This window comes from Gymnodraco acuticeps, unplaced genomic scaffold (genome assembly GCF_902827175.1).
Source record: "Gymnodraco acuticeps unplaced genomic scaffold, fGymAcu1.1, whole genome shotgun sequence".
Classification (NCBI taxonomy): Eukaryota; Metazoa; Chordata; class Actinopteri; order Perciformes; family Bathydraconidae; genus Gymnodraco; species Gymnodraco acuticeps.
The window spans coordinates 652,858-1,229,573 of record NW_022989800.1 but is presented as its reverse complement, the minus strand read 5'-3'; the positions used below and the strand labels follow the sequence as shown (position 1 = coordinate 1,229,573).

At 41.9% G+C, this 576,716-nt stretch overlaps 9 protein-coding genes and 2 long non-coding RNA genes across 18 annotated transcripts; 5 read left to right on the top strand and 6 right to left on the bottom strand.

Annotated features, from left to right (window-relative positions):
* Positions 1–221,527: 221,527 nt before the first annotated feature.
* On the bottom strand, positions 221,528–225,153 carry zfp36l2 (zinc finger protein 36, C3H type-like 2). Its single transcript, XM_034225009.1, has 2 exons — positions 224,851–225,153; positions 221,528–224,633 (listed from the first exon to the last, which is right to left on the bottom strand). The coding sequence occupies exons 1-2, from the start codon at positions 224,935–224,937 to the stop codon at positions 223,434–223,436; spliced, it is 1,287 nt and encodes a 428-aa protein (XP_034080900.1). The 5' UTR covers positions 224,938–225,153; the 3' UTR covers positions 221,528–223,433.
* A 2,702-nt stretch (positions 225,154–227,855) lies between these two features.
* thada (THADA armadillo repeat containing) lies at positions 227,856–365,791 on the bottom strand. 5 transcript variants are annotated; one of them, XM_034224981.1, is made up of 39 exons: positions 365,732–365,791; positions 365,262–365,346; positions 364,409–364,518; positions 362,769–362,899; positions 362,140–362,288; positions 361,994–362,026; positions 361,861–361,909; positions 361,289–361,482; positions 360,348–360,442; positions 359,675–359,898; positions 358,382–359,106; positions 357,585–357,739; positions 357,127–357,282; positions 356,758–356,865; positions 356,554–356,677; positions 355,572–355,717; positions 352,977–353,205; positions 352,750–352,885; positions 351,325–351,461; positions 351,102–351,242; positions 350,486–350,524; positions 349,964–350,115; positions 341,905–342,014; positions 338,882–339,014; positions 334,949–335,071; positions 333,705–333,827; positions 332,755–332,846; positions 327,178–327,267; positions 315,706–315,837; positions 307,434–307,602; positions 278,873–278,976; positions 274,027–274,109; positions 261,042–261,415; positions 253,839–253,963; positions 249,659–249,731; positions 249,215–249,365; positions 248,971–249,093; positions 229,453–229,649; positions 227,856–228,447 (listed from the first exon to the last, which is right to left on the bottom strand). In XM_034224981.1, exons 2-39 carry the CDS (start codon positions 365,335–365,337, stop codon positions 228,124–228,126), a joined length of 5,835 nt encoding a protein of 1,944 aa, XP_034080872.1. In that variant the 5' UTR covers positions 365,338–365,346; positions 365,732–365,791; the 3' UTR covers positions 227,856–228,123. The 5 variants fall into 5 exon arrangements, with proteins under 5 accessions (XP_034080872.1, XP_034080889.1, XP_034080886.1 ...); XM_034224998.1 differs by having other exon boundaries at positions 229,474–229,649; XM_034224995.1 differs by having other exon boundaries at positions 249,677–249,731.
* A 302-nt stretch (positions 365,792–366,093) lies between these two features.
* Positions 366,094–414,479, top strand: plekhh2 (pleckstrin homology domain containing, family H (with MyTH4 domain) member 2). Of its 2 annotated transcripts, XM_034224969.1 has the most exons (30): positions 366,094–366,420; positions 372,531–372,666; positions 386,588–386,650; positions 388,035–388,184; positions 393,712–393,795; positions 393,891–393,972; positions 394,165–394,350; positions 395,315–396,132; positions 396,770–396,845; positions 396,924–397,018; positions 397,453–397,612; positions 397,709–397,845; positions 398,079–398,192; positions 398,601–398,687; positions 398,794–398,952; positions 399,580–399,660; positions 399,872–400,051; positions 400,724–400,832; positions 401,205–401,317; positions 401,429–401,608; positions 402,608–402,705; positions 404,287–404,464; positions 405,639–405,794; positions 406,392–406,489; positions 407,576–407,717; positions 407,810–407,946; positions 408,526–408,655; positions 409,898–409,984; positions 411,108–411,239; positions 412,500–414,479. In XM_034224969.1, exons 2-30 carry the CDS (start codon positions 372,544–372,546, stop codon positions 412,683–412,685), a joined length of 4,341 nt encoding a protein of 1,446 aa, XP_034080860.1. In that variant the 5' UTR covers positions 366,094–366,420; positions 372,531–372,543; the 3' UTR covers positions 412,686–414,479. The 2 variants fall into 2 exon arrangements, with proteins under 2 accessions (XP_034080860.1, XP_034080864.1); XM_034224973.1 differs by lacking the exons at positions 366,094–366,420; positions 372,531–372,666 and adding an exon at positions 374,384–374,485.
* Positions 414,480–415,764: 1,285 nt separating this feature from the next.
* epcam (epithelial cell adhesion molecule) lies at positions 415,765–418,681 on the bottom strand. The gene is made up of 9 exons (XM_034224508.1): positions 418,347–418,681; positions 417,575–417,676; positions 417,226–417,487; positions 417,069–417,134; positions 416,917–416,983; positions 416,681–416,779; positions 416,394–416,591; positions 416,257–416,301; positions 415,765–416,154 (listed from the first exon to the last, which is right to left on the bottom strand). Exons 1-9 carry the CDS (start codon positions 418,408–418,410, stop codon positions 416,131–416,133), a joined length of 927 nt encoding a protein of 308 aa, XP_034080399.1. The 5' UTR covers positions 418,411–418,681; the 3' UTR covers positions 415,765–416,130.
* Positions 418,682–421,537: 2,856 nt separating this feature from the next.
* On the bottom strand, positions 421,538–423,582 carry LOC117551701 (homeodomain-interacting protein kinase 1-like). Its single transcript, XM_034224675.1, has 6 exons — positions 423,528–423,582; positions 422,989–423,158; positions 422,707–422,892; positions 422,416–422,594; positions 422,183–422,306; positions 421,538–422,095 (listed from the first exon to the last, which is right to left on the bottom strand). Exons 1-6 carry the CDS (start codon positions 423,580–423,582, stop codon positions 421,538–421,540), a joined length of 1,272 nt encoding a protein of 423 aa, XP_034080566.1.
* An 11,909-nt stretch (positions 423,583–435,491) lies between these two features.
* Positions 435,492–439,213, top strand: LOC117551694 (latent-transforming growth factor beta-binding protein 4-like). The gene is made up of 4 exons (XM_034224661.1): positions 435,492–435,576; positions 437,515–437,808; positions 438,070–439,134; positions 439,197–439,213. The coding sequence occupies exons 1-4, from the start codon at positions 435,492–435,494 to the stop codon at positions 439,211–439,213; spliced, it is 1,461 nt and encodes a 486-aa protein (XP_034080552.1).
* Positions 439,214–449,393: 10,180 nt separating this feature from the next.
* si:ch73-105b23.6 (mucin-like protein) lies at positions 449,394–493,079 on the top strand. 3 transcript variants are annotated; one of them, XM_034224938.1, is made up of 16 exons: positions 449,394–449,870; positions 454,658–454,839; positions 459,403–459,478; positions 459,602–459,889; positions 460,868–461,104; positions 461,176–461,328; positions 463,573–463,751; positions 464,688–464,880; positions 464,973–465,092; positions 466,940–467,059; positions 469,461–469,481; positions 469,612–469,673; positions 469,911–470,103; positions 473,088–473,216; positions 480,397–480,532; positions 490,688–493,079. In XM_034224938.1, exons 1-16 carry the CDS (start codon positions 449,591–449,593, stop codon positions 490,827–490,829), a joined length of 2,511 nt encoding a protein of 836 aa, XP_034080829.1. In that variant the 5' UTR covers positions 449,394–449,590; the 3' UTR covers positions 490,830–493,079. The 3 variants fall into 3 exon arrangements, with proteins under 3 accessions (XP_034080829.1, XP_034080821.1, XP_034080839.1); XM_034224930.1 differs by having other exon boundaries at positions 454,658–454,875; XM_034224948.1 differs by lacking the exon at positions 466,940–467,059 and having other exon boundaries at positions 454,658–454,875.
* On the bottom strand, positions 483,736–484,580 carry LOC117551878. The gene is made up of 2 exons (XR_004569866.1): positions 484,547–484,580; positions 483,736–484,288 (listed from the first exon to the last, which is right to left on the bottom strand). It is a non-coding gene; the product is annotated as an uncharacterized LOC117551878 (long non-coding RNA).
* Positions 484,732–488,801, bottom strand: LOC117551872. Its single transcript, XR_004569864.1, has 3 exons — positions 488,664–488,801; positions 487,360–487,505; positions 484,732–485,541 (listed from the first exon to the last, which is right to left on the bottom strand). It is a non-coding gene; the product is annotated as an uncharacterized LOC117551872 (long non-coding RNA).
* A 14,006-nt stretch (positions 493,080–507,085) lies between the features above and the next one.
* On the top strand, positions 507,086–511,404 carry calm2a (calmodulin 2a (phosphorylase kinase, delta)). The gene is made up of 6 exons (XM_034224917.1): positions 507,086–507,233; positions 508,161–508,191; positions 509,490–509,633; positions 509,737–509,843; positions 509,918–510,053; positions 510,143–511,404. Exons 1-6 carry the CDS (start codon positions 507,231–507,233, stop codon positions 510,169–510,171), a joined length of 450 nt encoding a protein of 149 aa, XP_034080808.1. The 5' UTR covers positions 507,086–507,230; the 3' UTR covers positions 510,172–511,404.
* A 25,901-nt stretch (positions 511,405–537,305) lies between these two features.
* stpg4 (sperm-tail PG-rich repeat containing 4) lies at positions 537,306–571,270 on the top strand. Its single transcript, XM_034224648.1, has 7 exons — positions 537,306–537,389; positions 537,561–537,617; positions 541,772–542,026; positions 565,976–566,040; positions 566,294–566,339; positions 570,642–570,746; positions 571,035–571,270. Exons 1-7 carry the CDS (start codon positions 537,306–537,308, stop codon positions 571,140–571,142), a joined length of 720 nt encoding a protein of 239 aa, XP_034080539.1. The 3' UTR covers positions 571,143–571,270.
* Positions 571,271–576,716: the final 5,446 nt, after the last annotated feature.

Below are 576,716 nucleotides of genomic sequence, written 5' to 3'. Positions count from 1 at the left end.
TACATACATACATTCTCCTTTTACATACATATATTTTCACTCTTAAATACATACATTCTCCTTTTACATACATATATTTTCACTCTTAAATACATACATTCTCCTTTTACATACATATATTTTATAATATATGCATGTGTGAAGACAATATATGTATGTGAGAGAAGAATGTATGTATGTGTGAGAGAAAGTATAGTGGAAACGGAAGGAGTATGGATGAAACGGAAGGTAGGTCATTCTTGCGCTGTGATTGGCTCAGAAGGTCGAGCGGGGCGGGCTCATGTTCAGAACTTCTGATTCAAATCAACATGATGGAGGGAGAGGGTTAGGGTTAGATGACTCCGTGTATCTACGGACCACTTGTTTTTCTTTATTAAACAAGTAAACGGAAGAGTGTCTGCGAGGCGTTTTTGCTTTTGTTTTTACCTTACTAAATGGTCTAATGGTCATTGTAGCGAGGGGGGGGGGGGGGCGCGATACTCGCGGAAGTGATTTCAAAACAAAAGCACTCGTTTGCTTGGAACGTTGAACATAATTATAAACAAGGGGAAACAAGGTGAATTTAGCGATCACAACGAAAACGGCCAAGACACACATTGAGCCCAGAAAATGAATGTTATTAAGGCTGTAAATATAATAAGCATGTGTCTAAAATGGACAACATTGTTAGGAGATTTAAACTATACAGCGATTCTGCACTGCGGTCACTCAGCCGTCTCTCGCGTTTGTCTTTTCAAATCAGCTGCTCTTCATATTTTACAAATATTTTTTACTGAAAGTTCTTAATAAAACTGACACTGTTGGACTCGAGGGGAGAAGAATAAATGGACAACATTGTTAGGACATTTAAACTATACAGAGAGCCGTTTTATCAAATCAGTAGCTCTTCATTTTCTTTTTACAAATATATTTTACCACAAGTTCTTCATAAAACTGACACTGTTGGACTCGGTACTAGTTTGACTGCTACTAACAATACATTGAAGTACTTTTACTGTGTACTTTGTGAGAAATACTATGTCAAAGTCCCCTCCATATAGCACATAATCTAATGCATCAGTCCGTCCCAGGCGGGAGTTTATAAACCAAAGAGTAACCGCCCTTACGGCACGCTCTGATAAGTCAAGCGAACGCACCCGCAAGGACACCTGGCCAGGGATGTGACAGTTTCAGGGGTTGACTAAATGTTCCTTAAAACCCCTAATGCTTGCTGCAATCTACGCGATTCATCTCCCTCCATCATGTTATGTTGATTTGAAATCAGAAGTTCTGAACATGAGCCCGCCCCGCTCGACCTTCTGAGCCAATCACAGCGCAAGAATGACCTACCTTCCGTTTCATCCATACTCCTTCCGTTTCCACTTTACTTTCTCTCTCACATACATACATTCTTCTCTCACATACATATATTGTCTTCACAGATACATACATTCTTCACTTGCATACATATATTGTCTTCACACATACATACATTCTTCTCTTGCATACATATATTCTCTTCAGACATGCATATTATAAAATATATGTATGTAAAAGAAGAATGTATGTATGTAAGAGTGAAAATATATGTATGTAAAAGGAGAATGTATGTATGTAAGAGTGAAAATATATGTATGTAAAAGGAGAATGTATGTATGTAAGAGTGAAAATATATGTATGTAAAAGGAGAATGTATGTGCGTGAGAGGACCAGTATGAATTATGGCCTGTATGGCCCCTCATACCAACTTGATGCTCTGCTCACGGATGAGTCGATGAGAATAATAAACTGTTAAGATGATGACCTTACGTGTGTATAATATGTTTCTTCTTTGTGGGGTTCTGCCCCCAAAAAACTGTTTCATGTCCTGCGAAAGTCAAATAAGACGGTGTGTAAAACTTCACTGCCCAGCCAACAAAAAGTAACCACTTTGATGTAACTAGGCCAGTAGGTAAGGGCTTTCCACTGGATAATAACTGCAGCGATGTATATGTTTTAGCTGAATACATGTTTTTTAACCCTAACTGATGCAGTTAGTCACTTCTTTAATGTTTGTTCTTTCTGATGTAAAGTCAAGGTTGTAACTGTTTGCAATGAAGTTGTGGGGCGCTGAACTGTTCTTTTGATTCTTTTGATATACAGTATGATAGTAATTTATTGTCTTTCAAATTTGAAGGAGGGTGAGCAAGCATCTTGAGGAACTAAATGATCTCCTCCAAAAAATATAGTTTATTTAATAATAACACTGAATATGTGAATCATAACAGTGATTGAGAGCTGATAGGAATTATATGATTGTTAATATTATCATATTCATAGAGACAAACATCGATGAGACAGTTAATTAATGTACTTATTGCAGCAGTCTGCATATATTTGGTACCCCTGCTGGTCTAAGAGTGAGACAAACTCATTCAGTTATTGTTCAGTTAAAATTCATTAAATGATGTCTGCCACCTTATATATTTATATGTAAGGCTTTACTGATGTGCCACAATAATGTCACCTAATGTTATTGAGTTAAAATATCAATATTGTGGCTTTCCAAGTTAACATTGATTGATATGACTGCGATTAAATCAGCATACACTTCTGCCACGGGATGCCACCCCTGAAATTCTCCTGCCACCCTCTTGCCACCACATGAATATTTTTTCTAGATCCGCCCCTGGGTGGAGAATAGACCTATAAAACATACAAATCGATAAGCAAAGCACCAGAATCAAGATGAGACTATCCGCATCTTTTAAAACTTTACGCACATCCGTTTCACCTAAATAAGTAAACGCCTCTCAATGAAAAACGTAATAGAGTTGTTTATTGCCGTTTCTGTAGTTTAAGAGCAAAAACACGGCACACAATTTTGAATCGAATACGGCCCTGTGGGTCTCAGAGGGTTAAAGAACTGCAGTACTCTTGGCTTTGTTATTCAGCCTCAACTTTCCATCACCAGTGGGACTTACGGTAAGCGGAAGACAGAAACACCTGGATTGAGTTGCACCAGCTTTTCAAGAATCCACCACTAACTTTGTGTAAGAGTCCTTCCTAAGTTCTGACTAATTCCCCCAAGTTTCAAAAAGTATTCACAAATTTGAATGGAACCATTGGCACTTAAGATACGTGTGAGCTAGAAAGTAGGTAAAACCTGTAAATAGCATGGAAACATCTGGAGTGTCGTCCAATGTCGAGAGCTGCCGTTTCCAGTCTTTATGCTACGCTATGCTAAGCTAACAAACTGCTAGCTACAGTTTAATATTTGTAGCCTACTGGTATAAAAGTACCACTGATCTTCACAATTGTATATGACTATTAGCTTCCTTACCAAGATTAAGTCCTATGGCTTTAGTGACAATCCTTTATAAACCTTGTAAATATAACTTTGTGTGACCAACTTCGCCCAGGAAATGATGTGTTGGTTTGAATCGTATGATCGTTTTTCCTGAGATTTGGTGGAAGGGTGTAGCATGGGCAAAGGGAGATTATGACATTCTGGAGTCATCGTAAATACTTTTTCCAACTTGAAGCGGCTATTCACATAATTTAATTGAGAACAATGATTTAGAAACAGATACCAATGTGTCGTTAAAATGATCTGGACAATATAGTAGTATGCATCTTTTTTTTGGGATCATGAACACACCAAAGCCCGTCGAATGACTTTCCAATTTGTGCATTCAGATGTTCCTAGGACGGTCCCATTTCCCAATTGGCCTTGGCAGAGATATCTGCCCTGTCCATTCAAATCAATATGTGACCTGCTCTATCGAAATCAGTCGCATTGACCCGAAGACACATTTTGAGTTGTATACACTGTTGGAAAGAGGATATTCCTAGCTTTCTAATGATATCAGGATTGTTTTTGTACTCCAAATATTAAGCGAAATATGTCACATTATATAATGACTGTCACCGAGTCATCATTTTGAGAAAAAGGCCTTCAAAGTTGTCTCTTCTCTGGAATCCATCGATCTGATTGATTATTAGCGGAGCAAATGATCAAAATACTACGGAGGGAAGATATTTTCGTTTGGATTACTGGTCTGGGGGAAGCTCGCGAGTGTTTGTGTGTGTATACTTGTGTGTCTGTGTGTGTGTAATTTTGCGTGTGTGTGTATTGTGTTTGTTTCCCGGGGAAAACACACGAGAAACACCGGCTGTTGTTATGCCTGCTGTAACGTTAAATTACTCCGTTCTCCGCTTGTAATTATGCCGTTACAAGCTTCAAAGTTGTATTTATCATCTGAATTTGCCGAAACAAGTTTAATATTCTGAAAGCCAAGACTTTGTTTAATTGAAATCAGATGAAAACAAACTAAAACGGACCCTGCCGTGTTATTTATGATTACTATACGCGTACATTCATAATGTCAGCCGGAGGGAGGGGGGGGCGGCGCTGAGGAAGAGCAGATTGCGAATGAGAGGTGCCTGTCTTCGTCCCTTTACAAGCTTCAAACATGTATTTATCGTGTGATTTTGGAAATAAAAGTTTCATATTCTGAAAGCCAAGACTTTGTTTATTTAAAATCAAACAAAACACCCGAACCCCGAAAAAATAGTTTTTACGCAAATCCACGTTTATTTTTAAATGAGCCGTTGCGACTTCCGACTGATTTCGATAGAGCGGGTCAGAGCCATATAATAGAAGAGTTACGACAACGGAAGTCCAAAAACGGTTATCGTCACGTGGTTCATGTAGAAGAGGATCGTTCCCCGGAAGTTCATGGCGGGCAATGTGAATGCATTGATAACAGGAGATAGAACTACGATTTTTGGTAATTATTAGTGAATAAAGGTTTTGATTTGCAATATTTATACAACAAATCGATATGTGTATGTATTTACATCAATATGTTTTAAAAAATAAAATAGAATTTGCTAATATTAAGTGATAATATTAGGATTAGTGTGAACAACTAGTTTACATGTTAGGCTAACAGTGCCTTGGTTAAAGAGCCTGTTGCTGTTTATTTATAGCTTTGAAGTCTTTAAAACCAATATTATCTTCTTAAACTTGTATGGTAGTCAGGAGCATCACTTTCTACTGTTTATTGATATATTTAGAGGGAGGGGATCTAAAGTAATGCTTTAAAATTCAGATTAGATTAATCTCTACCATTTTCTTAAATTCATGGTAGTTTCAGTAATCCCATGGTAATTGAGGACACAAGTTATCTAAATGACTAATGTCATCTTTATGGCTTTCAGAAAGGACAGGAGACCGACAGGTGACTATCAAAGGACTAGCAGCAGCAGCATGATGATGATGTTAAATGTGTTGTTTTAGGAACATCCATTGCAAATACATGGAATTCAATAAACATTGAATAGCATATCATGCAGTTTGTCTGTGCCTTTTCCTCCGTGTTGTCCTGGTTTGCTGTGCTGCCTCCTAGTCGCCACCATGGTTTGCTGTGCTGCCTGATGCTCCAATCGCTCAGAGAAAGGAGTACGAATGTACAGCTTCCCCACTGACACAGAGCGGAGGAAGCAGGAGCAATTTCACGACCAACAGCAAAAAAATATGTGATTTATATACAAACACTGCATTTGCACTTTTTCACAAAACGAAAACCACACCATTGGGAAAGCTTAATGTTTTGTTTAATACAAAAAACAGGGAAAGGCTTGAAAAACACTGAGAGTTGAGACTCAGGGTGCAGGGTGAGGGTCTCAGTGCAGGTATTCAGGCTCCATTGAATCCCCCTCTGGTTCTTGTGCTGAAAGAGGGATAAACAGACAGGAGAAAGGGTTATACACACACAGCACACCTATTGGATGGGAAATTGCCTTGGGGAGATAAGGTGTGGTCTTTGTTCCCAACTGAAGTTATGGAACTTTATTATTTGTGAGTTTAACAAAGTATGACAAATGGCATCAGTAACAGATGTGATATGAATTTCTATAAAGTTGTCTCACATTCTTGGTCATATTGTATATACAGTATGTAATGAGTATAACATGTCCAGTAAGTATAAAGTGTTTCCTAATACTGTGTATTCAACCACTATGGAATATGTATGTGGGCAGACAAAACTGAGTTGTCCTGTGTGTGAAGTAACCTCAAGTCACTCCGCAGGCACATTTTGATGCAGACCAGTTTGTCAAGACAAAAAAGGGCAAGACTAGGCTGAGAACACACCATCTTTGTGCATTGCCCTGTGGTCAAAAAGAGACACCACGATTCACCCCGGGACCTGTATCTACAAAGCCCATAGCTCATGATCACAGCGATAGTGTGAAAGGTGACACAGGTATAATAAATATGAACTCTTAATAACAAAAGTAATATTTCTTATTTTTAAGTGGTATAATATTTTAAATGTTCGAACATTTACAGTGCCATGTCTTCTACTTACATTAGTCTCAAAGATTGAGGGAAGAAGGGAAGGGATCACTGCCCTCCACCTGCCAGAGGAGCGCAAACAACAAAAACAAGGTGTCCCGTCATGTACCTGGAAGTTTGGGTTGGCAAAATGGAGTAAGAGAGGGACTTGAAAAACCTTGGTGGCTGTCTACTCATGTTGTTACAGTTGTCTTGGTTACAGCTCTCAAGTTTTTTTTTGTGCCATTTCCACATCTTTAGAAAATATGAAAAAATTGAAGTGAAATCAACCTCTTCTCTGGAGAACAAACTTCGATTTCTCTGTCTTGTGAGTTTGCAGTCTTGCAGTTTTGCTCCTCCACCTGTAACATCACTGCCCCTCCACCTGCCATACAGTAGGTTACTAACAAGATTACTTATATAATACAGTGATAGAATACATGTTTGGTATGCTTACTTATATAAAACAGTAGTATTAAACTTACCTTGTGTTTTCACTCTCACTTAAGTCCCTCTCCCTTTGCCATCAATCCAAAATCAGCTGAGCTGCAACATTATACAGACAGGTAATAATCAACATAATCACAAGGACACAATATGGCTCTGCTAAAAACACTCACTCTTACACGCACCAAAGTTATATTTATCTAATATTTAACTCCCTCCACCCCCGCATACAATCCCGTTTAGAAGCCCTCTTCTCTAATTCAACAACGTTGGACCAAATAGACATTAAGAGAACGGAATTTACAATTAAAAGGCTGTTCAACGTCTGTTGCTAACTTGCTTCGGTATCCTAGCTTGATCTGTTATCTGTAAACGTTCCCTAAATCTACTAATTTAGGGATAATCCACTGACATCCTTTAATACACATGTTAAATTTAATCAGATGTACTGATAATATCCGCAATATAAATCTTTAAACTTCTTCTTACCTTTAAAAGTCCGTCACGAACGGTCTATTATGCTGCAACTCCACAGCTCTGCTAGCCTTGGCGCAAACTTCCGGGGAACGATTGAGAGGCTCCACGATCCGCCATTGCTGTAAAAAAGTGGTCCATTGGAGTGAACGGAGATGTCGTAACTCTTCTATTATATGGCTCTGGAGCGGGTCACATATGTAAACATGGTCAAACGAATGGGACATGACATGACTGGCATAACCACCTATAACTTGGTGTATATCGTTTTATTTTTGTACAAGTAATTAAAGAACGTATAGCTTTAAAGCTCCTTTTACTTTGAACATAAATGGTTTATAAGAGCAAGCTAACATTCAGCTAGCTGCATAAAGATAACACCTTAGAGTTACTGGGTGTTAATATATAGTGACAACTTATCTCTACATATGAACTAGTCTGTGGTGCAACTTAACTCAAGAACAGTGTGACGGGGTTCAATTCGTCAATTCGATACATGGCTTAGTCGGTTGTTTAAGCTCCAAAAAAACTTTATTTATATCAGCAACAAAAAAAAAATAGCGAACCAGCACAAGTTAGACAACAAAATAAAATCCACAAACAGGCCGTCCATCACTCATTCAGAGTAAACGTCTTCTGGCTGTTGCCTTCTCTGCAACAAACCCCCGAACACGTCCCAGCTGTTGCCTTCACTGCAACATTCTTCAGAGTGACACAGTCCAAAAAAAACAAACAAGGAACCAATACCGTCCCTTTTGAACCCATGGCCCCTCCCACAGGCTCACCGTCAACAGGTGACACAATCAACTCAAAACCACATTTCAACATAAAAATCCGATCCAAACATAAACAGGTTAACTACCTCTTAACACAATCATTCCCCATAATTAACAAAAGTAAAAATAAATAAGAAATTGCATGGTTCATTTGACGGAAGAGAGCAGGAAATGTTTGGTGTGTGTGTGTCGGCTGTCAGTGGCGGAGTCAGTCACTCTGTGACCCGCTCTGTCACAAACAGTGAGAACCACAGGCTTCTGGAGCCTCTGTGATGGACAGCACTGCTCTCTGATAAGGAGATCATTACATTCACATCCAAGAATCTCAGCCAACAGGTAGAACTCCAATCCCCATGAGAAAATCCAGTCAGGCACATACATCTGTACCACAAAGGAATTTGCCTACAAACACTTTTGCGGCACTATTTAGTTGCCATTTGTATGATGTGTTCTCATGGATTTGGTTGTTTCTGATGAAATGGTGAGTATGAGTTGTGGCATACGGCTCTCTGGTTAGCTCATTGACTGAGTCAGGGTCTGTTTTGAACTGTTTTCCCTTTGGCGTCCTTGTGCCAAGCTCTAAGCAAAACCTGCTGTTCCTGCCATTTCTGGTAATATAATCTCACTTCATTTGGGTTAATAAGTGAAACCAACTGGGCTCTGTTCTGTTTTAAAGAGTGTGGGTGGGTGGGAGCTGCCAAGTAGGGAATACAGTTGACACAAAAAATATCCTGTTTTTATAGCATGCATGCACTAACATATATCAAACAAATGATTTCAATAGAGATATGGGGGAAAACATTGACCTGGATGTGTTTTTTGCCCATGCATGTGCGTGAGTGCATATGTAACTGTGGTTATTAAGTGATAAACGCGAACCAAACGTTCTATTTTAAGCAGGGCCCTAAATTCCACAGTGAAGGCATTCTGCCACAGTGAGGCCTGTGTTTGTCATAGGGCCATAAGCCAGTGGTAGTGGTCTGCATTGGTTGTTGTGTAACTTAAATCCATCTCTCAGCGTTGATCTCTTCCTCTGTCACCCCCCCCCACCTCTTTTTTTTTTAAAGCTGAAAGGATGTGTTTTCTGGGATAGGGGATTGGAGGTGAAAGGGGAATGCTTGTGGGGAAGGGGCGACGTGACGGATGAGAGAACCTGTTTGGTGGAATGGAGAATGGATGTGCGGGTGAAGCTTATACCCCTATCCTCTATACAATACAGCGTAACCAGCCGCTGCTCTGCCCATATCCACAGACAGCCGTGTCTGACGGGCCTGACAACAACACTAAAGGTGTGGAATTGCAATTGTGAGGGCGGATTTTATGTGCCTTCACAGTGGTGTGTGTCTATGCATGTACGCAGAGGAAGCATGTGAGAAAGCTTCCACGGGTGTTTTGATGAAACTCCGTTGAGGACACCACTGCTAATGTGTGATTGAGCTCGCTATAACAAACGTACACAATCAAACCAGATGTACAGGTCTATTTGGCCGGCTGCCATACAGTTACAGGACAACCCCTGTCCATACATACTCACACACACACACATCTACACAGGATGTACTATGCTGTACGCATAAAGGAAGATTGACATGTCACGCTAAGGGGTTAAAGGGGGGTAATGATTTGCTATCAGACCAAGAGGAGGGGTAAAACACAGGGTTCCCTCTGAGACACTTTTGGATTCTGCTCCACTGTGTGTGTGTGTGTGTGTTTGCATCCTTCTTCATGAATTCCTTTACATTCCTGAGGATCAGTGTTAGGAAGCTCAGTGTCCTGCCAGCTGTGGGTAGATTAATGCGTCTGCAGCTCACTGTCACAGCACTTTTTCTCGTAGCACTTCCTGCTTTACCCTGCCTGCACCTGGAGCTGATTGACATTCAACCTCTTGCTCAAGGGCACTTCAGCAAGGCCTCTTGGGTTGATAGATGATGTGACATAAGTGTATCTTCAGGCATGTTCTGCCTGTGTGTGGGCAGAAAAAGAAATGATGCAGAAAATGTAAGCCAACAAACCGCAAGAGTGTGGTGAGGCATAATAAAGCAAATGACGGTGTTGAAGGGGAAAAACCTGCTCTCACCTGAGGTGTGAATGACTTTCTCCACGCAAGGAGAGAAGTGAGTGGCACACTAATTATCAGTTGGGATTGGGGATAATTGAGGTGCAGCAATTTGTGGCCTCATTTTAAATGGTGAAACCTCCACCAGCAGGCCCATTTCCTCTGGAGGAGAGGTGCTCCACGAGAACTCCACAAGGGGAAATCCACCCTATAAAAGAATTTGCGTGCAACTGCAAGCACTCCAGCGGGCTTGTCATGTTCAATCCAGATGTGTGAGCAAGCCACGATATAAACAAAAGGTAGTATTTTAGACTGAAGTTTCATTAAAATAAAAAGTCTGTTGCAATGAATCATAACATTTCCTAAGGGGACCGCTTGGAGGCATTTTCCTGATAGCATCACTGGCTGTAGTCAGAATAAGAGTCTGTGTAATGTAATAAATGTATATTATAGTATATAATATCCATGGGGGTTTTGTTTGAGATATTTGGCAAAGTTTAAGAGGCTTAAATGAGCATTCTGAATATGATACGCAAGCAGCTGGACCTCACATACGAAAATTGGATTTTCCCACTGTTGCCTAGTTATTTTTGGCCCGCAATAAAATCAGTTTGGATGTGTTTCATTGGCACATTCAATTGTCTCTGTGCAATAAAACCACCTGAATTGCTCATAATAGATTGAAACAAAGCATTCTACATGAACGATACATCATATTTTTGTCAATACAATTTTCAAAATGTTAGCAGAATAACCAGCAGACCCACTTAACAAACGTAACCCTTGACTGGTGGCCAGTACCTCTCCAAAACAACTCCATTAAAATGGATGTAAACAGTCACTGGAACATCTCACTCCACAGTGGAGGCAGAGGAAGATGACCTCTGGCCTATCACCTTTGTCTCCTGGGTTCAGCTCGGGTTGTCTCTGGGGTCCTGCCCTGCAGCCTGAGTGTTATCAACATGTAATCCCATACATCTGGGACATTAAAACATCAAACAGATTCAATGGCATTATCTGTTCTTGCTTATAGACACTTAATCGCAAAAGAGTGGTGTGAAATTCAAAGAGACTTTTCACACAAAATCTGCACAAATATTTATAGGCTGCACATGGCCTGCACTCCTCTTGGTAGCACTACTGTTCAGATGGGGTTACGTCTGTGCAATTAAATACAGATTCAGCACACAGAGTTCATACTATGTAAGAATTATTTGCTGGAAACAATCAAAAGTCTCCTCTTAAACTCATGCTTTTCTTTTAAAAAACACATGCAAACGGTTTCACAAAAAATACTATTTCCAAGTAAAGCGATGGCATTGCAACACGTCTCGAATAAATCATCAAGGGCTGTGTTCCCCTCATGAACTTAGAAGCAAATTACATAATTTAATAGGAAATCATGCATTGGGGGGGGGGGGATTTCATTTTGGATCAATGGAGGGTATTGATGACAACAGTAATGGCTGGGCAGACTGCTGTAACGACGGAGGGAGGGAACGGGGGTCCATGGAAGAGTCAGCCCAGTGTAGAGTCTCTTTGTCTGGGATGAACTTCAGAGATGCGAGGCCTGGCCTGGTTCTTGGACCTGGAGGTAGGCCAGGGCTTGAGGGGGAGCCAAGAGTGCAGAAGTGGCCGATCTGTCCCGTACTCACACAAAGAGGCCTTTCTCTGGACCCGGGGTCTGCGGCGGCCCGGTCCGCACTGGGGACGTCAGACTACAAAAGGGAGGTTGACACACATATAGACAGTGAACACACACATGCCTGGAAAGGCAAGAGGGCACTCAGGAACATATCATTGTTGCATTTAGAAAAGTCTGTTCGTCATTACAACTGAAAAATAATATCACCTTCTGTATTTTGTTCTCATGCAATAATTTGAGCTATAGTAATTTAACACATGTATTCTCATCAATAAAAACTGATTATTGCCTGCTTTCACTTTTTTTGTGTCATGCAACCGACATTCATTTTGGTCAGAAAATCTCATTTTTGTGGGAGAAACTCTATTCTTTCTGCCGAATCCCTTTACTGCCGACTCCCAGCCCTGGTCCCTCTGCAGCTTGTAAATGTGATAAGGTCTGGCCTGGGTTTAGCAGACCCAGCCTCCCTGACCAGTTAATGAAGTTTAATTAGCTTGATTAAAGCCTAATTGGGAACTGGGGGCAAAAGGAGAGCAGTCCTTGTAAAGACGAACTTTAACCTTTGAGCTTTAGCCCCTTTTCCCCTGAGATCAGAGAAACCTGGGAGGAGGCACTAAAAGAGCCAGACCGCTGTATATGAATGTGTTTGTGTGTTGGAGGACGGGTAGTGATTGTGTCCTGTTGACACACAGCAGCCTTGGCCTCCCTGCTGTTTTCACACAAAGAGTGCACACACATTTCAGCTGTTTTCTAATACAAACTCCGGACAATGTCCAAATCTGGTTTTCTGGACATTTTCCAGAGGCTATGTGTCCTTTTACACATTAACCACAATCTGGCCATTTCGGGTCCATTTTACAGATTGAAGTTTCCGAAACTTGTCGTCGCTCTAGTTGGTGGTTTTCTTTTGGGCCATTATTTATAATATAAACTTTCAGATGTGTGTTTTCTGTGATTTTGCTCCAGCTGCTATAGAAACGTTAATACACTTACTTGTTCTCTGTGGATTCATCGAAGAACGAGCAGCTCTTTTTGATAGTTCGTTCCCACATACTGCTCCTTTTGAGTATGTTTAGACAATTTCAGGGTTGCAGTGTCCTAAAAGAGGCTCTTCTCTCACACGTTTGCACTGACATACAATGCTTACTTACACTTTACTGTTGGTCATGTATGCTAACCAAACATCTCAGCTCATAAGAGAACATTTGAGTCAAATTGTTTCCATGTGTTCAAAAGTATCCATTGACCATCCTGTATGATAAAAGAAGAAACTCCCCAACCTCAAATGTAAAGTCTTAATGCAAAGTGTTTTGAAAGCTGACACATATTTGTATTGCTCAAATTGTCCTCCAGTTCCAGTACATCTACATTTGGATATGTTAATTCCATGAAATTATATAAGACACTATATAGGAATTGTATTTGTACATGGGAATACAACCAGATGTGAGACAAAACACAAGAAGATAATGCCTTTTTTCTATTTCATTGTTCAACTCTCAAAATAGGTGGGACACTTTTTTCCATTTTGTAAAGATCTGGATCATCCAAGTCAAGGTATGCTGTGTTTAAATCCACGTTCTAGACCAAGGTGATACCAAAACATAAAAGGTAGGTACTAACCAAATGTTTTGCTCGTGGAAAATCAAGAAATTAAAGTTCAAAGCAAGTCAAGCCTTACTTGGAAAGGCTGCATTTGAGATTCCCTGCACAGAAAAAAGGAAACATTCGACCCACTTCATAACAGAACTAAGCAAAATGGAAATATTTTTGAGGACAAAAGTCTGAAAACATAAATATCTATAATCTGCCTTAAATTAAAAAAGAAACTGGATCATGCTATCTTAATGTTCAAACATAGGACATATTGGTTTATTTTTGTGGAATCCCCGTCCCATGTAATTCTGCATATTACATTTCATTAGGATCAGAACATTGCAATGTACTTGTAACAGACGTGCTCAAATGCTTTGGAATGAGTTTCCGTTAGGCAACTACAGAACTTGATATAACAATTTCATATCACAATGTTAGTGGCAGCTGCAGTGCACCAAAAATAGCCGTTTAGAAGTGTCTATATTTTGACACAACTGAGAGCCCTATTCATACCTATGAAAGTGGCTCAGTGGCTGATAATGGAAATTAAATGTTAGGTTAAGGTATTTTACATTTTGGACAAATACAAATAAAGTTAATTGCAATTTTGACCTTATAAGGTATATGCAAAGTTGAGGGATCAAGAAAGTTATCAGGGCTTATTCTCCACCACGAATGTCTGTACAAAAAGTTATGGAAATCAAACGGTACAGTTGTTTTAATATTTTGGTTTATACTAACTGACCAAATAATCTCTACAATAATGTTGATGGCCTGGCTAGAAGTTACATCTTAGAAATGTAACATTGTTTCTGGAAACAATGTTGTAATAATATACTGAAGCACCATGTTTGAGAGGAGATCAGAACCCTGACATCTTGGTGCTAGGATAACAACCTCCATCTCACTGCCAGCAAAACCAAGGAGCTGATTGTGGATTACAGGAAACAGCAGAGAGGGACACATGCTTGCACTATTTTTATTAGTGCAAGCATGAAATTCAACATTGAATATGGTTTAACGATAGCAGCTACACAGAACAGGACATACCATTTTTATACTTTCAACCCAATTTGGATTCTGATATCAGAATGAGACGATCAGGCTGTTGTGTGACTTATGCGAAGTGACATGTTTCTAAGAAGACACAATTAACACACTGTACAGCCCTGGTGTGTATGTGTGTGGAAGAGATATCTGTGTAAAAGCTGAGGTCAGACTGAGCTGGAGGGGATCTGAAGTGACAGTTGAGCCAATCCACCTGGTGTGTGCGTCTGAGTGTGTGTGTGTGTGTTTTATAGCCTGTGAAATGAAGATGGTGGGTAAGGTGATGCAGGGAGGGGGGAATGGGGTCATGAGATAATCAACCCCTGATCAACTCCACCCGCCAACACATACACACACACACTGTCTCTCTTGGGCCTGAGATAACCGAGTCAAGGGCCCTGGGGTCAAAGGTCAGGACCCTGGCTCATAGGAAACACATGGAAGGGATAAAGAGGCTCTGGATTCCATAAAGCATGAGCAGGGTCGGACTTATTTATGGCTGCACGGAAAACATCACAACCCAACTCCTTTCTCTCTTGTCCAGTCCACTCCTTTACTGGCAGAAAGAGGGATAAAGTGAGAGAGAGGTGGAAGGGAACAGAAACAAATCTTTCAAAATTGTTCTCTGCTTGCTGTCCAAATGGCTTCATCTCAAAGGCTCCCTGAAGGGGTTCAAACTTTCCCTGAAAAAGGGAAAAAAGTGAACAGTCAAACATTGTCAGCCACAAACTGACGGAGTAAAGAAAAGTCACGCGAGACTGCACTAAAACGGCAGGATATTGTGACAAGCAGTGGTTTTGATTGAGACCACAGAAACTAATGGCGAGTTGTCTACTTGCTCAAATGCACATGGTACGGCTCACACTAAGTCATTGACTCACACACACTGAGTGTTATCTTCAAACACACGCCTGTCATTTTCACACCATGAGTTTGTTAGACATCTGTTTCTGCACATCAATGTGAATGTTTTATGTTTTCAACGTGTTAAGTGTAATCCAAGAGCGTAGGCTTTAACTTGGATTGGGGCATATCAAGTAGGGCCCTTACTGAATACATTTTGAGTGTCAATCACTGCATTCTGGTGACTTGTTATGCATCAGTTTATGGTGGAAACCTCTAAATTGAGAAAAAAAAACTCCACATTAAGGCAGTAGAAGACAGTTTGAATTAAGCTGATGTTCACAATTCCATAGATCTGTGGAAATGTTCTTATGATTCTTTTTTTTCCTCTTTTGTTTGAATACACCCTTTCTGAAAACATATTTGTTTTATCTTGATTTTTACAACTATTTTGACTCTTAATCCCGGTAGGGGAAAGTTAGTCGAAGAGTTTAACAATTTTGGAAACAAATGGTATGGGAAGCGGGCTCATGCCCTTACCCGGCCCTGGAAGAAAAAGGGGCAAAACTTGGTTTAACAGACCAACAAAGCTAATGTACCAGAGCTAGCTAACTTTGTCTGCTGTATGTAGTATCAGAATATTACAATTTTTTGCTTGTTTAAAACAGCTAACTGCGCCTTGAAATGATGTTATTAAAAAGCAGTCAGAGTGACTCAATCAGTAAATTGAGGGGGCAGAAAACAAGCTAAAACCCTGTTAGTTCAGTTGAGCTAATGGGAACATTGCTTTTAATCAGTGGCGAGCCGTCAGGGCCCTCTAGGCTAGGCCCTCTGTGAGGGCCTAAGATATTCTTAAAAAATAATATTTCAAAACATAAAAAAACAAAAACAAAATTTGTTAAATGTTTCATTAGTTTTACCTAAATAACTTGATTTAATTGTATTTAAAATCACATTTGCAAAGAAATAAATCCTTCGAATCTGCCTGTTCAGTTTCTGTTGGAATGTGAAGGGTTACATGCCGTCTCTGCGAGTTATGCTAAGACGGGAACGTTTGTCAGAGGGCCTAGGTATAAAAGTCACGGCTCGCCACTGCTTTTAATGCAATAGTGATTTGTGTGACTTTCAGTCAGAAATGGGAAAGTTGATGATATCCATTAATTTTCCCATCAACACGACAACTTTTCCTGGTGCAGTTTGTAGATCAGTTTTATAAAGCTTGATATTGTTGTGAGTTTGGATCAAAAAGGAGATAGAAAACTGCACTCATTTTACATATTTTCAAGAGTTGAGACAGTCTGGTCCCTTGATTAGGGATTGAAAGGGTTTACAGAAGGGGAAGGAAACTTAAAGACAGAAAGATATACATCAGGAGAAGAATGACTTGACAGTGGCCATCTGTCCTGTTTTGGCCCTTTTACTGTAGTTTAGCCAAGGGTGGTAAGCAGACACATATCACGGTCATTACTACTCTGTCTATTTTCAGTGTGTCCCCTTTGTCTCTCTGTGCGTGCCTGTCTGTGCCTGTGTGTGAGGATGTATGTGACCGTGGGTGTCGTCAGGTCGTTGGGCTCATCACCTTAGAGCTCTGAGACAAAAGCGGTGAGATAATGAAGACAGGAGCCTGTAACGGAGGCTGATGGAGAACAATGCAGCGGTAATGACTCTGGAACAGTGAGAGGAGTTTACTGGTGCTCAATGGGACGCTTCCTTCCTGCCCTGCTTTATCAACACACAGGAAAGAAAACAACAAACCCTCCTCCTCCTTCTTCTTCACCCTCATAGCCCTCCTCTCCTTTGAGTCTAATCTCCTGTCTTTTCTTCTTTTAGTTTACTCTTCTCATCTGGTGTAGTTAGTTACTCATCTTTGTTGTTGTCATGTCATTTCTGAAGTCTCCTTAGCTTTGCTCCTTTCTTCTATAGGGCCTAATGTTCCCTTATTTTGACCTTTGACTTTCGTTCTCCCTTCCGATATTCTTCCACATTTTCTTTTCCCCTTCTCTACCCTATAACCTGTACATATTTGGTAAACATTGAGTTCATTTTCATCTTCAATTCATCTTTTCTACCATATCAATATTTAGCCATTAAAACACTGCACTGGCTTCACTTCAGCTGAGGTTAGCAGAGGGCTAATTGGCTCAAGCTACTCGTATTTTCACACTGTGTTTTGTCCTGGTGTAAGGTTGGACAAAAATCTATTTTGTAACTCAAGCATCTAAATAGTTATGTTTGTTACATAACTACTGTAAATAAGGTTGGCGCCAAGTCTAATCATAGAGGAAAAAGTGACACAATATATGCTAAACCTGTTTTAAGTTAACTGTAGCTTTCAAACACTTTAGCTAGTTAGCTTTTAAAGACTTCAATAGTGTCACTCTTTTAAAAAAAAAATCTTTTACTCTCCTGTACTATTCTTATTTTGTCTAAATGTTTCTTTGTTTTGTTGCGGCTTAACTTTTCTCTCTTCTCTTTATCCAAACTGTCTGAACAACACACAGGAACAAGCCAGTCGTGTTCCCTCCCTCCTTTTTGTTATCAGTGTGTTTTCATTCTCCAAGGGGAAGTAGGAGACCTCTTCAATATGGGATGCTGCATGCTGTGTCCCTCCCCCCGACCCCCTAGCTCTTCCTCTCTATTCCTTGTTTATCTACTCTCGCCCTCCCTCTCTCAATTCAAAGCACCCTGAGGTGTGCTGGGAGGGGAGGAGGGATGAAGGCCTCTCTGGGGTTACCATAATAACTTGGCTCATGAGCTTTGCTGCCCATTCTACCCAAGGCTGACCCATTATTCATCCCCATATTACAAAACACTGTCTAACACTTCAAAGCAGTTGGGAGTGTTGCCCTTACACCTTTGTTAGGGCTGTACAATGGCGTGGAATCAAATGCACGATGCAGAGACAAACAAAGTATCAAAATAAAGTGTTTTAATGTAGACAGGTGATAACACACTGAATACATAAAGCAACAAAACAAAAACTACTAATACACTAATCTAACTCTATGGACGATAACTCTATGGACAATGACAAAAGGATCTTACGCTGGAAGGCTTGGAACACACAAGACAATCTGGCAACGAGACAGGGGAAGACGAGAACTATATATACTAGACCAGGGGTGCCCAACCTTTTTTGAACCGAGAGCTACTTTTAAAGTTGCCAGTCTGCCGAGATCTACCAGTTCAAATAGAGAGGCGTAGCCATTACTGACAGCCTACTACCAGGTAAATACACACTTCTACTTGTATAAAACTGACCTTTGTACGATTAATACTTAATAAAATACTGCAGATGCTTTATCTTACCTCTTTCTATTCTACACACATACAAGTATTTAACTGAAGTTACACAACAGTGTTGTTGATGCAGAGTTGGAGTTTATTCACACGTCACATACTACAGTGGGTAATGTTTTCAAGACACATTGAACAGTGCTGCCACATATGACACAGGGAAAAAAGAAAATACTCTGAACCCTTTCTTTGCCATTATATAAAAATAGTGTTGCTACAAAAGTATAAATTAGGCTTACTAATAAGAAAACTCATATCTGAAGCTACACAGGAATCTGCTGTCAAAGTGCAATAAAAAAGACAAAATTAATAGAATCAAACCTTTTTTTGTTGCATTTTAGTAGAGTATAAAAATAAATGCCTTTAAAATAGGATGCAAGCAACACTAGTTTCTTAACCTGAATTGATGATAGACTATAATCAATTTAAGTTTGCATTCTTATACCATTGTGTACAATAATTATAATGAATAAGTTCAAACAAACTAAAACTTACAGCAGATTAATAACGGTATCTAACTTGAGTTTTTATTATATCAAAAACCTGTTGAAATGCTACTGTTATTTTTACTGTCCCCCAAAAGCGTGTCGGCAGCCTCCAGGAAGACTTCATGTGTTTCGCAAGAACGTGACTGACACGTTAAGATGCTATGCCTATGGTAGCAGCCTTGCTCTTGTGGTGAAAATGGCCTGCTGTGCATTTAGCTGTCCTTTCAGGCCCCTCCCCTTTTGGGAGCGTAGGGCAGAATTTGGAGGGAATTCCGTCTCGGAGCGTTTGTGCAATGTTTTGAAATGCCGCTCCTAAATTACCCTTCTTCGATAAAGCCACGCTCGCATTGCAGATGAGATAGATGGACTTTGAATTGGAATAGATACAAAAATAATCATCCTCCCACTCGGAGTGAAAATTATATATGTTTTGCTTCTGCCATAATTGCGGTCTTGTGTGTGTGCGGACTGTCACTCCTGTTGACACGGACAACGTTAGCGAACTAGTGCACACTGCCCACTGCTCACCAGCCACGCCCCGACACATGGGGTCACGCCGGCCAATCACAAAGCTTTGATGCGTTCAAGTGCATTATTCTGGCACAGGAAGATTATGTCACAGGACATTAACGATAAAACTGAATATTGTTGTTCTATTTTTAGACACATCTCGCGATCGACTGGGAATCTCCCCGCGATCGACCGGTCGATCGCGATCGACTGGTTGGGCACCCCTGTACTAGACAGACAACACCAGGTGAAGACAATTAGACAATCAACCGTGGGAAAACAGACAAGGCAGGAAACGTACTTTAGACACATGAGGGTAGACAAGACTCAAAATAAAACAGGAACCTATCTAAACACATAACATGAAACCTAAACTAGGGAACAATCTTAGCAGAGCACAACACCCCTCTGGAGAAACAGAGACAGTCAGACAAAGCAGGAGCGAGCTGTGTAGAGCTGAACTCTCAGGATGTTGTGTTTAAGGACAGGCGGTATTGGGTGTAAAAGACGAGCGTGGTGTTGTGGGGGAAGTCATCAGAAATATTTTCCTTTTGTCATGCTTTGCTGCCTCTTTCGTCTGTCTGCATGCTCCTACTTATGAGTTTGAAGGTTAAATACAGAAATATGGAACAAAGAAATGTAAACAAACAAAAGGTCCCAACCTATTGATGAGGCGTTCAGGCTAGCTTGACATGCTTTAAAAACTAAGAGGTTTATGAGATGCCAGAACCACATCAACTGGCTATTTTGATATTGAGCAGCAGTTCTACTTAGAGGTCGTTCAGGTGCTTGTCTTGCAACCCGGTTTACCAACATTTATTTCCCTATACAACACAACCAAATCCTTGATTGTGTTTGCAAGGGACATTTCTAGTTTATTATATACCCCGTTTTAAATATGGTAAATGTTGAAATGTAAAAGACCACGGTTTGGGTCAAGTTACGTTTACATGTCATGTAACTTAATAAGTTATGTGGCAGAACCAATTCAACTGTTCCTAACCACATACAAGATTAAACCAATTATTTACTTGCCTTGAAATGACACTATTCCTAATTAATAATAAACAATACATCTTCAATAATTAGAATGCATTTTGGTGTATGAGTTAAAAAAAAAGATAAACCAATAAAACAAAAACCGTGCTAGTGTTAAGTAATCTTAAGGCAACCATGAACTCTTGCACACATAGTGCTAAAATCTGCACTGATTCAAGTAAAAGAGGAAAGATATTCTTGCATATTTACTCCAGTTAGGGTACGTTGCTCAAAAGCACCTTCAATCAGGAAAGTTAAGACATTGATTTGAATAACCCTCAATCAACTCAGGGGAACTGTGTCATTCATCTAAAATACATTGAGAAAGGGATTGTTACTGTATGTATGTGAAATAAGTTAACTACGTTGCATAAGTTTATTAATGAATGTAAGATGAACATAATAATAATAATAACGTTTTTGTTTTACACGGCTTTGACACAAACAGCAGTCACCTCCTCCAAATGCAAACTTTGATTAGAAATGTATTTGCTATTGGTCAGAATTGGTCACATCCATTGACAGCTAACGCATGCATTTTTTTGGAAACCTTATTTCTGAGCTGTTTTGAGGCTATGCACACTGCAAAAACAAATCCTTTTAGATCCCTTGAAACCCCAATTTAATTATTTCGGCCACTAGTCAAACATAATGATGAGGTAAAAAGTTGGAACATAGATCGACTGCTTGGGAGCTTCACCAACAGGCTCAGTGTGTTTTACACAAGAATCTGGGACTAGTTCTCAAATTAAACACTTAGTCTTATTTCTAACTAAGGTTGCTAACTAACTAATTTATTAACTACTGCTCTATGAACTCACATTTTCAGCATGGGTTCCTGGTGGGAATCACACTTGGAGTTATGTGAAAGCTTAGCTATTTCCATTGAGGCTCATAGTTCCCATAAACAAATAGGGTTAATGGAGGAATAGATGGATGGATGGGAGGTCACATGTCTGTCAGTTAGTCAGTGAGACGTTGTTTTAGGACAAAGACGTGTTTTGGAGACAAAGACATTTTCCCCGTCAGCCTGCTTCTTCACTTTCTCTCCGTTCAACCTGTTGATTGATAGCATAACTAAATATTTGGTTAAAGTTTAAATTAACATGCAGGGTTGCCACCATTCTCATGATGGGTGACGCACATACACACACTCACATGTACACACCAGAGCATAGTGTGCTAATCTATTTAGCATCTCCATGGAGACGTTAGTGTGAAGGCTCCATGGGGGTTTAGCAGTGCCCTGTCCTCAAACCACTGGGGGAAAAGCCAGGCACTGGGCCATGAAAGCAGGCCACTGTGTGTGTGTGTGTGTGTGTGTGTGTGTGTGTGTGTGTGTGTGTGTGTGTGTGTGTGTGTGTGTGTGTGTGTGTGTGTGTGTGTGTGGTGTGTGTGTGTGTGTGTGTGTGTGTGTGTGTGTGTGTGTGTGTGTGTGTGTGTGTGTGTGTGTGTGTGTGTGTGTGTGTGTGTGTGTGCGTTTGTGCCTGCCTGCCTACATGCCCTTTTGCATTTTCATGAAGTTAATCCCGGCTCGGCCAAGCGAGTCTGGCTGTGCATAAATAATCACTTTAGGAGAAGTTCAAACAGCATCAGTATGCATGACCCTCCATCTCCCTGACACCAGCAACCAGGACAACAGGCCTCTGAGTAACCGTTATCCTCTGGACCAACATCCTGCTGGCTGCTACACTACTGGGTTCACTCCTCACGAGGACAAAAGCCAAGGATATTGCTTAAAATACAAAAAATAAGTGATGTTCGAGATGAGATAATACTTGATTAATTCAACTAGTAACGGAGCAAAATGTCTGGGTATATATGAAAGGAAAATATGCACCATTTTTAATGTTGAAAAGGAGTGACTTGATAAATAATTAAAGAAAGAAATCAAGAAATAAGGAGAGCAAAGAGGAAGAAAGAAATGGAGGAAGGAAAGAGGCATGGAGAAAAAAAGAAAAAAAAGTTGGAAGTAAAGAAAGAAAGAACAAAGAGAGTAGGTAGAATGAAAGAAAGGCAAAGAACTAAGGAAAATAAAGAAAGGGTTTTGGGGCTCAGAGGAAGATACTTCCCTATGGCCTCCACTCTCACTATTGGCCAAAGGTTCGCTCCAGTGATCTAAGCCCAACTCTGCAGCTTGGTCCCAATTGGCCCTCCATGGGTCAAATTAGCTCCAATACCAAGAGCTTAGTTGGGCTTGAAGAAACAGCTGGCACCGTGTGGGGCCTTGTGGATCCAAAATGGCCGGCTAGTAACAATAATGCTCACACTACCCTACACATTCCTCTCCCACAGACTTAGCTCAATCGGGCCCAAAGTGGGATATTTGAAACGTAAACAAGGAGATGTTATTCTGCACCGTAATGGCTAAAAGTGTCTGGAAGGGTTGATGGTGTTTTGAGAACTTTTTGGGTAAGTAGAAATTGAGCAAGCAAGGCTGGGCCCTGCTTAGAGGCTAGAAGCTTAGCTTACTACAAGGTTAGATATGTATCATGGTGACTATGATTTACATGCCTTGTCTTTTATGCTGCTGTAACAAAAACAATTTCCCAAATTGGGATCAATAAAGTACCATCTTATCTTATCTTATTTTATGCTAACCATGGGTTCCTCAAAATGCAAACACCAGGTCCTTGGTCCATGGATTGTTTTAGCTAGCCACTTTTGTCCTTCAAATGTCTCAACAACCATTGGGGAGATTGCCATAAATCCTGCCTTTGATGATCACTATAATTTTCCTCCAGCACCAGAAAACAGTTTTTGGATCAGAGGAAAAAGTCATTTTATTAGCAGCATCAAAAATACGCTAAATCCACCTTAACTGTAGGCTATTTTGTGTTCAGTGCTAACTAGCGAATGTTAGCATTTAACCGTCTACATTTTGAGTAAACATGTTAAACGTTGTACCTGTTATACACCTAAGCATGTTTACTTTGTCACTTTGAATGTTAGCATTTAGCCCAACATTTAGCCTGCTAGCATGGCTGTATATTGTTGTTAATGCTACCAGCATGAGTTTATAATCATAATCTTTTCATCTTTTCTAGTGCAACATCTTGGAGATCCCTCTGGTGTTCTGAACACATCTCCACTTCTGTTCATTTAAACTTTTGCAGGGTTTAGGTACTTAAACATATATGTATGTCAAATTGAGCTCATTATTTGTATTCAACCATGATGGCATATGATATAATGATGGTTTTAGAAAAACAAAAGAATCTTATTTGGAAATACTTTTGAAACTATCGCTTCACAGTGCCAAACCCCGTTCTGCCTTATTCAACCCTAACTACATATACAGTACCATTCTCCATGTTTCCGTGTGTTGCAATGCTGCTAATTTGTGTGGACCGCACTGTCATTAACAGAATACAAATACTCTACCATTACCGTACTTGCACATAGAGTGTTTTCCAATGACTTCTGACAGCTTGTAACACTTACTGGCAATCTTTGTGTCCCCTTTGAGATGAACCTAACCAACAAAACAAACTTTATCTGCCGATACTATATTCAGCATCATGTGGTATGATTGAAATAAACAAAAGGCTAGAGAAAAACAAGAAAGCAACGGTGAGGAAGGATTTGTTTTGATGGAAAGAAGAAGGGATGATAAAGAAAGAAAAAGAGAAAAACGGATGGAGAGGAAGGAGACACTGGACAGAGGAGTCGGGGAACATGTGCTGCTGTCAGTCTGTTTTTTAATCCCTTTGGATTTTTTCTGCCTCCCTTTCCCACGTTCTCAGTGTTAATTGATAAACACAGGGATGGAACGGGACCCCGTGACTAATCATTCTGGCTGCTGCTGTGTGCTTCTGCTGTGTGTGTGTGTGTGTGCGTGCATGTTTCTACAGGTCATTGAAGTCTGGAGGCCCCACTGGAGTGGCACTACTAGGAAACTGGCAGCATCCCCGGTCTGCTGCTGCCTCATGCCAGAACCTTGTTGTCTGGTTTTTCCCAAAACACAACCACTTTACCATACCAAGAGCCAAAATACAGTTTGTCCCATGACTCAGTGAGTACTTTGTCTGCTTTTACTATAACTGTAATCAAACAAGTACATGAATCAAGCGTTTCCTTGTCTCCACTTATATAAGAGCATATGCTCTCTGTTTTCTTTTAGGACCGCAGAACATGCACCAAAACATGCATGTATAAACAGATGAAGAAATCCGTTTTTAAGACACTTGCTCAAACTCTATCACAGTTGAATGACAGAATATCAGGTTCTGTTTATTCATCTAGAATTCTAGCCCAAATAGTTTTGGGAAATATTTCCCCTAGGTTTTATTTTTGCTTGAGGCTACATTTACCTGTAACTAGCACAACACCTGTATCTCCAACTGAACTGTTGGAGGTCAAGTTGCATTGTGAGTAATGTATGCAAATGAGTACAATTAAGGCCTACTTTTAGGAAAATATAAAGACCTAAAGAAAGGGGCAGCAAACTGCTGGCAATTCTTAATTAGGAGCCAACAGGTGATCTAACACTCCAATAAACTCAGGGGAATTGTACCATAAAGCAAAAATGAATTAAATAAAGGTAAACAAAAACAACAACAACATATTCACTTTTTTCACAATATGTTATGTTACAGCCTTATTCCAAAATGGTTTAAATTCATTTTTCTCCTCAACATTCTACACACAATACCCATAATGACAAAGTGAACAGAAAAAAACACATGTAGATAGGTATTCACACCCTTTGCTATACAACGTCATTGGAGTCCACCTGTGGTAAATTCAATGTATTGGACATGATTTGGATAGGCAAACACCTCTCTATATAAGATCCCACAGTTGACAAACAAAGCCAAGAAGTCCAAGGAATTGTCTCTAGACCTCCATCTAACCTGATCAAGCTTGAGACGATCTGAAGAATGGGAGAAACTGCCCAAAAATAGGTGTGCCAAGCTTGTAGCATCATACTCAAGAAGACTTGAGGCTGCAATTGCTGCCAAAGGTGCTTCAACAAAGTTTTGAGTAAATGGTTTCAATCAATCAATCAATAGGATACGGCTGTAATAGGCCTAAGGCCTTTTAGTCGCTCATAAATAAATGAGGTTTGATGCACATGTGATATTTGGGTGTGTTTTTTTTAATCCATTTTGGAATAAGGCTGTTACATAACAAAATGTGGAAAAAATGAAGGGGTATGAATACTTTCCGGATGCACTGTAGCTGCAAATGAAGCTGAGAGAAAAAATGGCAAACTAAGGCAGGGAGTCCAACAAGGGATGAACAGGCTAAAATATGGGAACAATGATTCTGTCCTAACCCGCCAAAACAACATGGTAAGATAGAATTCCCTTGCCTGCTGCTACATATAATAAAAGGTCTGCTCTATAAAGATGGTCAAATGCTTTTCGGCCCTTAAAACTGGTAAAAGGATATGCTGAAAAACAAACAATCTAAAAAGTATTTTGGTGATAAATGGTGTGGTTTGTTCCCACTAAAAAAATGTATTTTAAGAGCATCTGGTTAAAAAATGTGACCATGGATATGATAGAATAATATGAAAAAGAGAATAATCACAATGTTATGACTAACTATGCCCAGTTCTGTGTTTTATACCAACCCTGGGAGTTATAACTCAAAAGTTCACATTAACCCTCCAATCAAAATCCCCCTTTACACAAAAACATTGAAACTTTAAACTGCAATGACACAGAATGTAAAATAGTTTAATTTCCCTTCTAGGTTCTCTGTCAATTGATCATCTTTGAAAATAATATTTTTGAAGTTCAACCCCTTGTTTTCCAATGGACATTCAACAAAACTAATGCCACTTGGCTAATGGAATGATCTTATTGTGTTGCGGTCAGTGTCTGTACAGTCTCTAGCTAAGTATGGATAACTGGCCAATCACATGATAGCGTCTCGAATACACCCCTCTTTTTCTCCCTCCCACAAAAACACACACACACAGACTCATAGGTTGTCCCTTAGTCATTCTTTCGACACACAGCACTCACTTCGTCTCATGTCTCAGTCTCATTGCTGAGTCATAATTAGGAAATGATTGGACCATTTGGATCAAACAGTGCCACAGTTAATTTAATGTTTTAGCAGTGAAACTGGAAGAAAGCTTCAACAAATGTTGTTTTCCTCTCTTCCTGCATCCCATGCGGTCTGCCTCCTCTGGTCTCCTTCAAAATAAAACCCTCTGACCACTGAGAACAATAACAAAACCCCAAATGAGACGGACTTCAAGATCTTATTATGCTTATTTGAATTGTTCTATGTTGACATGTGAATGGGTAATTGATAATTTAGTTTTGACGTCACCGAATGCAGAGAGTGGTCATATAACAAAACCAACATAAAAACGACTCGGTTAGTTCAGCACAGATGTTTGGACCAGCATGAAGCTTGGACTGAGGTTGACTCACAGTTGAAAGGACTGAGGGACTGACACAAAGAGACGGGAATAAACGACCAAATAGGAAACAGGAGAATAAATGTGTTTGCATATTGGTAGGAATCACTCTGTAAACTTTCATTGTTATGCGGATGATACTCAACTATATTTATCAATCAAGCCTGATGAAATTAATCATCTAAATAAAATTCAAGACTGCCTCAAGGACTTAAAAACGTGGATGACCTTAAACTTTAGTTATTGTACTTGGCCCGAAGAATCTACGAAACAAATTATCTAAAGATATACTAACTATGGATGGCATTAATTTGGCCTCCAGTGAGACTGTCAGGAATCTTGGTGTTATATTTGATCAGGATTTATCCTTTAACACCCACATAAAATCAATTTCAAGGACCGCCTTCTTTCATCTACATAACATTGCAAAAATCAGGCATATCTTGCCTCAAAACGATGCAGAGAAACTAGTCCATGCATTTGTTACTTCAAGGCTGGATTATTGTAACTCTTTATTATCAGGGTGTACCAAGAAGTCAGTCAAGTCGCTTCAGCTGATTCAAAATGCTGCAGCTCGTGTACTAACCAGAGTTAGGAAAAGGGACCACATTACTCCTGTTCTGGCTGCCTTACACTGGCTCCCTATAGAACACAGGATATCATTTAAAATTCTTCTTCTCGCCTACAAAGCCCTTAATGGGCAGGCGCCATCTTACCTTAAAGAACTCATTATACCCTACTGTCCTACTAGGGCATTGCGTTCCAAGAATTCAGGGTTGTTGGTTGTTCCTAGAGTCTCTAAAAGTACAATGGGAGCCAGAGCCTTTTCTTATCAAGCTCCACATTTGTGGAATCAGCTTCCAGTTTGTGTTCGGGCGGCAGACACCCTATCCGTTTTTAAGAGTGCGCTTAAGACCTTCCTTTTTGATAAAGCTTATAGTTAGGGCTGATTAGATTCAGCCCCTAGTTTTGCTGATATAGGCTTAGTTTGTCGGGGGACATCTTACTTCTTCCTTCTCTCTGTCTATACCTGTGTACTCTCATGTTCCGATTAACCCAGCTTCCCCAAATGTCTTTCTTTTTGGTGTCTATATACGCCGGGATCCGGAGATATGGATGATCCTGCGGTCCTGTGTCCTGCATCGCGAGCCCTGGATCTTGAGTCGTGGCTGTGGTCCTGGATCATAGGTCCTGGATGGATACCGTCGTGGATTCATCTTCCTATTATACACACATGCATTTCCAAACATTTGGACTACCTATGTTGCAAATGTATTATCTTTTCAATTTACACACGGCATCTATTGCACGTCTGTCCGTCCTGGGAGAGGGATCCCTCCTCTGTTGCTTTCCCTGAGGTTTCTCCCATGTTCCCCTTTAAACTGTGGGTTTTCTCCGGAAGTGTTTCCTTGTACGATGTGAGGGTCTAAGGACAGAGGGTGTCGTATTGTCATACTGATATTCTGTACAAACTGTGAAGTCCACTGAGACAAATGTAACATTTGTGATATTGGGCTATATAAATAAAAAAATAAAAAAATAAACATTGATGGTAGTTAGTCAGGCATGATTACGTTTAGGCCTCATACCACTTCTGTATTTGCATGACAGCAAACATTATCGAGCATCAGAAGCAGATATCTTCGTAGGAAACATGAAACACATTGGAAAAAAATCCAAATTAAAATATGTGCCTGAACAAAATGCTATTGATATCATTCCCTGCTCAAATGGTCAGTTGACCTACATACAGAACATACTTTATATGTATCTCTGTTAGTGTCTGGCCATGCATATTTGGGATGTTTGTGTTCTGAGGTTTTAAGATATCTATCATCATCATCTATCTCTGATGACCAAAACCTTAAAAAAAGAGGCAAAGGTTAAAAGAGCATGGTATCTCTCTCTAAAGTGAATCTCGTAATTATCCTGCGCTATATTAGATTATGATTTTTTTCTTCCTACTATGTTTTAAACTGCCCAGCAGCAATCATTTGCGAAACAGGGAAATTATTTAAACTGAGACCGAGAGACAGACAAACAGGCATTTAGAGGACTGGCCCTGTGCTGCTTTACAGCTAATTGGAGCGATCATAATAAAAGGCCAGTAAATCCCCACCATTAGCCTGTTAAGGACAGGAAACAGAGGCTGGCTTTTATCGCTGCTTCTCCCCACTGCTGCCCATACCTGCGGCTATGTCTCCACACACACACATAAACACGCACACATGGATGTATGTACAGTTATATACACCCAGATTTCATTTTCTGGCAGTGTGGGCCGCATTAGCTCAGTCTATTCTTAGTATCCTGTGTGCTTTTTTCATTACTGCGTAGTAAACAGTCCCTCTGCTCGTAACGGAGGGAAATAAAGATTTTTACTCCAGGACAGGATGGGGAGCGCCAGGGAGCTGCTGCCCCCAGTAATGAGTCCCTCTCTTGGGGTGGGACTGGAATATCGGGGGCCTCTGTGGCTGGAGTCTGTAGTGGAAAACACACCGCTCGGCACTGGTGGCTGTGCTTTAATTTGCCCCTTTCTTTACCCTTTTTCTTTAAATCTGCTCTCCCTCCTCTGTTTGCCCTGTCATTCCTATACTTAAAGGGGGAATTCCCCTATTCTGCGGCCACGGTAGGTGGCTCTGAATGGGCCCGGCTGGGATGGGAGCGCAGGGTGGAGGCTGTGTGTTAGCAGGGGGGCATATATGGCGCAATGAAAGGCTCTTTTGTTACACTCCTGCTGTTTGACAGTCCCAGGACTCATCTTCAGCCCTGCCACACCCACCCAGCCTTTCACATGGTAAGGCCTCCTAATGGCTTTAACACTTGCCCGATTGCTACAGCACTCCCAAGCAACCAGCGGGCTGCCCCCTGGAAACCACCGTGCCTACCCACCCTGCCCTCCTCCCCCCCCTGTAACCTAACCAACCACCACCGTCGCCCAAGCAACTGCTTCTGCCCCACTGAACCTGCCCCGGCAACTGCTTTTGACTCTCAATCAGTTCAGGTTCATTTCTGACTCCCTTGCCGGAGGGGCTGGGTGGTGAGAACAGAGAGAGGAGAGAATAGGGATGGGCAGGGGTATAAAGCTATAGAAATAGAAGAAGAGTATAATGGGTTTTCTAATTTTAATCAACAGGATATGGCAGAACGGCAGACATTTTGATATGTACCAACTTCCGCATAAGCTAACTTCCCGCAATCAACAACCTACTGAGGTAAAGATTAGAAGTAAAAACCAAACATGTTTTGGAGTAGTAATGTTACAAATCATAGACAGTCTGAGTAAATAAATACATATAACACTTGCTTTAACCATACCCTCATGTCACAGCTCAGGAAAGCACATTGCTATCGCTAGAGGAGTGACAACTTTGTTTTGTAGCAGTGTAGCATGGCGTAATTAACAAGCTAGCTCATTCTGACAATGCAGATGGAAAACATGGTGAAAAGACTCACTTTTATTGACCTATAGGTTTAGAGAGGTATCTCCGAATTGGAAAAGGTCTGTTGTTAGGGTTAGGGTCATAGTTGCCTTGCTTCTAATAAGAGGTATATACATATGTAGGCCTATGCATAACCGCGAGCATGCGCACACAAACGCACATTCAGAGACAAACAGTGTGGAGAATGAGGTGTTCCTGTCAGTTGGGGGTGGCATACACACACTGGGATTTGGCTAAATTGAGGTTGGCCTTTCCACTGGGTGCTCTGTTGTTGAATTTGCATTTGAATCCAATTGTGAGTGTGAGCGGCTAGATTTATGCCTCTGTGAGTGGTGCCCAGCAGTGCTTTGTATCTGACTTTCTCTCTCTACTACATTCTCTTTCTCATCTCCCCTAACGGTGTTGTGTTCATTATTGCTCCCCTATATTCTTCACCCTTGGCCCCCCCTCCACATACAAACACCTCCCCATCTCTTGTTTGCATAGCACCCATGTTTAGTATGGATGTCATGCGTACCAAAATAAAAATCCTTGGTCATTACTTTGGTTCTACTACTTTTGTATTTATTGTGCCTTATAACAAACAATATACACATTGAAATTAAACTGTATGAATCCCTACTTGTTCCACAAAGTAGGCATTACGTGTATATCTGTACACATTTCAACCCATATACTTCTAATCCTGGATAGTAATGGTATTTCCATACACTTTACCAAAGATTATCTCATCCTGTCTCTAAACTCTCTTTCTTTCTTTCTAACTCTGCAACATCATCTGGAAAGACACTTTTTTACGGACAATCAAACACAGGTACGAACACATTCCTGGTGGATTACTTGTAACCTGAACACTGCATTCAACTGTTTACCTCAACATCTTTCCAGGAAAAGCTGCAGTGATAACTTGATAACTAAAAAACATGTAAAAGAGTGCTTAGTTGTATAATACAACTTTAAACATTAGATTTGGACCTTCCTGGATTGCATACTATTGTAATACTGAACACCGAATCAACATTTGCCATTTTGGTTTGCAGGTACGTTGTAAGTCTCAAACTTGATTTCTGACGGATTTGACTGGCCAGTGGTAGTTTGGCAAAATGGAGCGCAGAGTTAGACTAGGACAACAGACCTGTTGTTTCCAACCATTTTACCATTAAAACCGTTTCCTAAATATATTTATGTTGCAATTGATCGTGCTACTCCAGTTCTTCATGGGAATAAAACCGAACATTTCAAAACAGCTATGTTACTTCAAAATCCGATTTTTTTTATCAATTGCTCACTTCACTGTTATCTTATAATCAGGAAGAAAACGTTATTTGTCTTGAATACTTCCACAATGAGCTAAGTATCCCCCCCCCCACAAATGTTTACTTGTTTAGGCTCAAATGCTTGGAAGTGTTTGACATTCTAAGGTTTTAGCGGGGACATTTTCTTTTGGGAAGTAGTGAGCATATAGCCAGATAAATACAACTTGAATTAAACTGCACAAGTTGTGTGAGAGTTTGCAAACAAACATTTTTGTATATTTGCTGCTGGTAAAATTGACCCCCATTCATCCAAACTTCTCTGTGTTATAACCCTGCGTTCCCCCTGGGTGCATGTGAGAACAACGTATAATTGATGTAAACATTTACATTTTGGACTGAAGTATTACTTTCAGTAATACCGGTCAATGCAGTTGAACCATTAACTTATGCAACAATACTACTTCCTCAAATTGCTTTCAAGACATAAATCTCGTAAACGAGGGAATTTCCTTTACATTCCTGAAATTCTAAGCATTTTATTTCTCGTACGGTTAAGTCATGAGCACGAGTACATTGTAATTCATTATGACTGCTCTTGAAATGCACTGTGAATACGGTCATTAATTAAAACAGGGCTACCATAAAGTGCTTTGTTAGCAGGCTAAATACGATCATGTCAGTCACACATCAGAACTGGAGACATGGATATATGTCCACAAAAGCTTGGCTTTCTCTTTCATTGGGGATGATTGGCTATGGTTACAAAGATGTGTATGGTCTATAAAATCAATTGAAAGCATGTAGCTGTTGTGCTTGCTGGTAGGAAGACAGCAGTGGCGAGCCGTCAGGGCCTCTCGCCACTGCTGTCTGCGGCTTAAGATATTCTAAAAAATAATATTTGAAAACATTAAAAAAAAAAACATTTTCTTTTAAAATATTTTTTTTTAGTTATATTTTTCATTAGTTTTACCAAAATAACTTGATTTAGTTGTATTTATTGTAAAATAACATTTTCAAATAAATCCTTCGAATCTGCCTGTTCAGTTTCTGTTGGAATGTGAAGGGTTAAATGCCGTTACTGAAGACGGGAGAGCTTGGTGGTCCTGCTGTAAATTCACAGAGGGCCAGCTAGTAACTCAACGAGAGAGTAATGTCAAATGACAGTACAATTGACCAATCATATCTTCCCTCTAAATGGGTGGGCTTTATTTTCGCGGACTTTATGACTTACGTCATAGCAATGGGATTTCTCCATAGGATTTAGGAAAATAGCTTGAAATAAGATCTGTGGAAAACGAACCTGTTAGATAAATGCACGTTTTAATATCCACATGTCTACCCTACTTTTATAATTTTCGAATCATAAATCGAATCATAAATCTAATCTTGTCAGAGGGCCTAGCTATAAAAGTCACGGCTCGCCACTGGAAGACAAACATCGATAAATATAGCAAAACAAGTAATGGTCTAAACCCGATTAGCATACATTCCTTCCCTGGCAAAATGAACCACTGGAGACAGAAATTCCCCCTCAGCTCTCCTTGACTGATTGACAGGGAGCTCTACGCCATGAATATTCATAACCACAGTCTAACCAAGCTTTCTCACAGCTAGAAGAAAAGTAAACTTTGCCAGGGGACCGAAGATCGCTGCTGGCTGCTCACTTCATGTGGAAATGTGGGGCTTCTTTTCTATTCATCTCCCTGCAGGCATTTCCAAAAAGAATAAGGAAAGGGAGAGTAGTGGGCCATGGGTGGTGATAGAGGGGATGAGGGGGATTAGGAATTGGGGGGTTCCTTCAGTGAAAGTTGACAAGATTTAAGGATTTGCCTGGCTCAAGCTTTTGTCTTGGCCTGCAGTTAGGAGTGAATATACATGATTATACATCTCTTATTCACGTGAATTAGCAATCGTCGAAACAGAAGCGGAGAATTAAAAGAATAAGACTGGAAATAGAGAAAATATCGGGGCAAGCGCAAATGACACAAAACATACAATTACTTGCTCGAGGGGAAAGAAAAGGAAAATCAAACGCTGGAAAAAACACTGTATTGAGATTGATGCGTTGAGGCGACGGCTGACAGCTGAAACCCTGGGAATGGGTAGTGCTGGTTGAAGGGTGGGAGGGGGTGGGTGATGAGGAGTTGACAGAGGCCTCTTAGCAGTAAAAGACCACTGTGTGTAATCGCTTTTAATTGGAATGTATGGAAGACAAGGGTCTCCGAGGGGATCAGTTTGCCTTAAACCTGCTTAATTATATGGGATCATGTTGGACGCTCGGGTTCGGGGTCGAAAACACCGCTGCGAGGAAGAAGAGATCCGAGCAGAAGAAGAGAAGAGGAGGAAGAGAGGAATGCTGGCACAGCATATTCCCTGTATGGAAAAATCGTCTTATATTCCTATAGACACTTGAAGTGTGTCTGAAGTGAGATTAAAGAGATCAAATGGTACTTTATTGCAGATGTTTCTTAATTTCCTGTCAATACACTTAAAGGGTTAGGGCTAGGGTTAGGGTTAGTATTCAACATTCCATTTTGAAGTTGCTGTATGGTTTTTGCTTCATTGCTTTCTCCAATCTCCTAGGATCTCACTGTAACATTCCAGCGACATTACGATTAGATCTGCTTGCATAGTCTTTCTGGGGTCAGCAGTGCTGAGTTTATAGGGACTCTATCATAAGGCTTTTATCTCCTATGGTTTTGCTGTACTATCTCTGTAGGGGTTTTCAAATGTGTCTGTGGTGTCTTGGGATGACTTTATGGTGACTTTATTGAAATTGATGGTGATTCTATTTTCCTTGGAGGACTTTGGCTCAATCGTAGCTGCTGACAAATTCTTGAGGGATGTCTTTATAACAATTTTTATGAAGGATTATTGTAGTCCTTTTGGGGCGCATTACGCTATTGAAGAGAGGACGTATTTTGTTTGCTCAAGAACCTCTTGTACGGCATTTACAATATTTGAAAATAAACATGTATTGATTATTTTATAGCATTTTTGACTAGTCACTCCTCATTGGGCAGGTAGGGATCTAGAACTGCTTCAAAAGCAACGGCTCGGCAAAAAACAAGCCTTGGTTATGGTTAAAATATTTGGAACCGAAATGTGTGCAGATTATTTCCATACTCAATATGTTATAATCCATTAAAAAAAGCCACTAACGAGATGAACAAATCCTGTTTGTTATATTCGCTGCCATCGTGACTGCAAGCGAGTTGGGAGGGATCATTTAGTGTGATTCTAGACATTTGTTGACTTTAAAAGGTGTTCTGTCTTGATATTTCTCTTGACCTGACTCGCCACCATTGCCACCGTTGACACCGTTGACAGTTTCCCCCTGCAGATGAGGCATTCCAGTACAAGACGGCTAGCTTCAGCTGTCCAAAAAGCTGCAAACCAAAAAGCTTTCACTGTCAACTTTGACAGTTGTTTTTGCTGCAGGCTCTCAAACTGTGAAGAAGGCTAAAAAATATCATTGTTTTTTTGAGCTATGACAAAACTGTCCGTCACTCACTCTGACGGTTGCAATTTTTTGTTAATTTCAAGAAATGTTGCTTATGTCTTCCTTTAGATGTCCTTTTTTTAAAATAAATCAGGACATTACTCTGCTTATTTTTCTAATAATCCCATCTTCTCAAAATGAATGCAGGCTGTTGCATGCAGACAAAAACCACAAACTCTTTTACTCATCAGTAACACGTCATGCTGTATTTTAGTCTAAGTCAAGCTAACCCTAGGCGTATACATTTGTCGAGTAGACTGTGATTTTGTGTTTGTTAAACTTGTATACAAATGAACTCACTATACCAAACATGCTTAATGCAGCTTAAGGCAATGTGATGTACTGTGTTGTCTCATGCACATAAACAAACTCCCGCTTGCTTACTCAAAACACTTTCTAAGAGTTGTGTTTCTGTAAGACACTTAAAGCCTAGATGCAGTTAAGTGTTCTGTTCAGATGAGAAATCATGCACCCACACAACACACTCTATTTTGAGCTGTCAGTATGGCCTTTGTCAGTAATATGTTGACTGCTTGGTTGAATTAAAGGAATGTAGTGAAATAGGACCTTGTTCTCCTCCCTTCGTCTCTCTTCCTGTCTCCCTCTGTTTTTCCCTTCCCTTATTGCCGCTCTTCGCTGCTTAGTGCCTTGCGGCTATCCACACTGCGGCTTTATTGTCCATCTCCTCACTGGACGATGCTAAGACGTGCACTGTGGTATGAGCAGCCCCTATCCCAACCTCATTGTCATAGTGCAGGCGTTTTTTTTCAAGGTTGCAAAATGTTGTCTGGATACTTGGCCGACATGGCGACAGGGTTGGTGCTGGTGGAGCAACTGTGGCTGGAGTCTTTTTTCCAGAGGGCAGGCACGGGCGGTCATTGGACTTTAGGTTTGAGGAAGGAAGAGGACTGGGAGTTGGGGGTAGAAGTGGTCGATGGGGTCTGGCATCGCAATCTCGCTCCCACCCCCCACCCCTACCACCACCTCACCACCCTGTAATGATCTCTGCGGCAGGGTGACCCGGTTCTGGCTCCCGGAGTCTGGGGAAAGACGCCGGTCCACAACGAGACGCACCAACCACTTTCCCATGGACCCGGCGCTTCCAGGCCCATCATTACCATTTAATATCCTATAATATAACTCCCCCCCTACTCGCTCCCACTCATCTCCAAAACAGCCTCCACCAGAGGGACGGAGCGGTAGGGGGCCCACACTGCAAATAAGCGATGATACTCAATATCCCCCCTCTTTTAGTTGGATAAAACTAGTGCATAGCTGCACAACGGCTCCCAGTCATTACAGACAGCCCACTAAGTAGAGGCTACTGAAAATTGGATAAATAAGCATCACTATGCAAGAGCATCAGGAAATCAGAATGAAATGTCGGTTTCATTCAGTGTTGGGAAATAAAGTTCTGGGGTGTTGTTTGCCTTGATAAATCAGATCTGGATCAGTATTATGATACGGTGGTTAGTGGCATGATTTCCCTGTTTGTCCCGTTGTTGCTCTGCCATTAAGTCAGCAATGTTGATGCTTGGGCTTGATTTTGCTGCTGTTATTGACACCACACTGTCATGACGGAACTTCCACATGCAGAGATTTGAGATGTTCTTTGAAATACTGATACTCACAAAAACTGTCAGTGTTAGTTCAAATAACTCCTTAGAACAGAAAACAGAAGATAGAAGAAAGCCTGTTGCACAAGCCAAATGCAAGTTTAAGTGTAAGGTCAACACTAACTGTTATGAATAGGTTTAAATCAATACTGACACAAAAGTCAAATGATACATTGGTTGATTCAATGAAAACAATTGAATTAGGTTAGAAACTGTAACATCGCTGGCCAACTGTTGAACTGCTTTTTGCCCGTACCCTAAATCCAGCACAGGTTTCAATAGCTTGTTTATTGAGAATCGTTTTTAACAGCTTTCTTCCCTTTCCAAAAGTGTGAAGCTCTTTTTCGAAGCGGGAATAGGTATAAACCAAGAGCTACTAAACGCTCATGGTTGAGGTCCAATACACCTGAAGTTGAGCATGAGTTGTGGAACACTAGTTGTAAGTGGTAGTATAACATGTAGCTTAGCAGATTCATCCAAATACAAGTTGTACAGCTAACGAAACCTCTCTCTGACATGAGTTTTGAGCACTATAATCAAAACACAGTCAACTACGGTCAATTTTGCTTTGAATTTAAAAACTATGTAACGTAAATTAGAATTGATTTTGTCGGATTCACTTTGGGGAAAATGCTAGATTAGGAAAGTAAATACATTTAATTTGGAAAAAATAAGGGAAGATTTCCAAGAGATGGGAAGCTCTGATTTCAGCATTACCTTTCACTATGTTTATACCCATTTCCATGTCCATTTGTGCAGCGTATGTAAGGTCTGCATGTGTGTTCATGTGTGTGCACACGCAGTAGGGATCCAGAGATAGCTTCGGAGACGTATTGGGTATCGAGGGGCGAGGAGCTCCTCTGAAGAGCTTCATTCACAGAGCCAGGATACTGATAAGAAGCAGAGCAGCATGAATCCACCCTCTGTTCAGTCTCCCTCGCTCCACTCTCCTCCGGCTCTTTATGCTTCCTGTGAGAAAGTTGCAGAGATGATGGGGGAAGGGGGGAGACAGATAAAGAAAAAAAGCTGACAGGCAGGTAGACCATCCAGTTATTTTAGCCGGTTGGTCGTGCTTGTTACAGTACTACAGCTTCCACAGATGACATTTTTTTATGGATTTTTTGTCAAAGCACTTCAGATATTCATTGCTATCGGGATGTTTAGAGCATTCCATGGAATATAACAAAAAGTGTATCTCGAGCCGGTTTCTCAAACTTACCTACCCCACCTTTAAGGTTAAACATAAAACAACTAACTTTGACTGTGTCTTGTTAGAGGAGGACGGTCAGTTATCTAATACAAAGTTGTAGGCTTCAAGAAAAAAGGAGGTTTGTGCACCTCGTGTTTAGCCTGCAATATGAATATATATGAAAGTCATACCTCTTAATCATCCAGCTTGTGAAATAAATGGGAATCTGTATACATATACATATATATCATTATTATTATTATTATAAATACATACCTACTATTATTATTTATTACATTTTAGATTTTATTTTTCATACCCCTGGAAATAATTACTGCACTTTATTCCTTATTCCTACATAAGTATGTATGCCGCGTGTATTTGTTGTCTTATGTTGTGATGTTTTTTGTTTTGATGGCACCTTTTAAAAGGGAGAAGCATTTCGTTCTCTCATTGTACATTACAATGACATTAAATGATTCTATTCTATATATTTTCTTGCTGTTTTCATTTCTTATATGGCCCATTTATATGTTACTCTTCAGCTGACATTTAACTCCTTTCGGTGCTTGAAATTCATTCCAATCATCTGATCCATTCAGTACTTCTTTCAGCATTTCAACAGTTTTGGCAGCAAGCTATAGCCTTTACTTGTAAGTGTCTGTATTTGTGAATATTACTTTATGTGTGTGTGTGTCTCCTGTGTACTTAATTCATTTTCAAATAAAAAAATATTTTCTTTAAAGTTCTAGAAGAAGGAATGTGAAAACCTTCATTAGAAGTTTTACTACTACAATTCTTTGGTCATGAAACATCTGCTAGAAAACTTTGTCATGAATACTTTGCTGACAATATTTTGTCATCTGAAAGATCTCCATGGCAACATGGTAATCATCATCCCAGCTCTTAAGTCATGGGAATAGTCTGGTCCAAGTCTTGGTTTGGCTTTAAAAAGGGCCAGAGTGACTGTGTTGTCTCTGTTATTTGAGCTGTATGAGATCAAGTGTGTGTGTGTGTGTGTGTGTGTGTGTGTGTGTGTGTGTGTGTGTGTGTGTGTGTGTGTGTGTGTGTGTGTGTGTGTGTGTGTGTGTGTGTGTGTGTGTGTGTGTGTGTGTGTGTGTGTGTGTGTGTGTGTGTGTGTGTGTGTGTGTGTGGTGTGTGTGTGTGTGGTGTGTGTGTGTGTGTGTGTGTCTCTGATTGTGTGGTCACCATTGTCCAAAATATCTTTCCATCCTGCACCTGTACCAAGGACATCACTCAACCTTGAAAGAAACATCAAATCCACAGAGTACACTCATAGCTTTACCCATAGTAAACCAAATTGGAATGCATTACACATACACCAGAGAAATGCGAAAAATATATACACGTGGGGTCCATTCAACGTTGGACATTTGAGGAGCTGAAATCCCCATAGGCTGAAAGACGGGGTCAAGCTGAGTCATATAGGAGGTCACAGCTGCTAAAACACACAGCAAACAAAATGAGTCCTGTTTGTTTTTGAAGGAAGCCTATATTACCCACAGTCAAATAAACTTCATTCAATCTCCCCGACCCCCCCTGGACTCTCAATCAACCCGCAGCCTTGGTCAGCACATTTCTGCCCCATGCTGAGGCAATCTGAAGCCTGCTCCGTGTCAGTTCTGCTTGGCCTAGCTCTAGCCTTACATAAGTCTAAAGCCCCTCCTTCACGTATAGTCTCCCCCATCGCTTTAATCAGCACATGCATGGCTAAACTCAGCTCTTGTTGACTGACAGGCAAGCTGGGTGACTGGATGGTTGGTTGAATGACAGAATGGTTTGTTGTCTGGTTGATTGAATGGTTTATGCCACTCAACAATTGTACTTGTTGACTAGCTATTTGTTGACTATGTATTGAGCTAACATGCATACTGAATAAACGATCAATTGGTTTGTTGGAATATTATAACTGATTGGAAAACTTTTTGGGCTGCTTGATTGCTGGTTGGGTGGTTAAATGAAACAGTGGTTGGTTGTTAATGGTCTTGCAGACATCAACTTCTTGGTTGAATGACTAGCTAGTTGTAGCAATTTAATGAGCTAACCCGCATGTCTGAAAGACCTTAGTGTTTTAAAAGGTCAACTGGTTGAGTTTTAGGGTGCTTTTTCAGTTTTTTTCATTTGGTCTGGACCAATGCAGAAAATTATAAATTGTTTCATTTGAGTTTTGAGCAGGTTCCTGTTTACTCTGATGTCACAGATTAACAAAGAATAGTAAACATTAAGTTAAACAGACAAAAGTAACTTGTCCTCCTGCTTCATCAAGACACACATGAGGAAATCAAGTTCCCTAGAGTGCATAAAGGAGGTTGTACTTATGATATATATATTTAGCAGTTTGGCTGGTTGACTAGTTAGCTATACTTGCTGGCTAGTTAATGAGATAATCTGTTTTAAGGACTGGAGTATTGGTTTACGGGTTGAGGGCTTCTTTTCTTGGTCGTTTGATTAGCGGATTGGTTTGCTAACTGAATAGCTAACAGGTTAATAAACTGTTTGGTATATACTTGAACCAATATTGTAACCAGCTGCCTGACTGACTGTTTGACAAGCTGTGACCCCTTCCCAGAGAGGCTCCAGCCTCATTTAGTCTCATTAGTACCAAGTCTCTGGCTCCCAGACAGGGACAGCACAGCAGCTCCCTGGGGAGGGAGGTGTGTATATGTGTGTACAAGCTTGTATGTGTGTGTGCTTGTGAACTCCCGGTGCCGGAACACGGCGTGTCTTGTCTGTCATCGTAGCACAGATGTCCAGCGGATTACATCATATTGACCGCACCCTGATCTCCTTCACATCCCATATCCCCTACCGTTCACCCCCCCCTTCCCCTTCTCCCACCGCCCATTTCTTAACCCTCATCACCCCTTCACATCCAACCACTCACAACCCCTTCACACTCACATTCTCCAACATAGACAATGAGTTCTGATTTATGACTCTCACCACTGCTTCCCACCACCTCCCCTTGCCTGATGACTTCATCTCCCATCACACCTTACCTCATCTTCATTAGGCTGTGAGTCCATGATGCACTGGAATGTGTGTTGCTAGGAATGACTGGGACAGGGTCGAGATGGAAGTCCTCAATCCTTATTTAAGCCGGCAGGTTAACTAAAAACACATTCCTGTTCACAGTTATAGCCATGAGGGTGAAGGAAAGTTTACACACACTTAGGGATACACTGCTGTTGGGTATGATTACCAGTGGATTGTGAGAGAGTAACTCAGTCAAGAATAAGCTGCACATTGACCAACTTTTGAACAACTTCATCCCAAACAAGAAAAAAGAAAAAGACCTGTACTGTTTGTAATATGATACATCATTTGAGTCAAGAAGTTCTGGTAGAGAAGTAAAGGAATTATTTCTGCTTTTATTTGTGGTTGCCAAATTTGTGTCGTACGTCTTTATAAAAAAACTTTACATTTATCTTGTCTGGAACCTTGACAATGTGGCTAGCAAAGTTTAGACAGTTACAAATGCCTCACCCAACTATTAGCTTACTCCTTTCTTCCCCCTTCATCTGTGAGATGGACGCCCCAGGAGACTCGAGGAAAACACGAGTAGGTCTTGGAGAATTTGGATGAGAAAGAGGCCAAGAGCGCTGCTGATGGTCCCTGAGCTAAAGTTTATATGGTTACATCTTGATCTGTTCTTTGTCATGTAGCGTGGTGATGTCGTGATTAAAAGTGTCGCACAGCTGAAAAGAACTGGCCCAAAGTTCTGGACTTCCCTCCGGAGCTAAAGATCATGACGGGGGCGGATATCTTACATTTGCAAATGTTGTTTCAAACTTTATGTTCAGTATAGCTTTCCCCTGCTGTGACACACTGATGTGGGTTCAGTCAAATGTAACCCTAGTTCTTTGACCTCTGTGAAAAAAATATAAACGAACAGAGCTGTGTGTGTGTATCCAGGAAGGATTTCACTTAGTAGAACAAATAAAGTAATCTAATCAGCGTAAGACCAAGCATTACGGAACACAGACCCACTGTGACATCTTCCTGTTGGACAGTCCTGTCTTGTTAAAGCTGGCTGCAGATCACATCCTCGCAACAACAGTCTTTGTACTGTAATCATTCCCATACGTTGTGGCTCCTGTCTGCAATCGTCTGAAAAGACTCCTGGCGGGCTTTTCCCATGACATATCTCTGGGTCTAGCAGAAATCAATTAAATCATGTAGCTATCTGTTGAAATAATGCAAAACCATTAGAGACCAGAAACACAGAGACACATGTAAGTATGAAGGATGACAGGAAGAGAGCACCCAAAAGGTCTTGGACATATAATGTAAAACGTTTGTTTCTGTTGGTTAGCTCAAGGATGAGTAATGGGTTACACATTAACATAGAGAGAAGTTATTTTCCCATGACATGCAACGTCAAATCCTTTCCAGTTTACAGTGGATGACTGATGGGTTTTAAATCAGTATGGAGTCCTCTTGAACCGTATTATCAATTGTGTGAAAGGTCCGAATGTCCTGCGACACATAGAATGATCCAAGTTGGTGCCATGTTGATCCCACTTAGCCCCGTCCTCTGTACTCCATGTTGACCTCAGGACCACTCTCTGCTTTTCAGTGTCGCCCTAATGGCCAGGCGTACTCTCCGTCTTTCTCCCTTTCGCATCCTCACATTCTGACACAATACAGTCATGTCCGGCCGATGAATCAATGGCTCTGTTCGGGCCATGAATGGACGAGAACGACAGAGAATGAATAGAGCGGAGAGGAGAAAAAGAGCAGTTTATGTGCGGAGAGCTGTCGCAATGAAATGAACGGTCGCAATGGACTCGTGCAGATGGAAGACAGAGGAGGTCAGGGAGAGTTGGGCAGAAAGATGAAGACAATAACTGCGCTGCACCCCACGGGGACTTCTGGGAGGAGGTCGGAGGTCGCCGTGCTCGGGCAAGATTCATATCCGAAGCCCTGTTGGCCCTTAAACTCTGAACGCTGCTACCAGTCTTTATTGCTCCAGACGTCCTCTCTCACAACCCCCAGCATCGCCTATCTCGCGCTTTGGTTTTCTTTCCATGTGCAAAGCTCTATCGCTCTCATGAATATATGCCTGTATGTATGCAGTTATAGGCATATCAATCTCTAAGAAGTCAGTAAGATTGCACATTACATAACCCTGCAGAAATGTCAAAGCATTTGTTTCCTTTATGTGTGTATCTGTTGATATGACTGCCTTTTTATACAAGATTTCTCGAGTCCAGAAGGTTTATATTGCCAGTGCAACCGGAGCCCGTCAGACAGAGGGACCATGTCTACGCCATGCCAGTCACGCGGAACGGGGAAGTAAACTGGGGGATAGCCTATATAACTAACTCACAGGGGGGCTTTTGAATTACAGCCTTGGTCTTTGGTGAAGGCCTGTGTTGGGTTAAGTGCTGGTTTGCAGTCTGGTCAGGGAAGGATCATAAAACGTGAGGATGCTAACCGTAAAGCACTAAAGCACTAAAGCAGTTCCCTTTCAAAACTTCATAAATTACTTAAATCATAAATTGCAAGAAGATGAAATGCATTTTCAATAATCTCAGGGGGTTGAACTGGATCCAGCCAGTAAACTTTAAAAACATATAATAAATAAAGATGAAAACCATGGTGTGTAACATAAACTATAGCATAAGAGTGCAGCCAAATTCCAAAAATATATATCGCCAATGGTTTTTTTCGGCAATATACATGAACAGTTGGTATTGTAAGACTTTTGGGTAGGTAATCCAATGGTTAATAGAATATTTGCGATAGAATATTTTAACCCAGTCTTTTCAAATTAAATTGATATACTACTTGGTTAGTAATTTAATGACATAAAAAAAGGAATATCAACATAACAAGTAATTATATTGTTTTTTCCCCCTGCAATATCTACTCTTTCAATCGTTTTTTTATGTAAAAGTCAAAGGTGAAGGCACATGAGGGCATGTGTTTAATTTATGAGCATTAACCAAAATCATAATCTTTAAAAACCTTAATTAAGGCCTAAATGTAACCACTTACAGGAAGAAAACACGCTCTCCGGTATTACATACCCACAGATTTTGTATGCCCACAACCTATCCTGCTGACATCCCTACAGTTTGCGTGTTGTACAAATCTGTAGCGTTGCCTCATCCATTATCCAGACAGCAAAATAGCATTTGGAAAAACAAATTAGTATAAACATAATTTCTTTGAGAAAAGGTTACGGAAAACAGACTATCTGTAACTATATTGGATTCCATCTCACAAAACCACATGAAAAAATACCTCAGCGAGTGAAGGGCAGATTGAAGTTAAAGGCCAAAGTGAACTCTGGAGCTCCATGACCCAGGCATGGACCTCAGGGTATTCCTGAGGTGTATCAGTGTTGCTGGTGTTTGACTGTAACTGAGCCAGACTGACAGCTGCTGTCTGTCTGCTCACTCTCCGTCATCAGCTCCACTCATTTACCAACACCGTGCACGATCCTAGCATCAACCACCTGGCCGTACGGAGGACATAATCTATATTTAAAAATAGTCTGGATCACAGACAACACTGGCATGTGCATATGTGTGTCCATGGAAAGAGTTTAAAATATCCCATTCAAAGGGAATTGTGTACATGCTGGAATTTGAATTAAGCATAGAGGTCAAATTGCTGTGAATGCTCTACGTTGCTCTTACAAATGTCTTATTGCATGAGTGAAGCCAAAATACATGATTCATTGAACATTAAAGTAGCAATTGTTAACATCTTAGAAAACTACACCTACTCTGAGGCCCATGTCAATAATACATAATAAACAAAAACATGAATGTGTATAATCTGATTATAGCAGCGATTATAGTACTAATCACTCGTGCATTACAACATATTTTATAATTGCTTATGGTCATTACTTGTCACTCACTTAACATCTAGATTGAAGCAAATATGATAAACATTATGAAATGCATTGTAAAAGTGATTACAATGCATTATAAACAAATTATAATCGAAATGATAGCTACTCACTGTATACCTTAGCCTGTTTTAGCTGATAAATTACAGCATGTACAGAATGTACAGTATGTCACAGTTCATATACATTGGTATTAGCATGTGTCTAATCACTATTCAAACAGTTTCATGCCCAATCTATATTTAAGCATGCCAGGGGTTTTTTGGTGGTGCAAATGTCAGCTGATATACTGTACATGCTGTACATCTGGTCCGATGTCTCTTTAGAGCACCAACTGTAGTGGGGCAGACTTAACAGGGTCATGTCTGTGACCTCCACCAACATGATCCTTAATTCCTCACTAACCATACTGTATCCCCAGATTATTCAAAAAATAACGAGTACTACCCTCGCCTCAACATTATATTTATTGCAGCAAAATGCATTTTATTCCTGAAAGATGACAGCAAAGCTCAGTAGGCTATGCCTAATGAAAGATTGACTGAATGAGTATTGGTTTCAGTTTCAAAAGTGGGATAGGCCGTATATTTGTATGTATTTAGTCAATAACTCCCTTTTAACCTTTCATCACTGTAATTCAAGTGGTCTGAGTGAAAACAACACTTCTGCATCTACTATGGCTCAATTTTCAGGCTTCAGAAAATCTAGCTCATGTTTTACAAATGTTCCTAATGAAGTGCAGTGGAAGACTTCAGTTAAAGTAGAAGCACCACAAAGTACTTGCACTTAAAATGTTCAATTTCAAAATGTACCATACAGTACGGAACTGCTACCCCCGCGACCCGACCACGGATAAGCGGAAGAAGATGGATGGATGGACCATACAGTACAAAAGAAAAAGTATCCATTCTGCTAATTTCAGAATAATAGATTATTGAATCATCATTAGCAATGCATTAATGTGTTCTTAGTTGTCATTAAAGCAATTAAATAATGTAATAGAGTGAAATGTTTGCCTCTACATTTTGGTGGAGTAGAAGTATAAAGTAGTCAGAAATACTCAAATAAAATACCTCAAAATTGTACTCAAGTGCAATACTTGAATCTACTGAGTTACTGTTCACCACTGCTCCGACCTCCATAACAAAAACATCCCAGAGACAAGTATTGTTTGTTTGATTATCCTGAAAGTTACACATAATAAGAAACAAACCACATCAAGACGATCAAAGTTACTTCAGCCTCACCAAAACTATTAAGATACATGTAGATCAGAATTGGTTGTGAGTTGTGAGGTGGGTTTCTCTAGAGTTGTGGGAGTATCTGTTTCCTCCCATCCACTCCGTCTGGTCTAATCCCCATGTCGCCTCTTCCCTCAGCAACAACTCCAGCCCTGTCCTCTGGTCAGGGCACAGGGTTGACCCCGGGGGATCAGGGGTCGAGGGTCAGGGCAGCTCCTTGGGCTGGACAATAGCCAAAGCGCCACCTGGAGTAAATCAGCGGCTGACACACACACACACACATTCACCGGCTCTGTCAGCGTCGACTGTCCGAAGGGCCACAACTCACCGGTGCCCTGGCCTCACCCCCAACTCACCTTCCCCCATTGCCCCATGTGTGTGATTAACTGTTGAAAGTGGAGAAGGTGAAGGGTCTTGAGAGAACGAGTGTATCATGGGGGGGTTTAAGACTGAGGTGTGTATTTGTGTATGTGTGTGCTGGCTTAGGGGGTTTCACTGAAGGGAGAGCTTTGTTTTTGGGCTCGTATTTCATGGAGCAGACTTCTTGTTTGTTGGTTCAAACCCACTCCATGTGTTGATGTGAAACAGAGGGAGCCTGAGCTGGAAATAGTCTTTGAGTCCTTCTCTTCACATGTTTAGGTAAATTAGTTGATGGATGGTTGATTATGGATGTGTATACAGTGGATGTCTTCAATCCTCATACAGCATTTTTCACATTTGATCATTTTTAAATATCGTCACTGGAAAGGAAAATAATCCGGGCTTATTCTTCGGAGTAGCAAAAATCTTGAATGGATTTAATGATGCTGGTGCAGTAATGAGTCCTAAAACCTGGTGTCCTCGTCATGAAGTCAACAATGTTTTGAACGTGTTGATGGTTAGAACATTACATTACATTGCATTTAGCTGACGCTTTTATCCAAAGCGACTTACAATAAGTACATTCGACCAGGAAGACACAACCTTGAAGAAAACAGAATCATATAAGTACATCAGGTTTCATAGAGCCAAACATTTCAAGTGCTACTCAACTGGCTTTAGGTAAGCCAGTCCTTTATTAGTATAAAAGTGCTTCGTTAATAGTTCTAACGCTCGAAGTGGAGTCGAAAGAGATGAGTTTTCAGTTTGGCCAGTTTTCAGTAGGATTTGCCTCCTCTTTGCCTCCCTCGTGACTCCCGCAGGACTCCAATGTCTTTTTAGAAGTCTGAAATAAGGTCTGCTTACACACAAGGTTACGAGATTTGCACATTTTGTTCTACGAAATAAAAGTCAGTAATTATTCCACTTCTGAATGTCCAAAGCTTCTGTGTCATAAAAACGGTGGTTGCTAACAAGTGACTAAACAATCTACTAAACATCATCACACCAACACGAGTCTGCCTTTAGTCAAGCGGGGTGATGCGTATCAATGCAACCGCGATGTAGTTTGTTTATCGCATTCGTAACTTTTTATTTTTCCCAATTGCCTTTACCCTCCAAAAATCACAAAGTGCTGCCAATATGTGCAGATGATCCTGCTGAACAAACTGTGTTATAAACGTGTGTTGGCCATAAAGCTTATTTTCTGCAATACACCAAAATCAAATTGGGTAATCCCATTGCTTTTTATCGAGGGACCCCTTCAGATGCTAACTTCCGGTTCAGGGCCTATAATCATACCTGCACCACTCTATTATTACCATAAGAAATACAACGATTGTACTTTAGAAGTAAAATGTTGAATTCAGAAACGGGTTTATTGCCAGGTAGGTTCACACATTCGAGGAATTTGACTTGATGTCATGGTGCAAACATAAAATATAAAACAAAGAATCTCCATATAAAACAAGAAATCAAATATAAAACAAAACATCTTTAAGGACACTGTAATAAAATATAGTTAAATAGCAATAAAATAAAGCAGTAATTTACAGCGAAATGGAATGCAACGAGTTATAGAATATAAAATATGAAATATGAAATAAGAATATGTGCAGTAAGCAGTATTTGAACATTGTGGGCATTAATGTAATGCATATAGAGTCTACGTTGTGTCAGTGGGGGGGCCGGGCCTTGTTCAAGAGGCCGGTAGCGGAGGGGAAGAAACTGTTCAGGTGGTGAGAGGTTTTGGTCCTGATGGAGCGCAGCCTCCTGCCAGAGGGGAGGGGGGTGAACAGTTTGTGTCCAGGGCGGCCACTATCTTCCCTGCCCGCCTCAGGGTTCTGGAGGCGTGCAGGTCGTGGAGGGATGGCAGATTACAGCCTATTATTAATGCTGTGAATACAAAGCTGATTAAATAGGGACAAATACAAAGTTGAGTTATGGCCTTTTGGCTTCCTGTTTCCAACAGTTGTAAATATTCACTGATTTCTACTGTATGTCCAAGTAAAGGCCAGAAAAAACATGATTTATTTTTGTTTTAATGTGATGCTCCAAGGCAATGAAACTGAGTTTTGATATCCACTGTGTGTTAGGACAGTAGAATGGCTATGTTCTAGTGGTGGAGGCTCGGAGGGAGGGGCAGGGGGGGTTAGCAGGGCTCTGTTTTGGATACTTAGACATGTTGATAACCACAGTGGTCTCTCTGGCTCCAGCTGAAGACCACTGTAGTTGGTCAGCATGGGCCACCACTGGGCTGCAGCTATGTGCAGGCTCGGTTGGTTTATTGCAGGGTTCAATCTGTGAGGAGGAAGAGGGAAACAGGCTGGTGAGAGCAGGAATATAGAGCTGAGTAGGAGGAAAGATATATTTGATACGCTCTTATTGGCTTTCAAATGATTTGTGTAACTGCACGTCTGAGATTTTGGAAGTCGTTCATATTATTATTGTTAAATAGATATTGGTGGAGAAAAAAACAGAGGATGCTACAAATTGTAGGGTTGGGTGCTCTTTGGACAAAATAGTACTTATGTGGAAAAAACAGAGATCTGAACCTCGCCAGCAAAGTTTTATCAAATTATTTGTTAAAGAATTTTTTGGCACTTTGCCTGAGTCACAGTCACAGTGTTTTTAGGGAGTAAGAGGGGAGGCAGGGGCGTTGCAGTTATTGGAGTAAGGATTTAAACGCTATTTTGATTCGCTTGATAAAACATATGATTATTATCAGTTCTACACAGTTTTGGGAGAGTATTCTGATCCTTTTCTTATGTACACATTGTACAAATGTGTAAAAGTCTTGCAATAAAAACCAAAAGTACACAAAACTTTTGCATCAAAATGTACTTTAAATTGGATAATATATAACATTTCCCCAATAAAATGTTTTAAAAAGTCAACATTCTTGTTATATATTGTGTTAAGTTGTGTACTTACATAATTCCAAACTTTTCCAACAATTTTCAAACCAAGCAAAATATGTAATTTTAATCCTGGTAGCACTGTTTCCTTTGGTCGCCTCTGATGCTGTTGTCCCCAATCGTGCATGCGTAAGCTTTGTGTTTTTCTGCCAATCGCTGTCATATATTCACTTTTTATCCAGTTTTGGACCCATATTTTTTGTATACTTTTTAGAACTTATGTTTTTTTTTTTAACTATATCGTTTTAACCAGCCAAACAGCATCACAGAAACACTGGATTTTAATGAGAATAATTATAAGGCAGCATTAAATCTAATACCCCAAAAATAGCTTTGTTTTACTTTCCAATACTGATTAAAGAGGATTAACAGTAGAAACAGTTCTAAGGAAAGAAGAAGAACCTGTCGTTTTTTCTGCCAATAACATATGTACATATGTATTGGAAACATAACTGAGACACACACAAAAAGACTACTTCCAAATCACTGCGTTTGTTTATCTAAAAACTTGTTTATTTGTATGAGAATCCTCCTTTTGCCTATGCATATTTGAGCATCATGTCTGTGATTATTTGTGTAAAAGGGTTAGTTTCTGTTTTCCTATCTATCTCCATGTCTGTGTGTATCTGTGGCTTTGTATGTCAATACCGCAGTTTTATTTCTCTAATGCAGCAGAGGATCCAGAGAGTTATGAGCACATTGAGGGAGAAGGGTGGTTGGTGGTGGATGGATGTCAGTGGTGGGGCTGTTTGGTCGATGATGGTCAGAGGTTTCAGCATCCCCTCTCCCCCCTTTCCCGGCCCTCAGCCACTCTGTCATTAGGGTGACAGTCAGGTCCTGTTTAGCCCCAATTGGCCATGCTAATAACAGTTTTAATAACCCGGGCCCATGTCATATTTTACTGCTGTTATGACCGCGATGTCACGCTAAGAGCCCAGCGATGGAAAAACGGCTTCACTGCCGCGAGGATGGAATGACTGGGTGAACTCTGTCCGGGTATGTGTGTGTGATGTATCAATGTTGTTGTATATGGCAGACTGAACACAGTATAAATTATACCCTGCATTTCAGCTTGGGTTTGTTTGTGTCCTTTTTATGTGTGCATGTGTGTTCGCTGGTCTGTTTCAACTCAACTCCGTCCTCAGTATAGATTGCTTGTGTGCACACCTGTTTCTGTGCTATACGGTAACTCTGTGTCTGCATGTTAATCTTTACTGTGTGTAATGTGTTACATAAGGCGCTTCCTGTTTCATCCGTAAAGCGTTGAGCAGTCAGTGCAGCTGTTGGGTTGATGTAAACACAAACATTCGACATTTCTGCACAAGGCCATTTCGATTGATGTATAAACAGAACTGGATATAGCATTGGAGGCGGGGTTGATTCCTATGAGAGTTGCACAGTGGCGTATAATGCTGAAATGGCCTGACTTTCAATGCAAAATATACCTGGAACTTCTATAGATCTTTTAACTGCCTTCTGCATCCATGGGGCCCTTAGATCATGCAGCATCACATCCGCTGTCAGCTCATTTAAATTATTGTAAAGGGTTAGAAGATTATCCACTGATTACAGATGTCTCTTTCCCAATGTAAGAATGTAAAACGTATTTTTGGTCCCAAATGACGTCAAACTGACATGGAAGCATAGTTGGATCATTTGGCTACTGCGGAAATGTTCTTTAACGCTTGGTCCACATCCTGGGAGCTTGGGCATCTCTAGGATTTAAAGAAATCTGGGGCTTAGCTTAGGATCCTCTGCTGAGAAGATAAACAATTCTTTTTTGATGCAGTATTATACACTCTATAGCTCCTTATTTACATCCATATGTCTTAATAATTATAAATAGAAAGGTTTATAAAACATTATTTATGTGGGGGTCCGATCTTTCCCGCCCAGGGTGCTGTGCTGCATGTCTTTCCCCCGGCCCCTCAAGCCTATGTGAATATAGGATTTCACAAATGCGTGCGGGAAAAAAATGAATGTTATAGTTCAGCCGAAGCTAATATGAGGCTTCAACAGTCTGAGTTAAATACAATAATACTATTTAAATCTTCCAAAGTGAATACCTTTGTACCTCTTCCCGGCTCTGCAGGAAAGCAAAGAGAACAACAATACTGGCATGCGAGTATGGTAAGATCTGTCATTGCTGTTCTAAGATATTGAGGAACTGCTTTGTAAAATCATTATCCATACCAATTAGCATTTCTTAATTTGAATGGAAAATGCTGAGATGGAAACCCAACTACAGACGCTTACTCTCCTCTAGCTGCTTCAGCTCCTTCCTCCCATGGTTTTGCCACAACCCAAAGGAGGCAAAGAGCGAGACAGTCTGAGTGAGCAGAGTGAAACCTAACTCCCTGGCAGCCTTCACCCTCCACCAACGCTGTGAAAGATAAAGACTCGGGGGGGAAGCTGGGCCTGGGAATCCAGCTAGCATCGGCTTTTATTGGGCAGACCACATCACAGAGGGAACCTTGAGCAGGTCTAAGCCCATCAGGGAGTTCTGGAGACAGAGGCCCGTGGAGAGAGTCTGCCGGACGGCGGCTGGGGAGCATCAGGGATGAGCCAGGGAGCTCTTTCATTTTCTGCCAGCCTGCCGATTGCTTCCAACTGGACCCAAAGGCAGAACACTACTCCAAAAGGAAAAAAGGCAAACAGAGAAACCTGACAGCAAATCATACAAACCAAAGAAAATCACATATACTACTACATCAAAGTGATTCATTTTGAAAACCATGTCCATTGTTTTAGAAATCTATATAAGCTGTTGGTTACCATTTATCATGTAAAATACCTAAATATATTTGAATTCTCTTTAAACTGAGTTGTGTAATGGATCACAATTAGCGTCTGGTCTGCAGTGATACTTTTCAAATTTGACAATTATTGTAATGGGTCACCATTAGCATCTGGCATTCACTGATGTTTGTCAAAGTTGACAAATGCTTTCGTGGAATGGAAACCAATGGCCTCCATTTGGTTCCACATAGGCTACTGGGTTATTATGACCAGAGGTGCACATAACCTTTTTGGTGAGTTACTCAGATGAGTACCAGGAGACAGCGTTTGCTACTCACCCCACACGAAGCGTGGTGTTAAGTGCAGTCTTCCTCACTGTCCTCCTCAGTGTCTCCTTCACTGTCCTCTAGTTCCTCTTCTTGCATGGTAGATGATGAAGATGCTGCAGATGCACCTCCCTGTCTCTTTTTAAGCCTCCCATTTGCTTTCTCCAAAACTTGTTGCCAAAACTGTGAAGTACTTGCATTTCATGAGGCCAAGTTGAAGGATCAAATACTAAGAAATTATCACATGACTTGAAGTCATATCTGATTTCAGATGTGGGAAGTAACTAAGTACACTTACTCAAGTGTACAATTTTGAGATACTTGTACTTTACTAGTATTTCTATTTTATACTGCGTTGTATTTCTACTCCACTACAATTCAGAGGTACATCGTGTACTTTTACTCCACTACATGTATTTAATACCTTCAGTTACTTTACAGATGTGGATGAATGATGTGAAATATAACCAAGTGTTAAATCAGACTTTAGTTCCACCTGGAGTAAATCCACAAGCTACCCTGCAGTATACAAAGTCATTCAAACTAGCTGCACCTTTACCAGCTTTGAGAACACTTTCATGATCAATCATTATAAAATATATCATATATATTATTCTGAAATGCACCAATCTGCACAATGACTACTTTTACTTTTGGTACTTAACTATATTTTGATTTTGATTTTTTTGGACATGTCTAGTAGTTTACTCCATTGAGTGTTGACAAGAAACACAAAATATGTGTTTTGTTTTGATGACCTATCAGGTACGCACAGGCACGTAGTGACACAAGTGACATTACGCAATTCATATTTTTGCCACGCATGCGTAAACTTCGTACCAGTATGTGCACCCCTGATTATGACAACCCTTTATCCTGCATTTCCTATAATGCATCCTGATGGCATCTTTCACTAGTCCCTCCCTGTCTTATCAAACCCCTTCTTTAAAATGTAGGCCTGCGACCTTTATTTGATATGTAGACTTTCTTCTAAAAGTAAAAAAAAAGTCTCAAGGTGAAATCGGTTTGATCCAGTGATGTCACTTGAGATGACAACAAGTAAAAAAACTAAACTAAAACCTAAACTAAAGTGCCTTCAGGTGTAAGAAAAACATGAGTTTACCAGACCTCTGTAGCTAGGGTTGCCAACCGTCCCGTATTAGCCGGGACGCCCCGTATTTGAGCCAAAAGGGGCGTGTCCCGGACTCCCGTGTAAAGGGAAAAATTAAAAATATTTTTCTGTTTGCGCGCAATGCAGTGTGTCTGGCTGCGTGCCTGTGTGTTTGTGTGCTGTATGAGGACAGGGCGCTAGGACCGCTCAGTTGACAGGGCAGGCACAATGCTCGTGTGTGTGTGTGTGTGTGTGTGTGTGTGTTGTGTGTGTGTGTGTGTGTGTGTGTGTGTGTGTGTGTGTGTGTGTGTGTGTGTGTGTGTGTGTGTGTGTGTGTGTGTGTGTGTGTGTGTGTGTGTGTGTGTGTGTGTGTGTGTGTGTGTGTGTGTGTGTGTGTGTGTGTGTGTGTGTGTGTGTGTGTGAGAGATTTTCTCCGGTGGGCCGCGGCATCATTGTTTGTGTGGCATGTCAGCCTGTTCAGTCGTGTGGGAAAATGAGCGCTGCCGGTGGAGGAGGTGATAATGAAAGAGGAGAAGAGAGAGAGGATGTGGTTCTGGGCCCTGGCCCTTCTAAAAAGAATAAGACTTGTGTCTTACAACAAACAGTGGGAAGAAAAACACAGTTGGGTAAAGCCCGTGAGTGGAGATCTGTCTCGGGTCTTCTGCAGTTTTCAATAGGTCACGGTGGAGAAAACGACCTGAAACAGCATGCTGGCACAGAAATGCACAAGCGAGCAACACAAAATAAAGGTGCATCAAATATAACTAAATTCTTCGGCAGTTCAACTGCAGAACAAGACAAAGTTGCTGCATGTGAGGTAACATCAGTTAAGCATGGTTTGAGTTACACATACCTCAAAAACATTTTCGAACCCTAGGGGCTGGCTCCCCCAAAATAATTAAATAACATAACCCTAACCTAACCCTAAAACCGAAATAAAGTAACAAAAAAAAGTAACTAAATCCGCCAGAAACCCGAAAATCTTCATGTGTCCCGTTTCTCCATTTCTGGAAGTTGGCAACCCTATCTGTAGCCCACTGCTAAACATTGTTTAAGCTAGCAGCTAAAGGCTACATTAGCTGTTTATACATATCATACCAGAGTTGCTGACCAGTTGGCGACTGACTTTCATTCTGGGTAATGTTTTTGTCATGGAAGAAGAATGTATGGAATAAAAATGGGGTTCGCTGTTCAATCAATTGGTGATTTTTCATTATTAGTATTATGTTAACAGATCCAACATCATAGATCACCAATCACTTAATTGACCATTGTGGTGTTATAGAACTGTACCACCATTCACTAAGCACATACAGCCTAACAAAACGTTTGAAAGCTCAGCGGTCAGTAGAAGGTTCTAGAGCTGGTTGAGCTGGTGGCCACGGGTCATAAATCAACGATCTCTCTGCAGAGTCTTTTGAAGAGAGCATGGGCAATTTATGGAGGCCTGCATAACAGAACCCAACACTCTTTTAAAAAGCAGCCTGGACGCCTCTGTAAGGATTTGGTAGGGAATCAGCATAAGAACCAAAGCTGAATCAATTAGCCCTAGTGTGTGATTTATGGATGAGGTGAGCATTCTCTGTGGGAGCTCAAACTCACACAACGCAAACACCTGTCACAGACAGTAGAGGGGTTAGACGGCTGAAGGCTGAGCCCACAGATTAACCATGCCAACTCACTGGGACATTAATCAATGCCTGACATGCACACCTGTATACCCACACAACAATGAACACATTCACCTTACCCTGGGTCATCTTATTTGGATTTTTTGTTGTGAGTTTTAAAATGGTAATATGCAACATTTTCCTATTACATTTCTTAAAAACTACTAAACCTGAATGATGTACCTTAAGACATCTGTCCATTACATTTGGTCATCCGATGGCAACGTTACCTATTTGCGTATGTTTTAGCGCTGTGATTAAAGGTTTTGGATCTTAAAGGTCTCCTATTATGCTATTTTTAGGCATATATTATGGGTCTGACGGCAATGTTGGTAAGATAACAACTTCCAAGCATCGACGCTACTTAACGAGGAAACAAAACTTTGTATTTTCTTATTGTATTGATCAATGGTGGCAGACAACAACATATTTTCTGTTTATATAAATGGTTGATTATATAAACACTGTTAGACAAGTATTCACCTTCCCCATGTCTGCAGCCGGTGTTCGTGGCTCTATTACTAACCACCAGACGTGGGTGAGTTTTTAGATCCACTTTCTGGTATGTGCAGTGTTTTCCACTCTCCATGTGCTGTAGATTAGTCTCTTTGTTCTCTGCGGTGCTGCCATAACACTCGCTCATTAATCTCACTCTTACAGTAGTCCGCTCTACCAGCCCTCCCTCCCTCCCTCCCTCCCTCCCTCCCTCCATGCCTGCCAGCTATTCCCAGGGTGTGAACTCTGCTGCTGCTAAACCACAGCGTTATCCAGCCAGCAGACAGGAGGAAAGTGGGTCAACAAAAACCACACTGGAACCACCTGAAAGAAGCAGGAATGCAAGACCACCTTTTCTGGCTGTACGGGAGTCTGTTAGAACTCACTGTGCAGCCTAGTGAGGCCAAATGGCTTTGGAGTGTTCATCATTTTAATAGAAAGCAAAAACCGTGACACAATAGATTTGTCTGCGCTACATAGGGACAACATTTAACACAGCAGCATAATGTATAGATTAAACTGTACATACCTATGTTGAATAACTCTGTACAAATCTTATTGTATGTAGAGTTGTACCACCTGTCTGTCTGCAGTGTCAGGGTTGGTAAACACAATCATTTTATAAATAGATCATGGAGGCTTTTGCATCAGATTGTGTGAATTTTTATGACTTTTGGTCAAAACCATATTCGCCATGTGGTACTGCTATATTAGCACAAGGCTGATATAACCATCACAAGTTGCAGAAGACTGTTATGTAAAAGCACAACACTGTAAATTAAAATTATGAACATGTAACTGCATGCTTTCAATTGGCTCACTGGAAGAACGGATTTGAGTAGACATGCACGAGAAGAAGAGCCAAAAATACCTTCATGTCTGAAAAACCTGAGAGCATCATTCACAGGAATAATGGGGCACATCTTGAAATGTGGTATCCAGGTTTTCTTAGTGCAACCATGCACTATGATGTCATTGCAAGGCAAATATTGTAATCCCAGTTACATTGAACAAGCTAAAAATGCAAATGGCAAAAAGTTGCATGCCTTCTGGTTCAGTCTTCAATCTGCATCAGTTGTTTATAATAACGATTTGTTTTGCTAAATGAACAAATGTAGTGTCCATTATGGTTTGAAATGTGTTAGATGGGGCCAGTTCCCATCATTTCATATTCCCACCGTTAGCCCACCAAACGACAATATTCATATTTTGCCACAAGTGATATGTGGTACAGCAAAATCGGCCAGAAATACGCCAGTTGCTGATAGCTAATATATTCATCATATTGTTGGATGTTAGTCTTCATGCGGATGTCAAACTTTAAATCCAGTCCTCTCATAGCACTCAAAATAATACATTTCTAAGTGTGTCAAAGGGAAAGCCACTGGTGGAGAGACAGAGTTTCAACATGGGGCCCTGTGCTGCAGCAACATATTGAGTGTTTATGTCACTGTCCAAAAGTCTCTGGCTTAAATCTATCCTGAGCTTTCAGACTTTAAATCAGAGCAGCATGCAACAGGGGGTTGAGTTTCTGTGCTGGAGGCCTCGGGGTCTGAAGCCTCGCTCGCTTTCTTTGTTTCCAGCTTTCAGCCGTGCCTACACACACACACACACACACACACACACACACACACACACACACACACACACACACACACACACACACACACACATACACACACACACACACACACACACACACACACACACACACACACAACTCTAAACCCCCTTCCCAAAATATCTCTTGCACGCTACACTCTTGCATTTCGTTCCACCTCCACCCCCTGCCTCTTGTCATTGCCTAAACCCCTGCATCCCCCCCACCCCCTCTCCCTTTTGCCAAGCCAATGGTGAATTAGCCTTTTTCCATGGCCTTACTCTTTTCTTAGTGCCACCCTCTCCCCACCACCACCACTGGCCCCTCCATCACCTCTCTATCTGCTGGTACGTGGCCCATCATTAATCTGCACCACAGCCCAAAATGACCTCTCAAAAAAACAGTCCACGGGGGCTACTGCTGAGAAAGGGGGGGGGGGGGGGGGTCCTTCACCTCTCATTAAGGGTAGATAGACGTCCCCTTCCCGTACCCTGACTCCCCTCCCCATCGCTAGCTCGCTATGTCAAACTAATCGCATGCGCTCATTAGCATGGCGCCCCCATTCGGGTCCTGCGGTGCATTATCAGGTCGGGGGGAGCAATGGACGCCTCTCTTTTTGTTGGAGCTGATGTTTAGAGATGCTAAATATGAGCCCCTTTACCTACCCTCACTACCACTTCACCACCCCCCCATATCAGAATAAGAATTGGTTTTATTATCAAGTAGGTTTACACATACGAGGACTTTGCTTTGGTGTAAATGGTGAAAACAAAGACACAGAAATACAAATTAAATAAATTAAATACAAATAAATATTACTATTAGAAAATCTATTTAAAAACTATTTGAAAGGCTATTGTAAAAAATATAAAATAAAGACAATATTTACACAAAATATAAATATGTAAGAAACTGGGTAAAGTCAAATAAAATATTACAAATACTATATTCAAAGAGCTGTGCAAATGTAAAATGAGTTATCATGTGGAATTTGTTACATTAATGCTCAGTCGTATACTGTGCATTAATGTAATGCATAATGTTTGTATGGGTTGGATAATGGTACTATAATCTATAGTACAGTAGTATAATATATATAATACAAATAGAGTAGTGTAACTCCTCCACCAAGTCTTGTTTAAAGGAAGTCTGCCCCTGATCCAGTGACCCATGCCAAGTCTGAGCGAATGCTTTGCCAGTCTGCAACCCCCCCCGACCAACCCTTTCTGCCTCTCAATCACTGCACAAGTCACAAGGCTCTCAGCTGAGTCCGTCTCAGCCTCAGTCTGCCACCCAGACTGTGGTGGACTGAGCCTAACACCTTGCAAAGCCAGCACAGCTTTACTTCACTGTGCTTTCCAAAGGTTTAGCTAAACTCATGATGATCAGCAAAGGATGAGGCATGGGAAAAAGTTGCTAAGGGTTAGCAGCACATGGATACACACACATAATAAGCGAGGGATATACACACAGATGTTCCTCGATTCTTATGCCAGTCAACAATAATGAAAAGTGATGTAACCAAAATATTATTTCATAATTAAATTCAGTAACTTGCCAATGACGCCCTGGATTCTGCTGTTAATCCCTATGATATTATGGAAAGTGAGTTGTGCAGTATGTGCTCAGGCCTGTGAATTATAGTTAGCCCTGTACTATTTCACACTGTCAGATAATAACAGACAGACAACACACGCTGGCCATCCAGTTTGCAGACATACTGACTCTGACTTAATAACAATTTGATGTTGCACGCACATTTTTCATCCAGCTTTTGGTAAGACATGAGGCTCTACAACTCAAATAATGCCACGCCGAAGGATGACTTCATATTTATTGCTCTCTTCTTGTTTGACTTTTAATGCGAAGGACATTATGAGTGTATGAATCAAATGTGATCATAAAGTATTATTTAAGTGTGTAACTTGTTTTGCAGGATTATACATCAAAGGTTACAATGACGTTATATTACATTAAATCATACAGGTTGTAAACATGCTAACATTTGCATATGTTTAGTTATTATAATGAAACAAACTTGACATATGATTAGAACACTGTGTAATTATAGTTTAAAAACACTCAATGATATTCATAATGCTTTATTATAATCAATAAACACATTATAATGCAATTCATAATGACTTATAAGGTCAAGTTACAATATCCGTAACATAATGACATCACTCTGTAACACTGGTGCATCTATTGGCTAGCGCTCCAACACATTGTACGTGATAGGCTAAGGGATAAACATTAAAGCATGTAGACATGTCATTGTATGCACAAAATACAATATGAAACTGAAAAGGAGCACAAGTATCTATATATAACTATCTGTAGATGTCAGAGACATGTAGTTGAGCAACAAGTACAGTATTTGCCTTTGAAAGGTTTAGCATTCTCAAATTTCAATATGGATGTTAATATGCTAATGTTCAAACCTCTCCCAGGACTTCACACCTCAATACCCTTCTACTTTTCATCCACAAAAAGACCCCCAACCTCCCGCCTAGTGAAAACACTAGATTTCACAAAACAATGTGTCAAACAGGTCATTGATAGTCGGCCTCTTTGCCGTGAAACTTTTCTCTCTAGGTGTCAGAGATACCCATTGTCCACACCCCCACAACCCTTGAGAAACCACCCACTCTCGGGCCCAGACCTGACATGACTGACCTTGGTGACAAACCCTTGCCCCCCATCCTGCGACCCCTTCGCCAAGCCCCTTCACTCTGACTGTTGCACTATGGGAAACACAGTGAGAAGTGAGGGAAAGAAAGAGTTGGGGGTGAGTGTGCGTATATGTTTGTGTGTGAGGGGGGGGGGGTCACATCCCCAATCAGTGATGTAAAACAGAACCATTGTCAGGGTGGCATGGAGAAAAAAAAACCCTGATTAATGCAACGGGGTGTTTGTTTGAGAGATGAAAGGGGAGAATAGGGGAAGGCGGGGGAGTGAGAGAGCGAGGGAGAGAATATATCAGAGAAAGAGAGGGAGAGAAGAATTAGGGCATGAGAAGGTTCTCAACGCATCTGTGAGTCTGCTTAATGTCCAGCAGAAGAGATCTGCAGGGGCTGACAAGGGTGTGTGTGTGTGTGTGTGTGTGTGTGTGTGTGTGTGTGTGTGTGTGTGTGTGTGTGTGTGTGGTGTGTGTGTGTGTGTGTGTATGTGTGTGTGTGGTGTGTGTGTGTGTGTGTGTGTGTGTGTGTGTGTGTGTGTGTGTGTGTGTCTGTGTCTGTGTGTATGTGTGTGTGTGAGGGACAGGAACTGATGAGGTGTTCTAGAGTGTGTGTGTGTGTGTGTGTGTGTGTGTGTGTGTGTGTGTGTGTGTGTGTGTGTGTGTGTGTGTGTGTGTGTGTGTGTGTGTGTGTGTGTGTGTGTGTGTGTGTGTGTGTGTGTGTGTGTGTGTGTGTGTGTGTGTGTGTGTGTGTTGGGGGGGCTGGAAAGATGTTATGTAACCTCTCTAGGGAGAAGAGAGGCGAGGGTCAGAGCGAGGGAGGAGAGGAGGAATGTCATGAGTAAGGAAGAGAAGAGGGATAAACTAACTTTCTACACAGTCATTTTTCTCTGTCGGAGGTATGCGAGGCTTTCAGCGTCCTACTTCTCTGTTTCTGACCTCACTCATTCATTTATCAACACCGTTTCCTTGTGTCCTGCTCTCTCCATGCTCCTTATGTTTACACTCTAACACATACTATTCCTATATATACACTGAACAAAAATATAAATGCAACACTTTTGTTTTTGCTCCCATTTTTCATGAGATGAACTCAAAGATCTAAAACATTTTCTATATACACAAAATAACCATTTCTCTCAAATATTGTTCACAAATCTGAAAAAATCTGTGATAGTGAGCACTTCTCCTTTGCCGAGATAATCCATCCCACCTCACAGGTGTGGCATATCAAGATGCTGATTAGACAGCATGATTATTGCACAGGTGTGCCTTAGGCTGGCCACAATAAAAGGCCACTCTGAAACGTGCAGTTTTGCTTTATTGGGGGGGTCTGGGGGGGTCCGAAAACCAGTCAGTATCTGGTGTGACCACCATTTGCCTCACGCAGTGCAACACATCTCCTTCGCATAGAGTTGATCAGGTTGTTGATTGTGGCCTGTGGAATATTGGTCCACTCCTCTTCAATGGCTGTGCCAAGTTGCTGGATATTGGCAGGAACTGGAACACGCTGTCGTATACGCCGATCCAGAGCATCCTAAACATGCTCAATGGGTGACATGTCCGGTGAGTATGCTGGCCATGCAAGAACTGGGATGTTTTCAGCCTCCAGGAATTATGTACAGATCCTTGCAACATGGGGCCGTGCATTATCATGCTGCAACATGAGGTGATGGTCGTGGATGAATGGCACAACAATGGGCCTCAGGATCTCGTCACGGTATCTCTGTGCATTCACAATGCAATCAATAAAATGCACCTGTGTTCGTCGTCCATAATATACGCCTGCCCATACCATAACCCCACCACCACCATGGGCCACTCGATTCACAACATTGACATCAGAAAACCGCTCACCCACACGACGCCACACACGCTGTCTGCCATCTGCCCTGAACAGTGAAAACCGGGATTCATCCGTGAAGAGAACACCTCTCCAACGTGCCAGACGCCATCGAATGTGAGCATTTGCCCACTCAAGTCGGTTACGACGACGAACCGGAGTCAGGTCGAGACCCCGATGAGGACGACGAGCATGCAGATGAGCTTCCCTGAGACGGTTTCTGACAGTTTGTGCAGAAATTCTTTGGTTATGCAAACCGATTGTTGCAGCAGCTGTCCGAGTGGCTGGTCTCAGACGATCTTGGAGGTGAACATGCTGGATGTGGAGGTCCTGGGCTGGTGTGGTTACACGTGGTCTGCGGTTGTGAGGCCGGTTGGATGTACTGCCAAATTCTCTGAAACACCTTTGGAGACGGCTTATGGTAGAGAAATGAACATTCAATTCACGGGCAACAGCTCTGGTGGACATTCCTGCTGTCAGCATGCCAATTGCACGCTCCCTCAAAACTTGCGACATCTGTGGCATTGTGCTGTGTGATAAAACTGCACGTTTCAGAGTGGCCTTTTATTGTGGCCAGCCTAAGGCACACCTGTGCAATAATCATGCCGTCTAATCAGCATCTTGATATGCCACACCTGTGAGGTGGGATGGATTATCTCGGCAAAGGAGAAGTGCTCACTATCACAGATTTTTTCAGATTTGTGAACAATATTTGAGATAAATGGTTATTTTGTGTATATAGAAAATGTTTTAGATCTTTGAGTTCATCTCATGAAAAATGGGAGCAAAAACAAAAGTGTTGCATTTATATTTTTGTTCAGTGTATATACACACACACACGCACCTCAACACCCCTCCCCCATACTGTCCATCTATCATACAAACGCATTTCCTATATTTCTAGAATATTTCAGACCTGGACTGGGTTGCACCAGTTATTCATCCTACCGGCTTGTTTTCTCATTAGCGATTTACTTAGCTCTTAGTCAGCAGAACCCTTGAACACATTTATTATTGCAAACCTCTACAGATTATGAACAATCACAAAATGGAGATTTGATATAGAGGAGTTCTGAAAAATTGAGTTAAATAGAGGCCGTATTTAAACTACACCAACTTGTGGAGAATAATTGTAGTCTCCATTATCCTGTCGTTGAACTTTAAAGGGCTCCATAGAGCCAATTTCAGCTTCATAATTGTATATTGTGTGGCTATCCTGTGACATGTCTCCTTGCTTTAATGCTCAAAAAGCTCTTTATTCTTCTCATACTGTCTGTGCTGCAGCACCTCTTTTCCCCCTCTGTCTGAAACCAGAGCCCAGTCTGCTCAGATTGGTTAGCTGCCGGCTCTGTTGTGATTGGTCAATGGCTTACAGATGTACCCCCCCTTAGCCTATCATGTACAATGTGTTGAAGTGCTAGCCACGTAGAAGCACGTCTGTTACATAGTGTTGTCACAATGATACCAAAGTAAAAATATAGTAATCCAATGGAGGGGTTTTCAAGAAGGGGGGTAGTGGGAGGTAAATGTGGAATTTTAGCCTTTGCAGACCATTTACATGCACACAAACCTATTTAACACGATACAGGAAACGGAAAACCCCCCCAAAACGTCCTAGGGCCTCTTTACTATACCAAAACCAACCTGGTATCACGGTGAGACGTGAACATGTGACGCTTTACCATTGCTGGGAGACGTGAAGATGTCACGGTTTCGTCTTTTCAAAACGTGAAAAGCGTGACAGCTACACAGTATTGTTAACCCATGTTAACCAGTGGAGAAATAACCGGAAATACCAAGCAAATGCTACCCCGACGTAATGATTTATTTTTTAATAGTCACACTCGATTACAGCGATTTTCTTGTTGCCCCAGCTGGTCGACACCTCTTTTAGCATAAACAAAGGCTACATTAATGTATTAAATCGATGTTAATCCATGCGTGTGGATGTGGAATTAACGGACGTGACGTTGTGCGATTGAGTTGCCAAGCAACAGCTTCGGTTCATGTTAATTTACAAACTATTCAACTACAACCGTAGTTATATTTAAAAACATGTTAGAAGGCCTCACGAAATACTTTAATGCACATTAAAATGTAAATGTGAAGGAATGTGTGTATAACAAAATACATCGGTCATTAAACGAAACCGGAAACAGACGTAGGCAAGATCCTCAACTCGATGATTGGATGGTTATCCGCAATGCATGCTGGGATTTGGTGTTTATGTGATGTGAAATCTGAAAACGTTTTTTAAAAATACAATAATACTTTATTCCGAGTGTGCTTGCTTTTCTCTTTGAAAGTCATCACATAACCGCATTGTAATACACGGTTCGGCTGCATTAAATATTACATATCTGCCGTAATTCTCTATTTATAGAGCCCTGATGAGAAGACTTCTAGACAAACATGAGGCACTGAAAACGTGACGTGGATCATAAATATATAAGCAATTAAACAACATCTTACATTTATTTTTCACACAATACGTCTCCTTGCAGTATCAACACTAATTCGGCTGACTTTTATATTTGATCCAATTGGTAGATAGGCTGTATTTAAACCATAACCGTGCAGAGCTGATAGAAAGGGACACCTGGTGGTCAAAGCACGTTATTGAATTGTATTATTTTATTATTAGATATTAATAGGAGGATGTGCAAAACAGACAAACTAATAAGGCTTAATTTAAACATTAAAGAGTACTTTAGGTTAAGGTCTTATTTTGAATAAGAAAAAAGCTTTAAGAAGAATATGGAGGGATGAAACCCTCTTGAAACCGCAGGTCCTTCCTTCCTGCAGCGGTCAGACTTTACAACCAGCACTGCCCCTAGTAGACCCTCCTACACACACCACAACACAGACTATAACACCCCTTGCTGCTAAATACAAACCAACTTTGTGCAATATGTGCTATATGTGCAATATATATATGCCATTAATAACTGTGTAATTTATACCTGGCCACTAAATCAATATATATGCCGTTTTGTTTTTGATCTGTATTTTTGAAAATTATGTAACTTTTTATCTTTTTTTTAGCATATTGTTTAATATATTATAACTTAGTACTTTTTTAGCATATTGTTTATTTTATTCTAACTTAGTACTTTTTTAACGCATGTAAGATATGCAACACTAAGCTGTCTGTGGCTTTTTCCTGCTGTAACGCTGCACATTTCCCCTCTGTGGAACTAATAAAGGTATTCTGATTCTTTAATGGTCACACATGCAGAGCACACAGCACACACAGTGACATTTGTATCTACAGATAAATATTAAGCCTGACAAAGTACTTAACGTCTAATATATTGCTTTCCTGAAATGTTAACTATGTTTAAGCACTTATTTGTTTATTATTAAACTGATATTATACATATGTATTATACTCTTATAAGATGTATGTAGATAGTATAAGAAATGTGCAGAATGACAGTTTAATGGTGGAGTATAAACACATATTGATAGATGTCTTGTAATGCACTGTTGAGGAACCTGCGACCCAAGTTTTTCATTCATTGCATAACTACACAGTAGTTGTGTATAATATGATATGTCAATAAACCTTAGCTTATAAAATCTTGAAATCTTGAAAGGGATGTTCAAACTAGTCATTATATACAGTCTTTAATGAACTATTAGTAGAGAATAACGAGTAATGAATATACTTTATAGAGATCCTATTAATATCTAATAATAAAATAATACAATTCAATAACGTGCTTTGACCACCAGGTGTCCCTTTCTATCAGCTCTGCACGGTTATGGTTTAAATACAGCCTATCTACCAATTGGATCAAATATAAAAGTCAGCCGAATTAGTGTTGATACTGCAAGGAGACGCATTGTGTGAAAAGAAATGTAAGATGTTGTATAATTTCTTATATATTTATGATCAACGTCACGTATTCAGTTATGGCGGCAGTTCTCCTGTTTGTCCAGAAGTCTTCTCAGCAGGGCTCTATAAATAGAGAACTACGGCAGATATGTAATATTTAATGCAGCCGAACCGTGTATTACAATGCCGTTATGTGATGACTTTCAAAGAGTAAAGCAAGCACACTCGGAATAAAGTATTATTGTATTTTTAAAAAACGTTTTCAGATTTCACATCACATAAACACCAAATCCCAGCATGCATTACGGATAACCATCCAATCATCGAGCTGAGGATCTTGCCTACGTCTGTTTCCGGTTTCGTTTAATGACCGATGTATTTTGTTATACACACATTCCTTCACATTTACATTTTAATGTGCATTAAAGTATTTCGTGAGGCCTTCTAACATGTTTTTAAATATAACTACGGTTGTAGTTGAATAGTTTGTAAATTAACATGAACCAAAGCTGTTGCTTGGCAACTCAATCGCACAACGTCACGTCCGTTAATTCCACATCCACACGCACGGATTAACATCGATTTAATACATTAATGTAGCCTTTGTTTCTGCTAAAAGAGGTGTCGACCAGCTGGGGCAACAAGAAAATCGCTGTAATCGAGTGTGACTATTACAAAATAAATCATTACGTCGGGGTACCATTTTCTTGGTATTTCCGGGTATTTCTCCACTGGTTAACATGGGTTAACAATACCGTGTAGCTGTCACGCTTTTCACGTTTTGAAAAGACGAAACCGTGACATCTTCACGTCTCCCAGCAATGGTAAAGCGTCACATGTTCACGTCTCACCGTGATACCGGGTTGGCCAAAACATATGGTTAAAAAGGTTTGAGTTTACTTGTGTTTCGACTCTTTATCCAAATGTGAGAAAACAACGTTTTCTTCAAGAATTCCCAGTAACAGTGGGTGAGTAATTGATCTATGAAATGGTCATGTTGTGGGTAAAGTGTTAATGTAATAATGTGTAAATCAAGGGACTTTCTAAAACAGTGTAAGTTGTTATGCTTCCATTTATTTGACTGGCAGTGACTTATTAAAGCTATTTCCATATGTACCAGAATGTATCAGCAGAGGAAAAATCTTTGGCCATAACCAGTTATCTCCAATGTCGGGACTAACGCGCTACAAGTAACGCGTTACTGTAACGCCGTTATTAGTACGCAGTAACTAGTACTCTAACGTATTACTTATATTCAGTAACTCAGTTACCGTTACTACATGGTGCGTTACTCCGTTAGTTTTTTTATATAGTCAACAGCCAGGCGAACAGAGATGAGAACTGTACTTAAGTACAGTACTTGAGTAAATGTACTTAGATACTTCCTGTGTCACATGCGGAGACGGGCTGTGGGCGTGTTTGTGTTGTTTACTAACAAGACTATCATGGCGGCGGCGGAGCTCAAGTCTAGTTTCTCCACCTGGAGATATTCTCACTATTTCACTTTTGTCGAGCACAAAGAAAAGAACGTTTTAGTTAAATGTAAGTTGTGTCTTGGCGGGTCAAAGATCCTATCTACTGCCCAAACCAGTCATTCAAATCTCTTAAAACATCTGCAAAAACAACATGCTGGGACGAAGCTAGTAGCTAAGACCACAGAGACTCATCCAACGCCACTCCACCTCCACCTAAGCAACAGCGGCTGGATTTTAACCAAAGGACTGTTATCCAGGGGAAAGTCGATAAAGCCATTGCACGGTATGTTGTAGAACACATGCAGGCTATTGCTACAGTGGAGTCACCCGCTTTCAGGGAGCTAGTTAGCATGATAGCATGTCCGGGCGGCACACGGCATATGGGACGGAAAACTTTTTCCAACTACCTGGAGAAAGAATATACAAAAATGGAAAGCCAGCTAATATTGATGCAATCCAGATTGCATATAATGCATGTCAAGTTGATCAACAGATTGTATTATTCTCCAATGCAATAACAGTACTGAAATGAAGGCTATTAGGGCATTAATGGGAGCCCTTTTTTTAAGTAACGAAAACGTTACTTTTCACAGTAACGCATTACTTTGGGTGTACGTAACTAGTAAAGTAACTGAGTTACTTTTGACATGAAGTAACTAGTAATGGTAACTAGTTACTGGTTTTCAATAACTAGCACAACACTGGTTATCTCTATGCCCAAGATGTGGTTTGACCCATTTTAAATGTAGCAAAGTGTCTCAATTAGTAAAAGGAACACCTACGTAATATCTAGGCTACACCTGAACTCCCTTATACACATAACTTCAGGCGTAAAACCCATATGTACTCAAATCCAACATGACAGCGTATCAAAAACAAACACTATCTGGGTCTGGGCCTCATGAACTGTCAGCACATATAGTCGATATAAGGTTGAATGTGATACACATTTGGCCTTCAGCTTTTCACATTCTGCCCAAAGAACTTTACTCTGATCTCCGCTTTGGAAACCGGCTGTTGTTTTCACAGTGTTGGATTTACTCTGATTTAGCCTTCATGTTATGCAACTTCTTCATGATGTGAATGTGTTAAAGTCGCTACGAGTAAATGAATCGAACTCCAGGGGCGTGAGGGGCGGGGGAGGGTCTGTTGGCTGCAGTTAGACCACAGGTTATTGTCGAAATCAAAATGCATTTTTGTGTTGAGTCACTGCTCTCGGTTGGCGGTACATTACTGAGCGATGCGTAATGTAATGTGTCATCCCCAGGGTCAATAGAGCAGTACACTGTAATAATGAAACCAGATGATGTCATTTTGGCTCTATAACATAATGATATAATTTGCTTTTTAATATATTCATTTTGTAATCAATGTCTTGTGAAATCTTCTGGCATTTGATATTCCTTTCAACATTGACACAGTTTTTATTTTTCAGTCTCTATTATGGCTCCATCTGTCTTTTTGTAGAATGCAATATGATTATTGAGTGCTTAATATACTAAAGGCACATTCATGCCATTTCCCATTTTGTGGGTCTAGGATATTTGCGCTAGCCAGCCCCAATAGCTTTTGTTTCCAAAATATTATCTTTCTTTTAATTGTTTTGTGTGTTTTTGTATTTCTTCTCACTTTGACCATCGTAAGAATGTATTGTGTTGTATCTGTTTGATCCTGTAAAGCACTTTGAATTGCATCACTGTATGAATTGTGTTATACAAATAAATTGCCTTGCCTTGCCTTACTAACAAAAACATAATATACATCTATATTTATACAGATGCATATGCATGTTCTTACCTCTCCCTACTAGTTAATGAGTACATACTGTAGCCTGATGAATGAAACTTATTTCGATTTTTTCAAAGAACGTCATTTTTTGTATAGAAAATAAACTGGAGAAAAATGTCAAAATTCCCCTATTTTCTGTCAAATTGTGTGCCTTTTTGTGCTTTACAAGGAAGAACCAAGACAACCAAATGGCCATTTAATGGAACTTCAGAAGGGACAAACTGCACCCAGCAGAAGAAGAACAGAAGAAGAACATTATGAACGGTTGCAGTTTTTTAAAAGTTGCATAGGCACCAAAACTGAGTAGTTAGGTTTAGGAATAAGATTATTGATCAGGTAAACATGTATTGGTGTTGGGGTTAGGATTAGGGTTAGTATTCCTTTACTTTTTATGTAATTTCAACTGAATTACGTACGTTCCGTCACTTTGCTTGCATTCGTCATCGAAAATATCTCCACGTTGACACGTGGGGGAATGTCCTGTGTGTGTTTGACTCATCCCATTACCACCCTGAGCAGACTTCATCAGTTTCTATACTACACCAGACTTCTTAATTTGCTCATGTCACAACTGTAATGGCAGTTAGAAGTACTCGACTTCTGGTATTGGTATCGGTGAGCAACCATAACAGATGATAACAGCGATTGACACCATTGATTTAATAGGCTAATATCATACAAAGCGGTTGCAAATAAATGTATTTCTAAGCCAACTCCACCTTTCCAATGTCAGAATTAGGGGTGCTGTGGTCAACAATTGTTTAAACAAATAATGAACTTCTCTCTCAAACTAGCCCTCAAGTGTGCTCAATTGGAGTATCTTAAAGCACTTTGCCTTCAGATCAGCGATAGGTTGTTTGATACAACAGCTTTCAGATTCAAATGATCATGGCCAACATTGGTTGTCTGGTGGAACTTGTGTGACGATTTCAGCCAACGGGAATTGATAATGGTGGAGAAGGGACAATAAAGCCACCAAGGACTCTAGAAAGTTAAAGAATGAGAAATGGAAATAAATCACATTTCATCCTGAATTGCTTCAACAACAAACAAATCATCAAGAGCTGCAATGGCTCTCTGCTCAGCTTGGCTTCATTAAAAGAGCCGGCAGACTATAAGGGGAGGAGGAGTGGGGGAGCTGGTTCTCCTAAGCCCCATCAGTGTGTTTATGCTGTAACAGGGGGGAGGAGGGCAGCTTTGCTGTGTGTGTATCTACGAGTGTGTGTATGAGTGTGTGTTTTGGACTTTTTCTAACTCAGAGCCGGGCTCCTCGGCCCATAATGAATGGTCCCTGATGGAGGTGGGGCCGGACAATAGGAGCCTTTCAGTGGGGCCCCCGTCCCGGACCCGTCCAGGCCCGTCCTGTAGGCACATTGTTGCCCCTCTGTAACTCCTGCCAGCTGGGCCTGGAGGGAAACTTCAACTCAGTGGGGGCCAGAGACACTACGGCCCACAATCCTGTGATGATGTGTGTGTGCATGCACACACTGATGCTTCTCTGCAAATTGGATTACAGAGCTCTAAACATATGAGAGGAACAGAGGGGACACAGTGCCAAAGAGAGTATCTAAGAAGATTCAGTATACACACACACATACACACTTGTTCATCATTATACATTTTATAACATTAAAAAAAAGCTAAATCATAATTTACACGTGTCTTTCTTAAGTGAGACGAAAAGCTGGTAGTACTGTATGACAGCTTTACTTTAATTTATAATAATGATATCTATCATATTCTTTGTCTAATTTCCTCTATTAAGGTATACATTTAAAACGTAATCTGCTTTCAAAAGAGGGTTCCTGTTTTAAAACGTTGTGACCAACACTAGGGGTCAGTGTTCCTATGAGTAAAGAGAGCAGCAGCACCCATCAGCACCCAAGAGTCAGAGGCTCTCTGTCACTGCAGGCTTCACCCACAGCCCTGGCCTGGTAGAAAGGCCCCCGTCTTGTCTGTAGTAGCCCGTCTAATTCTGTCCTGTTACATAACCTCACTCTCTTTTAAGATTTGGGTTTTTATTATTCTCAGGGTTTTAATTATGATGTTTGTGTCCAAAGCTTACCCTGGAATGCATCACAACAACATCTAAACATACTCAAAGTGATAGTATCTCTCCCCCTAAGCTTTCAGTCTGTGTAATCATATTGTTGGTACTGTATGGCTGCTTGAGTGGAAACATAAATGACGCTGTGCAAGAACCTGTGTTTGCACGCATGTACGCCTGGTCAAGCATGTTCATGCATGCCCTGTGTTTTACAATATCTGAATCCACCATGGCCTACCTATATTTAGAATGACCAATTCATGACATCCATACCAGCCCAGTCTCACACCCCCATGCCCCTCTTCTAATGTCATGTATGCAGGTTTGGTGCTTCAAAAATAGTTCCTCTTCAAATGTTGCATATGTAAATCAATGGTGTCTTCTGATATACTAGGTTTTGTCAAACAATGCTATGCTAAGTCCTATATGCTATTTTACAGTATGTCTTTCTGTGTAATGTCAAGTCACATAATGGTACGATGTGCTAAAATCTGTTATTATATGCAATGTCTTGTTATGTTGTGGTATGATATGTCATGTTATGCCATGTCATGTCACATTATGTGTATGCTGCATTATTATGGTATGTTACAGTATGCCATGGCATTTTACATCATATTTTGACATATCAAGTCATGATAAAGCATGTTAGGTCAAGGTAAGATATGCTTTCATATAATGCGATGTCATGTTACATGGTCATTTGTTTTATGCTATGTTACAGTATATGGTATGTTATGCCATGTCATGATTTGGTAAGTTACATCAAACCATGTAATGAGACAGTGAGGTAAGTAATGTCATGTCATTTTATGTTACACAATGTTATGTCATGTTATCCAAAGTTACAGTATGCTATGTCATTGTATTTTATGCAACAGTATGTTTTGTAATGGTATGATACATTATTTTATATCAAAGTATATTGTGTCATATCATCTTTTGTCTTTTATCTTACATGGCATGTCATTTCAAGTCACGAATGTCCCATCATGCCATGTCAGTATTGCTACAGTACTGTATCAATTGTGACAATCTGGTATATTATGCCATGTCATGTAATGTTGTGGTATGTTATATTTCAAGTGTGTCATTTTGGATGAAGTCTCCCATGAGAGCAGGAGTATTTCCACTCTGCCATTACTAATATATTCGGATGCAGCGGATGGGAATTACCTATGGTGACAGGGGGAACAGGGTGGGACCTGTAGCCCCTTAATCTGCCCTGTGGACGCCTTAATCCCATTACTGTGCGAGGGAGCAGGAGCCCCAGGACGCTCTAGCTCACTGCCCACAGCCCGGCGACAAAGCTCATGGCTGGCCTTTGAAGTGGGAGCTGACCTAAAGGGAACGTTGTTTGGTTTCCTGGAGGTGTGACAGCAGCGGTTACAGACCAGCGGTTATAGGACAGCAGCATTGCCACAGGGAACTCCTAATGGTTCTAATCTGAGTGATACACGTACACTCATAGATTCTGAAATTCCACGGCTATAAAACAAAGTTCGAGTCACTGCACACATGCATCTGATTATGCCACTTAGTCTACTTTTGAGGGTTTAAATTGCAATATTTTTGAAACAATTAACATCTGGCGTGTTAACATTTTTAAATGAAAATCTAATGTATCAAGAATGTTTTCCATGAAATGACATTATCATCATACCCCTACCTCTTATTTCAAGATACCAGCCATTCAGTAAGAACAAGTACTATCTCAATTTCTAACATTTGCAGTGACACAGGAACATTACCGCAACATTATCAGACTAAATATACCCTGTTAGAAATCTGTCTTTTGCCATTGGATACGAGTTAAATCGTACCAGAATACTTCGCTGTTTTCATAGGAAATAATAGTCACAACATATCCTGGATCCAGCCCAGTGTATTGTTTGTTTCTGTTTCCACTACATTCACTCTGGAACCACACTGCCATTTTAATTTCCTCTCCCATGGTGCCGCTGTGTTTGGGGTTGCTTTTTCGGACTTCTGAGTCACTTAAGCCTTTGATGTGTCCAAATCCTTACCTCTATTATTTCTTATTGGTCCCAACAGAAAGGAGTTGTTTGACTTATTTATACAATTGCAAATAAAAATCCATCATTGGTCCCTACTTTTTATTTTCTCTTTTACGTTGAATTCACTTTAGGCCTGATTTCGCACTAAAGGTGTGTTGGCATGCACAAGCCTGTCAGTCTGTGCTGAAATGGGAAGTGTGTGTGTGTGTGTGTGTGTGTGTGTGTGTGTGTGTGTGTGTGTGTGTGGTGTGTGTGTGTGTGTGGTGTGTGTGTGTGTGTGTGTGTGTGTGTGTGTGTGTGTGTGTGTGTGTGTGTGTGTGTGTGTGTGTGTGTGTGCATGCGTGCGTGTGTGTGTGTGTGTGGATTCACAGTATGTGTGGCTACATGCCTGCCTTCTTATATCCTCTATGTGCCAGTACACAAACATGTTTGTGAGGATGTGTCGACTGATCTGCCAAAGGGGACACAATCCGTCTTCTGGGCCACAGGTCCCAACTCGTCTGCGTATAGGTGTGTGCATTTGTGAGAGTCTGAGTGACTGTGTTGACGGCTAGGTACAGTAGCAGAAATGTGGTTGAAAATGCTAGGATCTATGTTTTTCCTTGGATGTTGATCTTGGATTTATATTTGTATTCATGCACTTTAAAAGGTTCAGTGATGATGTATTTTAGGTAAACGCGAAATTAGCATCACAATGGCTCCCTTATTAAAAGCAGTGGGAGTTTCCATTACATTTAGGTATATTGCAGAAAATAAGCTTTTAAAAAAAGCAAAAATAGCAAACGTTAGGCTATTTAAGAAATACATCATGGCATGGCTGTGCGTCACCTCTGCTAAGCTAAAGGCAGCTAATGTTTGGTGTAACGATGTTTAGTTGTCTCCTCCAGTCCCTTGTTAACAACCGCTGTGTTTAGGACACATAAAGCTTCAGACATTCAAATAATACGTTTAAATAAACCATAGTAGTAAAATCCTCATTTACGGGTTTTAGGACTCATTCCTGCACCACTACTATGGTTTATGACATGTATAACTATGTCACTCTATGGGAGAGTCGCTAAATAGTAATATTGTATATGTTTACTCAAACCTACATGTGCCTGTCATTATAAACCACTTAAATCTTTCAGAGAAAACAAGTCCTGAGGAATTTAAACAAAAGTGGTCAATTTTAAAAGCGCAAGTTAGGGTTGTAAAGCAACGAAGTTAAACAAATGTTTTTTCTGCGAAATCAACAATATTTCTCTATTATCAACTGCTTCTACAATGATTTGTATACCAATAGGATTATATAATGCATTACAATTAGAGAAGCTCCGATCGTTATCGGCCGCCGATCGATATTCACTCTCGGCCGATCGATTGGTGCTCTCTATAAAGGCCGATCAGGAGAGCCGATCACATGACGTAAAATACATAAGACTTTTCTCTGTGAACGGCAAAACAAGCTCGCCAAAATGGCTTCACCGGTCTGGCAGTATTTTAAGGTGTCCGAAAAGAAAATAGCGGTATGGTAACGTGTGTGAAGCAGAAATCCTGCAGCTCCGCCCGCTGTGACGGACCGGTGAGCGGAGCAAAACACACACTAAGAGTTACACCTAACACACTTAGCTATTGTATCTACCTCTGGAACTAGCTAAACTAGTTATAAATATGTTTATTCTTCACTGTCGGGTCACTCATTACTGGATCAGTGAGCTGCATGAGATAGCTGACAGGCTGTCAGGAGAGAGAGAGAGGGAAAGAGGAAAAGAGAGCACTTCCGTTTATTCTCCCGTGTTATTATCCAAAGTTAATGTAAACTTGAATAATGTACTTCATTTGAACGTAATAATTATGTTGGTTGTTGTTTGTGGAAGCGCATCATGTATTACAAAATTAATCAGAACTTTTTGATCCGTTACGATTATAAATTAAGCAATATAAAAACGAGCCCCATTAACTTAAACATCACTTTAAATGGAAGATCCCCATAGCCCCCACCCACCCTATGATCGGTATCGGCCGATACTGATTCCGGTGATCGGCCCCAAAAACCCTGATCGGAGCATCCCTAATTACAATATGCACGTTGATATTTACTCATACCAAATGTAACAGTTGCCGCTATGTGGCCGTTGTTGGCATGACATTGATTACACCTACATATTTAGTGAATTTGATTCATGCTTGTTATAAAAATGCTTCTTCTCTTCAAAGTTTGTTTTCCAGTTCTAAGCTGCACCCATTTGCAGTCCTCTCAGCGCGTGGTTGTGTGTGTGTGGCTGGATATATTTGAGTACATGGTTACACAGCTCTGGCTATGCCAAGCACTCAGACGGATGCTAACTTTAGCGTAATGTGTACATGAGCTGCTTGTGCATGCAACCACAAATGCACAGGCTGGGGATTTTATTTTTGTTCTAGCAAAAGCCAAGTGGAGCTAAGGGTTGCAAGGAAGAGATCATATATATATTTATGTGTGTGTTTTATGAAAGGGATGCCTAAATTGCGGTGAGGCTGTCTCGGCATCAGACAAGGTCATACGCTTTGTTTACATGAGCATTTAAGGGTTTTTGTGGCCTCCACTTCCCCAGTTCAGTCAAGCATAGTCAGCCAACTAGGTCAGAGTTTCTCAACCAGCTCGTCTCAAACGGGTTTTGGGGAAATCCTGAGAAGGTTGGAAAAAAGAAGAAAGTAAATGAGCGAATGTTGTGCTATCCTTTCATAGTCCCAGTGCTGTATATCTGGGAATTTAAGCGTCCCTGCCTGGTATGCTGGTATCCTAAAAAACTATTTTCCATCTTCTCCACCCTCTTGGACCCTCCAAAAGCTCCTCCCCCCTCCTCACTTCTGTCAAGCGACTTTGTTACCCACTTTGAAAAAAAGGTTGATGATATTCGCTCTTCTTTTTCTGACTCACCTTTACTCACCGCTGGGTCACCAGACCTTCCTTCCACCAACACACTAACCTCCTTTTCCCCTCTCTCTCCAAGTGAGGTTCTTACCCTCATTACCTCTGCCCGCCCTACCACCTGTCCTCTGGACCCTATCCCTTCAAACCTCCTTCAGACTATCGCTCCTGATATTCTACCGTTTCTCACCCATTTCATCAACACTTCTCTAACTTCTGGTCACTTTCCAAACAGTCTCAAGGAGGCAAGAGTAAACCCTCTCCTAAAGAAACCCACTCTCAACCCGTCTGATGTTATAAACTACAGGCCTGTCTCTCTCCTCCCGTTCCTGTCTAAATCACTTGAACGCGCTGTCTTTAAACAACTCTCCTGTTATCTCAATCAGAACAACCTTCTGGATCCGCACCAGTCTGGTTTCAGTCAGGCAGGTCACTCCACAGAAACTGCTCTCATTGCTGTCACGGAGGAACTGCACACTGCCAAAACTGCATCCCTCTCCTCTGTCATCATCCTGTTGGACCTGTCTGCTGCATTCGACACGGTGAATCATCAGATCCTCCTTCGCACTCTCCAAAAACTTGGAGTTTCAGGCTCTGCACTTTCCCTCCTCACCTCATACCTGAAAGACCGTACCTACAGGGTGACTTGGAGAGGGTCTGAGTCCGACCCTTGTCAATTAACTACGGGGGTCCCTCAGGGCTCTGTTCTTGGTCCCCTCCTCTTCTCCCTGTACACAAACTCGCTCGGATCAGTCATTAGCCCGCATGGTTTTTCTTACCACTGCTACGCTGACGACACCCAATTAATTCTGTCCTTTCCCTGCTCAGAGACCCAGGTCGTCGCACGCATCTCTGCTTGTCTAGCTGACATCTCTCAGTGGATGTCTGCTCACCACCTCAAGCTCAACCTTGACAAGACTGAGCTGCTCTTCCTCCCGGGAAAAGATTGTCCAACTCTTGACCTGACAATCAACATCGGCACCTCAGTTGTTTCCCCGACTCAGACTGCAAGGAATCTGGGTGTGACCCTAGATAACAGCCTGTCCTTCACTGCAAACATCGCTGCTACAACCCGTTGCTGCAGATACACGCTTTACAACATCAGGAAGATACGTCCCCAGCTGACTCAGAAAGCGACTCAGGTTCTGGTCCAGGCTCTCGTCATCTCACGCCTAGATTACTGCAACTCCCTCCTGGCTGGTCTACCTGCATGTGCCATCCGACCTCTGCAGCTCATCCAGAATGCAGCGGCTCGTCTGGTCTTCAACCTTCCTAAATTCTCCCACACCACTCCGCTCCTCCGCTCCCTTCACTGGCTTCCGGTAACTCCTAGAATCCACTTCAAGACACTGGTACTTGCTTACCATGCTGCGAATGGATCTGGCCCTTCCTACATCCAGGACATGGTTAAACCGTACACCCCAGCGCGTGCACTACGCTCTGCATCAGCCAAACGACTCGTTGCGCCCTCGCTGCGAGGGGGACCCAAGTTCCCATCGGCGAAAACACGTGGGTTTGCTGTCCTGGCTCCAAGATGGTGGAATTTATTTATTTATTTTTTTTTTTTAATTTATCCTTTATTTATCCAGGAATGTCCCATTGAGATACAAGATCTCTTCTTCCAGGGAGTCCTGACCAACACGGCACACAACAAGTTTCAACATAAAACAAGGGCATTAAACAAAAAACATACAATTCAAATATAAATACAGAAGGCCATTTGTGCAGTGGCAAGAAGCATAATCACATCAGCAATAGCATCAGGTAAAACAGTTACATGTTTCATGAAGGGCTAATCGTAGCATACCTTTAAAAGCATTTACAGTAGGAAGTGCCTCTCGACAAAGTTTTACTTGCAGCGTATTCCATAAAAAGGGAGCATAGTGGGAGAATGCAGTTTTACCGAGCTGGAATGAGCTCCCCATTGACATCAGGACGGCAGATAGCTTGCACATCTTCCGGCGCAAACTGAAAACTCATCTCTTTCGACTCCACTTCGAGCGTTAGAACTATTAACGAAGCACTTTTATACTAATAAAGGACTGGCTTACCTAAAGCCAGTTGAGTAGCACTTGAAATGTTTGGCTCTATGAAACCTGATGTACTTATATGATTCTGTTTTCTTCAAGGTTGTGTCTTCCTGGTCGAATGTACTTATTGTAAGTCGCTTTGGATAAAAGCGTCAGCTAAATGCAATGTAATGTAATGTAATGTAATGTATGCTCATTAGATGAAGCTCACATGAAGAGTGCCATTTTAATTAACTAGGCTACATCTAAGACCCCGGCCACACGAGGACGAAAACGGCTAAACGCATAGGATTAACGCAAACGCAATCGCAAACAAGCTTCCGTCCACACGCAATAGTTATCTGGATAGTGTCTGCCCACACGAGACCGCTCCGTTTAGCTCCAACCGCTGGAGAAGCTGCAGTACATATGCAGGAGCCTGTACGTGGCGCTGTAACTTCCTCCACAAAAGCAGCGAAGAAGCATGGTTGTCATGGTTGCCCTTCTGTTTATTCTCCGCGGTGGGGGCCGAGGGAACCGGGCAGAGTTTTTCGCCAGTCAACGTGTATTAAAGTTTAAATCTTCCGACAAAATTATAAAAGTGCCGGTCAAAGGTCTTCTTTGTTATTTATTGAGCTTTAAAACAAATGAATAACAACTCTATATAATATAATAATAAAATACACGGAGCCTCTATTTTTCCTCCCTCTCTTCGGACAGCGCGCCAGTGTCTGTTTCATGCAGCAGCTGATCCAGTAATGAGTGACTCGGCCGACAGTAAAAATAAACATATTTATAACTAGTTTAGGTAGTTTGAGAGGTAATAAATAAAATAGCTAAGGGTGATGATCTGACTTGAAGTGTGTGTTTTACTCCGTTCACCGCCGCATCACAGCGGGAGGAGCTGCAGGTGAGCAGAGCTGCGTGTCTCCGTCCTGTCAGATTAGACTTCACTCGCGTTTATGTCCATATTGAGAGAAAGATAAATAATCTGAATTCAGTGTGGCAGTTTACTTTGACGCGGGGGGTGAGCAGCAGAGGTGGGGAGAGGTGGGGCTATTGCCTCATCATTATCAGAAAATGATCCTATAGGGCGTACACACGGAGCCGTTGGACCCCCCAGAGCGTTGCGTATGCCGTTCTATCCACCTTGGGACCCGTTATCGTTTCCTCAGTCGTTTAGTGCCGTATTCGGTCGTCCTCGTGTGGCCGAATGGTCTATATGACACTAAACAGTAACGCAAACGGCCGTTTTCGTCCTCGTGTGGCCGGGGCATAAGTCACGATCTTGTGGCTGACTTAAAGTTTTGGGCCTGATGAGAACAAGCTTAACAACATTTGATGTGGGTTATTGACCTTGTTGAAATGTCTGCTTGTGCATGCATTGATGGGGTGTCTTTAATGTGTGCGTAAAGCTACTTTCGCATGATACGCGATTTGGTTGCTCAACTAGAGGTAGAGAGCCTTGCAAGGAAAACAGCCAGTTAAGTTTAATTTCTAAGGTTGCCTCCCCTGCTAGCTTGGGTCAAAGTTGAATTGGTTTGAACTTTGAGTACAGCGCTCGGCAGCGTTCGTGCGAGGGTAGCGCTTTAACGTAGTTCTTCTACTCTCTACATAGAAACACAACGTTAGCGCATAGTCGATCTACAGCTGGTCATGTTAGGGCAGCTTAAAGCCTCAGATTTTTGGAAAGAACAGTAGCTAAAACAGAGAAAGCAGGTAGAATCATTCCTTTGTCCTGAGCATTTGCCACAGCATGTGCTTGGTTCTAATTGTCTGTCCTGTCTGCCCACATTAGCGGCCTGTTTGTTCCACAGGCCTGATGTTTGTCCTGGGCCCCATAAGGACAAGCCCAACCAAAGATGGGGGGAAAGGATATATGGGAAGGGACGCCAATGGTGGGGAAAGTAAGTGTGTTATATATGTGTGTGTGTGTGTGTGTGTGGTGTGTGTGTGTGTGTGTGTGTGTGTGTGTGTGTGTGTGTGTGTGTGTGTGGTGTGTGTGTGTGTGTGTGTGCGTGTGCGTGCGCGTGCGTGCGTGCGTGTGTGTATGAGGGGTCTTGCCATGGTTCCTGGCCCCTAATGGGATCAGAGGGGAGTGGTGGCGTAAGGGGGATAAGGTCAAGCTGAGGTGCTGCCAACTCTGGTTAACCACAAGCGGACCCGACCTCAGGGACAGGTGCCCTCTCACGCCATTGCTCCCACTCTCTTTTTAATCCACATTTTGTCTACACCAACCCCCCTTCCATCTCACACTAATTTTTCTCTCATTTTATTGTCCTTTTCTATTTTTCCTTTCTTCCCCACAACGCTCCTCCTGTCGGCACTTCATGGTGCAACGACGATAGACAGAAGGTTTATTTCACTTAAATCAAAATGGAAGCCATATTGTTATTGCTTTTTAAGTAGCAGAAGGAAGCTTTGCAACAACACCCCAAGTCCCCTGACTTCATTACAACAGAACAAAATCCTTAAACTACGCTATTGTTAGTCCTTCTGCATTAAATGATAGATACAAAACTACATCTCATGACAAAAAAGGTTAAAAGTTATAAGACAATGACCAGGCTGGACTTTGTTAAAGATGTTTCCTCTACAACTTTCGTATTTTTTTGTTGCAGTTACAACACAGAAACATTTGCTTTCAAACTCACAAAAGCAAATGTCGTTGCATCCATTACAATTTCATAATATTCAAAAAGATTACCTGAGATAGTAATATCTGGTTAAACTTTTTTAATGGTTCTAATGCCTGGTCTTTGTAACCATTGCTAATGTGAATTGTTACCACCTGACAGGGCTGATCGGGAAGAAGCCCGAAATCCAGTACTGACAGTTCACAAGTGCCTTCAAAAATAACAGAATGTCTGCCTTATACTAATGAAAAAATGAAATGAGAAAAAAACAACCTTCAGGCATTTTGGCCAAGCATTAACTCTTGCACGGATAGCGCTGAAAACTGCCCCGAAGCAGGTAACCTAGTGTTTTTTAATATTCATTCCAGCTTGGTTTCAGAATGCTCAAAATCCCCCTCGATCAGAAAAGGTAAAACAATAAAGAAGTCTCAAAAGGGCCTAAAGAGCAGTTTCTGTTTGAAAAAATCTATTGAAATTAGGTCTGCTGTGGTGGAGGAACGATCAGAATGGCCTGAGTGTGCATTTCTCCACCCCTCTTAACAATTAAAGAAAGGGCATGGTCTCTTCCTGATTGGTGACGAGGGGAAAACGCACCAAGCTGCCCTCAATCCTTTAATTAGGAGCCAACAGGTGATCTGAATAACCTTCCACTCAAATCAGGGTATGTGATGTTCATCTAAAAATAAATTGGGGAAAAGAAAATGACTACAAAAGACTTCAAATCATTCTTATTTCACACTTGTATTGACTTTGACACAGTAACACCCTGCCAAATGTATGATCAAAAATCCCTCTTGTTGCGCTGAAGATGTGATACAATGTGGCTCTGTCATACAATATACAATATTAAAAAGTTGACCAGATATAGGCCCACTAGCTCTTTTTGTTACCTATTTTATGTAACTGTAATGCAATTTGTAATTAGGGATGATCCGATCGATCAGCCGCCGATCGTTATCGGCCGATATTCACTCTCGGTATACATGACATATAAGTATTATTTTTTATGTTTTCGGATTTCATATCGCATAAACACCATATCCCAACATGTTATTTTGAAATTCAGTTCCTGACGGACGGCAAAAAAGCCAGAGATTATAGAATTAAACAAATAAATAAAAACAAAGATAATTGTGCGTTATTGTTGAGTAAATAACAGTGTGTTATTTAGAAAAGAATAACAAATTAGAAGGAAAAAAAGATTTAAAAAATACATATTTCAGTATTCTGTGCCCCATTTAGTTCCCTCACGGACGGCAAAATAAGTCAGACATTATACAAGTAAGGGATAATGTGCAGCGACGCAGTCATTATGGGGAAAAGAACACATACAGGCTGATCAGGAGCCCGACGCCAAGCAGAGGGATCTAGATCGGCATGCATGCAGTTTGCTTTTCGGCCAAACTGTATACAGTTCAATCGAACTGACTTGTTTGTGCAGATGTGAGAGTCCTTAACAACGGTCAATAAGTGCTTGACAGCGGTTTCTCTGTTCTGGATTAACAACGTGTCACGTGTTCTGAATTGACCAATCAGAATCGAGTATTCAACTAAACCATGTAATAATTTAAAATAAAAACAATAATCGTGGCTTGATATTGAGTAAGAAAATGTTTTTATGAACCCCACAGCTTCTGGTCTTCCACGACCCGACCGGACAAAAAGACGTGGTGCAGGCATGAAACTACCAATATAAATACGTTGCTTTTAAAATCGTTCTGTGTGACACGAAAAAAAGGGGGAAATCGTGTTCGTGATCACGAATCAATAGATTACATTTTGTGACTATAACACGAAATGCCTTGAGACTGGGTTGGATTTTCCCATGTCAGGTAGCATAGTGACGGCAAGGCGGTTGTATAAGAGGATTCCTGACATGCATCTCTCTTTATGTGTTTGTTTCCTGGTGTTTGTTAGCTTTCTTGTCAGTGCATGCATGCAACATATCCCTATGTCTTCAACCTTCCTAAATTTTCCCACACTACTCCGCTCCTACGCTCGCTTCACTGGCTTCCGGTAACTGCTAGAATCCACTTCAAGACACTGGTACTTGCTTACCATGCTGCGAATGGATCTGGCCCTTCGTACATCCAGGACATGGTTAAACCGTACACCCCAGCGCGTGCACTACGCTCTGCATCAGCCAAACGACTCGCTGCGCCCTCGCTGCGAGGGGGACCCAAGTTCCCAACGGCGAAAACACGTGGGTTTGCTGTCCTGGCTCCAGGATGGTGGAATGAGCTCCCCATTGACATCAGGACAGCAGATAGCTTGCACATCTTCCGGCGCAAACTGAAAACTCATCTCTTTCGACTCCACTTCGAGCGATAGAACTATTAACGAAGCACTTTTATACTAATAAAGGACTGGCTTTTCTAAAGCCAGTTGAGTAGCACTTGAAATGTTTTTGCTCTATGAAACCTGATGTACTTTTATGATTCTGTTTTCTTCAAGTTGTATTTTGTTGGACGAACGCACTTATTGTAAGTCGCTTTGGATAAAAGCGTCAGCTAAATGCAATGTAATGTAATGTAATGTATGTGAATGCCTGTAGATGTTTGTAGCTCTTAGCGTGTCAACACCATCTACCTTTTACTTAATCTATGCTAGGGCAGGAAAGATTAGCATATGACTCGAGGAGAAACAGCTTCACACGACACCTTTTAGGGTGCAGTATTTACGGTTGTGTCAACATGAGCAGAAAGAAGTAGAGGTAGAGACGGAGTGTATGATGAAGAGGAAGTCACTGTGGTGAGATAAACAACTCTTATCTGTGGCTGCTAGCACACTGCAGGGCTGGTTGACAAACCACATTGTACGTAAGAGAGCAGACAGGTACACAGGCTGAGTGTGCTGATGTGAGGGAGATGAGAGGCTACGATTAGTACACCAGCTGCCTCGTACACACACAAACAATCACACATACATATGACAATCTTCTTCTCATACCAAAACATGCATGAACATGATGCACACCTTGAAAAGTGCCAACCCAGTCTCACGGCATTTCGTGTTATAGTCACGACATTTAATCTATTGATTCGTATTCACCAACACGATTTTCCCCTTTTTTTCGTGTCACACAAAACAATTTTAAAAGCAATGTATTTCTATTGGTAGTGTGTTTCGTGCCTGCAGCACGTATTTTTGTCCGTTCGGGTCGTGGAAGACCGGAAGCTGTGGGGTTCATAAAAACATGTTCTTACTCAATATCAAACCATGATTATTGTTTTTATTTTAAATCGTATCATGTCGGACTTTTTTTGCCATCTGTGAGGAAAAGAAATCTGTATTTTTTAAAATATTTGTTTCCTTCTAATTTGTTATTCTTTTCTAATTAACACACTGTTATTTACTCAACAATAACAAACAATTATCCTTGTTTTTATTTATTTGTTTAATTCTATAATCTCTGGCTTTAATAAATAATTAAATAATAATAAATAAAATAACCGGAAACAGATACACACCCACTGAACTGATTACCCAAGATCCTCAGCTATGGTTTAAGGTCGGTGATTGGATTGTTTAGCCGCAATGCACAATGACATGGTGTTAATGCGATATTTTTTTTTAAAAGAAAATAATACTTTAATCCGAGTGTGCTTCTCTTTGGAAGTCATCACATAACGGCATTGTAATACACGGTTCGGCTGCATTAAATATTACACATCTGCCGTAGTTCTTTATTTATAGAGCCCTGATGAGAAGACTTCTAGACAAACTGAAGAAATGCCACCGAAACTGAATACGTGACGTGGATCATAAATATATCAGCAATTAAACAACATCTTCAATTTCTCCAACGTCTCCTTGCAGTATCAACATTAGTTCGGCTGACTTTTATATTTGATCCAATGGTTAAATAGGTTATATTTACACAATAACGGTGCACAGCTGACATAAAATGACTTGTAGTTTTTAAAGATATTACTGATTTCTTTGAATTAAAGAATGTAAATACTGAGTTGAGAGAATAGTCAGGGGTTTTGGGTGATGGGAGACACATCTATGGAATCAGAATTTCAATAGCTTACCATTAAATTACGGATCTTTCTGTCTGTGATGTTTTACAAATCAGATAATAATGTGTAGAAGTAAAACATGTGAAATAATATAGCAATACTACCAATAGAAATACATTGCTTTTAAAATCGTTCTGTGTGACACGAAAAAAAGGGGAAAATCGTGTTGGTGAACACGAATCAATAGATTAAATGTTGTGACTATAACACGAAATGCCGTGAGACTGGGTTGAAAGTGCATTGCACATATCAGTTGAACATCAGCAGATGTACAAGACATTTGTTTTTATACATTTTGATTAAGTTTGCACATGTGTGTGTCATCCGTTCTTGTTTGTGTGCATCTGTTTTTGCATGGTTCTTTGCTAGTAGGAAGCACTTGATGTTTTTATTCCACTTTGCATGAACATGTGACTTCAGAGTATCAGTGTGTCTACTGTACATCACTATTTCTATTTCTGTCTCCATGGTGCTATGCTATTCTCTATTTTAACACTGGGTCCACACACAGTCAGCCATAGCCCTGAAGCTACTACAATGAACAAGAAACAGTTAGCACTAGACTTAGCATATTAGCATATTTACACATAGGGAATTAGCCTGTATAGTGCCACCAGACTTTTTACTACCTTTGAACACAGGATCAAAAAATGTCACTACCTTGTACTATCCCTATCTTGACAGACACTTTAACGGGTATTTCACAGTTTTACACATCAAGTCGAGTGCTATTTTTAGATTATGCAATTGCATAATGCAGTGAGAATCAATTCAAATATGCTGCTGTTCAAGTTATGCAAAGTGATACTGTGTTTTATAGATTGACCCATATAAAGGACTGGAAAATGGGATATTTGTGGCCTCTGTCAGACAAATTGGTTAAGCAGAGGCCCCTTTAAGTGTGCCTCTATAAGATTTCATAAATACCCACCTTGGGCATTAATAAAAGACTGTATGAAACAAGTGGATGTTCTCAAATAGATATATCCTACCGTTTTGAAGTTTCGGATTGTGACTGTCTCTATCCTGGCTTTCTAAACCAGCAGTGATTTGAGAGGATTGAGCGAATAACAACCTAACAATGAACAGATAAATGTTAGGCTTCCAAAATGTTCCAATTCACTTTCATAAACTGGATAACACAATGTGAAAGCATTACTAATACTAAGAAGACAACTCTGAGAGCACCCAAACTGAACTACACTGTAGGATAGATCAGTCATCAAAAAGTAACCACGCCCTAATGCATACACTGCTTTACCATCTATTTTACTCTAAATTGGATTTTTATTTACAATATGCACAAAATAATAATTGTTAAGAGATCAAGGGAGAAGTAAGGTCATTTTCTCATAGACTTCTATACACAAATACTTATTTTTGCATGCCATTGGAGTAGACACCTGTTAGTCGTTAGGAAGAGAGCAGGTTTAAGGCACATTGGGTTCACTTTGAACAACATAAAATCGTTGTCCATTGGGATATGCAGATTATTATTTTAGCTGGTGCACGTCTAAAGCCACAGTGTGCCTGTGTGTGAACCCCACCTACGTCACAGCTTTATTCTGCAGATCATCTCAGATGTCATCTGTACAATGACTACAATCCAAGAATGAGTCATCCCAGTTCCACTCAGGCTTGGTACAGACTGTCCTCATTCACAACAATGTCTTACCTAACTGTCCAATCAGGGGCCGCGATGCAGAGATGCTAAATAACAGGCGGTAGTTGGTCATCAATGTGTTTTCCCGATCAGCGAAGGGCAAATTGATTGGTGTTTGAGGTTGGAAAGCACGTAATAGTTTCCCATTCATCAGTCTGAACCCGGCTGACTGACAGTGTGCCCTCACATGCTGGCATACACACTCATGTTGTGTATAAACATTGTATGAAATGTGCATTGCCCATACACATGTACAGACACATCATGTATCCATAAATAAACACATTGATGCAGGGGGGAAAAGACAGACCTGCTCACTATAAAACACTATAAGTGCTAGTCATAAGGAAACATTAGAGGAAGATTTTATTTATTTAGCATTTCGGGAATGAAGTTCAAAGTCGACAGTCAGTATATGCACTAGTTTGTTTATTCTCTAACACTTATTCCCTACATTTTAAATGAACTCCCAACATGTAATTCTTATTCTTTAAATGTTTTTAACTTTATCCTTGAAATGGTATTTTAACAGAAAAGTCAACATTTTAACCTTTTGAAAATCTATTACATTAAAACTTTATTGGCGACATTTTGACATTATTCTCGAAATGCAAACTTCCTCGTCTAATTCCCCCCCCCCCCCCTAAATGTGTTTCTATTACTCCTCCATACAGAGAAAGGGATGTAAACACCCCCAGGAACAGATATACACACAGTCTACATATTCTGCACCAATACATACACACATTTGCCAGTGCATGTACAGGAAGTGTGCCTGCATTTTTAGTGTTTTGTGCTAACACTGTGGTTTTGTGCGTGGTGTAGTATCTGCACAATCCCTTCTCATATGGGTGTGTTTGTGTCTGTTTTTGTGTGTTTGTCACTCTGTTCTTTTCCGTGTCTCCTGTCACCCAGTGTGGTGCATCTGCAGAGCGCTACAGCATTGTCAAAGCTTTGTTAAAAAAACGTGGGCCCTCTGCTCCACAACATCACTGAGACGCCAGCGCTCGTGTTTGTGTGTGTGTGTGTGTGTGTGTGTGTGTGTGTGTGTGTGTGTGTGTTGTGTGTGTGTGTGTGTGTGTGTGTGTGTGTGTGTGTGTGTGTGATGTGGTTTCAACCTTGCAACATCACAGAGGTTTCCAGTCAATCTTCACAGCAACCAGAGTCTCAAACAGAGGAACTTAGTGTTCTGATGTTGTCGTAAACCATCTTCACTTTCTATTTCCACCTCTTGATATATATTTTTCCTCTTGAAAACGAAATCACTACAATATTTATTCAAGTTCCTATAGGAACGTATATAGAGTTCCCTCCCCCCTGCCTGAAAAGCCTCCATTGGAATCCTTTGTTTACTTCTGTAACAGTACAACGAAATTTCGTTTTAATAGTACACTCTGTGTCTTGTTGAAATGACAATAAAGTATGTCTAAGTCTAACACAGTGACATCACTATGTAACACTTGCACTTATATTGGCTAGCACTCCAACACATTTTACTGTATAGGCCTATGCTAAAGGTAGGGTAGGTCATTCACTTCAGAAACACTTTTTGTATTCCATGGAATGCTCTTAACATCCCGATAGCAATGAATAAATTAAATGCTTTGACAATAAATACATACAAATATTTCATCTGTGGAAGCCGTGGTGCTGTAAAAAGCAAGTGCAATTAATCAGCACAGGCAGTATGAGAAAAATAAAGACCTTTTTTAACATTAAAGCATGGAAACACGTCACAGTAGAGGCACACAATACAAATATGAACCTGAAAATGAGTATATTAGGGCCCCCTTAATAAGTGAACTTATAAAGACATTTTTTTATTTCATTGATGTTGGGATGCTAAGATGCCCTCTTTTTCCATCTTTCCCTTTCTTTTTCTGTCAACCTGTTGTCTCACTATGTTCCTTGCACACACAGCAAAGCGTGCTGCAGTCACCACCGCTGCTGCAGAGAAACCAAACCGGACATCTTTTGAAGAGGTTTCCTCAAGTGAACAAACACAACAGGTGATCTGCACAAGCTGTGTGGTAACCGTGACTGGAGAGCACATGACTTACAGTCTTGTTTCCTTTTTTTCAAAGAAATACAAAGTTCATGGTTTCTATCCATATTTCACATAAACGCCCCGTGTTATAAGTAATGGGCGCGCTGCTTGACATGTGAGAAAACCACTATTTTGAATATCTCCTACACAGCATAAACATCCTGGACAGACTCCCTCGCTTACAGTAATTCATTATTTGGAACAGCCGGTTGAGTCACTCATTAATGGGAAATCATCAGCTTTTCATCTCAGAGATCAAATATAAGTTCTGTCTACAAGCACATGTTATGAGCTCTACTAATAGTTTCCAGAGGGGCTCAGTTAAGCCCTATTACAGTAAACAACGTAGGACCAAGTTGTGTTGTTTTGCATTACTGTTTGCTGAATTTGGCATGGTCTGTGTGAAAATTGTCTCTGTACTGACTTATATTTACTTACACAATGTTTGGTAAGACTTAATATTTAAAACATTAAAAGAAGCAGTTGATACAATTGTTGACTATGTTGGAATCCAACGGGGAAACAAAGGAATCAATTTGATCTGTGTGGGAACAATGTATGAAGATAAGCATATATATATACAAAAGTGTTTTAACTTAAGTTGACAGCAAAGTTCTCCACTATAAGATCAACGACAAACTGAACTAATATTGTTCTAGGGCAATGTGATAAATACATTAAATTCACGAACAAAGAGCCTCAAGTCGTATTAGAACCATTCAGGTGCTGCAGTTCCAGGGTAAGGGGATTGTGCTTGCTGGCTCTTTACTGGCACACTTAAATGGAACAGAGCCATCGTAAATGTTATTAGTTACACATGTGCTTTTTCTGTTGTGGCAAAGATTGTGTAGTCACTTCCCTAATTACTAATCCCTTAGTGTTGCATGATGCATCACCAGAAGTGCTGTTAAAACTAGAAATGGGGTCAAAAAGCTCTGTATTCTTCAAATTTCTTTAAACAAATCCCATGTTTCCTGGGTGGCACTAAGCACACAATGTGCCAATGGCGCTCTTAAAAACAGGGTGCAGGTAGTGTACGAGAAGGAATTGCCATTGTGATACTATGGACCAAATTCAAAAAGACCCTACCCACTTCCGCTCAATGACGTTGTGAAATCCTTCTGGATTCACACCTACAGTACAACTGAATGATGCCCCCCTTTTTTGGGTGAAGGATGTAAATACAGAGGCAAGCTTAGGAAAAATCCTTCTCTCCAATAGAAACAGGAAATTACGTAACTTTTCGTACGGTTTTAAATCAGCATATTTCGGACAAAAATGAATCCGCAGATTGGAGGGCTTCATATCCCACTCCCCACTTGTTGGTTTGGAACAGCACTTAATGTGGCGGACCCTCCACATGAACGCACAAACGGAGTGGAAGTGAGTAAGGGTAGCGTGTAGGGGTCGGGGTCATACGGTGTATATCTTGTGAGTCGGACTATAATCCATGTGTAGTAGACAGTCTTTACTTGTTACTGAGCATTATATTGGGATTTTTGGCACATTAAAGACTAATTTGCTTTAGATTACAGTCAGTCACATGGTCTTTGAGCTTTAGATGTCTAGAAGTCTAGCTATTGTTATTGTTATTATTATTATGTCTAGTATTAAGTGCCAGCTGCGGCAAACACTTTGAAATTAAATGTGACCTTTGACCTTGTTTCCTTCATTATTACTTCATAAAGCGATCATTCTCTCACACCATCCCTTCTTTTTTCTCTTATTCCTCATCTACCAGAAAGAATTGCACCCAGTATGGGGGCATATTGATTTTAACATTACCACCACCACCAGCTCCCCAGTCCCACAATGGACCCCCGAGCAGAGCAGGGGCCCTTTATGAACTTGGCAATGTTCCTTTTTTTTTTTACAGTCTCCTAAATGAATAGGATAGGTAGGGGGGGGGGGAAGGAAATAAGTGAAGGAGGGAGGGGAGAAAAGAAAAAGTGACACAACAAAGAGGTGAGCGGGGGGTCCTCAGGAGGAGGGGGGTCCCCTCCTTCCCCCCTCCCTCCTTCAATGAGGCAGTTTCTCCTCTCCCCGCCTTTGATGTGTAACGGTAGACTGAGATTCTGTCAAGTGCACTGGTGGGGAAGAGTGTGTGGTGTGTGTGTGTGTGTGTGTGTGTGTGTGTGTGTGTGTGTGTGTGTGTGTGTGTGTGTGTGTGTGTGTGTGTGTTGTGTGTGTTTGTGTGTGTGTGTGTGGTGTGTGTGTGTGTGTGTGTGTGTGTGGATAGAGTTGGGGGGCGTGAAAAAAGCAAACCTGATGGGCTTCGGAAGTGCGGATAAAAAGAGGCACAGCTGGACTGATGGGAATGATGAGGGCCTCCTCTCTCCCCCGCAATATAGACACACCATAAAAACACACAAACACACACACACAGGGAAAGTTTTGTTTCTCTGTCTCACATTCTTGCACACATACAAACACTCCTCCAGATTCCCCCTCTCTCTCTTTCGCTGTCACACACACACACACACACACACATACACACACACTCTTGGCTCCCTGGTGCTGTTGTCCCTCACACTAGTCTCGTAAAAAGCCCCTCTGTTCGGGCTCCTCCCCTCACTCTCTGCTAATGGTCAGGTGCTTCTGTTCTTACCCACAGAAATCAATCAGCAGTCTGCTAGCTGTCTAGCTTTCTGAATGGTGTGTGTGAGTGTGCATGTGTGTACTTTTCTCCCTTTGACTATATAACTGTAGGTGAGTTATTGCGAAGCCAATAACTCTTAGAAAATAAAGTGTCGTCTGCGGAGAAATGACTCACTCTAGTTTAAACAGTTTGTCACTCGGCTTATTGTTCCCTCACTATCTTGCAGATTCAAAACCCTTGTCTCGTGTGAGTCATTACCTTCAGCCCACACATTGATTTAATTTTTGCTTAAATTTGTTGATTTCTTCTTGGTAGAGCTTCAGGCCGGGCAATGAGAAATAAACGAAAAGATGTATAATCTCCGCTATATTCAAAGAAGGTCAAAACTTTGAAGACACTGAGATGAGCGGATTACTGAGAAACTCCTTGCCTCACATGTTTGTTCATGTGCAAGGTAGAACGTTGAAATGCGTAGCTATACTTGTGTTTTAGTCCAATTAAAGTTACTTTGGCTATGAAGTAAGACCTTTTTTAAGGTACTGGAGTTTAAGTTGTGGCTCATTTTGAAGGTTATGTAACCACTGTTCCTATGGTGGAATGTATATTTGTCACTACAACTGACCACACAATCAAATATTAGCCTGACTTTATGAATGCTTGCAGGTTGAGAATATTACATGGCGCTAAGGCTACCGACAATTACCAGCAACTTTTAAGGTTGACTGTTTTCTTAAATGTCAAAAAGACAACTTTGACCATTCCATTTGTTTTTTAATTGTCTCTCTTGCATGATGTACGCTTTAGAAATGACTATTACATTACATGTTCACCAGATGCTTCTACCCAAAGCGACTACCATACACTTCAATAAAATAAACATTTGTCTAATTTTGGGTTAAGTATCTTGCCAAAATAACATTGGCATGTTGGCTGCTGGGATTGATCCACTGACCCATTCAGTTTGATGATCAGCGAATGAACACCCTCTGCCACAGCCACCCACAGCTGATTGAATCTACGATTGCTTAAAAATGTGTATGAAAGGCTCTGGAAAGTGTAGTAGACATTAAAGGACGGCCAAGAGAAAAGGTTCTCCACCCAGTGTCTTTTAACTGAGTGCAACAGAGTCTTTGTGTGGCAACTTCAAGCGTTTCAACTTGAAAATATCTCAACTTTCAGAAACTTGGATGAAAAGCTTGTTTTATGCCGTGTCTTTCAGAAAGAAACATCACAAAGACAGAAAACCCTTTTGTGTACGCAAGAATCTTCCATTTGTTTGTGGCGAAAACCTTTCAGAAAAATCCTTTGTCACAAGAATACAGTAGATGGTAAAAAGCAAGGGCACGTGTCATACAAAAGTGGTGGTGTTGTCAAGATAGAGTTGTCATAGAAAACATTTTAAAAAGCACAAGTCTTTTTTTTACATTAGAATCATATGTCCATTTAACTTAAAACTAATGGCATCATTGTGTCCTCCATGGAAGATTATTTCCCCTTGTGTTTTAGACTAAATGTCTTGGTCAGATGGATGTTTTTGGCCATGTGTCCAGCCTGGCACTTGGACACTGCCAGGTGCCCACTGCTCAGGGCCAGAATGCACTCTTAAGCCCCGCCACCTTTCACTCTCTTTAATGGGTGGTGGTGTGAATGCCCGATGGCACTAACACCAGCCTTCGGTGGGCAGCAGGCCTGGACGAACAGAGCCTCTTATAAAAGAAAAGATAGAGAGGGAGAGTTATAAAATGAAAGGCCAACACCGTAAAGCAGCACTCCAACACAGAGGGAAGGCAGAGAATCACCAAAACAAGTTACCCACCCTCACAGATACACACAGAGAGACTCACACTCATCAGCCTGCCAATCCCCAACATTTACATTAGAAGAGGAAGGACACAGTGGGCCTGTGGAGGAATAGAGGGATGGGGAGGAGAAGTCGGACACGCTATTGGGAGGTTGTAAACACTGTAAGACAGTATCTCCATGGAAGCCCGCACACTGCTCTGAGGCATCTGCCCCCCCCCCCCGTCCAGCCGCCAGCCCCCAGCTTTTCCAAAGCCAAGTACCCTGACCGCCGGGCCCCAAATCGGCCCCTCGCCTTGCCTGCCAGCCTGGCTGTCCAGCACAGCAGATGTGCACAGAGGAGTGGCCTTGGATGACTGGATCCCCTGGGCTTTACAGAAGGCGAGGGAGGAGGAAAGACGATGAGAGTGGCCTTGACGGAGGGCTTGTGTGACCATGGTGTTTGTGGAGAGCTTATATTTACTGCGGGTGTCCATGTGGGTTCATACATGTACAAGTGTGTGTTTGTGGAAGTGTTTCCATAAGGCATGAGATCTTCTTGTCATTTATTTTGACATTTCTGCCTGGTCTTATGGCCTTATATTACTTATATGCAAATAACACTAAATGATACATGCTACTTGTTTTAAACAGTTGTATTACAATGCACTTCAAAAAAGCAATATTTTGCAAAATATTGATGTCTTGAAATCTGTCTCAAAAGTTTGAAAAAAATCTTTGAAGCCAAGATACTGCACATACAAATTAGCTTTATGCTAACTGATGACATATTTGTGTAGGCCAACACAGAATTGAGCCCTGGTTCCTCTGACAAAGAGCCAATATTAGCAAGTATTTTCGAGGCGATAATTGAACCACACCACGGTGGCATGAGTTACAGTAAAAGTCATCACCACTAGGTAGATTAGTTTCTCTGTGTTTTGCTTGATGACGTTTAATGTTTAACTTTTTGCCAATTGCTAGCAACCATCTTTGTTAAGACACATGTCAAATTCACAAATGTGTTATTTACTGACGTATTTCATCATGTAAAACTATATATTAAAAGCTGCCGTACACCTATTGGATTGTGAATTTATATTTCCATCTGTGATGACAGCTAGGCGAGCAGACCTTCACATAGTTCCTATATGTGGAGCGCATGGCGCTTTGATGTTAAACACCCAGTGTCTGTGTGTGATCAGAGGCCATACAGCATGCTATACAGCCCTTGAACTTCGCCCTGCTCCTCTGTAAAGGAAGGATGTCAGGATGGAGAGGAGGAGGAGGAAAACAGGTGGGTTTAAAAGGCTGTTCTGGCTTGACTGAGCCTCTTTTGAGCCTGTGCTCCTATTATACAGCAACTTTGATGTGACCCTCACTTCAAGCCTCTACATGGAAGTTCCTTTACAGGCTGACAGGGAGACATAGATTCACTTTATAAATGGCATAAAAGACATATGAGGATATGTTGTTCATTTTACCTTCTACACTTGACATTTCTTGATTATTCACTAAAGTATTTTAAGTGAATTCAAGCTTGTTGTATAAAAGATCAATACAACTTAAATTGGGAAATGTATTGTTTCCCCTCTTTTGTTTTTCATCTGTTTTTATCTCACAGGGTGGAAAGAGGCATGGGATGTAGATGCTGGTAATGGTTGGATGCCCTGTAAAACAGATTTTAATTCAGCATCTCTGTATAAAGGCCTTTCATTGGGAACTCTGTTCGTTAGCCCTCTCACCTCCTGTATTGGCCACTTCACTCCCGGAGAGAGAGTGGGAAGCTGTTGAAAGATACACATGAGGATGGAAGAGCGGGAAGAGAAAGTAAAAGGGTAGTCCAGAAGAAAACAGGCCTACGGGGCTTTTTTCTCTTTTTCTTTGAGACAAAAGATAGAGTTAGAGAGCAACGGAGGGAGATTGAATGCTCAGAGAGAGTGCAAGAGAAAAGAAGAGGGTTTACAGAACAGGAGCGGGCAGCGCCTGCCAGGCGCTGAGGAATTCATGGTCGATTTGTCCTTGTTCGTGCCCACTTTGCAATAAAAAGGAGCTGAAGGGGAGAAGGGGCTGGACCGGGCTGGGGGCAAGCAACAGATTGCAGATGCCTCTATTGGAGAGGGCTCCTTGTGAAAAAGTAGGGCCGCTCTCTGAGTCCCAAACCACCCTTTAGAGAAAAGAGCCCTTCTCTACTGTAAAGGAGCGCTCGGGACATTGTGGGGCTTGTCAATGGCTCTCGGCTGGGGCACCCGGAGAATACAAGGAGGCCCAGTGTTCAGCCAGCAGCTCCCTCTATAGAGGCCAGAACTGTAATGGGGGCCCCGGGGGCTCTACAGGGAGTTTAGAGGGCCCAGTTTCAATGGAGACCAAGTCTTTTTAACTGGTACATTGTGCGATTCTCTCCCTCTGTCCTAGAGATGGGAGAGAGGGAAATTCCTATGCAGATCAAACAGAATGTCTTCATTTCCAAATGAACGTGGGACGGACAGAATTTGGAAGGACACAGTTTGAGACATTGAGGGGGTATTGTTAGTGTAGAGAGGTAGTAGGGTGTATGCACAACTGGATTGGTGTGTGTGTGTGTGTGTGTGTGTGTGTGTGTGTGTGTGTGTGTGTGTGTGTGTGTGTGTGTGTGTGTGTGTGTGTGTGTGTGTGTGTGTGTGTGTGTGTGTGTGTGTGTGTGTGTGAAGTGTTGTTACCACAGACAGTGGTCAGCAACCGGTCTATCGCAGGTGAGATTTAAGCCAATCACGGCATGTTAAAGCACCTGTCAATCAACTCAGTGGATGACTGGACCCAGGGCAACCTCAAGCTGTTTTCTAGTGTGTGTGTGTGTGTGTGTGTGTATATATATATGTGGTGGTCTGTGTGTATTGATGTTTTGTGTGTGTGTGTGTGTGTGTGTGTGTGTGTGTGTGTGTGTGTGTGTTAGGTAAGGTCAGTCATGGGTTGTTACCATTCGGTTTCACCATTAAATCATTATTTTTGAGCATATTTTACCTTCAAAAACACCACATAATCACTAATGGCTTTGAGACAGACACACACTGCCATTTCAGTCATTCAGGACAGGGTTACCCGCAACTTAGGAAAGACAAACTTTACACAGTCACCATGACCGCCACAGAAAGCTGTAGAAAATGCAGCTGATAAACAAAGTGTCGTCCAATGGAGCGCACTTAGGTTTTCCCCTAACCACAAGTCTGAATACACATTTATAGCTAATGCCTTTTTATATTTGTGTTTGTCTAACTCTTCTGTCTGTATGTAGCCTATGCCACAACCTTTAGAAAGTTGCATTTTCATTGAAATGAAATATATAATTTGATTTATTCTAACTTGGGTCTCAGGATACAACTCTTAATTTTCCTATGTTGCATCTCCATTTACTTTTCAATGGTATAAATGTGCTCAATGGATTTATATTCATTGGCATTCTAAGCCTTAGGGTTCAGGAGTTATTCCCAGTGCTTGAATTGGGCCGGTACTCACCGGTACGCAGTACCGGCACTTCTGATTTTTACCCATGTGGTACTCAGCCGCCGGCCGCCGGCGGCACGTCATGACATCCCGGACTGGCCATCGGGAGGACCGGGAGGTTTCCCGATGGCCTGGCCTGTTAAGTCAATCAATCAATTAATGTTTATTTATATAGCCCAATATCACAAATGTTACATTTGTCTCAGTGGACTTCACAGTTTGTACAGAATATCAGTATGACAATACGACACCCTCTGTCCTTAGACCCTCACATCGTACAAGGAAAAACTTCCGGAGAAAACCCACAGTTTAAAGGGAAAAATGGGAGAAACCTCAGGGAGAGCAACAGAGGAGGGATCCCTCTCCCAGGACGGACAGACGTGCAATAGATGCCGTGTGTAAATTGAAAAGATAATACATTTGCAACATAGGTAGTCCAAATGTTTGGAAATGCATGTGTCTATAATAAGAAGATGAATCCACGAAGATATCCATCCAGGACCTATGATCCAGGACCACAGCCACGACTCAAGATCCAGGGCTCGCGATCCAGGACACAGGACTGCAGGATCATCCATGACTCCGGATCCCGGCGTATATAGACACCAAAAAGAAAGACATTTGGGGAAGCTGGGTTAATCGGAACATGAGAGTACACAGGTATAGACAGAGAGAAGGAAGAAGTAAGATGTCCCCCGACAAACTAAGCATATAGCAGCAAAACTAGGGGCTGAATCTAATCAGCCCAAACTATAAGCTTTATCAAAAAGGAAGGTCTTAAGCGCACTCTTAAAAACGGATATGGTGTCTGCCGCCCAAACACAAACTGGAAGCTAATTCCACAAATGTGGAGCTTGATAAGAAAAGGCTCTGGCTCCCATTGTACTTTTAGAGACACTAGGAACAACCAACAACCCTGCATTCTTGGAACGCAATGCCCTAGTAGGACAGTAGGGTATAATGAGTTCTTTAAGGTAAGATGGCGCCTGCCCATTAAGTGGCCTGCTGGCCTGAGGATTTTTTTGAATACGTATGTATTGTGAATGCAACGCTGCGCAAATGTGGGTCTGACTCTGCCTCACAGAGGGTGACTGGCTGTCTCCATGATGTGGCCTGCCGACATGGCCACTTTCATACAGATCATACTAATGCCCTTGATTGGTCTCTGTGTGTCATTCAATCTCGGGAGGGTGTGTGTGTATGTGTGGCGCGAGCGAGCGAGAAAGCGTGCGCACCGGTTACGTGTATTGTTGTTAGCATCTGGTGCTAGCTAGCTGCGCTAACGGATATAAGGAGCTGTTTCAACAACAAGGTGGAGAGAGTCCTCTCCTGTCAGACTGAGAGGCTGATAACTACAGCTCAGGTCAGGTAAAGGACTCTCTGAGTGTTTAGATAGTTAACTTAGTCTAAGTTATCTCAGTGGGTCTCAAACGGTTCAGTCACCATTTATGTAAACACATATTTCCATTTGAGGGGGTAGTGATTAGTAAAATATGCATGAATAATACAAATAAAATGTTAACTAGGTGAAAAAAGGTAAGATAAACTTTTAAAACTTGTTGAGAGCTAAAACTAGTCTTTGCTGCTGCCTCAACGAGGAGCAGGGGGAGAGGAGGGAGACAGGAGAGGCTGGTTCAGGAGCCCAGACACACTCACAACTATAAATGAACCAAAAACAAATAAATAAACAAGTTTCAATGTTTTTTCATATTGGATATGGTATGTTATTGGTTATGGCCATGTACTTATGATTTTATGATTATTTAAATGTATACAGTTCTGTTTCATATGGGTGTAGTCTCTTTATTTTCCCCTCAAAATGCACCAGATTGATGCATTTAAGTCCAACATTTAAAAAAAAATCTTACCGGGGGAGCATGCCCCCGGACCCTCCTATAGGATTTGAGGTCCACCCCCACATAAAATATGTTCAGATGGACAGGTTCCTAAATAGATTTGCAATTTTTTTTTAAATAGTAACTCATCTCCATATGTTTATTTTTGGGTAGTAGATTTAAATTAGAGGGCTATCACTATGGGCAGCAACGCTGTAAATATTGACAAATAAATCCAGCAAAATGGACTAAAAATAGTGGCCTGGCTGGGTGTATAATTCCCGGCCTGACTTATTGTCCCAGTCCGGCCCTGAATTTGACGCATGACAACAAATATGCCCAGCGTACCTATGACGTGCCGCAGCGATGGACTAGAGCAGAAAAGACATCACATAACGTTAGCATTTCGAAAATGTTAGCGTGGCTTAATAATAGTGCGAAAAGACAGCGGTTGTCGCCGGACAAGGATTCCCTCTCTCCTTTCCTGCTGAAAGATGGTGAGTGTACTCAGGGAGGAGGAGTCATTTAAACAGCCGCCAGTAGGAGTCAGGATTTACTTTATTTTATATCCATAAAGAAAAAGTAAATCTGTTTACAGTTGTTTCATATGGATGTTGAGAGGTATCCATATATCTCTTCATTTTGCTCTCAAAGTGTACCAGATTGATGCATCTAACTTCAATATTGAAAAAAAAAATCTTCCCGGGGGAGCATGCCCCCGGACCCCCCTAGAAGGTGTCAGGTCCACTCCCCACTTAAAACATAAAAATAGCACTTTACCACTGCACTCCCTCTAATCTCAGATGCACCCCCCTGAGTCATTTTGTTTAAGTACAGTGAGCCTTTCTAAAATATACAGTAAAGAGACAAACCCACCAGCATTATAGGATATACTATGACTTTGAGCCAAATACTTGTTTTTGGGCTGTATAAATACATCAACTTGAAACAGTTGCTGATTTAGAGTACTGGCACCTTTTTTTATTCCAATTCAAGCACTGGTTATTCCTGATTGGTTATGGGTATGATAATTTAGGTTTTGGTAATGTACATTCATTGAGGATCAGTCTAGGGACTTGGTTTGGGAACCAAAGGGTCGCTGGTACAAGTAATGGAGCAAAGTGTGGACTGGAAGCTGGAGAGGTGCCAGTTCATCTCCTGGGCCGAGGTGTTGTTGAGCAAGGCACCAAAACCCCAACTGCTCCCTGGCGCCGGAACACTGGCAGCCAGTTTGCACTGCCACAAAAATGCATGTGTTTGTATATATCTATTTGTATTTAGACTTAATGTGCATAGGTCCTGTGCATGTGTGTGTATACCGTGTAATAACAGAGTGACCAACTGAATTTCCCCCTAAATAAAGGGTCTTCTTCTTCTTCTTTACAAGAAAATCGTAAGACTACAGCAAGTACGGTGGGTCAAAGTTAAAGGATGTACAATTTGCTGTTTCATTGTCTGAATGGTCATGTGTCTTGCGTTGTCCCTCCTATCTTATTTTACATGGTTACATTCCTAAAACACAGCAATTCTCTTATAGTAAACAATGGAAGTGTCCATTCACTTTTTGAAAATAAACAGCAGTCTTTCTGTGACAACAAACTTTTTCTCCGAAGTCACGCAACAAACAACTGCACTTTCGAGCTATTGTAAATTGTTGAAGCTATTCTAAATTGAACACACATGCACTAAATCCCCAGTTGAAAAGGTCAACATCCATGAACTCCTGAACAGGAACCAGCTCGTCCTGCAGAATTCCCTCATCCTGTCTGTAATGTGTGTGTGTGTGTGTGTGTGTGTGTGTGTGTGTGTGTGTGTGTGTGTGTGTGTGTGTGTGTGTTACGTGCCGTAGTGTTTGTGTGGGTGTGTGTGTGTCTTTCTCTCTCTCCCTCTGATTCCCCAGGTGCAGCCTGATTGTCCCCAGGTGCAGCCTCTCCCCAGGTGCTCCCAATCCTCAATCAGGGCCTCTATAAAGGACCTGAGGAAGGCTGCAGTGGTCTCTCTCCTTCCCCTCTGGCTGCATGGGTGCAGCCTGTCTCTGTCTCCGTGTGAGGCCTGTACATTTGCGCTATGCATGCCATGGAGATACAGCGAGATGAGAGAGTGTGACACCTCTGACTGCTGGGTTCCTTCAATTGTTAGTCAGGAAGCCCGCTCCAACTGGAGATAAAAGAAAACGAGAGGGAAAATAGAGACGACAGAGAGGGGGGGGTACACAGAGATGCTCGCTCCCCATGTTAGAGACAGTAGGGCAAAGGTGAAGGTCTTGGAACAACAGAGAGCCCGTGAGCAACTACAAGAAAAACAACAGCATGGTGAGTCAGGCCTGCGGTTGAGAGGCTGCACTCAGCTGTTCTGTGTGTGTGCTGAGGAGACCCCTGCAGTGACGCACAGTCTCACAACACCTGCCCACTATCTGTACACTTCACACACAGCCAGGCCACAAACGCACAGGAAAAACGAACAAATGATAGTCACTGAACTTACGTACACTGTAAAAAAAAAACTCGTCAACGTACTGGCAGCAGCGGCTGCCAAACAAAAACCCTTAAAGTAAAATACTTTAACTGAAATAAAGTGAATAAGCCATTAATTTACGGGAATTGTCCTTAAAGATTTTACAGGAAAACACTGTAATTTTACAGATGTTTTTTGAGGTGGCGAGAGGTTTTGGTCCTGATGGAGAGAGGTTCTGGTCCTGATGGAGAGAGGTTCTGGTCCTGATGGACAGAGGTTCTGGTCCTGATGGAGAGAGGTGTTGGTCCTGATGGAGAGAGGTTCTAGTCCTGATGGAGAGAGGTTTTGGTCCTGATGGAGAGAGGTTCTGGTCCTGATGGAAAGAGGTTTTGGTCCTGATGGAGAGAGGTTCTGGTCCTGATGGAGAGAGGTTCTGGTCCTGATGGAGAGAGGTTTTGGTCCTGATGGAGAGAGGTTCTGGTCCTGATGGAAAGAGGTTTTGGTCCTGATGGAGAGAGGTTTTGGTCCTGATGGAGAGAGGTTATGGTCCTGATGGAGAGAGGTGTTGGTCCTGATGGAGAGAGGTTTTGGTCCTGATGGAGAGAGGTTTTGGTCCTGATGGAGAGAGGTGTTGGTCCTGATGGAGAGAGGTTATTGTCCTGATGGAGAGAGGTGTTGGTCCTGATGGAGAGAGGTGTTGGTCCTGATGGAGAGAGGTTCTGGTCCTGATGGAGAGAGGTGTTGGTCCTGATGGAGAGAGGTTATGGTCCTGATGGAGAGAGGTGTTGGTCCTGATGGAGAGAGGTTCTGGTCCTGATGGAGAGAGGTGTTGGTCCTGATGGAGAGAGGTGTTGGTCCTGATGGAGAGAGGTGTTGGTCTTGATGGAGAGAGGTGTTGGTCCTGATGGAGAGAGGTGTTGGTCCTGATGGAGAGAGGTTTTGGTCCTGATGCAGAGAGGTTCTGGTCCTGATGGAGAGAGGTGTTGGTCCTGATGGGGAGAGGTTCTGGTCCTAATGGAAAGAGGTTCTGGTCCTGATGGAGAGAGGTTTTGGTCCTGATGGAGAGAGGTGTTGGTCCTGATGGAGAGAGGTGTTGGTCCTGATGGAGAAAGGTTCTGGTCCTGATGGATTGTGTTGAAGAAAGAGCTGAAGTCCACAAACAGGATCCTGGCGTAGGTTCTTGCTGTGTCCAGGTTCTGGAGGAGGAAGTGAAGTGATAACTATTAGTAAACCATAATGATGGATGTTATTATCAGCAGCTGCCAATAGATCCCCTACATCTTGTATGATGGACCCTTGAAGCACAAGCACACGCACGTGCGCATTATTGTGAGAACAATCAAACGCACCCTCCCAGGCACTGCGTGTTAGCGAAGTACAACTGGGATTTCGAAGAGGAAGATATGCTTGGTCAATTTCCTAATAAAAAATAAAAACCAACAAATTGAGGGGAGGAGAAATCGGCAGAGCTGCAGCTGAGTTAAGATTGAGTGTGTGTGAGGACTTAACATAACGGCTCCGTGGACGTAACATAACGGCTCCACGGACGTAACGTAACGGCTCCACGGACGTAACGTAACGGCTCCACGGACGTAACGTAACGGCTCCACAGATTGGTCCATTTGGAACAATGGGTCCATTTGGGCATGGGCACGTCACAGAACCCAGGAAGCAAACAATGGAAAAAGAGAAATCTCCAACGAGGCGTTCTGGGGCAGCATAGACAGGTCTTTTCTGTGTTAGAGTTTTACTCTCTACAGGGTGTACTTTGAGGGTTTGTGACTCTGCAGACCGTTTACATGCATAAAAACCTTCATAACACACAAGGGGACAGGTAATAACCGGAAAAGCATGACATGGGACCTTTAATAGTTTTCTTTACCCTAACCCTAACCGTAATAAACAGAAAACCGCCTTCAAACACACCCACACACACACACTAATGCATATATATGAGCAAACAAACATAAAGGTATGATCACAGCCTTAAGATTGGAACACACACTCAATCACAGTCCTTGCTGCAGTCCGTCTGTTCCACAGGTCGCGTAGACGTGATCGATGTCACACCGAGCATGCTAAGTGCTTGTGCACCACTCTTCCATCGTCGTGGTTACCCACTGATGGGCACACATCGTCACGGCGACGGTTTGAGGGGATGAGCGGGGATTGGCTCTCTAAACGTGTGTTGCATCAGGTCTGAGTTTGCATTGTGTTCTGCCTGCAGCACCAACTGGGTGGAGTCAGCGGCAGCAGGATAATGAAGCTATTGTCAAAGAAGCTGCAAATCAAATAGAATACAAACAGCCAACCTGTGGTTATCTAAACGCTGGAAGGCTGTGGTAGAGCCCCACTCATCGAGTATCCTGGGTATCCAAGAGCACCAATAATTACAATATGACTCATACTTTATGTTTATAAGTATTTTTGTTATGTTGTTAGGGTTGGAAAAATATAATTACTGATATTTGGAGCTGATACTGATTGTCAATAAAGACTATACTAATTCCATTTGTCATCCACCTCAGATATAATGGGTGTTATTTATTTTGAATGCATGTAATAAAAGTATTGGATTCGTTATATAAGGTGACAGTTGCATTGAGCTTTTTATTATTTATTATAATTGTTAGCTGCAGTGACAAAGCAGCCTATAATAACGCAGACAATGTTGCATGCTACAGTATGCATGCTACAGTATGCATAGAGTATGATGGTTAATAAAAATGTTAAATCACACAAAGTAGTGATAACGGTCAGCTTTATAAATTCTGGTTTGTGCCTTTGAAACAAATGTGTTTTTCATCAAATGAACGAGCATAAAGTTGGTTATATTCTATGTTTTTCTATGTTTTGCACTGACAAACATGTTCCTTTATTACCATAAACATGTTCACTGTAGTTTTCTCAGCTAAACCTTGGTTAGTGAGGTTGAGAGTTATCGTGATTGCATGGATGCATTTAGTATGCATGTGCGTGTAGGGATTGCAGCTTTGCAGCTATTACTCAATGGAGCAACAATTGTGAGTTTATCCATCAATGAAAATATTGCCCCCAAAAAAGCCCTACCACCTTTTAAGTTAAACTACAGTGGCCAGTCGTTAATTTCCTGAGCTTTTTCTGAAATGACACAATAAAGTAATGTCCAATGTTTGGGAGCATGCAGCAACAGTACATGGTGCATCACTACAAATTGAACTACATTTCCCTGTAGCTTAGGAAATCCTAAAGTTCCTTCTAGTCACATTGGAGGCACATTTGGAGGCGATAATATATCCTCATTAATACAATGTTAAAGAGTTTTAATCTATTAATAGCTTGCCACAGCTAACAAAAGTGTCCCAATAAAGTCACCTGAAGCTTGACTAGAAAGTTTCACAACACTGCGGCTGACCTGTTTTTCAGTTGTAACAAATAGACAGGAGAAATGTATTGAGGAACACGCCTACACATTGGTGAATTTAATATTTTCATTGGACTTTATTTTAATAATTGTCCAGAACAACAATTTCTAGTAGCATCTTTCTCCAGAAAACAAATAAAGGCACCCCGGCAAGTCACAGTGAACACTTACATAAACTCAATGATCTGAAATGAGTCATGGCTCACACAAAAAGGTGAGGCAGAACAATAGAAAGTCTATCCATGGCCTTGAGACAAGTTTCACAGTCACCTGTTCCACCATTGGCAGCCATTTATTATCTTTGTAACACCCTGATCCTCAAATATGACAGGAGCAGATTCCTTTATGCAGCCATGTATGAGTGTGTGTGTGTGTGTGTGTGTGTGTGTGTGTGTGTGTGTGTGTGTGTGTGTGTGTGTGTGTGTGTGTGTGTGTGTGTGTGTGTGTGTGTGAGTGTAGGGTTGAAGGGGGAGAGGGGGGGGGGTTGACAGGCTGACAGCTACCTGCAGGAAAGTGTCTCAGTATGTAGGCCGTGTCCGTCAGCCTCTAATCCTCTGATGCCGATCTGTTTGAACAGCCAGCAGGTTCTCACCAGCACAGTTAAGTAATAGCTGAATGGACGCCAAGCAAAGACAAACACTGAGAGAGACAGACGGGTAAAGAGGGATTGGTTTGCACTTGTCATAGTTCATTTACCTGAGCTCTGCAATTAGACAGGAACTCTTGGCAACTCAGAGTTTTCTGTAGCACGTTTTTGTATGCTGTAATGAGCAGGTGTTTGACTCAAAAAGTTTTACTAAACACAGTTAGGCAGATGGAGATTCCCCCATGCTGCTCCAAGACTATCAGTAAGTGGATGGAAAGTAACAAATGCAACACCTACCGTGATATCTCTTCCCTCCCGATTTTAAATTAACCTAATGGAAGTGTGTAGCAAAGGCCATGAAATAAGCATTTATTGGATTTCGTTCACAGTGCAGATACGCTCGTTATTTTTCCACTTCTGTTAACATTCGGCCTTGAGGAGTGCTCGGGTCTTGGAAGACCGGAAGCTGTGTGTGTCAGGGTTGGGGAAAAATAGGACCCAAATGCAGATTGAGGAGGAAGCAGGTTTCAAAAGGAAACAAAAGGCGAGCTTTATTTACAAAAGCTGAACAAAACAAGAATCCATGAACAGGTACGAGGCACGAGGTAGCATCCAAACCAAAGGTGACTGTGACCAACATGAAGGGAGACATGAACGACAAATAATGAACCAACACCGAACACAAGAAGAGACAAGACTAAATACAGGGAGGGGTAATCACGAGACGAGAAACAGCCGGGCAGGGAAGGAGAAACACAAGGGCAACAGGTGAACACAATCAGACAATTAGACACACCAGGGAAACTAACGACAGGAAGGAAGACAAGACACAGGGAGAACAGAATTGCAAAATAAAACCAAGACAAGACAGACCAAACTAAAACCGTGACATAAAACTAAGATCGTGACAGTGTGGTTCATAAAAACATGTTCTTACTCAATATCAAGCCACGAGCATCATTGCGATACACACCCACTGAACTGATTACCCAAGATCCTCATCTATGGTTTAAGCTTTGTGATTGGATGTTTTAGCCGCAATGCACGTTGGGATATGGTATTAATGCGATCTGAAATCCGAAAAACATTTCGGAGTTTAGGATGGCCGAAGACACTACCCATAATCCTCAGCTATCATTTGGGACTAGTCCCTTTGCTTGACAAACCCCGTGATTAATCTTCAAGTTCTGGGATTGGATGTTGGAGTGGCAGTGCGCCAAGGTTACGCCGAGCGTCAAACAGCAGTTTGAAATGGAACGAAACCACGGCAGACTATCCAAAACTGGACTTGAACGGGACCATCCTAATTCTACTCCACTACAATTCAGAGGTTAACCTGGTATTTTTACTCCACAATATTTATTTTAGTTACTTTGCAGATTCTGATTAATTATGTGAAATATAAACAACCCTTAAATCAGACTTTAGTTACACCTGAGTAAAATTTAGGTAAGGTGATTGTCAAGTGCCAACAATCAGGCGAGATATTTGATAGTTGGTGCTTGAGAAGACTAAACATTTATCTGCAATTGACATGAATGGAAACAAATAATAAAGTATATTCATTACTCGTTATTCTCTACTAATAGTTCATTAAAGACTGTATATGATGGCTATTTTGCACATCCATTTAAAGATTTTCAAAGGTTTATTGACATATCATATACACAACTACGTTGAAGTTATGCAATGAATGAAAAACTTGGGTTGCAGGTTCCTCAACAGTGCATTAGACATAGACATAGACATACTTTATTGTCATTTCAACAAGACACAGAGTGTACTATTAAAACGAAATTTCGTTGTACTGGCTTCCAGGAACAGGACAATATAAAAATTTGCTAAAATTGTACATATAAATAAATAATAGTGACGTGGTGCTGATCAAATTAAAGATAAAGTGTGCGTTTAAAATATAAAGACTTACTTACATATAAATAAAATAGACATACTATATAACAAATATGTGCTCTACACAGCGTAATGTAATCTTTATGTTACTGGTCTACTTGCTGTTCAGCAGTCTGATGGCATGGGGGAAAAAGCTATTGCAGAATCTGGCTGTTTTGCTCTTAATGCTGCGGAACCTCTTGCTGGAGGGCAGCAGGGAGAACAGAGCATGGTGAGGATGAGTGGGGTCTTTAAAAATGTTCTGGACTTTTGTCAGGGAGTGTTTCTGAGCGGTGTCTCTGATGGGAGGGAGAGAAACTCCGATGATCTTCTCTGCTGTCCTAACCACTCTCTGCAGAGACTTCCAGTCTTTGGCGTTGCAGTCTCTCGACCAGATGGAGATGCCGCTGGTCAGCACGCTCTCTATGGTTCCTCTGTAGAACGTGGTGAGGATGGGAGGGGGGAGCTGTGCAGGAAGTGTAGGCGCTGCTGTGCCTTCTTAAATAGTGATGTAGTGTGAGTGGACCAGGTCAGACTGCTTGTGATATGCACCCCCAGGAACTTGGTGCTGTCTGTAGTCTTCACTGCTGTGCCGTTGATGTGGAGTGGTGGGTGACTGTGCTTTTTTTCCCTGAAGTTGACAATCATCTCTTTTGTTTTATCGACATTCAGGATCAGGTTGTTGGTGTTACACCAGTCTGTCCGATGTTACACCTCCTCCCTGTAGGCCTGTTCGTTGTTGTCCCTGATGAGTCCCACCACTGTTGAATCGTCCGCGTACTTTATGATGTGGTTGGTACTGAACCTGGAGCAGCAGTCGTGGGTCATCAGGGTGAAAAGCAGTGGACTCAGAACGCAGCCCTGCGGGGAGCCGGTGTTTAAGGTGATGGTGCTGGAGGTGTTGTTACCGACCCGAACATACTGGGGTCTCTCTATTAGGAAATCCAGCAGCCAGTTACAAAGGGGTGTGTTGAGTCCCAGGGGTCCCAGTTTGTTTACCAGATGCTGGGGGATGATTGTGTTGAACGCTGAAATTCAAAAATATTCCTCTAGTAGTTTCTAAAATATTTAAGTCAGGATCAAAGTGGTTAACAGACTGACCAATATTGTTATCTGTAGAACTAACACTGCTAGTTTGGCGAAAAGTTAATAATTGAATGTTGCTAGCATTGAGTATTGGTTTACAGTACAGTTAACCCAACTGCATCCTAGCATTAATCATCAGCAGAACCCTGGAACACTATATACTGTAGACCCTCTTACCCAATCAACATGTGTTAGCATGTCACACCATGGATAACTCAGAAGGCCACTGACTGCTGCACAGCCTAACTCTGACCTCCTATTCTCCACAATTACAACACGTTTTTGCTTTTTCATGTTGAATGGACTGCACTTATATAGGCATTTATCAGATTTAAAGAAGGACAGCAGTGTTTTCATAAGGTTTAAAACAACATTCCTGGTCTTCACATTTTTATATTGGGTGATAACTGTGTTGATACAGTGTGCTTGCCAAGCCATGTTCTCCTAGTATGTGATTCATCATTTAAGGGAGAGGGGAAATTGATATGACTGTGATTAACTATGGGACTTACAATGGGATTTATTTATTTCCCAAACAGCTCCTTGAACCCTGATGTTAAGTATTTGAAATGTGTGAGTGACCTCTACGTCAAAAGCGATTGGACACCATATAAACATTAGCACAAGTAAATATTAACACATTTGTAATACCCCGCCATTGTAAAGAAACCTGGATATCACACACACACACAACAAGTGAGGACCTGTTGCAAGAAAGCCTAGCGGGACATAGTGATTGACTGAGACAACCATGCTTGCATTTACAAAAAACACACACACACACAGGTCACAAGTAGTTAATGATCACAGGAGTAATGTGATAGCCTTTGCTTGTGCTGCTGTTATATCAAGGATAGGTCGGTTCCCGCCTCTTTCTCACAAACCATCATTGTTTTCACTGGCATGGAACACTGGCTACAAACAATGCCTGTGTGTGTGTTTGTGTGGGTGTGTGTGTGTGTGTGTTCATGCCAGTTTCAGAGTGTGATTATGTTCAGAGTTCAGTGCCAGTTTGCCAGTGTGTTTAAGGTGTGGGTTTGAGAATAACTGTGTGTTTTACAGGTGGCAGTGTGTTTATGCAGGGGAGACAGACAGGTTTGGTCTTCATGCAACAAACTTCTAAATGCACAAAAGGAGCGTCAGTTCACTAAACTGTAAAGGGTCACAGGAAATAAATGACCCTCATTGATCAGATTAATCTATTTTTTCTACAAAGATTGCCTGTTAAACTCAGTTCAATTTATATTTCAGACTCCAATATATGTCATTTGATTATACCATTAGATTTGACAGTGGAATGTTAAACTTGACAAATCTAAAAAGTTAACCCCATTTTAAAAATAGTTTAAATGCATATTTCTCATGACTCCCATTACTAGACACCTATTTAAAGTTTGGCTTTAAGATTGTTTGTTGAAAGGATGAATCATATGACAGTATTCCAGTCTGTTACTAGTTGTACGGTGTATAGGTAATAAGTCACCAGTTTGCCTAAAGGTAAACTGTACTGGTTCAGTACAACATTGCTATCATTTATGATCAGTTTAGAAAGCATGGGACCTACCACAGTCATTGTATAATTGACAAGGTCCAATATTTAGTCACATGCTTCTGTTTGTTGCATGGAGAAAGTATTGTTGTTGCAAAAAGGCTTCAGGAACAATGCAGTTTGTTCTTCGGGATAACACGCTGGGACCATTTTTAGATTTTTTTGGAATCGCAATTTTCATTTCATTTCAAACCTTTATTTAACCAGATTGGTCCCATTGAGATCATAGATCTGTTTTTCAAGGGAGACCTGCAGCATATAGGTTCCACATGAAACATAAAACAATAAAGAACATCATACATTATATTTACAGGATACATTTACATAGTTAGACATTTACAAGTGGCCATAGTATCAACAAGCATTTCATTTAGCCTAGCTTTAAAAACATGCAGAGGAATGAGATTGCTCAGTTTCAATTCTTGCTGAAGATTGTTCCAAGCAAGTGGAGCTGCGCACATAAAAGCTGTCTTACCTAAGACAGTCCTTGCTCTTGGCACATCTAACAATACTACATCATGCGATCTCAGACAATAGCTGCTTGCAACTCTCTGTGTTATCAGAGAGCAGATATAATACGGGAGTTTACCCAACAAAGCTTTATAAATAAACGTGTACCAATGACTGAGCCTCTTTACAGTAAGTGATGGCAGACCTGCCTTGGCATACAGGGTACAGTGATGAGTAAGTGCTTTACAATTTGTGACAAATCTCAGTGCGCTGTGATAGGCGGCATCTAACTTGTTCAGGCAATAGGCAGGTGCATTCATATAGATCAAATCTCCATAGTCCAGCACAGGTAAAAAGGTCACAGTGACTAGCCTTTTCCTGGCTTCAAAAGAGAAACAGGACTTGTTTCTGAAAAAGAAACCTAGTCTAACCCTCAGCTTTTTAAGCAGGTTATTGACATGAAGTTTAAAAGTAAGACAATCATCAAGCCAGATACCTAGGTATTTATAACAGGTAACCACTTCAAGTACTTGTCCTTGCATAGTAACAATATCCAAAACAGGCTCTGGTGTCTTTTTAGCTTTTGAAAATAGCATTACCTTGGTTTTATCAACATTTAAAATAAGCTTAAGTTCAGCGGGCTGAGTCTGAATAATGTTAAAAACAGCCTGTAATTTAATACCAGCCTCCTTAATGGAGGGACCTGCACAGTACATCACGGTATCATCAGCATAAAAATGTAAAGTAGCTTCATCCATTTTCACCTAAACTGTTGATATATATGGAGAATAAAAGTGGACCTAAAACAGAACCTTGAGGAACACCATTAGCAATGTTTAACCACTCAGAAGACAGCCCATCAAAGTGAACACATTGGGACCTTTCAGAGAGGTAGTTCACAAACCACCCCACTGCATGGCTGGATATGCCGATACTGAGTAGCCTCTGCTTTAAGATGCGATGATCGACGGTATCAAACGCTTTGGAAAGGTCAATAAATAGAGCTGCACAACTCTGCTTATTGTCTAAAATACTCGTAATGTCATTCACCACTTTCATTGTGGCAGTGATGGTGCTATGTTGCTTTCTGAAGCCTGACTGATGTTTAGACAGGATGTCCTTTGTACATAAAAACACCTTTACCTGTTCACTCACTAAGCGTTCAAGAACCTTCGCCAGAACTGATAATTTAGAGATTGGCCTATAGTTATTTAAAATAGTTGCCTCCCCTCCTTTTAGCAAAGGCAAGACATAAGCTGACTTCCATACTTTTGGAATTGCATTTGTGCTGAGGGAGAGGTTAAAAAGAGTAGTAAGAGGAAGAGCAATAAAATCTGCAGCTATCTTTAAAAAGAAAGGTTCTACGTTGTCCGGGCCAGCCAGTTTCTTAGGATCTAGCTTAGATAAGGCTTCATGAACAACATTGACAGTAAAAGGAGTAAAACTGAAAGGGTTTCCCAGACCACATTGTTCAGAGTCACGGATTGGGGTGTTCACAGAAGCAGAGTTAGTCACAGAATCAAACATAGAACCACAGGACACAACATGCTTATTAAAGCAATTTAACATAGTAGCCCTGTCCGATATAGTGCCAGATGCTGTGGTAAGGCACGGAGGTAGCTCATTACGGATCTCACCGGTGGATATCGATTTTATTGCTTTCCAAAATTTCCTAGGATTATTTAGGTTTTCTGTGGTAACTGACAAATAGTACTTCGACTTTGCACTTTTGACATTTGAAGTGAAGCTATTCCTTAGCTGCCTAAAACGCAGCCACTCTACCTCTGAGCCTGATTGCCTAGCCTTTGCCCAGGCCGTGTTTCTCTCATGAAGGAGACTAGACAGCTCAGCAGAAAACCAAGGATTGTCTCGTCCCTTTACTCTAAATGTACGCAGGGGTGCATGTCTATCAATGATCTCCATAAAACCAAGATAAAAATAAGACCATGCGGTTTCCACATCAGCACACAGATCGATTTTACCCCAATCAAAATCAAACAGATCATGCACAAAACCCTGCTCAACAAAATGTTTTTTGTCTCTCTTAATGATAATGCAAGGTTTAACCTTTTGGACCTTAGTGTCCCTAATTGTGGCTACAACACAGTGATCGCTCAGATCATTTGCAAATACTCCCACAGATGAATATTTATGGGGAACATTAGTTAAAATGAGATCAATTAGGGAGGATTTATTAGGGGACTTAATATTTGGGCGAGTAGGACTGTCAACAATCTGAGTAACATTCAAAGAGATACAAAGGTTTTTTAAATCCTCTGACACTGCAGTTAACCAGTCCCAGTTAAAATCTCCAAGTAGCACTATTTCCTTGTAGTCTAGTTGTGATAAAAGATTTGCTAGTGAAGACAAGGAGTCTTTGACAGCTGAGGGGGGTCTGTAACAACTCACTACCATGACCTGTTGACCCTTTGCCACTTCTATATTTATGGCTAAAAATTCAAATTTCTTACTGATCGATTTGGAAACTAATGTGGTTACACTGAACTTATTCTTAACATAAATGGCAACGCCACCACCTTTATTAGGCTGGTCGGTACGATACACATTAAAACCATTTAAGGCAATGTCAGAGGCCAAAATAGACTTGTTTAGCCATGTTTCTGATAAGACAATGACGTCAGCGTCAGTCGATTTTGCCCAGATACGGACAAAATCTAATTTACCTAACAGACTGCGCACATTCAAGTGGATGAAACCCAACCCAGACCTAGCTTTAAAATCAGCAGGAGTAGCGATCTGACTACTACAACTGGGCGGACCAGGGTTAGGTTGTACATTTCCTGACAGTAATAACAACAACAAAAACAGGCATCTTTTCCTCTTAAACGACACACATACATTGTCATCTAATTTAGAAACACCGGAAAAGTCTGCGAGAGTGTGATTTGAGCTTAAGAAGCAGTCCTGAAGAACCATCATCACAGGAAAATAGAAAAGACAAACATATTTTGTCGAGCAGATTGTCTGTGACAAGGCAACCGGTAATTGTTTGAGCAACACATCCGAACCTTTGCAGGGGAGGCCCACTGCGGGTGGCAGAACAGACCTGAATCCCGTAGTCTTCTCAGAATGATTAGAGATCTTCTCATATACCTCATTCACACCAACGCAACTCTGGTTCAAGCTCCGTGCTAGAGCTTTTCAGGTTCAGAACCGGTTCTTCGGTTTAGCGGAGGCTCTTTTCACACCGCCCAGAGTCCGACTGGTGCTGCGTCATTGCGTCATCGTTTGCGTCATGACGTAACCATTTGCGTGCCTGCTTCATAAAGCCAAACCGCGCGGAAACCCCTCACAGCTGACACCGACAACAACAACAATGGCCGATTGTGCTCCAGCTTCCTCTGTACCTCTTCGGAAGACCAGATTCCCAGTAGGTAGCTGGTCTCTTCAGTGGACCACTACTGCTTGTTAAGTTTCTCCATCGTTGTGTACAAGCTGGATAAAACGCGGGCTTCTTGTTGTTGTTCAGGAGTTGATCCCGCCCCTGCCCCTGCCCCCGCCTCGACGTAAGCGTGACGTATGTGGTGCTTTTGCTCTGGCCGGACAATTTTTTGGTGCTTGAAACGAACCGGATTCCGGAGCTATGAGGCTGCTCTGCTGCGGTGTGAAGAGGAAAACCCGGTGCTTTTCAAGCTCCAGCTCCGAACTGGCCCCGAAACACCGTTGGTGTGAATGAGGTAACAGTCCAAAACAGTTAACAGGCACAGCAGAATCCCGATATGGGCCATTTTCCCAGACCAGCACACAGTATCCGCGATGTTCCTGGAGCAAAATCAGCACAGAAGCAAAGGACAGGCGAAAACAGCAGCGTGGAAGCGCTCCGGTCCCTCCGTGGTATCCCCGGGGTGAAAGCAGGCCTCTGCAACAGCAGAACCAGGACAGGTGGAAAGCAGGCCCCAGCGGTGGTAAAATCCTCCTCCGTACAGCAGCACACGCCCGGTGGAAGCAGGCCAAGCCCAAAGCGTGGATCCACTCCGTCTCTCCGCGACGACTCCGGGGTAAAAACCTCTCCAGTACAGCCGTATTCTACAGGTGGGAGCAGGCCTCCGTAGATCGCAGATCGCAGGCAGCAAACAGGTGGAGCCAGCTCCGTCTCTTCGCGACGAGCAGGCCTCCGTAAATCGCAGATCGCATGCAGCAACAGGTGGAGCCGCTCCGTCTCTTCGCGACGTCTCCGAAGGAAAAACACCTCAGTACAGCCGCACTCGACAGGTGAGAGTAGGCCTCCGCAGATCGCAGACAACTAAAACTACTACTTGTATAAGCAGGGATGGCTAAAAGTTTGTAAGCAGGAGAGCTAGATGCTGCTAGATGCTAACAGATGCTAACAGATGCCAGATGCTAACAGGTAAGTGCGAGCCTGTAGAAATTGCGACTGCCTCCAATGACAGGTAGGTGATTAGTATTCCACAGAGCTGACTTACAGCCAATCAGCTCTGAATTATGTGAGATGACGTATGGAGTGGCGAAGTCAATAATGAGCTGTCATGAACAATGGACGGTACCACAAAGGCCAGAGCCAAATAAAACACTTTAAAATAATTAATTTGAAAAAAGGTATGATGTATCCCACATCTCACCATTACCCAACACCTTTGATTACATGTGGAAACAAAAATACCACTTTGAAAGCCAGGTTCAGGAAATAAAATGACTGACAGTGTCAAGATAATGTAGGGTGTCCTTTTTAATCCTGTTACCATGCAGACTTAATAACCATTGTGTTCTCTTACACCCTAAAAGGAACATACCTGTATCTGCTCATATTTCATCCCTGTGACAATATCCAAGGTCTTTACTTACAGTACACCAGACCTGGAACAACAAGATAAAACATGGAGCAGACAGCAGCGTTTTAAGAGGAACTATTGAAATACGAACAATGGGTGTGTATTGCAAGGTACATGTGTCAGCTTGCGGCTTGGCTGTATTTGATTTGTATTATTCAGTTTAATTACACACACTGCTTGCATCTGTCACAGGGTAGGTGTCACACAGCCATTAATCAGTAAGAACCTGTGATCTGTATCCACATGTCACAAGTCTCTTTATGAAAACAGTCGTTAAACTACTCCTATGAAAAACATTCAATAAAGAATCAACAAAAAAGTTGTTACATCACAGCCTGGGCCTAAAGGGTTAATTAAAGGGGCAGTTTGTTTAATGCCCAAGGAAACGGGTGCAGTGACTCAGTTGACTGACAAGCCATTTATCTCATTCCAGACATAACAGAGCCCTGAGCCAGCGTGTTTTTCCTGACATGAAAACTTAGAGAGAGGTCTAGTAGTGGGGGATGGGGCGAGGACAGGTGTGGCTTTTTATGTAAAACCTGTAAACAGTACCGGGTCATTATAAGCAGGGCTGCACATAACTGGTGCGCAGGTTAAGTAAATGCAACACCCTTTTCACCCCGGTTCCACCTTTCATTTGCCCTGTACGATGGGCGCTGTAAGTGATGAAAATGGGGGATGTTGGCTTATCTGGCGCCCGCAGCTCACAGACAAAATGCGAGTGAGCGAGGGAGGGTGGTACCAGCGCTGTTGTTATTATAATCTGGTGCCGTGCTAGCTGCTCTAACGGAGATAAGAAGAAGTTGTTTCTACAAAAATGTGGAGGGAGAGTCCTCTCCAGTCAGACTGATAACTACAGCTCAGTGAGGTAAAGGACTCTTAGTCTAAATTCAAACGGTTTGGTCACAATTTATGTAAACACATATTTCCAAGGCACTCATTTGTAATTATTGGGATAAACAGGTTTTAAATCATTCCAATGTATACTATAGGACAGTAACCAAAAATATCCTTTAAAACTGGAGATTAAAAAAAAAAAAATAGCATAAATAAATAAATGTTGAGGTAAAATAAGATATGAATGAACAACACAAATAAAATAAGTTACATTCATTTGTTATTGGCTATGGTAGGCTATTGGTTATGTTCACATACTTATTTGATTACATCCACTTGTCTAAGATGACAACAGAGACTTTCGACCCAAAACCAGCTGTTGACTTGTGGATGCAAGCAGCTAATCGCAGACTCAACCAGAGAGGAAGTAGTAGGCCTACATCATCAGCTATACCATGTCTGACAGAGAGGAAGACAGTGAGGAGAACAGTCAGGAGGGTAGTTATGCTTGTAGGATTACTGGTCGTGCTAATGTTGTCTTGTGTTCACCTCTGCATGTGTGTTCTGTGTTCACCTCTGCATGTGTGTTCAGTGCCGTGTGTCTGGCAAATAAAGTCAAGACCCCCTCAAAAGTTACGGTCTATTTCATTTTAAGGATGAGCACCAAGCAACATCTCCAGGTGCTCCTTTGAGAACCAGGGCAAAAAAGTTATGTGCACCCCTGATTATAAGCTAGGTTAATATGAAACAGAAGTCGCTGAGGCCAGTTATAATTTAACTAGAGAGCTGCCAGTGTCATGACATTTGGTCCATGGTTACAGTAACAAATATTTGCTGATGTTAATGCCAACTTAGTTTTCCGGACCATAAAATAAAATGACAACCTGATCTTAATATTTCATCTTTACTTGTTCAGCAAAAAACTAAAAGTACAAAATAATGAATAATCATTGTCCTATTTTCTCAGTAGGCGTTTTTGGAATGTCAGACAAACACAGGTGTAAGACATTCCTTTTAAAATCATTCAGACCTAATTATTATTATATCATATGTTTTGAACAATATTATAATTATTATAATGATCAGCTGGCTTGCAGAATAGTTTAGCAAGGCTATTTGTCTAACACGAAAAAACAAATGAATGTAACTATGCAAATCACTTCTAGCTAGGCTATGACAACATTATCTTAGCTATTATGCTAGTTGAGATACATATTGGAATTGTTCAGAAGAAAGTCGTAAATAGCTATCTCTCTTCGTGATAACTGTGCTTTGTAGAATTGGTATTCGTAAAATCAGTCATATAAAACTCCTGAACCACATACAGCTGCTACAGAGTAACCAAGTTTACCAATGAACGGATGCTAGTTACCTGTTAGCTAACTTAGCTTAGGCGTGGTCCACGCCTACTCAGCACAGGTATTATTTTAAATATTACTTTTTGGATGTGTATATTCCGACCAGGCCTTTTGTGTTTCATGCAATAATCACACATCTATCCATCCGTTGTTTTGTTACGATACGAATACTTTCACACAGAACGTGAATATTACACACCGAAAAAGGGACCATTTCCTTTTAGCTGTGCAGAACAGGTTGAGGAACTTGAAAAAGGTATCAACTAATCACCAACCCTGCTGAAAAAAACAGCTTAGACCAACTTAGCTGGTCAGGCTGGTCTACCAGCTAAATTGACCAGCCAGTAGATATTAGGCTGGAATGGTTGGCTGGTTTAGCGGGTTTTGGCTGGTGCACCAGCTAAACCAGCCAACCTGGCCAGCTAAAAAAAACTAGCATAGCATGCTGCTATGCTGGGCTGGTCATCAGCATCCATCTATCACCAGCTTATGTTTAATAATAGTATTAAATATACCATGCTGGAAGCTTACCAGGATTCCAGGTGACCAGCATACACTGTAAAACCTGACAAGTTAATAGAACTCAAACGTTTTGTTGAAACCGATTACATCGAAATGTTTGAGTACCTTAACTTAAATGTTTTAAGTTAAAGTATAATCTTATCAATTGAGTTCTATTTACTAGTAATTTTTAAGTGACACAAACATATTGTTTTAAGTTAAAGAAACATGGATATATTAAGTTATTTAAACTAATAATTTTTGTTAACACTGTACATATAAAGATCAAGTATCTTTAACTTAAACATTTTCATATCTCTTCAACTAGCTATTTTGTGAGCACAGTAGATATGAAAATCAGGTAGATTTAACTTAAATATTTGTATTATCTCTAAACCCCAATATGAATTAAAAATGTCAATTGAGTAGTACTCAAAACGGAATGTTGAATACTTAAAACGTTTGTTGAAACCGATTACATCGAAATGTTTAGTTAACTGTAACTCAAAATCCCTAAGTTAACATTTTGACTAAACATTAAAAAGCACTTTAACACTGACAATTTAAATGCAAATTACTGTTTTATTAATTGACATAAACTTTACCAAACAATATAGATAAATTCTAGCAAATAACTAACTTTTCAATACAAAATAAATTAAACAGTGCTAAGGCCTTGACAAATATCTATGATATATTTTCTTAAAAGTATAAAATAATGGGAAACAGTCCTTCAACTTGAAGCTGAACAGTAACAGTTTTCAATGAACATATTTAAAGTGCAGGATGTAAACAGAGAACTGTGTGTGTGTGTGTAATATGTATTGTAAGGTATCAAAATGTATGTGAAAATGTTTTCCATCCTTTAACATTTACAAACAAACAAACTTGAACAGTAACACATTACAATGCATAGAACACATTTAAAGCAGCAGTATGTAAACAGAGAACATTGTGTGTGTGTGTGTGTGTAAAATATGTATTGTAAGGTATCAAAATGTTGTCCATCCTTTTTTAACATTTACAAACAAACAAACTTGAACAGTAACACATATTACAATGCATATTTCAGATTTAAAGAGTGTGTGTGTGTATGGGGCACAACGCCAGCGTCCAGCCACAAGGGAGTGTGGTGTGTGTGTGTTATATTATAGGATGACTAAAATGTGAGAAGCTCATTTTTTAGGCTCAATACCCTGGGCCTCATGTTCCCTTCATCCAGGCCCATCAATACTTTCTGGATGAAGTCGAAAGTGTTTGCCAACTCTTTCGGGTAACTCAGATGGAGGGCATAGATCAGTGCGAAAAGATGGATGAATGCCACAGCCAGTGTGGGGAGTTCGATAACTTTGTCCCCCTCTATGACGACAGCGATCTTCTCTGGGCAGAAGAGCGTGGCATTTGTCGACCTGGCACTGATCAGGAGAAGTCCGACCGCGACGTCATCTACTTCTGGATCCTCAGACTGCTCTACCTGATGACAAGAACAGATACACGTTACCTATTACCCCAAATTGCCTTAGCTATCTCAGAAATATGTTTGCTGAAAAATACATCAGTGACATATCACATCAAATAACCTAATGTTTTGTGCATAACGTGGGTTTAAGGAAACGCCTATTCGCATTGCACCAGAAACTTCAGCCTCTAAAATAACCAATCAGTTGACATAAATTCTTTCTACAGAAAAAACATGTATAACCTTCATAAGGGTATTATTTATTGCATCACTGTATTAGACTGTGTTACTAGTAGCTAGTTGTACCTAATAAACTGGAAACTGAATATGTATAGTATAATCTCTCCCTACTACACATACAAAAATATATGGGGAACACTAGAGATTATTTTGTATTAAACACTGATGCTGCAGGAAAGAAAGCCCTCTCTTGATTGTGTGTGTGTGTGTGTGTGTGTGTGTGTGTGTGTGTGTATGTGTGTCTGTGTGTATGCATGTGTCTGTATGTATGTATGTTCGTGTGTCTATGTATGTGTGTGTCTATATGTGTGTGTGTGTGTCTGTTTGTGTGTGTGTGTCTGTTTGTGTGTCTGTATCTATGTGTGTCTGTGTCTATGTGTGTCTATGTATGTGTATGCATGTGTGTCTGTTTGTATGTATGTATGTGTGTCTGTTCGTGTGTCTATGTATGCGTGTGTCTATGTATGTGTGTGTCTGTGTGTGTCTATATGTGTGTGTGTGTGTGTCTGTCTGTGTGTCTGTTTGTGTGCATATGTATATTTATAAGATAAACTATATTTTTTGATGATCTGTCACATACATTCAAAACAGTTATTATGCTGACTTACATGCCACAGCCTCAGAAACCTGGAGTCATCCTCATGCAGAAATCCAGGCAGACCACGGAGGACATTACTTTGGATGCTAAACAGCATAGCCACACAACAATTTATATCACAAGGGCTCTTCCATGACTGAAGAGATTAACATTTTGAAGCAATTGAGGCGTCTGCGATCCCACCTGTATCTCATTAGCACAACAACAAGGTGCAATAACATTAACACTGCTGTTCCCTGCCCAAACACAAGTATCTTAATAATAAATCTAAATCTATCACTGACCCCCGCCCCCCAACACACACAGAAAATCCACTCTAGTATGATAATAAAACACCAAGAGGCTTAACCGACTCACCTGGAGGTCATAGGCGGTGAAGAGCTGATCCAGAACTTCAGACAATTTTCCTTTGCATGCCGCCTTCTTCCTGAACAAGCTCAACAGACATGCCGATCCAACTCTGCGTAAAAGTGGTTCTTCAGGTTGAAGTTCGTTATTCTATGAAACTCTGCACAAATCTACCAAAATATAAAATGACTATTTAATTCAGAGTACAATGTATATGTGGACTGTGTGGACTATGTGGATGCAAGGCTTACCAGGCTGAAGAAGCCCTTTATCTGCCCGTTGCTCCTAAAGAGAAAAAACATTGAAGGTTGGCTGGGTTGCAAAGTTTTCACAAAATGATCAGAGAAACACTATTTTCGAGCATAAAATGGCGGCAGGCGGGGCGCTTTCTTCTTTTGTTACCGCATGCATGTCTGGGCATGTTTTATTAATTTAGCGGCAAAGAGGATTTAAGTTAATTTTATCCACTAACGTTGTACCATAACCGTGCGTTCTGCATGTTTTGTAAAAGCAAGCTAACTTGAAACCCATTGTAAAATGAATAGTCTAGTATTTCAAGTTAGCTTGCTTTTACAAACATGCAGAACGCACGGTTATGGTAATTGTAGTGGATGAAATTAACTTAAATTCTCTATGCCTCTAAGTTAATAAAATATGACCATACATTGCATGCAGTAACAAAAGAGAAGAAAAAAAACTCCCGCCATTTGTGGTTTGAATTTTCCGGAGAACTTTTGCAACACAAACGTTCCACTTTGAGATATAACTTAAAGCAATATAAAATACTGTCTTACAGGTTTAAATCATTTTTCAAGTGAGGCAGATATTAAATCTAGGCTAGCTAACAAGAGCTCAAATCAAACTAACACACCATGCGACACAAAGAGCATTAGATGCAGAAATTAATAACAAATCATTTAAATGTGCAAAGGCAAGACGTAACTTACCGCGGTAGCGCGGTCAAATTCCGGCAGTGAGACTCGAGGGCACGGTGGGCAAAGTATACTTCTGGAAGTTTGAGTTTGAGTGATTTCATCCGAGAGGAGCTATAATGGCGGACTCAAATGAACGAACGCGGGTGAGAGCAGTGAGGCACGTCGGGGGCGGAGCACATACGTGATGATGTCAGACAGATTCAGTAAAAACATTTGAGTACAATCCCCAATATGACCCAAAGTGGATGAATACTGTATACACAACATTACAAATCAGTTCATAGTCATCAGAACATTTGCGGTGAAATAACTTTTATAAATGTTTGGGTTAAAACAACCCATATTCTTCAAGAAGCTTGTACTGTTCGGTCTTACAGTGTACATTGTTTAAATACTGGTATGATTATTTAAACCAGAGAACATAAATATATTACAAAGATTCATTGTGTCATGCATTCTGGTATCTACCAAAATAAAGACATTGTATAGTGTTCATAACACTATTTAAATTTAATAAATAGCAATAAATAGCTAGTTAATATAATAAAATACACAGTAACAATACAATAATTATACATAACAACCAACCTGCAAATCAACCTATACATCAAAATAAATATATTATATATTAAATGGTAACAAAAACAGTAACACTATGTATGATAAGAAAAAGGCAACAAAAAAAGTGTTTTTTGTTTTTCCTTGTTCATGTTCATGTCCATAATGTTTCCCGTTGTGTAGCGTCCAGCCTTTCCCAATCTGGCCTGCATTTCTGTCTGTTAAAGCCACTGCGTGTAGCAAACTGAAAATGAATGTACAGATATAAGTACACTGTAAAAAGAAAACTTGACATTTACGTTAACATTTGGGCTGCTGTGGTTGCCAGAACTTGAAAGTATGGTAAAATACATTACAAATTACAGTTGGTTGGCATAGACGTTACAGTCAACAATTGCTCATGGTGAATTACAATGGCAAAAACAAATAGTGCAGCTGTATTATCTGGGAAATAGAAGTATCGGATCAGGATTCGGTATTGGCAGACAATCAATATCAAATTAATCGGATCATTATTAGCATCAGCATTTGATCACCTTTGTCGACTTGCAGCCTAAATACAAAGATAACTCCACTCCTCTCCTACCACTCTTACCTCTAATAAGCCTTGGTAGAACTAGTGTCGAAGTCATAGGGTCCAGAACTGACTGAAGACATGTGGAACAGAGTCCCATACAGGCATGGTTCCATGTACAGGAAACTGGAACTTTGAACAGGTGTTTTCATCTTTTCTGCCTGAAGATTCACAAGTTCTTGATCAGGTGTTTGATGTGGGCTGGCATGATCCTTTTTATTTATTTATTTAGTTATCCACAGAATTGATACTATTTTTAATATTATTAAATGTTATTAATATTATTGGGGTTTTATGGGGTTTCAGTTTTTTTTTATGATTAGTATGTTGGGGGCGGGGAGACCTTAGAGAAGGTTCTGACTAGACTGACTGGTTGCTACGTCTGGTTGCTTGGAGCTGAGTTGGTATAACCCTGAATTAGATTAGAACATTTTAGAAATATGAGGAATAACCTCTTGGTTTTATAAACCGTTTTGTAATTACTTCTTCATCCATTTTTGGATCTCTGCTAGGTTTTTTTTAAAAACCCTAAACCCCCCCTTGGGGTTGGTCCCTCCCCTCTCCCTCTGCGGATCTAAGGTCCGGTAGAGGGGGATGGGGCACAGAGTCGCTTATCCAGGCGGGGGAGTGCATCTGACGAAGAGATAGGTTGTTGTGCTCTCTATCTCTGTTTCTTATCCTACATTTTCACCCTGGACTAGAGGGAAAGCGTTCTTGGACGCCTTTTCAGCTCTGTTTCTTACTATATTCTTCCTACCCCGTTTACCTTGAACTATTCTAGGAGAGTGTGTTGACGTTGACTCGTTGGGCCTTTCCTCCTGTACTTGTTTGTTCCCCAGTTCTTTCCTTTAACTGAATCTAGGAGAGGGCATTTAGGCCTCTCTACTTCCTTCTTTTGATTAGTTTAGTTTTTCACCCCCTTTCCCTTGAACTAATTTATACAGGAGAGTGCATTTACGTAGTCACGTTGTGCCTCTCGGCGTATACTTTGACTTTCTGTCTCTTTGGAGAGTGCTAGTACGTTGGATACGTTGGGCCTTTTCACTGTTGTCCCTCTTCACTAGTATCCCATGTCCCCTCTTCATAATTTGGGTCTTCATAATTTCCACCCTATTCTATGGTGCCTTTTCATTTCAATTTCTGGCTTTGTGTTTCTTCATCTCTTACTCGTTTAATATTTAGGAGAGTGCATTTACATAGTCACGTTGTGCCTCTCTTCCTCTGTTTCTGGCTGTTCTTTTCATACCCTTGTTTCTCAGAGAAGAGAAAAAATACTATTCTAAAAAGGAGCTGACACATGGTGTCTCTTCATTACATTACATTACATGTCACTTGTTTGATGCTTTTATCCAAAGCGACTTACATACTCAATACTGTGGGCAATCCCCACAGGAGCAATTTGGGGTGAAGTGTCTTGCCCAGGGACACAACGACATGCTGACTGCAGTGGGGTTTGAACCTGTGACCTCCTGATCCGAATATCAACTCACAACCCACTGCACCACAGGCCTCTTCACTTGTACACTTGAGGGGTCAGAGTTCATATGGTGAGGGATTCCATGAGTGGTATGCGCCGGCCTGTGCCTTTACCTTGGACTTCTAATAGAACTGCTCGGGTCTTGATAGATTGAGTGGGGAAGTTCATGAGATCTTTCTAGAGGGTTATCAAGAATAACTTTTATCCAATGACCTTTTCCCTCTCTGTCTGTGTCTGTGTATTCTCTTGTTCCGATTAACCCAGCCAAATCTTTTTTTCTTGTTTTGTATCTATATCTACGCCGGGATCCGGAGTCAAGGCTGATCCTCTTGCTGTAGTCCTGTGTCTTGGATCCTCTATCCCGAGTTCTGGATTAAGTCGTGGACGTTCGGGTCGTGGCTGAACCTGTCTCTGCGGTCCTGCCTTGGGTCTCGCCATGCTGCTTCCCTGATGGCTTCCACAGGATTGTAGCTGACATCCTCGTGGATTCATCTTCTTATTACAGACACATGCATTTCCTAACATTCGGTCTATATGCTGTAAAATGTATTATCTCTTCGATTTACACACGGCATCTATTGCACGTCTGTCCGTCCTGGGAGAGGGATCCCTCCTCTGTTGCTCTCCCTGAGGTTTCTCTAATTTTTTCCCCTTAAACTGTGGGTTTTTCTCTGGAAGTTTTTCCTTGTACGATGTGAGGGTCTAAGGATAGAGGGTGTCGTTTTTTTCTCATACTGATATTCTGAACAATCTGTGCTGTTGTATTTGCTGTAAAGTGTCTCTACTGTAGGATATTTGTATTATATGTACAGCACTTTGGCTCGACCAAAAATCGTTTATAAATGTGCTATATAAATAAAACTTGATTTGATTTGATTTTGATTTGATCCTTTCTGCAGTGATAAATAATGAAAACAAAGAAAACATTTTTAATAATAGTAATGATGGTAACAACAATAATATTAGTTTAACTATTTATATAGCACAATTGCAAAGTGATTCTCACAACAAAAATAAAGACACAATATCAACAATAAAAAAACAAATTATTGTAGGAATGTTAAGAGACAAAGACATTATAAACATTCTGAGAGGCCGACTACAAAAGGTAGAATCAATGGCTCTTGATGACATCAATGAGCAGTCCCAATACATGCTGTTGTATAAAAATAAATAGAATAGGTCCAGATTTCTTGTGTTGGATGATTTGTTTTATTGATTTCTGATGGATGTTAAGATGTGTTTTACAATTATAACAAAAAGATTATTGTAATTGGAATCAAAAAGATTGCAAATCATAGTTTTAATAAAATTACTAGCAATATAGGGTTTATTCATCAGCAGTAAAGCATTACGTTGCTAAATGAACGTACACTGAACTGTAAAACAACTTACCACTATTTAGGAAAGGCTCTGATCAGAAGGATTGACTAGTAGGACAGCAAAGAGGTGGAGGAGGTCTATGTCATGTACAACCATTGGTAGACGTTACATCTGAAAGAAAGATAAGGAAATAAGACAACACAGGAAGACAAACATCCTCTTAAGTAAAAGACCAAATCATGTCAAGCTTTAACCTGTTAAGCCTCAAGCCTGTTTTTTCAGTCTTTACAATGCACTGTTGGAAATTACATTCCAAAGGCTAAATTCAAACTCGAAACCATAAATAACTGGGTACCAAAGTGCTTTACCTGATATAACACGTTCCACACAGAGCAGCAACCATCCTCTGGGCCTTTTGCTGCATATCATCTCCTCCCTCTCCACTGTTTCCAGTTGATCTCTACTGTCCAATCAAACTGAAATTCTCCAAAAAATCATATTAAAAAAGTTAAAAACAATAACTTGCTTTTGGCATTGAAATGGATTAGAATCACCTTTTTCCTGGATGTCAGGAAGGCCAGGAAGTCGTTCCCTTCAAGTCTGCAACCAGTCATAGGAGTTCAAATGCAAAGCCTGAACGATGACAAGAGCGAGAGTCTTACATTTTACAATTATATTTTTAATTAATACCAGAGCAGTGTGTATAGGCCCTGTACGACATGCAGAGAACGGCAGTGGCTCAGTCAGTGGGGTTTGGACTAGGAGCTGTAGGGTCGCTGGTTCAAGTCCCAGACCAGACCTAAAATATGGAGTGTGGACTGCTACTTGGAGAGGTCCCAGTTCACCTCCTGCCCTGCCGTAGTGCCCTTGAGCAAGGCACCGGACACCGCCCTTCCCCCCTCACTCCCATTGCTGTGCAATAGCTGCCCACTGCTCCTAGTACTATGGTTAAAAGCAGAGGCCAAATGTCACTGTGTGTGCTGTGTGCTCTGCATGTGTGACCATTAAAGAGGGTTTCATCCCTCCCTATTCTATTAAAAACAGATCAAATCCCCTGACAGACTCACACACTTTGGTGATGTCCTCATCTGATAATGTTTCATTTTTTAGCAGCAAAGTAACATTACTCAAAGTATGTCGGACCCAACTCATTTACAGTGTGTTTTGCATCTCCTCAACAATGGTCTGTATCATTGAGTAGTAAGAAAGCAAAACGAACCTTCGAGAAAGCTTTTACTCTCAGACTGGGTGAAATTGTGTAGTTGTTTACCTCCAGAAGGACTTTTAGCGTGTTTCCCAGTAGACAGAGCCGGCAGAGCGGTTCCTATCAGCAAGACTGCTGGTAGACCAGCATAAATACAAGCTTCACCAGCATAGACCAGCTTAACTACCAGATAAAACCAGCATAGACCAGCATGACATCCATGCTGGTCTATGCTGGTTTAGCTGGTCAGGCTGGTCTTGAACCTGGTAAACCAACTAAACCAGCCTAACACCATGTCATTCTACAAAAATGGTGGAAGTAGCCTACTGTCACTTACTTTTGCAGACACCAAAATACATGACGTTGATCTAATATCAATCAATCAATCAATCAATCAATGTTTATTTATATAGCCCAATATCACAAATGTTACATTTGTCTCAGTGGATTTCACAGTTTGTACAAAATATCAGTAATAGTAATACTCACATTCTTTATATATGTTGAATAAATAGAGATTGTCTTTGCAATGGTACTAAATAAATACATTTTAAAATGTGTTTTATTAATAAATTACAATTTATTTAAAATGCCAAGTTCAAGGAACTGCCTTGTCACTTTGATCATACATGGAAGTGCAAGGCCGGATTAACATGGGCAACCTGGGCAAGTACCTTACTCATCATACATTGTTTTAAATGACACTCACTCTTCACCATAAATAACACAGCTTTTCTATGGGGTCAAATTAATATATTTTCTAAACCGTCTCTGTACTGTAGGTCTCACTATGTATGCGCTCAACTTTATTACTACGCGGCGGCAGTGTATAGCCGAATCACAGCCCCACCCTCACTCATGTCACATTTTGTCACGTGAGCTGAAACAATGGATGGTGCCGGTAGCAGCCAAACGCCCAGCGGGGCTGCGAAAAGAAAGAAAAAGAAGAGAGAGTGGCGGCTGCATTACAATTTCTACTGATCATAATTCCATTGTTGAGGTCTACTAGAATAGATTTACATTGTGCAATTTTCCAAACTCACATTGGTTTCTCATACAGCATCTCTGTGTATAGTAGCCTACGTGTATTCACTAGGCTTGTTTGAGACGCGTTGCGGCTCGCCTCGAAAGTAGACGAGAGTAGCCGATCGCAGCCGGGGGAGGTCTCAAAAAGCTCGCCTGAAGTCGGACAGCTCGGAGTCGGCTTCGTCTTCTTCTTCTTCTTCTCTCGGTTTTTTGGCGGATTGCAAACAACTTTAAGGTGCATACCGCCACCTCCGGAGTCGGCTTGACTCGGTTTGCATTTATAAAGAATGCACACGTGTTTAATCGTTAATGTCAGATATGTACTAAGTAAATACATTTGTTCCTGCTCAAGATTAGATTCAACTTTATTGTTATTGCACATATTACAGGTACTGAGACAACGAAATGCACTTTAGCTTCTAACCAGGAGTGCAACAAGCAGTAAAGTGAAAAGTAATGTACACAATCTACAGAATAAAATATAGAATGAATTGAATGATGAATAAACAGTGAGGGGTATGAATACACTAGATATACACAGCAGCCTGTGAGCAGTATGAACAGTGTGTATGAATATGCTAAGATATATAAAGTATGAAAACGGTAAGCAGTGCAAGTATAGTATAAAATATATGGATATTAATGTAATGATGATAAATATTGTGGAACAATGATGAAAAAGGGGAATGGATGTGGCGACGTAAAACTGACACAAAACAACAACAAACTTTTGCCGAGCCAATTGGAGAGTTTCATCAGCAGCACGTGGTAAAAACCACCAATGAGCGCTCAGCTCGAGATACCAGCGAGTCGTTTCCCATCAAGCATTTCGCTTCCGCAGCCCGTGGAGAGGAACTGCGCCGCCTCGCCGCGCCTCGCTCTCAAGGCTGCGGGCGTCTTTGTCCCGCGAGATTTCAACGTCTCATGTAGGCGAGCCTCCAGAGCAAGTCGGACAAAATGACTAACCATCATGCAACGCACGAGCAAGACGTTGATCGAAATTGCGCAGGTCTGCGCAGGTCTCGCTTGTCTCAAACAAGCCTACCCTGTCCTAAAAGGCTTGTTGGAGCTCCTGCCCCCCCCTCCCTGTGAGCCCAGTGTGCTCTGATGAGTCCACCACCGTTACAGCGGAACATCAGTGATTATGTGTTACAATGGCATTTGTTAGCAACCAGAAAATGACACCAGTAATGACAAACAGATGAGAATGCTGCGTGGGGTCTGGGTGCCGTGTTGGTGGGACGTTGCGAGGCTCGCTGCTGTGAGGAGGGGACAGTGTGAGCTCTATTACTGGTGTTGTTTCCTGGTTGCTGCGTGGGGTCTGCGAGACAGCGAGACATCGCAAAACTCAGCCTGAACTCAGCCTGAGCCCTATGGACGCGGGAAGGGGGGGTGCTGAGGGGGCTGCAGCACCCCCATCTGCGAGGCTCCACTAGCACCCGCACCCGCAAACGCGGCGCACCTACAGCGTAAGCGCGCCACAGTTTTGCCGCTTGCATGCACACACACAATTCATGCGCTTTTATGACTGCACTGACAGCAGGGCACAAAGCAGTGCTGAAAGGCCCAAGGCCATGCAGGACAGCACATGCCTACACACACATTCATGCACACACACACACACACACACACACACACACACACACACACACACACACACACACACACACACACACACACACACACTAGATTTTCCCTCCAAATGTTCTTACCATCACAGAACTGATAGTAATGTATTTCTATACTTGGTTTTCACAATCACACAATTTTGTTCACTCATTTACTAAGTATCTCACTATCACACAGACACATACAGACACACCCACACACACACACACAAACACACACACACACACACACACACACACACACACACACACACACACACACACACACACACACACACACACACACACACACACAGGCTAAATGGCTGGTGCTATAAAAAGAAAGCAGTGTTTAACCTGTCCTTGAAACTGAACATACTGCCAAAGGCGCACACAAACACACACATCCGTGTCAAAGCTCCTACACACAGCCTATATTGAATACTGCTAAGTTTATGTTTAGAAATGACAGGTCTGTCTGGCCGAGCGTCCCGTATGTGGTGGGGATGTAAAGTGCCAGTGTCTACTGAAATGACCACTCAGGCGTAAACCATACACAGAAATACACACGCTCACAGCTTCGCTCGTTTCCTACAATCCTTCTCTTCTCAGGGCAGTCTCCCATGCACTTCTCCAAAATAACGTTCAAACTAAAATGGAGTCGTTCAGAGAGACAAAACGCATTCAAAACAACCAAACGTGTTCACTTCACAGATGTTTGGCCCATTTAATGAAAAAACAACTATTCATAGACCTACATGCGCACACATACATATTCTCCCCGATTAAACAACCTCCAATTACTGCCACATTAGTGCCGCTATCACACACTTTAACTATGGAATAAACAGCACTAAATCCCTCCATACCACAAAAGCTGACTCTCCTATGACATTTGTTTTTCAATACTCCCCCCTCCCTTGTTTTTTTTCCAATAATATGTATGAGTTTATTATAAATATTGTTATTAATATCTTTTATTTAAATTATTCCACCATAAACAAACATAAAACCTCTGTTAATTTGAACCGTTTCCCCATTGAACACAGTGTAATTACACAAATTGAACTTCCAGTAACAATGCACTATGTTAGACTATTATTCCATCGTATTGTATTTCATTTTTTATGTTGATATTTATATATATGTATATATCAATATATGTAATATAGTGTACGTAGGAACTATATTGAGTTCTGTACGTCTCCACCAGTCAGTAATGTTGTTTTTACAATTGTTCTTTAAAGAATTCTCAAGAAAAAATACATGTTAAATCAAGATAAAATATGAAAGGTTGCACATTTTAACTTAGCGCGTGTATTTAAATGTAGCAGTATCTGTTTTAGGCCTGATACTCCTCAAATGGCCATCCTCAGTTCATCCATTAAACTGTGTGTGTGTGTGTGTGTGTGTGTGTGTGTGTGTGTGTGTGTGTGCGTGTGTGTGTGTGCTCTCCATCTGGTTTCTCTACTTTCTCCATTTTGCTATGCGTAGGGCAGAACTTCACTTTTGCTCAGCTTTGTCCTTTTGCTGTTGTTTAGATAGCTGCTTAGTGTCTGTTAGTCTCTCTCTCAATCACTGTCACTCACACACACACACACACACACACACACACACACACACACACACACACACACACACACACACACACACACATGCATGCATCACATTACATTAGCGGGCAACAACACTACGAACAAAAACATGTAGCAACAAAGAGTGAGGACCCTAGAAGCACACACATGGAAATTAAAGCAAGAGTGCTGCTCAGCTATGTTAATGAAGTGTGTCGTCCTCCCCTTGTGTGCCACACTCCTCTGTTTCTCTCATTTACCTCCTCAGTCATCTCTTTATCTCTCCATGTTCTTCTCATCTTCTCCTCATCCTCCCCGTGATGTTGTGACCTATGACCTGCTGTTGACCCACACTAGTTTCACTTGTGGCATTCCAGTCATTTGCTGCTGCTTGATGTCTGGATGTTAGCACAGGTCATTAGATTCTATTGAATTACTTGGTTAGTCTTTGGGCTTTTGTAGAACTTCAAAAGTCACAGTTTAAGTTAATTCCACCTGAACTCATGTTTTTTGTGTATCCTTTCATCAAGACTTTGAAGGAATAGGTTCGGGAAATACACTTACTCTCTTGTCAAGATGTTGATCAAAAGGTTGATACCACTCTGATATCTGACTAACAAATATGGACATACAGCCAGCTTTTGCTTAGCTTAGCTGGAAGCAGGGGGAACTGCTAGCCTGTTATTAAACTCAACTGAGCCAATACAAGAAAAATATTGGATATGTGACAGTGGTTTCCTGACATTATAGCCAATGTGTAAAGGCATAAATGTAATTTTCTGCCACTAGGGGTCTCATTCTAAAATGTTCTTCTCACAGTAAGGATTCCACTCATTGTTCATGAGGTTTTATGGGAGCAGAATTATCCGAAGGAGTCTTCTACTATCCAAAACAGACAGGAAACAGACGTAGGCCTATATGGGACATTTCGAGCATCGTTGCGATAGACACCCACCGAACTGATTACCCAAGATCCTCAGCTATGGTTTAAGCTCGGTGATTGGATGTTTTAGCTGCAATGCACGTTGGGATATGGTGTTAATGCGATATGAAATCCGAAAAACATTTCGGAGTTTAGTTTAGAAAACACTACACTACCCATAATCCTCAGCTATCGTTTGGGACTACAGTCCCTTTGCTTGACAAACCCCGTGATTAATCTTCAAGTGTGCCAAGGTTACGCCGAGCGTCAAACAGCACTTTGAAAAGGAACGAAACTACGGCAGACTATCCAAAACTGGACTTGAACGGGACCAACCCCCCCCAGAACTACACATGCAAAATGTTCTATGAGACGTCTTTACTGGGAACGTTTTCGTTTTTTCCCACAATTAGAAGTTGCCAAATTTAAAACATCCATCCATCCATCTTCTCCCGCTTATCCGTGGTCGGGTCGCGGGGATAGCAGTTCCAGCAGAGAGCCCCAAACTTTCTTTTCCCTGGCCACATCAACGAGCTCTGACTGGGGGATCCCAAGGCGTTCCCAGGCCAGCGAAGAGATATAATCCCTCCACCTGGTCCTAGGTCTACCCCTTGGTCTCATCCCAGCTGGAACTGGCTCCTTTCGACGCGAAGGAGGAGCGGTTCAACTCCGAGTCCCTCCCGGATGACTGAACTTCTCACCTTATCCCTAAGGGAGACGCCAGCCACCCTGCGGAGAAAACCCATCTCGGCCGCTTGTATCCGCGATCTAGTTCTTTCGGTCATGACCCATCCTTCATGACCATAGGTGAGGGTAGGAACGAAAATGGCCCGGTAGACAGAGAGCTTTGCCTTCTGGCTCAGATCCCTTTTCGTCACAACGGTGCGGTAAAGCGACTGCAGTACCGCTCTCGCTGCTCCGATTCTCCGGCCCATCTCACGCTCCATCCAAATTTAAAACATATAATTAATAAATGGGTGAAAATCGCTTGTGTCCATAATGGGCAGCATTAATATATACCCACATGACAGCAGATTGTTACTTTGTAATTCTACTCCTCTACAATTCAATTTTTACTCCACTACATTTATTTTAGTGACTTTGCAGATTCTGATTAATGATGTGAAATATAAACAACCCTTAAAGCAGACTTTAGTTAGACCTGAGTAAAATTCAGGGAAGGTGATTGTCAAGTGCCAACAATCAGGAGAGATATAGTTGGTGCTTGAGAAGACTAAACATTTATCTGCAGATCCCTATAAAGTATATTCATTACTCGTTATTCTCTACTAATAGTTAATTAAAGACTGTATATAATGGCTATTTTGCACATCCCTTTCAAGATTTTCAAAGGTTTATTTACATATCATATACACAACTACGTTGAAGTTATGCAATGAATGAAAAACTTGGGTCGCAGGTTCCTCAACAGCGCATTACAAGACATCTATCAATAGGTGTGTATACTGTACCTCCACCATTATACCATCATATTCTGCACATTTCTTATACTATCTACATACACTGAACAAAAATATAAATGCAACACTTTTGTATTTGCTCCCATTTTTCATGAGATGAACTCAAAGATCTAAAACATTTTCTATATACACAAAATAACCATTTCTCTCAAATATTGTTCACAAATCTGAAAAAATATGTGATAGTGAGCACTTCTCCTTTGCCGACATAATCCATCCCACCTCACAGGTGTGGCATATCAAGATGCTGATAAGACAGCATGATTATTGCACAGGTGTGCCTTAGGCTGGCCACAATAAAAGGCCACTCTAAAATGTTCAGTTTTATCACACAGCACAATGCCACAGATGTCGCAAGTTTTGAGGGAGCGTGCAATTGGCATGCTGACAGCAGGAATGTCCACCAGAGCTGTTGCCCGTGAATTGAATGTTAATTTCTCTACCATAAGCCGTCTCCAAAGGTGTTTCAGAGAATTTGGCAGTACATCCAACCGGCCTCACAACCGCAGACCACGTGTAACCACACCAGCCCAGGACCTCCACATCCAGCATGTTCACCTCGAAGATCGTCTGAGACCAGCCACTCGGACAGCTGCTGCAACAATCGGTTTGCATAACCAAAGAATTTCTGCACAAACTGTCAGAAACCGTCTCAGGGAAGCTCATCTGCATGCTCGTCGCCCTCATCGGGGTCTCGACCTGACTCCGGTTCGTCGTCGTCACCGACTTGAGTGGGCAAATGCTCACATTCGATGGCGTCTGGCACGTTGGAGAGGTGTTCTCTTCACAGATGAATCCCGGTTTTCACTGTTCAGGGCAGATGGCAGACAGCGTGTGTGGCGTCGTGTGGGTGAGCGGTTTTCTGATGTCAATGTTGTGAATCGAGTGGCCCATGGTGATGGTGGGGTTATGGTATGGGCAGGTGTATGTTATGGACGACGAACACAGGTGCATTTTATTGATGGCATTGTGAATGCACAGAGATACGGTGACGGGATCCTGAGGCCCATTGTTGTGTCATTCATCCACGACCATCACCTCATGTTGCAGCATGATAATGCACGGCCCCATGTTGCAAGGATCTGTACACAATTCCTGGAGGCTGAAAACATCTCAGTTCTTGCATGGCCAGCATACTCACCGGACATGTCACCCATTGAGCATGTTTGGGATGCTCTGGATCGGCGTTGTTACGTTCCCTTCTAAATCTAGGGGGTACAAAGGGAAGTAACAACACACACGGATGACCAAGCACGACAAAAAGAGAGAAAACCGATCTCTGAGTAACGAACAAGTCGTTTAATGAACACAACAGGAACACGGGCTCACCAGCCAACTTGCACAGAATAATACAGCATCAATATATATCACGGAGCTCCCCTCCTATCAATCGGCAAGACACAGGTCTGCACACATGCAGCCAGAGGAGGAAAAAAGGAGCGCCCACTGCAGTCTTCCTCCGGTCCTATATGGAGGCCCTGATTAGGAATTAGGAGCACCTGGGGAGAGGCTGCACCTGGGGACAATCAGGCTGCACCTGGGGACAATCAGGCTGCACCTGGGGAGTCAGAGGGAGAGAGAGAAAAACACACCCACGACCACACAAACACTACGGCACGTAACACTTCCCCCCATAAAACCAAACAAGTGTTTGGTCACAGTTACCAACAACACTCATTACATAGTTCACAAGCATACTATTGAATGCTTGGAAGCTGCCACCTGCTGCTTCCAAGCCACACACTCCGCCACTAAATGACCAGGGTCAAGACAATAGAAACACAATCTCTTAGTGTCGGGACCTGGGAGAGAAACAGAATGAGCACGTGTGACACGTTTGTTACGAGCCCTACAGTGAGGATAACTGCCCTGAGGATATACTTTACCCCCGGCTATATCATTACCCATTATGGAAATTTGGGGAGCACAGCAACTGGAAAGAAACCAGTAGCCAGTTCAGACTGGACATGGACATTGTGAAGATGTGCGGGCACAGAACCCATTTCAATACCTCTCACCACCATATTCGCATCACAGGCAGACTCAGCACTCAGGGGCAGGGCACCGGCAAGGATGAATGACTGTGAGCCACCACTGTCTCGCAACACCGTGACCTGCCGCTGGTCCTCCACCTTTCCTGACAGAGAGACAAAGGCAGTAGAGATGAACGGTTTCAAACACTCATCAGGCCCTTTGTTAACAGTCCACTAGGACACACTGCTGTAACCAAACCCACCCCTTCTGGGCGCTTGCCATCCACTGTCTGCTTTCTCTTCCAAGCTGCACAGTCTGCTATCCTATGACCTGGGTCAAGACAAAAATAACAAGCTCTGTTTATCCTGGGACCTAACAATGGAACACTGGCACAGGGAACGTAATTGTCAGGAGCTCTACGATAAGTGTCCCGCTGAGGAGGATCACGCTGAAAAAAACCGCTCTTGTGTATCAGCGCAAACTCGTCTGCCAGAGTGGCAGCCTGCTGAAGGGTAGTCACTTTCTGCTCAGTCAAATAGACTACCGTACGCTCCGGTACACAGTTTTTAAACTCCTCTAACATCATCAGCTCACACACTGAAGCAATGTCATCCGCTTTACACGCTCTACACCACCTGTCAAAGAGGACTTTCTTCTCCCTCGCGAAGTCCACGTACGTTTGGCCAGAATTTTTCTTCAGGCCGCGAAAACGCTGCCTGTAGGCCTCAGGCACAAGCTCATATGCCCTGAGAATAGCACCTTTAACCTTCTCATACACCAAACTGTCCTCGACAGAAAGAGAAGAGCAAGCCTCTTGAGCCTTGCCGACTAGCTTGCACTGTAAAAGAGTAGCCCACACATTCTCTGGCCAGTGCAGAGCAGCAGCAATGCGCTCAAATGCACCAAAATAGACTTCCACCTCTGATTCACGAAACACAGGGACCAAAGAAATATGCCTGCTCACGTCAAAGGAGGCAGCAGGACCAGAAGGTGTAACTGCAGAATCACCCACCACAGCTGCTTGGAGCTCTAGCTGACGCATCCGGACAGCAGTGTCCGCCTCCAACTCCAACTTCCTGATCTCCAGCTCCAGCTCCTGCTTCCTGATCTCCAGCTCCCTCCTGAGCTGAAAATCCCTATCTCGCTCCTCCCTCTCACACTGGAGACGAGCCATACGCACTTTTACCTTAGCATCTAATTTAGACCCCGTAGGTGAGGATCCTGCCGAGAACGAGCCAAACTGAGGTGTGGTGAAAAGTTTTGCCTGTTCCGTAGCACTCTGAACACCAGGAGTAACACCAATGCGGCCTCCACCATGAGATACTGCTGCTACAGCCCCGGCCACCGTGCCAGGAGATTCCACAAAAGTAGGCCGACTCAAAACCCCCTGTTCAACTAGTCCAGTTAGCAAAGTAGCCTTGAGTTCACTTTTAACAAGAGCAGAGGAGACAGAAACGTGATAATGGTCAGCAACTAACCGCAAATCAACCTTCCTACAGCAGTCTAGCTGACCCACAGTAGGACTGGCCACAAACGGCTCCAAAACAAAAGCCATCCTTAGCAACGGCTACTTACAAATATATATATATTTTTAATTATTATTATTATTATTTTTTTACAAACTTCCCCAGATCCTGCCTACCAAACTTACCTAACTATCTTCTGGGGCGTGCCGGGCTCGAGGCGACTTTAAAGGCAAACATCAGCGGCCAAAACCCTGAATCGCCTGCCCCCAACAGGGAATAAATCCCCACCCAGGATTACCCCGAAAATAAAAAAGGCAAAATAAAAAATGAGTGCCTGAAGGAAGGACTGATTCAGCCCAGCTAGACACTCCCCTGTCTAAACTGAGGAAGTCAATGCTACCAAACACACTAAACCACAAACAAATACTCACTCTTTTTCTGAAAGATTGGACGAGCCCCCATGTTACGTTCCCTTCTAAATCTAGGGGGTACAAAAGGAAGTAACAACACACAAGGATGACCAAGCACGACAAAAGGAGAGAAAACCGATCACTGAGTAACGAACAAGTCGTTTAATGAACACAACAGGAACACGGGCTCACCAGCCAACTTGCACAGAATAATACAGCATCAATATATATCACGGAGCTCCCCTCCTATCAATCGGCAAGACACAGGTCTGCACACATGCAGCCAGAGGAGGAAAAAAGGAGCGCCCACTGCAGTCTTCCTCCGGTCCTATATGGAGGCCCTGATTAGGAATTAGGAGCACCTGGGGAGAGGCTGCACCTGGGGACAATCAGGCTGCACCTGGGGAGTCAGAGGGAGAGAGAGAAAAACACACCCACGACCACACAAATACTACGGCACGTAACAGGCGTATACGACAGCGTGTTCCAGTTCCTGCCAATATCCAGCAACTTCGCACAGCCATTGAAGAGGAGTGGACCAACATTCCACAGGCCACAATCAACAACCTGATCAACTCTATGCGAAGGAGATGTGTTGCACTGCGTGAGGCAAATGGTGGTCACACCAGATACTGACTGGTTTTCGGACCCCCCAGACCCCCCCAATAAAGCAAAACTGCACGTTTCAGAGTGGCCTTTTATTGTGGCCAGCCTAAGGCAGACCTGTGCAATAATCATGCTGTCTAATGGCGCGTTTCCACTGCAGCGGGGTAGCCCCGTTTAAGCGTCCCTAAGCGTCCTCGCTCTGGTCTCGGGCTGCCTCGCTGGCCGGCCCAGGCCGTGGCGCATTTCCATTACAGTTTAGGACCTGGGGTAGCAACGCAGTGTAGGCGGGGCGATCGGCTTTGTTTTTGTTCACATTTCGAGTTATTCCGTCGAGCTCCCGCTGGATTTGATCATCCCCAATGAGATGTAGGAACGTCGTCCCCTCCTCGGTCGACCACGGTGTGCTTTTCTTATTAGACGTAGCCATTTTTGTAGCTCATCCGTTTACAAAATGCTGTTTATAAAAATGCTGCAAGCTTGCTTCTAAATATATATGCGACGCTAGGGATGAACTCGCGCGCAATCTTGTGACGATTCTCTCTGACCAATCAGCAGTCGAGAGTGTTGACGTCACTAGTTCAGCCCTGGCCCTGGTCTGAGGGAACCACGATTTTATGAGGCCGGAAAAAGAGGGAAAAAGTACCCGCTGGCCGGTACTAGGCTATATGGAAACGCCAACAAAAACCGGCCTGGCCGCTTGAGGACGGTTAAGGACGCTTAAACGGGGCTACCCGCTGCAGTGGAAACGCGCCATAAGTGCTCACTATCACAGATTTTTTTCAGATTTGTGAACAATATTTGAGAGAAATGGTTATTTTGTGTATATAGAAAATGTTTTAGATCTTTGAGTTCATCTCATGACAAATGGGAGCAAAAACAAAAGTGTTGCATTTATATTTTTGTTCAGTGTACATAAGAGTATAATTAATATGTATAATATCAGTTAAAATAAGTGCTTCAACATAATTAACATTGCAGGAAAGCAATATATTTGACGTTAAGTACTTTGTCAGGGTTAGTATTTGTCTGTAGATACCCCCAAAGATTTTTACTTATTTAAACGAAGACCTTAACCTAAAGTATTCTTTAATGTTTAAATAAAGGTTAATTCGTTTTTCTGATTTGCACATCCTCCTATTAATATCTTTGTACATCCGGCACTAAACTTTAAAGTCAAGTGTTACTACTGGTTTGCTGAGATGTGTATACCTGGATATAACGGCATTCCTTTGTCATTACCTGTAGGTGTGCTTATGTCTACGTGTGTGTTTGCATGTACAGTTCATGACTGTCACCATGGTGAAGGTCACAGTTTATCAGCAGGGTTGTGTGTGGAAGTGTGTGTTGTTCATTTGCATGTGATGTGCATGTGAGTGTGTGTGTGCTTTACATGTGTGTATGTTACTTAAAATCTGATTTGTGTTTCTCTTTGCAAGACAGGTATCTATTTAACGAAAATGTAAATCAGCAGTAAAACAATAAACTGAAACTAGTAAAAACTATATCCCCTGAAAGAACAATAAACAAAACTAAACAATATTATTTGGATAAAAGAAACTGACAAAGTTCAATAACGTTTTTCAGGTATAATATATCTGTCAGGATTCTCATGTGTTGTCACGTTTGTAGTTTTGTATGTCTGGTTATGGGTATTTTCCTTCTTGTATATTGTCTGGTCCTTCTTCCTGTGTTTTTCCCCTGTCGTTAGTTTCCCTGGTGTGTCTAGTTGTCTGATTGTGTTCACCTGTGGCCCTTGTGTTTCTCCTCCCCTGCCCGGCTGTTTCTCGTCTTGTGATTACCCCTCCCTGTATTTAGTCTGTTCTCTTCCTGTGTTCAGTGTTGGTTCGTCTTGTGTCATGACTAGTTCGTCGGTGAGTGATCTGTTTTGTCTTTGTTTATATCCCTAGCCTTGAAATAAAGGAGTTTTTTCAGTTTATATCTGCATTTGGGTCCTACTTCCAACATACACCGTAACATTACGAACCAACCCACAAATGGACCCAGCAGATGATCCGTGGGAGGTAGAATTACAGCATTTTACCTTCTATCTGGCTTGCTGCTTCGATTGGTGGAAGGGAGCGTCTGGTTGGCAGCAGAGAAACTATGTTTTGTTGAATTCTTACCTGACTGGATTTTGGACTTCCTTGAAACATGTGATTCCCGGCCTGCTAGCCCCAGGCATGCTAGCTCCATGTCTCCCAATTCCCAACCTGGCACCATACGCCTTGGTGGGTTCCGCCTGAAGTCAACCCGTGCTTCTGCCCCAGTTCCTGCTCCTGTCCAGGAGTTGTATTCCGGAACTCGTCTAACTTATGGAGGTCCACGGAGTATTCAGGCGGCTGCTAAGAGGAGTCGTCGCAAGGCCAGGCTAGCAGCCCAAGCCCCAGCAGCCATGGTTCCGGCTACATAACCGGCCCACACAGCCATGGTTCCGGCCCCAGCAGCCATGGTTCCAGCCCCAGTTCTGGCCCCAGCAGCCATGGTTCCGGCCCCAGCAGCCATGGTTCCAGACCAAGTTCTGGCCCCAGCAGCCATGGTCCCGGCCCCAGCGGCCATGGTTCCAGACCCAGCTCTGGCCCCAGCTGCCACAGGCCCATCTTTAGTCACTTCTCTAGTCCCTTCTCTAGTCCCATCTCAAGTTCCCTCTCGAGTCCCCTCTCCAGTTTCTTCTCAAGTCCCCTCTCCAGTTCCCTCTCGAGTCACCTCTCGAGTCACCTCTCCAGTCTCCTCTCCAGTTCCCTCTCGAGTCCCCTTTCAAGACACTTCGCAAGTTCCCTTTCGAGTCCCCTCTCAAGTCACCTCTCCAGTTCCCTCTCGAGTCCCCTCTCGAGTCCCCTCTCAAGTCACCCCTCCAGCTCCCTCTCGAGTCACTTCTCTAGTCCCCTCTCTGGTCCCTCCTCTAGTCCCTACTCAAGTCCCTCCTCTAGTCAATTCCCTAGTCCCATCTCTAGTCCCTCCTCTAGTCACTTCTCTAGTCACTTCTCTAGTCCCCTCCTCTAGTCCCCTCCTCTAGTCCCCTCTCAAGTCCCCTCTCGAGTCCCCTCTCGAGTTCCCTTCTCTAGTCCCTCCTCTAGTCTCCTCTCGAGTCCCCTCTCGAGTTCCCCCTTGGTTCTCCTCTCGAGTCCCGTCTCAAGTCCCTACCCAATGTCCTGGTCCGTTTGAGGTTCGGCTGGGGGTCCTGCCAACTCCATGTTCTGTCCCGTTGGAGGCCCCGTCGACTACTCCTCTGCCGGGGGTCCTACCAATCGTATGTCCCTGCCGGTGGAGGTTACGCTGGAGGTGCTGCCAACTCTATGTCCTGTGCCGTTGGAGGTTCCGCTGGGGGTCCTGCCAACTCTATGTCTTGTCCCGTTGGGGGTCCCGCCGACTACTCTTCTGCCGGGGGTCCTGCCAACACTATGTCCTGTGCTGTTGGAGGTCACGCCGACTACTCTCCTGCCGGGGGTCCTGCCAACCCTGTGTCCTGTCCCGTTGGGGGTCCCGCCGACGACTCTCCTGCCGGGGGTCCTGCCAACCCTATGTCCTGTGCCGTTGGAGGTTCCGCTGGGCTTCCTGCCAGCTCCATGTCCTGTCCCGTTGGGGGTCCCGTCGACTACTCTCCTGCCGGGGGTCCTGCCAACCCTCTGTCCTGTCCCGTTGGGGGTCTCGCCGACGACTCTTCTGCCGGGGGTCCTGCCAACCCTATGTCCTGTGCCGTTATAGGTCCCACCGACTACTCTCCTGCCGGGGGTCCTGCCAACCCTATGTCCTGTGCCGTTAGAGGTCCCACCGACTACTCTCTTGCCGGGGGTCCTGCCAACCCTATGTCCAATCCCGTTGGGGGTCCCGCCGTCAACTCTTCTGCCGGGGGTCCTGCCAACCCCTTGTCCTGTTCCGTTGGAGGCCCCGCCATCACCCGTCTCGCCGGAGGTTCTGCCAACTCCTGGTCCTCTTCCGTGGGGGATCCTGCCGAAGCCTGTCCCACCGGCTCCGGTTCCTGTTCGGCCGACGCCGGGTCCTGCCCGGCCTCCGGAGCTGTTTGGCCTTCGCCCCACCTTGGACTCTTCCTTGCCCCCGGGCCGTCCGCCCGAGTCCCCCACCTTGGACTATGCCTTGCCCCCGGGCCGTCTGCCCGGGTCTCCCTTTTTGGACTCTGCCTTGGCCCCGGGCCGTCCGCCCGGGTCCCCCTTCTCGGCTTCTGCCTTGCCCCCGGGCCGTCCGCCCGAGACCCCTTCCTGGTCCTCTGCCGTCCTCCAGACCCCCTCCACCCACCCTGGTGGCCCTAGTTTAAATATCAATAAAAGTTGGTTGTAGATTGAATGCCATTTAACTTGTGCTTTTCAGCTGTCGTCTAATGTTTACCAGCAGGGGAGTGTGATCGTGAAAGAAGTGTTCATTTATATTTGTATAATTTAAACATTATGATAATTTTACTAATTATATATGTATGTAGGTACATAGTTCTGAACCTTAACCTTCTGGCCTTAACCAAAACAAATTAACCCTGGTACAATAAGTAGAAAATGCACTATTAAAACAATTTAGTAATACAAAATGCAAGCCTTTATGGTCAACAATTGCTGTGTGTGTGCGTGTGTGTTTTTGTGTGTTAGAAGGCTGTAGATCATTTGTAAGTACAGGTCAATCTTCAATCCAGATGGCCTCCCAGACTCCTGGGCTGCATTCCAAACAGAAACAGACTTCACTATAATGTCACCTCGTTCACAACCTACATATAAACCAAGCAAATACCTAATAGTTATTTATATCCTTTACTTGAAAGTATTAACTGTTCTTAATTAGTCCAAATTGTGTAGTGAACAAGGAAAATGTTTAAGGATGCATGATTTTGAATTTGAATCTCGCCTTATACTGACAATTCACAAGCAACAGCTAGCACACAGGGATCCATAAAGAAATACAACTTTATCAATCAATATGGATTTTATCAGTGATACACACATACACATACACAGCACAAACACACACACTTAAGCTGAATGGATGACTGGCTGAGTTTAGCTTTTCTAAGAGCCACTATCTCCTTTATCAAACAACACCGCCAAGTGTGTGTGTGTGTGTGTGTGTGTGTGTGTGTGCGCGCGCGTGTGCGTGTGCGTGTGCCAATGTCATGCTGTTAAGTGTTTATTGTGGCAGACGTCCTTGGCCACAATGGCTTAGCTATAATTAGCATATTGCCTATATCAGCCAGTGCTCTCTCCAAGGGCTGAGAGGAAGAATTGAGAAATAGACAACTGAGTGGGATAATAAGGCGACCTTCAGTTAAGCAATTGTGTTGCTCTCTCACTGGAATATGATGAATGAAAATGGAATGAAGGGAAATTATTGAGGAGGAGGAGGGGAGTGCTGATCTAAATCAGAGACAAATGTCAGTGTTTGGCTCGTCCATCTCCTCTCATGAGTCAGCTGTGATGTTCTCAACATCTGTCATCGTCCTCATTTCTCTTTCCTCTATTTTCTTTTTTCCATACTTCCAGTCCAGCGCTGACTCCAGGACAGTTGTGGATGACAGCATGCGATGACAGCTCGCTTAAAACGAGTGCACAATTTATGACAAGAGGTTCACCAGCAGATATATCTCTCTGTGTGCAGTAGGAATTTATTTAGTGAAATGTTAGTTTAGTGTTATGAACAAGCACCAAAAAGTTGATCAATCTGTGACAGTAAATATTTTTTTAAATGATGAAAAAATTGCTAAAAATAAAGGTATTGTCAAACACAACAAACACAACATGCTTGAAGCCCCTGAGGTGCCGCTCTGCTTATGTAAATGGACACACTTTAGCATCTTCAATAAGAATTGTTTCCAATTGAATGATTAGTCCATTGATTTTCCATTACCGTTGTTCATTAAACCTAAATAAGATTCCATCAAGGTACAACAATGACACTTAAAACAAAACAACTATCTAGCCAAACTTTACCTAAGCATAGTTGTGTAAATACGAAAGCACCATTGTTTATATTCCTAGGGCAGTCTATGGTTTATACATGTGGATATTTATCCCATTTCTGTGCAAATAGGTACTATCACAGAGCTCTGGCTGCTCACATATGGCTATGTTTTCCTCCTACTGCTTTAATAACATCAGGCCATCAATGACAGGAGGAGGAGTTTCTGAGAGCCAATTGGCTTTGCAACACAGCGCCACTGAATTGTGTCTATTTGCCTCATTCCATCCATGAATTTGCATCTTTTTGCTTCCTTGCATAGACTTCGTATGTTATCTCACAATTCAAAAAGTTAATCAAAGTGTCATGAATGTGTAGAGTACATTTCAGTGTGTTCCCTTTGTACTGATCTTCCTCATAACAGGATATGACAGACATGGAAAGACTGTCCATCTCCCTGGCCGGGTTGCTCTTACTGACAAACACACACACACACACACACACACACACACACACACACACACACACACACACACACACACACACACACACACACACACACACACACACACACACACACACACACACACACACACACACACACACACCGAACACACAGGTCAGTCAGGCTACCACTGAGATCAGATGTCCACCTTTTCCATGTAAATCTCACTTCACATCTGTCTTTTTTTCCATTAAATAAACCCTCACAGAACACGTCCGCACAGCAGTCAATACGGTTTGAGTTCCCTTTTCATCATCACACAGTAAAAAGTGGAAATGACTTTGACTTTTACAATGTCTAACAACCTTCAGTGAGACATAAACATGACAGGCAGGACAATGGGTAATATACTTTCAGGATCACAGGGCAGGATACCTCAGATAACAATAGCACAAATATGTATTGGTTCGTCGATGGACATTTATATGAGAAAAGGTAGGTAAAGGCATCATTACCTTCTGATATGATGGTTCCTCGGCCCTGCTGCTGAAGATTGATCAGATATCACGCACAAATGCAAAAAAGAAAAAAAGAAAAACTACCCAACAGAAAATTAAACAACTTAACATGACTTTAAAGATATAATAATATTAATATTAATATAATAATAGGTAATTTGTCCCATACCCTTTTTTCTAACCTGTTATTCTAACGTTATTATGGTAAAACTATGTTTCACTCCAACTTTGCTTCAATTGGACCAACTTGTCATAACAAGACTTTACTTCAGATAGTCAGATAGGGCAAGAAACACTAGTAGTAGTCTGATGACCATACCAGGTTATGCCCTTTCTCTTATGAAATACAACTCTGAGCTGATTGAGAATGGTCTGTTTAATGTTAGATAGAGAAGTAAATAAAGCTGCATGGGATTAGGAGAACATACTCTGAGCAAGTGGCCATGTTACTACACTGGCGCAGAACTGGAAGGAAAATAAATCCTTCATCAAATTGAAATGTCATTATTGTATTGATATAGACCAAAATAAGAAATTACGCAAATTATATCTAATTGGGCCTCTGAGACAGATGTAAGGATAATCTGAGGATAAAGAAAAAGGGTCTTTAACATGAAGCTGAAGAGACGACTATAAGGTTTCAGCGTTAGAGTCCTTTTAGTTTATTGTTTTTGTGTTTATATCTTGTGACCTTTCATTTTATTGTTGTTTCCTGCTCCTGATTGTTTCCACCTGTGCCCCATTACCTAATGTGTGTGTGTGTATATATAGCCCTTCTCTCCTTTTGTCTTTTGTCGGTTCGTCTTGTCTACACATCAAGTCCATGTCTGTATACTCTAGTGCAGTGGTTCCCAAAGTGGGGGGTGCGCCCCCCCTGGGGGGCGCAAAGGCATGACAGGGAGAGACCAGGAGGAAAAATGGTTATTAAAAAAAAAAAAATGTTTTAAAAATATATATATATGTTACAGTACAGTACTATTACGTCTGGATCTCTGTGTGGAACGAGCCATTTTGTGTGTGTGCGCGAGCGAGAGAGAGAGCGCACCAGTACCGGAGATCGTTGTTGTTAGCTTCTGGTGCTAGCGAGCTACGCTAACGGATATAAAGAGTTTTTTCAACAACAAGGTGGAGGAGAGTCCTCTCCTATTAGACTGAGAGACTCAGTGAGCTTGAGGACTCTCTCAGTGTTATCTCAGTGGGTCTCAAACGTTTGGGTCACCATTAATGTAAACAATTATTTCCGAGGCACACGTTTATATGATCATTATAGTTATAAAAAAATAAGAGAATAAATGAAAAACAGGAATGAAATACTATATGACAGTAAAACAAGAATAAAGTTTAAAAGGGTGATTTGTAAAATATCCATAAAGAAAAAGTAAATCTGTTCACAGTTCTGTTTCATATGGGTGTTGAGAGATGTATCCATAGATCTCTTCATTTTGCTCTCAAAGTGCACCAGATTGATGCTTTTAACTTCAATATTTAAAAATAAATCTTCCCGGGGGAGCTTGCCCCCGGACCCCCCTATGTGAAGTCCACATACCACCTATAAAAATAGCACTTTACCCCTGCTTACACTTATATGCCGTGAGCTGATTATCGAGCCTTCCTTGTAACAGTGGGTAGTGTTGCAGTAGAAAATTCCACTGTAGCGACCGGTACATAAATGGGAAACCCTAAATGTTTGAGCACCCTCTATGAAACGTCAAGCTACCACAGCACCCCCAAAATAAATCTCTGGCACCGCCACTGAGCCTGACTTGTGTTGGGGGGGCCCGACTTGTTTTTTTCTCCAAAGGGGGGGCCTGACAGAAAAAGTTTGAGAACCACTGCTCTAGTGAACTGTTGCACAACCTAGTGGAACCTAGAGATCTTATGAGAATCCTAGTTGAACCTAGTAACCTTTTGCCCTATAGTCTTTTATAAAATAAAATATATTCTTGAAGTCATACCGAATTGTGCATCTGAGTTCTTGTGAGTCCTTCGTGTCAACAACGAGAGTTGGGAGCTTCTGTAATAAATGGCTAAAATAATTTTGGTCTGGAAGAGCCTGAAGAACTCAGGAAGAACTTTGGGAACAAAATGTGTCATTGGTCTGGAAGAGCCGATGCTTTGAATCTTCAGACAAATTCAAGGAACGGCAGGAGACTTAGTTGGTAATGACCCAATTACGAACCGGCTTCATTATAACTGTGTCATGTCCAGTGTCATGTCGCCAAAACCAAACGCAGTATTTCCAATATGTGAAGAATGTGTCTGACATGGACAATCATGGAGTTGTCCAGAGTTAATATGAGAAAAGGGCGGCACTATTCACACATCACTAAATTATTTAATCCATTGTTAGTGTAAGAATATTGGTCATCTGTATGGAAGATATCCCACACCAATATAATCTATATTTAACCCACTTGGCCACGATGGAGAAAGAAGTGGGGGCAGGCAGGGGCGTCTGTACCCCGGCCCGCCCCCACAGCCCCCTGCAGGACCATGAAACAACACAAGCCTGTCAGCACCTTCAGTCGTCCAAATCATAGCCAGGACACTGCTGTCAGCAGGGTGCTATACACACTGACGCACACACACTCATTCACATACCACCACAAAACCCACACAGACCCCCCCGCCTACACACACACAGCAACTGAGTGTTTGGTTAGCCTGTTTGTATGGCAAGCCATTTGAGTATTTATTCCATATCCTTGATTGTTGGCTCTTTGATTTCACTTTTAGATATATGGTCACACTAGTTTGGCACTCTGTTTTACTCGTTCAATAAAACATTATACTAGTCACTCTTTTTCAGCAACTCGTGGCACTTTTGTCCGACTAGTTACTACATAAGCCTTACTAGTGACACCAGGAGCAGCACTCGTAGCAGCAAAGTACCAACATGTAAGCTTTTTGATGAACTAGTGGCCCTCTGACCGTACTAGTGACACATGGCAAGCCATTTGAGTATTTATTAAATTTCCTTGATATCAGACGGCAGCGGCCTACACTAGTTGGCTCTTTGATTTCACTTGTTAGATATATGGTCAAACTAGTGACGACCCCTGCCTTGTTATCTCTGGTGTGTGTATGTTCCTTTAAGGTTTTCCCTTTGGTCTATCAGCTGGGATTGAGGACACCTGGCGGCTGGAGCTAGCTGGATAAAGGACCGGGCCGGATCTCGCTCTCGCTCTCTCTCTGGCTGGAGGACGCAGCGCGAAGAGCAGCCACGACCAGCTGACCTCTTGTTTCGTAGTTTGTTTCGCCTGTTTGTGTCCTTCAGCAGCAGTGAATAAACTCTTGTTTCCTATTCACGCCCTCGTTTTCTGTCGTGCGTTTGTTGTGGCTGAGAGCCAAGCCATGACAGCTGGGGGCTCGTCCACTTCTTTTTATCTGTGATACAGCAACGGATAGGTGAGATTTGTGTGGGTTGGTTGGTGCGTTGCATGTGGAGCAGTGCGGAACGGTGCGGAGTTTTCCCTGGCAGGTTAAGCGGCGGTTCCCTTGGGATCGTTGAGCGGGGTGTGTAGTGTTGCGGAGAAAGTGGTTGAAGCCTTGGCTTGGGAGCATGGCCGTGGTCTCAGTGCTAGCTTGCTAGTCGCTTTGCTGGATTAGCGGTCTCCAGTGCATAAATACCCACCACAAGTAACTGCATGAAGACTAGGGAGGAGATTAGTCAGTGGGAGGGTGAGTTAGTGGGGAAACTCCAATCAAAAAATTAGTGTTCCACTTTGGACGCATAATAAACGTGGTGGTATCTGTCCGGTTGGTTTTTGTTTTTGTTTTTGTTCTCTTCTTTCGGTTTAAAGGTCCGGTGTTGTGTTCCGGTGAGGGGTCGGTGTAAATTAAGATGGCGGACGGAGAGGCATTTATTGAAGCTCCGTCTCAGGAGTCTCTTGCCACTTTCTCAAGAGAGCAGCTGCTCTTAATTGCTGAGCATTTCTCTGTGTCTATTGTCGGTGATAGAAGGGTGAAAGACAACATAAAAGACTCTATAGTGTCGACATTAAGTGAGACAGGAGTGTTTGCTGCAAAGGCTAGTTCACTGTCCTTTGAGCAGCAGAAGGAGATGTTATTGTTGCAGCTGAGTCATGACAAAATGAGGTATGAGATGGAGTGTGAAAAGGAAATTGCAGTGGAGCGGATGCGGCAGGAGACTGAGAGAGCCAAACTGGATATGGAAGGACAATGTCTTTCTATGGTCAGAGATGGTGCGGTGTTGGGTGAGTGGCACGGTGAACAGGTGCCCAGGTCTCCTCATCGGTTCGATGCTAACAACTTGCGCTTGTTACCGCAATTTAATGAAAGTGATCCTGACACTTTTTTTTTGCTTTTTGATCGTGTCGCTAGGGCTAGAGATTGGCCTGATGCGGACTGCGCTCTGATGCTTCAGTGTGTTCTCACAGGGAGAGCGCAGTCAGCATATTCCTCCTTATGTCTTGAGGATAGCTCTAGCAATAGTAAAATAAAATCGGCGGTGCTTAGAGCATATGAACTGGTGCCAGAGGCCTATCGACAGCGTTTTAGGTCCTTTGAGCAAAAACAAGATCAAACATATGTGGAGATGGCGAGGGATTTGTCTGTTCATTTTAAGCGTTGGTTAACTGCTCTTGACGTCACTACTTTTGACGATTTGTGTGAGCTCATGACTTTGGAACAGTTCAAAAATATTCTTCCAGACAAGATTGCTACTTACATAACAGAACACAGGGTCACTTCTGCGGCTGAAGCTGCTGTGGCAGCTGATGAGTTTGTGTTGCTTCATAAGAGCAGGTTCGGAGGGCGCTCTGGGGCCCTGGCTGTTTTTGAGGGAAGTAGAAAGGTTGGTTCATTTGGGATGGAGCCAAGGAACTTGGGTTTAGTCAAATCTGAGGTGGATAATAATGATATTTGCCACTACTGTCGCGAAAAAGGCCATTGGAAGGCAGACTGTCCTGCGCTTAGAGCAAAATCTGAGGGAGGAAGATATTTTGTTGGGCCTGTTGCGTTGGCTGCGCCTGTGGAAAGCAGCGGTGTTGCCGATGTGCTTACATCCCACTTAGGTGGATCTGAGGTTTTGGCATCTTATGCTCCATTTATACGAGACGGCTTGGTGTCATTGGTAGGTAGTAATGTCAGAGTTCCAATCAAAATCTTGCGAGACACAGGGGCTTTTGACTCCTATATTGTTGACTCTGTTTTGCCTCTGTTTTATGAAAGTGACACTGGTGACACCCTTCTGAGTTGGGGAATGGGATTAAAAGTTATTCCTATTCCTGTTCATAGGATGTATATTGACTGTGGTCTTGTTAAGGGTGAGGTGGCTGTTGGTGTACGTCCAGCTTTGCCAATCGAGGGGATACAGTTCATCCTGGGCAACGGTTTGGCAGGTAGCAGAGTCTGGACTGATGATTGAGTCAAGGTCTGAGGAGAGCTCTACAGTGTTGGCAGACGTCACGCCCTCTGGTGTGATCACTCGTGCTATGGACAAAAACATGTTTAGAAAACAGAAGACCAAGCATTGTCCCACTAGTCAAAGTGGTCGTGGCGGCGGTGGCGTTGATGGTGGTCGTGATGGCGGCAGCGTTGATGGTGGTCGTGGCGGCGGCAACAGGGGTCGAGGAAGAGGCAAGGAAATGTCCTGCTATCGGTGTGGAGACCAAGGACACATGGCTCGTGACTGTGGGCATGCCAACGACCGAAAGTGCTATTCCTGAAGTGGGCTTGGTCACATCCAGAGACGTTGCAGTAGGGTGAAATGTTACAGGTGTGGCGACATTGGCCACGTGGCGGTGCATTGCAGTAAAGCCAGTGAAACTAACTGCTACAACTGAGGAAGCATGGGCCGTGACGGTAATGTATTGTCTGTCATACTGTTTAATAAATCGTTCTCGCTCTGCCCATCCTTTTAAAGTGTGCTTCTCAGGTTGCTTACCTGTGTTGCTAAAGATGTGGCTGGGTGTGGGAGGAGCGGCTGGCAGTGTGAGGGTTGTATGTTGCAATTGTTGGTTTTGTTGGAAGTGGGGTGCCGTATGTCTGGTATTTTTGTTGTTCATTACTGGTGTTTTTTTTGTTTTGTCAGGGTTGGTGTGCCGGTGGTCCTGGGGACACCGACTTTAAGGGGGGGGGGGGGTGTGACGACCCCTGCCTTGTTATCTCTGGTGTGTGTATGTTCCTTTAAGGTTTTCCCTTTGGTCTATCAGCTGGTATTGAGGACACCTGGCGGCTGGAGCTAGCTGGATAAAGGACCGGGCCGGATCTCGCTCTCGCTCTCTCTCTGGCAGGAGGACGCAGCGCGAAGAGCAGCCACGACCAGCTGACCTCTTGTTTCGTAGTTTGTTTCGCCTGTTTGTGTCCTTCAGCAGCAGTGAATAAACTCTTGTTTCCTATTCACGCCCTCGTTTTCTGTTGCGCGTATTGTGGCTGAGAGCCATGACAGGCACTCTGCTTTACTAGTTAAATAAAACATTACACTAGTCGCTCTTTTTCAGCAACTAGTGGCACTTTTGTCCGACTAGTTACCACGTATGCCTTACCCCCTAATCCCACCAGGAGCGCCTGCGCTGCGCTGCTGCGTTTTTAGCGATCGCGGCCACTCTAGTCAATGGGTGCTATTCCACCAGACCCGTTGCGCGGCTCGAAGCGTCCCAGAAGCTCCTCGCCGCAAGGAATTTCTAAAATATAGGATGAATCCTATTTTTGACGCGGCGCAGCGCAGCGGGTCTGGTGGAATACTGCGAGGCTGCACACACGACGCTCCGCTTCCGCAACGTTTTGAAACGCGCCTGGTGGGTTATGACGCAGGAGGAGGTCGCAGCGCGGCGCAGTCGCAGCGCGGCGCAGCCGCAGCGCAGACGCTTCTGGTGGGATCAGGGGGTTACTATTGACGCCAGGAGCAGCACTAGTAACGCCAAAGTCCCAACTTCTAAGCTTTTTGATGAACTAGTGACCTTCTGACCGTACTAGTGACCCTAAAAGTCTTACAAGTTAACTAGTGCGCTGCAAAAGCTCTGACATGTTAACTAGTTATACAAAAGAAGCACAACTAGTTAACTAGTGGCATACATTTGTCTGCACTAGTTAACTAGTAGCACCCAGAATCACTCACTAGTTAACTAGTAAGGGCAAAAGGTTCACTAGTTGACGCCTCTTTTGACCTTACTAGTTAACTAGTGGGGCTCAAAATGTCTACACATTAACTAGTGAACCCTTTGCCCTTTACTAGTTAACTAGTGAGATACATTTAAATTCCACTAGTGAACTACTGAGGCTTAAAATGTTCACTAGTGAACATTTTAACTGTTGGTGACAGGGCATTCAGTGTTGCGGCCCCCACCCTCTGGAATGCACTTCCTGCCGAGATCCGTAATGCTGCCTCCCTGGACATCTTCAAATTATCACTAAAAACACACCTGTTCACCCTGGCCTTCGGGCCCTAGCCCTTTTCTGGTCCCCTGGCTTCCTTTATTTATTTATTTGGTTTGCCTTTGGTTTGTTTTGTTTGTCCACCATGTACAGCGACATTGGGTCCCTTGAAAGGCGCTATATAAATATCATTTATTATTATTATTATTATTAGTGGGTCCCAAATGCGCACTAGTCACACTAGTTGCACAGAATGCTAATGAGGAGGAGGGGAAAGAACACATCGAGGTCTCCTATTGGACCTAAGCTAGAGCGCTACCCAGCCCAAATAGTTTATTTAAGAGCTTAAATACACTGTTTTTAAAATATGACCATATTTACAAACATATAAAACAAAAGTATTTTTGTTATTATGATCATATGACTGTATATCAAATTAGGTAAGAATATTGAAGACTTTCTTACAATTAGAAACGTGCCTTCGGACTGCAGACAGGAATATAGATCCTCTTTAAAACATTTTATTAAACTGCAATTTGAAAGTGGCTTGGATTAGAATTGCATTGTGATAACAGAGTGACATTATTGATGGATAGAAAGAGTAAGTAACCCTCTTCGGATCACAGCTTTGAGAGATCGCCGTGACTTCCGTGAATATTAGTCTAAGGCAAAAATATGGAGAGGTTGTTTATATTCATACGGATCTATCGTTACCCTGATTTTAAGATCTGCCCAGTGTTTCAGCTTTATTCATTTAATGAGCACCGCTGATACAATGTCCTACGATCACTTCCTCTACTTTTGTGTTTCGAGTGAGGTTCTCACACACAATACGCACACTCGCACCAACAAAAACACACACACAAAGCGGAACAAAGCAGAAGCAGAAACATGTATTTTTCTAGGCAAAACACACACTGACTGACTTCCCACGGACAATATGTTAACAGTAGGCACTAAATACCCGACTGATGCACCTCACGTCTTCAAGACGTTGCTAAAAACATCGCAGGAGAACGCCCCCTAAGTCTCTCCCTCACAGAGCTGAACTGACCAATCAGAATCTGGGTCCCGCCTGCTGAGTCTCAGCAGATATCCAGGATAACACAAGAACGCAGACAAGAAGGTGACGACCGCCAGTTTCACGGAAGAAGTGAGTATCATGACAGTGATTTTGAGGGTCCTGCTTGTGGTGACGATGAGATGTTCAACCAGAGGAGACACAGTTTCCGATAACAGAGGGAACCCTTGGCCCATAGGGAACCCAAATTGCTGCCGTTATCGCCAGAGGATGACATTGAACAGTTCCTGACAACTTTTGAAAGAATAGCATATGTCTGCCGCTGGCCTAGAGATGGATGGGCGGTGCGCCTTGTTCCCTTGCTCACCGGTAAAGCTCGTAGTGCCTATGTGATGATGGACATGAAAGACTCTGACAAGTATGAAAAAGTTAAAGCAGCAATTTTGTCAAAGTATGAAATCACACCGGATACTTACAGAAGACGATTCCGGTCCCTGAAGATCGAGTCTGGCGAGACTCCACAAGAGCTGTATGTTCGTCTGAAGGATCTCTTCGTCAAATGGGTCAAGCCAGGAAAATCGACGGTGGAAGAAATAACCGAGACAATTTTCCTGGAGCAGTTCCTGAGGATGCGCCATCCTGAGCTAGAAATCTGGATAAGAGAGCATGACCCCAAGACAGCAGCGGAGGCAGCACGCCTGGCAGAGGTCTTCACATCAGCCAGGAAAGAGAGCCGCGATGCCACCTGCAGTTGGGAGAACAACCAGGCCCATTTGAGTAGGTCCATTGGGGGTGACCGGGGGTTTGGTCAGTCACCAGGTAGACATTTCTCGAGTGATAGACAGTTCATACCCCAAGCCCCAGACCAAGCTCAAAAGCCTTTGAAACAAGAAATGAGGTGCTATCATTGCAATGCTCTGGGTCACACCAAGCAATATTGCCCAGATTTAGGTCACACCAAGCCATCTCTCCTGTGTGCAGTTTCTAGGCCAGACAGGTCGAGAGATTAGGTGAGAAAGGCAGGAAAGTACAAGTATTGATCGATGGGCAGCAGGTAGAAGCTTTGCTTGATACAGCATATTTTCAGTCAGTAGTTTTGTCAAGATACTTCAACCATGAGCTGCATTCATGGTGATCAACATGTTTACCCCACAGCAGAGGTCTATCTGACTGTGGGAGGCCAAACCTTTCTTTTGTCTGTAGCATTAGCCCCAACATTGCCATACCCAGTTATTCTTGGTAATGATCTTCCCACACTTTATGACCTAGTACACCAGCCAGGTTGCAAGTCTGACAGGGAAAGAGGTGAGGTTGAGAGCCCTGAGGCAAAGGTAAGGGAGCCACTTAGCCAAGTTGAGTTGAAACCAGTCCTACAGCCAGTCAAACCTCGTAATGTTACCACGAGAGCGCAGAAAAGAAGGGAAAAACTGAAGCTGAAGCAGAAACGGCTCAAGGAAATGGGGCAGTATCAGAGAGAGCTGCCTGAAACATTGTGACATCATTACATGATACTTGCGCTTCTATTGGCTAGCTCTCCAACAAATTGGACGTGATTAAGGGGGTGGGACATCTCTAAGCAGCCGACCAATCACAACAGGCAGTATGAGAAAAATAAAGAGCTTTTTTAACATTTAAGCATGGAAACTAGGGCTGTCAAGTTAACGCGTTAATAACGCGTTAACGGAAAAAAAAATTAACGCCACTAATTATTTTACCGCGATTAACGCATGTGTATTTTTTGTCCCCGGCCGCCCCGTAGTTTCAGAGCGCATCGAGTTTAAAATACCATCTACAAGCTGATGCTGACAGCCCCGCTCCTGCTGCCTGCTTGCAGCAGACCACACTTCCACGCTCACCGGCAGGCACCGACTGGCTATTGGAAGGACCGGGAGGGTGTGTGTGTGTGTGGCCCGAGCGAGCGAGAGAGAGACCTTACGTGTATTGTTGTTGTTAGCATCTGGTGCTAGCTAGCTGTGCTAACGGATATAAGGAGCTGTTTAAATGAAAACAGAGGAGCGACATTTCGCCGACAACTGCGCCGAGCACTTGACTTTATGCAGGAAGCCAGACAGTGGGACATTGTACGAAAAGTCAGCACACTCAGCACAGATAGTGCGCGTAACATGATTGCAGCTCCCGTTCGAGCATATTCCTTGAGTTGCACATAGCTCCAACGATACACACACACACAATTTGTATTGTATTATTGTATGAGAGAGGTTCCAGGTTGAATTGAGGCAAATATTTGTAATGTTCAGAGGTTGCTGTGTTTAATATTCATGAGAATATTTGTCATTGTTCAAATGATAATAAACATTAGCATAAAGCATATTTTTCCACTCATATGTTGATAAGAGTATTAAAAACTTGAAAAATATTCCTCTAAGGTACATTTAGAACAGTTCAAAAATGTGCGATTAATTTGCGATTAATCGCAATTAAATATTTTAATCGACTGACAGCCCTAATGGAAACATGTCACAGTAGAGGTACAAAATACAAATATGAACCTGAAAATGATCAAAATGGTGCCCCTTTAAACTACAGAGTTAAAAACAACAATTTTCTGAACATTATTTTGTTAAAATGTAGCCTTAAAACAAAGATCACAAAGGGGATATAACACCACACTACAGTTAACTTACTTAACATTATGGAGTACTTCAGCATTGAAAAGTGCATATGTCTTAACATATGTCTAGTTGCCATTTGCATACGTAAATTCCCAAGTTCATCTTTCCAACTGGTTTTTTCTAACGAATAAATTGCAACGTAGGACCGTTATGTGATCAGGTTCTGCAGTCTAAACCAAGGAGACTTCTCAATCTAAAATATGCACCTTTTTTAATAAACATGACTTGCTCACTTATTCCAACTCAATGTATTCCATAAGTGTCCTTCCTGCCCCCTCACTCTATCCTTATCCATTACTCATACATACATCTCTCCATCACTTCCATATTAACTACTGTGTGCTTTGCCTCCAGCCGGGTCCTGCAGTGGGAGCAGTCCACAGATGGTGCTGAATACTGGATGGAGCGGCAGTGCCGGCAGGAGGGGGTTGGATCAGGCCAGTTTACCCTCCATGACCCCATTTTGCAGAGTTGTTATGATTCTGACTCCCCCCAATCTTTTTGAAATGGCTAATTATTGTCGCAAATGTAAAAATGACTGCAAACCGGCAGGGATGTTATTTTTATTCTCATTTTTAATATTCTTTTTACTTTATCTGTTTTTGGTTTGGTTGGTTTGTTGTCAGATGAAAGAACTACTGGCCTGATTTTAATGAAGGGTGTTCCATGGGTCAAGTAAGAACCCATTAAATGTTTTTTTTCGTCTAAAAGGGGATGTTCTATGTTTTAACACGAACGAAGCAAAGGTTGAATTGTATGATGTTTTGTCGGAAGTGATTTCCGATTTCAGCTAATGAGGAATGACCACAAGTTCCAAATTACATACAAATAAGATATATATGAACTTCTCACAAGTGCCTGAAGAATTTAACAATTTCTCCCAAATATTGCCTCCATAAATACATTAAGATACTACTTTAGTAAAAAATGAATAGCCAGCAAGTCTTGCGATGACAATATCTGCTAAAACGAGGTGTGAATGTCCTCAGTGTGCAGTTTTCTATACCTCTCTTAAAGACCTAAAGTAATGGCGTTGTCACCTACTAATTGGCTGAGAGGGACAATGCACCAAGCTGTTCTCAATTCTTAATTATGATCCAACAGGTGATCTGAATAACCATCAATCAACTCGGGGAATTGTGAGAGTCAGCTAAAATCAATTGAAATAGGGAAAGGTCAACAAGTACAACGAAATGAGGGACTGCCCCTCATGGAAGGAATATATATGAACCTATATATTTTTAATGTCACATATATGTTTAACATATATGTGACATATCTGAAATTGGACCCCTACATATATGTCTCTGAACATATATGTACATATATATCCATATATGCACACACATATGTACATATATGGGTGCAGTGTATATGCACATATAGGTTGCACATATATGCACATATAGGTTTCACATATATGCACATATAGGTTGCACATATATGCACATATAGGTTGTACATATATGCACATATATGTAAAACATATATGTCCATATAAGTTTCACATATATGCGCATATAAGTTTAGCCTATATGTGCATATATGTTTATTTACACCTATGTTCAAGGTTTATACATAGCCTACCTACATAAAAAAATACAACACACAAAATGTATAAGTCATTAACACTGCAGAGGAGAACAATTAGTGTCATGGGGCTATACAACCCGGTATCACGGCAAGACGTGAACATGTGACGTTTTACCATGCTGGGAGACGTGAACATGTCACGGTTTCGTCCCCTTCAAACGTGACAGCTACACGGTATTGTTAACCCATGTTAACCAGTGGAGAAATAACCGGAAATACCAAGCAAATGCTACCCCGACGTAATGATTTATTTTTTAATAGTCACACTCGATTACAGCGATTTTCTTGTTGCCCCAGCTGGTCGACACCGCTTTTAGCATAAACAAAGGCTACATTAATGTATTAAATCGATGTTAATCCGTGCGTGTGGATGTGGAATTAACGGACGTGACGTTGTGCGATTGAGTTGCCAAGCAACAGCTTCGGTTCATGTTAATTTACAAACTATTCAACTACAACCGTAGTTATATTTAAAAACATGTTAGAAGGCCTCACGAAATACTTTAATGCACATTAAAATGTAAATGTGAAGGAATGTGTGTATAACAAAATACATCGGTCATTAAACGAAACCGGAAACAGACGTAGGCAAGATCCTCAGCTCGATGATTGGATGGTTATCCGCAATGCATGCTGGGATTTGGTGTTTATGTGATGTGAAATCTGAAAACGTTTTTTAAAAATACAATAATACTTTATTCCGAGTGTGCTTGCTTTACTCTTTGAAAGTCATCACATAACGGCTTTGTAATACACGGTTCAGCTGCATTAAATATGACATATCTGCCGTAATTCTCTATTTATAGAGCCGTGCTGAGAAGACTTCTGGACAAAAAGGAGAACTGCCGCCAAAACTGAAAACGTGACGTGGATCATAAATACATAAGCAATTATACAACATCTTACATTTCTTTTCACACAATGCGTCTCCTTGCAGTATCAACACTAATTCGGCTGACTTTTATATTTGATCCAATTGGTAGATAGGCTGTATTTAAACCATAACCGTGCAGAGCTGATAGAAAGGGACACCTGGTGGTCAATGCACGTTATTGAATTTTATTATTTTATTATATTATATTTATGATCCACGTCACGTTTTCAGTTTTGGCGGCAGTTCTCCTGTTTGTCTAGAAGTCTTCTCAGCAGGGGATAAATAGAGAATTACGGCAGATATGTCATATTTAATGCAGCCGAACCGTGTATTACAATGCCGTTATGTGATGACTTCCAAAGAGAAAAGCAAGCACACTCGGAATAAAGTATTATTGTATTTTTAAAAAACGTTTTCAGATTTCACATCACATAAACACCAAATCCCAGCATGCATTGCGGATAACCATCCAATCATCGAGCTGAGGATCTTGCCTACGTCTGTTTCCGGTTTCGTTTAATGACCGATGTATTTTGTTATACACACATTCCTTCACATTTACATTTTAATGTGCATTAAAGTATTTCGTGAGGCCTTCTAACATGTTTTTAAATATAACTACAGTTGTAGTTGAATAGTTTGTAAATTAACATGAACCGAAGCTGTTGCTTGGCAACTCAATCGCACAACGTCACGTCCGTTAATTCCACATCCACACGCATGGATTAACATCGATTTAATACATTAATGTAGCCTTTGTTTATGCTAAAAGAGATGTCGACCAGCTGGGACAACAAGAAAATCGCTGTAATCGAGTGTGACTATGAAAAAATAAATCATTACGTCGGGGTAGCATTTGCTTGGTATTTCCGGTTATTTCTCCACTGGTTAACATGGGTTAACAATACCGTGTAGCTGTCACGTTTGAAGGGGACGAAACCGTGACATGTTCACGTCTCCCAGCATGGTAAATCGTCACATGTTCACGTCTTGCCGTGATACCGGGTTGATTCTATAACACAGAGGACCACCACAGTGGAAGCACACTAGCCCAGAAAATGGGTTCTGGGACCCCGGCCACACAAGGACGAAAACGGCTAAACGCATAGGATTAACGCAAACGCAATCGCAAACAAGCTTCCGTCCACACGCAATAGTTATCCGGATAGTGTCTGCCCACACGAGACTGCTCCGTTTAGCTCATAGACTGTATATATAAATGGACGTAGGGTCCGTGACGTCACCCATAGGATTCTGCAGAGTTGCCGTGAAGCCCTTAGTAGGCGGAGTCGGCCACTAACGGCTCGACAGTGACGCCAGAGTTCAACTCCCGCCTTCTCCAGCCTGCTCCAAATAAGGGCAAAGAGGCGGGACCTGCTGCCACCGAGCTGGAAGTTCCAGAGCTAGCTGAAGCTACCAAGCTAAGCTAACATGCTCCCCATCTGCACGCTGCCGTCGCATTTTACGTTTCTAAGGTAAGCGGACATGAAACTATTCAGCAAAACTATAAATAATAATCTAAGTTATTGAGCTTTTAGCATAATACTTCAGAATCTTAAAACCCCTTAACGTTTGTATGCAATTGTGCTAAATTCAACACTGGAATCTAGCAAATATGAATATGTTTGCATGACATTAGTTATTTATATTTTGATATCACTTAACTATACGTTTAATACATTTAAGTCAAGCTAAGGTACATGTGATGGTAGCTAGTTAGTGCTCTTACCTATGAGGCCTCCTCCAAACAGCATAATAACCAGACTGTATCATTAAAACTAAGTACCAGTTATAGATCCTTGACTTTAGACAAACAATTCAAAAGACAAAATGTATTTAAAGACCAATCTTTATTTGAATGTGCCTCTTAACCTGAGATATTAGTTATATACAGTAATAGTATTGACAATCTAAAAAAACTGAGCAACTCAACAGTCAACTTTATGTTTCTTATTGTCTAAAGCATTTATTATTTTCAATTTCCCAATCTCATATTCAGTGTGGACGGATTGAGACAGCATGGTGTCCAGAGAGCAGCAGAGACTTCAGGGAGAAACCTCCTGGACGTCCTGTCTGTTGGTTTGGAGAGGACTGAGGGTCTTTCCTCTGCGAGGAAACCAGCTGCACAGGCCTAGTCTGTCACTTTATTTGACTAAATGTGTTTAATACATTTAATAGGTTTACACCTTCTGTCCATATGTGCTTTTTATTTAAAACATTTGATTAACTTTTGGTTCACATTTCAATAAATTGTATTTGTATTTGCACTCCTTTTGTCCATTATTCTTACTGAAAATGTTAGATTACACATTCACATCTGACTGAAGATTGGCCCCATTTATTTGTGACGTTGCAAAACAAGGTACATGTTGTGAAGCTCATAAAGTGAGGCAAATAGAAATAATCAGCTGATGGAGTGTAGTTGTGGAAATAGCTGCATTCGATCAGCTGACTGTTTTTACAATAAAAGTAGTTTCTTAGTGAATGTCCTGTACTGGTCTTAAAATCTCATAACATCAGCTTTTAATGTTCCTCTTGGATGTTCTTCTTGACCCTCAGAGAAGGAGAAAATGTCCTGTCTTTCAGGCATGTCGTTTCCTAACAAAAATGACAGGAAACATAAAACATATTATTGCAGAACAAGTGTGTTATTTATGAAAGCGGTGTGTTTGTGTGTTTAGGGGCTGTAGATATAATTATTTTGTAATTGTAATGTTTTTATTTTATTTCAACAGTGAGCTACACAGACAATCAGATTATGAATGAACAGTATGAAGTTCATCAACATTGAAATATATGTTATTATCAAAATAATATTGAACTGTTATCAAAACGTAGTGCAACTGTAGAAGCTTGCTCTGTTGTCTCACTGAAAGAATAACTTTTACCACGTTTTTTACAGACAATATTGAGAGATAAATAGTAGCAGTTCTCACTATGTGTTAAATATCTTTGCCTTCAATACATTAAATTAGAAAGCTGACAAAGTCATATTGCTTGTTATCATCTAAATGTAACGTTTTGCATGGAAAAAACCCTCAACTTAACTGATGTGTAGGTGATCTAGTATTTAGTATTGTTTAATGGAATGTATATCAGTGTATTCAAGTCAATACTTCATTCATTTAAACCAATATCTTTCTTGATTCTTTGTACAGTATGAAAAAAGAGTCTTTGTACCTGTGCTGAAGTTCACTGCTGTGATGAGTCCAGTTCTGTCTCTCACTCTCTGGTCCAGCCTGTCTGCATCACCTGGACACCTTAAACAAACAGATATATATGTAAAGTACCATGTGTACAAACAATATAACTGATTCTCTTCTGTTGAACATGTTGGATTGTGTATTGTCCGAGTCAGGGGACTTTTTATTTTACTGTAACTTTGGAAGTTGTGTTACCAATGCTTACTGTTTATTTGATACCCATTTGGTAATACAATTAATAAAAACAACAAGGTTTGGGTTCGTTCTTCAGATGACTGTGACGTTAACGTGTAAGCTCAATAATGAACTCCAGCTCAACCAACCATATTGTAATATCTAAGTAATCATCTTGAAATATGACATTAATAATTGTAATATACACATCTTATTGTGAGGTTGATTTCACATACACTACTTCGACATTAGCTTGTCTACATACTTGAGCATAGCCAATTTAAATTAACCTTAGATGCATACAGTTCTACCTACATAATAAAATATCTCTAAGTTACAAGGATGTAACCTTATTTTATCAACCTCAAACAGAAGCCGTTTGTTCAACAGTATTATCCCACTTAACACTTGTCTATTTCATTGTAACCTTTATATATACAGTCTATGATTTTAACTTGGAGGCTACGATTACAATCGTTAGCACCGATGTAGTTACCACTAGCTTACATGCTAACCCAAGTCTTACCATTCATTACGTAGCTGATTAAAATCATTAACACATAAATAAAGCACTATAATTTCACTTACCGCAAAACCGCATTCATGCACCGTCTGTTTTAACCGCAGAGCGAGTCACAATAGTCCGATATATAAGCATGAAGAACAAACAACCACGGCCGGCTACAAGTTGTGTTTCCTGGATGAGCTGAGCAAGCAGAGTCCCTGTAGCTAGCTTCACGGAGCAGCTAGCAGAGAGACAAGAAGCTAACAGCGGCAGGCACTTGACATAGCCGTCACTCAATGTGACCACGCCCTAATTTATGCACAAACTTTAAGACCTAAGATAAATAAAAGGGTCACGTTAGAAAACAATTCACTCACAGATCCATAATCATGAAGGTGGAATCTAACTATATCGATAATAAAATGTATGGAGCCAGGGGTAGAAACATGTTTTTTTCTGCTGTAAAGTTGGGCATTTTAACATGGGGGTCTATGGAAATTGCTCCTTTCTGCAGCCATCGCCTATTGGCCAATATATGAACTGCAGTGTGTGGCACTTCCGTATTGGCTTCCCGGCTCTACCCCACAATTTGCCGCTTGGTTTAGCTCCAACCGCTGGAGAAGCTGCAGTACATATGCAGGAGCCTGTACGTGGCGCTGTAACTTCCTCCACAAAAGCAGCGAAGAAGCATGGTTGTCATGGTTGCCCTTCTGTTTATTCTCCGCGGTGGGGGCCGAGGGAACCGGGCAGAGTTTTTCGCCAGTCAACGTGTATTAAAGTTTAAATCTTCCGACAAAATTATAAAAGTGCCGGTCAAAGGTCTTCTTTGTTATTTATTGAACTTTAAAACAAATTAATAACGACTCTATATAATATAATAATAAAAATACACGGAGCCTCTCTTTTTCCACCCTCTCTTTGGACAGCGTCAGTGTCTGTTTCATGCAGCAGCTGATCCAGTAATGAGTGACCCGGCCGACAGTCAAAATAAACATATTTATAACTAGTTTAGGTAGTTTGAGAGGTGTCTCCGTCCTGTCAGATTAGACTTCACTCGCGTTTATGTCCATATCGAGAGAAAGATAAATAATCTGAATTCAGTGCGCAGTTTACTTTGACGCGGGGGTGAGCAGCAGAGGTGGGGAGAGGCGGGGCTATTGCGCAATCATTATCAGAAAAATGATCGCTGAAGCTGCAGTACATATCCACAAAAGCAGCGAGTAAGATCCCCCCCGGATGTGTAAGTCTGCTGTAGATGTTGCACAAAGAACTGTAGCATGGTCAGTAGCGTCCGGAGCACGATAGCAACTCTGCGATCCGCCATTGTTGTTGTTGTTGGTGGTGGCGAAACACATCAGCAATGGCGCGGGGTACGCGGAGGTGAGCAGCAGAGGTGGACAGAGGCGGGGCTATTGCGCAATCATTATCAGAAAATGATCGTATAGGGCGCACACACAGAGCTGTTTGACCCCCAGAGCGTTGCGTATGCCGTTCTATCCACCTTGGGACCCGTTATCGTTTCCTCAGTCGTTTAGTGCCGTATGCGGTCGTCCTCGTGTGGCCGAATGGCACTAAACAGTAACGCAAACGGCCGTTTTTGTCCTCGTGTGCGCCCTATACGATCATTCTCTGATAATGATTGCGCAATAGCCCGCCTCTCCCCACCTCTGCTGCTCACCTCCGCGTACCCCGCGCCATTGCTGATGTGTTTCGCCACCAACAACAACAACAATGGCGGATCGCAGAGTTGCTATCGTGCTCCGGACGCTACTGACCATGCTACAGTTCTTTGTGCAACAGAAATCTATGAAAATGTTTAATTTACAACACAATTTTATACAATATGTAGTGGGTGTCCCTGCTTCTTCTCTCTCTCAGCCAGCTGAAAACGTTGCCTGGTTTACAGGCTTTTGTTCATTTAATTAGTTACTAAAGCTAAATAAATATGGATAGCGTGTACATAGCCTACTTGCAACCTTGATGATCCTGGCTTGATACACCGGCCACTGTCTATTAGCTCCCTTGGGTCCATGGCGCCATTCCACCAAAAACTCCTCAGGAGTTTTTTCGTCACCATTCAAGTAATTCTCTTCATGAAAATCTCGAACACAGTCAATCGGCAGAATGCTCCTAAGTCCCTTGTCACTATACCTTCTGTCCACTCCACCAAGGCAAACGTGCACATGGTGACATTAATGTAATTTAATTTGTATGTTTGTTCTGTCTGTTGTGTTTTCCTGTATCCGCGAGCGGTTGGAATAAACCATGGATGTATAATAAGAACTGGATACAGCGTGGGAGGCGGGGCCTCATTCATTCCTATGAGAGTTGCTCATTAGCGCATGATGACAAAATGGCCCAACTTTTGAGAGAGCGAAACGTCACAGATTACCCGGCATGCCTGAGAAGTACCCGTATAGAACTCATAGAGCATGCGCAACTTTAACCACGCCGCCCAAAAGGCTCGTTCACATTAAGCACGTGAATTTGCATACACGTAACAGCACCGCGCGTTCATGACAGCATGGTACTGGATTTATATTAACGAGGCGGCAGTTAGCAGCTAGCGGCTAGCTAGTAAATTATGCTAAATTACACATCAATCGTTATGTACTTTTATATTACGCTGACATCAGGATCTAGTGATATCCAAGCAACAGAGCTTCATTTAGCATGATACTTGTGTGGGTTGTACATGAAACCATTTTGTAATATATAAAAATGTAGCCTATATGTTGAAGCCTGTTATGATCAATTGTGAGTTAAAACTTTATCTAAAAAGTAAAGCTGATGATGGATTACTGTGGTGGAGTTAAAATAACAATAGCCTATTTCTTTTTGAAATGTGATGGAGTAAAAGGATAGTAACTGTGATTATTCATGTTAAGTAGCCCACAAGTAACTAAAACAATTGCAAGTGCAATAAGAAGCTACAGGAACGTTAATCTACGTCGGTAATATTAACTTTATTTAATACAACATTTACGGTACAAGATTTACATCATACAGCCCATGTAGTATAATATTTTACAAATGATGAATTACAGCAAACATGTGCAATATATTCATTATTACAGCTCCGGTGGCTGGCAGTAAGGCGATATGGTCCGTTGTTATTGTGCATCCATGGGTAAAGAGAAACTCATGTAGTACTGAACACGTAACATGAACGTGCCGGGCGGCGCGGTCCCGTGGGTTAGATGCGCGTTCATAATGCCGAGGGAAATAACTCTCAGAATAACGTTATTAGCACATTTTTACAACTTGAGGAACGAATGTTTTTAATAAGGGCTATACAAGTGTTCATACTGGGTAGTTTATTTAGTTTAAAAAAAATTATCCAACAAGTTACAGACCACTCTTTCACAATGTAAGTCAATGGGAAAAAGTGTTTCCGGGCCCAGCAACCAAAAGGAAGTGTAGTACCGCCGTTTGACCAGCACGAATATTCTCATCAGACTCCGGCGCACTTCCTGGGGGCTTGGAATAAACAGGGGATGACGTCATGAATGCACGCTCGTTGTGAGTGGCGCTTTTCTATGACGTCACATTCTGCAGCGAATGTCTCTAATATTCTCTAATAATATTAAAAAACGTAAACAATTAAAGGTAACATTTAGTGAAAACTTGTGGTTCAGATTATGTGTTTTTATAATAATGTACAATTATCAAATATTTAATAATTTACTAATCTTAAACTGATCAGCTGACGTCGAGCGGATATAAACATCCGGTTCCGGTCCTGGGTGAAATAACTAAACTAAAAATGTTGCTTCATACAATAAAACATACCGTAATCAAACAATATTGTCTTTATACATTGAATTGTCTTGGGCAATCCGCAAACCTCAATCTGCATTGAATGGAAATAAGTACAATGATTAATTCATGTAGTTATATAGAACTTTGGAATAATATGCACATTACCACATTACCTTGCAAATACCTATATATATGTAGGCCTTCTGTATGACATATATGCAAAAAGACAGATATATGAGCTATATATGAGGCATTATGTAGGAGATATATGCAAATATATGAACCTGACTTTGGCATATATGTGGAAATATATGAGCTATATATGACACATATATCTCCTATTAATCCACATATATGCACATATATGAACCTGCTATGGCATATATGCAGCATATATTCTGCATATATTTGCCATATATTGGCATATATGTTCGTATACTTTCTTTCCGTGTGGGGCAACAAGGTTTCGTACAATAATTTTAGAAAAATAAGACCTTTGACTTTGAGAAACTAGGACATTTATCGATATATTCTGGTATGTTATCCCAAAACACTAGCATTACTTAATCTAGAAGAAAAGGGCAGATTATTCTTTAATACAAGTAATCATTAGTTGAAGTCATAGTACAATCTAACGTTTAAGCTTAACTGGGCCCTTATTTCCTCAGCTCTGGACTCTGGACTGTAAGTGACCCTCCTTTCCCAGCTAACGAGCTCTAATGTTCTTTCCCGGGTCACCTAATCACATCGTACTGTAAGTTTAGAAACAAGCTACAAACTCATAATATCTTTGCTCACTTGCTGGTAGTTAAGCAGGGTGAATAACTCTCATATCAGTCGGAAGTGTCACCTAGAACCAAATTGTTTGAATGGAAGAAATGGGTCTCCTCAACAAACCCAAAAATGTGTCTGAAAACGGCCCTTCAACTGCCACTGCTCTTATCAGCTGGCCTAGACTGAGACAAATCTGAGGGGATATAGTATAACGCAGATGAGTCTTGAGTGTCCTGAAACGACTCAAAAACAATTTTTCCAAAACCTGTATTTGCAGAAGACGTGCCCGGCTGCACATTCACAAACAATTAAGAATGAGTCAAACGTTCCCCAATGCACACACACACAAAGCGTTAAATGAAGCATGAAGGCCGGTTTGTCCACGGAGACCGCTCATAAAGTGAGTCAGGTATGACTGAGAGGCCTGAGACGAGGAAGCAATCACATCAGGGAGGATAGAGTTTCCATAAACAGGCCGCGGATCAGGTATGCAGCAGCAGATTTAAAAAAGATGTAATATTAGATGCACACAGACAGACAGGCAAGCAGGTACACACCCACAGAGACAGCTGTCCGACATATTAAATAGCATGAGCCAGAGTATTGTTTCATAACCTATTACCCCCCCCGGGGCAGAGATGTTCCTCACTCTGAATGATGGGTTATGACCGGTCTGATGACCAGATACAGTTCTCAGACTTTTATTCCACACCCCCAGGGCGTCTGCCCCAAATGGGCCACAGTAGCAACAGACAGGCAAGTCAGTGAGTTGGTGTCACAGCAATTTTTTCTGACTTCTGCTACTGTAATGCTACATTTGAGCTATTAAGATTGAATGCATCTTGTGGTCACTATTCAGCAAAAGTAGCAAAGGCTCAAATTTATAATGCCTCAGAATGCTTATCAAGCTAGCTTTAATATAAATATAGTAGAATCAAAAATGCAATATGTTGTACTTAAATAATTTGGGGTTGCAGTATGAAGTAACATGAAATGCATACACATGTATTTGTTTGGTCTTAACTACACGTTACTCACAATTGTAAATCATGTACTTGAGTAATATATTTAGTTTTCACTTAGCTAATACTTCCATACGTACAATGTGTCAACGATATGCAGGGTTAAACATTATTTTTTAATTAGTCATTTAAGTCTTTTTAGTTTTGGCTCCTCAGTCTGGGCTGATGAAACAGAGGATGTTTTAAATCAAGCATAAATGCACAGAAGCCATCTGCTTGGACAGGGATGATCACTATGAATTGTCCCATGCAAGCGAATGAGTAATAAACCAGAGTCTGAGTCATAGAGCAGTTCATCAGGGGATAGATAAGACTCAAACAGCCCACATCACAAGAGCCTTTTTCAGTTTCACTCTAATCTGAATACGGTTTCAAATAAATACATTCAGAATCTTCTGAGAAGAAATAAACGGGTGTTTCTCGGTAGAGCACCATGACAAAGCTAGCTCCATGGTGGGCAAATATGAGTCGGTGCTTCGAGGGTTAAACCGTCCCTACATGGTTTCACATGCAAATGACGTGTCGATGAATCAGGCCACATGTTTAGAAATACTGGTCCTGTTGGGAATTAGGCCAAGTTGCCCTAATTGTTATTTGTGTATTTCTAAAAACCTGTGTTTCCATAATGCCTAAAGGCACTGACACATACTCAGTGTCAGACTAATGCCATCATATCAAAGTCAAAGTCAACTTTATTGTCAATCTTCCAGTTTGTGTGTACAGACAGAGAGATCAAAATACCGTTTCCCACAATCCCGAATATAAAAAGAAATGTATATAAAAATATGCGTGCAAATATTTATATATATACACGGTCAAAGACACTTTTTTACACGTACACACATTAAGACCTAATATATGATGCTACCAGCCTGTCCTCCAAAAAACGACCAAATAGGTCGATTGTTCGGCAGCTTATTACGACCTATAGTCACGTTTTAAAGTTTAGCACCTCTAGTGGTCGTGTAAGAAACAACAATTTGCGGCATATAGGCTGATGCTCCCATTGATTGCAAACGCTCCGGAGGGTCGTATATTCACAAATAACCCTCTCTGGAAAATCTTAAATTGTAGAATAGTTTGTGAACAATGCTTTTGTGTTTTTAACCTTCGATTCATAGAAACACATTTTTCGGAGTTTAGGATGGCCGAAGACACTACACTACCCATAATCCCCAGCTATCGTTTGGGACTACAACATCCGCTTTGCTTGACAAACCCCGTGATTAGTCCTCAAGCTCTGTGATTGGATGTTGGAGTGGCAGTGCGCCAAGGTTACGCCGGGCATCAAACAGCTCTTTGAAATGGAATGAAACCACGGCAGATCCAAATCCAAATTAAAATCCAAAACTGGATTTGAACGGGTCCACCCCCCCACCCCCCAGAACTACACATGCTGGCTGATCGTTTCGCAACCATGTTCGCAACATGTTCGCAACATGTTCGCAACATGCTCTATGGCACGTCTCTACTGGGAATTGTAGTTTTAAAAGACGTGTTCGTATTTCCCATAATTAGAAGTTGCCAGTATTGCACTGTGTACATCCCTGGAGGTTTAGGGGATAGGAAACATTCAAATTTAAAACATATAATTAATAAATGGGTGAAAATTGCTTGTGTCCATAATGGGCAACATTAATATACCACATGACAGCTAAGGTCAGAAGAGCTTTATTTAATAGCTGGTCTTATGTCTGTGACCCCTCCTGTTGTTAATTGATAAGCCTGACACATGCACTTGTCAAGGTTCAGAGGCACATTTTGCAAATATGGCAGTAGCCATCGATCATCTTAAGATAAGATAAGATATACTTTATCGATCCCAAGTTGGGAAATGTTTTTGTTACAGCAGCATGTACAACATGCAATTTATTGTTACTTTGTGATTCTACTCCGCTACAATTCAGAGGTTAACCTGGTATTTTTACTCCACTACATTTATTTGAGTTACTTTGCAGATTTTGATTAATGATGTGAAATATATACAACCCTTAAATCAGACTTTAGTTACACCTGAGTCAAATTCAGGGAAGGTGATTGTCAAGTGCCAAAATAAACTATGCAATATATTAGACGTTAAGTACTTTGTCAGACTTCATATTTATCTGTAGATACCCCCAAAGTGTTGTTCTTATTCAAAAGAAGACCTTAACTCAAAGTATTCTTTAATGTTTAAATAAAGCCTTATTAGTTTGTCTGTTTTGCACATCCTCCTGTTAATATCTTTGGACGTCCTCCACTAGCTGTTTTATTGTAGAGATCACTACAGTATCTTCTTGATATTTTCTATTCTATATTTATATAATTGACCTTCTACTTTCCCCCTATTTTTTATGTACTCTTAATATTTAGATTTTGTAATCAAATATAACATATTCAACAAAAATATGCGGGTTAAAAAATGGTCATGTTTACACTGTTAACACAATAAATTATACTTTCCAGTATAAGTTTCCAGTTTATGACGAATAAATTTTGTTATCCACACTTATATTGTTTTGATATTTGTAACACCAAACCGACGGTCTTAACATGACCCAGTGGTCTAGTTAATAAAACATAATAATATCAAACATAATATTACTATTAACTTTATTGTGAAATTAAAACAGAACGGTAAAGGAAAATACAGTTTCAGTCTCTCGATTTGAAGCTTATGCATTGCAGCATGAACCTGTATAGACCTGTAACAGTCAACTGCATGAGGAGTTGGAAAGGTAGTTTCTGAAGATGTTACAAATAACACACAGCCTACAATGCCATAATACATTTGTATTATTAGTGTAGGACACTTATGTATGCATCTGAAGATGTGTAGTTTTATTCATGCTTTCACATAATTTTACAGGATATTGCTACATTGTTTCACATATTGTAGTTCTATACATTAATATCTGATTTGTAAAACATCATAGACAGAAAGGTATATCCGTCATTCAATGGTAAGCTATTGAAATTCTGATTCCATAGATGTGTCTCCCATCTCCCAAAACCCCTGACTATTCTCTCAACTCAGTATTTACATTCTTTAATTCAAAGAAAAATCAGTAATATATTTAAAAACTACAAGTCCTTTTCTATCAGCTGTCCTGAATTGGATCAAATATAAAAGTCAGCCGAATTAGTGTTGATACTGCAAGGAGACGTATTGTGTGAAAAGAAATAGAAGATGTTGATTAATTGCTGATATATTTATGATCCACGTCACGTATTCAGTTTCGGCGGCATTTCTTCCAGTTTGTCCAAAGGTCTTCTAATTAGGGCTCTATAAATAGAGAACCACGGCAGATGTGTAATATTTAATGCAGCCAAACCGTGTATTACAATGCCGTTATGTGATGACTTTCAAAGAGAAAAGCAAGCACACTCGGAATAAAGTATTATTATTTAATTTGTTTTATGTTTTCGGATTTCATATCCCATAAACACCATATCCCAATGTGCATTGCGGCTAAAACATCCAATCACCGAGTTTCAACGATAGCTGAGGATTATGGGTAGTTCGATGTTTTATCAAAACCTCTGAAAAACGAAATGTGTCTCTCAGCATCTAAAAGGAAAAACCTATGGAAAAAACACAAAAGCAATGTACACAATTTAAACCAATTAATGTTGTGTAATTAACAAGGATAAACTGATGTTTTTTAGTGGATGAGTACTGCAGATATCACTTTAAAATCATTTGACAGTGAGGGGAATACGGTTTTATTATGAAAACTTCAAGACCGGAAATATTGTTTTCACCCGTGAGGGTTGACGGTAACTTTACTTGGATGCTGCCGTCAATAGAAATGAATAGGGGAAAGACGTAGTATATTCACGTTCTCCTGGCGAGTCCTGAAATCATCTTCGTAATATCTATCAAACTATAGATCCTACACATCCACTGGACGTGGATTCTAAAAGTACAATATACACTTCTCGCTAGAAATCTAATCAAAAAGCATTTTAATGGCCAAACTATCCTACAATTTAGGATTTTCCAGAGAGGGTTATTTGTGACTATACGACCCACTGGAGCGTTTGCAGTCAACGGGAGCACTAGAGGTTGAAAACTTTAAAACGTGATTATAGGTCGTAATAAGAGCTTGAACAATCGACCTATTTGGTCGTATGAGTTGGAAGACTTGTTGGATGCTACTAGCAAACACATAAACCCCAACTGACCCAAGATTGATGTTTTTCTTTTTAATGGTACACACACAGCTAATTTTGGCAAAGTTCCTTAGGTGTGTCCAGGGGCCATCCGGGGTCAGGCTGAAGGTCATAGTGTGTGTTGTGTGTTTAGGTATGGCCTGAAAATCACACATACATATCAGGTGAGCAGCTCAGCAGTATGAGATTCTATCAGACTTCAACCAGGAGGGTCAGGTTAGCTAAGTTTGTAGGTCAAAAGGGCCAAAGATCATCGTTCTGACCTGGTGGTGACACATACTGTAATGACAGTAATGTCCTGACTGCCAGAGGTGGGGACTCGAGTCATTTGACTTGACTCGAGTCTTGACTAACATTGATAAAAGACTTGACATTGACTTGGTATTCATGACTTGAGACTTGACTTAAGCTTGAGACAGATGACTTGAAAGGACTTGACTTTTAAAATTAAATATTTGCGTTTGTTTTTGTATTGAGATATTACGTTTACATCTACTTTTAGTAGTTTGTTTAAATGTTTTAATTATGTTGTTTTTGTTTGTAGAAGTGCATCATTCTTTGATTTATTGACTCACAAGTCCCCGGTTGGGTGCTTCGTTGTTGGAGTTTACCCCAGTGGACGAGAGGGTCGCCTCCCTACGCCTGCGGGTTATGGGGGGGAAAACTCTGACTGTTGTGTGTGCTTATGCACCCAACAGCAGTTCAGAGTATACGGCCTTCTTGGAGACCCTGGAAAGAGTCCTGTATGGGGCTCCTGAAGAGGACTCTTTAGTCTTGCTGGGAGACTTCAACGCACATGTGGGCAATGATGGAGAAACTTGGAGGGGCGTGATTGGGAGGAACGGCCCCCCTGATCTGAACCGGAGTGGTGGTTTGTTACTGGACTTCTGTGCTAGTCATGGATTGGCCATAACAAACACCATGTTCGAACATAAGGATGCTCATAAGTGTACGTGGTACCAGAGCACCCTAGGCAGAAGGTCCATGATCGATTTCGTTATCGTATCATCGGACCTGAGGCCGTATGTTTTGGACACTCGGGTAAAGAGAGAGGCGGAGTTGTCAACTGATCACCATCTGGTGGTGAGTTGGGTCGAGTGGCGGGGGAAGCCTCTGGATAGACCTGGTAAGCCCAAACGTGTAGTTCGGGTGAACTGGGAACGTCTGGAGGAGGCCCAAGTTCAGGAGGCCTTCAACTCACACCTCCGGTGGAGCTTTTCAGGCATTCCTGTGGAGGTTGGGGACATTGAACCAGAGTGGTTGGTGTTCAAAGCCTCTATTGCCGAAGCCGCGGCGGGGAGCTGTGGTCTCAAGGTCCTAGGTGCCTCAAGGGGCGGTAACCCTTGAACCTCCTGGTGGACACCGGTGGTCAGGGAAGCCGTCCGACTGAAGAAGGAGGCCTTCAGTGATTTGTTATCCCAGGGGACTCCCGAAGCAGTTGCAAGGTACCGACAGGCCCGAAGGGCAGCAGCCTCATCCGTGGCCGAGGCAAAGCAGCGGGTGTGGGAGAAGTTCGGAAAAGACATGGAGAAGGACTTTCGGGCGGCACCAAAGTTGTTCTGGAAAACTGTCCGACACCTCAGGAGAGGGAAGCAGGGAACCATCCAAGCTGTGTACAGTAAGGATGGGACATTGTTGACCTCAACTGATGGAGTGTTAGGGCGTTAGAAGGAACACTTTGAGGAACTCCTGAACCCGACAACTCCGCCCTCTATGTTAGAGGCAGAGCTGGAGTATGACGGGGGATCAACACCAATCACTGATCACTGAGGTCGTTAAACAACTCCACAGTGGCAAAGCCCCGGGGGTGGAAGAGATCCGCCCAGAAATGCTGAAGGCTCTGGGTGTTGAGGGACTGTCATGGTGTTACGATCTCAGGCACTTAGGATGTTGGACCCAATTGCAGACAGGGAGACAGAGGTAAAGTATTGGTAAGATACTTTATTTTTCCAATAAACACGATGAACAAAAAAAGGTCACTAACTAATCTCAGGATGAGATGACAAAAAATTAGACCAAAAGGAAAATCGCTCACGTAGTGAGGAACAAAACTATTCTTGAACACAAAAGAGCATAGACCTGACCATGGCAAGAGACAAGACGAACTGACACTGAACACTGGGAGACAGGGGAATTTAAACACAGGGTAACTAGACACAGGTGGGAACAATCAGGGGCGGGGCTGACACTGATGAGCACAGGAGACACACAAGGAGTGACAGGTGAAAACAATCAGGAAATTAGTCACACCAGGCAACTAACGACAGACATGAAAACACAGGGAAAAGAGACCAGACAATATACAGGGAGGAAAACATGACAAGGAGAACGGAAAAACACCCACACCTAGACATAGAAACGTGACACGACATAATAATCCACACTTCTCGTCAACATTGCGTGGAAGTCGGAAACAGTACCGAAGGAGTGGCAGACCGGGGTGGTGGTTCCCCTTTTTAAAAAGGGGGATCAGAGGGTGTGTGCCAATTACAGAGGCATCACACTACTCAGCCTCCCCGGGAAAGTTTACTCTAAGGTACTCGAAAGGAGGGTCAGGCCGATTGTCGAACCTCAGATTGAGGAGGAACAATGCGGATTCCGTCCTGGTCGTGGAACGACGGATCAGCTTTTTACTCTCGCAAGGATCCTGGAGGGGGCCTGGGAGTACGCTTATCCGGTCTACATGTGTTTTGTAGACTTTGAGAAGGCGTATGACCGAGTTCCCAGGGAGTTACTGTGGGAGGTGCTGCGGGAGTATGGGGTGAGCGGGTCTCTACTCAGGGCCATCCAATCTCTGTACTCCCAAAGCGAGAGCTGTGTCTGGGTCCTCGGCAGTAAGTCGGACCCATTTCCGGTGAGGGTTGGCCTCCACCAGGGCTGCGCTTTGTCACCAATCCTGTTTGTAATATACATGGATCGGATTTCGAGGCGTAGTCATGGGGGAGGGGGTCTGCAGTTCGGTGGACTAAGGATTGTACCACGATGATGTGGTTCTGATGGCTTCATCGGTCTGCGACCTTCAGCACTCACTGGATCGGTTCGCAACCGAGTGTGAAGCGGCTGGGATGAGGATCAGCACCTCCAGATCTGAGGCCATGGTTCTCAGCAGGAAACCGATGGACTGTCCACTCCAAGTAGGGAATGAGTCCTTACCCCAAGTGAAGGAGTTCAAGTATCTCGGGGTCTTGTTCTCGAGTGAGGGAACAATGGAGCGTGAGATGGGCCGGAGAATCGGAGCAGCGGGAGCGGTACTGCAGTCGCTTTACCGCACCGTTGTGACGAAAAGGGAGCTGAGCCAGAAGGCAAAGCTCTCTGTCTACTGGGCCATTTTCGTTCCTACCCTCACCTATGGTCATGCCCGAAAGAACGAGATCGCGGATACAAGCGGCCGAGATCGGTTTTCTCCGCAGGGTGGCTGGTGTCTCCCTTAGGGATAAGGTGAGAAGTTCGGTCATCCGGGAGGGACTTGGAGTTGAGCCGCTCCTCCTTCGCGTCGAAAGAAGCCAGTTGAGGTGGTTCGGGCACCTAGTTAGGATGCCACCTGGGCGCCTCCCTAGGGAGGTGTTCCAGGCACGTCCAGCTGGAAAGAGACCAAGGGGTAGACCTAGGACCAGGTGGAGGGATTATATCTCTTCGCTGGCCTGGGAGCGCCTTGGGATCCCCCAGTCAGAGCTGGTTGATGTCGCCAGGGAAAAGGAAGTTTGGGGCTCTCTGCTGGAACTGCTACCCCCGCGACCCGACCACGGATAAGCGGGAGAAGATGGATGGATGGATAGTGGAATTACAAAGAAGGAACATTGTAAAACACGTACATTTCTTTATGAGGTAACCCAACAACCCACTTCGAGCGATAGAACTATTAACGAAGCACTTTTATACTAATAAAGGACTGGCTTTTCTAAAGCCAGTTGAGTAGCACTTTAAATGTTTTTGCTCTATGAAACCTGATGTACTTATATGATTCTGTTTTCTTCAAGTTGTATTTTGTTGGTCGAACGCACTTATTGTAAGTCGCTTTGGATAAAAGCGTCAGCTAAATGCAATGTAATGTAATGTAATGTAACATTGCAGAAGATATACTGTGAAAAAAACAGGTTCCTTTGCCTCCTCCAACTGCTTCTAACAGCATTTGCTAAGAGCACCCCAAGGAAATCAACCAATCAGAGCCTAGAAGTCCCTGACAGTGTCAATCACAGCTTGTCAACTCATATCGACAGTAAAACTTGGCATCGCTGATCAAATATCGCATCACGATTTTCCACCTTACAAACATATTTAAGTATAGCTTTAAAGAAAATAATGCTTTCTCATGTTTTCAATTTGGCCGCCAGGTCACACCCTGGGTGTTTCTCAATGTCGAGGACGCTTCCTTGGTAGGACATGTCTTCTGAGTCAGGTCCTTCAGATGCTAGGCAAGAATCCTTCCTGGCATTCGGAGAGCAAAGAATGGAACAGGCTAGCAAGTGTGCAGGTGTGCGTTATATGAGAGGCCCCGCCTTAAATTGAGCGTGATTGGTTTGAAGACTCATAACTGATTTGCGAAGATCGAAGATGTACTTGAGTAACTGTATTTTGTAAAATGATCATATCTCCAGGACAAAACCACTAAACTAACATAAAACGTTCTCCTTCTGTTTGCAGCCTTGAAAAAGTCCTGGAGGATAAGCAGCCATAAGAAATTCATAAAATCACCATCACCAATCAATAATAAAAATGTGTGTTCATATCATACTTGATATCTGCAAACCTTTTTTACACATATTGGTGCACATTGTAGCGCTATACAAGTCCCAAGTATTATTATTATTATTATTATAAACCACAAATATCAACTAAAGAGGCAAAGTCAAAACAAGGTTCATTTTCATTATTTATTTAGGTGCAAAACGCTCTAAGGTCTCATTCAAACCGAATAGTCCGCTTCTCTGGTGCACACCAGACGACAGTTTGTTACATTGTTTCATTTTTCATAAGGTTCGGTTTGCGTTCACACTGGCAAAACTCAAACGGACTATAAACTTTAAACACAAGTCATGTGCACATTTACTACGCCACTGAACATACTTACATTTAAATGTGTACTGCCTGGATTCAGCCATTTTCCGCCAAAGATTTGGGGAATTGGTCCGTGCCGTGCGCAAAGCATTGTGGGGCTTTTAAGACCCCTGAGGATACACATGTGCATCCTCGAAATGTCCCGCAACGAAGGACTCTGTAGAATTCCAAGGATCCTGTACATTGGAACAGTCCTTTGGCGGGATTCGATGACGTAGCATCCTTGAAATAGTGGCTCTGAAGGATCCTTCCTTGACATTGAGAAACACCCCGTTTCTCATTTTAAAGCTTCACTTCAGCTTCTTTCCAAAACTACACAAAACTGTTATCTTGCTAGGACACAGGTTTAATTGTCCGGATTTGTATATATATTTGACTAGAAGATTCCTCCCTCCACTCAAGCAAAGTGAAATCGAAAAGGAAAAAAATCCAGGCTGGAGGACAAACTTTCTCAACAATGTGACGTGTGTTTTACCATCATTTCTGGTTAAGTATGGTACATTTTAAAAATAAATGTAAAAAATACTATAAAGCCTTAAACAGCTAGTTCAGACAAGACCATAATGTATACTACTTGTTTTGAGTGAGGTTGTTTGTTTTGTTTTATTTAAAACTCGTAAAGCCTTTGGCCATATCTCTCTTATGTAGACCATTACACAACGCATCCCTACTGTGTCATGTGTTTCCCACTGAGCGTAACACATAGATGGAGCAGTATGTTATGGAAAGAGAGCTCCTTCATAAAGTGATGAGTCACAGGATACTGCAGGCGGAGGCTCCTGCACTGCACTGTTTATCTGAAATTGAATAGTAACTCTCATATGAGCAGCATTCACTGTGGGGCAGACTGCAGGCAACACGTTGTAAACATACTCAGTAACATGGAGTGTGCTCTTCACTGTAGATCACAAGGAAACACCGAGAAGAAACGGATGACCTTCTTATATCTCTTGGATTGGAACCATGGAAACCTCCTCTGTTGTAAATAAAGCCACACATAATATTATTTTATTACATTTCGTAAGAAATAAAAAGCTTTTTATGAACTTTCTCGGAAATCCTTTGTTATCCATTCTTAAGCATTGCAAACTCACACACACACACACACACACACACACACACACACACACACACACACACACACACACACACACACACACACACACACACACACACGCACACAGAGTTAAGAAGCCATTTTCCCAAAAGTAGCCTACTGGGCCCTAGTTTTCCTGGAAATGTAACAGTAATTGAAAAATTGTTGCCAAGTGTTATTTAATTAAAATAAATTGACTCAAACCTAAGTGGTGGACTTTCCCTTCTCTCTCCATTTTTTTTTGTACCTCTATTCAGTGTTACGTGTTTCATTTGTGTGTTCCTCTCTCGGTCTCTCTTCCTACCTCTTAAGAGTTACCCTGGTTGCGTTCCGATAATCCAAAAATCAGCTCCTAAATTCTAACCCTATCTCCTATTCCTTGACCTCTGAGTGAAACGTCACGGGGTTAAGGGATAGTGGATAGGAGAATTCAAAAGGATTTTAGGAGAAGAGACCGCGGTACTTTAGTGAATCCGAATGCACTTTCACTATCCGACGTGTTTATGATGCGCCAGCGGACGTCATGAATGTGCGTCTGCTGCTGTGGGGAAACTATGGAAACTACAGTTTTCTATACAGCGGACTACAACATGGATGTTCAATAAGAACGAGGGACTACTGTAAACTCATCTAGAGACTCTGCACCGTGCTCTGATGCTGTTGCTTTATGCTTTATGAACGGGGACAACAGAGAAACATATTCTTCATGACCAAAGTTGGAATTGAAATAAAAAATGAAAGTGAAACTTATGCTCGTCACCCTCTCCCTCCGGTCCACATTAATACAAATGATCCCAATACGTATGATTGTATGTACTATGAAAATATCTTAAAATCAATACAAATGTATTTATTATAAACATTAGTCCTTAACATCTATCACTGTGTATATCACCATTCAAACATCTTTTAAAAGTTGAACAAACTCCACACAGCTCAGTAAAGACTGTGAAATGTTGACTTTATTTGATCATTTCAGTAAAAACTAACGTTTATATTTCTCTTTTTGATTATAATACTGATGAACGTTCAAAACAAAGCACTTTGGCAACTTACCACATACGTTGAGTGACGGCAAATGCTGCGGCTGCAATGCATTGTGGGGCAGCATTTTCTCCTCTCCTTTCGGTTAGGGAGGTCCAGTGGTTCCTAAGCTAAAGGAGGTTATAAAGGAAGTTTGAAACCTCCTTTCCTTTCATTTGGAGAATTGGAACGGCACTTATCATGGCTGCCAGTGAGGGACTTTCGGGTCATTTCACTCCGTTAGGAAGGTTCCTAAGCTAAATGGACTATTGGAACGCAACCCTGGTCTCATGATCAATTAGTCTGCAACATGAAAAAAGGGGGTGGAGTCAAAGTAACCATGACGTCCAACTGTTGCCATTTTGTCAGCGGGTGGGGCCTGAAGAGTCAAGAAAGAGGTGGTGTGATGTTTCCTAACCAGGGTTTGTGTGTTTGTGCGTGTGCCATAGATCATTTGGCTGTGTTTTGATAGTGCAGTGATCCGGTCATATGATGGTCAACACCTCAACACAATACGTGTCACACAGAGAGGAACATATTAACTACTTTCAGCACATACAGTATTTACATAGCCAGTCATAAGTGCACCATGCTGAGTGAAAAGAAGAAATGCTGCTTTAAAAATGCACCTTCTAAGTCGTGAAAAAGGTGTGAAATGTGAAGATGTGCTGTGTTTCCCTGTTTTATATCATGTCAACTTTGATTTCTTTCTACAAAACGAGGGTATTCAAGAGTTTTGGACTCCAATGAAATGGCCATTTTGCACTATTTATTGACATTCAACAATTGGATTCATCATAAAGAACAACTGAGGAATTGACCAATACTTTAAAAAAAATCGTTCTACTCTTATCTTTCTATAATGTAAATGTTTTACATTATTAATTAAGATATCATTTTACGCTTAAAAACAATGTTTTTTATTGTAATTTTGTCCTATTATTGTGTATTGTACATTTTCTTTTTAGTATTTTTTCGTACTGTATTTTTCTCTTCTTCAAATGTGTTTTTACACATTTTTCTAACTGAATTTACTTTCCTATGTAATTTTTTTCTATTCATTTGCCAAAGCAATTTGTGGAAAAAAAAACACCTACTTGAATAAAAAAAGGGATTCTGGGACGAATTAATATCAAAAAGTAAAAATTGATATAGTACAGATAGGCTGCAGAAAAATAAAATATACTACAATACAATTTTTCTAAAATGTATGCACCTCCTGATAAGCAGAGCATTATTTCTTGCATGATGTTACCTTGAAAACTGCAAACATATAAAAGGCACTATTAGTAACCTGATCTAATTCTAACCTGATACAGATTTCATACAATTATGAGTGAAAATATGGACTTCTTTGATGCTTTTCAGAGCAAATCGTCCTTGACTATGTGTACTTTTCTTAACATTGACTGAGTTTGACACCGACTGTCCTGGCCTGCCCTGGTTTGAGTGACTCCGCCCCTTTAGTTTCCACACTTTAAAACAAACATAGCGCACTTTGCATAGTACTGCTTGACCCACTTCCACACTGCAATGTCATGTGTGTGACAGAGCCCGTGTCATTTGACCGCTCCGCCATTTTCCACCAGTACAGAGATAGACTAGCAGTGTTTGTTAGTGTGTGTGTGTGTGTGTGTGTGTGTGTGTGTGTGTGTGTGTGTGTGTGTGTGTGTGTGTGTGTGTGTGTGTGTGTGTGTGTGTGTGTATGTAGCTTAACAAGATATGAAAGGCCAGTCACACGCAACTTCTGATGGCTTTCAAGAAAGTCTATGTTTGTCAAATGTGTTTTTTTAAGTGTTTTTAGTGCTTGTGTGTGTGTGTGTGTGTGTGTGTGTGTGTGTGTGTGTGTGTGTGTGTGTGTGTGTGTTTGTGTGTGTGTGTGTGTGTGTGTGTGTGTGTGTGTGTGTGTGTGTGTGTGTGTGTGTGTGTGTGGGGTGTGTGTGTGTGTGTGTGTGTGTGTGTGTGTGTGTGTGTGTGTGTGTGTGTGTGTGTGTGTGTGTGTACACTGGGGTAAACACTAATTACCATGTGCTGCGATCAGCTGTGGACCTGAGGCCTGCAGGGAGAATTCCTCTGTGGTCAGCCGACCCCGGTCATTCGTCTATCTCCACCTTTTTCCCTCTCTCTCTGTCTCACACACACACACACAAAATCATATACACAGTGAACTCACTCACCCCGCTGCTGCCACTCACTCAGGCACATAATGTAGAGGCCGAGAGACTGCGGGAATGGAACACACATATATACACTTAGGCTGTTATTAAGTTCTGTGCTGAACAAACACTATTGTGGGTAAAGTGCTGGGTCCTGTTTCTCCCTGTGTAGTACATTAGTGGCCTACTGTACATAGTGGCACAGTAAAGTAAGTGTGTCTGTGAGTTTTAATTTGGATGCTCGCCAGGGAATTCAGATGTTATCTAAGACATGCATGGTGTATTACTAGTAGAGCAGAGTCTAGTGTCTCTTAGCTGGATACTTACGGCCACCCCACACGGCGGCGTGCGTTGAAGCTTCAACGCTTCTGCTCCTTCACTTTGAATGGGGTGACGTCATGCTTTGCCGAACTGCATTGTGGTTCCGTTGCTTTGCTTTGCTCGCGTTGCTCGCTTCAAAAGTTGAGCAATGTTCAACATTTGAAGCTTCGACAGAAGCGTCAGCCAATCAAATCATATGCCAGTACAAGCTCTAGCCAATCAAACCGCGTGCTTGTGTGTCCGGGGCGGGAGACTAATGTGATTGGTTGTTGGTCGAGTTTCAGACACGCCCACCGGCAAGCTTCAACGCACGCCAACGTGTGGACGCTGCGTTACTATCAAGCATTTTCAGGTTGAAAACCCACGTAAACAAAATTACTACGTTATAACAAAAATAACTACATCTTTTGAAAGCAGAAAGTGTTTTGAAGTTGGAAACTACTGTAAGCCTAAAAACTAGTTTAAATCTTCAATATAATCAGAGGTAGGATTTTATTAATATGATCCCAGTTCCATTACACCCACAATCAGTTTTATTGGCTTTTTGACGAAGGAACCAGCGATGCTAACTTTCAGTTTGGCCTACCCTACAGCACTCAATTACCAACTTTATTATCCCCGAACGTCAACGAGCGCTCTGGTCCCAGTTGTGTGCGTCACTTTTTAATGGCACCATTTTCGAGCTTCTTGTAACATTTTTGTATTTGCAGTACTTTGCATTTTCAGCGTTTCGTTTATGCAATGCTTTTAGTAAGCGCTGCACATGTTTTGTCAATTTGGTAAATGTGTTTTCTAAATGCTGCGCAAGTGTTGTCAAGTTGGTAAAGAGGTTTCCTCATTAGCCTGTTTTTTGGCACATTTGAGTTTTTATGTTTTACGTTTCCCTCTGTTGGCCCCCGTACTATTTAGATGCCAAGGGCTGCTATAAATAATTGTTTCATTTATATTTTCTGTTGTTCCAAAAGTGTCACGTCATACAACCCTTGGGAAAAATACCTAATCCATTTATTGTTTTTTTATTTATTTTGCTTTATTGATTCACATTAAAAAGGTACATGAGGCCATATCCACAGCTCAGGTTTCGGAAACACTTCTACTTGGTAAAGTAACTTCAGCTGTTGAGCAAACATGATGTGTCTGCAACATGTCTGCATCTGTTCTGTGTATTTATTCTGTTGTTGACATTAGTCCACATAGATCATGTGAATTATCCCTCGCTACCTTAAGGGAAAAGCAAATATATCCCGGGTCTATTTAAGAGGACTTTGCTGTGTCAGCTTACTTAGTTAATGTTCAAGCATATGAAGGGCACCATTTCATATGCACACACAGGCATGTGCACATTCACCTCTATTTCCAGTCAGTCAGGTTGTCAGAGGGCTGTCGGGGCGAGAGATTAGCAGCTGTCACGGTTAAAAACACAGGGTCTGCAGCGACGAAGCTAAATACTAGCATGAAGGAATCCAGGCAATCACCCACTGACCCCGCCGACCCCTAACACACGCACAAACACACACACACACACACACACACACACACACACACACACACACACACACACACACACACACACACACACACACACACACACACACCAGGCCTCTTACCCACCTACTGGGAGTTACTGAGTGTGTCACCTCAGTAACTCTAAACTGGTTTGAGACTTGCCTGACTCTCTCTCTTTACCTCATATTGCATAGGTTTTTAGGTTGCCAACCTAAAAACTCCCTGAAACACTCAAGAAACAAAATGTACCCTTGAATGGAAAAAATTATAATAGGTAGTAGGGTTGCAAATAGCAAGACGTCCACCCTCAACCCATATACTGTAGCTCCTGAATGATCTGAATGTCAGGTTTTTATGGACCTAGGTTACTAAAAACAAGTCAAAACAGAGCTAACAAAACAAGTTTTGTGAATTTCAGAAACATCTGTGGTTCTATATGGAGCTTTGATAATACTCAATACTTTATAAGAAAGCCATATCAAATAAATAACTTTTATAAACAGTTGACCTTTCTAAAAAGGCTCTTTAGAAACCGAAGACTGCTCTGCTTGAGGCCAAATAACTATGTTCTTGTCCTACATCAAACCTTTCTTTTTGCTGCTGTAGGGGAAGAATAGGAAGAAGAGATACAGAGAGGGAAATATGATCGAGAGTACACAGGACAGAGGGGAAAGCCATGTGTTCCCCTGACTGTTGATGCCCTGATAAAGACTGAATGGATGCGGTGTTGTTTTCACAGAGAAGTTGAATACACGGTGATGTGATTGAGCCGGAAGAGAGCTCAAGTGTGTCAACCAACATGTGATACATGGAGACAATATTACTTCCCATGATACCTCTGCAAAGACAGCAGCCTGGTTGGATAATCAATTGAGTTAAAGTTAAAGAGTTTGGACAGGATTTAACGGGTTGTGTCAGTTTTCAAACAAATATTTACACATTGTGTTCCTTTCAACTACTTGAAAAGGTGCTTCAAGATCTTCTTTGTGAAAATAAAGTGTCAAAACAAACAAAAATGATAGAGCTGTTGTCTGTTATGGGATACATCTTGTTCTGTCTTGGTTTGTTATTTACGTAACTGTGGATAACTACTGTAACCATGGTCACAACGATTACGTGACAGATTAAGGGAAAAGGAAACATGTAGAACAAGTAACATCTCTGAAGTATCTCTATAGGTCAAAACATATTTAACATTATATTGTTTAACCAAGAACTTAAATATTACAGAAACAATTTATAAAAAATAAATGAAAGGGAATTTTATAGGACCAAACTATTAAAAACAGAATGCACTTTTGTATCATTATAAAATAATAAGCAACTTAGAGTTAGCTTTCCATTTTTCCATATCAATGTAATGCTTGCATGTTAGAATTGCTGTTTTAATTAAAGAAGATAATGATAGTTAAGATTTTTTATATAGAATAAGACATGAATAATGCAAAATATGGGATTACTAGGTATGGTAATATGCAGCCATCCATGTACATTCGTCCAAAATTGTTGTGGGAAAGGACGTAAAGGAAGTGTTTAACAGTTAACAATAATTTGATGTGGAAAGTATTTGACTAATTTATAATTTGTAGGATGGTCTAATAACATACAGTATATCTGAGAGAATAACTCACTGAATGCTTCTTCCTTCTGCCCGAAGCAGTGATGTTAGAACACAGGTAAAAATGTGGATGCAAACTGCTATGCAATCATACGTTTGGACATATTAGAGACAAGGAATTATTTGAGTGGCCAGTCTTATAAGAATCTTATCCACAACAAGGAGAATTATCAACACACTCCAGCTGATAACAGTATTATTGCCTTGTATGACTTTTACCCTGCGACCTCCGAGGGTTTTGCACTTGTGAGGCTCGGGTGGGGTAAGGAACAAATGTCAACACTTGGCTCACACTGATTGGTGTACAGACATACACACACAAAAACTCAGAAACCCTCGCAGACGGGACAAAGACAGTAGTTGTGTGTTTGACGCGACTGACAGATGTTGCCTTCTAGTTCCAGCTGTTTTTTTACCTGGCTTCTACCGTGGGGTGGGCGGTGTTTAACGCTAATGACACACATACTCGCACACACTCATTTGCACACTCACTACCACAGTTATCACATCAGCTATCTGTGACTCACCAGATTTATGTGCTGAGCGCCAACACACACAAACAGCCGTATTTCAGCCTGTGTTTGTGTGTGTGCAGGACGGGGAGGTGTTTACCATTTGGAGGAATGTACATTATTTGGTGATGTGAAAAGCAGCCCTCAGTGGTCGGCAGTCGTACAAACTCTGTTTTATTGGATGGGCCTGAGATTCCTCTGTGTATACCCAGGGGCAGGAGCGAGGAATTTAAACGCTTTAACATGATGTCTCACTGTTGGGGCTTTTTAACTACTACTATGTATGTGTTTGTTACGAAAGTGATAACAACAGATGTTTATCTGTGTTTTCCTGTTAGTCCTTAATACACATGTCACTGAGTCTATTCATAAGTCGTAGACTTTTTAACTAAAATATTATATGAGATATTTTGTAGAAAATCTACGGAACATTACTGGGGCGAAAATGACGATAAAATGTCTGAAATAAAGTTAAAATGTCCAAAATAATGCAATTTTAAGTGCCAGGTATAAGAAAAATAAATATATATTCTTTTTTTCTTCTTTGTTTAAAGTGTTGTGATCAAGTTGGACTTATAATTTTTTCAAAGTCAGAAATATTAAGAATAAAATAGAAATGTCTTGAATGAGGACACACTTTTAGTATTCCAGGCATAGGCCTAAGGCAGGGGTCGGCAACCCGCGGCCCACGGGCCGCATGCGGCCCTTTAAGCCCTCTGCTCTGGCTCCCTTGAGCTTACACAAAAATAAGAAGGAAATAAAATAAAAGTATTTGTAGGACTATTTATATTTTGTTGCATGGTTGAAAATGTTTCGTATCTTGTATTTTGAGGTGATACTGTGACACATAAATAAAAAACAAAACGCTTTTAACTAAAATAAATAAAAATATCACATAATCACATCCCGCTACGGTCCCGCGCGAGCGCCTTTTCTTGGAGGCGAATAACCTGACCCCCGGCTCGATGAGCGAACTATGGATAAATCAAAGAAAAGTACCGGAGGAACACAGGATTTAATTATGTGTGGACAGAGTTATCTGCTTTCACAGCAAACGATGCTGGTTTACCGGTATGTTTGATATGTAGAGAGAAGTTGTCAACGATGGTGCAGCCTTTACATATCGAGGAACAACAAGGGAGAGGAAAACAGCTGACGATCTTCAGTCATAATTCAATGGGGTATGTAATTTATTTCAGAAAACACTTTTTGTTATATTCCATGGAATGCTCTTAACGTCCCGATAGCAATGAATATATTAAATGCTTTGACAATAAATACATACAAAAATGTATCTCTGGAAGCCGTAGCGCTGTAAAAAGCACGACCAATCATCTGAGCCGGCCCGGCTAAAATAACTGGATGGCCTACCTGCCTGTCAGCCTTCCATCTGTGCACACACTTATCTCGTGCCCTCATTGGTCATGTGCGCGTTCGTGTGTGTTGGAGGAGGGACTCTGTGAGGAAGTCTGAAGGAAGAGGCAGATTTTTTCCGGTTGCGTACTTTCAAATTCTAGCGCACTCGAGCTGGTTTCTCCATTCTTACCTACCCTACCTTTAACTCTTTTTAGGGTGCAGCTATATGTTTTATTTATTTCAAAGTGGGCCCATTTTAATAATTTTTTTTTTTCCTTCAAATGTGCAGAGGACTCCCCAAGTGCTGTGTTTAATTTATTTTAAAGTAGGCCTGTGTATTATTTTTAATTCTCCTTATAAGAGTTCTTTGTTTCTTATTAGAGGTTAACAGTTTTATATCATGTAATAAATAGCCTAATAAATGCAAAAAAACTGTAGTTTTTGTCTGATATAACAATAAAAAACTATGAAATATGTTTTGCGGCTCCAGACAAAACATTTTTTTGGAAAAAGGAGCAAAATGGCTCTTTTGGTCAAAAAGGTTGCAGACCCCTGGCCTAAGGGAAAAAGAATGTCGTTGAATTTAATGGTGCGTTTCCACTGCAGCGGGTAGCTCGCTTTAAGCGTGCCGAGCCGTGCGGGGCCCGTTTTTGGTTGCGTTTCCACTTGGCCTAGTACCGGCTAACGGGTCCTAATTCACAGTTTTTCTGGCCCCATAAAATCGTGGTTCTAGGGCCAGGAACAACCAGGCTGAGTCGGGCTGAGTATGCTAAACTAGAGAGAGAATCGCTGGCAAGGGGGCTACAACTACAACAAGATGAACATATTTGACCGTGATTTAATTGTAATACACATTTCAAAATGATGCCGAAGTAACAACATACTGATACCGGTTAGTAAAAACCATGAATTAATGCTTTGACAAGTCTGCAGACAGACGGCAGACGAAAACTTTTAAAATGCGTGTTTTCTAAATGGAGCTTGGCTAAGCTAACGTTATATATGCTCCGACCGTCCACACTCACAACAACGGCCTATACAGACATAAATAAACCAGCGACTGTATTCACCATGACACAGGCAGTCTGTGGTTTGTACTTGTTTACAGTGACGTTTTCTCCCGGAGGCCATGCCAAGGGAAGCCAGGCTTCCCCTGTTTTTTCGGATTGTAGTTATAATTTAAATAAATAAATAAAAACACTTTTTTTCGATAATTCTCCTTTGCTGTGTGTTGCTGCCGGCCCGTCTCTCCCCCATTCTCATTGAGTATTTTACAAAGAGTGAAACAAACAGCGCCCCTCTAGATGTTATGGTGAAACAGTAGATTGCATTTACTGTTGCGAGAGGAGGCCAGCCGAATCTGGCTTCCCTTAAGGGTCCTTCTCACTTCGGTTAAATGGATTCCTTACTTCCCTCACTTGCGTCGTTTCCCTGCGACTAGTCCCTCCCACCAGGGAAGCATGGAGAGACGCAAGGAAACCACGAGAAGCAGGGAAATTAGTTTTAAGAGCAATGGGACGTCCTTTCCTCCGGAGCATCACGTAAAGCGACGTCCGTTTGTGATGACGCCGCACAGCAGCTCTGTCCCCGTTATTTCCACACACCCCCCCCGCCTCTGTTAGTACACATTTAGCCTACTGACACAAACATTTGTATCATCTGTTGTAGACCCAAATAAATAAAACAAAATAAGAACTCATTCTCAAAAAAGATAAACGCCATTCTTAAAATGTATAAGCGAACAATAGTTGGATTAATATTGATTAGAGTGCACAAAATAAATAAAATAATTGAGAGAAGAAAAAGAGATGTTATCTATCAAAACCCAGTTAGATTAACATTCATTGGACTGCACACTTTGTTTGTTTGTGTGGATATGTGGCACATTAACATTTTAATAGCACTTAATGACTGACTGAATGGAAATGACAATAAATGAAAATGTAAAATGTAAAAAGCGATCATGAAAATGTTTCCAATAAATGAATAAAATGATTTTTGACCACTTTGTTGTTCAGATATATCACATATTTGTAACTAAATGATACATGAATTGAAACAAAACACGGTATAAACTGAGGAGTGACTCCCGTGAGGTTCATGTATTTTCTTCACTCCGCTGGGAAACTGCTCTCATGTCAAGAAGCATCAGATCAGTGCATGCACTGCATCGTCCAATCAGTGAGCGATACACAGTAAGGGGGGCGGGGCGAGTATCTGAGGATTTCATCGGAGGATGGTCTGGTGGTTCCTCGGTTATAGCTCCTCCATTATCGCTCCTCGGTCCTCGATCCTCTGGCAGAAATAAGGCCAATGGGACGGTACTCAAGTTGGCGCAGACCAATCAACTTCCGGTGAGACCGAGACCGAGGAGCGAGGAAATGAAAAATAAGAGAAGTGAGAAGGGGCCTGTGTGAAAAAAAATGGAGGGATTGACCAATCAGATGAGGCCCACGTGATGCCCCTGCCAACCTGTGATTGGTCAGGGCCATTTCAAGGGAAGCCAGCCGCCTCTTGCTTCCCTTCAGAGGCGGCTGGCGGCTGGCAATTTGATTGGACACTGCCATCAAATCACATCAACATCAGTTTTAATACTGTAACTGTCATCACCGTCGTTCGAAATTATCAAGCAAATGAAGCATTATGGAGGGTGAAGATTTGGCGTACTTAATAAAAACATAACTTTACTAAGCTTCCGCTACAGCAGCAATTAAAAATTAAATCAGATGACAGGCCAATGCCTGCACTCGAGCTGTGTACACAGAGGAAAAAGGGAGCGAATCGGACATTCAATGAGGACAATTATGTCCGCACGGAGTGGCTAACTGGAAGCGCTAACCTTCAGCGTCTATTATACATAATAATGTAACTTGCCGTGTGTTAGAAAGGGAAGGGAAGAGAAGGTGGACTATCGCATGCAAATGTTTCTGCACATAAATGTTTTTGAATGCATGTGTTTCATACACGCCTACTGATACTTTGATGTGAACGTAAAACGTTAAAGGTCTCCTGATTTAGTTTGTGAATGAATGCTTATTTTTTATTCATTACCGAATCTGCACTGCGCATTGAGCGGCTGGTATTGCATTGGAGGGGGGGGGGGGGTTGTCTGCATAAATTAATAAGTAAAATGCTTAAATTAATAAGACGAGAGAATTTCAGCTGGAGAGTGCGTGCGGACCTGTCGGTTAGATAACAGGCGTGTGTAAGTCCTGCATCTGTGTGATACATATGTGTGTAAAATGATACCGGGCGCCGTAATCACTCATCTGGTTAGGTTATTGACCCCCCCCCCCCCGACCCAAAAAAATGGGCTTCCCCTACATTTTCCCCACGCCACGCTACTGCTTGTTTAACTTTTGTCTAATTTCTGAACAGATATGAGGAGCTGTGAGCTCTGAGTGTTAAGAGCTAACGGTTGTGTTGTTTTTCTGGGGCTCTCATTGAAGATGACGTCATGGCTCCGCCTACACTGCGTTACTATAGTAACTACCCCAGTTCCTAAACTGTAATGGAAGCGCAGCATTAAAGTGAGCCGGGCCTAATAAGGCCTAACCAAACCGAGCGAGGCCTGCAGTGGAAACGCGCCATAACACTAGAACCACTAGAGGTTTTTGTATACCTAAAACCGCCACCGGGTCAAATTGACCCGCTATTAGAATGCATTGATTTTCAAGGAAAAATGTTCTTTTATTGAACAGTGAGTTTTGATCGCACAGGGATGAAACATATATACCAATAGAATCTGGGGACTCACAGCTCTTCATATGATATTAACAGGGCTCGACATTATAAATGGCCCGCTGACCCGGAAGCGCGTTTCGTGAGGCGGTTGTCGTTGTTGGGTGAAAAGTAAACAGCTGTTTGACCGCGAGCAGTCTCGTGAGCGCGCTCCTTCACTACAGACTGTCGCTATCAATATCTATCAATATATCTATCTATCTATCTCTCAATCTATCTCTCAATCTATAAGGAACCGCAGTAGACAAAAGGCGTTGCTATAGCAACACGTCATGTTTATGTTTACATGCGAAATCAATAGCGCGAAAAGGGGTGGGGTCAATATGACCCGCTGGCCGAATTAGGTATACAGTAAATGGCCATTTTTTTGGCGATTTCTTCAATCTGACTTCATATTGACAATGTTTAACAACAGAGGGTGCTACATAACACACTTTCAGGAAAAGTCACTGACTGGGAGACTTTAATATTTTATTGAAAAATAAATTACATACAATAAAAAAACAGTTGCGGATCAAATTGACCCGATGGCGGTTCTAGTGTTAAGCAAATGTTGATAATTAGCTGTATACCATGTCAGGAATTCAATGGAAATGTCAAGAATAACACCAAACTTTAATAAAACAATCTTTTAGCATTTGTTCATATACTGAAATGTAAACATTATTCTTGAAACTTAAAATATAAAAACACTACACCTTTTTTTCCTGTATTTCTGGCACGAATGGTCTTCCGTATTTTCTGATTCACTATCATATATCATTTGTCATCTTCTTTTCACTTCAATTAGTAACTGTTTCCATGTCACATGAGTAGTCTATGCACACTTCATCATGTGTACGGTAAAGGCTTATGAGTTTAGTGAGTCATAACTACAGTATAGCATGTGTGTGTGTTTAAGAGTGTGAGGCTCAGTTGTAAAGTACTCTATGGTCTTATTTAACGTGCTTCAGGGCAACAATGTGACCACCTGTGCCTCTCATCATGATACATACAGTGGGGCAAAAAAGTATTTAGTCAGCCACCAATTGTGCAAGTTCTCCCACTTAAAAAGATGAGAGAGGCCTGTAATTTTCATCCTAGGTACACTTCAACTATGAGAGACAGAATGGGCAGAAAGAATCCAGGAAATCACATTGTAGGATTTTTAATGAATTAATTAGTAAATTCCTCGGTAAAATAAGTATTTGGTCACCTACAAACAAACAAAATTTCTGGCTCTCACAGACCTGTAACTTCTTCTTTAAGAGCCTCCTCTGTCCTCCACTCGTTAACTGTATAAATGGCACCTGTTTGAACTCGTTATCAGTATAAAAGACACCTGTCCACAACCTCAAACAGTCACACTCCAAACTCCACTATGGCCAAGACAAAAGAGATGTCAAAGGACACCAGAAACACAATTGTAGACCTGCACCAGGCTGGGAAGACTGAATCTGCAATAGGTAAGCAGCTTGGTGTGAAGAAATCAACTGTGGGAGCAATTATTAGAAAATGGAAGACATACAAGACCACTGATAATCTCCCTCGATCTGGGGCTCCACGCAAGATCTCACCCCGTGGGGTCAAAATGATCACAAGAACGGTGAGCAAAAATCCCAGAACCACATGGGGGGACCTAGTCAATGACCTGCAGAGAGCTGGGACCAAAGTAACAAAGGCTACCATCAGTAACACACTACGCCACCAGGGACTCAAATCCTGCAGTGCCAGACGTGTCCCCCTGCTTAAGCCAGTACATGTCCAGGCCCGTCTGAAGTTAGCTAGAGAGCATTTAGATGATCCAGAAGAGGATTGGGAGAATGTCATATGGTCAGATGAAACCAAAATAGAACTTTTTGGTAAAAACTCAACTAGACGTGTTTGGAGGAGAAAGAATGCTGAGTTGCATCCAAAGAACACCATACCTACTGTAAAACATGGGGGTGGAAACATCATGCTTTGGGGCTGTTTTTCTGCAAAGGGACCAGGACGACTGATCCGTGTAAAGGAAAGAATGAATGGGGCCATGTATCGTGAGATTTTGAGTGACAACCTCCTTCCATCAGCAAGGGCATTGAAGATGAAACGTGGCTGGGTCTTTCAGCATGACAATGATCCCAAACACACCGCCCGGGCAACGAAGGAGTGGCTTCGTAAGAAGCATTTCAAGGTCCTGGAGTGGCCTAGCCAGTCTCCAGATCTCAACCCCATAGAAAATCTTTGGAGGGAGTTGAAAGTCCGTGTTGCCCAGCAACAGCCCCAAAACATCACTGCTCTAGAGGAGATGCACACACACACACACACACACACACACACACACACACACACACACACACACACACACACACACCACACACACACACACACACACACACACACACACACACACACACACGCACACACACACACACACACACACACACACACACACACACACACACACACACACACACACCATGTATACATCACTTCAGGGGACATTACATTGACTTACATGCATTTCCTGGAGACTTATCCTAACCTTAACCATAACCAACACATGCCTAACCCTAACCCTTACCCTAACCCTAACCAAGTCTTCACCCTAAAATTCCCCTCATGGGGACCTGGGGGGCGAGTCCCCACACGTGACTGTGTAAACAGATTTAGGTCCCCATAAGGATAGTAATGCTAGGTCACACACACACGTGCATGCACACGCACACACACACACAGCAATCTTTATGTAAGAATCTAGGCCAGTGTTGTAACAATGAGTCGAGCCGAGCAGCACTGAAATCCTGACATGAGGTCGAGCGAAACATACCCAGCTGCTACAATCATTCTCAAAGTTATGATGAGACTAGGGACTTTATTTTATTGTGTTTTGCTCCCAGAAAATGTTTTTGTATGAAACTCCATTAACTCTAGCTTATATGTAGTTCTCTTCATTTCTGGAAAAATACACGGAAAAATAAATGTTTCCTTCTTTATAGACATCAATAAGGCTTATAATTTGTAAAATAATTGTAGCTGCTTTAAGATTTTGAGTATCCCATCATGATATTTAGCCAAACTCCGGAAACGGTTACATTTAAATGCTAACATTTGGTTAATAAGTACATTTTTATTTTTATTTGAAACTTTATTCCGTAACACAAAGTCTAAGTGAACACGAAGAAATGTATGGCAACTGCTGTGATAGAAACTAAAAGTTGTAGGACGGAATGAAATCCCATCTGACATAAAACTCAACAGTGTGAAAGACTTGCTAGTAACACAGCTAGGTTTGTGTCCTCTTTAACTCTACTGTACCTTAATTCTCTCAAACAAAGTCTTCACACATTTTGCATCTTGGCCTCAGTTGCTCGGACAACCTCACCTCTTCTGGAAATACTTTTACAAGTAAGTAAAATAACCCGTCAGAAAAATTGTAACCTCAGTGCTGGAAACTACTTCTATGAATATTAATTCACATGCCAAGATGTTTGACAGGGAATTAATGCAGAGACCAGAAAGTGGCTAAAACACTCTGACTGGTAATGAATGACTTCATACACTTCCCCGGGAATGAAAAAAGAAAACAACTTGTTTTTCACAGTTTATCTAACGCTCCTCTAATAAGCAGCAGCAGAGGCAAAGAGGACTTAAATGGGAAGTTCTGGCCCGGCCAACGGCGCTGGGAAGCAGCGAGAATGTGCCGCTCTGTAAACACATGGTGACAGGTTTGCCACTTTATCAACGGAGCGATCTCAAACCTCTCATTTTCTCTGAAGAGCAGCAGTCCTTAGGGATTTCAGTGAGATGAGGAGGGTATGATGTGCTCTCCCATCAATATTATTTTAGTGATAGGCTTATATGGTAGAAAATGCCTCCAGCTGGAACTGACCGTTCACTCAACTCCTCGGAACAGGTCCCTCATTTTGGACAGTGGTAAACGAAAGGTAGCTTAGCAACCGTTAGCAAAGGACTGTCAAGCTTTGGATTTCTCCACATGTTGGAGTGTGCATGGGGATGTATCAGAGTGTGGAATTTACAATTGTTCTATATATTTCCAAAAGCCAGTAATAGCAAAGAATAGAGTAAACTGTCTGTGTATGTGCTTTGACGATAAAGACACAGTTTTAGGAAAGAAGCAATTTTAAACAAGTCCGGCTAACTAGTTAGCCACACTGCGCTGTCCTTTTTTTCATTTAGTAAAATATTTTACTCAAGCAAAACGAGCAATATTATAAGACAGATATTACACACATAATGCACGTTAACCAGTTCATATTGTAAAAGCAATTTCGCTTTATTGTAAAATATGTCACAAAAGATTATCTCTACTAAGCAGCTTAACATTAAATAACAATCAGATCTTTACTTGTACATTTTAAGACAGTCTAATTGTAATCTGTAATACATAAACAGTGCTTCTAATGTTTTTTCATGTCTCCTGTACATACAATCATAAACTAGTGAGGATGCTAAATTTTGCCTGGTCTACTTAGCTTTAGCATCATTCCTTTATCTTGATGTCATGTAATGTAGCTGTCAAGATTCTGGGTAAAATAAGAAACAATTAGCTGGAAACCATTAGAGTCATCCCAAGACAAGTTTTCCAATTCATGGAGCTAAATATTGCTAATAAGCTAGCTAACAGCAGCTAATGAAGTCTGCTAGCTGTCAATAGAGCTGCCAAAACAGACAGTTGCCAGCTAGTAATGGGAAGCTTGCTTTTGTCGATCTCTGTTCAAAATGAAAGACCTGTTGAAACAATTACTAAGAACTACGAAGGATAAATCTACCACTGCTAGTTTTAATTGGCATTTGTGCTGTGGGAGAATGGAAAGCTTGAGAAGCACAGCAGTAAACTTAGGGGGGGCTAAGCTAACAGTCATTTACATAAGTGTGACTGGAGGGTTAGTATGGTTCAGTGGAAGGAGAGGAAATGCCTTTTTAAACTTAAAATATGAAATACTTAAAATCACTGTACATAAGTGTGAAGAGAATAACTGTTATTTATTCACTTTCATTGAGTTTTTCTCATGAGACGCTTGGGATTTTGTGCAGGCCTTAATTTCAATAAATGGAAAAAAGTTTCCAAATTGGTCTCTCTTGGAAATATGCATAAGGTCTGCGTGAATACCTGACACACACAGGAAAAAGAAAGACTGATTTTGATGTAAGTATAGCAGCCTTACCGCTGTAAGCATAATGCCTGACCAGCTGTCATTATGTTCAATATTGCCATTTGCTTGAGTTCCAATATTTGTAGCAGTCACGCAATGTTTGAACTCTGCAATCAGGTGGCACTGGTTTCTGTTTTTCTTCAGAAATTGTAAAATGTTGAGATCAGGTGAATAAGTGGGAGTGGAAATAGTCTTGTTTTGTTTCAGTTTAATATCTTAAATGAATGCAGATCTCTATGGTATATAACTTAAGAAGTATAAGTGAATGAATATGAATTAAAAAAAAGAAGAAATCAGTTTGTACTTTACTTTAAACAAGAACAAAACCTTGATATTACCAGAGATTAAAGGGATTGAATTTATGAGGGGAAAAATACAAATGTACCACAAGAAACCTCCAGTATTGATAATTACATTTGCAAAGGTATGAGAACAAAACTTGGAAGAATTGCTTGTTTTTTTTGTCATGGAACCACATCAATCAAACTTTATAAAGTTGGTTCTTTAATCACTAAGATTTCTTGTTTATCTTGTATTATATTATTACCCTGCTCCCACGGCTTTAAAACGTTTTACTTTTAATATAATATAATGGCCCTCATATTCTGTTGTAACTTTTCTTGGTTTTAGGTCAGATTTTTTACTTATAAGTAACAAATACTTTCCTGTTTAGTTTGGACTGGGTGATTCGAGGCCATTCTGGCTACGTTTAGAAGGTGACTCAACTGACTTAAATAAGATTATTGAGGTTAGGGTTAGGTGTGTGTGTGTGTGTGTGTGTGTGTGTGTGTGTGTGTGTGTGTGTGTGTGTGTGTGTGTGTGTGTGTGGTGGGTGTGTGTGTGTGTGTGTGTGTGTGTGTGTGTGTGTGTGTGTGTGTGTGACGTGTGTGTGTGTGCGTGCGTCTTTGTTAATTAAGAGGACTTTTGGTATGAATACACACCGACATTAGCCAGACATTTTTTATTAACAGGACAGGGTCGGTGTCCTGCTAATAAATACAAATTCTAAAAGCGTAGAAGTGTTTCTATAGGTGTAGAAAGGTTAAATAACCAAAAAAAGACCTTTTTAACCACAAAAAACAGAAATTGTGTATTTTCTGTGTGTCAGAAGAGCGCTCATACAGCTGGTTTTTGTTATTGCACCCGCTCATGAATATTCACACAGAAGGAGCTCTGATTGGCTGACTGCCGGATGGTCCTGACAATTCATGTTTCTGTGAAAAATGTTGTGTGTGTAATAATAATAATAATAATAATAATATAGTAATAATAATTAATATTATTATTATGTTATCAATATTATTATTGTTATTATGTCTAATACTACCTTCATTTCATTGCAGTTTAGAGATGTAATTATCAGGCTTTTGTTTAATACTATATTATATCATTATGTCTAATATTTCTATAATTTCATTGCACCTTTACTATAGCTTTTATCTGATAATATACTTTAAGGTACTCAGTGTTTTAGGAGTCCATATCGGTCTTTGTCTCAAGACCACTTTTTTGAGGTCTTGTCTTTGAATTGACTGCATTTTACCATTGTATTGTTTCGTTCTTAGACAAGGCTGAATTTATTCCAAGACTGCTCAAGATCTTAACTGCGGGGATATTACATAACTTCCATTGTCAAATGTAATTGTTTATTTGTTATGTATTGTTATTGGATATACAAATGCATGCCCAACATACAGTACACCACCTTGTGCCTTTAGTACAAATGTGGCTTTTGTTTTGTCAAATTAGTCCTTCAATATGAATAAATGCTCACAAAATGGTTCAGAAATGTAAAATCAGGATATACATATCTCTCTCCGCACACATATCTATCATTGCACACATAAATGTGTATTGTTTTATATAAATCTGAAAAATTCCACATTTATCCACATTTTTTATCAACACATAAATATGTATTGCTTTTCATGTATAAAGTGCTCTGCATTTCATACAAAAAAAAGGTGAGTTTGTGAATGCAGGTTGAATAGTTTCTGTATAAATGTAACAACACAAAATATATCTTTAATGAAAATTGCTAACACTTTAATTAAAATACTTGTGGATATCTATTACAAACATTCTTGTGTGGATAATTTTTTTTTTTTGAAATAAACCACATTTGTGCAGATAGAGACATTTATATATAAATCCTAATTCAAAGCATGATTGAACAACTTGTGCACCTTTGTACATACAGTTTATGCTTTAATACTGTTATCTAGAGTGACGTGGTACATTGTTTACCACTATTTAAGTAGCATTTTCCGACGGCCGTGCTCCACCGGCGTTTCAGCTACCGTTTGCTAACTGGAGATACCACTGGAGAGGAATAATTCACTGTCTGACTGTCACACAAGCAACGTCCCCTGATACATATTCCCCAATACATTCACATGTTTGTTAGCTTTAAATGTACACTGTTTGGTAATATAGCACTGAAAAGAGTTTCTGGACAGTGATAGCTTAGCCACCGCAGACGTCTCGCTGATCAATAACAAGCTGCTTTTGCTGTACCGGCGTATTTTCAATATAATCTAACTTGTGCTGTTCTGATATAACAACATGTTTAGCCTAAGTATTAATAACAGCTGATAATCAGACAAGCCTGTATAAAACAACAACAGAAGAACGGCTTGTGCCGCTGTTATGACGGTCAATGATAGTAACGGATAGTCAGCTAAAATGTGGTGGAAAATGTACGGGTACTGGTTAATGTTACGTAACATTACTACATATGTACATTAATATGTGGGGTTGTATTATAATCACTGCGTTATCGGCTCTACTGCTTATGTAGCAACTGTATTGTTTTCTCCGTACTCGCTATATAGTTACATTACATTACATTACATTACATTGCATTTAGCTGACGCTTTTATCCAAAGCGACTTACAATAAGTGCGTTTGACCAACAAGATACAAACTTGAAAAAAACAGAATTATATAAGTACATCAGGTTTCATAGAGCCAAAACATTTCAAGTGCAATCTTCATCCACAAGATTTCCACTGAGGCAGAGACTCTGCATGAAGATGCTGCCATGACATCTGAGTCCCACTATGATGACATTACACAGGTGAGTTAACCACAACTCAATGTTGGTAATAGTTACATGTTTATTTCCAGTTATAAACCATGAAGACTAGATTTGAATTGTGAGGTTCGATACACAGGTCCTGTGTATCACTCTACTGGACCGCTTTAGACACTAAGAGGACTAAGTGCCCCAGTTCTGATTGGCTGGGCGAATTGCAAACCCCGCCCCGTAAAACTCTGAAATGTTTTCTAGAGCCGCCATTTTATTATCCTCGCATTAGCATTATTAGCATTAGCATTCGCCCAGCGCACAAATGCAGAGAGATTAATTTATGGCAACACAAAATAAAACATGGGAGCGGTGGAGATGAGGAGGTGTCGGCGTCCTGGCGATTTACTCGGTAGGCTTCAGTAGAAGCTGCTGGGAGTCCCAGCAGCTTCTACTGAAGCCAGTCCCCAACTCTGGGGACTTCCGGGCCAGGGACTTCGGGTGGCAGTATACGCCGTGAAGTTGTTTGCGGCCTGCCAGTAAACCCAAAGCAGAAGAAGACGAAGTGACGTCAGCGGCTCATTTGCGTAATCTTCCCTCAGGGAACTTATTCCGGTGTGAACGCGATCTGTACTTAGTGCCGGGGCACTAAGTGCCGGCACTAAGTACGGCAAAGTACTTGGTGTGAACGCGGCTAATGTTGGTATTAGTTACATATTTCTTTCCAGTTATAAACCATGAAGACTGGATTTGAATGCTGAGGTTCGATACACAGGTCCTGTGTATCACTCTACTGGACCGCTTTAGACACTAAGAGGACTGTGTGTCAATGCTGTTTTTCTTCTTAATGTTAAACTGAATGATCATACTCTTTAGATATTAAATACTATAATCAGTGTCTTTCTACCTGATTGTGTTGTTAACTCACAACAAGAGCCAGTAAAGCATTTGTGTACTACTCTGGATGTCTAGTGATTAAACTTGGTCCTTCTTCATCCACAAGATTTCCACTGAGGCAGAGACTCTGCATGAAGATGCTGCCATGACATCTGAGTCCCACTATGATGACATTACACAGGTGAGTTATTAAGACTTTTATATGTTGTCCATTTCACTACATTAAGACTTGTTTTATAAATAGCTTGACACAAAATGTAATGTCATCTTCTTCATGAGGACTGTGTGCTTCTGGTTTGCTCAGACTTGATGGATAGTGCTTACAGCAAAAGCATTAATGATTGAGAAATTAGTTTCTATCATGCGTCTGAGTCCTGCATCTCGACGGGGTTAATTTTACAATAATGACTGACTCTTTATCATGACCAAAAATTAACAGAATATGGTTTCCTGAAACTATATTGTTACATGCGTCTTTTCCCTGTTAAGTCATTTAAAAACATTGTGAGGGCGAAATACAAGTCTCAGAAAACGTGATCCTGTAAGTACTATTATTATGTCAAATACTTACTTTAAGGCCCTGTCACACTGTCCCGAAATTGACACCCGATGGACACACGAATATGGAATTGTGAATTTCGCACGATGATGGCCCCGAACCACACACAAAGGCAACATTTACATTACATTTAAGACATACAACTGCAATGAAAGTACCAAAAACAATTGTGTTACAGTACTATGATACTGTACTGATATCTTCAGACTTTGTTCTTTACTTTATCCGTCGTTATATGTAGAAAATATTACGTTTTCTCTGTAATGTTGTTTCCATAACAACAACAACTTCCTGTCAACTGTCCTTCAAAATAATATATTATATCCTTTTTAGTTTCACAGAACACAAATTGGGTTATTTACATAATATATTTACATGATTTTGTTGTGCAATAAAACAACCCGATGGACACACGATAAAGGAAATGTTCAAATTCGGCTGTGATCGTAGCAACATCGGGCCATTCGTGAGGGCATCTTAAGCCATCGTATGACCGCCGGTGGAGTTTATCAGGCTCCGGCAACAACTTCGTGAGCGGTGGCAAAATCTTTGGCATGCCAAAAAATTGCCGAAGGACCTTGCGAAGGTTCATTTTCATGTTGAATTCGTGTGTCAATTGTGCCCTTCGTAAGGCCATCGTGAGGGCATCTTGTTATCATCGGTGCCATCGGGCATTCGCCCCGATCAGAGTGAGGGCGAATGCCCGATGGCACCGATGATAACACGAAGATGACACGATTTGACAAGATGTCCTCACGAGTGCCTTACGAAGTTGCCGCTCACTAAGTTGCTGCCGGAGCCTGAGAAACTCCACCGGCGGTCATACGATGGCTTAAGATGCCTTCACGAATGGCCCGATGTTGCTACGATCACAGCCGAATTTGAACATTTCCTTTATCGTGTGTCCATCGGGTGTCAATTTCGGGACAGTGTGACAGGGCCTTTAAGCTGCTTAAGTAAAAAAAAAAACATAACCGGTTGAAGAATCATTCCTGCAAGCTCTGCACAGTTAGACTTACAGATGTTTAAATATGGCAAAGAGCAAGTATTAGCATTTGAACCAGCACAATATCATACATTGGAAGAAGGAAAGCCGGAAAGACAGTTCAATGGCTTCATCCCAAACCCATTTGTAGTTATAGTTTTAGTAAGTAACATAATACATCTTAAATAAAATATGTGTTAACGTGGTTACCATTGACTGGTCTCTTTTTCCGTTTGTAGAGTCTCTTGAAAATGCTGTGGAGAGGAATCCCAGGAGGATGCAAAAACAGAAGTGGTCTCCAAAAGAGGTGGCACCAGTTTTGAGACACTTTAATGCACACCAAGGGGAAATTGGCCACGATGATAGAATGCAGACAGTGCAAAGCTGCAGAGCATCCTATTCTGGCTGGTCGCTCTTTGCAAAATATTAGAGACTTCGTCAGGAACCAAGGCACGACTCAGAAGAAAAAAGCACTGCTACAAAAAAGATGATGACATTTAATGGAACATGCAGTGAGGACAGTTCACAGTTCAACTTCATTATTATGTTACATGTAGGAGCAATGTTTTATTATAAGGATAATTACGAGATTAAAGCTGTTATGTTAGGAGAATAAAGATGAAATCATTCCGGGGGCTGAGGGGTCGTTGCAGCAGATAGTTATATTGAAGGATTGGAACTTCACGGATCAAACACTCATAAACAAAACGTTGCTAAAACAGAAACTAACTACCGTAATAATGTAAACAACTATCCACAATCCAATTTAATCAAAACAACTTCACACCCGCCGCCCTCTGAGCTGGACACATCACACAGGTGTCCTCTGTCTGCAGCCGGAGGAGAGAGGAGGGGTCAGGGACCGTCTCCGAAGTGCAACGCTGAATAAAGATATACTCAATAACTCCTCTGTTATAAAGCTATAAAACATCACATTTTAAATCACACAATAATATACTGTTGCTTAAACTACACATGCAACTTTGCGAAAATAGGTGGTTTTAGTAGTTTATTTGCAGTCTTTTTTTCAGTGTTGCACTTTGTAGACGGTCCCTGACCCCTCCTCTCTCCTCCGGCTGCAGACAGACACCTGTGTTATGTGTCCAGCTCAGAGGGCGGCGGGTGTGAGGTTGTTTTGATGAAATTGGATTGTGGATAGTTGTTTACCTTATTACGGTAGTTAGTTTGTGTTTTAGCAACGTTTTGTTTATGAGTTATTGATCCGTTCCAGTTCCAATCTGTCAATATAACTTTCTTGAAGATCTGCTGCAACGACCCCTCAGCCTCCGGGATAATTTCATCTTTATTCTCATAGCGACTTTAATCTCGTAATTATGACTTTATTCTTCTATCTTTTCTTTTGTGTGTGGCCCTAATCCTCTGTCGTACCAAGGTAATGCTGGAAGGAGAGTTATATGTTTAAAATAATAAAGATTTAGTCTTCATGTGAGAAAATGTTATGTGAAAATAACCATTAAACTTGGCTCATTGTTCACTGTGCAAGGTGCAATGTGTCCTTTTGTATCAGCTTTTGAAAGGTAATGCTCCAAGTAGATGAGCAGTCTTGTAGGGCAAATAGCATTTTGTATTAGTGATAAACCAGTTCGGTCACTTTGCTATAAAATGGTTATCGGTTCTTTTCATACCGATGATGTAATTGCAATTAGCAGTGCTGCAAATATAAGCATTTACTTGCAAATGGATTTAATTAGTCTCGGAAGACCTGCTTGTAGTATACCACTGGAGAGTATTAGAATGTGGTTCTACATTTGCATGAAAACAACAGATTGCAAACAGGAGGCAAGCAATAACTAAAACACATTAACATACTTTTAAGCTATATATCTATGGTGCACTATATTGTCAATTAAAATATTACATCACAAATCAGGTATTCCTATGCTGTATACATTTTGTCCGTTTATAAAAGGTGTGTTCTTGTAATGCACAATCCAACACTTGTCTGTGTAAAGTTATGTTCCATTTAATCATGTTTGCCCCTTTAATACACTTCAGTGACATGTTTGTGTGTTGTATAGCTACTGTCCTCACAAATAACCATTGTGTCATGGGCGGGGCTTATGCAGCTCATTATCTGTTGTCCTCATAATTAAGCATGGTGTCAGGTTGTTGTATTTTGAGTTGTGCTATGTGTATTGGACATTTGAAGTGGGATTTGTGTTGTATGGCTCAAAATAGATTTTTTGATATTCAAAACATCTTTGTAAAGCTAGTGGAAAGGGGTGTCCTTCTAATGAAGGAAAAAACGTGTTTGGGTCAAAGTGTCCTTTTAGTTCACAAAAACCCGCATGTGTGTGTGTGTCCAAATAAACTGTGAGTATGTGCAGCAGTGGGTATGACTCGTCTTTTAAATACTAATTCCCTTATTATTATAGTGAAAAGCACCATTCAGAAATCTGACCGTTGCTGTCCAAACTTCGTGAGAAGCAGACCAACGGCGTCTGCTGTTCATCCCGCAGAAGCTGCTGCTTGGTGCTGACCAAAGAAAACCTGAAAAACTCCTAAATGGCTGCACAGATGCTCAAGTTTGAGATTGATCATTCAAATAAACATGAATTGGTTTATAAGATGAAATCTATCTTTATTTACAGTAAACAGAGGTGTGTGTATGCACAGTCCCAGATGCAAAACACACACAGATGCACATACGGAGTCTGCAAATTAGTGCAGGAGGTGTGTTTTCATGCTCCCCAATGGTGTTTGAGTAAGCAAGTACACACGTACAGGCTTTGCTCAGTGTGTGTGTGTGTGTGTGTGTGTGTGTGTGTGTGTGTGTGTGTGTGTGTGTGTGTGTGTGTGTGTGTGTGTGTGTGTGTGTGTGTGTGTGTGTGTGTGTGTGTGTGTGTGTGTGTGTGTGTGTGTGTGTGTGTGTGTGTGTGTGTGTGTGTGTGTGTGTGTGTGTGTGTGTGTGTGTGTGTGTGTGTGTGTGTTGCTGCAGATAGCTCCCCCTCTCTGGTGTATGAATGAGTGTCCTGAGAGGGCTAGATAAAGGTGGTCTGTGCTGCCTCGCTGCTCCACTGACCCTTAAAGGGAGGCATTGATGGGAGGACCGGCCGGCCGGCTGCTGCAGCGCGTTACAGTAAGACTGTTAACAGTAAGTTTGTGAAAATGCCAGGGGGTGCCAAATATCAGTTCCGTCAACGTGCAAACACAGCCAGGACCTCCGGTGTGTAAGGCCACCGCTTGCTTGGATGCACAGTTGAGGTACAGCCCAAATTGGATTATTAATGGCCAATTCAGATGGGAGGATTTTGTTATGGTATTTAACAACCATGACCAGGGCCGTATCCAGGATTTCCTATATACCGAGGTCCAAACATGCTAGGGGGGTTCGGGGGATACCCCCCGAGATTTTTGGGATTTGCATGATCTAGTTAGGTGCTTTTTAAGTCCTGTGGGGGGTCACACATTGGATAATATATTGATTTCAAACCATGTCAGTGGGCTGACAATGTCAGCATCATCTATTTTTAAAGTGTAATACATAAGAATCAGTTGATTGTTACTATTAATGATCTGGACATGCAGAAGAGGCTAAAATGATCACAACACATTGTCAACATTCATTTCCCATGTCTCTCTCCTTTCCATACCCTGCAGTCTCTCTTCCATCTTCTTTAGTCTCTCTGTCTTCTTCCTGTTCATTACTCTCTCTGTCCTCTACTCTTTCTTTTTGTTCAATCTCTCCCTTGTTGTTCACTGTTTGCTCCTCCTCACTTGTCGCTCCTGCCAGTGAATTAAAAGCAATTCAGCCATTTAGTTCATTTCACTTGTTTGTTTGCATTCTTTTTTTATTTAAATCTGTTTTGTTTGATTCTCAAAAGAGAACAAAGATGTAAGCAAATTGTGTTTTATACAATTGTATGTTATTATGACATCATAACTGCAATAGATGTATGCTGTTTTAAAATGATGCCTATTGTAAATGAAGACTATTGTTATAGATACATAGATGGATAGACAGATAGATAAATAGATGGGCTTATTAAGCCTACATTATTTTGTGTGACTCCAGTTCCTCTCTGACTTCCATCACTTTCTCTCTCTCTCTTTCTCTCTGCCTCTCCTGTCTCTTCCTTACCAAAGCTGAGCTTCGACTGACGTAGTCTTTTCATTATATCTGAGTCAGTGTAAAAAGAAAACAATACAATGTTATATCTTCAATGTTTTACTCAAATTGAAATGAAGAAAAGCATTACGACGTTTGTTAAAAGGTAATCCTTCTGACATTGGATGAATGTAATTAACTGTAGCTCTCTAGCTAGTTTATTCACGCAATTTAAACCAAAGTATAGCCGATAGCTGCAATATAAGTTAGTGTGTGCATGTTGTCGGACGTCCACTGACTAACGTATAGCGTTCACACAGGATCTGCTGGTCATATGATGTCCTGATGAACAGAAACACAAGCAGCCCGCTGGACTCAGATCTCTAGATACCTCATCACTCCTCCGCTGCTCCGATACAAGTCCGGGCTGCGGAGGTTTGTTGATACATGTCGTCTTCTTCTGTTTGCTTTAATCGAGGCTATGTAGTTATGCAGCGCCCCCATCGTCAGTAAATGGAAGTACTACAAAGAACCCCGTTTAGTGCAATTATTTCACAAGTTTTATATACACAGCTCGGAAAATATTACCGAGGTCCGGACCTCGGTGACCTCAATGGTAGATACGGCCATGACCATGACCATATTAGCCTGCGGGCCCCGGAAAACCATTTAGCTCATTATACCCCCATTTATCCAGCAAAAGGTCCTATGTGGGAATCAAAGCTGTGTACATTGCATGCTGTGCACTGTGAACACTGTGAATGTTGACGACGTAGTGTTATCTCATATTACACAGGGACTGTTGTTAGCTACTATAGCTAGCTAGCAACGATCGTTGGCGGTAACAAATTACTACTGCTCAATTAATTGGCTTCTTTTTAGTACAAGTGAGGTGGTAAGTTACTGAAATAGGGGGGAAAAAACACATTTAATTTATATATTGCTGTGTTCAACTGTTTTCAACTGCAATCTCGGGTACATAAGTTCCGTTAACTTCCGTGATGTAGCCAACATGCACTCAATGAACGCCATTTTGGCTACTTAAGGAGAGTAACACAAAATGGTAGTCAAGAGAGTTTTGACCACAATGTGTGCACCTGGTCACTCAAAGGGCACAGCATTTTGACATACTTCGCATTGGGGTGTACTTATTTACTTAAAACAGCAAGTGTAAACACACGTGATTTGAAGACATTTATATTGATTTGATCTTGCTGCGTCTGAAATGTTCTTCTTGTTTGTTTTGAACGCACCCTTGGAGAATAATAATAATATATTTTATTTCTATAGCGCTTTTCTTGAACCCAAAGACGCAAAGAATCACAGTGACTAGCTGATATCACTGTTAATCACAAGGTCAATCAATTTTCCTATGTATTTTTAAGGTACATTTTCAGAGAAGGTCACAGGTTTTATCCTTACATAAGTCGAATGAAGTCACACATCTGTTCACAGTAACAAATGCATCACTCATGCTGAATCTTAGGACATGATTAGTCCAGAATGTCTTTGATCATCACATGAGTATATGTTGAAACTCTCTTACCAAAGAAGAATAGATTTGTGGGTATGTTGAGGAATGAAACTGGGTAATCTTGAGCTCAGTGGAACAAACTGGATTGTATTAGAAAGAGAAACAGAAACATCATTAGTGAGCACAAACACTCATTTCCTCTGGCTGGCCAGCAGATTGTATCAACATACTGCTTTTGTTTGAAAGCCGCAGATATGAAATATGGACCTGTGTAGGAGTGCTGCAACTAGACCGAGAAGCCCCTCCTTCTCTGTTAACACACACATACACACATGGCCTTACCAGCACCACATCCAGGACTAGGTGACCCTTAGCCCCTTTTAACTCTCTGCCAGATGCAGGTCAAACCTCAAAGGAGCTCTGAACTCCCTACCTCTGAGAGCCAGAGCCATTATTATTTCAGATGTACTAATAAGCATTCATAATGTATTCATACTGCCTTATGGATACTAAGTGATGCATAACATCATCATAAAGATTAGAGGTACGAATGATAATCATCAAAAGGTTCTAAGTGCCTCAACATTCTACGAAAGTTGGACATTGACACTATTAGCTTGTTCCAAGAAAAACAAAGAGTCTAAAGCCATGCCAGCAGCTATAGTGGGGTTGTTCTTGAGCAAATCAGAGCTTAATATGTTGATGATTAGGTGACATATTCTAATTGTTCACCATCCTAGTTTAGCATGTTAGCATGCTAAAATAAGCAAATCACCACTAAATAAAACAATTAAATTGAGGCTGATGGGAATGTCTCTAGGTCATAAACCCATGAATTGAATGACTTAAAGGCCCTGACACACTGAGCCGATTTCGGCCGTCGATAGATGTCTGGCCGTCGATGAGCGTCCTGTCGCCCTACTCAGATTGGTGTGTCCCGCACCGTCGTGTCTTTTCGACCGTGCCGACACCTTCTGCTGTCGGCAAAATAAATCACTCTGATTGGCTGTTCAGCTTAGTGAATCAGTGCATGAGAAGCGAAACGAAAGTGAAGAAGGCACACACAGACGGCTATTTTTTTTCATTTTCCAGTACTGCACTAAACATGTTTTCAATTATAAGTCGTTATGTGAAACAGTCAGTGAAACAGACTGTTTCACGAGAGTGAAAATGGAACGCACGCTATTTGTTGTTTGTATATATCACGCAGTCTGTTTTCCGGTTGCCTCTTTTGAATGATGAATACCGTCGCTTGCTCGTAAGGAGAGTTATTGCCACTCACGCATGCGCAGTGCATACGACGTGCTACTTGGCCTTTGGCTGAAGTCTTTGCGGTATGTTCCAGTGCGACTTTTTGGCCAAGACGCAGGAGACGTGAGGCGACACGTCGGGACGTGTTCTTTGGTGTCAGTTTGGTGCGTCAGGGCCTTTAGGTGTTGATCTAGCTTTATATAAAAAAAAATATCGTTTTTAAAAGAAACAGAACCAGATGTTGGTATCAGAAGTGCTCTGGTTTCCGTTATTAGTCACAGTGGCAATGCCCAATCACGATAAAGCAGGATTTGGTTGAATGCAAGTAAACATTTATTGGGGGAAAGCAAGAATCATTGGCCGAACTGCAATCTCAATAGTGGCAATCGTCTGATTATTTATTTTAAAATAAGCCTAAAATTTGCTTGTCAATGTCATAGAAGTAAATCTATCAAATCCAACTTGATTCATTTTTCTCAAATTGATAGTCGGATTGTAAATAATTAACTGGCAAAGGGACATCCGCTGGCAAAAACGGAACCCCAGGAATGAAGCCCCTTGCCACCAGAGACTTAATAACCTGTAATTGGCGCTGGATGACAATTCAGAGGATCACCAAAGTCATTTTAATTCATCCTTTTGTGCCTCTACACAAAATGTCTAGATAATCCATTCATTAGTGACTAAGCTATTTCCTTCTGGAGCAAAGTGATGGACCAATTCCTAGCTGTGGGCTTGTGTTGCTTAAAAAAACAAACCCATTCTCAATCAGAAAGATCCAAAACCTTACCAAGTACCATGTATTTAATCCAAGAACAACATAGTTTCTCTGATTACATTTAAATAACACAAACCATAATGTTTCAGCCCAAGAAATTATACATCAGGCATTAATTAGCAAGGAAAAGTCATACAATGACACTAAAGTACTGTACAGTGTTTCTGACATAAGATTTAACATGATTATTATCTAACAGGTGTTTATCAAAGCTGCGTTCAATAAGAAGCACAAGTTGAACAACAAATCAGTTGTGACTCGACTAATTGCAGAAACAGTTCTGTGGTTGAAGCATGTCGTGACGTATTCACGAACACGGAACACTTCCTTCCCCTAGCCTTAAATATAAGCATTGCCATAAGGCCCACTGATTACATTATACAGTATGTCTTTATGATATGTTGTATAGTGCGGTTTGGATATGGTGGTAATAAAAGAGTGTTAGCAGGCCCTGCATGACAATCAGAGCTTGGACCTGAGCCTCGGATTCATTCAAAATGACAGCTAAACCCATCCAACACAGCCACTCACTCAGCATCGTGAGACTATTTGTACAGTATAAACATTTTTAGATGATTATATATAATTTAGCAGTGCAGCACGGGTGCATGGACATTTAAATGAACTCATAAAATGGATGGACTCGCACAAACGTCCACACACTGACCCCAAGTATTCTCCTCCAAGTGTACTGAATAATAACGAAATTGAAGGAAGTCAGGGAGATGCCAAGGTCCTATCCAAACAAGCACTCCCCATTAAAATATTTTCGAGTCAACCTCCCTACTTATTGCCATGCTCCATCATTTTACTCTCACTTTCTGACCGGGAAGCTTCATTCATAGCCTCTGAGATCTCATGTGTGGCTCTTTCTGTCTTTTACACCTTTGGTGTAGGCCAAAAGCACAGCAATGTCAACAAAGCATTTACGTCCACAGCGGTCCCGCCCTCTCACCTCACAGATACTTCCTTATCGGCCTCCATGCTCAGCTGCCGATCATGTGCTATGAGACCACGCCTGGTCTAAGTAAAGCCCCTTACTGAGCTAGATAGGACATGATACATTTTACAGCTGCTTCTCTCAAATACTCAAGCCTGAGACTATAACGCCTGCCCTCTGTCTCTTCCTTTCCACCTTGTGTGACTTTCAGATCGTGGTCATGTTTGCTGAGCAGATAGAGTGAGTGACACATATAGCATAGAGATAGTGATTGTTATTTCCAGGTTCCTCTCTTATGTGGGTACTTGAACTGCTTGCTAATCAGATCTGCTTTCAAAGCTGCTAGTTTACAAATCTGTCGATGCTGTGGACGTTTAGTGTTGAATTATTGGCTTCTTTTATAAAGCTGTCACCTCTTCAACTTAATTTAGGACTATATAAGTTTTAAAAGACGCAAAGACACACTGTTACTCTTATAAATAAAGGTAATGTCACTTCCAACAAAAAGGCAGCCTCGCTCAATTCAGAACTGTCAGCTGCTAAAGCCTTGTGCCACATTTCTAATGCTTGACACGTCTTTACTCAACTTATCTGTTTGGTTTTCAATAAGCAAAGGTGGTTGAAAGTACTTGGTAGGGTGTCATGACATTGTTCCAAAGGCCATCTTTTCGGATATCCAACAGTCTGAAAAATGTCTCATTGTTCCGACGACCCATTGTCCAACAATACACTCTGCCTGAACTTCACATGGCACATATGAATGCTGAAGGACAATTAAAGCATGACCCGCCTTACCTCTTTCAGCTTACCCAGATATATTTTCCCCGAGCCTAACTACAACCAGCAAAGGTTTGTAGGATTGGTCAAGCCTTTCATGGTCGAAGAGAGTGCGTGTCTAGAGAAATGGGCCTTTAAAGCAATGAATGTCGCATTGGGGTTCCGCAATAATGAGCAGTTCCCAAGCCCCCAGGATGGGCACCGACCGTTGAAGGCAAGGCAAGGCAAGGCAAGGCAAGGCAAGGCAAGGCAAGGCAAGGCAAGGCAAGGCAAGGCAAGGCAAGGCAAGGCAAGGCAAGGCAAGGCAAGGCAAGGCAAGGCAAGGCAAGGCAAGGCAAGGCAAGGCAAGGCAAGGCAAGGCAAGGCAAGGCAAGGCAAGGCAAGGCAAGGCAAGGCAAGGCAAGGCAAGGCAAGGCAAGGCAAGGCAAGGCAAGGCAAGGCAAGGCAAGGCAAGGCAAGGCAAGGCAAGGCAAGGCAAGGCAAGGCAAGGCAAGGCAAGGCAAGGCAAGGCAAGGCAAGGCAAGGCAAGGCAAGGCAAGTTTATTTATATAGTATATTTCAACACAAGGCAATTCAAAGTGCTTTACAAAAATGAAAGACATTAAGAGCATTAAGAAACATATTATGAAATGACATTTAAAAACACTCATTTAAAAGCAAAGATACATTAATAAAAGTTACAGAGCAGTGTGAGATACACACATCTGAAATGTTTAGGTCTGATTCTCAATCATTGCTAACTTTTTAGCAGAAATCGTTTTCTATCACCTCCCTTTCTTTCTACATTCTTGTTTAACTTGTCCTTTAGTTATTTCAAGTGTTTCATGCTAAACGAACCCCCCTTTGGAAAATTATAATCTGACCCCATGGTACCTTTTAGTTTTGGCCGAAACTATTCCTCTTTTTTATTTTTAAATGCACATAGTTAAGATTACCTTGTCTTTCTAGGACTTTTTTGGTATCCTCCGTGAACCAGGGTCTTGAAACTAAAACAGCACACGTAGGGGACTTTAACGCCAATACAAGTACTTTAACCCTAAAAATAATAAGCCTGAATATATCAATTAAAACCAGCGGCAAAATGGCATTTAAAAACAGTCATTAAAAAGCCAAGATATTAAAAGAAACATTAAAAGAAAAAGTACATGGATCAAAGTTACAGTGCAGTCTAAGATATGAATAGTTCAATTAAAAGCAGCGATAAAAAGAAAAGTCTTCAGCCTGGATTTAAAAGTAGTCAGAGTTGCAGCGGACCTGCAGGTTTCTGGGAGTTTGTTCCAGATATTTGGAGCATAATAACTGAACGCTGCTTCTCCATGTTTAGTTCTGACTCTGGGGACAGAAAGCTGACCAGTCCCTGAAGAACTGAGAGATCTGGATGGTTCATCATTTAGCAGGAGGTCTGAAGCACATTTTCGTAGTGGCCCAATGGTGGTACTCCAACTTCAGTGACAAACATCATTCCAGCTGAATCATGCAGTGGCACCGAGGCCAGTGGAACACATTTGTATTGAACACATGACAACTCAATATAATACAATGCAACCTGGCTGGGTTCAGAACACTTAAACTATTACTTTGTCTGATATGTGCATAGAGTTGGCTTCATAATTGTTTGTCAGCCTTATATGGAAGCATTTATTTTACTTCTTCACTCATTTATTCAGTTTTTTCCTTTAATGTCTCACCTTTCTGAATCTCTGCCACAAAGTAATTTGGAAAAAAAGATCAGAACAACAAGAGCTCTTGTAAGGTTTTATTTGACTAAATTCTATTCAGTTTTTTTTATGTAGAAAGCACCCCATTCATATTACATTATGTTATTGTCAAAACTTTCATTTCTCAAGGTAGGGTGAATTGCCCTAATGTGGGAAATGTTTTGCATTTCAGACTTCGGGAATATTTTGCGATATGAAGCCGATACAATAAATCAACATCAAGTACCATTCTGAAATCCCCAGGATGTGTCCTAATCAAACCAAAAGAGAAAATGCAGATATTACACTCATAAAATAAATGGTAGACATATAAGTACTCTTAGTGCCAAGTTGTCTCAGACAATCTGCATTTCCTAATGTGGGACAGTTCTGTGCAAAATGTGGGACACTGAAAAGTATATGTTAAAAAGCCTCAGTCACCTTAATTCATGTAATAAAAACATCTCAGGTCAGTAACACTCGAAGCTAAATGTGCAATACCATGTTCAGCTATGTCACTATTTATAATGTTATTGTTTTTACAACAGAAGATGTTTTTCTTTAAATTGAAGTTAAATGCATCAATCTGTTGCACTTTGAGGGCAAAATTAAGAGATTTATGGATACAGCTCTCAACACTCATATGAAACAGAACTGTATATATTTCAATAATCCAAAAAACCATTAGAATATGCTCACAACCAATAACACATATTTGATAAACTCCTCTCTCCTATCTTTATCTTACCTAGTCTGCATTCTTTCTTTTTTATTTATGCATATTCGACTAATCACTCCCCTTTTAAACTGTGTGTTTGTTTTTTTTACTGACCTATAGCACATATTGGAATGATTTCTTAACTTAGGCTATTTTTTACAATGTGTATTGGAAGGATTTATTAAATTACTATGAATATTTGGGCTTAAATTAATTGCCATCTCTTAAACTCAGACATTAATCCCTAACATTATCCCTGACTTTGTCATACCATTTTAACAGAGATGCAGCCACCCCCAATTATTTAATATGATTTGCCCTTCACCTTAAATATCTAAAATAATGCATTAGAAGACTAAAGCCCTGTAAATAACCATTGCTCTTGCACAATCCATGCCCCTTTTAGACCTGTCCCACATTAGGCAAATCATACTGTCCCACTTTGCGAAACATGTTTCCTAAAGTGGGACGATGGAACATTTGATTGAAATAAAAAATATAGAGTATATTTACACCATATTATAATATGTTCTGATGAACAAACATATCATAAACACATCCTGATAAAAACTTGCAAGATTGTTTTATTTATACGAAATTTAAAACCTTAACATTACATTTGTCAAAACACTATGTCATTGACCTTTGGGTGGTCTTCACACATGGTACTTCCTGTTTAAAGGTTTTTACACCCTCATCTGTGATTGGACATTTGAGAAGTCATGTGATTTTGATCGCATGACATCACAGCTTGTGTTAACCCGTAGTTTCATTGACTCTCATTTGTTTGCGGAAGACCTACACCCATTTGAGCTTAGGTGTCCCACATTAGGGCGTGTCCCACATTAGGGCAATTCACCCTATAGCTTTTTCATGCATTGATTTGGAGCTTTTCTAAGTGTCTTGTCTTGTAGTGTAAGTGTTTTTGTTTAGCAGATTAAAAGGCAGCCAAGAATGTTCTAAACCTCTTAAATAAAGTATCCAGAGACAAAATTAGACCCGTCCAAGTTAGCATGTGTGTGTACCTCAATACACACCACCGTGAAACTTCCACCCATGCCGGAGCTGAATGAATCTGGAAACATCCTTATACAGAACTGCTTGCCTAAAAACAGCCCTTAACAGTATTTACACCCTCCGCATTATTTACATTGGGAAAGGAGTAAAGAAAACAAGTTTTATGAGAATGTTCCACCCGCAAAGACATGATGTCAGCGCCGCGGCCTCGTACACAGGGCGGGGCGAGGTAAATAAACATCTACCATCTTTCTCTCTCTCTCTGACAGGGGTCAGGGAAGGTAGAGAGAGGTGCCTCTCTGCCCGCTGGCTCTCACTGTTGATTCATAGATGGAGCTCAAAGCCGGGGCCTGAACAAGAGCCAGGGGCCAGTGTTAGTAAACTGTGGAGAGACCAAGGGAAATGCCTCATCCGACACACACAGCTCAGGGTTTACACTGCGCGAGGACCAAGAGGAGCGTCTGCACTGCTCACACACACACACACACACACACACACACACAACACACACACACACACACACACACACACACACACACACACACACACACACACAACACACACACACACACACACACACACACACACACACACACACATACACACACACACACACACACACACACACACACACACACACACACACACACACACACACACACACACACACACACTCTCTCTCTCTGAGAAGCCATAAGCATTGGCAGTAAACACACACGCCTTTCACAAGATGCTCTGTAAATATTTACAGCTTTGCAGGCGTTGGAAAGAGAGGAACATGGCGGCCCGGGCAGCGCTATCCGAACGTGACCTGCATCAGGCAACTCCCTCATTTCCCCCATCTCCTGCTTCCCCCCCCCCACCAGGCCCGGACTGGCCATCGGGAGGACCGGGAGGTTTCCCGATGGCCTGGCCTGCTAAGTGCCCTGCTGGCCTGAGGATTTTTTTTTGTATGTATGTATTGTGAACGCAACGCTGCGCAAATGTGGGTCTGACTCTGCCTCACAGAGGGTGACTGGCTGTCTACATGATGTGGCCTGCCCACATAAACACTTTCATACAGATCATACACTAAAGCCCTCGATTGGTCTCTGTGTGTCATTCAAGCTCGGGAGGGTGTGTGTATGTGTATGTGTATGTTTGGCGTGAGCGAGTGAGATAAAGCACGCGCACCGGTTATGTATATTGTTGTTGTTAGCATCTGGTGCTAGCTGCGCTAACGGATATAAGGAGCTTTTTCAACAACAAGGTGGAGGAGAGTCCTCTGCTGTCAGACTGAGAGGCTGATAACTACAGCTCAGGTGAGGTAAAGGACTCTGAGTGTTTAGATAGTTAACTTAGTCTAAGTTATCTCTGTGGGTCTCAAACGGTTTGGTCACCATTTATGTAAACACATATTTCCATTTGAGGGGGGAGTGATTAGTAAAATATGCATGAATAATAAAAAAAACGTTAACTAGGTGAAAAAAGGTAAGATAAACTATTACAACTTGTTGAGAGCTAAAACTAGTCTTTGCTGCTGCCTCAAAGAGGAGCAGAGGGAGAGGGGGAGACAGGAGAGACTGATTCAGGAGCACAGACACACTCACAACTATAAATGAACCAAAAACAAATAAATAAACAAGTTTAAAATGTTTTTTCATATTGGATATGGTATGTTATTGGTTATGGCCATGTTCTTATGATTTTATGATGTTTCATATGGGAGTAGTCTCTTTATTTCCCCCTCAAAGTGCACCAGATTGATGCATTTAAGTCCAACATTTAAAAAAATATATCTTACCGGGGGGACATGCCCCCGGACCCCCCTATAGGATTTGAGGTCCACCTCCACTTAAAATATGTTCACATAGGTTCCTAAATAGATTTGCACATTTTTTTAAATAGTAACCCATCTCCATATGTTTATTTTTGAGTAGTAGATTTAGAGGGCTATCACTATGGGCAGCAACGCTGTAAAAATTGACAAATAAATCCAGCAAAATGGCACAAAAAACTGGTAGTGGCCTGGCTGGGTGTATAATTCCCGGCCTGACTTATTGTCCCAGTCCGGCCCTGCCCCCCACCCACCTCCCATCGTCTCTGACCATCACTGGACTTCACATCTGTGCAAACACCATGACTCTATTCAGCATGTGCACTGTGGCTCACCTTGGCTTACCTTGCGGGAAGCTGGGGGGGGGGGGGGGTCACCTCAGCTGAGCGTGTGGCCGGAGGCTGCTTCCTGAAAATAAAGTGAAGATGATGATTTTAGCTCCTCACAACGAGAGGCAGTGGTGAACTGATGTAAACTGTGACCTGTCTGCAGTCTAAAGACGTCAATGATTACATATCCAGAGGGTCAGAAGTGTTTCATTCTCTGAAGTAACATTAGAGATATTTGCATCACTGCTCATGCAATTATAAAGTGTTGATAAACACTTACTACTCCAATTTTTTTTACTTATAAAACATACCCAAATGTGATACAAAGCAGCAGCTTGCAAACAACTTTACTTATTGTAGCCATTTACTGTGATGAGGGAAGAGTTCAAACTCATGGCAACGCCTCAATAGGGAGTGCAGGCCTGTCAAGAGGAAAGCAATATTGTATCAGACTTCAGAGGTTAGGTCCAAAGTAAACCGGCGCACATACTTTAGGTAAAAAACGTAATTGAAAGACTATCGACTAACTTTTATCAGAGTGAGTGCAGAGACTCATGCCCTGAAACAAGCTCCCCTAATTAGCGACTAATTAAGCACAGGTTTGCAAAACAGCGAGGACTGCATGTTAGCATGGTTCACAATGAGAAAAGGGAAAAGGAGAAATAAATATATCTATGACTTTATTTGCATGTTTCACAAATATAGATTGAACTTGAATCAGGGCCATATCAAATAATACTTTTAATTTGAGTAACTAACTTTATTATGTGATTTGAATAACTTCTTGACAGCAGGATTTAGTAGGATTACTGAAAAACAGGATGATGAAACTTAGTCGAACTTGGTAATAATTCAATTATGGAGCATATCTTATATTTGTTGCTGGTACATGAATGGTATTTCACTTATTGAAAACAGCCTTAAAATGTACATTTATTTTTGGTCTTGAATGGGCAGCACAAAACACGTGACATAATCTCACCTAATACAGCATGTGGTATTGTTATGGTTATCTTGTTAGTCAACAGTTTCCCACTAACACATTCAGAGAAACATTAACTTTCATTTGGAGTGGGATTTTTGGTCTCCCGACAAGTATAACTCCAATATTCACACGTATTTTTGCTCTGTTTTGGTCTCCTCCAACTCCTAAGTGAAAAATCAGTTTATATCGGCAAAATGCTACAATATGTCCACCAGCTAGTTGCTAAATGTGTCTGTCTGTACTTTGGTGCATGGCATGTACTGTTCAGTGACTTTATCAGAGAACAAGTGACAGAACAGTGTGTTGCAGGCCACAAAGCAAGTGCTAGCTAAAAGAAGCTAACATATTGGAGAGTGGAACATTTCAGAGTCAGGCGATAACTATCATTGGGTTAGTCATTATAAAGTTACACCTTTCACATTACATTAAGTTAAATGATCAATATTAAATAGAGCATTATAATTATTTAAGGACACTGACACTAAGTGAACAGACTGATATCACCTGCCTTTCCTATTACATCAAGTTACAACAGTCATTAAATAAGGATCTTAGCAAGTCAACATTAGAATCGTTTTAATCGGATGCTGACAGATGTACATACTGTATTTGATTGAACCTAAAGTAGAGCCAGTTGGGTGTGAATCCAAGCCAGATACACACACACAGACACACATTGTTTTATAATGAAGCCAGAATGCTGTCGGAGAAAGTTTGCAATGGCAGTTAGACATTGTAGGGACTTTTAAGGGTTGGTGACTCAGGGACAGGAGGGATCTTTAGGGGGTTTCCCCATTCAAATTAGACATTGTTTACTTCCACTTTTACTTATGAAGCAATTACACCTCATTAAAGAGAAATAGGTTTCACTCAAATCTCTGTAATCTTCTACATTATTACAAAATCCACAAAAACAAAACCTGGGGCTAGAATTTGATCAAATGGAAGGTTGAGGCCTTATCTTGCATTTGGGGGTTGTGGCACCAAAATGATAAACAACTTCACTTTCATTTTGGCTAAGCGCCACCCATCTGGCACCCATGTCGGCCTAAACAAAGTCTATAAAGCATTAGGATTTGACCCCGGGTCTGGGGCTGAGATGCCAAAACAATACCAGGACGAGGCGAGCTTCCCCGCTCAGGGGAACACAAATAGTAACTTCTAGAAGCCGCCACTACAGAGGAGAGGGGAAACTGAAGGAGGAGGAAAAACAGCAGGACGAAGAAGAGGTGGAAATGGGTGGTGGCCAGGAAGTTGGACTCTTCCTGCCCTAATCACAAGTCGGAGAGTTTCCTTTCATTGTAGGAGCTCCAGATCCATTAACCAGCGAGACCCTGCGCACACACACGAACACCAACACATCCTTATATAGAAAGGTTTCATAGACACGTCTTTCTGTGACGTCGATTTCTATTCCCATTATAAACACACTTATAATGTGTTTTAATCTGTTATATGATTGTATAATTATTGTTGAAAGCACTTATAAACATTCATAATGCTTTAGAGCAATAATCGCAACACATTATAAATCATTTTTATCATCATTCTTCATAAATGCCGGTCACTCCTTCAAATGTTTTGCTAGGATCAAGGTGTTTTATCATTCTCATAGTTATAATACATTATAATCTTATGAGAGTGATTTATAATGAGTAATAATAATGCATTAGAATGTGATTATTATAAATTAAAAATAGCAAAAATATACATGAACAACACTCAAAATGTTGTGAAAATAATATTTAGTTATCCAATGCTCAATTAGCGTAACTAATAATCACATTTTAATGCTTTATTACAGTGATTATAATTTTTTTTAGATTTTAATGTATTTCGCAAAAAACAAGTGATCTTCAAACATGAAGTATTATGATACTTTATATTAACATAAGTGCCTATACTGTATCTATAATGTCAAAGTGTTATAAGTTATTATATATTATAAGTATGCGCATTATAGACACTGTCATTTATATGCTGATACAGCATTCCAACTACTTGTTCTTCTACCCACAAATTCTTTATTATTATTATTCAGCCGGGTTTTTTGCACCTCTTCTTCTCCCACATTCCACATCGCAGAAACTCCGTTCAAACATCAAAACGTTCAGCTCGATCGGGAATCAATGGCTATTACTTTTCTCATTCATAACTTTCATAATTCCCGAGATATATCTCATAATTCATCAAACATTTTACATGGAAGTCAATGGAGAAACTCTTCAGACTTGAAAAATCTTCATGCGACTTCAACTGCTAACTGTTCCTTCATACTTTCACTCAGAAACCTCATTCCAACTTTAAAATGTTACACATCTTTCTGGTATTATTCATATTAAACAACTTTTAAATCAGATTCTTACTTTTACAGATATTAAACATTGTTCAAACCTTGGTAAAGAGGCCTTCTTCAGATTTTAACATTAGTGTGTACTGTGCAGGTCGTTAAGGCTAGAGTGCGTAATGTCAAAGCAAGAGTGGAGGACAGCTTGAAATTTGCCTTCACATATATTTTTTTAAACCTGCCATAATTCCCAAACCCTACACTCCTGATACATAATTATTCATGAAAAACGTAGGAAAACATCTCGTAGCTTGAAAAATTAAAATAAATTAAGCAAAATAATTAAACAAAATGCCTCTTGAGGGCATGAAGTGACAAAAACGTTCAACATGTCTCCATTAAGGTCCATTGTAAATTCAGGCTGATATTTCCTCACAGCAGCAGCCGCACACCTTTAGTTAATCTGCCAAAAAGGCCACATTATTGACCCGAAAGTACACAAAAAGCACACTTCAGATACTCAGGGTCCTTGAGATGCTTCACACGTTGACATTTCACCGATATCTGTTACGGTTCTTCAACAAAACATTCACATGTAAGAGGTTCATCTCCCATTCAGAACAATGGAAAAGCTCTCCTCTGACTGAACCTTTGATCTCTGGGCTCAAGCACAGGTGTTTCATAATGTCATTAGCTCAAACATAAACACCTGTGTCATGGAACACGATGATGTCATAACTCCAACTGACATGCTCAGAACGCCACCAAACATCACATGATGGTTAACACTGTGGCCCTGAACAGCTCTACATAAAATCTGATGTTACGTAAGGTGGTGTTACTATGGCAACGCATCCCTCGCCATAAAACACGATGTCGCTGTAACTCCAATGGACACGGTCCAATCGTCCCCCAATCTTCACTTGTATATCACCGGTCCATGCCTCAACAGCTCTAAGCCAAATCTGAGATCTCACCATAGGCTGTTTCCATGGAAACGCATCCCTCACCAAAAAACACAATGTTGTCGTTACTCATATGAAAATGGTCAAAACACCACCAGACTTCAGATGACAGTGAATGGTCCAGCCCTCAACATGTCTATGTGCCATTAGTGAGTTTTCCTCAAAAGCTGTTGCCATGGCAACGCATCCCTCACCGTAAAACACGATGTCGCTGTAACCCCTATGAAAATTGTGTGCTAACAGTCCAGCCGTGAAGACCTCTACGTGACAAATGTCGTTGCCATGGCAACACAATGCTCGCCATGAAACACGGTTTTCTCATAACTTCAGTGAAAATGCTCCAAACGGCCCAAAACTTCACAGGTTTGGTAACGATGCAGCCATCAACACATCTAAGCGTATTATGGGGTGTCATCAAATACCGTTGCCATGGCGACAGATCATTCGCCATCAAGTTAGTTAAAAAGTCTGCAGTTCAAATATTCTGCTGCTTTTCCAAGCCTTTTTACTTTATTTTCTTCTCTTATCACACATTCAAGCCCCCAGTGTTCACGTATCATTTAAATCTAAATTCTTCACTTTCTTCTTACACATTACATTTCAGCATGGCAGTTTAGCGTCAGCTTTTCAGCATAAAGCATTCCCACTAGCAATGTCTTCAGGAATTGCATTCTCTAGTTGAAAATGCTACCCACATCTCATTTAAGGTATGTTAAAACAATTAAGCATTATATGAGGGTTTGTTGATTGACACACATAGCCACACACACTCATGTTCCCGCACAAACACACTGAGTCACAGGTACAGTACGTGGATCCTTGTTGGCAGGGCCCGCTGCATTGTGCGGCCCTTTGGCTCTGCTCTGATAAACACTTCATTATGAAACCCTGAGGACACAGTAAATATTTGCCGGGGCCCTTATCAGCCGCCTTATCTTGGCGTGAACTCAAGGCACCACATGACTCCTGGGCCCTTTATTTTCTCACTGCCTTTGCCACCGCTGATAACTTCACAGAACAGCCTGCAGAGAACAGGCGCTCTTTGAAAAGGTTCCTGGAAATGCCGGCACCACAACAACAGCAACATGTAGGCCAGGGGCTTCGGTCTAGACATGAGCGAATAAGACCCACCAATGAGGGTGAGGGTGGGTGTGTGTGGCGCTGCTTCACACAGCCACCTTCGTCCCTGGTTTACCTGCCCACTGACTGATAGTAGACACACATTTACAGCTGCAGAGTTAATCAGTTACGGGTTCCTGTCTGGTGTTCAGTTCCCAGACTGATACATCCATCTCCGCCTGTCTGACCTCAGGACACACTCATATCACTCACAGTAACACCACTGACGGATTACAGTGGAAGATTAATTAGTGAAGCAGCATATAGGATCATTGAGATGGGATTGAAGATCATTGATTTGTCACACCGGTGAGCAATCACTCCAGCTGTAAACCCGACAACACCGGCTTAGTGATCATCATTCACTCCTTAATCTCAGGGGTGGAAAGCACTTTTACTCAAGGACTGTCCTCAAAAGAATACTTCCCCCTAAAAAAAGACAGATTATACAGTATATCAAATACGCACCGTGTTACCTTGAATTCTTGTTTTTTTGCCAGCCACCACATTGACATACAATCAAGAGAAGTCTTGATGGATGGAGGTAAATGGGGTAAAAGCTTACTATTCCAACTCATTCAGTATAAACTGTGTTACTGTTCCCGGATAAAAATGACCTGCCAAGGTGACACTGCTCGTGAGAAACTGTTTTTATTAATACAGTTTAAGTGAAAATACATGTGGAATTTACAAATGGATATGAGACGGTTATATGTTATGAATTGTTGAAGAATTCTGCTGTTGTTTATGATGGCCCCTATGTGCTCCAATTCAGATTCAGATTTGAAATATCCAATTAATGCCTAGAACATATCACACAAAGGGAAAAAAAGAAACATTTTGCAGTTGTATTCTTTCTCACAGCATGATTTATCTTACCACCCCTAAATTGGGAACCACTGCCCTAAACTACTACATCAATGTAAATTAAGTGGATCAAAAAAGCTTTAACATGACTAGCTACAACAACAAAATACTTCTGTATAAACAAACTGTTAATAAGTAGCTTATTTGAAAAAAATCCATTTGACTTTTGATACTTTAGGTACATGTTGATTATTCTCATTAACCTGCAATTTTGAATGCAGGACTTTGAATGTAGTACAGCCATCTTTATATTACAGGGTTTTACTGAATTAAAGGCTCTGACTTCCTATTCCATCATTGGTTAATCTCCATATTTACTACAGGTGGCTGCTCTCTAGGGATGGGGATGTTTTGTGAGTGCCCGTGTCCATTATGTCAGAGAAAAGGGTCATAATGTATTAAAAGATTACAATCTTCTCCTGATGGCGAGGATCCAGACAGCCTCCCAGCCTGAGCCACAGACACATTCCGCTCACTTTCCTGTGAGCTCCTACACGTTTTCCATTTTAAAATTCCTCAGACGGCGCGGACATATCGCTCATCGCGCTGTGTTTATAGCAGAGCATTACAGAGGATGCAATATTACATACAGTTTGTTCAGTGTCTGTTGCCTGTCCATGTTCATAATGACCTCAGACAGTCCCAGAGCCCATCTGCAGCTCTTTTGTTTGACAGGCGATGGGCCTCAGGGTCAGACCCCTATGTGGAAACTACAGGTCAATGCTTTCACTGTATACTGAGGGACAAGTGGCAGATGCTGGGGGCCCCAAGCCAAGCAGTAGCACGAGGGCCTCCAGGCTTTTATCCAAAGGAGGAGAGTTGTGGTGCTTTCTTGCATAATGTCACATTTTCTCCTCTGAAACATCATGGTGTGAACACGTGTGTGTATATCCTAAAGTAAAACAAAGTTTCTGTGAACGTAAGCTTTTTCAAAATGATTTTTATTGGGAGAACTACAATAAAATGTACAGTACAAAGTTAACAATCTCACACTCAATTTGTAGTGAACTGACTCCCCAAAAAATATCACAACTCTCGTTGTCTTTTTGTCCGTTTTGTTACATTCAAAAAGCTTTACTTCTGATAAAGTAGTCAAAAGTTCATAGTGCGCATCCCCCTGTACCTACTATGTACAAAGCAAACGTGTTCATCCACTTCCCTCTCCAGCAAACTCAAGACTCAGACTAGATTTCAACATCAATAAAAAAAGAAACGGAGCTACAGGAAATAAGAGGAATGGGGATTTAGAACAGTTTGGGTTGTTTTTTCAGAGTGTCTGAGTGGTGACAACCTTAAACATATTCAGAACTCAACACTACATTCAGTTCAACCTGTGTATAAAAGATGCCATGTAGGAAAAATACTTTATTTGGTTAATTTTAAGGCATGTCAAGATGGTGAACCCCATAGGCACTACATCATAATAATACTGGGGCATAAGGGATGCTACATTCTTTAGCACGTGGCTGGAATCACAGTGACCTCGTGCAAACACAGAGAAAAACTAAAATACTTTTTGGTTAATTTATTGACTTGGATTCTTTGTCGCTGAAGTCTGATGTAGATCAACAAAAGAAGTAAGGTTTGGACGGTCTGTACAACCACATCGTTTATACATTCTACAGAAACATCTAAATAGGGATCCTCCACAAAGAAAAGACAGAAAAAGCCTTCTACAGCACTGACACACAACCTCAGGAGCAAACAGCAATCACGCTAACTTTTTTAATAAACGTAAACAAGGAAACAAAATTAATGAAATAAATATCACATACGGTCTCTTAAATTAAGATTTTTTTTACTCATTTACAATAAAAATAACCAAGTGAAGTTACAAAAAAAGGAGAAAAAAAAACAAAATATATATATTACTGTGAAAAGAACATACACTCCACTTTATGCAGATTAATAATGGCGATCATAATTTAAACATAAAAGAATATAGATCTATTGCTTCATCATACTTGATAAATACAGTATGGACACAAATGACCAATGTAGCCTATACTTTTTTCACAAGATAATAAATAAGTTAAATAGTCCATAGCCAGTTATGCACAGCTATGTCAATCACTCAAAAACAGCTAAAAAAAAATATATATTCAACCATCAGCAGTGATTTCCCCAAACAAACCCAACTCAAGAGTGCTTTTTATCCAAGCAACAAACTAGACTAACCAAACGAACCACAGGGTGGCGCTGGGAAAAGACAGGTCTGGAATGGAAGTTGAAGCTTTCAGAGAAGAAAAAGAAAAAAAACACTTTGATAAAGAAAAAAATGTTACTTTGAGTCAAGGCATATTCTTGGCAGGATGGGAGGAAATCTGAAAACCGCTTACAGTCTCTTCTTCTTGTCAAGTCATGTTACCCACACATCTAATCCCAGGAAAAGTGTGGCTTGCCTGATAGAGCAAAAAGGGAGAGGGGCTGCCATGAGCCTTCGGGCAAGGCACTGATGGAATGCCTTCTGTTTGCTATCTAAGTTTTAATACAGCTATATTACATACAAGGAAAAAAAGACTAACTGATGCCAGGTCAAGCACACTTTAAACTGTCTGAAGCTTTATTGATCCCTGTGGGTGACATTCTCTTCTCTTGCCCCCCTCCAGGGAGGTCAGAGCAGGGTCAGCACCCCTGGAGCTGGTAGGGAATCAATGTCTTACACTAAGGCACATCGGCAGGGTGGTTGTAGCTGAAATGGGATGGAGGGGGTTTAACCTGGTTCCTCTGCTTGAAGGACAGTCTAGCTCACTCACTGACACTGCCCGGGTCCTTTAATTAACCACCCTGCCTGACCCGTCCATAAATCCATAAGAAAACAAAAAAACGATTAGTCATCTGAAATCGACAGCCTGCTGAAGATTGGCAAACGCCTTCCAGCGTCCAGACTCGGGGACTCGGAGCCGCTGAGGCTCCCGGAAGAGCTGAGGGACCCGCTCGCATAGCTTTCCCGGTCAGAGAGCGAGTTTGGTGGGCTGGGAGGAGGCTCGAACACCGGCGACCCGCTGAGGCGGCGCAGCGCCTGCAAGTGGCTCATGTTGTAGGTCGGAGGGGAGGGAGGGCACTGGCTGCTCTGCATGTTCCCGTAGTAGGCACTGGTGGAGTGGTTGTTGGCGTAGCCACTGGGGGTGTGCACAGCCAGGGGAGCCAGTAAGGCTTTTAAGTCCTGTCCAGGGAAAGAGAAGGCACTGTTGATGCAGGACATGGAGTTAGGAGACAACACGTCCTCGTAGAAGCTGGAGGTGGACGTGCAGGAGGAGGTGGTGGTAGGGGGTGGAGGGGTCCGGGACATGGGACTGTCGAGCAGGGGAGACTCGAGTCCGTGGTGAGTGGAGAACCCGGAGAAACTGAGGCTGTGGTGAAGCTTTGGTCTGTCCCTCTGGGTGTAGCCGAGCTGCGGCGGCAGGATGTCCCTCTGCCCGTAGCCGCACAGCTCGCGGGCTGAGCGGGACTCCCCCGCCTGCATGTTAGCGTTGGTGGGCGGAGGGGACCGGCGCTCTTCGGCGTTGTGTATAAAGTGACACCGGGGACCGTACGGGCAGAAGCCGATGGTGTGGAAGGTGCGGCACGGCTCTGTTTTGTACTTAGGGTGGCGGGACAAGCTCCTCAACTCATGGTAGCCGTGAGCGAACTGACATTTCTCCCCGTACTTGCAAGACCCGTTTTCCTCAAATGGCCTGCACAGCTCTGTCTTGTAGCGGGTGGAGTTGATCTGAGAGCCGGGCTTCTGCTGCAGCAGGCCCCGGTCTCCGCTGTCGCTGTAAGCGCGGTCGCGGAACTTGTTCTCCTTGTTCATAAGGGCCGTGGCGGTGCTGTTGCAGGTTGGTATGTTCTCCTTCAGGCTGCTGTAGGAGCCCATGGAGTATTTGTTGCCGTTGTTCATTGCCTCCACGTTGCTGGTTGAGTTTCTGCGGAAAAATCCCGGCGAGAAGGGGCTACCGGAGCCCGGAGACGTGACCGGAGCCCCCACAGCTTTCTTGTCCAGCATGCTGTTGATGTGGATGGCGTTCATGTTCATGCTTTTGTCTTGCTGTAAAAGAAAAGATACAAGTTAGCAATGCACGTCAGGCTCACATTTGGAAATTATTTTTGACCACATGGCATGTTATTAACTACGTTTGCCTGCAACGTGACAACTTGTTGCACACATGCTAAAACTTGAAGCAGCTTATTCAACTCTACGTAAAAGTGCTTCACCCTGAATGCAAAAGGGAAACACATTATTGTTGTATGATATAAACGTTTACCTTATAAAGCATGTCCATGTCGTAGAACGCAGACAAGACTGTCGCAGACATCTCGTTTCCCCAAGTTTGCTGCACTCCCTCTTTCATGGAGAACCGACCAGGATCCTTGAACGCTACGTGCGGAAACGGTAGTTTGTGCCACGACTGGTTTTGGTTGTGGAAAAAGTTTGTGTTCAGTTTAAGTCCGTAGAAAATGAAGGGAAAAAAGGGGGATAGGTTTGTATGGTGGAGTTGTAGGTGGCTTTATGTCCTCCCCTCGAGAAGCGCTGAGCCAGAGTGCTTCACTGTCCGCTCGAGCCTTTTTACATGGGTATAAATGCCTTGCGGTGGCCGGGGAGGGGCGAACTCAAGTCGGTGCAAAGTTTTGCGAGGAGCCGCCTCCTACCCTCCTCCCCGAAAAAAACTTCCATTCATCGGTTGGTCGCCTATTCTACAACACCACGCCTTGAAATCCAACCCCAGGAACCCCCCGCCCCCTCCCCACCACCTTTTAAAAACTTTTTTATTTTTTTATAACAACCAATTTTGTGGAAGTTGGCTTTGCTTTTTTGGTTGACTCTCGCTGAGAAAGAATGTGGAAGCATCAAGGGACGTCTACTATGCATGCAAGCTAAAGCAAATTAACCATCCACACATATCATTAATCAGTACGCCTTGCTCAAAAGCTCTACAACTGACAGCCTTAACTCCTCAGCAAAGATTTAAACCAACAGCCCACCAGTGATAAGGCCACCCCTCTAGCCTCTGCGGACCACCATACTGTTGGGAGCTGACACATGTATTTGTAATGGAAGGAAACTCTGCCTCTCTCCCTGTGGATGGAGTGAAACCACAAGTATGAGCAGAGAGGAGTCCAGGCAGAGTGCATCACACATTTTAGAATCCACTGGTTGCATAATCTACTTCCACAGCCTATTCCAGTCTACTACACATGGAACACATACAAGTTAAAGCCTGCTGTGCTCACATGACCCACTTTTCTTTTGTCTTTAAATGTTGCCTTCACCTTAAGATCAGAAATGCCTCCTAAAGCACAACATGTCGAGTCACTCCGAGCACAAAATGGATTTACTTTGTTTAAATCTTTTAAAGCCACTCTCTAAATTCCTTCCCTGACTTGTTTTTCCCAATCTCAGCCCAGACTGTAGGAATGTGGTTTTCATGTGGTGCAGCAGAGCAACACTGCCCCCATGAGAGGAAAGGGAGAACTGAAGATCAAGAATAGTGCGCCACCTGCTGAGAAGAGCTGGAGCAAGATTTTAACTGCACTCAGGATCATTTTGCAGCTTTTAAGTCACTTCTTTGTGGATACATTATATTTTTTCAGACAGGATACAGCATGTTTTAGTCATCCTCAGTCCTATCCTTTTGGTAAAGTCAAAAAAAGCTGCCATAAGTATTTTTCAGCATGATGTAACCTTCTCAGCATGTCAGAATGTTCACATGAAAATGTCAAACTACTGCTGGAGTTTTGTCAAGTTTTTAAAAAAGAACCACAGTGGAAAGATTTCAGCGTTGGCAGCAGAGGATGGGACTCTATATCAAGAGCTCCACAGGACACATTTTGGTCAGGAGGGTGTAAAAACCTTGAGCGACACATATCATCAGAAATAGCCGGTTTCTGCGACAGTAACCATTAACCCTTTCAACATAGGATCATAATTGGAAGAGTGGTTGTAAAGAAATGAATTAATTTCATTTCAAACCTTTATTTATCCAGATTGGTCCCAGATCTCTTTTTCAAGGGAGACCTGCAGCAATTAGGTTCCACATGAAACATAAAACAATAGAGGATATCATACAACATATTTACAAGCTATATTTACATACTTATCAACATTTACAAATACAAAAGAGCATTTCACTTAGACTTGCTTTAAAAACATTCAGAGGAATACAAATATATTCTTTTAAATTTCTTTCGCTGACATGATTCAATATAGGTGCTGAATGGTTTGGTTGGAGAAGAAGAAAAAAAATAGCAAAAGGCGAAAAACAAGTGACACAAGAGCTTGGAATCTACTACTACCAACCCTAAAATTAGTCTGAGGGCTGTCCCAGGACTATTTGCGCTTTGCAAGTTGTGATAAATAGTTTAATGTGAAGGACAGACACGGAGAGGCTCCTCCTGAGAAATCCCTAGAACATGTCCCTGTCCGCAGAAACCACTCTCCCATCACACAGCTCTGTTTTTATTGGGGGATGTTGAGCCGTTCCAAAACATTACATCAGTTGTACTGTAACAGGGAAGATGGCTACCAGGGAGGGAGAAGGGTCCAGCTGTAAGAGAGGGCAGCGTGAACACACACACACACACACACACACACACACACACACACACACACACACACACACACACACACACACACACACACACACACACACACACACACACACACACACACACACACACACACACACACACACACACACACACACACACACACACACACACACACAGCGAGAGGACAGTAGTCCATTGTGCCGTCCTCCTAATTACATAAGCAGGAAAAGTAGAGGGAAGCATAAAAACAACATCCAATGGGAAGAATCCTGCAGTAAATTAAATATCACAGGAAAATAACACCTCGTATAAACATACAGTAGAGACGAAGCGTATACTGAAATACAACTTTGGGAACGTGTCAGCGACTTGCTTTCAGAGTCCCATGCTTAAAGCTTGTGTCGCCGCACAATTGCGCCATTGAAGTCAGAACTGGAAGCTTTAGGCGCAGAGTTGTTTTGTTCCGACCTTAATTCCATAGTAGACGTGGAGAAAGCAGAACGGCCTGTGTACTCAATACTGACACTGTTGAAGTCTGTCGCGTGACACATTCCCACTGATAGGAGAACAGAGCGGCGAGTGTTGTTTGTGCACATGCTCCTGCTGAGTTATTGTTATGGCTTCTGCACACAAATTCACACGGTGTTCATTTTATTTCTATGTTTTCTCTCTCCAGCCTCTTTGCGAATGTCTATCCCTTCAAGAAAAATACAACTTTGGCATACTTTGGTTTGTTTATTAAAAAAGACATCAGTGAACAGAAGAATTGAAAGACATTTGGTAAATTAGGAGAACAACAATTTTAAGACAGAGACAATGACAGAAAAAAAATAAAATTATTCCTTCATTCCCTTGAAATGATAATAAAAATATCACGTAGCCAGTCTGTGTCCAGATTTGTTGATGTATTTATCTGACAACTCTTCCTTTATTTCAACCCTAATTATCAAAATGTTCCCTTAAAACTAAAAAGTGTGCTATTTACTGGTCTACCTGAGCCTGTCCAGCACCTCCAGAGCCAGCGTGGCCCTCTGGAGCCGCAGCAGCAGCCGGGCGTGCTCCATGGTGAGGCAGAACTGCGGCAGAGCTGGGAGGGAGTCCAAGGCATTCTGGGAGCTCAGTGCCTGGGCCTGGGCCTGAGTTGACAGTGTTTGGATCTGGTGGACCTGGTCCTGACCCGGGACCTCTGGGGCCTGGCTCTGCCTGAAGCCCAGGAGGAGGGAGTGAACGTGTCGGTGGAGCAGATTCACCCACTGGACAGGCTCCGCCCACAGGTTCAGACCCCCCTTCTCAAACAGGAAGTCCTCATCATCCTGGGCACAAGCAAAAGGAAATGTGATTACTGGGATGTTGATTTAAATCAGTATTGTTTGGTTGTATTTTTTCTGCAAAAGATCAAGTTGAAAACAATTCCTAAGTTGATATGATGGATGCAATAGCAAGTTGTTGCCTATATATACCTACACAAATAGAGCAACATTAGCATAGCGGTTGTGTTTCTGGACCCCTCCCTGATAAATGAGGTGTCAATATTCACTCTCTGTAAAATTGGTTTACATCAGAACATAAATAGGTGGACAGTAAATCAAAACAGTAAAGTTAAGTACCCGAAAAACTAAAACCATCAGCTCTAATACACAAAATGACTCTGTAAAACTGAGAGGAACTCCAAAAAAAGAGATAGTTCTCTGTAAGTTAATTTGTTTTTCAAGAGAATTAAGTCAAGAACTGGAATCCAAACGCAAAGAACAATTTAACTTAGCTAACAAACAAAGTTGAGGTGCTTTCATAGAAAATGATAGACAAATGAGAATTATAGAATCTTCATTAAAACTGTGAAAGTTGTTTGTTTAAATGAGCATTTCTCTCAAAAACAGCCCCAGGTACAATACAAATATTGACCTGTGCAGCAACTACTGCTGAAGATCATTAAGCCATCAGCCACAAGACACAATGATTTACTGTTAGTTTGATTAAAGTAGACACAAAAAGTAACTCAACTGGAACAAACACTGAACAGACATCTTAGTAAAGTGTGGCCTGAAAGCAAAAACCTTGATGGATTAAAGCCTTTAGTTATTTTGACTACTACTATGACCAGAGAAAAACAAGGGCAAGGAAAATAAAATATAGTGCAGTCTGTCCCTGTGAATCCACACTTACGGACACCATCGTAAACCAATCTGAAAAACTGTTTGTGATTTAATCGTTTGTGCATTAATGTCCTATAAGTACTCTACAGATATCTTTCATTGTTCCTTCGTACTGTTGGATGATATGTGGTTGCTCTGATCTCGCTAAGGCCAAGCTACTCTTACTGTTACGCGATGACTTCTTACCAGGCTGGAAGCTTCCTCTGCCACCGCTTCATAGTTAGCCTCTTCATCTCCCAGCAGCCACTCTGTCAGAGTGAGGGCCCCGGCTGGGACCTGTCCCCACAGCTCAAACAGCCGGCACAGGAGCCCCACACCGGCGTCCAGGGCCACCGGAGGACACACAGACGCACCCGTCACATCTGAGGACAGAAAGAGGAATCACGTTTATACAAAGTCTGTAAACAGTGTTTTGATGCATGTGACTTATGTGCCACTTTCCCCCCACCCTTAGCCAATTTGTAGGACTTTCATTTCAGAGGCCATGTCATAGGTGACCGTGTCAGAAGAGCAGAGGCTCTGCAGCAGAGGTGGTTTCACCTTTAGTCTGAAGTTCAGCCTTGGAGGGACCAGAGGACCTCTGCCCTGGGTCTAAGGTTATACTCATAATAAGGGTTACGGTCAGGGACAAAGGGTTACGGTCAGGGACAAAGGGTTACGGTCAGGGACAAAGGGTTACGGTCAGGGACAAAGGGTTACGGTCAGGGACAAAGGGTTACGGTCAGGGACAAAGGGTTACGGTGAGGGACAAAGGGTTACGGTCAGGGACAAAGGGTTACGGTCAGGGACAAAGGGTTACGGTCAGGGACAAAGGGTTACGGTCAGGGACAAAGGGTGACGGTCAGGGACAAAGGGTTACGGTCAGGGACAAAGGGTTACGGTCAGGGACAAAGGGTTACGGTCAGGGACAAAGGGTTACGGTCAGGGACAAAGGGTTACGGTCAGGGACAAAGGGTTACGGTCAGGGACAAAGGGTGACGGTCAGGGACAAAGGGTTACGGTCAGGGACAAAGGGTTACGGTGTAGGGACAAAGGGTTACGGTCAGGGACAAAGGGTTACGGTCAGGGAAAAAGGGTTACGGTCAGGGACAAAACCTAGGAAGAACAAAAAAAACGGCTAAAATTGAACCCAAATGATCAAATGTCCAAAATCTATGCTTTATCTTAGGCCAACATACTACGTTGACCAAAACAGTAACTTTACCACGCAAAACAGAAACCCTATCCACTGTAAGATAAATGATTTAATAATTATTTGCTAATTATTATAAGTTATAGGTAAAAAATGTATTTTCTGTTATCCTTTTCAAATGTAATTCAAAATCATCATGACACTTTTCAATTAAATCTCAGGTCAAATGTCTTGACCATATCATTTTGTTATCTCTTGTTAGTCTTTTAAAGTTAAGTTATACCTAAAATATACTAAGTGTACATGTGTTTTAATTGATTGATGATTATATTCCATATAGAAATAAGCTTTTGTTACAGTATGACTAAGCTTAATATAACTTAAGCTAGGTTTTTACTTTGAGGCATATTAGTATGAATCACTTCTACTGACTCTGATAGTTATAGCGAGTCGTAATCACTATATACATGACATTTTTCGGATCCCAAAATGAAACCCTGGTTGGTGCACAACCAACACAGACAAACTAACGACTCAAACGGACCGAGTGAAGACCTTCTTGTTGATCTCTCAGTGTGTTTACATACATGTTAGTAACACAGAGTTCTTTCAGACAGTCCACGGCTTGTTTTGTGATACAGAAACCAGATTTCTCTGCCCTGTACGGTATACACAGGTTTCTAACTGGGCTTCTACAAGAGTGGATTTGCGTAACGTAGACATAGCTAATGGAGTACTGTGTGATGGGTGGCAAGACAGGAAAAAACATTCCCCGAAGTGGTGTGTCCCTGTATCCAAAATAATTCAATCCAAAGTCAGACTAACTGAAATAAATCATTCTAAATAAGTTTGTTTCCACAGCTGAACTCTAGACGTTTTGTGTGCGTCAGTTACTGCGACGCAAGCCAAAAAACAAGGGAAAAAAACCTTGTCAAGCTGTTACATTATGAAATATCAAATAAAATATCCAAGTTCTTCTCAAACATATGACAGCAAGGAAGAAATGTAGTTACTAAGTACCTATATGTGGACGTTTCCCCATCGTAAAGGATTTGATGTGGGTATGTACCGTATTTGTTGCTGCATGTGGAGTTGCAGCATTCAAATTAGTGTACTGAATGATTCAAACGTAATGTGAGTGAGTGTGTGTCTTCTCTGGGCTTGGACGTCCTTCTGGGAAACACAATTATAACTCATACAACCGACCACGATCAGGGTGTGTATGAGAGGATTCAAAAGGATTCCTCACCAACACACAGAAAGAGAAAACGCTGCCCATAGCTTCCTGTAAACGTGTTAATCAATGGGGCCTGCATATGCGAGTCGGATCTTCATGTGGATTTCTTTTCAGTGACAAAACAAATGATGTGTTCTTACGTCATCTTGCTAATTATAGTATTGTACAAATAGTACTCTGTTGCCATAACGCTTGGACACACAGTATTTTCAAAGGCAGGCCCTACATGAGCCCGTACTCACAGTGTTGTATACAAGAGGAAGTGTGAATGCAAGGACACACACTTCAAACAGAGGGAAAACACACCGTATGACTTCATTTAACGACTCCAGTTGTCCACGCAGCAACTATCTGACCCAGAGGTTGTGTGTGTGTGTTGTTGTTCTCCCACCTTGACCACCATCACCACAGCTGACACCAAGATAACACCAGAGACTTCAAAAGGCTTTGAGAGACACTAGCCAAAACACTACCACTATGGGAAGAGAGGAGGGAGGTATACAGACCACCATCGGCACACATACAGTATATAACACACACACATACACACACAGGCTCGGGAACCCTGTTTTTCCGCTTCAGAGGAAGGCGTAAAATCGGAGCAGAGCCTGAAGTCTGAGCGGAGAGGGAAAGCGGCTCTGAACATTAGAGGCTGCTGATTGTACCGTATTAGGAGGAGATTTAAGAGTTTAGAAGCTTGAGTGACAAATTCCTTTCTTTACCTCTCTCTGGGACAGCTCAGCCTCAGATGTCAAGTCTTTACAGCCCCCCCCATTAACATTAAGGGACATAATATGAAATGTTAGCCGCATTCAATCTATCTACTTTTCCACAGAGGCTTCACACATCACTTAATGCGATTTCCCTCCTGGAGCTTTTGCCCCGTTTCTCAAGGGGATTGTCTTTCACGCTGTTACTGGCATGTGTGTTGGGTGTGAGAGTACGTGTGTGTGTGTGTGTGTGTGTGTGTGTGTGTGTGTGTGTGTGTGTGTGTGTGTGTGTGTGTGTGTGTGTGTGTGTGTGTGTGTGTGTGTGTGTGTGTGTGTGTTGGAATGAGTTAAGTCCTCAGTAGGTATTGTGTGCATTGAAAGAGTGTGTGTTTGTGTTAGACAATCTCGCAAATGACAATATTAGTGCCATTTGGTGGATGAATTGGCTTGAGATGGTAGTTAAGCCTGTGTGTGTGAATTTGTGTGTGTTGTGCCAATTGGCTTCCACTGGCACATACTCCATCCACTGGCATCCTATGGTACATTTGAGCTGGGCAGGGCAGGAGTGTAAGGGGAAAACTTAACCTTGTGCCACTTGTGGAAACTGTTTAACAGTTGTACCATTCTGAGCTATTTTAAACTCAACTGAGATCTTTGGTTGCCTTGTTAGAGACCCTGGCAACCATGTCAGAAAGTGCTTTATATGTAGATTTGCCGGAATTATAACAAGCCTTTTATATTTCACACACTATCTTCTTTGCTCAGTTACACTGCCACCATTACCTTATAGTTACATGCAAAGGCTCTAACTATGAGCTGTGTCTGTCCTGTTCTAAATGTTAATCTGTAGCAGGTTTTCCACATACTGAATCCACGTAAATTAACCTACCGCTTTATGTACCGCATGAAACCAAAACTCAATGTTGATTTATTTGATGTAACAACATAAAGGACATACTAAGTTATGTAACAAACATACTTGTAAACCCAAACATTGACCTTGTACTAACCTTGACCCCGTACAGTACTTCTGTTGCCTTAACTCAACCAAGTCGTTTTGCTTCTATTCACAAACTCAACCACATGTTGAAAACTCCAACCATTTCACAATATGTGATTGGTGCAGTTTGTCCCTTCTGATGCATTATAAGATAAGATAAGATGGACCTTTAATAATCGCCGTAGGGAAATTCACGATGATTATAATGTCGGTTGTAACAGCTAACGGCCATTTAATGGGCTGATGCCATTTAAAAATACATAAACATTTTCATTGTTGTTGTTTAGACAGTTAGCATGCTAACATTTTCTACAGTGAACTTAGTGCAACATACAGCTAATATGAATCCGAAGGTTTTTAGTTTAGAAGGTATGAGTTATGAATTCCATCTGTTTATGAAGACTGATGTAAGTTTACAAGACTTGATATAGTTAGTAACGTTGAGCTGTGTTAGTGTAGTCAAATTACTTTTTCTATGGCCAAAGGATGAACTTATTTTGCTTTCTCAATAAAGTTTAAATAGCATTGCAAGCCATATTTTGATTAATGTTCATAACTGCATGTTTTGTCATGCACCAAACAGGGAAGTACATTGCTTTGTATACTGATAGCAGCAAGGGTGCCGGAAGCGGGGGGGCCAGGGGGCCATTGGCCCCCCCACTTTACGGCCCTGCCCCACATTTTCGCAGCAGCGGATGCCGCGGAACACTGTACACATCCCGTTTCAATAATTCCCCTCTACTCTAAAGTCGCATCTAAAAAGAACACCATCTGATCTAGCTGTGTATATTTTGTTATTGTTGATTGTTATATTCAATCTCAGTAGCTACAGGCATGTTTGAAGCTTGTAAAGGGAAGAACACAGCTCGCCTCTCACTCGCCACTCTGCTCTTCCACAGCGCCGCTTCCCCTCCCTCCGCTGACATTATGAATGTAAGGCATAGTAATCATAGATAACACCGCAGGGTCCGTTACAGTTTGTTTTCATCTGATTTCAAATAAACAAAGTCTTGGCTTTCAGAATATTAAACTTGTTTCGACAAATTCAGATGATAAATACAGCTTTGAAGCTTGTAACGGCATAATTACAAGCGGAGAACGGAGTAACTTGACGTCACAGCAAGCATAACAACAGCCGGTGTTTCTCCTGAGAGTTTTCCCTGGGAAACAAACTCAAAAATACACACACACACACACACGTATACACACACACACTCGCGAGCTTCCCCCAGACCAGTAATCCAAACGAAAATATCTTCCCTCTGTACTACTTTGATAATTTGGTCCGCTAATAATCAATCAGATCGATCCAGAGAAGAGGAAACTTTAAGGCCTTTTTCTCAAAATGATGACTCGGTGACAGTCATTATATAATTTGACATATTTTGCTTAATGTAGTACAAAAACAATCCTGATATCATTAGAAAGCTAGGAATCTCCTCTTTCCAACAGTATACAACTCAAAATGTGTCTTCGGATCAATGCGACTGATTTCGATGGAGCAGGTCACTTTGCATTAGGTAAAATACAGCAGGCAGACATAACAGGAAGAATATGTACATTTTAATCCAATGAAATAGGACATTGTCACACCATTCAAATGTATCCATGTACATTACAACCAATAACAAAGCTTAGATGTGTTTATTTGCTACGTTGTTTACGTTATGTGTTAGCCTACGTTGTTCAGTGTGTGTCAGCCGTTAACCTAGATAGATAAACTTGCAAACATGTCAGAAGAACCGGCGCATAAGAAAACAAAATACAGTCAAACTAAGCTGAAATTCAACAACTTGAATGTCACATCCCTGACATCCGCAACTCCGGAGCCTGGTCCTTCAACCATAGAACCAGCGCAGCCAGATGAACCCCAGCAGCAGCTCTGCGGCCGCAGAGGCTGTCAAAACCGCCGCCGCCGGCATCGTTGAACCGAAACAGGCTGGTTCCGACTGCATGGAGGTTTGTTGTCGGGACATTGAGAAGGGTAAATAAAAGCTTATTTGGGCAAAGAGAAGGTACTTCAATGCAGAATGGTACAAAAACAGAGAATGGTTAATTATTTGCAAAACCACTAAACAAGCCTTCTGTGAAATATGCAGATGTGCTGCTGTCAAACGGCTTGTAACTTTCTCCAAATGTGGAGATGACAGCTTTGTAAATACCGAGTTAATAACTGGAACTTTTCACAGAGCTTACTTCAGTCAAACACCAGTCAACATTCAGCTTGTCAAACAAGAGCGTAGCAGGAAAAAAGAAGAGATGGAATGAGCAACTGCGCTGTCATATGTGTGGGCTGGTCTGTATAGTTTAATGTACAGGAAAGGAGTGAGCAGAGGGTTGAGTTGTCCATTCTTGTTCTGTTTTCTCTGACTATCTTCCTCCTGAAGACCCTCTCAGACTTTCATTTGCTCACGCTACTAAAGAGACACGTTACCATGGAAACCAAACAATGGTGTAGCTGTATTGAAGTCCGAGTGGAAACAGTAACATTTGGTGCGTTATGTTAGAATGAAACACATCAGATTTAGTCATGCGGGAGAAATATGACCCCGGGAGGAAAACGGGAGTCTCCCGCGAAAATCGGGAGGGTTGGCAAGTAGGCTATGTCACATACACACGCACTTTTTGGCCCCCCCACTTCTGAAATGAATCCGGCGCCGCTGGATAGCAGTATAATGTTAGTGTATTACATATGCACACAATTACAACTGTTTGTAGTATAAACTGGGATCAATTAAAGTGTTGTTATTGCCTTGACATGAACTCAGACAGGCAGACTGTAAGACCGAACCAATGTCAACTCCATTTTAAACATAAATTAAAATATAAAAGGTGTACAATATTTTCTGTGTGACTTATGGCGCATTTCCACCGCAGCGCGTAGCACGGTTTAAGCGTACCGTGCCAAACCCGGCCCGTTTTTTGTTGCGTTTCCACTAGGGGTGGTTCCAGGTACTTTTTCACAGTTTTTCTGGCCCTCCAAAATCCAGGTTCTTTCCGGGCCAACAACCGGGCTGAGTATGCTAAACTAGTGAGAGAATCGCTGGCAAGGGGGCTACAACTATAACAAAATGAACATATTTGACCGTGATTTAATTGTAATACACGTTTCAAAATGATGCCAAAGTAACAACATACTGATACCGGTTAGTAAAAACCATGAATTAATGCTTTGACAAGTCTGCAGACAGACGGCAGGCGAAAAACCTTTTTTAATGCGTGTTTTCCGAATGGAGATCTAAGCTAACGCAGTATATGCTCCGACCGTCCACACTCACAACAACGGCCTACAGACATAAATAAATCAGCGACTGTATTCGCCATGACACAGGCAGTCTGTGGTTTGTACTTGTTTAACTTTTGTCTAGTTTCTGAACAGATATGAGGAGCTGTGAGCTCTGAGTGCTAACAGCTAACGGCTGCTGTTGTTTTTCTGGGGTTTTCATTGAAGATGACGTCACGACTCCGCCTACACTGCGTTGCTATAGTTACTGCCCCAGCTACTAAACTGTAATGGAAACGCAGCATAAAGTAAGCCTGGCCTACCAAGGCCTAATTATACCGTACTAAGCCGTGCGAGGCCCTGCAGTGGAAATGCGCCATAAATGTGCTGAATAGTGGAACCAATTATCAATAGCAGTACAATATGATGACAATATCATTGGATGTCAGTTCGTTTTTAAACATCAAGGTTATGCAGCAGCCTCATTGTGTCTGAACAACAGTCGTGTCATTAAAGTCCCTGAATTAAATTAAGAGAGTGAAGAGACCTTTGCTGTTCAGTAAATCCCTGCTGAGCCTCTGCAGCTGGGGGGGGTTTCAGATGTCTCATTGAGTGGGGGCGGAGCTGGAGGGGGAGGTTTTTTTTTTTTCTTCGGCCGGCTGTCAGAGCATTGAAATGAAAGAAAACACTTCCCGCCCCACAATCTTCCACTGGCTGGTGTCATCATGTTCACTGTACTGGGAGTCCATTCCTCTGCTCAGCCACCCATATCTGAGGGATTTAGGTAAGAAGCCCCCACCCCAACTAACTGCATCAACTACACCCATCCTACCTGGGGGGCGACAGACCACCGTACAGTTCCCTTAGCTACACCTGCTCCCCCCCACAGTCAGGTCTGTATTCCATAGAGGTGGACAAAGACTGCCTGTCCAATATGGTTGCAATGATCTGTATCAATCTATGAACAGATTTATTGATCGGAGCTTCTGAAAAAACATTTTCAAAGCTTAAAAGTTCATTATGCTGGTGTAAAACCAACACTTTCAGTTTCAATACATACTGTAAGATCACTAACCAACAATAGAGCTGCAAGGATCAGTTGATTTATTGAGTAATCAATCCTAAGTAACGTATTTGTTTATGATCGTTTCATTGTTAAAGTTATTTTTCATCCAACAAATGGCAGAAAATGCTGTTTCCTTCCTCTAAACCAGGGGTTCCCAAAGTGGGGGTCGCGAGACCCTGAGTGGGGGTCGCGAGATGATTAAAAATGTAGCAATTTTTTTAATAATTTTTTTTAATTATTATTAATAATAACGTGTGCATAGACATTTTTCAGGGGCGGACTAGCCATCTGTATAATTTCTCCGCAACGAGGCTCCCCCTTTGACAATCCACTAGCGCAGTGTTTCTCAAACTTTTTCATACCAACTTAACCAATACAAAAACACTCACGGAACTCCACAAATATCCCAAAACAATAGGCCTGCTTACCCATTCCAACAGTATATAACAAATTACAGCCTAATAATGACAGCTTAACCTTCTCTACATCGCCTCGTTCACACATTAAATCAACAATACAAATACAACTACAGATTATATAAGCATTTAGGCCCCAGCCACACGAGGACGAAAACGGCTAAACGCATAGGATTAACGCAAACGCAATCGCAAAAAAGCTTCCGTCCACACGCAATATTCACCGGATAGTGTCTGTCCACACGAGACAGCTCCGTTTAGCTCCAACCGCTGGAGAAGCTGCAGTACATATGCAGGAGCCTGTACGTGGCGCTGTAACTTCCTCCACAAAAGCAGCGAAGAAGCATGGTTGTCATGGTTGCCCTTCTGTTTATTCTCCGCGGTGGGGGCCGAGGGAACCGGCCAGAGTTTTTCGCCAGTCAACGTGTATTAAAGTTTAAATCATCCGGACAAAATTATAAAAGTGCCGGTCAAAGGTCTTCTTTGTTATTTATTGAACTTTAAAACAAATGAATAACGACTCTATATAATATAATAATAAAATACATGGAGCCTCTCTTTTTCCTCCCTCTCTTCGGACAGCGTCAGTGTCTGTCTCATGCAGCAGCTGATCCAGTAATGAGTGACCCGGCCGACAGTAAAAATAAACATATTTATAACTAGTTTAGGTAGTTTGAGAGGTGTCTCCGTCCTGTCAGATTAGACTTCACTCGCGTTTATGTCCATATTCAGTGTGCAGTTTACTTTGACGCGGGGGTGAGCAGCAGAGGTGGGGAGAGGCGGGGCTATTGTCTCATCATTATCAGAAAATGATCGTATAGGGCGTACACACGGAGCCGTTGGACCCCCCAGAGCGTTGCGTATGCCGTTCTATCCACCTTGGGACCCGTTATCGTTTCCGCAGTCGTTTAGTGCCATATTCGGTCGTCCTCGTGTGGCCGAACGGTCTATATGACACTAAACAGTAACGCAAACGACCGTTTTCGTCCTCGTGTGGCCTTAGTTCAAATGCGATTTAAAATGCTCTCAGGTTTTACACCTGTTATTATGAAATGTAGACTACTTTTATTACCGAGTTTATTTCCGAGCCAACAGACTCACAGATCGTTGGCTACTGAGAGATATGCAAAATACACCGCATGTAGTACGACACAAACCTCCGCTGTGGATTTTCAAAACAAAATACAGTAAAACTATGGTCACAGGCCCAAGTTGAACTCTCTGAGGCCTGCATGGTCTGCCTACAAAACAAAAATAAAAAAACGTTTATGCAGCCCCAACAACAGCCTCTGATGATCAACAGACTTCATGCAATGCTTCATCAGATGCATATATTAGATAATAATCTCTATCTCCCTCCTAACACATCTAAATCTACTTTCAGCGTGGATAAATGTTCATAAAACACATCCATTGTTTGTTCTATATGCTTCTTGAAATCCTAAAAAACACATCGTTTTTCTAGAACAGATTACAAATCGCCTGAAAATGGTACAAACACGTGGCAACATGTTTGACGAAGGTGTTGCGCTGGGCTATATCATGCAATCGAAAGTGAAACCTAAGCTCGCTCCATTGCGGAGACTGGCGAGACTTTTCGCTGAAAAGTTTGGGAACCCCTGCTTTAAACTACAGTGATTTCATGCTTTTCTCTGTTTTATATCATATTAAACATAATATTTTGGACTGACAAATCAAGAAAATGTACTTTGAGGATGGCGAAAACATGTTTTACCACTCGATTTTACAAATAAATAAAAACATTTTTAAATATACTGCTACCTTTTTGTATCATGGTGTACTTATCTTTGTTTTTTGTGTTTGTATTAGTAATAACGTGTGCCTACTTTTTTTTATATAATATGTAAGTCTACTCTTTTTAATGTAATGCAATATACTCTTGCTGTTATACCGTAAATGTCCTCGTTGCAGGACAAATAAAGGAATCTGATTCTGAAAGTAATCATTAGTTGCATCCTTTCACAACATCAACAACAACAACAACACCCATGATTAAAGATCAAAGAACCCCTCTTTCTTCCTCACACATGACACACACAGCTTCAGATGCTACACTGGAGCCGAGACACCAGGAAGCATAGGTGTGAGATAGAGGGAGAGGGAGAGGTGTGAAATAAAAACACACACTTTACAGCTCTGACTTCCTCTGACGAGTGACGAGAAACAGGGCGACAGAGAGCAACAACAACATCACCGACAGGAAACATTAGCATGAAAATGATAGCTCAAAATGTAGCTAATGGTGAGTATTACCATAAAGATAATGGCTGGAGGATATGCTAGTTTTAGCCCACTGTAGCAGCATTTGTCATGAAGCACAGTCAGTGGTTAGCTCAGTGAAAGGATCAAAAAGAAGTGAATGGCTGCCTTGATGGGGAGACAACAGAGGCCGTCTCTGTCATGGAAACGCCACCTGTGGTCCTTTCATTTCCTATGAGACACAAATCAAAGAGGAGCCAAAGCTAATGGCAATGTTCCGAAGGCTCCGACAGAATATATTGGTACAAGTTGTTAACCGGTAATTTCTCTGGAGGCTTTAAAAAATTCCTGCTGAAGTAGCATCTGAGTGGATTGAAGCAACATCGATAAACAATAAAGTGACACAACAACTGACCACTGTATTGGTTTGACATGGAGTCTTGGGAGTGAGGAGTTTATTGCCCTTTTCAGACATGGAATGTGCAGAAAACAGGAAGGGCCGAAGCTAATATACCCTGGCTTTTAATCCAAAGTATAGTATGGACCGCAATTCCCACCAGGGTTAGATATAGAAAATGTGAAAAGGCAAACTCCACCAGATCCACAAAATGAATGATATGACTCCAATATGCTTCGGCAAACCTTAACAAAAACAATAGAAAATGTCAGCAGTGCTGCAGTAGTCTTTTCACCATGCTCAGAGTATAGGTACAGAAATGTGTCTTAGGTCTGGATCAGGTGAGATTGCATCAAGACTTTAATGCAAAAGTTGCAGGGGTTGATTCAGAGATGTGCACGTTAAACACCAGAAACACATTTTTTAAACCAAAGTGATCGATAGAACAGGGGAAAAGCAAACAAGACGGTTTCTGTTCAGTTTATTTTGTTTCTTTCAAGTTTGAATTAAATGTGTTTATCAATGATCACCAAGGTAAAATGACTGTTTCCCTCAATGTAGTCTTGTTGCTTTGAGGAGAGCATATTAAATGTATGGTTTACATTTGAAACAATCCATTAATTGGTCAAATCTATGTTTCTTTTGTCTATTATATATTCACTTCAACACGTGTAAAGCATCGCAAAGGAAAAGGGGAAAAAATAAGCATCCGGTTTCCGTCACTGGTGATTACATCTGGAGTCGATAAATAACCCTGACTACTGCAGAGTCATTTGTTGCCACTGAAGACAGAAGCCATATGTTATGAGTTTTGTCCAGTGAGATAGGGGCTTTAGATTGGAAAATAGCCAGATCAAGATACTCTGTACTCCTAATTTATTTTTAAATCACATTATGTTCAAGTTTTACAACCCACAGCTCCAGAAGCCAATGAATACAATGTATCTCAATGCTCTATGAGAGAGCCTGCAGACTCCAGGCATGTGACCAATTCATATCACCAAATCTCTTTCCCTTTGCATTTATAAGTTCTTCTGAAGGGACCTGTGTGTTTCTTGTGTTGTTCATTCAATACAAAGCAACATTATGGTTGAGTGAGTGCTGTGCTTAAGGAGGACGGGTGTGTTTACTGTGTGTCCTTCAGCCCCGTCAGGTCGTTCACTTCCAATCATGTGCGTCACCCTCTGCAAATGAGGGAACTGGGGGAAAGGACACATGACTGGCATGTTATGCATGGGCGTTTGTTGGCTTTACAGTAAGACAAGCAGGTTACTCCCGGCCTGTTTGGATGATAATGGTTCGCTAAGAATGGCCCGGAATACATTGGCATGTAAGCAGAGTGAGCGAGGCCACACAAAGAGAGTTCAAAAATACTTCAGATCGGTGGATAACACAGAGGAAATGATTGGGGACTGGAAACAATTCGATATTTAAAAATCAATGACAAATGTGCGTCATTTATTGGTATAGCGTTAGATTGTCTGAACTACGTTTTTTTAATGTTCTGGCGAGATAGAAGAGATACCAAGGAAAACAAGGAACACAGGGTGCCTTGGTGTCTACATGTAGTAAAATATGCCTACAAACACCTCTTAAGGTAATAAATAATTATATAAATGCCTTTAAAGCCTCTTAATTGGAACACATTTTTTATAAATATATTGAATGTATAAATATATATACATATATATATCTGTAAAAAACAGAAAGTTGGTATTTCAGAAAATACTTGGGTGTAGAGTTGGTTCAGTGTGAGGTAATAAATGGTAGATACTAGCTGGTACAATTCTAAGGCCATGTTAAGATAGAATACAAATAGAGCTGTATTACTGTGTAGCTCTGTTTCCCTTTTGTCTTCCCAATCAGAATCCTAATCAGTGCCCTCTTACACACTGCTGTCCAACCACAAGCCCTCTGTGCTCTATATATAAAGTGATCCCACTGTTCCTGCCCTGAGTCTGTCACAATGCTGGAGGTCCAGGGAGGGTGAGCGGAGTTTGATTTCAGACCCAATTAGCCTGGAGGTATTTGGGTGGTGGTGGTGATGCTGCTGGTGGGGGGTGGCGGTGTTGGAGGGTAGGATGGGGTTAAATTAGATTTGCTCTTCCTGTCCAGGACAATGGCGCCACTGTGGTTCACAGAAGAAGAGCTCCAACGCAACCTGATGTGAATCTACACAAGATTTCTCTCCCACACACTAAACAGGTTTATTTGGATACACCTGGATTTTCTGATTAAAAGAGAAACACTTAACTATATTGGAATGAGTTGCAAAGTATTCTCACCCTTAGATTAAAAGGCAATGTGAGTCCTACTCTTACTTATTGATGAAAGAATAACTGTTCTTTATTTTTAGCAGTGACACAAAATAGTCCTTCGCATTTATGAGAAAAGACACACAAAAGCTAATAAACGATGCTATGCTATACTAGCTTTACATATTACTGCTTGATACACATTTTAAAGCTTTCCCCCAACATTTTGATGGAAGAGTTTAACATTTTGAGAAACATGCTCAATCAAATTCTCTCTGAGAGTTGGATGATAATAAAGATATACTGACATAGCCAAGGCTAACTGTTTCCAGCCCTTATGCTAAGCTAATCCTGCTGGATTTAGATTCAGGTTTAGTATACAGACATTGAAAGAAAGCTAGTAGGCATAATAGTGTCAAACTATTCTTGAAATGTGTTCAAGATACACTTGGTATATAAACTGCATAGTCAACATGATTTTTGTATTTGTCTGTTGAGCTGAATGACTTACTGGTTTTAGCAACAAAACACCACGTTAAAACATTTCAATTTCATTCAAATGTCTTTCCTTCCTAAAGGTGGTGAGTGTTTAGCATTTTGTCATTGTGTGTGTTTGTGTTGCTGATCCTGTCTCTGTTCCCACATCCCTGCCTGTCCTCCATATCAAAGGGCCAGGAGTCGTCACCTCCATCTGAAGAAGATAACACCTCAGATACTTGACTCTGCAAAGGCAGGTCATAAAGCACACACACACAAACCCCACAATAGGCAGACTGACTGGCTGACTGGCCAGGGGATGGGAACACACCCACCCCACCCCACACAAACACCCAACACACCAACACACACACACACACACAACACACACACACACACACACACACACACACCACACACACACACACACACCACACACACACACACACACACACACACAACACACACACACACACACACACACAACACACACACCACACACACACACACACACACACACACACACACACACACACACACACACACCACACACACACACACACACACACACACACACACACACACACACACACCATGTATACAGCACTTCAGGGGACATTACATTGACTTACATGCATTTCCTGGAGACTTATCCTAACCTTAACCATAACCAACACATGCCTAACCCTAAACCTAACCAAGTCTTCACCCTAAAATTAATGATTCCCCTCATGGGGACCTCCAATTTGTACACACACACACACACACACACACACACACACACACACACACACACACACACACACACACACACACACACACACACACACACACACACACACACACACACACACACCACACACACACACACACACACACACACACACACACACACACACACACACACACACACACACACACACACACACACACAACACACACACACACAAACACACACACACACAGCTATGGTGTGGAATAGCATGCCAAGTTTTTCTGTTTCATTTGCCTGGCACTGAAGACGGAAGAAGTTTATGTGCTGACCTGAGACATTAAGCAGGTCACCAGGCTAAAAGGTTTCACTACAGGAATCTAACCTTTCAGGCCAAAATAATTGCAATTCAATATTTCATTCCCATTTATCATCAAAATATTGTAGCTAATAACTAGGACTTCATGATTAGGAAAAACAAACTAGTTGCGATTACGATGTTGGAGGGATTAAGCATTATTGCATCATAATTCTTATTGTTAATGATTAAAAAAGTGTTATTGAGTCTGTAGGCTATTTCTAGACCAGGATACCTCTGCAGCTCCACAATACTTTATTCATAATGATAATTTTAACACATATTTACTACATGTTGTGGTTACTGTTTTGTTTTTTTGTGCAACCTTAACTACATTTCAGGGATTCCAGTATGTATAAGTTAGGAAATATCTTTTCGGACAAATATTTTTTTTTCACAAATACTTTTCAGTGAAAAACAATCAATTACACAACCTTAAATGAGGTTACACATTATAATGGCCCCTTGCACAAAAAATGATAAATACATACATTCATCCATCCATCCATCCACCCATCCATCTTCTCCCGCTTATCCGTGGTCGGGTCGCGGGGGTAGCAGTTCCAGCAGAGAGCCCCAAACTTTATTTTCCCTGGCGACATCAACCAGCTCTGACTGGGGGATCCCAAGGCGCTCCCAGGCCAGCGAAGAGATATAATCCCTCCACCTGGTCATGGTCCCCCTTGGTCTCTTCCCAGCTGGACGTGCCTGGAACACCTCCCTAGGGACGCGCCCAGGTGGCATCCTAACTAGGTGCCCGAACCACCTCAACTGGCTCCTTTCGACGCGAAGGAGGAGCGGCTCAACTCCGAGTCCCTCCCGGATGACTGAACTTCTCACCTTATCCCTAAGGGAGACACCAGCCACCCTGCGGAGAAAACCCATCTCGGCCGCTTGTATCCGCGATCTCGTTCTTTCGGTCATGAATACATTCAAATAAAAATAATTACTCTTATTTTGACACTACTCTAACATAACAGCAAGCAAGACAGCTTTTTTGAAGTCACTCAATCTCAAAAATGGAATTCACCATGATCAATTTATTTTTAGTTTTCTTTACGATCTATGATTTAAATTACATTTTAGAGATCATGAAAATGTTTTCTGAAATTTGACCAGCACTTCATTTGGGTGCTGACAGCATTACAAATGTATGAACATTTAAAAATAAATAAAACCTCTAACTTATTAACACATTGACAAACACTATGATATGTCTGCCTAGTGATAGCAGTAATGCAATCCTAATGACTTCATTAAAAGCTCTCCGAGTACCAAAATGTCTCAGCAGCTTACTGTCGTGTATTTAATTTGAGCAACATCACTTAAGTTGAAGCACTGAAGTAGAAAAATGACATATTTATTTTAATTGAAGGGTGATGTTGTTTTTACAGTCGCTGGGATGTGATTTGTTTTGGGTTTTTCTGTTGTTTTTCAGTTACATCAGGAATTCAACTCTCCCGGCCAAGTGGCTCATTCATTTGAAACAAGCGTACCAATTTACCGTCTCATTTCTTTTTGTTTCGTGCGCTACATTCCTGCTGTGCGTACGACAAGTGTCGAAATAAAACAGGAATTTGCAAGGCAGTTTTCATGAGTTTCAGCGAAAGCCGAGTGGCGTGGCCTGGAGAGTGAAGTCACACACAGGAATACAACAAGTGTCCAGGAGGGAATGTGTGCCAGATTACTGTAAGTAAAATACAAAGTCTGTAAACTCCAAATGAGTAATAAATGTGTATGGACAAAGAAGGACCTATTTTCTCCACACACATACACACAGGACACCCACTCTGCAATTATGCCTATTGTGTTCTCTTCCTGTTGTAAAGAAAACCTCCACGTCTTAGTCATGTTGTTGAGCTCCAATCTGCTGACAGCTTATCAGCCCTGTCTGGCCTTATGTGCTTATGTACACATATAGATACACACATACACACAGCTTTTTGGATAAAATCCTTGTATCAAAACACTTTAAGGAATGTTTAAATGCGTTTCCTAGGCCTTGAGATAGTGAGACATTTTCTGCCTTTACAGGAAAAGGTTGGATTTTTCTCTAAATGGACAGTAAACATGTCTATTTTCACCGGAGTTGAGTCTTCCCCCATGAGTCTGCCCTCCCATTCACAAGGGGCCGCGGAGACTTTTGAGGAGGTGTTTTGCTGCCTTGTGTTATGTTATGAGATCCTATCAGTGGCAACAGACACAATAAGGGTGGCTCCGTGGAGGAAAGCAGGGAAAATACAGGAAGTGTGTGTTGTGAGGACAGGAAGTCGCACTGTGGTTGTTTGTGAGGGCCACTAGAGAGCTGGCAGCTGTCAGTCCTCTGATAGCAGGGCCCGGAGGGTTACTTGAAAATGTAAGGAGTAACCGTATCCAAGTATCACAATAATAAAGTGTGTAATTACTTTCTGTTACTTGACGATAAACCCAATCGTAAATCTGGAAATGAAGACGAGCAAAGAAAAACTCGGCGTATTTTAACCTGCCGTAGCACTATATTAAAGAGGCCCTATTATGCTTTTTGGGTTCTTCCCTTTCCTGTATTGTTATATAGGTTTTTGTGCATGTAAATGGTCTGCAGAGGCTAAAATCCCAAAGTTCCCTTCAGAGGGAGTTTCTCTCCCACACACTCCCCCCCTGCCTGAAACGCCTCCATTGGACTCCTTTGTTTACTTCTGTAACTAAATGACATCACCATGTAACACCTGTGCTTCTATTGGCTAGTGCTTTAACACATTGTACGTGATAGGCAAAGGGGCGAGACATCTCTTAGCGGTTGACCAATCACAACAGAGCCGGCCAGCAAACCAATCAGAGCAGACTGGGCTCTGGTTTCAGACAGAGGGTGAAAAGAGGTGCTGCAGCACAGGCAGTATGAGGAAAATAAAGAGCTTTTTGAACATTAAAGCATGGAGACATGTCACAGGAGAGACACACAATACAAATATGAACCTGAAAATGAGCACAACAGGGCCTCAAATTCTTAAGAATTGTATCGATAATCTGATAAACCTGTCTCAACGTGTGCGAGAGGTAGTATTGTAAGGGTGCTACCTTGGGGATAAAACTGTCATCAGTCTGAATACATGAGGGATTTGTGAGTGAATCTGAATTCCTGCTTTCATACAATCCTCAAAAAATAGACCTCACTTAACAATGACACATAACCGTCCGCACACGCACACACACTTTTCACTTTTGTGTCCCAACTACAATTAGCGCCCTTCATTCTGGGAATGCTCCCCAACCCTTAGCACGAAGTGATGTCATCAACCCTTTTTAACATCAACATGCGTTTGTGGTGTTGTTATGTGTGCCAGAGTTTCCGTTAAAAAATGTTTTTGCCGGTCAACATGTCCGTTTAAGTTTAAATCTTCCGGTCAAAGGTCTTCTTTGTTATGTATTGAGCTTTAAAACAAGTTGATATGATTCGATATTAAACAAACTAATTATAGTAGATTAACTACATTATTCAAAAGTGTACAGTAACTTATAACAACACAGGAATAATAAACGGAGCGCTCTCCCTCTCCTGACAGCCCGTCAGTATCATGCAGCTCGCGGATCAGTAATGAGTGACCCGACAGTAAAACTAAACATATCTATAGCTAGTTTAGGTAGTTTGAGAGGTAATTAAAATAGCTACGTGTGATATTCTAACCTGAAGTGTGTGTTTTGTTCCGCTCACCGCTGCATGTGATCATGCAGAGCTGCTTGTCGACTCGTCAGCAGCAGCTGATCTCTCTCTCCCGTCAGATTAGACTTCACTCGTGTTTATGTCCATATCGATCAGATCTAGCTAGTTCTAGCTAATGATAGGACTACCTGCTTATTAAAAGACACCTAAACAATAAGCGTAGCTATGCAACCGGGTGAGGCCGCAAAGTATAGCGCAGCATTATGCATTTGTTTACATGCCCACCGGAACCCCGAGGCATTACCAACAGATCAACGCACAATCAACCCATACAGGACATCTCTTTCTCCACATTAAGTGTTAGACATTAGAATTGACTATTCTGGTCCATCACATAAGTGGCGCAACTGATGCGGTATTGTGCTAAGGGGAAATTATTTTGACCGGACATTTTGACCGGAGAGATTTAGATTTGCTGGTCTTCAGCATATTTTACTGGTCAAAGTCCGGTAATTACCGGCTAACAAGAACTCTGATGTGTGCGTGTGTCTGTTTATATATGTGTGTGTGTATACATTCCATTAATTACCACTGTTGTCTTGCACTGCTTTGGTATGCGTTTGAAACTAAGTGGGTGAGCGCGTAAATCACAAGTAACATATGTACACCATGGTTGTACTCAGCATGTATGTATGTTAATGTGTATTAATTGTGACTGTGTGTGTGTGTGTGTGTGTGTGTGTGTGTGTGTGTGTGTGTGTGTGTGTGTGTGTGTGTGTGTGTGTGTGTGTGTGTGTGTGTGTGTGTGTGTGTGTGTGTGTGTGTGTGTGTGTGTGTGTGTACCTGTGCTGAGCAGAGATGCTGGTAAATTACAGATGAAGTCACAGGTAGAATCTCGGACATCCTCGTCTTCATCCTGCAGCAGCGTGAACAGACTCCTCCACAGAGAAACTGTTGTGGTCAGACCTGACACACACCCACACACACATATGAACATATGTTTTACTTTATCCTTTTAAAACTGCGGTATACATCTTGCCTGACTGAGGTAAATATCTCATCACGTGGTTCACATTTTGAGACTCACCAAGGGGCAGATGGGAGCTGGTCAGCACAGTGGCCGTACAGTTGACCAACACCTTGGCGGCCATTAGCTTCACCTCCACTGGCTGCTCCTCGCTGCAGCATGAGCACACCAGCGCCCCCCATTGACCTAAACAAGCCACTGCACTTGCACCCTAGATGACAAATTAAATAAAGCATTTAATTAAAGGTTACAGAGGAATTCTTATTAATCAGTTTATTAACTAATGTCACTTCAGTTGCATAGAAGAGTATCCATTAAATGTCTTGTAGTAGGGTCATTACATCGTATGTTAAGCTAGCAGAAACAGTCCACACAAAACAGCATTGGACTGAGGTAATAACCAACATCTTTTTCTAGTGCATTTGTGACTTGTGATAGGAAGCAAAGGCTGCTAGAACATTTATCTTTAACAGGTGAGAGATTACGAGTACAGTTCGTCTTCACCTGAGGGTTAGAGCTCACCAGTTGTACCACAAGTCGAGAGACCAGCGTCAGAGCAGCACAGTGGAGCTCCACACTGAAACACAAAATCAACACCTGATACCAGCTCCCAAATGACTAATAATAAGTTGGTTAGTTTATTTTAAATGTCTGATCTGAAAGGGGGAATCTCTCCTCTGTAGCTCTTTATGACGTGAATCCCCCTTTGTTCCCCTAATATACAGTTTATATATATATATATATATATATATATATATATATATATATATATATATATATATATATATATATATATAAACTGAAGGGGGTTCCTGCAAAAGAGTCTATTAGGAAGCAGGCAAACTCCGGCTCTGAAAAGTGATGCCAATCTGTAAGTGCCTTAAACTGCTAACTTTGTATTGAATAGCAAGGGGCCATTTCACCAATTGTGGAAAGGAGTCTAAATGTATAGAAGTCTATGAGAAAATGACCCTACATCTAACTTGATTAAATACCCCATGAAACATTTTCCTGATGACTTTATGGTCTCATTGATTTATTTCAAGTCTTTTTCATTACAGCATAATGTTTATTTTGTAGATCATTTGGAGTCAAATAGATAATAATGCTGGCTATGCAAGTTTAGAGTGTGGCTAGATGGTGATAGAAGAGGTCACTACAACTGCATCACTACCAAAGCTTTGTCCCCGTTGTACTAAAAGACACTCTAAGGAGTCTGGTGTACTTTTCTTTTGGTAAGTATAAAGCATATAGCTAAAAAAACGAGGGTAACTTAACTTATTTTGGGCTGTTTGGAAGTACAGTGTTTTTTCTTGTGTTTTTGTTTTTTTAGCACTTGGGTGAACTAACCCATTCATTTTATATTGGTGCAGTGAGAGGGTCTGAAAAGAAAATGTTCTCCACGGGACGTTCTGTAAAAAAGGTTACGCACATTAAACACCGCGGCACCGTCAACTACACACACATCACTCAACTGTATTGACTTACAACCCACAAAAGAAGTGTGCTGGTGCTCACCACTACATTATGGATCACAATACCCAGAGTGCCCAGAGTGCCATTCAACCACATGGCAGACAAGGGCAGCCAGCAACCCAATCTCGTCCTTCCCCGGCTCTAATCATAACCCTGGGGCCGCTCCAAAGGGAAAGTGGATCCTCGGGTCCAGGGATTGTGGCCAGGAAAAGACTTTACAGGGCTAAAAGCCTTTGTAATCCAATCCTCATTCAAGCCTGTATTCTCTTGTTGGGGTGAGAAAAGTACAGCGGTGGCTTGTCAAGGAAGGTGTGTGTGTCTGTCAATGCTCGTCAAAGGGCTTACAGTGTAAGCAGTAGCACACACACACAAACACTGGGACAGTCTTTGCCAAATCACTTTGTGGTAAGAGGGGCCCAAAGTTTCTCATAAACTCTCGCAAAAGTACTGGTTGGAGCCTGACAGGTGTGAATAATCTAATGTAGGAATAATGCAGTAATGACGGCCTTTGAGAGCACAAATATCAGCTTTCATCTGCGTTTTTTACATTTTAAAACCACCAATCTCTGTTGCTGGTGGACAATTCGGTAACCTAAATACTGCAACGATACACAAAGACCCATGAAGAAAGGGGCCAGAAACTCCAGGTGTGCCCAGGTGCAGCCAATGAACCTGTGAGCCCCTCCTCCATGGACTCTGGCTCTGAATGAAGGCTTGACAGCCAGGGCTCTTTCACAAATGGATGTTGCCAGAAAAAACAGGAAAATGGAGAAGGAGTGTGTGGTTACATTTTAACATGTACTCCCTTCATGTCACTTCAATCCATCACAGCTAAAGGCTGGCCTGGGATGGTTTTTGACAGCTAGTGTTCAGGAGGTGGCAAAGTGTTTTGGAGTAACAACGCTGCTTCCCTTTTTCTGCACTTACCCAGAAATTAAGTGATGATTCAAGTATTGGCTTGTTATATATTCCAAGGCATTCCATCAGATCTCTGTGGAGCGATGAGGAGACTGCCGCCTTTTTTTGTCTCTATAGTAGACCATTTCGGTTTTTCAGTTAATTGTCACAAAAGTGTTTTTGATGGATTGCCTTGCTAACGGTAACCATTGTCCTCAACTTTCCATTTGGGTAAACATCACCACCAAGCATTTGTTCCCCACACCTGCAAAACTAATGACACCCCCTGGGCAGAAAAGCTGAGGTGTCTTCAATGTCCATGACACATTTGAAATACAGTTTTGCAGTGCTGTGAAACACTGTTTTATTTAAGTGCTTATTCCTGACTCACCTTGGTTGTTTTTATTGGTTGTAAAAAGGTGATCAGAATGGGGAAGAAAGGTGATTTAAGTGACTTTGAACGTGGCATGGTTGGAGTATTTCAGAAACCGCTGATTTACTGGGATTTTCACGCACAACCGCACAAACCTAGGGTTCACAGACAATGGTCCGAAAAAGAGAAAATATCCAGAGAGCGGCAGTTCTCTGGGCGAAATGCCTTGTTGGTGCCAGAGGTCAGAGAATGGCCAGACTGGTTCAAGAAGATAGAAAGGCAACAATAACCCAAATAACCACTAGTTAGAACCAAGGTATGCAGAAGATCATCTCTGAACACACAACACGTGGAAACTTGAAGCAGAGGGGCTACAGCAGAGAAGACCACACCGGGGGCCACTCCTATCAGCTAGGAACAGGAAACTGAGGCTACAACAGGCTCACTATAATTGGACAATAGAAGATTGGAAAAATGTTGCCTGGTCTGATGAGTCTCGATTTCTGCTGTGTCAGAATTTGCCGTTAACAACATGGATTCATCCTGCCTTGTATCAACGGTTCAGTCTGGTGGTGGTGGTTAATGGTTTGGGGGATATATTTTCTTGGCAGACTTTGGGCCCCTTGGTACCAATTGAGCATTGTTTAAAAACCACAGCCTATCTGAGTATTGTTTCTGACCACATGTATGCATCCTCTGATGGCTACTTCCAGCAGGATGCCATGTCAAAAAGCTCAAATCATCTCAAACTGGTTTCTTGAACCTAACAATGAGTTCACTGAACTCGAATGGTCACCAGACCTCAATCCTATAGAGCACCTTTGGGATGTAGTGGAACGGGAGATTTGCATCATGGATGTGCAGCCGACAAATCAGCAGCAGCTGCGTGATGCCATCATGTCAATATGGACCAAAATCCCTGAGGAATGTTTCCAGCACCAGGAAGGCAGTTCTGAAGGCAAAAGGGGGTCCAACTCGGTACTAGCAAGCTGTACCTAATAAAGTGGCTGGTGAGTGTAGATGTCTGATTGTATAGAAGTCTATGAGAAAACTACCATACTTCTCACCTATTTATTACCTCAGTACAGATTGTTATAAGGAGGTTTTGGTACCAATGGCTAGTGTTTAGTCTCCTTCGATAAATCATAATGATCATATAGTAAATTGGTCCCATTTTGAGTTAAATTGATGACAAAGGATATGCTTCAGAGACAGGCTTCCTTGTGATTAGCAAGTCCAGAAATCTGGGTCATCATAGACAGCGATTTAAACTTCAAAAGCCATATTAATCATCTCACAAGATCAGCTTTCTCAAATCCTACTCTGAGAAATGAATGAAATGATGGTCTGTATTCACCAGCATCCCAATCTCAGCTCTGCTAATTCTAAATGCTTCTCCAAGTGTTTCACCTGGGAGTGAAACCTATAAGCACATTACCCGTGAATTCTGCAATCCTTCCCTATCAAATCAAGGATTGGTTGTAACATTCTGCTACTTTCTCCTTCTGTATTTATGCCCTGGGTAGAAGGTATTTAGACCTTTAAAAGCAGTTTTAAAGCAATGCTCTTTCAAAGTGTCTTCATGTGGGTAAGGGTGTGTATTTCTGTGAACTTGTGGAAGTGTGTCTTTTTTGCTCTTGTACATTCTGCACTTGTTTTATTATTATATGTCAATTTGATATAAAGCACAGTGAGTTGCATGCTCTATAAATAAGGTTGAATTGGTTTGACTTTTGGGGGGGGGAAGTCATTACAAGCATCATATTCTTTAAAATAAATATAAGTCAGAAGTGTGTGTGCGCAGTTTCCAATGGTTTGAATGTTCGCTATGTGAACTCTAGCTGCTGGAATAAGGCAATAACTGTCTAATGCTTTGGCCCAAACAGAGGAAACATCAGGATTATTTGTACATGGACATGTACATGTGTCTTCTCTGACCTGTGAGTGGAGTTCTGAGCCAGAGCAAGAAGGTGCAGCAGGAGCTCCTCCTGGGACAACATCTTAACACCATCCGACCATGAGAGCTCAGTGGTGGTGCTCAACACACACAACACAGAGAGGACCTGAGAGGAGGAAAGAGACAAAGAGACTGTCACAAGGAGTAAGAAGATATGAATGCAGTCACTGTTTTTCACCTCCATCTCACACACACTCAGAGCTACTGGTGAGGGAAGTTGCTCAGGGCCATCCATCAACACAGCTTTGGTGTCCTCTCTGCAGCGCGGCTGGCAAGTTGCCCTCGAGGGTATTTTTACACACCGGTCAGATCCTCCCTACGCACACCCTAACCACGGGTACACAGCTGCCTCGCTCTCTCTTTCTCTTTCTCTTTCTCTTTCTCACACACACACACACACACACACACACACACACACACACACACACACACACACACACACACACACACACACACACACACACACACACACACACACACACACACACACACACACACACACACACACACACACACACACACACACACACACACACAGCAACACAAACACATGCATGAAGATGGGTGCAAAAGCACATGGGTGTCTGTGAAGATGTACAGCATAGCAAGTGAGCTTTCATTTATATCTCCATCGCTCATTGAGGGAATAATCTAGGCCTCGTCTTTTGTTGACACCATTCAGTTTAAAGGGCCCCATTACAGTGATGTCCAGGTTCATATCAGTATGTTGTGTCTCTGCTGGGACATGTCTCCATGCTTTAATGGTCAACAAGCGCTTCATTTCTCTCATACTGCCTGTGCTGCAGCACCTCTTTTCACCCTCTGTCTGAAACCAGAGCCCAGTCTGCTCTGACTACACGTGTTACATAGTGATGTCATTATGTCCAGGGAAGTAAATACGGAAGTATATAAGTATATATATATATATACAATACACAAAATAAAATATATTACATTTGTGATGCATACCAGGACAAGAAATGTAAGCATTTGATAAAAGCAGTTTAAAATGATTAGAGTCAACCGTAATGAGGGATGTTTGGTTCTAGGGTTTGGATATATCTTTGTGTCGCTCTTGTCCATTTGAAAATATGATCAACAGCCAAATCAATTTTTTTATGTTTTATGAATAACATGTTCTACAAATCTGGCTGTGAATGATATACAAACAAACTTCTCACAATATAAAAACCACTGTAACATTCCATACATTTTGCAATGCTTCACAGATGATTAAGGATTTCTTAAAAGTAATACATATCATCAGGAAACTGCCCCACTTCATTACTTATACAAAGACCATTTGATATGAAGTTTTCTGTAAAAACATGCACATGAGAAATGATGTAAGTTTGGGTGAATGTAGGAGGAATCTGCAGACACAAGTGAAGTAAACATCTAAATGTGTCATTTGAATGTTTTATTTCCACGAGTCTGAAAGAAAACATGTTATGAAAGCAAAATAGCCCAAACTCTCAAAAACTGACCAAAGCATGCAAATGATTTGTTTGCTTGGAGTGTCATACCTCCTTAACTCGATTTTCTGCTTCCTTCACTCCTCACTGCCCCCCCCCCCCCTCCTCTCCATCCTCTCCATGCTCCGTCACTCCTTCAGAGAGCGAGGCAGCTGACCGAGTCAGAGGAGGAAAAGTTGAGTTTTCCACCGCGTGAGACCCCGTTAAAAACACACATCCAGCCGGGAACACATGTTGACATTCCTGCTGCATATCTCAATGATTATTATTTCTTTCAAGGCCCCAACCTGTTATTAGAGCTTTAAAATAAAGCTGACTTTATAGGATCTGTGTGGGTGGAGAGCTGGGCGAGCGGGCGCATGCAATGTCTGTGTGTAAACATGTGTGTGTGACTGTATATTTGTGTATGTGAGCAGTAAAAAGGGAGCAAGGTAGACCTGCTACCTGCTGGTGTGTTGTTCTAACTGACTCTGAATGGCTCATAGTTCAGTCAATACAAAGTGTTTATCATCATTAGATTAAACAAACAATAACAATAACTTGAATAAAAACACTGGATTTAAATGCAGGAAGGAGTCCAAAACCTGGAAATGAGTCGGCTATTTACCAATTATGGTTCCCTCGTCTGGAAGTCAACAGTTTGAGAACTGGTTTTTGATTAAAGGCCTAAAATGAGGCGTGGTGGTTAACACAAGATTAAGAGATTGTAATGTTTTGGTCTATGACGTAAATGAAGTCAGTAAATAACCCACTGTGACATCAAAACTGTGCCTGCTAGCAAATGAGACTACTAAACCTAATCCCTTCAGGTTGAATGCAACAACTTTATTATTTGATTTTATGTTAATGTTGCCTTTTATCATTTCCATTAATGCAAATGTAAGCATCCTGCAAAGGCATCGGCTAAAGACAGTTCGCCTATACTCGCTGACATAAGTCTATAGTGTTAAAACACAGCTAATGTCCATTATTCATACCATTGTAAACAAGTCATTTGAACATTTTCTAATGCACCATCAAGTAATCCAAAAAACCACAGCAGCCCATTACTTGTAGTGTCTTTTTTTAGGCAATATTTCCCAAAGTCCATTGGCTACTCTCAACTCCACTGAGAGTGAATCAATCACTGGAGCACTCATGCCAAGCCAGTGTCCTTATTCATTCAGCCACTGAATTTCTCTGTCTTTATTGCACGACTTTAAATCCTGCGTGTGTCTGTGTGCCAGGTATTACGAGTGCGAGCTCCAACGCAGCTGCTCCGACCAACTCTGCTGCTTCTGACTTTAACAAGCTGCTTTAATGAGCTCCCGTCCTGCAACACACTCGGCTGCCCACATACTGAAATATACACAGTCACAGGAAAACATGCCAACTCAGGCGAGGACGCGTACAGACTTTCATAGCTGTAACATGCAAATAAACAGTGATGCCCACCCTGCATGAACAGACGCACACACTAAGACGTTAACAAATAGAAAAAGTTACCCAGCATGCATGGCGGCTTAGTCTAGCCTTTAAGGACAGCCTCAAGGTGTTGCTGCTTTTCACTGGTGGTGTTAACTGACATCTCTGGGCCAACGCAGACCCCAAGCCAAACCATGAAAGAGATTTTTAGTTTTATTAAAATGTCAAAAAATCATAATGATTCCAAGCCGCAAATTGCCTATCCTGTGTAAAAAGTTTTTTAAAAGTTTTACAGCAAAGGGACCTGACGACATCACCTGCCCCAGTCACAGTTTCTCTCAGTACCATCACGCAATCTCTTCCACAGGCCTCCTATTTCCTAAATAAGCACACACATGAGCCTTGTAAATTAAATCCAAGAGATAACCAGCAGTTAAAGCAAGGGACAGAATGTTCAAGATACAAAAAAAGTGTGACAGCTTTCTTCCGTGTGAGCAGTGAACGCAGCGTGTCACGTGTGTTTAAAACATTGGTTGCTAATAAGTGGCTAAATGACACTACTAAACACAATGACCCGGAACATTAGCCTCCTTTAGCTTAGCGATGGTGACGTGAAGTCATGCGACCGTGATGTTATTCGTTTAAAGTATATTCCTTAAGCTTTTTACATCTGGGGATTGCATTTATGTGTGTTTTCCAAAGATCCTTTGTTCTACAATGTTGCAAATGTAATGGAAAAAATATTTTGTTGTCGAGGGGCCCTTGCGATACTAACTTCTGTCTCGGCCTGCAGAAAAACATAAAGATAACAGTCTCCTTCAGACTTTGAAAACAGAGTAGCAAATCAATTGTCCTTGTCCTACTGCTGCCCCTGCTCCTCTCCCAGAATGCTTCATTGCTATGACAACCGGCCCATTGTGTTAGTGTGTCCTTGGCGCAGGGGAGGCTACGCTTTAACAGGGCCGACACTTTAAACATTAACGGCTGGCCTGTGAAGCTGGCAAACAATGGACAACCAAACACATACATGCACACAAATAACCTTAAAACACATCAAAAACACACACTATAGTCACACACACATACAGTCCCTGCAGTGCTGAGTCATATTTACAACAGGAGCAACAGAGCCGATCTGCCTGTCCTCGCTTTAAGAACCCACTGAAATACAACCCTCTGTCACCAAACAGGAAATAGGATTCATCCAGAGCCCTGGTAAGAGAGGAAGCCTACCAAACCTCTCCTTAGTGTAAGTGAGACAGAGAGTGAGACAGGGAGAGAGCCAGCTCACTGCCAGCTTGGCGTTTCCCACTGCGGCTGATTAGCCTTTCACGCAAGCCTCTGCAAGATGGATTTGGACATTTAATCAATTTGCTGCGAATGTCCCTGTGGTTCAGTGGAACGGGGATGAATAGGAAAAACTTATTTTTTTGGAAAAGGGTTTCTCGTTTTGTTTCTCTAAAAGAGCCTGTGACAGCATCCCAACAACTGTTGTGCAATGAAATATTGGGCTAATAGTAATCTCGAACCGTCAGTTTAAAAAAGAAAAGCGATACCGTACCGTTAAATATCAATAATTTCGAACATCGCGGGGAAATTCCTTCGACTCATTTTGAAGTTTTGGGGGAAGCCGGAAGTGACGTCAATGCGGGAACGCTTCACTGTGCGGCGAGAGAGCCAAACACGGACAAAGTGTGTTGTCATGCGTAGAAATGGTGAATTACTGAGTTTAGGCACGTTAATAACGTTTTAATGAAGTTGACTACAGTATATTCATATGTGTCAGTGCTTTCATGTCAATTCGGCGAACATAAACATAAATGATCGTGGTGAAGATGATGATTACATTAGGATTAAAAATCGGTAGTGAGAGCTGCTGAATTTCCTTCCGTTGGATGTGATAACGAAACGATGTGAAACAAATCGATTATTTTTGTAGTTGTAAAGTCAAGTGGATGAAACTACATGTATTAGTGCTTTCATGTCAATTCGGCGAACATATGATAGATTAAATGATCGTGAAAATGATGATTAAAAATCGTTTGTTTGAGCCGGTCTGCATTTCCTGATGAGAAAACAAACCGATGCTTTCTGTAGTTGTAGTACACCAACATGGATTAAACGTGTGGTTTTTTCACCACAATGTTGGGGAAATTAATGGATAAAATGCACAGATTATTATTATTATTATTATTCCCACTCCGATCGGGACACTAGGTCCACCGTTTCCCCGCAGCGAGGCTCCCCCCGTTGACAGTTTACGTGGGCTGGGTGCAGTCGCGGACTGGCCATCGGGACGAATCCCGATGGGCCGGTACCGAAGTGGGCCGGTCGGATAAGTCACTAGCACATCCCCCATAGGCGGCGCGTGAGGCTCAGGTTTGGGAAGGCTAAATAACTTATTTTACCTGACGCTGCCCGGCTCCGGCGTCTATAGAAAAGAGATCAACTCAGTGTGCGGAGTTTAAATCTCTCAAGTCATATTACAGGATAAAGGAAATACAGTTTAAACTGCCGTATGCAGAGAAGACGCCGACGTGTCGCACTTATCATTCATATTACATCATCAATCAGATCATCGATCATATAATATCATAATATATCATATATTTCCTTATCTGAGTCAGCTTCTCCAGCCGTATCTGGCCTTGCAACACTTACAGTGTCACATACTGTATGCAGAAGTATTATTTTAAGCAACACATTATGTTGACGAAACACTCGAGTCAAATGTAATTAAAGTCAGATCCACTCGTGTCTTAGACGTGAACGCGCTCTCAGCTGGTGAGAGAAACCCTGGCTTGATTTACCGAGTTGATAACCAGCGTCCTAGGACCGTTTAGCGAGATCTCGTTTGTTAGTTTGTTGTTGTTAGTTTGTTACTCAAACATATCCAGGGTATGTTGAACTGGCTTCGTAGTACAGGGCACAGGTGGCTGGCAGCGCTAATGTCAAAGACACAGACATTGCATTATATTTGTATTTTACGAGGATGCAGTGAACACAAATATTTACATATTTACATTTACTATCTACAGCACCCGCCGCCCCTGACATCCCCCACTCCCCCCATTGACAATTTACTAGCGGTACCGAAGTGGGCCGGTCGAGAGTCCCGGGATGATTTTTAGTCCCATTCCACCACTGGCTACATGACCGTATGATCGCCCATATTGACGCACCTAATTCCTAAACTTCTAACAGATACAACATAAAGCGATCCTTCAGCCTCATATGAGCTCTCAGACACGTTCAAAATTAAACTGTCATCGCTGTCTGAGCTTGCTGCTGTGTGCGCCATCGTGCGTTTACATGCAGATGCTGGGATCCTGAACGGTGCAGCTGGAGCGCTGTGCCCGCAATGACGTCACACGTAATTTGGCGGGACTTGAAGAATCCCCGAGAAGATCCAGGAAATGGTCAACATTGAAGGGCAGATTAATGGTTATCAAAGTACAAATATCCAAAATCAGTTCAGTAACGGTTTTCAAGGGGACAATATTTACTCAAATTGATGGGTTTGGATGATGGGGGAAACTCGTGTCACAGGCTCTTTAAGGTCCCCTACACATCAATCTGATACCAAAGAACACGTCCCGACGGACCCGACTGCTGTGTCGCCTCGCCTCCTGCGTCTTGGCCATGTTTCGCACTGGAACACATCGCAAAGACTTCAGCCGACGGCCAAGAAGCACGTACGAAGTGCGCATGCGTGAGTGGCAATAACTCTCCTTACCAGCAGGCGGCGGTAGTGTGTCTTCGTCATTCAAAAGAGGCAACAACCGGAAGACAGACTGCGTGATACACCGAGAGAAGAAGAACAGACTGCGTGATATAAACAAACAACAAATAGCGTGTGTTTCATTTTACAGCGAGAAGCTCATGGGGCTTTCCTGAACCTGTGTCGAGAGCTGGAGTTAAATGAAATCTCAGATTTGCCTTCTTAATAGTTTGTTTGGGTCCCTCACTTCCGTTTTGCTTCTCATGCACTGATTCGCTAGCTGAACAGCCAATCAGAGTGATTTCTTTAGCCGACAGCCTACCGGCGGAAGGTGTCGGCACGGCCGAAAAGACACGACGGTGCGGAACACACCAATCTGAGTAGGGCGACACAACGCTCATCGACGGCCAGACATCTATCGACATCTATCGACGCCGAAAATCGGCGTCGATAGATGCCTTTAAGGCTTGTCACAGATTCACACACACAGGCACGAACAAGTTTATATACGCACACACTTCCATAAAGTGACCCGACAAGCTCTCCAACAAACACACAACAAAGAAACGTGTGTGTGGTCTCACCTTAGCCAGACACTGGGGGTGTGTCTCGTGAAGAGCCAGGCTGGTCAGGCTGGACAGGGTGGTCTGGTCCAGCCACTGATGCCCCCTTTCCTCCTCATCCTCATCCTCTTCCTCCTGCAGCCTCCTCAGGACCCCTTCCAGAGCGAGCTCCCTCACCTCATACTGGGGTGCCTTAAGGAGGCACTGAAGGAGCTGGCTCTTCGGCTGAGGGCCCCCCCACAGCTCAGGGATCTCCACGCTGGCACTGAGGGCCACCCGAGCCAGGCAGAGCAGGCACTGGGTGCTGCCGGGCCCCAGGGGGACGGACGAGGGGACGAGGTCTGAGGCCATGATGACGGAGAGAGCGTCCTGACGGAGATCACTGACCTCTGAATCTGAGAAACACACACAGCTGAGTGTTAGCTAACTGCAGGAGGTGGCTAGTTATTTATGACATGCTTCGGTAGTAATACCTGTGTCTATAATGCATTACAAAGTTATAATTTGCTTACACCTACAGTTAGTAGCTCAAAATGCTTATGAATTGTCATAACAGACTATACATTTTTTATAATGACTTATAAGGTCAACTTCATAATTGCTGGTCCCATACTGACATGTTTATCATCCATTTGAATATGACTCAATAATACTCTAAGTTGTCATCGCTAAAATGCATTTTTTATTTCTGATTTGTGTTGTTCTTGCATAGATTTAAAGATATTTTTCACATAATTTATTGCAAACAATGACAACTTACGGTAACTGATAATGACATTCTAAAGCATTAAAACAATATAATAATGCATTACAAGTATGTACAATTATAATATACAATGATCCTTGCAAAATAAGAATCATTGATTAACAGTTATGAAGCATTATAAGCCTGCAATCGTATGTGTAATGGTGAAATGCTTTATAATATGCTATGTAGTTATGTTTAGGATTATTGTTATGAAGCAATGTGAACATTTATGAGCGCTTATAATGATAATTATACAGTGCTGAAATCAGATTCAAATGCAGTTTAGACATCCGCATCAGCAAAGGAAGTGTTGCCAATATTTCTGGCAACACTTGTGTTACACATTTTTGAGAATCTTAACTTTTTCGGAACAAAAGTTTAAAACAAACTTATGAAAGATTGCAAACGGTAAAAATCTCCTGCATTCATTAAGAATAATTTCTTTAAGGAGGCCCTGCGATGCATTAATGTTATTTTGTTGATACATTACTGCACATCTTTAAATCTTTGCCTTTTAACAATATCAAAGACTATATATTTTAAAGTATACTCTAAGTTTACTTATTGCAAAGGCCGTAATTATTCAGAGTACATTTTCAGTAAAAGTCTTGACATTTCCAAGACACTTTCACTTCCAACTGTCTGAACTAAATGGCGTCACATGAACATACAGCAGAGCAAGGCTATTGCGATAATGTGAAATCTGGCCTACCTTTTGGGAAAACTATAATAAATAGCACCTGCTTCCATTCAGGATTAATAAAGTTTTCGCTTATTTTGGCTCTATTATGTCTGGCGATGTACGTTACAACAACATCTTCATCAAGTTTATTGAAATGTTTATACAATGAAATCCCAGCGGCTTAATTTCTTCAGACGTGTCCAGTCCAACAAAACACACACACACAGACACACACACAGCGGCTTTGTGCAGCGGACAACAGGCCGGGCTCCTGTGTTCCTTTCTATTTTCACTTTTATAGGAAAGGCTGCGTCTGTTTGAAAATGCCCATGTCCGTGCCAACCCCACCACCTGTGAACATACAGTCTCATAGAGTGATAAACACACACACACACACACACACACACACACACACACACACACACACACACACACACACACACACACACACTTCCTCTGAAACACAAGTATTGTCCATGAGGCAGGGCAGCTATAGAGTAACCCAATGCCATTCTAAAGCTGTGCTCCTCCTTACAGTATTGCTCCACACAGACCCTGCTTTGACAGCCAACCCAATTAGTTTAACACACACACACACACACACACACACACACACACACACACACACACACACACACACACACACACACACACACACACACACACACACACACACACACACACACACACACACACACACACACACACACACACACACCACACACACACACACACACACACACACACACACACACACACACACACACACACACACACACACACACACACACACACACACACACACACACACAGTGCAACTCAATCTGGCCCTACAGCGGCACTCAAAACGTGGCCCTTGACAAAAAAGCGGGAAATGCCGCATTCCTCCAGAGATGGGCCGGGTTACTGTGGAGACGGGCCAGGTTACCATGGAACCTGATCCTCAAAGGGGAGTCCAGGGCCAAATAAGCATACCCTAATGGTTATAATGGGGGGGCAGGGGCACAGTAATGACACCGATGATGAAGGGAGGAGGATGACTGAAGGAGAATGGAAGCGTGTCAAAGAGAGAACGTCTGTCTCTGTCACGGTAAAACGTCAAGTGTGTGTGTGTGTGTGTGTGTGTCAAAGAGTTGTAGAAACAGCATGCTACCATTAGCTTGTCACACACTGGTACAGTTCAATGTAATGCTACGGTTCTGATTCATACCTGATGATGATGTGTGTCAGACAAAGCATTACACACAAGAAAAACACTTAAAGGGAGCAGATCAAGAAAAGAGGCCCAAGAAATACTTTCTTTCAACTGAGTCCAACTGCACTCGTTAGAGAGGGAAGACGAAGGAAATGGGGGAGGGAAGATAGTTAAAAAAAGGAAAAACATTATTAGTCAGGATGCAAAGCTGTTTTTTTATGATGTCTTTATTGAAATAGTATGTGGAGAAAGGGGGGTTCCTTTAGTTACTAAAGTTTAGTAAATGAGAGGCGTTCCTGTGGGGGTTGATTCTATGTGATTCTGATCATAAACAGCCATTGTTCTTCCACAGCTGTGTTTATTTAAATCTGTGTGTACAACACTTGTGTCTCTTAGTGCTGCTCGTGTGCGAACCTGCACCTGGAGCGCGTCCACACTCCATTAAGCTGTGATTACTGTTTGACATTTCGGGATACTGGGAGGATGAGGCCTGGCTCGGTGGATTACTGTGCCAGTAGAGAGTTGAGATCTTGAAGAAATGTTTGTGTAGCTGTACGTCTCAGTGGGGGGGGGGGGGGGGGGGGGTTACATATAGAGGGGGAAAGGCTGTTGCACAGATGTATAGACTGCTAAGAACACAGCTGATCCCTCTCTCTAGGCCAACATTTAGGCTTTACATTTTTGGTCAGGATTGAAATATCTCTACAATTATTGGATGGATTGCCGTTAAAATGTAGTCCCTACATTCATGCTCCCCTTAGGATAAACTGCCCTGTTTTTATTGAATAAGTTTAGAGCCTCCAACAAACTGTTCATTCCTTATTGATGAATCAGCCCACTAAGGGTATAATAATGACAACCACACTGTACTACCAACAGTCCAGAATGCAAAAACATTCAGAAATAATAATGATTCACCAATAACTCAAAAGAAACGCCAAATAATGTTCCGATGATTGACAAATCATATAGCATTTTAAAAGTTAGCATGTTGATGTAAGCATTTAGCTCCAATGTGCCTCAGTGCAGCCTCAAAGAACTTCCTCTACATTATTTTGAATGTTAATGCTAAACATCCCATGCTGCCAAACCTTGATACAATCATTGAATCCCATTACTAAAACTGAGCCAATGCATGGTTACATAGAATATGCAGTGATTAAAGCACTGACGTTGTTTGCATGAACCTGAATTTGAGACGTTCAGAGGGTAAGTGAGGTAACGTACAGGAATCTTCTTCTAGTTCCACAAAGTGAGAGGACAGTAAAAGAGAATTCTGCTAGAATGCTCTTGATTACACACACAACTATTCACCAGGTTCATTGTGCAACCTCCCTGGAATCAAAACATGGAAATAGGTCAGACTTTGGGTGGAAACATGCCTCATTAAACTAAAACATTTGTCAAGGTCTGTAGTTGTGTTCATTTCACCGTGCAGTTTTCCTGTTTTAGTAAAGAAACTTGAGACTTGAAAGAGACAGCCTCAACTTGGTGTTGTTGGCTTGCATTCTGTAATGACATCTATAAAGCACACAATTAAGAAAACAATTCTTTCTATAAAGTAATGCTTTAGAGATTTAGATTCATATCATCTGTGGGTCACATGTTCAGGGGAGATTAGCACGTACCTTCCTCTAAAGGTAACTATGACATCTGGTTTGAATGAACTTGGTCAACACTTAAAGTTAATGGTTTAAGATGGTCACTGAACTAAGTTTGGATGGAGGATGGAAAGTGAACACACTGGTCCAGAGAACACTAATGGCGCGTTTCCACTGCAGGCCTCGCTCGGCCTCGCTCGGTTTGGTTAGGCCTTATTAGGCCCGGCTCACTTTAATGCTGCGCTTCCATTACAGTTTAGGAACTGGGGTAGTTACTATAGTAACGCAGTGTAGGCGGAGCCGTGACGTCATCTTCAATGAGAGCCCCAGAAAAACAACACAGCCGTTAGCTCTTAGCACTCAGAGCTCACAGCTCTTCATATCTGTTCAGAAACTAGACAAACGTTAAACAAGTACAAACCACAGACTGCCTGTGTCATGGCGAATACAGTCGCTGGTTTATTTATGTCTGTATAGGCTGTTGTTGTGAGTGTGGACGGTCGGAGCATATATAACGTTAGCTTAGCCAAGCTACATTTAGAAAACACGCATTTTAAAAGGGTTTTTCGCCTGCCGTCTGTCTGCAGACTTGTCAAAGCATTAATTCATGGTTTTTACTAACCGGTATCAGTATGTTGTTACTTCGGCATCATTTTGAAACGTGTATTACAATTAAATCACGGTCAAATATGTTCATCTTGTTGTAGTTGTAGCCCCCTTGCCAGCGATTCTCTCTCTAGTTTAGCATACTCAGCCCGACTCAGCCTGGTTGTTTCTGGCCCTAGAACCACGATTTTATGGGGCCAGAAAAACTGTGAATTAGGACCCGTTAGCCGGTACTAGGCCAAGTGGAAACGTAACCAAAAACGGGCCCCGCACGGCTCGGCACGCTTAAAGCGAGCTACCCGCTGCAGTGGAAACGCACCATTAGTAGGCCAAAAATAAACGGTCTCTTAACAGCCAAGTCCATTTATTTTAACACCTTGCTTTTTGAAGAAATGTCACTGGGAATTGAGTAAAAGACCATGTGTGATGCTTGAACATGTAATATGGTTTATGTGATTGTGTTGTATTGAGTAAATAAAGAGGTACCTAAACACAAGTTGGTGCTAACCTCAGACAAAAACAAATGGATTCTCTTCATTGGGGATAATCATGCAAAAACATTTGACATACATTCTGCTAATGGCATTATCCATAGAAAATGTGCCATAGTAGAATGACCTTATCTGGCTGGACAATAATAACTTTAAGCTTCATATTACAACTCTATTTACGAAACTGAGAACCAAAACTACTGTCCTGATTTTATGGTGGAAGGTTGTAGCATTACACAATGAAAGAAGCCATACACAAATAATGTTTCATTTTTTTTTTAACATACATGTAGAGAGGGTTAGAATAGGGTTAGAATCTGGCATCTGTGCCCCTTTCCCGGGGTCGACCAAAAAACACTTTGTCACGTCCATTTTCTTCACCAATTGCAACTTAAAGCGAATGAATGCACCAAAGTTGATATAACAACTTCCCAAATTGGGATAGGGGACCATCCAAGGAGCACAGGATGGAGAATTGGATTTGGTGCAGGTCTACCATTGTTAGTTTTATCTGTTTTGGATTGCTTGTGTCTAATATATGGAAAAGCTTCCGACTCTAGATTAAAATCATTGGGAGCTGTCTCTCGCTCAGCCCTAACTGTTTATCCTTTCAGTACGTGCCACTGCCATCTTCCAAAAGGTCGGCTGGCCATTGTTGCCAATGAGTCGGAGCCAGCATTGCTTTTTATTCATCTATAAATCTTTAATACAGTTGGTTCTTCCCATGTTAACTCTGAACTCACATACTCTTGGAAATGTTCCACTTTCCACCATCCAATACTAAATAGGAAAAATGTCATTCTCTTAAGATGCACTTTATAAATGTAATCTACCAAAATCATGAACTTGGACTCTGTGACACCACCACAGCTGTTCAAAGGCCTTATTTCAGATACTGTTTTAACAGATTGTGAATTAATTTAACTGCCTTTTTTTCTGGTGTATTCTACCTATTTGTTTTTATACCTCACTGTATTATCTCTGTTTTATTATCTACCCCATAGGTAGATTACTCCATTAGGCTATGATCCATTGTTTTTATTGTTAGCTTTTTTGTTTGTAACATCCTTTTAAATGAGATACCTCCTCAATGGTCTTTCGAGGTTAAATAAATAAATGAATATGTTTGTATTGTAAAGGAAACAAAGTATTCTGGATGAGTGCTTCGGTGTAGGTGTGTTTGTGTATCAGAAAGCTCACTGTTTCTCCATCTGTAGCGTCCACAGTGCACTCAGAGCTGGCAGTAAAGACACTTTGCTGCGTCAAGCTAGAACCTTGGCGAGATGCTTACATGCGCTCTCACACGCAAGCACACAGCTGGATTTCGCATCAGCTTCCACCTTCATTACCCAAACTGTGAAAAACAAGCCCCAGACGCTAAGTGTGTGAGTGTCTGACAGTGTGACCTGCTTCTCATGATGATTGAGCTTTACAATTTGCAACACGGTCCCTCCCTTTCATTAGCCTAACAGCTCTTTGCCTCCATATATCCTTAATATATATATGACTGTACATGTGTTTGTGGGTTGCTCGTTGTCCTAAAAGAGATATAAATAACAGCAAGCTAAAAAATGACGACTTTCTCATACAGTAGCTGCAAGATTCCTAAATGAATGGGGACGTTTTACGACTCAAGTGGCCACATTAATGTTAAATGATACTGCAGATTGTCTGACAGAGGCAGCACATCCACAGTGCTTAAATTAAAAGTGTTTAAGCAGATAACTTCTATTTGGCACCTGTTGCTCTGGAGTAATCTACCAATCCGATTCTTAGACCGTGCAGTAAAGATTTCACAGTGTCCTTGGGCAAAATACCTAACCCAGATAAGTGTATAAAAGTTGCTATGTATAAAAGCATCAGCTGAATGACATGTAATACCTTATTTATATGAATTATATATTTGATAAACTCAGCAATTTCTTCAGATGAAAGTCTGTTTCTCCCCAAAGGGAGTAGTATCCTGTAGTATTTCATAGAGGAAGGAGTTACTCTCTTGACATCACATAGCAGCGGTTTGTGCTTAATTTCCCAAAAAAATAAAGCGCACAATTTAGTTTGTGTGAGTTTCCAAATATGGAACTACATGGTTTACCAAGCTGCCAGCGAACATTAATCTCATGTTGTTAATGATGGTAATACACTTTTTTTTGTGTACTAGGACAGATTTAAGTTAAAGGATACAGTTGGATATTTTCAAATCCATCTATTTATTTTGTTGTTATTTTCTCCACTTGAACACGCCAACACAAATTCCTAATAATAACTTTTACAGTAAGGTTTGACAACAAGACCTATTTCAAAGCATTAAATTGTTAAATTAAATTAGAAATATAGAGAACAAGCTTTTAGTTTATGCATTTATAAGGGAATGGCGATAATATACAAACAGACTTTGCACTAAACTTCATAACATAACATTTCCGTATTTATTTATTTCTCCAATGTGTTTGTGTGCACTGAGGAGTCTCAAACAGGCGTTTGTTTCATCATTTAAAGATTGGCTTTAATCAAGTTTTTCATATATGATAAATGAGAGATAACATTCTATTGATGGTATTATTTCCACTTATTTCATTAGCCTTCAAACGAAGCAGATGAATGATTTTTTTCCTGCTCAGGGTTAGGCCATGCTAGAAGACGATTTGAGACACTTTATCTTCCTTATTATACGAAGTCTTCAGCCCTAATCAAAGCTGACTAAAGTGACATGACATTCAATAAATGAAGCAACATTTACAATATGAAATTTCGGATTAGAAGTGTTCTTCAGCACAATAAACTTTGCAAAAAGACATTAACCAGGAAATGAAATGCCAGAGAACATAATATTTTAACATCACTATCAGGCTATTGAAGATTCCAGCAAATGTACCAATACTTTAAACATTTATGTGTGATTCTTCCCTTTCCACTTGCGTCTACTTTTTGCTACTCTCCTCCTCAGGCCAGCTCTTTTTACTGGCATGACTGAAAAGCAGAGAAACGGAAGACTGGCGGAGGTGGAGATTAAGCAATGGACGGTGGGGGATTTTTTATGAGTCCGCGTGGATCAAAGGGGCTGAGGCAGAGAAATGCACACATGCACACACAAAGACCTGTGTTCAGGCCGACAGGAATTGGCTGCTGAATGCAAAGTTCCTACTTGATGCGGGGTGCCCGTTGAAAAAGGGAAAAAAGAGGTTGAAAAAGCTGATTGTTCACCTCCTTTACCCCGGGTGCCAAGCCCTCTTAAGAAACGGCTGTTTTCGTATGAACTCGCCCAACCTGTGGCTTTTTAACTCGACATCTGATTTGTTTGAAAAGTGCAATTACACAAGAGGAAAAAGGGTCAGGGATTGGAAATGAGGGAGGGAAAAAAATGGCCTCAAAGAGTGCTGGAGAGAGGGTGAGAAGTGACGCCAAAGACAGACTTATGATAATAATAGAGAGCATTAGAGGTGTGTGAGCTACAGGGTGCTTATTTAGTTATGTAAGGCCGGGCGCTCAATCTGCAGGCTTGTTTTGAGAAATCCTCGGTATTTCCACTGTCAAGACCGACATGTGTTCAGCACATGGCCGACTGAAAACACAAGTGCCCCCCTCTCCCTCTTTTTTCCCCCTCCGAGTACAGCACTCCCGACACAAACTGGGTCATAGGCACAATCCCACCATCTGTCAGACATCGCTCGCCTTTGGTTTCACATTCCTGCACCGCAGAGACCCCCGCCGGTCTGCACACAACCACACCATGTACACACAGACACACACACACACACACACACACACACACACACACACACACACACACACACACACACACACACACACACACACACACACACACACACACACACACACACACACACACACACACACACACACACACACACACACACACACACACACACACACACACACACACACACACACACACACACACACACACACACCACACACACACACACACACACACACACACACACACACACACACACACACACACACAGACAGACACACACCAGGGGGATGAAGCTGCCTTCTGTCAACAATCAGTCTAAATGGAGAGCGCAGCGGACAGCCTCGCCACCAAACGTTGTGGGGTCGTCTGTTCAGACTGTTTCAAAGTCCGCCTCACAGCAGATGGAGGGCTCACAGTTGCTGATCAACTACCCGGCAACTGGCTGACATCAGCAAAAGATCAACAAAATCAAACTCAAGACTGATACAAGAGTGAGGATGAACCTTTTATAGGTACAATCGTTTTCACTCTTTGACAGACTTAAAGGTCACCTATCATGCTATTTTTAGGCAATAGCATAGGTCTCAGATATATAACAATATATAAAAAACATGTCTGTGAAGTGTTTTGCTCAAAAAACCAAACAGATCACACATTCTAGACATGCCTCATATCCCTCTATTTCACTTCCTGTTTCAAAAGGGCTGATTTGGCGTTTTTAGAGATTTGGGTACGGAGGAAAAGAGAGAGGGTTTTATTTTCTGACGCTGCGTGAGTTCCCCGACGCACCGGGGACACATATTTATGTATAAAATACATCAAAAAATGCATTTTGCATGATAGGTCCCCTTTAAATAAACAGTCAAGTTTTCACAAATAACAAATAAAGTAATTGTTAAGTATTCCTTTTTTCTTTTTTTTTAAATGTATGTAAGGTTTACCTTTAGAGATATCCTGATACTTAAAACATATATCATTTTTTTAACTACTTTTTACTTTGCTAGTGTCATCTGTAGTGTTTAATCTTTGCATAAAACAAGTTCAAATGAATAGGAAAAAGATTATTAAACTTTAATTTAGATATTTGTTTTGATGAAAAGTCATCTTGGCATTATTACTTTCCATTATGCGTCATAAGCTTTTGTCATCATTTAGGTCATAATACTCTTTTTTATATTGTTGTGAAAATAACCGCATTCATTTTACAAATCATGATGTTTTATTAGTTGTTTTATTCTCTCAATGCTCATTTTTAATGAATAGAGTTTGGACAAGCCAGCCAAGCAGGGCTCTGCTGCCCACAGGCTGCTAATGACTAACAGCCAACCTGCACTCCACCTGCCAATTTAAACACTGATTTTACAGTATGTTAACAATGTAAATCGGCAACTAGAAAAACGATCTGTGGTGTGTAGAAATGAATATCACATGAAATTCATGTACAGTGGCTATTCATGGCTTGCAGCACTTACCTGGGAAAGTCACAAATCGCTCCAATAATAGCGTAATGCACATGTATACCATGCTAGCACAGATAACAAGGACAGCACCACCTGTAATTCTTCATCCATGTTCATAAAACACTGCTAGAGAAGGCTGATGGGGCGATAAGACCCAATGAGGGAGCGAAGGTGGTTCAAAATCAGTGTCCGCCTGAAAATACCTATACCAGATCGCAAAGTTTTCAAACTAGAACAGGAACAGCGATGTTTTCAAAAGTCAGAAGTGTGGACGCTAGGCTTTTAGGTAAACTCGGTGCTGTTTTCTTCTGGTTAGTAAAACAACGAACCAATAAAAGCACTCTATGAAAGTAAATGTCTGATTTTAGCATGAATTCATAACATAACTACTACCTAAAACCATGCACTGATATTGAATATACAATGTGATATTAAGCCATCTGTATAGGCTATGGCAGGGGTAGGCAAGTAAGTTTGGCCTTGGGCCAATTTTTTGCTGAGCCACAAGATGGCGGGCCAGAACATAATCAAAGCCTAATTCAAGGAATTGATTTTGGTAAGAGGGCAAGAGCCCCTGTTCCCCGGTTCAGAAAGAACGCTGATATCGCTGATAACCGTCCCCATCAACACTGATGCACTGCGCATCAGATCCGATGATTGGTTCAATAGGCGCCCAATCCAGAGCCTCTGGCTAGCCTCCAAAGGGAGGCTCGTCCTCTCTAGCCCCATTTCAGTCCCAAAGCCAGGGCTATTATCTGTATTTTAACAGACTTATCTTTTAAATTGAGGTGTATTTATTGTTCTCTTCAAAGTTTATTTTTCTCTGAAATTGTAGGGAGGATGGTCCTCCCTTTCCTCAATGGACGAGCCTCCACTGAGTAAAGTAGAGTTATTAACTAGGTAGCAATGTTATTTAACATATTCTGATAAGTATTGTCAAGTTCTCTGGGTTTTTGGCATTTATTTGAGTGTTTGCCCACATTTGAGAGGCTTGAGGGGCAACAGAGAATCCTTTTTCCTTTTCTTTATTTAAACTTTTCAAGGACACATTAGGATTCTTTCAGGTTGAAAACCTTTAAAAAATATCAAAGGACAAAATAAATCAATTACAGCATGTTTTGCTTTGCAATTTAATATATTATAACCTAAATTAATCAGTAACCAAGTATTTTACTCAAACTCAATGTATTTAATAGTTAAATAAGTACTTTAATTGACCTGGTTCCCCACAACCACACATTGGCCATATGTGACCCGCTCTATCGAAATCAGTCGGAAGTCGCAACGGCTGATTTCAAAATAAACGTGGATTTGCGTAAACAAATAGTTTTTCGGGGTTCGGGTGTTTTGTTTGATTTTAAATAAACAAAGTATTGGCTTTCAGAATATGGAACTTTTATTTCCAAAATCACACGATAAATACATGTTTGAAGCTTGTAAAGGGAAGATGACAGCTCTCCCTCGCCACTCTGCTCTTCCACAGTGCCGCTTCCCCTCCCTCCGCTGACATTATGAATGTAAACGGATATGTCGGGACAGAATTTATTTTACCGGACAAATTTGAAATTTACCGGTCATGTTTCAATAATAATAAGAATGGTGTAGCAAAGTTTCCGTTAGCAGGTAATCACCGGACTATGACAGGATATGCTGATGTTTAAAACTCAGTTAATGGGAGTAATTTTTATATTGCTTCAGTTTATAATCGTTACAGATTAACCGCCGAATCAGATTCATTTTTCAATAAATGATTCCACAAACAACAAACAACATAATTATTACATTCAAACAAACTACTTGTAGTAGATGAAGTACATTATTCAAAAGTTTACATTAACTTTGGATAATAACATGGGATAAACGGATCTTCTCTTTTCCTCTCTCCCTCCCTCTCTCTCCTGACAGCCCGTCAGTTTCTCATGCAGCGCGCTAAACAGTGGGCGGGGCTTCAGGTGATTATGCAGCAGCTGATCTGATCTCTCTCTCGGGTCCGGTTATACTTCACTCGTGTTTATGTCCATATCGATCAGATCCAGCTCTCCTGATCGGCCTTTATAGAGAGCACCGATCAAACTATTAAGAGTGAATATCGGCTGATAATGACCGGCGGCCGATCGATCGGAGCATCCCTAATTTTGACCAGCAGGTTTTGAATTTACCGGTTTTTAATGAATTTTACCAGATAAAAACCGGTAATTACCGGCTAACGGAAACTCTGATGTGCGACTCTCTGGTCCTATGTTGTAAAAAAAATTTTTTTTAAAATAATATTTTATTTTTGATTCTCAAAATTACGGGCCAAATATTATTGCTGGCGGGCCAACAATGGCCCGCGGGCCGCCTGTTGCCGACCCATGGGCTATGGTATGACAAATTCAGCTAGAAACCATGCGAGACAGCGCATGTCCAAAAATGGGCGGACTCTCCATAGTTTTCAGATATTCATAAAGACTTGTATTTGTTTCCTGCTGTCTTAAAGCATGAGTCTCAGGATCTACTCACCATTCAGAATACTGATCTTCGTTCCACCCAAACACACCAACACATCCAGAAAGGCTGCTCTGGTCACCGCACAGCCATTTTGTCTAGAAAGAGGAAAATTACTTTAAGCTTTTTCATTAAACAAATGTTCCCTGGATGATTCATTCTGCTTTGATCTAGCACAGGACATTAAATATACAATCTCCCTTTTATTAAGAAAGACCCTTAAAATGTTCCTAAACCTTTTATCGAGTTAAAAAGATAACACTACAGTCATTGATATTGTCACTGTTTGCGGTGAGTCATTGACTCATGTCTCACCGCAAACAGTTCAATTAGGCCATTTAAATGAAAGTATTAGCCTTGACGTCTTTTCGCCATTTCATATCTGACCTTCCCTTGTGGCTTTAATGGTTCCTGTTATTTATGATGTTAAAAAAGTTTAACAAGCATAAAGCGCTTATAAATTATAAAAGGATTTGAACTAATGCTACATTCATTAGCATTCTAAAGCAAGGTTAATGCATTGTTTGTATCTCTTGTTATCCATTCTTTTGTGTGCTATCTAGTGAGCCTGGCTCTTTAGTTTAATAGTTTTTTTTATTTAATTCAAAACTCGAACAAATTAAATTCAAACAATCAAATCAAACAACTGTATATGCAGTCAATTGCCTGTTCATAACTTTTATCTCATGATTTGTAACGTAATATCTGTTTAATCATTTGTTACCTTTCTTTGCTGAATAGTTCAAACCTTTAACCTTAAAGTTGACATTGGATTTTTTTTTTTTGATGATTTCTAATTATTGAAATCCCGGTATTTTACAGATAAAGATTAAGCTACACCTATTTTATTAATTTCATGTTCTTTGAGGAATTGTATTCTATGGTGGCTGCGTATGATTGTTTCCGACTCAAGTGATCCAAGCATTTCCTATAACTCCAACTCCTAACCAAAAGTTAGAAATGAATGAAAAAAACTAAAACAGAATGAATTATAAATATTCCACCTTAATCTATATTTGTTGGCATTTAGTCTTTTAAAAACATAATTTGTACCAAATGATTTGCTCTCCCGATTCCACCGATAAAGAAACACACCCTCCTATATTTTGTTGTTGAGTCAAGGTTCCTAACATATTTTCAGGGCTGCCTAGTAGCAACATAAACAACAATTGTTCGAGGACATCATAAATGATGACTAGAGACAATTGTCAAGTTCAGGACACTTGTGAAAAGAGATTCTTAACCCCATGAGTCGTTCATGGTTAATTAAAGGTATTATTCATACAAAAGTACAGTAACATCAAAAATAAATGTACCAAATATTGGCTTCAGCCTGATTCCTGTTGGTTACTGCATGTGGTATTGATTGGATAACAGATAAGAGTTTAAGATTTACATGTGTACCACAAAAACAAAACGTTACTGTAAAGTCTGGCTGAGCAGAGACGATGCAGAACAGGACAGCATTTAGTTGTTCTGTTTGTTTTTGTTTGTGGTCCGTCCTCAATGTGGGACCATCACATGAGAAGACCCCAGGGGCAACATCGCAGATTTGATTAATTCACTCATATTTCACGCGCATATGACAAATCAAAGGCTCCTTTTCATAATTTCCTCCAAAAATATCAATGTTGAATAATTGATTCATTATAAAACCTATGACTATTTTGGCTTTATCATGATATAAAGGTATTGTTATCATAATATGATTTGCTATAAAGTATTATACACCAGGTTAAGTGGAGCAGCGTGTGTGGGCAGTGCGCAGTGTGTGCGGTTCAGTGTGCATTCAATCAAGGGTGCATTCCAACAGCACTGTGAAAGCCCACAAGTAAGTGTGTGTGTGTGTGTGTGTGTGTGTGTGTGTGTGTGTGTGTGTGTGTGTGTGTGTGTGTGTGTGTGTGTGTGTGAAAACAAGAGACACTGTGTGTGCAGGCCCGCCTTAACCTGCCATCAGGCCCTGGGGCTGATAGGTTTTGTAGGCCCCCTATTTAAACAACAAATCAAAGTCATTTATAGCCTCGGCAGGCTCTGTGATCGCACTTCTCCACTCTGCTCTACGCGCGCCTGGTCCTCTCCTCCAGATGAGTGACGTATCGGACCTCCCTCGTGTATTTGTCTGGTTGCCCTTGGCTCCCCTCCACGTAGCAAGTCCTCGTCGTCCTCTCCATCTCCTCCAACATCCCTCCTGTCTGTTTTTCCTCTCCCGCTACTCCATCGCTATCAGAACCAGACGGCCTACTTGGCTCCGAGGCCCCACGGCCGGCACCGCTACTGCTCGGTACAGAACTCATCTGTCCTCCTTCCTCCTCATCCTGGCCTACAGGTTTAAAACAACCTGTAAGCTTCGGCATTTTTTGTAATAGCTGCTTGTCTCGAAACTCCTTTTCCCTCAACAATTTCCTTTCCCGAGCGCCACTCTCAAACTTTTTCTTCTCAAACTTTTTCTCCTAAACAACCTTCATCTGTCACTCAATCACTCGCAATTTGAATAAGTCACATGTGAAACATATTCTCATTCTGATTCGCTGTTAAGTGGTGCCCACTGACTGTTACGGAGTCAAAATTTTTGAGAAAAATCTCTGGAATCCATCGATCTGATTGATTAGCGGAGCAAATGATCAAAATACTAAGGAGGGAAGATATTTTCGTTTGGATTACTGGTCTGGGGGAAGCTCGCGAGTGTGTGTATACGTGTGTGTTTGTGTATTTTTGCGTTTGTGTGTATTGTGTTTGTTTCCCGGGGAAAACACTCACGAGAAACACCGGCTGTTGTTATGCCTGCTGTGACGTCAAGTTACTCCGTTCTCCGCTTGTAATTATGCCGTTACAAGCTTCAACGTTGTATTTATCATCTGAATTTGCCGAAACAAGTTTAATATTCTGAAAGCCAAGACTTTGTTTATTTGAAACCAGATGAAAACAAACTGTAATGGACCCTGCCGTGTTATCTATGATTACTATACGCCTTACATTCATAATTTCAGCCGGAGGGAGGGGGAGTGAGTGGCGAGTGAGAGCTGTCATCTTCCCTTTACAAGCTTCAAAAATGTATTTATCGTGTGATTTTGGAAATAAAAGTTTCATATTCTGAAAGCCAAGACTTTGTTTATTTAAATGTTTTTTAAAAACATCCGAAATAAAAAACTTTTTTTTTTTTTATTTAAATTTTTTTTTAACATTTTTTATTGTCTCATGATAGGCCCCTGATCTCCGTAGGCCCCTGGGCTTCAGCCCAGGTCAGCCCGTGCATTAAGGCGGCCCTGTGTGTGTGAGCTTGACGTTAGATTTTGTAAAGTCTGATATTAATAAAACACACACATTCACATGATGAAGCATGGGTTGTGTGAAAATATATTGGGCACGGATGAGTCCTGTGAAGCATGTTCATCTATGTATAAATGTGAGGAAACATTATTTATATCATGTAGCCCCGCCCCTTTTCCTACTTCTGGTTCAAACGCATATCTATCTATCCATCCATCTATCTAGCGAAAGTTAGCTTTGTACTTTACAGGCTAGCTAATATTTGATATCTATCTAACAAACTAGTGAATGTTAGATATCTAGCTAGCCGTTGGGAAATTGGTGGCTCTCGACATTTAAATATAAATTGTTAGTTTCCCACCTTAAAAAGGTGTTTTTAATTTAAAACAGTTTTTTCAAAAGCATAAAAACAATTCCCTTTGCAGGTAAAGGTGCATAAAGCTGCTGTGCTGATGCTAAACAAAGTTATAGAAATCTCACAGAGGATAGATAATTAGGTGCTATCCAGAGCATATAACGATTATATATTCAAAAATGTTAAATTAAAATGTGTGAAGTTCATAACATGTAGCATAGGGACACTGACGGGTAAAAAAGCCTACTATATTAATCAAAGGTTGAGGATTACATTTTCCATAGCTCCGACTTTACTGAACCTAACTGGTCACTATTGGGGCAATTGTTGCGCAGGTGGTCAATATGTTTAAACTAATGAGAAGTTCAGCGGTTCGACTCCACCCCTGTAATGAACAAATCAAAGTATCCTTGGGCAAGTTACCAAATTGCTCCCATAGGCCTGTCTACACTTTTTAAGTGCATGAAAGTTTGGGATAAATGCGTCAGCTAAATAACATGTAATGTAATATATGGATTTAGTGGATATAGCTGACATCCTCTTGGAGCCAGAAAAAGTCCAAAATGACACAACACAGAGACAGTGTGAGGCCAAAACCCAACACTGACTCAGAGCAGACCAACAATGCATTCCGAAACTTTTTGGAAGGTGGCCGTTTCAAATGAGTGGTGTTCTGGAAGAGACGAGAGGTTTTTCTATAAAAAACAGAGATCCTCTGACCTGCGTTGTCCTTAGATCTGGGCTCTGTGGTGCAGCATGATCAAACGGACAGACGCCGGGCTCGCTCCGGTGAGCAAGAATTCACCTCGTCATCTTAATAAAGGCTCATCAGTGCAGCCAAGCGGCGCTAGCGGGGCTAGTGTTGCTAACCTAGCGACCTTGTGTTATCTGCTGAGGGCCGCAGCACATGGGGGGCCAGAGACCCCGGCCTGACCTGGGCCGGGCCGGGCAGGAGGGGGTAATCTGTGCCCCATCTTGAGGTCTCGATGTTGGCCAGGAGGGGCAGGGGTACAAGGCGGGGGAGAGGAGGAGGGAGGAAGGAGGGATGGGGGGTCTGCGGATGGGACAGCAGGCGGTTCGCTTTGAAATGGAAGCCTGGGCAGGACATGAAGCGGACACGGCAAGGGAGGGGATGAACGGTGAGACAAGGAGCTATTCTTCTGGTCAGAGAGTTGGGAAGGCGGGAGGGATGCTTATCTGTGCATGCGTGTGTGTGTGTGTATGTGCGTCTAGGATTACCGAGAAGCAAGCCACATGCGCTGATGGAGGCCTCGGGTGATGCCATTTCCTGCTGGCAGGGGTCTGTGAGAGTCAGTCTGGTAGGAGCGCAGCAGAAACACCACCTGCATACACACAAATACACACATTCTTGAATTGATATACATGTGAGAATTATGACCTATTACATTTATACATGAGCCATGATTGGAACTGCTAGATATGTTGATCCACAGATGATATTTTGATAATATATCATCATTAAAGTGATTTTCCATGCAAAAATGGCAGAATATTACGATTTCAGACACTCAAATGTGGATATTTTCTACTTTTCTCCGTTTTAAATCATATCAAGGTGAAAATCATTGGGTTTTGGCAAAACAAGATATTTGAAAACATCACTCTGAAAACTGGACAGCAGGTTTGTTACTGTTTTCTGACATTTTCATTACTAAATGTTTGATCGATCAATGGACAAAAAAATCATCGATTTTCAAGTCTGTCAGATCGCTTCTCTCCAAAACTGACCCTGCAAAATCCTGTTTCAAAACATACAGTTGGATCAAACAGCCAAAGGCATAAACATTTTAATACCAAACATTAATCTCATAAACTGTTGGTCACTTTTATTTCACCAGACAATAAACATGCCACCCCCCGCCCTCTAGACAACCATCCTTCCCGTCACTTGACTTCTGGCCCCTGTGGTGCAAACAGGCGGGTACGTAAACACCAGCAGTGACTGCGCAGTGTCTAACAGTGACAGGGAATGTTAAAGAATTCCCAAGAAGAATGTTTCCCATTGGAGACCTAATCATTCTTCTCATTGTGGCCGATGTGACAGTGTGTGACTGAGCCAGTTTGTAGCAGGTGGACTGGTAGTGGGGAGTGTTACGGAGGCCGGGACACAGGCTGGCTGGCTGGGGTGTGTATTCTGGGCCTTGGTAAGTATACTCTTTAAGCCAGGGCCACGGCCACAGACCAGTAGGAAGCCATTCATTACGCAGTGCAGGGAAGGAAACGTGGGGAAAAACCAGACCGACCACGTAGCACCAAGCCTGGCCACCGAGTCCTGACCTGCCCCTTCTCTCCTCCTGCCGTCTCCACGCCCGGGCTACACCCACTGGCTGCAAACAGCTCCTACACCCCTGGGTCCTTCTTCTGTCTGCTGTCATTCTCTGAGGGCTGTTCCACCAACAGGAGCCAGTGCTGGAGCATATTCCCAAACCAAGTAAAACTGGTTCTAGAGGATCAGTCACACTTGAAAAGGGCTTTGCAAATATTTGCTGAGCTGCTTACTGACATCCTTAAATCTCATGTTACTTAAATCTAACCATCTCCAATTTTAATGCAAGCTCCAACCAGTTTTGGCAGACGGCCAGGTTACGGCTCACCTGAGTACAACTTTAAATGTTTGATGAATAGAAACAATTATCTCTTGATAATTGTTGTCTTTCAAAAAACAAAGTGATTCAAGCACTTTCCTATTAAACACACAATATGTAATTTTCTACCAATTGGGATTCCTTCATTGTTCCTTGTCCAAAGGTTTCTACCTGGAAATCAAACCCAGTGTTTAAAAACTGTTAAAAATGCTGAATTAGACTGCTTCATGTTTAATGCTTCTCCAGTCTCAACCTGTTTCTCTGATAACTTAAAGGGGACCTATTATGCAAAATCCACTTTTTCATATATTTTATACATAAACATGTGTCCCCTTAAAGAGATTCTGAAAGTCTCAGGAACATTTTTTATTTTTGTCCTGATCCATTTATATAAAAACTGAAAATGAGCTGATCAGATTTTGGCCACTTTATGATGTCATAACCAGGGCTGCACATACCTGGTGCGCAGGTGCGCACCACCCGCCAAAAAAGGAGCACCGGATCATTTGAAAAAAGCGCATTTGCGCACCAACATTGAGAGAGAGAGAGAAAAGAGAAGAGAGAGAGAGATGAGAGAAGAGAGAAAAGAGAGAAGAGAGAGATATTTGCGAGTTGCATAAGAACTAGTGATAGCAGGGTTTCCCACACATAGACTTTACTTGGGCGGGCCGCCCAGGTATATTAACGGCCGCCAAAGTATAATCCGCGAGGCATTTAGGTTTCATTTTTTTAATCCGTCCCCTCGCTCTACCCCTCGCTATCGCGTGAAGGGTCTGCTTTATGCGCTCCGCACAGTAACCCTGCTGCAAGGCACGGGCGAACAGTTCATGAGCGTGCTCACTAGCGCGGTGTCATGAAGGTTTCTGGTTTCTCAGAATTGTCAAACTTGTTTGTTTTTTTGCTTTCAGGCTGTTCAAACAAACCAAAGAATGCTGTAATTGGTTGTTGGTATTCCTTGTGAAATCGGTAAACTCATTCACAGGGCGGCAGATTAAAAGGTTGCAGCTCTGGTTGCAGTGTCAGTGACAGAGCCCTCTGTCTTTATTCCATCTCCATTCAGTCCACAGCTACACCTCAGTCAGCGGGTGGGGAAGTCCCTGCATGGGAGGCTCAACCGGCTCAATCCAGCCTGGCGTGGAGAAAACAGGAATATTTATAGAAAATGCAGCCTCCCTGTTCCTCCTCCCAAAGACAGAGCAGAACTACACCCCATGTGCGAGGAGATGCTGGGACTGGATCGAGCTCAGATGAATGGGAAAATGTAAGACAGCAGCACAGAGACCTGGTGCAGCCTTCTTTCAGCAAATGTCAGGATTTTTTCTTTGGACTTTTTTGTTCAATTAGTCCTACTACACCTGAAGGGAAATGTTTCTATCAATTATTACTTATTCAGACCCAACTACTGCACAATATCTACAAGTGAATTTAATTTAAGAAGGTTTAAATCTTATATTGAATTATTGTGTTATTTTGGTAAACAAGCAGCATTCATCCTCATGGGTGTGCAACCGAACAGGGACCCACATTTAAAAATATGACCTTCTAAAGATACATGTGGTCAAAAACTTAACAGGGTAATTTGAGATCATTTTGGATCAGATACTTTTTTAATTTCAAATAAAAATGAGAAAGAAAGCCCTTGTAGCTACCATATTCTATTAATCGTAACTGTTTGTGAACGTCATTTTAATAGGCCGGTTACCTAATTGTGTATGTGTTGAAGAAGTTTAAAGGCCCAACCATAGTTCTTACTGTTTAAAAGTAAGGTGTGTTTCTCTGAATTTCTCAAATGCTTTTTCGTGAAAAATTCTTCATTTTTAACTCAGCTCTTATGGGAGATAATTGTTCCATTTGGCACGTTCACACCGGAGTACTTTTCCCACAATAGTTCATCAGAACTCAGATATATTTGCGTTCACACCAAAAAGCCCCTTGAACTAAATTAGTTCATCAGAACAATTTTTACCCCCTTTTCAGTCCCTGCTATACCTCATTCACACCAACGCAACTCCGGTTCAAGCTCCGTCTAGAGCTTTTAGGTTCAGAACCAGTTCTTCAGTTTAGCTCTGGCTCTCTTCACACCGCCCATAGTCCGACTGGTAATGCGTCGTTGCGTCATCGTTTGCGTCATGACGTAACCGTTTGCGTGTCTGCTTCATAAAGCCAAACCGTGTGGATGAAATCAGTTGCATTCATTTATTATGGCTCTATCTGCAGCTTTTCCGGAGTCATTTTTGTGGTTTAGTTATATTCTTATAAAAAAGTTTACTCGTGTCAATAAAGGTTTTTTTAAAACACAACTGCTTCCGAGGTCGGTCTTATTTCTTAAGGTGGACTGAACCATGAGTGTGGAGTAACGTTGTATCTTTCATTTAAATGAACTGTAACCTTCACCCAGGTATGTAACAGCTGTTCTCAAATGAACACGTGAAGTAAAGTTTAATATTTATAGTTTTATAGATTTATAATGAGTTATAATGAGAGGTGATCAACGTGAATGCTCAGGTTGCACCTTAACACGCAGACACGTTGCTTCACCATGAGCAGAAACCTTTATACAGTCTATGGCAGAAACACTGAAACTCTTGTTAAGTTTCTTCATCGTTGTGTACAAACCATGGTACAAACTGGATAAAACGCGGGCTTTTTGTTGTTGTTCAGGAGTTGATCTGTCTCTGCCCCTGCCCCCGCCTCGACGTAAGCGTGACGTATGTGGTGCTTTAGCTCTGGCCGGACAATTTTTTGGTGCTTGAAACGAACCGGATTCCGGAGCTAAGAGGCTGCTCCGCTGCGGTGTGAAGAGGAAAACCCGGTGCTTTTCAAGCTCCAGCTCCGAACCGGCCCTGAAACACCGTTGGTGTGAATGAGGTACTAGAGAGCAGGGACTTTCGTGGGAGAAAAAGGTTCCTATGTCTGATTGGCTGGGCGGATTGCAAACCACGCCCCGTAAAACTCCCAAAAAGTTTTGTGAAGCCGCCATTTTATTATCCTCGCATTAGCATTATTAGCATTAGCCCAGCGCAGAAAGCAGAGACTAACTTATGGCAACACAAAATAAAACATGGGAGCGGTGGAGATGAGGAGGTGTCGTAAGTGATGTCACAATTGTTTTCCTCCACTAAGAGATAGCTAAGATCAGCACCATATATATAGTCTATCTATATGGCGCTGGCTAAGATAAGATAACTTTAACAAGATGCCTGTGTGCTTAGTACCAGGTTGTTATCATACCAGCAATGGGTCTTGCTCGTTCTTTCGCTTCCTGTCTGATGAAAGGACCAGGAGTGGCTGGATCAAGTTAGCTACCTAGCTAGTAGCTAGTACGTTAGTTAGCATTACAGCCTTGTAATTTGTATTAGCCTTAATATGAAGTAACATTAAGTAACCCAAAATGTTAAACAGTAAGAGTAGTAGTCATATTTCGTGAACCCTTTGACGGGTACTGTCACCGGTGTGATCATTCTATAATACACAATTTAAGCCTGGGGGAGAAATGCTAACGCTAGCATCGGCGATCGCCGATCTTTTCTACTTCACGCTATCTGCACAAATGGTTGACATTAAACATTAAAAAGACCAGGCAGTTCAGAGAGAATCAAAGGAAGGCAGGCAGGCAGGCAGCTTTGCATGACATTCTTCTGGACGTGTTTCATTGTGGTGATAGTGCAGGGTTGCCAACTTTGGGTACCTGGCTGGAGTGAGATTTTGATATCATGGGTTTAATTACATATGCGCACGAAATGACTGCTATCGTGTCAGCAGCGGGACCTTAGCATATATATATATGATATATATACAATATATACAAATACACAATATTGGACACAGACTATAAAGGGCACAAAGTTTCATTCACTAATGAAAGTCAAACACATGTTTGTTTCCACTGTTTTATTGTGTGCCTGTCGCGATAAGCAATTAATTGACTTATCGTACGATAAATAAAAATGAACTCCATAAATTGCCATTTACATGAGGATGTGACTAGCAGTTTGAAAGGATGTACTTGAATTATTATTATATATTATCATTATGTCAGTGGTCTAAAATGGTCATACAACGGTGCCGACAATATTATCGTTTATCGCAATAATTTCCGGGAAAATGTATCCAACAAAATTAATTATCGTGAGAGCTATACATGAAACAAACACACACACAAACAAATCTACAGACTTACTCCAAACTGCCAAATATATTAATTAACACACTCAGACTCACTCTCATATACTCTTTGACTCTATTTTGGCCTAGTAGAACAATAAGCAGCAGACTTTTACATTTTATCATTTCTACTGTTTCTTAGATCTGCGCATGCGCAATACGGGTCGGCAGTGGCGAGAGAGTATTTGTATTGGGTAATCTATGGTAGGGATAACCCATACAGTGGTGGGGCTCATGTCAGTATTTGCAATGTAATTACATACACGCTCCCCTTGACAGTGAAACGCCACGCGTGAGGTTTAGATTATTTCCCTGTCTCAATCCAAATTGAACTGTATGAAATAAAAAGGCACATTTGTCTTGTAGTAAATAAAAAGGGCGACCTGGAGCCAATCCTGCAATTTCCCCACAGGTGAAAGAGTTGACATGCTGAAAACCCAACCCCCGCAGGGGGTCTGGGGGGATTCTCCCCCAGGAGATTTTTTTTGTTTTAGTTTTGAAATAGGCTACTAACATAAAATACACATTCTGGTGCTCTCTTGAGAAGAAAAATAAATAAATCTATTACTACACGACATATTTAAAAAATTAATGCCATTTTAGTTTTTGTTACTTTGTTCTGAAAGCTGAACCTGCTGCTCCTCACAGAGAGAAGAGGGAAGAGGCTGTGAATTACTTTACATTGTGGATAAGGGTGGATAGCCCCCATTGTTCTGTGTGTCAAAATGAAAGACAGCCCACACACCTATCAATCATCAAACCGTGGGGTCTTATTTCATTACGTGTTGATTTCTATCAACACGTAATGTTGTATCGATGTATATAGAGATGTACTACAGCAAAAGTATTCTCCGTCAGGACTTCCTGCAACAACACCACGCCGTTATCTTGATTCTGATTGGCCAGAAGACATTATCAAAGATGGTCTATTGAGAAGACGATCACTACCTGACAAAAGTTTTCAAAACCGTTTCTAGTCTTCGGTATTCTTGTTTTTGGCGTGAGAATAGTTTGGGCAGCGTGAGAGCGTGAGATTGAGAGTGAAAGCGTGTGTCACACGCCAGATGCGTGAGAGTTGGCAACCCTGTGATAGTGAGGGTAGTCAATCGTTTTGTTGACAAGACAGTAGTGACGGCCATCTTGCGTGTGTTGTTCTGCCAGACCAGAGATGTAGTTCATGGAGCGTTTCACACAAACAAATGTGTTACTTCTAGGGGTGTAACGGTTCACAGAAGTCACGGTTCGGTTCATACCTCGGTTTGGGGGTCATGGTTCGGTACGGGTTCGGTACAACAACAAAAAAAAATCCCAAATGCATAATTTTTTTTTGCTGTTATTTATCTTTAACAGTAGTGCAAGTTTTGGTATGAAAATAAGGAACTCTAACATTTGGAATCATTAACTGTATTACACAGTTAAAAACAAACAGTAACACACACACTCAGATGGCCAGATTATTTATAATGGCTGATGTCAAACAAAAAGGTTAAATAAGCTGTACAACTAAAAAGAATGTCTTGAAAATATTAAAATAAATAATAAGAAAGTGTTTCAATCACAATCAATAAAAGGCAATACAGAACTGTATAACATCTCCTGATGTCAAAATATAAAATAAAATAAAATCTGTACCTTTAGGAGCAATGTCTAACATATGTAATTAACTTGTGTGTGAGGCCATTATGCCTAAATAAAGGTACTCAAGCTTTACTCTATTTTCAAGTTTTTCTTCAAAAAGATGAGTTTGTCTACATTGTCAGTAGTGAGGGCAGACGCGTTTGGCGGTAACTATGTCACCTGCCGTCGAGAAAACCCTCTAGCTGGGGACTGAGACTGACTCGGATGTGATTGAGCATGTTTGACGTGTTACCACTAGCATACCGCATCGCTGTCGAACAACACCGACACACCGTCCTCGTCCGATCCACAACTCACACCCCATCATTGTTGTAGTCCACAGGGAACCCGAAATGTACCCACACACCTGATTTAAAAGAAGCAGGTGGGTCTTCTAGCTCCTGTGTGTTGTGTGAATTCGCCATAGCTACTAACTTTTCTTCTTCATGTATTGTGTTCGTTTTGTTGTGTTTTGTTCTTGTTCTTCATTTGTTATTTACGGGCGGCTGGCTTTTAGGCGCAATACCACCCCCTGGATTATATATAGTGTAATACTGCCCTGAGTGACAGACTTTTTTCCCACTCGTAAAAAAAGGTGTATTCGCCATGTGACTGCATGTGCCGAACTGGTGCCGAACCGTGACGAAATAAGGTCCCATGGAGGTCCACCGGAAGGGGAGGGACTTCGCCACTCTATTGTGGGAAAAGAACTTGGTGTGAACGCCCCTAATGTAATAGTTATTCATTTTCAATTTAAAGAAGACGTATTAGTTATATCTGGCTCCGGATGTTGATGTACCGAAACAATTTCTAACTGAAGCGTTTTACTGCTTGTGTGTGTGTTGTTTTCTGTGTGAGTGTGTGTTGCAATAAGCCTTGCTTCTCTTTTGGGTCCGGTAAAAATAGTGGTGGTGGATGTGAGGTCCCTTCAGACTCTGTTATCAGCCTGCCCTGCCGTCCCTCCCACTGCCGCAACCACAGACTGACCACACGCTGCAGCGAGCACAGACACACACTCATACACACACACAGCAAGTGCAAATAATTGCACGCCAATTCATGCCCCAGTCCAGTAAAACACATCCACAAAGAGACATATAAATCGACATTCACATAAAACCAGATAGAGGTTAGGCGAAGTGTGGACGCGCCCAATTAGACAAAAAGAGATCCCAATAAAGTCGGGCTAAATATAAAAAAGAAATAAACACACTCTCTTGCTCTATATAGCAGTACCCTTGCACAAACAAAGCTTAAATATGCACTGTAGATATACTCCCTCACACATGCAATATACACACGGGCGTGACAACAAGTCATTTTCGTGGTGTATGTCTGTGCGTGCATGCTAGAACTGTGTTACTACATTTTGTCAAAAGATTACAGCAGTGTATCTCAACTAGCAGCCAAAAGAGAGATGTTTGTTAATTCCATTATGTCCAGAGACCAGTAAATATTTGTTTACTGGCAGAATGAGCTGTGTGTGGAAGGGTGAAGTTCAGTAGCCCATTGCTATAATTCCTGCAGTAAAACGTGAGTAACTTCCAACACAACTGCTAAAACCGCCGCTGCTGCGTCTGTAAAGCCGGTGTGTCCTTGGGCAAGACACTTCACCTGAACTGGCTCCTGTGGGTATTGTCCACAGTATCTGACCATTGCATGTATCATATATGTGTAATGTGTGTATATGTAAAGCGCTTTGAGTCATTGATAAAGCGCTATAATAAATGTAAGGAATTATTAAAACCCAAGTCAGTTCACTTTCAGTTTCTTTATAACGACATCAGCTTTTAACTTTTTATCATACATTCAAATAGGTATGTTTTACATATTTGCTTCAGATTGCCCAACTCCATGGTCCACAACTTAAGTCCCTCTTTTTTTAAATCATAATAAGATGTACCCATTGCAAAATTGGATTATATATTTGTTTAATTACGTAATTCAATATTTATAAAAATGTTTTCATATTATTAAAATTAAGAGCTAAGAGCTTTAACAAATGCCTATTCCGATCAGATGAATACTAACCAGGGTAAAAGTAAACGTTTAATCTATTACTTAATACAATAAAGAAAGGTCCAAATGAAACTCGTTAGAGCTGGCAGCCCATATACTGGGGCTTAGTCCCAATGCAGAGGACCCAGGTTCAAATCTGGCCTGCGACCATTTTCCGCGTGTCATCCCATCTGTCTCCCACATTTAACAATTTATCTTCAATAAAAGGCACTGGTGGCCCAAAAACATCTTTAAAAGAAAAAAGAAAACTGTCCATCCATAAAGTTGTTTTAATGTTTCAATGTCACAACTTCATGGCTAATATTCGGCACCAGAATCAGACATTTGGGATTCCCTCTGGATTACGGCCCGTACACACAGCAGCTTTTGGCGATTTGTCCACCGCTTCCAGCGCGTCTCCGCCCATTGACTTTGAATGGGGATGACGTCACTTTCCCTCGCTTGTCGCCGAACTGCATTGTGGGGGGGCGAGGCGAAGATTTCCAGGATTTCCAGGATGTTCAGGATTCCAAAGTTGAACAATGTTCAACTTTTGAGGCTGAGCTGGAAGCGACAGCCAATCAGATCCGTTTATGCAAATCTGACAGTTCAAGCGCTAGCCAATCAAACCGCGTGCAAACTGGGAGAACCAGACCCGCAGTTCATTTCTATATTCCACAAAAATGGAGGAGAAGTTAGTTATTGCGGTAGCAAATCACCCGGTTCTTTATGACCAGTCCCTATTTACTTACCGGGATACAAACCGGAGGAACCAGGCATGGAGGGAGGTGGCAGAGGCAGTGGGTGAAACTGGTAGGTTTTCGCTTGTTTGGGGATTTTATATCCAGTTTACTTCGTTGCTAGTTTACTTCGTTGCTAGCAAGCATAGACAGTATCATTAGCCAGCATGGAATGTAGCATAAAATAGCACCATAAACATTAATCTCATAAATGTTCAAAATGTTCAAAAAATAAATGTTCATCATAGCCCTTCCTATTTGACAATAGTGTAGAAGAACCGGGTTTTTTTGCTTTGTATGTCGGGGGCGGGATATTCATGTGATATTCATGTGATTGGTTGTTGGTCGCGAAATCCCCAAGCTGTCAGACACGCCCAGCTCCAGGATTTTCAAGATTTGGTCAAAGCTGCTGTGTGGACACACCATTAGACACATCTCATGTCACTAAAAGAAAGCTGGCTGGGTTTCAGGCCCACGCACTTTTTCACTGGTTCAACCCTGAGGGTTTTCTCAGAAAGTCCAGGCAGACTACTGGCCAAAGGCATCAGAAGAGAGCAAGGAAGAATGCATCTGGGAAAACAACACTACACCGCTGCTGCCAAAGGAAAGTAGGCTGTGATTCTCATCCTTCTTCTGTCTCACTCTCTCATTTAGCCTCTGTTGTGGAAATACACAAAGGATTACATCCGTCGACTTGGCCCTCCTCAAACCACCAAAGGCTGCAGCTTTAATACGTCTGGCCTGTACCGGGCATTGTGGGCCAGGGCTGTTGCTGGCGCGTGTCAAGGGCAGAGTCCAGTGTCGAGTTGGGTTAGTGCCGGCCTGTGCGATGGGCTTGTTAAGCTCAGTTCTGGTTGTGTCAACAGAGGCTTGGGCCCGCTGGAGTCGATTTAAGTAATTCCACCAGACCTTTAGAAGCCTAATCAAAGACAAGGACCCCACTCAGGACACCCACAGTATAATGCCTTAAGTTAAACCAATCAATCAGGCTTTCATTCAAAATCTGATATCAGTCAGTTAGTAGTATCTTATACGGTTGAAACTTCAGTAGCCGCTTTCACACCAAGTACTTTGCCATACTTAGTACCCCAGGGCACTAAGTACCAATCGTGTTCACACCGGAGTACTTTTCCCTGAGGGAAGATTACGCAAATGAGCCGCTGACGTCACTTCGTCTTCTTCTGCTTTGGGTTTACTGGCAGGCCGCAAACAACTTCACGGCGTATACTGCCACCCGAAGTCCCCGGAGTTGGGGACTGGCTGGGACTCCCAGCAGCTTCTACTGAAGCCTTCTGAGTAAATCGCCAGAACGCCGACACCTCCTCATCTCTCCACCGCTCCCATGTTTTTTTTTGTGTTGCCATAAGTTATTCTCTCTCCGTTGGTGCGCGGGGCTAATGCTAATAATGCTAATGCCACAAATACAATGGCGGCTTCACAAAACTTTTCAGAGTTTTACGGGGCGTGGTTTGAAATTCGCCCGGCCAATAGAAATTGGTACTTTTTTGGTACTTTTTTGGTACCACAGGCACTAAAAATGGGGGTAAAAGTTCCCGGCACTAAGTACTCTTTGTGGTGTGAACGCGACATAAGGGGTACTAATGGAACTAAACGGGAAAAGTACGGGGAAAAGTACTCCGGTGTGAACGCGCCTAATATGTTATTATAAACCTAAGTTTAATGGAAAACCTAATGTAAGTGTTCTTTTGCCAATTGTTGTCATAAGACTTTTTCTCCCATGTGAACAGTGCAGGGTTTGTTTGTACCGTCTGAGCAAATCAGGATTTTTAAATGACATTTCATGGCCAAATAATTTTTATTCCAAATGATTCTCTTTGATCGGCACATTTGTCCGTAGGGAAGTGAGCGCACGTGATTATTTCACATCAAGCCTGAAAGCTGTGTTGTACCATCACTTTTGTATAAATACAAACTGCCACACAATAAAGACTGGTCCCTAGGGATGCTCCGATCGATCGGCCGCCGATCGTTATCGGCCGATATTCACTCTCAGCCGATCGATCGGTACTCTCTATAAAGGCCAATCAGGAGAGCCGATCACATGACGTAAAATACATGACACTTTTCTCTGTGCGCGGCAAAAGAAGCTTGCCAAAATGGCTTCACCGGTCTGGCAGTATTTTAAGGTGTCCGAAAAAGACAATAAAATAGCAGTATGCAACGTGTGTGAAGCAGAAATCCTGCAGCTCCACCCACTGTGACGGACCGGTGAGCGGAGCAAAACACACACTAAGAGTTAGACCTAACACACTTAGCTACGGATACTAATGGGCTGTCAGGGGAGGGAGAGAGGGAGAGAGGGAAAGAGGAAAAGAGAGCGCTTCTGCTAATTTCTCCCGTGTTATTATCCAAAGTTAATTTAAACTTCAATAATGTATAGAGTGCCACAGTGACGCGTCCTATGTGTTGACACACATTTAAGAGACGGATCACGTTTTGTTCAGCCGGATAATATCCACATGTCGACCCTACTTTTATAATTGTCGAATCATAAATCTAGTCGCCAGAAGCAAAATGCTAACGTTATCCTATAAACTAACTACAGCAGAGTCGCTGCTTCAATGTCATGCCAACTTAAGATCCATATTCAAAAATACAGATTCAAAATTGTACAAGTTGAAGCGTTTGTTTTAAGAGTTTGCAGGAGGCAGGAACTTGCTTTCAAGCAGAACACGGGGAAAAACAAACTTAGCGGGAGTGTTTACGAGTTCGGTGTAATGACGTACAGCGGCCTTGACAACTTGTGTAGTCCTATTCAGCCACATGTTAACAACCATCGTTTTTCAGACACGTAAACTCTTCAGAAATCACCAGTGGGGTCACTGCTGATATATTTAATGTCATAGAACAAAACGTGATCTGTCTCTTCAATTTGTGTCAAACAGACCTTATTTTGAGCTATTTTCCAAAATCCTATGGAGAAATTGCATTGCTTTTTGGCGAAGGAACCAGAAGTGATAAAATGCTAACTTACTTCCGGGTTTTAGGATGCGTCACTGTGGCACTCTATTTCATTTGAATGTAATAATTATGTTGGTTGTTGTTTGTGGAAGCGCATCATGTATTGAAAAATGTATCTGAACTTTTCGATCCGTTACGATTATAAACTGAAGCAATATAAAAATGAGCCCCATTAACTGAGTTTTAAACATCACTTTAAATGGAAGATCCCCATAGCCCCCACCCACCATATGATCGGTATCGGCCGATACTGATTCCGGTGATCGGCCCCAAAAACCCTGATCGGAGCATCCCTACTGGTCTCTATTTGATTTGTTCCAACCGGTTACCATGTTAGTGGTTAGTTTACGGCTACAGTAGTTCTCCTAGTCGTGCAACGATCACAACATAAACTACTTTTTCTCATATACTGTAGGTATTGATGAAAATCCCTTTTTGTTTTGCACCATGCCTTTTAAATATAATTTGGGCAATAGACTCAGCCTATACAGTAAGATAGGTGAGTGATAATCACAGCTGAGTGTAACAAATTAAAACTTAATAGACCGATAATTTTTGGCTAGCATAACATACCATAAACTATAATGGTACTTGGAGAGCCCAGATCAAGGCCAATGGGACATTTACATGCTCCTTAGATGGTCCCAATTCCAAAAGGTGGGAATTGGTTCTTCCATCTTTGGTGTGTTCATGAGCTTTAAATCCTAAAGCTAGAACATGCTTTAATCAACATTTCCCAGTTGGCCATTTAGGTTTACGATTAATACGACCCCACATGAATGCCGCACAAATGCCTTACCTCACAATGTTAAGGAAAGGGAAACTTGTTTGTGTATTGGCCAGTGATTTGGATCCATTCCAAAATGTAGTGGGTTCTTCCTTGACTCATGCTACACCCTTCCACGAAGTTACACTTAAAAACATAGCCAGTCGTTTTTTTGCGAAACGAAAGATGAACAACAGCAATAACCTTGCCGGAGGTAAAAAGTGACAATGTGTAATGAAACTGGAATTTGAGACATTTGTATACATATTCAAATGTTTTTTCTGCTAAGAAGTTTGGGTTTATTTTATTTTTTTGCTTCCATTTGCATCCCTGAATATTACAATAGCTTCAAGCCTAAGTAAGTCAAGAATGGAGGTCTAACTGTAAAGGTTTATACTGTTTAATTCAGCATAAAACTTTGGAAGAATGGAGATTCGTAGGAAGAATGGACTAAGGGCTGCAAGTAAGGTTGGATGAAAACATCTTCTTGAGAGGTTATCAGACCTCTTGACTGTGTGCGTGTGAGAAAGTCAGCAGGGTGGTACAGCTGGCCTCAGTAGCTGTGACTGTTCCCAGCTCCACACTTGGCCCACTAACAGTTGTTCTTTGACAATAACAGAGGAAGTAATTTCTCCCTCACGCAAAAACATCTGCAACCTGTTAAGGCCCTGACACACCAAGCCGATTTCGGCCGTCGATATATGCTGATAGATGTCGATAGATGTCTGGCCGTCTGGCACGTAACACCGTCGATGAGCGTCCTGTCACCCTACTCAGATTGGTGTGTCCCGCACCGTATTGTCTTTTCGGCCGTGCCGACACCTTCCGCCCCCGATTCAACATGTCGAATCGGGGAGCTGTCGGCAAAAGAAATCACTCTGATTGGCTGTTCAACTTAGCGAATCAGTGCATGAGAAGTGAAACGGAAGTGAAGAAGGCACACACAGACGGCTATTATTTTTCATTTTCATCTCACCTGGACGCAAGAATTTATTTTACATCATGGCGATCTGGAATGAAGAAACCGAAGACCAACTCAGTTGCCACGTAATTTGCTGCCACACTTCCTGCATGAGGTGGACAATAGCTTCTTCAAGTATTTAACGGACAGGACCCTGGACGATGTGGCTATTTTTTTTTTAATTGTAGGCTTATTACTTACTATTTTTATCTTATTGTATTTTAGTCGATTGTTTACATTGTACAGTTCTACATTTGATAAACCACTTTTTACCGCTACTGCAAAATACAAAACTTTATTTTGTACCTTCATACTACAGCTTACATTAGATAACAAAACATTAGAATGAGGATAAAATTAGCTATACTACAATAAAAGTCAGAAGATACAGATGCACATGATGATACATAATTTGCCTGTCAGTATTATGATGTTGTATATTTATATAATCTTGGATTATAATTACTGATGCATGGAATGTGGTAGCAGCAGTACTTTAAGGTTGCCAGCCACAATGCTTAAATAGTTTATTTCTGCTTCAGAGAGCTGAAGTTTGTATATATCACGCAGTCTGTCGTCCGGTTGCCTCTTTTGAATGACGAATACATACTACCGCCGCCTGCTGGTAAAGAGAGTTATTGCCACTCACGCATGCGCAGTTCGTACGTGCTCCTTGGCCGTCGGCTGAAGTCTTTGCGGTGTGTTCCAGAGCAACTGTTGGCCAAGACGCAGGAGACGTGAGGCGACACAACAGTCGTGTTCTGTCGGGACGTGTTCTTTGGTGTCAGCTTGGTGTGTCTGGGCCTTTACGCGCAAACACACTATGAAGCATATTAGCATACATAAGGAAGGACTATGTCCTCTGTATAAACAACAACCAGTGTCTGGTGTACTGGCACACACAGTAGTTCACACAGACTCCTCTTCACTCTTTGTGTGAATTTTTCTGCGATCTGAGCATCTCAGTTACCTATCGTACAGAACACTTTATACACTTGCCGTGGACTGCATGGCTACTATCTCCTCTTTCTGTGTTTCTGTATGTGTGATGCTTCCCTCCACACGTACGCTACAGGCCTCTAACTCCGCTTTACTATGTTTAGAACACTTCACCTGCATGCAACTCTAAAGCCTACTATGACAGTCCAATCAGTCCCCCCCCAGCCCACAGCTCCTTATATATCTGCCTTCAACATCTCCATAATGACTTAGCTTCCAACACACATGCTATCTTTAGCCTGGTTACAGATCGCCCCTGAGATATATACAATATAATGAAGACAACTGTCAACTCTGGATAACCCTTCAATCAAATGTGTATGGCCCCTGTTATACAACGTAATATTAAAATCCCTGGCTCTTGAGAAAAAAAGAGGCAAAGAAGGATGAGTTTGTGCCAGGAGGTTTTCCATTATACCACAGTTGGACTATTTCAAAGAAATTGCATTGCTAGGCAACGACTTCTGTCCATGAATACATTCTGTCAGCAGATGTCATAAAATGTGCACTTTGGTTAACCTAGCCATCTGAAAATCTGTGAAACTAGTATTCTTCACCATTTAAGACGGATATACATAGCCAACAACATGATTCAAAAATGCAAAACAGATGCTTGTTTTTATCAGGGCTGGGCGATTTGGAGAAAATCTAATTTTGTGAGATCTTTGATCAAATGGATCGGTAACAAAAGGGCAACGGTATTGAAGGATTGATCATTGGTGCCATAAAAACAACATATGAGCTATGTGAAATAATCATAAGTTATGAACTTTAAAAAATATTAGAATGATGTATACTTCTGTTGAGTTTTTACTTATATTGTGCAGCAGAAGAACGGACAGTGGTGAGTTATGATAGTCTGGTCTGCTTTTTGTGATAGGAAAAAGGAAATTAAAAGGCAAAGAAAGAGCTCGAGGCATCAGCTGTGCTACATCCCATACAGACATGTCTGTGCCTGTGAGCTGTCACTGTATATAACAGCTATATTCCTGTCCACATTTTATTTATAAAATAATAGGTGTGTGACATAGGTGAAGACATTTTTATACAGTTGAACAAAATGCCCAATATCTTACAAAGCAACAGTAACTAAAGGGGGCATGACTTGGAAAGTGCCAATTGTGGGTGTGGTTGTCTAGGTTCAGAGCGATGAATGAAATGCTTAGATCCTAAATGCCAAAGGTGTATTTTCAGTGACCAATAAAAACAGGATTTGTTAAGTGTAATGGAAAGCTATTTAAGCTCATTTTAGGGATTAAACAAAATCAGAAGTAATCCAAAAAGAGCATCATGTTGTCAAATTTAAGTCAACTTGTACTCCATCGACAACAAAAGGCCCGTTTGCTATCCTGGCTCCAAAATAATGGGACAAGCTCCCCATTGATATAAGAACAGTAAAGCGTCTAAACACTTTCAGTCTGTTTCAAAAGCACCTTGGCCAAAAAAAAAACACTTTTGTACCAACTTGGAAAGGTTAGGCTTCCTTGAAGTCATTGCAGTAGCACTTAAAATATTGTTTGGCTTATTGAAAGCTAATGTATTGCAGGATTCTCGCTTTTTGAGTTTGTAACTTCTAGGGTTGGGTACCGAGAACCGGTTTCGATTCCAACGGCATCATTTAGAAATGTGAATTTCGGTTCCGCTTTTCGATGCCTGAGGAAATGTTTCTCGCCGCTCTCCGTAGCCTACTGTATGACTGCGGCGGGGCGGGAAATGTAGCGTTGTACCCAGAGCCCTAGAGATACTAGGGCTCTGGTTGTACCTACACTTCCTACAGCGTAACCTGAGACCAGGGCCAGCCCGTCGCACTGGCGTTATAGATGTTCGCCTAGGGCGCCAGATCTGTGGAGGCGCTGCGCTGACAGCTCTGGGAGGGAAAAAAAACGTTTTGACCGTTGGTGCTCATCCTAATTTTCGGCCTTGATGTAACAACATTCATAATTAAGTAAATGTAACACCCTTTTCTTCCCGGTTACACTTTTCATTTGCCCTGTACGATGGGCGCTGTAAGTGATGAAAATGGGAGATGTTGGCTTATCTGGCACCTGCAGCTCACAGCCAAAGTGCGAGTGATCGAGGGAGAAAGGGAGGGCGCTGTTGTTATTAGCATCTGGTGCTAGCTGCTCTAATGGAAGAAGAAGATGTTTCTACAATGATGTGGAGGGAGAGTCCTCTCCAGTCAGACTGAGGCTGATAACTACAGCTCAGTGAGGTAAAGGACTCTGAGTGTGTTCACTTTAGTCTAAGTTATCTCAGTGGGTCTCAAACGTTTTGATCACAATTTATGTAAACACATATTTCCAAGGCACTCCTTTATAATTATTGGGATAAAACAGGTTTGAAATCATTCCAATGTACTATAGGACAGTAAACCAGACATATCGTTTTAAACTGGAGAGATACAAAAATATGCAGAAATAAAATAGTAAAATAAGATATGAATGAACAACAAAAATAAAATACGTTACATGTATTTGTTATTGGCTATGGTAGGTTATTGGTTATGTTCACATACTTATTTAATTATTAAAATGTAAACCGATATTTTTCATATGGGTGTTTAGAGTTGTACTAGTCTCTAGTAATTCTGCTTAAAGTGCACCAGATTGAAGCATTTTACTTCAAAATGTTCAAAAATGTCTTCCCGGTATGCCTGAGAAGGCAGATATGCTTGTTTTTCTCAACAAGAACTGTTCTTTAAAAGTTGGACTGTTGCACTGTTGTAGCTTCAGTGGTGCTCAGGTTACAGTTATATAGCAGTGAATATAAACAGACTGATTAATGTGAATATTACTGTAAACTAACCTGTGTAAAAGTTTCTCGAATAAATGTAATTTTTTTGGTGGAAGAAGCATGTATCATTTTTTTACCCTGCCCCTCAAAGAATCGGAATTGAGAACCGTTAAGAACCGGAATCGAAAAGTAGAATCGGAATCGGAATCGTGGAAATTCAAACGATACTCAACCCTAGTAACTTCATGGTTAGAAACTAATAAACGTCATCACGCTGAATTGGCCTTTAGCTTAGCGTTGGTAATGCTGTAAATATGTGGAGATAATACTGTAGTGCAGTGCTTCTTAAAGTGTGGTCCGCGCCCCCTATTGGTCCGTGAGTATATTGGTAACATTTCACATTTGAAATTAATTAATCGATTTAAGTTTTCCGCACTCTCGCGGGAATATCTCTGCAATGGAGCAAGCTTAAGTTTCACTTTCGATTGCATGATATAGCCCAGCGCAACACCTTCATCAAACATGTTGCCACTTGTTTGTACCATTTTCAGGCGATTTGTAATCTGTTCTAGAAAAACGATGTGTTTTTTGATATTTGTGGAGTTAGGTGGTCCGCGAGTGTTTTTTTATTGGTTAAGTGGTCCTTGGTATGAAAAAGTTTGAGAAACACTGCTGCAGTGGATGGAGATGGAGCAGAAGAGAACCAACGTTAAAACAGATCTGGAAACATCTGGGGAAGTTCCCCCCTCTTCACCCCCTCCTCCTCGCTATCCTTCTTTCATCCCACAGCGGACCTCCATGCAGTGCAGACCGCTATCTAACCATACAGTAAGTGATGAAGTAATCGGTGCAGTTTTCATCCTTGGTGTCGACCCCCCCCGGCACCGGTTCTTGCCGCACTGCACCCCCCTGCTCCCGCAACGACCCCAACAGTGGCGTTCAGTAATAAAAGGCTGGGAGGGAACTCCCGCTCCCCCTTTTCCCTCTGCATGTGTTGATATTACCGGCAGAATGTTTGGTTGTGTTTGTCAGAGTGTGATGACAGAATTAAACACTGGTATTTACTCTGTGATAACCGCCTTGTCTGGACAGGCTCGGTGTGGAAACTGTCTGTGTGTGTGTGTGTGTGTTGAGGTTTGATGCTCCATATCTATAATCTCTGTGTGGGTGTGGACATTCACATGTTATGATAAGCGCTTAGGTTATTGAATTTTGTATAATACAAACCTTTATGTCCAATTGTGAAGATTTTCATGCTTTAACTTGAATTTGTGGATTCAAAACTCATTCATTTATGGATGGTAGATATTAAACCCTGAGAATGGCTGTAAACCAAATACAGTACAAGGCTGCTTTTATTAGTTCGACAAGATCTGCAAGATATGGGTTTATCAGTAACTCATGAATATCATACGGAATTGTGAAATAAAATATGTGATGTGCATATCTCCATATTTTGTCAGCTATAATGGACCTATCACTGTACACGCGTCTATTTCATCAGCTAGGGGTTTTCACATCATTTTAACATCATGGCCTGAAACAATATGTGATGATGTTAAGAAAATGTATTTAAAATCAATACATGTACATTGATTCAACTAATTATTTTCCTTTTTTGGTAAAAAAAACTAAGTCTTAACTGTCCTCACAACCCTGTTTACACTGACATTAATAGTTGTTAACCCTTTGTCTAACCTTTACATCTGACAGTGAATATGGTTGACACCTTTCTACCTCCTTCCACTGTACAAAAGTAGAGCAAATATATCCCGATACAGACCCTACCATCTTGCGCTTTTGACGTGATTTGGAGACAGTTTCTGCACAGTAGTGACCTGGAGACTGGGGTCAAAGTAATAATGTCCTGTCCAGCCCAATAGTAAGCAGAGCACAGCTACAGCGTGTTAGCGTGCGCTACCTAGCTGCTTCATTAGCAGCACCCTAGTTCCATCCATCCATCCATCCATCTTCTCCCTCTTATCCGTGGTCGGGTCGCGGGGGTAGCAGTTCCAGCAGAGAGCCTCAAACTTTCTTTTCCCTGGCCACATCAACCAGCTCTGACTGGGGGATCCCAAGGCACTCCCAGGCCAGCGAAGAGATATAATCCCTCCACCTGCTCTACCCCTTGGTCTCTTCCCAGCTGGACGTGCCTGGAACACCTCCCTAGCGAGGCGCCCAGGTGGCATCCTTACTAGGTGCCCGAACCACCTCAACTGGCTCCTTTCGACGCGAAGGAGGAGCGGTTCACTCTGAGTCCCTCCCTGATGACTGAACTTCTCACCTTATCCCTAAGGGAGACATCAGCCACCCTGCGGAGAAAACCCATCTCGGCCGCTTGTATCCGCGATCTCGTTCTTTCGGTCATGACCCATCCTTCATGACCATAGGTGAGGGTAGGAACGAAAATGGCCCGGTAGACAGAGAGCTTTGCCTTCTGGCTCAGCTCTCTTTTCGTCACAACGGTGCGGTAAAGCGACTGCAGTACCGCTCCCGCTGCTCTGATTCTCCGGCCCATCTCACGCTCCATTGTTCCCTCACTCGAGAACAAGACCCCGAGATACTTGAACTCCTTCACTTGGGGTAAGGACTCATTCCCTACTTGGAGTGGACAGTCCATCGGTTTCCTGCTGAGAACCATGGCCTCAGATTTGGAGGTGCTGATCCTCATCCCAACCACTTCATACTCGGTTGCGAACCGATCCAGTGAGTGCTGAAGGTCGCAGACCGATGAAGCCATTAGAACCACATCAATCAATCAATCAATCAATGTTTATTTATATAGCCCAATATCACAAATGTTACATTTGTCTCAGTGGACTTTACAGTTTGTACAAAATATCAGTATGACAATACAACACCCTCTGTCCTTAGACCCTCACATCGTACAAGGAAAAACTTCCGAAGAAAACCCACAGTTTAAAGGGAAAAATGGGAGAAACCTCAGGGAGAGCAACAGAGGAGGGATCCCTCTCCCAGGACGGACAGACGTGCAATAGATGCCGTGTGTAAATTGAAAAGATAATACATTTGCAACATAGGTAGTCCAAATGTTTGGAAATGCATGTGTACACATCATCTGCAAAAAGCAGTGGTGCAATCCTTAGTCCACCGAGCTGCAGACCCCCTCCCCCACGACTACGCCTCGAAATCCGATCCATGTATATTACAAACAGGATTGGTGACAAAGCGCAGCCCTGGCGGAGGCCAACCCTCACCGGAAATGGGTCCGACTTACTGCCGAGGACCCGGACACAGCTCTCGCTTTGGGAGTACAGAGATTGGATGACCCTGAGTATAGACCCCCTCACCCCATACTCCTGCAGCACCTCCCACAGTAACTCCCTGGGAACTCGGTCATACGCCTTCTCCAAGTCTACAAAACACATGTAGACCGGATAAGCGTACTCCCAGGCCCCCTCCAGGATCCTTGCGAGAGTAAAAAGCTGATCCGTCGTTCCACGACCAGGACGGAATCCGCATTGTTCCTCCTCAATCTGAGGTTCGACAATCGGCCTGACCCTCCTTTAGAGTACCTTAGAGTAAACTTTCCCGGGGAGGCTGAGTAGTGTGATGCCTCTATAATTGGCACACACCCTCTGATCCCCCTTTTTGAAAAGGGGGATCAGAGCACACTAGTTGTTTAGCTAAAAAGACACAATAACTAACACTTGTTTTTTCTACAATTACATTGATGATCAAATCGACCCATGTCTTATTGATAGTGATTAGTATCTCAGAAATCATCTGCATGTCTACCGTGAACACACACGACGGTCCAACAGCCAGTGACATGATGAGTGACACAATGATTAATAGTTCTTTATGTTTGAAACATACAATAACAGTTATGGAGAGTTAAGCTAACCCAGTGGTTCTCAAACTTTTTCTGTCATTCCCCACTTTGAACAGGTGGGCCTTTTCAAGCCCCACCTGTTCCTCATCGCTCCAATAAAATGGTAGGCCAAGCTTAAAATTGTCACATGTATCGTTCTATAACAGGGGTCTCCAACCTTTTTTAGGTTGAGAGCTACTTTCAAAAAATAAAACAAGTCGTGAGCTACTTTTACTCCTCTTTTTTTAGTTTTTTGCAGTGTATATATTTAGCACATTTTAACATTATGATATGCTTACCTTTAACCTCCTCTCTGAAGAACCAGCACCTTACCGTGGTAGAGAGGTTTGTGTGCCCTGATGAACCTGGGGGCTGTGTTGTCTGGAACCTTGTGTTCCTGGTAGGGTTTCCCATGGCAAATTGGTCTCAGGCAAGGGGCCAGACTAAGATTGGTTCAAAAGACCTCATGAAAGACGATACAAGAAGTGAGGATACCCGGCCCGGAGGAAGCCCGGGGTCCCCTTCTGGAGCCAGGCCCAGAAGGAGGACTCGTCGGCGAGCGTCTGGTGGCCGGGCTTGCCACGGAGCCCGGCCGGGCCCAGCCCGAAAAGGCAACGTGGGCAACACCTCCGCTTCTCCGTCCCGCGGGCCCACCACCTACGGGAAACATCAATGGGGTCGGGTGCGCTGCCAGAAGGGTGGCAGTGAAAGCGGAGGGTCTCGACGGACCAGACCCGGGCGACAGAAGCTGGCTTTGGGGACGTGGAACGTCACCTCTCTGGGGGGGAAGGAGCCGGAGCTTGTGCGGGAGGTGGAGCGTTACCAGTTGGATCTGGTTGGGCTCACCTCTACGCACAGCGTCGGCTCTGGAACCTTACTTCTGGATAGGGGTTGGACTCTATTCTTCTCCGGAGTTGCTCAAGGTGTGAGGCGCCGGGCGGGTGTGGGGATACTCACAAGTCCCCGGTTAGGTGCTTCTTTGTTGGAGTTTACCCCAGTGGACGAGAGGGTCGCCTCCCTACGCCTGCGGGTTATGGGGGGGAAAACTCTGACTGTTGTGTGTGCTTATGCACCCAACAGCAGTTCAGAGTATACGGCCTTCTTGGAGACCCTGGAAAGAGTCCTGTATGGGGCTCCTGAAGGGGACTCTTTAATCTTGCTGGGAGACTTCAACGCACATGTGGGCAATGATGGAGACACTTGGAGGGGCGTGATTGGGAGGAACGGCCCCCCTGATCTGAACCGGAGTGGTGGTTTGTTACTGGACTTCTGTGCTAGTCATGGATTGGCCATAACAAACACCATGTTCGAACATAAGGATGCTCATAAGTGTACGTGGTACCAGAGCACCCTAGGCAGAAGGTCCATGATCGATTTCGTTATCGTATCATCGGACCTGAGGCCGTATGTTTTGGACACTCGGGTAAAGAGAGGGGCGGAGTTGTCAACTGATCACCATCTGGTGGTGAGTTGGGTCGAGTGGCGGGGGAAGCCTCTGGATAGACCTGGTAAGCCCAAACGTGTAGTTCGGGTGAACTGGGAACGTCTGGAGGAGGCCCAAGTTCAGGAGGCCTTCAACTCACACCTCCGGCGGAGCTTTTCGGTCATTCCTGTGGAGGTTGGGGACATTGAACCAGAGTGGTCGGTGTTCAAAGCCTCTATTGCCGAAGCCGCGGCGGGGAGCTGTGGTCTCAAGGTCCTAGGTGCCTCAAGGGGCGGTAACCCTCGAACCTCCTGGTGGACACCGGTGGTCAGGGAAGCCGTCCGACTGAAGAAGGAGGCCTTCAGGGATTTGTTATCCCGGGGGACTCCCGAGGCAGTTGCAAGGTACCGACAGGCCCGAAGGGCAGCAGCCTCATCCGTGGCCGAGGCAAAGCAGCGGGTGTGGGAGAAGTTCGGAGAAGACATGGAGAAGGACTTTCGGGCGGCACCAAAGTTGTTCTGGAAAACTGTCCGACACCTCAGGAGGGGGAAGCAGGGAACCATCCAAGCTGTGTACAGTAAGGATGGGACGTTGTTGACCTCAACTGATGGAGTGTTAGGGCGTTGGAAGGAACACTTTGAGGAACTCCTGAACCCGACAACTCCGCCCTCTATGTTAGAGGCAGAGCTGGAGTATGACGGGGGATCAACACCAATCTCCCGGGGGGAGGTCACTGAGGTCGTCAAACAACTCCACAGTGGCAAAGCCCCGGGGGTGGATGAGATCCGCCCGGAAATGCTGAAGGCTCTGGGTGTTGAGGGACTGTCATGGTTGACACGTCTCATCAACGTTGCGTGGAAGTCGGAAACAGTACCGAAGGAGTGGCAGACCGGGGTGGTGGTTCCCCTATTTAAAAAGGGGGATCAGAGGGTGTGTGCCAATTACAGAGGCATCACACTACTCAGCCTCCCCGGGAAAGTTTACTCTAAGGTACTCGAAAGGAGGGTCAGGCCGATTGTCGAACCTCAGATTGAGGAGGAACAATGCGGATTCCGTCCTGGTCGTGGAACGACGGATCAGCTTTTTACTCTCGCAAGGATCCTGGAGGGGGCCTGGGAGTACGCTTATCCGGTCTACATGTGTTTTGTAGACTTGGAGAAGGCGTATGACCGAGTTCCCAGGGAGTTACTGTGGGAGGTGCTGCGGGAGTATGGGGTGAGGGGGTCTCTACTCAGGGCCATCCAATCTCTGTACTCCCAAAGCGAGAGCTGTGTCCGGGTCCTCGGCAGTAAGTCGGACCCATTTCCGGTGAGGGTTGGCCTCCGCCAGGGCTGCGCTTTGTCACCAATCCTGTTTGTAATATACATGGATCGGATTTCGAGGCGTAGTCATGGGGGAGGGGGTCTGCAGTTCGGTGGACTAAGGATTGCACCACTGCTTTTTGCAGATGATGTGGTTCTAATGGCTTCATCGGTCTGCGACCTTCAGCACTCACTGGATCGGTTCGCAACCGAGTGTGAAGCGGCTGGGATGAGGATCAGCACCTCCAAATCTGAGGCCATGGTTCTCAGCAGGAAACCGATGGACTGTCCACTCCAGGTAGGGAATGAGTCCTTACCCCAAGTGAAGGAGTTCAAGTATCTCGGGGTCTTGTTCTCGAGTGAGGGAACAATGGAGCGTGAGATGGGCCGGAGAATCGGAGCAGCGGGAGCGGTACTGCAGTCGCTTTACCGCACCGTTGTGACGAAAAGGGAGCTGAGCCAGAAGGCAAAGCTCTCGGTCTTCCGGGCCATTTTCGTTCCTACCCTCACCTATGGTCATGAAGGATGGGTCATGACCGAAAGAACGAGATCGCGGATACAAGCGGCCGAGATGGGTTTTCTCCGCAGGGTGGCTGGTGTCTCCCTTAGGGATAAGGTGAGAAGTTCGGTCATCAGGGAGGGACTCGGAGTTGAGCCGCTCCTCCTTCGCGTCGAAAGGAGCCAGTTGAGGTGGTTCGGGCACCTAGTTAGGATGCCACCTGGGCGCCTCCCTAGGGAGGTGTTCCAGGCACGTCCAGCTGGGAAGAGACCAAGGGGTAGACCTAGGACCAGGTGGAGGGATTATATCTCTTCGCTGGCCTGGGAGCGCCTTGGGATCCCCCAGTCAGAGCTGGTTGATGTCGCCAGGGAAAAGAAAGTTTGGGGCTCTCTGCTGGAACTGCTACCCCCGCGACCCGACCACGGATAAGCGGGAGAAGATGGATGGATGGATGGATTAACCTTTGTGTGCTGTTTGGGTCTGTGGGACCCGTTTGCAGTGTTTACTAAAAGAAAATGTATTCAATTTAATTATTTTAATCTGCTTTATTTGAGGGTGGACCTCACATCCTCTGGGCCTCACATCCTCCAGGAGGGACCTCACCTCCTCTAGGGTGGACCTCACCTCCTCTAGGGGGGTCCGGGGGCACACAACCCCGGGAAGGGGTAAACATTGTTTTTAAATGTTTAAGTTAAATGCATCAATCTGGTGCACTTTGAGCACAACATGAATTTATGGATACAGCTCTCAACACTCAGATGAAAGGGAGCTTTTCACTAATCCAAACATCTTTAGAATATGATCACAACCAATAACAAATCATTTAAACTTGCTCTTTCGCTCTCCCTCTATTGCCCCTTTCACACCAGCGCTTTTTCAGCTCCGGCTCGGAGCTGGAGCCTGAAAAGCGCCGGTTTTTCCTGTTCACACCGCGGCGGCGCCGGCTCTTAGCTCCGGAATCCGGTTCACTTCCAGCTCCAAAAAATTGTCGGTCTAGAGGTAAGAGCTTCGGAGCTAAGAGGTGGCGTCGCTTACGTCTCTCTTACGTCGAGGCGTGCAGGAAACTAAACCCACCTCCCCTGAACATGGGTCGACTGTCATGCCTGCCTACAAGCAGTAGTGCTTATAAACACACTTTATAAAGTCAGGCAACACTAACCAGGCTTCGTGTGATTCTGTTTATGTGTACCTTACTTTGACCATCCGTTCACTGTTATTGATCATTGTGGAGAGAGGCAGACGTGTTGTTTTGTATTATAGCAGCTATCGGATGGAATCAATACATGGGCTGCACAGGTTGTCGTGTCCGACTATCACAAGTAGAATCATAATAAAAATACGCCGGTAAAATGTGCCTGTAGAAAACGGTTTATGCCACAATAGGATAGCAATAGTAGTAAGTAGCAATAAGTAGTCAGTTTAGCTTCGGTTGCTATGCTAACATCACCCATTTTATACCAGAGAAACTTTCATAACAGCGTTGTGATACCAAACAGCGTCAATTCAGACTGACACACATTCACTTAGGCTAAGGGGAACTGGGGATATGTATCAGCTGCTTGTGAGTCGGACAGTGAATACTTTAGAGCGGCCGCTGCAATGTGAGCTAACCGGGAGCTAACGGAGGAGAATAAACTCCCGTGGAAGAGCAGCCAACACTGCAGAAACACATTAATAAACAATGAACCACGGCACTCTGGAGCAAAGTATAAGGTTGGAGAAGTCGTTATTCAATTTATTCTGGCTTCGTGTGATTAAAAGCAACACGATCATCGACCCGACGCAGTTCCCCATTGTTGTTGTTGTTGTGAGCGCCGTAATGCCGTTGGGGAGCAAATCAGCGATGTAAACGGTGACGTCATGACGCAGCAGCGGCAGCACCAGTCGGGTGCTGGGCGGTGTGAACAGAGCGGGAGCAGAAAAGGGAAACCGGAGCTGAACCAGAAAAGCTCTAGCTCGGAGCTAGAAAGGGAAAAGCGCTGGTGTGAAAGCCGCATCTGTCTCGCTTGCTCACAGAGGCTGTGTGCTCCTCCGTGGCGATGACTGCTTGCGGTAAAAAATAATAATAAACATAAGCCTATTTGTAAAGTGGGGGGACACAAACAGGATTTTGAAAAGTGTCACGGTGAAACTCCTTATGAAGTGGTGAGGTGCCGCTCCACATTTATTTTCTTCCCGACTGCAACGCTGTTGGTGGGCCACATGCCTTCGGTGGGCCACTGTCGTTGGTGGGCTGCATGCCTTCGGTGGGCTGCTGGCTCTGGCATAGGTGGGCCGTGGACTTTCACAGCACCGCTGCGCCGGTACCGCATCCGCCGGTACCGCACCCGCCGCCGCAAACACCCGCCGTTGCGAGGCTCCGACGGCTCCGGTGAAGCTGCGCTGTGAAAGTCCACCGCCGTTGCGAGTCTCCGGCTGTAACACTCCACTACCGCCCGCAAGGACCCAGGTTCGATTCTGGCCTGAGGTCCAAAACATTTATTTTTTAAATCTCCCGTTCATCGCGTCACATCTCTGCGCCCCACACTTTGAGAAACGCTGAGCCAACCCTTACTAACCTCTTGACATTCCTACATTTTCCAAGCTTCCAGCTCCGTGAATACTTTACAAAGAGAAGTCTATCCCAGCTGTCTCAACCCCTTTTTATAGTATGAAATAATGATTTAAACCAAACTTCGAGGAAAATTAAACACTTGAACATACATCTGCTTAAATAGAATAACCTTAAAACTATTTTGCAGGAAAAATGTATTTGACGTATACGTGTATATTTCGTTTAAAACTACTTTTCTGTCATATCCATCTTAACAACTATGATCTGACCTCATTGATACAAACAAACCAAAAGGAATATTAAGCTCCTTTCTATGTGATTCTCATTCCCAGACAGTTAAACTGAAATATCTCTGCATCTAGTGACAAACTTGATTAAAATATTTAAATCTATCGATAATTAAAGCAATTGATCATTTATTCTAAATGTCAGAGAAATTGAATTTAAAATGATTAAAAAAACGGCGAAAAGCAGCAAATCTTCACATTTGAGAAGCTTTGTGTGTAATAAGCACTTTAGTTTTTTTAGGGCACTTGTGATTACAGACCCCACTGAATGTTATGGCATATGTTATGTATATATGAGTGTATTGGTTTGTGTTGGTGTGTGCGTGGGTGCAGACCTGCAGCAGCGTCCCGTGGATGTGGTTGTGTTGGGTTGTGGGTCCGGGCTCAGCAGGGAGCTCCTGCAGCAGCGTGTGCACGGTGGAGGGGACCTGGGTCACCAGCACGAAGGGGACCAGGGCCCGGGCCGCCATCTCTCTGGTCCGATACACTGCTGAGCGCCCGCATCTACAACACACGAGGCTGCACCATTAGTGTCATTCAAAGATATTTACATCATGTTACACGGATAGCTGCAATGTTATCTTTTAGTCTTGTGTTACATAAGATTGTATTTTTGAGTTAATGGAGGAAGTTATATCGTCCTTCATTTTTTACAGTTGGTGGTCCAGTTGATTTATTTCCCAGGAGTAACTTTTTAATGAAAAATGATTTAATAACTGCATGTATTGTGATTATCTGTTAAAATTGTTATTTTGTTCTGCAGCCACATTATGTCATGGACAAATGAGATTCATTTGGAAGTATTTATTTTGGACATTTGGTCACTATTACTGCATACATTATGTAACATCCCCCTGTTTTCCCTCCATTTTCCGTGCTTCTATTGCTTAAGCAAAGGATCGGAACATTAAATTGCTCCCAGAGGACACACTTAAAAACATATTGAAACTATCATGGAAATAATCAATATTGTGTTGTTTTTCCCACATATGTTCCTCTCCCTCCTATTTTCTTTCTTTCAGTAAGCACACATCACACACAGTCACGGTGATGGTGAATGTGGCCAGTTACCCTGAGTGCAGGCTAAAATTAACCTTGTTTACAAGCTGATAGTCTTTCCTTATCCAATGTCATAACACTGCTGTAGCCGGCATGAGGGAAGGACATGACCAAAAGGACCTGAATGAGATGAGAGGGACGAAGGGGGGGGGGGGGGGTTAGTGCTAGTAAAGGAAAGAGGAAGAATTGATGTGCTAACAAACAGATAGCTGTTGTTCAAGGTAAATCCGCAAAAATCCTGACTGCCATTATTGCTGTTACTGTACCAGCTGTCTTCACCAGAGATAGTTAGCAAGAAGGCTAACATTACAACTGATCATTACAAATATGAACTGACTGCCAATGTGAATAATGCCTTTAAAAGACATTAAGGATATACACACCCAGGAGTTTCAATAACTCAAGAAAAACTATTAAGAGACGACGTTAATTATAATAGTTTTTGTGGTTTGACTATTTATAGGCAGTAAACTAGTGAAATTTGTCCTAAATAAAACATATATATACATTTTCTGTCAATATATTCTCTAAATGCAGGTCAGAAACCACAAAACAATTATTTTTGGAAGTTTTGGACCTAAAAAATAGCAAATAAGAAGTTCATATACATTGTAAGGCACCAATACTAATGTTTTTACTTAGGAAGTTAAAACGTAGATATTGGTGGTCACATAGCTGTTGGGTGACAAAAATGTAAACAACGCAGCTTGGTTTTAGGGCTTCTTGTTAATCACTTGACTTATACCAATAAATAGTAAGTACAGATAAACTGATTTTTGCAGCGGTGTCTTAATTTTTTTCTGGAGCTGTATATGTCCAAGATTATGCTTATTTGGAGGGGCCTTGAAGCTGTATTTGGCACAAAAGAACATTGCCTGAAAGCCTACATTTAATGCAACAAATGTGTTCCGTACATTGACTGTTCAGTATGTACAGCATAGAGTATGCGGATATAAAAAAGATGGTGAAATGTGTAAGTAAACACAAATATAGAGCTATGTACATTCTTCATGAGGGCGAGAAACAAGTCAAAACTTACTGCAGCTAATAATGACAAGCTTTTAATTATCTGTAAAATAATTTCTCCAAAAAAACAAAAACTGTTAATGTAAAAGACGAGGGAAAATAAAAGAGGATCAACAAAGAAAGGACTGTTTGAAGCAACAAGTCAACAAATGCTTTGCCACCTGCTGTGAGCAAGCCACACGCACACACAAGAAATCAAAGACAGACAGCAGTATCCTGAGCTCTACACGCCTGTAAATGATATGCCACACACACACACACACACACACACACACAGACACACAGACACACACACACACACACACACACGGGTTTAATGACCAAATTATGTCCATTCTCCACCCCTCCCAGTCCCCATGTGGGGCCCATATGTTAACTATCTGCGCTAATGTGTCCCATTGAAACACTTTTGCAAAAGGAAATGACAGTTTGGAAGGGTGTAATTTTAGCAACAGGGCTGTCCCCTGTGGGGTCACAGACTGTCATGTGCACCACAGACACTAGCATGCTGATGAAACAACACCAAACAGCATGTCTGTCACTGAAGAATGTTAGGAAAGGAAGTGGTGACATAATTAGGATGATTTGTCTTGTTTTGCATGGAAATTATGTTGCTGAAGACAACCGTTCTTTACTTTGTTTAACATTTTAATTGTTTCATTTTTAGTCAATCTACCGTGTGGAGTATTTGAAAATGTCCTTGGTGCCCCCAGTGGCAGTATTAACAAGATACTATTGGAAATGTCCATAAATTAGCATTTAACCAGCCAGTTATATATACCCCATACATGCGTCTTGAATCTTTAACGCATCTTAAAATAGGCGGTTGCTAACAATTGGCTAAATGAGACTGCTACGCTAACTCACAGGTTGAGCTAAAAAAAATATGGCAATGCTCCAGCACTCTTTGATTCTGTTCATTATGGATGTATCTGTCAAAAAATGTTTAAATGTATCAAACATGACAGTAAAACATCAGGAATTTTGCAAAGCTAGGGTGAGGTCTTTAAATTGTTTGGGTTGTTCAACCAAAGGTTTTTAGGCTGAAATGGTTTAAAAAAAACTGAAGAAATTGCTCATGTTCGAGAAACTGTAGAATGGGGAACATTTGGTATTTGTGTTCGTAAAATGGCTTTACCAAGGAATCTATCAAGAAATGTTGAACGAGTATTTGACTTATTGTATCAGAAAAAAGATCTGATAGTAACGCTTGTATTAAAAACCTTTTTCAACAGATTGAATTATTTGTATATTTAAGTACTTTTGAAAGATGTATACAGTAGATCGTTGGGTAGTTAGGAGTGAATATAAAAGCATGAATAACAATACTTTAAAAATGCTTGCAAGTTGCTGGTTTTAGGTATTAACTTGTTCTTGTCATTCCATAGAACATAAATACAACTTTAGGACGACCATACCTTAGACCCTATTACAAAAAAAGTATATTCTAATAAGTATCTTCTTTTAGAATGACCCAGAATGCAACACAAGATACAGTATCAGTTAACATTTAGAAATTTGATCGGGGAATCCAAAAGTTCAGCAACGAAAAGAGCATCCAGAGACCGCCGACATCCGCCAAGGCTGTTTCCAAAAGATACAAAAAAATGTGTGTGTCCGCCCCGTGATCAGGATTCTAATACAAACTTGTATAGGCTCTAATTTGGCCCATGCTTTAGCCTTTCATCAAATCGTTTTCAAATTCTGCGAGTTGTAATCCTGATGACAAACGGAACAAAAGAGATGGCAGGGTTTGTGAGGTAAAATTAACTGAATCTTTGTTGGGAAGTAGACTTTTGAAGCCTTTCTTTGGTTTACGGGCATAACCTTGCCCAAGAAAATGAGTTACGAGTCAGTGAAGACAAGAAAGGAAAGAAAGGGAGTGAGGCAGGTTAGGGGAGATGCCTGGACTGGATATCACAGGACATACATCTCTTATCTCAGCACTCTCAGATGCCTTAGATTAAGGGCAAAGAGAGAACAAGGTAGAGGGAAAAATAGAAGCTGGGAGAGGGACTTCGGAAGGGATAAGAAATTCTCTAAAGACGTCAAGCGGTGGAATAGAGCAACCATCAATTATTATAATTAATACATCTGCTTGTCATTGTACTCCCCCTCTTTTTCGTCATCTTCAGCTCTTCGTTATTATCCAGGCAGGTGTGACGCATGCAGAGGCCACGCAGCGAAGATATGTCAACAATCTTGCGGGGGTGTTTGGAGGATATAAAAATGCCGTGTGATGGAAAGGTATAGGGGGAGGATTACGAGACGTGATGCTCAGACCTGTCAACAGAAGAGGAGCCGAGAAACATCTGATCCTTGGAGGTGACGAGTCAGATCATTTGAGGAGAGGGAGGTAGAAGACGGGGGGGGGTGACAGTCGCCGACCTCGTCAGACACGTCCCAAACACGCCTCGGGAAGATGAGTTGGGGGGGATGGTGAAGAGAAACCCGGCTGGAGCCAAAGAAGTTACTGCGTGGCTATATTTAACATTTTCAACATGTGGGCTTCATTTGGGTGGATGTGTGCTCAGCATACCTTCTCTGACAGGAAGCGTCTGCCAGCAAGTCAGCACTCAAGCTATCCACCGTTTGGTTCTTAAAGAAGTTAAAGACTTCACTTAACGACTGATTATTTCAAATAAAGAGTCTGGTGAACGAGTCCATCAGTAACTTGGAGGAGCTGATTTCTAAGAGTTTACGGGTTCTTGAGGAAACATTGCAAATGGTTCATGTTTATAGCCCCTCTGTTATCCCACTTCACTCTCCATGTGTCCCCTTCTGACCAGCATGCATTGAGGCAAACAGGATGAACATTTGGTGTCTCACTGACAGTGGAGCTGTCTAGCCCAAGTCGTCATTAAAGGTGGGGTATGTAATTTATTTCAGAAACACTTTTTGTTATATTCCATGGAATGCTCTTAACATCCCGATAGCAATGAATATATGAAATGTTTTGACAATAAATACATTAAAAAAAGGCATCTGTGGAAGCCGTGGCGCTGTAAAAAGCACGACCAATCATTTTAGCCGGCCCGGCTAAAATAACTGGATGGCCTACCTGCCTGTCAGCCTTCCATCTGTGCACAAACTTATCTCGTGCCCTCATTGGTCATGTGCGCGTTCGTGTGTGTTGGAGGAGGGGCTTTGTAAGGAAGTCTGAAGGAAGTGGCAGATTTTATCCGGTTGTGTATTTTCAAATTCTAGCGCACTCGAGCTGGTTTCTCCAAAATTACCTACCCCACCTTTAAGGCATAAAACACTTCAAATAAGTAGCATCATATACATGGATGTATTAGCCTTGGTGATGAGCCTTGGTCTACTTGTCTACTGGGATATATTGGACTGTTTATACAGATTTAGTTGCTAATATCCACACATTAGATTGATGGGGGACAAAAAACCAAAGACCTTGCCACAATAACCTTGCTCCTCCTCCAAAGCTTATCTGATGCTTGAGATTCAAACAGACTGAGTTTGTTTGTTCAAGTGGATTTCTCGAAAGTTACGGTTATATTTTGTTTAAAAATGTCCTCTGGGTTTCCTTGGACGAGCTAGTTGTTGGGATTGTAACATGGAGAAGTAATTTCTGATAAAAAGACTGTAAAATGTTTTAACATACCTTATCGATTATTCTAACATACATACAGACATACAGTCTCATATTAACTTCAGAGTAGCTCTAGAATCCGTGTTTACAGGGTGCAGATCTATTCAAGTCAAAATTACTACAATTCATCCTGGGGTGTTGAGCATGAACCCAGTAGTACCCATTAATATTAAGATATCCCAAAATCCCAAAACACAACCTCAGGGTGGCATAGATTCCCAAAGTTCATTACTCCTATTATTCTCTGGGTTCCAGGAAGTTCTGTAAAATATCATGGAAATACATCAAGTAGTTGTTGAGTCTGGACCACGGCTGATAACACAATCCCTAGAGCATTGCTGCTCGAGTGGATGAAAACCTCTTGAGAAACAATCATTGTGTATAAACAGCTAAGGAGCTGAATCTAATAAATTCAGTCAGCTGTGATGGAGCAGCAGACAACACGGATGAACAAATACCCACAAGTGCTGTTATCTAAACCGTCAACAGAGCATTCCTACCTCAAGGTCTTAACCTCACCCTCATCTCCTCCAAACACACACTCAGTGACACAAACACACAACTCTGACTTACAGCACACTCCACCCTCCTCAGCTGTAATAACTCTTATCATCATAGCCTTACTTGAACCTAAAGAAAGTAAAGCATATCCTTTGATAAGCGGTAATATTTCACCATGTGAAAACTTGTCTGGACACATAGAGCTATATATTTTATATTTTTGGGAAGGGTGTTTTCGCTGATATCTTTTGAGAGGGTTAGGGTTCACCTGAGAGCCCGGGTTCACCGAGAGAGCGTAACATGTGCGGTAAATCACCAACATTAGCTACAAAAATGCTGCATGTGTGTGATATCCTCCACACTCCACCATAAAATATGTTTCTTTTTGTTTTTCTTTTCTTATGTATCATAGTGGAGGGCTACTGTATCTCATTTTGTAACTGTTTTGTTGTACAATGACAATAAATGAACCTTGAAATTATCGTTCCCAGTTCATAATTTCCATCCACAAAATATAATCAGCTGTGGGAAAGTGTTTTCGCCTCACCGTTTAGACTACCATGGTTTCATTCATATACACAAAGCACTTATAGGTTTTACAATTTAAGTTTTTGAAATAGCAGACTAACTCGGAAATACTTTAATTCATATTTCAGAGCTGTTGAGATGAAGGACTTATGGCGCTTTTCCACTGCAGCGTGTAGCACGGTTTAAGCGGGACGGGCCAAACCCGGGCCACTTTTTGTTGCGGTCTGCAGACAAGACGGCAGGCAAAAAACCATTTTAAAATGTGTGTTTTCTGAATGGAGATCGGATCGATCAGGCTAAGCTAACGTTGTATATGCTCCGTCAACACTCACAACAACGGCCTATACAGACATAAATAAACCAGCGACTGTATTCCCCATGACACAGACAGTCTGTGGTTTGTACTTGTTTAACGTTTGTCTAGTTTCTGAACAGATATGAGGAGCTGTGAGCTCTGAGTGCTAACAGCTAACGGCTGATGTTTTGTTTTTGTTGTTTGCATTGAAGATGACGTCACGGCAGTTTTACGCAGCATCGCTCCGCCCGCCGAACAGCCGATCGCCCCGCCTACACTGCGTTACTATAGTTACTACCCCTATTACTAAACTGTAATGGAAACGCAGCATAAAGTGAGCCTGGCCTACCAAGGCCTAACCATACCGTACTACGCCGTGCTAGGTCCTGCAGTGGAAAAGCGCCATTAGTTTAAGGTAACAATAAAGATAAATGGTTACTTAAGGCAAGGTGTGCTGATGGAAATGCAATAGGTCAAAAAGAGTAGATCAAAGAGTAATACGATAAATGTAGGAGGCACAATCTGCAGGTGCAGTAGATTAACTTGTACTAATAACATTTGTAGCGCTCTCCATCTCGGTAACGTCAAAAATGCAGGCTGTCACCACAGTTTCCCATTCGCCTGTTAGCTTCACTCCCCAGTGAAAAGCAAAGGAAGTTACGATAAAACGGTTACAATCTAATCAACCGCTGAGACACGAGACAGAACAAGCAACAAAACAGCAACTTTCTGGTGGTGTGTCTTGGTGTGCAGATACCTACAATCAGACTAAATGTTTCCTATTGTTTTAGCTAATTACCTCTATGGCCTCATGGACAGGGTTTTTGGTTTGGGTGAGTGTGAGGTAAATAACAGCAATGAAATGATGTAAGACACAAGTTCACAAAGATGCACCTGTGAAAACAACATCAACAAACACACACACCTAGAGAGTTTAGACTGCAGGTGTTTTGTCTTGCTGATTGTTCTATACTTAGGAGTAGTTGTGGTTCAGAGACATGTTTGAGAGGTTTTTCATGGCTGAGAGAGCAGGTGCGTGACCCTCTTGGATTTGATAAGAGTGTTCCACACGCTAATGTATCTTTCTAACCTCTATGAGTTCAACTATTCTTGTTGATAGTGATTACACAAGGGAGGTGAGCTCTGCTGGAGAGAGCGCTTTACACTCATTGTAATACTGCTGCTCATGGAGAAGAGTCGCTGCACAGGTAACTAGCAGTTGATATTAGGGATGCATGATACATATCGAACTGCTCACATTATCTCCAAGAGCATTGAAGGTGGTAAGCACCTTTAAAGCTTTATTTAACAAACACGCCATTAACAAACACGCCAAAGGAGAAGAACAAAAGCAATATGCAGTAGTGAGCTAAACATGTCACAGTGTGGGCTTTTTGTCAGTTTCGGAGGAAGTATGTTTTTTAGTAGAACTAATTGTAAAATCACTTGAATATGTTTAGGTTACATCTACGGAATATGAAATACTAATGCTAACCTTCAGGTGTAAATAAACTATAGGTTATGAAATGATTTTAATACAAATTTGGAATAACGGGGATCAGTGCTTGTGTGTGTGTGTAGCACGGACCTGATGATGAAGGGCATGAACGGAGCGAGTCCCAGAGGTGAAGAAGATCCATCCATGGGAGAGGGGTAGAGTCGGCTGAGCACCAGCAGCAGCAGGAACAGACTGGGGTGAAGCTTCACCTGACCGCTGTCACTAAACACACACACACACACACACACACACACACACACACACACACACACACACACACACACACACACACACACACACACACACACACACACACACACACACACACACACACACACACACACACACACACACACCACACACACACACACACACACACACACACACACACACACACACACACACACACACACACACACACACACACACACACACACACACACACACACACACACACACACACACACACACACACACACACACAAACACACACACACACACACACACACACACACAGTCAGGGTTTCTGAGTGCAACATTAATATGACCTTAAAAGAGCGGGGTGCAAAACCTGCAGTTATAGATAGAGGCGAGGTGAGACATGATAAAATACAAAACATATAGATGTCAGCGTAAAGCTAACGCAGCTCTGGAAAAACGAGGTTTAGCATCTGGTCCTTTTTCTCCATTTAAGGATACATGGGAGAGATCCAGCCATACATGTTTGATTCCGAGAGGAGTATGTTGAATACCAAAACCATCAACGAGCAAACATTTGAGATTGTTGGGTGTAGTATGCCTCCATTTGTTTATGTTGTTTGTTAGCTTGTTGACTTGAAACTGGCAGTGGGTGACACAGCATTACAATATATGTTTTGATTGATAGTGGAAGAAAGCTCTTGCTTGCATCCAAAAACTGCACACCCAAACGTCCACTATGCTAATGCTAAATCTCAATACTGACAAGTACCCTCAGCTATGGAGAGTTCATCGTTCCTGGCAGATGAGGAATATAATATCGTTTTTAAGATGGTTTGCAGTCTCTATATGTCAGCATTGGCTTATTATACAGCTTTTAGTTTATTTCAAAGTAGCATTTAAAGAAAAATATTCAAGTTAATTAGAAGTTACTTGGATTAGTATTTGATTACATCACTTGAGTAAATTTGCTCAGATACATTCATCTGATAATTGAAAAATTGTATAGTATGTGATATTTAGATAAACAAAGAAATAGCTGTTATAAACAACTGGGAAGAGAAACGTGTTTGGATTAATTCTCAGATTGAAAGAGAGTGTATTTTCCATAGGGATCACATACATTCAACGTTTCAATCCCACATATAACAGGGAGAAATTCCCCGAAACCACCCACATTATAATAAAGTTATCTCCTCATCAGTCCCTGAGCTGAGCTTTTATACTTCCCTCTTTTTCCTCCATCCAAATCTCATCCCTGCCAACTGAGTCAGAATGGAAACTGTCAGTGTCTGCCAGCGGTTTCACAGTTTCACTCTGAAACACTCGCAGTGGAGCAAGAAGGGAGGGAGATTGAGAAACAGACAAGAAGTCCAATTACACTACAAAGTAAGGAAAATTACTGTTTGAATATCAAGTATCTAAAATGGAGAAGGGCCATGCTTTGCCTTCAGAACAGTTATTTTCCTTCTTGTTCTGGTTTAACAGTCCAGCTGTTTGTGGGATAAATAAAGCGGGAATCAACTCCCCAAAGGTTCAGTGAGTTTTATTATCCTGGAGTAAGATTGTTTACTTTATCTTGGTATCTTAAAAAAAAAATCGAATTAACAGCATATTATTTATTTAACCTTTGTTTAACCAGATAAAAAAAGCATTGAGATAAAATCTCATTTTCAATGCTGACCTTTCCAAGAAGGCAGCAACGTTACACATAACACATAACACAAACATATAAAATACAGAAAACATAACTAAGAAAACAAAAGACGAAAAAGCAGTCACTACATTGTGCACATTAGGACAGTGAGAAAGGTGCACTACTTATTACTGCAAGAGCAGCTAGTGGTAAGGACTTCAGACAACTTCAATTTAAAACAGGCTATGGAGACAAGTGCTGTCAGTTTGAGGCGTGATTGAAGGTCATTCCAAGACCAAGGACCATAATAAAAAAAGACTCCTTTTCCCAGCCTCAGTCCGCACAGCAGGAACCTGGAACCGTATCCAGGCACTGGATCTGAGGTTGTGAGAGTCACAAACTGGGGCAAATCTGGCACATACAGTGGAAGCTTACCTAAAATGGCTTTATACATTAATAAAAACCAATGCTGCATCCTACGCATACTAAGTGAGGACCATCCAGTTAGCCTATACAGTTTGCAATGATGAGTCCTATAGGGTGCATTTGATATATAACGCAGTGCAGCATGGTAGAGTGGGTCAAGTTTGGCCAAAACAGTGGGACAGGCAAATCTATAAATGGTATCACCGTAGTCCAGCTGGGACAGGAATAAGCCAGAGACCAATCTTTTACGGGATGAAGTTGAAAAACAACATTTAAGTCTGTAAAGGGGCCAAGAGTGAATTTCAATTTCTTTGTTAGAACTTCAATGTGTTCAGATTACTGTCCAACCAAAAGCCAAGATATGTGTAGGTATCGACAAACTCAACAGAGACGCCATCAAGGGTGTCAATGGAAAGGCAAGAGGACGCTGACTTGCTTTGGTTTTCTTACTGTTCAATAGCCGTTTGGAATCAAGAAGTGCATGCTGCAGCGTGATACAATCAGATTTTGAATTGAAAACGGCCATATCCAGAGAAGGAGCACATGAATATACAATAGTGTGCATTACTTTAAGACTGTGGGCGGCAGTGGCTCAGTCTGTAGGGACTTGGTCTTGGAACCGTAGGGTCACGTCCCGATCGGACAAAAAATGGAGTAAGCTGGTACCTGGAGAGGTGCCAGTTCACCTCCAAGGTCACTGCCGAGGTGCCCTTGAGCAAGGCACCTAACCTCGAAACTGCTTCCTTAGCGCCGGGAACCTGGCAGCCTCTCTGCTCTGCCACCTCTCCTATCTGCATGTGGTTGCGTGTGTGCATGTATATCCTCCCCTGTGTGTGTAATGTGTGTAAACCATAGACTGTATATATAAATGGACGTAGGGTCCGTGACGTCACCCATAGGATTCTGCAGAGTTGCCGTGAAGCCCTTAGTAGGCGGAGTCGGCCACTAACGGCTCGACAGTGACGCCAGAGTTCAACTCCCGCCTTCTCCAGCCTGCTCCAAATAAGGGCAAAGAGGCGGAGCCGAGGCGGGACCTCCTGCCACCGAGCTGGAAGTGCCAGAGCTAGCTGAAGCTACCAAGCTAAGCCAACATGCTCCCCATCTGCACGCTGCCGTCGCATTTTACGTTTCTAAGGTAAGCGGACATGAAACTATACAGCAAAACTATAAATAATAATCTAAGTTATTGAGCTTTTAGCATAATACTTCAGAATCTTAAAACCCCTTAACGTTTGTATGCAATTGTGCTAAATTCAACACTGGAATCAAGCAAATATTAATATGTTTGCATGACATTAGTTATTTATATTTTGATATCACTTAACTTTACGTTTAATACATTTAAGTCAAGCTAAGGTACATGTGATGGTAGCTAGTTAGTGCTCTTACCTGTGAGGCCTCCTCCAAACAGCATAATAACCAGACTGTATCATTAAAACTAAGTACCAGTTATAGATCCTTGGCTTTAGACAAACAATTCAAAAGACAAAATGTATTTAAAGGCCAATCTTTATTTGAATGTGCCTCTTAACCTGATATATTAGTTATACAGTAATAGTATTGACAATCTAAAAAAACTGAGCAACTCAACAGTCAACTTTATGTTTCTTATTGTCTAAAGCATTTATTATTTTCATTTTCCCAATCTCATATTCAGTGTGGACGGATTGAGACAGCATGATGTCCAGAGTTGCAGAGACTTCAGGGAGAAACCTCCGTGTGATGGATGTCCTGTCTGTTGGTTTGGAGAGGACTGAGGGTCTTTCCTCAGCGAGGAGGACTGAGGGTCTTTCCTCTGCGAGGAGGACCAGGGCTGATGGAGGAGCTCATGCTGGGCAAAGCTGATACCAACTGCACAGGCCTAGTCGGTCACTTTATTTGACTAAATGTGTTTACTTATACATTTAATAGGTTTACACCTTTTGTCCATATGTGCTTTTTATTTAAAACTTTTGATTAACTTTTGGTTCACATTTCAATAAATTGTATTTGTATTTGCACTCCTTTTGTCCATTATTCTTACTGAAAATGTTAGATTACACATTCACATCTGACTGAAGATTGGCCCCATTTATTTGTGACGTTGCAAAACAAGGTACATGTTGTGAAGCTCATAAAGTGAGGCAAATAGAAATAATCAGCGGATGGAGTGTAGATGTGGAAATAGTTTTTACAATAAAAGTAGTTTCTTAGTGAATGTCCTGTACTGGTCTTAAAATCTCATAACATCAGCTTTTAATGTCAATCAATCAATCAATCAATGTTTATTTATATAGCCCAATATCACAAATGTTACATTTGTCTCAGTGGACTTTACAGTTTGTACAAAATATCAGTATGACAATACGACACCCTCTGTCCTTAGACCCTCACATCGTACAAGGAAAAACTTCCGAAGAAAACCCACAGTTTAAAGGGAAAAATGGGAGAAACCTCAGGGAGAGCAACAGAGGAGGGATCCCTCTCCCAGGACGGACAGACGTGCAATAGATGCCGTGTGTAAATTGAAAAGATAATACATTTGCAACATAGGTAGTCCAAATGTTTGGAAATGCATGTGTGTATAATAGGAAGATGAATCCACGAGGATATCCATCCAGGACCTATGATCCAGGACCACAGCCACGACTCAAGATCCAGGACAGAGGAGCGCAGGATCATCCATGACTCCGGATCCCGGCGTATACAGACACCAAAAGAAAGACATTTGGGGAAGCTGGGTTAATCGGAACATGAGAGTACACAGGTATAGACAGAGAGAAGGAAGAAGTAAGATGTCCCCCGACAAACTAAGCCTATATCAGCAAAACTAGGGGCTGAATCTAATCAGCCCTAACTATAAGCTTTATCAAAAAGGAAGGTCTTAAGCGCACTCTTAAAAACGGATAGGGTGTCTGCCGCCCGAACACAAACTGGAAGCTGATTCCACAAATGTGGAGCTTGATAAGAAAAGGCTCTGGCTCCCATTGTACTTTTAGAGACTCTAGGAACAACCAACAACCCTGCATTCTTGGAACGCAATGCCCTAGTAGGACAGTAGGGTATAATGAGTTCTTTAAGGTAAGATGGCGCCTGCCCATTAAGGGCTTTGTAGGCGAGAAGAAGAATTTTAAATTCTATCCTGTGTTCTATAGGGAGCCAGTGTAAGGCAGCCAGAACAGGAGTAATGTGGTCCCTTTTCCTAACTCTGGTTAGTACACGAGCTGCAGCATTTTGAATCAGCTGAAGCGACTTGACTGACTTCTTGGTACACCCTGATAATAAAGAGTTACAATAATCCAGCCTTGAAGTAACAAATGCATGGACTAGTTTCTCTGCATCGTTTTGAGGCAAGATATGCCTGATTTTTGCAATGTTACGTAGATGGAAGTAGGCGGTCCTTGAAATAGATTTTATGTGGGCGTTAAAGGATAAATCCTGATCAAATATAACACCAAGATTCCTTACAGTCTCACTGGAGGCCAAATTAATGCCATCCATAGTTAGTATATCCTTAGATAATTTGTTTCGTAGATTATTCGGGCCAAGTACAATAACTTCAGTTTTGGTCGTGTTTAACATCAAAAAGTTTAAGGTCATCCACGTTTTTTGTGGACGTTTCAATGTTCCTCTTGGATGTTCTTCTTGACCCTCAGAGAAGGAGAAAACGTCCTGTCTTTCAGGCATGTCCTTTCCTAACAAAAATGACAGGAAACATAAAACATATTATTGCAGAACAAGTGTGTTATTTATGAAAGCGGTGTGTTTGTGTGTTTAGGGGCTGTAGATATAATTATTTTGTAATTGTAATGTTTTTATTTTATTTCAACAGTGAGCTACACAGACAATCAGATTATGAATGAACAGTATGAAGTTCATCAACATTGAAATATATGTTATTATCAAAATAATATTGAACTGTTATCAAAACGTAGTGCAACTGTAGAAGCTTGCTCTGTTGTCTCACTGAAAGAATCACTTTTACCACGTTTTTTACAGACAATATTGAGAGATAAATAGTAGCAGTTCTCACTATGTGTTAAATATCTTTGCCTTCAATACATTAAATTAGAAAGCTGACAAAGTCATATTGCTAAATATCTAAATGTAACTTTTTGCATGGAAAAACCCCTCAACTTTACTGATGTGTAGGTGATCTAGTATTTAGTATTGTTTAATGGAATGTATATCAGTGTATTAAAGTCAATACTTCATTCATTTAAACCAATATCTTTCTTGATTCTTTGTACTGTATGAAAAAAGAGTCTTTGTACCTGTGCTGAAGTTCACTGCTGTGATGAGTCCAGTTCTGTCTCTCACTCTCTGGTCCAGCCTGTCTGCATCACCTGGATACCTTAAACAAACAGATATATATGTAAAGTACCATGTGTACAAACAATATAACTGATTCTCTTCTGTTGAACATGTTGGATTGTGTATTGTCCGAGTCAGGGGCCTTTTTATTTTACTGTAACTTTGGAAGTTGTGTTACCAATGCTTACTGTTTATGTGATACCCATTTGGTAATGCAATTAATAAAAACAACAAGGTTTGGGTTCGTTCTTCAGATGACTGTGACGTTAACGTGTAAGCTCAATAATGAACTCCAGCTCAACCAACCATATTGTAATATCTAAGTAATCATCTTGAAATATGACATTAATAATTGTAATATACACACATCTTATTGTGAGGTTGATTTCACATACACTACTTCGACATTAGCTTGTCTACATACTTGAGCATAGCCAATTTAAATTAACCTTAGATGCATACAGTTCTACCTACATAATAAAATATCTCTAAGTTACAAGGATGTAACCTTATTTTATCAACCTCAAACAGAAGCCGTTTGTTCAACAGTATTATCCCACTTAACACTTGTCTATTTCGTTTTAACCTTTATATATACAGTCTATGATTTTAACTTGGAGGCTACGATTACAATCGTTAACACCGATGAAGCTACCACTAGCTTACATGCTAACCCAAGCCTTACCATTCATTACGTGGCTGATTAAAATCATTAACACATAAATAAAGCACTAGAATTTCACTTACCGCAAAACCGCATTCATGCAGCGTCTGTTTTAACCGCAGAGCGAGTCACAATAGTCCGATATATAAGCATGAAGAACAAACAACCACAGCCGGCTACAAGTTGTGTTTCCTGGATGAGCTGAGCAGGCAGAGTCCCTGTAGCTAGCTTCACGGAGCAGCTAGCAGAGAGACAAGAAGCTAACAGCGGCAGGCACTTGACAGAGCCGTCACTCAATGTGACCACGCCCTAATTTATGCACAAACTTTAAGTCCTAATATAAATAAAAGGGTCGCGTTAGAAAACAATTCACTCACAGATCCATAATCATGAAGGTGGAATCTAACTATATCGATAATAAAATGTATGGAGCCAGGGGTAGAAACATGTTTTTTTCTGATGTAAAGTTGGGCATTTTAACATGGGGGTCTATGGAAATTGCTCCTTTCTGCAGCCATCGCCAATCGGCCAATATATGAACTGCAGTGTGTGGCACTTCCGTATTGGCTTCCCGGCTCTACCCCACAGTTTGCCGCTTGGTGTAAACACAAGTGGGGAAAGAAATGTCCCTGTAAGGGATTAATAAAGTATATCTTCTTCTTCTTTATAATTTTATAATCGAAAATGGTACATAAGAAGCAGACCTAGTCCTGTGATGCCAGTAAATGGTTCATGGATTACGGATTTGGAGCTTTCCGTTTTGTACATTGGCTGTTTCCATTTTGTTTTTTTAAATGATGAGGGTGCAAGCATAACCAAACGGGACATTTTAGTGCTACCAAAATGTTGCAATTATTTTCACTGTACTGTAGAAGTGTTCATCTTTAGGAGGGAAACACAGACAAACCCACAACTGGACACTGTGGTAGCCAGCTGTCAATCATAAGGTAGCCCGCCCAAAAGAATGTCATGCTGTAGTGAAGAAAACTTAAAACACGATAATGTTTACTAAGGTAATAAATGAAGTTATAAGTAGGTTCATTTTCTCATAGACTTCTATACAATCACACTTCCTTTCACAACTGGTGGGTCTGCTGGCCATTTGAAAGAAAGCATGTTCTGCACTGGCTTTACTTACTGTATATAACAGGAAATTCATGCTTGTGTATATGTAATGGAGAATAATTTAAACTAGCTAATGTTTACCGAGGTAATAAATCAAGTGAGAAGTAGGATCATTTTCTCGCAGACGGCAACAAGTAGTCACCCCTGCTGGCCATTAGGAAGAAAGTAGGTTTGAGGCCCCTCCGCAATGGCTTCACTTTATATAACCAAAGATGGCTGCTTGCTTAAAACAGCGGAACATCATGTGGAAACTATGTTTACATTGAAGGAAGCGCCTGCAGTTTTGCAGGTCTGCAAGTATGGAAGGTCTGCTTTTACGAGTGTGTGTGTGTGTGTGTGTGTGTGTGTGTGTGTGTGTGTGTGTGTGTGTGTGTGTGTGTGTGTGTGTGTGTGTGTGTGTGTGTGTGTGTGTGTGTGTGTGTGTGTGTGTGTGTGTGTGTGTGTGTGTGTGTGTGTGTGTGTGTGTGTGTCAGCAGAGCGATATGTCCTCTGGGCTCTGTCATTAGTCATGAGGATCTCATAGAAGTAGACAGAACAACGGACCCCCTGCAAAAACAACTTGTGCTTTTCATTACTTCATTCAACAGCACACACACACAGAACCATCCGCTGGGACTGACATGGATCGGCAAGATGGGAAAGATAATAGCAGGACAATTAGTAAGTGATCTAATTTGTTTAGGGTCACAGACAGGATGTGATGTCAGAGCTGTGGTGGGGGTTGGATAGAGAGGAGTATTGCAAACATATTATGCCTTGTTGGGATACAGCTGGAGGCAGGGACATTGATGTTACGTGAGAGAGAGAGTCTTAATTTCTCTGAGCTCTTCTATTAATGTCTGCCCTCTCTCCCTAAAGTCCTCAATCATCTCTAGTTCCCGGGTGTTTGATGAATGTTTATTTTTGTTTGACTTCTTTTATAGAGAGTGGAAACAGAACACTGACCTTAGGTGGTTTTATTCTTCGTTTGGAACGTAAAGAACAGGACACAGTAGCAGAGACTCAAAAGAAGTTCCAAAGTAAACTAAAGCTTTAGACAGATAAATCAGCAGTTTTGTTTAGAAAATTAGGGGAAAGTACTTGGAGTATGATTTGAAAACTGTTTTATTTGGAAGTAAAAGCAGTGGCAGATAAGACTGTGTGTAGTTCAACAAATCACTGCCCATCACTTTAAAATGTGGGAACTGACCTGAAATAGTTTCAGATATAAATCAGGTTTACGTGCTACACTGACGTAAAACCATTGGGAATATACTAAAGGGAAAGTCTCCTTAACTCTATGCTAGGAGATGCAGCATATTGAGGTTACATCTTCATTTGGTGTTTGGAAATAGCAGCCAAATATAGAAGCAGGTGGATATACAAGTTAACACGGTGCGATTGGAGGACTTCCCATCGTGGCCACAGAATAGAGTTTGATCAAGTTACCAAAATCCCAACAATGACAAAAGACACACTCGGCTTGTCTCAAAAATTCCAGCCACTAATGCAGGGGCAAGAAGATCAATCAGAACTTACACTGGTAGAAACATAGGAAGGAGATGTTAGATCTTTTGCCACTTAAACTTACAAAGAATTAGGAGAGTTATCATATCTTGCAATGCATATGCAGTATGGCATTATTATTGCCAGTAAAATGACTTTCTGTCATAGTCTGTCATAGTCTGGTGGCTAAAAAGTTAAGCATATAACAGTTTCTTTAAGACTAGGGTTAACTTTATTAATCCCTGAAGGGCAAATTGGATTGAAACCATAAATAAAGACCCAAAATACACATTAACAAAGATAATATTCTCCTTGACCAAACTCCTTGTTTAAACAGAAGAAAGAAAGAGTTTTGTACCTGTTGAGCTTGTAAAGGTTGTATTACTGATTCTTTGAATGGAGCCTGGTGGCTTTGATAAGAGAATATTAATTGCATGTTTTGTGCATAAATAACGTTGTCCAGATCTCATTTATATATTTATGACTGTGTCCACCTGGGTGTCATGTTTCCATTCATGTCCATTGAGCTGGAGCTAATAAATACCTTTGACCATTGTATATACTTTTCTGGAAATGACTATCTTTTAACCTTTATTATTGAAGAGAGAAACCAATGTGAGTGGGTGTTGGCGAGCTAATTTTGTCCAGGGAAAAAAGGGTCTCAAGTAAAAACAATCGAATGGTTTTATGTCAAGAAAATGTATGTGACCATTCTTGTGTTACTTTAGTGAATTGCTTCCTCATTATCATCTTGCATAAAGAACTTCAAACTGAGTAATTCACTTAAAAGTACGTAGTGTATGTGTGTACAAGTATCATGAACATAACCGGCATCTTTTGGGGACTTTTGTTGCCGTTTGGGTTTTAATGCCATCTCTAAACACAAGATGTTATTCTTAACCGACATGTATTTGTTTGGGGAGAACATTGGTGGAGCAAAGATGGATTACATAGTACATAATGAATAGTGATGTCTACACTTAGTCCTCTTTCTGGTTCATGATCTCATTTCTGTAATCTTTCGTGAATTGTGACCTATTTTGAAAATGCACTTGTGCTCCATAGGACTCTGAAACCACTAACAGCAGCTCTGTCTGTGTCCTGCTGGGTATTGCTTCATGGTGCGGTCGCTGCGTTTGGGTGGCTGATGTGGGAGGTCAGACAACCGGGATCTGGTTTCGTGGGAAATTTGCGAATGTTTTAACAAGGGTCGGAATGGAGTTAGGGGAATTGTGAAAGAGCTGGTCAATTAATTGGATCCATATTAAGATAAGGCCGTCTGGGGAGCTGTTGGAAGGCTGCGATGCTTTTAAAGAGGGAGTTCGGGCTGACAAAGATAAGGCCAATGAACCTCCCCACTGCAAAAACTAAATCTCGACAAGACATTTACTTTGTTTGGTTGTAAAGTCTTGGTGTGCAAATGATATCTTGAGAAAGAGAAGCCCACACAAGAACCTAATCTAGGGCAATATTGCTTGATTAGAGAAAATAGCTTAAGAGTTCATAGTTCATGTTTCCATAATCTAGCATTAAGACTGATGGAAAAGTTGCACCCACTTGTTAGTCCAACAAGAAAAAAACATCGCTGCTTAATCAGCTTAAGAAAACAAAAAGAAAGCTTCTGAGTATGGCTTAAGTGTAAGTCAAATGAAAGCTATAATGGGATCAGGGGAGTGTGAAAAGCCATAGCAAGGGGCTGCATGTGTGTGTGGATTAAAGAGGAGGACCACCTCACCTCTCCACCGTGCCAGCAGCCGCCTCCAGCTGGGTCAGCAGGAAGGGATAGAGAGCGGGAAAACGAGTGAAGAACTCCCGGCCCGTCATCCTGAAGGGAAATATACATTTGTTAAACAGTAATAATAGAAGAGCCATTATATATGTATACTTTCAAAAACAAGGATTCTCACCACTAAAGTCCAGATTAAGCTCTGTTTTTAAGGCTTGTAGAACTCCCACTATAGTAGATGTTGTAAGGTGAAATATAATATATTAAGGATATTTACTGACATCTTGATGTACAGAACAATCACACAAAGTGCCTCACTATGTAAGAGATTACATAGTGAGGCATGTTCAGCTCAATACTGAACTGTATTGGCCTCCAATGCAGCAAGTCTAAAGAAAATAAATAATGTTTACTAGTCAAACATGGGCCAGGGCAGTTTGGCTAAGACCAGTGAAAAGGGGCATAGCAGGAGTCAAGATGGGACAAACGCTTAACATCATAACACAATAATTATTCATCCGAATTTTTGCATATTTTCCCGGTTGAAAAAAAACAGTATTGAAAATTGATAATGACAAGATAAATGGAGTCAGGTTTGAAATGGGGAGCAGGAGGGCTTATATCGTGGAAAGTGTAATTTGTAGTGTTTTCATGTTTTTTTATTGCACTTCTATAATTTGACTTCCTTATTTCTTTTATGTTTTTACTTTATTGTATGTTGCACTGTTGGAGCAGAATGGGATTTAAGATTTTCATTAACTATTATATTGTAGATATTTTGCATATGACAATAAAGTCATATATATTGTAATTAAAACAGGCATAGTATTCGAACACAACCGGAAGTCCACTGTATAAAAAAGCAACACTTCTCTGCAGCTTCAATTGCCGTCATGAATCAGGAGTACTGGTGGTTGATCCAACTTCAATTACAGTTCATTCAATTACCTCATTAGTTGTGATTGAATTCATATATTTCGAATACTCTCTGTCCAAAAAAAGTGACATAAGGAGAAGCAGCAGAGGGGGGGGGGGGGGTGGATGGAGAGACTGCTGATAATGCATTTTCTTGTGCCAAAAACTCTACCTAAACACATCCAGCCTTTATGTTTGCTTACCCTGAAATACAGCCAGAGATAAACTGTGTGTGTATGTACACATACTACGCCGTGTGTTACCATAACATGTGCTTATGTATGTATTCTCTCACACAACTGTAGATAAAATGACAAACTTTATATTTAACACTGGCGGTCTCACTGCGGCAACCGCCATTCAGCCTCAGGGCCAATAAAAAAATGTGTATTTAACTCTGCGCGTCTAAATCCAGCCGTTGCTAAAGGGAAGAGCTCTGGTCTGCTGAGCACATGATCTCAGGCCGGGAGCGTGCACACACACATTGTATACATCACTTCAGAGGACATTACATTGACTTACATGCATTTCATGGAGACTTATCCTAACCTTAACCATAACCAACACATGCCTAACCCTAACCCTAAACCTAACCAAGTCTTCACCCTAAAATGAATGATTCCCCTCATGGGGACCTCCATTTTGTCCCCATAAGGGAGGCGAGTCCCCACACGTGACTGTGTAAACAGATTTAGGTCCCCACAAGTATAGTAATGCTAGGCCACACACACACACACACACACACACACCACACACACACACACACACACAAGCAGCAGACACAGTCTTGGTAGTAAAGTGGGTCATGTGTATTGGTTTAACCTGGATCCGACACACTCACCTCCTGTGACCCGACACACAGATTCACACACTGATAAGAGTGTGGGGATAACTGCAGCAGTGGAAGAAGTACTCAATACTACATTTGTTAAAATACTTTGTTCCAAGGCCTGCATTCATATTTTCTTGAGGGTTTAATAATTATTCAGGTGGTTTCTTATATTATTATTTTTAAATGTAGGCTCTATGTGTGAATGTAGGTGTTTTAATAAAAAAAATAGGTAATATTTTCCATCCACATAATAAATAAAAAATGGACTACAGTACCAAAATGAAAAGTACTTAAGTGTACAGGCCCATTTTGGAATTATATGTCTGAAATTATTGGATAATGATTATTGATGTATTAATGCTAGATATTTCAGCCTATAATTATAAATAATTATGTATTTATTTATTGATTTATATTTTTGTGCTAGCTAATAATCTCATTATTTAAAGTAACTAAAGCTGTCAGATAAAAGTAGTGGAGTAAAAAGTACAATATTGGCTTCTATATTGTAGGGGAGCAGAAGAATGAAGTAGCATAAAATGAAAATACTTAGTTAAAGTACCTCAAAATTGTGCAATACTTCAGTAAATGACATCCCACCACTGGATACCTGCAGATTTACACTGCATATGGGAACAAATACAGGACACAACATTGTGTGTGCCCCCACCCCCCCTCCTCTGCTCTCTCTATGAGACTCTGCTGCCTGGAGGACAAAGGTCAGAGGTCGTGTTGGAGCAGATTAGATGGGGGTAAAAGGGGTGAGGGTCACAGAGCAGGACAGAGCAGAGGGGAAAGGCCTGCTCATGTTTGTGGGCTCACAGCTGTGGCTGTATTAGGCACAACAAGTGTGTTGGAGATTAGTGTGCAGTTTCTTTGAGAATCCAAACATATAATAATGAAAGTAATACATTCCACCCGTCTCAGATGGTTTTAAATAACTTCCAGACACCAAAGAGGTACAGCAATCCAATATTTCACAATAAATAAGAGTCCAAAAGCAGAATACACTCTTAATGTGCTGTGTGCCTTTAGCCCAATTTCAATTATGAACCAAACTACTAAACCTAAAGTAAGGTGGGGTTAAAAATAGCTCATGATTCATCGTATAAAGATGTTATTAATGTATATATTGATTTATCAAAGACAGACATCCCTTTGCTCTACTTAAACATGTGTTCCTTTATCACCACCGTTTGATGATACTACTTTGACTTTCTGTAGGACTTTGACTTCTAAAGAGTGCTGTATTGGTTGCTTAAGTTAATAAGAAGAAGAACGGGAGAGCCCAACACTCGACTTGGATTTGATTCTTTTAGCCTTGATTTAGACTTCTGAAATGCAATCGTTATAAGTTCTGAGAGTGTAGCTTTCCCATTCTATTTGTATTCAAAACACCAAGGTAATGTAAATATGGAGATGTTTGCATGTACGATAGCGCAAAGTGAGGAGCTGAAGCAGGAGGTAGATACAGCTTGGAGGTCGGAATGCAGAGAGCAATCCATTACATGTATCTCATAAACGATATCAGATCAACATGGATGCACCGCGATGGAGCGGAGGAGTGTGAGCTGAGTAGAACGATAATCCAACAGCAGACAATATGCCTGGAACCATGTAACTATGTCAAATACACAGCAAGACTTCCCAGATGCACAAACTGCTGCAAATCAACTAGTTAGTGCATAAGGGAACTATTCATGCTCCAAAAAGGCTTCTTATGAACACACGGCCATGTATCAAAGTGGACAAGCTGTCACAAAGCGTTTTCCGCTGCTGGACATCACAACCGTAACATCGTGGTAATGGCAGAAACCAGAATTACAGCCGAAGGAAAAGACAGACGTCCACGGTTAAGAATGAGTTGCAGCTTTGTGGCTCCTGCACGCACACTTCTGTGTTCCAGGTCGAAACAATAACATTTACTGCCATGACAACAAACATGCTACAAGGGCACTGTTGCAAAGCCTTTCTCTGCTTATCAGAGCTCACGCACCCTGCCAAAGTTATAATGAAGAGAGGAGCAGGCAAGAAGAGTGGAAATAAGTGACAGCAGCACAAAGGGAAACACAGCAGACTGAAAACACAAGTGAAAACAGACATGATAAACAGCAGCAGCCTTGGCTTGGTTAGGAGGCCTTCAGCAGCCAATAGAAACACAACAAAGGGAACCAGACCACTTCCTGGAAAAGGGTCCGAGTCGTGTGAAACTTCACCAAGGATGATCTGTTGCTCAACAACTCACCTCTGAGCTCAATATAGACCTCATTACAACTATCGTAGTACATGTACATTATGCTTGTTGCTGGATACAAGATGGAACTTGTCTGATGTATTTACTATAAGTTCAGGTACACAGGGCTATTGCATATTCATATGTCCAAATAGAGTGCTGCTTGGAGGATGTTTTTGTAGGCAAATCTGAAAGTCAGCACATCTCTAGTTCCCTCGACAAAGCAAATGGAATATTTTCCATTACATGTTTTAATAACTCTGTGGCAAAATGGTTCTTCAGTGTGTTAATCTCATAGGCTGTATATATAAAGGTTCATCTTAACAAATGACCACCAAGTTGATGTTTTTTTTATAGCATTCATTACATTTCTAGATGGTCTGAACTTGCCCCCTAACATGTATGCATCTCTGAGAGAGTGTGTCTCTTTCTCAAACCAGCTGAATGTCAACGTCAGCATGCTAACATACTAGTGTTAGGAGCATAGAATGTTTACTATGTTCACCATCTGCGTATAAGCATGCAAACATATGCTCACTAGAAGAAGAAAAAAAGGAGTATGTCAGAGACTTTTCAATATCAGTTATTTGGTAATGCACAGTAATGTTGGAAAAATGTAACATTTTTAACAACATTTAGGATTTCTTGAGCTCCTGGCAACAAACATGGTTTTCTAAAAATAAAATGGTCAAATTGTTTGCTGTTTGAGATATCTAAAACACAAACCACATTTGTCAAACAACCCTCAACAGTTCATAACCCTCTACACTTAAACCTCATTTGCACAACTATTGTTGTTTCTCAAAGTTGCCCTGTGACTCAGATGTCCCTCCCTTTGTGTTGTTACAGCAGCAGAGGAGAAGATCAGCTCCACAGACACTCATGAGCAGTGGCTTTGAGTCAAATGTGAATTTGGGCAAAGTGGTGTTACAACAGTGTCCCCCAGTGGTCAAACAACCACCATTTAATGCATGACTTTGTATTACCATGGCTTCAAATGATTTACGGTTGCTTTTTTTGTTTTGATGCAAACACAAATATATCATTTGTGTACATCTTTTGCTATGCAGTCCTGCGTTTCTAAACTATTTTATTTCTTAAAACGACAAGAAATGACAGTTTCATTTACAGTTCAAGATGACTTGCTTACCAAACTTTAACCAAAGTCTTTCCAGAGGTCGTTTAAAATGTGAATATTATACTTCTGCAACATCAACTGTATTTACAAAGTCCATTTTAACAACCGTATATCTCTTTTGTGAACAGTCTACCTTTCTGTTTGTCCATTTCATTTCCTCTTGTGTGTTAATGATTATTTATAGCACTGGTCTGAAATGCACCATTCAAAAAACTAAAGTAACTTCATCTTTGACACAAGTTACACTACACTGTATAAAAGTGGAATCACCTCAAGGTATTTCATGTTTCATAAGAGCCAAATCCTAATTTCTTGTTGCTAAGAACTTTTGTTGCACTATTCATTTTGCCTATTTGACCTTTGTTGCAAATACATGTCTGATAACCACTGGCTATGATGTCGTTTGTATTCATGGGGAGAATCCCATTGTAATGGTGGAGCGGTTTGAGAGAGGGAGAAGCAGCAGACCTGTTCTTTTTCGAGTGCTCGTCCTTCCCCTTCTTCACTCCGAAGATCCTCGTGATCAGAGTGCTGAAGAGCAGAGTGGAGGAGTTCCTCACCTGGGGAACACACAAGGGGAAAAGTCAAGGGAGGATATGAGACAGGAAGAGGGAGTGTATGCGTGAATGGCTAAGTGAATCCAGTCTAAGCCCCTTCTCTATAAACAAGGAGCGGCTGTTAAATGGTAGATCATGACATTTAAATTCCACTTTTTTTTTGTGTGTCTTTATCTGTTTTTTTAGTATGTCTTAATTGTATGTATTTACATTGTGTCATATGACTTCTCCCTGCAGAACAAGTAGACTTGTTGTTGTTGACTTTAATTCTTACTGGACTTTAATTGAAGAAAATAAATGCTCTGCTAATTCAGTGTATTGATACCATTTCAATTCTTCAAAATAGTCCCTTGCTTGTAACCTGAAATATCTTATAATGTAGAAGCATATCACGAAAATGCAGGGGTTTTTTATTGGCAGTAATTCAACATTACTCTTATAAAAAGACAATTATGAAACGTTATCGAGATCGCAATATGGGCTTATATTTCTTAAAGGTAAATATGTGTTCAAACACCATAATGAATGAAGTATTGTGGGGCTTTAGAGCCTTGATATTGTGTTCTATAAATAGAGACTTTTGGTACAGATCCGCTTCAAAAGTCAATAAGAACATATCTTGAATCATATTGCACTTAGAATATCAGCCAAAATAATTGACTACAGGTGAGAAGGTGGGTGGTCGCGGGTTTTATCAGAAGCTGGCAAGATGTCCCTAAACCTGCTTAGAGTCCGCACAACTTGGCGCGCTAAAACTTATAATGGAAACACAAATCAGTGCAGCATGATTTGACTCAACACAGCCAAAAGACGTAATAGTGGATATTCTGTGATAATGTTAAATTGGAAGTGGAAACTCACTGCCCAAACAGGAGAGGTGAAGCCCAGAACAGCAGCCTGCATTCCGTCTGAGACGAAGGGAATGATGTTCTCCCCCAGACGGGTGTCCCGGTACAGAGCCCTGAGGATGTTCAGAGCGTGGACCTGTGGAGAGGTAAACGGATCATTTAACCAATATTCAACAGTATCTTGAAAGCACCACTTGATTTAAAATTGTAATCTTGTTTCCATGCTATTTGGTTACAGAACATGTTGACCTGTTGAGCCCCGGGCCTGTTTTTCAGGTCTCAGGCTCAAAAATAACATTTCCAGAACAAATGACCATATCTTCCCTTCTAACAGGGTTAAAGTAATAATCGTTTTTCTCAAAGCAATGATACACCTGTGAGTTGGATGTAGAAGAGTCAGAATCAATATAGATGTTTTGATTTTAAAGTAGATTCAGATTGAACATCGTCAAAAACTTTAAATTATTGTGTCTGTCCAAAAAAAACAACATCAAGCTGCCATACACTCTGGAAGCTATCATTAGCAGCTAATATGAAAACATCAAAATTGAATTATGGATTATCAATAATTTTTTCAAAGTGACAGACACATTGGATTAACCTATGGATTAACCTATGGATTAACCTATGGATTAACCTTCAGCCGCGTTTTTCTCGTTTTAATGCCATTGAACACGACTTTTGATCAGAATAACAGCTAAGGTGAGCATATCTCCGTGTTTTGCTACCTAAAGCTACGTCGTGTGTTGTCTGGTTTTGCTTCCCCTGTCGCGAGTTCTGATCGCTCAGTGAATGATACTTATATCTATAGAATCTGTGTAATCTCAGCTTGCTAGCAAAGCTCGTTTGTGCAGATCCAATAAGTATAACGATCGATTTATACCTAGAGTTCTGTACTAAGTGCGTCAGCATTTTTTCGCTCAGGGCTCATTTAGACGCTTCTTGTGAGACTTGTGTTTTGTTTCGGTAGAAAATTGTTCATATCGTCAGTTAGCTTAGTTTCTTCCCGTTAAGTGAGTATGACACATTCATAGTTTACTAAATTTTAAGAAGCCCTGAGACACAGTTTTGTGAACAAAAAAGCCTGTTAAGCTCCGTAGCCCCTTAACAGGTTAAAGGAACCTAAGAGTAGGTCAAAGTGTATGAGGGATTAAAAGATCTTAAATCAGTCACAGCAGCATTTTTTCCCAGGTAAGACCGGACCAGACAAAGGACTCATGCATGAGCTGCTGGGGGAAGGGGGGGGGGGGGTCAGACCTGAGGCACGGTGGAGCTGTCGGTGGTCCTGTTGGTGGAGGGCATGGCCAGAGCAATCAGTTCTCTCATGGTCAGTTTCAGCAGACTGCAACTGGACAACTTGGGCTCAGAGGAGAGCAGGGCCTGCAGAGGGCAAAAGAAACACATTAAAACACAATATTTTCAGTAATTACCGTGTAACACTCCTGAATTTTCAAAACGATAAAGCAGAGCATCATTGCATTGTCTTTCCTTGTCAAAATCTGGTGCTCTTTTACCAACAATGCAATTCTGAGATTTGCATGAAGTCTTCAGCCAATGATGCCTGAAGTGGAATACATATTTATTTTGAGATTTAAGTGCCATTCCCTTTTATTAAACACAAAGAACTACACAATTCCGTGAACTCTAAGTTTTGTTTTACTTGAGGATATAATTGTCTTTTTTTATGACAGTAAGCAGTTTGAGCAATGTTACATAAAGTGATAAACCCCTTGTTAACAGTTATTACAATGTACTGTATGGTTTGCCATTCATTTATATTTGTATTCCCATTAGCCTCAATACTTTAAGTTACTTCTTACTTTTGTTCTTAACTTAAAGAGTAGACCTCTAATCTCAACTGAATCAGGCCCATCAGTGGTATTTTATGACATAAAGTCACAACTATATGATTACATAAGTTTGCTTATGCTAAAGGCTCCACTGAATGACATCATCTGGATGTGCCGGCCGGGAGTTGAGAATGTGGCAGGAGAAGGTGACAGCAGTTGGCTGCTGTGTGAGAGGAGTCTGTGAGGGGGGGTGATGGGAGCCAGCTGTGTGTCTGGCCTGGGTTATGGTTAGGCCTGGGAGGGATGCAGGAGATGGAGCAGGAGGAGGCACAGTCTGGATCTGATGAACTCTCGGGTGGAGGAAGGTTTCCCGGATCTCACTCCGTCTCTCTGTGTGAAGGAATGCAGCCGACGCTCCGCCAAGTTCAAATCCTGCTTCTCCACAAACGCTTTCCTCTCTCCCTCCCTGTTATCTTCTGTCCCCTTCACCCCCCTCTTAAATCCCCCATATGGGTTTTCCAGAGGTGGGAAGTAACCAAGTGCATTTACTCAAGTATTGTACTTAGGTACAATTTTGAGATATTTGTACTTTAATTGAGTATTTCCATTTTATGCTGCTTTGAACTTTTACTCCACTACATGTATTTAATACCTTTAGTTACTTCACAGATGTGGATGAATGATGTGAAATATAATCAAGTGTTGAATCAGACTTTAGTTCCACCTGGAGTAAATTCACAAGCTACCCTGCAGTATACAAAGTCATTCAAACTAGCTGCTCCTTTACCAGCTTTGAGAACACTTTCATGATCAATCATTATAAAACATATCATATATATTATTCTGAAATGCACCAATCTGCACAATGACTACTTTTACTGTCGCTACTTTCACTATATTTTGATGAGAATACTTCTGTACTTTTACCTGAGTAACCTTTTGAATGCAGGACTTTTACTTGTAATATTCCTACACATTTTGGAGAAACCAGCTCGAGTGCGCTAGAATTTGAAAATACACAGACGGAAAAAATCTACTACTTCCTCACAGAGCCCCTCCTCCAACACACACGAACGCGCACATGACCAATGAGGGCACGAGATAAATGTGTGTACAGGCAGGTAGGCCATCCAGTTATTTTAGCCGGGCCGGCTAAAATGATTGGTCGTGCTTTTTACAGTACTACGGCTTCCACAGATTTTGAATAGATTTGTTGTCAAAGCACTTCAGATATTCATTGCTATCGGGATGTTAAGAGCATTCCATGGAATATAACAAAAAGTGTATCTCGAGCCGGTTTCTCAAACTTACCTACCCCACCTTTAAGTACAATATCTGAGTACTTTTCTGTGTTCTGCTTTACTACTCTTCTTCTTTACTTTGCAATATTTCCAGCTAGACAACAGGGATGTTTAAGGTTTTTATCAAGCAGAGAAACTCTTAACAAGTCTGCAAATTTAAATTCTGATTTACAGAAGATATTTTATTTTTATTTTGTCATCTACCTTTTTTCTTACTTGTTTAATATTTATTTGTAATACTTATTTATTGTATTTGTGTTTTTAAAAACAGCTTTAAATAGTTATATTGTTGCTCTTATTTTCAACTTAATCCCTCTTGCTGTGTTGATGTATTACACATCAGAGCAAATTCCCTGTATTAGCGAACCTACTTGGCAATACACTAATACACTTGATTATTAATTGCATAATGTTTCAGAAATAATCCAGAATGCGTGTTGCTGAAGTTTCCAAGTTTCAGAAAGGTACAGACTTTTCAAAATCAAGAGCCCAAATCTGGCTAAGCAGAAGGGTCAGTGATGTCAGCGGTGCCGCCATCGTGCCGTTAACCACTAGAAAGAGCCGCCCAGCTCTGAAATGACTGCTATGATAAAACATGAACTCACGTCTACTTTAATATCAGTAATCAGAGGAGGGGGGGGGGGGGGGGGGGAGCAGCAGCTGAACAACAGTCTGAGTCAGTGGAGTGTTGAGGTAGTCACAGATTACAACACATTGTTAGATGTGAGCGGGACTGGTGACTACTATGAGGGGCTCAAGCAAAGGACAGTGTGTGTGTGTGTGTGTGTGTGTGTGTGTGTGTGTGTGTGTGTGTGTGTGTGTGTGTGTGTGTGTGTGTGTGTGTGTGTGTGTGTGTGTGTGTGTGTGTGTGTGTGTGAGAAAAGAAGGCAGATGGATTAAGAAACTCCATGTACTTCCAGCATGAGTGCACCAGTGGCATGCCAAGAACCGTTGATTGCACTTCTTTTAGAAGTAAACAGGAACACACACAAACAGTATTTATATTACAAAACTTCTCATGTTACAGTTCAGACTGGATAAGAATTTCTCTTAAATCCAGAGACAACATAATAAACATAAAGCTGGCAACACTATATTTTTCTAATGTTCAGGTTCGTATTTAGTCGTCTACTGGGACATGTCTCCATGCTGTAAAGTTCAAAAAGCTCTTTCTTGTTCTCATACTGCCTGTCTTTTCACCCTCTGTCTGAAACCAGAGCCCAGTCTGCTCTGATTGGTTAGCTGGCCAGCTCTGTTGTGATTGGTCAACTGCCTAGAGATGTGTCAGAAATGTCACGCCCCATAGCCTATCATGTACAATGTGTTTTAGCGATAGCCAATAGAGGCGCTACTGCTATATTGTGATGTCACTGTGTGACGATAGTAAACAAAGGAGTCCAATGGAGGCGTTTCATGCAGGGGGGGGGGGAGTGTGTGGGAGAGAAACCCCCTCTGGCATGAACATTGGGATTGTAGCCTCTGCAGATCATTTACATTTTTTTCTCTGGAAGTTTTTCCTTGTACGATGTGAGGGTCTAAGGATAGCGGGTGTCGTTTTTTCTCATACTGATATTCTGAACAATCTGTGCTGTTGTATTTGCTGTAAAGTGTCTCTACTGTAGGCTAATTTTAGTACAGCACTTTGGCTCGACCAAAAATCGTTTATAAATGTGCTATATAAATAAAACTTGATTTGATTTGATTTACATGCACACAAATCTATAGAACACACTGCAGGAAATAGAAAACCCCGCAATGCATAGAGCCTCTTTAATGTCACAGGCCTAGTAACAAATCAGGCAGCAACCAAGAAATTAAACATCACCACAAGATCACTAACCGCAACAAAGCATCACTGTGTGCAGATGGTTAGATTCACCAACGGAGAGCAAACCAATGTGACCGTCAGTCCTACACACTCTGAAGAGACTGAATCAGAGCAATGTGCTTTCCACTGACCAGAGTCTGCATCTCCTGCGTTCTGAAGTGTTTACAAAAAAACGATATCCCCTTGCAGCTCTTCAAAATCCACAGCGTGAGTTCACTTTCAAAGCGCAGATACTTCCCCCAGTTGTGAAGCTTACACCATGTTTACCCACCTGGATGTAGAAGGGTATCCCCGCGCTGCGTCGTGTGGCACACAGCTTTGACGACGGGTCGCTGGATCTAACCTCCTCCAGAACCTCCGAGAGCCAGCGGGCCGGGAGCTGCTGCAGGGCCGGACTCCCACTCCTGACACACAGAAGCACACAAGAGAGTCATTTTACACATACTTGCATTCAAAATGTTTTTGTCTTAATGATCACATTAGAACAGGGGTTCTCAAAGTGCGGCCCGCGGGCCAATGGCGGCCCTCGGAAATGTTTCTGGCGGCCCGCGATAGTTAAAGTGACACGCTGAAATGCATGCGTTATATTTTAATCCTCCATGGTTCGTATCTAGTAAGAATTAGAATGGAATTTAAGAATGGTAAAACTGCGCCCCCTGGGTTATTCAGGTTATGAATAGACTTATTCAATAAAAGAAATTGAGCCATGGTAGCAGTTTTAAGCTATTATTTTGTGCATTATCATACACGAGTGCCTTTTTTAAATATATAATGTAAAATGTCTGAATTATAATGTTACTTTGTTAGATGACCAGAAACAGAAATAAACATAATTTGATTGACGGTCTTTAACGGCTTCATATGGTCACCTGTAGTGGTTTGTGCATAGCGTTCAGGTTCTCTGCCAGAAGCTTGTTGTTAACTGGATGAAGATTTTTAGTTCACGTTTGAATCTTAAATTATAAAAAAACAAGCTGAGCTAACGTTAGCAACAGTTTGGCTTGCAGCTCTTCAGGAACTTTGTCCGTCCACTAAGCAGTGTCGGAGAAACACACATCTTTAAAGTAAAACTGCTTTTTTTGTGTTTTTACCAGTTTTATTCACCTGGTCATTTTGGTTTACAGAGGAGAGCATTGTGGATCATTTGTCTCCCAGTAAACGTATAGATAGAGCTAACAAGAGGTTTCCATAAAAAGAATGCTTCAGTTTAGAAAGTGTCAGATTCATTATGAAAGGCATTGCAATTCACTTGATTAGCTTTCAGACAGAAGTTTCCCGATTCTGATGTTACCATCACGTATTCAATCCCTGCTGTGAACTTTGTTACACATTTCCACTGTTACTCTATGGCATCTTAAAGACAAAGCTCAGAAGCAGGTCTGGCCAACACACAGCCACACCTGCCAGAAACAGCTCTGCGCTGTTCTGTAGGAAGCAGCTGTTTAGAGAGTCAGTGGAGCAGAGAGGACAAAGTAAAACAATCCAACGTGGAGGAAAGAGCGAGGGGGGCTGCGCTGCCACACACACTCCAGGGCACTTCATGTGTACTTCATCACACACACACAACAGACTTCAGACAGGGACGCCACACACACACAAGAGACTTCCCCATTGACAAACAATAGGAATAAACTGTAAACCAGTTATTTACAACAAGGGGTACTTTACCCCACAGGGTACTTCTGTAGAGTCACAAATCACTGGTGGAAACAGCTCAAAGTCATGGATAAATGGTTAGAATAGTTATCTAAAACTAATAGTAAATGGTTTTAAAAAGTAATGTTCCCTGCGCAGTACATAATGGCAGCCCACTGCTCCTAACACTAGGATGGGTCAAATGCAGAAAAGTTAAATGAAGATAAAGTGAGAACAAGACACGCAGTGAGAGTGGAACACATTAGAGCCAGATCTCGAGGCAGAGCATCAAACGGGCCACAGTTAAGCACCCCGCAATCAACACCCCATAACCCAGCACACGGCCTGCATACCGAGCACACACTGCTCTTCCCCTCCTGAAAACAACACACTCACATCCACACATGCCCGGAGCAGGACACACACACTGCCTGTGCTCCTCCACACAACCACCAGAATGTCGTCTCGTTTCACAACACACCGCCAGACTGGTTTCTGTTGGACAACAAAACAAGAGAGTTCTGTTTTAACTGCTCAGCGCTGGGTGGTTCAAAGTCAACACGTGTGGCTGTGACGGTTTTGTGGTTCGTCACCTGCCGCGGGGCCGAAGACATCTTCCACAACTTGGCGGTGAGGAGGGAGAAACAGGGAGGTAGAGGCGGGAGAGTGAAATTCTTTCATGTTGTTGTCCATTTTTTTTTTTCTCTTTCCCTCAGGAAGATAGTAGTAGGATTCTTTCCATCAATAGCACATGGATGGGGAGTGTGAATTGGAATGTGTATGAGACTAAAGTCACGTTTAATGTGGAAATGAAATAATGAAATATTAGTGTTTTACGGTGTTCTTTTTCCACACACAAACCAATAAATCTGACTGAATATTACAAAATTACAAGTAGTTAAAGGAGTTTCCCAAGATTCTGATAAGATTATTAATATCAATCTGATCTGTGTTCAACAATTATGAAGCCACGGCCTGTGTGCTGGCTAAATTAGCCTAGCACAAAACAGTTAGCCTGTCCTGGCCTAAATAGTGATGTCACAAAAAGACTAGTTTACGAATACTACTATACTTTGGCATGTACGATACCTAGTATACCGATACCGATATCAGTATAAAGGAAACAAAACTTGAGGTAATGCGTAGCGTAAGCTTTTTACTTCTTGCAATTGCATTCATGTTAAAAAGTGGTGTCAATATACTGTATGGAGATTACCCTGCTGAACGAAACATGTCAGTATCATAAATGTGTGTTTATTTCAGGGTCTTATTTCCTGCAATATTCTAAAATCCAATGACAAAAATCCCAGAGTTTTTAGTCAAGGGAGTCCTTGCGATGCTAACTACAAAAAGTTTGTCATCGCTGTACCACTCTATTTTATCAGCTGGTTAATTGTTCTCATGCCGTGCGTCTGTTGGCCGTCCAGAGAGCTCCGTATGATGAATAACACCTATTACAAAGTCTTGACGTAATTAAGTCAATTATCCCTGAAGAGTGATACTGACAGGACCCGCCTACGTGCTAATAACAAGGCACACTGACACTCCGTCATGATGGGGGCTAATGCCCTCAGCCATTCAGCGGTATTACCTTTCAGCCCTTTGCCCGCAATGTGAACACACACACACACACACACACACACACACACACACACACACCTGCAGAGCATCTCGGTGAGGCGTACAAAGCCCACATAAGCCAGTTCAAAGGCGCCACGATGACGGGACTGCAGGAGCTGCCGACGGAAGTACAGACCGACCCCCTCCACCTGTAACAGAGACACAGAGAGGGAATCAGAAACTCAACTACAACAAGAGCAACACTGTCCAAGTGTGTGTGTGTGTTGTGTGACTCTATTCTCCAATAGAAATGGATGTGTCCATTTATATGAAATAACAGCAGTTAAAATGATGATATGACATGTAAGGTTCCTCCCCACATGAACATTAGAAACGTGCAGGAAGTGAGCATTGTATCAATAAAGGTCAAGAACGCGAATTGTAGTGTTTGTCATTTGTTTGTTGTCTTTATTGGCAACAAGTGCACTGTCCAGGCATTTCTGAGGTGCCCTTGAATAAGGCACCAAACCCCCAACTGCTCTGGCAACCAAAACACCTGCAGCCTGTTTGCTCTGACAACTATACCGTGTATAGGTCCAGTCCAATTTACCCTCGGGGATACATAAAATATGCTCTTCTTATAGAGATATAAAGCATCCAAGGGGCATTTTACCCAAACATCTAAATACATTACCTCTTACTGTACCTGTAGTGTGATGCATACATTTGTAGTGTTTAGGTGTGAGTTGCAGAGGAATAATAGAGATATTCGCCTTGAAATATCTGCCTTGTCTCCACCATATTGAAACTAGACAGCATCGGCTTATCGTGTTTGAAGGGCCAAAAGAAAGCATGATCCTACTTATGGACAAGAGGCTCTCCTGAGCTAGCCCTTAATGTGTACATCCTGTGCCATCACAAGCCTCCTGTCCATGAGTATATGCATGCTTCCTGTTAAAAAATCACGACATATTTTTTGTGAGAATTATTCCACTAGTACAATGAAAATAAAGCAGTAACATCTCAAATAAACCACTCTTTGTAGCCTTTGAGTTAGTGTGTGAATCATTTTGTAAAGTCAAGCAATTCAATCTAAACACATGCAATAAACTTAATGCATTGGCAACAAAAAAAATCCCCACCCCTGTAAATGACCTCATTCCATTCATGGTCAGTCAAATGCATACAGTAGTAAAAGTGAACAACTTCCCTTAGCAGCTTAGTCATTAAGACATCAAATGGTTCATTGTCTCCAACTCCTAAATTCCAACTAAAAGCAGAGCAGTGGTGTGTGTAAAAGATACTCAGAAGAACTGCATCATCTAATCCCACTATGGCCTTTTCTCTATTTGGCAAGAGAAGTGAAGCTGTAGCCCCGGAGACACTCGTGTTTTAGAGACACAACTTAAGTTTTCAGCCAGTAAGCATCGAGCATGTCAAGCGTGAGAGCGGCATGTCAGTAGCGTGACAAGTGTGTTCAAAAAAGGATGCTGAGACATCCACATAATGGCCACTGTCAGTAAAACCATCACGTTAGTAACAGTGTTAGCGACATTATTCTAACTATACACACACACATACACAACTCAGTGTGTAAACTGGTGAGTGTGTTGCAGGTGAGGCGGCAGGGCGAGGCGGACACAGAGCTTCAGTGCCCTGTCATTTGGGCTGTGGTATCACCGCCACCACAGAGGCGGCCAAGCCTCGTCTTAGTCAGGGGTGGCATGGAGGGCAAAGGGAGGGGTGGCACGGCCCAGATGCAGAAGAAAAAAATCCCCAAAACAGCCCCTTAGGGGATGTGGGGTTAGACACAACATCTAAACATACACAGACGGAGACCCGCAGATGAACCGGGAGCCAGTCACTGGAACACCCAGCCAGGAGCCCTGATGTCACTGGGTGATAGAACAAGGATGCGTGACAGGGAGTTTATAACATGGTAGTGTAAAGAGAACTTGATACGGCGTTGAAAGTGGGGTCTGGTTCATTCATACGGAAAGTTGCTCACTGGCACATGAAGCCAAAATGGCCTTTCTATCAAGAACAATAATATCCGGAGTGGCGATATTTCGCATCTTTGGGCCCATAGAGCATGCGCACTTTAAGCCCCGCCTCAAATCTGCTCCGTCATGGCAGTCTGGTCTGTAAGTCAAGTCTGTTTGGGCCCCAATGGCTTCACGGACTGACACAAAGAGATGTTCCAGTATATGGAAATTAAGACAATTTGCTTGAAATGTTCTTACCAAATACGTTGGTTTATTTGAAGAAAGGAGAATGTGCTAAAACAGAAAAAAATAAGGAAAATAATGTGTAAACCAAAAATAGAAAAGAAATTTAAAAAAAAGAATAAACTAAAATGTAGGGCTTAGGCAGCCTGTTTCTGGCCACATGACTGGTCAATAAACTCGACTGACCCAGCAGACTTAAATTGCACTAACTTTAACACCAAAGTATGGCTTAAGCCTTAAGTAAACCACAGCCATACCAAGCCCAATGACTTGTCACATTGGTGGACAGAGTGGACTCCCAGCACAGGCCTGACCTCACCAGGGTAAAAATGGCAGCGACAGTCACCGTTAGATGGCCCGTGGCTGCCGGGCTTCAGACCGCTGCGGTGCTGAGCTGGGCCGAGCCGGGCCTATTTAAAGCCTCCCCTTCAGAAGGTTCCCGTCTGTGTAACTGTTTAAAAAGGGCCGAGCAAGCTTCCTGGGGGAGGTTACAGGGGGGCTTTATTTAGACGTCAACTTCCTGTTTGCAAACGTGCCTGTTTCCCAGAAAAAACTGTGCAGAGAGGAAAGTTTTCCCAAGTCTAATTACATATATGTGTATGGCTCGGGGTCGTGATCATAATAGTTCACTTCTGGCTGACAGACAGCTCAGATCGTGTCTGTTGTTGTTGCTGCAATTTGAATTGTGAAGCTCTGATCTATAAATGGTTCATCAACTTTTCTAGACTAAGTTTGGTAAATATGTCGATGTGTAAAACGAAATGTATTGACAGTTAATTGGAGTTAAAGTATATGTATTTCATCATGACTTGCAACTGTTATTTTTCTGATATATACAACTCAGTCATATTCACTTATTTAAGACTTGATTAACCTTCACCTGTTGGAAGCAAGTCACGCATCAGGAAAAGTTGTGGATGAGTTTCTTTAAACCAATACAGCAGAGGGTTACAGATCCAAGTGTCAATGTTTCTTCAAGAAAAAAAATACAGTAAGTACGGAGTGCTGCTATAACAACGCAAACTTCTAGACATGTTTACATTTTTATAAATATGGGCATTTTCTCTTATGATAAGTCAAATTGGTCAAGGGGAATAGATGTTGTGCCTGATATCACTTCTAATTTGCTACCTAATTATCTTATGTTTGTCTTTAGTTGTAAAGACCCCACATATTATTAGATGTAGGGTCTATCTTGTATGAATCACTATCATTTTGCTCAATCTTTATTTGTTATTATAAATATACTCTTTCTAGTTTTTCATTTGCAAATACAACCATACACACATGTGTATATTGCTTTTAGGTAAACCCATTTTTAAATCTGCAGCCACGCTGATAGAATTGTGTCCAATGAGGGTGGATTGATAAACCATGATGTCAATTGCATCCTTTTAAGGAGTTAGGGGGAAATATGCTCCATCTTTATAGATTTTTAGAAGTAGAATACACAATATAAACAATCCTTTTTTACACTGTGAGAACCTTAGACAGTTATCTTAGGGGCCATAAAACTCACTTTTAGAATGGTCGAAATATTGTGCACTAGAAAGCAAACACAGAGCTATGAGATACAAAGCATTCCTATTGTGTTCATAGCAGTGTGTGTGTGTGTGTGTGTGTGTGTGTGTGTGTGTGTGTGTGTGTGTGTGTGTGTGTGTGTGTGTGTGTGTGTGTGTGTGTGTGTGTGTGTGTGTGTGTGTGTGTGTGTGTGTGTGTGTGTGTGTGTGTGTTTCTCTCTTAGTCACCTCTGTGTAACCAAGGCTCCAACCGACCCAGGCCGAGCTATGCCAAATAAAAAACCAAGCTGTCAAAATCCAGCTGACCAGCCACTCTGGTGGTCTGTCCCACTCGTACAACACACACACACACACACACACACACACACACACACACACACACACACACACACACACACTATTGTCCTTTCAGGATTTCAACGTGTTTTTCCTTCCTTTTATCTCAGCCGTTGTCCCTAAATTGTATGGTCAACAACAGACGAATGAAGTCATGAAATAAATAAATCAAATATAACCATTTACACCCTCCCACAATTGTAGAGTGATGCCGTGATGAGGACTTTTTGTAGGCAAGGGCTTATTCGAAACATATTGCATGTCACAGTTGGGAACCTTTTGTCAGTATCACTCTGAAGTGATTCTTTACTTAATTACATCACGACTTGCTAATGATGATATTCATCATATGGAGCCTTCTGGAATGCCAACAGAGACGCATGAGAGAAATTAACCCGATGATATAAGAGGTACAGTGATGACGTATTTTTTTTAGGCCTACACTGAAGTTAGCCTTGACAAAAAACAATGCCATTTTTCCTTTCTGAAGTATGGCAGAAAATAAGATCTTTGGCAAACAAACGTTTATGGTAATTAGACGGTTTGTTCAGCAAAATAATCTTAACAATTAACAATTCCAAATTGGTTTATGTCACCACGCTAAGCTAATGGCAGCTAATGTTTGGTTGTTGACGAATAGTAGTTTTATTCAGACACTTGTTAGCAACTGTTGTTTTTAAAAGACCAAAAGCTTCTGACATTCACGAGTGGGCTGTTAACTGTATGTTGTAGAACAAAACTTCAGACATCTGACCAAAAACTTGCTAAAAAGAACTGTTGGCTTAGTAAACAAGGTAAGGAGAAGGTTTTAAAACGGCAACTGATTTCTGGGTTTTAGGACTCATTCCTGAACCACTCTATTCCTGTTGCCTTGGTGCTACCCAGTGACAGAGACATCTGCACGGTTGCCAGGCCAACTAGGATGTAAAACAGGATGCTAGCTGTGGGCCGCAGAAGATGTTGTGTGTTATGGACTCTAACACACACACACACGTCTGCCCATCATCACTGTGGTAGGGCAGAATGACTGTGTCCGCAGAAGCCTCGCCAGACCCAACTTTCCAAACACTATTGGAATCACCCCACTGAACGGTAATGCGAACACACATAAACACACACACTTCTTGCACATTCTTACACAGAGCGTGGAACCGATGACAAGTAAAAGAAATAGAAATGCAGTAAGTTCAGAGTTTCCTCCCGTCCACGTGGTCCTGGTTTATTAAATCATCGGTTATGTAGGAAAGTCGATCGCCATAGTTACCACAGCTGACATCCATAATATCACCGTCAATTATCTCTGCAGGACGCTGCAGGAAAGAAGTCAATACTGATGTCACAACCACACTGACAGTGTTTTATAGGGCCCGATTACATTCAGCGTATTATTGTGTCCAACTGCTTCATAGGGTATAATGAACAAATTGAGGACATTTTATGGAGCATGAAACTGAAAAACTCATTGACAAGTGTAATGTGCATCACTGAGGCCTATGGGTTTCACATTCATGCACTTAAGCCAGTTTAAATGACAGACAAAAATGAGTAAAATATGGATTTGTGGTTGAACTGTAGCAGCGATATAGCTGAGAACATGGAAAGAGAAGTCAAAAAGTAGGCCATTTGTTCTCATTAAATTGAGAGTGCAACGTATTAATACGATTACAATGCGATCTTCGTCTTACTGCATGATGACAGACAATTGCTTTATCATAGATTTAGTGATGGATTCAAAACATTTGAAAAAGTAGCATTGAAGTAATTTGTAGTTACTTGGTTGTTGTTAGTAAATCACACAATGATGGTACAGCGGCGTACTCCTAGACTGTACCGTATACTGTATTTGCGTTTTTTTCAGGGGGTACTTGGCTGAAATGAAATATTATTAGGTTCATATTTGTATTTAGTGCCTCTTCTGGGACATGTCTCCATTCTTTAATGTTCAAAAGAGTTTTTATTGTGCTCATACTGCCTGTGCTGCAGCACCTCTTTTCACCCTCTGTCTGAAACCAGAAACCAGTCTGCTCTGAAGCTATTTTTATATCGTTACAAATACAAACAGGAAATAATGTGAGAGCCATTTTATGAATAAGAAAAACAATACAATGCTCAGCCTGCTGCTTATCTTCTAGTAAACAGTGTAGTGATTGTCTTTGCACACATTCCTGATTTCTTCATCACACAAAACAGACATTCAGTACAGTGTGATACTTTCTACTTTCTCTCTGAGAAGTGTAAATACATGCTCAGCAGGCAAACACAAACACAGCCTATGTCTGGTGCCCTTGTTATTATGGACGTTCACATGCTGAAGCACTCAAGTATTCCTGTGTGAGTCTGTCTGTCTTTGTGTGTGTGTGTGTGTGTGTGTGTGTGTGTGTGTGTGTGTGTGTGTGTGTGTGTGTGTGTGTGTGTGTGTGTGTGTGTGTGTGTGTGTGTGTGTGTGTGTGTGTGTGTGTGTGTTGTTTAAAGCGCCCAGTGTTTTCTTGCTGGTGGTGGAAGTGATTTGGAAAGAATGCAGTGGACAGGGAGGGGCGTCGCGGCCGTTAAACCAGCAGGGTCGGGCCTCACATGAAAGCGCAACGCTAACAAGGGCGGATGCTAATTGAAGAGCCTCCCAGCGTGGTGTCACAAACACACAACCACACACACACACATTCACATCATTCTTTGCAACAGAACATATACACATACGGTCAAATGAATGACGCTTTTAAAAGAAAAAGGGAATACTAGGTTTGTGTGTGGATATAAACAAATCTCATGCCAGTTTTTTCTGTCTGATTGTCTTTGTATGAGATCCCTCGATATGGTCATGGTGGGGGGCCCAGCTTAGCTTCTTAGCAGCAAACTGCCACAAACTGTCATACTTTGGTTAGCCTTGTTAGCCATCCTATTCCCAAAATGTGACTTCAAAGCAGCTAACACGACCAACACTGTAGGGAGCAGAGCTGGGGCTATTTTATATTTTAGAGCATAATTTAACATATTACTGTGTGGATTTATTTTTTGAAGTAACATGAGGCCAGGGCACTACAACTGAGTCGTTGCCCTGATGTGACAGGATCTGACGATGACAGTGATGAAATAAGCTATTTGTATATAGATCCATCACATGTGGACACAACATGTTGCTTTAAATGAGGACAGTGTTAAGCTAGTGAATTGTGACATCCCTATTGTACAAATACTGAATACAAGATAACAATATCCAGCCAAGTATTTTTACAACATTATCGGGTAGAAATATATATTGCTTATCCAAAGTAAATGGGTGCAGTGATACGAACAGCGCTTTAGTAAAAATGTTTTTGTACCAAATTAGCATTAACGCAACATTTTGTCTTAAAGGGGACCTATTATGCTAATTTCCAGGTTCATATTTGTATTTTGTTCCTCCACTGAGACGTGTCTCCATGCTGTAATGTTCAAAAAACCCTTTATTTCCTCATACTGCCTGTGCTGCAGCACCTCTTTTCACCCTCTGTCTGAAACCAGAGCCCAGTCTGCTCTGATTGGTTAGCTGGCCGGCTCTGTTGTGATTGGTCAACCGATGTCCCAATCTTTAGCCTATCACGTACAATGTGTTGGCGCGATAGCCAATAGAAGCGCGAGTGTTACATAGTTATGTCACTATGTTATGGAAGTAAACAAAGGAGTCCAATGGAGGCATTTCAGGCACAACCATTCAAATGCACAACAATATATATAACACACTACAGGGAAGGGAAAGCCCCAAAAAGCATAATTGGGCCCTTGTATGTTTGCCTTTGTGTGTTTACTTTATTGCATTCAGTTTATATAACATATTTAAATGAAATCTCCATAATTATAACCATTTATCACTATTATATACAATTATTCTTTTTAGTGTACGGAGGACTGGATTGCATCCACCACTATTAAAAGAATCCAGAATACATTTTAAATCGAATTGTTAGATACTGAAAGATTCACACAACAGTAGATCTCAGGCTCAACACACACAAACACACACACACACACTGGGCTGGATGCTACTGTATATGTGGCAACAGCAGCTCTGTGAGAGTGTTTGGTATGTCAGGAGCTCACCTGTTCTTCAGTGATGAGTCCAGCGTGTGTGTCGTCGGCGCAGTGCAGAGGCAGACTCTGACACAGCTGTCCCAGCAGCATGGCCACTTCCTTCATGCTCCGCCAGCAGCACACCAGCACCATCTGGGCTGTCACTCTGTAGCCCTCCCCGCCTGAAGTCAACACACACACACACACACACACAGTCACACACACATGCAGAAAGTGACACGGAAAAAGTTTGATCACTTTTATTACCTCATAACTTCAACTAAAAGATGTGTTTGTTTTATTATGCAATATGCCATGTCAAAGCGTTGTTTTCAATGGAAACTGAAGACGTCCAGAGTAACGTCTTGTGCTAGTTTTTGTGGTTTATGAAACACACATTACACAGAGCCATTTGACTTTCTTTATCACAGTGGCTTGTGTAATCATTTCATATGATTCATTGAAGTATTGGACTGTGCTCTGTATAAATATACCACACAAAAACGAGGTCAAACACCACCCCCATCAGGACATTAGGAATACTGTACTCACAAGCAGAAAGGTTGATGGGCGAGTGTACGAAGTCTGACACTATGGACCGCAAAGAAAAGAATAATGTGTGTTCGTAAAATCCCTTTGAGACAGAGACAGCAAGGACATCATTAAACACCAAATTTGACAGAGCAAAACATCGAGACCAACATTTAGTAGAAAAACTCAAATCTGTCATTATTGATTTCACCTTCCAACTTCTCTTTCCCTCCCTATCGCAAAAATACAGGCTCGGCACACTGTCTGCATCTGTCATGGTCTTTGTCCACAGTTCTAACGATAGTGATACTAATGCATTGTGTCTGGTTAGGGAGGTTATTAAATGCATATTGCTGCATGTTTGCCGGTGGGATTGGCTCTTAAGAAAGGGCCTAGGAGAAGCAACATTTGAGTTTTCCCTCCAATTGAGACAAAATAAGAATCTTCGGAAAAATGAAACGTAAGCAAATGCTTAAATAAACCTCAATTGCCTGGTCAACTGTTAAATATGTTGACAAAATGGTCAACCTACCTGTTTTCTTTAGCACACTAGCATGTTCCTGTCTCTTTTCCCTTGTGCAGTATATTTACTGGTATTTGTATGTAACTGGAATCAGTACAATGATCTCTATCTCACCTGTGCTCAGTGACGGTGTGTGTGTGGTCTGTGTTTGATCATCTCCAGTGTGTGTGTCCAGCTCTCTGGCGCTGGTGAAGAAGTCGTTGCTGTCTCTGGGCTGAATCTCCTGCAGGATCCTCTGCAGACCCGCTGACGTCTCTGTCCAAACACACACAAAAAAGATGCTATATTAAAGTGGAAACTCAGCATCATCTGAGGCCAGACTGAGAGATGGGATTACCTGAGTCTGTATCCATGGGAATGAGTCCCTCTGGGGAGGAGCTCTGGACTACAGGGGACACCACGTCAGACATCCTGTAGCACACAGCGATCAGCTCCGACACCACACACCTCCACTGCTCCGTCTGGATTAAAGTCCTAAACACACACAAACATTTAACAATAAAGTATGTAACTGACAGGGTGAGCAGAGGGGTCTTCAATCAGTCTGAAGGGGTTTGTTTTGCCATTATGAGCAGCTCACGGCATGTTATCCGGCTTAATACACAGCTACTGATTGAATACATCAATAATTTGACTCAACATACTCATTTAAACATGATTTTAATGATTTAAAAAGGAATCGTATTGCACACGCTAAGAAAGTTGTCCTTTCTACTGCACAGCAATCAGAATCTACAACGGTAACTCAAAATGACGGCAGCACTGATTGTGTAACTGTCCGAGTCTGTTCCATGAACCAGTCTTTAATACTACGAGAGCCCATACTGTGTTCCTGTAGGTGTTTACTTCCTGTATGTCTTCTGCTGGTGTATTGTCCAGCTCTCTGAGTCTCTTAACCTCTTAACTTATCTTGCGCTGGTTTATTTTTATGTCATTTTCCAGTAATGTAAAATGAATATTCTAAAAGTATTCCACAGTGTTTTCTGATGGAGGAAAGCTCAGAGCGCCCTCAGCAAAGGCCTGCTATCCCTAACGGCCCCTACACACGGCGGCGTGCGTTCTGCCCATTCACTTTGAATGGGGTGACGTCACGATTCGCCGAACTGCATTGTGGGAGCAAAGCGTAGCTTCTCTCGCGGTGCTCGCTGCAAAAGTAGAGCAATGTTCTACTTTTGCCGCTTCGACGGAGGCGTCAGCCAATCAAATCCCGCGTATGCAAATCTGACAGTACAAGCGCTAGCCAATCAAAGCGCGTGTATGTTGGGAGAGCCAGACCGCAGTTATTTCCCATATGTCAAAAAATGGAGGAGAAAATTATCGTGGCGGTAGGGAATCACCCGGTACTATATGACCAGTCCCTCTTTACATACAGGGATACAAACCGGAGGAGCCAGGCATGGGGGGAGGTGGCAGAGACAGTGGGTGAAACTGGTAGGTGTTCGCCTGTTTGGGGAGTTTATATCCAGTGTACTTCGTTTGAATGGACAGCTAGCAAGCATAGACAGTATATTTAGCCAGCATGGATGTAGCATGAATGCTTTGCTTTGTATGTCCGGGGCGGGACATTCATGTGATTGGTTGTTGGTCGCGTTGCTCGCGTTGACTCCCCAAGCTCAAGACACGCCCACCGCCAAGCGGCAACGCACGCCGCCGTGTGTAGGCTCCGTAAGTCAAATTGTATAGCAGAACATCCAATCAGAATCGAGTATTCAACTAAGCTGCGGAATAAGGTTGTGTATGTGTTTGTGATTCGTGTGCTCACTCGAAGTTGAGAGGCTGCAGGACAGCAGTGATGCAGTGGGCTCTGCCGTAGAGAGGATAGGAAGCAGCTGCCTGCAAGAGAGAAGCCTCCGCCCTGGAAACCTCCGACTGCAGACAGCACAGCAACAGCTGCACCACTGAGGACAGAAGAACAAAGACATATTATTCTTTTTTTGTATTCAGTGAAAACACACAGATATGTATTCGGGCAATGCATCTTGATCTTACCAGCCAGGGTGTTGAGCTCCAAGATGACTGCCTCAGACGCGTTAGGTAAGGGTGAGGGGGGGTGGAAGGGGAGGCCCTGCTCCTGGGCGCAGTGCAGCAGAGCCTCTGTGAGGTGGGGCTGAGGGAGCAGCAGGTGGAGGAGGTGCGCTGCTGATACGCTGTCAAAAGGCTTGGTGCTGGTGCTGAGGTCCAGAGCAGCCTGGAGCACGCTGCGCATCCTCTCCGGCACCTCACAGCATCAAGACCAAAGTGGAGTTAGTCAAAGCAGTTTCAAATACAACACAGAAGAAGTTGGTCATTGTGCTTCACCGACACAACCACTGGAATGTCATTTCTACCAGTTACTGTAACTTGGAACAGTATAAACATCGCAGATATATTCAATCAAGGACACCTGCGACGTTGCCCTTCTCTGAAATGCAATATGATTGTAATCATCATGCATTATCATATTTGTACTGTACTGTAAGAACTCAAATACTTTTTGTACTTTAATCATATTTGAAGTTACTGGTCATAGCTTTAAGTAACCAATACAAAATATCTTAAAATATATGCAAAAACAAAACTGTGCAATTAGAATAACATATATATATATATATATATATATATATATATATACATATATATATATATATAACAATGATTATACTGCAATATATATAGTATTACAATTAGTGATAATACACCAACAACAATGGTGAATTATTGACCTGATAATATATTATGAAATGCTCTATGCTGTAATTATTTTTATAAAGCATTATAAAATATGAGTTATATAACTATAATTAACCATAAACAGTGCTATAACAAGATTTGAAAGCATTATACAGTGGGGCAAAAAAGTATTTAGTCAGCCACCAATTGTGCAAGTTCTCCCACTTAAAAAGATGAGAGAGGCCTGTAATTTTCATCCTAGGTATACCTCAACTATGAGAGACAGAATGAGGAAAAAAAATCCAGAAAATCACATTGTCTGATTTTTAAAGAATTTATTTGCAAATGATGGTGGAAAATAAGTATTTGGTCAATAACAAAAGTTAATCTCAATACTTTGTTTTATACCCTTTGTTGGCAATGACAGAGGTCAAACGTTTTCTGTAAGTCTTCACAAGGTTTTCACACACTGTTGCTGGTATTTTGGCCCATTCCTCCATGCAGATCTCCTCTAGAGCAGTGATGTTTTGGGGCTGTCGCTGGGCAACACAGACTTTCAACTCTCTCCAAAGATTTTCTCTGGGGTTGAGATCTGGAGACTGGCTAGGCCACTCCAGGACCTTGAAATGCTTCTTACGAAGCCACTCCTTCGTTGCCCGGGCGGTGTGTTTGGGATCATTGTCATGCTGAAAGACCCAGCCACGTTTCATCTGCAATGCCCTTGCTGATGGAAGGAGGTTGTCACTCAAAATCTCACGATACATGGCCCCATTCATTCTTTCCTTTACACGGATCAGTCGTCCTGGTCCCTTTGCAGAAAAACAGCCCCAAAGCATGATGTTTCCACCCCCATGTTTCACAGTAGGTATGGTGTTCTTTGGATGCAACTCAGCAATCTTTCTCCTCCAAACACGTCTAGTTGAGTTTTTACCAAAAAGTTCTATTTTGGTTTCATCTGACCATATGACATTCTCCCAATCCTCTTCTGGATCATCTAAATGCTCTCTAGCAAACTTCAGACGGGCCTGGACATGTACTGGCTTAAGCAGGGGGACACGTCTGGCACTGCAGGATTTGAGTCCCTGGCGGCGTAGTGTGTTACTGATGGTAACCTTTGTTACTTTGGTCCCAGCTCTCTGCAGGTCATTGACTAGGTCCCCCCGTGTGGTTCTGGGATTTTTGCTCACTGTTCTTGTGATCATTTTGACCCCACGGGGTGAGATCTTGCGTGGAGCCCCAGATCGAGGGAGATTATCAGTGGTCTTGTATGTCTTCCATTTTCTAATAATTGCTCCCACAGTTGATTTCTTCACACCAAGCTGCTTACCTATTGCAGATTCAGTCTTCCCAGCCTGGTGCAGGTCTACAATTTTGTTTCTGGTGTCCTTTGACAGCTCTTTGGTCTTGGCCATAGTGGAGTTTGGAGTGTGACTGTTTGAGGTTGTGGACAGGTGTCTTTTATACTGATAACGAGTTCAAACAGGTGCCATTAATACAGTTAACAAGTGGAGGACAGAGGAGGCTCTTGAAGAAGAAGTTACAGGTCTGTGAGAGCCAGAAATCTTGTTTGTTTGTAGGTGACCAAATACTTATTTTACCGAGGAATTTACCAATTAATTTATTAAAAATCCTACAATGTGATTTCCTGGATTCTTTCCCCCCATTCTGTCTCTCATAGTTGAAGTGTACCTAGGATGAAAATTACAGGCCTCTCTCATCTTTTTAAGTGGGAGAACTTGCACAATTGGTGGCTGACTAAATACTTCTGTAAGTATGTTATATAATGCATTTGAGATATGGGTGTGATGTAGAGTGTTACCAAAACAATACATCACCAACCAAAAAAACCGAAAAGTATTCTATAACAACAAACAAATGTCATCACATTATAAGATATCATTAAATCTAGTGACCGAGCATGGTCCTCATACTAACCTGTAATCCAACAGCTGATGGTGGGAGTTGCCGTAGTAACGTTGAGGCCAGTTGTTTGACTTCCAGGAAGTTGCTGGCTACGCTGTAGAGGACGTTCTGAGCGTGGGCGGAGGTCACGACTTCACCGAGGGCAAACACACCTGAGTCTGAGGGGGAAACAGAGGCGACACTATTATTTAAAAAGTTGCCAAGCATCGTCGTCAATAAGTTGTCCCTGAACAAAGCACTGAAAGTCAGACTGATCAGCGTGTGCAATGCATGTTATTGAGAAATCTCTTCATTGTGTATAAAACCTGGTATTTGTGCACAGTTGCAGATAAAGATTAGGCAAGACAGATATTATAAGGATTATACTATATGCAGAATATACTTGTTTTATTGTGTTAGGAGAACAATTCAAAATAACACAAGAGCATTGTAAAGTCCAAAAGACAACATTTATGGAAAAAGAATGGGACATTGTCCACTAATGTTCTTGTAGCAAGACACACATGTGTTGGCCCTGTATTGTAATCTGCATATTGAACCAGAAAAGTGGATCTAAAACTGCCAAATAGAAACAAAACAGAAATCTCTTTTAGTAGATGATGTATGTTCTGCATTGGATATGCTTCTTTAGGATGTTTAAGAATAAATATGACTGGAATTACTACAGAAAATTGCAGATGAACATTTCGTATACAGGGATTAAAGTAGACACATTTGACTATCCCTCTCTCAATTTAGAGCCAGTAGCATATTTAACATTCGGACTCAATTATGTTACCCGTAGTAATACTTTCACCTTCTTTGAAACCCTGTTCTTATTGCTTGCATGCAATATCATTGAATTGAATGACTTGATAATCTTTCATTACAGTGACAAGCATTTGCTTTTGTGACAATAATAATAATATATATATTGTATATGCTGTAACAACTGTCATAATTAGTGAACTTTAGTAAGTCATGTACGAGGGCTGCTGATGAAGAGTAGACGTACCAGAGCTGAAGGTGAAGAGCTCGCCCAGGAGACACAGCAGCTGGAGGGCCATGAGGCACTTGGAGAAGGACGCTCCAGGAAGCAGAACCTCCAGCAGGCTCACACACAGCCAGCGCAGGAACTCCTACACACAACTAGCCTTTTAGTTCTTTCAAAAGAGGAAAAAAGACTGTGTGCTCTGCTGTGTTCATGAGTGTGGTTCACCTCGTACTGATGTAGTGTGTGTTGGTCTGCGGCTCTCTTGTCCGGATCTCTCTCCTGGCTCATTCTCTTCTGCAGCAGCAGAGCGCTGTCCTTCAATCTACACAGCAGCTGGACAGGAGAGGATTTCAAGCTCCATTTAGTGATGGAAGTTTTTATTTCATCATACAATTGTGTCATCGATTGGGCCGTGCAGGATAAAAGGGTTGTTAGCACTGAGGATCCCTTTGAATATGTCCTTGTATAGACTGCTCCTATCTCATACAATGACTGTAGGTTGCCATCTGAGCCTTAGAATGAGCTGAGAAACATAAATCCATATTTAAATCAATATTATGCAACAGCCAAAGTCAATGCATGTAAATGCCTGACCTTCTTCAGCAGGCTGACTGTCTGCTGTCTGACGCCTGGTGCCTGACTGTTGAGATTATGCGGCAGGAAGCAACGGATCAGGTCCATTTCCTGAGGGGTCAGGGCTTCGGTGCTGCGGAGGGTCTCACACACCAACCCCAAGGCGTCCATCCTCACCTGGGGGAACAATTGTGTATTTACATTAGATACTGAAAATGTAAATAAAGAGTAATTCTTTCTTAAATAAAGTCATTTTAACCAAAATGTAGACATATTTAGAAAAACGTAGCTTGTGTGAGTGATTGCTGCAGTTTTAAATAATAGGATTTTTCAGAGATGGAGTCATTTTCCAAAAAAATGAATTTGATTTGTTGAAAAATAAGTCATATTTGATCAGAGGGGTTCTTTCAGGATATCTACTATGTAACACGTACAACAGTGAGAACAAAGGTTTCACACATGAGGGTTCAGACACTCACTTGATCATGTTTGTGTACCAGTGCTTGTTGGAGCAGGGAGAGGGGCACCAGGCCCCCCCACAGACCCTCCTTTGAGGACGGAACGACACCCTGGGCCCGGGCCGCCCGCAGGCACGTCATGAGAGCGCCCAGTGCTCCTCTGCTGCCCGAAGGGCCTGTGAGGACAGAAACACAGCGTTCAGAGAGCGGCCACTCATTTGTTGGATGATGCTGTTAGAGAACGCTGCCACTGTAGCTGTGGAGAGGACGTGTTCACTATGTTTATACCACAACAGGATGCTTTGTGGAGCTAAGAGATATTCATATGCAGCTGATAGAAAACAGAAGAAATAAAGAAAAGTGTGTCAAATGTTATGAGACAGAAAGGCCTATGTGTATTTTGGTTTGTGTTTTGTATTTAATTTAAGAATATGTAGGCCTAAAGCTCAGGGAAATGATTTGTCTTCAAATATAAGCCTCGAGTAATATTTATTTATATATTAAATATGTATTTAATAAATATTCATTTATTTATACGGCTTAAAAATATATTTGTTTAACTTTTAATTTGTTGTCATTATGTGCAAGTTTATTAATTGTATATCCCATACTTCTTTATGTATCATAAATCTTCATGCTTTGATATCATTGTTCATATAGCCTGTCTATAGGATACAGGTTTTCAAGTTCAATAAAAACAAACAATATTTCCGGAGTTTCTCCAAACGTCCCTCACGGACACGTTGAGCAACAGCACACATCTGAATGTAATAGTAGCAGAAATGCTGGAACAGACGTCTGAATATTTGAGTCTTCACCTGTGCTGCAGGGCGGGGTGTCCTGCAGGGCCTGCACCATGTGCGTCAGACTGGACGGGCTGCAGCGGAGCAGCTTGGGCAGGAAGTAGTCCAGGATGTACGTGGTCTGGTCCAGCTTGGCCCGGCACAGCACCAGCAGCAGGGGGGTCACCCACGTCTTGTGCCAAACCTCCATCCACGCCTCTGAGCCTGTGGTGTCCACTGCACCCGCCTCACTGCCCAGCTGCGCCTTGTGGCTGACGAACAGCCTCTCCAGGAGGTCGCTGGCGTACGGAGCCAGGTTCTGGTCCCCCATCAGGCCCAGGAGACTAACAGGCAGCTGGGGCTGGACGTCCAGCAGGTGCCTCGCCCCGTAGAGCTCCACCAGGCAGCTCAGGGAGCCGTACTTCCCCCTCATGTGCCACTCCAGCCCCAGCAGGCTGAGGGTGAGCTCTGTGATGTAGGAGTCCTCGGCTGGATCAAAGATGGAGGAACATGTGTGCTGATGGAGGAGGAGGAGGTTGCGGAACAGCGCGCGGGTTTGGTGGCGGACGCCGTCCAGCGGGTGCTCCCAGTGGGAGTAGATGTGCTCCAGCAGGCGTTGCTGCAGCTCAGAGCCTCCGCTGAGGGACTGTTGGAGGTGGGGGGGGCAGACCTGCCTCTCCCCCTGCAGGCAGTCCAGAGCAGCGCTGCTCCACAGGGTCAGCACCCGAGACACCACCATGGCTGTACTGGACTCCTTTATACTACAGCAGAGGGGTACACATTGTTTACGCGTCAGAAACACTTGGAACTTTCAAAGAAGTACACAAGTAGCCACTCTCAGTATTACTGGTTTATTGCTTTTATCTGCTACATTTTATATCTACATGCATGTTTTGCAAGCAAGTTGAGTAGGAATGCGATATTATTTGTGATATTTTTCATTAACAGTTTTTTGTTTGTCCTTTAATTTAAATGTTGTTTTTTGGAAGAAATTAAAAGAATATAACGTGTTTAAATATTGAATTTATGGAAATGAAACATGAACTCACTATGGGCGCCCAAGTGTACCTTGTTTGATACAGATCTTCTAAAAAAGATGATCATTTTAATTCATTTTTCAAGGATGATGAAAATAATGCTTAAACAGGACCCTTCCCTTTAACACCTCCAATCAGTTTTGCTACATAAGTCAAAAGGATCGCAATAACTAATCGTTTCCAAACTGCAGCCATTGTGGGCAGCATTATAATTTGTTGCTTTAAATGACTTTTGACTCTACTTGGGAACCTTCTGATATAAGCAGTCAGTACTGATTGGGGATCAGTGTACCTGACGTCCAGATCCAGCAGAGTGTTGGGAACCAGCAGCAGCAGCTGTTCCCACTGCGGCCCGGGCAGAGCGCCCTTCCAGCTCAACATGGCCAGAGCCCCGTGACACAGATACAGAGAGACCCCGGCGGGGCGAGCGCTGCTGCACAGACCCTCACACCTCTGCTGCAGCCACCGAGGGGCGGAGTCTAAACCCTGTGCTGAGCCACGCAGCAGACTGCACACCTGAGGAACAGTTCAACAGAATGAATATGATATTAGCAGCTTTAAACATGCACCATTATAAATATGCATATCTTATGCTGTTTCATTTGTACATCATTTACTTATTCCTGCATTTTATTAACAACATCATGTCACGTGCACTATTTCATGTATTTTTATGTCGTAAGTGTATTGTATGTTGCAATGTTGGAAGAGCCCTAGAAATACGCTGTGTTTTTACTTTGACATGTATTTCAAAGATACACAAGTCAGAAGAAAATAGTAATTGTTCTCAAACATTTGTGTGTGGGTATTGTCCACAGTACATGACCATTGCATGTATGATATGTGTAATGTGTATTTGTAAAGCGCTTTGAGCATCTGGAAAAGCGCTATAATAAATGTAAGGAATTCATTATTATTATTAACATGTGAACAATCCAGAATTCTAAACAACTACCACAACTCACCACAGAGGCGACTTCATCTCCACCCCCCATGGCAGAGCGGATCAGTAACACTATAGCCATGCCCGCTGTACTCTGGACTGACTGGATAAAGTCCTCTATGAAAGGAAAAGGAACAGGGGGGGGGGAGTGAGAGGAGAGTGTGTACGCACAGGTATTTCTGATTTCAAGTTCTGGAGCAATGGGAAAGTTCATGGCTCCATCTGCTCCTAAGAAGCTGCTTCCAACAGTCCTTTGTTCCCTGAGTTAATGGCTTCTTCTGAGAAGTTGTAATAACTGCTTAGTAAGGAAGGACCTTGACGGATGTCTCTGCATTGAAATGAAGGCAGATCTTCATGTCTACTTCCATCAGCTGGGTCACTGTACATGTCCACGTGTTTCCACTATTTACCAGACACGATAGCGACACCGGTTCTTTCCGTTTGTCATTTTGGCAACATCTGATCCTGGAGCAGTTTTGAACAGAAATACATTTACTAAGTTATGGTTAGGACTCAGTAAAGCGTTCAGGTAATTTTCATTTATTTAAACATGCTGCTTTTTACTTCTACTCCATAACTCAGAGGGAATTCGACTTTTTACTCCACTATAGTTCTTTGTTTAGTCTAGTTAGTTTTGAAGATTCAGGTTCATATTAACAAAACACAATATAATAAACAAATGTATCATGCATTATTATAGGTAAAGATATATTTAACTGTATTCATCCCTTGGAGAAAGTAACAAGCAACACAATAATGCATCAGTCATTATAATTCAATATCATTTTATAGGATATTATTTGATGGATTGTTTTGGTCAATTTGATGCTTATACTTTTGGACATTTACAATTTTCAAATGTTGAATGCAGGTCCTATTTTTTTAGTACTTCTAAATGCTGGTAGTTGTATGAGGGTGGTGGTGTGATCCCCAGAGGGTCTCTAGTTTTGCCCTGGTTCTTACCATCAGTGAGGATGTGTGTGTAGCAGCCCAGCAGGCTGCTCAGTGTGTCCTCCAGCTTGGTGTGTGTGTGTTGAGCCTGCAGCGAGGAGCCGATGGTCTCCTGGGACCTCTGCATCACCAGCATGGAGGCCTTCACTGTCGCCAAGCAACAATACATCAGCTGGGCCTGAGCGATGTGACGTCCTGCGAGACCACTGGGACAACAGCAGGGGGCGACAACAACAAGGTATATACAATATATTCAGAATCACAAGAAGATGATTTGTATTTATCCTGAGGAAAATAATGATGACAGTAGATTTGTTTTAGAATAAAAAAAGATCAAATACAATTATATTACAAATATATATCTATATATTTGATGTAAACAGAAAAATTGCATTATGATTTAATTAAATAGAATATTTATATTAGCATAAGAAGTTAAGTATAAATGTGCACATTGTACTTCATTATATTAGAACAATCGTTACGTAATATGTGTATATTACAAAGTACGCAGTGGTGTATAACTATTCATAAAGATATACATATATAAAAACACTGAAGAAAAGGAGATTATGCCTGTATACCTGTTCTGATGAAGATATTCACTCAATCCCTTGTGAAGAAACTGCATCACTAAATAGAGGAGAAAGATAGTTCATGACTGGCTTCTTTAGAAAAAGAAAAAAGGGAGACATTTCTAATTCCTGGGACACTAACCTTCAGGCAGCAGTTTGTTAATGCATCTCTCACCTGGAGGAAAGGTAATGCAGTTAGTCTACAGTAGAAAATAAGATTGATTTGATAACCGTTATCTCAAAAGTAGAACAATTCTGGAGTAAAGGTAAAGACGAACCCCCCCTTACCGAGAGTGAAGCCATCCAGACAGGCAGTGATGGTGTCGGTGATGTGTGGGTACTGCTCTGAGGTTGGGTTGGACAGACAGTCGGACAGACAGGCGGACAAACTGTGGACAGTCTGCTCCTGTAGCCAGGCTGGCACTGAACCTAAAGCACTGAGGATATCAAAACAGAGACATGGTAATAATCAGGTTATCAAAATGATGTTTGTGATATTTAAGTTTGAATTCAATGGTTGTAATTTAATAAAGATTCAAAAGATGCATTGTTAAAATGGAAACTTGGGATGTAAAATGGTAAATAGACCAACAAATATTTACTTTTTTATACAGAAAATATGACTTTCATGATTAACTGATAACAATGAAAACAAATTGATAACACTGGAGATGACAGTTTGCACTAGTCTGAAAACTGATATGGAATTGACATTGCTGTTACGGTGAGGATTCAGATTTATATACAGTTTATTGATTAGAAACGTTTCTTGCTGTTTGCCATTTGAAAGAAGACTAAAATCAGCCAAACAAATACTGCTTTTCCCACTAGCATCATATGAAATCTCCTTATAGTCTCAATCTTATTTACTTGTAGAGATGCGTTTCAAATTAAAATCCTAAAATGTAGCATTGTACCTGGCGATGGTTCTTCGCAGGGGGTTCTTAGCCTGCAGACAGGTGTAGACCAGAGTCAGGGTGTGCAGACAGGACTCCAGAAGAGCTCCATCAGAGGGCTCTTCACTCAGGGCCTCCAGCTGGGACCCCGCCTGGTGAAGTATGGACACACAAAGGTCTATTAAAGGTCCCATGTCGTGCTTTTCAGGTTATTGCCCGTCCCCTTGTGTGTTATGTAGCTTTTTCTGCATGTAAACGGTCTGCAAAGTCACAAACCCTCAAAGTACACCCTGTAGCGAGTAAAACTCTAACACAGAAAAGACCTGTCTATGCTGCCCCAGAACGCCTCGTTGGAGATTTCTCTTTTTCCATTGTTTTCTTCTTATAGTGTAGTAAGTACAGTGACGTATTGGGTATAGTGACGTAACGTCTCTATACCCAATAGAGTACACACACACACACACTCACTCAATCTTTTCTCAGCTGCAGCTCCGCGAATTTCTCAGGCTGAACTCAGCCTGAGACGGCGAGACGCGGCGGGGCTCGGCCTGGGCTTGTTCTGAGCACACGCAGCCTCTCAGCCAGGCTGCAGGTGTGTGTGTGCGAGGAAGTCCGGTTCAGGCTGGGTTTCGCTGTGTCTCGCAGATCCCCCGCAGCAAGCCAGCTCACACTGTCCGCTCCTCTTAGCAGCGAGCCCCGCAACGTCCCACCAACACGGCACCCAGACCCCACGCAGCATTCTCATCTGTTTGTCATTACTGGTGTCATTTTCTGGTTGCTAACAAACGCCATTGTAAAACATAACCACTGATGTTCCGCTGTAACGGTGGTGATCTCATCAGAACAGAGGGGCGAGCTGACCAATCAGAGCACACTGGGCTCACAGGGAGGGGGGGGGGGGGGCAGGAGCTCCAACAAGCCGTTTAGGACAAAGAGTGAATACACATACTATGCAGAGATGCTGTATGAGAAACCAATGTGAGTTTGGAACATTGAACAATATAAATATATTCTAGTAGACCTCAACAATGGAATGATGATCAGTAGAAATGGCCATGACATGGGACCTTTAAAGGGGAGCTATCATGCAAAATGCACCTTTGTACGTCTTTTATACATGAATATATGTCCCCGGTGTGTCAGGGAACTCACCAAGTGTCAGAAAACACAACCCTCTCTCTTTTCCTCCGTACCCAAAATCTCTAAAAACGGGGCTTTAACGGATCTGATACAGACTGATGCAGATTTGAAAATAGTCTGACGTCAGTGACGAGGAGCTCCGCCTATATGGCCAACTCTCCACCAATCAGGGGAATGAGCGGTTGCCGTGACATGGCAACAGCATGGTAACAGCATGGTAACATGATGCTCGTAACTCTGCCCCCTCCTTTGCAGGGGGGCGTGGTCAACTGCAGGCATGCAAAGACAGGGTGGAGGAGAGCAAAATAGAGCGAAATGAGGCATGGCTAAAATGCATGATCTGTTTGGTATTTTGAAAAAGAAAACGTATAAATATACCTTATATAGGAATGGCCCTACAATATATTATTCAAATATAGCATGATAGGTCTCCTTTAAGCTAAATTCTTGAAATCTAAGTTATTTCCCACTTTTATTTATCTTATATTCATGTTGAAGATTACATTTCTCTGTAAACCAACCTTTATAACAAGCTGGATCTGCTGCACCGGCTCCGTCAGCTCCAGGCAGGACTGCAGGGTCTGTGCCACCTCCCTGACTCCATCCTCTCCTCCGCCCACAGAGAGGGATGCTGGAAAAATCACAAAGAATACAAATGAACCCAATTACATTTATATTAGTAATAAATACTCCTTATGTGCACATGAATAAACACATGTGTATACAACTCAAGTGTGCATTTGTTTTCCATATGTAATAGTTTTTCTAATTATTAAAAACACATTTGAACTATTATTGTCTGTATTTATGTGTGTATTTAGAAAGAAAAGCTATTTTTTATTTTTTAAATAGTTTCCTTTACATATAGTTTTATAGTATTCATTTGTTATAATTTATTTGCTTGAATAAATATTTTAAATTATGCATTATTTATATGTTTATAACTGCTTGTTTACTTTTCCTTTGTTGAAATGTACTTTTTCAAAAATATGTTTTTAAATGTTGTCATTTGTATATTGCACCTGCAATGGTAATTATATATAGTGTACTCAAATTAATTCATATTGTTTTTAAAATGAGAAAACTACTCTATAATGTTTCGTATTGTTTACGTCTGTAGTTAATGTATTATATGTGTTTTTAATAGTTATACTAATGTTCAGAGGGTTTATACTACTTTACACTACAGTATACTACTTCACTTGTTGATATATTTCATATGTACCTACCTATACAATACACTGCACACGACTTTTTACCTCTGGTTAGATGATAACTGCATTTTCAGTCTTTTTTTTTCACTTAAATATATCTTAACACACAGGTGTGTGGTACACACACCTGTGCTCTACTTCAGTCCTTTGGTCACATTACCTATCAGCTTGTGTAGTTTCTCCTCATCCAAAACCACAGCCTCTACTTTGGGGCTCTTCCTCTTCTTCACCACCATGGCTGTTCCCTGTATGAAGTGAGGAGCAATAATAGTTTATTCATTCACATGACTGTTTATCCAAAAATATGCAATTTACAAAAGTTAGAACTCCACCATGTCCGTCTATTTGTTCAGTTTCTCTATTTGTCTCACACACACACACACACACACACACACACTTGTCACGCGGTCCTTGCATATTTTACTTTACCTTGGTTAAATGTAATATTACTGTATGCTAGGACTAATGTTAGCAAGCAGTTATTGCTAGCTATAACACTGAGTCTACGTCTGAAATTAAAAAGGGAGACACAAGTAGACAACACTCACACGGTAAAACAAGGAAACGCTCACAAAGAAAATAAAAGGAACAACTATATACAAGTTATTTGTTTAGGTAGCTAGCATTTACCTCAATTCAGCATAAGGTTTACTTGGTTTCAGCTGGTAGGCAACTCAAATTCATGTAAAGTCACTTCCGGTAATGACTTTCAGAATAAAACTTCATTTAAAACATGCCTAATAATAACATTTAAATTGCCATTTATATGGAACTTTTTGAGTTTCTCTATTCTTCATTTAATTACATGACAAACATACATTGTGTTGTGTGACATTAGCCGCTATTTCAACTACTTGAGTATCTTGCAACTTTACATTTGAAGCCACACTTTTAGCTTCCTGTATTGTTATTACAAGCTTGACCAATCCATGGTCCATGCTGCACATGTGAGACGTCACTTCCGACAAATCGCTACACGCCGCCCTCAGAAGTTTGTCTGGCCATAAAATAGCGCTCCAGCTATTCATTGGTGGAAAACACACGTCAATATTACCCATACTTCGTTGTTGTACACTGCTGAGAAAACGCCTACCAAAAATATGATTGGACGTAATTGTGCGAAACCCCGCCCTCTACATCCGACCCGTCTCCAACTTTTGCCTGAGCTTGAAATGAAATCCTTTGGGCACGAGAGAAATTCACCGTTTTACTCATGAATTAAGACTTTCACAACAGGAATAACAAGAAATGTGTTGATGCTGGAGTCGACATGGCGTGAAGTCCTTTGAGTAGTAAATATCCATCAAATATTCTCAAAGGTAAGTCGAGAATTTGGAAGAAAATTGCAGTGTTTTAATTTAGTTATAATAGGAAACGACAGAAAGTTATTTGGCAGTCTTTTTGCTGAGTTTAGTTTCAACGGTGATTTCAGCAATTCATCTTTCTCGGAAATCCGCTATTTGAAATTATGAATATACACAATGTCTCTACTATTTGCCATTACTCACAAAGTCACTGTATATGAAAAAAGAAACAAATATGTTATTTGCGTCTTTTGCTTGAAGGTGTTCGTTCACTAAATGTTATGTAAACAATATCCCGTAAAAACTGAAAACCCCAAAGTACGGTTTTATGGTAAATTAAATTAAAAAAAGATTGTGACATCACAGAAAACAAACATACATGAGCTATATATAATGTGTCATAGTCTGTGTACATTATATTTAAAGTACCACAAACGATTTGAAGTTACAGTTTTTACTCAGAGTTGCTCAGTGTTACTGTATTAATACATCCTGAAATGATTTGAGGGAAGTTTGCAGCATTCACAAACACCTTTTAATACATATTAACCCAATGTTTAGGGTGCTTTTTATTCCAGTCTGTACTTTTTAATCCTAGTTAGGGCTTTTTATGGCTCGATACATCATTATTCCAGCCAAAACTCCCAGGGAATCACTCTAAGAGCTGATGAATGCTCCACTATCTCATTACACTGACACAGGCTTTACTCAACAGGAAGTGAGACAGAGAGGGAGACAAAAAGAAACTCAGAGTCAGGGTTCAGGGGTTAAATTGTCTTTCATGTTTTCCACCACCCACATCCTTTCATTATCATCGTTAAATACTGCTTGGATAAAAACAATTATATATGTCCTCAATTATAGAAAATGTATTAATATCCTAACATGATCGTCTTTAATACTAGACATGTATTTGGCAGTACATTTAAGTGAATTAACTTCTCAACTGAATCACAGCAATATAAAGGAATAAAAGAAAGGAAAAGTTGATTGACTTTTTGTTGCATAACTAGGAAATTACTATGATTTCGATGATTGTTTTCATCTTTAACAATAAAATAGATTATAAACATGTGATTCTTTAAATTACATATTATTATTTGTTTGAATTGATATGTATAATACAAACCAGATACCACAATTCCTTAGTCGTATCGCTCTGTTGATCTGCATGCAGTATATTATATATTATAGTCATTTATTTTTGTTTTGTTCTGTGGGATCGGGGCTCTTTTTCCCTTGCCTTATTCAGTGTTTACCACAGCAAACAGGCGGCAGAAATAAGCCTGTGGAAAGCAGTTTATTGCCGTCCTCCACACATGTTTGCAGTCTCTTTGTGCGGAGGCCATGCTGGTAATGAGAGGTTATTACTTGGAAGAGAAACCCGGGCTTTCTTTCTTCCTCCTCCATCAGAGATCCTCATCTGACTCTCTGTATGTCATGGGCGTCGCAGCCATTATATGAGGCTGGGACAAGTCCCCCCCACCCACTTTTTCAAATGATTAGTTTAGACCCTCCCACTTTTATTATGTGGAAAGTCCGTGAATCGGTCTCTCCACTCGCCGCACTCTGTAGAGCGCATAGCGAACGCATGTTCAAGGAGTGTTGTCATAGTTGGACAGCTCAGGGGCCTCATTTATAACGCCGTGCGTAGGATTCACATGGGAAGGTTGCTTACGTAGTACAAAGCAAAAAAAAATAGGTACAGAAATGTTCCGACATGTTCTGATTCACAAAACATTGCGTACCGGCGAGGAAAGTGCGTACGGCACTTCCTACGCCGGTTTCCCTTTATAAATCACAATCGACTCGAAATGCGGTGCAGCTTTTGCGGGCTTCACGTAATGCCCATATTTGCCTATAAATAGTCAAAGAAACGCCCATTCATTCATTCATTCTGACTAACTGCATGAAGAAGATCGCAGGAAATGACAACAGAACAGCTAAAACAGACATCTCACACCGTGTCAGATTCTGGTTATTTTGGGGAGGTGGAGATAAATCACGATTAAACGTGATAGTAAAACATGCTCGAGTATCTACAACCTATAGAAATGCAAAACGGCGTCAGTTTAGACGTAATTCTGTCCTCCTGCTTACCGCATCATTTATGAGAAAACATTTCATAACATTAACACAACATATTCGAGGTGGTTTTAAATAACATATCCGTATTTATTTATTTCTCCAAGTTATGTGTGTGTGAGCACTGAGGAGTCTCAAACAGGCGTTTGTTAAATCATTTTAAGATTGGCTTTAATCAATGTGTGAAAATTAGTTCTTCATAAATGATAAATGAGAGGTAACGTTTTATTCATGGTATTATTTCCACATATTTCTCTCCATTCTTCCTTCTGCCAATGGTGTCACAGTTTCTCGTCTCTCCCGTTGTTGTGCTTAGTGCGTACGCATGGGTTAGAGTTTGCGTGGAGGACCGCACATTTTCCCGTCAAGTTAGTATTTTATAAATCGCAAACATTGCGTAGAAACTGGCGTACGCCATTATTTGAGCGTATATCCCTTTATAAATGAGGCCCCAGATCTGTTGTATGAAGCGATGCCGGTAGCGGAGGTAAGGCACACACGCCAAATGTTCAGGAAATTGTTAATACAGCGAAAATCAAAGCTGACGATCTCTTGGTTTTAAATGTTTTCTCCCCCAGACAACATGGACATAAGAACATTTCAAAGAAGAGGAAAGTAAGTCTTCAGCTGGTAGCAGTTAATCAGTTAACAGTGATGGCGGCGGCGGCGTCTCACTTCTGGAGATGAGTTTCGTCTTTATGTCATGATAGAGAGATACAAATACTGAATAGTTTAGATGAGAAAAGGCATCGAAATGCCAGGTTACTAGTATTTATCATGTAAACAGGGAACATGAATAACTCGATCTCTCTGTGCTCATGTAAACACCATGATGTCCATAGAGACGCAGTCAGTGTGTTTTACTAGAGCCTCAGTTCGATAAGAGTTATTTAACTTACTCTCTCTCAAAATGGTAATGTACATTATGTTTTAATTATACTTCTTATCATTCAGAAGCTTTGTGTGTGTGTTTATGTTTTAATGAGTGCTTATAGGCAATTTCCATCCCAGTATTCAGTTAACTATTTATTTTCTGTGCAGTAGATAGCTAATATTCTACCTATTGCTTGGGACTTTGAGTCTTCAAAATGTCCAATGCCACAGACTGGGACTTACTTTAGAGTCAGTTGTATTTACATTCAGTAGGACTTGTTATAATTCAATGTGAAAGAGTATACTGCTCAATAAATAATGATCACTTCACCACCTCTCTTGACATCTAGGCGCTTGAGAGTGAGTCAGAGGCAGAACACAGGGACTGTAGAGAGAGGTTCATTGCTGAGGTGAGTGATGAAAGGGAAATTACAGTTTAGAGTCAATTGTGATGTAGACTCTCATCCCAGAATGTTAAGGAAATCAGTGGGGATATTGAACAGGAAGCATTTCAGTCAAGGGGCATCATATGACCAATATAGACAGAAGAGCAACATGTATTTGAACATTTAAGTCAATGATACCATTCCTAGGTGAACTTAACATCGGTATGGAGTCAGATCAGTCTCAATATTAATACATGCTCACAGAAGGATTCACAAATGTATTTTGCGATTTATATATAAATGACTCTCCACACTCAATGCACTCACAAATATGTATTGTTGTATATAAATGTACAACAAATGGGCATTTAAACTGCTTTTTATTAATTCAAAGATGGCTCTCAATTAATAATCAAATATGTTTCCTTTCTTTACTACTGGATGAAATTACAAAATGTACCCATCATTTTCCTCATGCTAGTATAGCCACATAAAAGTATCAAACCACCATCTACTATTTTTTTTTTTCGTGGGGGGGGGACCCCCACACCTCCCCTTAAAAATGTCCCCCCCACATTCAGGATGCTTCCTACGCCCATGCTGTATGTACAACTGTTTTCCTATGATAGCGTCTGGAAAACATGATGCAAGTCCCAGGGAGGGCGTCAAGGTGTTTTGGAGAAAAAGTTGTGTTTTTCTGTTTGGCTAAGCTAAATGATACGCCCACTGCCCACACTGGTCCAGCTGGGCTCCGCACTGGAACATTTCAGGTGCTGCCTAGTGGCAAAACATCTGCACAACACACCCTCTCTGTCTGTTAGTCTGTCTCTTTACACAAGTGTGTGGGGATATATTAAAGTTTGAGATGTGTGGTAAATGGATTTGCAAGTAGAGATGGACATAATGACATTGTATCTTGGATTAATAAACGCTCACAAAAGTTTAATTGTGGTGAATTTCCATTGTTGGCAATTGATGAATATTCGGAAGTAGCCATCTTGACAAAGCTGTCATGGTAGAATAGTGAAAACATAGCCTGATTTTCTAAAATACAGGAATGATCTTGTGAGAAAAAACAGACTCCCACTATTTGAGAGAAAACATAATTCCTTCACGGGCCCAATATCATTTATGATTACAAATTCCACAAAAAAGGGCTATTGGAAGAGTTAAACGTATATTTAGATTATAATCAGGATAATATCATCAGTGCAAAATGAAAAGGACATTTTCATATCTGTCATTTAGGAAATCAGATATGGTTCAGTTACTTTTTACCGTTTTATTGATTTCATAATATTTAAAGAACTGACAAATGCAGCATATCGTGCCTAATGCAATATTGACATTAGTGAGCATCTGAGTGAAACTCTGACATAAATTAAGTTCTTGGGAAAACACAATTTTTATGAAGAACTTTTGGAACAAAATTGTTAATTGACCTCTCTGCTATCAACAACATTAAAGACATAACATGCCCAAAAATATCCAAACTTTAGTTTCCAGGTCAGCAATCGTCTGCTGCCCTTGAGAAAGACACTTAACCTTTGTATGGTGTTCGGGTCTGTGGGACCCGTTTTCATTATTTATATGATAAATTATTTGGCCTTGGCTCATTTTCTGTGAAGAACATATATCAGAACACATTTTCAATGACCACCCACTGTCGTCGTCCCCCCCCCCCCCCTACACATTTACATTACATTCGGGACCCGGGGCTAACAAAAGTGTGAAAATTGTAGGTCCTGTGCACCTGTCTGGGAAGTGTGTGTGTGTGTGTGTGTGTGTGTGTGTGTGTGTGTGTGTGTGTGTGTGTGTGTGTGTGTGTGTGTGTGTGTGTGTGTGTGTGTGTGTGTGTGTGTGTGTGTGTGTGTGTGTGTGTGTGTGTGTGTGTGTGTGTGTGTGTGTGTGTGTGTGTGTGTGTGTGTGTGTGTGTGTGTGTGTGTGTGTGTGTGTGTGTGTGTGTGTGTGTGTGTGTGTGTGTGTGTGTGTGTGTGTGTGTGTGTGTGTGTGTGTGTGTGTGTGTGTGTGTGTGTGTGTGTGTGACTTTTCTGTTTCTGCCCCTGCCATTCCCGCACAATAAATTCAAGCACCGACACCTGTCTGCTCTCACATTCCCGCATTATGTCTAGCAGGAACCAATCTTTATTTTGCTGCAAATTTGGGGTGAGACACAATAAATACAGCTTCGCCAGTTTGAGTCCCAATCACAACTGATCAAGATGGCCAAACTATTCTCTGCTCAGAGGGCCTTGCAAATGATTTTGGAAGACAGAGAACCATTTGATGATGATGTAGAGGAAGAGGAAGAGGTTTCAGAATGTGAGGATCACATTTCTGAGAATTCTGAGTCTGACAGTGACTTTGAAGAAGAGGATGAGATTGAGCATCAGCTAGTTACAAAAAAAAGACAAGCCACAGGACCAGCCAGTCAGCGGGCAAAAAAACGAGTAGCACTTTAACTCATTAATGTGATCTACAGTAACAAATGTAAAAGGGCAAATATTAACCATATATGCTGTTTATATTGCTTGTAATTGAAATGAAGTAAATGTCTGTTGAGTATTTTAACATAAAATAGTTTGATTGTGTTGAATTGAAACCCAAAAAGGCAGCGGGTCGGTCCACCAGACCCACGAACACTGGCTGAGTAACAAAAATATGAACACCACACAAGAGTTAATCCAAACCAGCTTCATAGAAAGACAATATTTCCCACAGGAAACATATAGCGGTGTATTTTTCTCACCACTGTGTGTTTGTCTGTGTGTTCTCCTTCAGAGGGCCGGGCGTGATGGCGGAGGGTGAGGAGGCCATGAGCCAGGAGGACTGGAAGGACAAGTGCGTAGTCCTGGAGGCGCTGCTGATGAAGTTCAGAGTGCAGATCATCAAGATCAGAGAACTCACCGCTGACAAGGTTTGTGAAAGTAATGGCCACCTGTTCGACATATCCTCAAAGAATGGTTTGCATGATCTCTGAGGAAAGTTGTCTTGTCATTTTTTGTGGGATTACCTATTAATATCCAGAAACACAAGCGGTCAGCTTCAGGGCAAACCCTTGCAGTGCAGAACCTGTTAAGGCAAAAAAAGATATGTTTAGTGAAAATGGTATGGTTTGGGCTAAAATAACAACTGGAATCATGTAACGTAAATATCATTGTTGAGGTTAAAATAACTATGGCAGTGGCTTTACCTAGTTCGAAAGTTAGGGAACAAACATCTCAAAGTTTGGGGTTTAAAATAACTTCGGAATCGGCGTTCAGTACGAAAGTTACGTAAGAAATATATCAATAATAATAATAATAATACTTTAGATTTTTATAGCGCTTTTCCTAATGCTCAAAGAAGCTTTACATAAAATCAGAACAGAAACAGTACAAAGAAAACAAATAACAGAAACAGTAGTCCTAACCTAACCTAAGTTAAGTTGGCCAAATTAAAAAGTATTTGCTGACCGCTGGTTTCACACAGCACCCTATCAGCAGCCTGCATTGCTTGGTAGGGGATGTATTGAAAGTTTATCGAAGACAATATCAAAGATGTAAAGTGGTCAACATGTCACCCTCAAGAGGAGGACATCCACTCTGAAACGGAGAGTTGTGGTGTGTCTGGTGCATTGGGCCGGCCCAAACTGCTCAGTGGCCTAGATCTGAAGCTGCTCTCCAGGGAGGCTGATTAGAGCTCTAATGTAAACAGCAGTCTTACCACAGGGCTCCGCCACGCACTGCATGATGGGACTGACCCAGCTCCAGTCAATTACAGAGTAAGAGTAAGCTCAGCTGGACAGAAAAACAAACTCCCGGAGAGTTGGAAGAAAGATTGGTTTTGGTGGGTTTTTTGTAGCCCACGTAACATATGTGAAAGTCTCTGCTGTTTATTTTTAGTCTTATCCATTGTGCTTGACAGATTTTTCTTAAGCATTTTTTCCACTCAACATCATAAAACACACCATTATACTCAGAATAACACAGTTTGTTTTCAAGAAGCGTCTGTGCAACTTTAATTCACTGTTTACTTTTTCTCTTTGAGATTCAGAGCTTAGTAGTCTTTTCTGTAGTTTTCTCATCCTGTATTAAACTGTTAAGCTCAGTGCTCTGTAATAATGTCTTTGAGTTTGTTGTAAATCTGATAGCAGTAATCCTTTTATTTACCCCATACGGAAGAACACTGATTTATTTCCCAGGGATCCAGAGTTAAACCTGAGTTTAACAGTTTTGCTAAATCTTTCATTTGACAAAAATGCTTTTGGACCACGAATACTGTGTGCTTGTATTCAATACATTTTATTTATGAAATTTGAAAAGATACAAAGATTAAGGGAACATGCCTCGATTTTAGTTGGGTAGTAACATTTGTAAACGTAAACTAATAACATTATTGCCATCATAACAAAGAAGATTTAACCTTATTGGCCAATTCCAGAATTGTAATAAAAGACAAGAATCAGAACTATTTAGCCAATTCAGGCAGATACAACTTTCACATTTAAATGTATTTTACTGCTGTAGATTTATTGTAATGACTCATCACTGTGTGCTCCCCGGCCTGCTGATGCAATAAGCTCATCATGTTAACATGCAGACCCCTGCTGATGCTTTTTTTCTCTACTGTGGCTCCCATCGCCTCAGCCAGAGCTTGTTGTTTTAAAGCTGTGCGGGGGCGCAAGCACGTCACTGCAAAATCCCCCTAATATCTCACTGTGGAGGTGGGCTGATAAAAGGGTGAAGAAGTCATTGGTGAGTCACTCTGTTGTTATGACCTCTGGTCCAGAACAAACTGCAGGTTTATCTTCATTCAATGATGCAACTGAAGCATTCTGGGTTGTGCTGTACTACTAAAACTAGATTTAAAATGTACGTTATGATAATTTCCAGGTTGATATTTTTATTTTGTGCCTCTACTGTAACATGTCTCCATGCTTTAATGTTCAAAAAGCTCTTTTTTTTTTCTCATACATAAATATCAATTACAGTTGTGTCTGTCTCTTTAAATTGTTACATTTCATTTGTGGTGAATGTTTGAAAGACTTCTGTCAGTATCACAATTTGCTTTTCTTTATAAAATAAAACCCTCTCTCTTTCCCTCCGTGTGCAAATCCCTAAAATGGGGGTACAACGGAGCTGATCCAGCACCTCTTTTCACCCTCTGTCTGAAACCAGAGCCCAGTCTGCTCTGATTGGTTAGCTGGCCAGCTCTGTTTTGATTGATCAACTTCTTAGAGATGTCCTGCCCCTTAGCAAATCACGTACAATATATTGGAGCGCTAGCTATGATGTCCCTATATGATTTAAAATGTGCAGATCATTTCCATGCGCAAAAACCTGAATAACACACTATAGGAATGGAAAAACTAAAAAAAGCTTAAAAGGGCCTCTTTAATAAAAAGAGACTGGAGTACTTCTTGGCCGCTTTCACACCAAGTACTTTGCCGTACTTATAGTCCATGGGCCCATACCTGGATTTCCACTTATCGGTACCACCCAAAGTGGCACATTTTAGTGAAGTGTTTTCAAGTGGCATATATCTATAGATGATATTTTGGTATGATAGACATTCCAGAGTGGTAGCTTAGTCATAGAAATCAATCAGCTATTGAATACAATGACCCGAAGCGCCAAATTCGAAGGCGTAAAATGTGGCTTGAATGTACATATAACTCAAATACCAACATGAAGTCAACCATTTAATGGCTAATGGCATTGTTCTTATGGTGTTGTTTAGTTAGACAGGTCATTCTAAAGTAACTTGGACAATATTTTAGCCAAATAAAATTATTATTACTTGAAAAAAAAAACATAAAACATGGAACTGCATAACATAGTTACATGTACATGTCTGTAGTGTCTAGCTTTGACCAGCCAACTAGACAACCAGTTTTACAAGTAGAACTCCTTCACAAGGTCAAGAAATATTCATGGGGGCAAGTCTAGTTTGATTTACTTACATATTTACCCAGTACTTGAGTATACATCAGTTTATACTCATCGACAGTGACTTGCCATGCACTTCATGGGTACTATACATTCATCTGAAGTTGTACCGGTATGACTATAAAGTCCAGACCATTGCCTAAACAAAACATTGTCAGTTCTCTTCATCATCAGTGTCAGACTCGTCCAGTTCCACTGCGACTTCGTCCTCATCTTCACTTCTCTGGTTGGTGCATGTCTGCAGTTTGCACATGTCCGTGCACTTCAGTTGGTTCTCCAGGCACACACAGGCTGAAATTTTGCAGATATGTGCACACTTGCAGGACATCAGCTGCAATACTGCATCAGGTGCCGGTGATCCCTGCATCCATTCTATTTCCAGACTGCCATCGTCACCTGTAGTCCAGCCACAGCCCTTGGTGTCTCACAAGACAGCGTCGCCAAATCACGGTCTGATAGTTCGCGCGGAGGACGTGCATGTGCAAGCAATCCTTGCATGGTGGCAGTTGGCTGGATTCCACCTCTCCCCGTTGTGCACAGAAGAGTTGGTAGCGGAGTTCATTGACATCAGAGGTGGTGGATGAGGATGCATACAACCGGCAAACAAAGTCCTGCATCTTATCAAATAGGTCAGCAGATACATCCCATGCTTCACCAAGACGCTTGAAGGCCTCCTGGTAGGTCTCATTCTCCTTCAGATGCTTCAGTGCACTTAACTATCTATGTATCGTGTACGATTCTGTGTACCACACTTCTGATACAGAGGGCAGGCCATCGTCTTGCTGAAGCAAAGGCACAGTATCAGCACATCAGTGTCTTCAGCTGTGATGATTATGGACCCATAACCATCACCTGAAGCATGTCTGGCATGAAGTAGCATGCGCGTATCAGCTTCTTCTTGGGTTGATCTCAGATCTTGGATTTCATGCCAGTGATCCTTGGTAGCATGCCTCGCCACAGGTCACGTACAGCGACTTGTCCTGGAGCCTCTCTCCAGTAAAGATGCTTCTGCACTTCCTATGGTAGGTGACAGGTGGTATGATATCATCTGGCAAGTCCTTTGCGATGTCTAAGATCGGTGCATGCTGTCTGATTTCTGCTGCTCTCAGCAGGGTTTTCCAGGAACCAATGTCTTTTGGTGATACCAGGGTTGAGTCTTCATCTTGAGATGTGCAATGGATGAGGCACTCCAGGCGTGGCCGCTTTGGTGCCGTGCCGCTGGGTCCTGCCTCTGGGACTGAAATATTAACTTAATCTTAACTATACATCTTTACTAAAAATGTATGTCTACATACCGGTACATCAGACGCAGTGTCCGATAACATGTAAAATGGCAATAACATGCGGCCCCAATAACATTATCTGAAAAGCAACAAAATTAGCTTCTTCCCCAAAAATCTGAAAATATATTCCAAATAGAACATACAAAGCTTATATAATATTCATTCAGGCAAGTTTCATTACCATTTTCCACATAGCAGGGACAAACACAGAACATACCGCCAAACTTTGTAAGTGACAAAATGCGTTATTTGATCAATAATGGGGTAGCATGTAACTCCGCTAAGCTACTCAGTTGGAAAGTCTATCATGGCTTAATGTACTTATATGGACCCTATGAACAAAATGGTACCACAAATGTTTTGCCACCTCGGGTGGTACAGATATTTGGTCTGGCCCATGGACTATTAGTACCCCAGAGCACTAAGTACCAATCGCGTTCACACCGGAATAAGTTCCCTGAGGGAAGATTACGCAAATGAGCCGCTGACGTCACTTCGTCTTCTTCTGGTTTGGGTTTACTGGCAGGCCGCAAACCACTTCACGGCGTATACTGCCACCTAAAGTCCCTGGCCGGAAGTCCTCGGAGTTGTGGACTGGCTTCAGTAGAAACTGCTTGGACTCCCAGCAGCTTCTACTGAGCCTTCCGAGTAAATCGCCAGAACGCCGACACCTCCTCATCTCCACCGCTCCCATGTTTTTTTGTGTGTTGCCATAAGTTATTCTCTCTCCGTTGGTGTGCGGGGCTAATGCTAATGCTAATAATGCTAATGCCACAAATACAATGGCGGCTTCACAAAACCTTTCAGAGTTTTACGGGGCGTGGCTTGCAATTCGCCCAGCCAATAGAAATTGGTACTTTTTTGGTACCACCTCTAGCAGGCACTAAAAAGAGCCGCGTTCACACCGCGTACTTTGCAGTACTTAGTGCCCCGGCACTTATTACCCCGGCACTTATTACCCCAGGGCACTAAATACCAATCGTGTTCAGACCGGAGTACTTTTCCCTGAGGGAAGATTACGCAAATGAGCCGCTGACGTCACTTCGTCTTCTTCTGCTTTGGGTTTACTGGCAGGCTGCAAACAACTTCACGGCGTATACTGCCACCCGAAGTCCCCGGCCGGAAGTCCCCGGAGTTGGGGACTGGCTTCAGTAGAAGCTGCTGGGACTCCCAGCAGCTTCTACTGAAGCCTTCCGAGTAAATCGCCAGAGCGCCGACACCTCCTCATCACTCCACCGCTCCCATGTTTTTTTTTGTGTTGCCATAAGTTATTCTCTCTCCGTTGGTGCGCGGGACTAATGCTAATAATGCTAATGCCACAAATACAATGGCGGCTTCACAAAAATGTTCAGAGTTTTACGGGGCGTGGTTTGCAATTCGCCCAGCCAATCAGAACTGGGGCACTTTTTCCCCCCAGGATAGTACCTCTCCAGCAGGCACTAAAAATGGGGGTAAAAGTTCCCGGCACTAAGTACTCTTTTTGGTGTGAATGCAACATAAGGGGTACTAACGGAACTAAAGGGGAAAAGTACGGGGAAAAGTAATCCGGTGTGAACGCGGCTAATGGGGGTAAAAGTTCCCGGCACTAAGTACTCTTTTTGGTGTGAACGCGACATAAGGGGTACTAACGGAACTAAACGGGAAAAGTACGGAGGAAAAGTACTCCGGTGCCTCTTGAGATGGCTCCCAAAACTCGTAAAAAACATTCAAACTGACTTAAAAAACTGAACCTAATCCATTGTTCAAGTTGTAAACTTTTTTAATTTTATATACACACCGGTGTCATCGATCTCCTTACCTAAACATAACCATTAAACCAATCACATACTTAAATGTTCATGTTTATCATACTGCTTAATATCAATATATTTTCTTCATTCATTTATCTAGCAATAACCTTTACCTCTTGTGTTGTGATGGCTCTAATATCTAAGTTGTTTGTAAGTCACAGAACACTTCTTCTAATGTGCCTGGTTCCTTGGCTGGGTTAGTGTAAGGCGAATCTGGGTAGGCAAATAGTTAAAGTCCAAGAAAGCCTGTATGAGTGGATGAAGGGGGGATGAGGAGAGAAAAAAATGAAGGCTGTGTGTAAAGATTGAGCTGCCCATGGGAGGAAATACCCAGTTTGGTAAACAGTAGGCCCTCTGCGTGTGTGTGTTGCTCAAGAATTGAGTTAGCAAGTTGACGCAGTCAGTTATACTGTGTCCACGTGTTTGTATGAAGGTCAGGTCAAATTAATTTATGAACTGGGTTTTTAACTTGACTTTGCACAAAAATGAGAACTGGCATAGTGTGTGTGGGTGAAGCTTTTTGGGAGGGACGTTAGTTTTGGCCTGCGGGGCCTCCAGCTGTAACAGTAGGCTACACATCTCATGAAGGAGACAAAGAGCCCAAGTGTGTTCATTTTCTGTCAGAGTCCTGCCTTCAGACTAACATGCACACTGATCGTTTTGATTATTTCTCTCTGCCTCTTAACCGCAACTTTACAAAGAACGTATCAGCATTTGAAATGATGTAAAATGCAAATGAGGTGGAGTTCTAGGAGTATTTTAAACTACAGGATTGTGTATGTGGGATTGGCTCAATGTAAACCACTATACAGGTTGTCATAATGAAGGAACATGTCACCTAGTTCCAGGATGTGACTCAACACTCAATGTGTTTGTATTTGTTTCCAGGCATCAATGGAGCTCTGTGGCACATAGAAATAAGATGAAATTACTCTTTGGACACACACACACACAATTCTTAATATTAGTAGCATCAATTATTTTTTGTTTGAGATATTTTTGTTGGATTTCTCTTGTTTATTTATGGATTTCATGTTATTTAATTTAATTTGAATGAAATACCCTCTAAAAACCTTATCTAACATGCTAACCTACCATTATTAGTCGATTAACCAAAGAGACTGTAGCCCATTGCTGTTATTTGTGGTCCAAACTATACTCAAAAAAACGTTACAAGCCTGTTGAACCTTATCGTAACATTATCGTAGCGTTGTCATACGTGTTAGCTTGGTGGCTGGCATGAGCCACTAGTCATACTGTAGTAGCATATCATCGTGATACTGTCAATCATAAGTGTGCAATACAAACAGAAGAGCTAGACTCCTTCCTCACTCTTCACATACGTTAACATAATAGTGTTCCCCTAGAAGTTGTACTGTTGCATTAAAGGGTATATGCTTTTTTATTATATCATAACTTAGTACTTTTTTTAACATAATGTAACATTAATCCAGCCATTAAGCTGCTCTTTCCTGCTGTAATGATGCAAATTTCCCCTCTGTGGGACTAATAAAGGTATTCTGATTCTGCTACAAAATGAAGTGCATCATTAAGGCGTTAAATTAAAGAACCGACTCAAGGTCGTATTAACGTATTATAACCTTTGAAAGGGAAACTACTCCCAAACACAGACCAAACAGGGTGAATTGGCACCATTTTATAGTTTGGTCTTTAAATATATATAATTAGTCAACCCCATTAACACATCCAAACGTCTGCTTTTACACCTCTACCTACCTAGTCACCGCCACATAGATGCCAACGGATTACTTTAACTTATTCAGACTTGCCCTCACAGACGTTGACTATCTTCATGTGTGTGCATCCTCATTTGCTTGTGTTTATGTGTTAGTACCCACTGCTATCTGCTTGAATGCCTGCCTTGTTTGTCACAGAAAGCTAGTTTATGAGGTGAGTTTATCCGTCTATTTGTCTCCAGTTTCCATTTTATTGGTCCGAAATAACAATTATAACATTATAAATGTAGTGTAAGAGTGTTGGATAGCATATGTGCGTGAGATGAAGTTCTAAATGTAACTATATTTGGTCAGCCTTTTTGGTATAAAACCTGTAGGTCAGCTCTGTGAGTCGTAGTGTCTACAGAAAGAGGCTTTGTGAGCTGGCTGTGGATGGAGCGATGGGGGGGGTGGATGGAGTTCAGGGGGAGGTTGGCCACAAAGCGCCAGACGCCAGTTGTGGAATTTCAGGAATGGAAGTTGAGCTGGAGTTTGGATCTGAAGAGAGAATTTACTGCAGAGGTGATAGAGCGTTTTACGAAGGTTACAGAGGCTGAGGGAGAGGCGAGGGGGTTACGGCCACGCGTGTGTGTGTTTGGGAGGTAGCAGCAATACTTATATTTTTTGTACATTAGGGGCTGTAAATCATAAAATCACCATCATGTAAAAAGTGATACTCAACCAATGCGCCAATAGGGTGCCAAGTGGCACACACCCACCATTTTTTATTTACAAAGAACACTGGAAATGTCTATGTCCATAAGAAGTAAATTAGGGGGCAAAGAGTGCATAGAAAGCATCACAATAGTGCATTTTTCAGATCTTAGAAATGCCCCACATCAGTTCATTTAAAACTGAATAATTCTAAAGAAAGCTAAATTATGGGCCTTTTAATATTTAGTTATTCTAATTTATACATATTATCGTTTTCAGCTGTGTTAGTTTATCTTTTTTTTCAACAGGATTACGGAAAAACTGCTTACCGAAATAGTTTTTAACAAATCCGAGTTACTAGGTTGGAGGGGTTGGCTTCAATTGAATTCACATGTTTAAACATTGCAGCATACGCCATTTGTGCTACATTCATGTGGTGTCGGAATATCCGACAAATGTAAAAAATGTATTACAAAATTAAGTGAAGACATAAGACTTTTGAAAAATAACGTTTACAAAGATTTCTACATTTCCAGGACAGATATCTGGCATTTACAAAACGTACACATTTCTTTTGGTCCTACCCTTTTTACTAGAAGTAACTCCATAGTAATGTGACTTAGTAGTGTTTTAGAAGTGGAAAAGGACTTACAGCCAACACACAAATGTCATATGTCGTTGCCAACTATTTCGTTTCCACAGTGGTTCTGTTAAATGCACTGAAATAAACAAATTAGCACTCCTAATGAGTTAAAGTAGCTGCCGTTCTGTTCCATAACCAAACTTTGTGTAAACTACCGTGAAGAGTGATAACTACTAAGCTGCAGCTGGTGGAGACTGGCATGGCTGTGGTCCAGCTTTCCCCTGCTGCTGTTAATTCCAAAATACCAGTAGAAGTGAACCCAGCGCCGTCCAAAAGCAGCCACACCCTGCCAGAGCCACTCACTATTTCCACTGCACAGTGTTCTGGACCAGAGTGGAACCAAGGCCGGTACATCACCACTGTTCCAATTGTCATTTAAGTGGAGGATTGGTTCTAGGCCTGGAAATTACTACTGTGGGTTCTTTTTGTCAGTGGAACCTGTGGTATCTTCACATCTGGTTTGGTGATCATATTATGTCCTTTTGTGCTCATTAAAACTGACAAATAAGACAATAATATAGAAACATGCCTAAATTCCCGCGATCGATTTCTTTGGTTACTATCACTTCACTGGTCCTACTTCTTTGTTATAATTACATTACAAATATTAATATATATGTCACAAAAGTGCACCCTTTATATAGATCCTCTGCTGTACCACAAACCACATGTGCCTCTCTCAATACAGATATAGCATGTGGCGGAGGATAGCATGTTAATTACAGGGCATGTATTCTGTATGCTGTAGCTGGAGACGACACACACACAATCTCGCACGCACACCAGACATAACAACATATAAAACCCTATAAACATATGTCTGCAATCACAGAAGTGGAGTTTGTTCTGCTGAACAAAACATGGAAGTATCATAAAAGTGTGCTAGCCAAAAATCGAAATGTTTGCAATACTGCCAAATCCAATCGAAAAAATCCCATTGCTTTTTGTTAAGGGATCCCTTGTAGCGCTAATTTCTTGGTCGGCGTAGAAAGAAAAAAAGGGCATAACTACACCACTCTTTAAAACAAAGATTGATGAGAATGGCACTCATGGAGAGCAGACTGCCAAACTCAACGGTGCATCCATTAGCTCCTCTGATGATCCCATTTCCCGAGTTGGAAAGTCATTCATAATCATAATGCAAACTTTCTTTGTAAAATGTATAATACTGGTCATATTGATTCCAGAGTTGATGATTGTTGAAATTGAACATACATTAATGTGAAGCTGACCGTTGAGCGGCCCAGACCAAGCAAGGAGGCAGAGGCAGATAATTCAAATATAACCCGGTGTGGGCATTTATTCATCGCTGTGGTACAGGATACACAGCCTCAATATTGCTGCCCAGATGAACACAGTCACCAGCCACAAGGATCTCACCCACACTACCAGCCTCTACCAAAAATAAAAGACATGTGCAATATACAAGGCCCGAAGCCGTTAGTCCACAGTGACGAAGTTACCTTCGTCACAATTAAACCAATCAGTATCATATCATTTTAGTTGCATCAATATACTTGTTTTTTTACAAAACATCCAGTGTTTCGGTAGTGACCACAGTATTTTGTTCTCAAGGTTGTATCATATTCCCTCAACCTTATTGCTTAATCTTAACTCATAACATGCCTTATGTTAAAGTGTGAATATTTGAAGCTACTGACCCAGAATCAGCACTTTAGTAACAGGCTGAAATAGAGGGGGATGAGGCTAGAATGGGTGATCTGTTTGGTATTTTGAGCAAAACACTTCATAGACATGTTTTTTATATATCTGAGACCTATAATATATGCCTAACAATAGTATAATAAGAGACCTTTAAAGTAACACACTGATTTTCAGACTTTAAAACACATTTATTTCAAAACAATGGGATTTACCTGCTTACCATTCAATTTTGTCCCTAACGAAACGATCATGTCAATTACCGAAACGTAAACTTATGTTTCGGTAGTGACGATTCTAGCTAAGTTTGAGCATAACTAAAGAATGCTAGCAAGTACATGGCTAGCATACACGTCTTTGAAGATGTTTACACACATAAAAAACTAATAGTTTGCATAAAACCCCGAAAAAGTTTACTTAAAGGTGGGGTAGGTAAGTTTGAGAAACCTGCTCGAGATACACTTTTTGCTATATTCCATGGAATGCTCTTAACATCCCGATAGCAATGAATATCTTAAGTGCGTTGACAAAAAATCCATAAAAAAATATCATCTGTGGAAGCCGTAGTACTGTAAAAAGCATGACCAATCATTTTAGCCGGCCCGGCTAAAATAACTGGATGGCCTACCTACCTGTCAGCCCTTCCATCTGTGCACAAACTTATCTCGTGCCTCATTGGTCATGTGCGCGTTCGTGTGTGTTGGAGGAGGGGCTCTGTAAGGAAGTGGCAGATTTTTTCCGGCTGTGTATTTTCAAATTCTAGCGCACTCGAGCTGGTTTCTCCAAAATTACCTACCCCACCTTTAATTGAAGATAATATGTGTTCGTTAGTGACCATTCTTAAGGTTACACGCCAATTTTCAGATTTTGGAACAGATTTATATCAAAAGTATGGTGGGATATAGCTACTTGCCATTCAGCCATGAGGGACAGGGATGCAGTGTCACTGCCTAGCCCTAGTCAACAATGCAGGGGTGTGGCTAAAAACCAGGCTCAGCCATTGGACTAAAACCCCTGTTTCGGTAGTGACATGAAAACTGGGGATAAGATGTTTTGAGTATAGTTTTTTTATTAAAAAATTAAACCCACTATAAATCTAAATATTCCAACTTCTGTTTGAATGTAATCATAAAGATCTTCTAAATACACCATTCAACAAAATAAAATGTTTTAAGTGTTATTTACAGAAATTGAAATGTAGATGTCAGGGTTGGGGACAGCTACTTCCCAAAGTACCCTATAAATTATGTTTTTGTATATATGAAGCTTATCACTATGAAATGTAATGCCTTATGTTTAAATAGACCATAACATGTTCTTAGTAAATATCTATGTCTGAATACTTAATTGTTTTGTTAAATAGTTTTTCTTGTTGTGGGACCGCACTTTGTACTAATTCGGTACAGAATGCCCCATATACTGTATGTGCACATGGAGCAAAAATATTCTAACCACGATGGTTGCAGAGTTGCTAAGCAGAGAATTCCCATCAAGATTCTGGCATTTTTTTTTCACAAAGCCACTGAGGTTTGAGAAGAGTCTGATCATGCTGATTCCACCACTTTCAGCTGAGGAATTTCGGAGGAATGTTGCTCATAAAGTCATCTCTCCCTTCAACTCCCTCAGGGTTTTTCATCCTTGTGTGTGTGCGCTTCCAGTCCATCCACATGTGTGTATCCAGACTGTGACCTTTTGGTGTTGCAGCAGCTTTTAACACACTCATACCAGGTTCCACAGGCTCTGCTCTGATCTTAGCAAACAAAGAGCTGGCTGTACCTTTTTAGAAGTGACCTCATTATTATTATTATTATTATTATTATTATTATTATTATGTAGCTGGTTAAAGGTGCTATAGCAGCTATATGTAGCACTTCTGCAGGAATAAAACTGCCTTATCAATTCTGAGATATAAGTAACTGTGTTGTAAACATACCGAAACATTGCCAAAAAGAATTGGCAGCCTAATCTTGGCATTGAAGTCTGCAATACATTTCACAGTTAGTGCTAAAGGTTTTGTTTTTTATATAGTAAGTTGTCTTAGAGCACTTACCTTCTGGCACAAAGAGAGCCAAAGGTTTATGTAATTTCCACAAAAATAGCCAATGGAATGAATCTGTTAAAAATATATATTCCAAATGGTTACAGATCATTGTAGTGACACAGAAGAGGAAAAGGAGCCATTACATTTGAGAAATACCCAAGAAAGACAGCATGTTAATGAACCAAAATAATTGATTTTGTTATATTATAGAGTAAATCCAAATATAAAGCGAATACATGGATGACATTTTACTTTTGTCTGCACCGGAAGAACTTGTGGTTTCCAAATAATGAGAAAAATAACTTTTTGATTTGCAAAATCAAAAATGCCACTTCAAATCAGAACAACAACTGGGAAACAAATATCAATTTTTTTATTTAATCTCAACAAAAAAAATTCAACACATTGTCTTTGTAGCATCCATGTAGTTTCCACCTGAATACTTAAAGCGCATAAATAAACAAAATGTGGAAGAATGACTTCCAAAGTCCAAGAAAGAGACCATCCAAGGTGCTCATGAATGCACCATGGGCCTTGGCGGAGCTCTGCTTTCTCCAAGTGCTATTCTAGTTGACAACATTACATTATTTCCATGTAGCTAACAATAGTAAAAAATACCAGAAATTAAATACAAATGAGCAGCTACAAATTAAAGTAATTAGATACGGATTTCATCTGAAGAACAAATCCATGTATGTGCATAGGACTTTGAGTATGCCTATTGTGATTCTAACCCTTCTGAGCAATGGATGCCCAATGAACAGCTGCAAAGCATCTGTTCCTTTGCAACAGATTTGCATTATCTGGAGCTCATTCAGCTTCAGCATGCAGCACTTGCTTTGTCTTTATTTGGTGCTGTTGTGCTTGACTCAGGATTTACATGGAATATTTTCCTTCTGATGTGAAGCTGAGGGGAAATAACAAACAGTTTCTGATCAGATGCTGCAGGAAGTGTTAATGTGTATGTGCTGGTATAGGATGAAATATTTATTATATCAGTTTTAAGATCAAAAGAGAAAGATAATAGAAGAATAAAATATTCAAACAAAAATACCGCAAATGAGGAATGAAAACTAATATTGTGCTCTTCCTTTCCCAGATTCAACAGTTGGAGACGCAGGTGATCGATGCGGAAAAACGGGCCTTCACCGCTCACCAGCAGGTAAGGATCCGTTCAAAAGTGTGTATACCTCTCCTGGGCTGATGGGTTTTGTAGGCCCCCTATTTAAACAACAAATCAAAGTCATTTATAGCCTCGGCAGGCTCTGTGATCACACTTCTCCACTCTGCTCTATGGCGTCTGGTCCTCTCCTCCAGATGAGTGACGTATCGGGCCTCCCTCATGTATTTGTCCGATTGCCGTTGGCTCCTCTCCACGTAGCAAGTCCTCGTTGTCCTCTCCATCTCCTCCAACAGATAATGTCCTCCTTCCTGTCTGTTTTTCCTCTCCCGCCAATCCATCGCTATCAGAACCAGACGGCCTACTTGGCTCCGAGGCCCCGCGGCCGGCACCGCTGCCGCTCGGTACAGAACTCATCTGTCCTTCCTCCTCATCCTGGCCTACAGGCTAAAAATAACCTGTAAGCTTCGGCATTTTTTGTAGCTGCTTGTCTCGAAACTCCTTTTCCTTCAACAATTTCCTTTTCCGAGCGCCACTCTCAAACTTTTTCTTCTCCGACATTTTCTCCTTAACAACCTTCTTCTGTCACTCAATCAGTCGCAATTTGAATAAGTCACATGTGAAACATATTCTCATTCTGATTGGCTGTTAAGTGGTGCCCACTGACTGTTACGGAGTCATCATTTTTGAGAAAAATCTCTGGAATCCATCGATCTGATTGATTAGCGGAGCAAATGATCAAAATACTAAGGAAGGAAGATATTTTCGTTTGGATTACTGGTCTGGGGGAAGCTCGCGAGTGTGTGTGTATACGTGTGTGTTTGTGTATTTTTGCGTTTGTGTGTATTGTGTTTGTTTCCCGGGGAAAACACTCACGAGAAACACTGGCTGTTGTTATGCCTGCTGTGACGTTAAGTTACTCCGTTCTCCACTTGTAATTATGCCGTTACAAGCTTCAAAGTTGTATTTATCATCTGAATTTGCCGAAACAAGTTTAATATTCTGAAAGCCAAGACTTTGTTTATTTGAAACCAGATGAAAACAAACTGTAATGGACCCTGCCGTGTTATCTATGATTACTATACGCCTTACATTCATAATTTCAGCGGAGGGAGGAGAACAGCAGAGTGGCGAGGGAGAGCTGTCTTCTTCCCTTTACAAGCTTCAAAAATGTATTTATCGTGTGATTTTGGAAATAAAAGTTTCATATTCTGAAAGCCAAGACTATATTTATATAAAAATGTTTTAAAACATCCGAAATAAAAAAAAAATTGATTTTTTTTTTTTTTTTTATTGGTTCATGATAGGCCCCCAATTTCCGTAGGCCCCTGGACTTCAGCCCAGGTCAGCCCGTGCATTAAGGCGGCCCTGAGTGTGTGTATAATGCGTACACATGTGTATTTACAGTGTGAACATGTACTTTCAGGTGCAGTGGATGGAGGAGAAGCTGAAGGCTCCAGACAGTCAGTCCGGAGACTCGGAGGTGCGTTTGTTCCAGCGGTGCCAGGAGCTGCAGGCCGTGGTGCAAGAGAAGGAGGACGCCATCGCACAGCTGGAGCAGCAGCTGGAGGAGCAGGTAACACTCATCACATGGAGAGCTTCTTCATAGCAACAGCCAGGGGATTTTTTTGTAACAGTTTTTAAAGGTGCCAAATAATGTAGACTGACGGCCCGTCTACACTACAGGCATCAAAAAATCTTGAAGCTGGGCGTGTCTGAAGCTTGGCGATTTTTTGCGAGCAACACGACCAACAACCAATCACATGAATCTCCCGCCCCCGACATACAAAGCAATAGCAATGTTAAAACGAAGTAAACTGGATATAAAATCCCCAAACAGGCGAAAACCTACCAGTTTCACCCACTGTCTCTGCCACCTCCCTCCATGCCTGGTTCCTCCGGTTGTATCCCGGTAAATAGTTCTGGTCGGAAAGAACCGGGTGATTTGCTACCCGTAATTTCTCGTTTGGAATATGAGGAAATGAACTGCGGTCTGGCTCTCCCAGTTTGCACGCGGTTTGATTGGCTAGCGCTTGTACTGGCGGGAATTGCAAAAACGGGATTTGATTGGCTGACGCCAGCTTCGAGCAAGCATCGAGCCTCAAAAGTTGAACATTGTTCAACTTTTGACGCCGATAGACGCTCGCGATGCTTGCAACGCCTTGCCATGCTACCCACAATGCAGTTCGGCGAAGTTTGAAAATATCCTACGTCACCCCATTCGAAGCGTTGAAAGCATTTTTTTACGCCTGTAGTGTAGACGGGCCGTAAGGAAGATACAGGCATGCAGTCAGTCGACACAGCAAGCAGAAAACATAACAAACTCTCAGTCCCTTGTAAAAAGCTTTCTTATAATCCCTAAATAAGAACATTGAAAATGCAAAAAGAGCAACCTACATTCTTAGTTTTAAATTCTACTAATAATCATGATCACAGGTTTAAGTTCAAAGCCACTACAAATACAGGCGCCCCCTGTGGACAAAAGTGATAGAGTTTCCCATAGCGTTAGCTAGCTTTGTTGCCGTAAATTCATTTAAAGGTGGGGCAGGTAAGTTTGAGAAACAGGCTCGAGATACACTTGTTATATTCCATGGAATGCTCGTAACTACGACGGAGTATTAGGGCCACACTTAGAAAAAAAAAAACAGAGAGATTCCGATAATAAAGTAGTAATAATACGAGAATAAAGTCGTAACATTACGAGAATAAAGTCATAATTACGAGAATAAAGTCGTAACGTTACGAGAATAAAGTCATAATTACGAGAATAAAATCGTAATGTTACGAGAATAAAGTCATAATTACGAGAATAAAGTCGTAATGTTACGAGAATAAAGTCATAATTACGAGAATAAAGTCGTAATGTTACGAGAATAAAGTCATAATTACGAGAATAAAGTAGTAATAATACGAGAATAAAGTCATAGTTACGAGAATAAAGTCGTAACATTACGAGAATAAAGTCATAATTACGAGAATAAAGTCGTAATGTTACGAGAATAAAGTAATAATTACGAGATTAAAGTCGTCGTTTCATAAGTGACTTGAGAAGCGGACTTGGAGGAGAGTGTCTCCTTTCTGCAGGAAGAAATGGCTGGTTCTGGCCGACTACATTACATTACATTGTATTTAGCTGACGCTTTTATCCAAAGCGACTTACAATAAGTGCATTCGACCAACAAGATACAAACTTGAAGAAAACAGAATCATATAAGTACATCAGGTTTCATAGAGCTAAAACATTTCAAGTGCTACTCAACTGGCTTTAGATAAGCCAGTCCTTTATTAGTATAAGTGCTTTGTTAGCAATTCTTTGTAAGTAATTATATCGCTCGAAGTGCAGTTCGAAAGAGATGAGTTTTCAGTCTGCGGCGGAAGATGTGTAAGCTTTCTGCTGTCCTGATTTCAATGGGGAGCTCATTCCGATTCCACTACAAGGCTATCGTTCGACTCCTTCTGGATCCAAAGCCTTGATTACAAGTCTCATCGTTTCTTGTGAAACAACAAATCCCCTTTGAACAGCTCGTAGATGTAAACAACGATAGCCTTGTAGTCGGCCAGAACCAGCCATTTCCTCCTGCAGAAAAGAGACAATCTCCTCCAAGTCCGTTTGGTTCTTTCTTCAAAATAATAGACATAGTTTCTTGCACAACTGTTGGCGCAGCAGCCATTACCAGCAAAGGTCTAGATAGCCTTGGACTAATACTACGGAGGAATAAAAGATGCCACACACTTGCATTGTAGTTCACATGACACTGACTGAGTTCTTCAAGTGAGCCAGCAATGATCCCTTTATTAGAACCAGCTGTGTGATTGACAGATTGACAGATATGATGTCAGCATAAGAGCATTCAAGAGATGAATCGTTATCATAGCCTACAAAAATACCCTTTTCAGATCTTGAATCCAACTTTTTCTTGTTTTGCTTATAAGCATAGCATGGTGACCCAAATGTTCTCATTTTTGAAAGGTTAGGCTTCTTTCCTGTCAACATGTGGAGTCTGTCCTACACGTTTGTTGTAACACATATTTCGAATGACAGCAGCAGTCATAACTGCATATGTCCACAACTCTTTTGGTAGGTTACTCTCTCAATTAGCATGCATCTTGCCATTTCAAACAATGTTCTCCAATTTCTCTCAGCTGTCCCATTTTGATGGGGTGAATAAGAAGCTGAGGTCTCATGTCTGATGGCATTTCTACTTAGCAATGACTGAAATTTACCAGAAGTATACTCAGTACCATTATCAGATCTAATGCATTTGATTTTTCCATAAGGTGAAACTTCAGCAATGTACTTCTCAGTAGCCTCAACTGTGTCACTCTTAGATTTAAAAAAATTAAAAAAAACTGCTCCTGAATAGTCATCAGTAAATGCTAATGTGTATCTGAACCCATCTTTAGCTGTAGGATCTATAGGTCCAGACAAATCTGTGTGTACAAGCTGCAGTGCAGCCTTTGCCCTTTCATCTGGCTCTCTGCTCCTGCTCTGAGCAAATTTCCCTTTTGTGCACACTTCACATGTCAAATTAGATGTATCAGTTTTGCCTTTAATTGTCATACCCTCTGTGACTTTTTGCAATTTCAACACATCTTTGTAGTTACAGTGACCAAGAATTTCGTGCCATGTTTTGATATCATAACACCCATGACATTCATCAACATTTTCATCCTTAACTGTGTTTAAATAAAACAATCTATCATACACCGTAATATCAAATGTCGTACCGTTCTCGTGAATGAGCTTGTTCTGTCCTTCTTTGAATACGACCGTGGCTCCATTGGTCGTCGCTGCTTTGACCGAGAAAATGTCTTGGGGAAAGGATGGGACGTACAGCGCCCCCGTCAGCATCGTCTCCACCTCTCGACCCGTATTGTCTTTCAGCCCAACTTTGGCTGCACCTCTCTTCAGCGCTATGCCAGAGGCCCTCACTCCATCAGCCAACTCCAGGACATGTTTTCGTGGCTCGAAACTCTCATCAAAGTCTTTGAATGTGTTCATGTCAGTCGCTATGTAGCACCGGTGTCGACCATAAGCCCTCTTTGCTTCAGTCCATCGCCCGAGTCGCTGTCCACCTGTCGTTCGCGGGCCTTGAAGGCGAATGTGTGGTGGTGGTCGTGGTCCTCTTCATCCATGGCCTGTTTTACGTTGTCTCGTCGTCCTCTCCGCCTGCAGTTTGCATCTCTGTGCGTGGAACTCCTGCAAAAACGGCACCACTGTCTCTGTTGTTCCCCGTGACCAGCAGCCTTGCACTCGCGGGCCCTGTGACCCTTCTGGCCGCAAGTATAACAGGTCAGCAGCTTCACATCAAAGTCTTTGCCTCTTACTTTCATCACGCTGTCATTAACTGAGCTCTCGTAGCTCCTCAGCTTGGTCTTGAACTCGACAAAGGTGATCTTCTCATCACTTTGTGTAGTGTGGATAGAAAACGGCTTAAATGACGCTGGCAGCCCCTTCAGAATCATAGCTATCAATAAACCGTCACTCAAAATCTCTTCTGCATTCCTCAGTGCTGTGATAGCAGTCTCTGCTCGTATAATATAGTCTGTGATGCTTTCATTAGCATATTTCTGGAGAGACGTAAGCTCTGTATACAAGCTGATCACACGCAGTTTTCCTGTACCTGCGTAGTGATCCCTCAGAATCTTCAACGCCTTTCTCCCATCGTCCGCTGCATCTCTCATGACCAGAGACAAACTTGTATCGTCCAACAATTGAATAAATTCAGCGTAGACTTCTTCATTTTTATCAGCGTCTTCTGCGGCTCTTACCGCTGCTCCTTCTGCGTCCTCTTTGCCTCCGCCACTGTCAGGCTCTTTCAATATGGTGCTTTTCAGCCCTTGTAGACGCAGAAACTTTGTTTCCCACAACTCATAGTTTTTCTCATCTCCGTCAAAGCACAAACGATTCCATCGGTTTCCAAAATCCTTTCTGGGCCCATAACCTGTTGGCGCAGCAGCCATTACCAGCAAATGTCTAGATAGCCTTGGACTAATACTACGGAGGAATAAAAGACGCCACACACTTGCATTGTAGTTCACATGACACTGACTGAGTTCTTCAAGTGAGCCAGCAATGATCCCTTTATTAGAACCAGCTGTGTGATTGACAGATTGACAGATATGACGTCAGCATAAGAGCATTTAAGAGATGAATCGTTCACAACAGTTCAACAACAACCTTTTCAAAGTTCTAATACTTATGATAATCTGATGCTGATGTGCTAACAGATTAAGTATTTAGTTATTTGAGAAACCTAAACTAAAGTACTGCTTCACAAGATGCTCCACATTCCTCATTGTATTGCAGGACGTTGCTGTTGTCTCCTTCTCAAGTCACTTATGAAACTACGATTTTAATCTCGTAAAATTACGAAATTAAAGTCGTAATGTTACGAGAATAAAGTCATACGACTTTATTCTCGTAACATTACGACTTTATTCTCGTAATATTACGACTTTATTCTCGTAACTATGACTTTATTCTCGTATTATTACGACTTTATTCTCTTAACTATGACTTTATTCTCGTATTATTACGACTTTATTCTCGAAATCTCTGGCCTTAATACTCCGTCGTACTTAACATCCCGATAGCAATGAACATTTTAAGTGCTTTGACAAAAAATCCATAAAAAAATGTCATCTGTGGAAGCCGTAGTACTCGGTAGTTCTGTAAAAAGCACGACCAATCATTTTAGCCGGCCCGGCTAAAGTAACTGGATGGCCTACCTGCCTGTCAGCCTTCCATCCGTGCACAAATGTATCTCGTGCCCTCATTGGTCATGTGCGCGTTCGTGTGTGTTGGAGGAGGGGCTCTGTGAGGAAGTGGAAGATTTTTTCCGGCTGTGTATTTTCAAATTCTAGCGTACTCGAGCTGGTTTCTCCAAAATTACCTACCCCACCTTTAATGTCAGTTTTTGGGTTTAATTTGGCATTTCCCACTATTTAATCTGCATTAACACAATCCATTTGCTTGAAATACCATGAGTGACTTTTATGTTCTCTCTTCAAAGTCTCTCTACCCATTGTTTGTGTCTCAAATATTCTGAGTACCAAGGTCAACTCATGATTTTGCCTCCTTTCCTATATTTCCGAAACAGAAACAGATCCGACTTCAGGACTCCAAAACAGTGGAGGAGAAAGCAGCCAGAATCAAGGAATGGGTGATGCTGAAGTTATCAGAGGTAAATTAAATTATAGCTTTAGATATAAAGTTGGATGGAAAAGTGGCAACATGTGTGTTGGGATGTGCTTTTATGTTGAAAGATATTTTTTTCAGTTTGAGGTGGAGAACGCTGCGCTAAGAGAAACCAACAAGCAACAGGAGGCTCAGATTCTGGAGTTACAGAAACAAGTGCAGGGTAAGAGCCTTTTCTGTCCTGTTGGAATATATCTAATCTAGCTTGATAACACCTTCATGATGACACTATGGCAAGTATCAAGTGCATGCATGTGCATACACACACACACACACACACACACACACACACACACACACACACACACACACATGTTTGCATACTAATACTGTTGAAACATGTTTGTGTGTGCAGCCTTTGAGCAGAAGTGTGGTGCGGGAAGAGGAGTCCTATGCAGACAAGGGGAGGCCCAGCGGCTCAGCAGCCTGACGTTCGGCTGTTTCCAGGTGAGGGGGAAGAGCCCCCAGGTCCTTACTGGACCAGCACCCTGCCAGAGGACCCTCAGCACCCAGGGAGAGGCTGAGGACATAGAAGAAAACGGTAAGTCCCTGCAGATTCACAGAACGAGATGAGCAATAGTAGGCACTTATAGAGGATTAACGAAGAGACTCAGAAGACTTTTTTAGCCATTTGGTTACATTCATGGTGTCTTGGGCAATTGTTCCCACAACCATACTATTTGACCGCTGACTTTAATTAATTACTGGTAGTTGTTGGTCTTATTTGACTAGAGAAACAGAGCATTCATGGACAAATAAACACCTTTCCTTCCATGAACTTTATTTAAAAATTGGACGTATTCATAAGGTTTTGAAGACTCAAGTTCTCTATCTTATTTTTTAGAGCCAAAAGTAACACAAAGGGCCTAGATTAATACAACTGACTGCGGAACAATACATTTTGAAATGCCCAACAAATGGTTTTAAGATGAAAACACAACCTAGCAACGACAGGTTACCTCTCACAAGGTAGCCATGAATCATTCACTGCTTTATCACTTACTTTATCTACAGTATCTTACTCTGAATGAGACCAGCTATAATACAAATAATTGAAAAACATACAAAGAAAATGTTATATACAGTGATAAATGAAGTGAGAAGGCAGGTCATTTTTCCTAGACTTCTATACAACTGGACTTTTTTCTCAATAGTTTTAGTACATTGTCGTACATGATTTTGTTATTGGTGTAATAGTTTGTATTTACAAAGACTGCAGCATAAGATCTTAGAGGCTGTGAAGGGTTATTAAATAATTAGTAATGTAGGCCGGTCCCAAACCATTAAGAACCTCATAAACAAGTAGAAAATAACTTTAAAATCAATAATGAAAGGCAAAGATATACAGAGCAAATTAAGTTTAGATTTAATCATGTATGTGAATTCTGCTATAAGACGTTTACTTATTATAAATCAACACTGAGGGGGTTTCATGATCCCCACCTTAATTAAAACAAATATTCTTAACAGTTATTAGATATATTTCCTCGTGTTTGCTTTGACAGAGATTAGCGGTGAGCAGGCAGCCTCCTCAGGGACAAACGGTGACATCCAGACCCCTGACCCCACCGGACATCTGGGGGACGAGAGTGCGTCTGAGAGCCTGGGAGATCCCGCTCGTGGCCCCGAGTCCCGCTGCGTTTCCTCCGTGCTCTCCAGCGCCGTCTCAGAGGGGGGAGGGGGGGGCTTGGGCGGTGTGGAGTTCAGCCGCCCCGGCAGTGAGACCTACCTGACTGCCTCGGACGACAGCAGCTCTCTGTTCGACGATGACATGCAGCGCGCCGAGCGGCCCCGCTTCAGCCTGCTGGGGTCCTCGGATGGGCCCCTGGGAGGGTGTAAGGAGGAGGAGGAGGGGGGCAAACTGGAAGACTACACCTCTGAGGAGCTAAACAAACGCTTTCAATCACAGAGACTCGACTCCTCATCGTCTTCCAGCGAGCCCAACACCCCCAGCCCCATCCTCACGCCCGCCCTCACCCCCAAACGTCCAAACCCGCCTCAGGACCCGAGGGACAACCCTGCCTCCCCCAAACAGCCCCGCCTGCGGACCCCGGCAGGATTCGGGCTGATGAACGTAGCTCTGGCTAAGAAACACCTGAGCCAGCCCCCCATCAGCAGTGAGGCCGCACACGGACACACGCGTAACGCCCTCAGCATGCTGCGCCCCCTCCGCCCGCAGGAAACAGACCTCGACCAGGAACAGGAGGTCGGCATGGAGACCGGAAGGGACATGCCTGGTCCTCCTGAATCAGAGGTCATCACAGGGCAGGACAGTGACAGCTCCGTGCCCCCCACACCCCCGCTACACAGGCTGCCCTCCTGGGTAAGATCATCTAAAGCCTATTTCCCACTTCACGCAAAAAAACACTAACCCACATTAACATATTCAATGTACACATGCAAACACATTTCATTTAATGTCAACAGAAACAAAATCTTAGTCATCCATTCTTCCAATGTAAACTTTCTGGTTTTAGATATAAAAAATGATAATCAACATTATACTATTTACTATCCCAGCTTCCTGTTAGTGGATACTGCAGTGTTTACTGACAATATCTATCGCATCATTTTCAAAGGTTCTCCCGCATTTAAAAAAAAGTAATTATTATTATTTTGGTGAATAGGATATTATGTTTTATTTGATCTCATTATGGGTTATAAAAGTGTACACCAGTATTAAGCTCTTTAATGAAAATGAATTAGTTGTGCGAAAGTTGTTCCATTCGTGGGTCTTTATTACGTTTTTGATCAGGCTAGGTTCAAATCTAGTAAACATGTTCAGAAAATAATATTATTATTAGGGGCTACATGGTTTTCATCACATGCCTGTCATTTCAGGTCGATGCGCTACTATTTGTATTTCTAGTACTCACAGTGCCATCTGCTGCAGCCCCTGTAGAAGTGTCAGTGTTTCTTTTTGACTATTGACCGTTAATCCTGCCAGTTTCCGTCCACAGGAGAGTCGTATATATGCTGTGGCCAAGTCAGGGATCCGGCTGTCTGAGACTTCCTGCACAGACCCTGCTAGCAAAGGTAAGATGGGGGGGGGAGACGTGCACCTTCTCGCTCAAACTCAGACTCTGGCTAACTGATCTGTGATCTGTGTTGCAGACCACTCACTCAAGTCCTCCTATCCTGCCTTTGTAATGTACACCTCCCTCATCTACAGAAACATGACTACTCCAGTGTATACGACTCTGAAGGGGGTGAGTCCAGCTTTACATCAAGATAAGACTGTAATGCATTCAGCGAACATTTAGGCATTATATCTGACCTAAACCTAATCTAAACCTTAACCCCAATTTATATACATCTTACAGCAGGGAAATTTACAATTTGACAGTGAAGGGACAGTGCAGATAAAATGCAAAATAAGTTGAGTAGAGCAGTAGAGTAATATATGATATAAAGAGACAAGCACACATTAATACAATCAAATCAAGTACACATCTATGGTTAAAAAAAGTAGTTGCATTTAAAAAAAGAAATCAATGAAATAGCAGCCAGTTACAATATTAATAGCTTGTAAATATTGCACTCAGCACAGTTTTCTCTCAACAGTGGTGTTACAGTCTGCGTAGTGAGGTTAAGATTTTGATATACAGTATTATAGCTTGATCGCTGCCCCACCGTCCTGCAGAAAGCCACCCTGCTGAGCAGCAGTCCGTTCTCAGACGAGTCGTCCAGCTCCGAGGAGTCGTCCAGCTCCGGAGAGGAGGACGCCTCCATCTGCAGCTCTCACACCTCCTCCAGCTCCCGCAAGGACAGCAGCCCCGGCAGCCCGCGCTCGCTCAAGAGAGGTACGGACCACACACACATGCTGGAAGCTTGTTTAATACTTTCACTCTGGGAATAGTACCATCTCATCAACTTGTTCACTTTTTCCTTTCCTCCAGCTGTGTCCATGTCTTCCATGACATCAGAGAGCGACTACGCCATCCCCCCTGACGCCTACTCCACCGACACAGAGTGCTCTGAACCGGAGCAGAAACTCCCCAAGACCTGCTCCACAGTCAGTGACAACGGCAAGAGTGTGAGTCCCTCAGAAATATCTTAAATTAAGATTTCAAGCTCCTTTGGTAACATGCAATAACACACTACCAGGTTCTACCAGGTTTCTTCGACAATAAAGTATTTTATTATATATATTTGGCAACGTCCTTTTAATGAATTTTTTTCATTTTTAAATTAGTGGAAATTGCGGCAGGTAGTTTGTATTGTACTTGACTGTACTACATCAAACTGAACAGTGTTGTGTCTCTGTAGGAACCAATGGAGAAGTCCGGCTACCTGTTAAAAATGGTGAAGACGTGGAAGAAGACTTGGAAGAGACGCTGGTTTGTCCTCAAAGACGGAGAGCTGCTCTACTACAACTCACCTGTGGGTTTCTTACCACAATTATTGTCAAAGTCATATTATTTGAATCTAAGTGCTTTTTTTTCTTAAATGTTGTTTTTTTTGTTTACTTAAGTACGTGTATGTTCATCATTACTCCACTGCATTCATCTCTATGGTATAGCTTCAAATAGTTGTTATTAAATGTGGTTTGATTAGTATAAATCCATTGTGTAGTTGACAGATGATTTGTATTCACCGAGCTAAGTGGATATACGCTGTTGCCCTTAAAGTTTGAATAAAACACGTTTGACCTCTTCTCATGATTGTGTGTGTAAATAGGAATAGAAACAGCAATATGTCTCAAAACTAAATTATTCCAACTTTATGGGCAACCGTGTATGTCTGTATTTCTTCAATGTGCCGCTGTAAAACTCTATTCCTCTCTCATAGAGTGATGTGATCAGGAAACGTCAGGGTCAGATCGAGGTCAACGCCACCAGCAGCATCGCCCGTGGTGACGGTAAACAAGTCCTCCAGGTATGTTTGTCCACTATGGAAAATCTACTCCAAATCCCAACTCAATTAAAACAGATTCCATTCCTCGTCCTCACCCCTCCACGGGGGTCTGTCCTGTGTCCTGCAGGTGGTGACAGGTAAGCGTGTGTACTACCTGAAGGCGGACTCCCCCAACCTGCTGGAGGAGTGGCTGCGGGTGCTGCAGAGCGTGCTCCGGCTGAAGGCTGCCAGTCCTCTCTTCACTCAGCCCGACATCCGGCCCGGCATGAAGGGACTGCTCATCAAGGTACCATGACCTCAAAATTAGACTTCAAATCTCTTCATATAATGCATGTATAGCAGAGATGTTGACTTGAGTCACATGATTTCAAATCACACATTGGACTTTAAACTTCACTTGATAAACTCAAAGAAATACATGAATCTCCACTTTACACTGAGGACTTGCCAAGTCATTTAGACTTGATCCTTTCCATTTGAAAATACTTGATACCTTCGCCGAAGCCCAATACTTACAGAGTATGTTATTTAAACAGTTTGCCATCAATCAATTCATCTCCCTTGATTTCCTTCACTCCTTCATCGCTAAATCAACACTCAGTTTGTTTAAATGAGTCAAAAGCGTCCAATCAAGAGGCAGGAAAGAACCATGGCAACTTTTCCAAAAACACAATATGCAGAAATTGGTGAAGAGCGCAATATGACTTGTTTAGGACTTGCTCATGATACGTTTTGGACTTCAATCAAGACCTGCCTGTCTACACTTAAGATAATCTAGATTTGGGACTTTAATCTGGCCTTGAATGCAAAGACTTGCAAAACAATGATTTTGATCACTTCTGATTTCCCCCATATCTTTCATATCAGGTTGTCAGTGTGCTGTGATTAGTGACATTAGTTTGCTCCATTGCAGGTGAAGCACGGCTACTCCAAGCGGGTTTGGTGTGCTCTGATTGGAAAAACCTTGTACTACTTCCGCAGCCAAGAGGACAAGGTATGATTCAACATGAAATCTCTGTACGGGATGTAGAGACAAAGCTGTAACGCTCGTCAGGGTCATATTTTTGAGGTTTTCCATAAGTGGTTGGACAAAAAAATCTATATTAAATTGTAAATGACTCAGCAGAAAGGAGCTTCATCATTATAGGACAAAAGGTGGTCCCTGTTATTTCAGTGTGTGTGTGGGATCATGTGTATTTTCCCAGTTCCCCCTGGGTCAGATCAAGCTGTGGGAGGCCAAGGTGGAGGAGGTGGACAGGTCAAGAGATTCTGATGACGAACTGAAGGCATGTGGGCGGGGCTTACAGGCGGCACCTTTTACCATCACCATCCACCCTCAGGAGCAGGGGCCCACCTACCTGCTCATCGAGTCCCGCCACCAGAAGGTCAGCAGCACTTATAAAAGCTTTTTTTGTTATTTTTGATCACATGATCTGTCCCGCTCGTTCTATGGGAAGTCGAGTCAATTTCATTTATATACTGTGGCCCAATATGACAGATCACATTTGCCTTAAGAGGCCATTCAAACAGTTTTCCTTTCTTTCTTTTGTCTTTTCTATTGCTTGAATTGGAGTTTCTATATGCAATGTTGTTGTTTTTTATCATAAACAATTAAAAACGAAATGACCTCTGGTGCATCACATTGTTCACGTCAAAGGTATTCCAAAAATGTTTTAATAATAATAACAAAGTAGCTCGTATAAAGTGCTTTATACAAATAACAATAAAAACTCAGTTAATGCTAAAATATATCATGTGAAATAAAGAAAATACTAACGGAATAATATATAATATACAAATAATAATAGGAAGAATAAGAATGATAATTCTTGGTAAGGTATTCCATGATGAATGATGACTATTTTTATATGTGTTTATTTGCGTGTAAATGCTATTATAAATGTTATGGAGAACGGTTCATTTAGGATCCTTAATTCTTTATAATTCAATCTGAAAATGTGTCAATCAGGACTAATTCTGTTCTCAATAAAAATACAAAACATGCCTTTTGGTGTTCATTCCCATTATCACTGACGTTAACGTGTGTGCCTCCGTAGGATGCGTGGCTGTACCATCTCTCTATGGCAGCGGGCACCACCGTGGGGAAAGTCGGCACGGAGTTCGAACAACTGGTGGGAAAACTCTTCCAGCTGGATGGAGATTCAAGTAAGAAGTGACCACCAATTATTTTCTTTCATTCTGATTAAATATCAGCTGACCACATCTGCAGCAATATTCCCCTGATGGGTGATGATCCATGGAAGATTTGGATGATGATGATGATGATGATGATGATGATGATGATGATGATGATGATGATGATGATGATGATGATGATGATGATGATGATGATGATGATGATGATGATCAGCATCAACATGAAATGGGTGGAATCAGTACATTTACCATGCAAAATAATATGTTAAAAAAGGTAGTGAAACATATATTTGTCTTTCTTTTGAATTTGTGTATGGAGCACGTTGTATGTATCCATTTGTATGATTGCATTCAGCTAGCATTCCGTTTCTCTGCCTTCAGACTCTCAGCTCTGGAGACACCCCATGTTGTGTTTCAGTAAGGAAGCTCTGTTATCTCCTCTGACCACGCTGCCTTCACAAGCTCTGCAGACAGAGGCTGTTAAACTCTTCAAGGTACACACACACATGCACACGCACACACACACACACACACTGTAATCAATGCCGTTTTGTCCCTATTTTTCCTGCGTTTGTCTTTAAACTCCACCTATTGTCTCTCTTCAGACGTGTCAGCTCTTCATCAACGTGGCCATCGATGCTCCGGCCATCGACTACCATGTCTCGCTGGCCCAGAGTGCATTGCAGGTGTGTCTGGCCCACCCCGAGCTGCAGAACGAGTTCTTCTGCCAGCTCATAAAGCAGACCTGCAGGAGGCAGCCACACGGCCACCCAGCACCCCTGCAGGTAAGCACTCTCACCACAAGGGGGAAGCAGTTACATGAGTTGTAAAAAGGAAATGCTGACATTTCACAGTATGAAAAGGTTGGATTCATTGGTGAGTAAATCTATGACACTAATGTCCATAGTGGATTATAGACAAACCAACTATGTGTTATAATCTGCTTGTAGCAAGGTATAGTTATGTTTATATTACTATTCATATAAATAATGCTTTATAACAATGATTATAACCAGTTGTGGAAAGTGCATTTACTTAAGTACTGTACTTAATATACCATAGTCTACATCATACTTTTACCCGAATATATTTTGTAGGCACATTTTGTTTTTTATTCCACTATATTCATTTTACAGCATTAGATATTAGCTACTTTGCAGATTAGGTTATTAATACACACTTTTAAATAACTATTACATTGTAACATACAACCCCAGTACCCAGTAACCTGGCAGTATATAAAGTAATTCAAATAAACCACACCCACCGATTTGCACATTTAAACACATGTAATGCATGTTAATAATTATAATGCAATAATGTAACATACATGATTCTGGCATGAGTCATACTACATAATAAGTACTTTTACTTTTGGTATTTAAAATATTTTCTTTAAATAAAAATAAACCATTTTGAAGAGCAGAACCCCTCCTTTAATCATGTGATGTTTTGTAACCAATAACCAGATCTACCTGCAGCACCAGCAGAGGGCAGACAGTATGTTTACCTGTCTGGAAGAGTTGTACTATTCCAAAGAATGATTATGTCTGAGATAACAGACAACAGGCTGAGTCATCAGTCAGCTCCTTTGTGAGAGTAAAGAAAAAGGAGCCTATTGTCTGATCATTCACTGAAGCTAGCTACACTTGAGGCACATAGTTCCACATTAAACTGTATCAAAAAGAAGAAGCTGCAGTTTTCTGTCACCTTCTGCACATATGCTTCTGTAAAGTTTCTGTCATGTTTGTTTACAGAGTGTGTGTTTGCCTGTTGTTCTTCAGGGATGGCAGTTTCTGGCTCTGTGTGTGGGACTGTTTCTGCCTCAGCATCCGTTCCTCTGGCTGCTGCAGGTTCACCTGAAGAGACACGGAGACTCCAGGTGAGGAAGCAACCAGGGGCCGAACGTTAGCACGAGGAACCAAGGCACAGCATTTAATAAGGGACAACAATAAATAAGCCCATTAAACACACCTCTACAAGCTTCCCTGTGAAACTCCTTAACCCCAACTCATGACTCTGCAGCAACTCTGCTTTCTGTCAAAAGTGGTTCTATTATGTTATTATTAAGTTGTCTGCTGTCCTGATGTCAATGGGGAGCTCATTCCTCCAAGATGGTGGAATGAGCTCCCCATTGAAATCAGGACAGCAGAAAGCTTACGCATCTTCCGGCGCAAACTGAAAACTCATCTCTTTCGACTCCACTTCGAGCGATATAATTACTAACAAAGCACTTATATACTGATAAAGGGCTGGCTTATCTAAAGCTCGTTGAGTAGCACTTGAAATGTTTGACTCTATGAAACCTGATGTACTTATATGATTCTGTTTTCTTCACGTTTGTATCTTCTTGGTCGAATGCACTTATTGTAAGTCGCTTTGGATAAAAGCGTCAGCTAAATTAAATGTAATGTAATTATAATTATTTCAATGCATCTTTTATTTTGTATTTCTGCACATATTTGTTGTATGCTTGTACAAGTGTAAATGATTGTTATTATTATTATTGTTATGATCATTACTATTATTATTTAACAACACCCAAAAAATAATAATAGATAAATATCATAAAGTCTTGAATCTTGTATTAAAAATGTTAACCTACATGTTTTTATTTATATTAAGGCTTAGAATTGAATCTGTCCAATACGTCCTCATTATTTGATTGACTTATTGAGCCCAGTTCTTCACATTTCTCTCGTTATGCCTTTAAAGACTTTATTTGCACACTGAGCATAAATTCCTATGTTGAACTTAAGATAGTTTCAAGCTTGACAAACATTCAAATGAATCGATTATCAAATGAGGTGCCTTTTGTTCTTTGTTCTTTGTTGGTTAAAGACTTTTCAGCCTTTTATAATTAGTAACTCACTTCTGTGGAAGCCTTTGGAGTGCTAAACCACAACTTGATCTCAGCTAAGTGAAATATAGTTATTTATGTTTGATGTCATTTATGTCAGATCTTAAAGTTGACTCAAACAAAGGGGCACGCAACCAATTATGCAAATAAAAACACACACCTAATGAATAACAGTATATATAGTATCATTATAGAAATCAAATATTCAAAACAAACAAATCAAATCAAATAAGAACACATTGAAAATAGAATAAAAAGTAAACAAATAAAATATTAATAAAAAAATATAACATTTACCAATAATTGGTCTATTTAAATGTTTCCATGAAAGTGCTATCATTTAAATAGATTTGCTAAGTTTTTCTTATGTTATTTTTTTTTATAACAACCAATACAAATAAAGAAACTTGGGCTCCATGATTAATTGTATTAATACAATCTCTCGTCTTAAATTTGACATCTTCTTCCTATACACTAAGAAAAGAATACCAGCTTTCATTGTTCACATTTAAAAAAACAAAAAACTGGGATATTAGCACAAACATTTGTAATTGTACTTTTACGTTGTAAAAGCAGTCACAGCATAAACCACTGTCTCCTCAGGACGGAGGCGGGGAAGTATGCTGTGTACTGCCAGCGCTCCATGGAGAGGACGCAGCAGAAGGGAGAGAGGCAGGCCAGGCCGTCCCGAATGGAGATCCTGTCCATCCTCCTGAGGAACCCCTACCATCACTCCCTGCCCTTCAGCGTGCCTGTTCACTTCCTCAATAACACCTACCAGGTAGGAGCAGATCACACAGGAAGACACATGACCATAACAACCACAGGGAAGCCAACAAGTGGAATCATGCTGCCAGATACTCATATCCCCATCCCTAACATACCATCGTGAAGATTCAGTGTGTCATGCATCGCTCACATGCTTCACTGACACCCCCCCCCCCACCATCATCCACCTGTACGCTCTTAGTCAGGTTTCTCTTCAGGGCGTGTTTGCTTTTGTCACTCCTTGCTCCCTCTCTGTGTATGCTTGGATAAACTGATTACATCACAGCCTAGTATCAGCTTTTGATGATACAAAAAAAATCTGCTTCACACTGTCGGTTCCAGCCAGTTTAATATAAGACATTTAAGGCCACATAAAAATAACTTCAATACTTGTATGAGATTTTATGATAAAACAAGTACTAATGACTTCCACAACACACACGTATTGGCATACAATAGTAATATTAACCAGTCAAAAATATATATTAGGTTTAGACAATACATGAAAGCGTAGATGTTTTGATGCGAACACCTTTGCTGTCTGAATTCTTTTTTTTGATGTTTTCATAAAGATCCTCAATATACCTATGGAAAGCCTTAAACCTAATGGTTTCAACAGTGGTCAAAACCAAACTGATCTGCCTGCATGTGTTACCTACAATCACATGTCAGTCAGGAAAAATGTAAATAACCAAATATTTTGGCAATGGTATTTTGATCAAAAGCAAAGAAATGTATACAACCATTCTGATAGTTTGCAGTTAACTCAACAGTAGAGGATCAATTCATACCTATACAATTACATTAAAGATCATTTCGATTTTTTTTTTGGGCTAAAATAATTGGATTTATGACTGTTTACCGACCCATGGAAACCATGTTGGGACGTCTGATTTTAATACGATAACAAAGAAAATATTGTAGTATTCAAGTAGTATTGTATGTATATTGTTTCAAAGACAATTTTAAAAGGTCCCAAAGGGGCAGAATTAAGAAAAGTCGAAAACAAATACATGCATGACAGGAATCAAGGATTTTTTGCATGTACCTCTTACAGATAACGTTGGACACAAAACAAACATTTAAATGTTTAGACTAAAATACTTTAGCATGACATTGATCATATGGTCAGACAGATCATGATCATGATAATAACTGATGTGATGTATTTCCTTGCATTTCCTCAGGTGGTGAGCTTCGATGCTTCGACCACAGTGGACGAGTTCCAGTGTCGCCTGAACCAGGACACCGGCATCAGGAAGACGGGTCTGTCTGGGTTCAGCCTGTTCACTGACGACCCGACGGGACGAGAGCTGGAGCACTGTTTGCAGGGAGCCATCAAGGTGCTGCTTCCATTCATGTGTTCAGAGGAACTGTTTCGTTTTTATACGTGGATTGAAAACAATTGAACAGATTAACGATAAACATCTGTATCTCTACTTCGCTGTTTGACTCAAATCTGACTTCCTCGAGGTGATTTGAGCGGAGTTGCAACTAATGCATCCTCAGCTTTTCCTCTGATAACTTAAAATCCAGATACTTACGAGGTTTTTAACGTCAGCCGTATTATCCACAGTGGTCTGCTCCTCTTCTAAACAATCAGACCAAATGATTCAATTGGTAAAATGCTGAATTGAGCCTTTTCACATTCAAATCTGTGTTTTTCCAATTTGGTTGCCGCTAATGTTTCCTCAGCTTGTGTTTCTGATACTTTAAGATCCAGACAGCCAATGACTAAAATATATCACTTGGCTAAACAGCAACAAACAAACTCAACCACAAATGTACAAAGAGAATATGTTGCCATTACAGGCGACCAAATGAAATTACATTTCTGTAGGTTTGAACATTTCTGAAAATATTTTAAATAATGTAAGCAAACAAGTCAACACCATTTTGTTAAGAAAGGTCCAATCAAAGCGTTTTTATATCTCCTGCAGATTTGTGACATTATCTCCAAATGGGAGCAAGCTTCGAAGGAGCAGCACACTGGCAAGTCTGAAAACACCAGGACTGTCCGCCTCACCTACAAGAACAGGTATACCTCATTCACACCAACGCAACTCCGGTTCAAGCTCTGTGCTTTTCAGGTTCAGAACCGGTTCTTCGGTTTAGCTCCGGCTCTTTTCACACTGCCCAGAGTCCGACTGGTGCTGCGTCATTGCGTCATCGTTTGCGTCATGACGTAACCGTTTGCGTGCCTGCTTCATAAAGCCAAACCGCGCGGAAACCCCTCACAGCTGACACCGACAACAACAACAATGGCCGATTGTGCTCCAGCTTCCTCTGTACCTCTTCGGAAGACCAGATTCCCAGTAGGTAGCTGGTCTCTTCAGTGGACCACTGCTGCTTGTTAAGTTTCTCCATCGTTGTGTACAAGCTGGATAAAACGCGGGCTTTCTGTTGTTGTTCAGGAGTTGATCCCGCCCCTGCCCCTGCCCCTGCCCCTGCCCCTGCCCCTGCCCCTGCCCCTGCCCCTGCCCCTGCCCCTGCCCCTGCCCCTGCCCCTGCCCCTGCCCCTGCCCCTGCCCCTGCCCCTGCCCCTGCCCCTGCCCCTGCCCCTGCCCCTGCCCCTGCCCCTGCCCCTGCCCCTGCCCCTGCCCCTGCCCCTGCCCCTGCCCCCGCCCCGACGTAAGCGTGACATATGCGGTGCTTTTGCTCTAGCCGGACAATTTTTTGGTGCTCGAAATGAACCGGATTCCAGAGCTAAGAGGCTGCTCCGCTGCGGTGTGAACAGGAAAACCCGGTGCTTTTCAAGCTCCAGCTCCGAACCGGCCCTGAAACACCGTTGGTGTGAATGAGGTAGTAGAGAAGGACCCTACCAAGAAAAACACTTACATACATCTATGCTTACACCAGGTTCAACAAATCTATGTGTAGATTCAGCCTCAAGATATCTAGGAGTTTTGATTAGGGTTCACTTTAAGGGAATACATCAGAACGTATTTCAACATTATTGTATTTTTAATTGAATGCAATCTTTTAAAAGCTCAACTGGAGTGAAGACTACATTGATTTAGTCTTGAGAAATACAACACAAACATTTGAAAATACATGTCTGTATTTGTTCATTTCTCTCCATCTTTTTTCACTTTTACCATTTCTGTCTTGACCCCACTCGCAGGCTGTACTCCTCTCTCCAGGTCAGGGGGGAGTCAGAGAGGGAGAGGTTGCTGCTGGCCTATCAGACAAATGAGGCTATTGTAGCGGGACACTTCCCTGTCAACAAGGAACTGGCTCTGGAAATGGCTGCCCTGCTGGCCCAGGTCTGGAAGTTCTAAAACATTTGTAATTAATTTCTCCTGAACATTTTCTTTTTAATTTGTACTTTGTGTAACATGTTTGTGTCTATGTTCAGGTGGAGTTTGGAGACTTTGAGCGTCCCTTCTCTGCTCCTGGATCAGCACAGACCAAGTCCAACCAAACCCTCAAACAGGTTCTGGACAGATTTTATCCCAAACATTACCGGAGAACCACATCTGAAGAGCAGCTCAGGTACCAGATCACACTGAAAACGACACATACTTCCCACTTTTATTTATTGTGTCGTTGGCAATATACTTTAAATATTACCTCTTTTGTATGCTCACTTCACATTTTCATAATCTCATAAAGTGCCATAAAGTGTAGGTTTTCTTTATAGGGAAGTTGCTCCCTGGCATTTAACCCCTCAATTTCCTGATGCTATGAACATACAGTATTTGTTATATATGTTAGCATCATTCATACTGATCCAGTCCAATCACATCTCTGTGAAACGTTTTTTTTTTTTTTTAAATATAGCTTTAATGGTATTTTTAATTCGATTTTAAACCTGTCTTGTACTGTAGAAACGTAACTTCCATTTATTTAAACTTATATTTATTTAGTTTAGCTTATAATACACTTGAAATGACCTCAGTGTTTGATAAGGTGCTGTGTAAATAAACATGCCATATCAGCACAAAGGAGGTCCTAAAGCTCCAACAAAGGGACAATAGAGCCATTTCAAGTTATGCAGCAACACCTTCTCCAAAATCAGGTTGTGGCAAACAAAAGAGTATAATGGATGTCTGTCCCCCCCCCCCCCGTCAGACAACTGCTGCAGCGCCTCTCCGCCCGCTGGGCCTCCCTCAGGGGGCGAAGTCCATCGGAGTGTGTCAGGATCTACCTGACCGTTGCCAGGAAGTGGCCTTTCTTTGGAGCCATGTTATTTGAAGCAGAGGTGAGAGAGAGAGAGAGAGAGAGAAGAGAGAGAGAGAGAGAGAGAGAGAGAGAGAGAGAGAGAGAGAGAGAGGGAGAGAGAGAGAGAGAGAGAAGAGCGAGCAGAGAGAGAGAAGCGAGAGAGAGAGATCGACCTCGCGCTATCGATCTCGCTCGCGCTCGCTCTCTGCTCGCGATCTCTCGCGCGATCGTCGCTCTCCTCTCGCTCTCTCTCGCTCTACTCCGCTCTACTCTCTCTCTCTCTCTCCTTCTCGCTCTCTCTCTTCTACTCTCTGCTCCTCATTCTTTTCTTTAACCCATGTCATGAGTGTGATGAACAAATAAAGGCTAACATATGTGTTAAGTAAACTGATATTGTGCACGACCCAAGCAATATCAAATGAAGGTAAATTAGCCTTGCGCTGAAACCGCATCAGCAAAACTGATTCCACTATTCATACAGGGGGTTTCTAATGTGTTGGTCACTGATTAAACATACAGTGATGTCACAGCTGTGACTGTGGTGTGTTGTTCAGTGTATTACATTCAAAAGTACTCCTGGAAAAAGCCTAGGTACTGATAAGTACACATCAAAGTGTTTTAGTTTGATGAACCAGAATCTGGGAAAACTTTTGTTTTTACCATTGTTTACACTCAGTTGCTTTCTGGTTAAGATTCAAATATAATATATTACGTACAATTAATCATAACCAGATTGAGTGTAAATTGTCATCGTACATTATTGATTAAATACTGACAATTTAACATACATTAGTGCAAAAAAAAACCATCTTTGATTAGGTTTTTATTTGAATTTAAAGAATACTTTCTCAAACACCGAAAGAAGTACATTTTTAATCATTATATTTATTTATTTATTTATTTATACATTATTGTATTCTATATTGCAATGACCTTATACCATTATAATAAAATAAATAATTAAATAAGATAATGTAATAAATAAGTAACTAAATTGGATTAATATCCATTAAAAGCAGTATGCATCTACATATCATCTTCTATGTATACTGTAGGTAAGATAAAGTTATCGTAATTTAATTAATCCATTTTTATTTAAACATTTATAACATAAGATTTATAACATAAGATTCAGATTGATAAAAAAGTGTTAAACTCTACAGACTGCTGATGACTCATCTTAATCACACAGCGTATCTACATGTGGCATTGCATACTGTTTGTATCACCTTGTAGTTTATTATGACATTTGAACTCTCTTCATGTTTCTCTCTGTTTTAAGGCCATCCCTCCCTCTCCGGAGCAGGGGGCTCGTGTTTGGCTGGCGGTGCATGAAGATGGTATCAGCGTTCTGGAGCACAACTCTGTCGTAAGCGTCTCTGTTTTATCTCCCTGCAACTGCTTGGCATGATGTCTACTTGATCCCCTGATAAAGAGAATCTAAACAGGAAACCTGTATGATGTGTTGGGTCTTGAAGCTACAATTTTGAAGTGAGGTTACACAAGGTAGCCTGACCATAGAGAAACAAGCAGGAGTACAAACATATATATTGTGAAAGGGGATAGCAGCTAAATGTATTTTAGCCATAAATTAATCAGTTCAAGTCTAGGCTATGTTTACAAGAACTAAAGTCTTTTTTTATGCTTCGTCCAAAGCCACCAGATTCCATTATAATTACTTAGCCAAACACAATAGGTCACTTTGGTGTTTTAAGGAAGTAACAACAAACTAACTAACCCATTGAGGCAGTAGTAGAACAGTACCTTCTATGTTTCCTGCGGTAAAATTCATGGTTTTGTTAATGGAGTCTGGTGGTTCTAAAGAGAGCATAGCCAAATGCTTTAGTTCCCATTTGGAAAGTGCTGTCTCACGACTTAAGCAGTTAACATTTCTAGGTGGTTAATTTGTACTTTGCCACTGCCCCCGTCCACAGAAGTACAGCATTGCGTAGCTAATGTATGCTAGCTCCTGTTAGCTTCTGCAGAATGAGGGTGTGTCAACCGCCATTTATGTAATAATACACTGTCTATTGATAAGTTCATCATACAATCTTACTCCAAAAAAATCAAAACTATCACTTTAAGAGTCAGTCATTTTCCATGGGGTACCTGTGGTCTAAAATAACTTGATTCTATTAGCACAGTTAAGCACTAGCTTAACATGATTTTGTCACATAAGTTGGACTAAAGCACAGCAAAAATGCTGATGAGTAAGCTTGCTTACAGAAAGTGATATGTAGGTCATATATCAGAGTCAGAAACAGGTTTATTGCCAGGTAGGTTCGCACATACTAGGAATTTGACTTGATGTCATGGTGGAGATGCCATTGATGCCATATAAAGATTCTTCCAGGAATTGGGGTAATAATGTTGTGTTATGTAGCGCTCCTAATCTCCACATGGATTTAGTTTCCACATTGTTTTCTATCTTTCTTTCTATCTTTCTTTCTAATCCTGTCATAACATGAATATCTGTACATCTGTGTCTTCAGAAGCTCCTGGTGTCCCACCCTTATAAGACCTTGGTGACGTTTGGCGGCTGCAAACAGGACTTCATGCTGGTAGTGGGACAGAGCAAAGACAAACCTACAGAGAAACATCTGTTTGCTATGGACGCCTCAAAGGTTAGTGAGCGATCAGGCTGTTTTACAATAACCTTGGTGTCCATCATGACCATTCAGACACTCAAGTAGTGTTAGACAATCAATCAACCTTATTACGTGCAGCTTTAAAGCAATTTCCTTTCATTTTTATTACATAAATGAAAAGGTTTTCATTTCTGTCATCAGCTTTGACAGTTGAACCATTACGAATTGAATATTTACCTTGGCCAACTGAGAATCCTGAGAGAGTGGTTTAAGGGATTCATCTTGACATGTTTTGGGCTTTACTAACTTGCTAAGAATTGTCTGAGCAGGCCTCTCAATATGAGGAGACTGTTAGCATTAGCCATTTTCTCATATAAACTCCGGAAACCAGGAATTTCCACTTCCTGTTAAAGGTGGGGTAGGTAAGTTTGAGAAACCGGCTCGAGATACACTTTTTGTTATATTCCATAGAATGCTCTTAACATCCCGATAGCAATGAATATCTTAAGAGCTTTGATGAAAAATCCATAAAAAAATATCATCTGTGGAAGCCGGCCTACCTGCCTGTCAGCCTTCCATCTGTGCACAAACTTATCTCATGCCCTCATTGGTCATGTGCGCGTTCGTGTGTGTTGGAGGAGGGGCTCTGTAAGGAAGTGGCAGATTTGTTCCAGCTGTGTATTTTAAAATTCTAGCGCACTCGAGCTGGTTTCTCCAAAATTACCTACCCCACCTTTAAGTCTAACCTGCAAAATGCTATATTAAATTAAAACAGCTGATAAAACCCCCCAAACACTTTCATTTTCATTTTCATTTCGCATGAAAATTGTGAACTTGTGGAAGTTTAAGTTGTTCAATAGCAAAAAGATTCTGTCAGTAACTTCTTAACTTGAAAAACCACTTTGTATAATCAATCAATCAATCAATCAATCAATCAATGTTCATTTATATAGCCCAATATCACAAATGTTACATTTGTCTCAGTGGTCTTCACAGTTTGTACAGAATATCAGTATGACAATACGACACCCTCTGTCCTTAGACCCTCACATCGTACAAGGAAACACTTCCAGAGAAAACCCTCAGTTTAAAGGGAAAAATGGGAGAAACCTAAACGTATAACCCTAAACTTTTCTAAATGCACTCTTCAATAGTTACTAGCATTATATTGCATCTCCTAAAGAGCCTTCACTAGCCGAAGCAGACCCTTAAACGATTTCATAAAGTGAACTTTGTCCATGGAGGCACCATCAAAACTACACGCTGACAGGCCTTTTTGTTGTGTTTTGCCATCAGATAAGGGAGATCACCCTGCTCATCTCCGGTTACATCAACAGCGCTCATCAGCAGAAGGCGGCGGCGCACCACCTCTCCGCCCCGGCGCTGATGGTGGCGCAGCCCATCAGCCTGAAGAGCAAAGAGCTGAGGAGCAAATCCCCCCCGACTCTGGGACGCCCCAGCAAAACTCCCACGCTGCTGTGACGACACAAACATAACTCGCCCTGAGAAATATCAACCCTTTTGCTTCACTTATATAACAAAAATGAAGGATTTACCTACAGTACAGGTTTAGTTGCACTAGGCCAGAATCCTTTCTGTCCTGTAGATGTGACTCATTGGCCCGGATTCATTTCTGGAATGTGGAATGGTCACTTCTCTAAAGCGTAATTGCCCCATCCAGATGAGTTTGGACTTGTCTCCTATTTGGTAAGTTGTATTATGAACGAGCAGCTGAGGTTGCAGCAGTTTACCCACATCATCACTCAGGATTTCTGGAATGTCCTGTCCTTTCATTTCAAGCGTATAAAAGGTGATTTATAAACCTGGAGCAGTGTGTTGTAATACCCTCAAAAGTGTCTTAAAACAACATTCTTTTAAGACATTGTTTGTCACTGATGAATGTGTTGCATTCAAGTGCCGACTTCAAAGAAAAGTCAACACTCTTTATTGACAGACTGAGCTAGCGTTTTGCAGTCTCATTATTAATCTACCTGTACCTTGTGCAACATTAACTTGTTCAAAGATGCTGTTTGAAGTAAATTATTGTATTCTGGCTTTAACCAAATAAGAGGCAATGACTCTTTGTTAGGGAATAATTAAGACAGTGTTTTTTTATTTTTCCTTCCCCCTGTAGGGTATTGAAACCCTACCAGGAAGTGAAACCCAGACAGTGTTAGATATAATGATACTGAACGATATGATGAAAGCAGACGGAAAGACTGAAGAACACTGTTCAAAAAGTGAAGTGAAATCGATGAGTTGGCGGTTTGTCTAACTTAAAAAGGACACCAGTTTAGACCCTGTGTGCTCTTAGTTACTGAACAGTCAGGAGAGTGGTGGCACTTTAATCAAATACTTCAAGCCTTTCTGGTGAAGAGTAACTGAAACCAGCTAGATGCCTTCATTTAAAGGGCCCTATTATGCTTTTGGGGGTTTTCCCTTTCCTGTAGTGCGTTATATAGGTTTTTGAGCATTGACATGGTCTGCAAAGGCTAAAATCCCTAAGACTCCCCCCTGCTTGAAATGCCTAAATTGGACTCCTTTGTTTACTTCCACGACATAAAGACATCACTACGTAACACTCGCGCTTCACTTGGCTAGCGCTCCGACTTATTGTACGTGATGGGCTAATGGGCGGGACATCTCTAAGTAGTTTACCAATCACAACAGAGCCGACCAGCTAACCAATCAGAGCAGACTGGGCTCTGGTTTCAGACAGAGGGTGAAAAGAGGTGCTGCAGCACAGGCAGTATGAGAACAATAAAGAGCTTTCTGAACATTAAAGCATGTAATTGTGTCACAGCAGAGTACACAATACAAATATGAACCGCAAATTGAGCATAATAGGAACCCTTTAACATTACATTTTTCAGAAAGGAAACGCAGGTACATTTAGAGGAAGATGGTAAGAGGGTGTGGCAGTGTGGGTTAAAGAGAAATAGTGTTGTCTGTACTGTTTTGTGTGTAATAGAATCATTTAACCCTCTAAAGCTTTTTGTACAGGAATATATCCTAATATGACTCGCTGGAAAAGGAGACAAACTTTCACCCGAACCATAAACAAAGGCTAGCTCCCATCGAATCATATGAACACACGGGAGGTGTCACATGAACGGCTAAAGTGACCCATGTCATAAAGGTGTAAACAGGTACTTTGAAGTATTATTTCAAGCTTGTACAGAAAAGTATCGTCAGTTTTATATTTATTTGTCATAAAAGTAATCATCCTTGGAATAACTGTACATGTAATGCCTGAATAAACAAAACTACAGCAAAGTGGTGTATGCAGTCATCTCTCATATTAACAATCCACGCCCACCGGTAACACTAGTTTGTTTCCTACAGTTTCTCTTCATTGGGGCAAAAATAAAACTGACGTGTTGATACCTGCAGCAGGTGCCTGACCGCAAGAGACACACCTTCATTCCTGTAGTTTCGAAGAGAGGTGGGGGAGGGAGGAGGAAATACATAGCCAACCTGTCTGAACTAGTTAGAGACATGCTTTTGCCCCTGTGTTGCTATGGAGACAAGTGGGGGGAAGGCATGGGGTTGAAAAACTAGGCGAGGCAAGAGAACTAATAGACAAATGATTAATTGTAATACTCTGCTGGTTAATATACAGTATTCAAACTAGAAGAGCACAATTACACAAAGTAAGGTCAACTATCTGATGTTGTGTACTTTAAAGATAAAATACATTTAGGCTGCTTACAGCTTTTTTTGGCACAGCATTTACTTTGTGTCCCTTGAAAAATAGAGACTTATCCTACATTGTGTGACAAAGGTTAAACAAGGACTGCTTCTTAGAGTGCTGCCTTCAGCTGGAGCACACCCAACACAGGTCATGTGACAGGATACAAATGCCATTTTTAACCAGTTTCACCAAAATGTAGGTTTGCTGCAACAACACCTGTTTCAAGATGATTGTGCAACAAATTCCCAATTCAGTCTTCGGTTAGGTCTCCCGTTTTGACAAATGAATAAATGCTGCCATAAGTAATTTTAAACTCCTTTGTGTACATATTGCACTAGTTCCTTTTTTATGATAGTGACAGAACCTGACTGACAAGTTGAACACTTTGCAAGTTTCAGAGGTGAGATAGAAGTGACTAACCAGCTCCCTTTAAAAAGGTAGTCTCACTAAACGGCACTTACATTCCACACAACTGAGCTCAAACACTCAATATTAAACTACATTCAGGCATGGATGAGACATTTACAAGTGTATTGTTAGTCAGATTCAAGACAAGGACATTGGAAAGCAGAGATTAAAGTGTCCTTTAAGGATTCAAAGCAGGTAGCCACACCCTTTTAAAAACATTTCAACATGGTAGAAACCTGCCCCGTGTAAATCTACATTAGAATAAGCAGCCATTTCACGTGACACTAAAGGGAGGGAATAAACAATGACCACACAATGCAAAATGGGGCCCAGAGTGTTTGCCTCTAGCTTCATCACTTCCCCCCCATATGATCCTCTGTACTTTTCCACCGTGTCCGAGGCACAAAGCTTCTTACACAAACCCTTAGTTTTTAAAATAAGAAACCTGTATCACATCAAGTCTTTTAAAAACGTTTTTATTAAAAACAATCCATCAAACACACATAAGTAACAAACTGTACAATCTATGGCGCAACATTTAAACCCTTCAAATGTGTTCTAAACATAAAACGGCATATGGTCTAGGCTAATTTTCGAAAAGTTCTTTATGGCATATAGATTTGAAAGTTGTGTCAAGACTTTAGAGAGTTTATAAATAAAAATGGCGGTACCGGCAGTGCCAACAAAAAAAACACAAGCAAGTTCATTCCTTTACAATCCATATGCCTCAAGTAAATTGGTCAAAATGGCACCCTCCCACTGCAATTAAAAGTGAATCCTAAACAGGTGATGTACAAGCCGACTCTTCAGAGACTCCTGAAGAATTTACATGGGCTCCAGCTCTCTTGACTGAATTAGAACAAAGAAAAGAGCACAAAAAGAGTTGTTAAAAACATTCGATGGTGCAAAGATCGTGAATGATTGTGAAAATGTCCAAGATGTTCATCTCACCTGGGCTTTGTTGTATTTCTGGTTCTGTCGCTTTCTGGCGAAGAACTAAACACAAAACAGAGGGTTAGGATTTGTAAACTCAAAAGATGTGCATGCTGAAGAAAAGACATGTTCCATGAGTAGATAAATGCACTCACCAGGACCAGCAGGCCGGCGACCACAGCCAGCACCACCACCACGATGACGGCGATGATCCCACCAGACAGGTGCTTCATGGTGAACGTCGGGGGCTCCTCATCCACGTAGTACACCAGGATGTTCTCCATCTCCACCTGCTGGCCTCCCATAGTGGCCGCAAACTTGTCCTGGTTCTTGAAGAGGGGCAGCACCTTGACCTGCAGGAGAGGAGATTATAATAGGGTCAATGGATTTCTCTTTTGGATATATACACATATATAACTAAATAAAGGAACATTTAACATACATCTTTCTCCATGTAGTAGGCCATGTTGGTCAGGTCATTCTCGCGGTCTCCCTTGACTTTCTTCACATCCACCACAATCATGCGAGAATCAGCATCATACTGCAGAAGAACAGACAGGAAATGAGTGGAGTGTTCCTGTAATGCTGCTCTGATAATAAATTGTTCTCAAAGAAGTCCCTATGAAGTTGACTAATGTAACAAACAGAAATAAAATGTGGACCAGATAAGACACTTACCTCAACTTCTTTCACCATGGCCTTGTTAAAGTTGTCATAACGCTTGTGAATGGCATCGGCAATGGCACTGTATTAAAAAGGCAAGAAATTAGAATCATAAAAAAACTCAAAATCTAATGTCAGTGTTTTTAATTAATTTTAAATAAACTTACGCTTTCAAATGATCTTTATTCAGTGGAGTTGCCACAGGTTTGTGTGTCAGCTGAAGACGAACCCAGCTAAAAGAAAAGAAAACAAGCGGTTAATATAGAGTGTTGGAACACTATAACTTTGAACACAGTCCTCTGAAATGATGTTGACATCACTTACTTGGTCTCCACCAGCTTCTCACACTTGAGGGTTTTGTCTCCCTTGTCAGTTCTACGAACACCAGCACTGTTGACACACCAGCACTCCTCTGTGTTGTTGCACTGCTTGGCCTTGAATATGCCGCTGTTCTCACACTCTGGGTCGTAGATGCCATCGTTGTCCACAAAGGCAGACTCAACTGGTTTTCCTCCGATAAGACGGGTGCTAAGGTTCTTGCTAGATCTGTACATCTCAGCCTTCATCAAGAAGCACTTAGGAATCACTGAAGGTGGGGGGAAAGGGGGTAAATAACAAGCAAAAAAAGTAAGAAAATCGACATACTTTATTTCATCAATTATGTTTTACTTACTTTTGGTGCAGTCAAGGGTTTGCTTATTGCTGTCAGAAACCATCAAAGAACAGGCACAGGGATTTCCATCACAGGTGGCCCATTTCATAGGTTCACATGAACCTAATTAGGAAACACAATTAATAAAAAAGGAAGAACATGTCAGTGATCCAAAGCATGAACTAGATCGCATGTAAAGTATATTTCTGGTAAAAAAAAACTAATCTAATGGCACTTCACTAAACTAGGATTGTTTTTACAGCATTCTACATATTTGGACAGAGGCAGACAGTATGATAAAGTTGATATTAAAGATTGAAAAATGTCTCATAGGCTTGGTGTAAGCCTTATTCATAAGGGATGTATTGTATGGTCAGTTATACAGCACTATACACAGAGGTCAAAGCAGGTAAACCAGCAGGTTGATCAAACACCTGGGCGTTGGTTTCTCCAAACAGAGAAGTCCCCAGGGAGCGGGACAAATCCTCCCAACCCCCACTCAACAGCGAAACTACCTGCGTTTGATATTTAACTAGCTTTTACTTCCGTTTCCCATTTTTTCTTACTTATTAAAAGACGTCATACAATGCAAACATTACGCGTAAGGAAAGAAACGTATTAAAATATAAAACTGCCACCTGTTCAAACACACCCTATTAAAGTTAACATTTTCGTATGTAAAGCTATACAAGTATTGAGAAAATATACTGACTATTAAATAATATCATAATTTAGCAGCATGCTTGCGAGACATTATTTAGATAAATAAAGTTTAAGAATTCAAAAGACTTACAGCTTTGAGCTGACGCCGTCGCTGCGAAGGCAACGAGCACGAGAGCAATCCACATTTTCATCATGGTGGAATTAATTAAACCTTAAAAACGAATTAATGTGAATCCAAAAGTTTCCCTCTTCTGCTTTCTATCCGTCTGTCGTCCTCAGAGGTCAGTGAAGTAAAGAATGGCGTCCCGAGTACACAAGGCTCCTTTTTGTCCCTGCAGGTGTGTCCTGGTCGAACCTGTTTGGAGAGAAACTCTAGAAGCGCGCACACGCCAAAGGTAAGGTCTCAAAAAAGCACGAGCACTGAGATATTGTTGATTTCCGGTAGGCCTATTCCCTTTGGAGGTTGTTGTTCAACTGACAAGGAGCTTTATAAGAAAGTAGTCTCTTGACGTCACCCTCATTTGCATAGTCGAAAGAGTGGGGGTCAAACGTACCTTTTTTCCGGTGTGACCATATTTGGTCTTGCAGCCTTTATTTATCCAGGTAAACAATCCCATTGAGATCAACGATCTCTTTTACAAGGGATACCTGCCGTTTATCTCGCGCGAGCTCTCTCACTCTCTGTTGACACATTGTACTCTTTTATCTTCAATACATGCAAGATTTCTTAATATTGTATGACTTTTGGCCAACAAAAATAAGTAAAACATATCCCAACGAAAGGAAATATATATTTGTATAAGTCAGAGTACTTTTTTGGTTCTCCTGAACATATTCTGCCTAAATTATTATCGTGAAACTGTTTTCTACTAGTCTGTGGCTTACAGTTACCTTCATACTTAAAGACTCGCTATTATTATTCTACAGAATGTTGATAATCACTGTGTTTTTTTTGCCTGTAAAGTCCTTTACTTTCTGATGTATCATTAAACTATTCCTGCAGGATAAAATATATCTCTTCTGACAGTTTAACCTACACCAATGTAATGCTTTTCATATATTTTAAATATGTTAAAGTAACATTAAAACAATGAGATTTGTATCACTTTGTGGAAACAGTTCCCTCATAGCCATAATATATAGAATTGTGTGCTATATTGAAACTATTTTTGCTGTATCCAGAGATGTGTTCATATTATCACATCCCAATATGTGCCAAAAACGCACAGTGTTTAGGACATAATTCTGAATATGTTACCTGTTTATTATAAACAGAGGCACATCAGACATGATGACATCATCAACTGTCCCTGCAGGTATCTTACCTGACTGAAACCAGAGGCTGGGAAAACATTTCCCAGCTGTCGTTGTGAGTCAAGTTCTGTTTGGATGACATGGCTGAGTCACAGTTTAGAGATGATCTATGAGAGAAATATTCTCATAAGCATTGAACCCAATATTTTCATCTGTATTCTGTAGTTTAAAAAAGTGCTTATTTACTAAAGGCACAGGACTATCAATCAAAGGGATTTTCCAAGAGTGGCCCTTGAAGAATGACGGTGCTGTGTTCTAGTATTCACATATGCACTTCTGATGTGTCATTTAAAAAAAAAAAAGTCCAGCAAGGTTGAATTTTGCAAAGGTGATTAAAACAACAAAAACGGCAAGTAGCCTATATGCAAAAAAATTTCACTGCATTTCGTATCGCAGGCATTAACTTAAGGACAGAGTTATTTATCACATTGATTTCCTTTATTAAGTGTGAAATGCATTTGGAATACATTGACATAGGTAGGAGAAGTACTCAGATATTGTACTTGAGTAAACGTAGAAGTACCCGAGTGTAGGAATACTCCGTTACAACAAAAAATCCTGCAATCAAAATGTTACTCAAGGAAAAGTACAAAAGTATTGGCATCAAAATATAGCTACTTAAAGTGCCAAAAGTAAAAGTACCTATTATGCAGACTGCCTATTTCAGAATAATATATATTATATATTTTAATTATAATTAATTATGCATTAAAGTGTTATCAAAGCTGGTAAAGGTGCAGCTAGTTTGAATGACTTTGTACACTGCAGGGTAGCCAGGGCCGTCCCTCCCTACAGGCCGATCATGCAGACTGCGTGGGGCCTCACCTTGCGGAGGGGGCCTCATCTTGAGGAGGGTGCCTCAACTGAGCCGAAAATGCGGTGCCCCTATGCGCTTATGCGGCGCAATTTGTGTGGCGCGGCACGGTTTCGCAGCTGCGAGGCTCCATAGCACCCTGAACATGGCAGACACCCGATTTATTTTTAGTGGAAATCCTAAATTGTAAGATAGTTTGGCCATTAAAACGCTTTCTGATTAAATAGCGAGACGTGTAGAATCTATAGTTTGATAGATATTACGAAGATTATTTGAGCTCCATGTTTTTCTTTACAAAATATTGTTTCCATGTCACGTCTTGAGAGGGTTATTTGTGAATATACTACGTTTTGCCCTGTCGACCAACGTTTACATTATTACACGTTTTTTTTTTGTGAGACTGGGGCTTGTGAATGTTACTCGAGGTATAACTAAAGTCTTATTTAAGTGTTGATTATATTTAACATTATTAACCTAAGTCTGTAAAGTAACTAAATATACACAATATGTGTAGTGTACAAAGTAGCATAACATGGACATTTAGTAAATGTGCTTTGTTACTTCCCACCTCTGCTCATTTATCCATACATCTTTCCGACTACTGAACATTGTTTATGTCTACTCGATGTTATAAATCCAACTGTAATGATTCAACACACACATGTTAATGTTGTCTGTGCTTTACCACAACCACTCAACATGTAAACGGCTGAAATAAAAAAAAGTCCCGTCCGCCCCTTTCCCGTAAGGGGGCCCCGCCGACTCCTGGGGGCTCCTGCTCTGTCGGGGCTCCTGCTCTGTCGGGGGTCCGTCCGACTCCTGCTCCCGTTCCGTTGCGGGTCCCAACGACTCCTGTTCCCTCTCCTGTTCCACCGGCCCCCGAGTCGATTCCATCTCACCGTGCCCCTGCCGTTCCGTCGGAGGTCCTGCAGATACCAGCTCCCTCTGCCCCTCCTGTCCAACCACACTCCAGGCCGTCCTCCAGAGGGGTCTCGCCGCCCTCCAGCCGGGCCCCCAGAGTCTGCCCGTGCTCAGCCTCTGACTTGCACCCCGGCCATCTGCCCCAGATTCCCTGCCAGAATCCCTCATCTGTACCCCCTCCACCCTCCCTTTTGGCCCTGGTCAGTGCCATTGCAACCGTTTTTTTAAAATAATGATGAAATAAAAGAACAAAGAAAGAAAATAACATACAATTATTGCTCAACATTTGTAGAGCAACAGCTGCACAGGGCCCTAAACATCCTGCTGAAGAACTTCCTGATCCTTTTTCCACGACTGTTTCTGGTTGAGACTCCATCCGAGCCAATGTGGGCGTCAGTGGAGTCAAACGTTAAGGGTGGAGCAGGGTTATCAGCTGTGACTGTGCCTTGGTCAGCCGACACGGCATCATACAGGCCAGTTGTTGCTCTGTGTGAGTCTCCACCACCTTTTTCTACACCCAACCTACTGACGAAAGAATCTGTTGATTCATTGTCAGCGCAGGCTACGTCTGTTGAGCTCATGTTGGATGAAGCACCCTCTGAGGTGTCCGTTGCAGAATAATAACCATCATCAGCGTAACTGTTATCTTCTTCAGATGATTCCTCGACTAGAGAGTCATCAGCATCCAGTCCAGTTATGAACGGGTGAAGCAGAGCGTCACTGGGTGTTATTCTGTTCTCAGGATTCAGGTGCAGCATCTTACGAAGGAGGGTGGCAAATCTTTGCTCATTCTCGGAATTGTTACCCATCATCTTAACTTCGGTTTTCATCTGGATAACAGAAATCGATTAGCCAAAACGCTTCTATTTGGGTTTTCAAGATAAACACCTAAATCTAATTGTGTTTAGATTACTTACATGATAAACTATGCATCTCTGAGGGAATAACGGGCTGCCGAGGTACATGGTTGCCAAAACTCCACCCAAAGACCACATGTCTACTGCCTCTGTGATGGGAAGGCCCAGAATAACTTCAGGAGACCTGAGGGTGGAAAACAAGCTTTTTCATTTTAGAATGTTTTACATATCAATGATGTGATTTGAATACAAAAAAACAAACAACTAATGATAACTGGAACTCAAATACCCACCTGAATGCAGCAGCCTGCATGACGACACCGCGTTTCACTTTCGCAGATACAACGGCTGAACCAAAGTCGATGATCTTGACTCTGAGTTGGTCGTTTTCAATCGTCAGCATGATATTTTGCGGGTTGATATCAGTGTGAGTTACACCAACAGTCTTCAGAGACTTCAGTGCACTGAGCAGCTGCAGAGACAGAAGATAAATAAAGTTGCTGCAGTTAAAAATTGACCATTTTGAACGTATTGGTGTACACAATTCATCATGATCGCTACCCGGTTAGATCACATCCACATACCTGTTGTGCGATGGGTTTGATTTCCTCCAGAGAGAGCGGGTTGCCAGGTCTGTCGTTGAGCAGCTCGTGCAGATTCATGTCCAACTTTTCAAAGGCCAGACATGAGTACCCTTTGTGTTCAAAGCTCTCCACGAATCGAACAAGGTTGTTCGGATCAAGACCATGGATCATTTTCAGCATGGCCAGCTGGAGAGAAAACACAAAAATGAAGGCATCTAAGTAACAGTTATTAATAAATGGCATTAAATGAAATGTGATCATTTAGACTCAGATGATGTATACCTCTGTGTGGTGCTTCTGGGACTCCTTCTTATATATCTTGATGGCCACAGATTCTTTTGTTTGTGTGTTGTTGCACTCAGCGACTGAACTGAAGGTGCCGGTGGAGGTGAATTCCAGTACCTGGTACACACTGTGCAGCACGTCCAAGATTTGGATCTCAGCCTCAGGTCCTGAGACAGACACATGGAGAGAACATGTGTTTAGTCTCTACATTCAGTCAACACGAAGCAATACAGATGATTCTCCGGTCATTTAAATGAGGAGCATTCAACAACATTAAACACGCCACTCGAAAGCAAATTATTGAAAAAATATCAATCAACTCAACGTTTATTAATTATATAACTGTACTTTCTCATTGTGTCTGTACTTTATTCTTGATCTCACAGTTGTCCTTGTATTTATCTAACTGAATGAATTATTGCTTCTCTTCTAACTCCATCACAAAAAAATTACTTTTTCAACATTTTCAGTAGGATCAGGACTTTTTGCAGATTTATTCAGATTACACATGAGGAAGAAAATGCTGTGTGTCTCACCTGTGGAGCTCCCTGGGAGCTGCAGGTTTTCCTTTCTCAGAGTTGAAAGGGACATGTTTGTTATGTCAAGTTTTGTAAATTCAAAGCACTTGAAGAGCAATGGTTTTCCTGTGTTCCCTGTCTGAGCAGGTGATACTGAATGACTTCTGACTGAGTCCTATACCTGTTCCAACGGAATTGTCTTTGATGTGGAAGGATTCTGGAATCATGGAGTGTTCTTTTTTGTATGGTTTCCTTTAGAACTCTCATCTGATTATCATGGTTGAACAATAGAGACATGGGTTGGGTATAGGATTATATTACACAGCTATCAATGTTTATTCAGAAGCAAAATCAATATAATTTAGGCTTAATCCAAATAAAAGAGAAAACAAATATCAATAAAATGTTTTTTCATTATTTAAAATGTATTGTAACATTGTAATCCTGTGAGTAATCCCCATTAAAAAAAATGTAACAGTAATATGACGTAATTGTTAAACGTAACTAAGGGAATACTTGTATGTATCCTGATTACATAATCTGGTTACATGTAATCCATTACTCCTCTGTGTATACGGCAGGGGTACTCAAACGTTTTTGTTAAAGGTCCACTTGTGAATTGTATACAAGGTGCATTATCCATGGTTTGTGTTTGTATCTTTTATTTAAAATTAATTAATTAATTTTATGTTTTGTGAGCTGAGCTGTGTGATTTTATGTTATGTATCTCTCTGTACAGCACTTTGGTCTGGAGGTTTTAAAGTGCTATATAAATAAAGTTGGATTGGATGAATCTACTTTATTTGGGGGCCCCCTTCTGGTCCAAGCACTTGCCTGTCGGTAAACGGTGCCCCTGTATACACACACACATTCAATACATACAGTATGATGGCTTGAACTAGTGGGAGAAATTGCATTGTTTGTCTGTAGCCAATGCCTTGAACCTCGGCAAAAATGGCATTAGAAGCATTAGGTAAACTTGCGGTTACCTATCATGCAAAATGCACTTTGTGATGTCTTTTATACATAAATATGTGTCCCCGGTGCGTCGGGGAACTCACGCAGCGTCAGAAAATAAAACCCTCTCTTTTACCCAAATCTTTTAAAAACAGGGGTACAATGAGCGGATACAGATTTGTTGCCGATCTGACATCAAATCGGCAGTGGACCCACATAAAATTAGAGATGGGCGAGTCATGATTCATCCGGATCATTAACCCGGATCCTAGTAATGAGCCGGTCGTGACGAGTCTCCCTCTCGATTAACCCGAGTCCTTTGAGTCCTACACCTGATGTGACGTAACAATTAAAACTATAAATTGCGTCACTCTTTACTCTCTTTATAACGTGTACAATCACATTACAACGTTGTTGTATCCAGAGATCCAGCAGACTCGTCGCCATGCACGAATCAACAGCAAATTCAGCCCCTCCTCCGGCTCCCGCGAGAGTCCCGTGAGCCGTGAGTGAGCCGTGAGTCGTTGGACTCGCGGGAGCCATGAGTGAGCCGTGAGCCGTGAGTGAGCCGTGAGTCCGCAAATCTCTGAGTCTGCTGCGACTCGTCGAGGGAGCCGTGGGACTCGCGGGAGCCGTAGGACTCGCGGGAGCCGTGCGAGCCGGAGGAGGGGCTGAGTCTGCTGTAGATTCGTGCATGGGGACGAGTCTGCTGGATCTCTGGATCTGCTGCCTGCTATATGTTACGGCTCTGAGTCCTCGTAGGCTACTGGTCTCTCTCGATCATTGACCTGGATTCACGGATCCCGCGATTTTTCCGGCTCTAAATTAAGTTTCAGTGTAGACTTCTAACAAAATGGTCATGTTGTGCAACAGTCTCCTGTAATAATATCTGCATTTCCAATAAGGATCTTACTTGGAAACTCGTTTATTTTGAACATGGCACACAAAAAGAAACAAATGATAGAAAATTGCAAAACAGTTAGAATATATAAAATGTAATTATACAATTATTATTATTATTATTATTATTATTATTATTATTATTATTAAATGAAAACACAATTGTGCAAAATTAGCTTAAGTACAGGAACATATTAAAATAACTATATACATATAATGCAAAACACTTATTTTTTAAAATGCACACACACACACATGTTTTATTAAAGCAAAAGACACTGTGTAGCGGAGGTTAATGTAACGTTAGTTTAATATGCTGGTTAAATGCAACAACTTTTCGGTTTCACCGGTAGGATTTCTACGGTCTTGGTCATGCTGACTCATATGACTCAAATGACTCGTATGATCCGGATCTCTTCAATGATTGACTCAGAAGACTCCGAGTCCATAAAATGATCCGGATTTGCCATCTCTACATAAAATAGCTATCAGAAACAATGCCTGACGTGTTTTGGACGTAATCTCGTCTTTGTTTACATTAGCAAGCCTCGCTAACACTCAGAGCTAACCTGTACTTTAGAGCACATGTGTTTAAAAAGCAGGAAATAAAAAAAGGAACTCACCTTGTGATAAACCCGCAAGAGAAAAAGCATTTGAGCTCCATACTGTTTAAGAAATAATCTTTGATGTGGTTTAGAACAGGATGGCGTTTTATCACAGCAGAATTTAACTTTATCTCCGGTAGAATTCTGATCAGGCATTAGCTCCGCCATCCTCTTTTTTTTTTTCAAGCTAAGGACCCAAAATCCACGTTTTTCTAACAGGGCTGCAACAGAGGGGTGAGCAGTATGAGGCATGGCTACAATGGGTGAACTGGTATTTTAAGCAAAAAACTTCACAGACATGTTTTGTGTATGGACAATATATGTTTCCAATATAGCATGATAGGTCCACTTTAATTTACATCAGAATCAGAAATTCTTTTTTTTGTGTTAATAATGGGACACAGGGTTCGGTCCGGATTGATTTGCAGTCCGGTCCGGATCCGGACTTTGGTCCGGAGTTTGAGAAGCCCTGGTATAGGGTTTTATTCAAGCGGCAAACTGTGGGGTAGAGCCGGGAAGCCAATACGGAAGTGCCACACACTGCAGTTCATATATTGGCCGATAGGCGATGGCTGCAGAAAGGAGCAATTTCCATAGACCCCCATGTTAAAATGCCCAACTTTACAGCAGAAAAAAACATGTTTCTACCCCTGGCTCCATACATTTTATTATCGATATAGTTAGATTCCACCTTCATGATTATGGATCTGTGAGTGAATTGTTTTCTAACGCGACCCTTTTATTTATATTAGGTCTTAAAGTTTGTGCATAAATTAGGGCGTGGTCACATTGAGTGACGGCTCTGTCAAGTGCCTGCCGCTGTTAGCTTCTTGTCTCTCTGCTAGCTGCTCCGTGAAGCTAGCTACAGGGACTCTGCCTGCTCAGCTCATCCAGGAAACACAACTTGTAGCCGGCCGTGGTTGTTTGTTCTTCATGCTTATATATCGGACTATTGTGACTCGCTCTGCGGTTAAAACAGACGGTGCATGAATGCGGTAAGTGAAATTCGAGTGCTTTATTTATGTGTTAATGATTTTAATCGGCTACGTAATGAATGGTAAGGCTTGGGTTAGTTAGTGGCTAGTGGTAGCTACATCGGTGCTAACGATTGTAATCGTAGCCTCCAAGTTAAAATCATAGACTGTATATATAAAGGTTAAAACTAAATAGACAAGTGTTAAGTGGGATAATACTGTTGAACAAACGGCTTCTGTTTGAGGTTGATAAAATAAGGTTACATCCTTGTAACTTAGAGATATTTTATTATGTAGGTAGAACTGTATGCATCTAAGGTTAATTTAAATTGGCTATGCTCAAGTATGTAGACAAGCTAATGTCGAAGTAGTGTATGTGAAATCAACCTCACAATAAGATGTGTGTATATTACAATTATTAATGTCATATTTCAAGATGATTACTTAGATATTACAATATGGTTGGTTGAGCTGGAGTTCATTATTGAGCTTACACGTTAAAGTCACAGTCATCTGAAGAACGAACCCAAACCTTGTTGTTTTTATTAATTGTATTACCAAATGGGTATCAAATAAACAGTAAGCATTGGTAACACAACTTCCAAAGTTACAGTAAAATAAAAAGGACCCTGACTCGGACAATACACAATCCAACATGTTCAACAGAAGAGAATCAGTTATATTGTTTGTACACATGGTACTTTACATATATATATATATATATGTTTGTTTAAGGTGTCCAGGTGATGCAGACAGGCTGGACCAGAGAGTGAGAGACAGAACTGGACTCATCACAGCAGTGAACTTCAGCACAGGTACAAAGACTCTTTTTTCATACTGTACAAAGAATCAAGAAAGATATTGGTTTAAATGAATGAAGTATTGACTTTAATACACTGATATACATTCCATTAAACAATACTAAATACTAGATCACCTACACATCAGTGAAGTTGAGTGTTTTTTCCATGCAAAAAGTTACATTTAGATATTTAGCAATATGACTTTGTCAGCTTTCTAATGTAATGTATTGAAGGCAAAGATATTTAACACATAGTGAGAACTGCTACTATTTATCTCTCAATATTGTCTGTAAAAAACGTGGTAAAAGTTATTCTTTCAGTGAGACAACAGAGCAAGCTTCTACAGTTGCACTACGTTTTGATAACAGTTAAATATTATTTTGATAATAACATATATTTCAATGTTGATGAACTTCATACTGTTCATTCATAATCTGATTGTCTTTGTAGCTCATTGTTGAAATAAAAAAAACCCATTACAATTACAAAATAATTATATCTACAGCCCCTAAACACACAAACACACCGCTTTCATAAATAACACACTTGTTCTGCAATAATATGTTTTATGTTTCCTGTCATTTTTGTTAGGAAAGGACATGCCTGAAAGACACGACATTTTCTCCTTCTCTGAGGGTCAAGAAGAACATCCAAGAGGAACATTAAAAGCTGATGTTATGAGATTTTAAGACCAGTACAGGACATTCACTAAGAAACTACTTTTATTGTGAAAACAGTCAGCTGATCGAATGCAGCTATTTCCACAACTACACTCCATCAGCTGATTATTTCTATTTGCCTCACTTTATGAGCTTCACAACATGTACCTTGTTTTGCAACGTCACAAATAAATGGGGCCAATCTTCAGTCAGATGTGAATGTGTAATCTAACATTTTCAGTAAGAATAATGGACAAAAGGAGTGCAAATACAAATACAATTTATTGAAATGTGAACCAAAAGCACATATGGACAGAAGGTGTAAACCTATTAAATGTATAAGTAAACACATTTAGTCAAATAAAGTGACCGACTAGGCCTGTGCAGCTGGTATCAGCTTTGCCCAGCATGGGCTCCTCCATCAGGCCTGGTCCTCCTCGCTGAGGAAAGACCCTCAGTCCTCTCCAAACCAACAGACAGGACGTCCATCACACGGAGGTTTCTCCCTGAAATCTCTCCTGCTCTCTGGACACCAGACTGTCTCAATCCGTCCACACTAAATATGAGGGGGGAAATGAAAATAATAAATGCTTTAGACAATAAGAAACATAAAGTTGACTGTTGAGTTGCTCAGTTTTTTTAGATTGTCAATACTATTACTGTATAACTAATATCTCAGGTTAAGAGGCACATTCAAATAAAGATTGGTCTTTAAATACACAGGGCTCGACATTAAGGACTGCCCGATGGCCCGGGGCCATCTAGTATTTAGCTCGGGCAATGAAGCCTCACCTGCTGGTTGCCCGATCTGGCAATCTATTGTGCCAGTATCATGCAGCTTGCGGATCCAGTAATGAGTGACCCGACAGTAAAACTAAACATATCTATAACTAGTTTAGGTAGTTTGAGAGGTAATTAAAATAGCTACGTGTGTGTTTTGTCCGCTCACCGCTGCATGTGATCATGCAGAGCTGCGTGTCCACTCGTCAGCCTGCTCAGCTGATCTCTCTCTCCCGTCAGATTAGACTTCACTCGCGTTTATGTCCATATCGATCAGATTCAGCTAGTTCTAGCTAATGATATGACTACCTGTTTATTAAAAGACACCTACACAATAAGTGTCGCTATGCAACTGGGTGAGGCCGCAAAGTATAGCGCAGCATTATGTATTTGTTTACATGCCCACCGGAACCCCGAGGCATTACCAACAGATCAACGCACAATCAACCCATACAGGACATCTCTTTCTCCACATTACGTGTTAGACATTAGAATTGACTATTCTCGTCTGTCACATACTCTTTTGTCTCTGAAGCGGTATTGCGCTAAAGGGAAATTATTTTGACCGGACATTTAGATTTGCCGGCTAACGGGAACTATGACGTCGCCATTTTGTGTGCTTCGCTGATGCGCTCGGCTCCTCTCGACTGCTGCTCGGGTCTGCTCGGTCAGCTTCCGGATGAGGAGGCATTCGTTCGACCAACTTACAGTAGATAACATTACAAACATTTTTAACAGGGGCCATACTAGTGTAAATAATGTTTGTTTTGGCATTAATAACTGAATGTAATGTTTTCTACTTTTTTACATCTGGGAAGGCATTTGCCTTCATCAGATGGAAAGTGTCTTGACCAACAACTTAAGTGTTTCTTATAGCTATGCAGGGCATGCAAGCGAGCAAACACAAACAAGAACAAACAAACAAGTGAAATGAAGAATACAATTGAAATTGTACAATACAATATTGTGGTGGTTCATCTTATAATTCAGTCTAGAGAATGCACCAGACAGCATCTAAGACCTGCAAAAATCTAAATTTCTAGGGGGACGGAGGCCCCCCAAACCCTTCGTGCCATTTCGTCCGCGCGCATTTTTCAGGGCAATCTCTATTGGGCTCAGGGCCATCTGTAAATTAGCTTAGATGGCCCACAGGGCCATCTCCCAAAATCCTTAATGTCATGCACTGATACATTTTATCTTTTGAATTGTTTGTCTAAAGTCAAGGATCTAGAACTGGTACTTAGTTTTAATGATACAGTCTGGTTATTATGCTGTTTGGAGGAGGCCTCACAGGTAAGAGCACTAACTAGCTACCATCACCGTACCTTAGCTTGACTTAAATGTATTAAACGTATAGTTAAGTGATATCAAAATATAAATAACTAATGTCATGCAAACATATTAATATTTGCTTGATTCCAGTGTTGAATTTAGCACAATTGCATACAAACGTTAAGGGGTTTTAAGATTCTGAAGTATTATGCTAAAAACTCAATAACTTAGATTATTATTTATAGTTTTGCTGAATAGTTTCATGTCCGCTTACCTTAGAAACGTAAAATGCGACGGCAGCGTGCAGATGGGGAGCATGCATAGACTATATATAAAGGGAGCATGTTAGCTTAGCTTGGTAGCTTCAGCTAGCTCTGGCACTTCCAGCTCGGTGGCAGCAGGTCCCGCCTCGGCTCCGCCTCTTTGCCCTTATTTGGAGCGGGCTGGAACAGGCGGGAGTTGAACTCTGACGTCACTGTCGAGCCGTTAGTGGCCGACTCCGCCTACTAAGGGCTTCACGGCAACTCTGCAGAATCCTATGGGTGACGTCACGGACCCTACGTCCATTTATATATACAGTCTATGGTTTTATTACACAGTTCACCACTGCCTATAAGGAGCAAACACAAACACACACATTTGATTGTATAAATATCAATCACATGTCATTGTTTAATATATCCCAACAAAAATCCAACAATAACAAAATAATATCCAGGTATTGGAAAAAAGGGGTACCAAGATTTCCCCCCATTTTTACCAAAATAATAGACTGGACAGTTGAAAAATACGCAATAATATACCCTCATTTGATCTACATTCATCAAAGGTGAAAAACAGCTGCAGACAGTTACAGTCTTTGTAACCTGATTTCATGCAAACAAATACGTTGAATCTGTTGACAAATTACGTTGAATTCAAGTCAACAATTTCATATTTTGAGTGAGTCTAATTGTTGCAATTGGAATGTTTTGTTTTTTCTTTGACAGAAACTCTAAAAGCACAACATGTCTGTTGTGTTCTCATGCAGTGTGTTGAAACTCTGGTGTAAACACTGAGTTAAACCGCAGCCAATGAAGACAGAGTCGTAGTAATTTTGACCGTTTACTGTCACAATTCTTCATAGACATGGCGGTGAAAACTGTAAATAAACACAATACATTGTTGTTATTGTAAATACAAACTTGAATTGCTTTCCTGTATTCTTTACAGTGTTTAACATAGTTGTAAATAAATCATAACTAATCAATGATCTTTGTAAGAATATTCTTCCTAATAAATGATCTTTCACATGAAATAGGTCAAATAGACGAATTTACAGCATTGCCTCTAGGATGTTTCTTGTGGATGGAAACAGATTATATTTGGAGAAATACACTCTCTGGCCGTGCCGTTCCTCTAACATTAAACCGGAAGTGGCGATGCCGTAAACCGGAAGTGAGACTAAGAACGGCGAACTTAAAGATAACATGACCATTAGCACTCCTAGTGGTGACTTTATGCACTGCAAACCAATTATAACATAAAACGCCTTTAAGACAGCACAATGTCCCTTATGCCAATGCCTTTCCTTTTATAAGTCACATAGCCTCACATTCTCCTCACAATATCACTAGTCCTTACCATGCACTGCTAAGTGTTAAAAAGGTTAAAGAAAAAAACATGAACCAAGCACAAAGCCACTTTAATTTGACCCACCCCTTGTAAAACACCTCATGTTTTATTAGATAAATTATGACTTTCTTTAAACTGTGTTTCAGAGGGATTTGGAGTATCACCTTGGAAATATGATTAAGTTAAAGAAAATCAACTACTGTATGTATACCTGTATATGATAACATATAAAGATAAGCATAATGTTGCGCCCAGCAGTAACTAGCCAGCTCACCTGTTAAGGGTTTGACTCCACAAATATATTTTCAGTTAATTATTAAACTTTGGCAGGACGAATGACACTAAAAAGTTGAGTAGCTAATTTTGGCTATTTTAATATTGTGACTACAAGATTAATTAGCAGATGTAGGTATCTATCTTGTATCCCTTGTGCATGCAAAACACAGCTGACAGTACATAATGAAGTACCTATAGACCTTTTATAAGGCAAATAATAGTGGTAAACACAGGTGTAACTGCAATGATGCATTCATGTGCCCATGGAAAAGTGTATGCTCCTTCCCTGGAATGCAGCCTTTGCTAACGTGAACAGTGACACCTGTGGTTCAAAAGTTGTTGCTGTGATCTAAACTCACAATGTATAATTTGAACATATACTTTACAATTAAATTACAATTTCTTATGTAACATTTGTGGACAAACGACAAAGGATTCTTGATTTTGCCACTTTTCCCTAACAGAGTTTGAAGACTAACAAAGGACTGTTAGATGCTCTAATGCTCATGAGCTTTTCTTCAACCTGCGTAATTATCTACTGCTCCTTTGCTTTGTGTTAAATGTTAACTTTCTTATGACAACGTTTGTGTTAATGACACTGGTTGCCCCTGTCAGAACATTGTAAGAGAGCTCTGTAGCAAAGTCATCACTCAAAGTGCAAACAAAATATATATATAAAAAAGATAATCCCCAGAGTTGTATTTGAGAAGTTTTATGTTGAAACCATTTTCCTGAATGCTAAATCAAGATAGTAAATTGAGTCACATTTTTTAAATTTAAATCTGTGTTGATCACAGTGCAGAAGGGGCGGACTACTAAAAATTGGGCTCAGTCCAGTTTCAGCTCTTGAACCAGAAAAGTTTTCAGCCTTCCAGTTATCTAGACAAATGGCGAGAGCAACTTCTGCTGACATTTATACTTCTGCGGATAATTCGTATCATAGCAACCATGCGCAACCAAAGCATCTCAGTTTATAAACTGCTGAGCCTCCAAAGCGCTTACAGCTGGGTGTTTTCAGATTAGCGTCTGTCATTTTCCGACGGGAAACATCATTATTTGGTGGACAAAGGCCCTTTAACAAAAACACAAAACATTTTATTTTATTTAAAAGGTAAACCAGGCATTATTTTTGCAATACTAGTTACATCTAAGAAGTAGCCCTATTGCTCTCTACCCTTCAGGAAGCTCTTAGTGGCAGAAAACGCCATTACACTTTCTTTCACCAACTGCTTATTTTACCTGCTAGACTAGAGAGAAGCTCCACAGAGGGTCCATCCATGGTCAGTGCAAAACTGAAAACTGTGTTTGTTACAGCCGCTGACTGTCTGATAAGCAATATACAACCCAGACCCTCACTGATTTAAAAGTAAAGTGTAACAAAGGCAGGGGCGGTTCTAAGGGGGGGCCAGGGGGGTCCAGTGCCCCCTAACACTGACCTCTGACCCCCCTGTGGCCCCCCTAAAAATGAAAAGTGAAAAAAATGAAAAATGCATGATTTATTACACGATTTATTGAATGACGGAATAGGCGGAACTAACGTTATTCGTCATTCTAGTCGGACCCATTAGAGCGGTGCACTCAGGACCCATGAGAGCGGTGCACTCACTTTCACTGTCCGGCTGAAGCGCGCGAAAAACAAACACTTTTCATCTCGGATCATCAGAGGCGTGACAGAAGTTTTCAAAACCGTTTATGGTCTCCGGTACTTCCAGTCCAACGCCGACTGTAAGAAAATTGGGCCTTCAAAATAAAAGTTTGAGTTTTCCCCAACAAAAAAAAAAATATTGAAAAAAAAAAATTTACATTTTTTTTTTCTTCACTCACACATCCGCGACCCACTCCTAACGGGTCCGCGACCCACTTTTGGGTCGCGACCCACCAGTTGAGAACCACTGATTTAAACTATTGTATCCGTGTAATTGTAGATGTAAAGTAGAGATGTAACTGTTCATTGCCTTTATTTTTATATAAATATGGTGTTAGTGCAAACATTGCACTATAACTTAAGCTGAAGCTAACAGTAATAACTATAAGATATATCTGAAATAAATAAGTGTACTGAAACAAATACCAATAACTGTATTGCATTGTTTTCTTATGCGCAATTACTTCATACTGTCTGGTTCTCTTTTTCGTCCTGCATTTATTGTGCCCCCCTCAGAAAATAACTGGCCCCCCAGTGGCCCCCCCCCAGTCAAATTGGTCTAGAACCGCCACTGAACAAAGGTAAACAGTCTGCAGTGATCATAAACTGAAATCTTTACCACAGTTCCACTTTTCCCACTTGTGGGTAGAGCTGATAAACCAGCTCGATATCTGTCGCTCCAGTAGCTGCTGCCAAGGATTTATGACTTTGTGTGTCATATACTGTATTGTACACAGGGATCAATGGCAGGTCAACTATGTCACTGCACAAATGAAGTCTTATATTAGATGGTAGAACTCACCCTGGAATAATAGCAACAATTTGGTTTTATTTTACATGAATCCCATATGGATTACCATATGGATCTTTTATTTCACCCACAAAATCATAATTTCTTTATCATATGACCCCAATGTTACTTTAAATACTTAAACCTTATTATTTTGAACAATAAAATGTACAGTTTCACACTTCCTTATACAAGCTTTTTTTCAGTGTGTAAATAGTTAAATGAAGGGGAGAGAAACTCCCTCTGGAGGGAACTTTGGGATTTTAGCATTTGCAGACCATTTACCTATATAACGCACTAAAGCATTATAGGGCCTCTTAAGGACTTTTCTAAACATTTTTGATTTCTTGTTCGTCATGGAGGCATGCAAAACATGTTTAAACATGGGGTGAGTTATTGTTATACAGATGGTCCTTTTGTGGTTGAAGTATTCCTTTACATTCTCATATTATTCTGGTATCAATAGTGATTGCAATATGATCCACATGTTTTTAACACGCCTTTTTGATGAAAAACTGATCTCTCTGACAAACAAAGGGAAATTGTACAAATTACACAAATCCCAACTCCCTGATGGACATATTGGTGTCCTTACCTTTGACACAGTGATGGGGACAAACAAAGGCCTCGGGGCACGGGTCTCTTATTGTACGACAGCCGACACATAAGCTGGGTGATATGGGTGTTCCCTTTCCCAGAGGTTTAAAATGTCAGGGCAGTGCAGGGTTCGGTGGGCCATTGTTGCGAGTCCCAGGGGTGGAGGAATAACGACAGAGGTGGAGGAGAAGGAAGGTGAACAGGCTGCTTGACGGCGGAGGTTCAACTCTGCGGGCATAGACGTAGAAAAGGGAAGAGACTCAAAGTCCACAAGGAGACGGGGAAAGATGCGGTGAGTAATATGCTACTCTATTCTGTATTATTTATCTTGTCTTTTGTGTTTATGGTATACTGTAAGGTCCACTTTAAGATGTAGTTTAAGAATTGTATGTTTCTTTTATGGTTTATAGCAACTGTTATTTCATCTATTTCATGTGACCCTTACCAAATTGTTATTTTTCTTACTGTAATATTGGAACACATATATTAAATCGATATTATCACCACCATACATGAACTTAAACATAAAAACGGTGTATTATTGTCTTAGTGACATACATGTTCATCCATGTTCAACTTATTAGTTTATTTCTAAATGTGAAAAATACTGAATACATGATTTCTTTAATAATCCAAAAGGGAAATCACAAGACACAGTAAATAAAAGACAAATCAGGTCTATGCTCATAATATTATACAACAAATCTATTAAAGGTGGGGTAGGTAAGTTTCAGAAACCGGCTCGAGTGCACTCAAATTTGAAAGTACACAGCCGAAAAGAATCCGCCCCTTCCTTCAGACTTCCTTACAGAGCACCTCCTCCAACACACATGAACGCGCAATGCACGCCCAATGACGGCACGCCCAATGACGGCACGCCCAATGAGGGCACGAGATACATTTGTGCGTGCACGAGATGGAAGGCTGACAGACAGGGCGGCAATCCAATCCGTTTAGCGAGCAGGCTAAACGGATTGGTTGTACTTTTTACAGTATTACGGCTTCCACAGATGACATTTTTGTATAGATTTTTTGTCAAAGCACATCAGATATTCATTGCTATCGGGATGTTAAGAGCATTCCATGGAATATAACAAAAAGTGTATCTCAAGCCGGTTTCTGAAACTTACCTACCCCACCTTTAACAAATAGAACTAGATTATAGCTGAGAATAGCCTCAAAATGACAATACTTTATTAATCTCTAATATGTATTGAATACATAGCCAAAATCAGTGATGCAAGTCAGTAATTGTATGAAAATAATTCAACCAAAAGATAGTTTGATTGGATCAGATTGGATTAGTGATTTTAGCAAAAACTCCAGAAAGTTAATGTTTAATATTTCAGTTTTTGTTTTTTAACCTTGTGTTTTCAAAGTTATCTGAAGGCTACAGGTGGTGGTGGACATGATGGCATCTGTCATCGCCATCATGTCGTGGTTGTCGTTATTAAGGGTGGATTGATGAGATATACATACAGTAGACAGTTCTGCATTTATGTAATAGGAGTGCCACAGTACTGTCTCTGTCCACACAGAGCCTTCCCCTGAGACACAGACAATAATCTTGCATGGCCTCGAGGGAATATTGACATTTAGATGGTAACATAATAAGAATAAACCGGGATTGATGTCATTATTCTCACAATTTAGCTCAATTCCTTTCTCAGCCACTGCCTTAAAAAAAATATTGGGATGAGGCAAAAATGGCAGAAGATGTTGCCAATATGGAGATTTCCTGCATTACTCTGTTATTTATCAAATTAGATAGAATATCTTTGGGGTGTTGAGTGACAAAACAAGATATATATGCACCATTTTCAAGTTCAGAGCTCCTCACCAATATGTCTCTAGTAGTTGATAAACTACATTGTTTCTGAAAAACAGGCTACGATTAAACACTCAACACACTTTATCTTTGCCATTACAGGTTCCCACTCTTTTGGCTGATCAGTCTATTTGCAGGGCTGGAACACTGCTGTGCAGGTACGTTTCCTTCAATGGCACTGTCACACAGACAGTACACACCAGATTACATAAACCACCTAAACACATCTGTGTAAAAATTGTGTTGACCCATAATCACATTCAGCAGTTCTCAATCTCCTCTCTCTCCCTCTTGTTATTTTTCAGTTGCCACCCTGAAGGACTGTGAGGCAGCTGGCAGCAAGTGCCATGCTCAGGCCGATTGTCTGCAGGTCAGAAACAACTTCACCTGTGAGTGCCGCATGGGCTACCAGGGCAATGGTCTGCTGTGCAACGACATTGATGAGTGCCTCAGCGGTTTGCATCGCTGTCACTCCAAGGCTCGCTGTAACAACAACCTTGGCAGCTACAGCTGTGTCTGTATAAATGGATATGTTGGAGATGGCACTAACTGCCAGGACATCAACGAGTGCCAGAAAGACAACGGGGGATGCCATGCCGGTGCCATCTGTAGTAATTTGGAGGGTGGGAGACAGTGCCGGTGTAAAAATGGCTTTAGGGGCGACGGCTTTCAGTGTGAGGATATAAATGAATGCGCAAACTCACAGATCTGCCATTGGAACGCCACATGCACTAACAACCCTGGTTCTTATGTTTGCACCTGTAATGCTGGATTTAAAGGAAATGGAAACTACCTGTGTCTTGACATAGATGAATGTTCAGAGACTCCTCGTGTGTGTTCTTCTTCACTTGGCTACAAAGGCTGTCAAAACCTGCCTGGCTCATACCGCTGTTCTTGCCAGAGTGGCTTCCAAAGCAATGGGAAGAGCTGTGTGGACATCGATGAATGTGCAAGCAACACCTGCAGTCTGTATGCAGACTGTGTTAACACACTGGGGTCATACCGCTGCACCTGCAATAGTGGTTTTGACGGAAACGGACTGACCTGTGCAGACCTCAATGAATGCAATGGAATCAATGAATGCGACCCAAGTGCAACTTGTATAAACAGGCTTGGGAGTTACGAGTGCTCCTGTCTGGGAGGTTTTTTAGGAGATGGTCGTCTGTGTGAGGACATTGATGAGTGTGCAACACCAAACATCTGCCCTTCTATCACTAACTGCGTCAACACTGGGGGCTCATATTACTGCAACTGTGGTAGAGGATATACCTTCAATAACTCCAAGTGCAATGACAATGATGAGTGTTTGGAGGACCCTTGCAGCCCTTACGCAAACTGCACAAATTCACCCGGCTCTTACTCTTGTCAGTGTGCAGCAGGATACAGGGGGGATGGCTTCACTTGTGTGGATGTGGATGAGTGCTCACTGGCTAAGCAGTGCCACTCCAATGCCCTTTGCAGGAATGTCCCTGGCTCCTACAACTGCACCTGTCAGGTGGGTTATTCTGGAGAGGGGGTGATCCAGTGCATAGACATAAACGAGTGTCTGCTGGACAATGGAGGTTGCCGGAACAAGGCTTCATGCGTCAACAACCAGGGTTCCTTTTATTGCCTGTGCCAACCAGGATACATCTTGGTCAACCGGACTCTTTGTCAGGATATAAATGAGTGTGAACCAAACAATCCATGTGGAGTGAATGAAAAGTGCAAGAACATTGATGGGTCATACAAGTGCCCTTGCCAGGTCGGATACTACCGCCCGGCCAGCAACATGGACTGCGTTGATATGGACGAGTGTAAAGATAACTCGTGCCATGTGAACGCAACCTGCCTCAACACCATTGGGTCCTTCACTTGCACCTGTAAGCGAGGTTTTGCAGGAAATGGCACTCAGTGTGAGGATATAAATGAGTGTTCTGTGGAAGGTACATGCCACGCACGTGCAATATGCAACAATGTCATGGGGGACTTCTTTTGCTCCTGTCAGCTGGGTTTCAAAGGTGATGGCTTTTCATGTGAAGATGTGGACGAGTGCATCCTCTATGATCCTCTTTGCCCAGATTTCTCAAAGTGTATAAACTCCCCTGGTGCTCATGTGTGTTCATGTTTGAATGGAACATTGGCCTCCAATGGCACCTGCGTGATGCCCAGTCCTTTGTGTGACCCTGTCTGCCACAGTCGTGGACTGTGCCACCAATCACCTTCTGGATACCAGTGTGTGTGTGACGTTGGTTATGTGGGCAACGGGCTGGCTTGCTCTGACATAGATGAGTGTGAGAGGGAAAACATTTGCCCTCAAGATGAAACGGAGTGTATGAATACCCCAGGATTGTATTCATGTGTCTGCAAAGAAGGCTACACTCTCAATGGAACACAGTGTGTCGGTAAGGCAGTTATTCTATAGACTGTACAAAATAAAACCAATCCTTTCTCTAGAAACCATCACCCTTTATTGTATTCTCGTTTCCAATGAATACCAATATCAAAGCAGAAGATAAAGATACTGAAAAGGAATTAGAATTAGTGGGACAAAAAAGATGTGGACTCTGCAATGAATGAATCTGGCATCTAGAGTATATATTCATGTAATATCAGAAAGCTATCGCCAAATTCCAACAGTACGAGTAAATACTCATTCTAGAATTGAAAACAATGTAGGTTTATGTATATCACAGTGACTTAGCATTAAAATGTATCTACTATGTCAACACCTAATATTGTAAAAGCTGTTTTTTGTTTATTTTGGGATTCTGTTAAGCTTAATTATCTTCCTCCCTATTTGTCCATTCCTTTTCTAGATGTAAACGAGTGTGAGTCAGGACAGCAAGAGTGCAGTGAGTTTGCCCAGTGTGTCAACACAATTGGCAACTATTCCTGCTTCTGTCTCAGCGGTTTCTCGGGTGACGGGAAGAACTGCTCTGGTAAGTATCAATTCCTAATTTGTAAGCATCCATTATCCCCATAAGTAGTCTCACCTTTAGCCCCATTCGGGACTGTTTCCCTGACACTGTCCCATTTTGGATAAATTATAGACATTGATGAGTGCCAAGTCCAAAACGGAAGATGCGATCCAGTTGCCAGCTGCACTAACACTCCTGGATCTTTCTACTGTGCCTGCCCACCTGGCACAATGGGCAATGGCTTTGACTGCCGGGATGTGGATGAATGTGAGGAGAACTCGACCCTGCCACACAACTGCAGCTCCCATGCATTGTGCCAAAACACAAACGGGTCCTACACCTGCCAGTGCCAGGATGGATACCAGGGTGACGGCTTTGTTTGTGAGGATGTTGATGAATGTCAGTTGGCCACAACCTGTAGCAGCAACATGACATGCAGCAACACACCTGGTTTCTACACATGTTCATGTATCTTGGGCCTGGTGTATGATGATGGCACATGTGTGAGTGAAGACACCTGCCTGAATGCTAGTAGCATCTGTCACCCACTTGCCAAGTGCTACCCACACAAGGGTTCCTTCTACTGCCATTGCGAAAATGGCTATGAGGGAAGTGGTATCGGATGCTATGATGTTGATGAATGCAACACATCGCAAGATCAAGCCTGCCCTGCCTTCTCCTACTGCTTTAACACAAATGGCTCCTACATATGTGACTGCTGGGAAGGGTTTCTGAACAATGGGACACATTGTCAGGACATGGATGAATGTTTGACCGGTAACTTCTCCTGCCCTGACAACAGCACCTGTACTAACATAGACGGGAGCTATGAATGTACCTGCGACCCTGGCTTCGTAGGCAACGGCTCCCTGTGTTTAGACGTAGATGAGTGTTCCATTGGCTTCATCCAGTGCCCTGAATTCTCAAACTGCCTAAACACAGTTGGATCTTTCATCTGTGACTGCTGGGAAGGTTACAAAGGAAACAACACTGACTGTGAGGATATTGATGAATGCCAAGACAACTCTACCTGCCCTGAGCATAGCACATGCATTAATGTCAACGGAAGCCATCTGTGTAGTTGTGACTTTGGATTTTCCAGCGTGGATGATTTGTGTGTGGACATCGACGAATGCAGTGACATGGGGTTGGGTGAGCTTTGCACCAATGGCACGTGCAATAATGCTATCGGTTCATTTTACTGTGAATGCTTCAAAGGATTTTTGAGTAATGGGACAGAGTGCATGGATGTAGATGAATGCTCAGATTTCCTCAACCCATCAGTGTGTCAGCATCATTCAACATGCATCAACATCCCTGGATCTTACCGTTGCCCCTGTAATGAGGGGTTTATTCGGAATGGTACAGAGTGTGAGGATGTGGATGAGTGTAACGACCCAGGTGGCACCCCTTGCCCTCAGTACGCAATATGCAAAAACACAGCAGGATCCTTCTTCTGCCTGTGTTCCCCTGGGTACAAACCCAGTAGCACAGGCTGTGAGGATATCGACGAGTGCATGGACAACACCACTTGCCGCTTCGACCAGGTGTGCGCCAACCTGCCTGGAGGGTACAACTGCTCATGTCCATTGGGGTACCATGAGGAGCAGCAGGCATGTGTCGACACCAATGAGTGTGAGGATTCACCGTGCCATTCCTCTGCGCGGTGCTGGAACACACTTGGTTCCTTTTCATGCCACTGTCCTTTAGGCTCCACTGGAAATGGCTCCTGGTGCAAAGACGTAGATGAGTGTGTCGCCCTGACTATACCGTGCCACTCTTCTGCAAGGTGTCACAACAGCCCAGGGTCCTTCTTATGTGTGTGTATGCCCGGCTTTGTGAGTATCGGACCACTGTGTGTAGACTTTGATGAGTGCCAACAGGCCAATGGGCAGTGTCACCCAGCTGCCACCTGCTCTAACTATGCAGGAGGCTTTAAGTGCTCTTGCAGTCAGGGCTGGAATGCTACCAAAGACAACGGTCATGGAAAAGGAGGATGTGTGGACTTTGATGAGTGTGTTTTACCCACGGCCTGTCCTGGGCAGACATCCTGCACCAACCTGCCAGGGTCTTTCAACTGTTCCTGTCCCAAAAACAGCGTATTGTGCAGAATGATGACTCGGAAGGGTTGGTTTTCCCTTTGTTAATCATATGTTGATGTTCTTCTTTATTCATCAGCCTTTTTTTGTTACTTTTCTTTTAGTGGAAAATGTATTTCAGGCATTATTGAAATGTCACTCATCAAATTTGTCAGTGTGTGAAGAAAATTGGCCTTGGTTTTAGGTAGAAAAGCTCTCTCAGGTTTATGTGAAAATAGTCAATTACATCAAACTGTAGAAACAAGGTCTTCAAAATGCAACTTTAAGAAGTCAGAATGAATTGGGGGAGCAACCAGTATAATTTTAAATTTGAGGTTCTGTTATTTCACTCATCACACACATCACTCTGAGTGGCATTTTACAAAGTCTACAAGAACCTTGCCTCTTTTGATTATTTTTTCCATGTATGTTGTGAAAAGGCATCTAACTTCGATACAACCAATGTTAATATCTAGGCCGTCTAAGATACCGAACTCCGGTGCTGAATAGGCTCCGGTGAACGGCCGTCCAATCTTTTTAGGACTAAACCCCCCAGAATCGACACGCAAAATCAACGTAATCTGTTTAGGGGGGCGCTTACAGCATGGCCTCTAACACCATGCTGCCCGTCGTATCACTTATTTCAGACACTAAAGCGTCGGTCTGCGGCCGCCAGGATAGCAATAGTATAGTGTAGTAGGTGTTGGTGGGCTGGTAGAACCCCAGAGCAGTATCTAAACTGCCCCTGGAGGAGAAACCCTGTGTCGTTGAGAGACCCCTTGGTAGGGCAGCTTCAGGACCCACAATCCCTAACCCCTAATTTTGATCCCCAGTTATACCAATCAAAACAATGCAAATGTAATATCAAACACAGCCAGAGTCAAACATGAATATCACAGCAGTGATATTACCACATCAGCAGAGCTTATATCATATTTCAACATTGATCAAAACCACATCAACCACAGTAACCAATGTGAAAATATAGTTTAACCTTAGCAGGGTTTCTATTCCCCTTAAACAATTTAAAATCCAAATGATCAACTAATGTCAGCCTTGTCCAAGGAAGGGTGTTCTTACCTCACTCTAAGACCAAGCAGATGCCTTCAGAGACCACGAGAGAGACCAGGAATTGGATCGAAATGTACAAAGTACAAACCGGTTTTATTAAGGTTTTAACAAAAATATAGGATTTAGAAGAATCCAAAAAATAAATAAGACACCAAGTCAAAATACAAAAGCAACAGGTTCACAAGTCAAATGTCCTAAAGCCGTCTAAAAGAGCCCAGGCCCAGGCCCAGGCCCAGGCCCAGGGCCCATAGCCCAAGAGCCAAGAGCCTCTTTACACATCATCTTTTATAGTCTCTTGCCTCCTCCCTCTCTGCATCAGGTGGTTTCCCCTTTTCTATCTTTGAGGGAGAAGGAGGCCACATATGTTCAACTTTTACTTAAATGAACAATTAAAAATGTAAAGTTAAAATTAAAACAAATAAAGACTATAGTAATAATATGCAATTTTAACAAGAGGGAATATGAAAATTTTTCATGAAAGCAGAACACACATTGTCAATGTCATGTTTAGAATCAAGTTTTTTCTTTAAACATTTAATTTCAAATATGCAAACTTGATACTTTAATTTATTAACAGAGACAGCTTGTCTCTAAGATTCGCTGGCCCAGGAAGATGGTTCAAATATTTTACGTAGTCCGTCTGCATCCTGACTCATGTTCTTCGTAACCGTTGTAACCGTTGTCAAGGTGTCAAAAACCACAACGCCTACTCAGAATTATGGTTGGAACTTTTACGCTTTTATTGCACCTTCTAGAATGCTTGGTGTGCATAGTTCAAGAGTTCAGGATTACCTATCTAGTTTCACATGTCTGGTTTCACATGTCTGAAAAGACATTATGGAAACATACATCCTTTCCATTTACAGCCAATTTAGAAATGTGTATCAATGGTAAGCCTAATAGAGGTAGGTGAGGTAAAGGTCAGGTCTGACACGGCCACCTAAACAGCAGAACTGTCAACAGCTGTCAAACTCAAATGCTTCCTGACATACTTCTTGGGTTAGCGAAAAGAGGAGCAAGAGCCTAGCTCACACAGCACCAAGGGCAAAAAGGTCCGATTGACAGTGTGATTTATTCCAACGATTCCCATTAGATTAAAAGGCACGGCCTGTTGAGCTTATACACAGAATTTTCAATTGGGACTCATTATAACATTTCTTTTTTTGTTGTTGTCAAAGTTCGAATGCAAACTGTTTTGTTTGATTAATGGAAGTATAATGTATTTGTGTTGAGTTTTGCCACTGATTAACTGTCTTCTTTTAACAAATAGAGAGCAGCCTGTACCCCTTTGGAGATGAGGTTGGTGATAAAGGCGTAAATATGAACTCAGCAGATGGAAATTCACCATACATCACCCCACCTATTGGTTTCCCCTTCATGGGAAAATTGTACTACAGGGTTTATGTGAGTTTTAAGCATTTATATACAACCAGTGATGGCTCTAGTCTAGACCATTTAATGGGTGGGAATGGGAGGATTGAGAAGCCTGGGTCTTGTTAGGCTTTAAGGTACAATATTTATTTCGCAAAACTGCTACTTACCACAACCCCTATAAGGTTGGTTCTTGGAAAAACTAACAATACTAACTTTTTCTTCATCACTTCCTGTGAATAATCACAATTTCCCCTTTGGGCAGAGAACTGTATAATAATATTATTCCCCAGAGTAAGGGGGATCCACAGAGGTTTTGAGTTGTGTGGGGGCATTGGCCATTATTGCCCCTAATTAGAACTGCCATTGTCTGCAACACTCTGCAAAAGTTGTAATCTTCTAAAACAGATTTTTTTATTATGGAAATATTTAGAAATGTTTGCATCTTAATCCAAGTCATGTCTCATATTATTCATACATTCCTGTATCCACACCAAAAAAGGATTCTCTCCTTAAGAGCAAATGTAATTGAATCTTACCAGCACATTTAATTAGCAAGCTAAATATTAAAGCAAAGCCTCATCACAGAGATAACAGTAATTCTCATTAGAATATAAATACGTTTCATTAGTGTGATATGTGATAGCAATACACTTACATTAATCACGACTTACTACAATCTACAATGTGTAAATGTCAGCATAAATTACATAATATGTATATAACATGTTTTGCTCAAGGTTTTACTGTGAAAATAAAAATAAAAAATTGAGTTAAAAAATTACTACTTAAATATTAGCAATACTGTTAGGATTTTATTGTAAACTCAGTCTGATATGATATCTGTATCTCTCCTTCCTTTCTCAGTTTTCAGACAATGGCCTTGTCCAGTTTCAATCTGTCACTGAGAACGAGCAGTACCTGCTCCCGGCTCCATTGGCCTATGGTTTCCCCGACAACATGACAGTGGGCCTGCTGGCGGCATTTTGGGATGATGCTGACCTCACCCATGGGGACGGAAGGCTGCTCTATCAGGTTAGATGTGTTAATGTGATTGTTTTCTATTACTTAAGGTTTTCTATTTTTTCATGTAAAGGACTTTTTCTCACATTTTAAATTATTTTATTATTGTATTCATTATTTTGTTTGTTATTGTTGTCATTATTATCGTTATTTTTGTATTATTTATTTTTTCTTATCATATTGGTTAGGGTCTGGCATTTTTTGTAACTTGTGCATTATATATCTCCTTATTTTCTTTTTCTAATCTTTCAGGAATACCATGGCCTGGATATGTCAGATGTCTACTCCCAGATAGTGTTTAACCGTACGGCAGATGATGTGACGATGTTCGAGCAGCGGAGGAACAAACCTGCCTTCACCCCTGCATGGATCCTCAAGATCACCTGGGACCATGTGATGCCCGTCGCCTATCAGAAAATCAACTTCTCAGAGGTAAAGAGATTTAAAACTAAACAGATTTATTTTCTTTCGTTCTTCCTTTCTTTTATCTCTGAACATCAGTTGGTATTTAAGAGTGGTTGTAAGTAACTAAGTCCAAGTGTTAAACTGAAGTACTATTTTGGCATACTTGTACTTTAATTTTCTATTACTATATATTGAGCTTTTAACATTATCGTACAAATGTAACATTAATAGTTTCTAGCTATACCTTTTTTAAATAAGACTGATTATATGCTTGTATGATATGCAGCAGAACTGTATTTTCTTATATGTTATTTCTTTAAGTATTTATAATTGCCTCAACATGACGAACTTCAAGATAAAAAATGCAATTGTTTGTTAGTGATAAAAACTAAATAATTCTGTTCTATAATAACATTCTATTGAAATAATATTTTGCAGGGAGTTCTACTTTATTTGCTATTGTTTTGTGCAATATGAAACCTTTAACCATCTCCTCAATGAAAGCTCATAACACTTGGGCTGTTTTGTTTAACTTTGGTGCCACCTTGGGGCTGTTTCAGCTACAGGGCATAAAAGCAGAGCTGCCACCTGTCTATGTTACTACTTCTTACAATGGCATTTTGGCATAGTAAGTGCATTCTTGCTGCTCTTTTATGATGGGAATGTATTACAATTTAGAGTAGTGTAGTGACACACAGATGTTTTACAATCAGGGATACATTATGACAATCAATTTGGGATTACAGTAATATATTTTTTTCAGGCTGCATAAAAGAAAAACATATTTTTAATATTTCTATAGTTTAACACACTGTTAAAGTGTTAGTGTTGTTATTTGCTAAATGTATCAAACTATACCATGCAAGGTAGACTGCAACATTGGCTGAAGAATATTTGTAAATGTAAACCTCTATATCTATAATATTACAATAATATATGTGTAAATGTTTAGTTGATATCCTCTTTTTACTTGTTACATTACATTTCACTTGTTAGACGCTTTTATCCAAAGCAACATACTCAATACTGTGGGCAATCCCCACAGGAGCAATTTGGGGTGAAGTGTCTCAGGGACACAACTGTGGGGGAAACTTCTGAAGCAATTGGAAACAGGACTCAGAGAGGCACGAGGAGAGCTGGAGCTTTGATGGCAAACCCCCTTGTTAAAAGGCCCCAGCTTCTTATTTTAGGATCAATGCCATTTCTTTAGTTATCAGCTTGTTATTTTGTTGAATGTTATGTATTATTATTATCTTTATTATATATATTTTTTGAATGTATTCTTATTATTAATTAAATTAAAACTATGTAAAGGACCATGCTTTAAAAAAAAATTTTTTTTTTAATTTAGCTATTTAATTTCCATCCATGGGCAGATTAAACACAGAAACATATCTCAAGGGAATGACACTTAAAATAATTTTTTAAATATGTTGTTGTAATTCATGAAAACGGGCCAAAAAAACAAAGTAAGTAATAAGTGTAAATGTAAAAACATCTATAACAGAACTTACTTTTCATTTTCAGACTAACACTTTCCAATGTATCCTGACCACTGATGGAGTGCGCTCCTTCGCCCTCCTGCGGTACGGGGACATGCTCTGGGGTCCCGGCCAGAGGCAATACCATGACGCTATCATCGGCTACACGGATGGAAAATCCTCCTACAGGGAGCCCATTGTACCCCCAGACAACTTTTTCGGGCCTGGGGGCAGATACAGGCCCCAGCAGGTGAAGGGGGTCATGGGGAAGCTGGGTCAACTGGTGTATGATTTTACAGCACCAAGGGGGTCAGACCTAGATTCCCGGCTAAGGTGCCAGGAGTGGGCGATGGAGCAGCCAAACCCTGCACAGTGGACAACGGGGCTACCTCCATGTCCCTGCACACGCATCCAGGCTCGGGAGGACTTGTCCTTCATGCAGGACACCACTGATTCGGGTTCCATGGTGAAGACGCTGAGGGGTCTGCGATGGGGGGGCGCAGGGGGGCACGTCTTTCAGTCCGTCTTGTCCAACAGACACGGTTCAGGGAAGAGGTGTGTGTATGACCCTGATGGCCCGCTGCTGGCTGGGTACAACGAACGATACTTCTACGGAAACAGCGTGCAAAAACATATTGGTATTATGATTTAAATAATTTTCCAACATTAAATAAGGAGTTCAAGTCTCAATCGTCATCAGTGATTGTTTTTATCCAGTTTTTCAATACAATAATAATTATGTCAAAGTCAAAAACTGCTTGAGACAGTGCAAATGAAGCTGTATTCAAGACCAAGTCAAGTATATGCATTTGGATTTCATTTAAAAAAAAGGAGAAAACATGGACTTTAAAAGTATATACAGAAATGTATCTAAAGGAGCTTTGTACTGTACCCTTCAGGATACAAGCATTTTTTTACACATAAAGTTCCTATCTAATGCCATGCTCAAGGAGCTCAAAGACACCTGTCCTTGGCAGTGTATTTAATATTTAATCAACTTTCTCTCTCCAGACGAGGATCTCCTGCCGTTCCAGTGGTGTTGTATCGAGTCTCCTCTGTGCCACCTTTACCTCAACAAGAGACCGCTGGACCGCTGCCAAGGTTACAGCTGGGCAAGCCTTCACCGATTCAGTCTAACCAAGAAGGCGACACCGGGTGTAGGTGAGGGATCACAGACTGTACAGTGATTAATCAAATGTTATTTTGATGTATGCAACTAGTCCTTATGGTCAGCAATAGGCAGCAGAGAAGATGCTGTACCATCAATTAAAAAAGTCTGTTGTAAGAAGAAAACAAATTATGATACTAGGGGAGGAGCTAATATCAAAACTTAAAATGAATACATGAAAATCACAAATTCACAAGAAAAAACTTACTTTTTAGTATTGATCGTTAGATAATAATAATAATAATAAAAAAATAAACTTACTTTTTTCTCATTCCATTCTGAATGTATTCCCACAATTTGAGCTGTTTCTAGAAAATGAACGACTTTAAATTCATAGAGGATAATTAACTTTTTTCACTCAATATGTGAGTTTTCTTTTTTGTAAATGTACCACTGAAATGTAAAACTATAAGGTTTTGTTCTGAAAAAAGCCTGCATCTTAGTCTTTTTAAAAAAAAATATATATATTTCTAAATATACACCCCCCTCTTAAGTATTGTAGCGACCCTGCATAGGATGTCCAGGGTGTCACTCAGGCATCCCCCGTCTCTCTGCCAATCATAGCACAGTGATGCTGGTTGAGGTGCGGGCCTGTGGTTGGGGGAGCGGACGGGGGAGGGCGGGGAGTTGTGACGTAGACACTGCTATATATATATGTGTAGGGGTAGGAGTTAGGTTAGTGTGAGGTTGAACCCACAAGTGTACATGTACCTGTGATCATCTGTTGTCAAACAAGAGTTATTAAAGCCTAATAACGAGAAGCCTGTTTCCGACTCACCTTGTGAACGCTACATTGGTGTCAGAAGTGACTTTTCGAACGGAGGACGTCTATCCTGACGGGAGTCCGTAACTGCGTCACGGAGCTAGCCGGGAAGCTAGCGGAGATGGAAAAGTTCAGCAAGATGGGAGTGAAGCAGGAAAGTAGTGATGAAGAGGAAGATGGAGCATGCGGGTGGTCGAAGGACATGAGTAGAGAGTTCATGAGTGCACGGGAGGCGAGAGAGCGCCTGAGAGAGTCGGCGGTGAAGATGGCTAGAGACGCGGGAATGTCTCCGTCTTCAGCGGCATATCGCGCCATTTCCAAGCTGGATGTAAACAACAATGGCGGCGCCCATCAACCAGCAGCAGCCGCCGCCGGGTCCGTGAAAACACCCAAATACTCGGGTAAGGCAGACTGGGAGGCTTTCCATGCCCAATTTGAAATACTTGCACATGCCGGGGGGTGGTCAATAGAGACTAAAGCACTACAGCTAGCTTTGTGCCTCACAGACGAGGCTCTTTCATGTCTGCTACTGCTTAGCCCTGTGGACCGACTCAGCTATGAAGCGTTAGCGGGGGCTTTGAAGAGGGGGTTTGGACAGTGTTTCCCGCCAGAGCTGCTCTGGAACGAGTTGAGTAACCGCTGTAAGGAGTGTGGAGAGATGCTGCGTGCGTTGGCTAACAACGTGGAGAGCCTGACGTGGCGGGCGTATGCACACATGCCACCCGGAGTGCAGAGTGAGCTGGCACGTGATCAATTCATCAGGGCTCTCCGCCCTGCGGACTTGAGGGTCGAGGTACAGCTGCAGCATCCACAGTCCTTGCAGGCGGCCTTGGAGATGGCTGTGGAGAGAGAGAGAACGTGTGGAGTGGAGCTGCTAGAAGCAGAGGAGTGCCGGCAGCACCGGCTGTGAGGAGCTGCAGGGAGGAGGAGAAGCCTGCATCGGTTACCGAGATGACGGAAATGATAAGGGCTGTTTCTCTGCAGCCAACACACAGACCAAGTACCAGGGTCTGCTGGGGGTGTGGTCAGCCAGGACATTTGGCCAGAGACTGCCCCAAGGCACCCCGGGCCCAGGGAAACGACGGGGGGCCCGCATAAAGGAGAATATGTGGAACCAAGCCCAAAGACTCCCCAACCAAACCACAGCTCTATTGCCACCGACTCAGACATCCGAGGAAGGAGCCCGACAGCACAGCCGGGGGAGCCAGACTCTACGCTCTCCTGAAGAAGATGACAGCACAGGCGTGGAGCCTGTCGTTGCGGTGGGCCGTGCTGGTGGGGACTCCTGCTATGTCCCTGTCGATGTGGAAGGGGTGCCCTGCGCTGCACTGGTGGACACAGGCTCTACAGTAACCCTGGTGAGAGCAGATGTGTTGCCCAGTGGGACTATGTTCGAGCCGACATCGGTGCGTCTACGCACAGTCACAGGAGAGTTGGCGGCTATGAAAGGAAGAGGCGTGCTGTCTGTGTCGGTGGGGGGAGTTGAAGTGCGGCACCCCGTGTGGATAGCGGATGTACAGGACCGGTGTATTCTGGGTTTGGACTTTTTGAAGGCGACGGGCTGCCTCCTGGATCTTCAAGCAGGCACAGTGAGTTTCCGGGGGGGGCCTGTGATTACTATGACCCGTATCCACAACCCTGCTGAGCCTGCGGGGAGACCCCCTACACCCACCGTGAGTACCCTAGAAACCGAGGGGCAGCTTCTGCTAGAGTTCCAGGGCAGTTTTGCCATGAAGGAGGAGGAGGTGGGCCGAACGCATCTGGTGGAACACGAGATTGATACGGGGGACTCGCGTCCCATCAGGTGTCGCCCGCGCAGACTTCCCCTGGCTCGTCAGCAGGCTTGCGACGAGGCAGTGCAGAGCATGCTGCAGGCAGACATTATCGAGCCCTCCGACAGCACCTGTAGTCATGGTCCCGAAGAAGACAGGTGGCTGGCGGCTGTGCTCAGACTACTGACCGGTGAACGGGGTCACCAAGAAGGATTCATACCCCCTTCCCCGCATCGATGAGTCCCTGGACCTGGTCGCAGGGTCGTCGTGGTTCTCTTCCTTGGACCTCCGCAGCGGGTATTACCAAGTCCCTCTTGCCCCAGAGGCCAGACCAAAAACGGCTTTCTGCACCGGCCGGGGACTATGGCAGTTCAAGGTCCTCAGTTTTGGGCTGTGTAATGCCCCGGCCACCTTTGTGCGATTGATGGACAGGGTGCTGTCTGGGATTCCCCGCCAACAGTGTTTGGTTTACCTGGACGACATCCTGGTGCACGGCAGCTCGTTTGAGGCGGCCCTGGGATCTCTGAGAGTGGTGCTGGAGAGGATCAGAGCCGCTGGCTTGAAGCTACATCCAGATAAGTGTCATTTCCTGCAGAGAGAGGTCACTTTCCTGGGCCACAAAGTGGGGGGGGAGGGCATCGGCACCCTGCACGAGAAAGTGCAGGCGGTCGCAGGCTGGCCAAATCCTCACAACCAGAAACAGCTGAAGAGTTTCCTGGGCCTGGCCTCGTAATACAGGAAGTTTGTACGGGGTTTTGCTTGTACTGCCGCACCCCTGTTCCAGCTGCTGCAGAAGGACAGGGATTTCCTGTGGTCTGAGCAATGTCAAGCAGCGTTTGACGGCCTTCGGCGTGCCTTGAGTGAATCCCCGGTTCTCGCCCCAGCCAACCCCAGGCTGCTGTTCACCACGTTGGGGTAGGCGGAGTGCTCTCCCAGACTACACCAGAGGGGGAGCAGGTGGTGGCATACTTCAGCCGGGCGTTCAACAAAGCGGAGCGACGATACTGCGTCACCCGCAGGGAACTTTTGGCAGTGGTGCTGTCCATCAGGCACTTTAAGTACTACCTGTGCGGGCAGGCGTTCATGGTGAGGACGGATCACTCTGCATTACAGTGGCTCATGACGTTCAAAGAGCCAGAAGGGCAGGTCGCCAGGTGGCTAGAAGAGCTCCAATCTTTCGACTTCAGGGTGGAGCACCGGGCTGGGGTGCGCCACACAAATGCAGACGCTCTCTCCCGCCGCCCGTGTGCCGCCGGCGGATGCCACTACTGCGAGAAGAGAGAGACTCGTGAAAAGGAGCTGCTGGAGGAGGACATCGTCTGTGCGGCAGCGCAGCAAGTGGAAGAGGTTATCTGCCGGGAGCTCCAGACAGTGGATGTGACAGAGTGGAAGCAACAGCAAGAGCGGGACGCCGTTCTACAGCCTGTACTGCAGTGGGTTGAGTCGCAGCAGCGGCCACCGTGGGAGGAAGTGGCAGTGCTCTCCAAAGCAACCAAGGGGCTGTGGTCTCAGTTTGAGACTCTACTTCTGTGTCAGGGCGTACTACAGCGGGCGTGGAAGGAGCCAGCAACGGGGGAGAAGAGGTGGCAAGTGGTGGTCCCAAGGGGTCTGCAAGAGGTCGTACTCAAGGCCATGCATGAAACGGCAGGCTCTGGGCACTTTGGCGTCACTAAGACTCTCCGGCGCCTTCGTCAGGGCTGCTACTGGGGGCAGTGCAGGAGGGATGTCGAAGACTTCCGTCGCCGCTGTGATCCGTGTATGGCGCGGAAGGGCCCCCCTGGTCGTTCCCATGCTCCGCTGCAACAGTTTCCCGTCGGGGCCCCGATGGAGAGAGTAGCGGTTGATGTGGTGGGGCCTCTACCCTTGTCAAACAGGGGTAACCGCTACGTTCTCACGGCCATAGACTACTTCACAAAGTGGCCGGAGGCGTATGCTCTCCCTGATCAAGAAGCAGAGACAGTCGCAGATGCCTTGGTGGCCGGCATGTTCAGCCGTTTTGGAGTGCCGGAGACCCTGCACAGTGACCAGGGGAGACATTTTGAGTCCAGGGTGTTCGCCTCCATGTGCTCACAACTGGGCATGCACAAAACACACACCTCCCCCTAGCGACCACAGAGCGACGGACTAGTCGAGAGATTCCATCGCACCATGGGACAGCAGCTGGCCATCCTCACGTCTCAGCATCAGCGCGACTGGGACGAGCATCTGCCCCTTGTGCTCATGGCATGTCGGTCTGCAGTCCAGGAGTCCTCAGCCTGTTCGCCTGCCCTCCTCATGTTGGGGAGAGAGCTTCGAACCCCTGCTGTGTTGGCGTTTGGTCGGCCACCAGATTCCCTAGACACGCCTCCAGGTCCTGAGTACGTCAGGAGACTTCAGGACCGCCTTGATTCCGCTCACGCCTTTGACCGCGATCAGCAGAAAAGTGCTGCAGTGAGACAGAAGCGGAACTACGACACCAGGACCAGAGGGCAGCATTTCAGGGCCGGGGAGCTGGTTTGGGTCTACAGCCCACAACGAAAGAAAGGCCGGTGCCCAAAACTGGACAGTCAGTGGGTTGGTCCCTGCAGAGTACTGGAGAGGGTGGGGGAAGTGGTCTTCAGGGTGCAGCTGCCACCAAAGGGGAGAAAAGTGGTGCTCCACAGAGACAGGTTGGCTCCATACAGAGGAGTCGCTTCCCCACAGACCCAAGGAACATCGGGGCCCACAGCCGTCCCCTCGACATCCCCACGCAGGCCCCCCGGCGAACAGAGCAGCAGTCCCCCATCATGGACTGAGAGTCCCCCCATTTATTCGCCGCCTGGGCCAGATCCGGCAACCCCGGTCCTCCTGACCCCAGTCCCCCTGCCGAGAAGGCAGACACGACCCCCGGGTCGCTTCAGAGACTTTGTTTGGTAGAAAAGTTATAGTGAGACCCCTCAGTTCCTGTAGAGGGCAAGAATGCGCCCTGGTCTCACTGGAAGGGATGGTAGTCCACCCAGACCTTCCTAGTCAAAGTACAGTGTGTAGATGTAGTGTTCTGCTGTGTTTGTTTGTTCCTCGTGGGCGAGGAACTTTGTAGTGGGGGGGTAGTGTAGCGACCCTGCATAGGATGTCCAGGGTGTCACTCAGGCATCCCCCGTCTCTCTGCCAATCATAGAGCTGCACAGTGATGCTGGTTGAGGTGCGGGCCTGTGGTTGGGGGAGGGCGGGGAGTTGTGACGTAGACACTGCTATATATATATGTGTAGGGGTAGGAGTTAGGTTAGTGTGAGGTTGAACCCACAAGTGTACATGTCCCTGTGATCATCTGTTGTCAAACAAGAGTTATTAAAGCCTAATAACGAGAAGCCTGTTTCCGACTCACCTTGTGAACGCTACAGTATGATGAATGTCAATAATATGCCAGAAAACCCCCCCTTGTCGATGTTCCCTTGCAGCGATGGTGTACGGCAGCCTCCATTTCATCACCTTCGATGGGACGGAGTTCTCCTTCCAGGCCCTCGGAGAGTTTGTGATATTGCGTCTCTCCTCCTCCAGCGGCTCTAATATCTTCACCCTGCAAGGACAGACAGTCAAGCTACACACAGACGCAAAGGGGATCATTGAGGTCCCAGTGATGGTGCGCATGGCTGCCTTCCATCAGGGCATTGGCAAGGTCAGGGTCTGTGTGTGTGTGTGTAGAGAAGACAAAGTTACGGTGTCTATTCCACAGAGAGATAGTTTGTGCCTCTTGAAGAAATGGTTACATTTTGGAAAATTAAGTCTAATAATGTTCTTTCTGAGAGGAAGGTAATGAGACAGATGGTGATGGCATTCCCATTTTTGTGCATCAAGTATAGTTGGCTGGGAGATGATTAGCCTAGCTTAGCATAACGACGCAGGAGGGGAGCAGCTAGCCTACTTTTGTCCAACGTTTAAATAAAGACCCACCAACAATCAACAATTGTTGGATTAATCCTTACACAAACAGATATCCAAAAGTAAATACAGTACTCAAAATTGTAGGGAGAAATTATGCTAAGCTAATTGGCTCAAGCTTCGTTCTTGTCTGAAAAAAAGTGAGCAAATGGGTACCGGTAAATATATTCAACCCAGTCTCATGGCATTTCGTGTTCACCAACACGATTTTTAATCTATTGATTCGTGTTCACCAACACGATTTTCCCCTTTTTTTCGTGTTGCACAGCACGATTTTAAAAGCAATGTATTTCTACTGGTAATGTGTTTCGTGCCTGCAGCACGTCTTTTTCTCCGGTCGGGTCGTGGAAGACCGGAAGCTGTGTGGTTCATAAAAACATGTTCTTACTCAATATCAAGCCACAATTATTGCTTTTATTTTCAATCGTATAATTTCGGACTTTTGTTGCCGTCTGTGAGGAAAATAAATGGGGCTCAGAGCCTCAGAATACTGAAATTTGTATTTTTCAATATTTTTTTCCTTCTAATTTGTTATTCTTTTCAAAATAACACACTGTTATTTACTCACCAATAACACACAATTATCCTTGCTTTTATTTATTGGTTTGATTCCATAATCTCGGGCTTTTTTGGCGTCTGTCAGGAACTGAATTTCAAAATAAAAATAACCGGAAACAGAGGTAGGCCTATAAGGGACATTTCGAGCATCATTGCGATTGTCAACATTTCTTAGTTTAGGATGGCCGAAGACACTACACTACCCATAATCCCCAGCTATCGTTTAGGACTACAGTCCCCGTAAGGTTACGCAGAGCGTCAAACAGCTGTGTGAAATGGAACAAAACCACGCCAGACTATCCAAAACTGGAATCGAACGCCCCCCCAGAACTACACATGCTGGCTATTGTGTTTCGCTAAATGTTCTATGGGACGTCTCTACTGAACGTTTTCGTTTTTCCCACAATTAGAAGTTGCCAGTATTAAACACATTGGTGTTATCAAATGTAAAACATATAATTAATAAATGGGTGAAAATCGCTTGTGTCCATAATGCGCAGCATTAATATATACCCACATGACAGCTCATTGTTACTTTGTAATTCTACTCCACTACAATTCAGAGGTTAACCTGGCATTTTTACTCCACTACACTTATTTGAGTTACTTTGCAGATTCTGATTAATTATGTGAAATATAAACAACCCTTAAATCAGACTTTAGTTGCACCTGAGTAAAATTCAGGGAAGGTGATTGTCAAGTGCCAACAATCAGGAGAGATATTTGATAGTTGGTGCTTGAGAAGACTAAACATGTATCTGCAATTGACATGAATGGAAACGAGTAATAAAGTATATTCATTACTCGTTATTCTCTACTAATAGTTCATTAAAGACTGTATATTATGGCTATTTTGCACATCCCTTTCAAGATTTTCAAAGGTTTATTGACATATCATATACACAACTACGGTGTAGTTATGCAATTAGAGATGTCCCGATCCCTGGATCGGATCGGCCCCCGATACTGGGTTTTAAGGTGGATCGGGATCGGCAGATCCAATTAAATGTCATGGCCGATCCATAGTTAATATTTCCCATGATTCCATTGTTACGTTGTTTGTCGTTGTTGTTCTATTGCATCAGCCGCCATTATCGAGTTGGAAAAGTGGAACGGACACATATCGTTAGCTAGTTAAAATGTCTGCAGTTTGGCATCATTTTAAAATAACTACAAGTGAGTCGCCGACTGCGACATGCAAAGTCTGTGGTGTGGAAGTCTCACGAGGTGGTGCTAACAGGGTCTCCTACAACACCACAAACCTAATAAAACATCTTAAAAAGCACCACCCCGACAAACACGCCGCCTACTGTAAAGCGACAGCGTCTGCGACTGATGGACTCCATCAACAAACATCGGAAAACCGGTATCGGGAAATATCGGGATCGGATCGGAACCTATATGAAAATATCGGAACCGGATCGGAAGCTAAAAAATGAGATCGGGACATCCCTATATGCAATGAATGAAAAACTTGTTTCACAGGTTCCTCAACAGTGCATTACAAGACATCTATCAATATGTGTGTACATCCACCATTAAACTGTCATATTCTGCACATTTCTTATACTATCTACATACATAAGAGTATAATTCATATGTATAATATCAGTTAAAGTAAGTGCTTCAACAAAGTTAACATTGCAGGAAAGCAATATATTAGACGTTAAGTACTTTGTCAGGCTTAATATTTATCTGTAGATAGATACCCCAATTCTTATTTAAAAGAAGACCTTAATCTAAAATATTATTTAATGTTTAAATAAAGGTTCATTCGTTTTTCTGTTTTGCACCTCCTCCTATTAATATCTTTGTACATCCTGCACTAAACATTTTTATTGTAGAGATCACTTATAGTATCTTCTTGATTTTTTATATTCTATATTTCTATATATATATATATATATATGTACTCTTAATATTTTTGTAATCAAATATAACATAAAAACAAGAATTCAATAACGTGCTTAAACCACTAGGAGGTGCACACAAGGTACACACAGCCATAATAACTTTGTATTATTAGTGTATAGACACTTATGTATGTACAACATCTGAAGATGTGTAGTTTTATTCATGCTTTCACATAATTTTACAGCATATTGCTATACTATTTCAGACTCAGTATTTACATTCTTACATTCAAAGAAAATCAGTAATATCTTTAAAAACTACAAGTCCTTTTATATCAGCTGTGCACCGTTATGGTGTAAATATAACCTATCTATGAATTAGATCAAATGTAAAAGTCAGCCGAATTAGTGTTGATACTGCAAGGAGACGTATTGTGTGAAGAGAAATTGAAGATGTTCTTTAATTGTTGATATATTTATGATCCACGTCAAGTATTCAGTTTCGGCGGCATTTCTTCAGTTTTTCCAAAGGTCTTCTCATCAGGGCTCTATAAATAAAGAACTACGGCAGATCTGTAATATGTAATGCAGCCGAACCGTGTATTACAATGCCGTTATGTGATGACTTTCAAAGAGAAAATGCGTACCGTCACTTGTGTCACAAAGCGCATTTGCGTACCGACGTACTTGTGAAGCTTTTCCAGAAGGCGGTTAGATCACCGGACGACAGAGTCGGTCTCCGTGTGCACAGACAGGGCTGCTGTTAACGTCGGTCTGTACAACGGAATTGTGCCAAAACTACGCCAACCGGCTGCGGAGGGAGACTCCCCCCCCCCCCCCCCCCCCCCCTTCACTGGAGAACTGCGCTAAAACAGCTGATCACAACGTTCACACTCTGTGGTCACGAAGTACTCCACTAGCCGCCGCCGCCTCCCCTTTGTCGACTTTCCTGAAGTACTCCCCCGTTGATAGAAATCAACACGTAATGAATTAAGACCCCACGGTTTGATGATTGATAGGTGTGTGGGTTGTCTCTAATTTTGACACGCAGAAAAATGTTATAATAAACATAGATACTGTGTTAAATGGAAATATCCGCCTTCTTTCATTTATCTTTCCATTCCCACAACAATATACATAAATAAATGGCATATTTTGGATATAGTTCGAATGGTGATTAATCATGATTAATTAATTTTTAAGCTGTGATTAATCTGATTAAAAATTGTAATCGTTTGACAGCCCTAAATTAAACCAATAAATAAAAGCAAGGATAATTGTGTGTTATTGGTGAGTAAATAACAGTGTGTTATTTTGAAAAGAATAACAAATTAGAAGGAAAAAAAGATTTCAAAAATACAGATTTCAGTATTCTGAGGCTCTGAGCCCCATTTATTTTCCTCACAGACGGCAACAAAAGTCCGAAATTATACGATTTAAAATAAAAGCAATAACTGGCTTGATATTGAGTAAAAACATGTTTTTATGAACCACACAGCTTCCGGTCTTCCACGACCCGACCGGAGAAAAAGACGTGCTGCAGGCACGAAACACATTACCAGTAGAAATACATTGCTTTTAAAATCGTGCTGTGCAACACGAAAAAAAGGGGAAAATCGTGTTGGTGAACACGAATCAATAGATTAAAAATCGTGTTGGTGAACACGAAATGCCATGAGACTGGGTTGATATATTATAACAGTCACACAATCATTTTTCGATAATAGATAAAGTACCCAAGTATTCCCTCTGCAAAATCCACTCATCCAATTGTAAAAGCAGACTGGAATGAATATTTAAAAAATAATGGTAAGTCCTACTTTGACCTCTAATATTCACATAATTATTTTCAGATTGAATGGAGATGTGCAGAGAAAGGAGATGGACTGCAGCTTTTTGTAGATGATGCCAATGTCCCAGTCACAGTTGGTAATGGTCCCCACACACATTACATTAAATAATACGGTTTTACAGTTAACATCAAGACTAATATTATACCCAACCTGCCTTTTATCCAATGTTTTCAATGTGAAATCACCACTGTCCTTTCAGGTGTGGTGCACATGGGTGAGAGGGACTTTGCTGTGCGCTGTGTGTCAGTGAGTCGTTGTGCGGCGGTGTATGCCGGTGGTCTCCATGTGGTGGTGTGGAGGGAAGCCCACAATCAGCTGGCGGTCATGGTGGAGGTTCCTCAGACTTTCTACAACCGCACTGTGGGCCTCATGGGTCAGTGGAGCTCCAACCGCTCCGACGATTTCCTCATGTCCGACGGCAGGCTTGTCCCCTCACTGGACCTCTACCCCCCCTCAGAGGCCAAGCTGCATGACTTCGGCTTGTCCTGTAAGTGGACCATAGATTCATAATGTTATTGTAAGTGAATAGTAAGCAAGGCTAAGAAGGGGACTACAGGTGGTCCTCTACCCCACTTAGGTGCTCTGTTGCATCAAATCTTAACAATAGAGTATTCCCTCCATGTTGTGGTGAGCTTTTGAAGACGCTATAATCAATATTTATGTCTTAACATTGGGTCAAAAGAATATGTGTAAAGAGAAGGGGGCTATTTGTAGTGATTAAGAGAATTTACAAGCCAAGTCTTTTAGCATCTTTCACCTAATAGTCTAATAGTCTTGGTTTAATATCCCTCAACTTCAATACATTCAAAGTGACATTGTAAACATGAACAACATGTTCTTGTTTTGGCTCTTTAAACATTTTTTAAAAAAATCCTTTCCAGCTATGTGCATAGTTCTTTTACGTAAAGCCTACTGCTAGGCTTTTTAAAGAATGTTTGAAAAACCTTTCGATATCTTAGTCTTTTATTAGGTTTAATGGTGCTTTTTTTTCTCCTTATGAACAAAAATGTGGGCTTTTCATTAACAACTCACAGCCTCTTGCCACTTTCGTACATCTCTGTTAGTTGTCAAAGAAAGCCCACATGCAATTTGCTGTAAGAAAACTAAAAAAAAACTAAATGGTGACGCTTATTCCAAATGCACTTACATCATAAGAAAGCTCTTAAAACCAGAATAATGTTCGAATGTCTGACTTTTTTTATCAGAAAAACCCAAGTTGAATATGATGAATTTGTTTCTAGTAAAAAAAATTGCAATAATGTCACATTTGAAGCAAAAGTGGAATATATGTGTGCATATGAATAGTGGGCCCTCCATACATGACATTTAACAATATTGGGACACCCTGCACTAACCTTGTATTTTGTCAAGGAAATAATGGGTGAGTCATGCCTCTCCGAGATTATAACTCCCCAAGTTTGGGGGTGTTGTGCTCAGCTCCAACTGTCTACCTGTGTATTTCCAGGGGCAGTTCCCGTCCCAGAGAGCCTGCTGTTCTCTCCACCTCCACTTGCTCCACTGCAGCCTGCCTCCTCTCAGCAGCTCCTGGAGAGCCTCAGTCCTGCGGAGGTGGAGGAGCTGAGGAGAACCTGTAAAGGCAGCATGCAGTGTGTCCACGACACCATAGCAACCGGCAGCTCTGACCTGGGTCAGCGCACTCTGGCTGCCAAGAACCAATATCAAAATCTGGCTCTTGTATACGGTAAGGACTTTTAATTTGAAATGTTTTGTGTTTCCCCCATTGACCTGTTCTAATTTAATGTGGTCTGCTAGGTAACATGCCTCCCATAGTGACGGAGCCCACAGTGATTGGCTGTAAGGTCAACTTCACTGTCAACGTTCAGTTTGTTGCTCAGGACCCAAATGGAGACCCCATCACCTACTCACTGCTCCACCCCAGGCCTCCCCGGACCTCCATTGGCAGCAGTAAGACACACACACACACACACACTAGGGCTGAACGATATACCGTGTCATGGCGATAACCGCGATATGCGCATGCACACTGCAGGGACGTGCGGTTTTATTCTTTTTTTTTTTTTAAATGCGCACTTTAGCACAGAATTCAAAATAAAGATACCCTTATTACTTATCGAAACTGCACATACAATATATCCGATTAAAGCTGAGACTCCACAGATTATTTAAGTATAGTATCTAAGCGATCCGATCTCGCAACAGGGGAAGCAAACACAGACATCACAACACGTACCTTTTAGGGAGCTTCTAGGGGAGATCGTCTCACCGTAGCTGTCAATCTGATCAAAAGACGTGTTCAATGGCATTAAAATGACAAAAAACGCGGCTGAATCGGTTGATCCATAGGTTGATAATGTATATGTGGCTTTGAAGCAATTGTTTATAATCCATAATTCCATTTTTATGTAAAAATCGGAGCACAAAAGTTAGCTGCTAATGGTAGCCACCAGAGTGTATGCAGCTTCCGGTTTTGGCTACGCGTCACTCTCACTCCTTATTTGGTCATGTGTGTGTGTTAGATTGCGCTGGACTGCCGCATAGCCAAGACCGAAAGCAGCAGCCACTCTGGTGGCTACCATTAGCAGCTAACTTTTGCTCTGCGATTTTTACATAAAAATGGAATTTTGGATTATAAATGAAATAATTTTTTTATACAGAGACGTTAAAAACCTATGGATTAACCGATTCAGCCGCGTTTTCTCTCGTTTTAATGCCATTGAACACGTCTTTTGATTAGATTGACAGCTACGGTGAGACATCTCCCCTAGAAGCTACGTAAAGGTACGTGTTGTGATGTCTGTGTTTGCTTCCCCTGTCCGAGTTCGGATCACTCAGTGATGATACTATATACCTAAATAATCTGTGGAACCTCAGCTTTAATCGGATATCTTGTATGTGCAGCTACGATAAGTAATAAGGGTACTTTTATCTTGAGTTCTGTGCCAAAGTGCGTTAGCATTTTTCGCTCAGGGGTCATTTAGATGCTTCTTATGAGACTTGTGTTTTGTTTTGGTAAAAATGGTTTGTATCGTCAGTTAGCTGAGATTATTTCCGTTAATCTGGTATAACACATTAATAGGTTCTTAACACACACACACACACACACACACACACACACACACACACCACACACACACACACACACACACACACACCACACACACACACACACACACACACACTTCCCCTTAAAATGTTTTTCCAAAAACAGCCCCCTCCTCCATCAGAGTTACACATGACGTTCCTCTTGAGATTTGTTATTGGGTTTGTGAGCCTTATTTTCGCCAGATGGGACATTTCAGAGCTGAGTCAGTGGATGGGTCACACTGACAGACACGCACAGGGAAACAGAAGGCTCAAACAGTCATGTATGAAATGATGTTTTTTTATTACAAATCTATGATTATTTTTACAAAAAAAAAGTGGATACGTACAGCAGAATTGTGCACCTGTTAAGTGTCAGAAATATAAAGGCAACAATTATTTTAAAATGTAATGTAACATACCTTACTGCTTTCTGTCCTATTGACTGTTCCTTCTGAGAAGATTAATTCCAATATTTTAACAATTGCTCATAACAATTTACAAAAATAACAAATGATTCTTCCAGATCTTTTTTTGAGGATAACCAAGAACATTAATGCAACTAGAAACAAATATTTCCATGTCTAATATTAAACACACAGTTTTTCTACTGTCAATATGTTAATATGTTAAAATGTTTGTATTTTAAGGTCAGGGGGAAACTAATCTGAATCTAACTTTCCCCCCCAAAAATACATTGCAATCCAATTGTTGGAAGATATAATTGCAAAAAAAACTTTTCAAAATAGTACCAACTCAACAGGATTGATCTTGCAAGATATTTGACTTTTATTTCCATTTTATTTGGTGTTGTAATATTTATTTTCTTTTTGTTATATTTTTGTGTTGATTTTTTTATTATTATGAGGTTATATTTTTGTCATCATATTCGCGTTTGTGTATTTTTTGCCTGTATAAAATAAAATACAATAATGACAAAAAGTAATGTTGTAAGTGTAAATAGTTTTTTTCTTTTTTATTGTCTAAAGTTTTTCAACACTGTTTCCCTGCCATTATTATGCAAATGACCATTAATATACATACTGTATATAGGTTTCTGTTATGAAGGCGTTCCTATATGCTATACCTTTGTGCTTGTTGCTCCAGGGGACGGCTTCCTGACCTGGATGCCCCTCACCACACAGCCAGTCCAGCTGACCATCAGAGTCAGTGACGGGCTCTCCAGCTCCCTGTTCACCCCCATCCTGCACGTTTGCAACTGCCTTAACGGAGGGACCTGCCAGTATGAGAGTGTCACTGAAAACCTCCAGCAGGGGACTTTTCAGGTACATTTTTGATATGCAACAGTTTTTCTCATGACATGTTAAGGTTGATTTCCCTCAACAGAAACAAGCAGTTTTATATAGAGAGGTTCATATTAGTATTTAGTGCCTCAACTGTGACATTTCTCCATACTTTAATGTTCAAAAAGCACCTCTTTTCACCTTCTGTCTGAAACCAGAGCCCAGTCTGCTCCGATTGGTTAGCTGGCTCTGTTGTGATTGGTCAACTGCTTAGAGAAGTCCCTCCCCTAAGCCTATCCCGTCCAATGTGTTGGAGTGCTATTGAATGGAAATGCATTGGTTACACAGTGATGTCACTATGTTTCTGAGGTAAACAAAAGAGTCAAAACAAGGCTTTACAAGTGGGGTGGGGGGGGGGAGAGAAACACCCTCTGCAGGGATCTTTGGGAATTTAGGCTTTGCAGAACATGTACACGTAAACAAAAAACTATAAAACATACTACAGGAAAGGGAAAACCCAAAGAGCATAATAGGGCCTCTTTAAGTGAGCATATCTATCTACCCCAATTATTCAAGTGGCTAGCATTATAATAACTCATTGAACCCTTTACATTCTAACAACAAATGCTTCAGAGAAGCTTTCCTTTTTAGAAATGCATGAGCATATTGCCGTCCCACAACTCCTTGCTCCACCAATGAACAATTCACATAATTTAATTTGACCCATATATCCAGTGAATTTTAATCCCAAATTTAGCAATCCCCAGTGCCAGGGGTCTGATCCCTGGGGTTCTGCCCCAACTCCCCGCCAGATCTGCAAACGTTCTGTTGCTTCCGGTACCCAGGTTTGACCCAGCTCATGCTGCTAGCCTAATTGGAGTTATATGAAAAAGTGTGGGACAAGTATTATTTTCTATTTATGCAATATGTTATTTTGTCTATCCCTCTTCCTTTCTGTTCATATCTCTTTCCTCCCAGGTGGTGGGGTGCCTGTGCCCAAAGGGGTTCAGTGGAAAGTTCTGTGAGAAAACTTCAGACGTATGCAAAGGCAAACCCTGTTTCCGAGGCGTTCAGTGTCAGTCAGAGACAGAGCCCGGACAGTTTACCTGTGGAGAGTGTCCCAAAAATGCTGTCTCTGGAGGAAAACAGGGATACAAGTGCTTTGAGCATGGTCTGTAGTGCTTTGTGCAGTCATATTATCAGATGTGTCCCATCCCGTATATTAATATTGATCTCACTCTTGCTTCTCTGTATTCCTTTCAGACATGTGCAGCCCTCCTTTCCCCTTCCCCTGCCACAAAGATGCCGACTGCCTCAGCACCAAACAAAACTTCACCTGCACATGTAAGCCTGGCTTTACGGGAGACGGACGCAACTGCACAGGTACTGCACAGCAAAGGCTACGTTACATTACATTACATTGCATTTAGCTGACGCTTTTATCCAAAGCGACTTACAATAAGTACATTCGACCAGGAAGACACAACCTTGAAGAAAACAGAATCATATAAGTACATCAGGTTTCATAGAGCCAAACATTTCAAGTGCTACTCAACTGGCTTTAGGTAAGCCAGTCCTTTATTAGTATAAAAGTGCTTCGTTAATAGTTCTAACGCTCGAAGTGGAGTCGAAAGAGATGAGTTTTCAGTTTGCGCCGGAAGATGTGCAAGCTATCTGCCGTCCTGATGTCAATGGGGAGCTCATTCCACCATCTTGGAGCCAGGACAGCAAACCCACGTGTTTTCGCCGATGGGAACTTGGGTCCCCCTTGCAGCGAGGGCGCAACGAGTCGTTTGGCTGATGCAGAGCGTAGTGCACGCGCTGGGGTGTACGGTTTAACCATGTCCTGGATGTAGGAAGGGCCAGATCCATTCGCAGCATGGTAAGCAAGTACCAGTGTCTTGAAGTGGATTCTAGCAGTTACCAGAAGCCAGTGAAGGGAGCGGAGGAGCGGAGTGGTGTGGGAGAATTTAGGAAGGTTGAAGACCAGACGAGCCGCTGCATTCTGGATGAGCTGCAGAGGTCAGATGGCACATGCAGGTAGACCAGCCAGGAGGGAGTTGCAGTAGTCTAGGCGTGAGATGACGAGAGCCTGGACCAGAACCTGAGTCGCTTTCTGAGTCAGCTGGGGACGTATCTTCCTGATGTTGTAAAGCGTGTATCTGCAGCAACGGGTTGTAGCAGCGATGTTTGCAGTGAAGGACAGGTTGTTATCTAGGGTCACACCCAGATTCCTTGCAGTCTGAGTCGGGGAAACAACTGAGGTGCCGATGTTGATTGTTAGGTCAAGAGTGGGACAATCTTTTCCCGGGAGGAAGAGCAGTTCAGTCTTGTCAAGGTTGAGCTTGAGGTGGTGAGCAGACATCCACTGAGTGATGTCGGCTAGACAAGCAGAGATGCGTGCAACGACCTGGGTCTCTGAGCGGGGAAAGGACAGAATTAATTGGGTGTCATCAGCGTAGCAGTGGTAAGAAAAACCATGCGGGCTAATGACTGATCTGAGCGAGTTTGTGTACAGGGAGAAGAGGAGGGGACCAAGAACAGAGCCCTGAGGGACCCCCGTAGTTAATTGACAAGGGTCGGACTACGTCATGCTGAAAGAGCATTGTCTTGACTTGGGACATCACTTGGGACTTGTCGGTCTTGATTTGGGAATTTATTTGGGACTTGTTTGTCTTGAGTTATGACTTGACTCGGGACTTGTCAGTGTTGATTTGGGACTGGTAAATCTTGGTTTGGGACTTTACTTGGGACGTGTCAGTCTTGACTTTGTTGTTTATTGAGACAAGTTGTTTTTAATTTGGGATTTAACTTGGGAGATGTTAGTCTTGACTTGGGATTTGACTTGACTTGTAAATCTTGACCTCTGACTTGTCAGTTTTGATTTGGGAATTGACTTATGACTTGTTTGTCTTGACTTACACCAGTCTTCACTTGGGACTTGGGAGTGGTTAGTCTTGACTTTGGGTTTGACTTGGGACTTCTACATTTTGACTTAGAACTAGACTGGGGACTTGTCAGTGTTGAAGTTGGATTTAACTTGGCACTTATCGGTATTGACTTGGGACTTGTACGTTTTGACTTGGACTTGACTAGTGTATGGAGTACAAATATTGAGTTGTGACTTCAAATCAATGACTTGTAGCCACCCCTGCTATTCAGCCAACATTTGAGTATGAATACCAGCACATGTATTTTACATGTTTGACCTGTCTCCGTCTGTGTCGTAGATGTAGATGAGTGTGCAGAGCTGGCCACCTGCCCGAATGCTAAGTTTGAGTGTAAGAACACGCCGGGCTCTGTCGAGTGCTTCTGTCGATACAAGAAGACCAGGGACACTGATGGATGTGGTATGTGCATGTTTGCCTTTCTGTGTTTAAGTGTATTACCAGCAACACACACAAGTAAAATATAATGTATTCACTGAGAGAACACCTTAATTACTGCATCATATTTTAGGAATCATGTCTTAACCCTCCTGTTATCCTCAGATTTACTTTACACCCGTTATCCTCTGATGTCAATTTGACCCCAGTAGTTTAAAACTCAAGACAATGATCATATTCCAAATGTTAACCAACATGTATGTCTCTGGTGCTTTAGGTATCTTAGTTGACTACCTAAATAACCATTTAAATAAAACATTACCCCAACCCTCCCCCTACAGACCCCTTTATACATCCAGAATTCCTATTATGTGACTATCGACAAATATATAAATCACCATCAAATCTCACTGACTGAAATACAATGTTAAAGTAAGATCTTTTTGATGTTGTTAAAGGACCAATAACTAAAGCAGAGGGTAGTTTTTTTTATTACAATGACGCATTTACATGTAATAGTCACCTCAATATCATCCTACACAATCAACACAAATATGTGTAAAATATTGACATTTGTATGTTCAATTCAATTCAAGTTTATTTATATAGCCAAATATCACAAATCATATTTGTCTCAGAGGGCTTCACAAATCCACAAACACAATTGACAATGTAAACGCAATGTAAAACAATGTAAAAACAACAAACGTATCTTACAAGATCAATGTGAAAATACCAATTTAAAGAGGAACATAACACAATGACACAAATACAGTTAGAGTACAATCATTAAAATTCCATAAAACGAAGGGTCCATGAGGATGTATAAAAGGGGGTTTAAAACTTAACTGTACGCTGTACCAAAGAAGAAAATCTTCAACCGACTCTTAAATGTGTGGACACTGTCTGCCTCCCTAATCGTCACTGGAAGTTGGTTCCAGAGGAACGGAGCTTGGTAGCCGAAAGCTCTAGCACCTGGTCTTATTTTGTGGACTTAAAAGACAAATCCTCGTCAAAGATAACACCAAGATTTTTTACAGTGGTGCTGGAGGTCAAGGTAATACCAGCCGAATAAATTATGTTGTTGGACAGTTTGTTCCGAAGGTGCTGGGGGCCAAATATAATGACTTCTGTTTTGTTAGAGTTTAATAATAGAAAGTTGCTGGTCATCCATGTCTTTATGTATGTGAGGCATTCTTGCAGTTGAACTAATGGAAATTGTTCACCTGGTTTAATTGATAGATACAATTGTGTATCATCAGCATAGCAATGAAAATTGATGGAGTTATTCCTCATGATATTGCCCAATGGTAGCATATATAAGATGAACAGGATGGGTCCAAGTACAGACCCTTGCGGTACTCCATGACTGACTGTAGTTTGTATTGAGGATTCATCGTTGACAGATACAAACTGAGACCGTTTTGATAGATATGACCTGAACCAGCTTAGTGCAGTTCCCCTTATACCTATTAAAAGTTCTAATCTTTGTAGTAGTATTTTATGGTCAATAGTGTCAAAGGCAGCACTCAGATCTAACAGAACCAGGATAGAGGCAAGTATATGTATATGTTTTATACTACTAAAACAGCCTGGGGTCAAATTGACCCCAAGGAACAACGATACGTACAAAGATTGTACAGGACATTTAAAAAATATCTTCATGTTCATTTTATGTTTACCCATTAGTCCACACTAAATTAGGAAAAGTAATGAAATACTAAGCAAAAAAAATAATGTGAACCATTTTTTTAGATACGTTAACGGTTAAACATTGAATGGGGCCAAGTTGACCCCAAGGATAACAGGAGGGTTAACACTTTTTTGAATATTTCAACTAAATTATTTTGAGAATATGGAGGTTTGTTCACAAATTGTCCCATGTACTCCTTAGGAAATCTGTTAAACATCAAAAGACAAAGTGAAACAGTTCAATGTCAACTAATAAGTTGTTGAAATGTTAATAAAACCAAATAAATTGTTACCACATTATGAAATATATACAAATATCAGCAGAAATGATAATAATATATAATCAACCAGAATAACGGAAATTGCCAATGTGATTTGCTAAGCACTGATACAGCAATTGATGTATCAGGAACTCCACAAATAGATAAGCCTATAAGTGATCCTCAATGTATGGCTGGCAGGCCAAATCCGGCACGTCAACCATATTCTAATTAACAATTAAATTGAATTGATTGAAAATAGAAATTATTTGTTTTTGTATAGTAACTAAGGTGCTTCCTGTCGTTTAGCAAAAGTGGCCCCAGGGCAAAGCAAGTTAATCAGGAAAGAATCTCTTACTGCAGTGCCAGTTTGCACATTTCTGAAAACAATGATGCTCTACAACAGACAGCAGTGTGTCATCTGTGTAAGGAACGCACTTCTGAATGATGTGTTCGTATGTGTTTCTCTGCAGGTGACCTTGCCAATCCTCCAGGTAAAGCCTCCCTCTTTGTCTTCATTAACATTATTATAGCTCTGGTTTTCCTTTGCTGTTACCATGGTAAACTGGCCCATATATTGTATTGAGTCTGTATAAAGCTGTGGATACTGTTCTGCTTCTGCAGGGGGAAATGTGTTCAACGTCTCTGTGGTCTGGGTGCCGAACAGATCTGATGGACTCAAACAGGTGTCTTGAGTGTGTGTGTGTGTGTGTGTGTGTGTGTGTGTGTGTGTGTGTGTGTGTGTGTGTGTGTGTGTGTGTGTGTGTGTGTGTGTGTTGTGTGTGTGTGGTGTGTGTGTTGGTGTTTGTTTGTTGTGCATGCCAGTGTTTGCTGCTAATACATAGATTTGAACGAAATAATTAAATATATAAAAACAAATTCCTACACTGCATAATGCTAATCTGTTTCTGCTTCTTTCCCAGCTGGTAGACATTCTGTCCATGGGTTTCCAGAACAAATTCTACAACGCCAGCAAGAAGGATCCAGCGCAGGGCTGCCCGCCAGGTGTGGCAGAGTATCGTATCAACATGTCCAGTGACACGCCGCACTGGTACATCAGAGACTACATGGCCAGAGTCAGCAGCCACTATAACATGAGAGGCATAGAAGTTGATGGTAAACTACCAATCCTTTAACCCTTGTGTGGTGTTCATATTTGTGTTACTCAGCCAGTGTTTGTGGGTCTGGTGGACCGTCCCGCTGCCTTTTTGGGTTTCAATTCAACACAATCAAACTATTTTATGTTAAAATACTCAACAGATGTTTACTTCATTTCAATTACAAGCAATATAAACAGCATATATGGTTAATATTTGCCCTTTTACATTTGTTACTATAGATCACATTAATGAGTTAAAGTGCTACTCGTTTTTTTGCCCGCTGACTGGCTGGTCCTGTGGCTTGTCTTTTTTTTGTAACTAGCTGATGCTCAATCTCATCCTCTTCTTCAAAGTCACTGTCAGACTCAGAATTCTCAGAAATGTGATCCTCACATTCTGAAACCTCTTCCTCTTCCTCTACATCATCATCAAATGGTTCTCTGTCTTCCAAAATCATTTGCAAGGCCCTCTGAGCAGAGAATAGTTTGGCCATCTTGATCAGTTGTGATAGGGACCCAAACTGGCGTAGCTGTATTTATTTACCCCAAATTTGCAGTTGGGATAGAATGTGAAAAAAATAAAGATTGGTTTCCGCTAGACATAATGTGGGAATGTAAGAGCAGACAGGTGTCCGTGCTTGAATTTATCCACACACACACACACACACACACACACACACACACACACACACACACACACACACACACACACACACACACACTTTTGTCCAGTGGACTCGAACATCCTGTATGTCATATAAATGTGTAGGGGGGGGTGTACAGTGGGTGGTCATTGAAAATGTGTTCTGATATATGTTCTTCACAGAAAATGAGCCAAGGCCATTGAGTGTGAGTTTGAAAAAAAAATGTATCATATCATTTTTCTTTAGCTAAATAATGAAAACGGGTCCCACAGACCCGAACACCATACGTGATTTTCATCAATGTTTAACTTCAGCAAAATTATTAATTAAGATTATATATTGTAGCGGACTCTTTGTCTGTGCTTAATCATTAGCAATCAACTAATGTGCCTTGTGATGTTTCACCTTCATAATAACACAGTAACTGTCGGACCTTTTCTTAACCTTTTTTTCCCAATTTGGGATTAATCAAGTATATCTTATCTTATCTTAATAGGATCTGTGTTCACAAAGATATTTTAATGTTTTGTTCTACGACAGGGGTATTCAACTAAAATTCAACCAGGTACAGTTAGAGAAAATCTCCCCATGCAAGGGTCCGGAACATCAAAATGTCTAAGTTGCTTTATGAATTAGTGTGATATATATTGAAGTGACCTGTAGGTTTATCAACGTCTGCATGTAATCAACAACTGACTGCCAATCAAATAAAGAAAGTACAATTCATAAACAACAATATTTATTGTCAATTAACATTGAACTATACAGATATACAGTAAAATACTGTGGATATGTGTAATGTTCCTCTCGGGCTGCATTTAAAAATAAAATAGGAGAAAATAAATAAAATAGCTTTTGAAAATATGTGCATCTTAAAAGTGCTTAATTTTAGATAAATAAAATAAAGTGTAGCAGCAGCTTGAGTTTCCCTTTTTCTTTGTTAACCGTTTCACATCATGACTTAACAGTTTCAGCCGATTATAGAACAATATCAGTCTTTACACATCATAACAACTGAACAGTTTTAAAGTTTCTCTTTCTTTCCCTCTTATATTGCAGTCCCTCACTCACTTTGTTCTGTTCAGTGCGAGAATTGAGCTCGAGCTTGTCCTGCCAGGAGTTTAAATGTGGGTTGAAATGGTGTCAGGGCCATTCTCATACACACATGCAGGTGCTCATTGGTTAGCTTCAGTTAGCCTGCCCTGGAACGATATTTATTTTTTGTGACCTCAGTTCTGACTTGAGAGGGAATGTTTGGTCAAACACTTTGTGTTTTGTCTCATAGTGGCGTTTTGGCACTTTTAATGAGCGCCACGGTCTCTGAACAAATGAGACACACTGGTTCTGTGCTCCCAGTGGGCAGGATGAACATGAATGAGTCCACTCAGGGTTAAAAGCTCTGTTCTCACTGTCCACTTTCCTCTTCTTGGAGAGTGCCATGTGTAATTATTTGTCTCTCCCTGTCTGCCGCTAACACGCCTGTTCACTCTCCTCTCCGCTTCTCTCCCTGTATCGCTAATTATTCTCTTCACTCACTTTCCTCTCCGCTTCTCTCTGCCGCTCTCTCGTCTCTTCTTCTGTGTTTCTCTCCCTGTATTGCTCACTCATCTCTTTCGCCCCCTGTCGGCAGCGGTTAAAATAGAATCGCCCCGTCAAAATTGAAATCCCCTATTAATGTATTGATTATAGGTCCGGGTCCGTATAGGTCGGCGTCTGGGTCCGGATCCGGACCGCGGTCCGCCTTTTGCCGACCCCTGTTCTACAACATAAAATATGCTAGTAAATTCCAAAATTGTGAATGTCTGAGGCTCCCATGTGACATACAAATGATGGTTTCTAGGAAGTGACTAAATTCTTCTGCCGTTTGCATTTGCGCTCTAAAAATCATTAAAAAGTAATTATATGTGGAGATTATCCTGCTGAAAACAAAATCGTAAACATGTTTTTGCAAAGTATCTTCTCTACAATATTCCAAGATCCAATGGAAACTATCATTGCTTTTTGCTCACTTGGTTGGCCTACAAAATTACATCATCACCGCACCACTCTATGTAAAGCGGTTAAAATATTCTAAATATAGCGTACACCTAAACTGATATGGGTTTGTTTAGGTAGGTCTTTCTTTTAGGGGGCTAAAATATGCTTTGCTTCTGGTGCTACTATCTGTTTCTCAAAACTGGGGGCATGCTGACCACCATCTCCTGGTATTACAGTGACTTTGGACAGCTAACTCATACAACCCCACTCAAAAACATCCAAGCTATCACTTTAAGCAATCCAAAATACTGCAGCACTTTGTTATAAAATATAAACTAAACTTCTTTTTCCACTTGCTGTTGGACTGTCCACACTTACAGATCTGGATGAGTGTAAGGCCAAGGAGGTGGTGTGTGTCTATCCTGCCCTATGCACCAACACGTACGGAGGCTATAGGTGTGTTTGCAACGGCACGATGGACGTTGAGAAGAGCCAGTCCTGTGTATTAGGTGAGGGTCTTGAGCATACTTTGCATCCAAAGTCCTATAGAGGGAGAGGACGCTGGTGCTTGTTTGTTTGCCGCTTCTCCTACGCCTCAGAGTTTGTATCTGCTTTTAAGCAATTGTATCTGCTTTTAACCTGTTTAGCCCGAGAGCTATAGCTATAGTTACATGGCTAAACGTTTAGTCTGTTTTAAAAGTGTTTTTATATCTTAAACCTCGTGATCATTGACGGCTTCGGACCTGACGGCTGTCGGGACTCACCTGCTGCATCGCCCTAATTCGCCGACTATCTTCGGCGACTGCTTGCCTCTCTCCCACTACTAGTGGGATAGCAGGCGGACTCCCAAGCCTCTGTTTCATTGCTGGACCTGAGGTATACTAACGGGACAGCCTTCCAGCTGTCTCGTTGCTGTTAGCCCTCGCTGCTAATGACCGCTACCAAACTTCTTCGGCGCCCGACCTGTTGACATGTTGAGGTTTTCCATTCCCCAATTTCTGAGTTTCAACCACTCCAACGTTCCAACCTGCACCTCAGTCAACACCTTGGACTTCTTCGTCGAAGAAGAGGGAAAACTGTATATTCCCAGCACGGAGATGCAGAAATTCCATCCATCTACTCTGTCTGCCGTCTTGTCGCGCATCTGACGTGTCATCAGAGCCCAGTCACGACGGGGTCAAAGCGCGCCAGAAACATTACGAGACCGCTGCATGAAAACACAGAGAGCATCGCGAGATCGCCACACACGAAGGAGTCTGGAAAACGTGGAGTGGATTTCAGCCTCCTCCGGCCCCTACAGAGACTCACCACATCTTCCAAAGCCAAAATAGAACGTCTGAATACACAATCACTCAGTAATAAAGCATCCTTCATTCAAGACCACATAATTGATAAGAAAATTGACTTTATGTGCCTCACGGAAACCTGTCATCAGCCAGAGGTTTACTCCACCCTCAATAAAGCTTGCCCTCCTGGCAACAGCTACTTGGAGAAAGCCCGCAGCACTGGTCTAGCTGTTATCTACCGAAAGGAATTGGAATTCTCACTCCTGTCCCCTGCCTGTATTGTCCTCTTTTGAATGCCTTGCATTTAAATGTAAACCCCCCTTCCCCCTGACAATACTTCTTATCTACCGGTCACCCAAACCCAATTCAGCTTTCATCCCAGAGATACAAGACCTTCTCACTACACTATGCAACCTCTGCCAATATTACCATACTTGGAGATATTAATATTCACATCGATTCCCCCTCCTGCCAATCTGCCACTGAGTTTCTACTACTTCTGGACTGCCTCAATCTCACACAACATGTTGATGTCCCCACACAGGCCAAGGGCCACACGCTCAACTTGGTCATCACAAACTCCGCCCCCATCAGCAATCTGCTAGTGTATGATCTGGGGGTGTCTGACCACAAGACCATCGGAATGGAGCTGTCTTTCCAGTCCCCACTCAGCAAGCCCAAGCGACAAATCAGCTTCAGGAACCTGAGGAACATCAACCCGAACACCATGACCTTGGACCTCCAGCATCTCTCTTCCGCCAACTTCTCATCAGTAAATGAGTCAGTGGAATATTACAACCAGTCTCTTAACAGTCTCCTTGATCTGCACGCCCCCCTCAAAACCAGGATGGTCACTTTCTCGCGCTCAGCCCCATGGTACACTGGCGAGCTGCGGAGAATGAAGACAGCTGGGTGTGTCCTTGAGCGGCGGCTCAAGGCCTCAGGACTCACTGTTCACCGGTTAGCTTATCATGAACACCAGAAGGCCTACGCACAGTCCCTCCGAGATGCACGGTCCCAGTACTACTCCATCATCAACAACAGTACTAGAAACTCCAAGCAACTTTTCTCCGCCATAAACCACCTCCTCAAACCCCAAAGTCCTCTACACTCCGACTCCACTGAGAAGCAGTGTAGCAACTTTGCCACCTTCTTCAAAAACAAAGTTGACACCATCCACTCCCTCCTCTCTAGTCCCTCTGCACCTCCAGTTCCAACTGCCGACCCACAGCCTGGGACAACCCAGCCTCTCCGCTGTTTCTCGGACATCTCTCAGCGAGAGGTTGAGGGCATCGTTAGGAGGATGAAGCCCTCCACCTGTGTCCTGGACCCCCTTCCGTCAGTTCTGGTGAAATCCTACATCTGTACCACATCTGTACCATGAGCCCCATGATCACTAAGATCGTAAATGTTACGATGTGCGAAGCAGGTAGGACCCAAATGCAGATTAACGTGAAAATTCCTTTATTTCAAGGCTATACTAACAAAGACAGAACACAACACTCACCGAGGACAAGCCAAATCACAAGACGAACCAACACTGAACACAGGAAGATAACAGACTAAATACAGGGAGGGGTAACACAAGGGCACAAGGGCCACAGGTGAACACAATCAGACAACTAGACACACCAGGGAAACTAACGACAGGAGGAAAAACACAGGGAAAAGGACCAGACAATATACACGGAGGAAAACACGACAGGGAGAACAGCAAAACACCGAAAACAAGACATACAAAACGTGACATAACACAATAATCGTAACAGAACCCCCCCCCCCCCTCAAGGGACGGATTCCAGACGTCCGTAAAACACCAAAACAGTCCAATAAACGTCCAAAAAAAACAATGTCCAGCAGGGTGGGTGGAGGGGGACCGGAGGAGGGACACAAAACTAGGGCCACCAGGGTGGGTGGAGGGGGTCCGGAGGACGGGTCTGGGCTGACAACCCAAGAGCACCGCGGAGGACCCGGAAGGGATCTCGGGCGGACGGCCCGGGGGCAAGGCAGAAGCCGAGAAGGGGGACTCAGGCGGACGGCCCGGGGGCAAGACAGAGTCCAAGGTGGGGGTTATGGAGGGGCGAAGGCCACCGCGGGCGAACTCAGGGGGCCGAGCATGAGGGCGAAGGCAGCGGTAGGAAGAGTCAGGGGGCCGGGCCCGAGGGCGAGGACCGCGGCACTCAGGGGGCCGGGCTCGAGGGCGAAGCTCGCGGCTCTCAGGGGGCCGGGCTCGAGGGCGAAGACCGCGGCTCTCAGGGGGCCGGGCTCGAGGGCGAAAACCGCGGCTCTCAGGGGGCCGGGCTCGAGGGCGAAGACCAGACAGCTCCGGAGGCCGGGCAGGAAGGCGCTGACGGGACAGCGCCGGAGGCCAGGCAGGACCCGGTGTCGGAGCTGGTGGGACAGGCCTCGGCAGGATCCCCCACGGAAGAGGACCAGGACACGGGATTGGCAGGACCCCCGGTAGGAGAGCAGTCGGCGGGACCTCCAACGGGACAGGACAAAGGGTTGGCAGGACCCCCGGCAGGAGAGTAGTCGGCGGGGCCTCCAACGGCACAGGACAAAGGGTTGGCAGGACCCCCGGCAGGAGAGTAGTCGGCGGGACCTCCAACGAGACAGGACAAGGAGCTGGCAGGACCCCCGGCAGGAGAGTAGACGGCGGGACCTCCAAGGGGACAAGACAAAGGGTTGGCAGGACCCCCGGCAGGAGAGTAGTCGGCGGGGCCTCCAACGGCACAGGACAAAGGGTTGGCAGGACCCCCGGCAGGAGAGTAGTCGGCGGGGCCTCCAACGGCACAGGACAAAGGGTTGGCAGGACCCCCGGCAGGAGAGTAGTCGGCGGGACCTCCAACGAGACAGGACAAGGAGCTGGCAGGACCCCCGGCAGGAGAGTAGACGGCGGGACCTCCAACGTGACAGACATACGATTGGTAGGATCCCCGGCAGAGGAGTAGTCGACGGGGCCTCCAACGGGACAGGACATGGAGTTGGCAGGACCCCCAGCGGAACCTCCAACGGACCAGGACATTGGGTAGGGACTTGAGACGTGACTCGAGAGGGGACTCGAGAGGAGACTCGAGAGGAGACTCGAGAGGGGAATCAAGGGGGGACTTGAGAGGAGACTTGAGAGGGGAACTAGAGAGGGGACTAGAGGAGGGACTAGAGAAGGGAACTCGAGAGGGGAACTAGAGAGGGGAACTAGAGAGGGGACTCGAGGAGGGACTAGAGAGGGGACTAGAGTAGGGACTAAAGGAGGGACTAGAGGAGGGACTAGAGGGGGAACTGGAGAGGGGACTCGAGAGGGGACTGGAAAGGGGACTCGAGAGGGGACTGGAAAGGGGACTCGAGAGGGGACTGGAGAGGGGACTTGAGAAGGAACTTTAGAGGAAACTGGAGATGGGACTGTGGCAGCTGGGGCCAGAGCTGGGTCTGGAACCATTGCTGCGGGGGCCGGAATTGAAGCCAGAATCATGGCTGTAAGGTCCGGTTCTGGAGCCGGAAACATGGCTGTAAGGTCCGGTTCTGGAGCCGGAAACATGGCTGTAAGGTCCGCTTCTGGAGCCGGAAACATGGCTGTAAGGTCCGGTTCTGGAGCCGGAAACATGGCTGAATGGGCCGGCTCTGGAGCCGGAATTGAAGCCAGAATCATGGCTGTAAGGTCCGGTTCTGAAGCCGGAAACATGGCTGTAAGGTCCGGTTCTGGAGCCGGAAACATGGCTGTAAGGTCCGGTTCTGGAGCCGAATCCATGGCTGCTGGGGCCAGAACTGGGTCTGGAACGATGGCTGTGTGGGCCGGTTCTGTAGCCGGAACCATGGCTGCTCGGGCTGCTAGCCTGGCCTTGCGACGACTCCTCTTAGGAGCCGTTTGGAGGCTCCGTGGACCTCCAAAAGCCAGACGAGTACCAGCGAATGGCTCCTGGACTGTAGCAAACACTGGGTGAGAAGCAGGGGCTGACGCCAGACGGACCACACCGATGCGTGTGGTATCAAAAAGGGAATCTGGAGACCTGGGTCTATCAGGATCGGGAAAACAAACCGTGAGGTAATCCAAAAGCCAGGCCGGTAAGAATTGAACCAAATATTGATTCCTCAGCGTAAGGTGGACTGCATCTGCCAGAGCAGCATCTCACTGCTGAACCCTGACCGCTCCTATCCATCGATGAGCACAGTCAGACAAAGAAAAGGTATAATCCACTAGTTCCTGCTCAAACGGATCTGCTGGGCCCATATCGTGGTCGGTTCGTAATGTTACGGTGTGTGAAGCAGGTAGGACCCAAATGCAGATTAACGTGAAAATTCCTTTATTTCAAGGCTATACTAACAAAGACAGAACACAACACTCACCGAGGACAAGCCAAATCACAAGACGAACCAACACTGAACACAGGAAGAGAACAGACTAAATACAGGGAGGGGTAATCACAAGACGAGAAACCGCCGGGCAGGGGAGGAGAAACACAAGGGCCACAGGTGAACACAATCAGACAACTAGACACACCAGGGAAACTAAAGACAGGAGGAAAAACACAGGGAAAAGAACCAGACAATATACACGGAGGAAAACACGACAGGGAGAACAGCAAAACACCCAAAACAAGACATACAAAACGTGACATAACACAATAATCGTAACAGTAAACCTCTCTCTCCAGGCTGGCCATGTCCCCTCTGCCCTAAAAACCACTGTCATTAAACCTCGTCTCAAAAAACCCTCCCTTGACCCAGGAGTCCTGGCCAACTACAGACCCATTTCCAACCTCTCATTTCTATCAAAGGTGCTGGAAAAACTAGTTGCAGCACAGCTCTAGGACCATCTAAACTCCAACAACTTATTCGAAAAGTTCCAGTCTGGTTTCCGCACAGGCCACAGCACAGAAACAGCCCTGGTCAGGGTCACCAACGACCTGCTGATGACAGATGATGCTGGCTCTCCCTCTCTCCTCATCCTCCTCGATCTCACTGCAGCTTTCAACACCGTCGATCACGACATCCTCCTCCACGTCTCCACTCCACCATCCGAGTCTCTGACTCTCCCCTTGACTGGTTCAGATTAATAATCGGGTACCCACGATGTGACCTGTGGTGTCCCTCAAGGATCAGTTCTCGGCCCCACCCTTTTCACACTCTACATGCTCCCCCTTGGCTCTATCATCAGCTGACATGGAGTATCATTCCATTGTTACGCTGATGACACCCAACTGTATCTCAGGATCAACCCTACCTCCTCTGCAGCCCTGCCTTCACCCACACTCACTGCCTGCCTGGTGGAGATACAGGCGTGGATGAAGCAAAACTACCTGAAACTTAACAGCTCCAAAACCGAAGCCATTATAGTTGGCACCCCACACCAGGTTTGGTCATCCACTCTCACCACCATCACCTTCTCTGGCCAGGACATTACCCTCTCCTCAACAGTCACCAACCTAGGTGTGAAAATGGACGCCCATCTGACCTTTGAGGCTCACATTAAACAGCTGTGCAACAACTCCTTTTATCACCTCAGGAATATCGCCAAACTCCGCCCCACACTCACTCTGTCTGACACCGAAAAGCTTGTCCACGCCTTTGTCTCCTCCAGGCTGGACTACTGCAATGCACTCCTCATCGAGATCCCTAAAAAAAGCATCCAGAAGCTCCAGTACATCCAGAACAGTGCTGCTAGGGTCCTGATGAGGGTGCGCAAATATGATCATATCACCCCCATCCTTAAATCACTACATTGGCTCCCTGTGGAACTGAGGATTGAATACAAGGTATTCCTCCTCACTCACCAGTGTATCCATGGAACTGCCCCTCCCTACCTCAAGGAACTCCTCACCCCTCATACTTCCTTGCGGACCACCCGCTCCTGCAAGCTCCGTATTATGGGAGACCGGGCCTTCTGCTCGGCTGCTCCCAGTCTGTGGAGTGCTCTCCCCGACCACATGAGAGCACCACAGACCGTGGATGCTTTGAAAAAAGGCCTCAAAACCCATCTGTTCAATAGAGCCTTTTCCTAGACCTTTTATTTATTACTACCCTTTTATCTATTTTATTGTTTGTTTTTACTGCTTTTTATTCATTCTACCATGTTGTGTACTGTTTTTATTTTTGTTCCATGCTCACTGCTTGTAGCACTTCAGGATTTGAACTGAAATATGAAGTGCGTTATAAATGAAACCCATTATTATTATTATTATTATCCATCCTGCAGGTACAGTAATGGCTCCAGTGTAAATAAACTGTATGCCCCATCCATAAAACATTTACTAGATGAAAGACCTTACCTTAACCCTGTAATGTCTTAATATAGAAGTGTAGCCATAGTTAAATTCCATATTTTGTAGAAAATGATTGTGTTCACTAACTTCCAAATGACTTTTTAGCATTTTAGGAACATGTTTGGTAATGACTTGACCCTTTTCAGACAGAGAACCGGTGAAACAGGTGGAAACTGACCTTGTTCTGGGCCTGGTGCTGGGGATCGGCATCCCTCTGCTGCTGCTGCTGCTCCTGGCTGCTCTGGCCTGCTTCTGCTGCAGCAAGAAGACTGCGACCGGGGAGTGAGTAACACCAGAGCACCATTCAGTAGATTCTACACACCATTTTACTTAGCACACAGAATGCATGACTAATTCAATTATACACATTAGGGTTTTTGATGTATTATTTCACTTTTCTGTACTGACAATGATTATATATCAACCAAAGAATATGTATATTTTAAGTGTCAAACATTCCTGAAGGCTTGAAAGGTGTTTCTTAAATGTTTGTAGATTGGTCAGTTTAGATTCTCAATGGTTTCAAGTGGTAGACCAATTTTGCAGAAAAAAAAGAAGATCCATAGAAAATTCAAAAAATAATAATTTTCTACTCTTTGAAACCATAACCTTTATTCTTATGATCATAATTTTGCCTAGATATGTCTCTATTTGAAAATGTGCAGTACATAACTACGCTTTACTGTATTTTATACACAATCACAGGCCATTCCTCATCACCCATCTTCTCCATGACTGGCCACTTAATCAATTTCCTAATATGAACAATATGAATATGGTCTTGAGAATTAAGTCTAACTAATCTTTAGTACCGGTTGCGATAGAAACGTCAACAACAATTTCACTTTAGATTCATTTTCTGAATATTTTTTATGTTGCATACAGCTTCTCCTGGCTATTCTAGATCCTTTCATGGTTGCAGTGCATGTGTGAAGAGGCTAAGACTATCAGCCAGAGACCCTTCGTGCTTTTTTCTTTTGGCACCACCCTTCTGCCATACTAAATGTTTTTTGCCTCACTAGAGTTCTAAGAATAGCAAGGTTCTCTCTTCATATTTCATCCATACAACAATCATCTTCCGGTGTGCATAACTCATGTACATGTATTCTGGTATGTAATGAGCATTACTGCCTCACTACAGCCATGCTAAGAATATCTCCATAGTCAAGCTTTTTAAATCAATGGCCATTGTGGTTCATTTAAACTCTCATGAGTAAAAAAAACGGGATAGATAGGTCAGCAGCTTCTATTTTAGGGTTCCTTTCAGGTAAGCACAACATTTAGTGCTGGTGAGGAAGACTGCACACACACAGTTTGACAGCCAGTGTTTTAAGGTACAGTAGTCAAGTAGGTCTGCCCAGAGACAATCCTTTATAGCAGCTTGAAGGCTTTACATCTTGTCCTCTGCACTCTTGCTGCAGCACTGCTTTCTCGTATTAACTTCTCAGATGGAGGACGGACTGCCCACTCTCTTACTATATTAAACAAAAAACACTTCCTACTAACAGCTTTGGTCCGAGTTATGAAACTGCATTTTGGTAACACTGAAAAAAAATCTGAATTTAACTTTAGAGCTACTGTTTGCTCACACACAAAAAAGGTAAAAACAGCTATACTCATCCAATTATATATCTTAAAGGAATAGATTTTTAAAAAACATTGCTAAAGAACAACTCATATCCAGATGCATGTGTGCGTGTGAATGTGCATAGCAGTGCATTATAATGTTCATGAGTCCTTGGCCACAGCATGTGTGTACAGATGTATGGCATCTGGACCAGGTGTTAGTGGGCCAGAGAGACACATAATCCCCCTGGTGACTGGCCTGCTTTCTCTGCTATTAGCAAAGTAGACCCTATGGATATAACGGCCCTGGTCGGCAGCAGCATTGTGGGATTATGTTGTTAGATTAGAGTGAATGGGCAAAAGACAGGGAGGAGGTAATGCTGATGTCCTTCAATAAAAATGAATGATAGCAATACTTGGATTATGTTGTATGATATAAAAACGGTCCCAGATGTAAAGTGGTGGGTTTTCAATGTTCCTTTTTTACTTCCCACAATCAAATGTAGGTCTTTAAATGGGTTTCCAGAATTGTATCTATAGATCATTATAAAATCAGCATTATAGATAACTATTTCGTTTTTTGTTGTTGTTTTTTCATTATCGTTTTTTTACAGTGGATGCAAAATGTATTGACAAAACAAAAAGTATTTACAACAAATATATGTAATATGGTCACATGCAAAGAAAATAAGGAAAACAAAGAGATAAAGAAAAAAGAAAAATACAAAAAAGGGTAAAGAAAAAAAGGAGACAAGGAGAGGAGAGAAGGAAGTTTATTGTACTATTTGATCATGTTAATTTGTTCCATTGTAGAGGGGAGTCTCTAGCCAAGCTGATATGAAGAGGAATCAGCACGATAAACTGCAAAAAAGAAGACCAGGTTTTAATAAAACAGATTGTATTGTCTTTTGAGGTTAAAGAAAGTTGTTCCAGGTTTGCATGATCTGTTAAAAGATTGCCCCAATGATTTATTGATCATTTTGTTCTGTCTTTCCAACAGATTCAAATAGTTTTCTTTGCCAAAGTTATTGCAATAAGGATGAAGGTTTGGAGAAGTTGTGGGAGGGTTCAATCGAAGAGATCTCCTAAAAGAGTGATGAGGGGGAGGGGGGATGGAGGATCTCTAACTATCTAACTATTTTGTTTTTAAAAACTGTGGGGGCACTTTTTTCAGATCAAAAATACACAGCCTACATTATTATTGCGCGTACCCCGCAAAATATTAATATATTTACCTGTATTTTTAATCAAATAGGGCTTTCACCATATCACACATCCTGGCATAGACACAATGATACAATGGACTACTGTTTAAAAAATAAACGACTTGGTGGCAAGAACTAATAAGCCTACACTGTAAAAAAAAAAAAAACGGTAAAAATCTGGCAGCTGGTGCTTCCAAAAACTTACAGTGAAATACCCTAATTTCAATAATGGGAAAAAAACGTAAATTCACAGTAAATATAATGAATTTCCTTTACAGAGAAACACTGTTATTTTACAGGTATCTTCCCTTGTTTATTACGGACATAATTTAGAGTTAAGCATGTAAAAACTGTTATTTTACAGTTTTATCCTAAATTATTACGGTCAAACACCTTCAATAAAGTGACAGAACTTAAAGTTCAGCAGTGAAACACTGTTATTTTACAGTCAATAACCTTCAATAAAAGTACAGCACTAAAACTTCTACGGGCAAAAAACCCGTAAAAAAACGGTCAAATGACTGGGAGCAGCAGGCTGCCAAACAAAAACCATAACATTAAAGTAAAAAAACTGAAATAAAGTGCAAAAGCAATTAATATACAGGAATTGTCCTTAAATATTTTACAGGAAAACACTTTCCTCTCTTTTCAAAATCCATTGTCTTAAAATGTTACATTCAAATACCTTAAATAAAGTTCTGATGAGAAAAACTGTTTTTTTACATATTTTTTTTATTAGATTTGTATGATCTTACACCAACATAAATACAGAACCTAAAGTTCTACAGCTAGAATACTGTTATTTTACAGCTTTTTACATTTTCCAATCAAACAGGTTCAACAAAATGACATCACAAAATGTTCTGTAGGAAACAATTACTCTGAAAACTTATATATATATATATAAATATTTGTAGAATTATAGAACAACTAATGAATACAGCATTTCATATTTAAACATCATACTTATAAACAGTAGAAACAAAAAGTAAGTAGAATTTTTTTTAAGATTACTTTGAAACATTCTCAACTGAAAATAACAAGATTTACAAAATGGCAACATATGTTCACATTGTCCATTTGAAGGAGCAGTGTGCAGGATTTAGTACGTCTAACATTGGGGATGTAGGTTCCAACCAATGGATTACTTGTTCACTCACCCTCCTATCCAAAGTCTGTAGGAGAATGTATGTTGGCTGCAAAAAACATGAGGCCCAATCATGTTTCCTCTGTCCATTCTGCGCTACTGTAGACGTGGCAGTGCAACCTTATACAGGACAAACAGATCAGAATCAGAAACGGGTTTATTGCCAGGTAGGTTCACACGTATGAGGAATTGCACTAGGTGTCGTGGTGCATACAAATAAAAAAAAGTACACAGATAGCAAACTATATTAAGAACACTAATAAAAATATAGTAAGATAGCAATAAAATAAAGCAGTAATTTACATCGAAATAGAATGCAATAAATGATAGAATATAAAATATGTGCAGTAAGCAATATTTAAACATTGCATTATTTACCATCCTGTGATCTCCATTATGTAATGCAAAGAGTCTGCGTTGTGGCTGAGGTAAAGTGTCAGTGGGGGGGAGCGGGCCTTGTTGAGGTGGAGAGAGGTTTTGGTCCTGATGGAGAGAGGTTTTGGTCCTAATGGAGAGAGGTTTGGTCCTGATGGAGAGAGGTGTTGGTCCTGATGGAGAGGTTCTGGTCCTGATGGAGCGCGGAGGGGAGTGAACAGTTTGTGTCCAGGGTGGGAGGGGTCGTCCACTATCTTCCCGCCTCAGGGTTCTGGAGGCATGCAGGTCGTGGAGGGATGGCAGATTACAGCCGATCACCTTCTCTGCAGAGCGGATGACACGCTGCAGCCTGCCCTTATCCTTGGCTGTGGCTGCAGTGTACCAGATGGTGATGGAGTATCCTCGGCTGTGCTTTTTTGGTGAGGGAGCAGATGTTCTGCTCCCGTTTGAGGTCCTGGGCGATGATGGTGCCCAGGAAGCGGAAAGATTCCACAGCAGTTACTGGGGAGTCACACAGAGTGATGGGGGTGGGTGGGGCTGCGTTCTTCCTAAAGTCCACAACCATCTCCACTGCCTTGAGAGCGTTGAGCTCCAGGTGGTTTTCCCCACACCAGGTCACCAGATGGTCCATCTCCCATCTGTAGGCAGACTCGTCCCCACCAGAGATGAGTCCGATGAGGGTGGTGTCGTCTGAACTTCAGTAGCTTGACAGACTGGTGACTGGAGGTGCAGCTGTTGGTGTACAGGGAGAAGAGCAGAGGGGAAAGAACGCAGCCTTGAGGGGAACCGATGCTGATGGTCCGGGAGTCAGAGAGGTGTTTCCCCAGCCTCACGTGCTGCTTCCTGTCAGACAGGAAGTCTGTGATCCACCTGCAGGTGGAGACGGGCACGTGCAGCTGGTAGAGCTTGTCCTGCAGCAGAGCCAGGATGATGGTGTTGAAGGCGGAGCTGAAGACCACAAACAAGATCCTGTCGTAGGTTCCTGCTGTGTCCAGGTGCTGGAGGAGGAAGTGAAGTGATAACTATTAGTAAACCATAATGATGGATGTTATTATCAGCAGCTGCCAATAGATCCCCTACATCTTGTATGGTGGACCTTTGAAGCAGGGTTACACAAAACACACACAAAATTGTAAAACAGTTATTGAGAGCATCCCAAGGGCATTGATCCTATGCTAAACCTTCCAGTACACCAACTTTCTAATACCATAAAAACGACAACTAGCCGTTGGCACGAATGTAATGCTTCAGCTTCCTACAACTTTAAAGCTGTGTGGACGTGGCTCTATGAAGAGTCGTTCATATTTTCTCATTATTTCATAAGTTTAGAAGGGGTAACTTGTTAATTTTACCTCGAGCCAAACTTGTGCGACTTGTTTCTGAAATCCCTTTCTCTTAAAGTGAATACATAAAATAAAAAAACAGTGGAGCTTACCCTAAAACTAACCACTGGATAGGGTTAACCCTAGCCCATATATATTTTTGTATTATTTAAAAAAAATATATATATCATATAGCACCAAATTGCAACTCATTTATATCTACGGTCACTTTTCACATTGAACATGAGCTCTTTTATTAAATAAACTAAACGCTTTCATTTTAAGTTGAGTTTAGTGTTTTTGACCCTAAGAAACACTGATGCATTAATCAATAACAATAATCCACAGCTCCTCTCTCTGCTCCAGAGGATTTAAAGAATATATTAGGGATCGACCGATATGGCTTTTTCAAGGCCGATACCGATACCAATTATTAGTAATCAAGGAGACCGATAACCGATATTTGGAACCGATATACATTTGCAGTAAAAAAAAAAATCTTGGTGTCAAAATGTCGAATAACACAAACTCCAACACAACTTATTTGAAATGCATTTAAGCATAGCCTATATTATGTTTAATTAACTTTTAAACATCTTACAACTGGTTTCCTCTCTGTGCCCTTTTCTTTAGTGCAGCCATCTGCAATGAGTTAGAGAGAGAGACAAGAAGTGGGGCTGCAGGCTGACATGCTTAACTAACAATAATGCTTAATTTATTATATCTGTCTATCTAGCATAAAATCCCAATAAACTGCTAGCAACTGCAAAACACTAGTGCTAGCTAATGTTTTGCAAACTATTAAAAGTGAGGCTATCACAGTAGACCTAACGTTAGTCTAGTAGCCTCACTTCTAATATTTTGCTAAACATTTGCTAGATACATGTTGGCTAGCTAATGAGCTTCACATATCAACCTGAAAAACTGCAAGGCTCCACTCTCAGCCCCTCCCCCCCCCGCACCAGTTACTCCGCTGCGAGACACTGCACGCACCCCCAACTCTGACTGACTTCCCGCGTCCCTGTGTAACTGGGAAACTGATAGAATTGGATCATAAGATCGTGGTGTTTTTGCAACTTCAGCATAGGGGATTGGGATGTTTATTGAACTTTGGTTTAACACATGTATGGCTCTGCCGCTCAGCGCTGCTGCTTGCTTCAGTCTGTGTCTGCGTTCTTTCGCACCTGCCTGTAATCTGAGAAGGTCCCGCCTCTCTGGCTGTCTCCCGCCCGGAAAATCTTCAGTAATAGCCTATCAGATAGCGCTGTGGGCGGGACATTGCTCGTGTACACAGAGTGGTGACTGCAGCCAGAGAAACGGCCGCATCAGAGCCAAAGTTTTATCGGCAATTTGATAAAAAAAAGGCCGATACCGATAATCGGTCAAATGCGGAATATCGGCCCCGATAATCGAGCCCTAGAATATATCAGCAGTAAACCTAGGGGAAACACTGACATTCAATATTATGTTAGAGACAAGTTAGTTATTACTCACATATCAAAGTATTTTCATCTGCAAGATGGACAAATAGCTGGGTGCTGCCTGGAGAGACTGATGAGGAGTCACCGGCTGGCTTCTGCCCCTTTCCACACAAAGCCATCACATGTTCTGTTCCATAGTCTTCACTGTCCACTGGTGCTCTGTCAAAAGAGTGAACATCACAGCTGTCATGGTAACCCTTTGTTACACAACATACAACCAACATGCATCAAAAGTGACCCAAATTAGTTTAAATTGTAACCTCAATTAACCTGTTTTGATCAACACCAATTCTAATTTTCATTTGAACTTTCTTACTTTTTTAAATAAAAATCATGTTTGTATCACTACACTTCTAAGGCACAACATGGGTAAAAAATTATCCGTATTATTTCCTATGTTATTCCTAGTGTTTCTTTAAATACATTGTTTTTGATTACCACAAATCATTATTTTAATTCTCCAGTTCTAATTGATTAACTAAAATAGTTTATGCCAAGTGTGATACAAATGCAAAAAAATAAAGATACTTTAATGATAATTTTGTTAAAAATAATAATTTTAGCAGAGATTTGGACCAAGCATGTATGATGTAGTAATACAACAACTATTTTAGTTCACAGTGTGACATTAGCTAGTCATGTTAGCTTGTAATATATAGAGCAGAGCTAACTAGCAAGTTAGCCAAACGTTAGTGGTTAGCAGTTTATGCTATGATAGCTGTTGGCTACTGAACATTAACAAACTGGATTCCGCAGTAAAAAAGCTGTGAAACTTTACAATAAGATTGGCGACAACACTGTGACACCCTGCTGCACGTTTATGTGTAATCGTCCCGCGTTGGAGACGAGGATGGCGGCAGCACTGCAATAAGCTGTAAGCTAACGTTAGCAGCCACCTTGTTAACCTGTATAGCCCGATTGTCCCGCCGGTGGGACATCTTGCAAGAAACAGCATCTCAGGACTTCTTAAAATGTACTAACAACCTATTAATGATGCTTACCCACTTAACGGGAAGAAACTCAGCTAACTGACGATATTAACCATTTTTAACTAAACGAAACACAAGTCTAACAGCTAACAGGGCTAACGCTACTTTAGCACATAACTGGCAAAAGCGATCTTTTTTACTTCATGCTATCTGCACAAACGTATCATATGAAAGCTGAGATTCCACAGATTCCCTTAAAATATATGTCTCATCACTCAAAACTCACTGAACTAGAAGAAGAAACGTAACCTTAAATACACAATTAAACATTCACAAACTAAGGATTATCTAAATACATGTTTAACTCCATTACAGTTGCAGGACTCACCAGATCTCAAGTCTTCTGTTCTCTGTGGACGTCCCGATGCTCATATTTAAGGTGTAGATGTAAAACTATCCCGATATTAGTCCATAAACTCGTGAGCAGACATACAGACAGCTCTGTAGCTCCGCAGGAGAGCCGCTCAAACTGACGTGGAAGTTTCAAATTGGATTGAAAGGCGCGGACAGTGCTCATTGGCAGGTTTTTTCGATGACGTTTATATCAACCAATCAGGAATGTTGTGGACTCATTCCAATCCTGCTTGTCTTGTCTGCCGTTGTATGGCTGGATTCCATTTTAAGTGCCGTAGCTTTTTACATACATTTTACGTTTTTTTTATTTGACACTTTTTTTTTACAGTTAACTATTTTAGTATACTATGAAAACTACTTTATTTACACCAAATCATTTTTGGGTATTTCTGCAATATATTACATTTTTACATACATACATTTATTTAACATTTTAGAGATGCTTTATAATAAGATTTATTTTTATTCTACAACAGTACAGATTAGTTTTTTTTGTTTTTTTTACATTTTGTTACATTAAATTGAAGGTTTTACTGCAAAAAAAAGAAAGAAAGTTGCCTTCATTTTACATGCAGTAAAATTATGTGTATTTTATGTGTTTTTACATAGAATTCAATGTAATTTAACATTCAAGACAATTAAACAATGGAATTATCCTGTAAAAAAACGATAATTTCTCATCAAACCAATTTACAGAATAAAACCTTTATTTATTTTAAATAAAAGTAATTTACTGTATTTTTATGGTATTTACACGTAATATAGAAAAACAAGAAAGGTCTGTAAAATAATACAGTACATTTCTGTGAAAAAACTTCTTTTTTTTACAGTGTACCTTATGCGATAATACAAATATTTCACTACATCACAGTTGTGCGTCCCACTAACATTCAATTGTTGAGTCATCCCATTAATATATTTCATACTTAGGTTCAAGTTGTTGGGGTTTTCTCAAGATAAGTTACCCTTTCTTTTTATTTGAAGTAGCATGTCCTTTTATCCTTTAGTTTTCTTTTCATCCATGCTTGAGCTACTGCCTCTTATGTCCTTCTTTAACACTGCCACTATCCAATTCCCAAGGTCAGAACATTTTTAGCAAATTATACTTTTGAAAAGTATGTCCCAGCGTCCCCAGCCTAAATGACGCTCATTTGACCTAGCTGGACCATGACTAATATTTGGTCTAAGCATCAGTGAGTCTAAATATTTCACAAAATGAACTGTGATTAATGTCCAAACAAAGGATCTTTAATATTTTATTGGCAAGAATTGTGTTTTCCCCCCCTTTTTTCATAGAATGAGTCACGGCACACCAGGTTGCACAGTCTGTACCTCATTATCAGAGAGGATAGATATAGTTGCACAGGAAACAACCATAATAATATGCAATCCAAAACATCTGAACTGCAAATCTGCAAGTCTGGAGAAGCATTTGGGATATGCATGTTTCATATTTTTAAATCAGCTTTAAACCCAGATTTCAGTGTCTTTCAACACTCACAATATCTAGGCTAGAGCCCACCTGAATATTCATGAGTCACTGAGTACAACAACTGCTGCCCATTCAAACATTTCCATAAATTGCCTGAAATGATCATCTACATTTCAGAATAGAGAAATATAGACAGCACTAATCAAAGCCAGAAATTCATTGAAAATGGTACAAAATGTTCCCATTTGTAACTCCTGGCTTTAATGGAGATACATCAACAGTTACAGTTTCACAGAACATAATGATCCACATGATACAGGCTGAAGAGAAACTGCTGCAGCCAAAGCACTGTTTTTGTAGGCATTGGTCATAGTAAGAATTTGGGATATTTTACCTCCCTATCACATCTATGCATATTTATAATGTGCTTGAAGTGCCTTGTCTGTGCAGGAAATGATATGGACACTGTTCTAAATGATATACTACTTTACAGCATTCTGAAAGGTTGACTGAGCTGAGTTCTTGTTTATTCCTGCATTCTGATTGGCTTATGTGTTTTCCTCCAGGCTCCCTCACATGGTGCCAAACCACATCCAGGAGCAGTACAACCCCCCGCCCTTCAACTACTCTGACCCCGCCCTGCACTACATAACCCACTGCAGCCCCCGGATCCTGGACAACTACACACCCAGGCAACGCTACAGATAACACACACCTAAACCACACACACACAGACATAACTGCAAATCACAAACTTACAAACAAAGCACTTTGAGAGCCAATGCTTTATAAAGACAAGCCGAATGACTCTTATTTATATGGTAACAAACAAATAATTAAGCCTGAGTGACTTTTAAAGTCCATTATTTCCATCCTCTCTGCTGAGCAATGGACCTGCCAAGTTGGAGCAGGACGTTTTTCTTTCTGCCAGGACGACAGTTTACGATCCGAGTCTGACCCAGCAACAATCTCTTGGCTGGAGACAGTGATGAAAAAGTAAACCACTGCAGTGCAGCTGATAGTAGGCCAACAGCCTCCATTATAGCAACATTAGCATCCGCCAGAAAGCCTAGCATCAGGCTCCTCCTGCCATCTGTTCATAATTAAGTTAAGTTCATTGTGGTTCCAGTCCCAAAAAGTACAGTAAGCCTTCTTTATTTGCATCACTGATAATCACCCGAACATAGTTGATTCAATTTTGATTTAATTTTTATAGAGAGAAGGTGACACGTTTTTTTTATAAAAGCATTCGTCCCACTTAGGGATAACACTCTAAATATTGTTCACCGCTGGATTGTGTCCCAGTTCATTATACACACCAGAGTAATTCAGTGCAGCTGTCTTTTGTAAAGCTGGACTATCACTGCAAGTTAAAAAAATATGTGTGAATATAATGTCAACCATTAAAAGCGCCAATTTGAAGTGATACCAAAAAATTAAACAAATATTTTCCCTATTAACTGGAGAGCTATTAATTCATCTAGATTGGTTTGGTTTGAGTTGCCAAGTGTTTGGCTGTAGTAATATATGCCTTCACTTAAAATAAAAGAACTACATTGCACTCTGCTTGTGGTGCTGAAAAAATATATTTGAAAAACTCAACAGAAATGTGTCTTACCAGAAATCCTGACCCTTCAGTTTCTGGAGGAATTATTGTCTTAATGACCGCGCAGAAGGAAGAGTGCATCTACTCTGCTGTCCTTAGTGAAAAGGGGAAAAGAAAATAGTTTGTTGGCACTTTTATCTCCGGAAGCACAGTGCTATCAAATTCAAATAGCTTTATTGGCATGACCATAATGACATACAACATTGCCAAAGCTATACAATCACAATATCTATACATGAATATACATTTGGAATGTATTGTTATGTTCATATACATTTTGAACAGAATCAAGAATTACGTGTTTTCTTCACAAGGAAAACAATATGCTTTTTGGAACATGAAGTCGATGAATAAATCAATTGAATTATTGATTATTGTGCTGGAGGATAATGCTGATAATAAATTATGATAACTTGATGTAATACATTAATAAGAAAGAAAAAAAGCAGTAAAAAAGGAGAAAATAATGATAGAAATGAAAAAGATGTGAGACCTGGTGTGGATGTAGCAGGCAGGCTAATTCTCTCATGCTGTAGTTATATTATATTTAAGATAAGGTAGACATCTCTACAGCTTTTATTTCCAACATTTGGCAACTCACACCAGAACAATCTAGATTGATAAACAGATAAGAAAAAAATCATAATTTCTTTATTCCGGGGTTAGTCGGCAGAGCAGAGGCTGTGCCAAGAAGCAACAGATATCTGACTGCCTGTAGTCAGTAGAAAAAAGCTCTAACAAGAAACTGTTCTAAGATTGAGCCTCCAGGGAAAAGATCATTGTTGAGATTTTCCGGGATCTCTCTTCAATGGAAAAGCTGACATACTAATTTAGAAAATGCCTACGAGTTACTGAACTGTTATCGATCAACTGAGATTGTACACGTCTGAACGGCCCCTGACTTCTGTTTTCGTCGTATATGTTCAAAGTTATGTATCGTTTGGGCTGGTTTGTATGGATGTTGTCATGTTCAGTCCAGAGCTGAAACGTAAAAACAATTAAAATAATGAAAATAAGTGACGCTTTTCAAACACTGAAGCATAAAAGAGATTTGTTCTTTTGTTTTTATTGACAATCAGGAGAACATTTATCAATCTATACAGTCGAATAAACTTCAATAAGAGCATCGAAATTGAAGTTTACTTGCCAAGGTTTTAAATAAAAAATTAGTTTTTTATTTATTCACGGCTGGAAGAAGTTCTCGGCCTCATGACGTAAGTAAACGTTAGAATCCGACTGTGTAAAAATACTTAATTACAAGTTATGTTAGGAATTTAAATGCATGATAATGCGTCATATATATATTTTAAAATAACTATTGCAATCAAAGTAAAATAACAAATGTAAAGCAGTTAAAATAACAAGACTTGAAGTAGTGGAACAAAGTACTCATGCTTTAATGATTAAAAGTAAGTAATACATGCGAATGTATTTTAAAATATGCATCCTACCAGGGGCGGCGCCAGGATTGCCAAAGCACCCCATAAGCACCCCCAAGAAATATATATATTATTTTTTTCCGAAAATAATTATTATTATTTTTATTAAATTAAATCAGAAAAAATATTGATTACATCAATGCAAATGTGAAACAAACAAATGTTTGACCAAAAACATAAAGCCAACACAGGTGATATGATTAGGCCAATGGCCAGCAACCATTACATTTTTGACCTACTCATAGGCTAAATTACTTTGTGACACTTGAGTGACTTCCTGTTAGCTGGAGCCCCAAATTATTTGCTAACAGCAAAGTGACAAATGGATCGTTTTTTAGTCCTTAAACGTCCACGTGTGGACACTCAATAAAAACGAACTGAAAGCGAGAGGGATTGTGCACATAATAGGCCTCGTGAGTACAAGTAGCTTACTTCTGGGTCTCTGTGTTTCATTCAAGCTCTGCTCTGTGTGTGTGTGGCACGAGCCATTTTGTGTGCGTGCGCAAGCGAGCGAGAGAGAGCTCGCGCACCGGTGGGTATCTACCGGAGATCGTTGTGGTTAGCATCTGGTGCTAGCTAGCCAAGCTAACGGATATAAGGAGCTTTTACGACAACAAGGTGGAGGGAGAACTCTCTCCTGTCAGACGGAGAGTCTCAGATAACCTCAGCTCAGGTGAAGTAAAGGACTCTCAGTGTTTAGATAGTTAACTGTAGTCTAGTTATCTCAGTGGGTCTCAAACGGTTTGTTTTAAAAGGGGAGTGATATATTTATATATCTATAAAGAAATAGAAAATCTGTTTACAGTTCTGTTTCATATGTAGGCCTATGTTGAGAGATGTATCCATAGATCTCATAATTTTGCTCTCAAAATGCACCAGATTGATGCTTTTAACTTCAATATTTAAAAAAAAATCTTCCCGGGACCCCACTAGAGGAGGTGAGGACCCTCCTAGACAGTGGCGTTTTTATATGTACAAAAGTGGTGGGGCACAAAAAACTTAGATGTCTATATATAAGCTTCTGCAGTGAGGTTCATGGCTGGTGAGGCACTGGCACTGACTCTTCAGGTTTACAAATATTATATTTTGACCTAAATCAAAATATTATATTATTTTCAAAAGATTTTTTTGTCTGATGCTTCAATTAATTTTAAACAGACAGTTCAACAGAAGGATACCCACAAAATGTAATTTTATCATTTAAATATTGAATTGTTCTCTCTTAGTAAGATCCCATTTTCAATAAAATTGCAGTCTTACCTTGACTTGAAGATTAAGTCCATTTGCCTATCCTTCTGGACAAAAATCTCTATTACTTTTTTGTAAAAGTCCTCCTTATGTTCTTGTAGTTTCAAAAGTCTATCATAAATCTAATCTAATCAATAGATTTATGATTCGAAAATTATAAAAGTAGGGTAGACATGTGGATATTATCCGGCTGAACAAAACGTGCATTTATCTAACAGGTTTGTTTCCCACAGATCTTATTTGGAGCTATTTTCTAAAATCCTATGGAGAAATCTCATTGCTTTTTTGTCGAGGGAAGCCATGCGCAGCTTACTTCCGGGTTTTAGGACGCGTCACTGCAGCTCTCTCGTCTCCTCTTCACACACCACACTTTTCGCGGCACACGTACTTACAGCCAATCAGCTATGAATTATGTGAGATGACGTATGGTGGGGATGGCAGCTCTATGCCCCTATGGTCATTATTTGTTTGCCACACACATTAAATAGGAAAATATTCTGAGCATGCGCAGTGTAGTTTTTACAGTCACCGTTCACTTAGACAGAGAGAGGGAGGGGCAGGATCGGGTTTTGTCCCACATGGCTCTAAACAGCACAATAGGCACACACTGTAGACACTAATTAGAAGAACACAGACTAAAACAGCAATGTACAGACGAATCAGATGATTAAACATGATCTTAAAATATATTTAATATATATTTTTTTGCATTTTTTTGTAATCATTATTTTTAATACTTTCTGCTGACACTAGGTGGGGCTGTGCCCCACCTGCCCCTAATGACCAGTCGCCACTGCTCCTAGAGGAGGTGAGGTCCACTCCCCACTTGTAAAAATAGCACTTTACCCCTGCTTACACCTGTATGCCGTGAGCTGATTACCGAGCATTCATTGTAACAGCGGGTACACTGTGTGTGCGTGTGGGGAGTGTTGCAGTAGAAAATTCAACTGTAGCGCTGGTACATTAATGGGAAACCCTTACGGCCCGTCCACACTACAGCTTCAAAAAAAGCTTGGAGCTGGGCGTGTCTGAAGCTCGACCAACAACCAATCACATGAATCTCATGAATATGATTTGATTAGCTGACGCTTCCACCGAAAGCTTCAGAAGCTTCAAAAGTTGAACATTGCTCAACTTTTGCAGCCTAACACTACAGTCTACACTACAGGCATCAAAAGATCTTGAAGCTGGGCGTGTCTGAGGCCTGGCGATTTCTCGCGCCCAAAGCGACCAACAACCAATCAGGAATCTCCCGCCCGCCCCCGGCATACAAAGCAATAGCAATGTTAAAATGAAGTAAACTGGATATAAAATCCCCAAACAGGCGAAAACCTACCAGTTTCATCCACTGTCTCTGCCACCTCCCTCCATGCCTCGCTCCTCCGGTTTGTATCCCGGTAGATGAACAGAGACTAATCATACAGCACCGGGTGATTCACTACCGTTATAATGAATTTTCCCTCCATTTTTTTGGATATGAGGAAATGACCAGCGTAGTCTCTCCCAGCATACACGCGGTTTGATTGGCTAGCGCTTGTACTGTCAGATTTGCATACGCGGGATTTGATTGGCTGATGCCAAGCATCGAGCCTCAAAAGTTGAACATTGTTCAACTTTTGATGCCGATAGATTACATTACATTACATTGCATTTAGCTGACGCTTTTATCCAAAGCGACTTACAATAAGTACATTCGACCAGGAAGACACAACCTTGAAGAAAACAGAATCATATAAGTACATCAGGTTTCATAGAGCCAAACATTTCAAGTGCTACTCAACTGGCTTTAGATAAGCCAGTCCTTTATTAGTATATAAGTGCTTTGTTAATAATTATATCGCTCGAAGTGGAGTCGAAAGAGATGAGTTTTCAGTTTGCGCCAGAAGATGTGCAAGCTATCTGCTGTCCTGATGTCAATGGGGAGCTCATTCCACCATCTTGGAGCCAGGATAGCAAACCCACGTGTTTTTGCTGATGGGAACTTGGGTCCCCCTCGCAGCGAGGGTGCAGCGAGTCGTTTGGCTGATGCAGAGCGTAGTGCACGCGCTGGGGTGTACGGTTTAACCATGTCCTGGATGTACGAAGGGCCAGATCCATTCGCAGCATGGTAAGCAAGTACCAGTGTCTTGAAGTGGATTCAAGCAGTTACCGGAAGCCAGTGAAGGGAGCGGAGGAGCGGAGTGGTGTGGGAAAATTTAGGAAGGTTGAAGACCAGACGAGCCGCTGCATTCTGGGTGAGCTGCAGAGGTCGGATGACACATGCAGGTAGACCAGCCAGGAGGGAGTTGCAGTAGTCTAGGCGTGAGATGACGAGAGCCTCGACCAGAACCTGCGTCGCTTTCTGTGTCAGCTGGGGACGTATCTTCCTGATGTTGTAAAGCGTGTATCTGCAGCAATGGGTTGTAGCAGCGATGTTTGCAGTGAAGGACAGGTTGTTATCTAGGGTCACACCCAGATTCCTTGCAGTCTGGGTCGGGGAAACAACTGAGGTGCCGATGTTGATTGTTAGGTCAAGAGTGGGACAATCTTTTCCCGGAAGGAAAAGCAGCTCAGTCTTGTCAAGGTTGAGCTTGAGGTGATGAGCAGACATCCACTGAGAGATGTCAGCTAGACAAGCAGAGATGCGTGCGACGACCTGGGTCTCTGAGCGGGGAAAGGACAGAATTAATTGGGTGTCGTCAGCGTAGCAGTGGTATGAAAAACCATGCGGGCTAATGACTGATCCGAGCGAGTTTGTGTACAGGGAGAAGAGGAGGGGACCAAGAACAGAGCCCTGAGGGACCCCTGTAGTTAATTGACAAGGGTCGGACTCAGACCCTCTCCAAGTTACCCTGTAGGTACGGTCTTTGAGGTATGAGGTGAGGAGGGAAAGTGCAGAGCCTGAAACTCCAAGTTTTTGGAGAGTGCGAAGGAGGATCTGATGATTCACCGTGTCGAATGCAGCAGACAGGTCCAACAGGATGATGACAGAGGAGAGGGATGCTGTTTTGGCAGTGTGCAGTTCCTCAGTGACAGCAATGAGAGCAGTTTCTGTGGAGTGACCTGCCTTGAAACCAGACTGGTGCGGATCCAGAAGGTTGTTCTGATGGAGATAACAGGAGAGTTGTTTAAAGACAGCGCGTTCAAGTGTTTTAGACAGGAACGGGAGTAGAGAGACAGGCCTGTAGTTTATAACATCTGACGGGTTGAGAGTGGGTTTCTTTAGGAGAGGGTTTACTCTTGCCTCCTTGAGACTGTTTGGAAAGTGACCAGAAGTTAGAGAAGTGTTGATGAAATGGGAGAGAAACGGTAGAATATCAGGAGCGATAGTCTGAAGGAGGTTTGAAGGGATGGGGTCCAGAGGACAGGTGGTAGGGCGGGCAGAGGTAATGAGGGTGAGAACCTCACTTGGAGAGAGAGGGGAAAAGGAGGTTAGTGTGTGGGTCGAAGGAGGGTCTGGTGACCCAGCGGTGAGTAAAGGTAAGTCAGAAAAAGAAGAGCGAATATCATCAACCTTTTTTTCAAAGTGGATAACAAAGTCTCTCGTGATGCTTGCAAAGCCATGCCATGCTCCACAATGCAGTTCGGCTAAGTTTAAAAATCTTCTACGTCACCCCATTCAAATGAATGGGCGAAGCGTTGAAAGCATTTTTCGATGCCTGTAGTGTAGACGGACCGTGAAACGCCAGGAAAGCTCCGCTCTGCTTCCCACAATGCAGTTCGGCGAAAAGTGACGTCACCCCATTCAAAGTGAATGGGCAGACGCGTTGGAAACCGTTTTTGAATCTGTCGAAGCTGTAGTGTGGACGGGCCGTTAATGTTTGAGCACCCTCTATGAAACGTCAAGCTACCCCACAGCACCCCCTAGAGAAAATGTCTGGCGCCGCCACTGCATCCTACTCATTCAATGCATTCAGAGTTTGACTCACAGTAAATTCAAAGATAAGGTATTACCAGAAAAATGCTTTATCAAAAGACATCAGAATGCAGAAAGGCCCCTATCAGAGTCTCAAATGATTGTGCATTCAAGTTATAGAGGTATTGGTCTGAAAACCCGAAAATAATTTTGCATTGTTCATTAATTATTGATGCATTTACATGTAAACAGTATTTTAATTATTGAGATGGTTCTAGTTTCATAGTTTGATCATAACAATGCATGGTATTATATGCAGTGTTGGGACTAACGCGTTACAAACTAACGCGTTACAAACTAACGCGTTACTGTAACGCAACTACCTTTTGCGGTAACTAATAACATTACTAGTTACCTATTCCCATTCAGCAACGCCGTTATAGTTACTGTGATTTAAATGGGTGCGTTACTGCGTTACATTATGTGATCCAACTGAACCGAATGGGGAAAATACGGAAAATACACAGGCCGTTTCTCAATCTCGAGGAAACTGGCTTCCAAGCCAATATTTCAAGGATACTACGTCATCGAGTGCCGCCGAAGGACTGTTCCAATCTCCAGCATACTTGGAATTCCACCGAGGCCGCGTCCTTGGTTTGGGGGTAATTTCGAGGCTGCACATGGGTAGACTTCGCGTCCTTAAAATCCCCACAATGATTTGCGCACGGACCAATTTCAAAAACCCTTGCGGAGAATGGCTGAACCGACACAGCACACATTTAAATGTAAGTATGTAGTGGCGTATAACATTTGTTGATAAATATGTTACTTTGTTACATTAGTTTGTTATCACCAAAAATGTGTTCCGTGAAAGTAAAGCAAGTTCATAATTAGATAGACATCGTGAGGTATTTATCTTCGGTACAGTTTATGTTGAAACCGTTAGAGAGAGTGGCACACTTGTTAGTCTGTTACATTCTTCTTCGTTTTCCGAAGCCGTGGCTTGGAAGGCAAGGCAAGGCAAGGCAAGTTTATTTATATAGCACTTTTCAACACAAGGCAATTCAAAGTGCTTTACAAAAAATGAAAGAGATTAAGAAAATGGCATTTAAAATCAGTCATTAAAAAGAAAAGCTAATAAAATAAACATTAAAATAAAAAAATACATGGCAGTCAATTAAACATTAAAGAAAAAAGTACATGGATAAAAGTTACAGTGCAGTCTAAGATATGAATAGTTCAATTAAAATTAGCGACAAAAAGAAAAGTCTTCAGCCTGAATTTAAAAGTAGTCAGAGTTGCAGCGGACCTGCAGGTTTCTGGGAGTTTGTTCCAGATATTTGGAGCATAATAACTGAACGCTGCTTTACCATGTTTAGTTCTGACTCTGGGGACAGAAAGCTGACAAGTCCCTGAAGACCTGAGAGATCTGGATGGTTCATAATTTAGCAGGAGGTCAGAAATGTATTTTGGGCCTAAACCATTCAGTGCTTTATAAACCAGCAGCAGTATTTTGAAATCTATTCTTTGACACACAGGAAGCCAGTGTAAAGACTTCAGAACAGGAGTGATGTGATCCACTTTCTTAGTGTTAGTGAGGACTCGAGCAGCGGCGTTCTGAATCAGCTGCAGCTTCCTAATAGATTTTTTAGTGAGACCTGTGAAGACACCATTGCAGTAGTCGAGTCTACTGAAGATAAAAGCATGGACAAGTTTTTCCAAATCCTGCTGTGACATTAGTCTTTTAATCCTAGATATATTCTTTAGGTGATAGTAGGCTGATTTAGTAACTGTTTTAATGTGACTGTTGAAACTCAGGTCAGAGTCCATGACTACACCTAGATTTCTGGCTTTATCTGTTGTTTTGAACATTGCACACTGAAGCTCAGTGCTAACTTTGATTCGTTCTGCCTTGGCTCCAAAAACCATTACCTCAGTTTTATCTTTGTTTAATTGGAGAAAGTTCTGACACATCCAGTCATTGATTTGTTCAATGCACTTACTCAGTGTTTGAATTGGAGCATAGTCTCCTGGTGAAATTGTTACGTACATTTGTGTGTCATCTGCATAGCTATGGTAACTTATTTTGTTGTTCTTCATTATCTGAGCCAGTGGTAGCATGTAGATGTTAAAGAGAAGAGGCCCCAAGATGGAGCCTTGAGGAACCCCACATGTCATATTTGTCAACTCAGATGTGTATTTACCTATAGAAACAAAGTTGTTTCTGTCCTTTAAGTAGGATTCAAACCAATTCAGAACTATTTCCAAAAGTCCCACCCAGTTTTCCAGTCGGTCTAGTAATATGCTGTGGTCAACAGTGTCAAACGCAGCACTGAGATCTAATAATACTAACACTGAAGTTCTGCCACTGTCTGTGTTTAAGTGGATGTCATTAAAGACCTTTACAAGAGCAGTCTCAGTGCTGTGGTTTGGACGAAAGCCTGACTGGAACACATCAAAACAGTTATTTAAATGCAAGAAATTACTCAACTGTTGAAAAACAACTTTTTCAATTATTTTACCTAGAAATGGGAGGTTTGATATGGGCCTGTAATTGTTCATTACTGAAGCATCTAGATTATTCTTTTTTAAGAGCGGTTTAATGACTGCAGTTTTCAGGGCCTGTGGAAAAATACCTGAGTGAAGAGATTTGTTTACTATATGAAGTAGATCTGAGGCCATGCAAGGTAAAACATCTTTGAAAAATCCTGTTGGAATAATATCAAGGCAGCAGGAGGAGGATTTCAGAAGTTGAATAATGTCCTCTAGGTTTTTATCATTAATCTGATGGAATTGTGTCATGATGTCTGAATTGATGTTAAGTGGAGATAGGGACAACACATTTGCTGTTCCTGATGCAGAGGCACTGACTGCTTGTCTGATTTTCTGAATTTTGTCAGTGAAGAAGGAGGCAAAATCATTGCACGCCCTGGTGGATAGAAATTCAGAGGCTACTGACACTGGGGGGTTAGTTAGTCTGTCGACGGTAGCAAACAAGGCACGTGCGTTGTTTTTGTTTTTGGTAATGATGTCAGAGAAGAACGATTGTCGTGCGTTTTTCAATTCCAAATTATAAAGGCCAAGTCTCTCTTTATAGATTGGAAGTATACTGGCTTCGTTTCTGAAGGAAGTGACTTGGAAGTACGCGACTACCAAGCCAGCATCCTCGCGATTGAGAAACGGCCCAGACACACAAACACTTGGTAACACACACACATACACGGCAACGCCCACCAGCAACACACACACACACACACACACACACACACACACACACACACACACACACACACACACACACACACACACACACACACACACACACACACAGGGCCGCCCATCCCTACAGGCCAATCACGCAGGCTGCATGGGGCCCCGCCTTGCGCAGGGGGCCCCGCCCAGAGGGCCTCAGCTGCTGTGCGCAGTTCTCCGCTCAGTTCTCCCCCCCCCCCGTCTCTGCATAGCATATAGGCAAATGGAGATGCAGTTATTTACAGCATTCTTTATTTACCATTCATTCAAGTATGTTATGCTTTTTATCTGCTAATGTACAGGAGGAAGAGAGATACACTGTCTGTCTAGTTGGCTTACATAACAGTTAAAGTTTACAGCTTAAAAAACATGGAGCATTTGTTCCCCTCTTATTCATTTTTATGTCAATTTGCACATTTCATGGTGATGCTCAGCCTCTCCCCTTAACTCCTAACAGTCATCATCATGTCAACCACAACACAGAGAAATACTGATAGAAATGTGTGTGTAATTGTTGATACATTGCTGACAGAGGGAACTAGAATACAGATTTAAGAAATATCAGTTTTTGAGCATGTCATAAGCATGTTTTGTCTTGACTATATTACAATTATATTATAATAAAATAATATAGTATTTATATTATTGAATTGATTATGATTATTATTAGTAGAAGTAGTTTATTTGCATTAATTATATTTTAATCTTTTTGAGGCTAGTATTTGGCAGGAAATGCAGACGTATTCACCATTTACCATTTACCTCACTGTATAAAAAAGTAACTGTGTTGATAATAATAATGAACAGGAATTATATTTGCAAAGTAGCCTACTTTGTTTCCAAAAAAAAGGTTTTCACTCCTGTCGGTTGGGGGGGGCCTCATCTCACAATGTCGCTTGGGGCCCCAAGTTGGCCAGGGGCGGCCCTGCACACACACACACACACACACACACACACACACACACACACACACACACACACACACACACACACACACTATGGTAGATGCAAATATCAGCGAATTTACAACTTGGAGATATAACCACTATTTTCAATTTGTGGGGATAAAGGACACAAAAAATATTACGGTCAAATGTAAACTGTGTGCAACTGTGTGCATTGAAAGTATTGTCCACATCGAATAACAGCAATGCCAATCTCCTGAAGCACCTAACTAATGTACATGTGGGGAGTTGTCCTTTCTCTTACTGTGCCACAGAACAACACAAAAACTTGTATTTGTATTGTTATTATTTTTAAAGTAAAGTAACTTGTTACTCGTTACTTTAATAATTTAGTAACTAATAAAGTAACTAGTTACTTTTTTGAGAGCAGTAACTATAACTATTACTAGTTACTTTTTCAAAGTAACTTGCCCAACACTGATTATATGTGCTGATCCTATGTTTTGGATCCTTTTGAACCTGCAAGTTCCTAGTAAAGATGGCTGTCTATATACTAGTAGAATGAAATGGAAATATTAAAGCCAAGTAAAGCTATTTCAGAGTTGTACTTGAATAAAAGTACTTCACTTAATGTATTTCCCCCCCTCAATGCATTAACAACAATTACCATTTAGTTGTACTGTTTTCACATCCCTCTGCAATCTCTACTCCAGCCACCAGGTGTCACAGCTGAGTCTTCCACACAAGTCAGATCAATCACATTTGCTTATGAGTATAGTTTGAGCAGAAACGCAGCACTCTCACAGCCCCTAACGCACCCACAGTCACACACACAGGCACAGCCGACGAGACGCCCGCTCTGCAGCCTGGATTCATCTGGAAGTGGCCTCAGCATGCGGCGGATCTGCCCCCCCTGCAGGATGAGATCATCTGAGAGAGAGGCACGGAGCGAGGCAGCAGCCCTGCAGGTCCCTGCCACTGCAGAGACAGACCTGGCCTACACTGCAGACAGGGTCAAGGACAGGGCGCTGCTAAAAAACCCTGCGCCTGTCACTTCTCTATTGTGGTTACGCACTAAAGTACCCCTGCATCACCCTCTGCAGTCTGCAGTGCTTCTCCATTGCACTGGTTTTACTTTCTACATGACTGATTGACAAAGTGAACTGAGACACATTATTTGTAGAGGGAACTTCTGGGAAATAATACAAATCCATAGCTAGTGCAGCTCCTGACACCTGTTTTCGACAAAAGCAGCTAACGGTGAAAAACAGCCACTGAGGATGAAATCACCTTAGCTGTTGTAGTGCCACACTTCTGGAAGGTTCCAAGTCACCGTTTCATGCGCCGAAGGCTGCAGTGTTTGAACTCCAGACTCACACTGACTGCAGCAGACAACCTGGAGGTGAGCCAGTGAGGGGAGAAAAAGGGAGAGGGACAGAGTTAGAAGGAGAGACAGGAGGGTAATGAAAAGTGAGGCAGAGCGGCGATCAACAGCGGGAGATTCTATTTGACAGCCAGTAAATGGTTTTGTCCCTCCGATCCCCTCAAATAAAGCGACTGGTTTAGAGATGTTAGATGATCTAGTACCACGGTTACAAACAGAAACACGTTAGGAGGGGGGATAGAAAGCTAAGTGCATGCCTAACACTGTATCCATTTCATCACAACATGATTGAAATAGGCAGAGGATAGCAGGCCCCCGACCAAATCCTCTTATCCGATTTGAGGCCATTAATCATTTCTGTCTCATGATGTCATTTTGGGAAACATGTCATTTCTCAGTAACAGGAACGACAGAATGGGATTGGCTCATTCAGACTGTTGTGTGCCATTATTGCATGGCTGTAAACCATTCACGCTTACAAGGAGTGGTTTGCTGTCATCAACTTTGTCCGATAGACTCGGTCAGACCTTTGGCCCCTGTTTGCTGCATTACAGGTAATCAAGGATTCTTCTTGGAGGCTGGTCAGATGTGGTCGAAATTGCCTTAGGTCATAAAAAATAAATGAACAGCTCCTTCCCTCTCGTATTTACCATCAGTGCAGAGAATACAGAAGATTTGCATAGTGGCATATAGGCTAATCTCACACATGCCCTGCACGCGCAGATGTTCAAACACACTCGACAAACAGATGACACGCACACAATGTAAAGGTCTTTTCACTCATACTTAGCTTTGACATCCATGAAGCACAAACAACTGCCATTGTTGCCCATGAAAGGTGATCCACTCCCTTGGCAAGGAACCAGCAGGTGCATTACAAAAACCTCATTCATTAATAATGCCGGCCGCGTCTTTCAGTTACACAGTTAAACATCTCATTTTTGTCACTGGCGCCCCATCCCTCAAAGTCCTCGCAAGCCACTTATGTTCTCAAATTGGCTTTATCTTTAAGCTTTTTGCTCGAAAGCTGCTTTATTTTACAACATGATTGCGCTTAACACCACACCGCTCACAGGGCTGTACCACATTCTGTACCTCACGTGCCGTGTGACAACCCGTAGCCAAATGTTGAACTTTTCCTACAAAGGTAACAAAGCTAACTGCTATCAGCGGGAGTGATGCTACGGGCCATTGGGGGAGGGTGACATTAATGAAGATGGAGGGGTGCATTCAGCCTGGCCTCTACCGAACTAGAGGGACCTTTCGATCCCTGTGGCATGGAAATAAAAGCTGCTGTTTTAGAAATGTTCTGGGAAGGGCTGCGGCCGATAAGGGTAATTATGCGAGGCAGTTACATATTCACAAAACTGATAAGAGAAGGAGAATATATTAGCACAGTGCGTAAGTGCATGCACACACACGGATTCATCTACATAAAAAAAGAATAAGTTATAGAGAAACACACTGTAACACAAACTGTGCTCTGCTTCCTACTGTGAGGAAGTCTTATATCACGGAGATTGGTTTCAGGCTTTATAGACCGTTAAGTCACAGCTCCTGGGTTACAATATTTCCTATCCTTATTAACCTCCAACCTAAAATCACCTTTGACCTGGATCAGGTCCTCGGGACCTTGGGATCATTGAAGGGCATGTCATCCAACCAAACAGCTGATTCTGCAAATTGGGTGGAGGGCGGCTATAGAAATTATAGGCTGGAGGACAAAAGTAGAAATGATTATTATTATGATGCAATAGCAAACCACTGTAGGTTCTTCTAAATAAAGCCTTAGCCTGTGATTGCCAGAAGAAATGCATTTAAGTGTACAGAGGCCATATGAGGTTCTTACAGTGTTTGAAAAGTGTTTCCAGTATGCATAGAGGTGAAAATCTATACACACTATACACATTCTTCAGCTTATCAGGTTTTTGTGACAGGCCTTTGTGTCGTCACCTTTGACATTATATACTCTGCACGCTGATAAAAACCCTGTAGCAGAAAACAGATTTAAATGAAAGGAATCCATTGTGCTCCAGATTGGGGGGAAAAAGCATGGCTGATGCTAAAGCTGCTCAGCAGATCACATGGCACAGGCAGCATCACCTCTGCAAGCAGCGCAGATGGAAGTGGGAACCACTTTGGATCCTCATTTTCTTACAGCTACGTGTGAGATATTGAGCTTTTCACAATCCCCTCTCTCTTCTTATAGTGTGACATCCATGTCTAATAATAAGAGAGGCAGTGGAATTGGAAAGAAGTGGGGGCTGCTTTTTGTGGGACATGGAGATTCTAGTACATTCTCTGCGTGGTGCTTCAAATCCTTCTTGCACATCCCTGTCCACCCTCCTCCTCCTCAACATCTCCCATGGGAGCAGGCCAGAGACAGGTGGTCAGTGTGGGAGATCAAGTCAGGCATAAGCAATCAGGCTATCAGATACTCCCATCCACACCAGCAGCTCAATTAGAACTGAGAATCCACAGTCACCCATGACAGCAACACCAGCAACAGACCCAGTCGCATATCACACATCTAAACGTGCACGCACTAACCCAACACACACACATGCACGGACTTATTACCAACTATTACACTCAAACACTTCAGGCTTGACACTGCATCTCATTATGTATAACATTTGAAGTGATGGATGCACAGCAGACAAGAGAATTTATGAACTATCCGAGTAGCCTATGTGATAACCTTGTAACAGCAATACAAAATAAATAAAGCGTGGGTGTTAATATGCTTATAAAAACACAAAACAATGTTCTCAGAAAATGAGGAAACTGCAGCAACAGGAAATGCATGTAAGCACAAACTGGGTCAGTAATATTACAATAATAACATATGCTCCTGGTAGCTAATTGCTTATCAAAACGATCTTGTTGGGTCCCCCTAAAGATGATGCCCATATGTATACACACTGTGCAACAAGCTTGTCTGCTATGCCTGTGGCACTGGCTGGGATGTCTATGGACAAGATGCAGCGGCAGCGCAGACCATGGGAGTGACGCATTGCAGGTACAAACACACCAATCAGAGAGCGCGATTTCTTTCAGCTACGTCTTGTGCCGCATCACAGACTAGCAGAAAGTATTCATACGCCGTCATTTAGACCACCAGCAATACACGATATAAATGTATAATATTGACGGCGAAACCTTCACAACAGCCATACGAGGCAAATTATGATTATTTTCCATTTGTATAGGTATTTTATCATTTCTTTAAAAGTGTTTTCAAATAATTTAATATCCGAGGAAAAGGGAAGATGGCGGAGGGATATTGAAAAGAGGAGGAGTTTAGGGTAGCCGTTAAAGGCGAGTCCTCTTGCCTCTTCCTCAGTGTGTTCATAGAGATTGTCAGTCTGTTTAGGCTTTGTGTTGGCTTTGGCTTGTTACGGATTTTGTCTTGAACCAGCCGCTGCACCTACATCGAAATGGTAAGGAAAACAAGATGATGTTCTCACTCTGTCTTAAATAGCTTGACATTCCCGTAACTGCTGTCATTATTTATATGTGAAATTATGTAAATAAAACGTAACGTCACCAGTGGCTGAGCTGAATCCATTTGAACTACCGCAGTGCTGGCCGAATAAATGAAAGCGTGCTAGTTGCTAGGTAGACAATCCTATTAGACAGAGCTAGCGTTGGCTAAAGCTGCGTTTGCCTGAATAAATGTATTAAGATATCACCCGTGTAGCAGACGTTTGCGCAGTAACACTTGGCAAATAGTCCACCATAGTTAACGTTGGATACGTTCACTTCTAATGCCTTTATACACGCCCATCATAAGTCTTTGTATCGTTGACGCTGGCTTGGCTTTGCCGTACATTTGTCAAATAACCATATTTGTCCCACTTAGTTACATGCGCAAATGTAGATGTAACGTTAGGGTTGTTACTTAGCGTTATGCGCAAACTGATGCTTTGCTTGTGACTTCTGCTGTATGATTGTGCTACTGTCTAAGTGGGCAACGGTGTGTTTTCTCAAAGGTGTGTAACGTTAACTATGAGCCGGTATCGGTAGCTAGCTAACTTTAGCGCGTCCTAGCTAACATTTACCGCCAAATTGTAAGTCGTCTATTGTCTATGGTGAAGTTCGCTTCATCGAACATTCGAATGTAGATAGATCTGACGTTTGTGCAAGTCTACGTTTTTCCGATATTTTTGCTGTCTCCGAAGAAAACGCCTTATTTTAAACCGTTGTAACGTTTGCAATGCTGACACCGCTATTTTAACTTCCCAAATAATTACCAGAAAGATGTGTATGCAACATATACAATCAATGGGGGGATTTGCGGCCATCCAGGTTGCCCTTAGATTATACAACTAATTATGTATATTTTTGTTTCATCTTGTGTTTTACAGGCTGATCAGCTTACAGAAGAGCAGATTGCCGGTAAGACTTCGCCGCATTGGTCTACTTCCTTCCTCACATCCTGCGAAATGGCCTGCGTTATGGACCCTTGCATCCCCTTCAGTGGATTTATACTTTTGCCTTTTAAGGCGTTCCACAGGGCAGCCTACTGGTCATAAAACAGGAATGAATGAAACGGCTGTTGCTTGCTGCCTCTGGAGTGCAGAAGGACTCCCTCGTGGAAAACTTTTGCATTTTCATGGTTGCCATGTAATATGATGTAATCTGAAAGGCCTGTGTATTCTTGTGTGGTGTTGGCAGTCACCTTTTTATACGCTCTGCATGATGTGTCCTTTGCCCTGGGAGTGTTCTCAATAGATTGAATGATACAAGAACAATTGTAGTAGCAACATGGGCTTAGTATACTGGCATCTGGAAATGAAAAATAGATATTCTAATCTAAATCTGGCAGGAGAGGTGTGTTAAAAGCCAGTCTGGGCCATACTGTGACACTACTGTATACACTGAATGTATGAAATGTGGCACAATTGTTGTCCTTTCCTGATAACATCTTTCAGCTTCTGTTTACCTAAATCAGCATAGGTCTCAGGTTTCACAATGTTGTACCATACACTTGTATACATAGTATCAGCTTTTAGTTGCTCGTTGTTATGCTGATAGGCCAGTTTTTAGATTTGTACAAATGACGTGACAGTGCACCAGTATGTTGCCTGGGTCAATTAACATTCCTTTAAATTACAGTGATAGTTTCAATGGTCTGTTCCAAAGGAATTCGATATTATCTGCAGTAGACAGCAGGCCTTTCTCCATAACAACAAAAAGGCTGTTGCCCTGTGTGTTTGACCCTACAAATGGTCAGACCGGTTGTAGTTTTACTGATGCTGATAACTTGCTGCATCATTACACATTTCCCTCCCACTTGATGAGTGTCATCGGCCCTCAAGGCTCCACCTAAACACACGACTGTCCTTTGCTGCAGATGTAGCTCTCCAGCCTGCTGCTTGGTCTCATGGCCGTTGCCCTTGTTTAGCCAGACACAACTGCAGTTGGAACTCAAAACAGAAGGGCTCGTCATTAGGCTGTAGTTAGTTTATAAATGAAACGGGTGATGTAATGCCCTTTTGAGTCTAGAGCTAACTGTTAGGATACTTTTTTTCTTTTTCATTTGTATTCAAACTGCATTGGCATGACTTTAAAACTATATATACATTTTTAGTTACACGTTTAAAGAAAAAATATTACAGCCAATGTTTTGCTGTATATATCTAGATATAGGTATGACATCTCTGCCTAACTAAATACCATCTACTTTTTTTCAGAGTTCAAGGAGGCATTTTCGCTCTTTGACAAGGATGGCGATGGCACCATCACCACCAAAGAGCTGGGCACAGTGATGCGCTCTCTGGGCCAGAACCCCACAGAGGCAGAGCTGCAGGACATGATCAATGAAGTGGATGCTGATGGTGAGAACTCAATCTGGCATAAAATCATCCTAACAACACACACTGTTTATGTTCTTGTAGGATTTCCCTGTCATTTATTTATGTTTTGGTTTTTTTTCTTCAGGAAATGGAACGATAGACTTCCCAGAGTTCCTCACCATGATGGCCAGGAAGATGAAGGACACAGACAGCGAGGAGGAGATCAGAGAAGCATTCCGTGTCTTTGACAAGGTAAACACCGTCTGCACTCCCACACACGCATATGTGTCTTTTCAAATGTGCTCACTGATTAATGTCATGTTCAGGATGGTAATGGATACATCAGTGCTGCTGAGCTGCGCCATGTGATGACAAACCTGGGGGAGAAGCTGACTGACGAGGAAGTGGACGAGATGATCAGAGAAGCAGACATTGACGGAGATGGTCAGGTCAACTATGAAGGTTGGTAGATGTTGTATTTTTTTTTTTTTGTACGTTTGGGTCACTCATGGGATACTCAGTCGCAACATTTTATTTTTTCTTCCCCGCAGAGTTCGTACAAATGATGACGGCGAAGTGATGGCCTTGTACAGATTTCGTATATAAATAATTTGCCTTTTTTCTTTGTGTAATTTATCTGTAAAATCTTAATAGCCCCCCTTCGTCCCTGCCCCTTCTGCTGTCCAAAGGAACTGCATGTAAACTGCATAGGCTCTTGTCCCCATGTCCCTTTCTTTTGCTGTCATGGTGTTTTGGAGTGACGGAATGGTCATACAACCAGAAGCCTGTGGAGGCCCCTGGGAGCCGGAGAACTTCAAATCTTCCCGTATTGTGTGCTCGGGGCCCCTCCACGCATGGCGACATTGGAAACCTGTCAGCTGGTTGTCACTTGGCAACACTGTTGGCATGGAAACAATGTAGAGGAGTTTAAAACTCTGCATGGACTACGGACAAAGTATATATGGAAATCTCTCAGCATTGCACTACTGCAAAAAAATGACACGGGTGTATCTCCTAGGTACTCGTACAAACTCTTTTTGTATCTGCTGTTCTATAACCAGAAAGCGACTAATCTTACCATGCTTTTTAATGTTTTACTCAGTACTTTTACTTTTTTGTTTATTTTTGTGACCTCTGGTCATGCCTCAAATAATCCATTCCAAGTTGTATATTTTTGTTTTCCAATAAAAATTACAATCTACCCGGTTTTGAAAATTGTCTTGTTTTCTCAGTTATAATGGATCATTGAGTTTGTATACCCTGTAATAATTCCCATTTTTGTATTGAGGACAGGATGCTCCGTTTTTGATAGGACATTTTTTTTTGTGCTTAGAATACATATGAAAATGTTTACCATTTTTAAATTAAGTGTCCCCTGTTAATTTCCAAAAGCACTGAGGAGCATCAGCCAATGCCTCTTAATGTTCAGATAAGCTCAGCTCAAAGCTGTATTGTCATTAAAATAAAAGCACTGAGTGGGATCAAAGGCTTCTATTTTGAAGTGCACTGAAAGGTACTCTACATTGGATTAGCCTTGTACTGTCCGGGTCCCACACTGACTACATTGGCCATGTGTTGTCTGCTACTATTGGCATAGCACCATGTAGAAGCTGACTGCCTCATGTCTTACTTGGCATTTGCCCCCACTCCCGAGGTGCAGGTGACTGAGCATACATCAGAGATCATGCTGTAAATAGAGGTGTACCTGTTTTTTTGTTTAATTTCTGATTATTGAGTTTGTTACAGTAGCTTGCAGAGATACTAAGTTTGTTATTTTGATGAATGACAAAATAAAGCTCTATTGTGGACCTCAGCTCTGCCTCGTGTGTGTGAATTATATGCTAGCTGATTTTAGTTTGCGCCCTTGATCCTATACAGTGGCATTACGAACACTTAAGTAATACTAAGCTAGGGGGCAAAAAAAGTATTAGTTTTGTGATGTTTTTTCTCTGTCTATTATTTGGGAGTAGTAAGTACTGCAGTTGTTTTTGGCTTGGTCAGTCATGCATGTGCAGTGTCCCTGTGGAGGCTCATTCAAACATTTAGGGCATTACAAATGCTACTTTAGCAATAGCTCATACGCCAAAAAACACTGATGTAAAGAAGTAATTTATAGTACCCCTGAGAAGATTTTGTTCAATCTTCTTTGTGTAGCTAGTACAATATCTATCTGCGTAGCAACAGCTTGAGTTCCAAAAACCAAAATGAACACCACGATCCAAACAATTTCAGGTGTGAAATGATGACACGAGTTGTTCTCATCTTGTCAAAATGAAATATCGCACGACTTAAAAAAAACTCCCTGCTGAAGTGTCATCACAGTCTACTTATAAAGAGCTGTTAATTACATGGCACATGCAACGTGAGTCCTGGCTCTCACTGCTTTTCCTAATTGGGTGTGAATGTGCATCAGATAGGATACAAAGGTGATGTTTCCTGGATCAGACAGCAGCCTATGTGTGTTTTATTGTCCCTTCATATACTCTCCTTGACAAGCAGTGTCAACATAAATTCTTGTTTCATTTGAACCATGTGTAGCCTACTATGCAACAAGGCTTTATGTTTTTATGTTTTGCTCCCAGAGCGAGATTTTTACTTCAGGTGATGCTCTTTACTTCTGATGTAGCCTACTGATATATAAAGGGGGGGTGTGTGTGCACTTCAGCCAAGAGGTTAGATACTTTAAACGTCTTACAAAAATAAGTTTCATCAATACATTTATATAGTACTTTAAAAAACCTGCAGTGTACCTTAATTGCCTCAATTCAAGGAGCCACTCTTCATAAATAGCATCCAGGGGCGGATTATAACACAATGGGCCCCTGGGCACAAACACACACAAGGCCCTGCCACCTGTACAATGTAAGAGCAAGGCACAGATGTCAACGTTGTTTAGCCTGTTTTTATTGTTGTTTTGAGTCCCCTTGTAGTCATTCTGTGTCTCTTGATGGACATTTATTTTGTATCACTTCATAATGTCTTTGGTCCTTTTGTAGTTATATTTGCTGTGGTTGTTTTGCCCCTTTGAATGTCTGTGTCTTTGTAGTTATTTTGTGTCATTTTGAATATCTTTGTAGTTGCTTTGTGTCTTTTTGTAATCATTTATGTCTGTAGTGGGTTTTCCCCTTTTAATAGTCTTTGTGAGAGTCTTTGAGTTATTTGCAGCTGTTATGCATTTCTTCTTAGTCTTTTTGGCGTCTGTTTGTAGTCTTTTTGTGTGGGTCATTTGAGTGTTTTTCTGGTTGTCACGTGTCTTTGAGATATTTTGTGCCACTGAAATTGTTGGTCCCTGTGGCTTGTATTGGCCCATTTAGTTAATATATCCAAGCACCCATGCCACATGTCTGCACTGTATGGGAAAACATTCCTCAAAAGAAGCCGATGTTCAAAATAATAGTTATCATTACCTTGTTTAACATCAAAGTATGGAAAAGTTGCATAATTATAATAGTTCTCATTTGATTGGTCCTCAGATTGTATTGGAAACCAGTGCTTGCTACCATCCTTGGCTCTAAAAGACATTTGGGTAACACTTTACAATAAGGTACATAAATGTGCTTAGTTACTGAGTAGTGAATAAGGAACGACTAGATAGTTAATGGTTAGTTAATGAGGAGTTCCTGAGTGACTGTGATTGAAGGGCTGATGGTTAGTTACTGGTAAACAGACTGGGGTAATGAATGATTAATTAATGGTTAGTTATGAGTTACTTTGATTGAAGAACTGATGGTTAGTTACTGGTTAACAGACTTGGGGGTACTGAGTTTCCTGTCTTCGGTTTTTGTAGTGATGTGACGTGCAACGTGGATGTTAAAGGACCTTGTGTGTTTGTTGTCCTCATGTATGTTTGTATTATATTTGATGACTCAAAGTCAAAGATACCATATTTTCCGGACTATTATGGCGTGTTTCCACTGCAGGCCTCGCTCGGTTTGGTTAGGCCTTATTAGGTCCGGCTCACTTTAATGCTGCGCTTCCATTACAGTTTAGGAACTGGGGTAGTTACTATAGTAACGCAGTGTAGGCGGAGCCGTGACGTCATCTTCAATGAGCGCCCCAAAAAACAACACAGCCGTTAGCTCTTAGCACTGGCAGCTCTGGGAGGGAAAAAAACATTTTTACTGTTTGCGCTCATCCTAATTTTCGACCTTAATGTAACAACTTTCATAATTAAGTCAAGGTAACACCCTTTTCAGCCCGGTTACACTTTTCATTTGCCCTGTACGATGGACGCTTTAAGTGATGAAAGTGGGGGGTGTTGACTTATCAGGCGTCCGCAGCTCACAGCCAAAGTGGGTGTGGGATCGAGCGAGAGAGATAAATGCAATTTATGTAAACAAATATTTCCAAGGCACTCTTTTATAATTATTGGGGTAAACAGGTTTGAAATCATTTCAATGTATACTATAGGACAGAAAACCAAAAATATCGTTTAAAACTTGAGAGATACAAAAATATGCATAAATAAACGTTAACTAGGTAAAATAAGATATGAATGAACAACTAAAATAAGTTGCATTTATTTGCTATTGGCTATGGTAGGTTATTGGTTATGTTCAAATACTTATTTGATTATTAAAATGTAAACCAATCTTTTTCATATGGGTGTTTAGAGTTGTACCCCCTAGGTCAGGTCTCTAGTAATGTGTGCTCAAAGTGCACCCGATTGAAGCATTTTACTTTAAATGTTCAAACATTTCTTCCTGGGGGGGCATACCCCCGGTCCCCCCTAGAGGATGTGACGTCCACACCCCAATTCAAACATGTTCATACAATACCGAATACATTTGAAGCCTTTTTGATGTATATTACCAACATGTCAATACGTTTCTGTTTTTGTAGTATATTGGTCTTTTGTAGAGATTTTTCATTTATTCTTTATATATTCTATTGTGTATTCCTTGGGTACTTTTAGCTTTTCTATTGTACGATTGAAGTAAATGTGGGAAGCGTTTAACAACAGCCATTTACTTCAAAGATAGTTCGCAATGTTATTCTTATTTTTGTTAATCCTGGAAGAATGCCAGAAAAAAAGACATTTTCTTCAAGAATAAAAAAAAACATGACATTAGTAATTGTGAAAACAAATTAAATAAGTTGTTAGGTTAAGTCAGGGCCGGTTTTTGGCATAGGCGACATAGGTGGTCGCCTAGGGCGCCAGATCTGGGGGGGGCGCTGCGCTGGCAGCTCTGGGAGGGAAAAAAACATTTTGACTGTTTGCGCTCATCCTAATTTTCGGCCTTGATGTAACAACCTTCATAATTAAGTCAAGGTAACACCCTTTTCACCCCGGTTACACTTTTCATTTGCCCTGTACGATGGGCACTGTAATTGATGAAAGTGGGGGGTGTTGGCTTATCAGGCGTCCACAGCTCACAGCCAAAGTGGGTGTGGGATCGAGCGAGAGAAATAAATGCAATTTATGTAAACACATATTTCCAAGGCACTCTTTTATAATTATTGGGGTAAACAGGTTTAAAATCATTTCAATGTATACTATAGGACAGTAAACCAAAAATATTGTTTAAAACTTGAGAGATACAAAAATATGCATAAATAAAAGTTAACTAGGTAAAATAAGATATGAATGAACAACAAAAATAAAATAAGTTGCATTTATTTGCTATTGGTTATGTTCACATACTTATTTGATTATTAAAATGTAAACCAATCTTTTTCATATGGGTGTTTTACGGCCCGTCCACACAGCAGCGTGCGTTGAAAGCTTCACCATTCACTTTGAATGGGGTGACGTCACTTTGCTGGCGTGGCTCGCTTCAAAAGTTGAGCAATGTTCAAGTTTTGAAGCCACGGCAGAAGCGTCAGCCAATCGAATCATATGCCAGTACAAGCTCTAGCCAATCAAACCGCTGCTTGTATGTCAGGGGCGGGAGATTCATGTGATTGGTTGTTGGTCGAGTTTCAGACACGCCCGCCGGCAAGCTTCAACGCACGCCGCTGTGTGGACGGGCCGTTAGAGTTGTACCCCCTAGATCAGGTCTCTAGTAATGTGTGCTCTAAGTGCACCAGATTGAAGAATTTTACTTTAAATGTTCAAACATTTCTTCCCGGGGGGGCATACCTCCGGACCCCCCTAGAGGATGTGATGTCCTCACCCCAATTAAAACATGTTCATATAATACTGAATACATTTGAAGCCTTTGATGTATATGACTTATGTCAATACGTTTCTGTTTTTGTAGTGCATTGGTCTTTTGTAGAGATTTTTCATTTATTTTTTATATATTCTATTGTGTATTCCTTGGATACTTTTATTTGTTCTACTGAAGGATTTTCTGGCAGGGGGGGGGGCGCCAGCTAAAATCTTGCCTAGGGCAACAAATTGGTTAGAACCGGCCCTGATGGTGTAGGAAACGGGCTCCGTGTTACAAGACGGGTCGGGGGTTTGGCGGTACCACTGCAGACTCTCTGCACACACACACACACCGCTGCAGACTCTCAGCACGAAGGAGCCACGGTGCTGCAGCTCCTGATCGGAGCAGAGACACACGTTCACTAAGCGGAAAAACGATATCCTGTCACAGAGATCTGCTATTTTAAATTTTAAAGTCAACACATATCGACCCTAAATAAAGTCTATATTAAGAACGAGAGATGTTTTGATATTATGGCTTAAAAAAATGACAAATGAGCGAGGGCGATGACGTCAGAGCATCGTCCTATGTGCCGGGGCTGAGCCCCGGACAGCCCTGGACAGCTCCGGCCCAATTTAACCCCTGGTTAGAGGCCCTATTTTATCAGTATGTCTGGACTGCACAGCAGTTACAATGGTCAAACTACATTAGAACAGAATTGTCCCCATTTTGTCTTTAATAGTTACTAACATTAGATATTTTAATGAGATATGGACCGCAAAACAAAAAATTTCCCTGATTTTCATTTTTGAAATTAAGTCACCGAATGCAAGTAGTCGCCTTAGCTTATTTTGTTATGAGATGTGAATTACTGTTCAATTTAGTTGATGTAATAATCATTTGGTTTCTTTTACATTAAAAAAAGGTCTTATGTTTTTTTATCGGGGGGGAGGCCCTTTTTCCAGTTTAGAGCAATAGCCCCTCCAAATGTCTGTGCACGTCCCTGGATAGGTGTGTGGGCTGTCTTTCATTTTGACACAAAGAACAATGGGGCCTATCCACCCTTATCCACAATGTAAAGTAATTCACACAGCCTCTTCCCTCTTCTTTCTGTGAGGAGCAGCAGGTTCAGCTTTCAGAACAAAGTAACAAAAAACTAAAATGGCATTACTTTTTTAAATATGTCGTGTAGTAATAGATTTATTTATTTTTCTTCTCAAGAGAGTAGGCTACCAGAATGTGTATTTTATGTTAGTAACCTATTTCAAAACTAAAACAAAAAAAATCTCCTGGGGGAGAATCCCACCAGACCCCCCTGCAGGGGTTGGGTTTTCGGCATGTCAACTCTTTCACCTGTGGAGAGATTGCAGGATTGGCTCCAGGTCGCCCTTTTTATTTACTACAAGACAAATGTGCCTTTTTATTTCATACAGTTCAATTTGGATTGAGACAGGGAAATAATCTAAACCTCACGCATGGCGTTTCACTGTCAAGGGGAGCGTGTATGTAATTACATTGCAAATACTGACATGAGCCCCACCACTGTATGGGTTAGCCCTACCATAGATTACCCAACACAAATACTCTCTCGCAACTGCTGACCCGTATTGCGCATGCTCAGATCTAAGAACCAGTAGAAATGATAAAAAAGTAAAAGTCTGCTGCTTATTGTTCTACTAGGCCAAAATAGAGTCAAAGAGTATATGAGAGTGAGAGTGTGTTAATGAATATATTTGGCAGTTTGGAGTAAGTCTGTAGATTTGTTTGTGTGTGTGTGTTTCATGTATAGCTCTCACGATAATTAATTTTGTTGGATACATTTTCCCGGAAATTATTGCGATAAACGATAATATTGTCGGCACCGTTGTATGACCATTTTAGACCACTGACATAATAATAATATACAATAATAATTCAAGTACATCCTTTCAAACTGCTAGTCACATCCTCATGTAAATGAAAATTTATCGAGTTCATTTTTATTTATCGTACGATACGTCAATTCATTGCTTATCGCGACAGGCACACAATAAAACAGTGGAAACAAACATGTGTTTGACTTTCATTAGTGAATGAAACTTTGTGCCTTTTATAGTCTGTGTCCAATATTGTGTATTTGTATATATTGTATATATATCCTATATATAGGCTATGCTAAGGTCCTGCTGCTGACACGATAGCAGTCATTTCGTGCGCATATGTAATTAAACCCATGATATCAAAATCTCACTCCAGCCAGGTACCCAAAGTTGGCAACCCTGTCTTCATATCTGTTCAGAAACTAGACAAAAGTTAAACAAGTACAAACCACAGACTGCCTGTGTCATGGTGAATACAGTCGCTGGTTTATTTATGTCTGTATAGGCCGTTGTTGTGAGTGTGGACGGTCGGAGCATATACGTTAGCTTAGCCAAGCTCCGTTTAGAAAACACGCATTTTAAAAGGGTTTTTTGCCTGCCGTCTGTCTGCATACTTGTCAAAGCATTAATTCATGGTTTTTACTAACCGGTATCAGTATGTTGTTACTTTGCATCATTTTGAAACGTGTATTACAATTAAATCACGGTCAAATATGTTCATTTTGTTGTAGTTGTAGCCCCCTTACCAGCGATTCTCTCTCTAGTTTAGCATACTCAGCCGGACTCAGCCTGGTTGTTCCTGGCCCTAGAACTACGATTTAGTCGGGCCAGAAAAAAGGTGAAAAAGTAGCCCCGGGCCAAAACTAGGCCAAGTGGAAACGCAACCAAAAACGGGACCGGCACGGCTCGGCACGCTTAAAGCGAGCTACCCGCTGCAGTGGTAACGCGCCATTAGTAGGGATGCACGATATTGGTTTTTTGAAACCGATATCGATACCGATAACTTCCTGCTTCTCAAGACCGATACCCGTTAATAACACATTTTTTACGCCACTAATTATTTTAACGCGATTAACGCATGTGTATTTTTTTTTCCTTGGCCGCCCCGTAGTTTCAGAGCGCATCGAGTTTAAAATACCATCTACAAGCTGATGCTGACAGCCCCGCTCCTGCCGCCCGCTTGTGGCAGACCACACTTCCACGCTCACCGGCAGGCACCGACCATAGACTGTATATATAAAGGCACCGACTGGCCATCTGGAGGACCGGGAGGGTGTGTGTATGTGTGGCTCGAGCGAGCGAGAGACCTTACGTGCATTGTTGTTGTTAGCATCTGGTGCTAGCTAGCTGCGGTAACGGATATAAGGAGCTGTTTAAATGAAAACAGAGGAGCGACATTTCGCCACAACTGCGCCGAGCACTTGACTTTATGCAGGAAGCCAGACAGTGGGACATTGCACGAAAAGTCAGCACACTCAGCACGGATAGTGCGCAACATGATTGCAGCGTCCAGGCAGCTCCGATTCGAGCATATGCCTTGAGTTGCACATAGCTCCAACGCCCATACCACCGACGACATGTTTGTTTACTGTCCTGGCTTCACGGCCGCACACCATTTACGTCACAGCCAGGCATGAGTTAGGGAGCGCTGGATTTGTGAAGAACTCCCCTCTTCCTAAACCACTAATACCACAGTACTGGCAAAACGGGAGGAGCCGAGTGAAAAACAAGCGCCCCTCATCCCAATCCACCCAAAAAATATATTGTATATTATCGGGGCTATTAATACTGGTATCGGGTTTATCGGGATGACGTCATAATTCCTAATTCGAATCTGAAGACTTGTCTGAAGCACTCGTCATTATTATATTGACGATTCATGGATTTAGCCACCAGCACGCAGCGCCTGTCATGGCCGCGCCAGCCCAGGCCCCAACCCCTCACGGCCCGAGACTCGATCGGCCCAAAGTTGATGTGAGCGTGTCGATAGAGGAATGGAACGTGTTCATCCGCCGTTGGGACGTATTCCGCGCCGGCTCAGGCATAGGGGATGCCCAGGCCCCCTTCCAGCTGTTTCAATGCGCTGGGCCTGTACTTGGAGACAGCCTGTTGAAAGCCGCCCCCGACGCCGCTTCCGGACCCTTGCCAGACCTAATCCCCGTCATGCGTTCCCTAGCTGTCATCCCAGTCGCTACATGCGTCCTGCGCACCGAGCTACTTCAGTTCCGCCAGGAACGCGATGAGACATTCCGTGCATTCGCTGCCAGAGTGCGGGGTAAAGCAGAGACATGCGCATATAATGCGGTATGCGAGTATGGTAAGGACGTGGACTATACCGACCACATCATCCGTGATGTTCTGCTCAATGGCATTTATGACTCTGACATACGCCGCGAGACGCTGGGGACACCTGACGTCCCGGTTAAGCCAGTTAATGGCATAACTGCACTCGTCGAGAACAGAGAGATGGCTCGTAACGCTCTCCCGTCGTCCTCCCTATCAGCCATGTCGTCATTCCCGCGCCTGCGGACGGGGCTAAACGTGCCTCGTGCCCGGAATGTAAGAGCGTCTTTAACGCCTTCACGGAGGGGCCTCGCGGGTGGAATCCTAAGCCTCACCAGGTGTGCATCGGCTGCTACAGGACCCGCCGACGACAGAGGCGTCAACAGCCGTCGTCCGACAGTCAACAGGCCGCCATGGGGTCGGAGCCGGTCTCCCAGGTCTCATCGGTGCAAGCTGGGGCCCGCCCTGGCCGACGTCACAGGAGCCATCGCCGACGCCGCGCCCCTACTTTGCACGGATGTGTCAACAGGCAAGCACCTATCAGACTCCAGCACCACATCTTCTCCAAGGGCGAATGGAGACGGGCCAGGCTGAGAGACCACCCCCGAGCATTAATCACCATCTCGATGGACATGCCAGTCGGGCTGAGGGATGGCACCGGCAACCGGGGCTCGGCCGATGGAGCTCGGATATCCGCCGTCGCGGACACTGGCGCGCAGTCGGACCTTTGGTCACTGGAGGAGTTCCTGGCCTGCGGTTTCTCGCGGGACGACCTGCGACCCGTCAGCCTCAGCCTGTCGGCCGCCAACCGCTCCCCCATAACCATCGAGGGAGCGTTCTTCGCTAGGCTCTCGACAACCTGCAGCGGGGGGCGTGTCACATCCTGCCGTTCCATGGTATATGTGAGCAGCTCGGTCCGGGCCATGTACCTCTCCTACGAGTCGTTGCTCAACCTCAGCCTCTTGCCCGTGAACTTCCCATCGGACGACGTTGCAGGACAGGCGTAGCCCTGACACGGCTGACACGCCAGACCAGCCCTTGTCCGTCAATGCGACGAGGTCAGCCAACGGCGGCTGTGTGGGGCCAGGTGACCCCCGGGACGCCCAGTGCACATGTCCTCAGCGCACGGTCCCCCCGGCGCGCCCCGTAGCACTGCCGTTCCCTTGTAAGCCAGAGAACAATAACAGGATGAAAGATTGGCTACTCGGGAGATATGCCTCGTCGACGTTCAATACTTGCCCCCATCGAGCACTACCATGCATGGAGGGGCCACCTATCGAGATGCACGTGGACCCCGCAGCTACGCCTAGGGCATGTCACATCGCGGCTACAGTGCCTCTACACTGGCAGCGGAGGGTCCACGATGACCTCCTGCGGGACGAAGCCCTTGGGGTCATTGAACGTGTGCCATACGGCAAGCCAGTGACGTGGTGCCATCGTATGGTAGTCACTCGGAAGCACGACGGTTCCCCACGCAGGACCGTGGACCTCTCCCCCCTTAACAAGTTCTGCCAACGTGAGACCTTCGCCACTGAGTCCCCGTTCCACCTTGCACGCCGCGTCCCGAAGGGCACCTGGAAGACCGTCACGGACGCCTGGAACGGCTACCACAGTGTCCCCCTGCGTGAGTCGGATCGCCACCTCACTACCTTCATCACACCCTTCGGCCGTTGGCGCTACACGATGGCTCCATTTAAGCCGTTCCTCAGCCCACGCTGTGTGTTCCTATGGTCCCCCGTTCTGGAGGAGGCCTTCCAGGCGTCCAAGCAAGCCATAATGGAGGCCATCCGCGAGGGCGTGGAGATCTACGACATGCAGAAGCGTACCTGCCTCCGCCCTGACTGGTCCATGTGTGGCATTGGCTACTTCCTGCTCCAGCAACATTGTCACTGTGCCTCGGGCATACCGGACTGCTGTCCAGGTGGATGGAGGATCACCCTCGCGGGTTTGCGTTTCCTGTCCCCTGCGGAGCAGCGCTATGCGGCCGTCGAGGGAGAGGCCCTAGCTGTGGCCTGGGGTCTGGAACAGACGCGGTACTTCACGCAGGGGTCCGACAACCTCGTCGTGGTCACCGACCATAAGCCGTTGGTGAAGATCTTTGGCGTCTGTTTAGACTCAAGCAGCGCACCCTCCCATGGCGCTTTGACATTGTGCATCTGCCTGGCAAGAGCAACTATGCCGCTGATGCCACGTCGAGGCATCCTTCCCCCTCGGGCTCAGCGAACGGCCTCTCATTGGGGCTGCCGAGCGGGCCTGACGCCGTGGAGTCAGCACTCATGGCCTCCATCCGCGACGACGCACGGGAGCTCGGAGCCGTCTCTTGGCCGCTCCTCGCACGGGAGACAGCGGCTGACGGATGCCTCGGCCACCTCCTCCAACTCATCGAGCAGGAGGGTGGGATTGACGTAAATGAACCCGTATGTCCCGTACCACCGAATCTCTGGGGACTCACTCAAGACCGCTCCGCCCATTGGCACTCGGTGAAAGGGTATTCCTCCAGAACCAGCAAGGCCCGAGCCCCCACAAATGGGACAGGTCAGGGGTTCGCGGTGGAGTCGCCGGGCCACGACCAGTATCGGGTCAGGGTTGACGGTTCGGGACGTTTGACACTGCGCAACCGGCGTTTCCTCCGTGCATATACGCCGGCCACACCCTGCGCCCGTGAGCAGCAGGCTGCGCCGTTGCCGCCGCCCGCTGCTCTGGGCCATCAGCCCCCACCTATCCACCCGGGCTGGGCGACGCCCCAGGGGATTGCTCAGCGGCCGGCTGTTGGACCCCGCGACTCGGCTATGGGCGCTTCCCCACCGGCACCTGCCGGTGAGGCGTCCTCTGACCTCACCGTTTCTACGGGTGCCTTCCTGGGCGCACCGGTGCCGCCGACGCTGCCCCAGCCTACTCGGCCAGGCCGCGTGAGGAGGCCGCCTGCACGTTACGAGCCCGAGTCCGGCAGCTGGATTTAGACCGTTAATCTATTCCGGCCCATAGTTTTCCGGTCTGGGGGGGATGAAGAGTTTATCGCCGGCCACTAGAGGGCAGCGTCACTGCTGTCGCTGTCCGGATATGCCGTGCTTTGACCCGGAAGTGCCGAGCGGCCATTTTAGTTCACATGTTGTTCATTCACTCCGCCTCGAGTTGAGACGTTCATCCACTCACTCATGTAAGACTGTTTCCACTATTGTTTGGTGTGTCTTTACTCTATGTAATTGAATATATGTGTATTGGTCATGACATGCATGTAAGGCAAGGCAAGTTTATTTATATAGCACTTTTCAACACAAGGCAATTCAAAGTGCTTTACAAAAAATGAAAGAGATTAAGAAAATGTATGTAGTACTTTGTCAGCTTATCCTGCGGCATTGCTCTGTTTCAGGGTGTCGTCATCCTTGTCATTAAAGTACCGAAACTGACATTGAGGAGTGTGTTTCTTCAATTAAGGATCTTGTTCTTATTATACATCCATGGGGAGAATGCGTCACGTAACTTTCCAGAATGTTGTGGGATGGATGGACACAGCATGGGCTTCAGTGACGACCGACACCATCCTAGTCGGGATTCAGACAGGTCTAATCAGAGCTGATTCTGATGTAGAGTCTGAGGACAGCCCGGAGCAGGACATGCTGCTTCATCCACACCGGAGTTGGCGGAAGTGTTTAACAGCAGCTGTATAAATACAGTGAGAATTCCGAGTGGCTAAGCTATTTAGCGGCTAGGCTAATTAGCGTATCACTATTATGTGCCGTAGCTCATTGTGTGGATTATTTTGTTTATTCAGCTCGTCAGTCGGGCAGTTAATAACAGTGTGCCAAGTCTGTATTGTGTTTACAGTTTCACCAATTCAGAAACTTCAGTAAAGCTGCCTGACATCTGTGCCGGAGTTCCTTTGAAAGTGCTTAACTGGATGGATAGCTAGCTCGGTGATAGTGAGACCTTCACAGCGACATAGGATGAAGACTTCAGTGGATACATGTGATTTATACACTGAAGCGATTTATATATGTTTTTTTTCTCTTAACGACACGTTTTTTGACAAGAGCGACTTATAATCAGGTGCGACTTGTAGTCCGGACTATACGGTAATGTTATCTTGGCAATTTCATAGTTATTCTGCAATTCTGTAATATGTATGACAGTGACGTGAGCAGTGATGTGGTGCAACATGGTTATTAAAGGACATTGTGTGTTTGTTGTCCTCAGAATAAATGCCAGATGCAGGACCGGCCCTGACCAATTTGCTGCCCTAGGCAAGATTTTAGCTGTTTTTCATCTATTCTCTTTTTCAGTCTTTCAGGAGAGAGCTCTCTAAAGCTCTGAACTCTGCTGCTCCGGGATGAGGGTCAGCTACATTATCTACGGTGCGTTCGTTAACTGTGCGGAGTCACTGTGGCACAGACTGCACCGCTGGTGAACAGCTGTTAGAACGGGCCGTTCAGGTGTTCAGAGCAGAGCGGCAGAGCGTGATGTGAACTGAAAAGTTTTTCTGTCGCAATATCATTTAAGGAATCGTTGAGCTAGCTAGCTAGCATACATTGTCACTATCTGCTAACGTTAGCTTTAGCCTTCGTTTTTTTCATAGGCTATAAACAGAGGTGGTATAAGTATAGATATTGTGCTAGAGTAAAAGTAGAAGTACTCAGATCTTGTACTTAATAAAAGTATAGTACTCAGATCTTGTACTTGAGTGAAAGTAGAAGTACTCAGATCTTGTTCTTGAGTTAAAGTAGAAGTACTCAGAGCTTGTATTGAGTAGGCTACCAGAGTGTAGGAATACTCTATCACAGTAAAAGTCCTGCATTCAAAATGTTCCTCAAGTAAAAGTAGAAAAGTATTATCATCAAAATATAGTGAAAGTAGCGACAGTAAAAGTAGTCGTTTTGCAGATTGGTCCATTTCAGAATAATATATATGAATGATATGTTTTATAATGATTGATCATGAAAGTGTTCTCAAAGCTGGTAAAGGTGCAGCTAGTTTGAATGACTTTGTATACTGCAGGATAGCTTGTGAATTTACTCCAGGTGGAACTAAAGTCTGATTTAACACTTGATTATATTTCACACCATTCATCCACATCTGTGAAGTAACTAAAGGTATTAAATACATGTAGTGGAGTAGAAGTACACCATGTACCTCTGAACTGTAGTGGAGAAGAAGAACAAAGTAGCAAAACATTGAAATACCAGGGCTCGACATTAAGGACTGCCCGATGGCCCGGGGCCATCTAGTATTTAGCTCGGGCAATGAAGCCTCACCTGCTGGTTGCCCGATCGGGCAATCTATTATGCCAGTATCATGCAGCTCGCGGATCCAGTAATGAGTGACCCGACAGTAAAACTAAACATATCTATAGCTAGTTTAGGTAGTTTGAGAGGTAATTAAAATAGCTACGTGTGATATTCTAACCTGAAGTGTGTGTTTTGTCCGCTCACCGCTGCATGTGATCATGCAGAGCTGCGTGTTGACTCGTCAGCAGCAGCTGATCTCTCTCTCCCGTCAGATTAGACTTCACTCGCGTGTATGTCCATATCGATCAGATCCAGCTAGTTCTAGCTAATGATATGACTACCTGCTTATTAAAAGACACCTAAACAATAAATGTCGCTATGCAACTGGGTGAGGCCACAAAGTATAGCGCAGCATTATGCATTTGTTTACATGCCCACCGGAACCCCGAGGCATTACCAACAGATCAACGCACAATCAACCCATACAGGACATCTCTTTCTCCACATTAAGTGTTAGACATTAGAATTGACTATTCTGGTCTGTCACATACTCTTCTTGTCTGTCACATAAGTGGCGCAACTGAAGCGGTATTGCGCTAAAGGGAAATTATTTTGACCGGACATTTTGACCGAAGAGATTTAGATTTGCCGGCTAACGGGAACTCTGCCGTCGCCATGTTGTGTGCTTGGCGGATGCGCTCGGCTCCTCTCGACTGCTGCTCGGGTCTGCTCGGTCAGCTTCCGGATGAGGAGGCATTCGTTGGACCAACTTACAGTAGATAACATTACAAACATTTTTAACAGGGGCCATAATAGTGTAAATAATGTTTGTTTTGGCAGTTATAACTGAATGTAATGTTTTCTACTTTTTTACATCTGGGAAGGCATGCCTTCATCAGATGGAAAGTGTCTTGACCAACAACTTAAGTGTTTCTTATAGCTATGCAGGGCATGCAAGCGAGCAAACACAAACAAGAACAAACAAGGGAAATGAAGAATAAAATTGAAATTGTACAATATAATATTGTGTTGGTTCATCTTATAATTCAGTCTAGAGAATGCACCAGACAACATCTAAGACCTGCAACAATCTAAATGTTCTAGGGGGAGGCGCCCCAAACCCTTCTGCGTCATTTCGTCCGCCCGCATTTTTCAGGGCAATCTCTATTGGGCTCAGGGTCATCTGTAAATTAGCTTAGATGGCCCACAGGGCCATTACATTACATTGCATTTGGCTGACGCTTTTATCCAAAGCGACTTACAATAAGTACATTCGACCAGGAAGACACAACCTTGAAGAAAACAGAATCATATAAGTACATCAGGTTTCATAGAGCCAAACATTTCAAGTGCTACTCAACTGGCTATAGATAAGCCAGTCCTTTATTAGTATATAAGTGCTCTGTTAGCAGTTCTTTGTTAGTAATTATATCGCTCGAGGTGGAGTCGAAAGAGATGAGTTTTCAGTCTGCGCCGGAAAATGTGCAGGCTTTCTGCTGTCCTGATGTCAATGGGGAGCTCATTCCACCATTTTGGAGCCAGGACAGCAAACCCACGTGTTTTTGCTGATGGGAACTTGGGTCCCCCTCGCAGCGAGGGTGCAGCGAGTCGTTTGGCTGATGCAGAGCGTAGTGCACGCGCTGGGGTGTACCGTGTACAGTTTAACCATGTCCTGGATGTAGGAAGGGCCAGATCCATTCGCAGCATGGTATGTAAGTACCAGTGTCTAGAAGTGGATTCTAGCAGTTATCGGAAGCCAGTGAAGGGAGCGGAGGAGCGGAGTGGTGTGGGAAAATTTAGGAAGGTTGAAGACCAGACGAGCCGCTGCATTCTGGATGAGCTGCAGAGGTCGGATGGCACATGCAGGTAGACCAGCCAGGAGGGAGTTGCAGTAGTCTAGGCGTGAGGTGACGAGAGCCTGGACCAGAACCTGCGTGGCTTTCTGGGTCAGCTGGGGACGTATCCTCCTGATGTTGTAAAGCGTGCATCTGCAGCAACGGGTTGTAGCAGCGACGTTTGCAGTGAAGGACAGGTTGTTATCTAGGATCACACCCAGATTCCTTGCAGTCTGAGTCGGGGAAACAACAGAGGTGCCGATGTTGATTGTCAGGTCAAGAGTGGGACAATCTTTTCCCGGAAGGAAAAGCAGTTCAGTCTTGTCAAGACTGCCATCTCCCAAAATCCTTAATGTCATGCACTGAATACTTAAATAAAGTACAAGTATCTCAAAATTGTACCCACGTATAGTACTTGTTGAGTTTATGAACTTAGTTACTTTACACCAGTGGCTATAAAGATAGAAAGACTAAGCCTTGCACAGAGGCATGAAAATACATTTTCAAAATGCTCAACAGTGCTGCCAAAATTATAAACTGACTGCTACACAATTAAAATAAATGCTTTTATATATTTCTATTAAATGTGACTCTTTAGCGTTTCTGTTATTGACACTGCTGCTTTAGTTGTTCTGACTGCTAAAATCCTGTTATTCCTCATTTTAAAGCCGATATTCCGTGGGGTCGGGGGGCTCGGATCCTTGTCACCTTTTTCATACCTGATGAGTTTGCATCCCTGACTACAGTTGCTTTAGCAGAAGCTAGTAAGCCTACTATTTGATTTGTTTTAGATAGGCACAACATGTTTCATATGCAGACCTTATTTTCCTGTTCCATGTTCAAATAAACCATTTTCAGTGGTCATTTTGTTTTGGTTATGGAAAATGAGGTAAAGGTAATTGAGAAGTCATTGGTGAAAAAGTGTATGAACCCTGAATGTTAATAAAAGCACACAGAAGCTGTATACGTTTTTGGGGAGTTTCATTTATTTTAAATGAACAGAAATACAAAATGAAAACCTATAATTGCACACTAAAACCATTATTTCAAAAAAAGAACTATTTCCCATAAACCTCTGGTTTTTACTGGGGCTGGGGCAGTTCAACTTGATTTTGGCGGGGGGAGGGGGGGGGGGTGCGCCATAGTTTATGGGCGCTGTACGCAATATAGGCGTAGTTCTGTTAGTATAAGATAATAAGATGTACTTTATTGATCCAAAATCTGGAAATTGTGTTTGTTAAGTAACGGTAAGGTAATCATTAGGTGAGTCATTCTACCAGAAACGTATATTTCCACATCTAAATATACTGAAGAAAAATTATTTATTTATTTCAATTTCAATAACAGGTCATATGGAGAACATGTTAAACTGTTAGGAACACATATTGTCCCATCTCAGCATGTTTTTATTATTGAATAAAATCCATTTAAAAATGAGTTTCACCCTTAAGATGTCAGGCCCTGTCACAGACAAATGTGAGTACGGTAGAAGGGTTTCCTAATATATATATTTGTAATACAAATAACATTTTCCCATTGATCTTATGTCCCTGATTGTATCTAAAATGTTTTTTTAATCCTTTTAAGAATTCTTAGCAACCTATCAGTTAACTGTAGTGGACGGTAAGGAAAGAATAATCACCAAGTAGTCATATTGTTGTAAAGAAAATACTTTTACACCAATTATTTTTCTAAACAGCTGATAATATGAACCCCCACCTCCAAGCTCACAATTGTAGAGGTTATTTCACTTAAAAAATAAATAAAAAGTCAATTTCTGTATTATAATTTCCTGTGTGACAGGACTGACCCTGTCGTGACAGGGTTGACAGCTTGTGACAGGACTGACTTAATGTATTGAATTGATTCAGAAAATGTATGTTTGGATTTTTTAAATCTTGTTTTGGTAAGTTTTCCTTTTTAAAATTATTATCATGATTCAATATTAGACTGATGTGGTAATAATCATTTAAGGACACACGATAAGATTTGATAGAAATGTATTGATAACTGCTCGAAACGTTTTAATAAACACATTTATTGCAACATAACATTGGTAATCTACAATTCATTTCATTTAATAATTTATTAATTGTCAGCTTACATTTTTTTTTTCAATTAAGTAATTTAACAGTTCAATACAATTTCATTTTGTTTTTGAAAGCAAACAAAACCAAAACACACTGCATGCATGTCATTATTTCAATTGGAGCTAATGACAAGTACGAGGAAACATTTTTTCATCTTCTATTTTGCCAATTTGGCCCAAACTTCTTTTTTTATCTCATGATGACGGCTGGTCAGAGGCTGAGGCGGTTGAATGAAACAAATTACATCCTCAAATAGGTACCAGATCATGTCTTCTCTTGCAGGCCAAAAGAACCTGTTTACTCCAGCGCTGTGCATGCATTTCACTTGCACTTGAACCTCATCAATGGCAGTAATGATGCCAGGATAGAAGTCACTGTCATATTTTATTACACACCACTTTTTTATAACATCTGGACCCCATGTTATCTCTTCTATTGCTTGTGTGGTCGTTGGTTTGTTCAAGCTGAATGCCTTTGTGTTATAGCATGTGCAATGGTAAATCTTGTCTACAGTGCACATACAGCTCACATCCCGGTACAACATCTGTCCAGGAGAGGTTGTGAGAATCTGGTGTATTCTCATTGTTGAGGGGACTTGGGGGATGCTTTCTGGCATGTTCTTTATTGCCATGTCAATGGACTCTTCAGTTACATAGAACAGTTTAATAGTGGTGCCTCTGTTTACCAAGGCTTCAAACAGACCCATTGCATTGTTAATGTCACAGCCATGGCTCACCAAACGGTCTGCACTCCTTTTCAAAACCCCTCCCACACCATCCGGTGCCCCTTTGCCATGGCTGGCCTCAAAGAAATTCCATGTCCCAGCTTGGAATCCTTTTTTGTGGAGTAGGGAGGTAAAGAGGTAAAAGTTCCCCTTCTGGCGGTACTGTGTACAAGGTCCGTCGCTGAGAAAATGTACCACTGTGACAGCTGGGAAGACATCCCTAATGTAGGACAAAATAGGGCTTAGATGTTCCCATATGGCTGGGGGACCCTTCAGTCGTGATGATGAGATGGTACTGAAGCACAAGGGCTCAGCATTTGATCCTACATATACAACTCCAGTGTGCAGTGTCGCTTGCTCATGAGATGCACCATGAAGTGCACTGCCTGGATCTCTGATGCATATTTACATGTATAATTCTCAGAGAAGTCAACATGTATGATACATTCGTTCTCTGACATATTCCTCTTCAGTTCTCTGCAATATTTGTACTGTTGTCGGATGTTGAATGTATGGCGTTTACATTTCACAAGCATGTTAGTGAAGAGGTTGATGAGGTCAATGAGTGTCATCTCGACCATTTTCTTTACGGTCTTCTTGAATGTTGTTTGAATATTGTTCTTGTCCTTTAGTGTCCTCTGTGACCCACTGCATACATGCCACCCTGGCGCAAGCCTCATATACCCCGAGAAATGGGAAGTCTTTCTCTTTGCAGTCCACACAGTCATTGTACATACACTTCTTACTAGTTTTGTCACAACAGATCTGTGCCATCAATGTCTCTAGTTCAGGGGTGTTGAGCAACTTCAGACTGCAAAGCTTTTCCGCTACAAAGCTTACGTTCTCATGCAGTTTGCACAAGCATGTTTCCCTATCTGAAAGTGATGGGTGCACAACCCAGTAGGGCCTAAGTCTGCAAAACAGAGAATAGGAAACTGATTTCCTTGAGTTCTCTGCCAAGTACTTCTTGTGCAGGTTGTGCAAGGTGTCCATGAGCAATCTTTTTTGCATCTTGACCTTGGCATGTGTTAAAGTCTGCTTTTTTCCTGTTGTTATACGGCTCACATCATCTCTTGTGTAAAAGGCTCTTATTTTGTTTTTATATTCTTCTTCCATGCGGACACATTTCTTCCTTGCGAAAGAGTATGGATTACCTCCTACTGTTTTCCGTCGCCTTTGGGTAAAACCAAAGGTACTTTGGGCATATTTCTGCAACCTGTATTTTTTGACAATCCTCCCTGTCATCAGCTTGATGATTAGTCTTTTTTTCTGACTATTACCAGCTTGTTCAATATGACTTTGTAGATCTTCAATCACAGTGGCGAGCCGTGACTTTTATACCTAGGCCCTCTGACCCCCCCTTCCCTCGAAAAAAAAGAAGAGTTATTACGTCACAACGTATACTTCAGCAGAATATCAAAACCGCGGCCCGGTGTGCAAAACCCATCAATGACAGTGACCCTCTACCACACAAAACAACACCATTTATATAAACACCTATCATGACAGGGCACCCACAGCCAAGTAACAATTACAAATGAATTAAGTCGGCACGGCGGCCCACATTGAAAATGACTTAGGCCTACCTTTGATGATAAAATCACTTAAACACAAAGTCCATCCTCCTGTCCTTTTGGATGAAGCACTTGCGGGTCATTCAGCTGATCCTTTGCCACTCCAGTTTATCATTGTAACTCAATCTTGAAAATGACTCGGTTAATAATTTCGCAACGATGTCATCACTATCACTGAAGTGAGCCATCATGAACGAACTTATGCTAATCATAAATCTGTCGATCGTAAATCTATTGATTAGATTTATGATTCGAAAATAATAAAAGTATGGTAGACATGTGGATATTATCCGGCTGAACAAAACGTGCATTTATCTAACAGGTTCGTTTTCCACAGACCTTATTTCGAGCTATTTTCCAAAATTCTATGGAGAAATCCCATTGCCTTCTGTCGAGGCAATCCGAGCGAAGCTTACTTCCGGGTTTTAGGACGCGTCACTGCACCACTTGCATAGACCTCACAGCGGGCGGAACTTGTCATAAAGTCCGCAAAAATAAAGCCCGCCCATTTAGAGGGAAGATATGATTGGTCAATTGTACTGTCATTTGACATTACTCTCTCATTGAGTTACTATAGCTGGCCCTCTGTGAATGTAGAGAGGGACCAACAAGCCCTCCCGTCTTCACAGTAACTCGCAGAGACGGCATTTAACCCTTCACATTCCAACAGAAACTGAACAGGCAGATTCGAAGGATTTATTTCTTTGGAAATATTATTTTAAATACAATTAAATCAAGTTATGTTGGTAAAATTAATGAAAAATGTAACAACAAAAAAATATAAAAAATAATATTTAAAAAAAATGTATTTTTTTTAATGTTTTCAAATATTATTTTTTAGAATATCTTAGGCCCTCACAGAGGGCCTAGAGGGCCCTGACGGCTCGCCACTGTTCAATCAATGCGTCATGGAACAGGGTTTTCCTTGCATTTGGACTGCTTCTTGGCCTCAGATATCTAGCTTTTGTTGCTGGAGACCCTGACCTCATTAACACTCGTTGGAACCTTTTTTTACATCTCTCTTTTTCCTTTTTTTCTGCTGCTATGGCGTTATTTAGTGCTCTGATTTTTATCTGCAGCTTCTTCAATGCTTTCGCCCCTCTTTCTTTTGCCTGTAACATACATTGAACATACAGTTACATTCCCTTTAACAGTCATTCAAACATAAATTAAAAGGTCATTCTGTTTAGTTTACTTGATATTAAATTGTATATTACCATGTTATCACACTGATATTTTTAGACTGTAAAATAAAGTTGTAAAATGAAGGTAGTCTTTTCTAACCTTGAAAGCCCTGTCCCTGGCTCTGGTTCTGGAACTGTGGCTTTTCTCTTGAGCCTAGATCGTTGTTGTTGCTTTCGCCATAACTTACGCCTGTGTCTTTGCTCTCTCTTACTCAACTCGTCAATAGTTTTCCTACTTTCTTTTTTCTGCCTCCATCTCTCCTTCTCTCTCTGAAGATGTCTTTCCTTTCTATCAGGTTCTGCATTTCTGGGCGCCCGACACTGCCTCTGTCTCTCAGCTGCACTGACTGGAGCCATTAAACTGCAATTTCCATGAATTAAAACAAATTACTGCCATTGTTACTTAAAGATAATAACCCCCATTACAATATTAACAGGTATTTAAAGGTCCCCTATTATACTGTTTTTCATTAATATATATTAGAGGTCTCAGATATACAAAATATGTCTCTGAAGTGTTTGGCTGTTTTGTGACAGTGCCTGACGTGACAGGTCAGGGCTTGACGTGACAGGGCCTGATGTGACAGGGCCTGACCGTCGGCCATTTTAACTGCCATTACCCAGCATTTCAACATGTTAGCTTAAAAATAGTTAGCTTGCTAGCAAGGGATTTTAGTGAACTTTAATACATTTTTTAAAAACAAAAACAATATAATCCTTTTCTGGGATATTTGAACGTGACAGCACCTGTCACCTTTAGCTTGTCCACGTAAAAAAAAGGTGTAAAAACAAGATTAAAATATTAAAATTCAAGGACAGAATTTACCCACTTCAAGGACAGCTCCTCCTCAGTCAGATGATGTTACATTACACAATTTTTTAAGGAGTATTTTATGAAGCGTGACAGGACTGACCAAAAACATGGGGACTGTTGTAAAACACAATTTTTGTAATAATGTAAGCATTATTCAATGTTTTCAATGAACTGTGGTAAAATATAACAAGTTAAATGTGTTATTAATGATGTTTGTTTTTAAATTAAAAGTTTTTAGTTCATTAAGAAATGTAAACCCCTCGCTCCAATTTGGCTGGGGACAGGCCATTTTAAAAAGTGTTTTTCAATAAATTAAAAAACACCTGAAACTCTAATGAATCACAGACCTATGTACAAACAACTCACAAAACACAACTATCTCATCAATTTTAAGATATTTTATGGATTATAATTTGTATTCACTCCCAATCCCAGGACAGATAATATACGTTTCTGGTAGAATGTCCCAGGTAATGGGTAACTATTACTCTTTTTGATGCCCAAACTGCCTAATGGTGAGGTATTAGTAATGATGACTTAAGCAGTAACACTTGAGTCGGATCCCCCAGTCGATCCAGTGTGGGACCCAAGACAGCCGAAGATGGCAGGTTTAAAAGTGCCCTGCTGCAGCGGACCATAGAGTGCCACAGTGACGCATCCTAAAACCTGGAAGTAAGTTAGCATTTTACCACTTCCGGTTCCTTCGACAAAAAACAATGCAATTTCTCCATAGGATTTTGGAAAATAGCTCAAAATAAGATCTGTGACACAAATTGAAGAGACAGATCACGTTTTGTTCAGCCAGATAATATCCACATGTCTCCTACTTTTATAATTTTATAATCATAAATCTATCGATCATAAATCTATCGATTAGATTTATAAAACGTGATCTGTCTCTTCAATTTGTGTCAACCACAGACCTTATTTCGAGCTATTTTCCAAAATCCTATGGAGAAATTGCATTGGTTTTTGTCGAAGGAACCGGAAGGAGTTTACTTCCGGGTTTTAGGATGCGTCACTGTGGCACTCTATTGCTTCACCCCTGTATTCCACCGGGTCCGTCTGCGTCGTGTTACGTCTGCGCCGCGGTGTTCACAGCGATCGCAACTCTAGTCAATGGGTGTTATTCCACCAGACGCGCCCTGTATGGCTCAGAAGCGTCCCAGAAGCGTCTTGGCACTGGGCTCCGCGGCTGGTCTATTTTCGATGCGAGATGCGAGGCGTTGCATAGCGCCGGGCAGGAAGTGGACCGGTCAGAGCATCCAGTCAATCCCCAAAATAAACAAATTTTGTAGACCCTCGTAGTCTTTCAAGCAAAAATAAATGCCAGCATCCTCCTCCGGTTTACAGACACTGTGTAAATTATATTTATAGAATAATTATGATGATGAATGCATTTTTTTACCACTAGAATACAGCAACATATCTTTGATTCATGTCGTTTATAACTGGACTATTGAAATTATTATTGCATTTGTCTGTACAAAGTAGCCTGTCCAGGAAATATGCCCAAATCAACAAAAACTGCGAGCCTGCACGCAAGACGCTCCGCTTCTGAAACGCGCGCGGTGGGCGTCGCAGCCATTATAAGAGGGTGGGACAAGTCCCCCCCACTTTTTCAAATGATTAGTTTAGACCCCCCCACTTCTACCATGTGGAAAGTCCGTGAATCGGTCTCTCCACTCGCCGCACGTTGTAGAGCGCTGTGTCAGTGCTTCACTATCAAATCCATTCCACTTGCTTATTGAGAGAATGCCCAAATCAATGAAACTCCGTACCAAGTTTTCACTGCTACTTTGTACCAAGGCAGATTCTCACATAACGTGCGCATGTTCAAGGAGTGTTGTCATAGTTGGACAGCTCAGATCTGTTGTATGAAGCGATGCCGGTAGCGGAGGTAAGGCACACACACCAAATGTTTAGGACATTGTTAATACAGCGAAAATCAAAGCCGACGATCTCTTTGTTTGATATGTTTTCTCCCCCATACAACATGGACATAAGAACACTTCAAAGAAGAGGAAAGTAAGTCTTCAGCTGGTAGCAGTTAATCAGTTAACAGTGATGGCGGCAGCGGCAGCAAAAGCGTCTCACTTCCTGAGAGGAGTTTCGTCTTTATGTCATGATAGAGAGATACAAATACTGAATAGTTTAGATGAGAAAAGGCATCGAAATGCCAGGTTACTAGTATTTATCATGTAAACAGGGAACATGAATAACCCGATCTCTCTGTGCTCATGTAAACACCATGATGTCCATGTAGAGACGCAGTCAGTGTGTTTTACTGGAGCCTCAGTTCGATAAGAGATTATTTTCTGAGTTCTTTAACTTAGGTACTCTCTCTCAAAATGATAAAGTGCATTATGTTTTAATTATACTTATCATTCAGAAGCTTTTTGTGTATGTTTATGTTTTACTGAGTGCTTATAGGCTATTTCCATCCCAGTATTCAGATAACTGTTTATTTTCTGTGCACATTACATAGACTAGCTAATATTCTACCTACTGCTTGGGACTTTGAGTCTTCAAAATGTCCAATGTCACAGACTGGGACTTACTTTAGAGTCAGTTGTATTTACATTCAGTATGACTTGTTATGATTCAATGTGAAAGAGTATACTGCTCAATAAATAATGATCACTTCACCACCTCTCTGACATCTAGGCGCTTGAGAGTGAGTCAGAGGCAGAACACAGGGACAGTGGAGAGAGGTCCGTTGCTTGAGGTGAGTGGTGAAAGGGAAATGACAGTTTAGAGTAAATTGTGATGTGGACTCTCATCCCAGAATTTTAAGGAAATCAGTGGGGATATTGAACAGGAAACATTTCAGTCAAGGAGCATCATATGACCAATATAGACAGAAGGGCAACATTTATTTGAACATTTAAGTCAATGATACCATTCCTAGCTGAACTTAACATCGGTATGGAGTCAGATCAGTCTCAATGTTAATAAATGCTCACAGAAAGATTCACAAATGTATTTTGCGAAGTGTATATAAATGACTCTCCACAACAATATCTCTCAATGCACTCACACATATTTATTGTTGTATATACATGTACAACAAATGGACATTTAAACTGCTTTTTATTAATTCAAAGACGGCTCTGAATTAATAATGAAATATGTTTCCTTTCTTTACTACTGGAAGAAATTACAAAATGTACCCATCATTTTCCTCATGCTAATATAGCCACATAAAAGTATCAAACCACCATCTACTTAAAAATGTCCCCCCCACATTCAGGATGCTTCCTACGCCCATGGGTTTGACGCTGTAGGAGGTCAGAACGAAACAGCGGTGCAGCCGTAACACGGCGCAGACGGACCCGGTGGAATCCCGGGGTAAAAGTCACCCAGGAACTCCTCATTAACTAACCATTAACGAAGGATTCATTAATACAGTACCCCCCAGTCTGTTTACCAGTAACTAACCATCAGTTCATCAATTAAAGTAACTCATTAACTAACCATTAATGAATCATTCATTAATACAGTACCCCCCATTCTGTTTACCAGTAACTAACCATCAGTTCTTCAATCGCAGTCACTCAGGAACTCACCATTAACTATCTAGTTGTTCCTTATTCACTACTCAGTAACTAAGCACATTTGTGTACCTTATTGTAAAGTGTTACCAACATGGGATAGAATTGTAGTCATGGGTTAGGGTTAGGGTAGTAGTCATGTTTTGCCTTGTACTGGATTGTAATTTGCACTGTTATGGCAACTTTTGTTCTGTATATTCTAATGACTATGACATTATCCATCTAAATATTACATTATGGTGGACAATGATAATGAGGACAAAGTAACAACGTGCATGTCGGGTACAAGCCTTGGTCCTGGCTTACCATTGTGTCTTACTCTGTCTAACTGGACGGCGGGGAGTCTAAATTTAGCCTCCAACAAGCCAGCTTGTTGAAAAATTGATCGATTGTGGAGTCGCTGCTATAGTAACAGCGAGTCACAGTTTTAATGGTGGTCAGGTGTCACAAGATCTCCTGTGGAGCAGATAGTGAGCGACAATGAGAACAGTGCAGGACTCATGGAAAAACAAAGCTGTCTCTAAACTCAGTGACATGTCCAGGAGTGGTAATAGACCAGATAAGGTAAGGTTCTCTAAAGCCCTCATAACTCTGTGTGGTTAATGAGAACAAGCTAAACTGCGAAGACACTAGATGACACCGGTGGAGATGCATCAACACATTGTTGGCATAACAATGTCATGAAAGCAGAAACAATCTCCTGTGTTTTGGCTTGTGTCCTGTTCTTATCTGCAGGCCGAGGACAAGCTGGACCCGAGTGGCCGGGGGAGCTGGTGGCTGGGAGCACTGAAAGTAGGTGTCATGCTGCAGTGTGGTTTCAAAGACTGTCCACACTGTACAGGCAAAAATTATTAGCTCATACAGTAAATGTTGTGTTAATGACTTTGAGTGCATTGTGAGTGTCCAATAAAGGCTGTCTACCACATTTATGAACACTTACACTACAGTGAATCCAAGTGCCTTACAGTGCATTGGTGGTAATAAAACTTTAATTAATTATCAGTTTATCATAATGTGAGCTGGCTAGATCAGGTGGTTTGACACTAAATCTTTGTATATGTACAGTCAGTATAGATTGATTGCTTTACATTTACAGTAAACTACATTTATCTTTACTCCATTTATAAAAATAGGCATTTCAGTATGAAATGACAGTTTACATTTTGTACCATTACCAAGATCATTGCAAAAAGAATGCATTTTAAAATTATGATTGGAAATAACAATTGTGTTGTAATGTGAAAATCAAAATTAAACCTACCCTCATAAACACTACTTGTGCCCAAATCAAATCAAGTTTTATTTATATAGCACATTTATAAACGGTTTTTGGTCGAGCCAAAGTGCTGTACATATAATAAAAATAGCCTACAGTAGAGACACTTTACAGCAAATACAACAGCACAGATTGTTCAGAATATCAGTATGAGAAAAACGACACCCTCTATCCTTAGACCCTCACACAAAACTAGGTCTGGAGGACGGGTTTTGGGCTGACAGCCCAGGAGCACAGCGGAGGGCCCAGAAGGGATATCGTTATGGACGGCCCGGGGGCAAGGCAGAAGCCGAGAAGGGGGACTCGGGCGGACGGCCCGGGGGCAAGGTAGAGTCCATGGAGGGGAGAAGACCACAGTGGGCAAACTCAGGGGGCCGAGCATGAGGGCTAAGGCAGCGGCAGGAAGAGTCAGGGGGCCGGGCTCGAGGTCGAAGATTGCGGCTCTCAGGGGGCCGAGCATGAGGGCGAAGACCGCGGCACTCAGGGGGCCGGGCTCGAGGGCGAAGACTGCGGCTCTCAGGGGGCCAGGCTCGAGGGTGAAGCAGGTGGCGACGGAACAACTCCGGAGGACGGGCAGGAAGGCGCTGACGGGACAGCTCCGGAGGCCGGGCAGGAACCGGAGCCGGTGGGACAGGCTTCGGCAGGATCCCCCACGGAAGAGGACCAGGAGTTGGCAGGACCCCCGGCGAGGCAGGTGGCGGGTGGACCTCCAACGGAACAAGACCTAGGGTTGGCAGGACCCCCGGTGAAACAGGTGTCGGCTGGACCTCCAACGGCACAGGACATAGGGTTGGCAGGACCCCCGGCAGGAGAGCAGTCGGTGGTACCTCCAACGGCACAGGACATAGGGTTGGCAGGACCCCCGGCAGAAGAGTAGTCGGCTGGACCTCCAACGGCACAGGACATGGGGTTGGCAGGACCCCCGGCAGGAGAGCAGTCGGCGGGACCTCCAACGGCACAGGACATAGGGTTGGCAGGACCCCCGGCAGAAGAGTAGTCGGCGGGGCCTCCAACGGCACAGGACACAGAGTTGGCAGGACCCCCGGCAGAAGAGTAGTCGGCGGGGCCTCCAACGGCACAGGACACAGGGTTGGCAGGACCCCCGGCAGAAGAGTAGTCGGCGGGACCCCCAACGGGACAGGACATGGAGTTGGCAGACCCCCCGGCAGGAGAGCAGTCGGCGGGATCCCCAACGGGACAGGACATGGAGTTGGCAGGACCCCCAGCGGAACCTCCAACGGCACTTGAGTAGGGACTTGAGTGGGGACTCGAGAGAGGGCTTGAGAGGGAACTCGAGAGGAAACTTGAGAGTTGACTTGAGAGGTGACTTGAGAGGGATCTCGAGAGGGAACTTGAACAGAGACTCGAGAGGAGACTTGAGAGGGGACCTGAGAGGTGACTTGAGAGGGGACTCGAGAGGAGACTCGAGAGGGGACTTGAGAGAGAACTCGAGAGGTGACTGGAGAGGGGACTCGAGAGGGAACTCGAGAGGAGACTCGAGAGAGAGGGCTTGAGAGGGAACTCGAGAGAGGGCTCGAGAGAGAGGGCTTGAGAGGGAACTCGAGAGGTGACTTGAGAGGGGACTCGAGAAGAGACTCGAGAGGAGACTCGAGAGGGAACTTGAGAGGGGACTCGAGAAGGAACTTGAGAGGAGACTGGAGAGGGAACTCGAGAGGGGATTCGAGAAGAGACTCGAGAGGGAATCTGAGAGGGGACTTGAGAGGGAACTTGTGTCGGTCGGTACGCCGACAGGACACAGGGAGCTGGCATCGGCCCGGAGAGCCAACAGGCGACGAGGAGCCGGGGTCGGGACCATGGCTGCTGGGCCCGGTACTTGAGCCGGAACCATGGCTGGAAGTGGAGCCAGAACCATGGCTGTGGGAACCGGAACTGAAGCCTGGATCATGGCTGTGTGGGCCGGTTTTGGAGCCGGAAACATGGCTGTAAGGTCCGGTTCTGGAGCAGGGACCATGGCTGCTGGGGCCGGCACTGGAGCCGGAACCATGGCTGCTGGGCAAGGAACCGGAACACGGAACCATGGCTGTGTGGGATGGTACTGGAGCACGGTACCATGGCTGTGTGGGCCGGCACTGGAGCATGGAACCATGGGTGCTGGGGCCGGAACCATGACCGCTGGGGCCAGAACTGGGGCTGGAACCATGGCTCTTGAGGCTCGGGCTGCTAGCCTGGACTTGCGACTCCTTCTCTTAGGAGCCTTTTGGAGGCTCCGTGGACCTCCGAAAGCCAGATGAGTTCCCGAGAACGGCTCCTGGACAGGAGCAGGACATGGAGAAGAAGCAGGGGTTGACTCCGGACGGAACACACCGAGACGTTTGTAGTCAGCAGGCTGGAAATCACACACCCAGAGGAAGTTCAAAATCCAGCCAGGTAAGAATTTCACCAAGCCTGGTTTCTCCATAGCCAACCGGTGCGCCTCTACCAGAGCGGCCTCCTTCTGCAGAACACTGGACGCTCCCTTCCACCAATCATAGCAGCAAGCCAAATAAAAGGAAAAATGTTGTAATTCCACCTCAAATGGATCATCTGCTGGGTCCATTTCTTGCTTGGTTCGTACTGTTACGGTTGAGTGAAGGAAGCAGGACCCAAATGCAGATAACTCTGATAAACCTTTATTTCAAGGATAATGAAACTAACTCAGACAAAACAGAACACTCACCGGTGAACTCCAAAAGACGAACCAACACTGAACACAGGAAGAGACAAGACTAAATACAGGGAGGGGTAATCACGAGACGAGAAACAGCCGGGCAGGGGAGGAGAAACACAAGGACAACAGGTGAACACAATCAGACATACCAGGGAAACTAACGACAGGGAGGAAAAACACAGAGAGAGGGAGCAGACAATACACAAGGGAGACAGGGAGAACCGAACAGCAAAATAAACCCAAACCTAAAAACGTGACATAACATGAGAATCGTGACATGTTTGAGACGAGGAGCACACAAAGGAGCACTGTTGAGGCATTATCCAAAAACAAAGATGGCTGCACCTATTGTGTCAGTATTGAGCAAACTGGAATTAACATTTTGCTGTGAAGAAGAACAAGTAACACTTCTTAAAGTGTTTAAGCAAATAGTATACCAGCTAATCTCTGAATGCTGTAGTCTGTTTTCATTTTATCTGATGCTCTGGTGTTGTTTTTTATCCATCCACCTTGCAACAAATTGAATCAACAGAAATGGAGGATGAGAATAAATACACTTTTGACTTGTGAACACAGTGACATTTATACTCAGTATTCAACCCATCCTAGTCTAGAGTGGGCAGCTATTACACAGTATATACCACACCAGGAAGAGTGGCGATCAAAGTACCAGTCACACTCCATACTTGGCCCTTAAGCAGAGCTCTAATGTGCTTTGCTGATTGGCCATCTACACCTGGCGGGTCTGGTCACTGGTTGCTCAATGGTACATCACATGTTCATATCACGTTGATAATGCCCTTTGCAAATTGGAATACAACCAAGAAATTCCAGACTAATTTGTGGTGTTTGGTAATTTTGGTTTTAGTGATGTCAGGCACTAAAACCAGTTGCTAAATCTGGAATTTGGCTTTTGCTATGAATACAGTAAAGTGTCTATCCGGGCACCTAACCCTCACCCTAAGGCACCAGGCCCCTTCCTCCTCTCTCTCCTTCTTCCAGGACACACCTATCCCAGGTCTCTACCACATCCGTGATTTCCTTGAAGAAGCTGAACTGAACCCCGTGAGAAAGACCTACAGGTTCAAAGGCGTGGGCAGGGAAGCCCCCACTCTGGGCGTACGTAAGGGGGATTTGCTTCTCCCCGGGGCGTATGACTACATAGACTCCATCCAGGAGGTCCTGAAGAACAAGGCTTCCTACTCTTTCAAGAACTGTCCGCGGCCCGACATCGTCACCCTGGGCGTCAGGGACAAGGTGGGCTTTAGACATGACTTTACTAGTCTTTTTTTATTTTGTTTTTATTGAGTCAGGCACAATGAGTTTACATTTACACAGTCAATATTTTTCCCTTCCCATAAAACTAAACATATAACTAGTTACGGTAGTTTGAGAGGTAATTAAAATAGCTACGTGTGATATTCTAACCTGAAGTGTGTGTTTTGTTCCGCTCACCGCTGCATGTGATCATGCAGAGCTGCGTGTCGACTCGTCAGCAGCAGCTGATCTCTCTCTCCCGTCAGATTAGATTTTACTCGCGTTTATGTCCATATCGATCAGATCTAGCTAGTTATAGCTAATGATAGGACTACCTGCTTATTAAAAGACGCCTAAACAATAAGCGTCGCTATGCAACCGGGTGAGGCCGCAAAGTATAGCGCAGCATTATGCATTTGTTTACATGCCCACCGGAACCCCGAGGCATTACCAACAGATCAACGCACAATCAACCCATACAGGACATCTCTTTCTCCATATTAAGTGTTAGACATTAGAATTAACTATTCTTGTCTGTCACATACTCTTTTGCGCAAGTTGTGCAACTGATGCGGTATTGCGCTAAACGGAAATTATTTTGACCGGACACTTTGACCGGAGAGATTTAGATTTGCCGATCTTCAGCATATTTTACCGGTCGTAGTCCGGTAAAATATGATACATATATAGGTAAAAATAAAGTAATGTAAAAGATAATATTAAAAGAAAATTAAAATTAATAGATAAGGAAATAAAGAATAATAACAATAATACATGTACCCATATACTCACATATGTATAGGCCTACCCACATATACACATACACATATATATGTACATACCTACACAAATATACACATACACATAAATACATACATGTATATAAAGACAGAAAAAACAAAACAAAAACACATACATTCATAGTTCCCCCCTTTCTTCTTAATTTAGTGTCTTATGGTGCGTTCACACCGGACGCGATGCGAATATTCGCTTTGCTCTAATCGCTCGAGTTTCACCGCGGCTGCCAGCTGTGTTTACTCGCATCATTCAAACAAGAAGCACTGGCTCGGGAGCTACAACTACAACAAAATGAACATATTTTACCGTGATTCAATTGTAATACACGTTTCTAAATGATGCCGAAGTAACAACATACTGATACCGGTTAGTAAACACCATGAATTAATGCTTGACAAGTCTGCAGATGAAAAACCTTTTAAAATGCTTGTTTTCTGAATGAAGATCGGATCGACCAGGCTCAGCTAACGTTGTATATGCTCATTCCACACTCATAACAACGGCCTACAGACATAAATAAACCAGCGACTGTATTCGCCATGACACAGACAGTCTGTGGTTTGTAGGCTACTTGTTTAACTTTTGTCCAGTTTCTGAACAGATATCAGGGTTGCCAACTTTGGGTACCTGGCTGGAGTGAGATTTTGATATCATGGGTTTAATTACACATATGCGCACTAAATTACTGCTATCGTGTCAGTAGCGGGACCTTAGCATATATATAGGATATATACAGTATACAATATATACACAATATTGGACACAGACTATAAAGGGCACAAAGTTTAATTCACTAATGAAAGTCAAACACATGTTTGTTGCCACTGTTTTATTGTGTGCCTGTCGCGATAAGCAATTAATTGACTTATCGTACGATAAATAAAAATGAACTCGATAAATTGCCATTTACATGAGGATGTGACTAGCAGTTTGAAAGGATGTACTTGAATTATTATAATTTATTATATATTATCATTATGTCAGTGGTCTAAAATGGTCATACAACGGTGCCGACAATATTATCGTTTATCGCAATAATTTCCGGGAAAATGTATCCAACAAAATTAATTATCGTGAGAGGCCTATACATGAAACACACACACAATCAAATCTACAGACTTACTCCAAACTGCCAAATATATTAATTAACACACTCACTCTCATATACTCTTTGACTCTATTTTGGCCTAGTAATAAGCAGCAGACTTTTATTTTGTTATCATTTCTACTGGATCTTAGATCTGCGCAATACGGATCAGGGATTGACCAACCGGCTCCCACTGCTCTGCTGTCTTTTAACGTTGTTAAGAGTGGTGGGGGCGGGGAGGGAGGGAGCGGATCGACAGCTTGAGCAGCTGTCAACTCAACATTGTAAATAACCAACCAAAAACGATCGCCGGTTCATCTTGTTTTTGGCGTGAGAATAGTTTGGGCAGCGTGAGAGCGTGAGATTGAGAGTGAAAGCGTGTGTCACACGCCAGATGCGTGAGAGTTGGCAACCCTGCAGATATGAGGAGCTGTGAGCTCTGTGTGTTAACTGCTAACAGCTAACGGCTGATGTTTTCTGGTTGAACGTCAGTGACGGCAGAAATCCTCAACGCTGATTGGCTTCCGCGAGAACGCGTCACGTGAATTTGACGCTCGAGTTGAACAAATTGAACTCTCGCGTTTGACGCGGCACCGTTCAATCGCCTCAATCGCGCCGCGTCCACCGCTTCATGCTCGCTGTCAGAGCGAATTTGCGTCTGTCCGCGTCTCTGCATTGACTTTACATGTAATCGCGCCGCCCCCAAACATCGCATCGCGTCCGGTATGAACGCACCATTCAGTTCAGCTATATAGGCTATCATAGAGCCCCAGACAGATTCAAATATTTTTGAAGAGCCCCTCAGGTTATATTTAATCTTCTCCAAGTTCAGGTACATCATTAGATCTCCAAGCCATAGAGATGCTTTAGGTCAGGGGTGCCCACACTTTTTTGGCTGTTGAGCTACTTTTGAAATGACCAGCTCACCGAGGTCTACCAACCAAAAATAAAATCCCAAATTGCAAGGGTTGCTGAATAACACGTTTTATTTATACATGGGATAACTACAATAGGGCTGCAACAAACGACTAATTTGATAATCGATTAATCTATCGATTAATGAAACGATTAATCGACTATTCGGACTATTACTCTGTTTTCCCAAGGATGTAGTCTCTCACTTGGCTGAGAAGATCCTGCATATTGGGGCTGAACATCCGACTGTACTACACATTGGAACAAATGATGTTGTGAAACAACAGTCAGAAGTGCTGAAAGAAGACTTTAAATGTTTGTTGGAAACTGCCAGCTCTCTAAATGCGGAGGTGTTCATCAGTGGCCCTCTACCGCCAGTCAGAAGAGGAGTGGAGAGATTCAGCAGATTGTTTGCACTGAACACCTGGCTTTCAACTGTCTGTACTGACCATTCTGTTCATTTTATTGACAATTTTAACTTTTTCTGGGATCGCAGACATCTTTTCAAGGCAAATGGAGTTTGCCTGAACAAGTCAGGAGTGAAATTGTTTATCTCTAACATATTCAACTGCCTGCGTCATCAATCTGTTCCCTCTGCCAAGGACAAGCGGCAAGAGGAATTAAAACAGGAGAAAGACACAACACATCGCGCAGAAAACCCTGAAGAATTATCACTGCACCCGCCTGAGGAATGTTCTGATTATGGGAGACCTATGAGACACATGGAGGAGTCTCCACTGCCCGTCACCCCCCCCCCCCTGTCAACGCCTTTGAGGATACTCCGTTCACCCTTTCACCCTCGCCCACCCTCCTGGAGATCGCTGAACACACAAAGGAGATACAGAGGGTTGGCACCGATTCCTTCCTGGAGTTCAAAGACCAAACTAAGGCGATATGCAGGATTGGCAGCATGTCCTTTACCCCCGCTCCTCAACGACGCCCACCAAAATCACTGCAGAGACGCGCACCATCTCCCCCGTCTTCATCACCGCGCCTACGTCAACCACCTCCCCCCCTTTGCAGCATGTCCCATACCCCCGCACAATCTCCCCCGTCTCCATCACCGTGCCTACGTCAACCACCTCCCCTCCCTTCAAGAAAGCATCTGCAGTCTCCGAAGCCTGATAAGGATGTGTGTGTACAAAACACAACAAACTCTTACTGATATGTGCTGGGTCCAGGCTCAAGGGCATATGGCACTCTCAACTCTTTCCAGGACATGTCGGGGCCCTGCCTGCCAGTAGCTTTGCCGATATCTGTGTTGATAGGTAATAGATTAAGAGCGGTGAATCATCTTAGAAACAGGAAGCGCTCAAACGTTTGTGTGAGTTTATCTAATTTAGCAGTGATTCCATGTCAGCCACAGCTTGTTACAAAAAACATGACTGATAGTGTGTTTAACAAACTTAAACTAGCTTTATTAAATGTCAGGTCTTTGGCAGGAAAAACATTTTTAATCAATGATTTTATCACTGAGCACAATCTCGATTTTATGTTTTTAACAGAAACTTGGATTGAACAAAATAACAGTGCAGCTGTTCTTATCGAATCAACCCCCTCCCAACTTTGTTTCTATAGGTAAATACACATCTGAGTTGACAAATATGACATGTGGGGTTCCTCAAGGCTCCATCTTGGGGCCTCTTCTCTTTAACATCTACATGCTACCACTGGCTCAGATAATGAAAAACAACAAAATAAGTTACCATAGTTATACAGATGACACACAAATTTACGTAACAATTTCACCAGGAGACTATGCTCCAATTCAAACACTGAGTAAGTGCATTGAACAAATCAATGACTGGATGTGTCAGAACTTTCTCCAATTAAACAAAGATAAAACTGAGGTAATGGTTTTTGGAGCCAAGTCAGAACGTATAAAAGTTAGCGCTGAGCTTCAGTCTGCAATGTTCAAAACAACAGATAAAGCCAGAAATCTAGGTGTAGTCATGGACTCTGACCTGAGTTTCAACAGTCACATTAAGGCTGCAGCCACACGAGGACAAAAACGGCCGTTTGCGTTACTGTTTAGTGTCATATAGACCATTCGGCCACACAAGGACGACCGCATACGGCACTAAACGACTGAGGAAACGATAACGGGTCCCAAGGTGGATAGAACGGCATACGCAACGCTCTGGGGGGTCAAACAGCTCCGTGTGTGCGCCCTATACGATCATTTTCTGATAATGACTGCGCAATAGCCCCGCCTCTCCCCACTTCTGCTGCTCACCTCCGCGTACCCCGCGCCATTGCTGATGTGTTTCGCCACCAACAACAACAACAATGGCGGATCGCAGAGTTGCTATCGTGCTCCGGACGCTACTGACCATGCTACAGTTCTTTGTGCAACATCTACAGCAGACTTACACATCCGGGGGGGATCTTACTCGCTGCTTTTGTGGATATGTACTGCAGCTTCAGCGATCATTTTCTGATAATGATTGTGCAATAGCCCCGCCTCTCCCCACCTCTGCTGCTCACCCCCGCGTCAAAGTAAACTGCACACTGAATTCAGATTATTTATCTTTCTCTCGATATGGACATAAACGCGAGTGAAGTCTAATCTGACAGGACGGAGACACCTCTCAAACTACCTAAACTAGTTATAAATATGTTTATTGTACTGTCGGCCGGGTCACTCATTACTGGATCAGCTGCTGCATGAAACAGACACTGACGCTGTCCAAAGAGAGGGTGGAAAAAGAGAGGCTCCGTGTATTTTTATTATTATATTATATAGAGTCGTTATTTATGGAAGCCCATTTCCGCCACTTGAAAAAAATAAAATCCCCATGAAAAGTCATAATTATGAGATAAAAAAGTCGAAATTATGAGATAAAAAGTCTTAATAATGAGATAAAAAGGTCGAAATTATGAGATAAAAAGTCATAATAATGAGATAAAAAGTCATAATTATGAGATAAAAAAGTCGAAATTATGAGATAAAAAGTCATAATTATGAGATAAAAAGAGACACTTTGTCACAACAGACAAACTAGCAGCTCTTTGGCTCGAATTCTCCTATTTATCTTGATACGGAAATGGATTGTGAGTACATTGAGGACTACTTTAAACGTGGATTTACAACAGATGTAATACTTAATTTGCTTGCTGATTCACATGGAGTAAGCAAACGCACCCTTGAAAGGATTTTAAGCAAGAAGCAGCTCTGGCGTCGAAAGAATAAAACCGATGTGGCTGAGGTGGCAACCTTCATTGAACAGCAACTGGAAACATCTGGTCAGTGTCATGGTTACAGATGGATGCACCAAAAATGTTGGTTACATGGAATTGTGACTGACAGAGAAACAGTGTGAATACTGCTACAGTTATTGGATGGTGAAGGTGTTGATCTGAGGTCAAGAAACAGACTGCGAAGGCGCATCTACCACAGCTGTGGTCCAAACTATGTATGACACATTGATGGTTACGACAAGCTTAAGCCATTTGGAATTGCAATCAGTGGATGCATTGACGGGTTTTCCAGAAAGATGATATGGCTTGAAGCTTACAAAACAAACAAAGACCCGAAGATCATCGCTGGCTACTTTATTGATGCTGTTATCAATGCTGGTGGGTGCCCTGCCAGACTCAGACTTGATTTAGGAACAGAAAATGGCCATATGGCTGAAATGCAGCAGTTTTTGCATTTTTCTGAGAACCAAGCTGAAACAGACAATGTAACCTTTGGTCCAAGCACTGGAAACCAGCGTATTGAACGATGGTGGCTGACCTTGCGAAGTGAGTGTGTCCAGTTTTGGATGGACCTTTTTGACAAACTGAGTGTAGATGGCTACTTCTCAGACAACTTCTTGGACAAGTCCTTGATCTAGTTCTGCTTTCTACAAATAATACAGGTACTTGTCACATTATGAAATAAATAAATGTTGAATGTGGTGAATATTTTTAAAGAGCCACAAATGACCATGTGTAAAATAGAAATGGCCTGTTTTCCGTGGAGAGAGTGAATAATAAGTTATTGTTTCTGGCTAACAAAAATATGTGGGTATTCAGAGTAGCTGTGTCAAATAGGTAGGGTTTATTTTCGGGTTTATCCACCACATTTTTATAGCTGTTAAGATATAACATTAGTTGCACTGCTGCAATTTACATTTTACAGTTATTAATATGATTGTGCCAACCTACCATAGTACAACTAGAAGACACATCTCACAAATATAACAAACCATGGGTCAGGAGTATACTTGACTAAGGCAGTAATCACCACTGCCCAGTATTTTTATACATTCTATTTGACTGAATATTATTTGCCTCCGAGGAAGAACTTAATGAGGTTGTATTGACTTGGAACAATCACAGAGTCCGTCAAGTCCATAACTCACGATCACCCCATGGACGTCCCTCCATATTGCATGCAGTCCCTCATCTGTATGGAGGCAGAGATTGTTTGCACCACGTGGACCTGGAGAAAGTTCAAGTCTGTCTTGATGAGTGTGTGTTCAAGGACTTCCCATGTGATGAAGATGTGTTCCATATCTGTGTGGATCTAATGTCAGAGTATAATCTGAAATTAACAAATGATGTGTTTGAAACTGTTAACCTGTATATCACACTCAGACAACTGATGAACAATGAACTGGATCATTAACTTTCCTGGGGCAGTGTCACAATTTATATTTCAGAAATGTGTATTTGTTTCCTGTTTCATTCCAGAACAAATTGAAATATATATACTGATTGCAATTGTCAGAATTATGATATACTTTAACCTGTGATGAATGAAAATATAATTGTAGCTGTTTGAGACACGTCAAATATGTACCAAATATTCTCAGTACATATATTTGTATGTACACACAAACAAAGTCATGTGTTGCCCTTAGATTGACTATGTGTAAAAACAGGATACAAATGCAAAATACACACATGTATTAATATAATTATTTATTCAATTATTTAAACAGATAGCATACAAAATTGCTGTTTTCATTCATGCTCCATTTATCTGAATCCAACCAATCAGCTGGCAGACTTCAATAAACCTCTGAAATCAAAATTGCTGTTTTCATTTTGACTGCATTTTAATCTAACTTGCTACAGTATCAGCAGTACGAGAGGTGAATTATGTCCAACAACGTGTCACCACACTATAAACTATACTCCAAATTCTCCAACTAAGGAGGAAGGGGAGCATTATTTCATTTTATTAGATTTTATTGATCTTGTAATACTTAAAATAGGACTCTTGGTTAAGTGTGTGTGTGTGTGTGTGTGTGTGTGTGTGTGTGTGTGTGTGTGTGTGTGTGTGTGTGTGTGTGTGTGTGTGTGTGTGTGTGTGTGTGTGTGTGTGTGTGTGTGTGTGTGTGTGTGTGTGTGTGTGTGTGTGTGTGTGTGTGCATGCATGTGCATGGTGCGAGAGTGAGCGAGCGTTTTTATGTTTCTGGAAGTAAAACGAAGCAGCAGAAAATATAGGTCTGTGAAGTATTTTGTGTAACAAGAAGAACTAAACAAATGCAACGGCCTCTCTCCAGTCATTTCGATATTATTGAACCTGAAGCTTGTTGCTTCGGCCCTGGGAGACCACAGAGTAATCCCCTGTTTCCTCGACTACGGTCTGGGAGCCGACAGGAAAGTTCAACACATGCATAATGAATGCTATCCATGCTATCTGACTGTACCACTTCGGTTTGGTGATGTTACTGAATAATCGCTATGGCATTAGCATTTCCCCCAGAATAGCAAACTGAAAAGCGATAAAGAACGACAGTGCAATGTACAATTAACGCATGACTTTTTAACCACTGCGTTACATGTACTGTAGGCTACTATAATTAGTGGTGTATGTACCGTAGCTGAGATAACATTTACGGGTTAGTTAGGCTAGCAGCAGCAGTATGCCTACACTATTGTCATTAGTGGCGTGAACGTTACCACAAAACTATAGGCATAGGCATATTATAGTTCATAACAGGTAATGTCAAAGCTATGAACTGCATTGTTGTAGTTTAGCTGCAATATAGGCTATATAACATCTAACATTTACAAAAGTCACCTTATTTAGGACTAGATGCCGTTTGCATGGTGGAGAGCAGCAAGGTGATGAAGGGACCTTTGAAGACAGCGCCACTGCAGCGCATGCGCACTTCTTATCTCATAATTATGACTTTTTATCTCATTATTTCGACTTTCTTATCTCATAATTATGACTTTTTATCTCATTATTATGACTTTTTATCTCATAATTTCGACTTTTTTATCTCATAATTATGACTTTTCATGGGGATTTTATTTTTTTCAAGTGGCGGAAATGGGCTTCCATAGTTATTCATTTGTTTTAAAGCTCAATAAATAACAAAGAAGACCTTTGACCAGCACTTTTATAATTTTGTCGGAAGGTTTAAACTTGAATACACGTTGACTGGCGAAAAACTCTGCCCGGTTCCCTCGGCCCCCACCGCGGAGAATAAACAGAAGGGCAACCATGACAACCATGCTTCTTCGCTGCTTTTGTGGAGGAAGTTACAGCGCCACGTACAGGCTCCTGCATATGTACTGCAGCTTCTCCAGCGGTTGGAGCTAAACGGAGCAGTCTCGTGTGGGCAGACACTATCCGGATAACTATTGCGTGTGGACGGAAGCTTGTTTGCGTTTGCGTTAATCCTATGCGTTTAGCCGTTTTCGTCCTCGTGTGGCCGGGGTCTAAAACAGTTACTAAATCAGCCTACTATCACCTAAAGAATATATCTAGGATTAAAAGACTAATGTCACGGCAGGATTTAGAAACACTTGTCCATGCTTTTATCTTCAGAAGACTCGACTACTGCAATGGTGTCTTCACAGGTCTCACTAAAAAATGTATTAGGAAGCTGCAGCTGATTCAGAACGCCGCTGCTCGAGTCCTCACTAACACTAAGAAAGTGGATCACATCACTCCTGTTCTGAAGTCTTTACACTGGCTTCCTGTGTGTCAAAGAATAGATTTCAAAATACTGCTGCTGGTTTATAAAGCACTGAATGGTTTAGGCCCAAAATACATTTCTGACCTGCTAAATTATGAACCATCCAGATCTCTCAGGTCTTCAGGGACTGGTCAGCTTTCTGTCCCCAGAGTCATAACTAAACATGGTAAAGCAGCATTCAGTTATTATGCTCCAAATATCTGGAACAAACTCCCAGAAACCTGCAGGTCCGCTGCAACTCTGACTACTTTTAAATCCAGGCTGAAGACTTTTCTTTTTGTCGCTGCTTTTAATTGAACTATTCATATCTTAGACTGCACCAGGGCCGGACTGGGACAATAAGTCAGGCCGGGAATTATACACCCAGCCAGGCCACTACCAGTTTTTTGTGGCATTTTGCTGGATTTATTTGTCAATATTTACAGCGTTGCTGCCCATAGTGATAGCCCTCTAAATCTACTACCAAAAAATAAACATATGGAGATGGGTTACTATTTAAAAAAATGTGCAAATCTATTTAGGAACCTATTCATGTGAACATATTTTAAGTGGGGGTGGACCTCAAATCCTATAGGGGGGTCCAGGGGCATCCTCCCCCGGTAAGATTTTTTTTTAAATGTTGGACTTAAATGCATCAATCTGGTGCATTTTGAGGGGGAAATAAAGAGAGAGACTACACCCATATGAAACAGAACTGTATACATTTAAATAATCATAAAATCATAAGAACATGGCCATAACCAATAACATACCATATCCAATATGAAAAAACATTGAAACTTGTTTATTTATTTGTTTTTGGTTCATTTATAGTTGTGAGTGTGTCTGTGCTCCTGAATCAGCCTCTCCTGTCTCCCCCCTCTCCCCCTGCTCCTCTTTGAGGCAGCAGCAAAGACTAGTTTTAGCTCTCAACAAGTTTTTTAAGTTTATCTTACATTTTTTCACCTAGTTAACGTTTTTTTATTATTATTCATCTATATTTTACTAATCACTCCCCCCTCAAATGGAAATATGTGTTTACATGAATGGTGACCAAACCGTGAGACCCACTGAGAACTAAGTTAACTATCTAAACACTCAGCAGAGTCCTTTACCTCACCTGAGCTGTAGTTATCAGTCTCTCAGTCTGACAGGAGAGGACTCTCCTCCACCTTGTTGTTGAAACAGCTCCTTATCGCTTTCCAGTCTGTTAACCCAGAATGCAAAGCGATACAAAATCAGTCAAGTGCAGGGAAAACTCAAATTAAGTTAAAGAGACAAACAACAAAATGAGTGCGGGACCGAGCAAAAAGCTAAAAACATACCACTTCCACACAGAATGGGAGGAAGAATATTTTTGTGTGATGTCACATTCAAAGGTTATTTGCCTTATTTGTAAAGCAAGCGTCGCTCTGCCAAAGAAAGGTAACGTGGAGAGGCATTATCGGAGTGTTCACAAGGCATATGACAGCGACTTCCCTCCGAGTAGCGAGTTGAGAAAGAGAAAGGTCATGTATTATTGCTACAAAAACATTATCTTGCAGTCTTAGTGTCGCCAACTTGTTTCTAATATGCAAAAAGACAAAAAAAATGCATTTCCAATCCAGACGAGATCTCTCTCTCTCTCTCCCGTCTGTGTGCGAGGGGGCGGGGCAGTTTACACACACGCAGCTGCTACATGCAGCAGCACACGGCGGGGATGGCGGAGAGAAGCGCTCCAAGGTGTGGTTAAATGTTACACGTCTTGAGGTGGACAATGCTCGTTGCCAAGAGTGTTTAGCATGTAAGGGCGGTAACACGAGCAATTTGTCTAAACATTTTGCAAAAGTGCACCACATTCAGACGGAGGAATGCACCGGGTTCGACTGTCTTTCTAGTAGCTCTGTAGCCCCATCCACGAGTAACGTTTCCACGTCATGTGTTATGTGCTAGCAGCAACACACGCAGTTCACTCAATTATACAAACATGGGTTAATGATTAGAGGTAACTGAGTTATTTAGTTTGTTAAAGTTTCAGCTATTCTGTTTACAGTTCTGTCATCAGATTATTTAATACGATTTGTTAAAACATGTTGTTTCTTTTGATGTGAAATATTATTTATTTTAAATAAAATGCAATGTTAATTGGACTCTATTTTGGCCTAGTAATAAGCAGCAGACTTTTATTTTGTTATCATTTCTACTGGATCTTAGATCTGCGCAATACGGATCAGGGATTGACCAACCGGCTCCCACTGCTCTGCTGTCTTTTAACGTTGTTAAGCGTGGTGGGGGCGGGGAGGGAGGGAGCGGATCGACAGCTTGAGCAGCTGTCAACTCAACATTGTAAATAACCAACCAAAAACGATCGCCGGTTCATCTTGTTTTTGGCGTGAGAATAGTTTGGGCAGCGTGAGAGCGTGAGATTGAGAGTGAAAGCGTGTGTCACACGCCAGATGCGTGAGAGTTGGCAACCCTGCAGATATGAGGAGCTGTGAGCTCTGTGTGTTAACTGCTAACAGCTAACGGCTGATGTTTTCTGGTTGAACGTCAGTGACGGCAGAAATCCTCAACGCTGATTGGCTTCCGCGAGAACGCGTCACGTGAATTTGACGCTCGAGTTGAACAAATTGAACTCTCGCGTTTGACGCGGCACCGTTCAATCGCCTCAATCGCGCCGCGTCCACCGCTTCATGCTCGCTGTCAGAGCGAATTTGCGTCTGTCCGCGTCTCTGCATTGACTTTACATGTAATCGCGCCGCCCCCAAACATCGCATCGCGTCCGGTATGAACGCACCATTCAGTTCAGCTATATAGGCTATCATAGAGCCCCAGACAGATTCAAATATTTTGAAGAGCCCCTCAGGTTATATTTAATCTTCTCCAAGTTCAGGTACATCATTAGATCTCCAAGCCATAGAGATGCTTTAGGTCAGGGGTGCCCACACTTTTTTGGCTGTTGAGCTACTTTTGAAATGACCAGCTCACCGAGGTCTACCAACCAAAAATAAAATCCCAAATTGCAAGGGTTGCTGAATAACACGTTTTATTTATACATGGGATAACTACAATAGGGCTGCAACAAACGACTAATTTGATAATCGATTAATCTATCGATTAATGAAACGATTAATCGACTATTCGGACTATTACTCTGTTTTCCCAAGGATGTAGTCTCTCACTTGGCTGAGAAGATCCTGCATATTGGGGCTGAACATCCGACTGTACTACACATTGGAACAAATGATGTTGTGAAACAACAGTCAGAAGTGCTGAAAGAAGACTTTAAATGTTTGTTGGAAACTGCCAGCTCTCTAAATGCGGAGGTGTTCATCAGTGGCCCTCTACCGCCAGTCAGAAGAGGAGTGGAGAGATTCAGCAGATTGTTTGCACTGAACACCTGGCTTTCAACTGTCTGTACTGACCATTCTGTTCATTTTATTGACAATTTTAACTTTTTCTGGGATCGCAGACATCTTTTCAAGGCAAATGGAGTTTGCCTGAACAAGTCAGGAGTGAAATTGTTTATCTCTAACATATTCAACTGCCTGCGTCATCAATCTGTTCCCTCTGCCAAGGACAAGCGGCAAGAGGAATTAAAACAGGAGAAAGACACAACACATCGCGCAGAAAACCCTGAAGAATTATCACTGCACCCGCCTGAGGAATGTTCTGATTATGGGAGACCTATGAGACACATGGAGGAGTCTCCACTGCCCGTCACCCCCCCCCCCTGTCAACGCCTTTGAGGATACTCCGTTCACCCTTTCACCCTCGCCCACCCTCCTGGAGATCGCTGAACACACAAAGGAGATACAGAGGGTTGGCACCGATTCCTTCCTGGAGTTCAAAGACCAAACTAAGGCGATACGCAGGATTGGCAGCATGTCCTTTACCCCCGCTCCTCAACGACGCCCACCAAAATCACTGCAGAGACGCGCACCATCTCCCCCGTCTTCATCACCGCGCCTACGTCAACCACCTCCCCCCCTTTGCAGCATGTCCCATACCCCCGCACAATCTCCCCCGTCTCCATCACCGTGCCTACGTCAACCACCTCCCCTCCCTTCAAGAAAGCATCTGCAGTCTCCGAAGCCTGATAAGGATGTGTGTGTACAAAACACAACAAACTCTTACTGATATGTGCTGGGTCCAGGCTCAAGGGCATATGGCACTCTCAACTCTTTCCAGGACATGTCGGGGGCCCTGCCTGCCAGTAGCTTTGCCGATATCTGTGTTGATAGGTAATAGATTAAGAGCGGTGAATCATCTTAGAAACAGGAAGCGCTCAAACGTTTGTGTGAGTTTATCTAATTTAGCAGTGATTCCATGTCAGCCACAGCTTGTTACAAAAAACATGACTGATAGTGTGTTTAACAAACTTAAACTAGCTTTATTAAATGTCAGGTCTTTGGCAGGAAAAACATTTTTAATCAATGATTTTATCACTGAGCACAATCTCGATTTTATGTTTTTAACAGAAACTTGGATTGAACAAAATAACAGTGCAGCTGTTCTTATCGAATCAACCCCCTCCCAACTTTGTTTCTATAGGTAAATACACATCTGAGTTGACAAATATGACATGTGGGGTTCCTCAAGGCTCCATCTTGGGGCCTCTTCTCTTTAACATCTACATGCTACCACTGGCTCAGATAATGAAAAACAACAAAATAAGTTACCATAGTTATACAGATGACACACAAATTTACGTAACAATTTCACCAGGAGACTATGCTCCAATTCAAACACTGAGTAAGTGCATTGAACAAATCAATGACTGGATGTGTCAGAACTTTCTCCAATTAAACAAAGATAAAACTGAGGTAATGGTTTTTGGAGCCAAGTCAGAACGTATAAAAGTTAGCGCTGAGCTTCAGTCTGCAATGTTCAAAACAACAGATAAAGCCAGAAATCTAGGTGTAGTCATGGACTCTGACCTGAGTTTCAACAGTCACATTAAGGCTGCAGCCACACGAGGACAAAAACGGCCGTTTGCGTTACTGTTTAGTGTCATATAGACCATTCGGCCACACAAGGACGACCGCATACGGCACTAAACGACTGAGGAAACGATAACGGGTCCCAAGGTGGATAGAACGGCATACGCAACGCTCTGGGGGGTCAAACAGCTCCGTGTGTGCGCCCTATACGATCATTTTCTGATAATGACTGCGCAATAGCCCCGCCTCTCCCCACCTCTGCTGCTCACCTCCGCGTACCCCGCGCCATTGCTGATGTGTTTCGCCACCAACAACAACAACAATGGCGGATCGCAGAGTTGCTATCGTGCTCCGGACGCTACTGACCATGCTACAGTTCTTTGTGCAACATCTACAGCAGACTTACACATCCGGGGGGGATCTTACTCGCTGCTTTTGTGGATATCTACTGCAGCTTCAGCGATCATTTTCTGATAATGATTGTGCAATAGCCCCGCCTCTCCCCACCTCTGCTGCTCACCCCCGCGTCAAAGTAAACTGCACACTGAATTCAGATTATTTATCTTTCTCTCGATATGGACATAAACGCGAGTGAAGTCTAATCTGACAGGACGGAGACACCTCTCAAACTACCTAAACTAGTTATAAATATGTTTATTGTACTGTCGGCCGGGTCACTCATTACTGGATCAGCTGCTGCATGAAACAGACACTGACACTGTCCAAAGAGAGGGTGGAAAAAGAGAGGCTCCGTGTATTTTTATTATTATATTATATAGAGTCGTTATTCATTTGTTTTAAAGCTCAATAAATAACAAAGAAGACCTTTGACCGGCACTTTTATAATTTTGTCGGAAGGTTTAAACTTTAATACACGTTGACTGGCGAAAAACTCTGCCCGGTTCCCTCGGCCCCCACCGCGGAGAATAAACAGAAGGGCAACCATGACAACCATGCTTCTTCGCTGCTTTTGTGGAGGAAGTTACAGCGCCACGTACAGGCTCCTGCATATGTACTGCAGCTTCTCCAGCGGTTGGAGCTAAACGGAGCAGTCTCGTGTGGGCAGACACTATCCGGATAACTATTGCGTGTGGACGGAAGCTTGTTTGCGTTTGCGTTAATCCTATGCGTTTAGCCGTTTTCGTCCTCGTGTGGCCGGGGTCTAAAACAGTTACTAAATCAGCCTACTATCACCTAAAGAATATATCTAGGATTAAAAGACTAATGTCACGGCAGGATTTGGAAACACTTGTCCATGCTTTTATCTTCAGAAGACTCGACTACTGCAATGGTGTCTTCACAGGTCTCACTAAAAAATCTATTAGGAAGCTGCAGCTGATTCAGAACGCCGCTGCTTGAGTCCTCACTAACACTAAGAAAGTGGATCACATCACTCCTGTTCTGAAGTCTTTACACTGGCTTCCTGTGTGTCAAAGAATAGATTTCAAAATACTGCTGCTGGTTTATAAAGCACTGAATGGTTAGGCCCAAAATACATTTCTGACCTCCTGCTAAATTATGAACCATCCAGATCTCTCAGGTCTTCAGGGACTGGTCAGCTTTCTGTCCCCAGAGTCATAACTAAACATGGTAAAGCAGCATTCAGTTATTATGCTCCAAATATCTGGAACAAACTCCCAGAAACCTGCAGGTCCGCTGCAACTCTGACTACTTTTAAATCCAGGCTGAAGACTTTTCTTTTTGTCGCTGCTTTTAATTGAACTATTCATATCTTAGACTGCACCAGGGCCGGACTGGGACAATAAGTCAGGCCGGGAATTATACACCCAGCCAGGCCACTACCAGTTTTTTGTGGCATTTTGCTGGATTTATTTGTCAATATTTACAGCGTTGCTGCCCATAGTGATAGCCCTCTAAATCTACTACCAAAAAATAAACATATGGAGATGGGTTACTATTTAAAAAAATGTGCAAATCTATTTAGGAACCTATTCATGTGAACATATTTTAAGTGGGGGTGGACCTCAAATCCTATAGGGGGGTCCGGGGGCATTCTCCCCCAGTAAGATTTTTTTTTAAATGTTGGACTTAAATGCATCAATCTGGTGCATTTTGAGGGGGAAATAAAGAGAGAGACTACACCCATATGAAACAGAACTGTATACATTTAAATAATCATAAAATCATAAGAACATGGCCATAACCAATAACATACCATATCCAATATGAAAAAACATTGAAACTTGTTTATTTATTTGTTTTTGGTTCATTTATAGTTGTGAGTGTGTCTGTGCTCCTGAATCAGCTTCTCCTGTCTCCCCCCTCTCCCCCTGCTCCTCTTTGAGGCAGCAGCAAAGACTAGTTTTAGCTCTCAACAAGTTTTTTAAGTTTATCTTACATTTTTTCACCTAGTTAACGTTTTTTTATTATTATTCATCTATATTTTACTAATCACTCCCCCCTCAAATGGAAATATGTGTTTACATGAATGGTGACCAAACCGTGAGACCCACTGAGAACTAAGTTAACTATCTAAACACTCAGCAGAGTCCTTTACCTCACCTGAGCTGTAGTTATCAGTCTCTCAGTCTGACAGGAGAGGACTCTCCTCCACCTTGTTGTTGAAACAGCTCCTTATATCCGTTAGCGCAGCTAGCTAGCACCAGATGCTAACAACAACAATAGCCTACACGTAACCGGTGCGCGAGCTTTCTCTCTCTCGCTCGCTCGCGCCACACATACACACACCCTCCCGAGCTTGAATGACACACAGAGACCAATCGAGGGCATTAGTGTATGGTCTGTATGAAAGTGGCCATGTCGGCAGGCCACATCATGTACAGCCAGTCACCCTCTGTGAGGCAGAGTCAGACCCACATTTGCGCAGCGTTGCGTTCACAATAAATACATACAAAAAATCCTCAGGCGAGCAGGCCACTTAGCAGGCCAGGCCATCGGGAAACCTCCCGGTGCTCCCGATGGCCAGTCCGGGCCTGGACTGCACTGTAACTTTTATCCATGTACTTTTTCTTTTAATGTTTAATTGAACTATTCATATCTTAGACTGCACTGTAACTTTTATCCATGTATTTTTTCTTTTAATGTTTATTTTATTAGCTTTTCTTTTTAATGACTGATTTTAGATGCCATTTTCTTAATGTCTTTCATTTTTTGTAAAGCACTTTGAATTGCCTTGTGTTGAAAAGTGCTATATAAATAAACTTGCCTTGCCTTGCCTTACTGTATGCCTTGCACAATTTCTCAAACGCTCTTATTTAGCCATCAACTTTTAGATTTAGCTTGAGGTTGTTTTAGGCATGTGCAGTGGCGTTTTTATATGTACAAAAGTGGTGGGGCACAAAAAACTTAGATCTATATATAAGCTTCTGCAGTGAGGTTCATGGCTGGTGAGGCACTGGCACTGACTCTTCAGGTTTCCAAATATTATATTTTGACCTAAATCAAAATATAATATTATTTTCAAAAGCTTTTTTTGTCTGATGCTTCAATTCCTTTTAAACAGACAGTTCAACAGAAGGATACCCACAAAATGTAATTTTATCATTTAAATATAGAATTGTTCTCTCTTAGTAAGATCCCATTTTCAATAAAATTGCAGTCGTACCTTGACTTGAAGATTAAGTCCATTTGCCTATCCTTCTGGACAAAAATCTCTATTACTTTTTTGTAAAAGTCCTCCTTATGTTCTTGTAGTTTCAAAAGTCTATCATAAATCTAATCTAATCAATAGATTTATGATTAGAAAATTATAAAAGTAGGGTAGACATGTGGATATTATCCGGCTGAACAAAACGTGCATTTATCTAACAGGTTTGTTTCCCACAGATCTTATTTGGAGCTATTTTCTAAAATCCTATGGAGAAATCTCATTGCTTTTTTGTCGAGGGAAGCCATGCGCAGCTTACTTCCGGGTTTTAGGATGCGTCACTGCAGCTCTCTCGTCTCCTCTTCACACACCACACTTTTCGCAGCACACGTACTTACAGCCAATCAGCTCTGAATTATGTGAGATGACGTATGGTGGGGATGGCAGCTCTATGCCCCTATGGTCATTATTTGTTTGCCACACACATTAAATAGGAAAATATTCTGAGCATGCGCAGTGTAGTTTTTACAGTCACCGTTCACTTAGACAGAGAGAGGGAGGAGCAGGATCAGGTTTTGTCCCACATGGCTCTAAACAGCACAATAGGCACACACTGTAGACACTAATGAGAAGAACACAGACTAAAACAGCAATGTACAGACGAATCAGATGATTAAACATGATCTTAAAATATATTTAATATATTTTTTAATTTATTTTTTGCATTTTTTTGTAATCATTATTTGTAATACTTTCTGCTGACACTAGGTGGGGCTGTGCCTAATGACCAGTCGCCACTGGGCACGTGGAAACTAACAATGAAGACAATAAAGATGAATACTTGATTAAAAAATACATATATTATTAAATTAACTTAACAAATTGTGAACAAAATTAACATTGCATTTTATTTAAAATAAATAATATTTCACATCAAAAGAAACAACATGTTTTAACAAATCGTATTAAATAATCTGATGACAGAACTGTAAACAGAATAGCTGAAACTTTAACAAACTAAATAACTCAGTTACCTCTAATCATTAACCCATGTTTGTATAATTGAGTGAACTGCGTGTGTTGCTGCTAGCACATAACACCTGACGTGGAAACGTTACTCGTGGATGGGGCTACAGAGCTACTAGAAAGACAGTCGAACCCGGTGCATTCCTCCGTCTGAATGTGGTGCACTTTTGCAAAATGTTTAGACAAATTGCTCGTGTTACCGCCCTTACATGCTAAACACTCTTGGCAACGAGCATTGTCCACCTCAAGACGTGTAACATTTAACCACACCTTGGAGCGCTTCTCTCCGCCATCCCCGCCGTGTGCTGCTGCATGTAGCAGCTGCGTGTGTGTAAACTGCCCCGCCCCCTCGCACACAGACGGGAGAGAGAGAGAGAGATCTCGTCTGGATTGGAGATGCATTTTTTTGTCTTTTTGCATATTAGAAACAAGTTGGCGACACTAAGACTGCAAGATAATGTTTTTGTAGCAATAATACATGACCTTTCTCTTTCTCAACTCGCTACTCGGAGGGAAGTCGCTGTCATATGCCTTGTGAACACTCCGATAATGCCTCTCCACGTTACCTTTCTTTGGCAGAGCGACGCTTGCTTTACAAATAAGGCAAATAACCTTTGAATGTGACATCACACAAAAATATTCTTCCTCCCATTCTGTGTGGAAGTGGTATGTTTTTAGCTTTTTGCTCGGTCCCGCACTCATTTTGTTGTTTGTCTCTTTAACTTAATTTGAGTTTTCCCTGCACTTGACTGATTTTGTATCGCTTTGCATTCTGGGTTAACAGACTGGAAAGCGATAGGTCGCTTTTTCTGTCAATCAAGTAAACTCCTGAATTAAGTGGCAGGGAGGCCAAGGGAGGAGGGATCAAAACCTGTTTTGTCTATTTTAACGGAGCTGGATTTCTTTCTTTTATGAATGACTCGCGATCTACCAACATTGCCCCACGGTCGACCGCGGTCGACGTACTGGGCACCTCTGCTTTAGGTGGTATCGAAGATTTCCATTCTAGGAGTATTCTAGTCTTCTGTGTGCTAAAATAGATGCAAAGGCTATACTGTCTTTAGTTTTCCTCCTGATCATTCAGTGGCCAGGTAGTAGTCCAAAAATGGCAGTTTCTGCACATGGTGTCAATACCACGTCCAAGGTCTCAGCAAGGTGTTTGAAAATGCTTGTCCAGTATCCTTGTAGGCGAGGACAAGACCAAAACATATGAGTCATGTTTGCTGGTGGCGTGTGACATCTGTTGCAGGTATACCTGACATTTGGGTATATTTTGGAGAGTTTAGAGTTGGTGTAATGGATACGGTGGACAACTTTTAGTTGTATAAGATTGAGCCTGGCACAGGACGTACTATTGTTCACTCTCGCTAATGCGCCATCCCAGACCTCATCATCTATTGCTAGGACTAGTTCCTCTTCCCAATCTTGTTTGATTTTACCAAGAGATGTTTCTGTGAGACGGGAGATGGAATTGTAAATTCTTGAAATCAAACCTTTTTCGGTTGTTAGAGTGTCCAGAATTGAGACAATTATTGAATCCGGAGGGATATTGGGGAAGGAAGGGTTATTTAGTTTAACCCAGTTATGGACCTGGAAGTAGCAAAATAGATGAGTGCCTGGGAGGCAACATCTTTCAGAGAGTTGGCTAAAGCTACCGAAAACATTGTTGATGTAAAGGTATCTTACTCTGATAAGACCTAATCTCTGCCACCTAGAGAAGGCCCCATCAGTGTAAGGGGGGAGGAAGAGATGGTTGTTGCGAATGGGACTATGTATAGAGGATCCACAGAGTCCATGATCATTTCTAAATTGGGAGCATATTCTTAGGGTGGAAACAACTATCGGGTTATTCGAATATTGAGTTGGCCGGCTAGGTAATGTAGATGTAAGCAAAGCCAAAAGTGAGGTATTAGGACAGGATTTGGCTTCAAGCTCACACCAACTCAATGTTGGTTTCTTAGTCCATACAATTATTTTGTGGATATTGGCTGCCCAATAGTAGTGTCTTATGTTTGGAAGCGCCAATCCTCCTGTAGATCTGTGCCTTTGTAAAAGCTCTTTCCTAATTCTAGGAGTCTTCCCTTGCCATAAAAAAGAGGAGATTAGTGTGTCCATTTTACAAAAAAGTGATTTGGGTAGAAAGACTGGCAGACATTGAAAGAGGTACAGGAAGCGAGGGAGCACGTTCATTTTGATACAGTTTACCCTCCCAGCGATAGTTAAATGTAAATTATTCCACCTTTCCAAATCAAATTTGAGCTTGTCAATTAGTGGTGGGACGTTGTTTTTGTAAAGGTCTGAGAGTTTTCCACTTATATTCATGCCTAAGTACTTAATATTACTCCTTGACATCTTGAAGGTGATGAGTCTATCGGGGATCTGAAGGGCCAGGTCATTTACAGGGAAGCACTCACTCTTGGAAAAGTTTAGCTTGTACCCTGAAAAGGTTCCGAATCGAGTTAACAGATCTATTATCTGAGGAATGGTAGATATAGGGTTAGAAATGAACAATAGTAAATCGTCAGCGTATAACGAGAGTATGTGTTCTGAACCATATCTGGTAATTCCTTGTGTAAAGCTGGCAGATTTAAGCGCAATTGATAGGGGTTCGATCGCCATGGCGAATAGTAACGGGCTTAGAGGGCAACCCTGGCGAGTACCTCTACCTAGTTTAAAATATTGAGAATTCATCCCGTTAGTACTCAATGAAGCCTTGGGTGAAGAATATAATAATGCTATCCAGGATACACATTTGGATCCGAGGCTGAACCTCAAATAGAAAGCCCCACTCCATCCTGTTGAACGCTTTCTTTGCATCCAATGAGACCACCACCTCTGGTGTCTCCTTGGATGCAAGAGAGAGGAGGATGTTGAAAAGGCGACGGATGTTGGAGAAGGAGTATCGGCCTTTCATAAACCCAGTTTGGTCTAATGATATGATGTTTGGCGTGAATGATTCAAGGCGTATGGCTAGTATTTTAGCTAGGATCTTATAGTCCGCAATCAGAAGGGAGATGGGGCGATAGGAGCTACATTCAGAATTGTCCTTGCCTGGTTTTAATAATATGATTACTACCGCCTCAGTGAGAGTTTGTGGCAACGTTCCCCGGTCCAGAGAGTCCTCGAACATTCTCAAAAGAAGGGGGGTCAATTTATCAATACATTTTTTATAAAACTCAATTGGATAGCCGTCTGGGCCTTGCCACTCTGGATCAGCCTGATCGGGTCAGCTATTTCACTGGGCTTTGGAGGTTGATCCAACTCACCCTCCTGAGCAGGTGTTATGGACGGAAATTCTAGATCATCCAAGAATTTTAGTTCTGTGCGCATTATCGACCGGGGATTGTGAGGCATATAGTCCACAGTAAAAGGTTTTAAAGGTGTCATTGATAACGGATGGGATTGTTGTGAGTTCACGAGTAGGGGTCCGTATTTGTTTAATTTGTTGGGAAGCCGACTGGCTCTTAATTTGGTGCGCTAGGAGACGACCCGCCTTCTCCCCATAGTCATACTGAAATCCACGCGATCTTAAAAGCAATTTTTCAGTCTCTTGCGTTGAAAGTAAATTGTATTCCATCTGAAGATTTTGACTTTACTAGTCTGTTGGCTTATGTAACTGACCACATATTCGAGGAATAGTCACCCATTTTGGTATTTACTTTCTTTATGAGAATAAAATGTCTGTTATTGTTAATAGGTATGTTTATCTTGTGGTTTTCAACTTTAGCGTCAAGTTAGTGATTTCATGCTGCATTCATTCTTTAATGCTAAGCTAAGCTGATCAACTCTTAGACCTAGAACATTTTGTGTCATCTGCAAGTGTAGTAACCAGCCCTCTACAGCTTAATTAAAGTATGCATTTCCTAGCTTAAAGTTTCAGTGTGAAGGATTTAGTGGTAACAGTAAAGGTTGCATCCAATAAAATACCCCACATCTTTCTAGAGCTAGTGTTTGGGCCATTTTGCCTTAAAATACTTTTTCCCGTGGACTTACTTCATGAATGAGGCATCTCTTATTTAGTGGATATACTGTATATCTCTTAAGGTAAATACAATTTCAAGTATGTACACTTGAATAAAATCGTAGGGTCCTCAAAGTTGTGAAACCCATTAATAGCCAAATCCAGAGTAACTTCCTCAGGCATAATGAACTGCAGTTTGTTGTAGCCAGTCTGGAAGTGGGATTAAAAGAAAAGTGAGTTATGTTGCTCTATAGGTCCAAAGATGCAGAAGATCCTGGTAATTATATATTCGAAAGTCGAGCCATTTCGGCGTCATGCGCCACTGAGCAACTTACATAGAAATGAATGCGACCCTCCTCCAATGTTGTATCCAGTTCTCTTTATACAGCTACAATATGGCATCCATTTCCTATGTAGATAGGAAGACCTCATTATAGGCTAAGTAAAACAACAAACAATTCTCCGTTTCAGGTAATTATAAACCAATGAGAATATTGTTATGAATTATATATTCAATTTCTGCCAATAGATCCCCTTAACTCCTACACACTGGGCCGTTATGGGTGCAGTTTACTTATTAACACATCATCACAGTACAGAAGGTGCTCTTAGAAATGTGCCCCTTCAGCAGAATATCTGAAAACAGAAGATGTGTTTGAAATACAAGCCAGCTGTTGGCGATGCAACACAACAGATGAAAAAAAAGAACTCCTGCTGATATTGTCACAGATGTTTAAAAACTTCTTTATCTTTATTCCTTGTGCCAGCATATAAACACTTCACCGTGCGACTACAATGTGACAGCGAAACCAGTGGAGAAGATTCCCTGCAAGTAAGCACTCGACAAACAGCTTCTCTTTAACTCTCAGATCACAGCAGAGGAGACAACCCATGAATCATCCCTTGATGGTTGAATCCTTCCCCCTCACACAACTTCTCCTTCCCTCTCTCATCTCATCACAGCACCAAGATGGAGGAGCAATCGCCAACCTGCTCTCTCATTTTCTCTGCCTCTGATCATGCATGGCCTTATTCTTTTCTTCTCTCACTCTTCTTCCCCCCCCCCCCCCTCTCTCTTCTTTCAGGCATGTGATGTTTCGGTCCACCGTGCAGCGGATCAGCTTTCCTCCTGTAAGTATCTAATCACCAAAACTAGTTATTAGGAGCATACAGTCTTTTCATTTCCTTCAAAAAGGCTTCATCACTTTCAATAGGTTTTTGTTATGAGGTGTGACCTAATGAGTATCTGGTGCTGAACACGAGATAGTTATGACAACCACAAGGGTCAAGGAAAACCGATCCAAACTGATTGTATCATTTTACTGACCAGTCAGCTTTGGTTCATATTGCAGTGCTGCAGCCTTAGCAGTGTGTCCATGCTGGTAGCTGATGGATATTTGAGCCATGCTGGCAGCTGCTGAGTGTTGACAGAGAAGGAAAGGCGCTAAGAAATCCCGAGGGTGTTATTACTGCAGAGTTGAGAGCAGTTTTCTGCTGTTAGTGGTGTCACAGCTCTAAGACAAGTTTGTTGTCAAAGGTTAAGCACCTACACAAATCCCGTAGCAAAGTTAAATGAAAGTTAAGATCTAGCAGACAGCTGACCTGGTGTAGGCAGGCAGACATTAGCCGATCAAAATCGAAGAATCTTAGCTGCTGGTCCACATGTACACAGGAACAAGCATTTTAGATTTCTTTGAGCCTTGCCTCTTAGCAAGGCAAGGCAAGGCAAGGCAAGTTTATTTATATAGCACTTTTCAACACAAGGCAATTCAAAGTGCTTTACAAAAAATGAAAGAGATTAAGAAAATGGCATTTAAAATCAGTCATTAAAAAGAAAAGCTAATAAAATAAACATTAAAAGAAAAAAATACATGGCAGTCAATTAAACATTAAAAGAAAAAAGTATATGGATAAAAGTTACAGTGCAGTCTAAGATATGAATAGTTCAATTAAAAGCAGCGACAAAAAGAAAAGTCTTCAGCCTGGATTTAAAAGTAGTCAGAGTTGTAGCGGACCTGCAGGTTTCTGGGAGTTTGTTCCAGATATTTGGAGCATAATAACTGAACGCTGCTTTACCATGTTTAGTTCTGACTCTGGGGACAGAAAGCTGACCAGTCCCTGAAGACCTGAGAGATCTGGATGGTTCATAATTTAGCAGGAGGTCAGAAATGTATTTTGGGCCTAAACCATTCAGTGCTTTATAAACCAGCAGCAGTATTTTGAAATCTATTCTTTGACACACAGGAAGCCAGTGTAAAGACTTCAGAACAAGAGTGATGTGATCCACTTTCTTAGTGTTAGTGAGGACTCGAGCAGCAGCGTTCTGAATTAGCTGCAGCTTTCTAATAGATTTTTTAGTGAGACCTGTGACGACACCATTGCAGTAGTCGAGTCTACTGAAGATAAAAGCATGGACAAGTTTTTCCAAATCCTGCTGTGACATTAGTCTTTTAATCCTAGATATATTCTTTAGGTGATAGTAGGCTGATTTAGTAACAGTTTTAATGTGACTGTTGAAACTCAGGTCAGAGTCCATGACTACACCTAGATTTCTGGCTTTATCTGTTGTTTTGAACATTGCAGACTGAAGCTCAGCGCTAACTTTTATACGTTCTGACTTGGCTCCAAAAACCATTACCTCAGTTTTATCTTTGTTTAATTGGAGAAAGTTCTGACACATCCAGTCATTGATTTGTTCAATGCACTTACTCAGTGTTTGAATTGGAGCATAGTCTCCTGGTGAAATTGTCACGTAAATTTGTGTGTCATCTGCATAGCTATGGTAACTTATTTTGTTGTTCTTCATTATCTGAGCCAGTGGTAGCATGTAGATGTTAAAGAGAAGAGGCCCCAAGATGGAGCCTTGAGGAACCCCACATGTCATATTTGTCAACTCAGATGTGTATTTACCTATAGAAACAAAGTTGTTTCTGTCCTTTAAGTAGGATTCAAACCAATTCAGAACTGTTTCCGAAAGTCCCACCCAGTTTTCCAGTCGGTCTAGTAATATGCTGTGGTCAACAGTGTCAAACGCAGCACTGAGATCTAATAATACTAACACTGAAGTTCTGCCACTGTCTGTGTTTAAGTGGATGTCATTAAAGACCTTTACAAGAGCAGTCTCAGTGCTGTGGTTTGGACGAAAGCCTGACTGGAACACATCAAAACAGTTATTTAAATGCAAGAAATTACTCAACTGTTGAAAAACAACTTTTTCAATGATTTTACCTAGAAATGGCAGGTTTGATATGGGCCTGTAATTGTTCATTACTGAAGCATCTAGATTATTCTTTTTTAAGAGTGGTTTAATGACTGCAGTTTTCAGGGCCTGTGGAAAAATACCTGAGTGAAGAGATTTGTTTACTATATGAAGTAGATCTGAGGCCATGCAAGGCAAAACATCTTTGAAAAATCCTGTTGGAATAATATCAAGGCAGCAAGAGGAGGATTTCAGAAGTTGAATAATGTCCTCTAGGTTTTTATCATTAATCTGATGGAATTGTGTCATGATGTCTGAATTGATGTTAAGTGGAGATAGGGACAACACATTTGCTGTTCCTGATGCAGAGGCACTGACTGCTTGTCTGATTTTCTGAATTTTGTCAGTGAAAAAGGAGGCAAAATCATTGCACGCCCTGGTGGATAGAAATTCAGAGGCTACTGACACTGGGGGGTTAGTTAGTCTGTCGACGGTAGCAAACAAGGCACGTGCGTTGTTTTTGTTTTTGGTAATGATGTCAGAGAAGAACGATTGTCGTGCGTTTTTCAATTCCAAATTATAAAGGCCAAGTCTTCATTAGCAAATAATGAAACAAAATATATGTCCATACAACCAAAGAGAACCTCTAAAAGGTTAAGATTTGTAGTAGCGCAACAAAAAATGATTCTCTTTTTCAGATTTGAATAATTGTTTCCATCCTAGGGCCACTGTGTGTCCCAGATTTATGTGCTGTGCTTTTTGCACTGAATGTTCTGCTCCGAAGGAACAAACCCATCCTTGAGATGATTGAATTAAAGTCGTATTTCCAAACATTTTCATATGAGTTAATGTCCTTTTCATTGAAGCGATTCAATTACTGCTGATCTAAACATTTGCTGTTTGACAGTTTAGATTTTCCAAACTAGCTTCATTGCTATAAACATTGCAGTGTTGGCTGTTGGTCGGACTATCATCTTGGTACCTCAACAACTATTGGATTTATTGCCGTGAACCTTCAAACACAAATCAATGATCGTCAGGGGATGAATACTAAGTCCATATTCATTTTACCCTATTTTATTGAAAATAAATGATCCAGTTTATTGAAGGGTTAGCAAATTCTTGGATGTGTGAAAATAGGTCAAAGTTTTACAGCATGTGACAGTTACCTCTGCCACACAGGAACATGTTACGTTTCTAACGTGCTGTGCCATAGTAGGAAAGTAGGCCAGGTGCTCTGGCTCAAACACACTCCCTCACACACACACTTATGTGTAAAGGAGAGATTCACTACATTGCAATGGCTCCCGTGAAATACACCTGCATTAGCGCCTTGGGGAGCATCAGGCAAATGTGGAGGCCCAGCAGGCCATTTTCAAAGTATCATGTAAACTGGTGACTCGGATCAAATGGCGTGTAATGGTCGCAGTCATCCCTCCAAGGAGCAGAGTAAAGGAAACAACACCTTGCTGTGTCCCTCTTTCAGACTCAGAGAGCAGCTAAAAATGTAAAACTGGTCCTCTGTTCAGAGAAAGGACACAGTTTTATGTCTGAGGAGGAGGGTGTTAGGTGGGGGGGATGCTATTTATGCATGGCACGCCGCTGGTGATGACCAGTAAGTGTGTTAGTAGGCAAGACAAGAGGACAAGTTAAAGGCAAGAAGAGAAACTGACTCTTGACAGAGACATAACACAACCAGAGACCAGCAGAGGCCATAAAGACAGGAGTCAAGTGATATGTCATAGGTCATAAACATATGGGTATGGGACCCGAAAATAGATCCAGTTTATATTGTTCGTGCATCCTTCAGATGACTTTGGTATTAGTATAACAATAGATTTACATGAGCTTATACGTCCATAGGTGAAAGAATGTATATCTCATTTAGCTCTGTAAATGTTAGAGGTCACGATGTACAGTAGATGAATATAGTGCACGCTTACTCTATCACATTTGGTATGATTGGACTCCGTACTCTGTCAGATAGTTTTGATCGAATGCTTAAAAACGTTGTCCTTTGAACTCCAGGTCCATGTTCAGATTTAGAAGTGCTTGTATTTCCTAGTCTCAATAACAGAATTATGTTAGTTAAATGGAATTATGACGTCTGCTCATATTTAACGCTTTAACTGTTGGTCCTTAACTTAATTGCTGAACATAAGTTGTATGTATAGAACTAGCTGTTCAACTGTCCAGCTAGTTCCAATAACATGTCTTATCTCTGACAAACCTAGAAGGAGGGACCTGCTCCATGCCAATATAATCCACAGACCAGACCAGGAAAATGCATCACTTCAAGCTTCAAATCAACATTGCCGCGGCTCCACAGTGTGCACTCCGTGAGTCTGGTACTTCACATTTAGCTAAATATAATGTACTGTATGTCATTTATTGTAGGCTATAATTTGACTCATTCAATCATCTTTGTAATGAAAACTACAAATGTACAAAATGTTAACAGTTTATTTAATCTCAGCCCTATGTTCCCATAATCCTATGTGATAAAACAAGAAGAAGACAAGTTCATGTAGGATTCAACCTGATCTTTTGGACCCAATTATAGCTCTTGGATGAAAAGTGATGATATATTGAATGTGTTTCTATGTGTGTGCATGTCTATTCCACAGAAGACCCCAGGACCAGGGGCCTACGAACCTTGCTGGAAATTGGGCGACCGTCTGACCGCAGATCGCATAGACCCGTCATTTAGCCTCTTCTTCCGCAACATTCTTTAGTGTTTGGACTTGAATTCCTACAATTCCTTGATCCCACCACCAACTTCCTATCCTGTTTGCTTGATGGCAGAACAAACATGACCTGACCCTATTTAAAAAAAAGTAAAATCATGAATGCATAAAAAAAATCTCAGTCTCTTGTTACTTGGACCAATGCATATCAGTGAAGGGTTTTGTGGTCTGCCAGCAATAAAATAAGCTACATTTGTTGTGCTCAAATTGCTTTAGTGATGCCGGTCAGGGAAGCAGAATAATCTTATCTGCAACAAAGGGTACTTCATTCCACTTAACTACATGTTCCCGGTATTGCTCTCATCTCTCCTCTCTCCTGCTCTCGCTCCTCTTTCACTCTCTGTCAGCAGTCAGGCTGCTTTGCCTTCCTACTATCTCTGCCCTGCGATACACTCAGGAGGAGGAATGCTGCTCAGCCATGCATCACATGGCTTAGTGTGGCATGCTGCACCCTCAGATAACACATTCAGTATTAGGGGCCAAGGCAGTGGCACACAATAAAATAGCTATTCTTATCGCTACCTACTCCGCCAAGTCTTTCTTTGGACGAAACAAACAAACACAGGCAATGATGTTAGGATACAGAGAACAGCAACGATAGGAATCAGCTCAACATAATAGCGGTGTAGATTACAGAGAACAGGGGTAGGTGCAAAAACATTGCAGATTTGTTATTGGTGTGATCCTGGACAGTGTTTCTTTCATCATTTATTTACTCAGAGAAGGGTTTAGCTGAGCATGCATGGTTTGTCAGCACTGATTCATATTCATTAGAGTTAGAGTTAGACACTCATGCCTAAGAGCGGCAGAATTTTGTGACAGAGCCAATTTGACAGTTGTTGAGGGAGTGGAGACTTGTATTAATCCATTCTGGCCATTCAGATACCGTTATCAGATCCAAGGATGAAAATATGTACAATGATCATTAAAGCCCACTTTCTTTCCTTCTTTCTTTTTGTCTTATATTGATTTTAGCGCATGACTAATCTCCTAAAGCAGCACATAATATAGCATGGATTTGTCATAATGCCATTAGCAAATAACAATATGGATGTATTAGTGATAAGAAATCAGTTCGATGACTTTTGCAAATTACAGACTGGATGAACTGTTGATTGATTCTAAGTACCCAGTTCTAAGAACCCCCTTTCTTATTGTGTCCACACTGCCAGTGGCGTTGCGCAATATTTCGGGGCTCCCCCGCAGGTCGGACCATGGGGCCCCTCCCCCTCCCCTAAATCAATAATAGAGTGACATGGGATAGACATCGCGGCCACTTTTTTAAATGTTTATTTTTTCAGGCATCTTTTGTAAACAGTAGGCCTATAGGTCAGTAGGAACTTTCTGTATAAAGATACATCTGATTTAAACAGTATAGGGTCAGTAGGAACTTTCTGTATAAAGATACATCTGATTTAAACAGTATAGGGTCAGTAGGAACTTTCTGTATAATATACATCTGATTTAAACATCATTGACAAATACAAACAAGTGGCTGTGTATTATTTGTAACATGAAGGTATTGTAGAACGTTATAGCCTATCATCATTGGAGTTCACACAACGGAACGGTTCACATATATATAACATTCTGTATAAAAGAAAAGTAGCCTACAAAAAACAAACAAATAAAACACATCCTATAGGCTACATAGAGGATGCAATCAGGAGCTGCTTTGTAGGCCTATTATTTTATACGAGCGCGTCTCCTGGCATTCTTCTGCGCAAAGTCCTGTATAACAGTCTTTAAATCTATACTGCGCGCGCGTCGGCTCTCAATACTAAGGACTGCTAACCCAGACAGTCTCTCTTGCGACATTGTGCTCCTCAAATATGTCTTTATTAATTTAAGTTTTGAGAAAGATCTCTCAGCACTGGCAACAGTCACGGGTATAGTTAAAAACAATTTCAGTGCTGTGGCAACATCGGGGATACTTGGCAAAATGGACTGATTTTCAATGAGCAGGGTTTGTGCAAGGTCTTTGATTGTTCCACGCTCAATTTTCTTTATAGTAGGCCTAAGAGCATTACGGAGGGACAGGATCTGGAAAGGAAACTCGGCTGACAGGTCGTCTTTATACTGGCCTGATAAAGCACTTGCGGACTCAGACAGATCCTTGTCTGTTGCGCGCAAAAGTTCGCGGGGAAGCAGAAAAGAAAATCGTTGTGCAACTTCGCTCATTCCAACAAATCGATTTTTGAGTTCGGCAACGACAATATCGATATTTGCGTAAAATACTGCCACTCTAAAATGCTCCCCTGGGTCTTGGAGCCGCTGGTCCTCGCAAAGCTCTGAATAGTGCCTCTTTGTGCGCCTTGTGCGTCTGTCTTTGAGGAGACTGTGGACACCCCATGAGGATGCCAGGTCTTGCGCGTGCGCTTTTAAGCCATCAAACTCTCCTCGGAGTTGGGCAAGTGTATCGGTTGCGTTACCAAGCATTGCTGTCGCCTGTAAGAGGTCCACGTCTTTGCGCTGGAGAGCTTGGGACACAATGTTGACTGTTTCAAGGACCTTGCCCTGTATTACAGTCATTACAACAAACTCAAAGCTCTCCATGGCCTTTTTCAAGCCAGTCGCCTCGGCACGTTCCTCGCTTTTTTTGGAGAGCAAGTCTATCTTAGTTAGCGCTTGCATAATGTCAGCATAACGGAACCGCAATGATTGGACGGCGTCTTGTCTTGATGCCCATCGTGTCGGGCATAGTCTCTTCAGTGTAGGCTGGTCAGCCTTGGGCACTGAGAGGTGTGTTTCCAAAAGCTCCCATCGTTTGATGCTTCCACTAAAGAATACATATAACCTTTCAACAGTGTCGTAGAAGTCTTTTATCTCAGGTATATTTTGGCATGCGTCATTGAGTACAAGGTTTAAATGGTGTGCAGCACAATAAATGTACACTGCGTTGGGCTCTTTATCCCTTATGCGTTTTTGTACACCGGAGTAGACGCCATATTGCTAGCCCCGTCATATCCTTGTCCGCGGCACTTCCCAAGTAGTATCCCCTTTCTCTCCATCGATTCGAGAATTTCTCTCTCTAGACCTGCAGCAGTTTGGTCTGTGACTGCATGGAAGCCCAACAAACTTTCGTTTATTTTCACCTCTGTAGGGTTTCCATTTTCATCATTTGCTATAGTAACATATCTGAACACTTGACTCAGTTGGTCTACTTTTGAAATGTCCTGGGTAGTATCCATTATAATCGAATATAATTATGCATTCTGTATGTCTGTAATGATTGTGTCCTGCACTTTTTTCGATAGCAATGAAATTATTTCGTTTTGAGTTTGAGGACTTATAGTGCACCTTCTTTTTGCTTTCAATAAGCCTTTGCAGAACTGGATCATAATGCGCCATACGTTCTATGGTAGATAAGAAATTACCATTATCTATATCACCTATTTTCTCTCTGTGACCCCGGAAAGCAGAGTTGCGAGAGGCCAGTGTTAGTGTAACATCAGTTATTCTGGTTAGGACCTCGGTCCAAAACCCCACCTCTCTCTTAAACTCAGATGATATTTGCGCGTCAATGGTCAGATTATTTTTCCACGTATCATACACGACACATGCTGCCAAATGAGAGCGAGAGAATTCGTGTTCCTTAATCTTTTTAGAGAGACCCTGCCAATCATTTATTCCTATTCTCCACGCTTGGTGGAGGTGATGGGCAGACGGTCTGTCACCGAACAGCCAGCACTGCTCACAGTACACCCGGTCCATAGATGGCGAGTAACATAGCCACTTGCGCGGAATTCTACATCCAATGTTGGGTGTTTTGTTATAGAACTCTTTTGAAAAGCACCTTCCCTTCCCATTCCTTTTGAATGGCCCTTCAGGCTTCCATGGCCCGTTATTCAGAATGTACCGTTTAACATCATCGTCTTCTAAATCTACAGGGAATTTCCCCCTATCAGTAGGGTATTCAGTTACAGAGTTGTCGCTGGCCAACGTGTCCCTGGGGTGGGTGGGAGCTGCTGTCACTGTCGGGGCACGGCTAGCTGGCTGGGCAACCTTGGCTATGTCTGAACTGGCCTCGGAGGGGGCACAGCTGACTTCTTGCTGACCTGCAAAAAGGAACGGATTAGATTCCAATTCCAATGTAACCTGTAGCATACTCTTACTGGTTATGGCGAATAAAACGTTATATTATTCTAATGTCTAACCTGTCTCGAAGCGCGAGGCACGACTAGCTGGCTCGGCTGTAACGGGGCTGCTGTCTGCCTGGACTCGGAGCTGACGGCCGGGGGGGGGGGGGTTGCTAGCGGTCTATCTGCAGTAACGTTAGAGTCTACGTCTACCTTTGCTGCCTGCCGGAACAATGACGTTATTTTAGGTAGTTTTGCCCTCTCCTGTTCGGCTTTCGCTCTCATTTTGCTTTTCTGAGCACCGCTTGGGTAGTGGCGCTTCATTTTTCATGTTTACCGGCAACGCAACTAATGCACGTTATTTATATGAGCAATGCTTCCCGCTTTGTTTTGAACGCTGCCCAGCCTGCCAATGAACCTTAGTTATCAGCCGGCTAGCCCTATCGCAGGTGAGCAAATAATTATAATGATACACTGTTGTACTACTACAGGCAGCGTACACATGACGTAGCAACATAGCAGGGAGGGGGGGGGGCCCGCCCTCTGCGCCCTGTTCCCGCGTTACGAAATCTAAGAGGATAGCCTACAGTGGGGGCGGGGCCCCCTAAGCTCCAGGGCTCCCCCGCACCGCGGGGGGTGCGGGGGCCTCCGCTACGCCACTGCACACTGCATGTACTAGGAAGGTTGGTGGTTCTTAGAAAGTCATTTCCAGGGAACTTATTATCTCCTATTTCAGAGAAGCTATTTTCCCAGCATAACAGCACCCCGAGTAGAGCAATTGTATGTTGATTGGTCGCCCACTGGAGCCCCAGGAACCACTAATTTTTCAAAACACGTTTTCCAAGTGAACAACACACAACACATGTAGAATATGGAAGAAAACATGAACAAATAAACCACCAATGAAGTCAAAACCTTTAATGGCGTAATTACATCAACAATTTGACTCATCAATTGAAGATAGATTACGTCACTAAAGCATTCGTATAAGCAGTGTGATTGCAAGCAGGAAAAAAGCCTTTGGTGGTATTTAGTTACCAAGAACTGATGGATGATTCCAATAATGCAATAACATTCGATCAGAGTAATTACATTTAAATCTAGGATGTGCAATGTTTGTGTTTTTATATTTGTTGAACACCTCTTGAAATCCTGACAGCAAAGAATGAATCCAATGTTCCGACAACATTTTATTATTTTATTTCAGGCTAAACTACGGTCTGCTGGATGCATTAATAAGCAACTGTCTGCTAACATGCTCAAGACATTGACTTCATGATATGAAAATATGTCAAAAAGTCAACAGTTTGCTGCCCACTAGCTGCGTACAGCTCATAGCGTGAAAAAGAGATAGCAAGGGTTGTGTTTGTAGTGATGTTAAGAACACCTAGGCCTACCTAAGATGCTGGTTTCAACCTAGAAAACATTAGTTTGGCCCTTTTACCCAGGAAAGCCAGGTAACAGGTTCATTCTGTTTTCTAGC

Coding starts and splice junctions, on each gene's coding strand:
- si:ch73-105b23.6 (XM_034224930.1), top strand. CDS start 449,591: ATGGAAAAGTTCAGCAAGATGGGAGTGAAGCAGGAAAGTAGTGATGAA. Junction 461,105..461,175: donor AAATCTGGCTCTTGTATACG/GTAAGGACTTTT, acceptor GTGGTCTGCTAG/GTAACATGCCTCCCATAGTG. Junction 480,533..490,687: donor AAGAAGACTGCGACCGGGGA/GTGAGTAACACC, acceptor GTTTTCCTCCAG/GCTCCCTCACATGGTGCCAA.
- LOC117551701 (XM_034224675.1), bottom strand. CDS start 423,582: ATGTCCCTTTCAACTCTGAGAAAGGAAAACCTGCAGCTCCCAGGGAGC. Junction 422,893..422,988: donor CCCAGAAGCACCACACAGAG/GTATACATCATC, acceptor TTTTCTCTCCAG/CTGGCCATGCTGAAAATGAT. Junction 422,595..422,706: donor TCAAACCCATCGCACAACAG/GTATGTGGATGT, acceptor CTGTCTCTGCAG/CTGCTCAGTGCACTGAAGTC.
- calm2a (XM_034224917.1), top strand. Junction 508,192..509,489: donor TACAGAAGAGCAGATTGCCG/GTAAGACTTCGC, acceptor ACTTTTTTTCAG/AGTTCAAGGAGGCATTTTCG. Junction 510,054..510,142: donor TGGTCAGGTCAACTATGAAG/GTTGGTAGATGT, acceptor TCTTCCCCGCAG/AGTTCGTACAAATGATGACG.
- plekhh2 (XM_034224969.1), top strand. CDS start 372,544: ATGGCGGAGGGTGAGGAGGCCATGAGCCAGGAGGACTGGAAGGACAAG. Junction 396,133..396,769: donor TACACAGGCTGCCCTCCTGG/GTAAGATCATCT, acceptor TTCCGTCCACAG/GAGAGTCGTATATATGCTGT. Junction 398,953..399,579: donor TGAAGGGACTGCTCATCAAG/GTACCATGACCT, acceptor GCTCCATTGCAG/GTGAAGCACGGCTACTCCAA.
- epcam (XM_034224508.1), bottom strand. CDS start 418,410: ATGATGAAAATGTGGATTGCTCTCGTGCTCGTTGCCTTCGCAGCGACG. Junction 417,677..418,346: donor GACGGCGTCAGCTCAAAGCT/GTAAGTCTTTTG, acceptor TTTCCTAATTAG/GTTCATGTGAACCTATGAAA. Junction 417,135..417,225: donor GAGAAGCTGGTGGAGACCAA/GTAAGTGATGTC, acceptor CTTTTCTTTTAG/CTGGGTTCGTCTTCAGCTGA.
- LOC117551694 (XM_034224661.1), top strand. CDS start 435,492: ATGTCAGGGCAGTGCAGGGTTCGGTGGGCCATTGTTGCGAGTCCCAGG. Junction 435,577..437,514: donor AGAGGTGGAGGAGAAGGAAG/GTGAACAGGCTG, acceptor GTTATTTTTCAG/TTGCCACCCTGAAGGACTGT. Junction 437,809..438,069: donor CAACGGGGGATGCCATGCCG/GTGCCATCTGTA, acceptor TTGGCTACAAAG/GCTGTCAAAACCTGCCTGGC.
- stpg4 (XM_034224648.1), top strand. CDS start 537,306: ATGAGAACAGTGCAGGACTCATGGAAAAACAAAGCTGTCTCTAAACTC. Junction 537,390..537,560: donor GTGGTAATAGACCAGATAAG/GTAAGGTTCTCT, acceptor TCTTATCTGCAG/GCCGAGGACAAGCTGGACCC. Junction 566,340..570,641: donor AGCGGATCAGCTTTCCTCCT/GTAAGTATCTAA, acceptor TGACAAACCTAG/AAGGAGGGACCTGCTCCATG.
- zfp36l2 (XM_034225009.1), bottom strand. CDS start 224,937: ATGAAAGAGGGAGTGCAGCAAACTTGGGGAAACGAGATGTCTGCGACA. Junction 224,634..224,850: donor ACATGGACATGCTTTATAAG/GTAAACGTTTAT, acceptor TTTCTTTTACAG/CAAGACAAAAGCATGAACAT.
- thada (XM_034224981.1), bottom strand. CDS start 365,337: ATGGTGGTGAAGAAGAGGAAGAGCCCCAAAGTAGAGGCTGTGGTTTTG. Junction 359,899..360,347: donor GAGATGAAGTCGCCTCTGTG/GTGAGTTGTGGT, acceptor ACTGTTCCTCAG/GTGTGCAGTCTGCTGCGTGG. Junction 229,650..248,970: donor AGCATCTCTGCTCAGCACAG/GTACACACACAC, acceptor TTCTGTCCTCAG/ATGTGACGGGTGCGTCTGTG.